The 565,208-nt window shown below is 46.8% G+C and overlaps 2 protein-coding genes across 3 annotated transcripts in view; both read left to right on the forward strand.

Annotated features, from left to right (window-relative positions):
• The window catches only part of LOC147717633 (E3 ubiquitin-protein ligase TRIM39-like), a 480,268-nt gene extending 449,124 nt beyond the window's left edge, over positions 1-31,144 (forward strand). The window contains exon 8 of the mRNA XM_086924427.1: positions 30,368-31,144. The gene's annotated coding sequence lies outside the window, so the exon portion shown is untranslated. The remainder of the gene's footprint in view (positions 1-30,367) is intronic.
• Positions 31,145-181,444: 150,300 nt separating this feature from the next.
• On the forward strand, positions 181,445-486,398 carry LOC147717634 (E3 ubiquitin-protein ligase TRIM39-like). Of its 2 annotated transcripts, XM_086924428.1 has the most exons (7): positions 181,445-181,891; positions 250,446-250,541; positions 289,958-290,188; positions 301,116-301,138; positions 302,609-302,721; positions 384,393-384,419; positions 485,536-486,398. In XM_086924428.1, exons 1-7 carry the CDS (start codon positions 181,478-181,480, stop codon positions 486,078-486,080), a joined length of 1,449 nt encoding a protein of 482 aa, XP_086780554.1. In that variant the 5' UTR covers positions 181,445-181,477; the 3' UTR covers positions 486,081-486,398. The 2 variants fall into 2 exon arrangements, with proteins under 2 accessions (XP_086780554.1, XP_086780555.1); XM_086924429.1 differs by lacking the exon at positions 384,393-384,419 and having other exon boundaries at positions 485,536-486,207.
• Positions 486,399-565,208: the final 78,810 nt, after the last annotated feature.

A 565,208-nucleotide genomic window follows, 5' to 3' on the forward strand; every position in this document is an offset into this window, starting at 1 on the left:
GGGTCCTCCATGTGTCCGGTAAAGTGTTTAGAAGATTACCTAGCACGAAGGGTGGCATCATGGGGGGGGACCTTGTTGAGACACGCTGACGCCACCCCACTGACAAAATTTCAGTTTCAGCGGGTGCTTGCGATGTCGATTGCCGCTGCGGGCTTGAACCCGGGCGAGTTTGGGACCCATTCCTTTCGGATAGGGGCTGCTACAGAAGCTACAGCCAGGGGTCTGAATGTGGAACAGGTTAAACGGGTGGGGCGTTGGTCCTCCAATTGTTATAAAAGGTATGTGCGGTTGCACATGTTGTGAAGCTGTAACGATGTACTCACGCTTCTTGTTTTGTTTGGTTTTCAGTTGCGCAAGCCTACGAGGCGGGGCGGACTATGCAGTCGACCCAACACCAGGCCAGCGGTCAGACATCACCGGCTGTGAAAAAGGAGGTGTGGGTCGTGGGCCACTCATACGTGAGGCGTGCCGCGGACGTATTCAAGGCAGGTGACATGATTCACGTAGCTGGGGAATACGGGTACAGGGTGTCCTTCCACGGAAGAGGCGGTCTCTGTATTGACCAGTTTCAATCATTTTTCGAGGGTTTGTTAGGGCGGACGAGGTCACCGCCGTCTGTAGTCATAGTACATCTTGGGGGCAATGATTTGGTCACCACTGGTAGACGACTTCTTCTTGAGGCGATGCTTTCCACTGTAAGTTGGTTAGCGAGGAGAGTTCCAGGGTGCACAATTGCGTGGTCCCATATGATCCCACGAAAAGTGTGGCGGGGGGCTTTTTCTGTTTCTGCTTTAAATCATTCTGTAAGGAAGATTAATAACAAAGTGAGTAGGTTGTTCCGTTCCAATACACTGCATTCTATTTCACATGGTTGTATTAAAGATGACAGTATGTATTTGGGGGATGGTGTTCATTTGTCTCAGGTGGGGAATGAGTTACTCATAGGGGACTTCATAGCTTGGCTAAAGACGTTAGAACATGACCTTTAGGTAGGAGTGTTGTGGGGGGTCCGGATAGCCGGTCAACTATCCGGGCCTGTGGCGGTAAGGTCATGATCGGTGAGCACTAATTGTAAGATCCCTATGAGTGGGCGTCACCCATTACGGATGGGAGCGCTCGGGGGAGGTGGCCATTGGCCCCTCAACGGGGAGGCGGTCCCTTCTAAGGATGGGTCGCCGAAAAGAAAGGAAAGGCGGTCAAGGCCCCTTCCTGGGTAGGAGGGGTTACAGCCCCCTCCTGGGGAATTTCCCGGGGCCAGGACGTCTGCGACGGCAGATGTGGTAAGTTGTGTGGGGGTTTGGGGGGGTCTACGCTACCTTCTAGATACCTCACACGAGTCCTCGTACGACAGTTAAGTGGCGTCGAGTTTCATTGGGGCCCCCGTCAAGTCAAGGGAAATTGGTAGTTGCACGTGAGGTACGCCTCTGTGCGGTCGCCCCTCACAAGTGAGGGGGATATTTTGGGTTAGGGATCTTGACACCGGTTACGACCTTGCCGTTGGCCCTTAAACGTTAGGATGTACAATTTCAAAATTTCAAGTAAATGTTTTGTAGGATGTTAGTTCGGCTAGGAGAACCTTTGTATTAGAGAATATGTTAAGGTTAGCCAAACATCGCAATGTGGTAATGAAATTGTACATAATATGAAACTGTTTATTTAATGTTTTAATTTTGTTTCATATTTTAATAAATACGGCCGGGAGGGTCACTCCCTCCCGTCTTCCAAAAACTTCAGAACTGTTTCCGGTTTCCCATCCTTGGGTATTGTGTTGAGAGGGGGTGGCGGGTATCTCAGCCATATGGAAAGGGGCGACCATTCGGTCCCCCCGAACGTATGGCGGAGTACCACGATCCCCCCGGGAAGCCATCTTGGGCGGGAGGCGCGTCTCGGCTGGTATGCCCGAAGCGGCGTAGCCGGGGCGCGCCTTTTCCCGCCCTAGAGTGGGTTGGCCTAGACACTGACGCGGCCGGCCACGCCCTTGGGGCAGGCAGGGGCGGGTTTACGCCCGCCCTGAAGACGGATAAAAGGAGCAACAAGCCAAGAAAGCATCCTCTTGTTCCTGTGCTCTGAAGCAGCACCTCTTCGCTGTACGTGAGCTCGAGACGGAACGAGGAGCCAATTTTGACCCACCCACCAGCCCCTGAAGACAGCAAGTGGTTTTGAATAATGTTTGGATAAAAGTTTGATGGATAACTCTGATTTTCGTTTACAGGTTATGGTGATTATCGTGATGACTTTGAATATGCAATAAAGTATGGTCAATTTGTGTTATGTTTTGCAAATAAAGTATTCCTGCTTTAGTGTTTATCAGTAAGCATGCTTTTAATAAAGTGGTTGTTGTTACTGTCTTTTCATAGTTTAGTCATGTAGTAATTTAGTTAGCATTGTCGTATTTATTTTGGTCGGGCGGTAAGGTCATGATCGGTGAGCACTAATTGTAAGATCCCTATGAGTGGGCGTCACCCATTACGGATGGGAGCGCTCGGGGGAGGTGGCCATTGGCCCCTCAACGGGGAGGCGGTCCCTTCTAAGGATGGGTCGCCGAAAAGAAAGGAAAGGCGGTCAAGGCCCCTTCCTGGGTAGGAGGGGTTACAGCCCCCTCCTGGGGAATTTCCCGGGGCCAGGACGTCTGCGACGGCAGATGTGGTAAGTTGTGTGGGGGTTTGGGGGGGGGTCTACGCTACCTTCTAGATACCTCACACGAGTCCTCGTACGACAGTTAAGTGGCGTTGAGTTTCATTGGGGCCCCCGTCAAGTCAAGGGAAATTGGTAGTTGCACGTGAGGTACGCCTCTGTGCGGTCGCCCCTCACAAGTGAGGGGGATATTTTGGGTTAGGGATCTTGACACCGGTTACGACCTTGCCGTTGGCCCTTAAACGTTAGGATGTACAATTTCAAAATTTCAAGTAAATGTTTTGTAGGATGTTAGTTCGGCTAGGAGAACCTTTGTATTAGAGAATATGTTATGGTTAGCCAAACATCGCAATGTGGTAATGAAATTGTACATAATATGAAACTGTTTATTTAATGTTTTAATTTTGTTTCATATTTTAATAAATACGGCCGGGAGGGTCACTCCCTCCCGTCTTCCAAAAACTTCAGAACTGTTTCCGGTTTCCCATCCTTGGGGATTGTGTTGAGAGGGGGTGGCGGGTATCTCAGCCATAAAAAAAATAAACAAAAAAAGGCACGGGTGTAGTACTAAAAGGCTGTTATTAGGTGTCCGTATGGAGTTGTAAAACGACCTCTATTAGCCATATATGGTACTGCATCCTTAGCAATAATAACATTTCAGCTGAGCATATGTTTCAATTTGTTTTTACTGAAAGTGAGATTTTTGTTACTTTGCATTTAAAAATGCACTATTTAAATTAACAACAATGGTGCATTTTTAAAACTCAAGCTAACACAAATCTCGCTTCCAATACAAAGAAAAGCAAAAATATGTTTACCTGCAATCTTTCTCTGTATAATTGCACTAACAATGCAGTACCGTATGTGACAAATAGTGGTCCCTTTACAACTCCACAGGGACACCTAATAGCCTGTGGTACTGCAATATTTTCTTGCTTCATGGATTTGATTTTATTGCTCATGCTACTGCTGGAATATTTCTTGACAAAAAAAAGTAACAAACATTATCTGCGATGCAAATAGCTAAAACATTTAGTACTCTGACACCTATTGCATTGCAAATGCTGGTCTACAAGCACAGTTGGGTACGATGTACTGAAGCCCCACAGCATTTAGAAACTAAAATTGCAGATGGGACATGGCTCCAGACCTTCAGCCATTATATTTGACCAGAAGCTGCCACGAGCACGATCCTTCTGAGTGGGACCCGTTTAAGGTAAAATCAGCTATGTTCTCCTCCCAAGGGAACATGTAGGAGCTTTGTGCACCTCTCAACTGTAGAGGGCACTGTTCTGAGGCATTGAACGGCACCACCTCCATCATCACTATAGTGCAAATTATTCATGCATGTGTGCCTGCACGGTCCCGTGTTGTGTGTATTGGTGTGTGTGTGCAATCTGGCGTTGTTTGACAGTGTCTTTTTGTTTCTCGTTAGGAAGAAGAATTATTCCTCTCCCTCCAGTGGACACCTAAGCATTCAATGTCCTGGTATATATGTAACTTTGTTAGTACATGTCGACACTCTTCACCTTTATACTTTATAAGCAGTTGCAGTAGCTATTTTTGTTAATCGGTCCTGAAGAAAGCCGGGCTAGATGCCCGTATGGCTGAAACATGTCGACCATGACCATACTGCACAGCGCTAGTGGGTAGTCTTACTACCCGGCGTGTTTTTTAATCTTTGACACTAGGACTTCTGTTCAAACGCTTCCTGAAGTCCGGGTAGCCAATTTTAACATCACTATTTGAGCACTGCACTTTTTTCATTAACATCACTTGGAGATGTAAATTATGCTCAGTACTTTTGACATCCATTCCCGCACTGGCATTATAGAGGCGGATTCGGGATGGCATGATACACAGTTCCCACGTGACGCTAACTCCACCAAATGGGTGGTCTGATGGGAATTATTTCAGCCTTCCGACATTAATGCCTGAAACGTTTGACAGCCCATGTTTCACGCACTCATCACCGGTACCGCACGTACTGATGTAGGCACACACCTTTCTCCGACTTGATCTGCTCTTTTGTGTGTTATGAATCTTGATATAGGGGAGCGAGCAGACAGGTCTTGAAACTTTCCCCTTGACCCTCCACATACCGTTTGTTTTTAAGTATTTAGTGCAACTGTTCAGTTGCGGGTCTATTGAATCAGGATGTAAACGCAGTCTAGTTTACATCTCTTAGCTCACCCAACTCAATTGTGTGTGGGGCCCTTCTGTCTACCTTCACTGACACCCTAGAACAATAACTTTCTTGAAGATAATATCTCAACAATACACCTCCCTCTGGAGTTTTGTCATCTGATTCACCATTCAAAGCGCTTCAATCACAGTCCTCTATCTACCATAGTTTCCACTTTGAGCCATTGGCGGCATCAATCCCTGTGTGACATCTATCATCTCGTTATCACCCACTATGGTATAGCATTGATGGGTGCTCACTATCCATTTCACTCATCAGTGTGATTTTGCCTAGTGACATTATCCCCTTTTCCTTTTATTAGGGCAGTGTCACATATTGACACCTGTTTGGACAGGTTTCTTCGGGCACGCGTCTGAGGAGCGGTGTCTCCCTCTTGGGCTGGGGACCGTGTCCTTAATGTTGCTCACTTCCCTCTTAAAGACTAATGAACATACTCTCCTATCCCGCGAGTAAACAGACGGTGATATATACTCTCTCCGGGATTTTACAAGCAGCGAGGACTGCGCATGCGCAGGAGAGCTATGTTCACGTACTCTCCACGCATGCGCGATGAAACAGCGGTCCTCTCTCGCGGCTCTTCCGCGATCCTGCTGAAACCCGTCTTTGAACGAGGATCCCTTAACGCTTGCATGGAAGCTATATGAAGAGGAAGGGCGTTTTTCTAATCACCTCCACTTCCGTTCGGGTCCAGAGCCGGGGTACCGACAGCTAGGTGAGCTTTGCAGCGCCTTCACGCCGATTTTTCAGCGTTTCAACTCGTAGTTGGGAACTATGCTGGTAGGGTATCCACATTTAAGGGAGCCTATTTGGCCCTCTACCCTTATAACAACTGCGCGTGTTTTGGAGGGGATAGATCATCTGTTCACTATGTTTAACTGAGCAGCTCACATTGATGAAAGGTCCTTGGTACCTATATATGAGAGTGGATTAGGACACCATTTAATTACCTCTATACCTTGGTTGCCAAACGGCCACGGGTGGTAAACAAGTGTCTTTTCTTGTAGGATAGAGGTTGCTTGATAAGTTTTTTCTAAACCGCGAATTACTACACAACTACTTTGTGTAAGTAAGTCACCTGGTAGCACTTAACAGTGCCAAGATATTGCTTTTACAAGAGTTAAATATCGCAGGATGTGCGACTTAGGCGCACTTTGTAAATTTGAAAAGGTGTCGTTGGTAGTTATGACAGTGGGGCCACTATCACACGTCTGTTGGGTTTTAAGTGTAAAACCATTGGTTTAAGCACAGTAAAGTTATGTGCTTACTGTGTCTTTCATTTTTTACACTACAGAGCCGGGCCTCATTCCCCCGAGCGGTTGCCGGGTGAGGTGAGGTCTTCACCCACACAAAGCTGGGTGAGTATCACTTTGAGGAAATGCCTCAGTGTGATTGAGCTAGTATGCTCTCTATAAATGCAGAATGCAAATTATTCATGCATGTGTGCCTGCACGGTCCCGTGTTGTGTGTATTGGTGTGTGTGTGCAATCTGGCGTTGTTTGACATAGTGTCTTTTTGTTTCTCGTTAGGAAGAAGAATTATTCCTCTCCCTCCAGTGGACACCTAAGCATTCAATGTCCTGGTATATATGTAACTTTGTTAGTACATGTCTACACTCTTCACCTTTATACTTTATAAGCAGTTGCAGTAGCTATTTTTGTTAATCGGTCCTGAAGAAAGCCAGGCTAGATGCCCGTATGGCTGAAACATGTCGACCATGACCATACTGCACAGCGCTAGTGGGTAGTCTTACTACCCGGCGTGTTTTTTAATCTTTGACACTAGGACTTCTGTTTAAACGCTTCCTGAAGTCCGGGTAGCCAATTTTAACATCACTATTTGAGCACTGCACTTTTTTCATTAACATCACTTGGAGATGTAAATTATGCTCAGTACTTTTGACATCCATTCCCGCACTGGCATTATAGAGGCGGATTCGGGATGGCATGATACACAGTTCCCACGTGACGCTAACTCCACCAAATGGGTGGTCTGATGGGAATTATTTCAGCCTTCCGACATTAATGCCTGAAACGTTTGACAGCCCATGTTTCACGCACTCATCACCGGTACCGCACTGGTACTGATGTAGGCACACACCTTTCTCCGACTTGATCTGCTCTTTTGTGTGTTATGAATCTTGATATAGGGGAGCGAGCAGACAGGTCTTGAAACTTTCCCCTTGACCCTCCACATACCGTTTGTTTTTAAGTATTTAGTGCAACTGTTCAGTTGCGGGTCTATTGAATCAGGATGTAAACGCAGTCTAGTTTACATCTCTTAGCTCACCCAACTCAATTGTGTGTGGGGCCCTTCTGTCTACCTTCACTGACACCCTAGAACAATAACTTTCTTGAAGATAATATCTCAACAATACACCTCCCTCTGGAGTTTTGTCATCTGATTCACCATTCAAAGCGCTTCAATCACAGTCCTCTATCTACCATAGTTTCCACTTTGAGCCATTGGCGGCATCAATCCCTGTGTGACATCTATCATCTCGTTATCACCCACTATGGTATAGCATTGATGGGTGCTCACTATCCATTTCACTCATCAGTGTGATTTTGCCTAGTGACATTATCCCCTTTTCCTTTTATTAGGGCAGTGTCACATATTGACACCTGTTTGGACAGGTTTCTTCGGGCACGCGTCTGAGGAGCGGTGTCTCCCTCTTGGGCTGGGGACCGTGTCCTTAATGTTGCTCACTTCCCTCTTAAAGACTAATGAACATACTCTCCTATCCCGCGAGTAAACAGACGGTGATATATACTCTCTCCGGGATTTTACAAGCAGCGAGGACTGCGCATGCGCAGGAGAGCTATGTTCACGTACTCTCCACGCATGCGCGATGAAACAGCGGTCCTCTCTCGCGGCTCTTCCGCGATCCTGCTGAAACCCGTCTTTGAACGAGGATCCCTTAACGCTTGCATGGAAGCTATATGAAGAGGAAGGGCGTTTTTCTAATCACCTCCACTTCCGTTCGGGTCCAGAGCCGGGGTACCGACAGCTAGGTGAGCTTTGCAGCGCCTTCACGCCGATTTTTCAGCGTTTCAACTCGTAGTTGGGAACTATGCTGGTAGGGTATCCACATTTAAGGGAGCCTATTTGGCCCTCTACCCTTATAACAACTGCGCGTGTTTTGGAGGGGATAGATCATCTGTTCACTATGTTTAACTGAGCAGCTCACATTGATGAAAGGTCCTTGGTACCTATATATGAGAGTGGATTAGGACACCATTTAATTACCTCTATACCTTGGTTGCCAAACGGCCACGGGTGGTAAACAAGTGTCTTTTCTTGTAGGATAGAGGTTGCTTGATAAGTTTTTTCTAAACCGCGAATTACTACACAACTACTTTGTGTAAGTAAGTCACCTGGTAGCACTTAACAGTGCCAAGATATTGCTTTTACAAGAGTTAAATATCGCAGGATGTGCGACTTAGGCGCACTTTGTAAATTTGAAAAGGTGTCGTTGGTAGTTATGACAGTGGGGCCACTATCACACGTCTGTTGGGTTTTAAGTGTAAAACCATTGGTTTAAGCACAGTAAAGTTATGTGCTTACTGTGTCTTTCATTTTTTACACTACAGAGCCGGGCCTCATTCCCCCGAGCGGTTGCCGGGTGAGGTGAGGTCTTCACCCACACAAAGCTGGGTGAGTATCACTTTGAGGAAATGCCTCAGTGTGATTGAGCTAGTATGCTCTCTATAAATGCAGAATGCAAATTATTCATGCATGTGTGCCTGCACGGTCCCGTGTTGTGTGTATTGGTGTGTGTGTGTGCAATCTGGCGTTGTTTGACATAGTGTCTTTTTGTTTCTCGTTAGGAAGAATAATTATTCCTCTCCCTCCAGTGGACACCTAAGCATTCAATGTCCTGGTATATATGTAACTTTGTTAGTACATGTCTACACTCTTCACCTTTATACTTTATAAGCAGTTGCAGTAGCTATTTTTGTTAATCGGTCCTGAAGAAAGCCAGGCTAGATGCCCGTATGGCTGAAACATGTCGACCATGACCATACTGCACAGCGCTAGTGGGTAGTCTTACTACCCGGCGTGTTTTTTAATCTTTGACACTAGGACTTCTGTTTAAACGCTTCCTGAAGTCCGGGTAGCCAATTTTAACATCACTATTTGAGCACTGCACTTTTTTCATTAACATCACTTGAAGATGTAAATTATGCTCAGTACTTTTGACATCCATTCCCGCACTGGCATTATAGAGGCGGATTCGGGATGGCATGATACACAGTTCCCACGTGACGCTAACTCCACCAAATGGGTGGTCTGATGGGAATTATTTCAGCCTTCCGACATTAATGCCTGAAACGTTTGACAGCCCATGTTTCACGCACTCATCACCGGTACCGCACTGGTACTGATGTAGGCACACACCTTTCTCCGACTTGATCTGCTCTTTTGTGTGTTATGAATCTTGATATAGGGGAGCGAGCAGACAGGTCTTGAAACTTTCCCCTTGACCCTCCACATACCGTTTGTTTTTAAGGATAAGAGCTTCCCCTTTTCCCTGATCCAAAACCTGCCTGGTCTGTTTAGTTGCCTTGGGAAAAGCGGTCTCCGTGCTGTGTCAGTTTTGAAACCGAATTGTGTGGTGTCAAGGAGTTTATTGGACTCGATAAAGGTCACAAGCTGGTTGTTCAGAAATACAATATTTATCCTTGTCCTCCGATTTAGCTTCATCAATAAAATTTCATACTAAATTAGAAAAATTGGAGGCAACATTTTTCAGTTACATGAATACCATACTCACCACCTGGACTTACTAGCTTGTCTCATTCTCACATTTAAACCTTGGAATTCCCTTGGCACCTGCTTTCACAGAATGGGATTGACGTAATTACTTCTCTTTCTAAAAGCCCCGTTGGGAGTTACAGGTATTTCTAAACATATCGGGCCTCATTTACAATATTTTGACACATGGCAGCGCAGTAGGCCTTCCTGCAAGATATGGCGCATTCCTGTCCTTCTCCCGTGTGCCAGCACACAAACAGCAGTTGTGCGCCAGCGCAGGCACCGTTGCATCATGTTGCAAGGGTGCCTGCGCTGAGGGGATGATTGTTTTTGTGCACGAAGGTTTCCTTCCTGCACGAAAACAATAATTAAAGACATTTTCCTCTTGCTATGTGCGCACGCAGGGTGTCTTCTTTACATGGCCTTGTAAATATGAGGAAGCCCATTGCGCTGACAGTGTGGCAAAAGAAGTGTTGCACGAGTGGTGCAATGGGCTTGTAAATAAGACCCACAGGTCTCTACACAGTCTGATAGAATCATGTAGGATCAACACTGACACAAGACATGAACATGTTTGACCTCTAAGCAGCGATTGCATTTAACAAAGTCACTCTGCTAAACAAAAAAACAGACTGTGCCACACACATCCCAAGAACATGCTTGCATTGACAAAAGAAGAGGAAATCAATTGCTCCCGTTCACCTTGCCATTATTTAGTATATCGATTTTGGAAAAGGGGGTGGTGATGGACAGAGTTTCTGAAGGATGCAGAATACTCCTACCCAGTCAAGAGATCAGGGTTTTAAACCATCCCAGCTCAGAACCTGGCTAAATGCAAATTAGTCTGACCCTGTCCCAGAACATCATGGGAACAGGGCAAACCAAACTACCAAGCCAATTCTTATACTGGGAAGGAAACAAGCTTCCGGGGACCGGTTTCTGGCATCACAGCCTTCGTCGGCCCGGCTTGCCTGAATCCTGATGGTGCAATGAGCAAGGGACTCGCGTCTGAGTATACCCTCCCACACTTAGTGCCAGAAACCGTCCCCGGAAGCTTGTTTCCTTTCTGGTAAAGAATTGGCTTGGTAGTTTGGTCTGCCCTGTTCTCATGATGCACTGGGCCAGGGACAGACTAATTTGCATATAGCCAGGTTCTGAACTGGGATGGTGCAGTGAGCTAAAAAAACGGTGATGGATCAAGCCCTGATCTGTTGACTGGGTAGGAGTGTTCTGCTTAATTCAGATACTCTGTCCATCACCACCCTCTTTACTGTATCGTGTTGTCCACCATAAGCGTGGAAGGGTATGCTCAGACGTGAGTCCCTTGCTCACTGCACCATCAGGATTCAAGCAAGCCGGGCCGAAGACGGCTGTAATGCCAGAAACCGGTCCCCGGAAGCTTTTTTCCTTTCTGGTAAAGAATTGGCTTGGTAGTTTGGTCTGCCCTGTTCACATGATGCACTGGGCCAGGGACAGACTAATTTGCATATAGCCAGGTTCTGAACTGGGATGGTGCAGTGAGCTAAAAAATGGTGATGGATCAAGCCCTGATCTGTTGACTGGGTAGGAGTGTTCTGCTTAATTCAGATACTCTGTCCATCACCACCCCCTTTACTGTATCATTATTTAGTATATGGCATTATAACCCAACCCAAGCTAACACAGGACAATCACCTGAGTTCACAATGTTTTCAACATACAAAACGGTACACAAACAATAACACAATCTCAAACCTCATTGGTAATAATAACCTACTAACGTTTCCATATGAAGGTGTAAATATTGCTGAGGGGTTTGCAGTGTGGGCAAGTTATAATGTTGTAAAAGGAAAGTAGTTCAGAGCTGTCAGAATTGTTATGTATATAAACTTTTCTAGACCTTGCCCGATTTGTATTCGACTGGCTGTTTCAGAGCCTGGGCCCAGATGAGGCAGCAGGCCTTTTAGGAAATTATAGCAAATGTGATTTACAGGGGTGATAAGCACACCATATTTCCGTTTTACCTGCCATGTGCTATCCTGCAAGATTCTAGTGACAGTGTTCCAAGTTTGGGATGATACTCTAAATCCTAACTGAAATCTTCCGCCTTTGGTGGTTTAAAAGGCCAGCAATTGTCAACCTTAGTGTGCGTCTTGGGTTGCCTCACAGGAGTCCGTAAGCCATTGCAGGCCCATTAAACTGGAGTCTCCTCTATTTCTAGGTAATTTCACTTGGCTAACTGCTCCTAAGGCTTTAAAGTTTCTGCACTCTTTATGAATATGATGGTCCCACAGGCACTGGATTTAAATAAACACGTAATGGAGAGATCAAAGCCCTAACAAAAACCCGAAGTTGCATAAAGCAGGGCACAATATACCAGTCACATATTAAGTGCAGAATATACCAGTCACATATTAAGGACAGAATATACAAGTCGCATATTAAGGGTAGAATATACAAGTCACATATTAAGGGCAGAATATACAAGTCGCATATTAAGGGCAAAATATACAAGTCACATATTAAGGGCAGAATATACCAGTCACACATTAGAACTGTGTGCCTTGACCACTTTTGAGATTTATTTTTCAAAGTACATATCCAAATCAAACTAGTTACCTGCATGTTTTGCTCCATATTTCATATATGGTGCCTTGCCTCACAATTATTACCATTTGAATGGAGAGAGAGGTGTCCTGCCTACCTGTAGGATACGTTCGGATTCACTTATTCAAGTGGAAATGTCTACCTGGTAGTTGTAAAAACCCTCTACCTATGACCATTTGGACTCCCTTTACTCCACCCCCAGTGTCATTTGCCAAGGTCGGGTGATCAACCCAGTCAACACACGACGAGATTCAGTAAGGACCTGACAGAGCAGCAACCTCGGTGGGAAACCACATTCAAGGAAGTTTACTTTTGACCATTAGCTACTCAGTATAACCACTTAAATACTTGGATGTCAGGAAGGATTTCCTAAATCAATCACATGTTTTGGGGTGTAATATGGGCATACACCCATAGTTGTTATATAGAGGTTGATGTCCACTGTCTAATTTTCTCTCTGTAAAATGTCACCAAAGGTATTTGAGCAGAACCAAAAAATGCTGTGAAGCTGCTGTTGCACTCTGCAGACTCCAGTGTTCAAGTGCTGGAGGATTTAGGGGACCTCAATTACTCTCTATCCTCTGATTTCAGTGGCCCTGCACCAGTAGTCATTAAAAGGCCCTGTCACATCGCCAAAGGCGTATCCTCTGTGCCACCTACCAAGCATGCCTCTTGAAATCTTGTAGGATGAGCCTCCAAACTCTCCTCTGTAGACTGGTGTCAGTTTGATATGTTTGATATTTGCCTCTTTCAAGAGACCTGGTCCTCATCTCCCCAGTTTTACTCTGGCTGCCATTTCTACAGGACTATCAGGCGGGCTGACCATCTGGGTGAAAAACGCACGTTCTGGCTTGGCCAAAGAGAATGACGTGGGTTCATCCGATGTTTTATGTGTTAGCCTGCTATTTTCTGCTATTATGCCTATAATATGTAGGGCAGGCCTGGGGGTAGCAGTTCAGAATCATCAATCATAGACATTATGGACTCCCACATGGCAGCCTTTCCGGTCGATGCTTATAAAATTGTTGCTGCTGTTTTTAATTGCAAACTTCAGCCATTGAGCGTTCACACGGAGGACTTTACCAGCGATGGAGACCACTGGTCCGTTCCTGGGTTGACTCTTCACCCTATGAAGAAGTGGTCAACTGTTGTAGTCCAGTTAAATGCATTTATATTGAATCAAGGCCTTCTAGCATGTAACGGGACCGCAATTTCTGACAAAGAGGAGGGCGCACTTACAACCTCTTGAACTATACTAGCTTAGTTGATTATATCTTATTGGATATCTGACTTTGGTCCAAACGGGTTGCCATGTGTGTTGTTTCCTGTGTTTCTCACATACCGATGGGTGGGTAAACCGCAGATTGGGATTCGGAAGGGTTGAAACGTTGTGTGTCAGTCAGTCAGTCAGTCAATCATGCTTTCAAATACAGTGTCAGATCTTGAGATCCTGAATCTGGAAGTAGATTTATATTTTTACAAGTGCTGTGACTATGAAAAAGATCACTGGGCATTCAAGCAAATGCTGGCAGAAAATAGGAAAATACAAAAACTAGTAAAACTGTCACAAAAGAACTCCAAAGACACAAACAGACAGATGAGCACCCCACAGGACAGAGTACAAAGGTACAACTGGTCCAGCTACTCACAGGAGTAGGGATGAAATGTATGAAAGCAGAGTTGCACCAAACATAAATAGAATGATACAGGAACACAGACAAACTATATTCACGAATGCAAATAGGTTAAATGTAAAGGGAAATGGAGACAAACCTGACAGACCTTGACTCTGAAAGACAGTGACTTCAAAAAGACACAGCAAACTGAGATGATAGAGGTTAGAACCACACACACAAGAAAAGAGGAAGAGTTCAAGAGGTGACTAAAGCACAAGACAAGGAGAAATTAAGTAACGCTGCTATAAGCATCTTAAAAGTCAAATATCCTGCCACGCAAAGAATCACACAATAGACTCCCTAGTGGAGCACCTGCCAGGGGTGCAAAATGTTGCGGATCGGCTACGTAGGATATGGGATGGGAGATAAAGCCACAAGTCCTGTCTGGAACAGGGCGAAACTGTAAGAGCAGATCTCTACAGAGTTCGGCCAACAGTGGCCTCTGATTGAAATTAGAATGTTAAGGGTATGTTTACATTTCATAAATCAGATGTTCAATAAACAATTGACAACGTTAAGGATTTCCAGAGTCTTTTTACTAATCAACTGTATGGGGAAGTATTCAGGCTGAGAGTATTTTTAGCTTACATTTTCTCCTAACTCGAATGTCACTGTAACCTTTGTTTTTTTTCAGTGAATTTCTATGTTTTTTAAAATTAGCATAAACTAATATATTACCAGACCTAACTATAACATTGCTCTAACCTTTGTGATTCAGAGATTTCTTTTAAATGTAAAGTATGATTTTACTACCATACCTAACTATAAAACATCACTGGCCTCTTGGGGACATGCCCTGCGGCCAATCCCGTACACGTCCAGCCAATGAGAGCAATCATCACAATATAAAAGGGTATAACTTTAAATAATGCAGATCTGCTGGCTTGGTCAACAGGAATCCACATCAATTTACACAGCAAGCCTAGTGGCTTTGTCAATGTGTCACCACATTCATATAGGAAGACAAGCCTATTTGCTTTGTCAACAATAATAAACATGTTAGAGTTGGAAGCCGTGTTGCTGTCTACATAACTCTTTCGGATTTGTCTTATGGAGTTTCCATGCAACTATATGTTGCTCCACCCCCACGTCCTGATGAAGACCCACCCTGATGGTCCTAAGTAACCTCGCTCTCTCGGGTTTAAACGTCGACACTCTTAATTCTTGCCTGGAATAAAAACAGCCCCATTAGGGCATTCAAGACAACTTTTTGATTGCCCTGGATATATGGAAGTTCAGCACTATATCATTCTTGACAAGCAGCACACAGGCGGTTGAAGCACTGCCTTTTTATCTTTTAATTTGTTTTCAGTCACTACGTGTTCCATGACCACTTTATTCACTTTCACACAATTGCAGCAACCTATGTTACAGTGTACAATGTACATAGACATCTTAATGTACTTGCGCCAATGTATGCATTTGATGTAACTATATGTCCTTTTGGTTAGCGCCCCTTCCATTGCACCTTATCTTATTTTTGTAACCGTTGCCTACCATAGGTTCCTGCTAACCAAGTTCAGGTTCAACCTGATACACTACCATCTTGGTTCATTTAAGGGCTGGCAGAAGCCAGATGAAGCCCCACCCTGTAGATGCGACGACTTCTCGGTGCAGGACACATTGCACTTTGTCATGTTTTGCAGCTTCTTTCACGAGCAGAGGAAAAAATATCTACTCCCTGTCCTTAAAGAAGCGGGCTTCACTCAGGTTCGTCCAGCCTTGCTTTATTTACAGCTTTTGTCAAATCCCCGCACTACCTTTTGCATCGCGAATTTCTTAGTTGCCGCAGCTAGGGTGAAAGCTGTCGGTCAAAACTCGCCTTAGCAATTTTTAAGGGTTTTTCATCAGAATTATTTTTGCCTCTTATGAATGAATTTGTATAGTTTTAACATTGTATAGTATTTAACTTATATCCGTAGTTTTAATGCTTTTATGGAAATGCTGGGCTATGTATGTATGGGCATATGTATCCTATGTTATGTTTTATTGTTTATTGTTTGTTTCTTTGTATGACTTGTAATAAGTCGAATAAAGATATCCTGACTGACTGACTAACTATATGTCTGGTTGTGTTTTTCTTCAACATTGATCGTCCTTTTTTCTTTGAAAAGTTCTTGTTAAAAGCATCATTTCTGTTCACAGTCAATTGCAGCAAGTAAGCAATAGAATTTTCCAACCTTAAACTTACTGTTGGTGATTCTTGTATTCAAACTAGCCTCTTTAGAAAAGATAGGCGATTTAGCTGACCACCATGTTTGTGATTGCTTTTTAACTTTTTAATAAAGCAAACCTTTTTTGTCAGAAATGCTGCCAGTTATCCTTAAAGGAAAACAGAATGCATTAAAAAAAAAAAATTAAGTTTACAGTTTTATTTAAGAGTAGGCAGTGGTCCATGTGACCACTGCCTGCTCCTAAAAAAATTGTTTTTCATTCTCAAAGGATAATGGGTTACCACCTCCTTCAAGGAATCAGAAAACTATGAATTCTTAATTTGGTCGCAAAATATTCATACATCTCATTCAGAGTCGGTATTTGGAAGGGACGGCCTAAACACTCCCCTTCCAAATCAGTGGCGGCTGGTGAAATTAGGATGTGGTGAGGCATAGAAATTGGGGATGAATGTTGCCCGAGCCGACCATCATAAGGAGGGTTGGGGCGGTTCTCGCCCAGGAAAGTTTTGAAAAAAAGAGTAAGAAAATGGTGCATTTTAAAGAAAATATGAGAAAGCAAGAAGGTTTGTAAAGGATTGTGAAAGTGTCGACTTTATATATCTAAACATGTTGCACTTAACTATGCCGCTAGTACATATATATTGCATGGTCTTTCTAAGAACCTGTTTGACATTTTCTTCCCACAGTTTAGTTTTGACATCAGTTAAGCCATTTAGTATGATAATGATGTAGCTGCTCTGTAGCAGGAGTGTATTTAGAATCAAATACCGAAAACAGAACAGGTCTTTCTTTCCTTTTCCTAAAGAAGGTTGAAAACGTAAAGTTTAAGTGAGTAAATATGGGAAAGGGAATTATTAAAGCATAGATGGTGCTAGTGGGCTTAAGAAGGAGTGGTACTATCATCAATGCAGAATCGTTCACATTGGTCGCTGTTCGCAATTACACATTGTTTTAAGCGCTGTAACACCATGACGGAACAGAACACATGGCTATGCGGGCCTTGCAAAAGAGAAGATCTGAGTAGTGGATGGTATTAAGCTCTGAATAACTTAAAGCATGTTAGGAACAGTGAAACACATCCTATCTCCTTAGCATTTTTTAACCAGTCTCTGAGCTAAAAGTAAAGCTGTGTGCCCAAGCTGACATTCTGAATATATATCATAAATCATAATTAACTAACATTGCCATGATGCCACATTCTTCTACATTTACATGGTTCTTACCACTGCACGCGCAGTCACTCGCAGAGCCTTGATTTTCATGCACCACTGAGGCCTACAAAGCGTGCAGATAGAGATTGGAAATAGTTATGTCATATACTGACGAAGACTCCATTAGTACTAAAATACTTCGTTTGAGTAACAGCATTTTTTTAAAACTCATGAGGCAGCACGACTTTGCGTTTATGGGTGCGTAGTAAAAACAGCCACTTTTGATGACAGACCAAGTGACAGACTGACAAATGCATGTATAGGGATGAAGTTTAGCCTAGACAGGTCTGAGACAGGCCACAGCATACCCATAGATGGTGATTTGTTTGTGAGCTCAGATTAGTGAGGAGGGGGTACTATTGATGCTCATGCTGCGTCATTAATTTACAAGTCGACTTTTGCTTGCTTTTTCCAAGCGACGCGGGACTCTGCAAACAGAGGCAAACTCTCACAGGGCTTCACATTTCAAGGGCAGTCGATCAGTCCCTTAGCCACACAGTTCAACACTTGCCACAGCATTGAGCGTATGACTGGTTTACACCTATCCACAAACTTAGCTAAAAGCGCTCAAATGAACGCAGTGTTATTTTACCTGTTACATTTTTTTCACAGTGGCTGCGTGCCTTTGTCTTCCGACTCGGACTACTGCCTTTAGTTTGTTTTCGGCTGAGCCAGGGGCCAACGTCACAAAGTGAGGCCAATCAGAATTGTACACTGTACTCAGAATAGCTCCCATCTCCACGACGCTCCCGCCTCGTATGGAATACCGTTACTGCCTGAAGGAAGAGAGAGTCTGCGCAGAAATCAAATCCCCAATCACACCCTTTCCCATCTCGTCACACAGGGTGGGTGTCACCCCACCCTGTGACGAGATGGGAAAGGGTGGGGTGACTATGCTTTCCACTCCTTGATTGACGTGGAAGGTTAGAGCTACCGGGCTTTCATCTGAAACGCCCGACGCTAACTTTACCTCCACGTCTTCAGGGGGTGGAGACTGTCTCTTGATGCCCAGTCTTTGCCGAGCTGATGAAATCACAGCCCTCAGGGCTGAGAGATTCTATTACAGGACCAGATGCTTCAGATTATGCTTCTCAATCTTTACTGCAATAAAGACAGCAGCCAATGAAAATGTATATTTTCATAAATAACAGTAAAACAAACTACATTTCCCATGAGTACACATGAGTATAGGCACGCCCCCATAGTCCATAAGAACCCCTTGCGTGCTCCCATCATCCTCTTTCTTTGCTGCTCACAGCAAGAGTTAAGTGCACCTATTTAATGGTCCCCTCACTCTGCTTTGCATGGGATGTTAATGATTGATTATATATATGCTTGTATGCTAATGGTTTGATGCCATATATGATTGTACCTTTTATACCACTTTGCTGACGATGTGAAGAATGTGTAGAAAAGTTACTTGCTGCATAGAGGGTGCTGGGTGCCTCGCTCCTCTATTCCGGAGCTTTGTTATAATTGCGAGCGCTTGCCGCTTTCAAGTTGTTGTTGGACTCGCGCTCTATAGCACGTTGAATCACGGTCTCTGACCGTCAGGGAGCCGGTCGCTTTCTTCAGAGGAGCCCATTATCGGCAGCGTGGCTTCGTGCGCGTTGGGCTTCCCTGGTACCCCCTTGCACGCAAGACCGAGTGGCTCACGGCCGACGCGCGCGCCCAAACGCTACCAATTGGGCTTCTTTTTGGTAGGATTATGGTCGCGTTTGGGCTGCGCGACTCGGCACGATTTCCCCGGCATTCTTGAGCGCATTTCCAACGCGTTCTGCACACCGGCAGGCTCCCTGTGAGATCGCCTGGCATCAGGTTGTAAAATAGAAGCCTGGAGAGTGTGCACACGCTCTTAGAACTGTTGGGCCAGGGTCACTGACCTGTTGGAATACAGCTTTGCTGAGGGGGTTTGGGTAACGTTGACATATTGTAAGTGTGCTTTGGGCTGACCCCCCCCCCCCATTACCCCTCCTGTTTGTGGAAAGAAGGGTGTTATCCCTGAGTGAGAGTTATAATTACACCTTGCATTATGGAAGAATGGGCACAGAACCCGGAGGAGTACTATGGAGGAGAGGAGGAAGTTGGTGATGGACAGCAGGAAGCTGTTTTAGACAACAACATTGTTGAAGCTTTAGATGCCTCAGTCCAGGCTTCAGTAAACAAGGCCATGGAAACTAAAGTTCCCCAGACTGTACAGCAGGCACTGGCAGTAGCCCTACGCCCCATTAGAAAGAAGCTAGAGGGCTTCACTAAGCGTCATGGGTATGACAAAAAGAAGAAACAAAAGGCAGGAGAATCTTCATCTACCGCCACAAGCTCGAATACCCAGAAAGACTGGCCTCATTCCCAAACACTGGCAACTCTGCCAGTGACGGGTACGCCAGACCATGCCTACACAGGCGGGAAGGCGAAAGCTAAGCGCCCTGCTCCGGTGGATACTGATACGACTACCACCAACACGGACACTGACACCGATACCTCCGAGGAGCCCCTCCCTCCTCCTAAGAAGGCCAGGGTCGAACCCAAAGCTTCGGCGGAGCAGACCAACACTCCTTTCACATTTGACCCCTCAGATATTATGCACCCTCGGTCTTCGGACTGGGTTCCGCCTCCTGCAGTGTCGGACTACCTCCACGATAACCTGAGGAAAAGTTTCTCAAGAGAAGTCTGTGGAATCCTGGTCCTGTGTGTCTGTGCCTCATGACATAGCTGCGCTGATGTCATGAGACACTGGATTCTCAGATGGAATGTTATCCTTTGACCACTAAGCAGTTGCTATCTTACTTTATTGCTGGCTGGATGTTCACCTGTGGATGGGATCTTTTCTTGGAATAAACCTCTACTTTTTACCTACAAGTTGTGGATCCTTATTTTACATTTGGCGACGCAGGATGGGAAGAAGAAGATAAGATCTCAACACCTATCTCAAGATTTTTTTTTTAAAAAAAAATATTTGTTCCTTTAAAAAGGATTTGTTCCTTTGAAAATTCCTGGATACTTGGAACAACCCGAGATACCCTGGTGGCATTCAACTCTCAACATGGAACATAATTGAATCACTTTGCACTGGACTTTAAAAGAGAAAGAGACTTCTATCTCCGTTTTCAGGGTAAGAAGATTTCAACTTAATTTTTAACAAGAAAACAAACCACTTTGTTTTCTTCCTGCATATTTCTGATGGTGTAACCTAGCGGTGCTAACTTTATTGACTTTTTAATTACTAATTCAGACACTTTTGCGCGTATTTTATATAGCGCACTCGATCTCTGCAACCTGCATTTTTCGAATAGTCTCCTACCTGCCAACGTCTTTGCAAGCGCCTTCACGAGCGAGTGTCCTCACGAGCTGCCTTTTCCAAGAGAACGCCATTGCCAGAATCTGGAAGCTTTGGAAGATAAACATCTTGCTTCACCTCGCTTCTCGACTCTTCACAAAGCCTGCCGGGAGACACGCAAACGTGCCGCAAGGCACCCTGGGAGTCACGCAGACGTGGGCGCCATCTTTGATTGGGGAATTTTTCGATTTCCAGTTCACAATATACGCGTTACGCGGTAATCGCGTTATGAACACCGCTAGTCATCGCTATTCTTCTATTTTACCCTGAACTCTCTTATTATCTACAATATTTGCCACCTTCTCTATCAACAATTTTAAGGTACTGTTTTCTTTCCTTTTCTAATATTTGACACACTCACTGGAAAGCCCTGCTGTGTGTTCTGCCACTGTGACACACACACATTGTAGTGTGTCCTGCTTCTGTGACACACACACATTGTAGTGTGTCCTGCTTCTGTGACACACACACATTATAGTGTGTCCTGCTTCTGTGACACACACACACATTGTTATTTGATACACTCACTTGGAGCTGATTTTGTGTGTCCCACTTCTGTGACACGCACACATAGTAGATATTTCTTTTCTTATTTTCATTTTGTGCTCTAATTTTCTTTATTCAACAACAAAATGCAAAATGTCACTGCTCCCCCTTTCTTCTTGTCCTCACCTGGGGATCCACCTATTAGATGGAAAAAATGGCGTAAAGTGTTCGAAAGGTATGCAAGGGTGTGTGGATCTAGTTTGAGTGCTGAAAGGAAGACAGCTCTACTTTTACACTGTTTGGGGGCAGAAGGACAAGAGGTATTCGATCATTTACCCGACATTGATGACGGTAGTTTAAATGAATATGAAATATGTATTGCAAAACTGGATGAGCATTATCTTCCTAGAGTCAGTACAATTTTAGAAAGATATCATTTTGGTCGGAGAACACAAATGGAAGAAGAAACAATTGAGAACTATATTACAGCGTTAAGGAAACTTGCGTCCTCATGTAAGTTTGGGGCAAGTCTTGATGAGCATATTAGAGATCAGTTCATGCTTGGGTGTTATATTGAAAAGGTGAGAGAGGAATTGTGGCAAAAGGATGAACCTTCTTTAGAGGAAGTTCTTACTATTGCTAAGAGGATAGAACATTCTATTAAGTGTGTAGAAGTCATCAAAAAGAATGGTGACAACAAAACTACGAAAGAGACTGTGAATGTTGTGAAATCTACTGCTAGAACAAGTGAAAATCAGCAAAAAGACTCTAGAAATGAAAATGTTTCGAACAAAATTCCTTATAAAAGAAAGGAAAACAGTTTGGATTTCTCTCAAGTAAAGTGTTACAGATGTGGTAAAATAGGGCATTTTGCCACTGATAGACAATGTCCAGGTTGGAAAGCTTATTGTAGTAAGTGCAAAAAGAAAGGACACTTCACCTCATGTTGTAAAGGGGGAAACTATAGAGGTAGAGTGAATGAAATATTTTATGATTTTGAAAATGATGATAATCTAGATGAACACCTAGATTGTGGGCAAATTTATATTCAAACTGTGAGTGCTGAGGAAGCAAAGAATTCCCCTTGTGATGAAATTTTGGTAGAAGGTTATCCTACCAAAGTTTTGTTCGATTCTGGGGCAAAGATTACTATTGTGGCAAAAGATTTCTTCTTGAGTAAGTTGGGACATAAACTTGAGCTCTCACGCCCCGATATAAGACCATTTGGTTATGCTGGTCAACCCATTAAACTACTTGGAGTTTTTGAAGGTATGATTAATTATAAGAATAGGTTGGCCAAAGCAAAAATTTATGTTTCTCAAAAAGGAGATAGCATAATAAGCTGGTTTGCTCTCAAGGATTTGGGTGTTATGCTTGATCCGAATTCGACACCCCCTATTCTCCTAAAAGAACCCTTTCCCTGCACACCTCAAATTGTTTCATTAGTTTCTCATGATTTCACTAGTGAACTGAAATCCAAATTCCCTAAAGTTTTTTTCGGAAAATTTAGGATGCCTTAATGACTATTGTCATCGTATCATCTTGAAGAAGGATGCTGTACCTGTCTGCTGCAAAGTGCGTAATGTACCTGTAGCGGTCAGAGAACAAGTTAAAGATGAACTTGATAAGCTGGTCAAGGGAGGCATTATAGAGACAGTAGAGGGAACGGAGTGGGTCGCCCCGATTGTCGCAGCCAAGAAATCGGACAACTCTCTCCGTCTCTGTGTTGATTTAAGAGAACTCAACAAGTGTGTGGTTACTGATCACTATCCTCTACCCAAGATTGCGGACATGCTTATGCTTCTTAAAGGTGCTAGAATTTTCAGCACCATTGATCTAAGGTCCGCGTACCATCAGATTAGATTGGAAGAGGATTCGAAAGACTTAACCTCTTTTGTGACACCATATGGCACTTTTAGGTTCGTTAGACTACCATTTGGTTTAGTGTCAGCCGCATCGGTTTTTCAGAGGGCATTAGAGAAAGTCTTAAAAGGTTTACATGGTGTTAGAGTCTATCAGGACGACATTCTTGTGTTTGGCATAGATAATCCTCAACATGATCTTAGGCTATTTGCTGTTCTAGGAAGGTTGTGTGATGCAGGTTTGACTGTTAAGATTGAGAAGTGTAAATTTAGAAAAACTTCCATTGATTATCTAGGTCACACCATTACAGAAGGAGGTATTTTGCCTAAGGAAAATCTTATCTCTACAATTTCTAAGATGTCTCCCCCGCAGAACAAGGAAGAGTTGATGAGTTTTTTGGGACTTGCTGAGTATTATAACAAATTTGTGAAAGACTTTGCCTCTTTGTGTACCAATATGAGGTATTTGTTGAGGAAGGGTGTAGACTTCATTTGGGGGGAGAAATGTCAGCGTGAGTTTGAGGTCATCAAGGAGAGGCTAGCTTCTGCTCCGAAATTGAGCAGTTTTGATCCTTCTGAGAAATCTATTTTGATTACTGATGCAAGCCTGAAAGGTTTAGGTGCGGTGCTTGTACAGAAATTTGAAGGTATTGAGAGGGTCATTCTTTTCTTGTCAAGGAGTTTGAAGGGAGCTGAAACTCGATACTCAGTGATTGAGCGTGAAGCTCTTGCTGTTTACTGGTCAGTCAAGAAGCTTAAAAACTTATTGTGGGGAACCAATTTTGAGGTCAGGACAGATCACAAGCCGCTTTGTGAAATTTTAAAGAAAAAAGGTATAGATGCGGTGTCTGGTAGAATCACAAAATGGGTTGTTGGTTTACAGGATTATGATTTTAGTGTAAAGTATCTACCTGGAGTAGAAAACAAAGTAGCTGATGCTTTGTCTCGCCTTGTTCCCAGTTCTGAGGTTGAGGATGAGGAAGATTGTGATGTTGATGATGAGATGGTTTGTGTTGTAGAAGAGGCTGTCGTTGATAAAGAGAGGTGGTTGAAGATGGTTCAGGAAGATTCGACTCTGGTTGAGGTACTTAAACTCCTAATGACAGGATGGAAGATTAAACCTAAGTGTAATGAAGGTCTTGAGAAATTTTGGCATGTCAAGGATCAGCTTTCTGAACAAAATGGTTTACTTTTCAGAGGAACTAGATTGGTTCCACCCTTAGCTCTTCGGGATGAGCTTATGTCTTTAGCACATATCGGTCATTTAGGAATCTCTAAGACTAAGGAGATTTTAAGGAGCTCATATTGGTGGCCAAATATGGATTTGGAAGTAGAGCGCAAAGTTAGGGATTGCATTGACTGTGCTCTTAGTGAGAAGGTAGTAAAACCTAAAGTCCAACCCATGGTGATTAGAGACAGACCGGATGCGCCCTGGAAAGAAGTGGGTTTGGATATTTTGGGGCCTATTACTTCAGCAGGTTGTGAGTGGTATGTTCTTGTTCTGGTTGATTTCTTTTCTAGATGGCCAGAAATTGCCATAACTCGTGGTATCGAGACTAGGCATGTAGTGGATTTTTTAACTAAACTTTTTGCTAGAGAGGGCATCCCTAACGCCATCCTCACAGATAATGGTCCCCAATTAGTCTCTAAAGAGATGGAGAATTTTCTGTTAGGGCAAGGAGTTAAACACAAAAGGTCTTCCCTTTACCACCCAGAAACCAATGGTATGGTTGAGAGATTTAACCGTGTCCTTAAAGAGACTATTAGAATGGCTAAGTCTGCTGGTACAGATTGGAGAACAGATGTCTTTAAGAAGGTTAAGGTTTACAGGTTATCTCCCCATGCCGTTACTGGAAAGACTCCTTTTGAACTTTTTAGATCACGCACTCCTAATACCCTTGTGGTACCGGCATGGGTCAATGACTTGCAACCACCTCCTCGTGATGACTCTGATGAGTGGATGTTGCGTGAACTTTCTAGAATTGAGTCTAGAAAAAGGATGTTTGATAAGAGACATTCTGTTAAGGTCACACCTGTTAAAGTGGGAGATTGGGTACTTATTAAGAATCCCTGCAAAAACAATAAGGCTCTTTCTGCTACCTTTAAGAAGCCTATTCGTGTCATCAAAGTTTTCAAGAACGCCATCAAAACTGCTGATCATCGTGTTTGGAATTTGAACAGGGTGGTGGTGGTTAGAAATGATCTTGTGGAAGCTTCTTGCAGTCGTCATTCTCAAACTCCTAGAGTTGAGTCCTCCTCACTTCTTCGCAAGTCTGCAAGGGTTTCTCATTCTCCTAAATATTTAAAAGACTACGTCACTGTGTGATTATTGTTTTAGCTTTGTTTTGTTTTCTCTTATAATTGTCTTGTTGTTATTAGAAGGGAGATGTGTGGAATCCTGGTCCTGTGTGTCTGTGCCTCATGACATAGCTGCGCTGATGTCATGAGACACTGGATTCTCAGATGGAATGTTATCCTTTGACCACTAAGCAGTTGCTATCTTACTTTATTGCTGGCTGGATGTTCACCTGTGGATGGGATCTTTTCTTGGAATAAACCTCTACTTTTTACCTACAAGTTGTGGATCCTTATTTTACAAAGTCTGCAATCGGTTAAAAACAGAGTGTCCACGACCGGACCTGCCAGACAGCGTGGCAGAAACTCCGGAGATCGATGCCAGCATGCTCACCTTCCTGAAGAAATTCTCCAAGGACCCCAAACGTGGGTTGGACCGTGCTTGGCGGGGCTGCCAAGATAAAATGCTCGACGTTGTGGGTCCCCTAGCGAAGATACTAGAGATGGCTTTGGCAGCCAAGGAAGGGGCAAAACCAGTTGATCCGGACATTTTGGCGGGCTGGACCCAGCGCGCTATCTGCCTCATTGGCAACGCAAACTGTGTGATCTCCTCTGAGAGACGCAAGTCCTTGCTCCTTAGAATGGACAGTAACGTGGCAGAGTTAGCAGAAGCAGAGCCAGGTCCTCTGGCTGGTGGTCACTTGTTCGGTGACCGGTTCGTCAAGGATGTATCGAAATATGTCGGGACATTCACCGCACTGGACAAGGCGCAGAGCGGTATCAAAAGAGCACTTACCCAGGGTGTTTTCAACAGGGCCGGGCGAGGCGGGGGCCGCTCGTCAGGCCGGGGCTTTTAACAAGGCTCTCAGTGAGGCGACTATGGTCGCGGAAGAGGAGAGTGGGACTCCACACGGGGTGGTACCTTTTACCCAACCTGCAGAGGCTCCAACAGGGGCCGTTTCCAATTGGGAAACAACAAGTCCCAGCAAAAGACAGGTGAGTGTAACAGATCTCTCTCTTCTTCCTCTGGGGGGGTCGCACACGACATTGCCTTACACAATGGCAGGCCCTGACTCAGGATGCGTGGGTTTTGCAGACTGTCCAGGGGTTTCAGTTGGAATTTTATTCTCATCCGACACAAGTGTCTCCTCCCCCAGCTCTCCATTTTTCCCAACAAGATCACAGTTTCATAGACAAAGAAATTGCAGACTTGCTGCAGAAGCACGCGATTGTACAATGCCAAGGCGGACCTCGCGGGTTCTGCAGCAACGTCTTTATTGTTCAGAAGAAAGGAGGTGGCAACAGGTTAGTGCTCAACCTCAAGGATTTCAATCAGTACCTTACTTACAACCATTTCAAGATGGAAGGTATTCATCTATTAGCGGATTTGTTACAGGACGGAGATTGGTTAGTCCGTCTGGATCTCAAGGACGCGTAGCTGTCCATACCAATTTTTCCTCCACACCGCAGATTCCTGCAGTTTCTTTGGAACGGCCTGTGTTACGAATATTTGGCTCTTCCTTTCGGGCTCTCCTCAGGTCCCTGGTGCTTCACCAAGGTGATGAAGCCAGTGGTGGCTCACCTCAGGGAGAGGGGGCTCAGGCTTATAATTTATCTAGACAACATACTGATCATGGCGCAGAGCCAGTCCACGCTCGAGCAGCATTTAGACATGACAATGTTGCTGCTTCAGAGCTTAGGTTTTGTTATCAATCAGAAGAAGTCGGTGGTGGTACCAACTCAGGTGATAGACTTCCTAGGGTTCACAATAGATTCCCTGGCAGCACAACTGTCTTCCTCAGGCAAAATTGAGGGACTTGAAGAAGGAAATTCTCAAGTTGCTGGACAACCAGACGGTTACGCTCAGGGCGATTGCCAGAGTGGTGGGGATATTGGCTTCATCCATTCAAGCAATATTCCTGGGTCCCCTTCATTACAGCACTTCAACGCCTGAAGATCAAGCATCTTCAGAGAGGTCTATCGTACACGGACTCCATTCCACTGTCGGAGGAGGTCCAAACCAAGTTGCAGTGGTGGCTCGGTCATGTAGAGGCCTGGAACGGCAGGGCGATCTTCGGATCACTGCCAGAGGTGGTAATCGAGTCAGACGCCAGCGGATTGGGCTGAGGCGCGCGCTGCGGAGTTATCTCCACAGGAGGCAGGTGGTCAACGCAAGAACTATCACTACACATAAATTGCTTTGAGCTGCTCGCGGGATCATTCGCGATTCGCACGTTATCCCCGAGGCAGACATCTTGTTGTATCCTACTGCGATTGGACAATGTGTCCGCAGTGAGGTATATCAACAAGTTGGCCGGCATGAGGTCATCACTTCTTGTTCAAATGGCCAAGGACTTTTGGAATTATTGCCTCGAATCAGATCTCGGTGGTAGCGGAGTACATTCCAGGGCAGTACAACCAAGTGGCTGACTGGAATTCCAGGCATCTCCAGAGATTACAGCGACTGGAAACTGCTTCCTCAGGTGTTTCAGTGGTTACAGACAATTTGGGGTCCGTTTCAGACGGATCTATTCGCCTCCAGGCTGACCTGTCAGATTTCCAGGTTCTTCAGCTGGAGACCAGATCCGATAGTGATTGCAACCGATGCCTTTCTCCTGGATTGCTCCAGGATTGGTCGCAGGGACTTCAGTATGCCTTTCCCCCGTTCTTATTAATCCCCAGGGTAATGACACAGGTGATCAGACAACAGGCGGAAGTGGTCATGGTGACACCGTGGTGGACGTCACAAGCTTGGTTCCCCAAGTTGTTGCAGTGGAGCTGCAATCGCCCCCGGTTACTGCCGGACTCGGAGTGGCTGTTGCAGGGCCCTCGTCAGGAGCAGCACCCATTGCTATTAGAGGGCAGGCTAACGCTGATGGCATGGAGGCTTTCAGGGAACAGTGGCAACTGCCAGGAGTTTCGAGCCAGACTTCCGAATTTATCAAGCAAGCATGGGCACCATCCACCAGGAAGCGCTATTCCGCGGCCTGGAAAAACTGGATGGATTGGTGCGTGGGAAGACAAGTGGATCCCGTGGGGGCAGAATTATCCCACGTGTTAAACTTTTTGGCGGATAAGGCAGCTGGTGGCCTGGCTTATCGCTCGGTAAACCATTTCCGTTCAGCCATTTCTGCGGGGCATGCCCAGATAGACAGGAAACCGGTAGGCATGCACCCGATGGTTTGTAAACTACTGAAGGGGATAAGGGTAGCTAATCCCCCCTAAACCCAAATATAAGGGTTTGTGGGACGTTTCGCTAGTCATCTCTTTGTTCAACAGATGGCCTGATAATGCACTCTTGTCTAGGAAGCAATTATCAGCAAAATTGGCCATGTTACTTTGCCTATCAGCATGCAGACGGTCTTCGGACGTGAAAGCACTCGACATTACAGGTAGTAAAAGAAACCCCTTCCGGGGTAAACACTCTATTACAGGTCGTACCAAAACAATGTCACGACACATTGATTATAATGCATTTCCTGATAATGAAAAAGTATGTGTAGTCAAATGTTTAAGAGCATATGAGGAATGTACAAAGGCCTTGAGGCCTCAAGGTTGTTCACAATTATTGATTGCTTTGCAAAAACCATTTAAACCTGTGGCAGCTGCCACAGTTGCCAGATGGCTTCGCTTCATAATGAAGGAAGCAGGTATTGATACGCAGATCTTTGGTGCTCATTCAGTGAGAGGCGTTATGGCGTCAAAGTCTTATAGTTTGGGATCTAGTATCCAAGAGATTATGCGATGTGCAGATTGGTCTTCTGAATCAACTTTTAAGACGTTTTATTATAAGCCGGTGGGAGATATTACTTCTGTGGTTTTTAATGAGCGTTAAACTAGCATAATCTGAAGCCTCCGGTCCTGTAATAGAATCAAAAATTTGCTAGCATTCGCACCAAGAATTTTCTATTCTATTAAGGACACGGAGGCGAGGATTATCCCACCCGGCTTAATTTACAGTAAATAAGCTTGCCCACCCAGTTATGCAGTGATTACGGTGGTGTTGTTTCCTTTCTTTCAGGATCAGATAAGAAGTCTGATTGATCGACGACGGACGACAGGATGTTTGGCCTGAAACCTTGTTTATTTCATGTTGGAGGAGTTATTCATTATTCAAGTTATTGTTGGACTTGGTTCGCCTCAAAGAAAGAGGATGATGGGAGCATGCAAGGGGTTATTATGGACTATGGGGACGTGCCTATACTCATGTGTACTCATGGGAAATGTAGTTTGTTTTACTGTTATTTATGAAAATATACATTTTCATTGCCTGCTGTGTTTATTGCAGTTAAGATTGAGAAGCATAATCCTCGCCTCCGTGTCCTTAATAGAATTGAAAATTCTTGGCGCGAATGCTAGCAAATTTTTGATTGTCAGTCGGCATTGTAGGAAGAGCAAAGTGAAAGCGTCATGAGTCACGTGACTGACGTGACTGCTGCAAACTAGTCAGTGAGTGTTTTATCGCTAGTATCAGCAAACAACATAGCGGTGACACAGAGTGCAGACTGTGTATTATTTTAATTAAACAGATTTGGCATTACATGCTGTAAATGTAAAGGGGGCGGAGCCCCAACGCCTGTACTCGGAAACCGCCACTGTTCTAAATACCAACATTTAATTTGTGTTTTGTACATATGTACTAGCATTTTTGTGGTCCAAGGTTGCTTAACCCCTTCGCCGCGGGCTCGTCACGCTGCACAGTGGAGCTGTGCTCATGACGAGCTGAGCTCGTCATGACTCCGTCCACCCAATGGAACGCCCCGCACAGGAGAGGAATTATCCCCACGTGGGCGTTCCGCGGCAGTTATGACGAGCTCAGCTCGTCATGAGCACAGCTCTACTGTGATGCAGGACGAGCTGAGCTAGTCATGAGCGTCGAAGGAGTTAAACCCCCAGAAGCAGAGAAGGAATCGCATGCCTTGCATATTCTAGAATCAAAGTATATAAAAGCGCACTTGTAGGTATGAATGTCATTGAAGAATTAGAAGTGCATCTGGAAAATTAATGTACACTTACATTCCTCCTTGATTGTCTGTAAATATAGATGATTTTAAAGTTTTTAACTAGAAGCACTTTGTCTTTATAATAGAGCACTTTGTTGTATGTATAACTGAGTGATCACTTTCCTCTTTCCTTTCCTATTAGGAATGATTAACTATGAAACAGACGGCGACTCTGGATGTACTATGTAATTTTACATTGTTTGTCAGCAGTTTGTGAGAATTATTTAATTCACTACTAAAAATTGTATAAGAAAGATAGTCCAGCAATAACAAACACAGCATGTAAATGTGAATGACCACTAGAGTCTGTATTTTCTTTACTTTTTATAATATTTGTGTTTGTTTGTGAAACTACAGAGCACAATATTATAATTTCCTTGGGCATGATGATGATGACAAAAGTAATAGTTTTCATATGTAAATATGTGATGAATTTTCATGATAACATAATTTCAACTTTGGTACATAACTCCATTTATGATTGAGTTTTACAGTTAATGTTATTATTATTTGAATAATATGGAAGCCTTGGCATACCAAGTCCTGTTTCATATTCTATAGCCACCATGATTACGGATTACGCAATTGCAACAGAGCTATGTATGGCAACAATGTTTTCTCGAATAGTTATGTTTAGCAAACATCATTTCATACTACATCCAAAGAAAGATGTAGTAGATTTGTAAAAAAGGGAAAGTTGGAATGAGAGTGGGTGCATATATTGAATCAATTTTGCACACTGTATTGTATAATTCACGTTATGTACTTTTTGGACAACCTTCAGCCCGGAAGAGGTAACCCCTATGGGTGTGTTTGCCCTATGAAAGCACTTTACTCTAAACAGACAACTTGATCAAGACCCGCAAGGGTCGAAACGTGTCATGTCTTTCTGCCTGGAATAAAAACACTTTGTAGCACAAGTCCTCTGGTGTGGCGAACGTTTTTCCAGAGGGGTGAAGGGACAGAAAATTTTGCGGTATTAAAGATGACTAAAGAGCTATTGAATTCCTCAGAATTTTGCTTGCAAATAACTTTACCATTGTTCTCCTCAAGCCTTTTCAGACCTATAGCTTTTTCTACATTGGTGGGGAATGGAAGGTTTAGCTGTGACTTGGCAAAAGGGGTGAAAAGATAAAAATGGGGGGGGTCCCAAAACTCATTTATCCACCACTGTATTTGCTATAGACTTTTGTATTCGATGTAGCGCGAAAATGGCTAAACAGATTTCTATGAAATTTGGCAGGATTAGACATTATGGTGTGCAGATGATCCTTTTGGGTGCTACAAGTGAGTTTGGTAAGTATTGTGTAAGTTATGAGGCATTTAAAATTTGTGATATCTGTTTTGCAGTATTTTGTGAAACTACCTCGGTGCATAGTAATGACTAAGCATTATTTGATTGGCTACTGACTGCCTTTACAACAAGTAAAGATAGCCATGCTTTTTTAAGTACGCTTTAGTTGTGTTCTGCATTATGCCCTTAGATATAGGTAAGTATTAGGTTTTCTATTTTTCCCTACCGCTTTCTACTTTATCTTATAGAGATGTCTAGCCGCAGATTCCTTACCTTAGAACTCTCCTCAGGTTCCAGACTGGATCTGGAAAATGTTCCCAGCAGTACCCCTGCCCGTCTATAGGAGACGTTGTGCTACTCAGTACCAGCATCGTCCACGTATGCGACGTTATCGTTGTCCATAAAAGTCACTCTCTGACATGTAGATGTCAGTTTCTTCATTTCCACGCTATGAGTATCCGGAGAAGCAGTTTTTGGCCTACTTTGAAGTTCTCATCGTTGAAAGAGTGTGCTTTTTCTGTTCAAACTCTATGGGTCTTGTGGACGGCAAATGTCGTCCATGGAACCTCGCTCCCTATGTATGTGGTGCTTGGGATAGCACCGTGACTCAGAGGAGTGTGACTCCTGTAGTCTACATCGACCAAAGGCACTGCAGGAATGTCATATGACGCTCCTGTCAGCGTGATTCTTGAAGTCACTGCACGGTCCGTTTGTCAGCCCGGTCCAGGAGTTGTTGTGGTGGACGTCACTCTCCATTGTCATCCCACAGTAATTCTAGAAGCAGGCGACCGAAGTTGTGGCATTCACTGACTTCACCACGCAGAGATTCCAACTTTCATGTCGCCTCCCGCTTGCCGGTTCAGGACTCTATGCATGATTTGGCCCCACGCCTCCCTGTCTACCATGGAGCTGGGGCAACTCTGTTGCAGATCCTAGCATATTATTGCTCTTTGCCTGCCATCTTGGGTCCTCCACTTCCCCCGGAGTGCCTTTGGGCCCCAAAGAGGTGAGAGGTGCTTTGACTGCGTCCACACTGACAGGTTGGCCCTCTGTTCCAGTTAGGCCCTTGGGTTCGATAGTCGACTCATTCTTAGCACTGGTGCACAGCCCTTTGGGGTTCCCACATTCTGTGCTTGTATCTGATCAGCCGACTCTGCCAATAGACTCCATGCCACTCCCCCCTTCCCGACAGTCGACATAGAGTGCGGAGCAAATGGTGCCGCCTATCTCAGATACACTCCTTCTGCTTTCTTCTGACCCCTCCAATCTTTTTCCTTTGGGGAAACACTGTTTAGGAGGTGATGGGAACGAGTTGGGATTTCAGCACCTCATTTTCTGATGCTGCTCAGCCTCCTGTGGAGGATAGCTGGCTAACTGAACTGAGTGAAGCTAGTAGATTAGAGTCTTCCCCAACCTCTGGCCTTCTTTCCCCTATTGGTCTTGCTATGGAGGTGCACTCCTCTTTAGCTGATATGCTAAGACTAGTTGGTCTGACTTTCAATTTACCTTTTCCTTTTGTAGCAGAATCTACTGATCCCCTAATTGGCGTTCCCCATCAGGCCCCAAAAGGGGTGGAGCCGGTGCTTCCCTATAGTGACGCCTATATATGAAATTTTGTTGGGAGCTGGGCTAAACCTAATACAGGAAACCCTGTGGATCGATCTAAATCTAACAGACACCATCTGGCCCCTGGTGATCTGGCCCGTCTCATCCGGCACTCTACTCCCCATAGTTTGGTGGTACAGGCTGCTTCGGCCGTGCTTGATATTGACTATCTTCCTCATGTTCCATCAGACAGAGGTTCCAGGAAACAGGACGCGTGTGGCAGGCATACCTTCTTCTTCACAAGTTCTGCTTTGCTTTCCATTAATACAACCTGCAGTCTTGGACAACTTTCCCATAGATTGTGGGATTCCTTTACATGTCTGTTGCCATCGCTTCCGGACAACACCCAGAGTTTGCTTACCAAGTTGATCCAAGATGGGCAGCAGGCGGCTAAATTAATCATTAGATATCGGATGGTGTTGCAACCAAAAGCATATAAAAAATGTAATTTCTACTTTACTCACTTCAGCTACCTACAAAACATTATAATACAAACAGAATTGACCCATAACCTTTTTCAAAACACCATATATAATTGTATTCACTATGGGTCCTCCGATTAATTTTTTATGTGAGCTAATAGGGACTTAGATATTTGAGATGAACGGTAACTCATTATGAGGACCTAGAAAAGAATTGACAAACAAATCTACCAAACACTTCAAACATCTAAACACAGATATTGTTAATTTCACATTCTTAAGGCCAAGGAAATCCCACTCTTCCAAGAAACGACAAACACGAAGAGAATCAAATCAATTGTGATCTTTATCTAAACCTCAATTTGAATGGTCAAACATGAAAATACATTTAGTTCAGATTTAATATCTTTTATCATTAGTACATGTAATCATCAACCTATCACAGACTTCATAGATACATTGAAATACACTTAGAGAGAGAGAACACAAAGAAATAAATTTCATGGTACGAGCATAGAATCATACAAAACAGGATTGGTTGCTGATTAAGTCTGGAATCAGTAGGATTCAGGAAATGTCAGGGAGAAACTGAAACACAGTGTGCAACAGGAGGAATCATTTAACCCTTCAACCGAAATGTTATTTTATTTATTTATTTATAAAGTCTTATATAGCGCGAACTTGATCCCGAAGGATATCAGAGCGCTTTACAATGTGATGCAGAGTCGAGTACATTTTTGTATACAAATGGTATGGGAAACTGGAGAAAGTAGTGGAACAGAAATTTAGGTCAATCTGATAGATGCTTCCCAACGTGCAGAGTGAAAGGACTTGCAAATGAACATGAAATCACATTTCTACACACATAATTATACAGGCAAAGTTTCCACATGTAAAAGCAGTTGCTTGTTTGGATTACCCTGTAAAGCAGTGACTGTTTAAGATTTCTAAGATCACTCCGGCAGTTTAGCGAATTCCCATAAATCTGGAATTTGCTGCAGACGTAGGAGTAAATATATGATACAAAAAAGTTTGAAATGGCTGGAAATGTCACTACTAGGTTTTGTAGAGCTCCTTTTGAGGAAGCTGTCTAGGTGACTCTCCAGAGGATCACCAGGTGTGTTGCTTTTCCCTTAGAGCACAAGCCTTTTAAGATGGGGAACCGTATAACAGATGTAAGAGTTACAGATTTCCCAATTATTTAACAGCATTCTATAACGGACTAAAACATTCCTTCTGTGCCCATACGCGAATGTTGATTCTGCTGATCCACCACAGAGCGCCCCTATTAGAAAAAAGGATTAAGCTCTCGAGGGCTACATGTGAAATCATAGTAGCATAAGCAGAAGACATCACACTCCTACTATAATCGAGCAATCCAAAGTGATTCTCAGACTTGTCGGGTGAGAAATTTGGATTGTATACTACCCTGGAAGTTACACATAATAAAGTCTTGGCAGAGTTGCCACTTCCAAATGAAACCGATCTTCATTTACTTCTTCATGTAATATATAAGAGTTAAGATATGCATGACAAACATAAATTGGTATTATTTTTCGGGAGATAAGACATGACTCCAAAAGCTATTTTGCTGCTTTTTTGTGCTGGATTTTTCTAAAAATACAAAACTTGGTCTTATGAGCAATGTAGTTTGGAGGGAAACTTTGTTTGTTCCCGTTTCTCTTCTCATGTTCTCAAGTTCAATAAAATATCATTACTCCCAGCCAGTCATAGCAGTGGTGCCACTTCAGCCTAATCAGGAAGCTCCCAAACTGCCAACTTGACATGAAAAAATAAAACCTTCCTTTTTAATATTAATACGTCTCTCCTGTGGAAGGTCTTGGTAGCCCACAATGCAGGGTGCTAGATATTAAGAAGGACAAGTTCCTCTGGTGTTCAACATGCCTGGATAATAAAAACTCTAAATTGCTGTTGTCACGGTAGCAAGATTGGTGGCCCCATTGGCTAACATGGAGTTACACGAGCCACCTCGCTAAGTGCTAACTTCCATTTGGGACCACCACAGATATTGCTCCAAGGTATCATGTTATTTTTTACATTAAACCCAACTATTTGCTAGGTTTGGATTCAAGGTAACTTTTAATAGGAAGGTTACTTTATAAAGTCACCACTTTATTGCCTAACCTTTGGTAGCCCTTGCTAACTATCTACAGCAGTTTTTACCCCAGGCAACTGGCTGTCCCCCTGCTAGGAAGTATAAAGTGCTCCCAGGAACAAAGAGAATTGCTGGTGAGAGGAGGTGTGACCTCCTCCAGCAGATGACTACAGAGTAGTGGCCACAGATGGCCCAACTTCATATAGCGTTCTGCCTCAGTGAAGCAAATGCCGGTCACATCCTCCTGTTTTCTAAGCCCATTTCTGATGGCTTTTAGGACTCTGTGCCATTTACTACTACTTTTACTTCTGCTTATCAGCGCTAAGGTTCTCACTCCCCGAAACATGGTAAGGTTGGCACATTTGATATGCTTGTAAATCCCTCGTAATGTGGTATTATCTGTACCCCAGGCTTGTAAATCAAATGCTACTAGTGGGCCTGTAGCACTTACTGTGCCCCCCACTTAAGTAGCCTTTTAAAACATGTCTCAGGCCTGTCATTGCAGCCTGTGTGCAGTTTTAAATGGCCATTTCAACCTGGCAAAATAACCCTTTGCCAGGTCTCAACCTTTGTTTTTATTACATGTGTCTCCCCTTGAGTAGACCCTAAGCAGCCCTTAGGGCAGAGTGAAGCGTATTTAAAAAATGTGGACATGTACTTTTACATTTTACTTGACCGGGTAGTGAAATACTCTTAAAATGTGTTTTTTACTACTGCAAGGTCTACCTCTCCCACAGGATAACATTAAGTTGTCTTATTACATTTAATAAGTGATACCTTTTGCTTGGGAACAGGTATAAATTGCTTGTTTAATCTCTAATTGTAATTTAAACCCCTCTATAATGGTAAAGTCAGATTTTATGTCACAATTCAGAAAAAATGAATGAATGTGGGTATTGCACTCTGTTATTACGTAACTTAGTTGTTTGTTCGGTAGGTGTGCTGCGCTAGATCAGTGCCTGCAAACTATGTGAATCAAAATATTAATGGCCTGGTAGCGCAAAGTCACCAGGGCTCCAGCGCGCACCACACAAAGCTCCAATTGTCCAACCATACGTCTTCGAAACATTTCTATCAATGGCTCATCTACCATTCAGTCAATACTCGCACATGTCAAAACAATCACCCTCCAAACAAAACAGTCAAATCGCCACATCATGAACACACGCCCCACAAAACAATCTCTGGAAAAAACCAAATGCACCTCTGGGCATGGGCCCCTTCGTCAAAGTGCAGGTAACAGAAATGTTCGTTCAGGAATAGTCATCCGAAAGATCAAAGTTCAGTCTGACAGCATGCCAGGCAAGAAAATAGCAAAGATTGTCAGCCCGATCCTTTTCCCAGGGGTACTTACACCACAAATATAGCAATTATACTCAATAGTTCGTAGTTTACACGCACGAAAGTATCTCTTGATTAGTTCATACAATTTCCATTGGTTTCCCACAGTGGGTCACTCATGGGTAATCCTTTTGCAAATCCATTATGTTCAATTTGTTAGTTCATTTTCATCCCCCCCTCGGAAATAGGAGTTTCATTTTTCACCAGTTTGTCCTATCCCAGCGCTCTCTCGGGGTTTGCAATAGAGCTGATACATTTCTATCAAAAAGTGTTGCTGTTACAGGAGCACATCCTTTTCTTAAATGCTTAGGAAAAGAAGCTTCAGGAAAAGTTCTCCCAGCTGGTAGAGAAATCATTTCAACATGTCCCTGCCTTTTCGCACAAGTAAGGAAAAAACATTTGAGGCCTACATGAAATCTTGCAAAAACATTACCACGTTAAAATCATTATTTCTCTTCACACAATTAGTTGTATTTACGAATTGCTCGTTTAATTCTAAACATCATTTCTCATGGTAGTGATACGTAAATACAGCCAAAGTCTCTAAATGAGCAGTAATGTTTTCAATCTAATGGTCATCTTCAGTTCTAGCCTTTTAGCTATTTTTGAGTCCTTTATAATGCAAACCTTATTTTAACATGACACATTTGCATATTTTTATCATTAAGTCACACATTATGCTATATATCGATCTATATTTTTCAAAATTCATTAATATCTATCAATAAGTTCTCATGTTGCTCTCTCTTGCTTATGTTTTCATTTTTTTGCCATTTTGTAATCTTTCTGCATGCTTTTGCGAGGCAGTATGAAATCTCACGTTTTCGAATCAAGCAGTCAGTCATTTTTAAAGCAGTAATTAGTGTTGCAACTTCTAATGAAGGTGAGAATTAATAGAGATAACTGTTCTTGAACATTTACGCTCCATCAATGGATACCACTGATTCAGTAGATCAGGTCATGGCTTCATCAGTGGCGCTATGCAATCGTGCCTGGCTACGCACCTTTGCTTTTTAGGTCGTGCCTAGTGCAGCACGCATGCGCTGCTCAAGGAGATGACCTTTAGACATCGGTCTGCACTTTTCCTCACACTCGTGCTTGTGGCGGCATCCACCTTGCGGGAGCAAGCAGCGGCAGGCAGGGGCCATCAGTTTATAATTAGCGTAGCCGCTTGCGCTTGTTTACATTTGCTTGCTATCGGTCGCTGTAGCTTTCACTTTCTTGGCAGCTCTTAATGTAGTCTTTGCTTTGATGTAGATATGAGCACGCTTGTTTATTTATCGCCCTCGTGATTATCTCTCCCGCTGCACTCCGTGTAACTCTCTTGCCCGCCTGCTCCTCCCTCGAGCGTGCCTGTGTACTTCTCCCCAATGCTTTCACCATCTGCGGCCGCCATATTGCTTCCCCCAAACCAGTGTTGCTTTCGTATCCTTTCTAACCATCTCCTCCATAGCTTTCAATTCCCCTCCCATACTGCTTCGGCATTCCACCCCACCCTCCCTAAAATTCCTTTCCTCATTTTTGTAAAGTATTTTTTAACAAACATGGAGACAGCTGCTGCTTTGGCGCTATGTTTTTTCCGGGATGCGCATAGGTGAAGCTGCAGAGCTCCACAAACCAGCTGATAGCGCAGGATGGATGCTGGGATCTGCGCGTTATCCTCTGTGAGGAAGTCAATGTCCTTTTTTGGTTTCACGCAAGCCTCTCTAAGACCCAGGCGCTTACTTTAGACAAGCCTTGGCACTTGCCCAGCAGACGTTGCATTGTGGGACTTGACCTTTCGCTTTGAATAATGTAAGTATGCGCTCTACATTCGAACATACAATATTCTGATGGCTGGGTTGTCCAGGGTGCTATGCATCACGTGGATTGTTACCTTCTCAGCCGCCTGAAACTACGTAGCTGTAGATAGTTTTGTTAGAGTTACAACAGAGATGCAGTTTGTATTTTGTAACCCCAGAGTATGGGCCACACAAATGCCCATATGACAAAGTGGGTAAAATGGAGCCGTGGGCAGACCAGACCAGCAAGGCAGTAAAGGACCTAGGCACAGACACATGCGATGCCATGCTGCCACCTGACCGTACCAGTCTCTTTGCCACTGCTTAATTGGGGGAGGTGTTCATTTAAGTGAGTTTTGCCTTGAACCAAAGAGGATGTGGTCTGATGGCTAGAGCTGCCGACTTTGGAGCTGGGAAACCAAGGTTCGAGCCTTTGGGTCGGTCCACATCCTGTGATTCTGGACAAATCACTTAATCTCCCTGTGTCTACCAAAAAATAAAATAAAATTAATGTCTTTGTTTAAGAGACCGGTGCTCATGTAAAGCGCACCAATACCTTCCGGTCAAGTTCAGGCTATATAAATCTGCCAAAAAAAAAAAAAACCTGACCCATGACAGGAGGGAGCAATTTGCGCTTCACGGCAATTAATCATGCACTTTCCAACCATGAGACCCCTCTAAGTGCATTAATTCCCAACTGAATTTTCTTCCTTTAATTCACAAGACATTTTGATTCTCAGAACAATGTGTCTGGCTCAATTATTTTCAATGATGGATAAAGGGAGAGCAGCATTATAATGTCAAGGGACTCCTTACCAACTGCTGCAAAGTTTGGAGCTTCACTATGCCTGACAAAAAATTACAGGCTAAATAGTACCCTCAGTGGCGCACTGAATGCACTGCTTCTCTTACTCGTGACACCCCACTCGGCAATTCATCAAAATTATATTTGGGTTTGGCTGCATTTTTGTTTTGGGTTTGGCAGTGAAACAGCAGATGAGAGTTGTTTTGTATAAGTATTTCACAGAGATTGATGGACAACACTCTTAGGTCTGCGCACGGGATAAGAAAATTGAAAGAACATTGCACCGTCTTATTTCAGAGTGCGTTTGTTTTGGTGACCTTTTGGGCCAATTGCAGGACGCCTGGGTCGTGCATGTTTGGGTTGTTTATTTAATATTTTTGGAAAGAATACCTTTATCTGTTGTGATCTCAATAAATGGGCAGACAGTACATTAGAGTGGCCAACTCGATCTACTCCTTGTGGTCTAAATGTTTTTATTTAAGTATCAAACTGTTGCTACCCCAGCACTTTCTTAAGGTCCTTACAGAAAGTGCTCCTCAATATTGTGTTCTAGTCTGTCTCCAAAAGAATGATAGTCTTGCCAGGACTGAGTCCCTGCTGCTATCTGCACTGCTCTATGAGTGTGACCAGACCAGATAATGTATTATCAATAACAATATCTCAATCAGATTCAGTAAAGGGGGTGAGTATTGAAAAATATGCACAAAACATTAAACTAACGTGGAGAAAAGGAAGAGAGACTCTGGGTTTAATTTTTAGAAAGTGCATGTAGCATCATATATTTGAGGACACATTTTATACAATAACAGTTAAATCAGCACTGTAGGCTTAAAATGCGATGGCAACCCAAGGGGGCTTTGTGCACTAAGTGTTAGTGAAGCAAAGAGTGACAACGCAAGTGACAAGTGGGTGAACACAGCGAGGACGCAATGTGACCAAAAAACACAATATATACAAAAAAAGCAATGGTTCGTCCTCAGTTAATGAGTGATGATTCTCTTTAACTTTTGAACCAAGGTTGATGTTGCGCCATATGTCGCACTGTAGAAGGGTCGAAGGCGTTTCGATCCTATTTATTTAGGATCTTCATCAGGACCGTGTTGCCAGTTTAGGTAAGTGAGCAGCCAGGTGTGGCAGAGGGTAGAGGTTGTTCTCAAGGGAATCTTCAAGGTCCCGTGGGTGATTTGTTATGGCTCGATGGAGTCTTAAATTGCGGTACAAGAGGGATGAAGCGTTGGCCCAGAAACGGAGCCCCGATCTGGCCCAGAGTGTGTCTTCACCGCTACCGATGTTACGGGGGCAAGTACTGGTGAGTAGAAGCTGCCTGAAATAATCAAGGTTTCCTCGAGTCAGGGAGGGTCTGCCATCAGAGTCCATGGGCCGAGGAGCGGTTCGTTATTAGCGCAATCCGTGTCGGGTGACTGGGTTATGGGAAGCGGAGTGTGCTTTTTTTTTTGTTGCTTTTTTGCAGGCACACTCCGAGATATTGTTGTTGATAATACATGTACACCCAGATCTCAATTCGGTCTATGGGTTATACTTCTGTCGCCTTATCCCAGACTAGATAATAGCAGCTCCACAGTATTTGTGGGCCCAGTCGGCAGGCCTCCTGTGAGTGACTTAATACTGATTCAGTACAGTACTCTGTTCTACCATATACTTTAAAAACCTTTCCAAATCCAATAGCTCTGACTAAGCACTTATGAAGTCCCAAAGGCGAGACCTATTGGCTATGCCAATGCTTTTTTGTTTGGAGGCTGTTCAGACCAATTACTTAACATGCCTTTTGATAGCACCCACCTTTTCGGTGCCATGCCGACTTTGCACAAGTCGGAGTAGAACCGAAATTTGTCCCTGCTCTTGCTTCTGTCTATCTCCCTAAATCCACCCATGTAAGTGTGTATGTTGTTCCTTTAATTCTTTGTTGATAGAGTTTTTGATGGCGGTTTCCATGGTTGTCTATCCCAGCTAATACTGACATCTAGTGTGGTATTCCTGCAGGTCTTATTCTTCTACATATTACACTGTTGATAACTGGTTATGGACCTACATGGGTTTAACACCTCTTGCGCTGGTTCTCTGGCTGTGGGCTCCGTGCCCAAGAGATTGCTTTTCTGTATTATTCTTTTCTCACACAAGAATAGTTCCCTGTGTTACATGCTCTTTAGAGCAATTTTGTATGCTTGAGCACTACTCCTAGGAGCTAATTGTTGTCTAAAGTTTGAGCTCTGCCTTGCACCCTAACTGCTGGAACTTTTTACCCTGGCACCTTACGCTGATAGATAACGTTTAGTATCCCTTGTAGGGACCTTTCACTTTTCTCCCCCTGGAGAGAGTTTCTTTATAGCTTTTTCAATGATAGCTCTTTCTCATGAATCTCTTGTTTCTCCTTGATCTATAATGGGAGCATCTTTTCTGCTAACCATGTGTAATTCTGTTTCGCCAAAGGCTCTACATTTCCACTGGAGCAGTGGGACACATGCCACAGTCTCTACTCTGTTGTCCATGTTACTGGCCTGGTCATTATTTCCCACTAGCACATTCTATTCTCTACGTGCCCTTCATCTTTTTTACCAAGCTTCTCGCTCTTCATCAGGGTACACTTTTGAAGGACTACCTTGGTGCTCATGTTTCATTTACTTATTTTGATTTTCACAAGGGTGTTTTTTTTCTTTCAAACATTTCCACTGATCATCTTGTTTGTGGTTTCCTCCACATTCTTTATCTGTGTGGTAGTACTTAAGTGCCAACTTTTTTCTCTACCACTGGTCTTGCTGTCCTTGCTTTGACTTTTCCTGTCAGGACATCTATCATACTAATTGCCTACAGGCAAGTCTTTTTCCCTTACTGCCACAAAGACCTCCTTTTTCAGAGCTTGTACATGTATGGCATCACGGCCATTTGTATCCTTGCCAAGATACTGTGTGGTCTCTTTTTGTGTGATAATGGCTCATGCCCCTTTTGGTGAATTCCTCATTCCTTGAAATAATTCCTAGAACACTATGGTTTTGTCCTCTTGGACCTAGTTTTTTTGTTGGCTTGCTTGTCCCCTTTGGTATCTTTCCCCATGACCAACTATTTTAATTTTTTTCTGTACAGTTTGCTAATATCCTACCCTTGAGATCCCCCCCCCAAATGCAGAAAGACTGTCGCCCATCCACTCATAACCAGCAGACTGGACTACAGTAACGCCCTCTACGCCAGAATCAACAAACCCTGCTACCCAAGCTCCAAACTATCCAGAACCCCGCAGCCAGAATCTACCTCAGAACCCCACGACCCGGGAGCACATGACCCAGCACCTACGAGACCTCCACTGGCACCCATTGAGAAGAGAGTAATATTCAAGCTGCTCACCCACGCCTACAAATCCCGCCATAACATCGGACCCAAAAACCTCAACAAAAGTCTCCTTCCATGTACCCAAAAGGAACCTCTACTCTGCAGACCTCGCCCTGGCAGAGACCCCTCTCATCCACAGTACCAGAGCAGGCGGAAGAGCCTCCTCCTATGTCGCAGCTAAGACCTACGAGCTCCCAGTCTACATCAGACGCTCCCCCATCCTGCACACCTTCAGGAGGAGCCTCAAGACCAGGTTCTTCGACTGATCTGGAGCTGCCGCACTCCCCAACTCTGTCCAGTGCCTTGAGAGCCTCTCGGGTGAGTAGCGTGCTTTATAAACCCCTTATTCATTGATTGATTGATTGATCATTACAGCTATGCGTTACTTATTATTGCTGGGGTTTCTTCTTCATGAAGAATATCCCCCTCTAATGTGTATTTCACTTCTTTAACCCAATTCTTGGTTTTCTTCACCCATGTACCTTAGGGCTGCAGAAGTGTTGCCCTTATACAGTGTTTCGGTAATCTCGATGTCCCACCCCACTTCCTGTGACTCACTTTTTCCTCTAATCAACATTTGGTTCTTCTTTAGCTTTCATTGGTAGATTCAATTTTTGAACTGTTCCCCAATCTTCAGTTGGCTTCTGCTTTACCGGTGGCTGATAAGCATATATACATTTGTTTTATTCAGTGAATTACTAAGGTTTTTTTAAGTGCCAATTCCCAACTATAACATCCCTGTAACCTTTTGTTTTTTCAGTGAGTTTCTATAGTTTTTAGATCTTGCATAGGCAGCCCTTGCGCTGTCTCTTTGAGAAGTGCTGTATTCAGGTATGGACATGAAGCTCCGCCCATTTTCGCCCCATCTTTTCAATTGGCTCCTGTTACTGTCCTTTCTAAATGGTTGCTTTTTTGATTCATGAATAGGCTTAGTAGTCCCTCCTTAGTACTGCCTTTTCTACTTTGAAACCTCCCATGAGGACTGGCCCTTTTACTAGTGTTGTTCCTCTGCGGATTTTATTAAGTCTTTGGGCACTTTTTTCTTAAAGGACTTTCTCCTACCAGCTGTTGCAGGCAGGGCACTCTCTCCTGCAACTGCTTGTTTCTGTTTTACCATCTGTTCAGCAACTTTTTTGTAAAATCTAAACAGGTCTTTACACATGTGTGTGTTTTGAGTGGCTCCCTGGGAGCCTTTACCTTGTTTACTTTGTCCCCACCCGCCTAAATCCTGTTTCGTCTCTTGCATGTGCTAGTTTGTTGTCCCCCTCCCACACGCACTTGTGACTTTTTTTATTTTCACATTCACAACTGCAGTCCTGTCAAGTATCACGCATCAAGTGTGACACTAACGCATTTCAGTGTGGTGCTCCGCATCACCGCACTGAAGTGCATTGTCACGCATTGATGCTACTCTCTCTGCTGTCACACAAAGCGCTAAAAGTACACTACTGGCCACAAGACGCTGCCAGCTTGCGTGCGCGCCTGTTCCCGCAGATGTCACTTGCCGGCCAGGGCGTGCTTTTCCAGTAGCACTGTCACAGCAGGGAGGCTGCTACAATGTATCTAAAAACCCTAGTGCATTCCCGCCCAGTGCGGCGCCAGTCACAGCCTGACGTCAGGGACGGGCAGTACGTATGCTACATGTCGACTCCTTTGCAAGTGATCTCCAGCAGTTTCAGAAGACTTTCACAAAGGGAGAGGAAACCGCTCTACATGTCTCTTAGGAAAACAGCATCCTTTTAGTGTTCATTACAATTAAAAAGTCAATAACATACAATGTACAAATTGTTTCCAAATGCTGTGTCAGCCTTGTGCATGTTTTACATAAATGGAAACAAACTCTTGCACCAACCACAACATACAAAAACTTTTTCAGGTGAAACATTTCTGGTGAAAAAATATACGGTTTAGGCTTGCATTTTAGTTGTTTGAAAGAAGTAATCTTCCAACAAATGGACAACTTTATACCCGATGACATTAAAGCCATAGCATGCACGGTTTCTCCAAATCCACACAACATAATTCTACCACACATAGCACATTTGAACATCTCATAACTCCATGCCACACAATTCAACTATATATTTCCACTTCATTCCATACCACATAATTCCACTTCACATAATAGCACGCCACACAACTTAATACTACTCAAAACGACATACTTACATGCCACACAACACAATTAAACTCCAAACAACTCAATTATACATAATTCCACTTCAACCTACATAATTCAACTTCATGCCACATGTTTACACTCCACTCCAAAACACATTATACTCAACAAAATACAACCCCACAACATGCCACATAATTTCACTCAGCACAATTCTATACCACCCCATGCCACATAATTAAACACAACCCCACACAATTCCACAATTCAGCCCCAAACAATTTACCACACAACAAACTTATGCTCCACATAATAGCACTCAACACCACATAATTCAAATCAACAATACAATTACACGACACCCCACAGGCATCCAGTCCACACCACAAAATTCCACATCATGCAACAAAATTCAATGGCACACAAAATAAGTAAACCCCACTACATACTACTCCACAACACAAAATACCATTCCGCATAGTTGCACTTCATAACACACAATCCCACTCCACATAATTCCAGTACACTCAATACCACATAATTACTATCCATGTGAAAGTCTTTTATTGTTTCAGTTAATAAAAACCATACAATATCGAAAATACTTAGTACCCTCTGTCTTAAAATGTTTAGCAAAAGATTTCATAAGAAAACTATTAAAAGGTGATTTTGTGAGAAAATATTGTGTTACTGACTTTCTAAATAAAAACAAGACATATAATCATTTTAAAACCCATTTAAAAACCTTTCCTAACCTATTAAATCCAAAATACATGGTCCAATGTGTATTTGCCGAGAAACTGAGCTTCCATTACTACTTATTTCAGTCCCAATATTGGAGTCAATAGTGCAATTCCTGCTACCATCCACGTAATTCCATTGCACACCTTGCCACATTATTCCACAACACAAATCCTCTCCACACCACAATTCCACCACACACAATTCCACAACAAACAATTCCAATCCAACCCACATATTTCCACTCCACACATTCACTCCACTCCTAACAGAAAACTCATAGGTAAAAGACATTGTCATTAACAACGTCAATAGCTTAACTCTTACAAAAGTGAGACCTATTGCATTGCAAATGCTTGTTTAAGTAGTAATGGTGTTTGCAGAGTGGTGGAGAAAGGGGGTGGGGCCTTTGATCAGCTCTCAGGATTCCTGCTGTGTAGGACTTACAGAAAGTACCAGGAGGGCTTCTTGGCCCCTAAGGTCCCTCACCATCCAAGAGGACTTCATTCCCCAACCAGTAATGTGCCAGAAAATGCATTTGAAGAGTGGGGGGAGAAAGAGGGCATGACCTCTGAAGACCTCTGAGCAGTCCTGCTGTGAGGGACTTACTGGAGGTAACAGGAAGGGTAGTTAACCCCCAAGGGTGCACTTCTAGTTGAGGAACAAAGTCCCCTTGGCTCTTGAGGCAACTATGCCTCCTGTTAAATCCAGTATGTCCCACACTGCAGGATAGCTGAGGGGTTTTGGTGGCCATGCCCCCTTTCTCCACTACTCTGCTAAAGGCACCTTCCAGCGCACTACTAGTTTGGGGATGGAGTCCCCTTGGCTCTTGATGGTCCTTGGGGGCCAACCACCTCTCCTGTTACCTCTAGCAAGTCCTACACAGGCTAACTGCTGAGAAGACTTTAGAGGCCACGCCCCTTTCTCCACTGCTCTGCAAACACACCTCCTGGTCAGCTACTGTTTGGGGGAAGAAGTCCACTTTAGTCCTGAGGGTGTTTGGGGGACAACTACCCCTTCTGTTACCTCCAGTAAGTACCACATAGCCGGATTGCAAACAGAAAGCTGGAAGCCATGCCCCTTTCTCCACCACTCTGCAAATGCACCTCCTGGCGTACTACTGGTTGGGGGGAAAAGTCAACTTTTGTCCTGAAGCCCTCAGGAGGCAAGGGCATACCTAGGGCACCCACTTTTGGGGGACTGCAGGGAAGCATCAACCAAGTCCCTAGATGCCTACCAACACTTCCTAGTTGGAGTGTTGGCAGCCAATCAAATTTCAGTAGGTTTTCAGTAGGCTGTTGGGCTCCCAGATATCTATATTTATTAAGCTTGAATATCTCTGAAACTACTGAATGGATTTACACAAGATCACTAAAAGCACACATTATTTACCAACATCGAGCTTCCTGACAATTTTGATGTAATTCCCTTCAGCGGTTCGGGCTGTAGTTGTGTTCAAAAAATGAAAAATCCCCTTAGACATCACATGGGGGAAAACACGTTTGGGACCCCCCCTTTTTTCTCCGCCCCTGCTTGACGGAGCACCCTGAAACTTTCAACACTACAGCTGAACCAAAAAGGAGTAGTTTTGAGAACATTTTGTGAAGATATGTCAAGCAGTGCCAAAGTCATTGGCAAAGCAAAAAACGCTTTTCCTATGGAAACTTCAGTCCTAACGGTAACTACCTACCGGTGACAACCAGTAGTCATAAGCAGTGCATTGCGGGGGAATGAGTTATAGTTAGCTCAACTAACTATACTGGGACTAAGGGAGATGCCCAAAGAGGGAAGAAGGGTGCAGAAAGAGGCAGGTGGGGTGCAGAAAAAGCAATAGAGGTGTAGAAAGAAGCAAAAGAAGTGCATAAAGAACCAACAGATATGCAGAAAGAGGCATGAGGGGTGCAGAAAGAAACAAGAGAAGTACAGAAAAAAGCAAGAGAAATACAGAAAAAAGCAATTGGGTGTAAAAAGAGGCAAGAGGGGTGCAGAAAGAAGACGACAAGTTCAAAAAAGAGGCAACAGAGGTGTAAAAGGAGGCAAGAGAAATGCAGAATGAGGTAAGAGTTGCAGAAACAGACAAAAGAGGTAGGGAAAGAGGCAAGAGCAGTGCAGAAAGGCAAGAGGGGTGCAGAAAGAGGCAAGAGAACTGCAGAAAGAGGCGAGAGAGTTGCAGAAACAGGCAAGAGATGTGCAGACAGAGGGAACGGGGTGCAGGAAGAGGCCAAAGAGGTGGAAAGAGGGAAGAGAGGTATAGAAAGAGGGAAGAAGGGTCCAGAAAGAGGGAAGAAGGGTACACAAAAGGGCAAGATGTGCAGAAAGAAGCAAAAGAAGTTCAGAAAGAAGCAAGAGAAGTGCAGAAAAAAGCAAACAGGTACAGAAAGAGGAAGAGAAGTTTAAAAAAGAGGCAACCGAAGTGCAGAAGGAGGCTAGAGAAATGTAGAAAGAGGCAAGAGAGTTGCGGAAACAGACAAAAGAGGTGGGCAAGAGCAGTGCAGAAAGACCCAACAGAGGTGCAGGAGGAGGCAAAAAGGGTACAGAAAGAGCCAAGAGAAGTGCAGAAAGAAGCAACAGAGGTACGGAAAGTTGCAATAGTGGCGCAGAAAGAGGGAAGAGAGGTGTAAAAAAAGGCAAGAAAGTAACACAAAGAGGGAAGAGGGGTGTAGAAAGATTCAAGAGGTGTGCAGAAAGAAGCAAGTGAGGTGTAGAAAGAGGCAAGAGAGGTACAGAAAGAGGCAAGAGAAGTGCAGAGAGAGGCAAAAGAATTGCTGAAAGAAGCAACAGGGGTGTAGAAAGAAGCAAGGGAAGTGCAGTAAGAAAAAGCAGAGGTTCTGAAGGAGGCAAGAGGGGTGCAGAAAAGGCAAAAGCAGTGCAGAAATAACCAAGAGAGGTGCAGGAAAAGGGAAGAAGCATGCAGAAAGAGGCACAAGGGGTGCAGAAAGAAGGAAGAGAAGTGCAGAAAGAAGCAACAGAGGTGCTGAAAGAGACACAAAGGGTGCAGAAAGAGCCAAGAGAAGTACAGAAAGAAGCAACAGAGGTACAGAATGAGGCAAGAGTGGTGTAGAAAGAGGGAAGAGAGATGTAGAAAGAGGCAAGAAAGTTCCACAAAGAGGGAAGAGGTGTGCAGAAAGATTCAAGAGAGGTGCAGAAAGAAGCAAGTGAGGTGTAGAAAGAGGCAAGAGAGGTGCAGAAAGAGGCAAGAGAAGTGCAAAAAGAGGCAAGTGAGATGCAGAAAGAGCCAAGAGAGGTGCAGACAGAGGGAAGACGAGTTCAGAAAGAGACAATAGGGGTGCAGACAGTAGCAAGACCGGTATAAAAAGATGCATGGGAAGTACAGATTAAAGCAACAGGGTTGCAGAAAGAGGCAAGAGAAGTGCAGAAAGAAGCAACAGAGGTGCAGAAGGAGGCAAGAGTACTGCAGAAAGAGGCAAGAGAGTTGCAGAAAGGCAAGGGGTGCAGAAATTTGCAAGAGGTGCAAAAAGAAACCAGTGCAGTGCAAATAAAACACAGATGCAAAAAGAGGCAAGCGTGGTGCAGGACGAGGCAAGAGAACTACAAAAGAGGCAAGAGAATTGCAGAAACAGGCAAAATGGGTGCTAAAAGGGAACAGGTGGGCGACTGAGGCAGCAGAAAGAGGGTAGAGAGATACAGAAAAAGGCTAGAGGGATGCAGAAATTTGGAACCGAGGTGCAGAAAGAAGACAGAGCAGTGCAGAATGAACTAACAGAGGTGCAGAAATAGGCAAGAGGGGTACAGAAAGAGGCAATTAAAGAGCATAATAAAGCAAAAGAAGTGCAGAAAGAACAAACAGATGTGCATAAATTGTCAAGAGGGGTACAGAAAGAAGGAAGAGAACTGCAGAAAGAAGCAACAGAGATGCTGAAAGAGGTACAAAGAGTACAGAAAGAGAGGAGAGAGGTGCAGAAAGAAGCAACATAGGTGCAGAGAAGTGCAGAAAGAAACAGAGATACGGAAAGAGTCAAGAGAAGTGTTGAAGGGGCACGAGAGGGGTAGAAACAGGCAGGAGAGGTGCAGAAAGTAGGAACAGCGGCTCAGAAATTGAAAGAGATGAGCAGAAAGAGGCAAAAGAAGAGCTGAAAAAAAGAAAGTTGCAGAAAGAAGCAACAGAAATGCAGAAAGTGGCAAGAGAGACGCAGAAAGAAGCAAGAGTGGTTTGCACACCATTCGTACCAATTTACCACCCACATTTAGCAATAAGTAACAGGTGACCATTCTAGGCTTGCAAAGGTCCTTCCACCATGCTGTAACACTTGCCGCTGCATTTTTGGTAACTTTCCTCAAAGTTGGTTCCCACTATAAATATGTATATATTGCAACTTACCGTCCCCATCAATAACTTCGCATTTCACCAAGAGCGACATCTGCCACCATCCTAATAAATGTATACTGCTTTGCCTGTGTAAACACATGCTCAAGTTGACAATCCTTAGAGTGGGTTCCTACTATGAATATGTTTGTATTGTTATATTGCAAATTACAGTCACCATTGATAATGTTGTAATTCACCCATACCATGAACATGTTTGCAAAATTAGGGTATATTGACTGGTCTGTATAAAATTCCAATATAATGGTTGTCTTTAATCAGGCAATGCCCCACTGTAAACATAAAGGGGGGACCCAGGGGGAGCTGGGTGCGAGCCGGTCTCTCCTTGGGCTGTTTCGCGCAATGGTACAGGCCACCCAGGTATGGGGATAGGACTAGTTGGCAAGGTAGCGGGCGTGCGGGCCTTAGGTTATATATATATGGGTCTGGCGGGGCGGGAAAGTCACTGTGCCCGAGGGAGGCGGGGGGCAGAGGGTTTTCAATTTTGACCGTTTTAGCTTTATTTAGTTTTGTTATGCATCACTCACCGTCTTGCTTGGCTGCGGTGATGGGGGAACAAGGAGGTGCGGGAGGCCATGGGGTTCTCTATGCAGGTGGGGAGGGACGTCCTTTGGCAGCCGGGAGTCACGGATCAGGCATGGGCGGGGCTTCCGCGCTACAGAGAAAGGCAGGGTGTGGTGTGTCAAGAGCACCGGCTGCCTGCCTATCACCACAGCCCGCAGGCGAAAAGGCATGAGATGCGGCCGTGTCGGAGCTCTTTGAGCGGCGGGAGGCAGCTGTTCGAGTTGAGCCTCTTGTCCCCCTTGAGGCGGCCCCGTTTCTATACAGGTATGTGCCGCTGCCCGGCTTGCTGTTGTCGGGCAGGACGCTGAAGTGGGCGGGAGGAGGGGTGTGTCCTTGGGTCAGATAGGGAAGCTGCTGGGAGATGTCCTGGGTCTATTTACCTCCGGGATCAAGTAGCGTTAGTTTTATTTTAATCCTTTATTCCTTCTGGTGTTTTTTATATAGCGCAGACTCTACCCGAGGGTGTCCGAGCGCTTACCAACGTGAACAGTGATGATACGTGAGGAGAAAATTACAAGTGAACAAATTATAACGGCACACATTAAGTTACATTAGAGACCACAGTGGTTGCGGGGTAGGCCGGCAAGAGTTGCCTTTGTAGCAGCTATTTCGCGTTGGGTGGGATCGGGAACGCACAGTTTGTCATGTTGGTGCCCCCCAGCTGTACACATGGAGGCCCCCCTCCCCCCCCCCTCCGTGAGGCCAGCAAGTATGCTGCCCCAAGGGAGTGGCAGTTTTTGCTCCTAATAGTGTTTCATCTAGGACAGGCGCCAATTGTGGGGAGGTAGTGATGCGGGCGGGTTTGCAGTGCGGTGAGGAGGATTGGCAGCTGCCTTCCTGGAGACAGCAGGTGCATGGCGCAGGATCCACAGTTTCTTACCTGGCAGGCCCAACTCAGGACGCCTGGCAGTTACACTGCCCAGCCCTGGGGGAGTGAGGGGGGGCAACAAGTGGTTATGAGCCCAGGTGGGCCATTCCGGAATTTGGTACTGGAGCCAAGGGGGCCTGTGGGTATGGATGGGTAGTGGAAGTGCGGCCTGAGCGTTTATGGTGACAGAATTGGGGGCACAGGGGGTAACTCCGGGTCATGGAACAGTTGGTCTGAGCGGCTTGAAGGAAATGGCGCCATTTCTCGTCAACAAGGACAGCGGCCGGCACAAGTCAGATGCGGACAGAGCATGCTGCAGCTACGTCAGGAGGGCTGCGTGAGGGAGGGAGATCTGGAGCGGATTTTCCTTCACTTATGTGGTAACCACGACTGCTACAACAGATATTCATTGGCAGTTTTTTCCGATGGAGGGGTTGGTGATGGGGAACTACGGAGGGGAAGTGGGGCATATGATGATGAAGATGGTGGCTCATATTGGTGAAGTTTTTGGGAATTCAGTGGGGAAACAGAGGGGTGTTTTGGGGCAAACTGGTGTTATGAGCCTTTTACGGAAGTCAAGTGCGGACCGTGCAGTCTCTGACATGGGAGAAGGGGAATTGCGAGAAGGGGTTTGCGGGATCGATGGGGTGAAGTTTTGGAATTCAGTGAGGAAAACCAGGGGTGTTTTTGGGGCAAACCGGTGTTATGAGCCTTTTACGGAAGTCAAGTGCGGACCGTGCAGTCTGACATGGGAGAAGGGGAACTGAGAGAAGGGGATGGTGGGATCGATGGGGGTGAAGTTTTGGAATTCAGTGGGGAAAAAGAGGGGTGTTTTGGGGCAAAACGGTTATGAGTCTTTTACAGAAGTCAATAGCGGACTGTGCAATCTATGACATGGGAGAAGGGGAATTGCGAGAAGGGGATTGTGGGATCGATGGGGAGCAATTTTTAACTTCAGTGGGGAAAAAGAGGGGTGCCTTGGGGCAAAGCGGTGTTCTTAGTCTTTTGCAGAAGTCAAATGCAGACGGAGCAATTGTACAGGAAGCTACGTCTGTCAGTCAACGACAGGATGATCCTCAGGAATTCCTCGAGAGAGCATTTCAGTTCAGCAAGGTAAGAAAGGATGGTGACCAGTTCGGCTGCATAGGGTGTCCACTGCAGAAAGCGTCTAGGTCCATTGGTGTTGGGGGTCAGAAGGTGGGGGATACCGTTCCTGCTGGGGGCTGTGTAACAAGGTGATTTACAGATGGAGTTAAGGGAGGGAGGTGTCTCCGCCAAAGGTGTTCCAGGAGCCAAGGAAGTTGCAACAAGAGGTTGAAGAGACGGTAGTGGAAGATGCAATTCTATGCAAAATATGGCCTTACATGGTGATTGGTATGTCGTTAGGCTTTCAGGTATTGGTTAGGACCAAGAGCGGTATTTGGCGTCATAAAAGTGTGGATGGTTTAAGTTCTTACATCGGGATATTCAGGCCGAAGAAGGCTCCAGGGAGGACGACTGGGTATTGGCCAGAAGAACTGGGGTCCACATAAATATTGCGAACTGGACATGTGCCTTTTCCTTTACGCTGGCATTTATTGTGAGAGACATCAAGATAGAACAATACTGATGTTTAGTACGGGAATATCGTATGGGCAGCTCAGAGTTCTTCTTGGGGGTTATGCTTGGTTGTCAGGTGACGAGGTGTTAGGGCTCAGATGAACGTTTTTACCAGATTATTTTGGGGTTTCGAGGACCGGTTTTGGATGGGTTTACAGGGCCCCGTCAGAGCAGGTGGTCTGGCAATTTGAAGTCAGCTAAGGAATTTCTACAGGTTGTTCGGCTGAAGTTACTGTTGGAGGTAGAAGCAGGCAGAGTTGCTGGTCCTTTGGTTCATTTTTCCATGCACAAGTTGGTTGTTTCTCCTCTGGGGGTGGTGCCTAAAATGAAAGCTGGGGAGTTTCCGTTTTGATACACCACATGCCTTGGCCCGAGGGCTCATCTCTTAACGACTTCACATTACAAGAGGATATGAGTGTGACTTACGCCTCTGTGGACGGTGCGTTTATGTTGGTCAAGTCGGTGGGGTGAGCTGCAATTGGCTAAAAGTCATGCACAGTCTGCATTCCGGCTTTTACCCATTCATCCTTCTGATTTTGGTCTGCTAGGTATGCACTTTCTAGGAGCATCTCTGTCTTGATGCAGTTCTTACAATGGGGTTTCGGTGTCATGTGCGCTATTTGACACCTTCGGCACTTGCTTGCAGTGGCATTTTTTACCTACATTAGTGGACATGAGCTCATTTGACAAAATTTAGATGACTTTTTGTTCATTGGTGTTCAGGACTCAGGGCAGTGCCAAAAGGCTTTACAGAATTTGCTAACTAAGGCTCAGAAGCTTGGTGTGCCGTTGGCACCTGACAGAGCTGAAGGTCCTAGTACACAACTGCCTTTTTTGGGAATCGAAATGGACACTGTGGCATTGGTCGCTAGATTACCAGCGGAGACCGTGAAGGAGATTTCTACTTTTTGTCTTTGAAGGTAGAGGAACGTAAACTAGACCTCAAGTAGGTGCAATAGTGTTGGGCTACCTAGACTTCGCTTGTAGGGTGGTCAGGACTGGGAGAACCTTTTGTAGGTGGTTGGGAGTGTTCATGTTAGGTGAAGTTATGAAATCAAAGGAGGACCCCGCACAGACTAATAGGGGACTGGGGGGATGACAGATTGAAAAAAGGACCAGGGCGTCCCCACAAGCAAGGACAATGTAGGACGTATCTCACTACTATTAGGTGTACTCTAAAGTAGGAGTTGTATTTCAAAAAGCAGCATGCCGAAAATGCGGCGGGAAAGGTAAAGTTACAAGGAATTTACATTTCAATTACTACAAGCGTGTGTTGATTGGAAAGGAGAATTCTGTGTGTTAATTTTATTATAATTCTGTAAATGACAAATCTTAAGAGAAAAGCCTATTACTTACTATATAGTCAGCTCAAACATTAGCAACCACAGTGTGGGGGTTATGTTTTTGTAGATATGCTAAGTTAAATTTGGGGATTTGCTTTATCATATATTTTGCAAGATGTTTTTGAGAAGATATACTTTGCACCTGTCTTAATAAAGTTGCCTTTTTTGCTAAATAAAGAAGTGTGGAGTGTGAGTTATTGCACGAGGGGGTACTCGGGGGGAGCTGGGCGCCAGCCGGTCTCCCCCTGGGCTTTTTCGCGTAATGGAACAGGCCACCCAGGTGCGGGGATAGGACTAGTTGGCAAGGTAGAGGGCGCGCGGGCCTTAGGTTATATATATGTGTCTGGCGGGCGGGAAAGTCACTGTGCCCGAGGGAGGCGGAAGGCAAAGGGTTTTCATTTTTGTCCCACCCACCCTTCCCCTTTTTTAATATGTTACAATTTTTCAGGTGTTAATTTGTGGTCAGCCTTGGTTACTGCCAGAGGTGACCTAATTATTCTGCCACGATAAGACAAGTTTAGCTTAGCGTTTAGAACTGGTAGGCAGATTTTTTCTGGGGGATGGGCAGTCTTGAGCGGGATTGTCCATCCTCAAAGGTGTAAGGTGGGGCACACAGTCAAGTGGTAAGGAAAGGAAAATGAAGGGGATCTATCAACAGGAGTCTTGGTTTCCATGCAACAAGACTGGAGGGCAACGAGCTGCTGCATGCCCTACATCATTGACGGACGTGCACACTGACGCCGTATGACGTGTCAGTTGTGTTATCTGCTGCCCTTCAGACATGGTCCATCACACCGACTTGAGGCGGTTTCGCGGCAGGAGTCTACACTGCTCGCGCACGGGATAATCGTGATTTGCTTCTGGAACAAAACGCTAAGGTGAGCCACGCAGTACCTTTGGCACTCAATCAACCTTTCCCCCTTGCAGATTTTGAAGCGCTAATAACGGGCGCGCTTGATACTGTCCACAGGTTCACCCGACATTTACTCAAGGCTGGCCCCACATTTGATGCCCTTAGGTGAGCTTTATCTGTGGCTTCTCACTGTTAGGTAATTTCACACTTCTGGAGCTTGTACTATTTGACTGGCTTGTTATTGCCATACCTAAACACCCCAGCATCATTATCACATGCCGCCGCCGAGCGTGCCATGCCTCACAATTATTCGGCCCTTTGACTTAATAAGACACATGATTTCATTATCAAGCACAGCACTATCTCAAGTCTTCCAACACTTTATGGAAGTGTCATCACCAACGTGCACCCATAACTGTTCTAATCCATATCCAACCTGACCTAAAGAGACTGCATAGGTTGTCAATAGCATGCATGTGCCACAAGAATGTCTTGGTATCATTTAAGCCCCCACACTAGTAATACACACCTCCGCCTTGCGCGCTCAACCATGGATCATGTCTGATCATGTCTGATTGCCTCACCAATAATCGGTTGTCTGTACACACAAGGAGCATGGTCACATTCTCAGTCTCCCAACTCTGTATAGACACACTCTTGCCAAACGCGCCATGTCTCATTTAATTGATTTATGTTTCACTCCCAGAATCCGACCGGATAGGCTATCTGCACTGAATTGCATAGGATATATGTTGAACAATGGTCCCTCTTCATACAGTGGCATGAGGAGGCATGAATCCCAAGTCTAAAGTATAACCGGTACCCAGGTGTAATTTAAAGGCCAAATTAGACACCTTAGATACGGAGTTAGTACTTGTGCTCAAGCTGCTCCACTGCCGCCATATCTTTTCCCACAGATCACTGAACCACTAGAGAAGGAGAAAGACAACAAGGACAAAAGAGAGGAGAATCTGTTGGATGTGTTTTCCATGCTGGCTGGAAATGGTGCCGTGCCTACAGGAACGCATGTGCAAGAGAGCACTGCAAGGTGATTGGCTGGTGGTATAGTGACCAGATCAGAGGCTAATACTGTGGGCCAGTCTAGAGTGCATGCACGTCCTGCCTGGAATGTAGAGAACGAAAACAAAATACTAAATTTTCCCTAGAACGCTTGAGACAGACTGCAGAACAGCAAGTGATACCACCAAAGAAGGCCCTTTCTCTCCTACCATTCTCCTCTTGAGGGACTACCCTGCAGCTGCGGGTAAAGTGATGGTACCCATCCCATGGACTGCCTCCAATTCAATGAGTATCAAGGAACAATTCCTCAATATTAGAGATAATCCCACTCAGTTCTGAGAGAACTGCAAAGTGTTTTTGAGGTGTCCAGACCCTACTGGGCGGATGTGAAACAGTTTTTGCAATTGGTGGTGCTGAGAGATGTCTGAGAAAGACTGATAGAGTAAGTGCCATTGCTGAGAGTAGCCCCTGGAAATGATGGAGAATTGAGTGCAGTAAATGAAGCATTGTTGAATGTGATTGCGGATGTGCGTGCAATGAAAACCAATTGGACTAAGATCTTGATTCGTAAAAAGAAAATAATGGAGCTGATTATCTTTACATACTTAAGGATGTGTTTGAAAGGTATTTTTACACACCCCGTCTGACGGAGTTGGCTCTGAAAGCTGTAGGTGCTGCTCTTGTACAGAGGTGACCACCAAGTGTGAGGAGTCAGTCAAGACAATGTATTGGATGGCAGACTAAAACGTTGTCTGAACTGGTGATGGCCACCAATGATTGTGTACAAGGGTCCTCAGGAAATTCAATAAATAAATGAATAAACTTATAGGCCACAATAAGTACTGCAGTTCAGCTTCCTAGCCCAGCCGGGCGAGGAATGTTTAATTTAGACTTAGAAGAAATTAGTTGACCTTAAGAGGGTCATATACAAACATTTGGATAGGGCACAATCCTGTACCTATCCCAAGAATTAGAAAGACCATAGGGTAAAGAAAAGTGAGTGAATCAGAAGGAAGTTTTCTTACAGGCAAAAGAAAGTTTTTGGAGCCAACTGTCGCTTGCAAAATAATAACATCACAGCAAGTTTCGACATACAGTGTATACAGATTAATATACAAATTAATTTCATGCAACACTGTTTTAAGCGTCAACGTTTCGATCCCCTGGCTCCTAATGAACCGGGATCATCATCAGGACTGTATTAATCACTGCCTGTTTCCATTACGAACACCTGTTGAGGTAAAGGGGAGGAAAAAGAGAGAACAGCATAAGGCATCCGCCTGAAAAAATTACATAGAAAACATTTGTGATGGCGAGGTCAATCTGTGGCTTGCTGGCCACTCCTGGTCAGAAACAACATGTTTGTTCATAGTTGTGTTTAAACTGTGTGAGATAATTCCATGCAAGTGGGGGCCAACTCACGGTTCACTATAAACAATTGTTTCTTAAACGGGTGAGTGAAAGAGTTGGGTAACAAATAATCGGCGCGGTGAAATGGTGAACTATCAGTGAATCAGGTAGCAGAACGATGCGACGATAGGCTAGTGAACGGCGCTCAGGGTGAGCAGTGAATCCGGTAGCAAGAATATGCGACGATAGGCTAGTGACCAGCACTCGGAGTGAGCAGATAATCGACATTGTGATGTGTGCACACGGTCATTGTCAATTTCACTTCAAGTGCTCGTCAGGAAAAAGACGAAATAGTGCCGCATTGAGTGGGGTCGCATTGTACAACGGATATCGAGCGTCGTTGCGGCAGGTGAAATTGGAAGTGAGGACATGCGTGCCGGTTTCGTAGTGGTCAATGCGGTGTGCTATTATTCATGCCCGGTTGGCGATGGCTGTTTACATAGCCAAGAGTAACACTAACCTGTCCGGTCTCTGTGGTGGTCTTGGACAGGCGCAGTAGGGTATTAAGGTATTACCGATTGTCCAGGAATGGTAGTGCCTGGAATCAGAAATTGCAGTGTAAGGGATAAAAAGCCGGGTCAGGTGTGTGTGCCCATACCGAGTGCCGGGGCAGAAACTTTACCTTGTTACGCACAATTTGGACGAAGGAGCCGTAGAATCACGGGTCTTCTTTGGTATGGGGGTTTGGTGATCAGAGTGCGTAGCTCCTTGCTCCTTGGAGATTGAAGCCGCTTTAATATGGCGGTTTTGAATGCTGGATTAAGAGGAGAAGGGAAAAATTTAAATTAAAAACGGTGCGGGATCCCGGTTAAGGTCATCAACATTGGCCATATTAATCCAGTTTAAGAGCGGGTGTTCAGCCGGCATTTACCTTAATTGGCGAGATACTCGTTGGTGGGTTGAAGGAGACACGATGGTCTCTCTCCTCTTCTCCGTCAGCGCGAGTCCGCTGTAACCGTGTGGCTAGGTTAGTGTCCGGGTGGTTAAGGCTAGTGGGCTACCGACATGGAGAAGGGACTAGCTGTTTCCATTCCACTTGCAGCAGCCATTGTGGAATGGTCTGTGGCCCATTGACAGAGCAGATCTGCCAGGTTCCGGAAAATAGAGCGGCCATTTTGGAAAGGTCTCTGTGGCACTAGATTGTGTTATTGTGAGTGTGATTTTTCAACGCGACACGTTGAAAGTTTAGAAGAGATAATATATACCGTGAATAGATCGAGTGAAGATGCGTGCTCATCGAGGTGAAAAGGATGACCTAAGGAGTCCAGCCATTAAACACATTGGACTATTTACATAAAATTGTTTGTATAGCATTAGTAGCAGCGATACATTCATAGCATTAAATTTACTCTTAGTTTGTATTCTGGATCATATATGCAATACATCAATTATCCAGCTGCGGAGAGTTTGCATTTGGCCATGAAACGTACATTTAGTGAGTATCATTGTTCGTTCAGATCTGCATAAGTTTTTCAGATCTGCATAAGTTTTTGGCAGACATGGAATGCAGAATCAGGCTTAAAGCAGGAAAGTCCAATCCTCTGTCCGGTTTAGTCCATTAAGGATCGAGTCCAGCATTATTATACATTTCAGTTCCTCTTTATATAGTAGATTGGCCATGCTGCCTCCTCTTTGGGGTAGTTTCAATGCCTTTAGAACAGTCCAGCGGATATCATCCTCATCATGTTTTGCTTCCGTGAAGTGGTTTACCAGCGGGGCGTTCGGTGTCCTACACCTGATACGGCTTCTATGCTGGCAAATGCGGGTTTTAATTTTCTGTGATGTTTGGCCCACATAGATTTTATTGCAGGGACATTGGATGAGATAAATAACATTACTTGTATTGCAGTTTGTGAGAGTGTTACATTTGAACGTAATATTGTTGAACACCAGTGTTTTGCCTTCAATGGTCAAACTGCATACAGTACATCCCCCACATTTCACATGTCCAACAATGGGGGACAGACCCCATGCCGCTTCAAGGGTGGAAGAATGGTTAGGAATGGGTAGGGCTGCTCGAACCAAGTGGTCCTTTAAATTCTTACTTTTTTTGAAAGCGAATAAGGGGCGCTCAATTTCTAGAATACCTGCATTAATCACGGGCCAATGTTGCAGAATCATTTTCCTCAGTTTATTAGAGAGGGGGGAGAAAGTGGTAACACATGCTATTCTGTCCATATTTTTCTTTGGGTTTGGCACAAGCAGTGTTTCTCGGGGGCGGTACCATGCCCTTTTCAGGGCGTTTTTTACAATTTTACTCGGATAGCCCCTATCTTTGAGTTTATCAGCCAAAATGGCGCTTTCTCTGAAGTAATCCTCCTTGTTTGAGCAGTTTCTCCTAATCCTCAGGAATTGGGAGAACGGTAGCGAATCCCTCAGGGCCCTGGGATGATTGCTAGTGTATTCTAACAACGTATTTCTCTCAGTGGGTTTTCTGAATAATCGTGTGAGGAGTACACCTTCCTGATGGAAAATTGTTAAGTCCAAAAAGTTTATGGAGGACTTATCAGATACGGAGGTGAAATTAAAGCCTGAACAGTTGTTGTTCATCCAGTGCATAAAGTGGCGTAGAGCATTGATATCCAATCTCAATATCATGAAGATGTCATCAATGTATCTATGCCACATAATGACACCGGTGAAGAAGGGGTTAAATGGTACCAGAATGACATGTCTCTCTATTTCATCCATAAACAATATGGCCAAGTTTGGGGCAAAAATTGCGCCCATAGAGGTTCCCTTTATTTGTTGATAAAAGAGGCCATTGAATGAAAAGAAATTTCGGGTAAGGCAAAGTTCCAATAACTGATAGATGAATATTGTGGGAATAGCATGGGGGCGTGGTCGTGTATCTAAAATCTTCTGTATAACATGAAGTGCCGCTGTTTGCGGGATATTAGTATACAGAGACTCCACGTCCATGGTGCATAAGGTATCAGTAGAGGGGTTGAAAGGATGGTGTTCGGCCAGATTGATCATGGACATGGAGTCTCGTACATAGCAAGCTGTCCGGGGGACAAATTCCTTTATAAAGAAATAATTTTTCCCTTCTCCTCTTAATCCAGCATTCGAAACCGCCATATTAAAGCGGCTTCAATCTCCAAGGAGCAAGGAGCTACGCACTCCAATCACCGAGCCCCCATACCAAAGAAGACCCGTGATTCTTTCGTTTGTATAAGCTTTATTCGAGACAAATCTCATAAAAGCACATAAAATCAAAACAATTATACAATAATACATAATTACAGAGTAAAAATTCATTAAACATGCATACAACGTTTGCGTATAAAAACCACATGAAGCAGATAATATTACGTGAGTCATTATTAAAAGGAATACCTGATTACCTGATTCCCCCCAGGGACCGTCGTCTAATTGCCCAAGCCCAACCCAGGTATTTGGCTACCCCTATGACTATCGAATCCTGAGTTGTTGTACATAAGATTCTTAGAGCCACTGCGCTGTCGCGTGTCCCCAGGATTTTACATACCGGCGAGAGCCATTTTCTCCTCGGATTTGTGTAAGCTTGACATACGAAAAGGAAATGGCCTATGCTCTCCTCGGCGTTTTCGCATGCTGGACATAAGTTATTACTGGATCTGTGCCAACCAGCTGTCAGTTTCTTAAGGGGGATAGATCCTGATCTTAACTGAAAGACGAGTTTCCTGTCCATTGGTACCGTGATGTTATCCCAGTAGTTTTCTAGGACAGGAAGTACTTTTGTCTCCAGGAAGCGACCAGACATAGTCGGCCCTGGCGTCATTCAGCATCTTACCACCCACCCAATCCCAATATTGTTCTTTGAGGGCTTCTTTGCTAGGGAAGATTTCTCCCTCAGGGTTGTTCCAAAGATTTGAAAACCCTAAGTTTACTAGCATGGACTTCAGATGTTTTAGCCATTTTATCTTGTGGAAGATATCTTCCTTGATTATCCATAAAAAAACCTCCGCGTATTGTCTTATTTCTGGGGTCGTCCAGAGGCGTCTCCAGTAAAGGACTGGGCGCAATCGGGCTCTGTCGACAATAGTACGTCTACCCAGCTCCAAAAACAATGGGATTAGGGGGGGTGCTCTGTGGGAGTCCTGTAATCCCTCGCATAAACTTTTTCTCGGAAGTCTGGAGAGCCGCTAGACTATCCCAAGCCCATAACTCCGCACCGTATAATGTAGCACCCAAAACCTTCGCGTCATACACCATAAGGGCGGGTTTTATAGGTTTTGTTTTGGATTTGCGGTGTTCCCCCCCTTAGAGCACCAGAAAGCTGCTGGTGCTTTAAGACCACTTTATCCACATGATGCGTCCAGCCAGTACCCTCTGCGATCTGTACTCCCAGGTACGTAAATTCCGTGACAGTGTCTAACCTGCTGTTGTTTAAGGTTACCTTGGGGTAATTCCTGCGTCCTGGGGAAAAGGCCATTAGTTTTGTTTTTCCCACGTTCACCTCTAGCCCATGCTCAGTGCAAAAAGCATCGAAAATGTTTAGTGCACGTTGCAGCCCCATAGGGGTCTTAGACAAGATTAGAGTGTCGTCAGCGAACATCAGGATCGGAACCCTGGTGTCCGCTAATGACGGGGCATCCACACTAGCCTTCAACATTCTCTCGACAATCCCGTTAATAAATAACGAGAAAAGTAAAGGGGCCATGGAACAGCCTTGTCGGACTCCCCTTTCCACTGGGAAAGCCGATGTTGTCTCCCCACTACCACCCCACTGGACTCTAGCTAAGTTAGAGTCATGCAATCGCATGATTAGTGTTAGCAGGTCAGCAGGAATCCCCATCTTTTGCAGAACCAACCATAGCTTAAACCGGGGGACTAGGTCGAATGCCGCCCGCAGGTCGACGAACGCGACATACAGGCAGCCCCTTCCCAGTACAACGGTCTTCCACCGCAATATGGTGAAGCGGAAGACCTGATCAATGGTACTGGTTGCTCGCCTGAATCCCGCTTGGTATCGAGAAAGAGCATTGTTGTCTTCAACCCAGTCCATAAGCTGGTTTGTTACCATTCTCCCAACTACCTTCTGTATGGTGGCTATTAAGCTTATAGGCCTATAATTAGCAGGCAGTGAACGATCACCCTTCTTGTGGATGGGGATAATGGTTGCACCTTTCCAAAGGTCTGGGACCACTTCCCCCTTCGCTAGGGCATTTGCTACAAGGAAGGTATATGTCGCCCATCTAGTCACATCATATTTGAAAATATCAGGGGGAATACCGTCTGGACCTGGCACCCTCCCACATTTCGCGGAGCCAATGGCAATTTCCGCTTCTCTAAGGGAGAACAGGTCGTTGGTTGCATAAACTGGTGTTATACTATCGGCTGCCACGGGATGGTTGACTTCCGCGTACTGTGGTCTAAAATAATCAACCCAAGCTTCCTCTGCTACATTATTATCTGGCTTCGCAGGGCCTGCACCGCTACCCCACTTGATAATTTTCCAAAATGTCCTCGAGTCTTTGCTGTCAGAGGCCTCTTTTAGTTCGGCCCAGTGGTCTTCGTCCCATTTCTTTTTGGCACGATAAATGGCCATTTTGTACAGTTTCCTATTCTTTATCACTGCGGCACGGTCCCTATTCCTTATGGCTTGTCCCAGGTCTAGTCGTGCTGATCTACAATGACTATCAAACCACCTTCCCACTTCTTTAGCTTTCTTCCCTTTCCTTTTGTTGATGAAGAAACATGATCTCAGGAGGGAGAATAACTTATTGTGGATTTCGGTGATACCATGATCCCCTGGAACCACTGGTACTGCCGCTTCCATCGCGGTAATTGCACTATCGACCAAGTTATTGATGTAAGTCATAGTGGCCTCATTTGCCAATACCTTAGGCCATTTTAACCTGCGTTCATCATTACTCATGACAGGGGTTTCATCATGTGTCTCTAGAGGGTTTCCCACACCGGTGTTCCACCACCTATGAGTCACGCAGAGGGGGTTGTGGTCACTTTCAACCCGGGGCCTAACAATCATATCAACAACCCCATTCCACAGCTGGAGACTACACAATATGTAGTCAATTCGGCTCCTGTTGATACCATTGTCAAAAGTGTAGTTGCCCTCCTTGTCACCAGGTGTCCTCCCATTCAGTGCTCTTAAACCATGTTCCATACAAATTCCATTCAGTAATAAAATCTCTTTTGTCCATCTCTTTACAGGTTTTAGGCATAGAGATGGTACTCCCCAGAGATTATCCTCTTCACTCTCCAGGAGGTCATTTGTGCAGTCCAAAGGTTCAAAAGTCCTGTTGAGATCCCCTACGATTATCATCACACTTTCCTGGGACTTGGCCTCTATGGCAGCAGACAACAGCTCAATAGTGGGTAAATTTGTGACATTGTTACCTCTCACATAGACATTATACAAATCTATTGGTGGACCCTTGGCTACGGAGATTCTTAATACTTGCAAGTCACTATTTCCCAGGTCTGGTGGCTCAGTGGACTAATGCATCCATTGCAGGGGCCTGTGTTCGACCTCATGGTCACAGGTTCGAATCCCGGGGGTTCACTCAGCCTTTCATCCAACTGAGGTCGATAAAATGAGTACCATTGAGTTGGGTAACAATAAACATCTGTTATTCAGCGCCAAGATACCCAAGGGTGAACGTGCGCTTTACAAATACACATGTTATGTTATGTTATGTTATATGTGGTATGATTATGACCAGCAGGAGGAGGTGGTAAGGGATTGACTGGCCATGATACAGTAGGGGGAATTAGGGGTTCATTGAACAAACTAGTCGTTACACTGGTGGGTCGGGGGTAAAAAAAGGTAAGGTCTACAATTCCGATACCTCCCTTGTTTGTTCCCCATCCCTGCCTAGTTATCCATCCCACCACCCTTGGATCTTGAAAATTGACACCTATACAATCCCCACCCAGGGTTTTCGATGTGTATCCCATCCAGTCTATTCTCCTTACCCTTATGATTAGCCCGTCGATATCGCCAGGCAGAGGACGATTTTCCTTTAACCAGTGCATGATCTTGTTTTTGAGCATCTGGAAAGTTTCTCTCTGTCCTGGGGGTAGTGGTGGAACATTTATAAGAACTGCTACATAGGGGAAGGAATCTGGGGTGAGATTAATCGGGGGTTTTCGGCTCCTGTTGATACCATTGTCAAAAGTGTAGTTGCCCTCCTTGTCACCAGGTGTCCTCCCATTCAGTGCTCTTAAACCATGTTCCATACAAATTCCATTCAGTAATAAAATCTCTTTTGTCCATCTCTTTACAGGTTTTAGGCATAGAGATGGTACTCCCCAGAGATTATCCTCTTCACTCTCCAGGAGGTCATTTGTGCAGTCCAAAGGTTCAAAAGTCCTGTTGAGATCCCCTACGATTATCATCACACTTTCCTGGGACTTGGCCTCTATGGCAGCAGACAACAGCTCAATAGTGGGTAAATTTGTGACATTGTTACCTCTCACATAGACATTATACAAATCTATTGGTGGACCCTTGGCTACGGAGATTCTTAATACTTGCAAGTCACTATTTCCCAGGTCCAGCATTTTGATGTTAATGTGCAGGTCCTGTCTAACCCAAACAGTTAGACCTCCCTTAGGCCGCCCTCTCCCCCCTTTTAACGCTGGTATACAATAATTCAAATAACCAAAACAAAAGAGAGGATCACAAGCCCAAGTTTCTTGAAAGCAGCAGATATCATACCCACTTATAAAGTTCACCCAGGATTGGGAATCCATCTTACTGGACAACCCAGCAACATTCCAAGATAAAAGCGTACCTATGCTAGCATCTGGCCCGTCTCGATTGTTGGTGATTGGAAATACTTGGGCTAGCGTTGGGCTTTCAGAAGAATTAGTCAGCCTTTCTAGGTCACCTATTGGATCTACAGTCGTGTTAACTGTCGCTGGGTGTGATTTCATAACATTATTATTTAGGATTCCCAGTCTAAAACCACCTTCTTCAGCCAAACCCCCCGTCTCGGTATTATTGGCCGTTAGGTTAGTAGCAATAATATTACCAAAAACATCACATAACCCATTTGGCTCGTTATTATTCCCACCTGTACTATCTATGCTGGTTTGTCAATATCCCCATCCCGGGTCCTGCCAAACTACTTGAGAGTTGTAATATGTATATTTGTTTGTTAGGGTCGGTACTGGAGTTTTGCCTACCAATGGACATACGTTAGCCCTATTCCCTCCCACCTGAATATTTGGAGCTATCTGCATATTATTAATTACGCTTGCAGTTGTTGGTGCTTTGCCCACTTGGTGACGCGCTGTAGCCTCAGCACTCATGACGGTTGGTGGATTTTGTGTCAGGGGAGTTGTGGACTGTGCAGGGTGCATTGTGGTCGACTGAGATAGATCAGAGCCAACGTTCGCTCTCACAGTTCTATCTGCAGATTTTACAATTGCTTTAGTTGTAGGTTTGCTCTGTTTGGGAGGTAAAGGAGAGCTATTCGGGGTTTTTTTCCCTTATCCTGGGTAACAGGGTTATTAAGGACCTGAGAGTTTATGCTTGCATCCACCCTATTGGCTTTAATCAATGATTTTGTAGAATAGAAATTGTCTAATGTTGTCTGTTCAAAATGGTTCAGCCTGTCTGCAAGCTTGGCAATTCTATCCTCAATAGGGGTGAGCAATAATCTAAGCAATTTTTCCAATTCAGGGAGCACATTTTCAATTGAAAGCACCTTTTCTATACATGGTACAGTGGAGTCAGTACAAGAATTGTCTACTTTGTCTTGGCTATCCAAGGAGGCAAGATTAATGGGTGAGACACTTTCTGTACATAGGGTTCCTTCGGTAACAACCTCTCCAATGTTCACGGGTTTGTGTAACTTCCTGAGTTTTTGTGGGGGTTTGACCACCTTTTTACATTTCCTTGCAGACGCTGGTCTTTTCCTTTTTGACCCGAGCTTGGATTGGGCTAGTATAACCTGAGCACCAGAGTCAGGGAGCGGTGTTGATTGGATTTTACTACCACGGGGATTGTTTGATTCTGTCACAACGTCCTTATTTGATTTTTGGGCCTGAATCTCAGAATGTTCATTTGCAACTGGAAGGTTCACTGATGACAAAGGATTCACTGCTCACCCTGAGCACCGTTCACTAGCCTATCGTCGCATCGTTCTGCTACCTGATTCACTGATAGTTCACCATTTCACCGCGCCGATTATTTGTTACCCAACTCTTTCACTCACCTGTGTAAGGAACAATTGTTTATAGTGAACCCTGAGTTAGCCCCCACTTGCATGGAATTATCTCACACAGTTTAAACACAACTATGAACAAACATGTTGTTTCTGACCAGGAGTGGCCAGCAAGCCACAGATTGACCTCGCCATCACAAATGTTTTCTATGTCATTTTTTCAGGCGGATGCCTTATGCTGTTCTCTCTTTTTCCTCCCCTTTATCTCAACAGGCGTTCGTAATGGAAACGGGCAGTAATTAATACAGTCCTGATGATGATCCCGGTTCATTAGGAGCCAGGGGATCGAAACGTTGACGCTTAAAACAGTGTTGCATGAAATTAATTTGTATATTAATCTGTATACACTGTATGTCGAAACTTGCTGTGATTGATTAATATTTTGCAAGCGACAGTTGGCTCTAAAAACTTTCTTTTGCCTGTAAGAAAACTTCCTTCTGATTCACTCACTTTTCTTTACCCTATGGTCTTTCTAATTCTTGGGATAGGTACAGGATTGTGCCCTATCTAAATGTTTGTATATGACCCTCTTAAGGTCAACTAATTTCTTCTAAGTCTAAATTAAACATTCCTCGCCCGGCTGGGCTAGGAAGCTGAACTACAGTACTTATTGTGGCCTATAAGTTTATTCATTTATTTATTGAATTTCCTGAGGACCCTTGTTCTCTTTAATAGCATATTACCCATGGTCCAAAGGTATCTTTTGGGTTCCCTTGTTTATATTTAAAAAAACAATGATTGTGTGGCATCACCGAAAAAGGAAAGAAAATGCTGAATAAAACTTAGTTTCCTTCAAACTACAAAACATGCAAAGAATAGTGAATGATGCATGAAACTAGAGAGGCTCTGGAAGAGGCACTATTCTTTAGATGATATGGAGAAGTACTTTAAGCAATATCATGGGTCAATAGAAAAAAGGCTCAGTCTAGCTTTTTTTCTGATCGCATACTTTCAGCTGCAAACAATCCGTGAGATGAGATATCTTGAAATCACTGTCAAGCATATTCTCCACCCTGTGTCCCCCTCACAGCCAACTGCAACTTCTGATGGCTTGTGCCACGATCTCTCTAAATTGTTCGAGGACAAGATCGTCAAAATCATTTCAATTTGAAAGCATATCCATCTCCTCTAGTATGGACAAAAGACAAATAGGTATGAAGAGGATCAATACTGAAAGGTTATGCAGAAACTCTAGGTCACATTACCGGAGTCGGAACTGGTGATTCTTTCTTGCTAGTCTGGCTCCTCAAATTATCTTTTACCTCACCGAATGCTGGCCTGTAATTGTTAAGACGATCAATACCAAACAACTTTTTAGTTCATCTGTTCAATCAGCCACTGTTTCATCCTGTTGGAAACAGGCCAAATTGGTCCCACTGCAAAAAAAACATTGGCGTATATGACCCAAATAGCTAATTTGAGGCCTATCTCTTTACTTCCAGCTGCTTTAAAGATGCTTGAAAAATTGATTGATGCCCAGTTATCCACCTATGTAGAGCAGGGTTACCTACTTCACGCTTTGCAATCTAGCTTCAGATCGCATCACTGGATTTGTTTTCAGATTGCCACGTTTTGCCATGATTTTAATTGTCTACATAGCCACTAACCAACCCTTACTGTTAAATATAATACATTTGGTAAAGAGAACGTAATCTTTACAAGACGAGCAGGAAGTCGTTTTTTTAACATAAGACATTTGCAGCGACGTGAAAACACATCCTGTCCTATTTGTAAGGTCTCTTTTCATACTTAACTCCACTCCTGAAGCCACGGGAAGGTCGTACAATCTGTGAAGATAATTTAGAGAATTACAAGTGTGCGGTAGAGACATGACAGCATCCAGAGGGGCACAATTTGAGGCCTGGCGGGTGTCACAGCCATTTGTGATCCTGCAATTTAACAAGTTAATATTTTCATGTTAAAGTAATACCTGTTATTTACGGGATTTGAAGCCATAGGGTAAATACTATTACAATGTCATAATGTACTGGTATTTCCTGTTCATAATCAGGCACTTCTTCTTCTAGAAATACACTGCACGAAAATACCATTAATGCAATTAAGTGGTCTCTCTTTGTCTTTCTCTCTCCCACACTTTTTTCACTATCTTTTTCTGCCCCTCCCTCTCTTTCCCTGCCCCTCTGACTGTTTTCGCTCTCTCTTTATTGCTTCTTGCTTTCCCTCTCTTTCTGAATAGCCTTCTGTCTCCTACATGCTCCATCTTGATGCTTCCTTATATTTTTCGTTTTCCGTCAAAGCCTTTCCCTCTCTCTTTTATTACATGCTTGTCATTCTCAGAACACCACAGCGTGACAGCATTTTGAGTAATCAAGTGCTGCTGACTCATTTCGTTTTTATGTGAAAGTGATGTTGATGGAAATGGTGTGGCCCTCCCATCAGCCTGGTCGTTTTTCTGCAAGTCATTATATTGACTATGGCAACATGTTTTTGTCCAAACTGGCACGGATTATGTATGTCACTTTAAAAAAAATGATTTTTAATCTGAAGTTTGTATACACCATCCCAGAGGCAGAATATCCATAAAGAATGGCAGTAGCTCCCTCTTCCTAGATATATAGATAGATTGTTGTTTCTCAACCTACAGCTTTGACTTTATTCCCATGTTTGTTAGAACGTGGAAACCTTTATGTTCGCCAAATCACAATATCCAAATCCTTGCAAATCATTTTGAAAGAAAGGTACTTGTGGGCTATCGTAGGGAGTGAAAAAAACAGGTGCTAACAGTATATTTTGTACTACCGTTTCATAAGAACCTTAGAGGAGAGCACTGCCTAGGCTTACTCTAGCCTGCTCAACTCTTTAAAGATAGAACATCCGTTAGAGGCAATTTTCAAACTCACAAATCTGAAGATATTTAATTGTTTGCAGGCAAGTACGCCCCCATGCATTCTTCTTTATGGTGTAATCCAAGTGAGCTTCAGAAACAGTTTTGAAAAACTCAGACATCACTACTTCATTGTTCATTACTTTCAGTAAAATTACATTTATTGTTGCATTTGCTTATGAGGAAGGCTCCCTTGCTGAAATTCAGATTGGGTATTACATTTAACGTTTAGCAGTGCCAGTTGAGGATGTGGGTGAAGCCAATAGACCAAGTGGGTGGAGCTAGTGGAGGAAGTGGGTGGAGCCTGGGCCTCCGACAAACATTTGAGCACCTGGACTTCATATTTTACAAATTAAGCACTGCCTGGCTTCTTGGCACTCGGGCATGCGGCGTGTCTCCTCTAGTGCCAGGGACAGCCCCGCGTTGTACACAAACACCCAGACGGATACTTTTCCGCACGCAGCGCGTGTTGTGGCCACAAACAGCGCCTCGACGGGTCTGGTATAAATACCCTCGAGGCCGCAGGCTGCCCGGAGGTCGGCGGGTTTGTTGTGCGCCCAGAGGCCGCGTCACAGCGCTCCTCGGCCGAATCTTACACCTGCCACCGGGGGAGGTTTACACCCAACAAGCAGAGCTTCGAGGAGTCAACAGGCCCATCACCCTCAAAATATGAAACAAACAGAAAGTTTGTCCCAACTTGTAATGCCGGAGGGCTCGCCACCTCCCGGGCAGAGAGTGCCTCGAAGCATGCGCTCTTGCGCCCAGGCGCTGCGAGGGAAGGGTTTGGCCTGGTCATCTTCCCACATGCACACCAGCTCAGAGTGTCCTACAAACAGTGTGCAAAATGGCAAATATTTAGGATAACAAGGAACCAACCTGCAACCGCCCCTGAGGAGAGGGCGGGCAGGACACCAGACCTCCGCAGAAAGACGGACAGGACACACTGACAGTCAGGCCCGGCTCTAAAGGGCGGGCAGGACACCAGACCTCCACAGAAAGACTGACAGGATACACTGACAGGCAGGCCCGTCTGGCGGCCCCCTGGCAGGATTTGACGGCCTCCCGGCAATGGCAGCGTGAGCGTTGTTGTTTTCAGTTTCACTTGCCCAGCCAGCCAGCAGTTTGGGTCCCAGGGCCGTCAATCTTAGCCCTACTATACCAATGACGTGACGGCCCTGGGACAGCCCCCGCGCGCTGTGCGCAGTGCGCAACTGTGCACCTGCTGCTCTTAGCCGCTCAGTGACGCGTCACGGTGGTCACGCTCCCGCCAGGGAGAGTGCATGACGTGAGTGAGCGGTGCGTCGTCATCGTGTAGGATTGAGAATAAAGAACAATTAACGTCACCACCCGATCATCAGACAGAGAACACCTGTCCGACTCCGGCACTATCTCGACTCTTCCCCGAGTCCGACCCTTCAAATTTGGAACGGTGAGAGTCTGACTCTGTCTCTGAGACGAGACTGCTCGCAAAATATTTATAATGTAATCGCCTGTCTTTCCAGTTGAGCTGCCTAGTTATGTGAGTGTTAACAACATGTCTCAGATGCGCAGCGTAGTCAATACTGAATGGTTTGTCTGCATTATGCATGTTCACGACACGCGTGTGTATGCACATTTGAGTGTGTGCCTGTGCATAACCGAGAACTCACGAATGCATGCGTCTGTGTGCTCCTCAACGTGTGTGTGTTCCTGTTGTGCGTGAGTGCGTGTGTGCGTGCATGCACATTTGTGCGTTCGTGAGCACGCGAATGTGTGGTTGTTTGCGTGAGTGTTTGTTTCTGGCTGCCTTTTATATGTAGTTTGTCTCCTTTCTGGTGAAGAATTGGCTTGGTAGTTTGGTCTGCCCTGTTCCCATGATGCACTGGGCCAGGGACAGACTAATTTGCATATAGCCCGGTTCTGAGCTGGGATGGTGCAGTGAGCTAAATAACGGTGATGGATCAAGCCCTGATCTTTGGACTGGGTAAGAGTGGTCTGCTTAATTCAGACACTCTGTTCATCACCACCCCCTTTTATGAATCGTTTTTGGCCACTATAGGTGTGGCAGGGTGTACTCAGACATGAGTCCCTTGCTCACTGCACCATCAGGATTCAAGCAAGCTGGGCCGACAACGGCTGAAATGCCAGAAACCGGTCCCCGGAAGCTTGTCTCCTTTCTGGTGACAAGAATTGGCTTGGTAGTTTGGTCTACCCTGTTCCCATGATGCACTGGGCCAGGGACAGACTAATTTGCATATAGCCAGGTTCTGAGCTGGGATGGTGCAGTGAGCTAAATAACGGTGATGGATCAAGCCCTGATCTCTGGACTGGGTAAGAGTGGTCTGCTTAATTCAGACACTCTGTTCATCACCACCCCCTTTTCTGAATCGTTTTTGGCCACTATAGGTGTGGCAGGGTATACTCAGACATGAGTCCCTTGCTCACTGCACCATCAGGATTCAAGCAAGCTGGGCCGACCACGGCTGAAATGCCAGAAACCGGTCCCCGGAAGCTTGTCTCCTTTCTGGTGAAGAATTGGCTTGGTAGTTTGGTCTGCCCTGTTCCCATGATGCACTGGGCCAGGGACAGACTAATTTGCATATAGCCAGGTTCTGAGCTGGGATGGTGCAGTGATATTAACAACGGTGATGGATCAAGCCCTGATCTTTGGACTGGGTAAGAGTGGTCTGCTTAATTCAGACACTCTGTTCATCACCACCCCCTTTTCTGAATCGTTTTTGGCCACTATAGGTGTGGCAGGGTATACTCAGACATGAGTCCCTTGCTCACTGCACCATCAGGATTCAAGCAAGCTGGGCCGACGACGGCTGAAATGCCAGAAACCGGTCCCCGGGAGCTTGTCTCCTTTCTGGTGAAGAATTGCCTTGGTAGTTTGGTCTGCCCTGTTCCCATGATGCACTGGGCCAGGGACAGACTAATTTGCATATAGCCAGGTTCTGAGCTGGGATGGTGCAGTGAGCTAAATAACGGTGATGGATCAAGCCCTGATCTTTGGACTGGGTAATAGTGGTCTGCTTAATTCAGACACTCTGTTCATCACCACCCCCTTTTCTGAATCGTTTTTTGCCACTATAGGTGTGGCAGGGTATACTCCGACATGAGTCCCGTCTGGATCCTGTACTCAGCGGTCGCTCCCTTTCGCTCCTCCTCGCTCCCTGCCTGTCCAGAGAAAGTACCTCGGCGATTTGATAGCGCCTGGTATCGTTTTGCATTGCCTAATTGATTTAATTTGTGATCAGTAGTCATTGTGCTTAATGCTCCCGCATAGCGCAGGCTTCGTTTGCATTGCTTAATTGTATTATTTGTGCTCAGTACTCTTTGTGCTCACTGCTCCCACATAGCGCCTGGTATCGTTTTGCATTGCCTAATTGATTTAATTTGTGATCAGTAGTCTTTGTGTTTAGTGCTCCCGCATAGCGCAGGTTTCGTTTGCATTGCTTAATTGATTAATTTGTGCACCGGGCTCCTGCATAGCGGTAAAATGATTTATTAATTGGCGCTTGTACTTTATTTAGGCATTTTCGAAGGACGACTGTGCCCCTGCTTTGGCTCGCGCTACCCTACCGCCATTTTGCTGCTGTTGTTGTTTACCTTGTCCCCGTGTCTCCTCCCCGCTCCCGCCTCCCAGCTGACCCTCCCACGCTCCGCCCCCCTCCACTACCCATTTATGGACAGATGGACCTACGCGCAGCGATCGCGCCGAAGGTGCGCCAAAGGTAAGCCCGTCTACGCCCGTCCGCGCCTGGACCGCGCCCAGCGCCTGTCCCCCTGGTCCCCGCAACTCCCAACCCACTAGAGTCACATATGATGCCGCTACTCTCCTCGCCCTCAACCCCGGACGCACACCACTATGCTGCGAAGCTACCCCAGGACGTACCCACGGCCCATTCGCCTGCCTCTCCTGCAAGTTCAACTGCTTCAGGACCCTCACCAAACCCACTTCCTCCACACACATCTCCGAACCCAACCGCCTGAAATGCATCCTACGAACACCCGCTCGGTCCACAGACATGCAACAGAACTCTGGGACCTAATCGACACTGTGTCACCTGACATCGCCTTCCTTACTGAAACATGGATGAACGCATCTTCTGCTCCCGACATCGCCATAGCCATACCGGACACTTACAAGATTATTCGAAAAGACCGCACCAATCAAACTGGAGGAGGCATCGCCATCGTCCACAGAAACACCATCAAAATTACAACCAGCTCCGACGACAATCTTGCAACCGCCGAACACCTCCACTTCCAGATCCACACCGACCCCAGGACCACCCTTAGAGGCACCCTCATTTACAGGCCTCCAGGCACCCGCACTCAATTCAGCGACGACATCACAGACTTCGTCAGCCCGCACGCCCTCGCCTCCGAGAACTACATTCTTCTAGGAGACCTCAACTACCACCTTGAAAACATACTCGACAGCAACACCACCACCCTTCTGGACAACCTGGCCAATCTCGGAGTCAAACAACTTGTTAACACCCCCACTCACACAGCCGGACACACGCTCGACCCTATCTTCACCTCCACCAAGCACATCTTCTTCGATCGCACTACAGCTCTCCACTGGACGGATCACAGCTGTGTTCACTTCAGCTACATAACCACCCTGACCCACAACCCATTCCCCGGAGAAACTGGAACAAAATCACCACCGACCAACTCCTCACATCACTCAACCATAACCCTCCCACCCTCTCAATGGACCCAGACCAAGCGGCCACCAACCTCAGGCAATGGATTACCAACAGTGCGGACGAATTAGCACCCCTGAAAAAGCACCAGTTGAAATCAGCCAGCAAAAAGGCTCCCTGGTTCAATGATGAACTTAAAAAATCCAAGAAGCTATGCCGCACCATGGAGAAGAATTGGAGAAAAAACCCAACCTCAGACAACATGGCCTCCCTTAAGACAGCCACCCGCAAACACCACCAACTGATTCGATCCGCCAAGAAATCAGCATTCAAGGACCGTCTCGACAACAATTCTCATAACAGCAAGGAACTCTACAATATCGTCAAAGAATTCACTAACCCCACCACAGCATCCAACGACATCACTCCCTCCCAAGACCTCTGCGACGCGCTATCCTCCTTCTTCTACAACAAAATTGCCGACATCCACAACAGCTTCAAGAATACTCCCAGTGATCAACCCGCCCCACCCCCTTCAGATCCCACTCCTCCAACTAACAACCTCAGTGCCTGGAACCCAATCACCACTGAAGACACCATTCGCCTCATGAACTCAATCCACTCTGGCTCGTATTCTGACCCCTGTCCCCACCACATCTTCAACAAAGCTGACTCCATCATCGCACCCCAACTCCGCGATGTCATCAACTGCTCTTTCAACTCTGCCACCTTCCCAGAAATCTGGAAACACGCCGAACTCAGCGCCCTTCTGAAAAAACCCACAGCAGACCCCTCAGAACTGAAAAACTACCGACCCATATCCCTCCTCCCTTTCCCGGGCAAAGTCATTGAGAAAGCAGTCAACAGCCAGCTCGCCGCCTTACTTGAATCCAACAACTCCCTTGATCCATCTCAATCCGGATTTCGAGCCAAACACAGCACCGAAGCCGCCCTCATTGCAGCGACCGACGAAATCCGAGCACTCCTGGACAACGGAGAAACAGTGGCCCTCATCCTACTCGACCTCTCCGCCGCTTTCGACACAGTCTGCCACAGCACCCTTATACAACGCCTCAGCAACATCGGCATACAAGGAAAAGCTTTGGACTGGATCATCTCGTTCCTAGCTGGGAGAACTCAGAGAGCCCGACTTCCCCCATTCTACTCAAAGGCCACCGAAGTCATCTGCGGCGTACCTCAAGGATCCTCACTCAGTCTCACCCTATTCAACGTCTACATGAGTCCTCTCACCTCTATCGCGCGTCAACACAACATCAACATCAATTTCTTACGCCGACGACACCCAGCTTATCCTTTCCCTCACCAAAGACCCCAACACCGCCAAAACCAATCTTCACGAAGGCATGAAAGAAGTAGCCGAATGGATGAAACAGAGCCGCCTAAAACTCAACTCAGACAAAACGGAGGTGCTCATCCTAGGATCCTCCCCCTCAGCTTGGGACGACTCTTGGTGGCCTTCCGCTCTGGGCACAGCACCCACTCCCTCAGACCATGCACGTAACTTTGGCTTCATTCTAGACTCCTCTCTCTCAATGTCCAGACAAGTCAACGCCGTCTCGTCCTCCTGCTTCAACGTCCTTCGCACTCTCAAAAAGATCTTCCGCTGGATCCCCCTCGAGACAAGAAAGACTGTCACCCATGCACTGGTCACGAGTCGTCTGGATTATGGCAACACACTTTACGCCGGAATTACAACAAAATTACAGAAAAAACTCCAGCGCATCCAAAACGCGTCAGCGAGACTCATATTAGACATCCCGCGCCAAGATCACATCACCAGACACCTAAAAGACCTCCACTGGCTTCCCGTCAACAAAAGAATTACTTTCCGCCTTCTCACCCACGCACACAAGGCCCTTCATAATCTAGGACCCGAATGCCTCAACACTCGATTGTCCTTCTACATACCCACCCGCCAACTAAGATCATCCAATCAAGCCCTCGCCGCTGTCCCGCGCATCCGAAAATCCACTATGGGTGGCAGATCGTTCTCCTTCCTGGCTGCCAAGACCTGGAACTCACTCTCCACCCACCTCCGCCTTACTCAGACCAACATCTCCTTCAGAAAAGAACTGAAAACCTGGCTATTCGACAAATAATGAACCCCTCCCTCTAGCGCCTTGAGACCCTCTGGGTGAGTAGTGCGCTATATAAATGCCCGAACTTGAACTTGAACTTGCTCACTGCACCATCAGGATTCAAGCAAGCTGGGCTGACGACGGCTGAAATGCCAGAAACCGGTCCCCGGAAGCTTGTCTCCTTTCTGGTGAAGAATTGGCTTGGTAGTTTGGTCTGCCCTGTTCCCATGATGCACTGGGCCAGGGACAGACTAATTTGCATATAGCCCGGTTCTGAGCTGAGATGGTGCAGTGAGCTAAATAACGGTGATGGATCAAGCCCTGATCTTTGGACTGGGTAAGAGTGGTCTGCTTAATTCAGACACTCTGTTCATCACCACCCCCTTTTCTGAATCGTTTTATATGCACTAGCCGTGCTTGTTGAGTTGAAGGGTGACATACGAGCTGCGAGATAAGCCTTGGTTAATGGCAAAGTTCCCGGGGCCCCCACCTACGCTCCCTGCACAGGGCCACCATGAGCCTAGAGCCGGCCCTGACTGTATTGAGACAGTATTGGTAAAGGTGATGGATTCCATCAAACTGTTGCTTGATCAATGAAAACAGACTGACCTTGTCTTATTACATCTATCAGTGGCTGTTGATACTGTGTCACACACGATTCTTCTCCAGCGTCTGTAAGACATTGATGTGAATGGTCATCATGCCTTGGAATGCATTTTGGAGAACAGGATCCAAGCAGGATGGCCCCACACTCTTCTGATTTTAAAAAGCTCAAGTTTGGCAAAACACCGGGCTGTGCTCTGAGCTGGACCTTATTTCTTGCTTATATGGCTCCTCTGGCCCCCTTAGTTGACTCCTTTGAAGTCAGAATTATTTCCATGCTTTCTTCCTGTGGCGAAGGACACATCTGAAGCATATATCGCATTTAAGAACTCTTTAGAAGGTTGTGGACTATCAACCTTCAGTGCAACGGTGGGAAAATAGAAATCTCATTGTTCTGTTTCACCCTCCCCTTGCTGAGGACCTGATTGCCGGCTGAAGTTGGCCAACTCTCCACCCCCTTCGACTTCTCTGGATGGTAATTTAGGTGTTAAGATAGAGCTCCACCTGACCATGCTCCCTCAGATCTCTAAATGAGTTGGCTCTTGCTTGGCTCTATTAAGATCTCTGAAAAGATTTTTGGGCTTACTCCCTTTCCAGGTGCAGAGAACAGTGATTCATGCATTGATTACTTCTCGCAAAGATTATGCTAATTCTCTGTACATAGATTTGCCATTTTACCTGCTAAAGAGAGACTGCAGGTCGTACGAACTGGAGCAGCCAGTCTACTCTTGAAGATTCGTAGAAAATTACCAATTTCTCCTCACCTGGCTTCGGGTCCAAGAGAGGATCCTTTTTAAAACCTTAGTCCGCACACACACAGCTTTCTAGGTTACAAGTCCTCGTTACCTCTGACAGACTCTGGCATTATCAGCCAACTAGAACTCTCCGTTATCTGATGCTAGTCAGCTCCATGTCCCAAGGATGCAAGAAATGGGAAGGGGTATCATTCTTATATCTTGTGGCCCAGACTTAGATTCACTGCCCACCACATTGTCACAAGGTTAGGTCTGAATGTCTAGTTAGAAAATCTTTGAAAACCTGGCTGTTCGACATACTTTTTTAAGCAAGGTAATTTCAGAGTAGTGGGAATAGAGGGGCTGCAGTCTTCTTAGCTTATCTGTTGCTCTCTACAAATGTCTTGATTGGTTGAAGGAACAAAAGGGGAGAACAGGTATGCAATAGAATTGGTAGAGAGAACTGAAGGAGATGGGGAGAGGCCCTGCGCGCAGGAGGCTTTTGTTTCACTTTTTGTCAGCTGGGGCATTGGAATAAGACTATCCCACTAATGTGACAGGCCTCCCAGATAAGTCTGACTTCCATCAAGTTGCCCAAAACCCCTTACCTTGAAATTTAGAACAGCCCGAGAGCTTCCGACTGTGTTATGAATATCCTAATATCACTACATGAATTGTGTCACTGGTGGCACTACTTACCTTGTTGACATGGTTGCTAGTTGTTTGGCTCTAAAAACCTCAGAATTCCCCACTTCACTTCTCTCAGGCTGATAGTCATTCCTTCTTGCTTACCCCCAACGTCCATATTATCCCAATTTTGGGGATAATTTGTGCAAACTCTATTACACTGTGTTTTATACCCTTGAAGGGGTGTTCTTAAATGTACCTTGATAACAAAACAACAATGTACATGCAATATTATGTGAGAGCTGAAGTCGGGCAAGTGGGCGAGGTTATAATGCCCCTGATATAAATGAATTGCTTTCACGTGTACTGTCCACATTTTTGTCCAGTTTTGCCAATGACGTGGATTTATCTCTTCAATGGAACTCATGAAAGTGAAGATCAACCCTCAGAAAAAGCAACCTAGGATACCCTGTACCCACTAAAAACTGAACTGGAGGAAGGAATTTACCCTGCAACAGCCGATTTGATTAGTATCCATTGTTAATCAATGTAATACCCTGATTCTCCTGATCCTAAGGCGGGAAAGGTCAACATGTCTATAATTGTGCAGGACCTTAGGACAACCAAAGCTTCCCCGTGGTCCCCAAATCCACCTTCGTCCTTTCCTTAATCCCAGCAAGCGCTCAAAATTTCACTGTATTTGACCTTTGTTCCATTTTCTTCTCCATCCCCATACATGAAGAGAGTCAGAATTTAGTTTGTCTTCTCTTTGAAATTCTGAGGGTCTAGTGTTCGTGGACCTGACTCCCGCAAGGATGTATGGAGTCTCACTCAGTCTTTTCACTGGTCGTGAAGAAGGATCAATCAATCAGAGTACTTGTAAAGCGCGCTACTGACCCGTGAGGGTCTCAAGGTGCTGAAGGGAGGGGGGGGGGGGGAGTTGCCGCTACTGCTTGAAGAGCCAGGGGGGGGGAGTTGCCGCTACTGCTTGAAGAGCCAGGTCTTCAGGAGTCTTCTGAAGGCGAGTAGGTCTTGGGTCTGCCATAGGTGGGTAGGGAGGGTGTTCCAGGTCTTGGCGAGGTAGGAGAAGGATCTGTCGGTGGAGGTCGTTCATTGGATGCGGGGGACAGTGGCGAGGGCGAGGCTGGCGGAGTGGAGCTGGCGGGTGGGGGTGTAGAAGCTGAGTCTGCTGTTCAGTTAGGCTGGTCCGGCGTTGTGGAGTGCTTTGTGTGTGTGGGTGAGGAGCTTGAAGGTGATCCTCTTGTCGACGGGGAGCCAGTGTAGGTCTCTTAGGTGGGGGTGATGTGGCTGCGGCGGGGGACGTTGATGATCAGTCGGGCGGAGGCGTTTCGGATGCATTGTAGTCGTCGTAGGTGTTTGGCTGGGATTTCTGCGTAGAGTGTGTTGCCGTAGTCCAGTCTGCTGCTGACGAGGGCCTGTGTCACCGTTCTTCTTGTTTCGGTCGGGATCCACTCGGAGCATGCGGAGGGTGTTGTAGCAGGAAGAGGAGACGGCGTTGACCTGTTTAGACATGGAGAGGGAGGAGTCAAGGATGAATCCCAGGTTGCGTACATGGTTGGTGGGTGTCGGTGCTGTTCCCAGTGTGGTCGGCCACCAGGAGTCGTCCCAGGCTGGAGGGGTGGGTCCAAGGATGAGGACCTCCATCTTGTCCTAGTTCAGCTTCAGACGGCTGCTCCTCATCCAGTCGGTGACAGCCTTCATTCCCTCGTGGAGGTTGGTTTTGGCGGTGTGTGGGTCCTTGGTGAGGGAGAGGATTAGCTGGCTGTCGTCTGCGTAGGTGATGATGTTGAGGTCATGTTGTGTGGGGGGGGCCATGTAGACGTTGAACAGCGTCGGGCTGAGGGATGAGCCCTGGGGGACGCCGCAGATGTTCGTGGCTTCGGATCGGAAGGATGGGATGCGGACGCTCTGGGTTCTGCCGGAGAGGAAGGACGCGGTACAGTCGAGGGCCTTCTCTTGGATTCCGGCTTCTTGTAGGCGTGTCTTTAGAGTGCGATGGCAGACCGTGTCAAAGGCGGCTGACAGGTCCAGGAGGATGAGGGCTGATGTTTCGCCGTTGTCTAGTTGGCGCCTGATGTTGTCTGTGGCAGCAATGAGGGCTGTCTCGGTACTGTGGTTTCGTCTGAATCCAGACTGGGACGGGTCCAGGATGTTGTTGTCTTCGAGGTGGCGGACCAGTTGCATGGTGACTATTTTCTCGATGACCTTCGCTGAGAACAGGAGCAGGGAGATGGGCCGGAAGTTCTTGAGGTCCTTGGGCTTCTTGAGGAGGGCGTTGATTTCGGCATGCTTCCAGTCTTCCGGGAATGTCGCTGTATCGAAGGAGATGTTGATGACCTTCTGTAGTTGGGGTGCGATGGCTGTAGCTTCTTTGTTGAATACGTGGTGTGGGTACGGGTCTGACGGAGATCCTGAGTGGATGGAGTTCATGACCTTGCGTGTCTCGTCGTCGTTGATGTTGGACCATGAGGTCAGGCCATTGGTGCTGGTGGTGTTCGCAGGGGAGGTGGAGTCTGGCGTAGTGGAGGCGGTCGTGGTGTTGAAGCTGTCATGGATGTCCGCGATCTTGCAGTGGAAGTAGATGGCTAGTGAGTTGCACAGTTCTTGTGAGGGCGGGATGTCGTTGGCACTGGCGCTGATCGAGACATGTTGGTATTCCCCCGAGGTTCTACTTTAAACCAATATGTAGATGACTTATTGTTGGCATCTGTTACTCTAGATCCGTGCAAGGAGGACTCAGACCAAATCCTCACCAAAATTGCTAACCAGTCATATAAGACTTCAAAAGAAAATTTACAGTTTTGCCTTGCCTGAGTAAAATATTGTGGTCATGAAATTTCTGCCACCTGGTACCATGGTCTCTAAACTAGTTGAAGGCATCTGTTATTTCCACTGCCCTGCAACTGTCTCCAAGGTATGTACTTTTCTGGGATTGGCTGGGTACTGTAGACAGTTAATTTTGGGCTACATGAAAATGGCAAATCTTTTGCAAGAGTATGTCCAAAATGATACCCCTGAGCACTTCCAGTAGTCTGGTGAAGCCTAAAATGCAATTGTGAAATTGCTTGAGAAATGTGTTTTCTGAAAGATGATTTGCTGGTTGCCATTGATCCATGGAAAGGAGGATATACAGTGAAGGAGAAATAAAAGTCCATCACGAAAGTGCTTACTTTTATTATTTCATTTCAGGCTTTCAACTCTACCGGTTTTGATAGATATTATATGGATAGAGCGGAGAAGTCTTATTTCCTTTTATTCATAGTTAAAAAAGGGGTGACTCATTGGGAGGGATGTGAAAAAATGGAGGTGGGAAGGGTTAATAAAGGGAAAAAGAGAACATAGATAAGAAGGACTTCAAGGCCGTCACTGTGCTATTATGTTAATGACATACAGGTTTACAAGTACTTTCCTTGGTGGTTAACTAGACTGTTTCTTTATGCAATAAAGCATTGTTAAACAGACAAGCTTTCAGTCCTGCACCCGCTCTAGGATTCCCTGAGTATGCCAATCCTTTCGCATTGTATTGCCATGATTTTAATAGAGATGCACTTTGAATCTTAGTACAGAGTCAGAGTCACGGGGATTAATAAAAGCACTTCGATTATTACTCTTCAATTCTTCACCCAGTTGGGTCTGAGCTTCCATCATGTTTGGGTCTGTAGGAGGGCCCTCACATCTTGTTGAATTATCTGCAAACATTGTGTTAAGTGCCATTTTAACTGTTGCTGTGCTCCATTCTGTGGTTGTGCTTCTCCTCGCTACGGAAACCCAGCACTTCTGCACATCCTGACTGTCTCAAACCACAATGTTGTTGCCTTTTTCTAATTTTTCCTGGTCTATTGTGCCGCTTTGAACTCTGCTTCACTAATGCCCACTAGAGAGGATGGAGATCCACACAGCTGAATCTTTGTACACTGTAAGCACTATGTAGCAAATGATGGGAAGTTGTCATCTACTAACTGTTTCACTCAGGTTGCTGCGCTTATTGCGCTCACAAAAGCCTGCATCCTAGCCAAAAGTAAAACGATCACTGTACAGATGGACTGAAAGTACACTTGGGGAGTGACACGGGGCATTGGGCTTCTGTGGTTGCAAAGGTGTTGCTTACCTCAGTCGGAACCGCTAGGAATAACTGGCAATTTGTGCAAATACTTTTAAATGCTTGAAAATCACCAGAGAAGGTACCAGTGGTGAATGCACTGCACACAAGCACCCTCGTGTTGGATACAAGGAGCAATGCCTTAGTCGATTCAACTGTGCCACATTGTCTAAGATGATTGGTATTGCTATGTATTTTACGATAACTGATTTGTTTCTTGGCCCAACATTAAAAGACGAATCTCAATTGCGGGAGCATGCTTCTAAAAATTAAAACCAGTTCTGGATTAAGCCACAATGTAAAAGGAACGCTGAGGGGGTATGGAGAGACAGCATGGGGTATGTGGGGGCACTAATATTTCTACACCCAAACTCGCCAGGTTGTATCATGGTAGGGATAGCATGATACATACTGTAGCACACAATTGGTATGCCCCTCTTCTTTAAAAGTCCTGTGCCATCTGCCTTTCGCAGTGTTGGAAAAGGAATTAAGGTGGGTGTTGGACTTGGCCCTTTTTGCAGGGTCATCCCTGAACTTTTTGCCTTCCTCCCGTATTTTTTCTGACCTGTTGTTGGCTGTTTTATGACTCTTGGCACTTTCCCACTGCTGATCAGTGCTAAAGTGCATATGCTTTCCCTGTGGTAAATTGATGTATGGATTAGTGACTCCATGATTGACCTTCTGTAGTTGGGGGGCATAATAAACAAAAAGTGTGGGGGGGGGGGCTGGGTCGAAACATAGACTACCATCCCCTGTACCAGCTTCTACCCCTAGCACGAATTGTACTGCTGTCCTCAGAAGTTTGGTTGTTTTAATTCTTCATGATCATTTCATGTAAAAATGTCTGGCTCCCGTCTGAAGCCAGTTGGAAATGTTGTTCTTTTCCGCCTCTAAATAAGTATGTTTGACCTGCATTACGTTCCCTACCTTGCACCACTTCCTACCACTCTCCTTTTTTCCCCCGTCCCCTTCCTTGTCATTGGGCACTAATATTTGTCAAGTAATTTATCTATGCAATGTACCTAAAGATGAGTACTCTGTGATTAAATAACACTGTACTCTAAAAGCTAATGTATCTCGCTTGATTGATGTGCTTTATCTATTCTCCCGTTCTGGAACCCCTCTCGTTGTACCAGTAACACAGTCTGAGCAGCAGTCTGCAGCCAGTGACTGTGATTCCACATACGGTTCAGCTACATTGACAGTCCAAAGCAGCAGCAGTTATTTTCCCAGCACTGTGAGACTTGGTAAGACAAAGATAACACTGGAGATTGATGTTGCTGCTGGAAAGTGGTCAGAGTTTTCATCTTCTGGCAGTTTTGACTCATCATGAAGTAGCACAGAGGGTTAATGTGTCTGCTGCAAAGAACGTGTACCAGCATAACACAGTACTGCATTTTACGTGGCTCACTCAGTGGGTTACTGCTTTTGTCACAGAGTGAAGGACTGGGTTTTTATAAGACCCAGCGGTGCCAGGGATAACACCTAAAACCTTCGTGGGTAACCTGTTCCGGCGTACAAATGACAGAGACACAGGACACTTCCTTCGGCGTCAAAGATTCGAGGTTTATTTACTGCAGGGAACACAGAAGTCACGGGAAGTACATAGCATGTAAGTTCACGGAGTCTGATTTAAATTGTATCTGTGGATCGCTCCTTTTATACAGTTTTCTCTCATAGGTTAACATGGTGCACAAAGGACCTGGTTCCCATCGTAAAGATCATAAGGGGTCGCTTTCATGTATTCAGCGCCCGGAACATAATTACAGTAACATTTGGCAGTTCCCAACTGTAAAAGTTCATCTTCCCACCATTAGTACATTCCGTTCGGCAGTAAACGAATCAAGGAAGAGACAGAAACAGGTGCAGAGGAAGACGAGGATAGCGAACAAATCGAAGAGGGTGTAAAAAGGGGTGGTATCAGGAAACACGAGTTGCAGGCATCAAAGGGGACGTGCCTAAATGAATGCACAACTGAGACAATAGACCGGCACGGCAAGATGAGCCTCGTGAGGGGCCATCTGCCTTACAGTGTCATCCCCCTCATCATAAAGACACCCTCAAAGGAACACGTGTCTTCCACAAGAGTTTGGGAATCCCAGGGTCGCGAAGCGGACAGCGTCCGTTCGCTGGCTACTTGAGGGCAAGAAACAAGATGGATGCCGTATCTAAAATGGAACCCGTGGGTTCAGATGAAGAAACCCACGAAACAAACGAACGGTTTAGGCTAGCACAGCGAAAACGCGTACACCCACTAAACTCGTCATTTGCGGTTCATAGATACCTTGCACCACTTCCTACCACTCCACTTTTTTCCCCCGTCCCCTTCCTTGTCATTGGGCACTAATATTTGTCAAGTAATTTATCTATGCAATGTACCTAAAGATGAGTACTCTGTGATTAAATAACACTGTACTCTAAAAGCTAATGTATCTCGCTTGATTGATGTGCTTTATCTATTCTCCCGTTCTGGAACCCCTCTCGTTGTACCAGTAACACAGTCTGAGCAGCAGTCTGCAGCCAGTGACTGTGATTCCACATACGGTTCAGCTACATTGACAGTCCAAAGCAGCAGCGGTTATTTTCCCAGCACTGTGAGACTTGGTAAGACAAAGATAACACTGGAGATTGATGTTGCTGCTGGAAAGTGGTCAGAGTTTTCATCTTCTGGCAGTTTTGACTCATCATGAAGTAGCACAGAGGGTTAATGTGTCTGCTGCAAAGAACGTGTACCAGCATAACACAGTACTGCATTTTACGTGGCTCACTCAGTGGGTTACTGCTTTTGTCACAGAGTGAAGGACTGGGTTTTTATAAGACCCAGCGGTGCCAGGGATAACACCTAAAACCTTCGTGGGTAACCTGTTCCGGCGTACAAATGACAGAGACACAGGACACTTCCTTCGGCGTCAAAGATTCGAGGTTTATTTACTGCAGGGAACACAGAAGTCACAGGAAGTACATAGCATGTAAGTTCACGGAGTCTGATTTAAATTGTATCTGTGGATCGCTCCTTTTATACAGTTTTCTCTCATAGGTTAACATGGTCCACAAAGGATTACAACCTGGTTCCCATCGTAAAGATCATAAGGGGTCGCTTTCATGTATTCAGCGCCCGGAACATAATTACAGTAACATTTGGCAGTTCCCAACTGTAAAAGTTCATCTTCCCACCATTAGTACATTCCGTTCGGCAGTAAACGAATCAAGGAAGAGACAGAAACAGGTGCAGAGGAAGACGAGGATAGCGAACAAATCGAAGAGGGTGTAAAAAGGGGTGGTATCAGGAAACACGAGTTGCAGGCATCAAAGGGGACGTGCCTAAATGAATGCACAACTGAGACAATAGACCGGCACGGCAAGATGAGCCTCGTGAGGGGCCATCTGCCTTACAGTGTCATCCCCTTCATCATAAAGACACCCTCAAAGGAACACGTGTCTTCCACAAGAGTTTGGGAATCCCAGGGTCGCGAAGCGGACAGCGTCCGTTCGCTGGCTACTTGAGGGCAAGAAACAAGATGGATGCCGTATCTAAAATGGAACCCGTGGGTTCAGATGAAGAAACCCACGAAACAAACGAACGGTTTAGGCTAGCACAGCGAAAACGCGTACACCCACTAAACTCGTCATTTGCGGTTCATAGATACCAGACTCGACCATTTTTTTGCGAGTCAAAAACACCACTTACAATTGTCACGGAAGCTCAAGAGATCCCTTTGTTACTTGTGGTTTAGTTGCACCTGGTGCTGGCTTGAGGGGGTTGGTGGGTGCTGTGTAGAAATAAAAGGATTAAAAGCTCATGCAACAACGTCCCTTAGAGTTTTTCATTTCCCAAATGGTGTCATTTCTGATACTAGTCTGTTTCCGGGGACTTTAATGCATGATTTTGCTCCCGAGAAAGTGTCACTCATATTTGTTGTATGTCGCTCATAATTACACTGAAATTATAAAAGTGTCACACATAAGCAATCTAGAACCTTGGCAGCTAGGCTGTATCGTGGGGGTTGCTGGCGGCCCAGATCATACTTTAGGGGCCCAGGGAAACCCAGTTTTCGGCGGTTCACTGCGCCAACAGATTTGTACTGCTGGGGCCAAATCTAGGCCGAACGGGAGCTTCAAAAGACACCCGACCACGCGGCTGTCGTTAAATTGAGAGGGCCAGGACCCGGTTGGGCTGCGCATTGTCGTGATTTAGTCATGCCTATGCACCTCTTTTAGCTGCTGCGGTGGTGCTGTTCCTCTGGAGACTGGATGCCCGGTTTGAATCTCAACCTGCCCTGTTCAGCGCCGGGGGTGGCGCTGCTCGTGTCATGCGTGTCGTGTAGTTGTAGGTGCAACTACCAGATGATGACAGGACACCAAATGAGGTTGGGAACTTCTTTATTTATATCTTGTCTCAGCACAGCGCGGCACGTCCGTCCTCGTCCTCAGTCGGTGGTCGTCTGTTCACTTCCTGTTCCCTACAGGATGTCGTGTCCAGTGACCTGGTCACTGCCCTGTGACCCTCAGGGTCCTAGTGCCCTACGTCAGTGGTCACTACATCTCCCCCCTTGTCACAAACAAACGTCTTTGTCGCATGCACAGCCTCTTGATACATCGTCCACATAGTGATGAGAAAAGAGAAAGAAAGAGAGAGAGAGAGAGAGAGAGAGAGAGAGAGAGAGAGAGTTTCTCTACATTTCTTCTACTAGTCTTCTTGGCTTCTTGCACACTCTGCTTGGTCTTTGCTCTCTGTTAAGTTCTTGTCCTCCGTTCTCCATTTTCAGTGATATTCTCTCTCTGCTAGTTCCTTGCTCTCTTTCTTCCACCTTCGGTGATGTTGTCACTGGTTCTTCCTCTTCCACTTTGAGCTCCTTGAAGTGAGAACTGTTTCTTGTTATTCTTTGATGTTCTGATGCTGCAGTCACCATTGTTCCTTTTACGTTGGTCACAACTAACGGATCTTTTGAAAATGGACTATCCGACTTCCGTTGTTGCTTCTGTCCCACTACCACCAGATCTCCTTCATTTATGTGGTGTTCAGATGCATTCCTCCTTTTGTCAGCATATTCTTTCATTTTTTTCTTTGCTTGATGATCTTTTTCTGCAATGTCGCTTCTATTCATGCTTGCTTTTGCATCTATTTGAGGCAGTCTTGTTTTGCTTGATCTTCCAAACACCAGTTCCGCTGGGCATCTGCCTGTGGAGCTGTGAGGGGTGTTTCTATAGTCTCTAAGCACTTGACAAAGTGCTTGTCCAGTCGATATCTGTGTCAGTTTTGCTCGCTGGATGGCTTTCTTGATGGTCCCCATGAATCGTTCTGCCATTCCATTAGCCTGGGGCCACAGGGGAGTTATTTTCCGATGCTTGATCCCCAAATATTCCATGAATCTATGAAATTCCTCTCCAGAAAATGGAGGGCCATTGTCTGTTTTTAATGTTTCTGGTGAGCCCCAGGCGGCAAATATGTCGTCTAGCGCTGGTAATGTGGCACTTGCCGAAGTCGGCGATACTTCTCTTACTATTGGAAATCTTGAAAATTCGTCGATGACCACTAGCAGGTATTTTCCATTCTCTAATGGTCCATAGAAATCTGCTGCCAACTCGGTCCATACTGCTGGTGGCAGTTCTGACATCTTCAATGGTGCTGGCCTGGCAGGTGGTCCTGTCACTTGACAGATATGACAGAGTGATACTTCTTCTTCCACCACGTTGTCCAGTCCAGGGAACCATACTTTTTCTCTCAACATCTTCTTTGTTGCTACAATGCCTCGATGTGATTCATGAGCTAGTTCAACTGTTTTCTTTCGCAGGCGATGCGGTATTACAATTCTTGAGCCTCTCATCAGAATTTCTTTTTCTGTTTCAGACAGCTCTTCACTTATCTTTTTGAAAGCTAACAGTTCTTCTTTTGCTTGGTGATCTGTCACTATCGTGAATGGCTTTCCATATATGAACATGTGATAGTGCTCACATGCCCATACTACTGCCAAACTCTCCTTTTCTGGTTGAGAGTAGGCTCTCTAAATGTCCGACAGACTTTTACTTCCATATGCTATCTGCCGAGGTGAGTCTTTTCCCGGCTTGTGTTGTGCCAGTATTGCGCCAAGACCTACCGGGCTGGCGTCTACTGTCAGCTCGGTGCATAAATTCGGGTCAAAATATGCCAGGTGGTCTACTGCCGTTACTGACGCCCTTATTTCTTCAAACGCCTTGCGGCATTCAGTGGTCCATTCAAATGTTTGGCCCTGTTTCGTTAGTTCTCGCAGTGGGGTGCTCACCGTCGCAAAATCCTTTATGTATCGCGCACAATAGCTGGCGAGGCCGAGGAATGAGCGCACTTCAGCGACATCTTTTGGTTCTTTTGCCTTTTCGAGGGTGTCTACTTTACTGCGATCAGGTCTCATCCCTTTCTTCGAAAAGATGTGTCCGAAGAACACTAGTTCTTCTCTTCCCAGCTCACATTTCTTTTTATTTACTGTCAGGCCCACATCAACCAGCTGTGAGCAAACCTCCCTCAATGCCTTATCGTGTTCGTCATCCGATTTGCCAAATACCAGGATGTCATCACTGTAGTTCAAACTATTTTTGATTGGTCTAATGATCTGCCTGATCGTCTCCTGGAAAATCTCCGCTGCTGACGATATTCCAAAACTTAATCGTTTGTAACGAAATAGGCCTAGATGCGTTGAGAAGGTTGTTATGTACCTGAATTGCTGGTCCAGCTCCAGTTGGTGGTATCCCTTGCATAGGTCTAGCTTGGAGAATTTTCTCATTCCCGTCAGGCAACTGATCATGTCATCTAGATGCGGCCCCGGATGTCGTTCTCGTTCAATCGCTGTGTTGGGAATTCTCATGTCCACGCAGATCCTGATCTGTGTGGTGTCCTTTTTTGGTACAGCTACTATTGGGGACACCCATGGCGTTGGCCCTTCAGCTGGCTCAATGATGTCTTGTTCTAGTAGTGCTTTTATTTCCTCTTCCACCTGAGGTTGTAGATAGATGGGTACCCTTCGGTGATGCTGAGCTACTGGTCTGACAGCCTCATTTATGTGCAGAGTAATTTGTCGTCCTTTTAGCTTTCCAAGTCCTTTCGTTAACTTCGGGTACTCTTGTAATATGTTCTCTCTGTCTGACACATGATACATCATTTTTAGTAGGCCCATGATTTTCGCTGTTACATTGCTTACTAAACATGGTGCGGGAATGTCTCCTCGTAGCACATGGATTTCTTCAGTGACGGTCTTGCCCTTGTGCGTCATGGTGTCCGTGAATTTTCCCATGTTTGTTACTGGATTTTGTGCACCCCAGGTGAACACTCTGATGTTTGATGGCTGTAGGGGTGGCTTTCTCTTCATTTTGTCATATTCTGTGGCGCACATAATGTTGCACGTGGCCCCACTGTCCAGCACAAAGTACGTTTGGTGAGGTCCTACGTCGATGGTTACCCAGTCCGTCTTCTTTATTGATTTCCTATCCACTAATCTGATGTGCTCTTCCTCGTGCCCTTCGTCCGTGGACATGAGGTATAGGCGTTCCACCTTTCCTGCTGTTTCTTCTTCTTCTTCCGACTCCGACGAGCTCCTGGCGGTCGCTTCCATGTGTCGTACGTGTCTGTTTGTTGTTGTTCTTGGCCTCCCTGGCCTTCCCCGTTCGTTTTTCAATTGCGCTCCTTGGCACATGGTGGCAAAATGGTTGCTTCGGTTGCATTTTCTGAATGTTTGACCGAATGCTGGGCATGTTCCTCGGTGTGGAAACTCCATCCCGCATCTGTAGCATTGGGACCCTTGTTTCTTGGCCACTTGTTCTTTTGATCCTCTCTTCCAATTCCCAGTTTTGCTTGTGTCCGTCATTCTGTGTACTTGCTCTTCTCTTCGGTCCATTTGTCTTGCGTGCACCATTGCTCTTGCTTCCGCTCTTGCTAGATCTAGGATCTTTTCTAAGGTGATAGGTTCTTTTAGTAGTCTTGTGCGAAATTCTGTGTCACGACTGCCTTCTATCAGTCTTAGGCGAATGGCCTGATCATTATCATACTTTTCGAATTCGCAGTGAGCCACTAGTTTTCTCAGCCTTGTTGCAAAATCGTCCATTGATTCTTCCGGCTGTTGAAATGCTATGTTAAAGCTGTATCTTTCAAAGTCGACGTTTCTTTGGGGGTCAAACTTGTTTCAGACACTCTGTTCCTCACCACCCCCTTTTCTGAATCGTTTTATATGCACTAGCCGTGCTTGTTGAGTTGAAGGGTGACATACGAGCAGCGAGATAAGCCTTGGTTAATGGCAAAGTTCCCGGGGCCCCCACCTACGCTCCCTGCACAGGGCCACCATGAGCCTAGAGCCGGCCCTGACTGTATTGAGACAGTATTGGTAAAGGTGATGGATTCCATCAAACTGTTGCTTGATCAATGAAAACAGACTGCCCTTGTCCTATTACATCTATCAGTGGCTGTTGATACTGTGTCACACACGATTCTTCTCCAGCGTCTGTAAGACATTGATGTGAATGGTCATCATGCCTTGGAATGCATTTTGGAGAACAGGATCCAAGCAGGATGGCCCCACACTCTTCTGATTTTAAAAAGCTCAAGTTTGGCAAAACACCGGGCTGTGCTCTGAGCAGGACCTTATTTCTTGCTTATATGGCTCCTCTGGCCCCCTTAGTTGACTCCTTTGAAGTCAGAATTATTTCCATGCTTTCTTCCTGTGGCGAAGGACACATCTGAAGCATATATCGCATTTAAGAACTCTTTAGAAGGTTGTGGACTATCAACCTTCAGTGCAACGGTGGGAAAATAGAAATCTCATTGTTCTGTTTCACCCTCCCCTTGCTGAGGACCTGATTGCTGGCTGAAGTTGGTCAACTCTCCACCCCCTTCGACTTCTCTGGATGGTAATTTAGGTGTTAAGATAGAGCTCCACCTGACCATGCTCCCTCAGATCTCTAAATGGGTTGGCTCTTGCTTGGCTCTATTAGGATCTCTGAAAAGATTTTTGGGCTTACTCCCTTTCCAGGTGCAAAGAACAGTGATTCATGCATTGATTACTTCTCGCAAAGATTATGCTAATTCTCCGTACATAGATTTGCCATTTTACCTGCTAAAGAGACTGCAGGTCGTACGAACTGGAGCAGCCAGTCTACTCTTGAAGATTCGTAGAAAATTACCAATTTCTCCTCACCTGGCTTCGGGTCCAAGAGAGGATCCTTTTTAAAACCTTAGTCCGCACACACATAGCTTTCTAGGTTACAAGTCCTCGTTACCTCTGACAGACTCAGGCATTATCAGCCAACTAGAACTCTCCGTTATCTGATGCTAGTCAGCTCCATGTCCCGAGGATGCAAGAAATGGGAAGGGGTATCATTCTTATATCTTGTGGCCCAGACTTAGATTCACTGCCCACCACATTGTCACAAGGTTAGGTCTGAATGTCGAGTTAGAAAATCTTTGAAAACCTGGCTGTTCGACATACTTTTTTAAGCAAGGTAATTTCAGTGTAGTGGGAATAGAGGGGCTGCAGTCTTCTTAGCTTATCTGTTGCTCTCTACAAATGTCTTGATTGGTTGAAGGAACAAAAGAGGAGAACAGGTATGCAATAGAATTGGTAGAGAGAACTGAAGGAGATGGGGAGAGGCCTTGCGCGCAGGAGGCTTTTGTTTCACTTTTTGTCAGCTGGGGCATTGGAATAAGACTATCCCACTAATGTGACAGGCCTCCCAGATAAGTCTGGCTTCCATCAAGTTGCCCAAAAACCCTTACCTTGAAATTTAGAACAGACCGAGAGCTTCCGACTGTGTTATGAATATCCTAATATCACTACATGAATTGTCACTGGTGGCACTACTTACCTTGTTGACATGGTTGCTAGTTGTTTGGCTCTAAAAACCTCAGAATTCCCCACTTCACTTCTCTCAGGCTGATAGTCATTCCTTCTTGCTTACCCCCAACGTCCATAGTATCCCAATTTTGGGGATAATTTGTGCAAACTCTATTACACTGTGTTTTATACCCTTGAAGGGGTGTTCTTAAATGTACCTTGATAACAAAACAACAATGTACATGCAATATTATGTGAGAGCTGAAGTCGGGCAAGTGGGCGAGGTTATAATGCCCCTGATATAAATGAATTGCTTTCACGTGTACTGTCCACATTTTTGTCCAGTTTTGCCAATGACGTGGGATTTATCTCTTCAATGGAACTCATGAAAGTGAAGATTAACCCTCAGAAAAAGCAACCTAGGATACCCTGTACCCACTAAAAACTGAACTGGAGGAAGGAATTTACCCTGCAACAGCCGATTTGATTAGTATCCATTGTTAATCAATGTAATACCCTGATTCTCCTGATCCTAAGGCGGGAAAGGTCAACATGTCTATAATTGTGCAGGACCTTAGGACAACCAAAGCTTCCCCGTGGTCCCCAAATCCACCTTCGTCCTTTCCTTAATCCCAGCAAGCGCTCAAAATTTCACTGTATTTGACCTTTGTTCCATTTTCTTCTCCAGCCCCATACATGAAGAGAGTCAGAATTTAGTTTGTCTTCTCTTTGAAATTCTGAGGGTCTAGTGTTCGTGGACCTGACTCCCGCAAGGATGTATGGAGTCTCACTCAGTCTTTTCACTGGTCGTGAAGAAGGATCAATCAATCAGAGTACTTGTAAAGCGCGCTACTGACCCGTGAGGGTCTCAAGGCGCTGAAGGGAGGGGGGGGGGGAGTTGCCGCTACTGCTTGAAGAGCCAGGTCTTCAGGAGTCTTCTGAAGGCGAGTAGGTCTTGGGTCTACCGTAGGTGGGTAGGGAGGGTGTTCCAGGTCTTGGCGAGGTAGGAGAAGGATCTGTCGGTGGAGGTCGTTCATTGGATGCGGGGGACAGTGGCGAGGGCGAGGCTGGCGGAGTGGAGCTGGCGGGTGGGGGTGTAGAAGCTGAGTCTGCTGTTCAGTTAGGCTGGTCCGGCGTTGTGGAGTGCTTTGTGTGTGTGGGTGAGGAGCTTGAAGGTGATCCTCTTGTCGACGGGGAGCCAGTGTAGGTCTCTTAGGTGGGGGGTGATGTGGCTGCGGCGGGGGACGTTGATGATCAGTCGGGCGGAGGCGTTTTGGATGCATTGTAGTCGTCGTAGGTGTTTGGCTGGGATTTCTACGTAGAGTGTGTTGCCGTAGTCCAGTCTGCTGCTGACGAGGGCCTGTGTCACCGTTCTTCTTGTTTCGGTCGGGTTCCACTCGGAGCATGCGGAGGGTGTTGTAGCAGGAAGAGGAGACGGCGTTGACCTGTTTAGACATGGAGAGGGAGGAGTCAAGGATGAATCCCAGGTTGCGTGCATGGTTGGTGGGTGTCGGTGCTGTTCCCAGTGTGGTCGGCCACCAGGAGTCGTCCCAGGCTGGAGGGGTGGGTCCAAGGATGAGGACCTCCATCTTGTCCTAGTTCAGCTTCAGATGGCTGCTCCTCATCCAGTCGGCGACGGCCTTCATTCCCTCGTGGAGGTTGGTTTTGGCGGTGTGTGGGTCCTTGGTGAGGGAGAGGATTAGCTGGCTGTCGTCTGCGTAGGTGATGATGTTGAGGTCGTGGTAGCGGGCCACTTGTGTGAGGGGGGCCATGTAGACGTTGAACAGTGTCGGGCTGAGGGATGAGCCCTTGGGGACGCCGCAGATGATGTTCGTGGCTTTGGATCGGAAGGATGGGATGCGGACGCTCTGGGTTCTGCCGGAGAGGAAGGACGCGGTACAGTCGAGGGCCTTCTCTTGGATTCCGGCTTCTTGGAGGCGTGTCTTTAGAGTGCGATGGCAGACCGTGTCGAAGGCGGCTGACAGGTCCAGGAGGATGAGGGCTGATGTTTCGCCGTTGTCTAGTTGGCGCCTGATGTTGTCTGTGGCAGCAATGAGGGCTGTCTCGGTACTGTGGTTTCGTCTGAATCCAGACTGGGACGGGTCCAAGATGTTGTTGTCTTCGAGGTGGCGGGCCAGTTGCATGGTGACTATTTTCTCGATGACCTTCGCTGGGAACGGGAGCAGGGAGATGGGCCGGAAGTTCTTGAGGTTCTTGGGCTTCTTGAGGAGGGCGTTGATTTCGGCATGCTTCCAGTCTTCCGGGAATGTCGCTGTATCGAAGGAGATGTTGATGACCTTCTGTAGTTGGGGTGCGATGGCTGTAGCTGCTTTGTTGAATACGTGGTGTGGGCACGGGTCTGACGGAGATCCTGAGTGGATGGAGTTCATGACCTTGCGTGTCTCGTCGTCGTTGATGTTGGACCATGAGGTCAGGCCATTGGTGCTGGTGGTGTTCGCAGGGGAGGTGGAGTCTGGCGTAGTGGAGGCGGTCGTGGTGTTGAAGCTGTCATGGATGTCCGCGATCTTGCAGTGGAAGTAGATGGCTAGTGAGTTGCACAGTTCTTGTGAGGGCGGGATGTCGTTGGCACTGGCGCTGATCGAGACATGTTGGTATTCCCCCGAGGTTCTAATTTAAACCAATATGTAGATGACTTATTGTTGGCATCTGTTACTCTAGATCCGTGCAAGGAGGACTCAGACCAGATCCTCACCAAAATTGCTAACAAGTCATATAAGACTTCAAAAGAAAATTTACAGTTTTGCCTTGCCCGAGTAAAATATTGTGGTCATGAAATTACTGCCACCTGGTACCATGTTCTCTAAACTAGTTGAAGGCATCTGTTATTTCCACTGCCCTGCAACTGTCTCCAAGGTATGTACTTTTCTGGGATTGGCTGGGTACTGTAGACAGTTAATTTTGGGCTACATGAAAATGGCAAATCTTTTGCAAGAGTATGTCCAAAATGATACCCCTGAGCACTTCCATTAGTCTGGTGAAGCCTAAAATGCAATTGTGAAATTGCTTGAGAAATGTGTTTTCTGAAAGATGATTTGCTGGTTGCCATTGATCCATGGAAAGGAGGATATACAGTGAAGGAGAAATAAAAGTCCATCACGAAAGTGCTTACTTCTATTATTTCATTTCAGGCTTTCAACTCTACCGGTTTTGATAGATATTATATGGATAGAGCGGAGAAGTCTTATTTCCTTTTATTCATAGTTAAAAAAGGGGTGACTCATTGGGAGGGATGTGAAAAATGGAGGTGGGAAGGGTTAATAAAGGGAAAAAGAGAACATTGATAAGAAGGACTTCAAGGCCGTCACTGTGCTATTATGTTAATGACATACAGGTTTACAAGTGCTTTCCTTGGTGGTTAACTAGACTGTTTCTTTATGCAATAACGCATTGTTAAACAGACAAGCTTTCAGTCCTGCACCCGCTCTAGGATTCCCTGAGTATGCCAATCCTTTCGCATTGTATTGCCATGACTTTAATAGAGATGCACTTTGAATCTTAGTACAGAGTCACGGGGATTAATAAAAGCACTTCGATTATTACTCTTCAATTCTACACCCAGTTGGGTCTGAGCTTCCATCATGTTTGGGTCTGTAGGAGGGCCCTCACATCTTGTTGAATTATCTGCAAACATTGTGTTAAGTGCCATTTTAACTGTTGCTGTGCTCCATTCTGTGGTTGTGCTTCTCCTCGCTACGGAAACCCAGCACTTCTGCACATCCTGACTGTCTCAAACCACAATGTTGTTGCCTTTTTCTAATTTTTCCTGGTCTATTGTGCCGCTTTGAACTCTGCTTCACTAATGCCCACTAGAGAGGATGGAGATCCACACAGCTGAATCTTTGTACACTGTAAGCACTATGTAGCAAATGATGGGAAGTTGTCATCTACTAACTGTTTCACTCAGGTTGCTGCGCTTATTGCGCTCACAAAAGCCTGCATCCTAGCCAAAAGTAAAACGATCACTGTACAGATGGACTGAAAGTACACTTGGGGAGTGACACGGGGCATTGGGCTTCTGTGGTTGCAAAGGTGTTGCTTACCTCAGTCGGAACCGCTAGGAATAACTGGCAATTTGTGCAAATACTTTTAAATGCTTGAAAATCACCAGAGAAGGTACCAGTGGTGAATGCACTGCACACAAGCACCCTCGTGTTGGATACAAGGAGCAATGCCTTAGTCGATTCAACTGTGCCACATTGTCTAAGATGATTGGTATTGCTATGTATTTTACGATAACTGATTTGTTTCTTGGCCCAACATTAAAAGACGAATCTCAATTGCGGGAGCATGCTTCTAAAAATTAAAACCAGTTCTGGATTAAGCCACAATGTAAAAGGAACGTTGAGGGGGTATGGAGAGACAGCATGGGGTATGTGGGGGCACTAATATTTCTACACCCAAACTCGCCAGGTTGTATCATGGTAGGGATAGCATGATACATACTGTAGCACACAATTGGTATGCCCCTCTTCTTTAAAAGTCCTGTGCCATCTGCCTTTCGCAGTGTTGGAAAAGGAATTAAGGTGGGTGTTGGACTTGGCCCTTTTTGCAGGGTCATCCCTGAACTTTTTGCCTTCCTCCCGTATTTTTTCTGACCTGTTGTTGGCTGTTTTATGACTCTTGGCACTTTCCCACTACTGATCAGTGCTAAAGTGCATATGCTTTCCCTGTGGTAAATTGATGTATGGATTAGTGACTCCATGATTGACCTTCTGTAGTTGGGGGGCATAATAAACAAAAAGTGTGGGGGGGGGGGGGCTGGGTCGAAACATAGACTACCATCCCCTGTACCAGCTTCTACCCCTAGCACGAATTGTACTGCTGTCCTCAGAAGTTTGGTTGTTTTAATTCTTCATGATCATTTCATGTAAAAATGTCTGGCTCCCGTCTGAAGCCAGTTGGAAATGTTGTTCTTTTCCGCCTCTAAATAAGTATGTTTGACCTGCATTACGTTCCCTACCTTGCACCACTTCCTACCACTCCACTTTTTTCCCCCGTCCCCTTCCTTGTCATTGGGCACTAATATTTGTCAAGTAATTGATCTATGCAATGTACCTAAAGATGAGTACTCTGTGATTAAATAACACTGTACTCTAAAAGCTAATGTATCTCGCTTGATTGTGCTTTATCTATTCTCCCGTTCTGGAACCCCTCTCGTTGTACCAGTAACACAGTCTGAGCAGCAGTCTGCAGCCAGTGACTGTGATTCCACATACGGTTCAGCTACATTGGCAGTCCAAAGCAGCAGCGGTTATTTTCCCAGCACTGTGAGACTTGGTAAGACAAAGATAACACTGGAGATTGATGTTGCTGCTGGAAAGTGGTCAGAGTTTTCATCTTCTGGCAGTTTTGACTCATCATGAAGTAGCACAGAGGGTTAATGTGTCTGCTGCAAAGAACGTGTACCAGCATAACACAGTACTGCATTTTACGTGGCTCACTCAGTGGGTTACTGCTTTTGTCACAGAGTGAAGGACTGGGTTTTTATAAGACCCAGCGGTGCCAGGGATAACACCTAAAACATTTGTGGGTAACCTGTTCCGGCGTACAAATGACAGAGACACAGGACACTTCCTTCGGCGTCAAAGATTCGAGGTTTATTTACTGCAGGGAACACAGAAGTCACAGGAAGTACATAGCATGTAAGTTCACGGAGTCTGATTCAAATTGTATCTGTGGATCGCTCCTTTTATACAGTTTTCTCTCATAGGTTAACATGGTGCACAAAGGATTACAACCTGGTTCCCATCGTAAAGATCATAAGGGGTCGCTTTCATGTATTCAGCACCCGGAACATAATTACAGTAACATTTGGCAGTTCCCAACTGTAAAAGTACATCTTCCCACCATTAGTACATTCCGTTCGGCAGTAAACGAATCAAGGAAGAGACAGAAACAGGTGCAGAGGAAGACGAGGATAGCGAACAAATCGAGGAGGGTGTAAAAAGGGGTGGTATCAGGAAACACGAGTTGCAGGCATCAAAGGGGAGGTGCCTAAATGAATGCACAACTGAGACAATAGACCGGCACGGCAAGATGAGCCTCGTGAGGGGCCATCTGCCTTACAGTGTCATCCCCCTCATCATAAAGACACCCTCAAAGGAACACGTGTCTTCCACAAGAGTTTGGGAATCCCAGGGTCGCGAAGCGGACAGCGTCCGTTCGCTGGCTACTTGAGGGCAAGAAACAAGATGGATGCCGTATCTAAAATGGAACCCGTGGGTTCAGATGAAGAAACCCACGAAACAAACAAACGGTTTAGGCTAGCACAGCGAAAACGCGTACACCCACTAAACTCGTCATTTGCGGTTCATAGATACCAGACTCGACCATTTTTTTGCGAGTCAAAAACACCACTTACAATTGTCACGGAAGCTCAAGAGATCCCTTTGTTACTTGTGGTTTAGTTGCACCTGGTGCTGGCTTGAGGGGGTTGGTGGGTGCTGTGTAGAAATAAAAGGATTAAAAGCTCATGCAACAACGTCCCTTAGAGTTTTTCATTTCCCAAATGGTGTCATTTCTGATACTGATGGAGCAGATTTCCTCTGCAGTCAGGCATTGTTTTATTTTTGTGCTTCAGACAAACTGCATTTAAATTGCCACGCACCTTTTGGTGCAAGTTAAAACCAAAGGCACCTGAAAAATATAAAAGTGACACCTAGTCTTTCTGAAATGCTTGTGCTGAATTAACATGTGTTTTTGCAATGTGGAGAAAAGTGGCCTTTTTAGCTGTGAAGATTAATAGAATATGTTTCTCTCTTCCCAGCTCATCCCATGCAATCTACATTCACTATTTCTGTCTTAAAAGACTTTGACTTGTTGCATATTTTGATAAATATTTTCAGTTAATAACATCTCTTTTTCTTTGTTGTACATTGCACATTTATTTTACATGTTGTCATAAATAATAGAAAAGCTGCTTTACACTAGTAGCTTGGCTAGGAAAACATTTATAATGAGTATTAGTATGGAGTTTGGAAACATAATGTGCTGATTTACATGAAACTAATATTATCTTTGTGTTTATTTTATTTTGGGGCCTACCATTAAATGGCTGCCTGTGAAACCATCAAAAGCTATGGCTTGCTTTGAATGAGAAGGGAGCATGCGCAGACTGTGGCAGCTTTCCTCATGCGAAGAAGTCAAGAACACCTTGAACTGTACATCCTTGTGATTCTGCCAAATGTTCCAGAGTTAGTTAAAAGTGTCCATCTGACTGCGCTTTGGCAGGAAGGAAGGAAGACTATTGAAAATTTTCCCTAGCAATTGTTGCAAACTTATAAAATGTATTTATTATGTATGCTTCATTTGTTAAAAACTGGCATGGTCAGGTTTTTAGAATGCGTCAGGGTGATGCAAACTCATGCCACCATGACTAACCAATCAACATACAGGTTTTCCTGAAATGCAACATTTTGTGTAGTCTGCCAACATTTTGTGTATAAAAACTGGCAGGGGCTGCCTTTCTCAGCTCAGCTGGCTTCTAGGCTCATTAGGGGGGTGTGTGAGCTCTTGAAGAGAAGGAACAGATTAGGCCAGACAGCCTATGGGTTAGGTACGAGATCGTCACGGGTGCATGGGCGTCCGAGGAGTATCAGGGGGAGGTTTCTTGCTTCCACGTCATATCTTGGCCACATTCCTTTGAGGTCTCGTGAAGGGCGGGCTGTCTCCCTCCCTGCTTGCTCTTTAGACACAGACAGATGCAGAAGAACAGCTGATTAAATAGAATTAGATGCTAAACTTTCAGTTATGCTTTACTAATTAATTAGGTCTGAAATGATTTATTTGTCTTATGCATTTATTTCTCTTTAGGGGAGATTTTTGCAAACTATTTGATTTTTGATTAACCTTGCAAGACTATTTTTCTTAGAAACTCTAAGAATCTTGAATGACGTTTTGCGCCACATTCCTATATGTAATGGTTATATGCAGACTGTAAAATGTTCTGTATTAATGCTATTTTTCCTGGTTTTCAAATTCTGTAACCTGATTGATATTTTATTAATGAATAAAGGGTCAGAGAAAATTAACTTTTTACTAGAAAATAAAACCCTTTAAACACTCAACAACTCTCTTTATTGGCTTAAAATAATAATTGCATTTTTGACTGTTCATCTTTATTTAAAGTCTCCTGAAGGTATTACATGGTGTGAAGGGCCCAACACCTTTTGAGCGGTAAATTAGAGGTAGCATGAGGGCTTTGCATTGAGAAATTACCAGAGGAAATTACCGCTCCATCAGTTTTTGGTAGCAGAGGATGGTTATTATTGATTAGTTTGGTGATTAATGATTATTGATTTCACCATCAACTACTCAACTAATGGATCATTGACCTTAGAAAGAAAAGAAAATAATTGCCCAAGTTAGATAAATGTCCAAGTCCTGATTCCTGACTCCAATGCTCAGAACCTGAAGATTGGCAAAGCAGTACTGGAAGGTGATGCAAGAAGTGGTGTGAGTATGAATAGGGTTGTGAAATGTTGTTAATATGCTAGCATGTATTTTTGAAGTGTTGAAAATAGTAAGGATTTTACTGTTGGTAATATTTTGCTCATTTTGAATTGATGGTGTTATTGATTATATTGGTAATTTCATAGGACATAATTTTTGGTTATTGATTACATGTTTTAACTCTTTATGTTAAGTAAATGCCTTGTTCTATGTTGTCTGGAACACGCAGGTATGCACACTTGTGGAATCCCGGGAAGGAATAGTGGGTGGTAAATGGAAGCCACACTGCAGTGAGGTCACTCGTCTGTTGGAATAACACTGAGAAGCTAGGTAGGGCTGGCAGTGTTAAATTAGGGACTATTTTCTGTGTGAGTGATTGTAGCAAAGAGTTCGCTGGTGAAACTTTGGTCTGATATCACCTAGAAAGGGTCACACTAAAGGAGTAGCAGGTTCTTCTGAGCTTGAGTGACAGCAAAAGGGTTCGCTGGTGAAACTTTGGACTAAGATATATCCTGAAGGATAAGTCCAAAGGAGTAGCAGGTTCTTCTGAGCTTGTGTGACAGGTAAGCGGAAGGGATTTACCTGTAGTGTTTGAAGAGTAAACGGAAGGTCTTACTTTGTGAAGGGTAAGCGGAATGTGTTACTCGCAGTGAATATAAATCTATCCTTTATTTAGCACAACAGACAGAGTAGCGAATGTATTTATGTTGTTACTAATAGAGTTATTGATTAAGAAAATATTGCAGTAAGATTTTGTAGAGGGTCAGTAGTAGGAGTAAAACTGACAAAAATTGAGACTGACAGCTTTGGAAAAAAGAAATTGCATTGAACTATTGCAAAAATGAAATTGTTTGAAGGCTTAAAGAAGCTGTTAGGAGGTAAAGTGAAAAATTCGTTTTTTATTGGTGATGCTCCTGAAGGAACACCTGTGCATTTTATGTCTACCAATTTGGGACAAAATACATGTATGTGGGTTCACCAATGGTGCAAGATTACTGAAAAAGAGGGTGTTTTGAGGTTTCCAAAAGATGGTACTTTTGAATTGCAAATTATTGACAAAGCAAGGGAAGTGTTATGTGAAATAAAGACACCATCTAAAGCTGCACAATTTGAGTCCTTAAGCCTGTGGGAAAAGGTAGCAAGGGAGAAAGCAAGTGAGGATAAAAAGGTAAAGCACCAAATGCAGGAGAAGAGAATTAATGATGATAAAGTGCTTCGAATAAATAATGATTCAGGTGATGAAATAATGGATGCATTGTTAACTGAGTGTCCACCACTTTATGTGGTTCCCATTAAAAATACTGAAAATGGTGTACTAGTAAGCACTACAGTGGCTACTGCTTCTGTTGAACAGAGAAAAACACAGATTGAGAAAACTGTGCAAACATTTCAGATTGACCCATTACCTGTTGATTCAGCACTGACAGTGATACCGCCAGGTGTTACTGCTTCAAATGTGCCTGATTCAGTCCAAGAATTGCTAACTGCAGATGCACAGATAATGCATAGAAAAAATATGATTGTCCCAATTAATATGGTCCCTACTGAAAAGGTTCAAAGAGTTGCAGAAGGAGTGATTATGGCAGGGTTTATTTCAGAAACTCAGAATACACAGATTATTGAACAGAAATTACCCCAAGCACTGAAAGGTGAGGGAAAAATGGCCTTTACAACATCTACAGCTCAGGATAAAATAAATGTAATTGAAAATGTGATTTTTCAAACCTGCTTAGAGGAAGCAGCAGTGATTAAAAAGATAGAAAACATGGGAGAACATATTAACACAGGCCCTGAAAAAGAGAAACAGCGTAGTGTTTTAAATTCAGCACTTGAACATGGAGAAAATAGCAGTCCATGCTGTTTAAATAATGAAAATGTGAAGAAGTGTCAGGAAAAAGAATTAATTTCCCTGAGTAAGGAAACAGTTTCATGTGCATTAACTACACATAATGGCCTGACAGATTTGGCTCAAAATTATGAATTTGATGTTTCGGGAAGTTTCCCATTTCAGAAAAGTGTCAGGGTACATATGGATGATGAAGCAAATGAGAAAATGTGCTCTTCAGAAATGCAACTGCACATTGCAGAAATAAAATATATTTTTAAATGCAATGGGTTTGAGAAATTAGGAGACAAATGGGCAAGAAAACATGAGAAGAAAAGGAAACCACCAGACCTGGCTAGGAAACTGGATAAGGAAAAGAAGCCACCTTGTCACAAACAAACGTCTTTGTCGCATGCGCAGCCTCTTGATACATCGTCCACATAGTGATGAGAAAAGAGAAAGAAAGAGAGAGAGAGAGAGAGAGAGAGATAGAGAGAGAGCGTGAGAGTTTCTCTACATTTCTTCTACTAGTCTTCTTGGCTTCTTGCACACTCTGCTTGGTCTTTGCTCTCTGTTAAGTTCTTGTCCTCCGTTCTCCATTTTCAGTGATATTCTCTCTGTGCTAGTTCCTTGCTCTCTTTCTTCCACCTTCGGTGATGTTGTCACTGGTTCTTCCTCTTCCACTTTGAGCTCCTTGAAGTGAGAACTGTTTCTTGTTATTCTTTGATGTTCTGATGCTGCAGTCACCATTGTTCCTTTTACGTTGGTCACAACTAACGGATCTTTTGAAAATGGACTATCCGACTTCCGTTGTTGCTTCTGTCCCACTACCACCAGATCTCCTTCATTTATCTGGTGTTCAGATGCATTCCTCCTTTTGTCAGCATATTCTTTCATTTTTTTCTTTGCTTGATGATCTTTTTCTGCAATGTCGCTTCTATTCATGCTTGCTTTTGCATCTATTTGAGGCAGTCTTGTTTTCTTGATCTTCCAAACACCAGTTCCGCTGGGCATCTGCCAGTGGAGCTGTGAGGGGTGTTTCTATAGTCTCTAAGCACTTGACAAAGTGCTTGTCCAGTCGATATCTGTGTCAGTTTTGCTCGCTGGATGGCTTTCTTGATGGTCCCCATGAATCGTTCTGCCGTTCCATTAGCCTGGGGCCACAGGGGAGTTATTTTCCGATGCTTGATCCCCAAATATTCCATGAATCTATGAAATTCCTCTCCAGAAAATGGAGGGCCATTGTCTGTTTTTAATGTTTCTGGTGAGCCCCAGGCGGCAAATATGTCGTCTAGCGCTGGTAATGTGGCACTTGCCGATGTCGGCCATACTTCTCTTACTATTGGAAATCTTGAAAATTCGTCGATGACCACTAGCAGGTATTTTCCATTCTCTAATGGTCCATAGAAATCTGCTGCCAACTCGGTCCATACTGCTGGTGGCAGTTCTGACATCTTCAATGGTGCTGGCCTGGCAGGTGGTCCTGTCACTTGACAGATATGACAGAGTGATACTTCTTCTTCCACCACGTTGTCCAGTCCAGGGAACCATACTTTTTCTCTCAACATCTTCTTTGTTGCTACAATGCCTCGATGTGATTCATGAGCTAGTTCAACTGTTTTCTTACGCAGGCGATGCGGTATTACAATTCTTGAGCCTCTCATCAGAATTTCTTTTTCTGTTTCAGACAGCTCTTCACTTATCTTTTTGAAAGCTAACAGTTCTTCTTTTATGACTCCTTCTCCCGTGGGGCTGTTGCTGTTAATGTGCCTCCATCTCTGTGGCCGCACTACCGTCCCGATTTCATTGTCGGATCTCTTTTTGTTTCCTGCTCTAGTTCTGCACTTGTTATCGATGCTGGAGTGTTCTGTTTTAGAATGAAGTTTAGATAGTCTTCTGCCATGGTGGTGCCACCTTTTTGATGGGGAAGCGGGTGTCGTGACATATAATCCGCTGGATTTTGGTCTTTTCCTGGCTTGTGTATGATCTTGAAGTTGTAGTCCATCAGTTTGATCCCCCATCTTTCAATTCTTGGTGGTATTTTGGCATTCGGGTTTCCGTAGATGGTCACTAGTGCTTGGTGATCTGTCACTATCGTGAATGGCTTTCCATATATGAACATGTGATAGTGCTCACATGCCCATACTACTGCCAAACTCTCCTTTTCTGGTTGAGAGTAGGCTCTCTCAATGTCCGACAGACTTTTCCTTCCATATGCTACTATCTGCCGAGGTGAGTCTTTTCCCGGCTTGTGTTGTGCCAGTATTGCACCAAGACCTACCGGGCTGGCGTCTACTGTCAGCTCGGTGCATAAATTCGGGTCAAAATATGCCAGGTGGTCTACTGCCGTTACTGACGCCCTTATTTCTTCAAACGCCTTGCGGCATTCAGTGGTCCATTCAAATGTTTGGCCCTGTTTCGTTAGTTCTCGCAGTGGGGTGCTCACCGTCGCAAAATCCTTTATGTATCGCGCACAATAGCTGGCGAGGCCGAGGAATGAGCGCACTTCAGCGACATCTTTTGGTTCTTTTGCCTTTTCGAGGGTGTCTACTTTACTGCGATCAGGTCTCAGCCCTTTCTTCGAAAAGATGTGTCCGAAGAACACTAGTTCTTCTCTTCCCAGCTCACATTTCTTTTCATTTACTGTCAGGCCCACATCAACCAGCTGTGAGCAAACCTCCCTCAATGCCTTATCTTGTTCGTCATCCGATTTGCCAAATACCAGGATGTCATCACTGTAGTTCAAACTATTTTTGATTGGTCTAATGATCTGCCTGATCGTCTCCTGGAAAATCTCCGCTGCTGACGATATTCCAAAACTTAATCGTTTGTAACGAAATAGGCCTAGATGCGTTGAGAAGGTTGTTATGTACCTGAATTGCTGGTCCAGCTCCAGTTGGTGGTATCCCTTGCATAGGTCTAGCTTGGAGAATTTTCTCATTCCCGTCAGGCAACTGATCATGTCATCTAGATGCGGCCCCGGATGTCGTTCTCGTTCAATCGCTGTGTTGGGAATTCTCATGTCCACGCAGATCCTGATCTGTGTGGTGTCCTTTTTTGGTACAGCTACTATTGGGGACACCCATGGCGTTGGCCTTTCAGCTGGCTCAATGATGTCTTGTTCTAGTAGTGCTTTTATTTCCTCTTCCACCTGAGGTTGTAGATGGATGGGTACCCTTCGGTGATGCTGAGCTACTGGTCTGACAGACTCATTTATGTGCAGAGTAATTTGTCGTCCTTTTAGCTTTCCAAGTCCTTTCGTTAACTTCGGGTACTCTTGTAATATGTTCTCTCTGTCTGACACATGATACATCATTTTTAGTAGGCCCATGATTTTCGCTGTTACATTGCTTAGTAAACATGGTGCGGGAATGTCTCCTCGTGGCACATGGATTTCTTCAGTGACGGTCTTGCCCTTGTGCGTCATGGTGTCCGTGAATTTTCCCATGTTTGTTACTGGATTTTGTGCACCCCAGGTGAACACTCTGATGTTTGATGGCTGTAGGGGTGGCTTTCTCTTCATTTTGTCATATTCTGTGGCGCTCATAATGTTGCACGTGGCCCCACTGTCCAGCACAAAGTACGTTTGGTGAGGTCCTACGTCGATGGTTACCCAGTCCGTCTTCTTTATTGATTTCCTATCCACTAATCTGTTTTTTTTTTTTTTTTTTTTAACATCATTTTTATTGCATCACCAATATAATTGTACAGACAAGATAATCAAAATTACAATTTCTCTGTGTACAAGGAAAGTTACTGTCCATTGCGTTCTTGTTCGGGAGGTCCGTCCCTTTCCCAAGTACGGGTAGCCTCTGTCCATGAGTATTTCTCGTACCACTTTACACTGTCTGATATTAGTTGTACTAAAGTATCGCTGGGTTGCTTTTGTGATTTTCACCCCTCCCCGCCCCATAATTTCGTTCCCCAACATCCCGCCAATTCCCGCTTCCTTCCCCCCCCCCCCGTGGTCGCGCTGCGCTGATTCATCGTTGTAAGAGCGTCTGTTGTGATGTAGGAAGTACATACATTCGCTAAGGTGTGTCCCCCGGTATGGTGACAGGGTCTGCTACATCCAACTCCTCCTCGCCCTCCTGCTCCTCATCATCTATGTCACGGAGCGCCTGCACCATCTTTTCCCACGCAGTTGCCCTCTCCAAAGCCTTCTCGTCATTTGTTCTCCAGGCCATCTGGTACCTCAGGGTGCTCTCACATGCCGCCCACCTCAAGCATTCCCCATACCACCTTTTATATGCGGGCCCCACTCTCGATTTCCAATTCCTCGTTATCTCCCGCTTAGCTAGAATGAGCCCCAAGTCTATAAATTTGCTGGTAGTCTTGTTTCTAGGCGTGTGCGGGAACCAATGGAGGATGCCCACCGCTTTCGTGTACTGGATGTCCCTGTCTGTTGCACTGTTGAGGGCCCGCCCAACTTCCTGCCAGTAGTCTCCCAGAGATGGGCAATCCCATAACATGTGACCCAAGTCCGCCCCAACCGTATTGCATCTGGGGCAAGCAGCGTTTTCTATCCCAAAATATTGTTGTATTTTCCCCGGTGTGAGGTATGCCCTGTGAACGATGTAGAAGTGGATTAACTGAAACCTGGCATTTCTCGAGCTCTTCCGTGCCCGCCTCAGTAGCTGGCCCCAAGTCGTGTCAGGGATCTCTAATTGGAGGTCCAGCTCCCACTTGGCCTTCAGAGCTGTCAGTGGCTGTAGGGCCTCCCTCTGTATCCTGGAGTACAAGCAGGTGACAGCCTTAAAGGTCCCCGCAGCCATCATCGTGTATTGACATGCCCTGGAGGTGCCCGGCTCCTGCAACCCTTCCCCCCAATGAGCCTGCATGGCGCCCGTGACCGCTGCGTGCAACAAGTAGTCGCCCCTCGGCAGGTCGAACCGCTCCTGCAATTCCTGAAACGGCAGCAGTACCCCATCCTCATACAGATCGCCTAACATTTGTATCCCCGCTTCCTCCCAACCCAGCAATCGCGACCAGTCTCCTCCATGTGGGAGGGCCGTAACCATCCCCAACGGGATTTCAGGGGCATACATAAGGCGGACTCCCGCCCGCTTACGGGCCCGGTCCCAGCAGAGTCGGAACGTCTGCTCCTCGACCGTCAAATCTCCTACCCGAAGTTTCTGGTGTAATGTGATGTACGCCAGCACATGCCGCGGGGTGCCTTCTATTCTCGCGTCCTCAGGGCCTCTATACACTCTCGCGACCTCCTGAGTGAAGATCTGCAGCTGCGCGGCCAGATAATATCCCTCAAAATCAGGCACAGCCAATCCTCCTTCATCCTTGGGGCGTAGCAGAGTATCGTGCGCTATGCGCCTCCTTCCCGTGCCCCATAAGAATGCTATGACCAGAGATCTCAGGCGCTTAAAAATAGAACTCGGGACCCACACCGGGAGCGTCCTAAAATAATACAAGAGCCTGGGCAGGGCCACCATTTTGAGCAGGGAGATCCTACCAGCCAGGGATAGCGGCAGGGTAGACCAGAAGTCCATGTTCCCCCGTAAGGCATTAATGCAACGGGTGATGTTACCTTCCAGCAAATCAGCCGGGGTATGATAGACATAGACTCCCAGATAATGCAGACAGCGCGGTTCCCACCGGAGTTCCTGCGCGGTGAGTGGACACGGTTCTCCTGACCTCAGGGGGAATAAGCAGGACTTAGGCCAGTTAACCCTCAGGCCCGATAGCCGACCAAACCGCCCTAGTAACCGCCGTGCCCCCTCTAGCTCAGGGCCCGCGTTAGCCAAAAACATCAGCAGATCATCTGCGTATAAAGAAATGAAATGTGGCCTGCCCCTAAATGATAAACCGGCGTAGTGGCGGCCCAGCCTGGCCTCTACAGCGAAGGGTTCCATCGCCAGGGCAAAAAGGAGCGGAGATAGGGAACACCCCTGTCTGGTGCCACGCCTAACCGGGTATTGCCTCGAGATCAGAGCACCCACTCTGACTCTCGCTACCGCATCAGTGTACAGGACCTTGGTCCAATTTATGTATCCGTCCCCCAGCCCGAAGCGTCGCATCACCTCATACAAGTACCCCCATTCAAGGCTGTCGAAGGCCTTCTCTATGTCAATAGAAAGGACAAATGGAGAGACGGCGCCCGGCCAATCCGCCCCCATCAGTCTCGTAAGTCTGCGAATATTGTGGGTAGTGTTGCGCGTCGGGATAAAACCGCATTGGTCCTTATGAACAAGGCCAGTCATATGCACCAGCAGTCTGTTGGCAAGAATCTTACTCAGGATCTTGTAGTCCGTCGTCAACATGGACAACGGACGGTACGAGGATAAAGCCGCTCCCTCTCTGCCCGGTTTTAAAAGCGGGATCATGAGGGCTTCACACATAGAGCCCGGGAGCCGACCCCTCGCTTGCGCTTCATTGTAGACCTCTCGCAGCCGGGGAGCAAGGTACTCCAGATATTTACTATAAAACTCTATCGGGAGTCCGTCGAGTCCCGGGGTCTTATTCCTAGCCATTTGTTTCACTGCACACCCTATCTCTCCGAGCGTTATGGGCCGACCCAGCTCCTCTGCCTCCGAATCCTCCAACCTCGGCAGTTGCAAGCCGTCCAAGAACTCTCCTAGCTCATCTGTCCCCCCTGTTTCACCACTTTCATAGAGACCCTCATAATAAGTCCGAAACTTATTCAGGATCCCGGGTTGGGTATGGCAGGGCTCCTCCCCTGTCTCTTGGATCATCATGATCGGCATGCCCCTCCTGACTGGGTTAGCGAGCCACGCCAACATAGACCCCGCCTTATCGCCTTCCGCGTGCGCCCTCGTCATGTACGCCTTATGATCAAAGCTGCGCAGCCGTTCCAGTTCCACAGCCAGCCCCTCCCTGGCCCCACTAAGCCCCTCCTGCAACTCAGGGTGATTCGGGCGACCCTTCTCCAGTTCTCTTAACCGCGTTTCGGCCTTATCTAAATCATCTAACAAAGTCTTGCGAGCCCCAGCCGTGTGTCCTATACAGTGCCCTCGCACCACCACCTTAAACGCGTCCCACTCTACCGCCCTCGTGGAGGCCGTGCCGTTGTTCTCCTCAAAGTAGCACTCAATGCGGTCTCCCAGGGCCTCCCTGAACAACAAGTCATCCAGGGTGTCGGGTTGCAGGCGCCATGTTGGTACGCAGTTAGCAGTCACCATCCAGTTCAGGGATAGCAACAAAGGGTTGTGGTCCGATATCGTCCGGGCCAAGTATTCCGCCCCTCCCACCGCAGAAAGTACGCATGATGAACACAGAAACGCGTCCAGCCTAACGTGTAGATCATGCAGGTGCGAGTGAAAGGAGTAGTCCCTAGTAGTGGGGTGTAACGCCCTCCATGCATCTGTGAGGGCCCAGCTCTCCTGCCACTCCAGCCTGCGCTTGGCCACTCTATGCACTGGGGACGCATGCAGTGGGGGATGGGACCTATCCAATACCACATCCTCAACCGAGTTAAAATCCCCCCCAGGAGTACCGGCCCCGCCAAATAACCCGCCAGTTTACCCGAGAGTGTAGACAAAAATGCGGGCAGATCCACATTGGGAGCGTACACACTGCAGAGAGATACCACCCTGCCTTTCAGCCTCCCCTCCACTGCCACATACCTGCCCTCAGGGTCCACCAATGTTTTTGTAACCTGGAAGGGAACCCCCGCCCGTATCCAAATCAGTGCCCCCCTCGCAAAAGCTGAGAACGTCGTATTAAACAGCTGCCCCCTCCAACGCCTCTGCAGTGCAATCCCTTCTTGCTTATTGAGATGTGTTTCTTGCAGGAACGCTATGTGAACCCCCCTGCGCTTGAGGTATGCCTGAACTTTATGCCTGCGTGCCATGGACTGCATACCCCGCACATTCCAGGACACACATTTCAACGCCCCGGTACTAGCCATTCCCCTGCACACAACCAGACCGAACAATAAAGATCATTGACCTCGCTCTCTCCGCGACCACGGACCAACCCACCCTCCCTCTCCAAACAGGAAGCCAAACCCCCCCAACAACAACTACCCCCCGAGCAACCCCAACTGCTCTCAACACCCACCCCCCCAGGACAGGCCCCCCCGCAACTGGAAGTACCCCCATCCAAACCAACACTCCCAACCACCCCTCAAAGAAAGGCAGCAATGGTCGCAGTCTCCACTGCGATGACCTTAAGGGCCAGTAGGGCGTGGTACGATGCGAAAGGTTCGTGAAAGCAAATCAACCCCCGCACACTCCGCCCCACAATCCCCGCATCATAGCGCCCCGAAACCTCAAGTAGCAGTGCTCCACTGCCACGGGCCCAGCGCCCCGGTGTCCAACCAGCGAGTCCACTCCACTAGTCCAGATTAACACGCCTCAAGTATCTCCTCCGAAGTCTGCGGCGTCACGACAGGGCCCCGGGCTCCACCAAATTCCGAGAGTCCCGTCTCCGAGCCCGGGTCCTCCGAGTCCGTGCCCTTCCCGGACTGACTTCTGGTAGACTTGGATAAGTCCGCCACTGCTTGTAGGGCCGCTTGCCTCTCCGTCTCCGTCTGTGACACCGAAGGTTTGCCGGTCCTCCTGCGGTTCTTCCTGATCCGTTGAGATTTCCTGATCGGTTGTGTCACCTTAGCCTCCTCCTCCCTGGCCTTGGCACCATCCGTTCCCGCTTTATAAGTGTCCCACCAGGCCCAAGCGTCCGCCGAGGACGTGAAGAAGAGTGTCTGTTCATCTACCACCACTCTCAGCTTCGCCGGGAATAACAGGGAGTACTTGATGCCTTCATCACGGAGCTCCCGCTTAAGGGACAGGAAGTTCGCCCTGAGCCTCTGCGTCTCAAACGTATAGTCCGGGAACATTGTGACCCTGTTGTTGTCCACCTGAAAGGGTCCTGCTTCTCTCGCCCTTTGCAAAAGCCAGTCTCTGTCCCGGTAATGGAGCAGCTTGAACACCACTGGGCGAGGCGGGAGGTTCGCCGGCGGGCGCGCCGGAACCCTATGCGCTCGCTCAAGGGAGAAGAAGGGGGACAGTCCCTCCGGCGCCACCTCCGTTCGCAGCCAATTATCGAGATAGCCCACCATATCGTCACCTTCAATTTTTTCCGGCAGGCCTACGAGGCGTACGTTGTTGCGCCTATTCCGGTTTTCCGCGTCCTCGGCCCTCCGCTCCAGCACCTTCAAACGATCCATCACCTCCGTCATCTGCGCCTTCACCGCTGCATGGCTCGGGGCTAATTCCTGAACCGTGATCTCCACGGATTTCACTCTGTCCTTGAGCTTGTCGTGGTCAGCTTTTAGAAGGCCCAAGCCCGTCGCCACCTGGGCTATGTCCTGCTGCAAGGCGTCTTTTGTGGTGGCGATGGCCTCCAGGATCCGGTCCTGCATCCGTTGTAGCGCCGACTGGTCACGATCCGCTCCCTCCGCAGCTTCTGTATCGGTCGCACCATCTCCCTTCCCTTTCGGCTTCCCCATCTGGGCCGGCACGAGCGGTGGCCTCCAAAGCTGTCTCTGCCCCCGCTCCGAACGTCGCCAGGCTTCGCCCTCAGGAAGGTCCTCTTGCAGCAGTAGCGGAAAAGGCCCGCCGCGTTCCGCGCCTGGTGGCACCGCTCTAGTCTCCGGATCCAAGGCTGCCTCTAGGGAGCAGGGTTTCGATCGCCCGCTAGTCCGGCTGGCGCCAGTCGTGCTCAGAGGTCCAGGGCCATCGTCACTGGGTCGTTGCCATGTTGTCGCCGCCACCACCAAGGGTTCGGATCCCAACCACCGCCGGTGGTGCTCTAGAGGTCCACTCCAACACCCCGAGTGGGGCGCGATGCAGCCGCTAACACCTCCTATCTGTGGAAGTAGCAGCCCTTAATGTGGCTCCGGGCCAGCGACTCCGTCGTCCCTGTGCCTCATGCCACCACCGCCATTTTAGGTCGATGGCTTCACGCCTGAGTTCAGCTTTCAGAGTCAGATATCGGGCTTGGGATGGCCCCGAGTCGTCCGCCGTCGGCGCCGGACCCTCCGTGGTACCTTCCAGTGTCGGATTATACCAATTTCATCGGGGTTCGATCAGGTATTCAGGATATTTTCCGGGATCGGGCGCGGAGCTCCGAGCTCACGCTGCCTACCTCCTCGGCATCCAAGCCACGCCCCCCTATCCACTAATCTGATGTGCTCTTCCTCGTGCCCTTCGTCCGTGGACATGAGGTATAGGCGTTCCACCTTCCCTGCTGTTTCTTCTTCTTCTTCTTCTTCCGACTCCAACGACGAGCTCCTGGCGGTCGCTTCCATGTGTCGTACGTGTCTGTTTGTTGTTGTTCTTGGCCTCCCTGGCCTTCCCCGTTCATTTTTCAATTGCGTTCCTTGGCACATGGTGGCAAAATGGTTGCTTCGGTTGCATTTTCTGAATGTTTGACCGAATGCTGGGCATGTTCCTCGGTGTGGAAACTCCATCCCGCATCTGTAGCATTGGGACCCTTGTTTCTTGGTCACTTGTTCTTTTGATCCTCTCTTCCAATTCCCAGTTTTGCTTGTGTCCGTCATTCTGTGAACTTGCTCTTCTCTTCGGTCCATTTGTCTTGCGTGCACCATTGCTCTTGCTTCCGCTCTTGCTAAATCTAGGATCTTTTCTAAGGTGATAGGTTCTTTTAGTAGTCTTGTGCGAAATTCTGTGTCACGACTGCCTTCTATCAATCTTAGGTGAATGGCCTGTTCATTATCATACTTTTCGAATTCGCAGTGAGCCACTAGTTTTCTCAGCCTTGTTGCAAAATCGTCCATTGATTCTTCTGGCTGTTGAAATGCTATGTTAAAGCTGTATCTTTCAAAGTCGACGTTTCTTTGGGGGTCAAACTTGTTTGTTAGACATTTTATTAGTTTTTCGTATGCTCCTGTTTCGCTCTTTGGAAGTGTTATCAGGAGGTCATCTACTACATCCCCCACTAGATTTAGAAATAGTCCTAGTTTTTTTTCATCTACTACATCTGTCGCATCCATGTATCGCTCAAATTTCACAATCCACTTTTCCCATCTTATTCCTACTTGTGGCTCTGACACACTGAAGGGCATTGGTCTGCGATATTGTGCACTTTGCTTTGTTTCAGGCATTTTGCTTTCTTTTCTTTTGTTGCTTTTCTCTTTCTTTTATTTCTGACCTTTTTTTTTGCTTTGTTATTGTTTCTCTTCTTATTTCTGTTTTGTTATTTGTTATTTCTGTTATAGGGGATCTCTCTTTGTTTTCTATTTTCCTTGTTTTTCTGCTTCTTTTTTGTTTTGCCTGCTCTTGTAATGGCTGCCTTGTATCTTTTCTTGTTTATTTTCTATTGTGTCCCATTTAAAATGGCCGCCCGTGTTCCCGCGAGATTTCGCGATCAAAATCTCGCTTTTCCTGCCTTTAAAATGGCCGCCCCGTTATTGCTGTGTTTCTATTGGCTTTCTTGCCTGAACTTAAGATGGCCGCCGAGGTTTCCAAGTCTCGCGAGACTTCGCTTTTAAACTTCTAGCGCGAGGCTTCGCGCTTCTTCTCTGCACTAACGCTGCTCCTTGGTGCCTCCGAGCGCGATGTCCTCGTGCTCCTGCTCAGCACTCGCGCTACTCATGGGCGCTCCCTACCGTGCTTTGCAGCTTCTCGTTGGGCGCTGATCGCGGTGGGCTCCCGTGTAGCTCCTTGCGCCTCCTTGCTGCTTCGACGATCTGTCTTCCACACGACGGATATCTCACGCGTGTCATGATGAACGTTTCCCTTCGTCGCCAGATGTCGTGTAGTTGTAGGTGCAACTACCAGATGATGACAGGACATCAAATGAGGTTGGGAACTTCTTTATTTATATCTTGTCTCAGCACAGCGTGGCATGTCCGTCCTCGTCCTCAGTCGGTGGTCGTCTGTCCACTTCCTGTTCCCTACAGGATGTCGTGTCCAGTGACCTGGTCACTGCCCGGTGACCCACAGGGTCCTAGTGCCCTACGTCAATGGTCACTACAATGCGCCTCCAGCAGATTGCTTCTGGGGGCGCATGGTTTGCTTTGTTAGGCATTTTTGGGTGGCGCTGACTGCCCTCTTGAAGCGACTTTGCCAGCATTCCAGGACATGCCAGTTGCTCCGTATACAGTAATGAAATGCTCCTTATAGGGCGTTGCTCCTTTGTTTAGGAAATGTGCTGCAAGTGGGACTCCCGCCCATGTCATTCCTTGGCCCCTCTCTATACCTGAGCAGTTTCCACTAAATTGCCCGTCCAGCTAAACAACTTCCCTACCGGGACTTGTTGCATAGGGGAAGCATCAGTGATGCTGCCTAATCCGGTCAGCAAGCTGTGTGTCTGGCAAATGACAGACTATGTTTTATAGGGGGCACTCAAGTTTCATGGAGGGGGCAGTGTGATCAAGGTTGGGTCATTATGTTGGGGCTTTTGCGAGCGACCGCGCTGTTCGCTGTGGTTTGTTGTGCTGTTCTTTGGAGGCTGGATGCCCGGTTTGAACCTCGGCCTGTCCTGGTTGGCGCCGGGGGTGGCAATGCAGGTGGCATGCGCCCCCAGCAGATTGTTATGGGGGCTCAAAGTTGCTGTGTTAGGCCTGTGTGGTCCATGGCACAATACTGCTAATACTCCAAAGCATTCTTCGCCGAACTCGACGTCATGTCTCGGCGGCCCATGTTTTTAGGCAAGAACTTTCTTGCTGTGCAAGTGTTATCTGCTCTTAAGTCACCAAGGTAATATTTGGGGGTCTGAGGTCAACGAGGAAGACGGACGCTGGTAACAGTTTTATATCCGTTCGGTCACGGCGATTACCTTCATTGTGCACCTCACAAGGTTATACAAATAGGTCGCGTTTCCGCCTTCTGCATCAGGCGGCGAGTGCTAATAAGCACAGTGTGTGGTTTCCCTCATTCTTTTTCATTTTGGCCGGTGGCTGACAGTGCGTCCTACTGCTATTCTGAAGGGGTGTATGGCAATTCTATGCTATGTTCTATATGTTTTGGGTATCTCGGGGTCACAGCACATGGGCTGCAATTCCTGGTCATGGGGCAAGCCCCCAATTAAAGAAAAGGTAGGGGAGGTACTTTTGTTCTCACCATCCCAGAGCTTCATGAAAGGTGTGCCGTCTTTCAACAGTCTGGGAAGATGTGGTTGGAGCACAAATACCGACAATTACCAGTACAGTTGGCATTTTTATTCCAGAAGGGGCAGGTACAGTTTCTCATGTTTTACTCCCTGTCCTCATATCCAAATACATTGGCTAACCTTTTGGCACGCTGGGATACCATAGCAAAAGTGTTATGGGATACATATGCGGGGTGAGGGACGCCAGCATGGCGACACAGCATCCGTCATTGCAGATGACGGATGGGTTTGCAGGTTATAAGGACAAGGTGATGCACCCTTGTCTTGGTTTAGGTGAGGTGGCACACCGAGTGGCCTTGTAGGGCATGAGATAGCGTAAATTCACTCCATGTCTACATGTTTATTGGCTGGTGCAGCAATTGGTCATCAGTCTATACCCTCGTACTGGGGATCATCCAGGTAAGGAGGCACATTAGGGCTTAGTCAACCCCAAAATACCATGAGGGCATGTTACTACTAAAGTTGTCCCAAAGTTTTGGGGTCAAACTGGGTTGGATCAGTAAGTTAATGTGTTCAACAAGGTTTAGCAATCAAAGAGGTCTGTGCAATGGTCTGGTCAACGGGGCAAAGTAAGTGCACTCCAGAACCGAGGGTAGGTGACATGTTGATTCAGTTGTTGCAGGGATTCTGCTCATGCACAGAACTATGCGCAGGAAACCAGGACCTCCGTGTATTGTGGTGTACCAAAAACCCACCTCAGTGCCCAGAACCCCAATCCGACTAGCATCAGTGTCTCATCAGTGTCTCATTCGCTCTCCGTGCTACAGCAAAGCTACCAATGATTAGACAACCCAGAACAAGCGACTTAGTGATCTCTCAGGAATAGTGGGAATCAAGAACACTCTTTAGTTTTAACTCTCATACAAGTCCACAATGTGAGTAATCAGAGACACGGTATTGTTTAAAATGTTTATTTTAACTACGTGCTCTAAGATGCAGTACTTTCGCCAATACTAATAAAAAAATGCATAATAATAATACAATCAGCATTGTTACAATTCCATAAAACACAAAGGGAGAAATCATATTATGATAGTAGAACCAGGACTATAGTGCTGTCTGTATCACCCTTCCCTTGCTAGGAGCTAGCTTTTATAATAATAGAAGATCTCTAGGTTAAAACGGGGAACCCCATACCTCCAAGATCAGATGAAGTTAATCACATCCCAGGACAAGCACAGCTCTCTGTAAATGGAAAGGTAATCTCCAAGTGCCCAGTTCATGCATGCAATGCAATATTAAAAGCACCTGAGTTTCAGTTATTTGCAGCTGCGTTCGTGTTATGTCTAAGTGCGTGGGACTGATCAACATGAATTAACAGCATACATTGTTATTCGACCTTGAACACTCTGTGCAGACTGAGGTTGCGGTGTAAGCCTACACTTGTGAAAAACAGACTGTTCTCATGTGAAGAAAAGCAATCAGTTTTATTTACGAGAACAGAGGCATGTAGTGTTGTGTGCAAAAGTGGAAAAATGGTGTCGAAGTATATAGTTCACGTATGCTAACATAGCAATGTCTGCAAGCAATATCATATCTTCACTACACAGTAAGCTCAAATGCCCCGCCAGGATAGCTTGATTAGCCAGGCTGGGTGGGGATGATGTCAGGCAACATATTGTGCTGCTGTCCCACTACATGGGGAAACAAGGTGTCAAGCACAAAAGACTACTATGTAAAAAGAGCATTTAGCATGTCCAGTATTCAAGAAAATTAAAAAATGCAATGGAGCAGGTAATGTTCCACTGCTGGGGGACGCACAGGGTGGCCAGCATTAACCCCTCCCCAAATGTGGGAATAATCTAGCATGTGGGGTAAACAGGGGCATAGTCAATCCCGAATGTTAGGCACTATATTACAGACAGTGTATACTGGATTAAATCAGACAGAATCACAAACCTGGAATGTCTAGGGGGGTTGACCATGGAGGAAACTGAGCAGGCGAAATTCCCATAAGGAATAATGGATACATGGCAGGTGCATGAAGACACAATTGCTCAGTAGCAAATACTTCTAGTTATTTCTGTGTGCCATGATTTAGCAATCAAAAAGGACTGTGCAAATGTCGGGTTAACCGCAACAAAATATATGCACTCTGCTCCCTGGGCAGGTTACGGATTGCTTCAGTTAAGCATAAAACTTTTCGCCCTGATAGCCAAAGTAGACAGGTGGGTTGTGGGAGCGGTCACCTAACAAGTGGGCTGCTGTTCCATAGATTGGGGACACAGGTGTTCAGGCACATATAGTGCTTGATGGACGGCAACTACAGGTTGCAGCCTACATTAGCCTGAAGGGTAATATAGCCGTGGTTAAGGTTAGACCTCCCTTTCCCACCGAACAGGTGTGATTTCTGCAAGAATTAAGGGGATTGATGGCAAGTACAAGAGGACACACTTTGTTACTGTCACTTGCTCCTAGTTCATCAGATAGTAGCCTGCCAGGTGCTCTTCAGGGACAAACAAGTGCATAACGGAGTTGCATGAAGAAGGAGGTAACGTGCGGTGAGGTAGTGTGGTCCCAGCTGCCCGCAAAAAGGGGCTGCGGAAATACTTGCAACGGTGAATATTGGATGCTAACAGTATCATTGTTAATATACGCATGACTCCCTGGCCATGCGGGATATGGATGTCCCACCCTGAATTCTAAGGTGATCAAAAGGTAAGCAGAGTCCGGCTTTGATTTAGGAGAGGGCAATCATTCCAGGGATAACAAAAAACTAGTTTTTTTAGCTGGATTGAGCTCAAAGTGACACATGATCAAATGCTAGTTAAACAAGCCTAGTAGACAGAGGAAGTTTTCACACCATCCAGGGAACAGGGGCTGCACTAAAGTGCGCAATACTAGCATTCTTCGTCACCATGGTTGAGCACTCAAAAATGCCTGTATAAATGTCCGGTCAACTTCAACGAAGTATGTGCACGTTACGGGTTGCTTCAGTAAGGCATAAAATTCCCAGCCTCTGAGCCTAAGTATACTGACTGGTTGTGGAAACAGGCATCTGAACAAGTATTCTGCTGTTCCATAAATTGGAGAAACCGGTGTTAGGCACCCTAAGGCTAGAGGGATAGCAACAACAGGTTGCAGGCAGTTAGAGCCCACATTAGCTAGAAGGGCCACATAGCTGTGGCTAAAAGTAGAACTCCCTCCCCGAACAGTCCCGGAGAAGGATGAACAGAGCCAGGCGCAAGTTCGCAGAGCCATGGGGCTTTGCTTCATCAGGCATGGGTTAATCCAGATAACATATCTTCAAAAAGCAGCCCAGAGGGTGAAAGAGAAAGCGGGTTGCCCTCCACTCACACATCACAAACACAAGTAAACCCGGTCTCTGTGGCAAATTGTACTGAAATACAGTATGTTAGTCGCTTTGGTTTCCTACTCTGCGAAGTGTATACATCACAATTTTTTTTTTTTTTTTAGCAAAAAAAACCCCTATTCTTTTTTCGTGGTTGTTTGCAAACTCTTTTGCCTATTACTTAAAAAAGCCCTTTTTCCACAGACAGTCCTCCAGAAGGAAAAAACAGTGACTGATTTATAATGTTTTGCGCATTACTCCATCTGTTCAGTACACCAATCAGCTTCTTAATAAACAGTTGACGCCAACTATTGGTGAAAAAATCTTGGAAGGACAAAGTGACCCCTCACGGGCGAACCACCAAAGGGGTAACTGGCAGGTACTCACCAGATAAGCCCACTGTTCTCATCATCGGTGGTCACTTTGTCCCAAAAAAAAAACAGTGTCCAAACAAAAGAAATGCAATAGAGCTGCAAATAAGTACACTCTATAGTGGTGATGAAGTGTGATTAAAATTGACAGGCACACCTTTCTCACAATTACTTTATTATTCACTAGGAGTGAACTGTCAAATTAAAAATGTGTGCTGGTTGCTATTCATGCATACCAAATTCCCATGCCAACATGTTTCATTGCCTACATACTTTGGGAAACTCTTCAGGGCTAGACAACTCATCACAGCACCAGAGTTGGACACACCCTTCTAGAAAGACCTCACTAAGCTTGTGTCTCTCGTACCAGCTTGCGAGGGGATGTCCAGGTCATCCAAACTCCTTATTTGAGTCCTTCTTTTTGATTGACCCTTTAATCGTAGTATCAATCAGTTCAGGCCTCACGGAGCGCAGTGTCTCATCATGCGCAGGATGAGACACTGCGCTCCGTGAGGCCTGAACTGTGCACTGCAAAACGCTGTTCGCATTGATTGCACAGTGCTGGATGCTTGTCTGCACTGTACAATCAGTGCAAACTGCATCTTGCACAGTGCAAGCAGTCGTTTTCTGCCGCTCGAGTAGATTTCTACTCGAGCAGCAGCTTTCTCAACGTGGACTGGTAGTTTCTCATCGCGAGTGGTCGTGAGCATACGCGACCACTCGCAATGAGAAACCTGACCTCCCCGCGTTGAGAATCTCGCTGTGTGTTTTATTTTCCACGCTCGCGATCGGCAACTTGATGTTGCTGATTGCGAACGAGAAAAAAGTTTCGCCGGGATGTCATTTTGCTCGCTCGCAGTCGTCAACTTGACGTTGAAGACCGTGAGCAAGCAAAAAATTACAGCTACGCGTGTTTGCAATGTGCTGCGTGTAATTCGCGTAGTGCGAAGTAGCGCAAACTTCACAAACTACGCGAGCGTAGCGTAGTACTTCGCCCAGGGTTACTTGTAGGTACGATGTTACTTGTATCATATCTGGATGCAGAAATGGCAAAATACAATTTGGGCGGCACACTATGCTCAGCAAGATTTTTAGCTTATCTGTTTTAAGCCACGCCCTTAATTACATTGGTCATGCCCCTTTGAGAGACCCTTCAGTTTTTTCATCCCACTTAAAGCCCTGCCCTTATACCTCATCCCCGTCCACCCCCTACTGGAAGTGACACTGCGCACAGACCCCTAAGGGGTGGGGGGGAATCCCACACACTAGACTGTCTTGTGTGCCCTCATATGGCACTAAGGCGGCCGCCCTCTATGAGGGTCGCCTTCGTGGACCACAGGCAGCCAACAGAGTCATCATGTACAATCTTCCACTCACCCTCAAGCACCTCTGGATTTGAAAATCCTCAGCACTCGCCTCCTGATAATTTTTTTGTTTAAAACACTTTATTGAGTCAGATAGGCCAAGCAACACATCATTACAAAAACATATGGCAATGAAATAAGGTAAAAGAATAAGGAAATATAACCGCATACAATGAAGTACCCAAAGGGACATAAAAACTGTTCAAAGAACAACAAGCTTTTTGAAGGGTATTTTGTTTTGTGCAGAAGAGGGGGAGAAAAAGAAAAGAGAGGGAGGGGGGGAGAAAGGGAACCTAAAATAAATTTTTGACATAATAACTTGTCATTAGTCAATAAAAATAAATAATATATACACAAGGAAAATGGGAAAAAGTGGAAGGTAAAAATCAAGGACCTTGTCTGAAAAGAAAATTAGTTAAGGGCAGTCATAACAGGTTCCACCAGGCACTAAACAAAATCTTTGAGGTATCTTTTTCAATTAGTTGTGATTATCTGAAAAGAAAAGGCTATATACAGATCTATAAATTGACGTTCATTACATTGAACATTCCAAATGGGTGAGGAACCACCCAGAAAAATATGAACAATGTCGAAAGGGTGATCTGTAGCTAAGATATTATTTAGTTTAGACCAAATGTGAGACCTAAGGGATTTAACTAACGGGCAGTGAAAAAACATATGGAGTAAATCGCTATCAGCACATGAGCATGAGCAGCACTTTGTAGAATCTAGTAACTTAAATGTATGTAAATCAGAAGGAGTAAAGAAAAGTCTGTTGTAAAAGAAATATAAAGTCTGTGTGGTGCTGGCGTAGCGGGAAACAATATGTATTTTAGATCATATAGAATCCCAAACCTGGAGGGAAAATTCCTGGGCTAAGTCCCTCCCCCACAAGAGCTCAAGCCTAGATTTGGATCTATCAGGAGAGGGATGAGAGAGTAGTTTATAAATGGCAGCAGCTTTGAGAGGAGTAGAAAAGTCTGGTGAAGAGGAGAGGGTGGAGACAGCAGTGGTCTGGGAACCGATTTGAGTGTGAAGGGAGGTTAGAGTAATCTTAAGCAAAGGATACTGGGAGGAATATTTGTTGGAGAGAAGAAACGAGTCGCGAATGTCTGAGAAATCCCTCAGGGAGTTATCTTTAAATAGATTATTATAGGTGATGATGCCTTTGTCAATCCATTCCTTCCAGAAAAGCGCTCGGTTGTTAATCTTTAAGAATTTATTGTACCAAATTGGAGTTAGGAGGTGAAGATCAGCCTGTAAGAGAAAGGACAATGAGAGAGCAAGTGTTTTGGAGTGTTTGAATATTTGGAGGTTGAGATAAGCGAGTAGCTGTGAGTAAAGGAAAAGGTGAAAGTTGAGCAAGTTCTATAGAACTCCAGGCTGTTAAGGGAGGGGCAGGCGAATCTGTTAAAAAAGGCCAATTTTTTTTTAAAAGTAAAAGCTGAGTGAAATCGGTTAATGTTGGGAAAGTTGACTCCACCTAAGTTTTTGGGTTGTTGGAGACGGGGGAGAGAAATTCTAGCTTTACGATTATTCCATAAGAATTTCGTAAGGATGCGGTTAATGGTTTTAAAGAAAAAGAGTAGGAGAGAATTAGGAAGCAACGAGAGATAAAAATTAATGATAGGAAGAAGCATCATTTTGATAGTTGCTAACCGTCCCCACCAAGATAAGAAAAGGGGGGACCATCCGTCTGAGTGAAGAAAGCCTTTTAAGTATATCTTTATGATTAAGTTTAATACTTTCTCTAATAGAATTAGCATAAAGAATCCCTAAACACTTAATCTTACTAGGGTTCCATTCAAAGCCAGAGCCGTGGAACATATGGGAATGGCAACATTTATTAAGAGGTAGGACTTCAGACTTATCTATATTCAATTTGTATCCAGATACTAACGAGTATTCTTGTATTAAAGAGAAAAGTGAGGGCAGGGAGTTGGTCGGGTTGGAAATATAAAGTAAAATGTCATCTGCATAGGCAGTGAATTTAATATCAATGTTCTGAAAAGTAAAACCAGTATAGGATGTTGAACGCCTAATTTTCTCTAAGAAGGGTTCTAAGGCAAGAATGAAAAGAAGAGAGGAGGAGCCAAGCCTGCATCCGAAATGGCCGCAAAGCCGCTCGGCTCCGTGAGCCCTCTCACCCCGCAGGCTTATCCTGGTGCTCGTTCTGAGCCACAAATTTATATTTAAACGGGAGAAGGAGAGCTATCAGTTACCACCTGCTCCTGAGGCTCCTGCGTGCTGTGAACCCGGAGAATCTTCCGCCAACTGCTCTGCGGCCCTTGTGGCGACGGAACCGGGGTGTCGATTGAGACGGGCAGCCGGCAGCGAATGCAACAACCGTGGCCGCCTGTGGTGGTGAGGAGCCGGTCGGAGGGTGCCGTTGACTTGAAGTGCTGCTGACGGCAGTAACGGCCCGGTCCCTTATTGAAGAGCCTTGAGGGGCTGCGTGGCACAACAGAGTCGAGGGGGGTGTATGGCACCTGGCCCCCCTCTTCGGACTCCGCGCCCGGACATAACCAAGGATCGCCCCCGAGACAGGCGGGCGGCCCACAGGGAGTGGCAGGGTCTTTTGTCTAGCCTTTTGGTGACTCTCCCTGGGGAACCCACCTCACGATTTTAAGTCCTGGGCATGCACTTAGCGGCACCCTGTCCTGGTGCTGGTCCCCAAAACGAGGTGAGGAGAGACGGGACCGAACTGACAAAGATGGCGGCTGGCGCCCTTCTTCACGGACCATGTCCGGCTCGGCCGGCTGCCGTATGTGCTGGGCCGGGATGCTGGCGGTGCACACTGGAGCCCACACCCAAAGATGTCTTGGCCGCCCTAACGATTTTGCATGAGACCCTGATTTGTAATGCCGGTGACCTGGATGGAAGATTGGCCGCCATCGCTGTTTCACCGCCCCACAAGGACGCAGCCGATTCCAATGGAGTGCCAACGTGCCCGCATCTACTTCCTTGGGGAGAACTCCGGCCCCGCCTGTGTTTCGGGAGCCACCGAGGGACCTGGTTGCTGCGTCCTCCCTGGCCAGTGTGGTTGTACGCGTGAGTGTCTCTTCGGGACCCATGATTAGTTGGCGACTAGGGACGCGACGCCGTTCTTCTTATTGGGCTGTCCCGGCAACATCGTGGCACTTGCCGGACTGTGAGAAATTTTTTTCATGGATGGTATTACTGTGCATAGACTTTGGAATACCCGCGGGCTCAGCACGGGCGCCCCTGGATTTCAGCTGCTCACGTCCGGATGGACTCGAGCCGCTGAACTTTTTCTTGGTGACGTTCTGGCCTGATCCGCTAGGATCCTTCAGATCCTCCAAGCCGTACTGTATAAAGATTGACAAGGGGTCATTTGGTGTTTCCATTACGAGACAGGGCCAGGGATGATACATTTCAGATTTTGGTGGCCCTCATGTCAACTGACGGCGCTTTGGGTGTGTTTGACCGGGATTGTATTATTAATGTGATTGGTACTTGATGTTCTCCATGATATTCTGTTTTGCTTCTGGAATTTTCCCCGCGTGCAGGGGTGATGGGCGGGGCCGGGCGGCAATTTTGAGGGCCCTCCTCCACTTATGCTTCTTTTCTTTTTCTCTTTCTCTTTTCTATATTTCGGGTTTCCAATAGGGCGACAGGCACGCGGCTGGGGGGTGGGCCATGGCCTTCTGCGGGTGTGCAGGGTGGGGGTGGGGGTAGGGGGATGGGGTTCGTTCGTTATTTGCTTCTATTGCCCTTTAGTCTTTTCTCTCTTTTACAGTGTCGTCTTCATTAATGACTCCTGTGATGTGTTTTGTCTTGAGGGATGGGGTTTGGACTTGCTACTTACCGGGCTTGTGCCTACATTTCTCCTGACTTACCATACCTCAATGCTTCATCTGTATTTGTACTATTGTGGATATCCTGATTTGCGCGCTATATTGCAAGATCACGTATGATTGTACGGCACCTTTTCCAGTTCCCTATATATAAAATGAACCTCTATAATCCTGATTTCGGGCCTGATCGTCTGCTCACAAGTTGTATCCTGGTATTTATATGACCCCGGCTTTTGAACTGCTTCAATTTTCCATATTGACTCCTGTGATTTTACTCTGTTTAGCGGCCGGCCGGGAAGGCTGTAGGCCCATAACTGTAACTGATTGCAATGCAAATAAAGGTTTTAAAAAAAAAAAAAGAATGAAAAGAAGAGGGGAATGGGGACAACCTTGTCTGGTTCCTCTATGAAGAGAAAAATAATTTGATTGAGAACCATTTACCCAAATTGAAGTAGAGGGGGCAGTATACAACAGTTGAATATATTGAATAATGGAGGGGCTAAAGCCATGCCATTTTAATGCTCTAAACATAAAGTCCCAGCTGACCCTATCCAATGCTTTTTCCGCGTCTAAGATAATGGCTGCAATTGGGGAGTCCGACATTGAGGCAAGGTTTAGGAGAGTTCTCAAATTATCTGTAATGGATCTACCCTTAACAAACCAGATTGATAAATATTAATAAGCTCGGGAATGACTTTGTTAATACGAATGGCTAGAATTTTTTAATACATTTTACAATCATTTTTTGCACTGAGAGGGATCTTTATCTTTTTGGGGGATTACGCATAACATTGCCTGTGTAAAGGAACCCTTGGATTCTCCTTTGGCGAGGAAATAATTAATCAATGACAGCAAATGCGGTATTAAAATATTCTTAAAGTGGAGATAAAAAGCGGACTGTGAAGCCATCAGAACCAGGTGTTTTGTTCTTGGGTACAAGAGTAATTGCCTTGAGTATTTCGTTTTCGGAGATAGGACTATCTAGGGAGGAAAGATCTGTAAGATTATTAGGAGATTTGGGAATGGATTGAAAAAAGGAGTCAATTTGTGCTGAAGAAGGAGTAGATTCCGGAGTGTAAAGGGAAGAGTAATATTGTACAAAGCAATCGAGGATTTTGTTGTCAGTGGATTGAAGATCTCCATAGATATCATTTATAGCTATGATCTTGGATTTTTGCTTTTTAATTTTAAGGTAATTTGCAAGGGATTTGCCTGCTTTGTTTCGGCCTCCATACATTTTAGCATTAAATTTGAGAAGATTATTGCTTGCGGAATCCCAAGAGTGTTGTTTATATTGAATTTTCGCTTAGATAAGAGAGGAGAGTGTGTCAGAGGATTCCTGGTGAAATAAATGTGTTCAAGTTCTTTAAATTTGTTTAAGGATGTGGGACGATTGCGAAAGGGCTTTCTTCCTCTTTCGAGACACAAAGTCAATGATGAATCCTCTAGCAGCGGCCTTGAAGGCATCCCAAATAGAGTGAAATTGAGAAGTGGAGAGAAGATTATTATGGAAGAATTCTTCCATAAAAAGCGTAAATTGTTCAGTAAACTAGGAATCTAAAAGGAGAGAGTTATTGAAGCGCCAGCGCTGAGTGGTGAGAGTAGGTGAAGTGTAGTCCATGTCCAAAATGACATGGGTGTGATCAGAAATAAGAATAGAACCTATTTTTGAGTTAGTTATGAATTGAAAAGCGTGTTGGGTGAGAAAAATATAATCAATGCGGGAGTGTGATGCATGTACTGGAGAAAAGAAAGAGAACTCAAGTGTGTCGGGTGACACACTTGAGTTTTATCTCCACTTTTATCTCCACTTTAAGAATATTTTATAAAGCTATTTCATCTCTGGATGAAATAGCTTTATAAAAGGTTTTTTGCATCTTGTTAGGAACATATCTGGACCGTGATTTGCGGTCTAAGAAGGGGTCCATGAGTTGGTTACAATCCCCGCCTACACTTATATAATCATTCGCATGTGAAGAAAGAAGCATGGAAAAGTCATTCCAAAAGGTTAAATCTAAGCCATTAGGGCCATATACATTACAAAAGGAAAGTTGTCTGTTAATAACAGTAATATCTCAAAATAACCATCTACCATTGGTATCATGAAACTCGTTGTGTAACTGGACAGACAAAGATTTATGAACACCATTTTTGTTGATCACTGCCAGGGAGCGAAAGGCTTCTCCTACCCACTGTTTACGCAGTGAAGACAGGTCTTGTAAACTAAGGTGTGTTTCTTGTAACAATGCTACTTGACATTTCAATCGTGCTAAATGAGATAAAACACATTGTTTTGTAATAGGGTTGCGAATACCTTTAACATTCCAAGAGATTACGCGAAGACCACTCATCCCTGGAGATTAGATAAGAGTAGGCAGAGGAGTAGAGATTAGTGAAAGAAGAATAGATTGAGAAAAATGAGGAAAGATAGAGGATGGAAAGATATAAATAGCAATGAAAAGCTGGAAGAGAAGAAATTGAACCATAGACCACCACACAAATATAAGCCCAAACAGGATAAGGGAACTGTAGAGAATCCTATACTGAGAAGAAGAAAAAGAAGATGGAGAACAAAACAAGTAATATGAATGTTGGCAGAGCGAAGGAGGATAAAGGGACAAGAAAGAGGAGAGCAGTGAAAAGAAGAGAAGGAAAGAGGGGGAAAAGAAAGAAAAAGGAAAAGAGAGAAAAGAATAATAATAAGGAGGGGAACATAGTACCCCTAAAGAAAACATTGAAAAGAAGATGACAAAAAGCCGGATGGCTTTAGCCATAAAGAACAAATCACCAAAGAACATTAGTGTAGGAGGGGGGCGGCAGGGCTCAAGACAACCACATGAACAAGAGACACAGAGAAAAGAAGAACAGGTCACCATACAATAATATAAAACTACTTAAAAGAGAAGTATCGAAAACGAAAAGTGACCAAATAAGACTGAATGAAGGGACTTACCAAACATTTAAGGGAAACAGCAGCCACATTGGATCACACATTACAGACGACAGGACAACACAGATGAAAACATTTTACAAAGAAGCTGCAAAGGGGAGACCTGTGAGACATGGGAGAGGATAAACAAAGAAAGTGTTATAATTAATGAATTGCATATTAAACTGAAACTAACAAAGCAAAGAGTCATTAGCGGAACAATTAGGGTTTGCTCAGTTCCATAAGTTCTCCTTTGTGAGTATGAATGAACCTACGAAGGTCAGCAGGATCTTCAAAGCTAAAAGTTCTTTCTTTAAAGGTTACTTTAAAAAAACAGGGATGGATTAGGCCATAGCGTGCATTCATTGATCTCAACGCAGTTCGAAGAACCAGGAATTCTTTCTGTCGAGCAGCAGTTGGTTTAGAAACATATTGGGTGAAGAAAACTTTGTGGCCAGACCAGAGCATCTGCTTATGTTGTTTGGCTACATTGAGAATCATCATATGATCTGGATATAGGAGTAAATAAGCAATTATGCCTCTAGGTTTTGAAGTAGAAGATGTATTCTTTGGTCCCAGATGATGAGCTCTTTGAATATTGAAATCTGTGTGCTTTGGGAGACCAACAATTTGAAGACTTGAGTTTTCAAAAATTGAATTATGTCAGACCCTTCAGAACCTTCCGGAAGACCATATATGCGCAGGTTATTGCGCCTATTGCGGTTTTCCAAATCCTCTGTGGTCTTTTGAAGCTGCTGACTTCTTTAGTAAGGCTATCAACTTTAGTGACAACGTCCTGAGCATCACAAATGTTTTGTTCTACATCAGTAAGTCTTGTATCAAGGCTGGACCATTTATCGTCCTACTTCTGAAGAGTAGCGACCCTGTCAGTCATGAAAAGGATGAATGAGGCGCAATTCCTCAATGATATCCTCTAGCGTGAGAGGAAGCGGTGATTTCGACGGGGAAGGTGGATCTTTCTTGATGCGTTTACCGTAAGATGCAGTTGGCACTTTGCGACCTCCAAAAGAAGTGCCATGAGATTTGGTTGAAATTGAGGGATCCATATTGAAAATAACGTCACAGGAATGTTGCAACAAGGAGCAAAAATAAAGGTGGAAAAAGAACCAATTGTTGGTGGTGTCATAGAGGAGTAGCCAAGAAAAAGTTCAATGCAAAACAGCACCCTGTTTGACCAGAGAATGACAGACAATCCGCTCAGCGCAGCGACAGAATGCGTTAAAATGTAGAGCACTGAATGAGCGGGTTAAAAGTACAATAAAATATTAATGGAGCTGACTGTTAGACCATGTGAAATGCGCAAACAAAGAATGCTGTGTAGAGAATGTACTCACACCCTTTTCTCCGTTGCGTAATTGGTGTTTATAACCATTGCTGATAAGTGTATTTCTGAGGTCATTTGAAAAAGCCAAAGCGGAGATAGGTTGAAGGAGTCACCATTCCAGCATGACAGGCACAAAAAAGAAACTAGGGGCCGGATGTAGGTCGGTCGGTAACGGCCGAAAATCGGTATTTTCGGCCGTTACCGACCGAGATTCACAAAATGGTATGTAGTGCCACATATTTTACAGATTCGGTAAATTTACCGATCGGTAAATTTACCGAATCTGTAAAATACCGAATCGGTATTTTAACCGATTCGGTAACAATGAGATGTAGGTGGGACTCTTCTGAGTCCCACAAGCCTTACAGAATCGGTATTTTACCATGAAATCCAACTTCATGGTAAAATACCGATTCCGGTGTGCATGCACATGTGTGCATGCACACCTGTGCCATATGACAGGCAGACATGCCCTTAGGGCAGGTATGCCTGCCACATGGCCCCCGAATCTTTTTTGGGGGTGCTAGAGGGTGTCAAAGTGACACCCCCTGCACCCTTGTCAATATCTGTATTTACCGATTCGGTAAATACCGACCGGTAATGCCCCATTCATTCCTATGGGCTTCAAAGCCCATAGGAATGAATGGGGCATTACCGGTCGGTATTTTCCGAATCGGTAAATACAGATATTTACCGATTCGGTAAAAGGAACATCTGGATGTTCCTACATATCCACCCCTTAGATTTACCGATTTTTAATTACCGAATCGGTAGAATTCGGTAATTAAAAATCGGTAAATCTATTTTACCTACATCTGGGCCTAGGTCTCTTCAGCAACAGAGGGATGCAGCAGCTATGAGGGCAAAGCAAGGAACAGCATTGCATCGAGAGAAAAAAAGGAAAAATGCTGCGTGGAAAAAAGAAAACAAAATGGCGGCTGCTTGTCAGAGAAAACAAAATTAGCGAACAGAATGCTCAAAAGACCGCATTTTGACCTAGAAACTTGCCCGATTATGCCCGGTCAATTCCGATCACAGAATTCACTGTTTCCATTCAGAAATGCTGCCAATAAATAGTCCCTTCGTTCGTGAGTGCTGCTCGTCCGAACGTAGCTCTTCAAGTGGCAGCCAACTTGAACCACCACGCCGCGCGCTCTCCACCTCCTGATTCTTAACACTGGATTCTCTCACCAGTGCGAGGTCAGGGCCCCTTTAGGACCGACTGGAAAAACAGTACGGTGTATGCTTCTTTGTGTATGGTCTTTCTTTATAGAGGGAGCAGTAAAGATGGCAGCTGCCTGTTGAAATCTGGATCTTGTGGTATAAACATAGGCATCCGTCTCAAAGAATGTCCAAGGGGTACCATGAAATTAATGTGTAGCCCAGTAAAGCAGAATGTCTCCTATTGCATCATGGAACAGTAGGCTTCCTTTTCATGGTCTGGCTTGAGAGTGCAGGAGAGGTGCTTGAACTATGCCCACATGCTGGGAGTCAGGAGTACATGTTTTGATTGGGCAGAAGTTGTGTGCTTCCACAAAAAAGTGTTTGCCCTCCACGCAGCTGGGATTGTTTTGTTTATTTGTCTAGCTGCCTAAGGTTAAACTTTCAGGGGCACACACGTCATTGGAAAGTTATTAAAAGTGTCTTGGATAACTAGATAATTTATGGCGTTTTTCTCTGTCAGCAGCACAAATGGGAGGTCATTAAGGTACTTCTTTTTTTCTAGGTCTGGCTTATCAGTGCATTCATAAGCCAGACCTATTGGCATTGTGCGGTTTGTATGCTGCTTTAACTGACTTGACTAGCAAGAAGAATGCCATAGTTCTTGTTGGATTTCATTTCCAGTTTAGTGTAAACCTGATGCACAGTCAAGAACACAACAAACATAACCACAATAACAGCACAAAAAACATAATGAAACACAACTACACAACCACAATAGTAGCACAGTCAACAACACACATGACAACAGACAATACCGTAAAACACAATAACTATAAAGCAGCACATCATAGCAGCAACACAATAATAACACAAAACTACAGCCACCTGAACAACATCCCATAAATACAACAACATATTCAGTCAACAAACAACACAACAAAATAACAGCAACATAACAGACAGAGAAAACATTTCAACAAAACACACTACTAGGAAATAGAAAAGCATATAACATTAAAAACCAGAAAACAACACAATAACTGTAGCACACAACAACAGGTCACACACAAAAAACATAAACACAACAAGGCAATTGTGTGTGTGTGTTTAGTTTCGTCATTGTGTTGTTGCAGTGTACAGGTCTAATATTGCATTGCGCTGGAGCTTCAGCTGAAACTTCATGCACATTTTTAGCAGGCACAATAATTTAGGTCCTCTGTGCTGAAAGGAAGTGCCATGAGGTTAAATCATGTTAGGATGATTAGGAAGGAGGAGCAATGATAAAGGGTATGCTTGTGTCTGTTATAGAAAGTTGATGCTATGTTGGTGTGAAACCTGCGTGTGTTCTCTGCAGACATGTACAGTGGAATGTGGCAGGTAAGAGGAGTATGAGCTACTAATGACGTGTCATCAGGAAATCGATGACATGATGGGGCACCCACAGCATAATGCAGACCCTGGAATAATAATGGTAGTTATTTGCCCGCTGTGGCCCCCAGATCATGATGGTACTCACTTCAATTAGGAGTAAAGAGTGGCTACAAGGGATTTTGTTTGTCTACTTATTTAAATTGATTTACTAGCATGAGTCTTCAGAGTTAGTTTTCAGAAATCTAACCTAAATGTATCCATAGGATAACCACACAGTTCTTCAATTTGTAAAACATTAAATGACAGGAGAAAGAAAGATGGAAGAAGCACACGGAAAAATAATTTTATCTGAAAAAGTATTGTATTGAGTCAGTCAATAAGTCAATTCATGGAGATATAAAAAACAAAATCAATGTGCGCAAAAACAGTTATGGAAAGATGTACATATAAATCAGCAAATCAGTTCATAACAAATCATCAACTCCTTTGATTGATAGAAGGTGACCAAGTCCATTCATGTACGAAGGTGACTCTTAAAGAAATGGATTGTTTTGGAGATGATGATACGGTCGACGTTTCGGTCTTTGTTGCGGATGTTTATAAGACCATCATCAGGACTATTATATTTCGCAAAGGAAGCACCCTATATAAAAACAATATATTGATGTTACTTTATGTGCCAACTCAGTTAGATGACATCATAGACAAATCAATACTTAAAATTTTTAACAGAAAACCGTGTGCTTCACATCCTAGTGATGTGACTTAAAATATTTACATTTCCATTTATTCTTAGACTTCTTGAGTTACTGACATTCTGTAATCATATTATTTGATGAAACACATTTGTTTGGAAGATGTCAATCCAGCACAAATGAAGGAGAGCTCATGTAGTCGCAATCTCTACGAAAAAATGAGAACAGAATTTGTCATGAAGACTTAACTAGCTTCTTGAGATAAGACTGGTACTATTTGAAATGCAGATGATATTTTGGGTCTATATGCTGCTTATGCATGCATGGGACATTTCACTTCTGGCCGCGACATAATAACAATGATAGCCAGATGGAAAATTTGCATGTATAGCCCCTAACACAAAGTCATGACGGAGTAATGCCTAGAATAAATGATCGGTACAAAAGGGGGTGGTGATGGACGGAGCATCTGAACGAATCAAACACTCACACCCAGTCAAAAGATCTGGGTTTGATCCATCACCGTTCTTTAGCCCACTCTGCCACCCCAGTTCAGACATGGCTATATGCAAATCAGTCTGACCCTGTGCCTCATGGGAACAGTCCAGCCCGAACTGCCAAGCCATGCCTTCCCTGGACCGGAAACAAGCTTACGAGGACCGGTTTCTGGCATTACAGCCGTCTTCAGCCCGGCTTGCTTGAATCCAGTGGCAAAGTGAGCAAGGGACTCACGTCTGAGCATACCCTGCCACACTTATGGCGGCCAAAAGTGGTACAAAAGGGGGTGGTGAAGGACGGAGCATCTGAACCAATCAAACACTCACACCCAGTCAAAAGATCTGGGTTTGATCCATCACTGTTCTTTAGCCCACTCTGCCACCCCAGTTCAGACATGGCTATATGCAAATCAGTCTGACCCTGTGCCTCATGGGAACAGTCCAGCCCGAACTGCCAAGCAGAATAAATGATGGCATTTATTTTCCTTAGATAGATACAGCACGCTATGTTCCATACTGGTGACGAAGTGTGAGAGTGAGAGAGTCTGTGTCAGGACAGGACAGTTCTGATGAAACCACGTAAGTAGTACTAGTAGTCACTTTAATGCGTGTGTGCGGACGGACCGGTGTTCGTGTGTGGTGGTGGGTTGCAATGGCGCCATCATACTTACTGGGGTGCCGGGGACAGCCCTGTGATGTCATAGCACATCAAAAGGTGTGTGATGTCGTTTATGCTATGCTGACATCATGGTGAATCGACGTCCATGAAAAGAGAACTGACATACATACAAAGCGTCGCAAGTGCAGAAAGGCCATTAAGGGACAATTCATTCAGAAGCACTGCCCCTGCAGGACTAATTTACATACTCATAATAATGCCTTCGCAAATGGGCCTTAGAGTTGTTATTAAGTGTATCATAATTCACTAGAAGCTCAGAAGCTCACATAATAATGTAAAGAATGAGAAGTTTGGGCAAATATTTGCTAACGTTTGTTATTATCTTCTTAACAGGGGTCATGTGAAATCCAGTCTTTTCCCAAATAGGGCCCTGACATTATTCAGACCCACGAAGGTGCTTTGTTCATTCAACCTTTTCTCCTGGTGTCACACATTGATCGTAGGGGATCTCATTGTTGTTGGTATTCTTTCCTTTCCCTCCCCCCTTCCACCCGCTCTCTTTTTGACTTCTGTACATATTTCCGGCGCATTGTCGGAGTTACTGCCACAGTTTGTCTTTACATGCAGCGGAAGTACTTGTATGCACAAGGACTTCTATGATCTTACTTCACCTGCAGCGTGTGTGCGCCAAATCTCTCCACTTCTCTGCCTTCACCTGCAGCGGGGAAGGGGTTGGGGAGAGTAGCTTCTAGCCGCATATACAGTTGCTGAAAATATAGTCTTGGAAACATGCCAGAAGAGTTCTTTCCTTGTAATTGGACGACCTCTTAATGCATAGATTAGCGTTTCAGTCCGAGTGGAAGGACTCAAGGCACGCAGAGGGAGAGTGCCGATGCCTGTGAAGGTGCCTTTCCACTCTCCCTGGCTCATATAACAAGAAGCTATGAATGGATGGTAGATTTGCTCATTAAAGACTTTACTGAAGTGTACCTAGCAAATCGAGGCCACCTGGTTAGCCGAACAGTTCGGTTGGCATTCATGCACTTTTTAGGTCTCGCTGGCGTTGCAGCGCGAAGCGCTGCCGCCAACGAGACTTATAGCTGCCGTGTTTGCCTCCAAGGGAGCCAGACCTGGAGACAGACCTGTGCACGAGCAGACACCGGTCTGTGAACGCGCGGGAACGCCAACGTGCACGCTCACGGCGTCACGCTCCTGCCCTCCTGCGTCTCTTCCGAGGCGCGCTCCAGGCCGACTTGCGGTGTGCGTGCTCCAGCGTTTCTGTGGCCCATTTACCGCAGCAAGGTACCAACGGGCTTGGGGGCTGGAGGTAGATAACATGTGGTAAGTGAGGGCCGGGGGGATTTGTTTGTTTGTTTATTTTAAGTGGCCAAGGCTTGTTGCATTTGTACGTGTCACTGCGTCGGGATCTGGCGAGTCCCCTCACTGTATTTTCCTGGTAATTATCTGCAGCGCTATGAGTCCGTTACTAAGGTAGAATGTGTAAATACAAAACTGGCTGTTCGTACAAGTGCATATGCTATACATGTGTGGTCACATGCGTGTAGGTGAAGTTGAATTTATGTAGGGGTTTCTGACCAGACCAACGAGCATCGCTTCATTCTGGACTTTGCGTACAACAGTTTTACATGCATGCTAGTACACGGCACAACTAACAATGCACACTAGTAACTACTGTGGAGTTTTCTGTACAATACAGAATTATAAAGTTGTGTGTGCATGCTAGTAGCTCCTACAGTATGGAGACCATGTTTGTGTGCGCAAGGGTATATGTTTACTAAAAACGTTTGTAACATTTGCGCTCATGCTTTTGTTACACAGTTTGTGCCTCTTGGTGCATACTTAAAAGGAAATACTTGTTTCGAGTGTGTGAACTGTGTGTGTATAACCATCAGAGTGCATTTGTTTGTTTCGGAGTATATTTTCTTGTAAGTGGCTTACGTTTCAAACCAGTGTGCAATTAGGCGCTACGGGCACTTTGAAGTTTGACTTTGGAGTCTGTGAAAGGCACTGGAACGACCGCACTAGAGGTTAAAGATGGACATGTCGTGACTTCTGACTGCATTTCACTCATTTTGATTAGCTGTGTGCAGCACTCGTGACTCTGCCTGTATTTCACTTTGATTAGCTGTGTGCAGCGCTCGTGACTCTACCTGTATTTCACTTTGATTAGCTCTGTGCAGCGCTCGTGACTCTGCCTGCATTTAATTTTGATCAGCTGTGTGCAGCGCTCGTGACTCTGCCTGTATTTCACTTTGATTAGCTGTGTGCAGCGCTCGTGACTCTGCCTGCATTTAATTTTGATCAGCTGTGTGCAGCGCTCGTGACTTCTGACTGCATTTCATTCATTCTGATTAGCTGTGTGCAGCGCTCGTGACTCTGCCTGTATTTAATTTTGATTAGCTGTGCGCAGCGCTCGTTTTATTGAACAACTGAAATTGATTACAAATAGCTCTGTGTATAACGCTACTTACCTCACATAAACCTCTGCTAGCGCTTTCATTGTGGTGCACCTCGAGGTGTGTAGCGCTTTGGATATTTCACTTTCGTGCATCTGTTTACCTTGCAGCCATTTTGTATTGACCCCTTGGCCCGTCCCAGACCCTCCCTGCACCTAGATCCCGCCTCCCAGCTGACCCTCCCACGCCCCGCCCCCCTCCAATCTCCATTTATGTCAGATGTCCACACGTGCGCCAAAGGTAAGCCCGTCTACGCCCGTCCGCGCCTGGACCGCGCCCAGCGCCAGACCCCCTGGTTCCCGCATTGCCCAGCCCACTCGCATCACTTACGATGCCACCACCCTCCTAGCCCTTCACCCCGGCCGTTCCCCCAACTGCGTCCAAGCCGCTCCTGGACACACCCACGGACCCTTCTCTTGCAACTCCTGCAAGTTCGACGGCACCAAAACCAACTCCTCATCCACCAACACCAAACAGAGACCTGACACCAACCACCTAAAATGCATCCTGCTCAACACCCGCTCGATCCACAGACACGCCATCGACCTCTGGAATCTACTAGACACCATCTCACCGGACGTCGCCTTCCTAACTGAAACATGGATGAATGCCTCTTCAGCCCCAGACATCACCATTGCCATCGGAAGGATACAAGATCATCCGTAAGGACCGCATCAAGCAAACAGGAGGAGGCATCGCTATCGTCCATAAGAACTCCATCCGCATCTCAACCAGCTCAGACGTCAACCTTGCCAGCGCCGAACACCTCCACTTCCAGATCCACACCGACCCCAAGACCACACTCAGAGGTACCCTCCTCTACCGGCCCCCAGGACCCCAGGCACAATTCAGCGACGACATCATTGACTTTATCACCCCACACGCCATCCCCTCCGAGGACTACATTTTATTGGGAGACCTCAATTTCCACCTGGAACAGAGCAACGACATCAACGCCACCACCCTTCAGGACAACCTCGCCAACCTCGGACTCAAACAACTTGTCACTACTCCCACCCACATTGCAGGTCACACACTCGACCTGATCTTCACCTCCAGCAAACATGTCTCATTCAGTCACACCACAACTCTTCATTGGAAGGACCACAGCTGCGTTCACTTTATCTACAATAAGATCACAATCCACAACCATCCTCAACCAACTCTGCGAAGAAATTGGAACAAAATCACCATCGACCAGATTTCCTCATCGCTTCTTCAAAACACCCCTGCCCACTCCTCAAACCCCGACCAAGCAGCCATTAACCTCACCCAATGGCTATCCAACAGCGCCGACATCCTAGCACCATTGAAAAAACGTCAAATCAAACTAGGCAGCAAAAACGCCTCCTGGTTCAACGATGATTTTAAGGAATCTAAGAAACTCTGTCGCTCCCTCGAGAAGGCCTGGAAAAAAGACCCAAACACCAGCACCAGGGACGCCTTCAAAAACGCCACCCGCATACACCACCAACTAATCCGATCTGCCAAGAAAGCCGCATTCAAAGATCGACTAGACAACAACGCCCACAACAGCAAGGAATTATTCAACATCGTCAAAGAATTTACCAACCCATCAGCCAACTCCAGCGACATCACCCCCTCCCAAGCCCTCTGCGACTCCCTAGCTTCCTTCTTCCACAACAAAATTGCAGACATCCACAACAGCTTCGACAACCGACCCGGAGACCAACCCACCCAACCTTCTGCAGGACTCTCACCCCCCTTGAACATCCTTAACGACTGGAACCCAATCTCCACTGAGGACACCATTCGCCTGATGAACTCCATCCACTCAGGATCCCCAACTGACCCATGCCCTCACCACATCTTCAACAAAGCAGACTCCATCATAGCACCACACCTCCGAGATGTCATCAACTGCTCCCTCAACTCCGCCACCTTCCCGGAAAGCTGGAAACACGCAGAACTCAGCGCCCTTCTGAAAAAACCCACAGCTGACCCCACCGAACTCAAAAACTACCGCCCCATCTCGCTCCTTCCATTCCCGGCCAAAGTCATTGAGAAAGCTGTCAACAACCAGCTCGCCACCTTCCTCGAAACAAACAAATCCCTCGACTCCTCACAGTCCGGCTTCCGAGCCAAACACAGCACTGAGACCGCACTTATCGCAGCAACAGACGACATTCGAACTCTACTGGACAACGGAGACACAGTCGCCCTCATCCTCCTCGACCTCTCCGCTGCCTTCAACACAGTCTGTCATAGCACCCTTCTACAGCGCCTCAGAAACGTCGGAATCCAAGGAAAAGCACTGGAATGGATCACCTCGTTCCTCACCGGAAGAACCCAGAGAGTCCGCCTCCCACCATTCAAGTCAGAGGCCTCTGAAGTCATCTGCGGCGTGCCACAAGGATCGTCACTCAGCCCCACCCTCTTCAACGTATACATGAGCCCCCTTGCGGCCATCGCTCGCCAACACAACCTCAACATCATCTCCTACGCTGACGACACTCAACTGATCCTCTCACTCACCAAAGATCCTAACACCGCCAAAACCAACTTACACGAAGGAATGAAAGAAGTAGCCGAGTGGATGAAGCACAGCTGTCTGAAACTGAACTCAGACAAAACAGAAGTCCTCATCCTAGGCACCTCCCCCTCCGCCTGGGATGACTCTTGGTGGCCAGAGGCCCTTGGAAAAGCACCCATCCCGACGGACCACGCACGGAACCTGGGCGTCATCCTGGACTCCTCACTCTCGATGACCAGACAAGTCAACGCCATTTCATCATCTTGCTTCAACATTCTTCGCATGCTCAAAAAAACATTTAGCTGGATCCCCACCGAAACTAGAAAAACGGTCACCCACGCACTGGTCACGAGCCGTCTGGACTACGGAAACACCCTATACGCCGGCACCACCGCAAAACTCCAGAAAAAACTCCAACGCATCCAGAACGCTTCAGCCAGGCTCATACTAGACATCCTGCGTAAAGAACACATCTCTGGTCACCTGAAAAACCTCCACTGGCTCCCCGTAAATAAGAGGATTACTTTCCGCCTCCTAACCCACGCACACAAAGCACTTTACGAACTTGGACCCGAATGCCTCAACACGCGACTGTCTTTCTACACCCCCTCCCGTCAGCTACGATCCTCCAATCAAGCCCTTGCCACTGTACCTCGCATCAACAAAACCACCATGGGAGGTAGATCCTTCTCCCACCTGGCAGCTAAAACTTGGAACTCTCTTCCCACTCACCTTCGCCTTACTCAGAACCACCTAGCATTCAGAAAGCAACTTAAAACTTGGATATTCGACAAATAATTCCCACCCTTCCTCAAGTGCCTTGAGACCCTATGGGTATGTAGCGCGCTATATAAATCTCTTGACTTGACTTGACATGTTTTACCTCCGGAGTTTTGATGTTCGTTTCCACCTTTTGAGTGCTGTGTTGCTGCTAGTGTCTTGATGTAGTAGCTCTCCATTGGTTGTGATCCCTGTGATGCAGTGAGTTGTTTTTCAGTATTCTGAGGCTCTGGAGGTTTGAAGTTGGGAAGTGTTCTGAAGCAGCAAGTATTGTAAATGACTGGTCTTGTATGCGTCTCCTGTTTTATTATTCTGATGCTGTGAGAATTTGAACATATTTATTTTGAGTCGTGAATATTTCTTTATATTACAATTCAAACATCAGCTGGGGGGGCACTTGCTTTATTGCACTGGGGCTCATGACTCATTGGCTTCGCCGCTGCTAGTTCCCCATGTGCATCTCTAGCCACTAGACCACATCTCCTCCTGTGAAAACTCAGGTCATTGAGGTTCGGGGTTCCAAGAGGACTTCACCCTGAGCTGTTAGTGGCTCACCTACTTCTATTGAGCGGTGTGTGAGCTCACCTCTCAACACCAGTGGGGCAAGCTCAGTTGAATTTCATGCTTTATTAATGTAAAAGTGTGTTTGTGGGAGCCTATCTGAAAGTGGTTGAATGTGGCACTTAATTTCGAAAGAGGTGGCAGTGGGAGTTTGTGTCTCAAAGCCTGGTCATGTTATGTGTCATGAAATGTCAGAATGTGGTTCTCCAGTAAAACGTAATCTTGATGGTATGACTGACGCTTTAATATTTCTAATCCGGAATAACTATTGTGATGCCAAAAACAGTATTTAATAGCACAATGAAAGAGTCACTATTGTGTTTCTTGGTCAGCAGAGCTATACATTAGATGGGACTGGCCCAGGAAAGATAGTTGTCATTCATCATATTTAGATATTGTATCACTATACATTAGGAGGCAGAGGTGTACACTTTCTCGCTCTCCCTCAGTAGCTGCTTTTCTTAATCTACTTCTTACCTCCCTCCTTTCCTCCTCTCCATTCTCCTTTCATGCACTGCCTGTTTTTCTTCCTACTCTTTGCTCTCCTCTCACCAAGTGCTTTTCACTTTCCTGTCTTTCCCTTCCAATTTCTTCTCTCTCCCCTTTTACTCTAGCCTCTAGGTCAGTTTCCCCCCGCCCCCTCTTTCCACTTGCATAATTTTCCTTTCTTGCGCTCCAAAATCAGCTTTTCCCGGTTCTCTTCACTCATCTCATTCCTTGTTTACCCAATTTGTCTGGTTTCCACATACGTCTCGTCCACCATACGCTGGGGATGCCTGGTTTCACCCTGGAGATACCCAGTAGGGTCCATCTCACAGGGAAAGCCAGGACGGGTTCCCCAGCGGTCTACAGCGCGGAGATACCCCATGTGGGGTGATTCATGCGCTTTACAAGACATCATTACATAACATTACATTACATTACTCCCTTTATTAGGTCTCGACGATTCTATCCCGTAAGGGATAAATAGACGAGAGTATAGAGGGCAAACCAAGCTCTGAAACCATCGCAGATTGCGTCCAGTTCATGTGGTGCACTCGTGTGGAACGCGCGTCCACATCAAAGCCATCAGACTCCCTCCCACAGGCATCTGAAGCTTCCCCAGCGTGCGCTCGGCCTCAGGCATTGAAGCGTGAAGCTTCACAAGTGCGCGCTCAGCCTCACTTCTCCTCCCCCCTAATTCACCCCTGCCAGGACCCTAAGGCTGACTTCTTAGGACTGACTTTTCCAAATCTCTGTCCCTCACCCCTTCTTTATTTTTCTTTCTCTCACCCCTTTGTTTCTTTTCTCGTCTGCTTCTTTTCTATGTTTACTTCTCTCACCCCTATCGTTTTCTCTCGCTATCTCACACTTTGTTTCTTTCTCTCTCCGCACTATTCTTTCCTACTTCCCCCTGTATTCTCCTTTCATCCTCATTCTTTCTCTTTCATCTCCCCTCCCCTTCTATCCTTCCTGCCTCTCTTTAGCTCTCTCTTCGTATTGTCGCGTCTTCTCCGGTCTCTCGCCTTTTCTCTTGTTTGTTCTCTTTCTCATCCTCTCTACTGTCGTTATCTCCCCCGCTGCTTCTCAAGTGACTGAAAGGGTGTGTTCTGAAACAGACGGAGCAATAGAAGTTGGAATTTACTTGAAAAAAACACTATAAGCTACAACATAATGCATTTATACCTGCGAGGATTGTACCTCTGGAAGACTGGGATAATTGCCGGCTTTGCCTTTCTGCCTTTGCCCTTTCATGAATACATTTTCAGTGTGGTTTCAGTGCGCCACAGTTGTCTTCTGTCTGTGTACACACACATACAAACAAATCAGCCACATGAATGCACATGAACAAATGCTCCCACGTGCAACATCTCAGATACATATCTACCAAGCAAAAATTCACACACACACACACACCTAAACAACCAACCACACAAACAAACGCACACGCAACTACCCAAATATACATACACGGTTACACACACAGACGCAACTACTCAAATACACGTATCTGGGCAAGCAAATACACTAGACGCCTCACAGACACAAACAACCACATTAATACACCTACTCTGCGAAACGCGCAAACGCAACCACAACAATACACTTGGTACCCATGCAAATATATCCACACGCACAGACGCAGCTACGCAAATACACATTCGCACACATTCATAAGCTTCCATATACACACCTACCTGCACAACCACATAAATACGCACACAGACATACGTACATTAGCAAATATACCCACGCGCACAGACGCAACCACACAAATAAGCATAGATTACACCCACGCACACATTCACAAACAACCAAATACACATAAACCCCTACACACAAACGCCACCACACAAAATACATACGCACTCACAAATGCGCGTACATACTTACACACACACACACACTAAAACATGCTCACATATACACAGATATGCTTGCATATACACGCATGCCTACACGTATCCACACACACATACATACACAGGAATAAATACCTTCAGCGGTCGGTTCAGTTCAGTTGTTTGATTATTCGGTAGTCACTGAAGCAATATTCTCGTGGTGTTTAGTAAATATGTATACTATCTGCCTGTGACGTTTCTCTGGGCTCAGATAACTGGACCAAGGAATGTAATGTTTAAGAAATGCGTGAATGGCCCCCTCAACAAAAAACAATATGGGGTTATACCTAATGTTTATGAAAACACAAGTCCTGTAGCAGGACCCATGGGAGTCGGGAGAGATACAGGCACAGCCTACGCTTTCAAAGTCATTGTCTTATCAGAATGTTCGACCTTCACCATCATTGGTCGCATTAGGACACAGGTAACTGGAAACAGATAGGGAAAGGCTGGGGATTTCGAGCATATAGAGGCAGTAAAGGCCTGTGTAGCCAGAACCACCACACCATCACTCAGCACCACCCCAGCGCCACCCCAGCACCACCCCAGCGCCACCCCAGCACCACCCCAGCGCCACCCCAGCATCACTCAGCGCCACTCCAGCATCACTCTGCGCCACCCCAGCATCACTCAGCGTCACCCCAGCATCACTCAGCGTCACCCCAGCATCACTCAGCGTCACCCCAGCATCACTCAGAGTCACCCCAGCATCACTCAGCAGCACTCAGCACCACCACAGCACCACTCAGCACCACCCCAGCATCACTCAGCACCACCCCAGCATCACTCAGCACCACCACCCCAGCATCACTCAGCACCACCACATTATAACTCAGCACCACCACAGCATCACTCAGCACCACCTCAGCACCACCTCAGCACCACCACAGCACCACTCAGCAGCACCACCACAGCACCACCACAACACTACTCAGCACCACTCAGCACCATCACAGCACCACTCAGCACCACCACAGCACCACCACAGCACCACCACAGCACCACAACAGCACCACCACAGCACCACTCAGCACCACCACAGCACCACTCAGCACCACCACAGCACCGCTCAGCACCCCCACAGCACCACTCAGCAGCATCATTCAGCACCACCACAGCATCACTCAGCACCACCACAGCACCACTCAGCACCAGCACAGCATCACTCAGCACCACCACAGCACCACTCAGCACCACCACAGCACCACTCAGCACCACCACAGCACCACCACAGCATCACTCAGCACCACCACAGCACCACTCAGCATCACCACATCATCACTCAGCGCTACCCTAGCATCACTCAGCGCCACCACATTATCACTCAGCACCACCACAGCACCACTCAGCACCACCACAGCACCACTCGGCACACCACAGCACCACTCAGCACCACCACAGCATCACTCAGCACCACCACAGCATCACTCAGCACCACCACAGCATCACTCAGCACCACCACAGCATCACTCAGCACCACCACAGCATCACTCAGCACCACCACAGCACCACCACAGCATCACTCAGCACCACCACAGCATCACTCAGCACCACCACAGCATCACTCTGGAACACTACAACATCACTCTGGAACACCACAGCATCACTATGCGCTACCACAGCATTATTATGCGCCACCACAGCATCCCTCAGCACCACCACAGCATCCCTCAGCACCATCACAGCATCACTCAGCACCACCACATCACTCAGCACTACCACAGCACCACCACAGCATCACTCAGCACCACCACAGCATCACTCTGGAACACTACAGCATCACTATGCGCTACCACTGCATTATTATGCGCCACCACAGCATCACTCGGGCCCTCCACAGCATCATCACTCTGGGCCTCCACAGCATCATCACTCTGGGCCTCCACAGCATCATCACTCAGGGCCTCCACAGCATCATCACTCTGGGCCTCCACAGCATCATCACTCTGGGCCTCCACAGCATCATCACTCAGGGCCTCCACAGCATCATCACTCGGGGCCTCCGCAGCATCATCACTTGGGGCCTCCACAGCACCATCACTCGGGGCCTCCACAGCATCATCACTCGGGGCCTCCACAGCATCATCACTCGGGCCTCCACAGCATCATCACTCGGGCCTCCACAGCATCATCACTCGGGGCCTCCACAGCATCATCACTCGGGGCCTCCACAGCATCATCACTCAGGGCCTCCACAGCATCATCACGCGGGGCCTCCACTGCATCATCACGCGGGGCCTCCACAGCATTATCACTCAGGGCCTCTACAGCATCATCACTCGGGGCCTCCACAGCATCATCACTCGGGGCCTCCACAGCATCATCACTCGGGGCCTCCACAGCATCATCACTCGGGGCCTCCACAGCATCATCACTCGGGGCCTCCACAGCATCATCACTCGGGGCTTCCACAGCATCATCACCCGGGGCCTCCACAGCATCATCACTCTGGGCCTCACACAGGGCCTCCACAGCATCATCACTCGGGGCCTCCACAGCATCATCACTCGGGGCCTCCACAGTATCACTCAGGGCCTCCACAGCATCACTCAGGGGCACCACAACATCACTATGCGCTACCACAGCATCACTGAACGCCACAGCATCACTCCGCGCCATCACAGCATCAATCTGTGCAACCATTCAACAACAACTGGTTCAAATATGTTCTCTCAATGTTTCAAGCTTTATTACAAATGTCACAAAAAGATGTTAATATTTCACTTCTGTTCTTGGATTTTCGTCACAATAAAATACACTGAACTTAATCTTCACAAAAGTTATTTACAAAAGTTTAAGCTATTGCCATTATAAATTACAATCACTTTTATTTAAGTATTAATTATTTAAAAAAATTAAAATCCATTGTTATTTGTAATATCAATACATCTAAGTCACGTAAATACAAAACATGTTGCATTACAAATGCTATAGGTGTCACATTTGCGAAAGTTATAACTATTGGCATTGTAAATGACAAAGCTATTAATTTAGCTATTTTCAAAACAAACACATACATAAAAAAATTATAGTTTACAAGACCAATAGCTCAAACTTTCCTAATGCGAGACCTATTGCATTGCAAATGCTTGTTAAATGAAGCACTGGGCAGTGGAACAGGAAAGAAATCCAAGGCTGTGGGCACCCTTAGCCAGCAAAAGCACGACATATTTATATTGCTAATTTCGACTTTTTTTCTGGGAATGCTTCACAAACCTTTATCTCGGCCATATAAAAATGCAGCCGAACAGAAGAAAAACAACTTGCGAGCAAAGGCACCAAAATATGTTTCATGCTCTTTTCAGCTTATCTAAGAGCACTTTTGACCTCCAACAAGTTTTGCGAGGCTTGCGTTCTGTTTCAAATGGAAATGAACGTTCAAAGATCATGTCTCAAAAAGATTACAACGAACGACAGCAAAGAAAATAGCAACTTGACTTCATGTGTAAGGTCATTTAAATGTATTATTATCTTAATTTCTCAGATTTGCTTAAAAATGCACCATTTGTCCATGCTTTTCCCAAAAATGTTACAAATTTTGGAATTTTGGTAGTCGGGCTCGCACGCTGCTCTCGCTCGCCAGAGTACAGCACAACACTCATTTTACGCCTCACTACTTTCAAATGTCACCAGCCGCCACTGGTCGAAGAGAAGAAGACAATGACTGCACAGCAGGCGCGGTTCGTCCATTGGGGCGTGGGAGTGTAGCCCCCCCTGCCCGACGCCGCCCGCAGCTCCTTCATGACAATCATGTCAATGAATCAACATGACGCATGCGTGGGGACGGAGGGTGAAATTTTTGCCCACGCATGCGCCTTGTGTTTTTGCGGCGTTGCGCATGCGCATCAGAAGCCCTAATGGGCGTGCTGCGGGCGAGAGGGTACCTGTGCCACTGGCGCCAGGATTGGCCAAGGGCGCTGTGAGCCTGTGACGTGTGGGGAGCAGAGCCCAGAGGTGGCGCGGACCGGGACCGGCAGCAAGGTAAGAGTGTGTGTTTTTCTTTTCTTTTAAAGTGTTTGGTGCGAGTGTGCGTGTATGCATGAATGTTTGGTGGAGAGTGTTGTGAATGGATGTGTTTGTGTGTATGCGTGTGTGAATACATTTCTTTGAGTGTTGTGTATGGGGAGGGGGGGGTCGCCGCCGGCCTGAGTGGCCTGGGGCCCGCACTTGCAAATCAGTTTGCGCGTCACCACTGTAAAATGTCACCAGCCGCCCCGATTGGCTAAAGAGCAGGGCTAATACTGCCCATAATGAGACCCGGCTCCCCCGGGTCTCTGCCTGTGTGAGTGCTAGGGGAGGAGGAGGAGGGAAGGGGCTACTGCGTGTGTGCGCATGCGTGGGCAAGTCATAAAAATGACTTGTCCTAAATGCGCACACACTGCTGCTGCCCCCTGCCCTCCCTGCCACGCTGCTGCTATCTGCCAGCTTGCCACTCACTGCCGGAGGCCTGCCCCCAACACCTTTCCGCGATGACGTCACTATAGTTAGTGACTCACCGACCGCAATTAAATGCATTATTTATTATGACTCGGTAATTTTACTTTTTGGTACATAATGTATGCGCGCAGTGACAGAGTGACGGTCGCGTCCATGGCTAGTGGGGCAACGCCCCAACGCCCCCAATGGACGAACCACTTACTGGCCTGTGTAAATGATTTTATATGCGGAGATTTTAACCTTTACATTTTTGGACAACGACATAAAGCACAGGCAGACATTGTGCAAAGAGAGTGTTAGCGCTGGGCATATCCGCATAATGCCGATTGGGGCAAATGTGAAGTAACAGATAGCACGGAACCTAGACAATATTGGGCTTCTGAAAACAACTAGCTATGTGGCAAAACTTACGTTTTCTCTCGTGCAAAGGCAGCGTTCTCCGTGTGGATCTTTCCAGGTACTCACTTCAGGCACAATGCTGGCCCTAACATTAGTGTGTCAATTCTTCGCAAAATGGGGATAATTCTGTACACAATGTGAACCTCAAAGCCCACCACAAGAATAACTTTGGAAACACTAATAGTTCTAGACAATCTGTGAACACATATAACATAATGGAGCCACTACTGAACATTTATTTGTACCAGCATAATGATGGCAATTCTTTAGATATTGTGGGAATTATTAGCATTATGATGTCTCGAACAGTGTGATACTAGCACTTCCATAATACAGGTCATTTTAATAACATCACTTTAGTCAAGAGGTGCTCGTCTTATAAGAATGTTATCTGCTTCCATTGATGCACTCAGTTACTCAGTCAGTCAGAACAAGTTAAAGTGTAAAGCAACAAAACCATACAGCTCGAGAACAAACCACGATAAGACAGCACAGGAAACGGATTTCATTTGAAAGACAGTAAAAAAAGCCATTTAATACTGATATTCGTAAAAAGTGAAAGACCTATTCAAATATAATCGGCGTCGCCCTCTGCTTTATAGCATGCTGAATGAAAGTTAAAAAACAGATTTCCTCAGAAGGAAGGGCCTGCAAATAACTAAAAGCTGCTTTGCAATATGTTCGCATCTTTTAAAAGAGGTAACACATAGTGTTTTCTTAGGGATGTGTAAAATTTACAGAAAAACAGAAAGCGGACCATGCTTTGTGCTGAGTGATATTCACAGGGACAGGAAGGGAAGGCTGTGGAAATAAGAGCCCTGATAAGGAAAAGCAGCCAAAAAGTGCACTGTACACAGTCTAAGTCTAACCAACAAGAAGCTGTGGTGCTGGTTACAAACCCAGGTTAGGTGGCGTTCAGTGCCATTGTTTGTACAGATCAGCATATGTGCTTGAACTGTAGGCATCGATCGGTGGTGATGAACAGAGTGTCTGAATTGAGCAGACCACTCTTACCCAGTCCAAAGATCAGGGCTTGATCCATCACCGTTATTTATCTCACTGCCCCATCCCAGCTCAGAACCTGGCTATATGCAAATCAGTCTGTCCCTGGCCCAGTGCATCATGGGAACAGGGCAGACTAAACTACCAAGCCAATTCTTTACCAGAAAGGAGACAAGCTACCGGGGACCGGTTTCTGGCATTTCAGCCGTCTTCGGCCCGGCTTGCTTGAATCCTGATGGAGCAGTGAGAAAGGGACTCATGTCTGAGTATACCCTGCCACACCTATAGTGGCCAAAATCGATTTACAAAAGGGGGTGGTGATGAACAGAGTGTCTGAATTGAGCAGACCACTCTTACCCAGTCCAAAGATCAGGGCTTGATCCATCACCGTTATTTATCTCACTGCCCCATCCCAGCTCAGAACCTGGCTATATGCAAATCAGTCTGTCCCTGGCCCAGTGCATCATGGGAACAGGGCAGACTAAACTACCAAGCCAATTCTTTACCAGAAAGGAGACAAGCTACCGGGGACCGGTTTCTGGCATTTCAGCCGTCTTCGGCCCGGCTTGCTTGAATCCTGATGGAGCAGTGAGAAAGGGACTCATGTCTGAGTATACCCTGCCACACCTATAGTGGCCAAAATCGATTTACAAAAGGGGGTGGTGATGAACAGAGTGTCTGAATTGAGCAGACCACTCTTACCCAGTCCAAAGATCAGGGCTTGATCCATCACCGTTATTTATCTCACTGCCCCATCCCAGCTCAGAACCTGGCTATATGCAAATCAGTCTGTCCCTGGCCCAGTGCATCATGGGAACAGGGCAGACTAAACTACCAAGCCAATTCTTTACCAGAAAGGAGACAAGCTACCGGGGACCGGTTTCTGGCATTTCAGCCGTCTTCGGCCCGGCTTGCTTGAATCCTGATGGAGCAGTGAGAAAGGGACTCATGTCTGAGTATACCCTGCCACACCTATAGTGGCCAAAATCGATTTACAAAAGGGGGTGGTGATGAACAGAGTGTCTGAATTGAGCAGACCACTCTTACCCAGTCCAAAGATCAGGGCTTGATCCATCACCGTTATTTATCTCACTGCCCCATCCCAGCTCAGAACCTGGCTATATGCAAATCAGTCTGTCCCTGGCCCAGTGCATCATGGGAACAGGGCAGACTAAACTACCAAGCCAATTCTTTACCAGAAAGGAGACAAGCTACCGGGGACCGGTTTCTGGCATTTCAGCCGTCTTCGGCCCGGCTTGCTTGAATCCTGATGGAGCAGTGAGAAAGGGACTCATGTCTGAGTATACCCTGCCACACCTATAGTGGCCAAAATCGATTTACAAAAGGGGGTGGTGATGAACAGAGTGTCTGAATTGAGCAGACCACTCTTACCCAGTCCAAAGATCAGGGCTTGATCCATCACCGTTATTTATCTCACTGCCCCATCCCAGCTCAGAACCTGGCTATATGCAAATCAGTCTGTCCCTGGCCCAGTGCATCATGGGAACAGGGCAGACTAAACTACCAAGCCAATTCTTTACCAGAAAGGAGACAAGCTACCGGGGACCAGTTTCTGGCATTTCAGCCGTCTTCGGCCCGGCTTGCTTGAATCCTGATGGAGCAGTGAGAAAGGGACTCATGTCTGAGTATACCCTGCCACACCTATAGTGGCCAAAATCGATTTACAAAAGGGGGTGGTGATGAACAGAGTGTCTGAATTGAGCAGACCACTCTTACCCAGTCCAAAGATCAGGGCTTGATCCATCACCGTTATTTATCTCACTGCCCCATCCCAGCTCAGAACCTGGCTATATGCAAATCAGTCTGTCCCTGGCCCAGTGCATCATGGGAACAGGGCAGACTAAACTACCAAGCCAATTCTTTACCAGAAAGGAGACAAGCTACCGGGAGCTTGTTTCCTTCCCAGTGTAAGAATTGGCTTTTGTAGTTTGGTTTGCCCTGTTCCCATCATGCACTGGGACAGGAACAGACTAATTTGCATACAGCCAGGTTCTGAAACTGGGATGGTGCAGTGAGCTAAAAAACGGTGTTGGATCTAGCCCAGATCTCTTGACTGGGTGAGAGCTTTCTGCTTAATTCAGAGACTCTGTCCCTCACCACCCCTTTTTGTAAATATTTTTGTCCACCCTAAGCGTGGAAGGGTATTCTCAGATGTGAGACCCTTGCTCATTGCACCATCAGGATTCAAGCAAACCGGGCCGAAGACGGCTGTAATGCCAGAAACCGGTCCCCGGGAGCTTGTTTCCTTCCCAGTGTAAGAATTGGCTTTTGTAGTTTGGTTTGCCCTGTTCCCATCATGCACTGGAACAGGAACAGACTAATTTGCATACAGCCAGGTTCTGAAACTGGGATGGTGCAGTGAGCTAAAAAACGGTGTTGGATCTAGCCCTGATCTCTTGACTGGGTGAGAGCTTTCTGCTTAATTCAGAGACTCTGTCCCTCACCACCCCTTTTTGTAAATATTTTTGTCCACCCTAAGCGTGGAAGGGTATTCTCAGTTGTGAGACCCTTGCTCATTGCACCATCAGGATTCAAGCAAACCGGGCCGAAGACGGCTGTAATGCCAGAAACCGGTCCCCGGGAGCTTGTTTCCTTCCCAGTGTAAGAATTGGCTTTTGTAGTTTGGTTTGCCCTGTTCCCATCATGCACTGGGACAGGAACAGACTAATTTGCATACAGCCAGGTTCTGAAACTGGGATGGTGCAGTGAGCTAAAAAACGGTGTTGGATCTAGCCCTGATCTCTTGACTGGGTGAGAGCTTTCTGCTTAATTCAGAGACTCTGTCCCTCACCACCCCTTTTTGTAAATATTTTTGTCCACCCTAAGCGTGGAAGGGTATTCTCAGATGTGAGACCCTTGCTCATTGCACCATCAGGATTCAAGCAAACCGGGCCGAAGACGGCTGTAATGCCAGAAACCGGTCCCCGGGAGCTTGTTTCCTTCCCAGTGTAAGAATTGGCTTTTGTAGTTTGGTTTGCCCTGTTCCCATCATGCACTGGGACAGGAACAGACTAATTTGCATACAGCCAGGTTCTGAAACTGGGATGGTGCAGTGAGCTAAAAAACGGTGTTGGATCTAGCCCTGATCTCTTGACTGGGTGAGAGCTTTCTGCTTAATTCAGAGACTCTGTCCCTCACCACCCCTTTTTGTAAATATTTTTGTCCACCCTAAGCGTGGAAGGGTATTCTCAGTTGTGAGACCCTTGCTCATTGCACCATCAGGATTCAAGCAAACCGGGCCGAAGACGGCTGTAATGCCAGAAACCGGTCCCCGGGAGCTTGTTTCCTTCCCAGTGTAAGAATTGGCTTTTGTAGTTTGGTTTGTCCTGTTCCCATCATGCACTGGGACAGGAACAGACTAATTTGCATACAGCCAGGTTCTGAAACTGGGATGGTGCAGTGAGCTAAAAAACGGTGTTGGATCTAGCCCTGATCTCTTGACTGGGTGAGAGCTTTCTGCTTAATTCAGAGACTCTGTCCCTCACCACCCCTTTTTGTAAATATTTTTGTCCACCCTAAGCGTGGAAGGGTATTCTCAGATGTGAGACCCTTGCTCATTGCACCATCAGGATTCAAGCAAACCGGGCCGAAGACGGCTGTAATGCCAGAAACCGGTCCCCGGGAGCTTGTTTCCTTCCCAGTGTAAGAATTGGCTTTTGTAGTTTGGTTTGCCCTGTTCCCATCATGCACTGGGACAGGAACAGACTAATTTGCATACAGCCAGGTTCTGAAACTGGGATGGTGCAGTGAGCTAAAAAACGGTGTTGGATCTAGCCCTGATCTCTTGACTGGGTGAGAGCTTTCTGCTTAATTCAGAGACTCTGTCCCTCACCACCCCTTTTTGTAAATATTTTTGTCCACCCTAAGCGTGGAAGGGCATTCTCAGATGTGAGACCCTTGCTCATTGCACCATCAGGATTCAAGCAAACCGGGCCGAAGACGGCTGTAATGCCAGAAACCGGTCCCCGGGAGCTTGTTTCCTTCCCAGTGTAAGAATTGGCTTTTGTAGTTTGGTTTGCCCTGTTCCCATCATGCACTGGGACAGGAACAGACTAATTTGCATACAGCCAGGTTCTGAAACTGGGATGGTGCAGTGAGCTAAAAAACGGTGTTGGATCTAGCCCTGATCTCTTGACTGGGTGAGAGCTTTCTGCTTAATTCAGAGACTCTGTCCCTCACCACCCCTTTTTGTAAATATTTTTGTCCACCCTAAGCGTGGAAGGGTATTCTCAGATGTGAGACCCTTGCTCATTGCACCATCAGGATTCAAGCAAACCGGGCCGAAGACGGCTGTAATGCCAGAAACCGGTCCCCGGGAGCTTGTTTCCTTCCCAGTGTAAGAATTGGCTTTTGTAGTTTGGTTTGCCCTGTTCCCATCATGCACTGGGACAGGAACAGACTAATTTGCATACAGCCAGGTTCTGAAACTGGGATGGTGCAGTGAGCTAAAAAACGGTGTTGGATCTAGCCCTGATCTCTTGACTGGGTGAGAGCTTTCTGCTTAATTCAGAGACTCTGTCCCTCACCACCCCTTTTTGTAAATATTTTTGTCCACCCTAAGCGTGGAAGGGTATTCTCAGATGTGAGACCCTTGCTCATTGCACCATCAGGATTCAAGCAAACCGGGCCGAAGACGGCTGTAATGCCAGAAACCGGTCCCCGGGAGCTTGTTTCCTTCCCAGTGTAAGAATTGGCTTTTGTAGTTTGGTTTGCCCTGTTCCCATCATGCACTGGGACAGGAACAGACTAATTTGCATACAGCCAGGTTCTGAAACTGGGATGGTGCAGTGAGCTAAAAAACGGTGTTGGATCTAGCCCTGATCTCTTGACTGGGTGAGAGCTTTCTGCTTAATTCAGAGACTCTGTCCCTCACCACCCCTTTTTAAACTGTAGGCATGTCAACCATCCTACGTAATGTCTCATTCATTCGGCTGGCTAAAAAAGTGTTCTTTAGTGAAGGGAGGGAGGCAACTGCTGTACTACTAGGTGAAGTAAACTGATCTTCGCGTCGCTGACTAAGGCAGGTATCGCGAATATATCTTATCTAGGGTATTGCCAGGCCTCAGTCAAGTTTAAGACTGTAGGTGAGCAGGGCCCTGTTGAAAGATGTCTGGGTCCTAGACATGATTCTAAGCCATGGGAGGAGTGGTTGCAACATTATAAAATCATTCTTGTACCCAATCCCAACCTCAAGGAGTGGCATATAAAGGAGCTGGTGCTTCTGTGGACAGCTAGTAACCTTTTCATAAAACTATTCTCAATTACTTCCAGACTCCGCTGGTCATTAATGCCCCCCAACCCAGCCCCATAGGAGGCAGCAGCACAGCATTTCGCTTTGTAGTTGGCCACAAGTTCCCTGAATGGCTTGTGCCCAATCTGCGGCCAAAGTTGAGAAGAGCCTCAACAGCTTTCAACAGCTTTGGAGGAAGCCAAGGCTCTACTAGTCTTTAGAGGACCCTTTACTGAGTGTCAAAGGGGAGACCTAAATACGAAAATGAAGGCACAGTCCAAAACCTAGAGCTGTTAACTACAAAGGCTGTGCTGTTCATTTTCTTTGCACCAAAGATCATAACATACATCTTTGCCTGATTGATCCTTAAATCTAAGCTAGACATGACCTGGCAAAAGCGATCAAGCAAGCGTTGTAAGGCCCTTGCTGTCATGGGCATAGATTAACCTGAGAACACTGCTGTCATCTATGCGGGACTGTCAGCCTTAAAAGCAAGCAGGTCTCCTCCAGGCCATTAATAAACAATTAAAATAGGACCAGGTCCAAAACACAGCCCTGGCGTATGTCTCACGCCAGGTTAAAGGCTGAAGATGTCGCTCTACCCGGGCCATATCTCACACTGGCCATGACCTCATTATGAAGCTCTCCAAGGAAAATTACAATGTACTGGTCCACCCCCGTATCAGTCAGTATGCTCCAGAGCTTAAACCTGATACTACACTTGAAGAGAGTGCTCAGGTCCATAAGGCTAGATAGAGCTTTCCCTTCCTGGCTACAGTATATTTACTTATAAACAGATATAAATGGAGGGACTGCTCGACAGTGCCCTAATCAGGACAGAATCCAAATGTGACCTCTAAAAGCAAATTTTTTCCATCGGCCCATGTCTGAAGGCAGTCAAGCATAATTTTGGTGGTTTAACTTATCAATCAATAAATCAATCGATCAGGGAATTGTAAGTGTGCTAATCACCCGTGAGGGTCTCAAGGCGCTGGGGGTGGGGAGGGGGGATGTCCGCAAACCTGTTTAGCCGAAGAGCCAGTTCTTGAGGGTCTTCCTGAAGGCGCTCTGATGTCTGCCGGTAGCTCATTCCAGGTCTTGGCTGTAATGTGAGAGACGAATCTTCAGCCTGCCTGGGTCTCTATGGATGCGCGGGGTTTCATCCAGTGTGAGGTTGCAAAATCTGAGGTTTCTTTTGGGTACGTGGAAGTTGATTCTGTCGTTGAGGTATTTGGGTCCATTGTTGTGTAGGCATTTGTAGGAGTGAGTGAGGATTTTGAAAGTGACTCTTTTCTCCACGGGGAGCCAGTGGAGACTTCGTAGGTGGTGGCTGAGGTGCTCGTGTCAGGGGATGCCAAGGAAGAGTCTGGAGGTGGTGTTCTGTATGGTCTGGAGTTTGCAGAGTAGGGACTTGTTGATGCCGGCGTAGAGTGCGTTTCCATAGTCCAGTGTAATGGCGATGAGTGCGTGGGTGACTGTTTTCCTTGACTCAGGGGGATCCACTTGAAGGTCTTGTGGAGGATGCGGAGGGTGTTCTAGCAGCTGGAGGTGACGGAGTTGATCTGTCGGTTCATGATGAGTGATGAGTTGAGTACAATGCCGAGGTTCTTGGCGTGGTCTGAGGGGGTAGGTGGGCATGGGAGGGCGGTCAGCCACCAGGTGCTGTCCCATGCAGAAGGGGTGGTACTGAGAATGAGGACTTCTGTCTTCTCTGCATTGAGCTTCAGAAAGTTGAGTTTGGCAGTGCTAGGGTCTTTGGTGAGGGAGAGGATGAGCTTGATCTCGTCGGCATAGGATGCGATGTTGAGGTTGTGTTGTCGGATCATGGCTGCGAGGGAGGCCAGGTAGATGTTGAAGAGGGTGGGGCTCAGTGATGAACCCTGTGGGACTCCGCATGTGATTTTCGTGGGGTCAGAGAGGAAGGGTGTGAGTCTGATCCGTTGGCTTCTTCCGGTGAGGAATGATTGGATCCAGTCCAGGGCTGTTCCTTGTATGCCTGCGTGATGTAGTCTGGCGATTAGTGTGCGTGGGAGATGGTGTCGAAGGCCACTGATAGGCAGAGTAGGATAAGAGCTGTGGAGTGTTAATGATAGTTTACGACAGCCTTAACAGAGTTCACTCACTCATTCATCTGGCGAGCCATCCATTCACCCTCTTGTTAAATGATTCTACAATGTATACACTGTCTGCAATAAAAACCTATATCAACCTAATTAATTCCACTAAAAGGATATTTTTGAGGGAAGGATTGATATAGTGGAAAATAGGGCAAAAGAGATCTTTAAAATAGTCGAAAAATTATTAAACACAGTGGCTTGCCACCACAGTAAAACTTCCTCTGTCACGTTGTTTATAATAACATTTTAAAAATTGAAAAAGGTTTATCCATAATAGGTCACTCAGTCATTGATACTCCACCCTCAGTCAATGTCACCATTGATGACCCAATCTCTATAGATGACTCGGGAGCTGCCATTTTAATCCTTAAGTCTGGCTCCCCCTCAAACCCCTGCCCTCCTTTTGTACTTGCTCAGGGAGTAGATACCATCAATCCAGTCCTGAGCTCCCTACTAACAAGTCTCTGTCTTCTGGCATTGTTCCTTCTAACTGGAAACAGGACAACATTCCGCCTCTTTTGAAAAAATCCAATTCAGGCCCAAACATTCCAAGCAGCTATATGCCTATTCCTTACTGCCAGCCTTATCAAAACTTGTGGAGAGGATTGTAAACCAGCAGATCTCAGACTATATTGAATCCAACTCACTCCCCAACCCCAGTAAATCAGGGGTTAGTTCTAAATTTAACACAGAAGCAGAACTTCTGGAAGTGCCGGAAGTGATAAAATGTAAGTTAGATGCATAAGGAAAGGCAGTCATGGTATTTGCTTGACCTTTCTGCTGCTTCGATATGTTCCCGCACTTCAGGCTACTTGCCCGTCTATTTGCTATTGGCATCAGGGGCATAGTGCTGAAGTGGCTGAAATCCTTCCTCGAAGACAGATACCAAGAGATTTGGATGACATCTTTCTTGTCCTGCACAGCAGCGTCTCGGCTGGAGTGCCCCGGGGATCGGTCCTCAGCCAAAGCTTGTTTAACATCTATTTGACCACTTAGCAGTATTGTCGAGTCTTTTTGGGCCAAGATAATCTATTACACCAATGACATTCAGCTGCTGTTTTCTTTCAAGAAGGGAAAGTCCATTACCCATGATGCAATTAAACCTTGCCTATCAGCTGTGTTCCACTGGATGAGTATTAATCGGCTTAAATGCAACACCAACAAGACAGAGGTACTTTGTTATAGCTTCAATTTCTCCCTCAACCTGCAAACCCATTGGCCAGATGGGGCTCTCCTACCAAACTTGAAAGCTGATGTAGTAAAAAACTTGGGAGTCAAGTTTGACAAACAGCTGACACTACATAGCCAAGTTAACTCAGTAGTAGGCACATGCTTTGGCCGAATGCGAACTGCCAAAACATTTCTACAGATGCTCTCCTTGTCTGTGAGGAAAACTGTGGTCCGGCCTTGATTGTATCCAAGCTGAATTACGGCAGTGCCTTGTATGCAGGTCTTCTCCCAACATCTGTTGAGGAAACTGCAAATGACCCAGATATCTGGTTCTCAACCTACCTAGACGAACTTCAGTCTCAATACACCTGAAGAACCTGCACTGGCTCCCTGTTCAAAAAGGATGCTGTTCAAGACTCTTGTCCTCAGGTAAAGAACCTTGAACCACTTTTGCCCCGAGCACCTGTCTTCCAGGGTCCATTACTACACTCCTCTTAAAACTCTCTGCTCTTCGCATGGCCATTTGGCTAAAGTGCCAGCAACTCAATAATTGATGTTTGTTTATGGGTATTTTTTTAAACTATCTAGGACTGGTATAATAATATTTTGCAAAAATAATGAAATTATATAGGATGATATCTGATGGTTGGTTCATGTTTTATAATGGTTCATGTTATAATACTGCGTATTCGTAAAAAATGTTTTTTGTATATAGATACTGCCGTCATAACCAAGTATTGAGAAGCCTGAAGAAGGAGGTTGGACCTGTGTAAACCCTCCGAAACGCGTTGCTTGTTCTTGGCCTACTTATATATGTTCTTTTGTATTATGTGACAGAATTTAAAGATACAGTGTTGAATCCACTATTATACATTATTGTGGCCTTGTTCTTATGAACTTGGATTTTTGGACTCTTTTGCAAATTATATATAAATATATTTTTTTTATTTCATGTGTTTTTAATGTGCATTATGATGTATTCATCCTAATGTGAATAGGTGTTTTTATATATTACTTATTGAACCAACCTAATAAAATTAAAACGTCTATATTTAAAAAAAAAAATTGGATTAAGAATTGACTTACTGGCAACTGATAAATGGACCTGTGGATGTTTGAGTGGTATGTGTGTGGTGAATGTATGGTTGGTATGTCCATATAATACCCCAAAGGGAGTTATTTTTAGACTTAACCGTCTTTGTGGTATCCTCTCCCTTTGGAGAGTTGGACCCCTCTCTCCTGTTTTAGAGAGACATTTGGCTAAAGTTCCTAGACTTAGTCTGACAAAAATAGGATGCAAGTCCTTCTCTATTCTGGGCCCTCAAGCCTGAAAAAGACTTCCCATTGAACTACGTCAAATTGAAAGTGAGAGGCCTATCAGAAAACAACTCAAGACATGGCTTTTCACCCTCTAATTCTTTCAGCCTCTGCTTCTTACTTTCTGTTGTAGGGCCTGGACACTCCTTGGAGTAGCTGTACGCTCTAGAAAACCTGCTATTCATTCATTCACCTATTCACCCATTAGTTATCCAAGCATTAACATATTGATCCATCTAATGCACTCTTTATACACATTCATTCAATCATCCACCAAAAGTTCCTTGCCAAGGGGGTCCACCTGGTGGTCTTTAGACCCTGGACCTACCCCCGGCACATAAACAAAACACCTCAGGATCATCATTGACAGCAAGCTAGTCATGTCCCCCCAGTTGAACTGTGGAACAGGAGCCCATACTAGTATCGATGCCCGGATGGCTGGCGCAAGTCACCTCTTAGTTCCCATTCTGAATAGTTACCAAAATAAAGAGACGGGCGCTGGAAGCAGGAGTCACAAGAACAGGATTTATTTCTCATGAGGAGAGCCTGTCATTTCGGACACGAAACACAGTGTCTTTCGGGAGGTGCTCTAACAAGTGAGCTGAGAGATCATCTTTTATACCTTACAGAACACTTAGCATTACAATCATGACATTGTGCAACACGGAAAAGACATCCCCATAATCCTCGTGTCAATCCTACCCCACATATATTCACAATAGGGACCCTTGACCTGCTGATAAGAGGGGAGGGTAATCACGCAGCTGAGTGTTCCGCCAACTTTTTTAGGATGTGTGCGCCTGATCATAGCCCAGGGGGTGGGGTGCCCAGGATCAATAGAGGGTCCTTTGAAGAGGAGTGATTCCATACAATAAGCAGTAAACAGTATCTCCTGGCTTAGGCGATGACCTCAGACATGTGTGGACAGTCAATCGCGGAGGGAGGGTTTACTAACAGATGGGTTATTCATAAAAGGAAAGGAGGTGCTGGTCAGGCGCGGCCGTGACTCCCAAGGACAGGGTCTTGCAGAAGAAGAAGGTTTATGACTTGCCCGCGTGAGGGAGAAGGCAGGGGGAACCAGGGTGGACACAGGGACAGAGTCGCATAGAGAGAGAGAGATCTTATGACTCGTGCGAGAGAGAGCGGGGGTAGTCAGGTGCAGCTGGGGAGGGCTATGTCAGCTAAGGCGAAGGATGCCTCTTCAAGAGGGAACGGGGGGTTTGCGTGGGTCAAGCAGGAGGGTTGTCTTTCAGGGCAGGGTCGCGCAGAGGGAGAGGGTTTCATAGTCTATGCATGTGAGAGAGGGAGGGGGGTTCAGATACGCGCAGAAGGGAAGCCGGTGATTCTAATGAGCAGGAAAAAGGCCAGGGTGCCTAAAATGACTGTCATGTACATATGGGTACGGGCTCTTACTGGCAGAGTGATGCGGTCAATATTTTACGGTATTCATGGTGCTTGCAGGGAGAGGAGCGGGAAAGAGGGGAAATGAACGCTGTTTATGTACATCAATTTCTCTAATTTCCACAGTCGCCCCTTTTTACATGACAGAGTTAATTTTTGTAATTGATGGGGGTACAAATAAACAGGCGTGGTTGAAGAATTAGCATTTGTCAATATTAACATTTGGCATATAATCATGGACAGTCGATGTGATTGACAGGATGCAGCACATAGGAAATTGCATTTGTCGAGTTCCTAACATTCAAACGCACTACATAGCATAAATGTATCTGACTTAAAAAATGCGACCAATGAGCATCTCAACCAAACAGCTGAGGGCGGAATTCAGTTCAATACACACGATCTCTTCGTCACAGTGTCTATTTAGCAGTGAGCCATCACTGGTAGGCTCTAGTCCGTATCCTCTCTTCGGCGCTGTTGAGCACCGGCGGTGGAGCTATAGGTCCAGCTCGTATTCAACCTTTCGCGTTGCAAGGTGCGGTCTGTCCTCTGCTGTTAGACCACAGTCCTGTTCCCTAACCAGTCCTTTTAGTGGTGCCTTATGCTCGGCACCTATATTTCCGTGGCAACACCCTGTTTCCACTTGAATGCCGTTCCTTTTGGCGTGAAGTCACATGGAAAAGAGGGTGGGTGTGGTTCAAATAGTCGATAGGAGAGAGAGCGGAGTTGGGTCAGAGTTCCTGGGACACACAAAAGGGACCAAGGGAGCAAAGGATAACAAGCAGGCAGGCCCATCAATCGGGCCCAAAGAAGGGGGACGGAGACTCCAGGCACACGTGGGTTAGCAGACGGAGGGCTTCAGGGCAGCCCGTCATTTTTCATTTTCCACGTTTGAAATTGCTGTCTCGTCCCGCATCTTGTCGCTCTGCAGCTCCACCTTTGGTCGAGGTCGCATGTATCTCAAGATCTGCAGCCAGGCACGTCCGACCCTTCTCCTCCGGTGATTGCAAATCTTTGAATAGGTACAAAACAAGCTTTTAGAGAACTGACAGAAGAAGTCATTTATGCAGGTGAATTCCTCCCTCAATCCTACGCACTTGGGTGATACGCTCATCGGTCACGGTCAGAGGTCTATTACCAAGCAGTGCATATGTCAACATTCCTACTGTGTTCATGCCAAGTGTATTCATCGTCTATTCATCACATAAATCTATAGAAATAATATTCCCATCAACTGCGCATTTCATCAATTTCAACATTTTGGAACTTCCAGTGGAGACTTGCCTTTCAAACCCAAGCCTTTAACAGTCTAACATTTCCCTTCAAGGCTGGCTAACCTTTCCAAACAAGGCGGGGGCGCTATCATCGAGAGTCACGTAAAACAGGGTTTTCTCGAGGGACGACAGTTACTCATGGTCATCATGTTTATATCCGGGACAGCAGCTGGGGTCTATCAAATGGGGCGGGGATGCTTCGGGCGCTCGCGCTTGGGTGCAAAAAAAGGGGGGGGGGTAATCTGGGCATTGGGGGTCAATCTGGACGTTGGCGTTCGTCTCTGATGAACAGAAAAATAAGGTGCCATTGACATACAGTTCCCCTATAAAGGCCAGATTGGGGGACCTTAGTCGTCTTACCTGTCCTTTCCTTCTCAGCCAATTCGAGTTCATTCATTTTGCAGAAAGGAGAGGTAGTAATATGGCGAGATACAATCATTTTTTAGTTTTCGGTCAATTTCGCTGAACGCCTTCACGTTCAATAAGTATCCAATCAGACTGGTGCCAGCGAGGCACGATTTTACCATAAAAAGGAAGAGGAAATAGGGAGACTCTCATAGAGAGTCAGAGTCGTCCGCAATCTAAACGAGCCATTTGGTACACGTATGACATGTAGAGAGAGACAGAGTGAGGGAGAGAGATAGAGAAAGGGAGAGACGTGTACAAAAATAGGTCATTTAGTGCGTTCACAACACAGAACAGTAGGGGGTCAGGTAACGGAGAGACGCAAACAAAGAAAGAACATAAACCCCTACAGTACACACACACACAAACTCAGACGAAGGAACACAGTACCTGTATTACATATATAAGACATTTACAACAAAACAGAAAACAATAGTTGGCCAACGAGATCTATATTTTTTTATATCCTACTTATCTTTTACTATCCTATTTACCTTCGTGCTTAGCTCTTTCTACCTTCCCCCCTTTTTCCTCCTCGCTTGTTATCTCTTCGAGCGTTCTCAATTGCCAATACTTACACCTCGGTTAGTCGATCAGAAATGAGCCTGGTCGCGCTATTTACCCATGGTTGGATTTTAAACCATTTTCCAGTTTCTTCCTTTGGTGGGAAGTTCTTCAGGCTGAGGCAACGGCAAGTATTGATCGGGAGAACAGTCGGACAGCTGGGCTAGATCTATAAGAGTGTGAGAAGGGGGCAGTACATTTTGAACATCAGCAACATTTCTAACTTCCCAGACGGGTGCAGTCTTGGTAACCCTTACCCGTGCACTTTTCTTTTGTCCTTTCCCTACCTAGTCAAACGTCTAGTTACATTCTCTAACGTGTTATTTCGAGTCAATTTTCGTCATACAGTACCCGTCAAGTCTCTGTCAGTCCATCCTCCCAGTCGCTATGTTCTAAGGAGGAACAGTCATGTTTAAGTCTACGTCTTTTAAAAACTTATCGTCATAAGGACTATGCTCATATTCCCTCCTTCCCTTTTTCGTCGGTGGTTTGATCATCGTTCTCCCATACTTCAGCCGATGTTCCAACGCGACCTGCAGAAGGGAGGAGAAAGAAGGGGTGGGGGGGGGGCAGCATTCAAACCACATCAGCATGCAGTAATCCGAAAATGTTTTTACCTACCACATACTCGACCTATCTCCATGTAGTGCATTTCTTTGCCATCTCGGCGTTTAAGCCCAGAGGGACCAGTAATGTCAGATAGATAATCATTGACGATCTGCGTATCTACACGAGTTACTTGGTCGCGACCCCTTTTTGGTTGTGTGCAAGGGTGGCGGTCAGGTGGTATTTCTGTGGTGTCGTTTTAAAGCGTCTAAAACACCTTTCCGGCTGCCTGCGACACATAATGTAGCTGCTAAATATCGGGTCCTTTTTAACCTTCAGCCTTCATCATACTTTCTCGTTGCTCACAGTAGTAAAACATTCAAAATTCATTAATGCAACCGCTACAACTATGCTTTCTTTTTCAAAATACTTTTAATAGAAAGTGCTGGCGGTGGTCGGTGGCTGAGGCAAGACAGCCCCCCCCCCGTGGCCTGCAGGGCAGCAGGAGAGGAGAGAAGGAGAGGCCATCACGGTTTTCTGGGCCGTCCGCCCCACAGCCTCCCCTTTCGACTGCGGCCAGGCGAGCCCCGCATGCCTCGAGGCCTCGCCTTCCGGATGGGCGTAACCGCGGACCTGTGGCACTTCGGGAGTTTCCGGAATGGGGGTAGGTACCTATTGATTTGTATCTATTTCATGTGACCGTTATTTGGGCGTGGTGGGCAATGAGGCAGACATGTTTGGAGCAGGAGTAGGCAGCGGAACCTAGCTACCTCGTGGCTGTCTTGCTGTCAAATCCTTCCGCCATTTTATATTTCTTATTACGAACTGTTTCTAATGTTTCTTATTTTTAGTGAAGTCAAAAGCTCATCAGGGGGTTACTGACTTAGCCTGATTTCTTTTTATTTTTATTCTTCTTTTCCTTAGCGTGTTTCGAGCTAAAGTTTCTTTGTTAATAGGGTACGGTGATCACTTCATATTTTTATGTGTCCTTTTCATTAGGGGTACTCCTGGACGGACCAGACGAGTTACCTCCAATAAATGGTCCGGGGTGGAACGAGATTATCGATCAAAAGGGGAACATATATTCCTTCATTAGGGTATCATCCTGGACAGACCAAACGATGTACTTCCACTTACTAGGGTAGCCTCCTGGACGGACCAGATGGTCTACTTCCACTAAATGGCCCATGAGTGGGGAGCATATGTCCTCCATAAGGGTAGCCTCCTGGACGGACCATGCGAGCTACCCCCCAAATAAACAATCAGTGGGGAGTGGGTAGGACTGACGAATTCACAAAGGGGCATAACCTACCCTTTACTACTTACAAAGACTAGACAGAATATTTCTATTCAACTTTGTTTGCAAATAGAAAATACCTCAAATGAAACAATTCCTGGAACAACAATGTCCAGGCAACCAATCAATCAGTGGGGAGAAAAACAGGCATGACGGATTACAACGGGGACAAACGTCTGCATTACCTGCCCTTCGCTATCCATAAAGGAAGACAGAATATTTCTATTTGTCTCTGTTTGTAGACAGGGAAGATCTCAAAGAGCAACAATCGATTATTAATCGATTCCAAACAATCAGTGGGGAGAAAAGTAGGCATGACGGATTACAACGGGGACAAAAGTCTGCATTACCTACCCTTCTCTATCTGCAAAGAGGGGCGAACGTTCCTATTCACCGCCGTTTGTAAACAGAGAATGTCTCGTTCTCAAGAAGAGAACCAATATTTCAAGTAGCATCCAAAGCTAAATGAACCAATAACAACAACATCAGTATACAAATACCGATTCCAATACAATCAATCAATCAATCAGGTGGATAGAACCACCCTACCAATCAGGCGTAAAAACACCCTACTTAATCTTACCCGGACCGGACCATGCGGATAGTTCCTCGTCTTCCCCTTCCAGCGCCCGATCGTTCTCTTACTCTATGCAGCATTCCTGTGGGATTCCAGTCAGGACAGTAGGTCACTCGAGAGAGGTCCATTCAGAATCGGTGAAGTTCATTCAATCGGCAGCCGGACGAGGGCCCTCTCAAGGCAGGTATACTCCGATCATTTAGATATTCACCTCATCGTCTGGATCTCTCTTACTGGACCTCATGTCACTGATGGGCACCGCGTTGGGCGCCAATTGTGGAACAGGAGCCCATACTAGTATCGATGCCCGGATGGCTGGCGCAAGTCGCCTCTTAGTTCCCATTCTGAATAGTTACCAAAATAAAGAGACGGGGGCTGGAAGCAGGAGTCACAAGAACAGGATTTATTTCCCTTGAGGAGAGCCTGTCATTTCGGACACGAAACACAGTGTCTTTCGGGAGGTGCTCTAACAAGTGAGCTGAGAGATCGTCTTTTATACCTTACAGAACACTTAGCATTACAATCATGACATTGTGCAACACGTAAAAGACATCCCCATAATCCTCGTGTCAATCCTACCCCACATATATTCACAATAGGGACCCTTGACCTGCTGATAAGAGAGGAGGGTAATCACGCAGCTGAGTGTTCCGCCAACTTTTTTAGGATGTGTGCGCCTGATCATAGCCCAGGGGGTGGGGTGCCCAGGATCAATAGAGGGTCCTTTGAAGAGGAGTGATTCCATACAATAAGCAGTAAACAGTATCTCCTGGCTTAGGCGATGACCTCAGACATGTGTGGACAGTCAATCGCGGAGGGAGGGTTTACTAACAGATGGGTTATTCATAAAAGGAAAGGAGGTGCTGGTCAGGCGCGGCCGTGACTCCCAAGGACAGGGTCTTGCAGAAGAAGAAGGTTTATGACTTGCCCGCGTGAGGGAGAAGGGAGGGGGAACCAGGGTGGACACAGGGACAGAGTCGCATAGAGAGAGAGAGATCTTATGACTCGTGCGAGAGAGAGCGGGGGTAGTCAGGTGCAGCTGGGGAGGGCTATGTCAGCTAAGGCGAAGGATGCCTCTTCAAGAGGGAACGGGGGGTTTGCGTGGGTCAAGCAGGAGGGTTGTCTTTCAGGGCAGGGTCGCGCATAGGGAGAGGGTTTCATAGTCTATGCATGTGAGAGAGGGAGGGGGGTTCAGATACGCGCAGAAGGGAAGCCGGTGATTCTAATGAGCAGGAAAAAGGCCAGGGTGCCTAAAATGACTGTCATGTACATATGGGTACGGGCTCTTACTGGCAGAGTGATGCGGTCAATATTTTACGGTATTCATGGTGCTTGCAGGGAGAGGAGCGGGAAAGAGGGGAAATGAACGCTGTTTATGTACATCAATTTCTCTAATTGCCACAGAACGCCGTCGCCACGGCCTGCATCCACACCCTGAGGATAATGAAAAAGACCAGCAAATACTGTCACCAAACGCTCATCTGCAGCAGATTGGACTATGGGAAGACCCTCTATGCGGAAATCACCAACCAATTTACCAAATGACTTAGACTGTCCAGAAGGTAGAAGCCAGACTGGTCTCTGCCTCCCACCCCATACCTAAAGGAGGTACACCCAGCGTCGGATTGGTAACGCGGGCATTCGGGCAAGGCCCGAGGGGCCGGTGTCCGAGGTCAGCTGTGGGCTGCTTTTTTGAGCAGTCTGTTGTGCTATTTGGGCGCTGTTTCTATTGTTGGAATGCAGCCAGCGGCCCAGTGGGTGTCTGAGTGGTCTTTCTGGGTGCAGATGGGGGCCCATTACCTCCGTTTATAGCAACAGGCAGAGGTATCACTCCCTTTGTCTCGCTGGCCGGCTCATTAATGTGTGCAGTAGAAGTAGCCTCACTTGTGTTGATAGAGCGCGCAGGTCACCCGGGTCACAAATTTTACCAATTTTCACCCCGCGCACTGGGCCCTGACGCGAGTGACCAAGACTAAGCTTTGCAGTGAACCGGGTGATTTCTTGCACGCCACTATGAGTAATTCGGGGGGTGACTCTTACACCACTTACTATTCATGTACCTGACTTACCACAGGCACATTACTCCCGACAGATCAGGAGCTAGCAGTGGACAAGTGACAGGTTTTCTAGGAAAGAATATACTTTATAAACCAAAACACATTTTTCCACACTGTAATCTTTAAAATAACCACAGACACCTGATGGGGTTAAGAGTTTTATCTAAAAGATTTCAAAGTGAATATGCCAAGATAAGCAGGATACAAAATAACACATCAAGCATTAGGATCACGACCAAAATATAACTGTGAATTAGAGCAAGGACCATTTGAGCATATGGGAACACTATGGGATCTGAGCATTTAAGGAACACGCTATTCAGCACAAGTTTAAACTAGGGCGAGGGACATGAATAGAATCTTGAATGAGTAATTTTAAGCTAGGCTACTCAAACTACACTTATTAAATTCACTGCAACCATGCTAAGGGAAGGGAAAAACAGGAACATACTAATATATAACAGTCAGTAATTTCCTACAGGGAGGGGAGAGAAGTGGAACAAGTCTAATAATCAACTTCATATAACTTGCATTTCAAGGTGATAGAGCAATATAACAGCAAGAGCGCTTTAATAAGGAGAAGACGGAAAAAGAGAGTGAGTGAGAGAGAGAGAAAGAGAATCGTAAACCCACTACGTAATATTTACCTAATTAGGAATGAGGACTAACCCTGGCCACGGGTCAGTTTGGAAGGACGGGGACAAGGACCCTCAGAAAAGGAATGCCAGAATGCGAGCAGGTACAGCTCACGGGCAGTCAGGACAGGATACCCCTCAGGATTTGGGACAGGACTGGGCTCACCAAGGTACGACCAATACCCACAGCTTCGGATGCAACGCCTGCGTTACCCCTCTCTGCAAGTAATCCGCCAGTAACCCTGGTTGGGTTTTCGAACTTCCCAGCAAAGTGCTTCGCCAGCACTTAAGACTATTTCCACCCCTAGGAGATTGTGGAAAATATGGACAGAGTGCTCCGCAGCACTCTAGATTGAGCACCTATAGAGTTCGTAGGGTCAGTGACAGGTCTGCTACTCGGACAAGTCGGACGATTTCCCTAAGCTACACTAGGGTAATTATACAGTTTTGGGACCCTTAGACCACCCATCAATGTTGCAAGTGACAGTTTCTCACATTATGATTGGTCAGGAGAGGTGATTCGGTCATTGTCACCTCCTAGAATTCAACGTTCTCATCATAAATATTTAAATTTTGCTTATCCGCCCCTTGGGTTCACGTTCCCATCCATAGGAATACAGTAGAAAATACGAGTGTACAAGGTATAGCAACATTGTCTCTGGGTTTCAAGGTGAATTTCATCGTCCTGTGCTGGGCTCTCAGGCGCATTGGGCTTCAGGAGCCAGCTGGCTTGTTTCAGCTTCTGCGCAGTAGAGTTTCTCCCAGGTCACATGGCAATACTCAGAGGAGCCTCATCATGGCGCCGGTTATGTATATTCCAGCCCCCAGAGACGCGATACATGAAAAGTAAGCGAGAACAAATTAAAATCACACATAAAAATGATCACACTGTATACCGTGATACATTTTACACACCCCTTACTTTATAACAGCAATAGTATTAAAGTTTAGTGCGAAAAGACAGATAGGCTAAAGCAGCAGTTGCAAGCATAGAGCGTGGTGAGAGACAAGCGGCCATGTTTGCAACAGTGCGCATGAGCAACAGATTCCCTCCAGAATGCTAGTGCGTCACATCACATGGGTATGACCGACGCATGCGCAGACTGAATTTCAGCGAAGCGGCCATTTCTTTAGTGCAAGCATTGTGAGGATGAAAAGACACATAAGCAAGCCTCTTGGGAACACCCGTGTGTTGGGGAAAATGCTAAATACAAGACGGACAGTTGGATTAATATGATTATGATTTGAACGAGGTTCATGAATGAGAGCAAGTCGCTTTACGTGCGAATCCTTGCTCCATCAATCCCCTCTTTGATGATATTTACTATCATCACTATATAACGGAAACAGATGCCAACTCTCATTCTTCCATATCATTCATTTCTATCTCAACGAACTTATTGTTGATTTTTCTTTCGGCTTCTCTATGAGAGTGGTGATTCTTTACCTTTTTGTATATTTCATTCCTCAATTCTTCCAATTCTAATTCATCAATGTTTCTTTTCACCCCTCTCTTATTTGCAGTGGACCTCCTTTTGCATTTTTGACATTTACAGCAGATGAATATGATCAGAACAACCGCACCTATTCCGATTATTGGCATCAGTATTTTCCACAGAATGTTTCTACCTAGGTTAGAAAACCAACTACCTATCGAGAAGAGACCTCCAGTCAGTCTCGTCCAGGCACTGTCAACCTCTAATGGTTTGAGCTCTTTTTCCAGATTAGTTATATTTCTTACATATCTTTTAAGTTCGATACTTTTATCAGGTATGTAGGTGCAACAATGTTGCGCCTTCAGCATTCTACAGACTCCGCCCTCTTTTGCCAATAAGGTGTCAAGAGCAAGGCGATTCTGCAAAACCATTGATCTGATCGCAACCATTTCAGTATTGACCAGCAGGAATCCAGCAGCAGTGTCAGTAGATAACCGATCCACTACTGTAGACAATTTGCAAATTCTGTGGGTGTTCAGAACTACCCCCATTCCAGGTATCAGTGCACTAAAAATATCACCTATGATTTCTCCTACATTTTCACGTTTACAACGCACTAAGCCATTAGTATCTTCATCATTGCTTCCAGCAGCATCATTCACATGGTATATTTTCGGGAAAACAATGCCAAAGTAGCAGCTTCCATACCAGTGATCCGGCAATTTGAAATAAGCCTTGTTCCTACATATATAATATATTCCGGGAAACACAGGTTCTGACCCATTTTTGAAACCCCAACCTCCAATTACCTTATAATTATGCTCGCACTCGCTGGAACCAATGAATACATTGTTATAATATTCTGTCCTTTCTCTATGGAGACAAAGTTTTCCTTTCCGTTCAAAATCCAGCAACAAAGCAGGATTAGCTTCGCCTTGCGAGGTGTTATCCATGTGCTCAGCCCACCAAGGGACTCTATCCTTTTCATCATTTGCCTTTTTCTGAAACTTTTCCCTCCTTCTGTCTGCCATTTTTATAAACATCTTTTCTTGCTCTTGCAAGGAACAGGTCAGATTTTCTTGTCGTGCTTCATCTAAGTCTATGTCACCTATAGTCAAGAAATATTCTCCCATATAACGGGTCACCTCGCTTTTAACATGCACGAGGTTCAGATGTCCTCTAATAGGAAGTTCAGAAAATACTACGTCAGCATTTGAATAGTAGTACTGCAAAGTGCTTCTATAAAATAAGCTAGCTAATATACTGCAGGAAATTCCATAGGTTAGGGGCAAGTGGTGGTATGTCACACCTTCAGCTACAGATGTGGGTAGCTTCATGCAGACATAGCAGTCTTCTATTTCCATAGCCTCTACATAATGCACTAGCAAGTTAGCGAAAACATTTAAATGCGTCCTGTTTTTTATTTTGTGAAAGTGCAGTTCACCCTCATCTGATGCTTCTAAATTTTGTCGTGTCTGTCTTTGCCTAACTGAATTGTCATGTCGTTCTAAGCTTCGTGGTGTTTCTGCAGTCTGTGCAACGTCTGTGTCTAGTATTTCAGGTTCAGTAGGGGACAGGTTAGGATTCTTACTTATCATAAAAGGTAAAAAGACTGATAATCCTATCCACATCACTATTAGCATAGCTATACTACATAAGCATATTTTACAGCAAGTTTTACAACACCCAAATCTGGATCTCCCAGCTACGTTTGAATCAGACATTTTAGCTTACAGGTGGCTTTTGCAACCCCTCTTCTTTTCTTTACACCAAGGCTTCGCTCTGTTTTGTCTCAAGGAGGGTCTTCGTCCGAACTCCGATCAGTGATAGATTCTTCGTCACTTTTGCCACTGTGATTGGGCTCATCAATTTCTTCCAGCACCAGGTATGTCCATTCGGGGCTCCGATACAGTTTATTCTGTTTCTTCACTCTGTCGCTCTTTCTCAGAAACTTGCCTCGGGCTGATTTTCTTTCACTTTCCGCCCTTTCACGGTCTTTCAGTTTCTCCTCGACTGTTTTTATTCGGAGTCTTAGCCTTTTGACGTACCTGGGTGTACTTTTGCTTCTGTGACTTTCAGTGGTCGAGGACACTTGACCTTCCTCGTGCACTCTTTTAATTTTTTCCTTGTGCTTGACAGAGTCTATTTCCCTCCCTGTCTGACTAGTTCCAGGTCTTTCATCTATTTCTTCTGCCTGGTCCTCAAACTGGTCCTGTTCAGGTTCACTTTGTAGGTTTTCTTTGCTTTTAGGTGAACTGGATTCTGTTTCCTGAACACGTTCATCTATTTCTATCTGCTCTGGTTCATGCACTTCGTTCTCTTCACTGTCTTCCGCATGAACTTCGGCTCTTACCACTATCTGTCCCTTCCCAGACTCCGGAGTTTCAGGCGGAGTGTCGATGTCTTGATCTGTCCCTACTTGGCCTATTTCCTGATCAGGTGTGATGTGAGTCTCGCCGCCCTGACCTTCTTCTTCTATTTCTAGCTCACCTGGACTATCCCACTGACTGTCTAGGTAGGAATATTTCGTGGTTCGTATTGGATCATGAACCGGGTCATCAGCAGGGTACCACTCCACGTCTCGACTTGTGCTCGGCAGCTCGATGTCAGCGAGATCCGGACTCTCTTCGGGAGTCACCTCAGCAGGGCTGCCTTCAGCTTCAGTCGCGTTTTCTCCTGTTACCCGCTTGGTGTGGCTGGCATGGATCCACTTCGGCACACCAGCACACTTTACAGCAGTAGTGGTGACAAGAATCACTTGTCTCGGCTTTCCCCACTTTGGTCCAAGGCAACTCTTCCGGGTGTGTTTCTTCAACACCACCCAATCGCCTGGCCGTAGCTTATGTGCTGGAGTCTTGGGCCATTCGTCTTCTGTCTCTCCAATCTGGTGGGAGATAGAACGCACTTGGTCACCCAGCTGCTTGCAGTATTCTAGCACCAAATCATCAGTAATGCTTAGCAGTTTGTGTCCAGGTACCCATGCTTGTCGCATCACTCTCCCCATTAGTACCTCATGGGGGCTCAGGCCTGTTTTTCGATTTGGGATACTTCTCAGACTCATCAGCACAAGGGGCAAAGCGTCTGTCCAGTTCATTTTGGTGGAATCACACATCTTCGCCAGCCTGGACTTTATCGTGCCATTTATCTGCTCAACCACCCCAGATGCCTCGGGATGGTAGGCACAGTGCAGTCTTTGCTTCATTTTAAAGGCCTTACAGAGCTCTTCTAGGACGTCGTTGGCAAAATGCCCACCTTGGTCCGTTTCAATCGTCTCAGGGATCCCAAACCTAGGTATCAACTCCCTGAGCAATAGCTTGTCTGTAGTTAGGGCATCATTTTTCTTAGCTGGGTAGGCCTCCACCCACCGGGAGAACAGACAAACTATGACCAGGATATATCTATATCCCTTGCATTTGGGCATTGTTATAAAGTCTGCCTGCATTCTGACAAAGGGACCTACTGCCTTTCCGATGGTACTCTGCTCCACTACAGTCCTCTTTCCTGCATTGAATTGCTGACACACTAGGCACCTCTGGCAAAGCCTCTCCGCCTGGTTCCTGAACTTTGAATTATAGAACACCTTGTCAAACACACGACACATGGCATCCCTTCCCATATGTGTTGGTTCATGTATCATTCGGACCATGGGATCTATCAGACTGTCGGGCAGCACGGGCACTCCATTTTTGTCTACCACCACACCGTCATTCCTCATTCTGCATTCATTTTCACTCCATCTAGCTTTTTCTTCCCTGCCTGTTGACTGTTGTAAGTCTTTCAACTCATCCCACGTTGACACATTATCAAACAACATCAGTTGGCAGCTGTGTCCACCCCATAACCCAATTTGGAGGGACATTTGGTATCGGGCACAAAACTGTGCGATTTGGTCAGCGTATCTGTTCCCGGCTGTCACATCATCATCTCCTGATCTGTGAGCCGCACACTTGACCACAGCCAATTCTTTGGGCAATTGAATAGCTTCCAATAATTCTTGTACCACTTTTCCGTTTCTGATAGGGGTACCTGAGGAAGTCATGAATTCTCTTTGTAACCATAGTTGTCCGAAGTCATGAACAACCCCGTAACAATACTGACTGTCGGTATAAACAGTTATTCTTTTGTTTTTACCCCTCCTACAGGCTCTGGTCATGGCTATGAGCTCTGCCACCTGTGCAGATTTCACCTCGCATAGGTATGAGGCTTCTATAGTGTTGGTCAGTGTCACTACAGCATAGGCAGCACACAGACCTCCACTCTCATGTCTTAAACATGACCCGTCCACAAACATTGTATGATCCCCATCAAGCAATGCTACTTCTCTGATGTCTGGATGGGGCTTAGCGCTGAATTCTGTTAGATCAATGCAATTATGTTCCATTTCACCCTCGTCGTCTATATCCAGAGGAACAGGTAACAGAGTGGCTGGGTTTAGGACATTGCACCGTGAAATTGTTACATTCTCAGCACCAATCAAAATTCTCTCATACTTAGTCAGCCGACTAGGTGTGAGATACTGGGTCTTGGTTCTTGTCAGTAAAATTACAACAGAATGTGGAACATATACGGTGACAGGATGTCCCATGACAATTTTCTCACTCTGTTCCAGACTGATGCAAGTAGCAGCTACTGCTTTCAGGCATCCGGGCAATCCAGCAGCCACCGGATCTAGAGTGGCTGAGAAATAGGCTACAGGACGCCTGACCAGCCCATGCTCCTGGGTCAGGACTGAGAGCGCACAATTTTCTCTGGCGTCACAGAATAGTTCAAAACGCTTGGAATAGTCTGGCATACCTAATGCAGGTGCGGTACATAGACAATTTCGCAATGTTACCCATGCGGACATGCTTTCGCTGTCCCAACTGACTGGGTCTTCCACTCCTTTCTTGGTCATTTTTATCAAAGGTTTGGCTAGATTTGCGAATCTCACAATCCACTGTCTGCAGTACCCCACAACTCCTAGAAACATCCTCACCTCTTTCTGAGTTCGAGGTAGGTCCATTGCTTTAATTATCTTGATCCTTTCTGTGGTGACCTTTCGGATCCCTTTCTCTATCTGGTGCCCCAGATATTTTACTGAGTTTTTACAGAACTGCAATTTGTCAGGGGATACTTTATGTCCTCCCTTTCCTAAGTGATTCAGCAAGGCAATGGTGTCAGTGACACAGTCATTTTGAGTTTTAGATGCCACTAGAAGGTCATCTATGTACTGTACCAAAACGGACTCTCCGGGCAGTATCAGGGTCTCAAGACATTTCTTTAAAATCTGGTTGAAAATCGAAGGACTTTCAGTGTACCCCTGAGGGACCCGATTCCAGACATAGATATGGCTGTCAAATTCAAAACTAAAAAGGAACTTGCTTTCTGGATGCAATGGGATGGAAAAGAATGCATGGCATAGGTCAATGACAGTGAACCATTCCGCATTCCAAGGAATCTGATACAATATTACTGCAGGGTTGGGCACAATGGGACAGCAAGGTACAAGAATTTGGTTTACCTTGCGCAGGTCCTGCACTACTCGGTACTTTCCACTAGGCTTTTTAATTCCAATGATGGGCGAATTGCAGGGACTGCTCATTACTTCTTCTATGATTTCTGCTTCGAGCAGTCGGGTAATTTCAGTTGCGACTCCTGCCTTTACTTCTGCACTCATTTTGTACTGTCTTGTTTTGGGATATACTGCATTTGTCTTAATTGCTATTTTAACTGGGTCCACGTTTGCCATCAAGCCTACATCTTTTCCCGAGAAATCCCACACTTCTGGTACCACTCTTAACTGAAGTTCTTCAGGCAGGTCTTTAATTGACAACGTTTTAATGTCAGCATCAGGTCTTACTAACATTAGTTTGTACAAACCATCTTCATCGGGGGTCTGAACTTCGACGCCCTTTGGTGAGCAAAAGATGGTGCAGTTCATTTTGCACAACAAATCGCGTCCTAACAGGTTCACAGGACTGGAATCACAGACCACAAATCTGTGCATTTCTTTAAAGTTTCCTATGGAGATTTCCATAGGCTCAGTTACTGGAGTACTTATTATCTGATTTGAGACACCCACTACTTGGATAGCTTCTCCCGAGAGGGGTAGGTTAGGAACATCCACTGTTCTTACAGTGGACCGGGTAGCACCAGTGTCCAACAGAAAGGTGATGTCTTTTCCCTCAACCTTCCCTTCAATGTATGGTCCAGTCTGGTCTACCGGTAAGGAGGCGCCAAGTACGCACTCCTTGTCCTCCCCCCTCAGGCCCCGTCAATCTTGTTCATCACAGAGGAAAGAATCATTTAACAGGTACTGTGGAATTGCTGCATTGCTTCCATTCTCTCCCTCCCATATTTCCGCCCTTTCATTCTGCTGGCCCTGGTTCTTATAATTTTGTCTAGGAGCGCGAGGTACTGGAGGTAGCTTTACCTGTTGCTGGTTCTTTCTCGTCCCCTCTTTCTGCACCTGTGGATTTAAACCATTTACAGGGGCATTACCGGCCTGCAGGTGTGGACACTCGTCTCTCCAATGCCCTAACTGGTCACACCCGTGGCATGGGAACTTCTTCATAGCTTCTTCCCGACTCATCTTTACCCGGGGCTTCCCTCCTCCCCCAGCAGTGGCATTCTGAGCATTATTATTGGAATTCAATTTACTTAACTGTTTTTCCTGCTGTTCAGCCAATTTCACCTGTGCCCACATTACCTTCTCCTTGAGGGCTTTCCTTTTATTTTCGATTTCATCTTCGCAATATTTTGCGTATTTCAGGACATCATCTATTGGTTTTCCCTGCCAACTTATTTTATTATCTCGAATCCATTGTGATATTTCAGGCCTTAATCCTAGCACGAATCTGTAACTGAAATGTGTCATGTCTTTCATGTCCACGTTATCGATACCACTGTAAGTTTTGAATACTTGCAGTAACCTTTCATAAAAGGAATGGACAGTTTCATCACGTTCTTGGGTGGTTCTATCTATTCTGGTCCAATCTGTCTCCTTTGCGGGCACCTTTTTCTTGAGGTACTGTATGACCTGATCATACTTCCTCATTACTTCAGGTGAGGGAGCTCCTGTTTTCTCATCTCTTGCATATTCCTCACTAGGCCAATTAATTTCAATTTTGCAGTCGGTCCACAAATCTACAGGGACCACAATGTCGAAAAACCCATCCAGGTCTTTCAGAAGACATTTCTGAACCTTTATGAAGCATTCAACCTGTCTGTACCAATCAACAGGCTTTTCCCGTAATTTCGGGAAGTCATTTGTAAATGACACAATATCCTGTCGGGACCAAGGGACATGGACATATTTTCCTCCCGGGACCTCTCTCATGGGACACAATTTTTCTGTCGGGGTTACTTCCTTTAACACGTATTCTGAAGCTTGAGACTTTGCCCTGCTGTCTTCCTTTTTCTTTGCCCACCGGGTTCTCCATTTCCCCACATCCCCCCATTTCTGCAAGAGTTTTAATAATTCTTTTATCTGGATCTGTTTTCCTCCCATATTCAAGCTTTCTAAGTCTTTGTCCGAAAAATCTACTCTGTAGGGTTTCTGAAGGATTTTGGAGCGACTGACATCGATTCCCATTTCTGTGGCTGTGTCCATTAATCTTTCATGGAGCAATCTAGCATTTCGGGTAAGATTTTTACTGATGAACAGTAACTCTTCTTCGCTGTATGAGTTTAAGCGTTCTAATCCTACATTTCCAGCCATCATTTCTTCTATTTCTATCCTTAGTTTATAGATCTCTAACGGTCTAGATTGGGGAGTGGTCTCTTTCTCCAACTCTTTGGTCCATCTGTCTAATTCTTCTGGTGTTACTACTGTGGCACTCCTAACCCCAGATGCACCTTCAATCAAAACCTCTTTTGGCCTACTCTGACTTCTTGTCCCCGACATGCTAGTTCTCGGTTCCCTAATGGGCATATCCATCAGGACCACTGATTCACACTTACTTTCTTGATCGTCATCTATGAATACTTCCTTTCTCGGGGGTGGAATGCTAGGAGTAGGCATTATTGGGGAGATAACAGGAGGACGAGGACTAGCCAGGTTATCCCTGTAAAGAGGAATAGCGGGTCCAATGGTCACTGGAATAGTCAGAGAATCTGGATGGGGATGTATCTGGGCTATGGTCCGGACTAAATCGTCTCGCTGCTTAGCCAGGGCTTCCTTCTCTTGTTCTCGCAAAACCTTTTCTGCTGATTTGTCATGCAATACTTGGGGGACCAAGGGAGGGTAAATACTTGGGGCAGTCGGAGTAATCAATCGAGGTGGGCCTTCCCCAAACGGCTGATAATTCGGGACCGTGGTCTTAGGTCTGCAAAACCCATCCCCTTCACTGGTCTTACTATCTGTACCCGTCCCATCTGTCTCACTATCCCTCCGACATCTGGGATATTTGGCAAACGGGTTTGGTGAACTTAAAGGCTCGGACTCTGCTACATAGGGAGGTGGGGTTTTCATCAACAAATCTTCTAGGTGCTCATCTTCTGAGTCCCCTACAGTCATTAAGTGATGGGTTTTCTCTTTACTTTTTCCTTTCCCTTGTTCTAATACCCCCATCATTGGAAACAAACCTTCCACCATCATGCTTTGTCTCCAATGTTTCATTTTCTGCTCTTTGGTTTCTCTATGGAACCTCGGATACCATTTGCTCACTCCCTTGTCCATCCGGGGTCTATCTCTCTCCAAAGCCTCAAATTCCCACTCTTCTAAGGCTTCGTACTGGGTTAATCTGGGTCTGGGATGCAATTCATTCATGCGGGTCCTTAAGTTAAACAGGATCCTACCATTAAAGGTACCATCAATAGGAAACGCTAGGACTCCGTCATCTGCAGTATACTTTGCCCAATTCTCTAGCCATACACAGGTATAATACCCCTTTTCAAACATCATAAAAGAAGCAGGAGTATTTGGTGGAGGAATGATCACACCCTCCCTCGTTCTAATGGGTTTGTCTGTTTTGAAGAAATTCTTTACCTTGTCGGCAAATGACATTTTTCTCTTTATTCCATACATCATGTGCGGTCTACCTCGTATAATCTGTTCCTTATAGAAGCCTGAGTTTTGAGGGTTAGGTAAGAACTCAGGATACCACATATGCCTTTCCAGGCTCGCTTCTAACTCGGCCTGATTAATTTTGTTTACTTTGGTACTTCCAATGCTAGCGCGACTCTTATTTGGTAGTAACCAATCAACACTGTGAATACAAAAAAATCCTTATCCAATGGGTGCGCGGCCTTTCGCGAGACCAAGTCTCACGCTCCGGCACTCACCCCTCCCTTACAATTTCGGCTTCACTACACACCCGCTGTTCTGACCAATACCAGCGCGGCACGGAATGACGTCAGAGCAGCTTTCCGACCGACTCCCTCCTTCACAAGGTAACGGAAACTTTTAACTTTTCCTAAAGTGCGAGTATAAAACTTAGTTACTAACACACAACGTCTGCCACTATGTCTGAGTGTTCTAAATAGACAGAAAAACTTCCTCTCACTGCAAGTAAACCACTTCTGTCTACTTTTCATTCACTCCGGATAGACTTCTTTGCCTAACCTCACACACGAGTAATATAGAACCCGTTATTCTTCCGACTCATCCACTTCTGTCAGGGATATGTACTGAGCCGGGATTTCACCAGCGGACTATTTTACTTACCAGTCAAACCTCGGAGACCCTATTACTCCTCTCGTATGTGACCCTTACTAGGTGATATCACAATGAAAGTTTTATAAAGGACTCGTAGCTATCATTTATACAGATGCAAAAAAAAAGATCCTAATTAGTGCTTCCAGGTATTCTTAACCCTACACTAATGACTCTAAACAAGTGACTCTTTCCAGCCAACCGGATTCTACTCACCGTTAGCTATATACTTCCCCGGGGATTCGGACTACACTGAACGCTTACAAACAGTCCTTTGTTAATACGACATGTAACACTTATAGCAGCAATGCAAAATCATATACATTTATATATAAATCCTTAAAACATTGCAAAATTTGAACCAATACAGTAGAAAATCAGCAGCATATTTTATTTTCACGGTTTGTCTATCAACTATCCTGTCTACCTATCTTAACTAGTCCTAACCATTACCTCTGCTACCAGAAAATTACTGATAGAGCGCGCAGGTCACCCGGGTCACAAATTTTACCAATTTTCACCCCGCGCACTGGGCCCTGACGCGAGTGACCAAGACTAAGCTTTGCAGTGAACCGGGTGATTTCTTGCACGCCACTATGAGTAATTCGGGGGGTGACTCTTACACCACTTACTATTCATGTACCTGACTTACCACAGGCACATTACTCCCGACAGATCAGGAGCTAGCAGTGGACAAGTGACAGGTTTTCTAGGAAAGAATATACTTTATAAACCAAAACACATTTTTCCACACTGTAATCTTTAAAATAACCACAGACACCTGATGGGGTTAAGAGTTTTATCTAAAAGATTTCAAAGTGAATATGCCAAGATAAGCAGGATACAAAATAACACATCAAGCATTAGGATCACGACCAAAATATAACTGTGAATTAGAGCAAGGACCATTTGAGCATATTGGAACACTATGGGATCTGAGCATTTAAGGAACACGCTATTCAGCACAAGTTTAAACTAGGGCGAGGGACATGAATAGAATCTTGAATGAGTCATTTTAAGCTAGGCTACTCAAACTACACTTATTAAATTCACTGCAACCATGCTAAGGGAAGGGAAAAACATGAACATACTAATATATAACAGTCAGTAATTTCCTACAGGGAGGGGAGAGAAGTGGAACAAGTCTAATAATCAACTTCATATAACTTGCATTTCAAGGTGATAGAGCAATATAACAGCAAGAGCGCTTTAATAAGGAGAAGACGGAAAAAGAGAGTGAGAGAGAAAGAGAATCGTAAACCCACTACGTAATATTTACCTAATTAGGAATGAGGACTAACCCTGGCCACGGGTCAGTTTGGAAGGACGGGGACAAGGACCCTCAGAAAAGGAATGCCAGAATGCGAGCAGGTACAGCTCACGGGCAGTCAGGACAGGATACCCCTCAGGATTTGGGACAGGACTGGGCTCACCAAGGTACGACCAATACCCACAGCTTCGGATGCAACGCCTGCGTTACCCCTCTCTGCAAGTAATCCGCCAGTAACCCCGGTTGGGTTTTCGAACTTCCCAGCAAAGTGCTTCGCCAGCACTTAAGACTATTTCCACCCCTAGGAGATTGTGGAAAATATGGACAGAGTGCTCCGCAGCACTCTAGATTGAGCACCTATAGAGTTCGTAGGGTCAGTGACAGGACTGCTACTCGGACAAGTCGGACGATTTCCCTAAGCTACACTAGGGTAATTATACAGTTTTGGGACCCTTAGACCACCCATCAATGTTGCAAGTGACAGTTTCTCACATTATGATTGGTCAGGAGAGGTGATTCGGTCATTGTCACCTCCTAGAATTCAACGTTCTCATCATAAATATTTAAATTTTGCTTATCCGCCCCTTGGGTTCACGTTCCCATCCATAGGAATACAGTAGAAAATACGAGTGTACAAGGTATAGCAACATTGTCTCTGGGTTTCAAGGTGAATTTCATCGTCCTGTGCTGGGTTCTCAGGCGCATTGGGCTTCAGGAGCCAGCTGGCTTGTTTCAGCTTCTGCGCAGTAGAGTTTCTCCCAGGTCACATGGCAATACTCAGAGGAGCCTCATCATGGCGCCGGTTATGTATATTCCAGCCCCCAGAGACGCGATACATGAAAAGTAAGCGAGAACAAATTAAAATCACACATAAAAATGATCACACTGTATACCGTGATACATTTTACACACCCCTTACTTTATAACAGCAATAGAATTAAAGTTTAGTGCGAAAAGACAGATATGCTAAAGCAGCAGTTGCAAGCATAGAGCGTGGTGAGAGACAAGCGGCCATGTTTGCAACAGTGCGCATGAGCAACAGATTCCCTCCAGAATGCGAGTGCGTCACATCACATGGGTATGACCGACGCATGCGCAGACTGAATTTCAGCGAAGCGGCCATTTCTTTAGTGCAAGCATTGTGAGGATGAAAAGACACATAAGCAAGCCTCTTGGGAACACCCGTGTGTTGGGGAAAATGCTAAATACAAGACGGACAGTTGGATTAATATGATTATGATTTGAACGAGGTTCATGAATGAGAGCAAGTCGCTTTACGTGCGAATCCTTGCTCCATCAGTGTCACCAGTGTAAACTAACGCCTGCATTTTTTTAACCCTCCTCCACTCCTAAAGTTTTTTTATAACATTAAGCCAAAGCAGTGATTTGAGGAGTGATTATGCAAATGTGGGCTGATTTTTTTTTGGGTCGTGCACGGGCCGATTTTCAATCCCAATCCAACCCTGGATACACCTGTTCCATGTACATAAGCACAGAGTTCAAACTCCTGATCCACACATACAAAGCAGTACACTACACAGGTTTCTGAACAGCCGCATACAGATCCACTAACCAGCCGAGCACCTCCACTCAGCTGGACTCTCTCAATAGACGTGCCATGCCTATGCAAAGGCAGCAGAGCAGGTGGTCGTGCTTTCTCATACATCGTTTTTTAATTGTGGAACAATAGAACAACTTCCCACATCACATTAGAGTCTCCTCAACACTTCTTGACTTCCGTAAGAAGCGAAAGAACTGGATCTCTGAGTAAGGCCCCTCAAGCCAAGCACCACACACCTGTTAAGCGCCAGGATACCCAAAAGTTGATTAGGCACTATAAAAATCGAAGAATCAATTTCCCTTAGCAATTGGCCCGACCTATTGGCTTTATCAGTGTTTCATTGATTTCCCATGTCATAGTGGGAATACTCCAATTTCAAAAAGGCGCAGACGCTGCCAGATAAGTTGTTGACGCTGCCGTGCCAGAGACGTTACACCTCTGGCAGGGAAACCGCTCTAAAGGCAGTCACAATAGGGGATATTGCAGATGATCACAGCTCAAGCAGCCGCAGAGCCAAGGCAGACAAGTGCTCTATGCCGTGTATGACACCTTCAGGTCTGTCCTTATTGTTTAGACTGCAGCGCTTTGCAGTCTGGAACTTGTAGTTTTACTGTTACCATTCAACGCCAGCGTGTGAAATGTGTTTCAGTGAACAGCCTAGAGGCATACACACACTGCTTGTTCTGCAGCAACGAAGCCCACCCCCTGATGCAGCACAGCAAAGACTCAGACACTCCCAAAGGCAGACGCCTCCCTCCAGACCCAAACATTCTGGGGTCACCTGCTAACTCAGCGGGAAACCAGACGACACTCCCAGCTCAGCCACAGACACTCCCTACTCTGCTGCAGACACTCCCAGCATAGATTTATCTGCATGAACACCATTAGCCAATGAAACCCGAATTCTCCAAGATGTATAAGGAAGGAGAGACAGACACTCCTGTCGTGTCCCAACCCACACATACACGTGGACACTGACTTGTATTTAAGAGCTCTTTATTACTGCTTCTTACTTGGTCCCCGTCCCTACTCTAACTGCCCTTTCCTGTTCCTGACCCCACCTCTTCCCCTCAGCCCACCTAGTTCCTCCCACCCCAACTACTAGACCGTCAACAATATAACAACTCCCACTTCACAAACTGAGAGAAACGAAACTTAACCTCACCACACCCACTCTCCGCCAAGATCATGGCTGCCGCAAACCAGCTCCGGAGCCTCAAGGAGGAGGCCATCTGCTCCATCTGTCTGGAATATTTCAGAGACCCCGTGTTTGTGGAGTGCGGACACACCTTCTGTCTGTCCTGTATCACACAATGCTGGGAGGAGCTTAAGTCTGACTTCACCTGCCCAGAATGTAGAGAAACCTTTCAAAGTAAGAAACTTCGTCCGAACAAGAGACTGGCAAACATGGTGGAAACCTTGAAGCATTTTGACTTACCGAGCGGGACCCCCCGGGATCCGATTCTGTGCAGAAAACACGAAGAGAAACTGAAAGTGTTCTGTGACGATGACCAGGAGCCCATCTGTGTGGTCTGCAGCATGTCACGTGATCACAAGCAGCACAGGGTGCTCCCCATTGAAGAGGCTGCCCAGGAGTACAAGGTATGCAGTTAGGGTGACCAACTGGCATGGGTGCAAATTCAGGACGGTGAGTGTAAATATTCAGGACAAAGGGTCAAAATTCAGGACAAAATTGCAGGACAGGAGCTCAAAATTCAGAACAAAGACACATCAGACGAGGTCGCACAATAGTATTTAACTAAGTACAAGTTAAAAGAAGTTTATATTAGATTGAGACATTGTGTACTTCAGTATGCGTGCACAGCTTTGACCAAATGTGCAGGTCATCTTATGGGAACAAAACCACCCCTGCCCCACCTTACCAGCCTCCCAGGGAAATGCCTGAGGCCCGGTCTGGCCTTGCTACCACCCTCCAATGGCGACCCTCCTATTCACAGAGGCCCTCTCTCATGTGCATTTAATTTCTTTTATAGTGCTACTCATCCCAAGTAAGTATCACAGCGTGTCGGAGTGCGTTTCATCACACTCATATTATATAGAGACAATGACTCATATAAAAGTTAATGTCAATCTGTAGGAAATGTACCTGAGATAATGGGGGTTACAAGTTGTAATCATTGTTTCATCTATCATTCAGTCTTTCACTATTCGTTCTGTCCTTCCATATGTGTGCCCATCTATATCAATATTCAACCATTTGCAAACCTATCCATCATCTATCCTTCCATCCCTCCATCATTCCATCCCTCCATCATTCCACTAATCCATCCCTCCATCCACTGTTTCACTCAACCATCCCTCCATTCATCCTTATCCATCCGTACACTCATCCATCCAGCCATCTACCCTTTCACCCATCCCGCCATCCTTTCACTTATTTATTCATCCACCCAGTAACTCATCCTTCCTTTCTCTCACCATCCTCCCTTTCATTTAGCCATCCATCCATTGACCTGATCACTCATCCATCCTTTCTCTCATCCATCCACCCTTTCTCTCATCCATCCACCCTTTCTCTCATCCATCCACCCGTTCACTCCTTCACTCATCCATCCTTTCCCTCATCATCCACTCTTTCACTCACACATCCAGTCTTACATCCACCCTTTCACTCATCCATCCATTCACCCTTTCACTTGTCAATTCATCAATCCATCCATCAGTTCACTCATCCATCCACCCATTCACTTGCCTGTCATCCACCCTTTCACTCTTCCATCCATCCATCCTTTCATCAATCTATCCACCCCTTTACCCGTCCTTCTACCCTTCCACCCATACATCCATCTATTTACCTTTTCTGTCATCCATCCTTCCACTCACTTATCTGTCTATCCTTTCTCATTATTCATCCACTGACCCTTTCATTCATCTCTCCTTCCATCTTTTCCCTCATTCTCCCCTTCACACTTCCCTCTTCCCCCATCTCTCTATTTGTCTCACCCTTCTTTCCACTCCCCAATTTTTTGCTTAATTTTTGATGTAATGTGTATTTGTTTTTATTCTCTGTAACATTGTGTAGCCTAATGTAAAGTGCTCTGATGCCTATGGGTCTAGCCAGCACTATATATAACTCATAAATAACGTTCCTCTGAACTTCTATTGGACCTTTGACGACGCCCCATGGGCGTCAAACCTGTCTGTACTCACCTCGATGCACGAACAACCTTGGCCGATGCCCGGTGGAACTGTCACATGTAGGTAAAGGGGAGTCTGGCCCTGGTTTAACCCCCTCGGCCGTCACCTACCCAGTCGGACATCTGACATTGTTTTCCTAGTTTCTCCCATTGTGTATTCCCTCCCTCCCCCTCCTCCTCCCCCTGTGACTCTGATTTAAGTGATGTAACTATGTAGCCTGTTACTCGCTGTAACTCATGTAAAGCGCTCTGATACCTCCGGGTCTAGCCAGCGCTATATAAAACTTTTCAAATAAATAAATTCACCCTTTCACTAATCCATCCACCCATCCCTTCACTTACACACCTTTTCACTTTAATTATGAGCTGAACCTTTGTCTACTGAGTTGCAGACAGAAGAGGCCCATCAAGGACTTCACTCCTGCTGTAGTACCTAAAGCAATTGATGGGGCATGGGAGGGCTCACTTTGCCACTGTATATAGGCAATCAGAAAAAGTGGAAGTCATGCATGATGCACACCGCCACTGTGGCATGGTGTTGTTTCCAGTGCTTTAAGTAAGATAAAAAACTGGGGGGGTCGCTCCAAAGGGGGTGTTCTATGTAATTAAGGGCATGGCTTAAAACACTTAAGCTAAAAATCTGTGCTTTGCATAGTGTGCCGCCCAACTGGTAATTTGCTACTTCTGTCATTGCATCCAGATATATAACACACCAAGTAATGTTACAACTACAAGCCAGAACTATTGGCTTTGTCAATGGTTGCTAGTTGCATTCAATAAAAAAAAAAGCAGCAACCATGGCTTTGTTGAATATAACATTGAAAATGTGTCCGTTTTAAAATGATGAGACAGTGAAAGACCCACAACCCATTTTTTAAAAACTAGTTTCACCACCTTTTCATGAACTGAATTCTCACCTAGCAGCATGGTGTTTTTGTTAATTTCTTCCACCTGACCGAATGTCCTACCCTAGACTGAGGCAGGAGGGGGCTACCACATGCAGTAAGAGCACAGACTGGCCCCATTGTCATTCTGTATGTGGCAACCGGCTGCAGACAGAATGACAATGGGCGGGGTGGAGCTCAGAAGAGTGTGAGGAGGCCCTATCAGGGAGCTGAGGCTTCTGGCGGGGGAACAGTGATGTTCCCCCAATGCCAATCCAACATTTTGGACAAAAGGCATCCGTAAAAGGGATCGTCACGGACAACGGACGTGAGGTCCAAATTACGGATGGTCCGTAAAATTTACGGACGGTTGGTCACCTTATGTGCAGTGGCGACGCTAGATCTACTGACACCCAGGATGGCCCCTAGGTTTGCCAATGGACGACTTGTTCTGGAGGGAGGTGGGGGCCAGACTGACATGCACACCTCCTCCGCCCCTAGCTAAGCCACTGTGTATGTGTGCTGTAGAGCTGGGGTAGCGATAGGGGCAGGCAGCGATGTGCTCTAATGTGCTGGAGGCTGGGCTTTAAGTGGGCCAGGTCCAGCAGGTGCTAAGCACCAGCAGTCCTGAAACACGGACAGGTCCCTATCGGTCTCTTTATTATTGCCTTCACCCCTGGAGTGAAAACAAAAATCTTAACCCGGAATATAAACAACCCCAAACACGTGTTTCTTGCAGCACCGGTTAAATATAGCTCCAGGCTCTAACACCACTTAGGACAATTGGCTTCAGCAGCACGAAATTTTGGTATGAAAAAGTTAACAAAATCTGGGCTGTGGCAGTTACTCTGATTACTCTTGTAATGCAGTGGCCGAAGTGGGGGGGAAAAGTAGTGGAACTGTGGGCACAGAATCAGAGGGCTGGAATAACCCGAGGATTGGCTCAGAGGGCGGAGCCAGAATGCACAACACATCCCAATTTTTAGTATTTGTTAGGCACTTCACTAAGCAGTTACAGCTGAATATGTTAGTTAATTCAACCAATGGATTCACCTGATTATGAGTTATTGCCATTAAAATACATTCACAAAGTGGGATATGTTTCCAATTGCAGAATGTCCCAAATATGCATAAACGTGGAAGCACAAGCATTTTGACAACAAGCCCTGGGGTGTCTGTCATCAGCACTTTTCCTACTTTTGTCCACAAGATCAGCTCAAACATGAATGGAAAAAATATCCTGGTTTGCAAATGCTTTCTATATAATTATGGCTCTGCCATAATTGACGCATAACACAACATTTGCTACATAATCGGACAATGTTAACCCCTTGTGTGCTTCGGACGGCCCCACCATCCGATGTCATGGTGGGGGTGTGCTGACGACGGCCGGGGGCAGTCCGAATCCCACCCACTTAATAAAACCCTCGCACAGCGAGAAAATGTGCGCAGTACGGAAGGGGTTAACTGATAAATTGTTTGAATCTCAAATGGATCAAAACTTACAAAGTAAAGTGACTTGTGTTTCTGCGAATAGGACAGCCCTTCGCGGAGGTTGACTGATCACTTTTCTCACTGCTGTATTTATAAGTTACACTGGTACTAATAAGGCAAATCTTTCCACAGTCTGTTAGCATGTGTAAAATGTCAAAATAATAAAGTATCAGAAAATATATTGCGTTACGCTGCAGCCTTTATTTTTTTCTGCATAATTTAGTCAACACTGCAGCATAATTTTGTCCTCCTATGCTGCTGTTCCAGTGCCCCCAAAGCAGGCAGTGCTTGTTAAAAGTGCTTGTGCATGAAGCAGAGAGACGGTGAAGTTTGTGAACTTAGTTTGGTGTGCATTGAAATCCTGCGTTGCCGATTCCTGGTGCTTTGCACTACTGCTGCTGAAACAATTCCCATGGAGTTACCAATGGGAGAGACGGACTGGCCTCAAGGGCAGGGCTGGATTTAGCGCTAATGGTGCCCTGTGCAACAATGTTTGTTGGTGCCCCCGATGACCACCTCCTCCACGGATTCCCTCACTATCCACCCTATAACAGTGCTCTTCAATGCCCCATACCTACACTATCTCCCAGGTGCATTTAATTTGATTTACAGTGCCGCTCATGCTAGTGTAGAGTGTCGGAGCACTGTACATCACACACATTACACAAATAGCTCTCTGACAAAAGCAGTAACCCACTGACCTATTTACAATATGTGCACTTTGTGATCTGCATGGTACATGATCTTTGCAACAGGCACATGAACCCTCTGCGCTACCTTTTAAAAACTTCCACTCTACAAAATTCTTATCTCTCGCTCTCTAGGAAGGACATTAATCCCCAGAGTTATCATGACATTTTTATTGTTTTCGAAAATTGCTGGAGGCCAAGAAGGAGGCAGCAAGTGCTTTTAAAACCATAATATACTTGCAAACACGACGCTCCCATCCAAAGTAAGCGCATAGCGCAGTCGCACCACCCTAGGCCCTCCTCAAGGGTCCTGTGACCTCAGTGACAGTAACTGTCGCTCCAGAGTGTGCTGCTTCATAGGCCTGTCCACAAGACTTGAGGTGAACTTCAGCATGGATTGTGGTGTACAGGCCTTCAAGGTTAACCCACACAGGCCACCGCTAGTGTCCAACTGCTGGTGCTAAGACACCAGGGCTTCTAAGGTCTTGCAGGGCCTTCTGAGGTCTATCACAGAAATGTGCTTCTTCAAGAGTGTGTTCTGGGGGACTGATCATGAAGGCTGAACCTGGTTCCCCAGTTCCAAATTCGTCCGCTCTGACCATAGAGCCACATCCTCTCGTCCCCCACTGAACACCATACTGCCCCACTGAGAAAAACTTGCACTGCCTTCAAGTACAACCCAATCGTTCCCCTCTATAAACACCTGGATGCTTCTCTATTCAAATTACGCTTTAAACGAGCAGTCTGCTGCCTAAAAAAAAAAATGGACCAACATCCTAGAAAAAGCAAACCCTCCCAGACAATGCAAGATTAAGTAAAACATGTGGAATTTAAGCAGGAACAACATGGTTACTATGAGAAAGTGCCCTTTATCTGCATAGTTGCACCCACTTTTTGCTGAATTGCTGATGTGCTTTGATTGAGTTTGCCCTGGGCTCCTGCTAATCAGGTACCCAGGGCCTATGTTCATTCCCCAAAAACTGCATTGAAGCCTAAACCCAATTGGCATCTCTGGCCACAGGCCAGCCCCTGGTAAATGGTACCACAAGTACCCAGGGCACTGTGACCAGAGAAGGCCTCTAAGGGCTGCAGCACTTATTGTGCCATCCTTAGAGGTCCTGTACTATTACACTGACACACTGCCTTTGCAGGCTGCATGTTTTGGTGCAGAACAAAGTGAAGAATCGACATTGCACACACATCCCTGTGCGCCATGCCTACAACCCACTGCCCTGACATAGATCAGTCACCCCTCTAGTTGGGTGCACTCTACCAGTGGTGAGGGTACATGTGCATGAGCCCTGTACCCCTACAGTGTCTAAGTCCATTCTTAGACATTGTACGCGCAGTGCTGCCATTTAGAGTATATGGGGCTGGAAGTTTGTCATTACGAACTCCACAGCACCATAACAGCTACACTGAAAACTGAGAAGTTTGGTGTCCACCTTCTCAGCACATTACACCCACACTAATGCCAGTAAGGGATTTAATGAAAAATGCCCACAGAGGGCATCTTAGGGATGCCCCCTAAAAACAAACCTACCACTAGTGTCCAGGCTGACTGGCTGCTTTCAGTTGCCACCACCAGACATGTTTCTGGACCCCTGGGTTGAGAGCTTGCTGCTCTCTGGGGCCTGAAACAATGCACATCCTGGGACGAGGTGCCAAGCCTCCTACCCAGGATGGGCAGGGTTCACGAAGACGTGGGTCCCAGGCACTCCACACCACTTGGAGTCAAGCTAGCCGGGCTGATGAGAGGTGTTACCTCGAAACCGGTCCTGTCCTCGGATGCTTGATTCCGTTCTGGGAAGGACATGGCTTTTGTAGTTCGGACTGGACTGTTCCCATGGGGCAACAGGGTCAGAGCTGATTTGCATATCGCCATTGTCTAACCCAGGGTGGTGTGGAGTGCAAAAAAAACGATGGATTTGGGCCCAGATCTTTTGACTGGGGGAATGTGTGACATTGATCCACATTCGGTCCATCACTTGTTGTTTTTGCATTTGCCGCCCTAAGTGCGCTGGGGATGCCCAGACGTGGGTCCCAGGCACTCCACACCACTTGGAGTCAAGCTAGCCGGGCTGATGAGAGGTGTTACCTCGAAACCGGTCTGGTCCTCGGATGCTTGATTCCGTTCTGGGAAGGACATGGCTTTTGTAGTTCGGACTGGACTGTTCCCATGGGGCAACAGGGTCAGAGCTGATTTGCATATCGCCATTGTCTAACCCAGGGTGGTGTGGAGTGCAAAAAAACGATGGATTTGGGCGCAGATCTTTTGACTGGGGGAATGTGTGACATTGATCCACATTCGGTCCATCACTTGTTGTTTTTGCAGGGTTCACGAAGGGGAAGCTTCAAAGGCTTGCCGCCTTTTTGAGCTTCCCCAGGCCACTCGCTGCTTTCATTAACTGGTCCCCACTGATTCTGACCCCCACTTTGGGGGGTGGCGGAGGGAAAACAAGTGAGGGAGAGAGATGTGCCCACCTCTGACAACTCCACCCCTGAGGAGAGGTAGGCGAGGTGAAGCACAACTCTCCTGCCAGCTTGCAGATGGCGGAACTCAGCCAACCAGGGAAAGACTTATGCCACCCTCCCACTGGAGGGTAAAATAATAGGGGTGTACCCACCCAAGAGAAGGGACCCATTGGTCCTAACCTTTTTACCTACCTGTAATGCCCCTAAATCTAGTATTTAGGGGCAGTCCTGAACATTTCGTCCTGAGACCAGAAGAAACTACAAGAAAAGAAGGACTGAACAGCCGTGCAGAAGCTAACCAGAGGAAGATGCTCACTGACTTGGCCCCAGGCCTACCCGGCTATCTCCACCTCGAACCTGCTCCTGCAAAATCCTGGTGTGTCCTGCAGCCAGCAACCTCGAAAACCCCAGAGGACCTGCCTGCCTTCAACCACAAAGACTGTGTCTCCTGTAAACACCAGATTTGTTCATCTGCAACCTCTGGCTCCGGCCGGACACCGCAAATCTGCACCACTCTGCACCTGCTGTCCACGGCCCAAGCTTGAGTGGGCAAACACCACGTGGAGGTCTCCCCAGCGAGATCCGGTGACCACAGATTTGCCTCCAGCCGACGCCTGCTGCCTAAATTCGGAAGGTCCCCCCAACCGAGACCAGGAACTGGTAAGAAGGTCCAACCTCAAAAGGCACCCCTGCACCAGACACCCTACGGCCTAGGGTAGCCAAACCGACGGTGCCTAACCAATCCCCAACTTACTTCTCGAAGTAGTGGTCTCATCCAGAAGACCTTCGTCCCCAAGCCTGCAGTGCCTTTGCAAACTGGAGGTTCCCCATTGCAAAACGGCAAGGCGCCCAACGTCGAAACAGCACCCTGCAGCCTGCCGACCTAATGGTGCTGAGGGTACACCTTTAGTGCTACTTTGTTTCACCGTTTGCCCTGAGCTAATGTCCAGGAGCTTTGCTCCCACAACCAGGTGGCCTGCTCGTCAGCAGCCACCAACCGGAGGCCCCCTATCCTCCATTGGATAACATTAGGCCGCAGCACACTGCACCCTGTCGCCCTAGTGCAGCTGAGGGTGTAACAAGAGTGTATCCTTGACCCCAGGGGACCCGTGAGTCTATCCTCAAAACCTAAACTCCCACTACCAAATGATTACCTTAAAACCGATAACACTATTTTTACTCCATAGAAACATTTCCAAGAAAAACAGTCCATGTTATCTCAAGTGTGGATTTTGAAGACCAAAAGATAATCTTTAGAATTGTACTGTATAACAAAAACTCTTTTACTTACCTGTTTACTGGAAATGTCCCAGTGTAGTATCCAGGTATACCACACTGAGTATAAAAAGTAATGTAAAAAAGTGACTTACCTGGTATTTTACTGAAAAGCCCATTCAAGTCTATGTACTGTATTTACAAAGCATTGCATTTCTCTGCAAAAATACTGTAAGTCAAAACAAAGTGCATATACCATTTCAATCAATACTGTATTTGTATATTTACTCCAAAGGACTTATCACTTCACTGTGCCAGACTCGCTTGGTTCTAGGAAATAAACATAACTAAAAGAATATTTTATACAAAAACAATTGGTCTGAAGTTCAGTCTTTGAGTGTGTGAATTCGTTTGTTGACTGAGTGTGTACAACAAATGCTTAACCCTGTCCTCTGATACTGCCTTACTGCTCGACCACACTACCACAAATAGAGCGTGAGGTGCTATCTAATTTTACCTCTGCCTATCTTTGGGGTTCCACTGGACTCTGTGCACACTATACCTCACTGTGGGATAGTATAGAAAAAGTCCTCTTCCTACAGTTACACTCACTATTCAGATATCAGTGAGCGCTTTTACCTGAAAAGTTTAAGGCATCCCCTAAGCATAGGGGATGTAATGAGGGATCAGGGGGTTTTTCAATTCTCAGAATTACAGGCTAGATTTAAGTTAGATAACAGGCAATTCTTTAAATACCTACAAATTAGGAGTTTTCTTTTGAATAAAAAGGGAGGTGCTTTGGGTTTCAGGTGCGATCCTATTATGGAAGTAGTTCAAAGAGGGGAAGATTGTAGTATTAAGAAGTTTTATGCTGAATTGATAAAATCAAAACAGGATGATTACGAAAAATGGAACGAAAAATGGAATGACAATCTCAATATAAGCGGGGAAAGCTTTAGTATCTCTTTAGAAAAGGGATACTCTTTGTTATGCTCAGCGCCTTTGCAGGCGCAACATTATAAAACGTTGTATCATTTATACTATACCCCTGCAAAAATAGCACAATGGGGAGGTACTGTGGGTATTAAGTGTTATAGGTGTGGAAGTCTGGAAGCTGATTTAAAACATGTATTTGCAACATGCCCCCATCTATATTCACTAAAAAAAGACATTGAAGGTTTCATAAATAATATTTTAGGAACCGAAATTGTGTTAACTCCCGGAACTATATTATTAGGAGTAAATCTGGAGGACGAACAGTTATCAAACGGGAGGGAATTTTTATTTGTAGCATTATCAGTTATGAGATTATGTATAGCCTCGGCATGGATTGACCCTATACGACCCACCTTTCATAATTGGCTGGCCAAATTAATAACAACATACAATGTGGAGAAAGAGATCTATGCACGGAAAGGAAAAAGGGGAAAGAAGCTCGGTAAGCTAATATGGGATCCCATCACGCGATGGAAGGAGGGTGTAATAGAATAAAACTTATATGTGAGCAAAACTCTGGTGATTTAGGACAATATATAAGGTATTAATTGCTATGATGGTAATATCCAGAGAGATACAAGGGACTTTATAGAAATATTAGAGAATGGAATCTTTGCGTGGTTTGTTTTATGCTTTGGAACTGGGATTGATATTTTTTCATTCTTTTTCTTTACTTGGATGTTGCTCATTTTATTATTATTGTTGTTGCTTTATTTGCTTTTTCTCTCAATGTGATGCATTTTGTTAGTAATATTGCCGTGCCCTGTATGTAGTAGTAAAAAATGTCAATAAAAAGATTTAAAAAAAAAAAGAAAAGTTTAAGGCATGACTACCTGGCCCGGAAGCGACCCATTTCAATGGTCATTGCTTGTATCCTTACAAAACGTAAGTAGTATGGTTTAAAAATACGACATCTGTGACAACGAAGCAGCGGTACACATTTTGTTTACCAATCCACCCATCAATCAGGCATTGTAGTACCTACAAGGATTGGTGCACTTCCCTACCTGGGGGAAGACAAGAGAACTAAAGTACCGCTCCACTGGCAAACTCTGTAAAGTGATGCTAATGTGTTTGGATGTGAATAAAATCAATCTGGCCACTTCACAAGCACTCTGTCTTGCCTTATGTAATTTTTTTAATTTATTTTTTATATTTTGAACCTTTTATTCCCGAGGCTGCCCAAAGGGAAAAGAAAATGTCAGAAAAAGACGCTGAAAGTGTTTTTATTTTTGGATTCATTTCACAGCGGAACAAATAAACGAAAGGAGGAAAGAGAAGGTGAGAACCATTTCTTGAAGTTGCTGTTTTTAGTAAGTGAGGAGGAACTAGTCATAAAGAGTGAATAACAGGAAGAAAGAGAGGGAGGGCAGCTGCCAGCGGCAGAGTAGAAGTGGACACTGTCCTTGTCTTCTCTGGGCAAGACAAAAAACCCTTTTCCTTCTCTGCCTCCCACACCTGTCGTGAATGGCCACAAACGCTGAGCCTTCTCTGCAGGCCTTGGCTATTTCTGCCGTCCTGCGAGGAATGTTTTAGATAAAAAGGTAGAACAACAGAATCTGTTGAATAAAAGAAGTTAAGGGCCTGCTGTGCCCTGCCGATCCCGCCCACTTCAACCACTGTTGTAATGCTATTGTTGAATTCTCCAGGAGGAAGTATAGACATTGTCTCATCCCTCACGTTACGCAAGGATATACTGAGGTGGATGTAAGGATGTGATCACATTCTTAAACACTCAAAGATGAATGCACGTCACCGCACCGACATAGATGAACATAATTAACTAAGATCCGTGACATCAAGCCTGCGTTCATTTCTATAAAGTAACTCAATAAGTTAAACTTTTAGAGGGAGTGTGGAAAAAGAAAAAGGGACATTCTACTGTAAATGTTGGTACACCCTTCTGACTCGCACACACTTCAGTAAATCTAAAGCACATCTCTTAATCCGCAAAGCAAATTCCAATGCCGCGCCTAATTGGCATGTTGTGTGGGGATATTTGATATAAAATGTCCGTTTATTTGAGTCGCAAAGAAAGAAGCCCACAACCGCTCTTCTGCTGCGCTCAGCCCTAAGTGGCAAAACTTTATCTTTTACTATGGAAGGTACATTGATGATTGTATAATGATTTGGACCGGTAGTGAGATGAACTTACAAGAATCCTTTACACATATGAATAACAACATGCTCAACATGGCTTTTAATATGACACCTAGCAGGGATAGAATTGTATTTCTTGATTATGAACTGTATGTCGATCAAGGCAAAATCAATTGCAACATTTACAGAAAGAGCACATCGTGCAACTCTGTATTGCACACCAGTAGTGCACATCCCAGATCTCAAATTGATTCTATCCCTTATGGAGAACTATTCGGAGCACGCAGAAATTTTAGTAACAATACTGAATTTAAAAATTGAGCTGGTGATATTGAACAAAGGTTTCTGGCAAGAGTCTACAAGAAAGATTTTATTCTTAAAGCAAAGAAGAGAGCATTGAAATTTGCTAGGAGTGATGCATTGAAGGCAAAGAGATGAACTTACAAGAATCCTTTACACATATGAATAACAACATGCTCAACATGGCTTTTAATATGACACCTAGCAGGGATAGAATTGTATTTAAGATCCGAAGGAAGGATAGGGCTAGTGGTAGAGGTGGAGGGCTAGCAATTATTTTTAGAGAATCTTGGGTGCTTAATGTGGAAGATTCAGATAATCTCGCGGATCGCGAGATTGTGAATTTTTCGTTAATTTTGTCCCCACATTTCACATTGGGTGGCTCCCTCATTTACCGTCCCCCGGGCCCCTCGGGACGGTTTCTTAAAGCTCTTTTGGAGACTCTCGTTCCCAGAGCAGTAAGATTTTCTCGTTTTTTACTGCTCGGTGACTTAAACATTCATATAGATTGTCAGGAATGGCAGGAAAGTAAGCTCCTATCCGACTCCTTTGACCTGGCCTCTCTTACCCAATGGGTCTCCTCCCCCACTCATTCAGGCGGCCATATTTTAGACGTCATCTGTTCTAACTTTTCGCTGAAGGTTGAGGCCCCCCAAATACTAACTTGGACTGATCACCAGCTTATTAGATTTTCATGGTCGGCCTTGAAAGATTCATCTAAAGCCTCCATGAATACGCGCCCCCCAAAGATCAATGTAGGCAATTTTTCTGCTTGGCTTGATCAGAATAGGCCCTTTTTGGGAGGAGAATTAGATTCCGCTGTCCAGATCTTCGACAGGTGGATTCGAGCGGCCTTGTCTGTCTCATCGAAGGTGACTGACCCTGGTAGAAGTAGGACGACTCCCTCACAACCATGGTATTCGCCCTATCTACGCACTAGTAAACTAGTCTGCAAAAAACTGGAGCGAGCTTGGAGGGTGGCTTATTGCCCACAAGCAAAGGTAGCTTATCGCTCCGCTCAGCGAGAATACTATGCCAATATCAAACTGGCTAAAACTGCATATTTTGCCAGAAGAATTGAGAGGGCGAATAACAACAGCCGCAAAATTTATTCTATAGTAAAATGTTTCCTTTCTCCATGTGCCGAACAAATTTCGATCAAACCCTCTACTGAATGGTGCGAAAGTCTCTCCTCCTTTTTCTTGACAAAAATCGCTAAAATTCAGCAAAGTCTTAGAGCTACTGGTGGGGGGAGTTGGACTGCTGACAATGTTGGATCTAATGTTGAACCCACGTACACCATGGAGAGCTTTGCTCCACCCTCTGTGGATGATACCTTAGTGGCAATTAAATCGTTAAAATCTGGTGCCCCTGGTGATACCTGCCCGGCCAGGGTATTGGCTGAAGTGGCAGAAGTAGTGGCACCTGAGGTTTCTCAAATAATGGGCCTATCTTTTACATCAGCCAGGGTTCCTAACGAATGGAAACAGGCTAAGCTGCTTCCCTTGTTAAAAAAGGCAGGTGCAGATCCAACTGTGCCTAGTAACTACAGACCCATATCTCTACTCCCAGCTATGGCAAAAATTGGGGAGAAACTTGCATTTGCCCAGCTGAATGCCTTTGTAGAATCCTCGGAGGTCTTACATCCTGCCCAGTCTGGCTTCCGTGCAGTTTATAGCACTTAGTCGGCGTTGGTGGAGATTACTGAGGCTATCAGGGAGTGTTTGGACAGTGGCGGCAGAGCGGCTCTGATTTTATTGGACCTCTCTGCCGCGTTTGATACTGTCCCACACTCACTCCTCCTGATTCGCTTGGCTGAGATTGGTGTATTGGGTTCAGCACTGGAATGGGTGAAATCTTTTTTATCGGACAGGTCTCAGCAGGTTTGGATCCCACCTTTTTCATCCTCAATTAGGCCCCTCACTACCGGAGTTCCTCAAGGCTCTACATTGAGTCCCCTGCTTTTTAATATATATCTTACCCCTCTTATTGTGCTGGCCGAACAAATGGGAGCAAAAATCATAGCGTATGCAGATGATACGCAGCTTTTATTTACCTGGCAGGATGCAGCAACTAATACAGAGGTTGTCCGCTCGTGCCTCTCCGCTGTGTTTAACTGGTTAGCAGTGGCACAGCTGAAGTGCAACGAAGACAAGACGGAAATTTTGCTGTATGGCCAATTCCCGCCCAATTTTAGAGAACTCTTGTGGCCGCCTGATTTTCCCCAGCCAGGCTCAGTTGCTATTGCTAAGAATTTGGGAGTCTGGTTCGGAGAGGATCTGAGAATCGAGGCACACATAAAAAAACTTACAGCGGTGTGCTTCGGATCTCTTAAAGCCATGAGAAAATTCTTCCCTTATCTGCCATCATCAGCAAGAGAGTCGGTTGCGAGGGCTTTCATTTTATCTCGGCTCGACTACGCCAACTCTCTTTTTAGCGGTACTCCAGCCTTCTTAGTCGCCCGACTGCAGATTATCCAAAATGCTACGGCACGGTTGCTGTGTAAAATTCCAAGTAGAGAAAGCGTGCGAGCAAACTTAAAGGAACTTCATTGGCTGCCGATTGCCCAAAGGATAACTTTTAAAATCCTTACTTTAGCATTTAAGGCAGTCAATAATATGGGGCCATCCTATCTGAGAAAAAGATTCAGCCGCTATGTCCCCACTCGGCCTCTACGTTCAGCTGACTGTAATTTCCTGAGTGTGCCCCGCTTTCAGCGAGTACGCCTGGGAGGCTACTCGCTTGCTGTTGTCGCAGCTCGGACTTGGAACTCTCTTCCCCTTTCCCTGAGATCGATTGAAAATTTTGTCTCTTTTAAGAAAGCACTAAAAACTCATCTTTTTAGAACTGCCTATTAGATTTATTATTCCTGTCAGACGGCCACTTGCTTGTTTTTCTTTTTCGCGCCAGGATACTCTGGTAGTAATGGAGCGCGCTATAAAACAGCTAAATAAATAAATAAATAAATAAATAATAAATAAAGACCAGAGGAAATACTGAGGATATTTCCCCTGTCAGACTGGTCCCGGGTTGCCACCCATGGTCACATAAGATATATAGTATATTCAAACGCTACTGGTATCTGCTAACATCTGATCGAACGTTACAAAACTACATTTTGAAATATCCTAGTATTACTTACCATAAAGGCAGAACCATACGCAATATAGTGATTCCTAGCTACCCTAGGGTACTTGAGCTGGGTTATACAAACTTAATGAGGACTCATTCAGATGTGGGAATTGTAACACGTGTAAATTGTCTGTACATGGAATTCGGGAAGTACTCCAAATGTACTGACATTGATTGCATGACAACATTTGTGGTTTATGCATTTATTTGTAAATGTGATAAAATGTACATAGGGAAAACAATTAGATCCCTGAAAGATCCAATTGCAGAGCGCTTTAATGCTCTAAAGAACTTGGATGACAGATACCATACTGTCCATCAATTGTTTCTTTTGCATATGTTACCCTAAGTGAGAAGGGTATGCCCAGACGTGGGTCTCGTTCTCACTACACCACTGGATTCAACCTAGCCTGGCTGTTGAAGAGTGATGCCCTGAAACCGGTCCCAGGGTGCTTGTTTCCGGTCCAGGGAGGACCTGGCTTGGCAGTTCGGGCTGGACTGTTTCCACAAGGAACAGGATCAAGACTGATTTGCATATGGCTGGGTCCAAACTGGGGTGGTGTGGTTAGCAAAATAATGATGGATTTAACCCAGATCCTTGTGACTGGGGCTGAATGTTTGCATTGTCCAGCATTCCGTCCATCAATTGTTTCTTTTGCATAGATTGTGAGGCACAATGTAAACAGCTGAGCTTCAAATTTCATGGTATTGAATCCATACCAACTGATGTTAGGGGTGTGAACAGAGAGCTCAGACTAAGACAGAGTGAGGCACGTTGGATTCTGAAATTACGTGGCGTAGAGAAGGGCCTTAATATAGATAATGATTTACAGTATTTCTTGGGAACTTGATATTTATGTGACTAATCTACTATACCCTTCTTCCCTTTTCTGCTCATTCTATCTTAGCCTTATATTTCTCTTTCCCTGCGACTTATTTCCAAAGTGTACTCACCATTATGTAGTGATACACATTGTGAGGACTTTATCTGTTACTCTAACACCATTTTACCGATATGCTTCCCCTTTTTCTTCTATTAGTGGTTTGTGTAACACTGCTTGCGGTACGTGGTGATCACATTAATTCAACCCTTGGATTGACAAACTTTACCATTTATTAGCCACCCAAACTGATTATGTGGCAAGCCATTTGACTTGTGCTAATTCACAAAAAAATGTACATTCGCTCTCACGTTTAGTCTGGCTAACACTGCCAAGTTGGTATCTGCTTAACTGCAACACCTGCATTTCGGTATAAGGTGCTGGTTGCATGTTATCCATACTGGTTTCTGCTTGATGATAATTATGCTGTTTAATATCGGTACCGTAGCCCCCTTAATTTTGAGTTTACAATTGTTCTACTCGAGCATTCAGTGTTAGGAGCACTTATAAGATGGGACAGGTGAGCTTTCCGTTTTATCAGTATAGTCCAATTTTTTTATTGGCTTGACAGGGTAAGGGAACAAACCCAACCTCCTAAATGGCGTGATTGTGAGACACCTTTGCTGTATGAGGAGTACTCTCCTTGAGGACCGTTTTTTCCAGTACAGTCCCTTATGTAATAATTTATTTTGCTTACAACCGTTTTCCGTAATGACATTATCAACCGTATTAGTTATAGTTCCCATTGACAGCTTCTCGTGTACTTGGTATAGTGTGCACTTACAAGATGGCGTTTACAGGGTTTTTACGTACAAGTTTAGTCCATTATTGCTATTGACTTGACTGGGACTTGTATATAAAGACACTCCAAGATGGTAAGATTGCGAGACGCTTGTAACATGAGGAGTATTCACATTAAGAACCAATTCTTCCAAGGTATAGTCCCTTACATATAGTCTATTTAACTTATGGGTATGTTTATGTTGTGAATTGAATAATTGAATTGAATTGAATAAAACACTTATAAAGCGCATGGCTACCAAAAGGCCTCCCAGCGCTAAAAGACACACCCAAAAACTGTAAGTGTAATGGAGATCAAGAAAACAAGAGGGTTTTAAGATGCTTGGGGAATAGAAGATTATTGACCTCAAGACGAATAGCATCAGGCAACTGATTCCAATTTTTAACAGCAATGACAGAAAAGAGACGGCCCCCGCTCCAGGTTCAATTGAATTTGGGAACAATGGCAAGATGTTTCAACTCAGAAGGAAGTGGTCTTCTAGGGACATACGGGGAAATTATGGTTTGGAGAATCGGAGGAGAGCTAGCCGCCAGTGATTTATGGACGATACACAAGGCTTTAAATTGAATTCTTTTATCAACTGGCAGCCAATGCAGTGCCTTAATGTGCAGTTTCGCAGATTCTCTGTTATGAGCTTGCGCAAGAAGTCGTGCCGCACAGTTTTGGACCGTTTGAAGTTTTATTATCGTCAAACAGGGGGGGCCCAAATAAAGAACAATGGCATAATAAAGCCTCAATAAAATCAGTGCTTGCTCCAACAATTTCCTAGCATTAAAAGGCAGAAGGGGCAGGATCCTTCTAATCATTTTAAGAATGCCGTAACAGGAGCCTGCTACCCTGGACGCCTGTGTCTTAAAACTCAGGTTATGGTCCAGCCAGACTCCAAAGCGTTTTACTTAGTCTTTGGGGGCAGGCATATCTCCCATACATTTAAGCCAGGGAGTGCCAATCTCCAGGCTGGTAGTCTTTCCCAGAAACTTCAATTCTGTTTTAACCGCATTCAGCTTTAGGAAAGAGGAGTCCATCCACGCCAAAACTTTTTCAAGGCAGTTGGCCAAGATGGACTTCTTATTGTCTAAAAGGTCGAGGGACACAATAAGCTGAGTATCGTCCGCGTACGTGATGATCTTAATCTCAAATGGCTGGACAATCTCCGCTAACGGACGCATGTAGACATAAAGTGCGGGGCTAAGAGAGGAGCCCTGCGGCACCCCACACTGTAAAAGCATCCAGTTAGAGGCGGCATTATTCTCAAATACTAAAAAGAGCGGTCTGAAAGGAAGGACTCAAACCTTTTGAGTAACATACCAGTCACCCCCTCTCTCTGAGTCTTGCTAGCAGCAGTTGGTGAGTGACCGTGTCAAAGGCCGAGCTGAGATCAAGTAAAATAATCACACCGGAGCCTCCAGCATCTAAAATTTTCCTGGACTCCTCAACAACCACTAGCAAGGCAGTTTCAGTACCCTGCTGAGGCCTAAAGCCCGTTTGAGAGGGATGTAGGCGTTGAGTTTCTTTAAAAAAAGGAGAACAGAGTTAACATACCTTTCGCATATTTTGACAATCCCAGGTAGTAACGAAATAGGTCAATAATTTGCAAGAACTCCGGGATCCAAGGTGGGCTTCTTCAGAAGGGCTCTAATCCTGGCCTGTTTCGAAAGAGAGGGGACAATCCCAGAGGAAAAAGCGCTATTAACTAGCTCAAGAATAACAGGAGGGACCAAATCAAATACCTGGTTAAGGATGCGGGGGTGGCGCGTCACTGTGGGAGCCAGGTTTCAGGCGGTCCATGTGCAATTTTTAATTATCGATCTCAAAATTGTATATAGTTTCTATGATACAGTTTTGGGATGTACTGAGATACTTGGGCTTCTTATTTGCCTAGGTTAAGGCTTCCAAAGAATACCAACTAGTTATACTGTGATCTGATCAATTAGGTTTTTCGTTTGAACTTGTGTTGATTTTGGTAAATTGATTACTTTTATTATTTCGATTCTAATAAGGTATATTCTATGTGGTGACTGTAGTTTTTCACATTACAGGATATCGCTGTCATTGCACCTATGGAACTTGATTTTATTGAACGGGAGGATATGTTATTTTAACTTTTGCCATACCAATTGACGTTGTTGGTGAGTTGTCATTAAATGCTATGTTACTTTGTGTCCCAGGTCAGGGGGGGAACCAAGGCTCGGGTCTAACTCCACTGGGGAACCAAGGGGGAGGAAGTCAAGTGAGAGGCCGAATCCTTGAGTAGGGTTTTTAACGATGGCTTTATTTTAATATAACGTCTTTGCCGACTTGTATTCCGTTCTCGTGCAAATGCTGCTGGGTCAAAGGGCGTCTTCCGCGATGAATCCAGCTTGCTTCAGGAGGTCTCGTCGCGGAAGTTCGGTTCTCCTCTCCGGTTCCGGGGCGTGTGGAAAGAGGGAGAGAGAGACTGGGTCAGATCACAGTTTGAGACCATAGAGGTCGGCAGGACCGGGGGTGCGGGAAACCGGTGAACAGTGCAGTAGGTACACTCCGTGAAGGACGTGCTCGTGTAGGGAGAGGGGTTTTGAGGATTTGGAGCTGTACACGGGACTATACAATCATTCAGGAGGCTGGACCCTGCTTCCCACCCAGCCCGCCACTCGCCCCCGTACCTGTTGGAGCCACGCCCCTCCCGTGGGAGCGTGGCGGAGCGAAGCGTGGAAACGTTGGCCTCCAGGCTTCAGGTCCGCTGCTTCTTCTCCGCTCTCCATCGCTTCTCTTGATACTCTTTCTCCCGTATCCTCTCCGTAATCCGCACTCAGCACTCCTTTCTCCACCTGGGAAACGTCGTCCGCCGCTTCCGGGGCTGGTCTCTCTTTTGAAGTTCCGCCGTGGCTGTAGATGGGAGGGGCCATGTCGTACAATGCCTCGTAGTTAAAGGGGCCATGACTCATTGTCTCGCTCGGCCAGTTCGATTCCGGCTCCTCGCTCCATGGGGGTCAGGTGGCTGTTGGAAAGTAAAGGAAGTGGGTGATAGAGGGGTGGCGGACCACCAGTCAGAGTTCTCTTCCTCTCCCGGGATACTCGTCCCGTCACACCTTGGTTTTGCCCTTCTGCACATGGGTTAAGATTATTTTATTTTTGTAGCATTTTGTACATTTTTCTTTCACTTACCAGGTTTTTTGGGCTTCACACTTGGTGTATATATGTTAGTCTTCCTCTTTCCAATTATTGCTGTACCCTCGCTTTCTCAAATGACCTTTACTATCTTATAATTCATTGGTTTCTGCCTTGTTTCTTTTACTAATGGATTAATGCTTTATTACATTGGCGTGTGATTGTATCGTCATAATGTGGGCCTACCTGGTTACTTTTAGCTCTGAGGAAGTCGGTGGATACTTCCACAAAGACGAAACACATGTTGGCTAAAGTTGTTTTGCTGATGACTGAAGTGGCTGTAACCTTATAGAACTTGGAATCAACAAGATCGGAGAAGATTACTACGAAATATTGCGTGGATTTAATTTCATAATTTCATATTTGGTTCAGGATATGGACTTGTATTGTTTTGTATATTTGTCGACTGCTGTCTACATATTTAGTAACGTTGGGTGGCTGTTACTCTTTATCCTTTGAGCATCTCTTCGGAAGATATATAATGTTTTCTGTGTGATTCTTCCATGACTTAGCGCACACTATACCCAGCCACCCGCCTCCTGTTCTGATGCAAAGAAAGAAGCCCTCCACCGCTCTTCTGCTGTCCTCGGTGCAACTGCCCAACGGAAAGAGCTGTAGCAGAACACCAAGGAGCATCAGAATGCCGGTCACCCTTGAAAGAACACAAGTGAACCCATGTGGTCCGAGCGGGAGCACAAGACAATAACAAGTTGTCCTTAAGAACAACTTTTTAACATAACATCATCCCTCTTTTTTAGTAATAAAAATTAGCTTTGAACACATAACAACAGAGAACAAATTAATTAAACATGCACACAATTTAATCAATCAATCACATGTTTGTTAAGCGCGACTACTCAAGGCCTTTGTCGACCTCAGTCCTATGTCTAAAACTACAGGATATATTATTCCAATGCGCAGAGCCTATTGGGAATATAGGAACCACACCACATGCTCTTTGATGAAGGTGGTGAGTTGTTTATTGATAGCTTTCTCAATGACTTTCGCTGGGAACAGGATCAAGGAGGTGGGTCTGTAGTTTGAGGTTGGTGAGGTCCGCCGAAGGCTTCTTCAGGAGGGGGTTTACATCAGCGTGTTTCCATTCGTCTTGGAAGGACGCGGTCCCCAGGGAGCAGTTGATGGTGTGGCGAAGCATGGGTGCTATGGTGTCGGCGGCTCTGTTGAAGATGTGGTGGAGACCGGGGTTTGTGGGGGCACCGAGTGGATTGACTTCATCATCTACAGTGTGTCTTCAGTGGTGAGGGCTGTCCAGCTGCCAATCGTTGGTTTCGGGATCTTGGGGGTGGCTTGTGAGTGTTCAGTTTGTTGAAGTTGTCGTAGATGTTCTTGATTTTGTGGTGGAAGAATGCGCTGAGTTTGTGGCAGAGGTCTTGTAAGGGAGGAATGTCAGACTCGCTAGTGGGTTGGGCGAACTCCATAAGATCACACTAATGGAATAACCTAAGATTACAGAAAAACTGAAAGTTTCAAAAATGAAATAGAGCAACATTCCATTCCATTAAATAATTGTTGGACTTGGCCCTTCTGGCAGGTTCACCCCTAAACTTTTTGCTTTTGATATGTGACTTGGTGCTAGTGATTTTTGGCTTCTGCACACTTTACCACTGTGTCCCAGGGTAAAGTGCGTGCGTGTGGTGAGGTTGGCCTGCTCTCCCATAGGAATGCATGGGGAATGTATGTGTCCCTGGTAGTTCCTGATGCGTGGGGAGTGCAGGTGCGAGTTTGGTATGTGCGGACTCGTGTGATTAAATGCTGCGAGATGTGTGCGGCGTTATTGTATCTGGTGTGGAAGTGCCACTTCTAGAAGTTGGCATGCCTGTGTAAATGATGTGAATTGGCTGTCTGGTTTGTGATTGGCTGGAGCTGGCTGGTGAGTCAGGATAGGTCTGCCCCGGTGGTGAGTAGAGTGATCTGCATGAGTGATGTGAGGGAGGAGTGCACCTGAGACCTGAATAGGGCTGGGCTTTCCCCACACAATGCTGGCTCCGCCCCCTGTGGTGCGTCTAATGTCCCTAGCCTGGCCAGTGAATGAAGAGAGGGGCTGAGCACATCGGAGTGCTCCAAAACCAGCTGCAACTGGTTTTTCCCTTCACCCTGAAGCTTAAACAAAGGGATTTGGTGTATAAAAGAGGGGCTGTGACCCCATGTAAATGTTCTTGCTGATCCTAACTAGGAGGGGGCCAGCTGCTGCTGCTGGGCGCCAGGAGGACCACCACTGGGACTGCCTCTCTGCATGGAGGGCCCTGTTAGCTGGTCCCTGGGCCCAGCCTTTGCCGCCCCCCGCCTTCCCTTCTTTTTGGACTTCGTCCCTAGACCTGGAGGGACTTGTGTGGCCTGCCAGTGCCTGGGGAGTGCTGGCCTCCCCTTCAAAATAGCGCATTGCGCCGCTGGTGCCGCGATCCCTTCCTAGAGGGATTCCCAGCGTGAGGATCCCCCCCCCCTTTTTGGCTGATTTTCAAGGCAGGTGCCCACCCTGCATTTTGCCGAGCCGGTTGGCCGAGTTGCGGGGCGGGTGCCCACCCCGCTTATTTGCCGACATTGTTTGTGCCTTAATACGGGTGGCACCCCGCGCTTTTGTAAAACCTGGAAAGAGAGTGCTTACCCCTCGTTTCGCCCGTAGCGCCGCCTGCAGGGACTGGGAGGGCCTCTACGCTGCCTGCGGCGACCCGGAAGTGCAGGCGCTACAACAGGAAGCGGACGGTAGCCCACCCCACGCTCCTGTGACATGGAAGAGGAAGCCGGCGTCTCTCCCTCGAGGCTCCCAAGAGCAAAGTGGAGCCCCGGAGTGCCGCGAAAAAAGAATACGGTGGGAGAGCCCCGAGGAGAGGGAGCTCTCCTGCGGACCAGACCACGAGGAGTCCCCCGGTGAGTAGGGCAGAGGAAGGGGCATCCTGTTGAGGAGTCGGGAGTCCCCACAGACGAGGGGGAGCTCCCTGTGCGAAGTGCGGTGCTGTGTGAGGCACCACGCCGACCCCCCCCCCTTGTCTCCTGAGCGGGCCCGCCGTTGCGGGCCGCTCCACCTGTGTGGGGGCATTTCTTTAAAGCCCACGAGGGCTCTAGGGGGCACAACGGGCATTTGCGTATTTCGAGTCCCCCAAGCGGGACTCCAACGAAGGCACACAGTTGTTGAAAGCCCACGAGAGGCTCCTGGGCATTGTTTATTTAGAGCCTGTCGGGCTCCAACGTTTGGGGCATTTAGTATTTAGAGCCCACCAGGCTCCAGCCCGCATCATAGTATTCATAGCCCATGAGGTTCCCGGGGCCACAGTTGTTTTAGGGTCAGAGAGCCTGCAAGGCTCAAACGTGGTTTTGGCCCTGCTGTTTCCTCCAGGCCCCAGAAGAGAGCCAGGAGGCACGCTGGTGCCAGGCTCAGTTCCAGCTGCCCAGCACTTAGTGGGCAGCTGCTCCGTTTAGGAACTATTGCGCAATCTTCTGTTAGCTGCCTGCGTAGCCTGCCCTGACATTGTGGACACAGGGCGTTTCAGCCCCTGAGAGGCCAAAGTGGCCTGGGGACAGTTCTGTTGTTGTGCCCTTGCGTGGGGTACGTGTTCATGCCCTATGTGATATTTTGTGCTAAATGTGATTTATGGGCTAATGCTTTGGGTGTTAGGAAATGTACTGTATGTAGTATGTTTTGCGCACCCTGTGTTCTGGCACCTCTGAATGTGTTTTTATGCCTCATGTGTGAAGTATCTGGCCTATACCCCTAAATGTATTTTTATGCTTAGGTGGTTGTTTTACCTAGTATAGGTTATACTAGTGAGTTCATGGTTCCCTGCGTGATATTTTCCTAAGGTGGTTAGGGTTGCATAGGTGGTACTTACCTTTTACCAGTGATTACTGGTTGTGTGCTACATTTACTATTTGGTGCTACAATTATTATATGTTCTATGTTCTAAGTGCTATTCCTACAAAGTGGTAATTCTACCAAGTGCTAGTTCTAAGAGTGCTTATTCCCGACAGTGGCCCTGTCCCATGTACATAATCCCCTATAAATTCCGCCCGTGCCTGTTGGCACATTGTAAAGTGTGTGTTTGTTATCTAATGTGTTTGGTATAATACAACGGCTATTTTTATATATAACCTTGTGTGGAGTTTCCTTTGTGGTGGGCCTTGGGTGTTGTTGCTGGGTGCGTGCACAAATTTTATTTATTTATTTGAAAAGTTTTATATAGCGCTGGCTAGACCAGGAGGTATCAGAGCACTTTACATGAGTTACAGCGAGTTACAGGCTACATAGTTACATCACTTAAATCAGAGTCACAGGGGGAGGAGGAGGAGGAGGAGGAGGGGGAGGGAGGGAATACACAACGGGAGAAACGAGGAAAACAATACTTAACTTACATCGCCTCCGGGATAAGCCTTACTGCTCGTGTCACTTTACCTAGAGGGTGAGCAGGGGTTATCTTTGGCGTGTAACTCCCTTGCCCTGACTAGAGTGGTGGTTTCTGCCTGGCTTTGGCACAAGCCTTAGCCAACCGGAAATGCCATTTCTAACAATAATAATCTTTCAATTTCAAAGGAAATGAGGCTTTGCAATATCCTCTGCAAGGAGACCTCTCACCAACAAAACGTGTGGTCACATTCCCCTCATTAGAACTCGAATAGGATACCTCCTCATAAGAGGGCATAAACATATTTGCAACATAATGTTGATGAAAGAGTTCATTGGTGGTGTGATTGTCAGATTCAGCAGAATGTGTGAACTGTATAGAATTGGGACAGAAATCCCAGCAGGAGATATTTTCACCAACCTCGGAGTAAAGAAAACCTTTATTCTTGTTCCTGGGTGACCATCACCAGACTCCTCCTATTTCACCACCCTCTGTCCTCCAGAAAAATGTCACCTTTAGAAATTCTGACCACTTTGACTGGTAGTGTGAATTTAAATTCACCCTTTCTGATCCAGTTGGGTTTTTTAACCCCTTCCACGCTGATCAAGAGCTGGGCTCGTCATGGCGTAGCCTCCTCGCACGCTGATGACGAGCCCAGCTCGTCACGTAAAGTGCGATTTACAAAAACTCAGCGCAGGAGCGGAAATCCGCTAGCGCGCATGGAGTTAATGAGCACCCAATCACCAACCGAAAACTGAATGGTTTTAGTGTTCTTCTTGTTAGGACAGTATCTGGATATTGCCTCGTTCTTCCTGGCAATATCACTTCTCATGCTATCAGGATTACCCATGGTATTTCCAGTACTGGAAAATACTTTGACCCACCCAGGACATAAAGTTTGGCACTCTGTTATGTAATAGTTTGAAATGAGATACACCAGTGGTGCTATGTGGTATGGTGTGATAGTTCCAAACCATTTTTCTCAAGAAATGTTCAACCTGTAAGCCTGCCGACCATGCAATTTGAACATCCTCCTTTAAGAATTTGTTGGCACGTTCCACCAAACCATTAGAACTCAGAGTACAGGGCTACCTTTAAATGTCTGATGCCTAGTTTATTGATAAACTGCAGCATTTGATGGGACCTGAAATGAGTCCCATTATCTGTTACCAGTTCTTTTGGTGGTCCTTCTACTTCAAATACTTTGGTTAGAAAGGTGATGACAGCTGTGGTGTCTGGAGTTGAAACAAAATTAAAGTAAATCCACTTAGATAGATAGTCTACCAAAACTAGCATATGCTTTTTACTGCAAAGAAGCAGTTCGGAAGGACCAGCAAAATCAAGTGCAACTTTATCCCATGATGCGTCTCGTAGAGGAACCATATGTCTATCAGGTTCAGTAGATTTCCAGTGTTTATCAGAAATTAATCAGGTACTACAACCTCGAATCCACCTGTTAACATGGGCATCTAGTCCAAGCCACCAATAGTATTGTTTCAAGTTACGAATGGTGGCTGTGATTCCTAAATGACCTTCATGAGCATTTTTGAATAACATTTCTCGGATATTGGTAGGGGGAACTAACAATTAATGGTGGAGTAAAAATCCTTCAACAATAGATAATTCATCCAAAACTTGTACATGCAGTTTAACTCCAGATTCCTTCCTTTCATAAGGCATACCATCTTTAACATGCAACCAAAACTCGCTAGTAATGGAGTCCTGTTTCTCATCAAGATTTCCGACGAGCAACCACACATTCAACCTCTTCCTCGGATCCACATACAGCATCATTAGTAATCCGCATTCTTGAAAAGCAGTCTGCTTTTGCATTCTGCGCACCAGGTAGACAGATAGAATGCTGACTAGCCATGCAGAGGCTTTACCTGTGCCATTGCCATTAAGTAAAGAAAGTAAATAAGTGGTTTGTGATCAGTGAAAATTTGAAATTGTGTGCCCCATCGATAAGTTTTAAATGTTTCAATTGCACATGCACACGCTAACGCATCTTTTTCAATAGTGCTGTTGTTAAACTCGGCAGAAGTCAAAGAACGTGATGCAAAGCAATAGTGTTCTCTTTCTTGTGAACACAAGGAGATGATGGACGGAGCGCTGACACATTTCAGACACTCACCCCAAGTCACAGATTTGGGTTGAATCCATCATCATTCTTTAGCTTTCTTTGCTACCTCAGTTCAGACCCAGCTATATGCAAATCAGTCTTGGCCCTCTGCCTCATGGGAACAGTCCATGCCAAACTGCCAAGCCAGGTCTTTCCTGAACTGGAAACAAGCATCCTGGGACCGGTTTCTGGGCAACATCCTTCATCAGCCAGGCTATCTTGAATCCAGTGGAAAAGTGAGCAAGGGACCCACATCTAGGCATACCCTGCCAACTTAGGGCGAACAAAGCATACACATTGAGATGGTGGACCGAGCACTGAAACTTTTCAGATTCTCACCCCCAGTCACAGATCTGGGTTGAATCCATCACCACTCTTTAGCTCACTTTGCCACCTCAGTTCAGACCCAGCTATATGTAAATCAGTTTTGAACCTGTGTCTCAAGGGAACAGTCCAGCCTGAACTGCCAAGCCAGGTCTTTCCTAAACCGGAAACAAGCATCCTGGGACCGGTTTCTGGGTAACTCCCCTTTTCAGCCAGGCTAGCTGTGTCAGGTTTTTCGTGGTTGCTCCTCAGGATTGGATCGATGCTATAAAGGGGCCCACCTCTAGATCATCCCAAGTCTGGCAGTCAAAGTCACAGACTATTAAGGAGATCAAGCGGGGGAAAATATAGGTCCGGAGGGGAACAGCTGGGAAACTGGAACCGAAAACCTGCATATCCTACAGGTGTGCAGGAATGAAGGAATGATATAAAGGGCGGCTTCTAAATCCCCTGGTTTTTCTACCAGAATTGGGGATGAAGATCACCAAAATGCCCAGAACATAAACTAAGACAATAACACTCCTTTTCGGTATGTTCCTAACAAAAGGTTCCCCCTCCGAGGAAATGTATGAGTATAAGGTACTGGAAGCAGGAAGCTAAAGAGTCAACCCCAATATGTTGCATACATTCCCTAAATCGTTTGTTTTCCAAGTACTTTTCTTATATCAAAGTAACAAAACATATGCCCAGCGCAAAGCAAAACACAGCGTCTCTACAGATCCTTCTCTGTAAGCGCAAATAGTTAAGTACTGTGCATAGAATGGTCAAGCGGCACCTAAGCCTAGGTGTCCTGCAATGACAGGAGCAACGCGCTCCCCGTAGGTAGTTCTAGAACAGTTACTCAAACACCAGGCTCCCCAGGAAATGCACTCAAGCACAAGCGCACCACTCGAAAAGAGGAAGACCTGATACAGCGATCACAGCTCACGATATGGGCGCTTCCTAAGCCCCACCATTGTAATCCATACTCCCAGTGCAGCGAACCCCGGTGGCCGTTCTTGTTGCAGGCGCTTCCGAAGCCCCACCTCAGTAATCCACAAACCAAGTGCAAAGAACGCCGGTAAACAGCGCTTGTTGCGGGCGCTTCCTAAGCCCCACCACGATGATCCACAAATCCGGTATAGCGAACACACGCTTACCGCAGCCAACATCCAATGAAACGCCAGCTAGATAACAGGAACTACAAGAAGAAACTCTACTCGCCAAGCAGGATAATCGGCAGCGCTTCCATCGGGAAACGCCATAATATTCTTTCTGGTCGCGCAGCGTCATACTAGCGCGCCGTGCGAAGGCTCATGGGAAATGTAGTTTTCCAACCCATTCAGACTCAAATAGCAGTCAGTGATTTACCAGCAGCCGGGGAAATCCTGACAGTACACCCCCTCTCACAACATTCACTGACTGCCACCAGGTTTACCCGGATGAGACAAGTGGAACCTACGCACCAGTCTAGGCGCATGAATAGCACCAACAGGCTCCCAAGAGTCCTCCTCCGGGCCATAACCCTTCCAAGATACCAAGTATTGGAGTTTCCCTCTTACTCTACGAGCGTCCAAGATGCACCGTACCTCATACTCCACGTCCTGCTGCACCCTTACAGGCGCAGGGGCCGTAGTACAAGGACCCTGAGCTGGTTTGAGCAGCGAGACATGGAACACCGGATGTATCCGGAAATGCGATGGAAGTTTCAATTTCACCGCCACAGGGTTGACGTGGCGAATCACTTGGTAAGGGCCAATGAACCGAGGATTGAAAACACTGTACCGTCGGAAACGGATATTCCGAGTGGACAACCACACCCAATCCCCCTTCTTGTACACAGGGCAGCACCTACGGTGTTTATCAGCATGAGTCTTGTACTTCTGTTTCGCCTTCTCAAGATTCCGTCTAGCTTGCAATACTGTTTTCCGCAACTGCACTAATCTGGACTGTAACTGCGGAATTTGAGCTTCAGCGACCGGCACACTCAAGGGGGGCAAATCTGGGATGAAACCCATAAGTACAGAAAAATGGGGTGTACAAAGTAGATGAATGGACTGCATCATTATAAGCCACCTCAGCAGGCCACAACCATTCCACCCATGCCTCAGTAGTGGTATCTACAAAACACCTTAGGTATTGTTTGAGGGTCTGGTTTAACCTTTCGGTCTGCCCATCCGTTTGAGAATGAAAGCTGGTGGACAAGGAAGAGGCAATGCCTAACCGGTCACACCAGACCTTCCAAAATTTTGCAGTGAATTGTGCTCCCCTATCGGAAACAATAACCTTGGGAAGTCCATGCAGCCTAATTACATGAAGGAGCAGGAAATGGGCGAGCTGGCTAGCTGTGGGAACCCCTTTACAGGCAATGAAGTGACCCATCTTGGTTACGTAATCCACAACTACTACTATAGCTGTCATCCCGTGATCTTTAGGGAGACCCACCACAAAATCCACCGAAAAGTTCTCCCAAGGACTCACAGGAGTGGGCATAGTTTGCAACAGCCCTTGTGCAGGTCGATGATCGCTCTTAGCCTCCGAACAGATGTCACATCGTTGAACCCAAGCAAACACATCAGGCCGGATGGTTGGCCACCAATAGGTGCGTAGCAGTTTCTCCAAGGTTTTCTTCCCTCCAGTGTGTCCAGCACATGGTAGATCGTGACACCATTTGAAGGCTTGTTGTCTCAATGCGAGTGTGGGGAGAAGCAACTGAGACCCTTTTCTTGGCAACCCCTGACAGACTCTCCATTCCGGGTGTAGACAGATCCATGTTTTCCAAGCGAAGGTTTGAATACCTCTCCTGACTTTGTGGAGAAACTCCTCTGTGTGCATCACCCCTACCACTTTTCGGGGTTCGATGATGCTGGTCTCTGGTGCAGCCATCAATGCTGGGTGACTTTCTTGACGCATGAGAGCATCAGCTTTCCGGTTGTCACATCCCGGACGAAAGGTAACCACAAATTCGGAAAAGAAAAGCATCCATCTTAGTTGTCTGGGGGTGAGATGGCGAGCTGCTCGCATAAACTGCAAGTTTCGGTGGTCTGTATATACCGTGATTTGATGAGAGGCGCCCATCAGCCAATGCCTCCATTCAGTGAAGGCGTCTTTGATTGCTAACAGTTCCTTCTCAGCTATGGTATAGTTGCGTTCTGCAGTATTTAGCTTGCGAGACATGAACGCGATGGGATGGAGATGACCAGTACTCTCACTCCTTTGCGAGAGAACGGCCCCCACTGCTAGTTCTGACGCATCAGCCTCTACCACGAAGGGGAGTTTCGGATCAGCATGGACTAATGTCGGTGCCGACGTGAAAGCGGTTTTCAACCGATCAAAGGCAATTTGCTCGTCGACGCCCCACACAAAGGGGGTGTTCTTCCGGATCAATTTTGTGAGTGGGGTTACCATGTCCGAAAAGTGCGAGATGAACCTCCGATAGAAGTTTGCAAATCCGAGGAGTTTTTGGATGTCTTTAACACTGTTGGGTCTAGGCCACTCCACAATGGCACGTACCTTCCTTTCTGCCATTATTTGCCCTGATGGTGTGAGCATGACTCCTAAGAATTCAACAGTAGTAACATGAAACTCATATTTTGTTAGCTTGCAGTACAGTTGGTTTTGCTTTAAGGCCTCAAGCACCTGACTCACGTGTTTTTGATGTTCTGGTTCATCATTGGAATATATTAAAATGTCATCTATGTAGACTACTACAAAGATATCTAGGAAGTCTCTCAGCACCTCATTGAGGAAAAATTGGAAGGAGGCAGGGGCGTTGCAGAGCCCAAAGGGCATCACCAGGTACTCAAAGAGCCCATACCTCGTCTTAAACGCGGTCTTCCATTCATCGCCGGATCGTATGCGCACTAAATGGTATGCTCCCCTTAGGTCTAATTTCGTATAGATCTTGGCCGATCTCACTTGCTCCAATAATACCGGTATCAATGGGAGTGGGTATTGATTCTTTGTTGTTATGGCATTCAATGCCCTGTAGTCAATACAGCAGCGTAATTCCCCATTGGCCTTTGGAATGAAGAAAAGTGGGGAAGCTGCTGGAGACCTCGAAGGTCTGATGAATCCCAAGGCAAGGAGGTTATCCAAGTATTCCCGGAGATGTTTTGTTTCGGGTTGTGACAAAGCATATATTCGGCCACAAGGAACGACAGACCCTGGTGTTAAATCGATACGGCAGTCGTATTCCCTATGCGGAGGGAGTACTTCAGCATTCACCTTACTGAAAACCTCCTCATATTCCTGGTAACAACTAGGTAAGACCACCTCCTTTTCAGCGGCTGTAGAGACCATGTGAGTAACAGCCAGCACCCTAGAGGGTCGGGGATTCTCTTTGATGCAGTGGTCTTGGCAATAAGGGGAGGAGAATTCCAAAGTCTGCTCCTTCCATTTTATGGAGGGTTCATGTTTCTTCAGCCAAGGGAGTCCCAATATCACTCCATAGGTAGGGGCCTGGATGAGGTTGAACGAAAGACGTTCCATGTGATAACCCCCATACCACATCTCGTACTCCGGTGTATGTTGGGTGATAGGACCGGATTCCAACACATGACCGTCTACGGCAAACACATCTTCAGGGACGGTTTTAGCAACAGGAGTTACCCCCAATTTCCGGGCTTCTGCCAAATCCATAAAGCAACCTCTCGCTCCTGAGTCTACCATGGCACGGATATACTTGGGGTTTTGGTCAATCCATAATTCTATGCCCACAAAGAACAGCTGGTTTCCCACTAAGTCCTCCTCTGTTACTGAAGGGATGAAGTGTGCGCTCGAGTTCCTCCCTTCCTTTGAACTCAAGCTGTGGAGTTTTCCGATCCCTTGTCAACTGTGGATACTACTCCTTGTCCTGCACGATAGCGTCCTCCCTTCGGCTTCACAGGACATTCACGCAGGAAATGTCCTTTTTTCCCACAGTAAAGACAAAGCCCGAATTTGCGGCGATGTTCTCTTTCACTCGATGTGAGGGACGCTCGTACTACTCCAATGTCCATGGGTTCTGATTTTCCCTCGGACTTATCCACACTAGTTGGTTTGTCCCCTAACAACAGTGGTCTGTCTTTTCTTCCCAGCTCTCCTTTTCTCTCTCTTAACCTGTGGTCCAAACGCAAGGCCAAATCAATAAAGGCAGCACACGTGGTAGGCTGGGGTTCAACTTGGGCTATGACATCTTTTAAGTTGTCTGTGAGTCCTTGGTAGAACAGAACCATCTGTTTGGCCTCAGGCCAATCAGTTTCCGCAATTAATCTCCTAAAATGGTTCAGATATGTAACTAAATCAGAATTGCCTTGTTTGAGAACAAGCAGCTCCTTATCCGCGGAAAAGGTTTCTGCTCTCCTATCAAAAGTTTTTTCAAATTCGGCACGAAACAAGTCCCAATCATAAAGGATCCCATCGTTATTCTTGAAAATAGGGACCGCCCACTGAGCTGCCTCACCACCCAGATAGGAAATCAGAAAGGAAACCCTGGATTGATTGGTAAGAAAACATTTGGGCTTGCAGGTGAAGTGCAACATCACCTGGGTCATGAATACCTGCACCTTTTTTCTATCTCCCAGAAATCTTTCTGGGGGAGCTAACGGAACGGGAGAGGGCATTTCTACCACTACCGAGGCAGGCGGAGGGGCAGGGTTCCCTGCATCAAAAGGGTTCCGTTGCAAGGCATCCATCCGTGCCTGCAACGCAGCAGTTTCCTGGCGGGAGGCGGCTAGTTCCACCTGCACTAAGCCTAGTGCGGCCAGTACCTCTTCTAAGGTGGCCATCCCTTGGATCGACCCAACCGGGAGGAGCAAAAACTCTTGGGCCGATTATTCTGTCAGGTTTTTCGTGGTTGCTCCTCAGGATTGGATCGATGCTATAAAGGGGCCCACCTCTAGATCATCCCAAGTCTGGCTGTCAAAGTCACAGACTATTAAGGAGATCAAACGGGGGAAAATATAGGTCCGGAGGGGAACAGCTGGGCAACTGGAACCGAAAACCTGCATATCCTACAGGTGTGCAGGAATGAAGGAATGATATAAAGGGCGGCTTCTAAATCCCCTGGTTTTTCTACCAGAATTGGGGATGAAGATAACCAAAATGCCCAGAACATAAACTAAGACAATAACACTCCTTTTCGGTATGTTCCTAACAAAAGGTTCCCCCTCCGAGGAAATGTATGAGTATAAGGTTCACTGGGTAGTGCAGGAAGCTAAAGAGTCAACCCCAATATGTTGCATACATTCCCTAAATCGTTTGTTTTCCAAGTACTTTTCTTATATCAAAGTAACAAAACATATGCCCAACGCAAAGCAAAACACAGCGTCTCTACAGATCCTTCTCTGTAAGCGCAAATAGTTAAGTACTGTGCATAGAATGGTCAAGCGGTGATAGAGCGCGCAGTTCACCCGGGTCACCGAGTTCACCTATTTCTTACACGCACTGGGCCCACGGCGTGCACAAGATTTAATACACCATTGACTTTTCGGGGTGAACTGGGTGATTTGGCTTCTGCTACACGCTCTTATGAGTAATTAAGGTTGGTTTCACCTCTGCTTACCATGTACCTGACTTACCACAGGCACAATTCTTACGATAGATCTGGAGCTAAGCAGGGAAAAGAGCAGACAGGTCTAGATCAAATACTCTCTGCAATTCCTACCATACTTATCCACAATTATTTGTAAAATGACCACAGACACCTGATGAAGTTTTAAACTTTATATAAAGATTCAAAGAGAAGATGCCAAGACAATAAGCGATATGCAGAATAATATATCAAACATCAACATCAACACCAATATGTAACTTTGTATTAGAATTATAACCATTAGAATATATGGGAAGACTAAGGGTAGGAATTTTTAGAACAGAACTAATCACTGCAACTTTATACTAGGACACGCGTTTAAGGTTGGGACCTAAAACATGTACTTATCCTCAAACTATCTTTACTAAATTCACTGCAACCAACTAAAGGTAAGGGAAAAACGGGAACATACTATTTAATAAAACGGATTGACAATTTACTAAGGGTGGGGAGAGAAGTGGAACAAACCTATTAAACAATCACGTATAGTTCGCAAAAAAGAGAATAGAGCAATATCATTGGCAAGTAATGCTTTACTGAAAGAATTTTTAAGAGAGAGAGAAAGAAAGAAAGAGAGAGAGAGAGAGATGAGAAAGACGCAAACCCTCGGTCTAATAATTACCTAAGTTCAGATTGAAGTCTAACCCTGGCCACGGGTCAGATGGGAAGACGGGGACAAGGACCCTCAGGAAGGAATGCCAGAATGCAAGCAGGTACAGCTCGCGGACAGATCAGGTCAGGATACCCCTCAGGTTCGGGTCAAAAGGACTGGGCCTCCCAGGGTACGACCAACACCCACAGCTTCGGACAGCAACGCCTGCGTTACCCCTCTCTGCAAGTAATCCGCCAATAACCCCGATTTGGGTTTCGAATTTCCCAGCAAAGTGCTTCGCCAGCACTTAGGATTTTCCACCCCTTAGGAGTTTGTGGAAAGTAGGGACAGAGTGCTCCGCAGCACTTCAGATTGAGCACCTATAGAGTTCGTAGGGTCAGTGACAGGTCTGCTACTCGGACAAGTCGGACAATTTTCCTAAGCTAAACTAGGGCAATTATACAGTTTTGGGGACCCTCAGACCACCCACTAATGTTGCAAATGACAGCTTCTCATATTATGATTGGTCAAGAGAGGTGGTGCGATCATTACCACCTCCTAAGTTCAGCTTTCCCATACTAAATATTCATTTTTCCACACCCGCCCCTCGGGTTCACTTTCTCAGGCATAGGAATACAGAATACAATACAAGAGTACAGTATATAGCAACAGTGTATGACAGTTCAAGGTAAAATCTTGCATCTTCGGGATGGGTTCCCAGGCACATCGAGCTTCAGGAGCCAGCTGGCTAGTTTTAGCTTCTGCGCAGTTAGGATTTTCCCTGGTCAGCTGACAGGGTTCAGAGGAGCCTCAGTATGGCGTTGCTCACGTATGCCCCAGCCCACAAAGACGCGGTACATGAAAAGTAAGCGAGAACAAATTAAAATCATATATAAAATGAGCACACTGTATACCATGATGAGATATTAACCAACCCTTACTTTATAATGACTATAGCGTTATTGTTTAGTGCGAAAAGACAGATAAGCAAAAGCAGCAGCAATAAGCGGAGAGCGTGGTGAGAGTCAAGCAGCCATATTTGCAACAGTGCGCATGAGCACAAAACTCCCTCCAGAATGCGAGTGCGTCACATCACATGGGTATGACCGACGCATGCGCAGACTGAATTTCAGCGAAGCAGCCGCTTTTAGTGCAAGCTTCGTTAATACGAGAAAAGACATACAAGCAAGCATCCTGGGGATACCCGCGTGTTGGGAAAAACACTTTATAAATGACGAACAACAGTGTTAATACGATTATGCAATTTAGACAAGGGTTTTGCATGAGAGTAGGGCGCCTGCACGCGAATCCCAGCTCCATCAATCCCCTCTTTGATGATATTTACTATCATCACCACACAGAAGGAAACAGATGCCAACTTTTCTCACTCATCCATATCACTCATCGGGATCTCAACAAACTTTTCGTTGAGCTTCCTTGCAGCTTCTCTATGAGAGTGGTGATTTTTCACCTTTTTGTAAATTTCACTCTTTAATTCTTCCAATTCTAAATCATCAATATTTCTTTTCACCCCCCTCTTATTTACTGTATATTTCTTTTTACACTTCCGGCATTTGCAGCAGATAAAAATGATCAATACAATTACACCTATTACAACTATTGGCATCAGTATTTTCCACAAAAGATTTCTACCTAGGTTAGCAAACCAACTACCTATAGAGGAGAGACCTCCAGTCAGTCTCGTCCAGGCACTGTCAACCTCCAATGGTTTGAGTTCTTTTTCCAAATTAGTTATGTTCTTTACATATTGTTTTAATTCGATACTTTTATCTGGAATGTAAGTGCAACAATGTTGCGCTTTCAGCATTCTACAGACTCCGCCCTCTTTTGCTAATAGGGTGTCAAGGGCAAGACGGTTTTGTAAAACCATTGATCTGATCGCAACCATTTCGGTATTGACCATCAGGAATCCTGCAGCAGTGTCCGTAGATAACCGGTCCACTACTGTAGACAATTTGCAGATTCTATGGGTGTTCAGAACTACCCCCATTCCAGGTATCAGTGCACTAAAAATATCACCTATAATTTCACCTACACTTTCACGTCTACTACGCACTAAGCCATTAGTACCTTCATCGCTTCCAGCTGCATTATTCACATGGTATATTTTCGGGAAAACAATGCCAAAGTAGCAGCTTCCATACCAGTGATCCGGCAATTTAAAATAAGCCTTGTTCCCACATATATAATATATTCCGGGAAACACAGGTTCTGACCCATTTTTGAAACCCCAACCCCCAATTACCTTGTAATTATGTTCACACTCGCTGGAACCGATGAATACATTGTTATAGTACTCTGTCTTTTCCCTATGGATACAAAGTTTCCCCTTTCGTTCAAAATCCAGCAATAAGGCAGGATTAGCTTCGCCTTGCGAGGTGTTATCCATGTGCTCAGCCCACCTAGGGACTCTATCCTTTTCGTCATTTGCTTTCTTCTGAAACTTTTCTCTCCTTCTGTCTGCCATCTTAATGAACATCTTTTCCTGCTCTTGCAGAGAACAGGTCAGATTAGATTCTCTAGCTTCATTTAAATCTATGTTACCTATAGTCAGAAAATATTCTCCCATATAACGGGTCATGTCACTTGTAGTATGTACACGGTTCAAGTGTCCTCTAATAGGCAGTTCAGAAAATACTACGTCATCATTTGAATAATAGTACTGCAAGGTGCTTCTATAGAACAAGCTAGCTAATATACTACAGGAGATTCCATAGGTCAAAGGCAGATGGTGGTATGTCACGCCTTCAGCCACTGAAGTTGGCAGCTTCATGCAGACATAACAGTCCTCTATTTCCATGGCTTCTACGTAATGCACTAATAAGTTAGCAAAAACATTTAGATGCGTCTTGTTTTTCATTTTGTGAAAATGTAGTCCATCCTCATCTGATGCTTCTAAATTAGGTCGTGTGTGTGTCAGTCTGATTTGGTTGTCGCGTCTTTCTAAGCTTCGTGGTGTTTCTGCAGTCTGTACATCTCCTACGTCTACTGCTTCGGGTTCAGTGGGGGACAAGTTAGGATTTTTACTTATCATAAAAGGTAGAAAAACTGTTAGTCCTATCCACATTACTATTAGCATGGCTATACTACACAAGCATATCTTACAACAGGTTTTGAGACACCCACACCGGGATCTCCCAGAGACACTCGGATCAGACATTTTTAGCTTACAGGTGGCTTTCGCTACCCCTCTTCGTTTCTTTGCACCAAAGGCTCACTTCTGGGCTTTTTTCAAGGAGGGTCTTCGTCAGAGCTCCGATCAGCAATGGACTCTTCGTCACTGTTGCCACTGTGGTGTGGTTCGTCTATTTCTTCCAACACAAAGTAAGTCCACTCAGGGCTTCGATACCGTCGGTTCTGTTTCTTTAGTCTGTCGCTTTTTCTCAGCGATTTTCCTTGGGCTGCCCTTCTTTCACTTTGAGCCCTTTTTCGGTCTTTATCGTTTTCTTCGACTGTCTTTAGTCTGAGCCTTAGTCTCTTTACGTATCGGGGTGCACTTCTCCCTCCGTGCCTCCCAGTGGTTGAGGAGACTTGGCCTTCTTCGTGCACTCTTTTCACTTTTTGTTGTGGCACCTCTGTTTTCCTGCCTGTCTGACTAGTTCCAGGTCTTTCATCTACTTCTTCTGCCTGGTCCCTATTCTGACCCTGCTCAGATTCAAATCGCACTTTCTTTTTATTTTTGGTTACTGTTGTTTCCGTTGTCTGAGCACTTTGATCTAGTTCTATCTGTTCCTGTTCATGCTCTTCGATCTCTTCACTTTCTTCTGCATGAACGTCAGCTCTAATTTCTAACTGTCCCTCTTCACTCTCTGGAGTCTCAGGAGAATTCTCGAGGTCTCGATCTGACCCTACTTGGCCTACTTCCTGATCAGGTGTGATGTGATTCTCGTTGACCTGACCTTCTTCTTCTAGTTCTAGCTCACCTGGACTATCCCACTCACTGTCTAAGTAAGAATATTTCCTGGTTCGTATTGGATCATGAACCTGTTCGTCGGCGGGATACCATTCAACGTCTCGACTTGTGCTCGGCAGTTCAATGTCAGCTAGCTCCGGACTCTCTTCTTCAGAAGCGTCTTCAGCTGCGCTGCCTTCAGCTCCAGTCGCGTTTTCTCCAGATACCCGCTTCGTGTGGCTGGCGTGGATCCACTTCGGTACACCAGCACACTTTACAGCAGTAGTAGTGACGAGGATCACTTGTCGTGGCTTTCCCCACCTTGGCTTCAGGCAACTGCTCCGGGTGTGTTTCTTTAACACCACCCAATCTCCTGGTTGCAGTTTATGTGCCGGAGTCTCTGGCCACTCGTCTTCTGTCTCTCCAATCTGCTGAGAGAGAGAACGCACTTGGTCACCCAGCTGCCTGCAGTATTCTAATACCATATCATCAGAAATGCTTAGCAGTTTGTGTCCGGGTACCCATGCCTGTCGCATCACTCTTCCCATCAACACTTCATGGGGACTTAGGCCAGTTTTTCTGTTCGGGATACTCCTCAGACTCATCAGCACAAGGGGTAAAGCCTCTATCCAGTTCATCTTTGTGGAGTCACACATTTTTCCCAATCTGGATTTCAGGGTGCCATTTATTTGTTCCACTACCCCAGAAGCCTCTGGACGGTAGGCACAATGCAGTCTTTGCTTCATTTTGAATGCTTTACAGAGTTCTTCTAGGACATCGTTGGCAAAATGCCCACCTTGGTCCGTTTCGATAGTCTCTGGGATTCCATACCTAGGTATCAATTCCCTGAGCAATAGCTTGGCAGTAGTTAGGGCATCATTTTTCTTTGCTGGGTAAGCCTCCACCCACCTGGAGAACAGGCAAACTATGACTAGGATATATCTATATCCCTTGCATTTGGGCATGGTTACAAAGTCTGCCTGCATTCTAACAAAGGGACCTACTGCCTTTCCAACAGTACTTTGCTCTACTACAGTCCTCTTTCCTGCATTGAATTGCTGACACACTAGGCACCTCTGGCACAGCCTTTCCGCCTGGTTCCTGAACTTTGAGTTACAGAACACCTTGTCAAACACTCTGCACATTGCGTCTCTTCCCATATGTGTGGGTTCATGTATCATTCTGATCATGGGGTCAATCAAGCTATCAGGCAGTACGGGCACACCAGTCGGGTTTACCACCACACCATCATCTCTCAATTTGCATCCTTCTTCTGCCCATTTGCCCTTCTCTTGTCTGTCTGTAGCCTGTTGCAACTCTTTCAATTCTTCCCACGTTGACACATTCTCAAACAACATAAGTTGGCAGCTGGTTCCACTCCACAAGGCAATTTGGAGTGACATCTGGTGTCGGGCACAAAATTGTGCAATTTGGTCAGCGTACCTATTACCGGCAGTCACATCATCATTTCCAGATCTGTGAGCCGCACACTTGACCACAGCCAATTCTTTGGGCAATTGGATAGCTTCCAGTAAGTTATGCACCACCTTTCCGTTTCTGATAGGAGTGCCTGAGGAAGTCATGAATTCTCTTTGCAGCCATAATTGGCCGAAGTCATGAACAACCCCGAAACAGTACTGACTGTCTGTGTAAACAGTAATTCTTTTGTTCTTTCCCCTCTTACATGCTCGAGTTAACGCGATGAGCTCCGCCACTTGTGCAGATTTCACCTCGCTCAGGTAAGATGCTTCTATCGTTTCTGTCAATGTAACCACAGCATAGGCAGCACTCAGACTCCCACTCTCATGTCTTAAACACGAGCCATCCACGAACATTGTCTTATCCCCATCAAGTAATGCTATTTCACGGATATCCGGACGGGGCTTTGTACTGTACTCAGTAAAATCGATGCAATTATGTTCCCCCCCCCCTCTTCATTTTCTACATCCAGAGGGACCGGTAACAGGGTTGCAGGGTTCAGGACGTTGCACCGAGAAATAGTTATATTTTCGGCGCCAATTAAAATTCTCTCATACTTAGTCAGTCGACTAGGCGTGAGGTACTGGGTCTTAGTTCTGGTCAGTAGGATTACAACGGAATGAGGAACATATACAGTGACGTGATGTCCCATGACAATGTTCTCACTCTGTTCCAGGCTGACGCAAGTAGCAGCCACTGCCTTCAAGCATCCAGGTAATCCAGCAGCCACCGGATCTAGAGTGGCTGAAAAATAGGCCACTGGCCTTCTAACCAGCCCATGCTCCTGGGTCAGGACTGAAAAAGCGCAATTCTCTCTTGTGTCACAGAATAGTTCAAAAGGCTTGGTGTAATCAGGCATACCCAATGCAGGAGCGGTACATAGACAGTTTCTCAAAGTTACCCAAGCATTCATGCTTTCGTTGTCCCAGCTGACGGGGTCTTCTACTCCTTTCTTTGTCATTTTTATCAGGGGTCTTGCTAGAGCCGCAAATCCTACGATCCATTGTCTGCAGTAACCCACGACTCCCAAGAACATTCTCACTTCTTTCTGAGTTCTGGGTAGTTCCATTGCTTTAATTATTTTAATCCTTTCAGAAGTGACTTTCCTGATTCCTTTTTCTATCTGGTGCCCCAGATATTTTACTGAGTTTTTACAGAATTGTAACTTGTCAGGCGACACTTTATGTCCTCCCTTTCCTAAGTGATTCAGCAAGGCAATTGTGTCAGTGACACAGTCAGTCTGGGTTTTAGACGCCACCAACAGGTCATCTATGTACTGCACTAAGACAGACTCTCTTGGCAGCACTAGGGATTCAAGGCACTTTTTTAGTATCTGATTGAAAATCGATGGACTTTCGGTGTACCCCTGGGGGACACGATTCCAGACATAGATATGGCTGTCAAATTCAAAACTGAAAAGGAATTTGCTTTCCGGATGCAATGGGATGGAAAAGAACGCATGGCACAGGTCGATGACAGTGAACCATTCTGCATTCCAGGGAATCTGATATAGAATCACTGCAGGGTTGGGCACAACAGGACAGCAAGGCACAACAATTTGGTTCACCTTGCACAGATCTTGCACTACCCTGTACTTTCCACTAGGCTTTTTGATCCCAATGATTGGTGAATTACAGGGACTGCTCATCACTTCCTCTATTATTTCTGCTTCGAGTAGCCTGGTAATTTCAGTCACCACTCCAGCTTTTACTTCTGCACTCATTTTGTACTGTCTGGTTTTCGGGTATATAGCATTTGCTTTTATTGCTATTTTAACTGGGTCCACATTTGCCATTAAGCCTACATCTTTTCCTGTGAAATCCCATACTTCTGGAACTACTCTTACTTGGAGCTCTTCAGGTAAATCCTCAATTGTCAAAGGCTTAATATCAGAATCTTGTCTGACTAACATCAGTTTGTACAGGCCATCTTCATCAGGGGTCTGAATTTCGACGCCGTTTGGTGTGCAGAAAATGGTACAACGCATCTTGCACAACAAATCACGTCCTAGCAGGTTTACAGGACTGGAATCACAGACCACAAATCTGTGCATTTCTTTGAAATTTCCTATAGAAATTTCCATTGGTTCAGTTACTGGAGTACTTATTATTTGATTTGAGACGCCCACTACTTGGATCGCTTCTCCCGAGAGGGGTAGGTTAGGAACATCCACTGTTCTTACAGTAGATCTGGTAGCGCCAGTGTCCAACAGAAAGGTGACATCTTTTCCTTCAACCTTTCCTTCAATGTATGGTCCAGTCTGGTCTACCGGTAAGGAGGCGCCAAGCACGCACTCCTCATCCTCCCCCCTCAGGCCCCATCAATCTTGATCTTCGCAGAGGAAGGTATCATTTAACAAATACTGTGGAATGACTGCGTTTCTTTCACTCTCGACTTCCCATACTTCCGCCCTCTCATTCTGCTGACCCTGATTCTTAAAATTCTGTCTTGGAGCGCGCGGTACTGGAGGTAGTTTTACCTGTTGCTGGTTCTTTCTCGTCCCCTCTTTCGGCACCTGTGGATTTAAACCATTTACAGGGGCATTACCGGCCTGCAGGTGTGGACACTCGTCTCGCCAATGCCCCATCTGGCCGCACCCATGGCACGGAAATTTCTTCATGGCCTCTTCCCTACTCATTTTAGTGCGGGGCTTCCCTCCTCCCCCAGCATTGGCATTCTGAGCATTGTTACCAGAGGTCAATTGACTTAACTGTTTTTCTTGTTGTTCAGCTAATTTTACCTGTGCCCACATAACCTTTTCCTTGAGGGCCTTCTTTTTATTCTCGATTTCATCTTCGCAGTACTTAGCATATTTCAGGACATCATCTATGGGCTTTCCCTGCCAACTGATTTTGTTATCTCGAATCCATTGTGAGATTTCAGGTCTCAATCCTAGCACGAATCTGTAGCTAAAGTGAGTCATGTCTTTCATGTCTACGTTATCAATACCACTGTAAGTTTTAAATACCTGCAACAGCCTTTCATAAAATGAATGCACCGTTTCATCACGTTCTTGGGTGGTTCTATCTATTCGGGTCCAATCTGTCTCCTTTGCTGGCACTTTTTTCTTAAGGTACTGTATGACCTGGTCATATTTCCTCATTACATCAGGTGAAGGGGCTCCCGTTTTCTCATCTCTGGGATATTCATCATTAGGCCAATCAATTTCTATTTTACATTCAGTCCACAGGTCTACAGGGACAACAATGTCGAAAAACCCATCCAGGTCTTTCAAGAGGCATTTCTGAACTTTTATGAAGCGTTCTACCTGCCTGTACCAGTCAACTGGCTTCTCTCGTAATTTCGGGAAGTCATTTGTAAATGACACAATATCCTGTCGGGACCAAGGGACATGGACATATTTCCCTCCCGGGACCTCTCTCATGGGGCACAATTTCTCTGTTGGTGTTACTTCCTTTAACATAAATTCTGAAGCCTGTGACTTTGCCCTGCTGTCTTCCCTTTTCTTCGCCAACCGGGTTCTCCATTTTCCCACTTCTCCCCACTTTTGCAGGAGCTTCAACAACTCTTTTACTTGGATCTGTTTTCCCATCACATTCAGGCTTTCTAGATCCTTGTCTGAAAAGTCTACTCTGTAGGGTTTCTGAAGAATTTTGGAGCGACTGACATCAATTCCCATTTCTGTGGCTGTATCCATTATCCTTTCATGGAGCAACCTAGCACTCCGGGTAAGATTTTTGCTGATGAACAGTAACTCTTCCTCCTTGTACGAGCTTAGGCATTCAACTCCTACATTTCCAGCCATCATTTCTTCTATTTCTATTCTCAACTTATATATCTCTAATGCTTTGGGTTGGGGGGTAGTCTCCTTTTCCAGCTCCTTTGACCATCTGTCTAATTCTTCTGGGGTTACTACAGTAGCACTCCTAATCCCAGTTGCGCCTTCAATCGACACCTCTCTTACTCTAGGCTGACTTCTTGCCCCTACGGTGCTAGTCCTAGGTTCTCTAATGGGCAAATCCATCAGCACCACAGACTCACATTCACTTTCCTGGTCCTCATCTATGAATACTTCCTTCTTCGAGGAAGGGACACTAGGAGTAGGCGGTATGGGGGGAATAACAGGAGGATGGGGACAAGTCAGGTCATTTCTATACAGTGGAATAGCTGGGCCAATAGTTACTGGAATAGTCAGAGAATCAGGATGGGGATGTATCTGGGCAATGGTTCGAACTAAATCTTCCCGCTGTCTAGCCAGGGCTTCTTTCTCTTTTTCCCGCAATGCTTTTTCGGCAGAATTGTCATGCAATACCTGTGGTAATAAGGACGGATAAATACTCGGGGCAGTCGGAGTGACCACTCGAGGTGGACCTTCTCCGAATGGCTGATAGTTTGGGACCGTGGATTTAGGTCTGCAAAATCCATCCCCGTCACTGGTTTTACTGTCTGTACCTGTTCCATCTGTATCACTATCCCTCCTACATCTGGGATATTTTGAAAAGGGATTTGGGGAATGCACAGGTTCTGACTCTGCAACATAGGGAGGTGGATTTTTCATTAACAAATCTTCCAGGTGCTCATCTTCTGAGTCCCCTACAGTCATTAGGTGATGGGTCTTTTCTTTACATTTACCTCCCTTTTCTTCTACTACCCCCATCATGGGAAACAATCCTTCCGTCAACATAGATTGCCTCCACTGTTTCATTTTCTGCTCTTTAGTTGGAGTAGGAAGCCTGGGATACCATTTACTCACTCCCTTATCCATCCTGGGTTTATCTCGCTCTGCAGCCTCAATCTCCCATTCTTCCAGAGCTTCGTACTGGGTCAACCTAGGTCTGGGGTGCAATTCATTCATGCGGGTCCTTAGGTTAAACAGGATCCGACCATTAAATGTACCTTCAACAGGGAATGCTAGGACTCCGTCATCTACAGTATACTTTGCCCAATTCTCTAACCAGATACAAGTGTGATACCCTTTATCAAACAACATGAAAGAAGCAGGGGTATTCGGCGGGGGAATAAGCACACCTTCCCTCGTCCTAATGGGCTTGTCGGTTTTGAAAAAATTCTTTACTTTGTCAGTAAATGACAATTTCCTCTTTACTCCATACATCATGTGCGGTCTACCTCGTATAAGCTGATCCTTGTAAAATCCTAGGTGCTTTGGATTCGGTATAAAATCTGGATACCACATATAATTTTCCAGACTCTCTTCTAACTCGGCTTGATTAATTTTGTTTACCTTTGTGCTTCCAATGCTAGCGCGACTTTTATTTCACAATACCCAATCAGGTCAGTGATTACAAATTCCCTTGTCCAATGGGTGCGCGGCCTTTTCGCAAGACAGAGTCTCACGCTTCGGCACTCACCCCTCCTTCACAAATTCAGCTCCGCTACACACCCGCTGTCCTGACCAATACCAGCGCGGCACGGAGTGACGTCAGAGCAGCTCTCCGACTGACTCCCTCCTTCACAAGGTAACGGAAACTTTTTACTCTCCCTAAAGTGCGAATACAAAGTTTATTTACCAACACGCAACGTTTGCCACTATGTCTGAGTGTTCTAAAAAGATAGAAAAACTTTCTCTCGCTACAAGTAAACCACTTCTGTCTACTTCTCATTCACTCTGGATAGACTTCTTTGCCTGTCCCTTCACACTAGCAACATAGAACCCGTTATTCTTCTGACTCATCCACCTTAGTCGGGGATATGTACTGAGCCAGGATTTCACCAGCGAACTATCTTACTTACCAGACAAGCCTCGGAGACCCTACTACTCCTCCCGTATGCGACCCTTACTAGGTGATATCGCAATGAAAGTTTTATAAAGGACTCGTAGCTATCATTCACTCTAGAAAACAAAGGTCCTAATTAGTGCTTCCAGTTATCCTAACCCTGCACTAATGATTCAAACCCTAGTGACTTCAACAGCTAACCGGATTCTGCTCACCGTTAGCTAAAATACTTCCCCGGGGATTCGGACTACACTGAACATTCACAAACAATTTTCGGGTTAATATAACATTTATAGCAGCAATGAAAAATCATATACATTTACATATAAATCCTTAAAACATTTCAAAATATTTGAACCTAATACAGTAGCAAATCAGCAGTACATTTTATTTTTACGGTTTGTTTATGACTTATCCTGTCTACCTAATCTAACTAGTCCAAACCATCCTCTGGCTGCCAGAAAATTACTGATAGAGCGCGCAGTTCACCCGGGTCACCGAGTTCACCTATTTCTTACACGCACTGGGCCCACGGCGTGCACAAGATTTAATACACCATTGACTTTTCGGGGTGAACTGGGTGATTTGGCTTCTGCTACACGCTCTTATGAGTAATTAAGGTTGGTTTCACCTCTGCTTACCATGTACCTGACTTACCACAGGCACAATTCTTACGATAGATCTGGAGCTAAGCAGGGAAAAGAGCAGACAGGTCTAGATCAAATACTCTCTGCAATTCCTACCATACTTATCCACAATTATTTGTAAAATGACCACAGACACCTGATGAAGTTTTAAACTTTATATAAAGATTCAAAGAGAAGATGCCAAGACAATAAGCGATATGCAGAACAATATATCAAACATCAACATCAACACCAATATGTAACTTTGTATTAGAATTATAACCATTAGAATATATGGGAAGACTAAGGGTAGGAATTTTTAGAACAGAACTAATCACTGCAACTTTATACTAGGACACGCGTTTAAGGTTGGGACCTAAAACATGTACTTATCCTCAAACTATCTTTACTAAATTCACTGCAACCAACTAAAGGTAAGGGAAAAACGGGAACATACTATTTAATAAAACGGATTGACAATTTACTAAGGGTGGGGAGAGAAGTGGAACAAACCTATTAAACAATCACGTATAGTTCGCAAAAAAGAGAATAGAGCAATATCATTGGCAAGTAATGCTTTACTGAAAGAATTTTTAAGAGAGAGAGAAAGAAAGAAAGAGAGAGAGAGAGAGAGATGAGAAAGACGCAAACCCTCGGTCTAATAATTACCTAAGTTCAGATTGAAGTCTAACCCTGGCCACGGGTCAGATGGGAAGACGGGGACAAGGACCCTCAGGAAGGAATGCCAGAATGCAAGCAGGTACAGCTCGCGGACAGATCAGGTCAGGATACCCCTCAGGTTCGGGTCAAAAGGACTGGGCCTCCCAGGGTACGACCAACACCCACAGCTTCGGACAGCAACGCCTGCGTTACCCCTCTCTGCAAGTAATCCGCCAATAACCCCGATTTGGGTTTCGAATTTCCCAGCAAAGTACTTCGCCAGCACTTAGGATTTTCCACCCCTTAGGAGTTTGTGGAAAGTAGGGACAGAGTGCTCCGCAGCACTTCAGATTGAGCACCTATAGAGTTCGTAGGGTCAGTGACAGGTCTGCTACTCGGACAAGTCGGACAATTTTCCTAAGCTAAACTAGGGCAATTATACAGTTTTGGGGACCCTCAGACCACCCACTAATGTTGCAAATGACAGCTTCTCATATTATGATTGGTCAAGAGAGGTGGTGCGATCATTACCACCTCCTAAGTTCAGCTTTCCCATACTAAATATTCATTTTTCCACACCCGCCCCTCGGGTTCACTTTCTCAGGCATAGGAATACAGAATACAATACAAGAGTACAGTATATAGCAACAGTGTATGACAGTTCAAGGTAAAATCTTGCATCTTCGGGATGGGTTCCCAGGCGCATCGAGCTTCAGGAGCCAGCTGGCTAGTTTTAGCTTCTGCGCAGTTAGGATTTTCCCTGGTCAGCTGACAGGGTTCAGAGGAGCCTCAGTATGGCGTTGCTCACGTATGCCCCAGCCCACAAAGACGCGGTACATGAAAAGTAAGCGAGAACAAATTAAAATCATATATAAAATGAGCACACTGTATACCATGATGAGATATTAACCAACCCTTACTTTATAATGACTATAGCGTTATTGTTTAGTGCGAAAAGACAGATAAGCAAAAGCAGCAGCAATAAGCGGAGAGCGTGGTGAGAGTCAAGCAGCCATATTTGCAACAGTGCGCATGAGCACAAAACTCCCTCCAGAATGCGAGTGCGTCACATCACATGGGTATGACCGACGCATGCGCAGACTGAATTTCAGTGAAGCAGCCGCTTTTAGTGCAAGCTTCGTTAATACGAGAAAAGACATACAAGCAATCATCCTGGGGATACCCGCGTGTTGGGAAAAACACTTTATAAATGACGAACAACAGTGTTAATACGATTATGCAATTTAGACAAGGGTTTTGCATGAGAGTAGGGCGCCTGCACGCGAATCCCAGCTCCATCAGCGGCACCTAAGCCTAGGTGTCCTGCAATGACAGGAGCAACGCGCTCCCCGTAGGTAGTTCTAGAACAGTTACTCAAACACCAGGCTCCCCAGGAAATGCACTCAAGCACAAGCGCACCACTCGAAAAGAGGAAGACCTGATACAGCGATCACAGCTCACGATATGGGAGCTTCCTAAGCCCCACCATTGTAATCCATACTCCCAGTGCAGCGAACCCCGGTGGCCGTTCTTGTTGCAGGCGCTTCCGAAGCCCCACCTCAGTAATCCACAAACCAAGTGCAAAGAACGCCGGTAAACAGCGCTTGTTGCGGGCGCTTCCTAAGCCCCACCACGATGATCCACAAATCCGGTATAGCGAACACACGCTTACCGCAGCCAACATCCAATGAAACGCCAGCTAGATAACAGGAACTACGAGAAGAAACTCAACTCGCCAAGCAGGATAATCGGCAGCGCTTCCATCGGGAAACGCCATCATATTCTTTCTGGTCGCGCAGCGTCATACTAGCGCGCCGCGCGAAGGCTCATGGGAAATGTAGTTTTCCAACCCATTCAGACTCAAATAGCAGTCGGTGATTTACCAGCGGCCGGGGAAATCCTGGCAAGCTGGGGGTGAGTGTCAAGACTGATTTGCAGACAGCAGTGTCTGAAGTAGGGTGGCAAAGTGAGCTAAAGAATGATGATTGAATAAACCCAGAGCTATGACTGGGGGTGAGTGTCTGAAAAGTTTCAGCGCTCTGTCCATCGTCCCCTTGTGTTTGCTTCTCTTTCTTTTCTACCCATTGCAAAAATGTTGCGCCAAGTCCTAATTTACCTGCATCTACTGTCAAGAAATAAGGCTTCCCAGCTGAGAAAACTGAGAAAATTGGGGTTGAAGTAATGAGATTTAAAATGTAAAAGACTCCTTTGCAGCATCAGACTACTCAAAATTTGACCTTTCCTTAACAGATATTACAAGGGTTGTACCACTAAGGCATACCCATGAATAAACAGTGAGTAGTGTTCACATAAACCTAAAAATAAGCAAAGTGTATCCTTGTTGCTTAGGGGAGTGGTGTCTTGGATGGCACAGAAAAGTGACACTTTTGGAATGATGCCTAGATTGGAGATACAGTGACCCAGATAATCTAATTGGTTAACCATAAATTTGCACTTTTCTTTTCTGAGCGTGATGTCTATATTGTTAAAAACAGTAAGAACCTTTTCCCAAATTAAATTGTGTTCCCTGGTGCTCATAGCATAAATAAGCACGTCCTCGTGGAATGCCTGTACTCCCTGGAGGCTTCCTAACTCTGTGTCCATAAATTTTTGAATCACACTTGCTGCAGAGGCCATACCAAATAGAAGGCACAGAAACTTGAAAGCGCCAAATGGTTTGATGAATGTGGTAAGATCTTGGCTCTCTACAGCAAGTGGTATTTGGCGATAAGCTAATCTAAGATCAAGTAATGAAAATAACTTTGCCCCCCCTCCAAAATTTGCTACGAGATCTTGTACTTTGGATAGGGGATGAATATCAATGACAATATTTCTGTTGAGGGTCGTAAGTCCACACAAAGACAATTTTCACCTGTCTTTTTCTTCGCAATAACAACTGGACTAACCCTTTCAGACGAGTCAGTGGCCTGAATAACACCTTCACTGCATAGTTTGTCAAGTAGAATCTTGAGATCCAATCTAATGCTCAAAGGTACCGATCTTAATTTATGCACTACAGGAATGGCACCATTCTTGAGCTTGATGAAGTGTTCAACCTCGAAATATTACCAATTTTGTCACTGAAAATACTTAGAAATGTGTCTAAAACACAGCCCCAATTAATATCATTGTCCTCTTCAATTAAATAAATGTGATGGTCAGCCAACATAATGGGATTTTCAGCACCATGTATCAACATAATCCCAAGTCTGGCCAAATCTTGCCAACCTATGATATTCTGGCCTTTGATTGCTATATACATTTTAGTGGTGATCCGTCTCCCTAAGCAAGACATACTATCAATAAAATACCCCAACATGCCAATGTCTTGTTCACCGAAAGGCTTTAATTTGAATTTCAGTTTTAGTTAGTAACCTTGCACCCCATTTCTCTGTGAATAGCACATCTGAAACAATAGTTATGGGTGCAGCTGAATCTGCCATCATATCAATAGTCTCTTGTGCCACCATGACTTTGTAACAACGGTGGAAATGGTTAAAACCACTTTCAGAAACGTGTTGCCCTTCGTAACATAGATGACCATCTAACAGTGCAATTCTTTTTTTCAGAATCAAATTCTACAGCATCATTGGCAACCAAATAGTTCTCAAATGATTTAAACCAGTGTTTTCATAGCATAACTGGTTTTCCTGAGGCAGTGAAAAAATGCGAAATTTGAAGAAGTTGTTTTTGGATGCCATGTTATTACAGCTTAGGAGCACAACACAGCAGAACATATGTGTGACATTTTAAGATAACGTTAATGAATGATTAATGAAGTGATGCATAATTAAAGATTAACAACACTGATGGTCCTAATGGTAGAAATAAAGTGAGCCAAGAACGTAAAATGAAAACAAGAAGTGAAGTAAATAACATTGAAGCCTGGTGTGCCTGTTCACACGTGTGAAGGCAAAGTTGCTGAATTACTTTGACAAAGGTGTGCCAGTCACCGAGTGTGCAGACTGTACAATTATTACTTTTAAAAACAAGGTGTGCCTGTCACTGAATGTGCAGGCAATCATTGATTTTAAAAATACGGTCTGCCTGTCACTGAAGGTGCAGCCAGATAAAATCAAACACTTGCCGTGTTAAAGATGGCTGCCGGGAGCGCAGTGCGTAGTGACGACACTCTGGTGTCTTGGCAACACAGTTTGAGGTCCTGACCTGCCCTGCTAGGTTGTCGGGAATACCTTGTGATGCTCTTATCTGGAGACCGAAAGTCCCATATTGCAGCTCCAATTTGAGGAAGCATTCCGACTGCCAGGACGATTGAACTCTGTTTCTCAAAACAGACAGTGAAATAGAAACGGAAAGAAAAATATATATATATTTTGGAGGCGGCTGGCCGGTGGGCTTATTTACGACTTCCCATCATGTTTCCAAATGTTGCATGGAGATAATGAAGATCCAACTAGGCAATTTGATAAAAAAAATGTTTATTTGAGTCGCAAAGAAAGAAGTTCCCGGCTGCTCTTCTGCTGTCCTCGGTACAACTGCCTAACTGAAAGAGCTGGAGCAAGACACCAAGGAGCATCAGAATGCAGGCCACACTTGAAAGAACACAAGTGGTCCCAAGCAGTCCCAAAGGGGAGCACAAGACAATAACAAGTTGTCCTTAAAGACAAAGGACAACTTGTAAACACAACAAGGCAGAATCTGGTTTGTATTGCTTCCTGGACCACTGTGGGACAGGATAGCATATACCCAGAAAGGGTGTGGGCATCTAAAGACTATGCGGCTGAATTCCATGGTATACCCACTGAAACCCTACGATCAGGTTAACTCACCAGACCGATGGAGTTTGCAGCCTAAAGAGAATGAGAGACAAATACAAATGTTACATAAGGTCAATGCAATAAAAAATATATTATCTGGGAACAAACAAATCTCACTTTAAAACACTCTCTCATAACTAAATTAAACAACTTACATTATTATAATGGAGTGGGAGGCAGTGCTAACACAACTGTGGCATTAAGAGTAGGTGGGTGAGAGGAATATTATAATTACAAGTAAGCAGCTATGGTGCAGAAGCTAAATGCAGGCACACAGTAACAGACCAGGAAACCAAGACAAAAAATAGTTCCTCAAAGAACAGATCAAGAACCAGAACAGAATGAGACATTCCCTACTGCTTGGGAGGGACGGAAGAGAGAAAGGAGAGACAAAGAGGCAGGACTGACCCACTAGCAAGCAAGTATTTTTAAAGGGCACTCAAACGAATGGAAAGCAGGGGGGATGACTTTAAGCCCACAAGAGAATTTACAACTGGTCTCAAATGCCGGACCTAAAAATGAATGCAGTTCATAAATTTAATCTAGGGAGCATATGTTTTAGGCATTTTAATGGTTGGAAATACTTCCATGATGCGAGGCAAGATGGCGGATGCGGCGGCGTCCGAGTGAGAGGCACTGAACTCGGGTCTCTGTTACGGCTCACTTTTACAGAGAGGCGGCGGTCAGACTCCGTATCTGTTTCGCGTGCTGGTACAGATTACAGGTTACAGATTACAGAGGATTCAGAAAAAAAACAACTTACTATTGCATGTTTAGACCAGATCGGTATGCGGTTAGATCTGTGGTCTAGCTATCGAAGGACTCTCCGCTTGGCTTGGGCGCATTCGACTCTATCTCCAGTAAGCCCGCCTACACCGACAACGCGTCCACTGCACTCACCTGCAGAGAGTCAGAGCCTGGCTTCTAGCGGACGGCAAGAACAGCCGGAGGGGGTAAATCGTCAGGATCAGGAGACTGGGAGAGCCGAACGCCGCACGAGAGAAAGATACCAGAGGCGGAGGAGAGCTGTTTTTTCTTCCATGGCACCAAAAAATCCGAATACTGGGGCAGCTTCTAAACCAGCAAAGCCAAAAACGAGAGCGGAAATAGCGGCAGGCCAGGAATCAGGTTAGAGAACACCGGGGGGGGGGCCTGTGGGGGGGGGCCTGATAATGGGACTGATTTGCATGTCTTGAATACTAATGCAGGTGCTCCCGAGAGGCTGATTTCAGAACCCCTCCCTGTGCCTGCTGTACTGTCTGGTAATTCGAGTGCCCCTTCCTTAGAAGATACAACCCAGGTGAATTCTGGGACATGCAGGCTTGGAGCTATTCCCAAGATCCCAGGGATGTTTACAAAAAAGACTCCTATTTCGGAAAAACTACTTCCAGTACATTAACAAAATTTAAATAACCAAAAGATGATGCAGGATAACCAGCTCCTGAAGTCCATCAATAACGAAGTAACTGCATCTGTTTCTATCTCGTTAACTGAAATAGCTTCAGGATCTAACAATATAAATAAAGTACCGGAAGATCCAATACCTTCAATCTTTATTGAAGATACTGAGTCTATCGACTCAGCTGGAAACTTTTACTCCATGACTGATCTGTCTCAAGCACTAGATTCTGACAGTGTAGAAGGAGAGAGAGAATTGAGCGACACTGAAAAATCGCTACCTGATTCCGGGTGAGACATAGGAAATACTATCATCAGTGATGATGAATCTGAGAATGAAGACTCATTAAGTAGACCAGAGTGGGGGCTGATGAGAACTCAATGCTTACTATACAAGCTAATAATGGGCGCCCCTCGGTGACATATATCCACGTATTATCTCAGATCATAACCCAATTATGATTGAAATTAAAACAGATGTGTTCCCCACCTCTCAACTTAGAAACTGGACGTTTGACAGGAAATTATTAGTAGATCCTGAATACTTGGAACTTATGTCAAAATGGATAAAAGAATTTTTTGAAATTAATAGAGGAACTGCACAAGTCAAATATGTCTGGGATGCTTTTAAGGCGGGCGTACGTGGTGAATCATTATCATATGTTATCAAGAAACAAAAGATCAGTCGGCAAAAAACTGAAGCAAATTATAAGAATGTTATGGATTGGGAGAAGAAATTAATAGCAGCAATAGCACTGTCACAAGATACAGGGGATATCGAAAATAACCTAGCAATTCACAAGTCACGGTTATATGAAATGTTTGCAACCAAATTAGCCGAACAGGTGGCAACCTTCCGTTCTCAGATTTATGAATTGGGTGAGAACTCAGGTAAGATTTTGGCGAGAAAAATTAGACAAAGAGAGGTTTATAATTCTATAAATTCTTTACGGGATGAGACAGGACAGCTACATAATAAATCCGAAACAATTCTGGAAATTTTCTGTCGATTCTATGCTAAATTATATCAATATGATGCTCTATCTTATTCGACAGATCTTTTTATAAATTTTGGGAGTTCAATTCAATTTACTAGCCTCTCTGAGGCTCAAAAATTGGCCTTAGAGGCTGATATTACATGGGAGGAAATAGAACAAGCATTTACAATGCAATTGTTTTGCCTTTGTTAAAGTTAGAGCTATTGGCATTGCTCTTGACATTTTTATTTATGTTTTTTTAACATAAATAAATGGCATTGTCATTTACAATGCCACTAGCTTTATCTCTCGCAAATGACACACAAAACACACAGAGCCCCCCCCACACACACACAGAGCCCCCCACACACACAGCCACACAGAGCCCCCCACACACACAGCCACACAAAGCCCCCCCCACACACAGCCACACAAAGCTTCCTACACACACAGCCACACAAAGCTTCCCACACACACAGCCACACAGAGACCTCCACACACACCCACACAGCACAAGCAGGCAACAGGGGCACACGGAGGCACAAGCAGGCAACAGGGGCACACGGAGGCACAAGCAGGCAACAGGGGCACACGGAGGCACAAGCAGGCAACGGGGGCACACAGAGGCACAAGCAGGCAACGGGGCACACGGAGGCACAAGCAGGCAACGGGGGCACACAGAGGCACAAGCAGGCAAAGGGGGCACACGGAGGCACAAGCAGGCAACGGGGGCACACGGAGGCACAAGCAGGCAACGGGGGCACACAGAGGCACAAGCAGGCAACAGGGGCACACGGAGGCACAAGCAGGCAACAGGGGCACACGGAGGCACAAGCAGGCAACAGGGGCACACGGAGGCACAAGCAGGCAACAGGGGCACGAAAACGGAGGCACAAGCAGGCAACAGGGGCACAGGGAGGCACAAGCAGGCAACAGGGGCACACAGAGGCACAAGCAGGCAACAGGGGCACACATAGGCACAAGCAGGCAACAGGGGCACACGGAGGCACAAGCAGGCAACAGGGGCACACGGAGGTTCAAGCAGGCAACAGGGGCACACGGAGGCACACGCAGGCAACAGGGACACACGATTACTGGTGGCTGACATTATTTCATGAAGTCGACCCATCACTTGTTTTGCTTTCCTTAAACAGAACAGTCAAAACCTAAAAAGCAGAGCAACACATCATGTTTTTTGAAGCCCTGCCTCTCCTAATGTCTTCTAGCTTATTATAACAATTTACCAAATACACACATACCTGAGCACATTATTTACAATAGAATTTTACACTATGTCTCTTTAATTTTTGATTTGTGTGCATTTATGTATGGTATAATGCACTCTGGGTTAAGTAGTAACCGGTCTTGGTACCAAATGACCCAATTTACTATAAGCTCTTTATTTTGATGAGTCATCGATCTTGATAACTATTAATTCTCTATTAAGTACGTCCCGATTTCTATCTGGACGTGTATTGCTTCCAGCAACATCCTGCTCTGTATAAACGTTAAAAACATTCCCATACTGGTCTGTAACTGCACGTGTGCTATTACAAATGAAAAATCGCTCTTCATCTAAACTCAGATTGGGGCAATACTGCGTTCGTGGGACAGTGGACTCTTGGTCTAATATCATTCTCAATTTCTTGACGCTTAAGCTCCTTCTTACGCGTCTATTCAAAGGGGAATAATAAGTTGCTACCTACAAACTAGTGCACACAACCACCTCCCGTACTCCATGCAATCAGCTTACCTGACCATCGGTACATCGTCACGGTCATCCGAGCCATCGGGAAGGTACAGAGCCATTCAGGAGCAGGCTAATATGGTGCTACGAGGGTCTATCATGTCCGGGTACGCATAACGCAAGAGAGCGTGATGACGTGATCCCGGTACGTCTCTGTTGGATGGGAAATGTAGTGTCAGAGACGTCTAAGTTCGGAGCGGTTTCAACATTCCACCAAATTCAAAGCAATTCCATTTTCATAACTGCGCATTTTCAATATATAAGAATATATTTTAAAAAATTATAAAAATATAAAAATATAGATGTCTGTCATATACGGAGCAGGCTAATCGGTACTTTAAATTTCCCTGCATCCGGATACAACATGCAAGTGCGCAATGACGTCATCACGAGGCGTCTTTAATTGCTGGGAAATGTAGTCCAGTCAAACCAGTGTAAGTTAAAAGTATCTTTCCAGTGGACATAGCGCCGAATTATATGCGATTACATTATCATCACAGCGCATTTACTAAAGCATGATATAGGTATCTCATATGTAATCTAATATCGCTTATCAACGGTGTTCCTTAATAGCCCCATTGTATGTGTATCATGTTTTTAACTTCACCATAAAGAGGAGGCTTATCTCTATAGCTCTATATACCATTAATAATAAAGCAATCATATCACTTTGTATAATCTGAAGATCTCCGCTGCGAGGTGAGGCAGACCTGGTCCCAGAACTCGTGGAGGGGGCGCCGAGTGCTGTCAATGGCGGACCAGATTCGGGGGCGTTCTCGGCTTTTGGCTGACGTAGCGTGACGTCGCCAAAAGCCAAAAATTCTCGGGAACGCCCCTGAATCTGGTCCGAGATTGACGGACGGAGCCCTCTCCCAATGGCTAGCCTCCATTTATGGAGCTAGCCAATGGGAGGAGGGGGCGTATACCCGACTGCACACACAACTCATAAGGTTTTTTGGCGCATGCGCACTACGTGCGCATCGCCAGTCAAAACCTAAAAAGCACTATTATCACTGGCGTTCGGCAAAGCAGTAGGTCCTGATGGCATTCGGTTGGAATTTTATAGAATATTTAGGAATGTTATAAAACAAGATATTTTGATAACTTTTCTAGAGGCACAAAGAGGGAAACCACCATTATCTTGGAGCGAATCTATAATCATGACATTTCCTAAAAAGGATAAAGATCCCCTGAACCCGGCATCATATAGGCCAATATCCTTAATAAATTCCGATAGCAAAATATATTCAAAGATTTTAGCTTATAGAATTTCACAAATTATACCTACAATTGTCTCACGTTGGCAGCATGGTTTTATTCTGAATAGAGATACAGTAGACCATATTCGGAGAATCAATCCGCTGATGGATTGGGCAGAAACCACCAATACACCTATCGGAATCGCCCTATTGGATGCTGAAAAAGCATTTGACAGGGTGGCCTGGTCTTATTTATGGGACCTACTTTATATGAAGGGATTTGGCCCAGGCAAAATTGTAGCGCTGAAGGCTCTCTATCAAAATCCGACGTCTCGTGTTAAATTAGGACTTAATAAATCGTCATTTTTTCCTATTCGGTGTGGAACACGGCAGGGATGCCCTTCTTCCCCACTCTTATTTGCTATCTATATCGACACCTTTCTTAATAAACTAAATCAGGATGACGAGATAATTCCAGTAGAGGTAGCAGGGGTTAGCTATAGAGCATTAGCATATGCAGATGATGTGGTAGTTGTCACTAAAGATATAGTGAAGGCCTTTAATAGGATTGAGGAGTTGGCAGTACAATTCGGGTCCTTCTCAGGTTATAAATTAAATCTTTCAAAAACACAAATTCTATTTGTTGGCCAAAACCCTCCACCTCGAATCAACATAGTTACTGAAGCGATATATTTAGGTATTAAATTAACCACCCCAATTATAAATATTCCTAAGATTAATTATAACCCAGTATTAAAAAAAGCCAATTCCACGTTAGAACGTATTAATCATTTACACTTATCACTATATGGGAGGCATAACGTTTTAAAAATGTTAATCTTACCAAAATTCTTATATCTATTTAGATCAGTACCACTTGAATTTTCGATGGACTTTTTTAAACAAACTGAAAAAATGTTAGGGAGATTCCTATGGGGCTATAAGGGTAACCGAAGAGCCTATACAAAAATGATCCTACCAAAGTCAAGAGGAGGATGGGCTACCCCTCATCTTTTATTTTATTATTTTGCGGCGGTACTACAATATATATCCCCTTTAATTATTGGTAATAAAGCCCCGATTTCATATGCACATACCCCGTTGATTTATGAATTTGCTTTAGGAACCATAGCTAGAGGCCATTTTTTAAGAATAATAGAACCCAGCTATTATAAAAAGATAAAATTTAAGACAGTAACTGCAGCATATAAAGCATGGAAAATTATTAGAAAACAAGTAGGGATTCCAAAGTTATCGAGGTACACTCCATTAAATTCAATACAATGTTTTCCCCCCATATTTAGGGATGCCCTTATGATCAAATGGAGCAATCAGGGTATCAGTTATATGGGTGACTTATGTTCGGAAAATGGTATATCTTCATTTGATGAACTTCAAACCAAATTCAACCTAACGAGATTCGATTATTTCAAATACTTGCAGATACATAGTTTTTTTAAATTAACTCTATATCAAGATCGACAAGATCTACATAAGTTCTTATTGATTGAGAGTCTGTTTTCAAAAAGGAAAATTGGTTATCTGTTTTATATCCTTATGACCAAACTTCCGGATGATTTATCCACGATTCAACAAAAATGGGTAGTGAAATAGGGGAAAAATGTATTGCTAGAAGAATCAATTGACCTAGCAGATTCTGTCTTAATTACTGGTAGATCACGTTCACAACATTATATGATATTATTTGATTTGTACTATACTCTAGCTAAGGTAATGAAATGGGGTGCTACAGCTGGCATCTCTTGTAATTGGTGTTCCTTGATTGGAGCAGACACTATTCATATGTTTTTTTCTTGTCCCAAACTTAGAATTTTACTTTCAGAAATTCGCAAATTTATACAGATGATAATAGGTTATACAGTAAGTTTGACTCCGGAATTGTTATTATTTGGACTCTCAACGGACACAGTAGGAAAAGAACATAAGTCTCTGATTTTTATTATGATGTCTGTATATCGAGCTTGTATAACACAAGAATGGATTAGTGCAGAGCCACCTTCTTTCTCTATGTGGAGATCTCGGCTGCTGGCCAAATGTAATCTTGAATCTGAGATTTATACGACAAAAGGATGGGAAAAAAAACAAATGGGGAGAAAAATTTGGGCAGCTATGCAACAATGGACTCCAGGCGAAATGAATGGACAAAATTAAGATATCACTTTTTTTTCTCATTTAATATAATGCTTATTTCATATATTGTCAAATGGTTTTTTTTCACTTTCTTTTTACTTTTTTGTTCTCTTTGCTTTTGTAAATGCTTTATACTGAATGTCTTATGACAAAAAGGGGAAAGAAAAAAAAAAGATTTTTTTTTGCTGTTATTCTGACTTGTTTGCAATAAAAAAAAAAAAAGGAAATACTTCCATGACTTTAGTCCACAAGTGAATTTACAACCAGTCTCAAATGCCGGACCTAAAAATGAATGCAGTTCATAAATTTAATCTAGGGAGCATATGTTTTAGACATTTTAATGGTTGGAAATACTTCCATTCAACGTTTGTGATTGTTAAAATGCTTTTTCCAATGGACTAATCCCGTTTAAGGAGTCTTAAAGATTTTTCTGATCCCAAAATGGGATTCTAAATGGATACCAATTCGGTATCTGGAAAGGGCAGGTTGTAGACTTGCCTTCCACATACTGGATCAGTAGCTTATGTATCTATGGCCCCCATTAGGACGGCCGGCGGACTTTGCCCGCCCGCCATCCTCACGGTACAAGGGACCGCCCGCCATAAGGGCGGGGGTCCCGTTGGCAGCATCAGGATGCGCCCGCAACAGTGGTGGGCGCATCCTGCATACCTACCATTGTGGCGGGCGGTGCATTCAGCACCGCCTGCCACAATGGCAGGATAGCATGCTGTGCACATCCATGCACAGCATGGCAGGCACCGCGCGGTGCATGCCATGATGAGCATGGAACTGCTGGGGGGTACCATAGGTACCCCCATGTGCGCCCCCCACTCCCCTGGAGACCCTGGGGGCCCGCAACGGGCCCCCGCAGGAATTCTCCGCATGCCTCTTACCACGGAAAGGCATTCAAATTTGCCCATCATAATATGGCTGGTGGTGTCTGATAGACACCGCCACCATATTATACCTGTTCCGGCCGGTCGCCTTGCGACCGGGGCGGAAAAGCGGCAGACGGTCTTACCGTCCGCCGCGGTCCCCCGCCATATTAATATGGCGGGGGTCTTTAGAGCAAGGATGGTGGGCGGATCGCCCCCGCCTTGCCGGCGGTGGCTACCGCCAGCCTTGCGGGGGCGATCAGCCCGCCATCCTAATGGGCCCCTTAGTTTTTTGACCTACTGGTTGTGAAACATTTACTTTTTTCAGACACCTAATAGAAGGAGGTAATGAATTCGCAAATTTGTGTGTTAAAAAATCATTGGTTGAAGAGTAGGCAGTGGTTCAGGGGACCACTGCCAACTCTTTAACATCCCCAAAAAATAAACATTTCTTTTTAAATGCAGCCCCATTTCTTTAATTGACAATGGGCGGCATTAAAAAAAATGCTTGCTTTATTAAAAGGCATTCACAGACATGGTAGTATGCTGACCTCAGATGGCCACCATCCCTGTGATCGCGTCCAGTCATATTGAGTCGCAATTTGAAACAAAACTCATTAATGTTCATGAGGTAGCTTAGATTCCAATCCACTAAGGATTCGGAATTTTGATAAGACATATTAGTACATAAATTGGTTCTTAAAATTCTTTTCTGCTTCCAGATTATGACCAGTATTTTGTGACCAGTAAAATACTACATCTGACACTAGATTCTTAGTTTACATGCCGTTTAAACAATCTACATTTTTATTTATGTCCGCAATAACCACATATTATTGTTTCGGTTAAAGAAAGTGTGTCTCAATATTCAGTAGGCTTCATGTAGGAAATTAAGGGAATTATGTTACAAAACAAAGGTGCTGTGTTTCTATAGTTTGCACAGCTAATGCAAGTGCCTGGATCCACCATTGATAAAACCGTATATATGACACAGGTCTTTAAACAATAAATACCAACCACATTGTTCACTATCTGCATCCCTCTCCAATTGCAGATTTATTCATTAAAGCACTTTTACAGAGGTCTGTTGTACCACATGGTGTAGTACAGAAGCATACTAAAAAGATTTAAAACATGTACACCAGTGACTGTTAACCTTTTGACTACTCTGGACCTCTACTTAATCATCACTGGAAGTTTGGGACCCCACTGAATTAGTAATGAAATCCATGGGCCTCCACTGTGTCATTATTGTGATCCAGGGATCCCAGCATTATCAATTTCATTGATTTGGACTGCAAAACAATACAACAAAATACAGAAACAAGCATTCATCAAACAAATACATAAATGATTAACTATTTTAAATGTATATACAAAAATAAAAATAAAATTTTAATAGGAATGTTGGCGCCTATCTAATTTCAATTAAGGCTACCCATCATCCATACCATATTCTGTATACTATATACTATATATCAGTGGAGAATTGTGGCTCAGGGGTTAGAGGCGGCAGACCCGGAAGCTGAAATCGGCCCTGGACCAGGGTTCAATTCCCCGCCTCGGCGGGTCTTGGGCTCAAATTCCACGGACTCGATAATTCTCGCTCCGGTGCCTTCTCGACTCACGGGTTCACACTCTGCGACTCTGGCAATAGCTTGCTTAATCTCCACAACGGCCCCTCGCGGCGGGATGCCTGGCTTTCACCTTGTGGATACCCTGCCGGGGTTATCTCACAGGGGAATACCAGGACGGGTTCCCTAAGCAAGCGCCGGGAAACCCTTTGTGGGTAGCTGTGCGCTATATAAGCTCAAATACATTTACATTTACATTTGGTGCACTGCTCCCACATTTCAATCTGAGAATACCTACTTAATTCTTAGTCTCCAATTCCCTGGTCTTCATGTTTACACAACATGTTAAAATGTTCAGTTTCACATTTAGTTTCTTTATTTATATACACTTTATTAATTTAATATTGTTTAATTTTGTAAGTAGTAGTTATGCAGCCCTAGAGTAGGCGTCGTTGACTCCCATGGGTCCATGACCTCCGGTTCAGAACCACTGTTCAAGACATTAAAACCAAACAAGAATATTCTAGTATGAAAACTATCAGAAGGCATGTGCTCACTAGCACACTTTCATCATAACCCAGATTTCATTATAAAGTTTTTTTTATAATGATGTAAAGCCCTAAAGTCTGACTCACTCTTATGAGGGCTCTACCTCTATCTTAGCTTTTGGAAGCCTCCAACTTCCCTATCTTAGAAGTCGCCATATATCCTGATGTGTGCAGAATCATTGTCTTGTCTGCTCTTAGACGCAGATGTCGCTCGACAGTATCCTTCTAAGAACCTTGATAGTATCAAGTCATTCAATGACATATCTACATCTAATGCTATTTTCACCTTGGACAAATGTCTACTTTTCACAATGTCAGGGTTAAACACGAACATTAAAGACAATTTACCAAAATAGTATAGTCTGAATTAACATCCTATTACCTTATATGTTCATAAGGAAACATCTGGGTCACACACCATGATGCACCTATTATGTCAGACATTCCTAAACTTACGTTCGAAATTCCAATTTCTGTTAACATTTAGTATATAAGGACTTGTACTTGACCACTTGTCAGGAGAGGTCCTTTGCCCAGTTTATTGCCTGAAATTTTGCCCAAGATTTTGCCAGAGACTGTCTCGACTGCTGCCAGCACATTTTGCACTTTGAAGATGCTACATCTCACCTGAAGCTGATAAAGCAGAGTCCCTGAGAAAGACCGACTGATTGCTACTGCAGCTTGTATTTGCCCTTCGTGGGGAACACTATCTTAACACCTATGCTCATTAAGACAGCCTTTGCCGTCAACAAGGTATGCAGTTATTCTCTTCTCCCTAAGACACTCTAGACAGCTCTGCCTTCCATGCTCCCTTATTATAGCGCATAGAAGTAAATGTTGTGGTCTAGATGTAATTTTAAACATGTTAGAAATGTTCATTTTTTTCTTGTTCTTTATAACGTGCCTTCTTGCTGTTTTTATCATATTCTGTGTAGTTGTTTTAGATTTATTGAGAAACAGACTGTTCCTGTAGTAATAAATACTTTTACTTGAAAGTGTTCATTCTTCTCAGTGTAGTATGTGTGATAAATGACAGAATAGGTTTGTTACTGTTACCACAGAGCCACTGATCCCTGTATGGGATTGTTAATAACTTAAAATAAATATCTCTATTTCAATTGCACGTTGATTAGTGTTTTGTGGAGCTACAATAACCTGTCTTTCAAATTCATCATGGTACATTGAAACTAAGTTCACCCATGTCTGCCGTGGGTGGGAAAGCACCCTTTGTAGAGTTACGACAGTCGTAACTTAAGCAACAATAACTTCACCCTCCATACTGCATCTCAAATCATGTGTACCCTAGCGGGGTGACTGGCTTCACATATAACATAATCTCATTGGCAAATGAGATGCCAAACCTGCTTTAGCTATTCATCATGTTACTGTGGGTATGACTACCTACTTACTCAAATTTCATCATGTATTGTGAAGGGTTGTGTGCTAAACTACGTGCAAGTTCTGGTTTCTTTGTATTACTATTTAGAAAACTGCGTTTGAGGGGTATGGCTCCGTATTTTATGGTCCTTGCAATCCGAAATTTTTCACCAACCTGTTTCTGCCCTACTTAAAAGCCTAATAGGTCTGGTGCATTTGTCAGGGTCATGAGCTTTTTCTCCTACCCTATCAATAAGTGAGGGTCATGATAATAATCTCATTTTAGGAGACACAAATATAGAATTCATTTGATTGGCTAAAAATTATTAGACGATACATCAACGTGGTATATTCTTCTTGATTTTCCCATATGTCTTAACATATCGACTGTTCAAACCATTCTAGCAGCTAAAAAACATAAAACAAATGTATATATATTATTATTAAGTAATCAACATTTGTGCCACACGTGAAAGTAAATAAAGCAAGCACACACATGTAACAAGACACACGTGGGACATACAAAAAAATGCTTCAGAACACTGGGATCCCATGTAAGTACCTATGCTTTTGTAGCTACTTGCATCATGGTCTGTTGATGGGGCAAATCCTGTAGTCTCAGACTGAAAAAAATTGTGAATGCCCCAATTGGTTACCATTCGCTTGCCTATTTATTTTTTATATTACCTTGTAAAGGGAAAATATCCCTCTATTGCATATCTCAATGTTCTGCGTGAGCTACCAATGAGATTTTGCTTAAAAAAACACACACACTTACTTCGTCAAGGAACTGTGCCCTCTTTGATCCTAACCGTTTCCTTATCAACAGCCGTCTGGTCGGATGGTGAGTTCAATCAGTGCTCAGGTACTTAATGGATCTGGCTATTGTAATTACACATCGTAATTCACAACGCCTATTTAACCACCCCTTTGCATGGGATAGTTTTTTTTTTGTTGGAGCCCGGCCCCTTGCTTCCGGGGCTATCTGACAGGAGTCACAGTTCTTGTACCAAAGTACCAGATCCATTTAGGCATGAGCACTGATTATGTGATCATGCTGAATCTTTTTATTTTGCATCAGAGCAAAAACATCAGTATTGTATGAAGGTTGTCTGAATGCCAGTATTGTCATCCATCGGTCGCATCATTCGAACGTGACCTGGCGGACTACAAAATCAGTAGGAGAGCTGTGGGATGTGGTTCTCTTCTCCCTGACTCCTGTCTCATCAACAGTTTCTCTAGGAAAACCAGTCGCGGGGTCTTACAGGATCTGGTCTAGAGTTTTCTTTTGTTTTATTGCTTTTTATAAGCCCTATCTTCATATGGACTGGGCTAGGGGCGCAAATAGGTCTTAACTTGGGGGGGCTATCATGGCAAAGGAAGGGGCGTGGCTAACATGTTAATCAATGGGGTGGAGCTAAAATGGCAGACAATCTGGATCGGGTAATGCTCAGGCCAAGCTAAGAAAAAGAAGTGGCAAATTCTGCATTCGAAACTGGACAACAATTAGTTTTATGAGAAATGAATTGGAGAACACAAGGTAATTTCAACCATTTTTATAATAACAGACATAAGGGATTTGTTCATCTTGCAATATAGTGTCACTCAAATGCATTATATTGTCACACAACTATATCATGTAAATGGTTAACATGACACCCTTCTTTCTAATGAAATGCTCATGAAACTGGTTTAAAAGAGCCCAGTATAATATGCTACTCTTTGGAAAACCTAGATTGGTCAAAGATATAATTCACACAAAAAAGGGGACTCTGGACACATATGTCATGTGCTTGTCCAACCTCCAAAGACACAGGAGTGTCACATTTTGCAATCTGCCCATTTGCAGTGTTGTTACCAACTATACCCCTAACAAACATTAATTTATTGGCAGTAGAGCCTTCAAAGCATGGTGTTTTAATGTATAGGTAGTTGAAGTAGGGGTGGGTGGGGTGCTGTGCAGCAGCACCCCCTAAATAACAATGCTGAAATTCATAGGGTGAATGAGAAATAAAAAATCCTTTACGTTTTGATAATATCATGTTACATTTGCTGTTCTGCAAAAGACAGGTCAAATGCCAGGTAATGCAAAAACACAGAATTTAGTACATATATATCCCTGTCACAAAGTTCCAATCTCACCTTGTTAGCTGGTGCAGCTCCCATTGTAATTGCATTTATATAGCTCATACTACCCCTGACGTGGCGTCAAAACCCTTTTTCGGTCAGTAGCACGCTACTCTTGAACCCAAAGAGGATTAGTGGTGAATTACTAAAGTGAAATATGACATTAATTTGAGCGGTGTATATGTTAGTCTGCTATTTGGATTGAAAAAGATAGTGGAGGGATGGAAAAGGGAAGGTTTTGCATTTATATAGCCCTTGCTACTCCTGATGAGGTACTGAAGTGCTTTTTGGCTATAGCACACTACTCCGGAACCCAAATAGGATTAGTCAGGAATTAGTATAGGGAAGTATGAAATTATTTGAGTGGCAGAGATGTTAGTCTGTTATTTGTATTGAAAAGGAATTGTGGAGGGATAGAAGAAGCTGAATCTATTATCTATTTCATATATATCGCGCCAAGAGGCTCCCAGCGAATGAACATCCATGTTTAACAAATGGGCAAATAATACTAAAGACTGAAGAAAATAACAAAATGAGACCAAACACAAGCCAATTTGCATAGTAAACGAATAATGAAATAAAACTAAGAAAAAGTAATTATATTAGGCTAGCCAAATGGCCTGGGAACATGCCTGGTGTTAAAAATCAGCTTAACACATTGGGGCCTGGCTTCTGATGGAGGAAATTCTTTAAAAGAATTGCCAGTTACTTGCAAGAGGCATCTTAAAATGTGCATTATGATGGTTTAACAAATGAATTACAGCACAGTGAATGTTTAAGATTGGCAGGTTTTATCGGTCTTCATTGAGATAGATAGTGAATCGAAGAAAAACTTGAAAATAAACTAAAAAGCCACATATAAACTAAGGAACCTGTCTGCAATACACATAGTACCAATCCACACTTAGGATGTGGTAGACCTATTTAGCGATCATCTACTACTTTAGAAAGACCAACCTACCCTTTGACTTAGTGTATTAGAAATGAGCCCCATATGCTTCAATCGACATACATCACAGGCAGGAAGCCCACCCACCATTGGCACCACTGGCCATGGCCACTGAGGAGATATGGGCAGCTTGTTCTGCTTCACATGAGCATCTCTTGCAAGGACATGCCAGGGGCACCACTGCCTCAAGCGCCTTGCTGGAATTGAGGGCATGATCTGCTTCACAACAGCATCACTTGCAAGTAACTCCCTTCCATGGCACCAATGTCAGGACCACTAAGCAGACACAAAAACAGGTACCCGTAGCATCACTGCCCCAAGCCCACTTAGCGGAACTAGGACCTAGCACGTGCCCCTGACAATCGGCTCCATCACACTTATAGTGTAAGGTCAGGACACACCAGGTGTCGCACAACTTCACAGCCATCATCCTCAATGCAGAATCTCTGCTCTCACTTCACCGTGTGACCCTACAGCCCACCCAGGAGTGCAGAAACTGAATCTAAACACCTACATCCATTGATTTGCAAGCATTGTGGGGTACCAGGAGCTAACATGTTATTTCCAACCAAGTAAAGCCCTTCAGTGGCAAGATTTGTTAACAATTATAAAAACGGATTGGCCAAAGAAAGGACTAGTTGGGCAATAAATTAAAGAGATGCTTTACACATGGCTGCTAAAGCCTTCCTATTAGAAGTTGGGCCACTGTTGCCTGCTTCTGGCAACAGAGCCACTCCAGGCACCAACTGTAGGTACCTCCATGCTCTGTACCTCAATGTGCCACTTCCATTGCCAGCACGAGCACTGTCACCAGTGCCAAGACCTACTAGGTGCTATAGCCATGCTTATGCACATTCATAGCCCCTCTCCCCCCCAACAACCACTTCCAACCAATGAAGGAGCCATGGGAGGCAATGGGAAGCACTCATTCACGGCCCCCATTCACTGTGTTAAGTTAGGACACCCTGCGATCCCTGTTCTTCCCTTCATCAACTGCTTTCTAAAAAAGGTGAGTGTGATAATGGTTGCCAGGGGAAACCTGCTGAGGTGAGAAACCGTATGGAGGCCAACCCCATTGTGCTGGATAGATGGCACTCTGGTTATACGGTTCCCTTGGTGTAGGATTCTGTCTGTAATTAATCTTTCCTCTGCCTCTTCTCTGATTATTGATGATCTATCAGGAGAGTTTCTTGAGTTTGAACTCTTCTCTGATGAAAAAGAGGACTTGCTCTCTCTTTGTACGTAATCCTCCCTCGAGTACAGATCTACTTTCTCTTTTTGGAATTTGTTAATTTTCGTCAGTTTGTTTCTTAAATATCATCTGCATGAGGTGGGTCTTCAAGGCATTTTCTTGGGTTTTTATTTTAATGACCTGAACATCTGAGAGTCTTTGGGCTGTCTTGATGATTAAAACTAGCCAGTCCCTCGTATATATCCAGGCTATGAAAGACCAGTCTTTTCTGAATTCTTTATCATTTAAATATATTCTGGGTTCATTTGTGACAATCAGTCCTCTTGGGGCAACATTGCTCCTTAAGTATTGGGTCATTATTGCCCTGTGTAACATGTTTTTACCTGGATCTTTTTTAGGTCAGATAGTGCATCCCAGTCATTCAAAGGAGTAAGTGTCTGTGTAAAGGTTGCATCTTCCATCAAGAGGGTGCCGCTAGATTGGATAAAACATAATTGGCATCAAAGGTTAATCCTTCCATTGTTGTCCCAGATTTGGGATCACACTACCCAAAGGAAATGGCTGATTAGCCTCCGTTTTCTTGTAACATTTTTTCTCATTGTATAACCGTGCCAAACATGTAAAACACAACAGGAGAAAGAAAGAGGCCCAAAAGACCAACACTGTGGGTGTGCAGGCTATATTTCAGAGACCTTATGATAGAAGAAATCCCTGGTCTAGGAAAGTCATTTCAATGTTTATTGTACACAAACCAGTGTAAAGTTTAGTGGCCTCCTATGGAGGAAGGTCAATCCAAGAATCGGACGAGATGGCCTCACTCAAGTAATGGGACATGCTTCATCATAGGCCACCTTGTCTCACCCTGATGTGATGATACCACCAGGGCGGACTTAACCTCGGGGTGAACATGAAATGCCATGGGTAGCTCACAGATCATCAGGGGCAAACCGTCTAACTAATCTCTGAAGACCTCTCATCCAAACAAGCCAATGACTAGACTGATCTAACCCAAAACCCCTCACTATGCTTTGCTGTATGCTGTGCGGATATGAGATGTGTAAAAACTGGTAAAGCTGTCTTTATCTAGACCTAAAAACCTATTGGTATCGAAATAAATATTCACCATGTCCTAGTTCATGGTCTGCGGATCAAAAATCCACTGCTTCAAAGGTTTCACAACTTCTTCAAACATAGTTCTGCAGTTACTCGCCTTCCTTGGACGTTATTCTAACCATGCCAAAGAACATCTGTTCCAGTGATTGACGATATTAAGAAGTATTTTGCATCAAAGTGATTTTACCATCACATTCCCCATGAGAGTTCCCTTCTGAAGAGAACACATGCCATGTGAGGTGTTTTCCCAGAGGACCAAAATAAGATGCCATCAGAGTTATTGCTATGGAGTATGCCTACGGAGTTGCTGCCCAAATAGCGCAGCATTGGGGTTAGTGCCCTTGTAGTATGTCCTCAGCTGTGTTGCCCTGATAACATGCCAGGGCATCTTCATGGATCTTTGGCAGTTGTCTGTGGTCCGTAGCAGACTACACTATTGTTATCAAAACATACACATAGAACAAGTTTCTCAGCCTCTGAAGGATAGCTGTACATTGTGTTATGTTATTATAAAACAGTATCTGTGTGGCTTCGAAAATATCGATTTTCTTCTTTTAGGAGAAGTTTCAGAGTTATCTAGACTGTTCGAAGAAGAAGCTGAAGGATTTTATCGAACTGCATCGCAAAGAAGAGACGAAAGTGCGACATCTGGAGGTAAGGAACAGTAATTGATACACCAGTATTATGGAAGAAGGAAACCAAACATTATCTTGCTTTATCAGTTTCCAACAGAGCCACAGCATTCATGTCGGGGGTCGGACATTTCTGAGTTAGGGGAGTCCTGACTATGGTTTGAAACTGCAACTAACATGAACTTTGAGGACCGGCTTTTGTCTTGAGCTTTTGTTTGGATATGCTATAATTGTATTTATTATTATGTTTAGCTACCTTCTGGGGGGTGCATGGGGAGTAACCACAGTCACTGGGATGAGGGTAGTACGGGTATTATTAGAGTGCATTACTGCATGTTCCGGAATGGCAGTGTAGTCACTAGTATAGTCAATAGTTTTCCTCCTGGTATTGGTGTATTTTCCTGTTTGTGTAGTTTGACAGTGGTCACTGGGACGGTCTGCATTGCTCGAGCTTCCACTGTAACATCCGTAATTATAATGTTTTTCAAAAATATATCATTCAATATCAACAGTGTCTAATACTCAGTAAGAGTATGGTTGAGGCAGTCCGCCTTTATCAGTCACTCGTAGGTGCTCGTTGCAATATCGTTGGAACAAGCATTGAACTCTACTTAACAGAACTAGATTGTGTACCAGGCTGTGTTCAATGATTTTAGTGTTTAGTCTCAATAGCAGTCCCAGTCTTGTTCTGATGGCCTTAACTAAAGCCTCTATAGGGGGTAGGTGACATATGGTTCGACTTCTTTTCTTAACACCTAATTCTCATAAGGGTGGAGGCTCAGCTGTCACCTTTTACAACCACATCGGGTTGGCATCTTGCTCTGCCCCACCCACTAACCTGTTTAGTCCCCTTCAGGGTATCAACCTACTGTGCAGGTCTTGGGTTGTCTGCTGCAGCCATGACTGAGAGGACTGGCCTGCACTAACCATCTGACCAGCACACCCATGCTCCTTTTATGTTTCAGGTCCAAACCCAGTTCTGGGTCAGTGGTGGCACTGCTACATAATAGCACCTTTATCCACCAGAGACAGAAGAATCATATGCACGGCAAAATGTTCACACGAAGTTAGAAAGGCAGGCACATCTGTGCCTGGACCGCACCTAGCATCAGAAACCACAGTCCTCCCCCCTCCTGTGACCTCAACCCCAGCCATTGCTCCCCATGCTGCACCAAACAACAATGAGGGCTTCCTGTGCTTCCTGGAAGTTTCCATGCACTTACCAACACCAAACAGTCACTGCAACAGTACTAACAGCACCTAACACTCCCCTCTCTCTCCTGCAGTCTGCAAACCACCCACGCAAAATTCCGCAACTCACATGCATGCTCCTCAACACCGGCTCACTAACCAAACATGCCACAGAGATCTGGAATCTGCTGCTCAAAAAAAGCCTCTGGCCTTCTTTTTCTCACAGAAGCCTGGCTGAAGCCCGCATTGGCACCTGACAACGCCACTGCCTCCTCTCCCCCTCAGCTAGGCAAGGCAAGACAGACTTCACAGGCCTGGAGGTGGTATCAGTATTATCCACAAGAAAGCCATCAGCTGCAGCACCTCCACAGACATGTCATCCTCCAACATGGACATTCAAGCTCCCTGTTGCAGTCAAATCCATCCTAGCCAGCATTGTGCTTTACAGACCACCACCAGGACCGCACCCAAACTTCAGCGATACCATCATAAACTACATCGCGCCACTCGTCATCAACACTAGTAATTACATCCTAATAGAAGTCCTGAACTTCCAACTAGAATACCATACCCCCTACCAACTCAAAAGCTCTGATCGAAGACCTTGGAAGCCTTGGCATCACCCAACAAGGAAAGGGACCTCCCCGCCCTGCAAGACACCTCCTGGACCCTAATGTCACCAGCTTCAACAACAGCAGTTCGACGAGACCACACCCGTCTTCTGGAAAGACCACAACTGTGTCAAGTTTAGCATCCCCGTCCTAGTCCAATGCACACACATCACCACAAGATCAGTGTAGGAAGCTGGCTCTGTTTACACTATACCAAAGTGAGGTATAGTGTGCACAGAGTCCAGTGGAACCCCAAAGGTAGGCAGAGGTAAAGTAAGTTAGCAGCTCACTCTCTATTTGTGGTAGTGTGGTCAAACAGTAAGGCAGTATCAGAGGACAGTGTTAAGCACTTGTTGTACACACTCAGTCAGCAAATGAATTCACACACTCAAAGACTGAACTTCAGACCAATTGTTTTTGTATCGAAAATATTCTTTTAGTTATTCTATTTCCAGGAAACAAGCAAGCCTGGCACAGGTAAGTGATAACTACTTTGCAGTAAATATACAGATTGTAACACAGTTTGGATTGCAATTGTGAATGTACTTTGATTTGATTACAGTAGTGTTACTGATAATGCAGTGCTTTTCAGAATACAGTACATATACTTTGAATGAGATCTTCAGTAAGATTACAGGTAAGTTACTTTTGGATTATTTTTCTTACTCGCAGTAGGATACCTGAATACTACTCTGGGACATTTCCCGTAAACAGGTAAGTAAAATCGTTTTTGTTAAACAGTACAAATTTAAAGAATTTCTTTAGGTTTTCAAACTCCACACTTAAAACCTTTTCACAGAAAAACAGTCCATGTTATCCTATGGAGGAAAATAGTGTTATCAGTTTTGAGGTAAGTATTTGGTAGTGGGAGTTGAAGTTCTGGGGATAGACTCAGGGGTCCCCCAGGGTCAAGGATGCACTCTATTTACACCCTCAGCGGCACTAGGGCAGCTGGGTGCAGAGTGCTGAGGCCCAATGTTATCCAATAGGGGATATTAGGCCTCCAGTTGGTGGATGCTGGCGAGCGGCCACTTGGTTGTGCGAGCAAAGCTTCTGGACTTTAGCTCAGGGCAAATGGGGAAACAAAGTAGCACCAAATGTGCACCCTCAGCGGTACTAGGACTGCCAGGTGCAGGGTGCTGTTTCGACGTCGGGCACCCTGTTGTTTGCATTGAGGAACCTCCAGTTTGCAAAGGCACTGCAGGCTTGGGAACGAAGGTCTTCTGGGTGAGACCACCACTTCAAGAGGTAAGTTGGGAAGTTAGGGGATGGTTAGGCACCGTCGGTTTGGCCACCCAAGGCCGTGGGGCGTCGGTGCAGGGGTGCCTTTTGGGGTCGGATCTTCTTAAAAACTCCTGGTCGCGGTTGGGGGGACCTTCCCGATTTAGGCTTCAGGCAGGTCAGGGGTTGCCAGATCTCGGGTTAGGATCGCAGGGGGGACCTCCTTGTGGTATTTGCCCTCTCTAGCTCGGGCCATGGAAGGCGGGTGCAGAGTGGGGCGGATCCGCGGTGTCCGGCCGGAACCAGAGGTTGCAGATTAACAAAGCTGGTGTTCACGGGAGACACAGTCTTTGAGGTTGAAATCAGGCAGGTAGGGTTTTGAAGGTTGCTGGCTGCAGGACACACTGAGATTTCACAGGAGCAGGTTCAAGGTGGATACAGGCTGGTAGGGCTGGGTCAAAGTCAGTGGGCGTCTTCCCTTCCTCTTGTGAGCTGCTGCACAGCTTTTTGGTCCTTCTTCTTCTCCTTGTAGTTTCTTCTTGTCTGCGGAAGCAAGCTTCAGGGGTGCCCCATAAACCTAGATTTAGGGGCGTTACATGTAGGAAAAAGATAGGAGCCAATGGGTCCCCCCCCTATTATGCCACCCTCCAGTGGGAGCCGGGCATGAGCCTGACCCTGGTTGGCTGAGTCCCCGCATCTGCAAGATGGCGGGGACTGAGAGTTGCAAGTACGATGGGCCCAGTTTCGGATCCACAAAAGTTGCACAGCCAATGTATGGATTAAATCCAATGAATTAAGTTTTATTTTCAATCATCTTATCTTCGTAAATTCATATCATTTCATTTTAACCATATTTTCGTTCATTCAATTCATTTTATTCAATCTGTAGTTTTCCCATTTTAAATAGCACTCAGAAGCGTGGGGTTCATTCCATGTCACGGTTTATTATTTGTAGTCCAATGCATTTCGAGAGGAAACCTCCCTTCGTCAGGGACATCTACAATTGTAAACAAATGTATCATTTTAAATACTCTATGTCAAGATAACAGTGTCATCATGTTACTATTTAAAAGTTATTAAAAACATGTCCATTGAAATATCTTATCCACTGTCATATTTTTAACTCTAACGTAGAACATGTTCAAACAGCATGCTAGGTTCACTATTCTTACACTCAGCATTCTGGTCGGTCTCCCAAGTTTAATCCCTGTTATTTTTACGAAGAATCCCACTATTAACTCTAATCTAGTTTTTCATTATATGCACACTCATGTGTGGAGTTTGCGCTTACCGTGACATTTAAATCCATCAAATTGTAAAAAAAGGGGGGGACGTCCCCGTTCATCCTTTCCTACGTGAAAAACGTCTCCATTATCTTTGCGCACCATCGCAGTCAACTTCTTCGTTCTAGAGAGCTAACTCTAGCACTCTCCCGCTCTGCATTTTAATGTGTACCCGCCCTCCTTAACGGTCAACAGGTGATATGCTGCACATAAGTTAACCTCTTCAATCCTCACAATAAAGAATTCCTTAATCTACCAGAATGCATCATTCCTGTATGCTTAGAGAGTTGTACATCACCTCGCCTCCCCCACCTGAGGTGTGGAATAGGCAGAGGTGGGCACACCTCTCTCCCTCACTTGTTTTTCCCGCCGGTTCTCCCGGGAAAAATGTGGGTCCGAACCAGTGGAGACCTGATGCTGAAAGCACCAAGTGGCTTGGGGAAGCTCACAAAGGTGGCAAGCCTTTGAAGCTTCCCCTTCGTGAACCCTGCCCATCTTGGGGGAGGAGGCTTGGCACTTGGTCCCAGGATGTGCAATGTTTCAGGCCCCAGGGAGCAGCAGGCTCTCGACCCAGGGGTCCAGAAACATGTCTGGTGGTGGCAGCTGAAAGCAGCCACTCAGCCTGGACACTAGTGGTGGGTCAGTTTTCGGGGAGCATCTCTAAGATGCCCTCTGTGTGCATTTTTCATCAAATCCCACTCTGGCAACACTGTGGGTTTCATGTGCTGAGAAGTTTGATAACAAACGTCTCAGTTTCAGTATAGCTATTATGGTGCTTTGGAGTTTGTAATGACAAACTCCCAGCACCATGTACTCTTAATGGCAGCACTGCACTTACAATGTCTAAGAACTGTAGGGGTACAGGGATCATGCACCTGTACCCTCACCACTGGTACAGGGCAGCCAGGGCAGTGGGTTGTAGGCATGGCACACAGAGATGTGTGCCATGTGGACACTTCACTTTGTTCCGCACAACCAAAACACGCAACCTGCAAAGGCAGTGTGTGAGTGTAATGGTACAGGACCTCTAAGGGTGGCACAATAAGTGCTGCAGCTCTTAAAGGTCTTCTCTGGTCACAGTGCCCTGGGTACCTGTGGTACCATTTACCAGGAGCTGACCTGTGGCCAGAGATGCCAATTAGGTTTAGGCATCAATGCAGTTTTAGGGAAAAAACATAGGCCCTGAATACCTGATTAGCAGGAGCCCAGGGCACACTCAGTCAAAGCACATCAGCAATTCAGAAAAAAGTGGGTCAACCATGTAGAAATAGGACACTTTCTCACAAACGGCCTGCCGAATCTTAAACAGCATCACTGACAGTGATTGGAAAACTGCTTCAACAACCACTGACCCGAACACAGCAACAGACTCCCTAAAGCTATCAAGAATTTTAACAATTGGATCACCTTCTACGCTGATTCTCTGGCCCCCTCAAACATAGTTAGTCAACAAGATCTAGACCCCAGGCTAGTTGGTACATGGAGGAAATTAGACTGAGGAAATGCCTCTAACAACTGGAGCATAAATGGAGAATGAGCCAGGACGATGCAGACAGGAGCATGTTCAAATCTTCCCTGGGACGCTAGCACCGAATGATCTAGACCACCAAACGTTGTGCTCTAGCCGATCGCATGGATGCCAGCACCAACGGAAATAAACAAATCTTCACCATTATGAAGAATTTCACCTCCTCAGTGGCCGCCTCCAACTCGATCACCCTCTCGGAGGACCTCGGCAAACATTTCTCCCAATTCTCCAGCAACGGAAACACCGCCATTTACACCAATGTCAACCAGAAACTAGACACAACAGACCCTGGCAAACACCTGACAATCTCACCCAAAGAACCAATGCTACCCACAACGGCCTGTCATCACCCAGAAGAAACCGCCACCAACATGTTGCCTGTCCACTCAATTGCTCCATCAGACCCCTGCCACCACCACGCCTACTCCCGAGGACTGCAACCCATCAGCGCAATGTCCACACCCATTCTGAATGCCTCCACCTCATCCGCAACTATCCTAGATGCTTGTAAACCCACAACTGTCCCTATTTTGCTGAAGAAAACCTCTGCTGACCATTCAACACTCGACAACTACAGACCATACTCTCAGCTGCCATTCTCGGCCAAGGTCTTAGAGAAAAAAATCAACAGACGACTCACTGAATACATTAACAACCACCAACTCGTCTATATCACTCATTCTGGTTTCAGACCCAACCACAGCACTGGAACTGGCCTCATTATTTCCCCCAAATATGACTTGTTTAACTCTAGACAGAGGAGACACAGGAACCCTCATCCTCTTGGACATCTCTGCCGTGTTTGACAACTTCCTAACCAATCTGTATCTAACGCCTACACGCTATAGGAATCCAAGGACATGCACGCCAATGCATCTGCTCCTTTCTGACTGGAAAGACCCAGACAGTCAGGCTAGCACCGTACTCCTCCGACCCTTGAGACCTCATCTGCTCCGACCCCTGAGACCTCATCTGTGGAGTTCTGCAGTGATCTACCCTGAGCCAGACCACCTTCAATGCATACATGATTCCACTAGCTAGCATCATCCACTCTCACAACATCAACGTCCTTTCCTATGCTGATGACACACAACTCATTCTCTCATTCACAGAGAAGAGACCAAGTACCCGGATCGAGTTCAATGCCTGCTGATTGAAATTACCAACTGGATGAAGACCACCTTTTTGAAGATGCACACCAACAAGACAAAAATTGTGAAGAGTACTTCACTGTGGGAGTCCACCTGGCGGCCAACCGAGCTATTACCAACACCCCACCACTCACTCCAAGAACCTCTGCATCCTCATCAACACCACACTCGACATGACCATCCAAGTGAATGCCTTCAACACCACATGCTTCCATATCCTGAAGATACTGAGGAAGAATTTCAAATGCCTCCCAGTCAGCAACTGTAAAACTTTCACACACGCCCTAGTCACAAGCAAGCTGGACTACGGAATCATCCTCTATGCTGGGATCATCACAAAACTCACTGAAAGGCTGATGATCATTGAGAAATGGGTGGTGAGAACCACTCTCAACCTCCAATGCCGCACTCATATTAAACACCTGTTAGAGCTCCACTGGCGCACAAACCAGCAGAATCCAAAGTCCTCAACCACACTTTTTATTTCAAAGCGTTTTTATTATAATTTTGCAAAAAACAAACATAATCCAAAGTAAGTATAAAACAAAGGAAATACAAAAAAGGCATACTTGCATGGATGGTCTGTTAAAATAAATCATACATAAAATATCATTGACCGCTGTGGAATAGTAGGGTAGGATTGCAGTAAAACATGCGTATTGCAAAAGACTTGAATATGATCTTGTATAAAACAAAAAAAAAACAATGCTCCAGTTGTAAAGAATACAGATGTTGCGTATAACAATCGTAAAAACGTACCACAGTTGCATGAGAGAGGATCAAGATAAATTAGATACAAGCATTACATAAAGACAGTATAAAAATACCAACACTTCTAAGGCAATACATAACACTGTTAATTTTTTTAATTCCTTTCGGACATACTCCTAAACCGAACCAATGTATATTAAAATGTCTTCCAGTAGATAGTCTTTATTATTTTCTCTTCATCAGATGCTTTTAGGCTACACAAGTCAAAGTCAAAGAGGTTTTATTTGCATAATTAGTTAAAATTATTACAAATATTTACATGATAAAATAGCATTGCAAAATTTATTAAAAGTACTAAAAATATTGTCTCTCGGCCTTCGTTTTTTTTTCTTTTTTTTAGCCCACAAATGTTTCGTCTGGCATCGTCTCCTAGACTTCCCCAGGGCTAGAAAATATACATAATTTAATGTCCACAAAATATTATAAATAAACCAATAATAAAGCATCTGCCTTAAGTTGGTGATAGCTCTCACAAACCCAAATCATACCTTTATAATCATACTTAAAGCACATACATCTCATTGTAGTCCCCTCAGCTGCACCCTCAGGTCAGCAGTGGGTGTGGTGGACACTGGAAGGTCAAAGTTACATTTATGTCCTAGAATATTTGGGGAAAGAACAAGTTTCCCCCAAATATTCCAGAAGGTGTATTTAGTATTCAAACTCCAGTCCTGGAATATTTTGGGGAAAGTTGTAAAATGCAGAAGTATTTTTAGGAATGGCTCTAAAGTAGTAATTTTGAAAGACAGAAGCAGCTCAGGGCTAAAATCTAGGCATACCGTGTCCTTATGAGCGCCATCTTAAAACATGTCACATAATCACATGGGTGGGACCTTCCTCTTCACTGTGAAGTTCAGACACCATCTTGGAGTAGTAAAGACGAAATTGGCAGTGAACCGCCCCAACTGCAAATTACCACCACCTGAATACAAACTATTAAGGCAAAAATAAACTACAGTATAATAATACATAAGGTATAATAATATCCTAAGGCCTGGAGCAGCCATTTTACTTCAGAGACACATGAATCCTAATGCATCACCTGCAGTTTTATCAACACAACCAAATCATCACTTTCCTATAATTCAATAAATCAAGAAGTGTTAAACAGAGTAAAAAGCTAATTAAGACCCCATATACCCGATTTGTCCACAATCGGTAATATCGAAACAGTTATTAGAAAGTACAAAGAGAACACCCATCCCAGTATATCCATAAAATTAGTAGAGATGGACGAGCCACTAAAAAGATGGAGCCAGGCTCAAGCCTGAAGTCTGGCTCTGACTCAGCTCAAGGTCCTGTTGAAACCTTGAGCCCATAACGAGCTGAGCTTTTATGTGGCTTCTGCCTTCCTCCCTCTACCCAGTATGTGCCGATATGGCCAGAGCTATGAAGACATCTTGAAGAGGATAGGATGCACACCTTCTTTTTTCTTTTTAATCAATCCTTAATCTTGTCTAGTCCATATGTACAAAGATTGCGTGCAGGTTGCTATAGCGCCATGCCCCATGGCACTGAGGTACTAATATCAGACAGGTGGGGCGTCGTCACGTCCCAAGCAAATGCACAGCTCATTGTGCCGTTCAGGCCTACATGTATCTGTATCAAACATTAATATTTACTCCATCTCATCCTTATATTCGCATGCTTTAATCCCATTTTTCAAGCTTTGAAAAGAGTCCACAAGTCCAGTATACATAGCTTATTTACATGTTTCTACTGTTCCCAGTGTGTCTATCCTGACTTTCCATAAGAACATGACTGAGGCTTAGCGTTCTTTCCAGGCAGCATTTTATTCGATAAAAAATGAACCAATGCATTTCGGGCTCATCGCCCTTCTTCGGGGGTCGCTGTGGAAAATCATGAAAAAGCGCTATTACCAACTGCTGGTAACACAAACATTAGCAATTATCATTTGTCCCTTCAAATAAAATAATGTTCTATACTATGCTCTCAAACGAAAATCATCATCTCTACGTGAATTAACATGCACTGGTTTATACAGAAATACCTCTTGTTCAGAACCATTCTTTGTTGTGCCTTTCTTAAACTTCCTATCTGCGCTTCTTTCCCCTTATAACTAATCAAAAAACAGACTCCAGACTAAACAGTTCTGTATTCTTTATCCTCCACGTGTCCCTGACAGTGTACAAACGTTGTTCTCTCTCACTCTGATCTGGCTTCACCCCTCGCTTCTATAAACCTGAACTGCTGAACCAATGGGGAGATGCAAAGAATCATTTTAAAAGTGAAAGGGATTGTGGGGCGCTTTAGAAACTGGTTGGAGAAACAGCGAGGGTGGAGATATTTTAACGTTGCATGGCAGGTATGTACAAGAGTGTAACTGTAAGGCGTCACAGTATAGTGAATGGGTGGTTAATTAAACAACGCGGTGGGATGGTGTATAGAAGCGAACCAGTATGGTGAGCGAGGAGATGAGGAAAGATTGAAAACATGCAAGTAAAGGTCACAGGAAGATTGCTTGAGGGCAGTGGCAAGGGGGACGAAGAGGGGTGAAGCCACATCAGAGTGAGAGGGAACAACGTTTGTACACTGTCAGGGACACGTGGAGGATAAAGAATACAGAACTGTTTAGTCTGGAGTCTGTTTTTTGATTAGTTATAAGGGGAAAGAAGCGCAGATAGGAAGTTTAAGAAAGGCACAACAAAGAATGGTTCTGAACAAGAGGTATTTCTGTATAAACCAGTGCATGTTAATTCACGTAGAGATGATGATTTTCGTTTGGGAGCATAGTATAGAACATTATTTTATTTGAAGGGACAAATGATAATTGCTAATGTTTGTGTTACCAGCAGTTGGTAATAGCGCTTTTTCATGATTTTCCACAGCGACCCCCGAAGAAGGGTGATGAGCCCGAAATGCATTGGGTCATTTTTTATCGAATAAAATGCTGCCTGGAAAGAACGCTAAGCCTCAGTCATGTTCTTATGGAAAGTCTGGATAGACACACTGGGAACAGTAGAAACATGTAAATCAGCTATGTATACTCGACTTGTGGACTCTTTTCAAAGCTTGAAAAATGGGATTAAAGCATGCGAATATAAGGATGAGATGGAGTAAATATTAATGTTTGATACAGATACATGTAGGCCTGAACGGCACAATGAGCTGTGCATTTGCTTGGGACGTGACCACGCCCCACCTGTCTGATATGGCCAGAGCGGCAGCCTGATGATTCAAGATCGAGTCCCTGCATCGAATCAATATCCTGTGATTCTGGACAAATCACTTGGGGCCTGATTCACAAAGGGAATCTCACACTTTTGTGTAAGTTAATGATTTGTTCCTATTCACTAAAGGTATTTTATGAGCAATATCTTTACGACTGTGGAGTCTCCGCACTCGTCACTGAGTCTCTGCACATAAAAAGATAGAACTGCCCTATCTTTTTATGTGTGTAAACTAAGCTCCGAAGAGGAGACTCCGTAGTCGTAAAGATACTGTTAGTAAAATACTTTTGAAAATAGGGAAAAAAAATAAACTTGTACAAAAGTGTAAGTTTTCCTCTGTGAATCAGGCCCTCAATCTCCCCGTGCCTACAAACAACGCATGTGACCTTGTGCAATGTAACTAGTGCTCATGTAAAGGTCTTTATTACCTTTGAGTCGAGTTCCCACTATATTTTGCTATAAAATGTACCCAGGTAAAAACAAAGCATTAGCGTAAGGGAAGAAAAATAGGTATCCATATACTGACCGATTTGTACAAAGTGAAACCAGAATACCTGGATAAATCGAGGATTCCCCTCCTAATTTGTGTGATCTTAGCCAAATATTGTATTTCATCTAAACTCTTTGTTCGAGGCATTTGCGCTGTAGATCAGATGCTTTGCATAGTCTGCCATCTAAGGTTGGGTCCGGATGTTTGCACTTTGTTTTTCTTCGAAGAAGTCTTTTCCAGTCATGAGGTAGGTGACTGACCCCATTGTCAGATTGGTTTTTTCTGCCATTGGGTTCGGGTTCGGATGTGAATTGCAGCGCTCCGCTTCGACACCGTTTCTCGGGTTCCCCTCGACGCGCAATCCACTACCCTCAACGGTATTGTTCTCAGTCGCATTTCCCATTCTTCGCGTATCGTTTTGAGTCAAAGCCTTAGATCAGAAGATTCGTGGAGTGCTGTTGGGCCTACCCACATCAGGCTCGTTAGCAGTCGAATGAATGGACTCCATTCAAATTCTGACCCGGGTATCGAATAAATGGACTCCATTCAAATTCTGTCCCGGGTGTCGCGCTAAGTTTTTGCGCACCGACTTGCATGAAGTGTGCATTCTCTGTCTATCCCTGGAACACTACAAGCAAGACTGTGACGTGTGACGCTCGTTTCGATCCAATAAGAAGCTCCGTGACCGTCGGGCTCGACGTCATGATATGCACCCACAAAGTGGCTCCGCACCAGACATCTTCAGTGAAGATTCCGACCAGGAAGAATTCCACGCACAGGGAGCCGAAGAAGAGGGGGAACACATCCGAAGCTGACTCAGACATGGAAGAACAAGAGTAAGTAACACTGGGTCAGTGTACCATGAAGACAGACACCACCTCTGCCCCAATATTTGTTGAAGAAAAAGGCTCCGGTCCTTTCTCTGCTCTCGTGCCAAGGTCGGCATCAAGAAAAAGTTTTGGACGTCCCACCCTCCAGCCCGGCACCAAAACCTGAATCAAAGCCTTCCGGCTAGAATCGAGTCAGCCCATGTCGATGCCGAACCGCACCCTTCGGCATTGAAATCGAAGCACGTCGTTGTGGCCATTCCCTCGCTACCGAACAGTAAATCTTCTGAGCCGAAAGCTTTGGAGCCGAAACCTTTGACGACAAAAAGTATGGCGCGCAAAGGGAAAACAACTGTTCCATCTAAAGAGCCTCGTTTCAACGTTGTGCCCGCAAACACGATCCGAAACAAAAAGAACTGGTTATCCATCAGATACTGGACATATTCATGTAAAATTGCCAGAGAAAAGGAAAATCGGCATACAAGAGGACTACCATATTCCTTTAAAACTCAAGAAGTGGGTACTAACCCTTTTCCTCCTCCTATTACACCTCCTTCACCTATTGACCCAAATTAGCTCATCACACCCACCAATTCCCCACAAACTCAATCACCTGATACACAGTATGAAGGGGATGGGGATGAAAATAGGACACTAATGAGCCCTGGGAGGACTACAATACAGATCTGATCACAGACAATGATCCGGATCCATACCCTTCCAAACCCTCACCACCTGATGACAATATAGAGTATACAGAGCTACCTATTAGGGCTGCTCAATATCATGGGGTGGAATTTCATAAAGAGGCTCTTGAAGAGGATTTTCCATTTGAGCCCTTAAGCTTCTTTCAGAGATCAACACAGACACTACCTATGCTTAAGGAAATGCTTAAACATACTGACGAGATTTTTAAAGAGCCTGTGCGGGCAAGAACTATCATGCCCAGAATTGAGAAAATGTACAAGCCAGCACCTACTGACCCCCACTTACATCACTGGTCAACTTCCATTAGACTCCCTTGTAGTCTCCAACGATTGCAAAAGAGCAAACTCCCAAATTACAGGAAATGCCCCTCCTCCTGATAAGGAATCAAAATTAATTGATCCCTCTGGCAAAAGAATAGCATCACAAGCAGCCATTCACTGGCGAATTGCAAATGCACAAGCTCTCTTAGCTCGCTACGACAGAGCTCACTATGATGAGCTAGAAAAATGAATGCAGTTTTACCCGACGAGCACAAATCCAAAGCCAATGACCTAATTCAGGAGTGGAAATTAATTACTAATACTTCTATTAGGTGCGCCTTAGACGCAGCAAACACAGCAGCCAGCACAGTCAACACCCGTTTGTTGCTACGCAGACATGCTTGGCTCAGAATTTCGGGGTTCAAAACCGAGGTCCAAGCCTCTATTCTGAACCAACCCTTTGATAAAGAGCACCTATTCGGCCTACAGTGGACACTTTAGAGAAGATGAAAAAAGATACTGAGGTTGCAAAATCCATGGGGGCTTTGCAACTCCCTTCCAATCGGGGATCCTTTTGTCGCTCCTTTTATAGGGGTGTCTCCAAAAACAATTCATCAGAGAAGCCCTCCTCTTCTTACAAGGGCAATAATCAATCACCCTCGTCAAGAGGTTACTTTAGAAGAAAATGTAGAAGGAACAACGGCAAGGGAAGTGGCAGAGGCAATTCACCACTCACTTCCCCTGCAAACACCAAACAGTGACTTCCTTCCTCTACCCCAGATCATTCCACTCCTGGCGGGGAAAGTCTCTCCCAATTTCTACCTGTGTGGAATACAATCACCTCAGACAGATGGGTTTTACAAATTATCCAATATAGTTATTGCTTGGAACTTACAGACACTCCCCCAAACATTCCTTCAAGATCACACACAATGTCACATGAACATCTCAACCGTCTCAAACAAGTTCTCTCCATCACAAAAAGGAGCTATAGAACCAGTCCTATTTAAATATCAAGGGGCAGGTGTATACTTCCTATACTTCTTAATTCCCCAAAAAACACTGCTCTCTCAGACCTATACTGGACCTCTGAGACCTGAATCTATAAATCAAATCGGATCACTTTCATATGGCGACATTCCAACAATTACTCCCGCTCCTTCAGCAAGGCGACTTTCTGTCAACTTTAGATTTAAAGGACGCCTACTTCCACATCCCAATACACCCCGCTCACCGCAAATACCTCAGGTTTGTTGTAGGGGGGCAACATTACTAATTCAAGTACTCCCATTCGGAGTCACTACTGCTCCCAGGGTTTTCACCAAATGCCTGGCAGTAGTCGCAGCTCGTCTACGAAGATAACACATTCATGTCTTCCCATACTTAAACGACTGGTTCATTAAGCAAGCTCGCAAGCAAACTGTCTACGTCTACGACAAACTCACAAAACAGTGCAGCTGCTCCACGATCTTGGATTCTCAGTGAATCTGTCCAAGTCTCATCTCCATCCCTCCAACATGCAGCATACTTAGGAGCCACTCTAGATGCACAAAAAGCTCTGGCCTATCCCAATCCGGCCAGAATCCACAACATTCAAACTCTGCTTTCCCAGTTCCAGCCTCAACACTCCTTGCCAGCTCGAGTGTTCATGCAGTTACTAGGAATGATGGCGACTTGCATCTTAATAGTCCCTTATGCAAGATTTCAAATGTGTCCCCTTCAGGAATGCTTAGCACGTCAGTGGAATCAGTCTCAGGGTTAGTTATCAGATATAGTGTTGGTGGATGGCTGCACTCATTGCTCTCTGCAGTGGTGAAATCCACAAAACCTTTCCAAAGGGCGGCCCTTCATTGACCCGGTTCCACAGACCGTGCTAACAGCAGACACATCACTCACTGGTTGAGGAGCGCATCTCCAAACTCACACAATTCAGGGCATGTGGAGCCTGCATCAAAAGCAGCTTCACATAAATCATCTAGAGCTTCTGGCGATGGTTCTAGCGCTCAAAGCCTTTCAAATTCACCTGGTATGCAAAGCTGTCCTGATACGCACAGACAACATGACAGCAATGTATTTCATACAGAAACCGGGGGAGACGCACTCTCTCCAGCTGCCACAATTAGCACAGACCATCTGGAAGTGGGCCATACATCACAAAATGTATCTCCTCATAGAACACCTTCTAGGAGTAGAGAATCAGATTGCGGATTTGCTCAGCAGACAGAGACAACAGATCCATGAGTGGGAACTCCACCCTTAAGTTCTTCTCCCATTTTTTCAGATATGGGGCTTCCCAGGCATAGATCTGTTCGCCATTCACCAAAACGCAAAATGCCCAAGCTTTGCCTCCAGGTATCCACACCCATGGTCCAAAGGCAATGTGCTATGGATGAATTGGTCAGGGATATTTTCCCAGGCTTTTCTGCCTCTCCCACTCATTCCACTAGTGGTTCAGAAGCTCAGGCAGGCATCCCTGACACTAATCCTAGTTGCTCCCACATGGGCCCATCTACCGTGGTTGACCACCCTGTTGGAGCTCTCAGTAGTCCATCACCAAAAACTAAATTTTGCACCCAATCTCCTCACGCAGAACCATGGAGAGTTAAGACATCCAGATCCCGGTCATCTCAACCTTGCAATCTGGCTCCTGGAATTGTAGAGTTTGGCTACCTCAATGTTCCGCCAGACTGCATGAACATTATCAAAGAGGATAGAAGTTCTACTACAAGAGTTTGCTATGCAGCAAAGTGGAAGCAGTTTGTTATTTATTGTAATAACAATCAAATCAACCCACTTGATGGTTCTGTTTAAAATATCATCTGCCATTTACTGCATCTACAGCAGTGGTGTCAAACACAAGGCCCGCGGGCCGAATCCGGCCCGCCAGACCTCGTCATGTGGCCCGTGTAGCCGCCGCCGGTCGCCAGCCTTCACCTTTTATTCTCGCTTTTTTTTATTGAGACAAGAAAGCCGCCTCTTCAGCGCATGCGCGGCAGCCTACAAGCCAGAGAACGTCTGCCCTCTAGCGTTATTGACACAAGAAAGCCGCCTCTTCAGCGCATGCGCGGCAGCCTACAAGCCAGAGAACGTCTGCCCTCTAGCGTTATTGACACAAGAAAGCCGCCTCTTCAGCGCATGCGCGGCAGCCTACAAGCCAGAGAACGTCTGCCCTCTAGCAGCGCCGGCCGTTCTACACAGGAAACCTCCACTTTACATGCATTCAGGAAACCTCCACTTGTTGAGCGCATGCCATCCTGTGATCTGTGACAGATCCAACGGCTGCCTGAACCCTTCTCTCCTGTACTGTAAGTACACATATGATGTATGTGGGGGGGGGGGGGGGGGGTTCTGCTTATTATTCTGCTTAAAAGTCTGAGCGGTAAACTTTGGATATACTGACCACTTCCGTGTCACTTTACAGTGGTGTAGGGACCATAAACTACAATCAAATAACCGAAAAATGTCCAAGAAAAGAAAAGTTGATGCAGAGGGAAGGCAATTTCAGCAGAGATGGGAAAGTGAATACATGTTTGTGATTAATGGAGACAAGCCGGTATGTCTTATTTGCTATGAGGCAGTGGCAGTGATGAAGGAATACAATTTACGCCGGCACTTTGAGACCAAACATGGAGCCAAATTTGCTAACCTTAGCCACCAGGAAAAGCAACAAAAGGTCCAAGAATTAAAAGGTAGCCTGCATTCTCAACGGAATATTTTTGCAAAAATGACAGCAAAAAATGATGCAGCAGTGAAAGCCAGCTATCTTGTGGCTGAAGAAATTGCGCGAGCTTCAAAGTGCTTTTCAGAAGGTGCATTGGCGAAGCAGTGTATGCTGAAGGTATGTGAACAGGTGTGCCCTGAGCAGAGACAGGCTTTTAACAATGTCAGCTTGTCAAGAAACACCATCACAGACCGAGTCAGGGACCTAGCCTGTAATCTTAAAACAAAGTTGGCTGAAGAGGCATGCAGTTATCTGGCATTTTCATTAGCTGTTGATGAAAGCACTGACAATACTAATACAGCTCATCTAGCTATTTTTGTAAGAGGTGTGAAGGAAGACTTGTCTGTCAGTGAGGAGCTCTTGGATGTGGTCGCCATGTATGGGACAACAACTGGGAGGGACATCTTCAATGCGTACAACCGGCCCTTTGAGGGTGACCAAACTGCTGATGCGGCCCCTGATGAATTTGAGTTTGACACCCCTGATCTACAGCATTCAAATTTAGCATACACATCCACACGCTTACATATTGATGCAATAGCTGCATACCTTCAAAATAGACATCTCTCTCTTTTGCCTGTTAAAAAAGGCATTTATGGAAGGACTCAAATGAGTCATACCCCCAAGACTTCCACCTGCCCCAGTGTGGAATCTCAATTTTGTCCTCACCAGACTGATGGGTCCACCCTTTGAGCCATTACACAAATGTGAGCTACAATTTCTCACTTGGAAAGTCGCTTTCCTCATAGCTATTACATCATTGAGGAGAGTAGAAGAGCCTCAGGCACTAACTGTTGGACAGGCCACATAAAGGGCTCGCTCCCTCCCCGCATGACAGGGCCCGGACACCGGCTCTACAGGTGCTACCCACAGAAGCAACCCGCAAACCGTCCCCTACGGGACTCCTGCTCCCGGACATCTCTGTATCACTGGCCCGGGCCACTGTCAGCACCATTGCCCGGCCGCCATCTTGGACACTGCACCACGAGGCCGCATGGCCTCAGCTCGACCCTAACCCTGGGCCTGGCCAGACCCCGACATCCCGGCACCACCATCCACCCAGGAGGTGAACAGACCACTTGGCAGGTCAATGGGAGAAAGGAGTGTCGATGGCTCTCCCCCGCCAGGTGCCGATCGCCCCCAGCCTCCCCGGGCGCTGGCTCCACCCCCCTGCTGGGTGTCTGGACTCCCTCATCCCGGACCTCCCGACCTCCAAGTGCGAGGGTCCGGACATCAAAGGGCCGCGGCCTTCTTGCAACCTTTGTCCTCGTCGGGACCTGCTGGCGCTGCCGCGGCCCGTTCCTATCTACGACCACCTCGGGACCTGCTGGCGCTGCCGCGGGCCGTCCTTCTCGAACGCCGAGCTCGAGGATTGTGAGCTACCATCGTCTCATCGCAGTACCAGATTGGTAACAAAGACTGTCCCGCTACCCCTTTTCCCTGTCCGAGACTAGAATTGAGAGGATCCTCGTGTCCTGATCTCATTGTACCGTACAACCGTACTTCAAGAATTGCCTATAAAGAACGTTAACCTTATCCTTGTGTGGTGTCCATCTGTGGGGGGGAAGTTACTTGTCTGTACGATCGCTGGAGACGGCCCTCACCGGAGGCCTCTCCCCTTGTCCTCGGCCGACCCTCCCGGTCCCCGTCTAACACTAACCATACTGGAACCATTTTTACAAGTACACCAAAACAAAGTGGCTTCTTCGGACTAATCCTAGATTTTTACACAAGGTGATCGCTGCGTTCCATATTAACCAATCTGTTGAGTTGCCTGTGTTCTTCCCTAAACCAGATTTGGTGGCAGAACGTACTCTGCATATCTTAGATATTAAAAGAGCATTACTCTACTACATAGGAAGGACAAAACCTTTTGGTAAAACGAAACAACTCTGTGTGCTTTTGCTCCACCTCATAAAGGCAATCCCATCTCAAAATCAGGTATTGCACAGTGGATTGTCAAGTTATGCAAAAGCGAAACGAACATTAAAAATTCCCTCTAGAATGCAGTCCACTCGCATACTAGGGGCTTTCATGGCTTTCTTAGGAAACATCACCATAAATGCCAACTGCAAAGCTGCAACATGGTCTACACCTCACACATTCACAAAGACAGCAAGCTAGGGTGGGCCAGGCAGTTCTACGTACATTCTTTCAAACAACTGCAACAGCTACAGGTTAGCCACCACTTTGGGAGATTACTATATTATCTATGCAAAGCATGTGATCCACAGCTCACATGCCTCGAACTGAAAATGCTACTTACCCAGTATGCCTCTGTTCTTGGCATGTAGAGCTGTATATACACATGCACCCACCCGCTCCCCCTGTTGCACTGATATCTTACTTAGTTACATACACATGGACATCTCCATTCTACTACTCTTACTAATAACTCCATTACCACCCTTTGCAGGAAAACAATCTAACAATGGAGTCAATTCACATGCACACTATCACCGAAAGGAGGAGTCACCTACCTCATGACTGGAAAAGATTTATTCGAAGAAAAACAAAGTGCAAACATCCGGACCCAGCACAAGATGGCAGGCTATGATAAGCATGTGAATCTACAGCTCTACATGCCAAGAACAGATGCATACTGGGTAAGTAGCATTTTCCTTTTTTTCAATATTGCGAGTGAATGCACTTTCAAATATGAGAGTTTGGACTACAAGATGAACAAAACTATCGGACTACAAGATGAACAAAACTATCACTTTTAATCTGCACTTCCCAGTGCAGTGCTATAATGTGCCTTATTATTAATGACAAAGCTTCCACATGTTACAAAAATACACTTTTGGGAGTTTTGAAGAGACTTTATCATATTTTACGTGATTGTTTTGTGTGTATTATTTACGTACCAAATATTTTCAGGGCTCGTGCACTGGCTCTAGGATACGAACCAGACCCTTGGCTCAGCTCTCCGTGGTAATTTGTTATTTTGCCCACCTCTTTAATGGGGTAAAATGCATCCCACATGTAGTAACGTCTCATTTGGCATAAACAGAGTTTGTGCAATAAACCACACAACATGTCATCACTTTAGCTTAAAAGGCCATCTAATAGGACAGGGTGTTGCATATATTTATTTAACTTCATTACCATTTAACAATAACATTAATGCTTCATAAACAATGATCCCATTCCTCCCCAAACCATTGACATCCGACACCAGATTTCATCCCAAAGCCGTCATGCCTTGCTTCATTCTTCCCTCTTCCACTCACTGACTTCCTTCGTTGTACCTAGTCTCTCCTTCGATTGTCTGCCCTGTCGAGGGCATCTGCTCACTGTCTTCTGTCACCTGTGCTCTGCCCCCCAAAACACTGCCAACCAGTAAAACCCCTGTAGGGCATTTTACTGCCCAGGCCTCGCCTCCCCTCCCCCAGCCGCATAGCCATAACTAGTATGTTCTCCTGCACCTTGTTCGTTCAACAATTTGCTCTCCTAATCCTTCAATTCCCTCATGCAATATGCATTCCCCAATTGGGAAAGGTCCACCCCATTGTCCCTTAAAAGACACAGCTCTTCCTCCTTAATGCCCCCATGCCATAACACTTTGTCATTCATAACACCCTCATGGCCCTGTTAAGCTTTCGCCGAGCTTTCTCCAACGCTGCTTGCTTCACAGCCCCCCTCCAAACCCTGCGTGGTATAAATGTAGTCCAGACCAAGCATGCCCTCCAAATATTTGCCTTAATACCTCCAAGTCCCACTGGATGTATTGAATCAGCTTCAAACCGTATAACTGGAACAGATTGTTTTCCTCGAGATGAATAAGGAGCATGTCCAGGCAACCCCTCTGCAGAATCAGCTTTGTCAACCCTGGCAGCAAGTCCCCTTCCTTATCCCCCCTTTTCCCCACCATAAAACCGCAAGGCTGCTGTGTAGCCCCAGATGTGGTCTGTACACTTGTTGGTCCACATACTTTTCTGCTCAGTGTACAAAGCAATGTCCAACAATCCAGGTCACGGTCTTGGTCCCTGGGCCGCCCACAGACCCTGCAGTAGAAAAAAGGCAATTAGCGCTGGCGACACTCCCCAAACCCCCTCCCCCATCCAAGATCTCATCCCTTCCGCCCATTGCATATGCAGCAACTCGTTCCAAAAGAGCATCCAAATCATGCATAACCGGAAACACTCACCTCAAAGTAATCATAACACACCAGCAAAATAGCCAACCACTCTGTCAACAGTTCAAATGTAATTACATTCCGCAATGCGAACATCCCCGGTCCCCTTTTCCTGCCCTACCCTTTCAGAATGTAGCCCAATATCTCATCTCTAGCTGGGTCAAAACCCCAAAATAGTTTGCTATAGAACGAAACTCCCGCCAACTTGCCCGCAATAGTCGTGGGCAATAGACCTTTATCAATGCAAAACAAAACATAAAACTCTCCCTTCAGGTTGCTGGTGATCCTTCATCAACTCTTCCGTTTAATGTCCCTCAAATTCCCCAAACTCTCTCCATGCCAGACAGTAGCTCTTTCTGGTGGACTCAGCCAAAGACTTCTCGACCAGACCCATTACTCTCACTTCCCACAGGCCCAAATGCCTGCCGGCAACGGTGTCTTGACCTCCTCTGCTCTTGGTACCAGTCTGCGAAAGTGATGCCGCTGTCAACATGATAATGTGTCTTCTATATCATTGTTGAACCCCTGTACATGCTTAGCCTTAAAAACAATGTTCAAATGTAAACAAACCAGCATGAATTTCCGCAGAAACCTCAACACTCTAAAAATCCCTTGCATTCTGTCTGTTCACCAAGTCAACCACTGTCATGATGTACATATTGATCATCACTGTCCTGTTTGCCAGTTCACTACCCCACACCGACAAAGCCACCAATAACGGGAAGAACTCAAGAAAAGTGATGCCACTTCTTTGATTCAACCAGTTGTTCCGCGCACCACCTCACATCTCAGAACAGATCAAAACCTCGGGCTCCCTCTGCATCAGAGATAATCTGGACCTGCCATACAGTGTTCTGATCCATCAACCGTGTCACCACCCCATTGTAGTCTTCCAAGAAGGTTTTCCATATGCAAAGGTCAGCCCTGACCGGTAAAGAAATCCACACTCTGTGATGAGGCAACAGCGCCCCTGACATAGCCATGCCCTGTCGCCTGCAAAAAGTACGATCTGCCCTCACCACTTCCATTCGGCAGGCAAAATTCAAGAACCAGAGCAGCTTCTGCACCTCTCGTACCTCCATTCTCCTCTCACTGATCACGCGCAACAGAAAACCCTGAATCTCTTGAACCTTTGCCTGCTGCAGCCTTGCCACCAATTATACAGTGTCCAACTCAGTGCCCAAAAATGCCAAGAACACGCCAGGACCCTGTGTTATTTCCAGTGCCAAAGGCATCCCAAAAACCTGAGCCACTGACTGAAATGTACGCAGCGCTGTACAGCAGTCCCCAAAGGCTTCTTACTAACAAACAAAAAGTCATCCAAGTATTTGATGGGCCACACTGTTTAATGGAAACCCACTGCACGAAACTGCTAAAGGTCTCAAACAATGCACAGGAAATGGCACAACTAATGGGCAAAACCATGTCCACATAAATGGCACTGGAAAATTGCATGCCAGCAATGAGAAATCTACCAGCGGTATCGGCAAAAGTCGAAAAGCACATTTGGTGTCACACTTTGCCAGTTCGGCTCCTTGCCCACACTGTCTTACTAAGTGAATAACATCATCCACTGATGCATATACATCACCCTAGTGTCATCCTCTGAAATGAAATCATTGACAGAAGCTTCTTCTGGCCACGACAAATGATGAGTCATCCTGAATTCCCCTACCCCTTTCTTGGGTACTAACCACAAAGGGAAATTGATAAGATTCGGACGGGACTAGTCGCGAAACAGGCCCACTATCCTCCCCTCTGCTACCTCCTTCACCAATTATGCTGCCACCACTATAGGAAGTTCCTTGGCTGACTTCAAGTTATTTGCCCATCGGTGACTCTTGATAGCCCACCCAAAAACCCTCTGTGAAACCCCATTCCTGCCGCAATACTGCCTCTCTGCTCAGGTATTGGGAGAGCTACCTTAACATAGCCTCCACCTTAATAGGCGTAGGGGCCCTTCGGCCCAGGTTGCCTCTATAAGCCTTCCATTGTTCTGCCTGGTTGACCAGTGTGAAAAACTGTGTGATGGAGTGTCTTCCCCCGCAATTGGAACATCTGTGTTTGAATTTGTTAGTATGTCGAGAACAGAAACCCTTATTGAAGTTCCAACACGCCCAACAGTGGGTCCAGCTGTCTTTGGCGTATAACCTGCCCTTTGTGGAGCGAGATGGGGCTGAAAGGGCCGATACTTGATGGGCAGGCCACTCGCAGTACACATTGTAGACATGTATTGAGTACAAAACATCCACTGCATCCACAGTTCCAAATCCACCCCCCTCCAGGGCTAATCTGGATTAAGGCTCACCCTTGACCTGAACTCCTCATCATAGCTAAACCAGGCATAACCCCCAAAATGCATGTGGGCCTTCCTGATGGTGTCCATATATTTAAACAAAGCTATCGCCCTGTTTGTATGCCTCTTGCAGTAAATGCTGGCATAACTCAACATGCCGATGTCCAATTTTAAATGTTGAATGGTACCCTTAGTCTCCTCGTTAAATCCCACTCTTCCTCCTTAGATCCCTCTTTCACTTGTATATTCCTGTGTAAAATCTTGAAAACATCAACATACTCGTATCTCCATATCTTTGTCTTGTCTGAAAGGTGTGACCCCAGAGGCTTCGCTAAACCCATGTAAGGCAACCTCTTCTTCTGTTTGTCTTTGCTTTTGTTTTCCCCCACCCCTTCAACCCCTTCCTTCGCTTCTGTATCATCCATCTAAACCCCCTTTCTGTCCTCTACTGTGTTGCTGCCTGCCTGCTTGGGCATCACTGCCCCCTTCGTATCTCCCTTTTCTTGCACCCCCACTGACTTGCAAGTCTTGCCACCTCCGCTCTCGACGCCCCTGCGTCTCAGGTCACTCACCAATCTCCATTACCTGACAGCAGACCGCCAATGTCCTGCTTTTCTCTGCGACATCTGCCGTCTCTACATGCGTTGTTGTCCATGGTGTTCCCTTTGTCTGCTCTTGGCTTCTGAAAAATACCAACTGTGACCTTTGTCTGTTCTTTCTTTTTCAACCTTGCCTCTGGCATCTCCATTTTCTGGTCATCACGCAGTTCACCTTCTTCCCACTCATCACTGCCCCGGTCATATTCCAAAACCAGCTCATCCTCACCCGGAACGACATCAAACACAATCCAGGGGCCGTCATGCGCCTCTTTGGCATCCTCACCACCATGTTAGTCTCACCCACTGGCCTTGCTGCTCCATCCCCCACCAGGCTGCACCAACCTGGGAGGTGGCTGCACCACCGGGCCCTCGAGCCGTACCAGCTCCCTGAAAGTTTGTGCCTTGTCCCTGACGCACTGGCACCCAGAGCCAGCGCCAACCTTGACCGTGACACCCCTGCCACTTGACCCTGCACACCCACCTCTGCAGTTTGGCCGTCCCCCCCCCTCACCCTCCAGCGAACCTGCATGCAACACAGCTTTCCTGGCCAAATACAATTACTCCCAACGCTCCTCGATCTTCTGTTTGAGCTGGTGCTGGTCCTTAATGCGGGCCTCAATGTCCACCCTCTGCCATTTGCTGACATGGTCTCACCCCCCCCCCCCCCCCCCAAATAGGCCCTTCCTGCTGTCTGTATCTGCTCTGGGAATGTTCCCCTCCTCTCCCTGCCAGTGGCTGGTGCCTGAGCCGGCTTATGCTTCTTTGTGGTTGGGCTCCCTGAGCCAGTCACCAAAGCAGCAATACCCCCAGGGACTGGCCTAGCCAAGAGGTCCAGGGGTCTTTCTGTACCTGATGGCTCATAAACTTCCTTCTAGTACTCCTCCTCCTTGCGCGTGCGCACTGTATCCATCGGGGCTGGCCCCACCCCACCTTTCCCCTACATTAACGGCTCCTCCTGCAGCCGTGTAAGCCGGACTGGGAGGCTGCGGCACCACTCTGCCGCCCTAAGCACTGCAATGAAGTGCAGTGTTACCTTCCCGTAGCCTGCCCCAGTCTTATTGCCACTCTTCCGCGAGGACAGGCAAGCAACAACTGCTGCTGCAACCCCGCCCAACACAGTGCATCGGCGCCGCATCCTTACCCAGGCCTGCTCTAGCATACCAGGCGTGAGAAGAGCCGATATCCCCGCCGCACCCAGCAGGTGTAACCTCCTTTTTGCCCGCTAACACTCCCGGTGGTGCAAGGTGTCAGGAAAATTTGGGCAAGCCCATCCAGAACTCTTGTATCATATCATAAACTACGCCCCCTTCCTTTATCCCTGACCTGTCCTGTGCCTGCTAAGCATGACGCACCCCAGGAGAAGACTAGTCTGCGACCGTCACTCAACCCGGGAGCCAACATTGGAGGTAGAGCACCAGATCCTCCAATACCGTAACAGACTCCAGATACCTCTCCTCTTAACTCACAGGCTAACATATGTGTATGAAAATAGTGTAAGGCATCCTCTCCACACACTAGAGCCTTTTTAAAATTATTTTTTTATTGACTCCACCATGCAGTCCATTAGCACACTATTGTTGATAGTCTAGTTCTTTTATGCTTACTTGCAGGAAGTGTATGGCATTCTTTCCGGAGACTAAACAAAAAAACCTTGCCTCTCCTGGTTTGACTTTTGGCTCAGTAGGTTTTAGTACAATGCGGTCCATTTAATGCTTCAACATTCAAGAATTTTTAAACACTAAAGAATATTTCGGCTGTCATTCCCCAAATGACACAAATAGTGTTTATAGAGTGAAATTGTTATATTTCTACACTCATAAAAATGAGTCTCCGCATCGACGAGACGAGGTATGTCCAATTCACAGGATAATAGCGTGCACATAATTTTTGTCAATTCAAATGTGCAAATGGTTTTGAACACATTTTGTTATGTTTTTATGTCTTGTTTTTAGCTTTATACCTAATGCCTGAACACTCCTCCGGATGAAGGGTAAGACTCGCTCGAAAGGCATTAAACGAATGCTAAAATGAAAAATCTGATTTGCTGGCTGGGACTCTCCTTGTTACAAGATTTACATTTAAATCAAAAGTCCTACAATTAAAGAAAAACAAGGAATAAGCAGCATAGGAGTATCACTGCTGTAAAATAAAGACCCAACCAAACTCAAAACAATATAGCACAGAGGATCGATCGCATGTTGACTGCAACTTTGGTATCAGTGTGTTTGTCCCCGTCGGCAAACCAGCTAGAAACAACTAATTCAGCTCTAAGAATCATGCTGCCAATATAAATACGGGTGTGCATTAAACAAGGGGCTGTAGTCCACTTTACTCGGTTAATCAGTCATCACTGATTTGTAAAATGTTTACGATTAAAATGTTATTGTTAATAAATTGTAGGAAGCCATAATTCTCTCAGTGTGCTCCAAACAAGGATTGGTAGCCGCTGGGGACAACACGTTGCATGAGCCGTTACTGAACGAAGCAAAGCGTCAATATCCATACGCAGTGCTGATGGAAGTGTGAGACTGATGTCTAACATGCATTCTTCTCCGCAAAGCAGGCATCGCAGAACAGGTAAGATGCAATCTTGCCAGATTGGTCTGAACGAAAGAAACCATGTGGTATTCAGATATCTTAAACAAGCCAAGCCAAGAATCTGTGTAATTATGTCACGGTACCGCATTGCCAGGAGCCTTTTTTCCATGGTAGTCTGGGTATCGCCGGTGACTGGACTTGCCATATCGGAGCAAGAGGAATAAAAATAGAATTCCTGCTACGAGTCCCAAAACGAGAGGCAGGCCCCCGAACACAGAGTGCACGAAGTTTGGAAAAATGCTCAGGACTTATTCAAAGGGTGCTAACAGTCCGAAAAAACTGTCTTAAATACATGTACAATAGCACTGGTATAAGACATTTTTAAGATACGTCCTAACATTTTTACGAAATGTATAGGGCAGTTTCTTGATAAAAGTTCATGTATCTCTACAGAGGACCTTGCAACTTGCAGATCATATGTTTCTTTGGATGAGGTCAGTGGCACAGTCTTTTGTAAAAGAATGGCGCTCATTCTGCTTAAAGTTTCAATTCGAATAGAAGAGATGTTCAGTGAAGGCCACAATGGTGACTCCCCGTCTGACTTGCATTTAGGAAACAATACTTGCATACAGCAAGAGACCCTGGCTGACACAGTTACGAGATAGGCTTTTCCTGGCAACATGCCACAACAGCTGTGATCATTCAACATTATGTAGCTACCGTTCGATATCTGCCTAAAAACTGGCTAAATCACTGCCGCTGGTGAACCTTGCAGGTGACAAGATAAATTATTTGCAGAACCATCACATGCTCCGTGCAAATTAATACCTTGACAAAGAAGTGTACCACTAAGTGAGTTATTGCAATTGTCACCACTTAGAAATACTTCCTTTCCCCCACTCCAACATCTGTGTGAGTATGGTAAATCCCAGGTCGACTTAGTGTATTCTTTATCCAACCTTTCATACATGCCTGCTGGTATGTGTTTCAAGCAATATTGCAACTGGAAGATAGTCACTGGTATCGTGATGGTGCCATGTATTATCCATTCTACGACAGGCTTCTCAGAAACTGTCAATGGTAATCTTTCCAGTTTTTCAATGCTCAGCACCGTATAGTCTGCTCCCCTTTGTGCCAAAGAGATGTGTTTATCGGTAAGGTTAAACACAGTAAACAATGACTTTGTGTTGATTAGACGCCATGGCACGTAGCCTGAACGGAGATTTTGTAACGTCCAGCCTAGTAGCATTATAGAACGCAATTGTGGCTGGCCATGTTGTAACATTAGCAAGTCCTGTTCCATTATGTCAATGGCAGAGGATACAATGCTGTCCAAAGAATACATTCTGGAGGACACAGTTGTTAACCCATTGTCCACTACAGATAGTGCTTTCTCCAAATTAATACAGTCAATTTCACGTATTCTTTCCGCACTTTCCGTTTGCGTGACTTTCCATGCTTCATTGTAAGCAGCGTATATACTGGCGTCTATGAAACGTTTATGACGTGGTTTATGAGGATCCAATATGAAATCTTTTAAATCAATGCCATTTTTAAGTACAGTTAAGTGTTGTTTAATTTTTGGAAGTGTAGATTTCTGTAGCCACTCAAGGCATAGTTTTCCTACACTGTAAGTTGTGATTATCCCTGGATGTTGTCTCTGGGTATATCTTGGGTCTGGCCTATGTACTGTAAATCCTTATGTATTGTTCAGGAATCTATTTTGACAGTAATTTGTGTCTGTGGGCCAGATCAACCATTTTTTCCACTCAGGATTAGTTCTGTTCTGGTGTAAAATATAATTTACATCTCCCTCCTCATCTGTTGTACTGTTACTATCAGGTGTGGGCTTAGGTATGGGCGGTTTGTTTACATCTTTTATCTTAGCCAGGCCAAGACAAGATGTTTGTTGAACTGTATCATTTAAAAACATAATTTGTTCCGGTGGCTTCTAAACTTGCACCTGCCAGTCTTTTGTGCCACAGACAGTTTTTGTCTCAATGGTGCCCCTCCTAAAGTTGCAACCTAATGTGGACAGTTGAGCATAAAAGTTCGCAGAATACATTTGTGTTCGAGGCATATGGGCTGCAGACCACACACTGTTGCATTAGATCACCATCTGGTGGTGGGCCCGGATGATTACAGTTTGTTGTTGTCTTGGAAGAGTCTTTGTCTGCTGGGTGACTCCTCCCTTAGACCGTAGTACGCATGGGCATCCACTCCATCCTCCGATTGTTTTGTTTCGCCATCGGGCTCGGATGTGTTTATCGTTCGGTCCCGTTACCGATCTCTTTTCAAATCCATAAATCAATCTACAACATCCATATCGTCTTCGACACTGATTCCGGTTGCCCGCGTTGAAGAGAGGATCCACTTCTCCATTCCAGCGCAAGTCGGGGCCGTTGGGCCCAACTGCGTCATTGGGCCTTTGGCTCATGGAAAGAACACCGTTCAAGAAGTGCCCTCAGTGTGGACACAAGTTTCCCCACACCGACCTGCATGAGGTTTGCAACCTGTGCTTGTCTCCAGAGCTCGAGGTTCGACACTGTGAGGTCTGCGCTTCGTTCCGGTCCAAGAAAACAATCAGGGACCGTCGAGCTCGAAGAGCTATGGAGCAGTCATCGTAGTGGACACCAGACCTCATCATAGGTAGACGTCGAAGAACAGCAAGAAGACGTCGCCTCCGAAGCAGAGGGGTCAGCTTCCGGAGGGGAGGATTGATCCGAAGATGACGATCTTCTTCCAGCTGGTCAACAGGTCGTTAGTAAGAGCGTTGACCCTGTTCACCCCCCCATACCGGGACAGGCTTCGGTTCCACCCCCACCTTCGGGTTCGGGTGCACACCGATCGAAACCTTCCGACGCCCCGCCTTCAGGCTCGGCAGCGAAGAGTAGTAAAAAGCCTCCAGTCGACTCGGGCTCGAGTCAGACCGTCGGTCCCGAAAAGCAGAAAGTGCTTAAGCCGAAGTCAACACCGGCACCGAGACACCCATCGATACCGGGAGTTACTGAACCGAAACAAAGTACGGCAACGAAAGAGGTTCCGAAACCGAGTTCGGCACCAAAACAGGTTCCTAAGGTTACCGAAACAAAGACGACTCCGGTAACTAAAATAGCAGACCGAAAGTGGTTTCCATACCGAAACACACTTCGGCACCAAAAGCGGACGAGTCTAAACACTCGGCAGCCAAAGCTTCAGATCCAAACTGAAAGCAAGACCTGTTCCAAAGATAATAGACACTGTGAAGCCTAAACCTGACTGTTCCAAAAGAGATAAATCGGCGCCGAAAAAGGATTTACCTATAGAAGAGCTTTTCCAGCCTGACGTAAGGCAAAAGACTCTAAAAATTCATCCAAAGACTGGACATGTATTCACAGTGCCTGAAAAGAGGAAAATGGACTGTCCTAAACCATCTCCTGTTCCTCCAAAGAAGCATGTTCAAACTTCCCCTGCAAGACTTCCTTCACCAGAAGTAGAAATACTAGCAGATATTTCTCCTGTACACTCACCAGCTAGCACACACAGTATAATACCACAGGAGGAGGATTATGGGGCTACATACTCACAACAGAGTTATCAGCAAATGGATGACATCAATGACCCAGATGATATGGCTGGGTCATCATGGTAAGACACGCACCAGAAATATTTAAAGACCCAGTCAGGGCCAGGGTAATTAACCCCTGACTGGAAAAAATATATAAAGCGGCCCCCTCTGATCCCGCATACATTAAGGGGCAGTTGCCACTAGACTCGCTGGTAGTGTCAAATGCAAGAAAAAGAGCCAACTCGCAGACAACAAGGGATGCTCCACACCCTGACAAAGAATCAAAGCTTTTAGATGCTTCAGGGAAACGCACACTATCACATGCTGCCAATATATGGAGGATTGCTCACACTCAAGCTCTGTTAGCAAGATATGACAGAGCTCATTATGATGAGCTAGAGTCACTCATGTAACACCTGCCAGAACAATATAAGGCTAGGGCTGCTGATTTAATACAAGAGGGCAAAGTTATAACTAATACCTCCATAAGATGCACGCTAGACACTGCAGACACAGCATCTAGAGCAGTAAATACAGGGTTACTGTTGCATAGGCATGCATGGCTAAGAATCTCTGGATTTATACCAGAAGTACAAGCCAGTATATTAAACCAGTCATTTGACCAACAACATCTTTTTGGTCCAAATGTAGACAGTGCACTAGAAAAGATGAAGAAAGATACTGATACCGCAAAATCAATGGGAGCTTTGCAAACACAAGCCCATAGACCTTCCTTTCGTCGCTCCTCGTATAGGGGTGCATCAAAAGTTTCCAAACTGACAACACCTCCTCTACTTACAAACAGCCCAACCAAACCTCGCCCAGTAAGGGATACTATAGAGGAGGGTATAGAGGAAACAACAATAAGGGCAGAGGCAACAACAATCACAACGCCTCTACTCCCAAACAGTGACTTCCCTTCCATCCCCCCAGACCATTCCACTCCGGTCGGGGGAAGATTACAACAGTTCCTACCTGTCTGGAACTCCATCACCACAGACAGGTGGGTGAGACAGATAATTCAGTCCGGTTATCGCCTAGAGCTCACTTCCACTCCTCCAACAATACCACCCAGACAACGTCCTATGTCACAAGAACACCTCTTACTTCTAAGGCAAGAGGTGGAATCACTACTGCAAAAGAATGCAATAGAACCAGTACCAAAGGAACATCAAAACACAGGGGTTTACTCCCTTTATTTTCTCATACCCAAAAAGGACGGGTCTCTCAGACCAATTCTAGATCTAAGACCCCTAAACCAGTATATACATTAAGACCATTTTCATATGGTCACATTACAACAGGTTTTACCTTTACTAGAGAAAGGTGACTTCCTTGACACATTAGACCTCAAGGACGCCTACTTCCACATTCCCATTCATCAGTCTCACAGAAAGTATCTAAGGTTCGTGCTAGAAGGTCAGCACTACTAATTCAAGGTGCTCCCCTTCGGAGTGACAACAGCACCACGAGTATTCACATGTCTAGCAGTAGTAGCCGCACACTTAAGAAGAGACAACATTCATGTATTCCCATATCTAGATGACTGGCTAATAAAATCCAAGTCATACAACCAATGTGTACAGCACACATATCTAACAATCTGCCTGCTGCACAAGTTGGGGTTTACAGTGAATCAAAAGAAATCACATCTACAACCGTCCCTATCTCAGCAGTACCTAGGTGCCACAATAGATACCTCCAAGGCAATAGCGTACCCCAACTTACTGAGAATACAAGCTATGCAGAATCTCATCAAAAAATTCCAAGCACAACACTCACTACAAGCTCGAGTGTTCATGCAGCTAATATGAATGATGGCATCTTGCATTTTCATAGTACCATACGCAAGACTACAAATGCGCCCCATACAAGAATGCTTGGCAGGTCAGTGGAATCAGGCTCGACAAGAAATAACAGATGTGGTGGTGGTAGACGACCGGACGCATCGCTCTCTGCAATGGTGGAATAACAAAAACCTTTCCAAGGGGTGGCCGTTTATAGAGCCCGTTCAACAAATAATACTGACCACAGACTCATCTCTCACAGGATGGGGAGCGCACTTACAAAGTCACACAGTACAAGGTACGTGGACAATGAAACAAAAAGTACTCCACATAAATTATCTGGAGTTACTAGCAATCTTTCAAGCTCTAAAATGGTTCCAACATTACATATCAAACAAAGCTGTACTAGTCCGGACGGACAATATGACAGCAATGTATTACATTCAACCTACAGCTCTCCCGGCTGGCGCAGAGCATTTGGAGATGGGCCATTCCTCAAAACATTTTTCTGTTAGCAGAACATCTACCAGGAGTTCACAATCAATTGGCAGATCTGTTAAGTCGTCAGAGACAACAGATACACGAATGGAAGCTTCATCCTCCGGTTCTTCAGCCATTTTTTCAAATGTGGGGACAACCAGAGATAGATCTGTTTGCCTCACAAAGCAAATCCAAATGCCTAAGCTTCGCCGCCAGGTACCCACACCCATTATCCAAAGGCAATGCGGTATGGATGAACTGGTCAAACACATTTGCGTACGCTTTTCCACCTCTCCCACTAATTGCATTAGTGGTACGCAAACTAAGGCAACATTCTCTCACATTGATTCTAATAGCACCAACGTGGGCGAGACAGCCATGGGACACAACACTACTGCAGCTTTCTTTAGTACCACATCACAAACTAAAACTCTCCCCACATCTACTAACACAGAACCATGGAGAGATTATGCATCAAGACCCAATGCAGCTCAATCTAGCAATTTGGCTCCTGAGGTCTTAGAGTCTGGATATCTAAATTTACCTCCTGATTGCATGGATGTCATTAAAGAGGCAAGACGTCTTACCACTAGAGCATGTTATGCAGCAAAATGGAAACGATTCATTGTCTATTGCACAAATAACAACTTTAACCCCTTAGATGTTTCTATACAAAACATCATATGCTATCTCTTACATCTGCAAAGATCTAATTTAGCATACTCTTCAATCAGATTACATCTTGCTGCTATAGCGGCATATCTCCAAAACAGACAACATTTGTCATTGTTTAGGGTACCTACAATCAAAGCGTTTATGGAAGGACTTAAATGAATAATTCCTCTGAGAATACCACCTTCTCCAGTATGGAATTTAAATATTGTGCTTACAAGACTTATGTGCCCACCCTTTGAACCATTCCATAAGTGTGAGTTACAGTTTCTTACATGGAAAGCTGCTTTTTTAGTAGCAGTTACATCACTAAGAAGAGTGAGTGAGATCCAGGCATTAACAATTCAAGAACCATTTATACAACTTCATCACAATAAAGTGGTTCTCAAGACAAATCCAAAGTTTCTGCCAAAGGTCATTTCACCGTTCCATCTCAACCAATCCATTGAGTTGCCAGTATTTTTTCCACAACCGCAAACTGTTGCAGAAAAAGCTCTTCACACGTTAGATGTAAAGAGAGCGATTCTATACTACATAGATAGGACAAAACCTTTTTGTAAAACTAAACAAATGTTTGTGTCTTTTTCACCTCCACATAAAGGCAATCTGATTTCAAAATCCGGCATTGCCAGATGGATTGGTAAGTGAATTCAAATTTGCTACCAAAAAGCGAAACGCACTCTATCCATTCCTCTTAGGGCTCATTCTACCCGTAAGATAGTAGCATCTATGGCATTCTTAGGAAACATACCATTAGATGATATCTGTAAGGCAGCTACATGGTCTACTACGCACACATTTACAAAACACTACTGTGTAGATGTGCAGGCAAAACAACAAGCAAGTGTGGGCCAGGCTGTACTAAAAACATTATTTCAAACTACTGCAACAGATGTGGGTGACCGCTACTCAGAGAGAAACTGCTGAGCAATCTATGCAACAGTGTGTGGTCTGCAGCCCATATGCCTCGAACGGAAAATGCTACTTACCAGTATGCATCTGTTCTTGGCATGTAGGGCTGCAGAACCACACAAGCCCACCCGACTCCCCGGCTGCCTATCTGTTCCAGTATTATCTTATTTAGATACACAATACATGGTCATCTTTATCTGTAATGATACAACTCCATCATTTGCCCAATGGCGAAAACAATCTGAGGACGGAGTGGATGCCCATGCGCACTACGGTCTAAGGGAGGAGTCACCTAGTAGACAAAGACTCTTCCAAGACAACAACAAAGTGTAATCATCCGGGCCCACCACCAGATGGTGATCTAATGCAACAGTGTGTGGTTCTGCAGCCCTACATGTCAAGAACAGATGCATACTGGTAAGTAGCATTTTCCTTAGTATTGGTCAACATACTTTTCAATCATGTCTTATTTACATTTTTAAAGTAAAAACTTACGGGATTTGTGATGTTAAAACCTGAAAAGCATGGACATTTTCCAAGAAATGTTTAAGAGCTGCCCTTTGGCAGCGTTGTGCAATGTTCCCATTGATTAAAAGTAAAAACATTTCTAGGGTTTGCAGATTTATGCAAATAATGATGACCATAATGATTAAAACAATACATTTGTTCATAATCTGATGAACCTTCTAAAAATTCATGTTTTGCAAATTTTGCTGACATTTCTACGTCTGCCATCATATTGTTAACAGTCTCAAAGTCCCAATCATCAGAAAATGTACTGGCAGAAACAAAGTCACTCAAAGAAACCTTAAATTGATGTGCAATTTTCAACAGTTCAACTGGGCCATAGATGTCAATCAGTACTGTCCCATGCTATACCACCAGGTATAGAGATTGCTGTGATGTTCACTGTTAAGTCTCTTTGTTCACGATGAGATGATTTGTGTGCCTTCAGGAGCAAGTTGATGTTCTGACTTGATTTGTCCATTTTACTATATTGTCCATCTATCAGCTTTCCCAAACTTAAAACGAGAATAAGCCAAAGGAGCATAAAAAGTACACCTAAAACAATCCAAAATTCAACCCATGGTGAAACCAGATATGTTTTATCAAGTTGATGAAAGAGTTCTGTTATTTTTTCTTTGAAAGTTTTATCCGCTGGCTTTGTTTCAGGTTCGCTTGGATCCTCAGAAAACGTATCAAAGTTTATGAAATAGCCAGAGGAAGTTCTGTCAGTTGTTGGAATTGCATCAGGATTCTTCAAAATCGCTGGAGCTTCTTCTTTCCTTGTCATATCAGTATAGTCGGGTGCTATATCATTGTAGACAGGAGTTTCTTGGCAAACAGTTATTTGGGTTTCAAGGGGTACAAGTTCCATGGCTTTATTGCATAGTCCTTTTTTCTCACTGCAGGTTTATCAAAGGTGATTAGTCTCTCAGTTTGAACCTCTTGTATTGTAGTCAGATTTGGCTGTCGGCTACATCTGCGGAGTCCACTTGGCCTGCTACTTATTATCGGCCACATATTGTGATTTGACCAGGTCGATGGACACGACTCTGTTCTCCTTTCTTCCAGCAAGGGACGGTAGTAACACTTATCTTGTTCCAAGGATTGCTAAGACAGGTACTTGTTTTCTGTAAGAAGGCTCAAATTCCTTCTTCACCACGTCTTTTCCCTGACTAGATCCCCAATCTTTGGAATCCAGACAGGCCTTGTTGTGACAGGTGGTTTTTCTTCAGTGGTCGTTGGCTGCTGCTTTGTGTTACTCAGACTTTTTCTTGTCTCATTTAAGTCCTGCAAAACAGCCAAACGGTCTTTGATATCAAACGGTTTCTGTTCCACCACTGAAGTGTGACGATCAATATCCTTTATGGACATTCTAGTACCAAAAAGTAATTCATATGGAGTAATTCCCCCCAGAGAAGATCTTGGCATATTGTTAAGACTACGCTGGACACTTATTAGTTGTTTGACACACCCATCACCCGAACCTAATACCCTAGCAGTTATAGATTGCTTTATGTCTCGTTTTTTTTCTCTCCACAACCGCATTACCCTCAGGATGGAAGGGCCTAGAATACTGCAATGCAACGCCCAAGCTGACCATGGCCTCCTTGAAAGCTTGAGAGCTAAACGCAGGACTCTGATTGGAATGTAGCGTGCCGATTGCGTATGTGCAGATAAAGACTCGCAAATCTTTTATAACAGTTCTGGCATCAGCCGAGCGCTGGGGCCATAACCAAATGAAACCTGTGCAGGAATCCACTGCTACCAAGATATATTTATAGTTACCATTCCTCTGTAAGGGACCACAGTGGTCTAGGTAAACACACACTACTGGTTTATCTGAAATAAGAAGGGGTGTCTGCGCAGTGCGTTTCACAGTGGAAACATTCATTTTTTGGCAGATTTCACATTCCAAAACATAGTTTCTGGTTTGCTTCCTCATGCGCGGCCACCAGTATCTTTGTTTTAATAGTGACACTGTGGCGGTAACACACAGTGTGCAGAGGCAAGCCCTTCATGTGCTGCTAAGATTAGTCCTAATCTATGTTCCATGTTTGGAATCACCCGATCCCCCACTCCAGGGATTTGAGCAAAAGGAACATTATTTGCATCAGTTATATAAGAGTACTTGAGTGGAAAGCCTTTCGGAAGTTTTTTGCCACTGTCTTTAACCGAAGCAGTGACAGCTTGCATAATTTCGCTGTCCATTTTTGTTTTTGAACGAGTGGCACGCAAACTATGTCAGCAGTCACTCACAATGATCCTAGTTGCTCCCACATGGGCAAGACAGCCATGGTACACAACGTTCCTAGAACTTTCAGTAGTTCCCCATCAAAGGCTGCGCCTCTTGCCCCATCTTTTAACTCAGAACTATGGAGAAATCAGACACCCAGATCCCAATCAGATGAACCTAGCGATCTGGCTCCTGAGGTCTTACAGTTCGGATACCTTAACTCACCACCTGATTACATGAACATTATCAAGGAGGCAAGACGGCCAACTACTAGAGCATGCTATGCAGCTAAATGGAAACAATTTGTAATTTATTGCAACAATAACCAAATCAATCCATTAGATGCTTCCATCCAAAACATTATCTGTTACCTCTTGCATCTTCAAAGATGCAATGTAGCATACTCTTCTATAAGACTACATCTTGCTGCTATAGCAGCATATCTCCAAAATAGACAACACCTTTCCCTGTTTAGGGTACCACCAATCAAGGTTTTAATGAAGGGTCTTAAAATGATAATTCCTCCAAAACACCCACCTTCACCAGTCTGGAACTTAAATTTAGTACTCACCAGACTTATGGGACCTCCTTTCGAACCACTCCACTGATGTGAATTGAAATTTCTAACATGGAAGGTGGCATTCTTGATTGCCATAACCTCTCTCAGACGAGTGAGTGAGCTTCAAGCACTAACAATTCAAGAACCCTTCATGCAAATACATGCAAATATGGTAGTACTTAGGACCTACCCTAAGTTTATGCCAAAAGTCATATCCACTTTCCATATCAATCAATCAATAGATCTGCCAGTGTTCTTCCAAAATCCACAGTCAGTAGCTGAAATAGCCCTACACACACTAGGTGTAAGGAGAGCTCTGCTATATTATGTTGTCAGGACTAAATCATTTAGAAAAGCAAAGCAATTGTTTGTTTCTTTTTCACCACAACATAAAGGTAATCCCATCTCAAAATCAGGAATAGCCAGATGGATAGTTAAATGCATTCAAATATGTTATCAAAAAGTTAAACACACTCTAACAGTTCCCCCAAAGGCACACTCTACGCGTAAAATCCATCCATGGCTTTCCTAGGGAATATTCCCCTTGAAGACATATGTAGGGCAGCCACATGGCCTACCATACACACTTTCACTAAACACTATTGTGTAGACGTTCAATCAAAGCAGCAAGCTGCTGTAGGCCAGGCTGTTCTTAAAACTCTTTTTCAGACTGCTGCAGCTGGTACAGGTGACCACCGCTAGAGGAGATACTGCTATACAGTCTATGCACAGATATGAATTCAGCAGCCCACATGCCTCGAACGGAATGTGCTACTTACCAGTATGCATCTGTTCTTGGCATGTAGGGCTGCTGACATTCATATCGCCCACCCTCCTCCTCAGTGCCTGTTGCAGCTGCAGAATTCTCTTTTGCATGGTCATCTCTTACTTTGCTATACTCCATCTCTGCCACAATGGCGAAAAACAATCTGAGGATGGAGAAGATGCCCATGCGCACTGTAGTCCAGGGGAGGAGTCACCTATCTCGTGATACTTCGAAGACTCTTCCAGGACAACAAGGTGCAATCATCCGGACCCAACACTAGGCAGCGATCTAGGCACAGATATGAATGTCAGCAGCCCTATATGCCAAGAACAGATGCATACTGGTAAGTAGCATATTCCTTTAGAATGAATAGGTCTGGTATCTCTTTCTCAGGATTCGATTTCCCAACAACCCGCAAGGGTAGCTTGGAAACACTGGAGCTGGATTTCTCAGCAGGAGAAAAGACAGCGTCTTTCTCAGTGCGTCTGCTGGAGGGTCGGCTTCCTTCGGCACTTGCTGTAGCGAGCTGTGTCGGGCAAGTAGATAGTCGAACTGCTCCAAACCACTGTGTATTTGCTAGGGCAAGTGTGGGCATATTTATACCTTGAAGTTACCGAGTTTGACGTTAGGTTGGACAAAATAACGTCACTAAAGACTCGCAGTTCTTTGAAAACTCCATGAGTTCTTGGAGAAATCCATATTCAAGCAAGGGGTTTTCCCTGACTGCTGAAGGCTAGTTTTTCCAAGAAATCGTTGTGGATTTTCGGAACTAGTGGAAGTAGCCATGCCGTATTTGGACTGCATGAGCCAAGTCTAAATATGGTTATGATTTCTATTCCTATATAAGGATAGGGTGATTTATACCTATATATAGGCATGAATCGGGAAAATTACACTAGTGTCCTAAAATGATACATAACAATGTCTGCTGCTGTGACCTGGGACCACAGCACCTCAGCTATCTTCCTGTGGATTGGAGGCTTGGATTCTATTTCCCTATGTATCTCCTATCCGAAACACTTACACTTTACCAAAGCAGACAACCTAATGCACCGTAAAAGCAATCTCAGATCCGTGCCTTCCCAAACTGCAATTCAAGACTAATGGACAGCACTGTTACAATTTACCCATAAATAATTCAGTTTTTCTATTAAAGCTTAGAATACATTAGTTCCATTCTCTTCTACTACAACAAAACACCAGCTCTCTTCCACCAAGATTATAAATTGTAGTATAGGAAATGTCCTTGCGAGAATAACCTGCTCTGCCTCTTGCTGTACTTCTGGACGCCTCTTTCTCTGGTGATATATTGTGTCCCTCAATCACCTAGTGAATGATAAGAAAACCTGCATCATAATTTGTCAGGCTGAGAGATGATTGATACATTTAGTACCTGTACATGTTCATGAAGTGCAAGCAATGTGAAAATGTGATTTCTTTTTATGTTCAAGTCACAGATCAGGAGCCAAAGAGAGCGAATCACTAATGAGTTTGAGAAGCTGCAGAAGTTTTTGGAGAAGGAAAAAAATTGTCACCTCCGCAACCTGGAGGAGGAAGAGAAGAAGAGTATGCAGAGCATCGAGGATACACTGACCAAATTAAAAGAAAAGCAGTCTGACCTCAGGAGCCTGATGTCAGAGATTGAAATGAAGTGTCAGCAGCAGGATGTAGAGTTATTGAAGGTAAGAAAATGTTATGAATCTAGAGAACTAGGTGAGCACCATACCTTTCTTAGTTTCAGAAATCACTAACCTTATAAACTGGATAAAATGAGAGCAAAGTATGCATTCACACCTCTTCCACTGCAAACTATAAAGGAAATAATATGTTGTTTATAAGTATACCTGGAGAAAGGGATTGGGATGAGAGAAGAAACAGAGATACTGCATATTGTTACTCTGGTCATATAGCTGGGCACTATCTCCAACTGGGGGAGCATTGTGGTCTGAAGACAAGAGGAAGACTTTAGTGATTTCATCAGTATTGCTACAGCACCTGATTTCTAATGTGGTGTATGATAAACCTTCAACAGTCCCTATCTCCAGCTCTCTAAGCGTTGATGAATCTGTCTTATTGCAGACGACTATATATATTTTATTCTACAATATTATATATATATATATATATATATATATATATATATATATATATATATATATATATTATAATGTTGGACTTTCAACATTTGCACATTAAGACTGATGTTTGTTCTGCTAAAGGCAGTGTAGCTCAATCTAATAAAACATATGATGAATAAAGGGTGACATCATAAAAAGATAGATATAATACAAAATGGATAGCTAAGATGTCGATTGTTTCATCTTATCGTCATTGCAGTCCTTCAAAAATGCAGAGCACTGAGATGTATAAAATGTGAAAGAGTGAGGTAAAACTTGGACTGTGTGTTCAAAGAACAGTCACATAGATAGCACAACTCTTAGTCAGTTGCCTACAGTATACTTCATATGTTATCATCGTTTGTCTGTTCAGATATTTTGGCCATACATTTATTAAAAATGCTGATTATTTGGCCATCTGTACTGTGGAAACAGTTAGTGATAGCTAATGATCAATTCCTTACGTTAATTACACAAACTGTTGGATAGAGAAGGCTCTTCTCTTTGACACAATCTAGACACACTCAGAAAAAAAGGGCTATCTAATTTTGTAATATTGAGAAAATCTGCACGCCGAATTTCTTTTCCTATAGAAGCAAGTTTTTCACAGCACATTTTGGTTGGAGAGTAAATTAAAGCACAACGAATGGGGGCCAGGGGCAATGTCATAAGCCACTAAAAGCAGCCAGTAGCCTAGGACAGAGATAGACTAGACATTCAATCCTGTCTGGCCACTTGTGTCAACTGGCTCTCGACTCTCACCCCTGACCTGCAGAATCCCTCTGAGGATATCCGCATCAAGGAGGTTATCTCGGCGATTGCACGCCTCAAGCCTGCGAAGTCGCCAGGTCCGAATGGGATCTCAGCAGCCTTTTATAAGGCCTTTTGTTCCACTTTAGCCCCTGTTCTTACAAAACCATATAACTCCTTCTCGGAACCTAGGGCAATCCCTCCTGATATGCTTAAAACCTCCATAATAGTCCTCACTAAGCCTGGTAAAGATGTTCAATATTGCAGCTCCTATTGACCGATCTCCTTCTTAAACATCGACCTCAAACTCTACACGAGCATCATAGCCCATAGAATCAATGAATGCCTCCCCTACTTAGTGGACCCTGATCAGGCGGGCTTCATTCCCCGCAGACAGGGCAGCGATAACACAAAGAGAACGTTGCATATGATCGACAAGGCGAATAGCTTTCAGGGAGAATACATGCTCATAGAGGTTGACAACGAGAAGGTGTTCGATCGGGTCAACTGGCAGTATCTCGATCAGGTACTGACGCACTTCGGGTTTCGGCACAAATGCAGAACTCTCATCCTGAACTGCTACTAAGCCCCTTCCGCGTCGGTCCGAATTAATGGTTTCACCTCCTCCTCATTCTCCATACATAGAGGCACTTGCCAGGGTTGCCCCCTTTACCCCTATTATTCACTTTGTACATTGAGCCCATGGCCCAGAGGGTCCGAGATCACCCGGACATAGTTGGCGTCCCATTTGGGGGAGACAGGCACTAAATCAGCCCTTATGCTGACGACGTCCTGGCTTCCCTGGCGAGTCCGCTTCTTTCTTCACCGGCCTTTATGGGGGAACTGAGGGCCTTCGGGGAAGCCTCTGGATTTCAAATCAATCAGTAAATTCCAGGCACTCAACCTTTCGGTGTCTCGCAGCACGGTGGACCTCCTCGCTGCCCAATTCCCGGTGCAGTGGGCCCCAGAGACTATTCCATATCTGGAGGTTTAGTTGGCTAGCACTATTCAGGTGACGCTAGATACCAACTATAGGGCGCTTCTTCAGCAAATTCGAAACAACCTGGGGAGGTGGAAGTACCTTCGAATTTCTTGGTTGGGGCGGATCACGGCCTGTAGGATGACGGCCCTACCCAAGTTATTGTACTTCTTTGACAATTCCCCTTTTCCCTCCACAGGGTATGATTGCTAAACTCCAATCGGAACTGGCACTGTTATTTGGCAGGGACCAAAACCATGTATGAAGCGCCCCCTGACTATCTCCTCCCAGATGCCGATGGGTTAGGAATCCCGGATCTGCAACTCTACTTTAAGGTGGCACTGCAGCGTTATCTGGTGGAGAAGAGCCGTCCTGAGTCTGAGAAGCATTGGCTCTTCCAGGACAGGGCAGTGGCTGGGATGGCACTCTGGAAGATCCCATTTCTTCCCAAAGAACACAGTGGCCGCGGAGGCTGCACGTCTCCCCAATAACTTGATCGACAATATCAGTTTGGGACAGTGTCAGCACTAGAAAGGGCCTGACTACGTTTCCATCCCCGCTAACCCCTTTGTTCAAGAACTGGGACCTTACTCCAGGCAATGCAGTGACAGGATTTGCAACTTGGAGGGCATCGGAGTGCAGTTCCATGGGCCATTTCTTTGACTTCAATCAATCAATCAATCAATCAAAGACATTTGTATCGTGCACTACTCACCCGGAGGGTCTCAAGGCGCTTGGGGAGGGGGGGTCCGCTACTGCTCGACCAGCCAGGTCTTGAGCTGCTTCCTTAAGGCGAGGTGGTCTTGGGTCAGGCGGAGGGGGGTCAGGAGGGAGTTCCAGGTCTTGACGCTGCCCGGCATGCGGCTGGTCGCCCACTGGGGCACCGGTCGGCGTCCTCAGAACAACCGAGGCGCACGCGAAACATCTTTGTCTGCTGCTAAATACAAGGTCGGTAGGAAGTAATGCCCTGCATATCTACGATCTTCTTGTCAGGGAAAACCCTGTATGTCTGCTTTTGACCGAAACTTGGTTGGGAGAGGCGTCTAATCCGGATGTCTTTACTGCTATCCCTTCAACCTATAACATCTTCTGCCAAGATAGAGCTAAGGGAAGGGGGGGCGGAGTTGCTGTGGTGGTGAGGAAGAACATTTCTTGCTCAGTTCTTCCCGTGAATTCCATCGAGGGCTCTGAATCCCTTGGTTTTATGCTCAGACTGTCTCCGGGTCAAGCGCTCAAAGGGCTGTTGGTCTACAGGCCACCTGGCCCGGTGGGCTCCTTTTGGGAGGACCTACAGACAGCCATGTCGGAGCTGGCGCTGTCTGCACAGCACTGTTTGCTGGCAGGCGATTTCAATTTTCATCTTGATGTCACGGACGATCCGGATGGGGTCAAATTGCTGGATATTAAATCTCCGCTTGGCCTGGCACCGTTTGTGTCAGGGCCTACACATGAGAAAGGGCACACCCTCGATCAAGTGTTCTCCTCAGTCCCTATTGTTGACATTGAGGCGCGGCCGGTGCTCTGGTCGGATCACAGGCTGATTGGGTTTTCCGTATTGGAGAATGGGCGGTCCGACACCTGCGCCCCCACGGTGCCCAGGTCAGCCTCGAGAGCGTTGCAGAGTGACCCCTGCTATGTTGGAGCAGGCGCTCACGGAACATCCTTGTCATCTCTCGGGGGATCCGGAAAGAGACACTGAGGCCCTGCAGCGATGGCTGACTGAGAGGTTGGACGATCTTGCCCCTAGTGTAACACCTCGGTCCACGACGATACGGCAATCTGCGCCGTGGTTTACGGAGGTGCTGCGCGTGGCTCGCAGCCAATGTAAGGTTGCTGAGCGTGCCTGGCGCCTTCAATACGATGGGGAGGCTAAACTCGCCTATAGGTCGGCTGTGAAGGCCTATCACCGCGATATTCTTGGTGCCAAGCGGGAATACCTTGCCAGGAGGATTGAGGCGTCGGCGAACTTCTGTAAGGAGATTTTCACGATTGTGAAGGAGTTTACGTCCCCTAGCTCCTACTCACCCCTGCCAATATCATCTGATGCGTGGGCGTGTGATCTTGCCACTTTTTTTTACCAACAAGATCAAGGCAATTCAGGCCTCCTTCTCGAAGAGCTCGGAGGAGGGTTGCGGTGACCTCGGGGCAGGACTCGGAACATCGTCCTTGTCAACGGCAGTACTGGCGGACTTTCTACCTGTCTCCAGTGATGCATCCCGGATTCTGCTGGCCAGCCTTAAATCTGGCTCGCCACTCGACCCCTGCCCCGCCAAATTTTTGGCTGGGATGGCGGCAGTGGTGAACCCTCTGGTCAACCCGATCCTCAATGCCTCCCTGAGGGAAGGGAGTGTCCCACGCACCTGGAAAAGGGCGATGGTGATTCCCCCTCCTGAAAAAGCCGGGTCTTGATGCCGAGGTTCTGGCCAATTATAGGCCAATTTCACTGCTCCCAGCTTTGGCCAAGATCACTGAGAAACATGTCCATGGCATCTTGTCGAGCTTTTTAGAATCCAACAATTTGCTCCATCCATCCCAATCCGGTTTGCGTCCGAATTTTAGTACAGAAACGGCGTTGGTGGAGGTCTCCGAGATCATCAGGGAGACCTTGGATGTGGGTGGCAAGGCCATGTTAGTCATGTTGGACCTGTCGGCGGCCTTCGACACCGTCCCCCATGAGGCGCTTCTCGCCAGGCTTTATGACATCGGCCTCAGGGGGACGGTGCTCAGATGGTTTACATCCTTCCTGGATGGCCGCCGCCAGACGGTCTGGGTTTCCCAGAGCTCCGCCGAGATGCCGCCATTGGGAGTCGGGGTTCCACAGGGTTCTGTGTTGAGCCCGACGTTGTTTAACATCTTTATGTCTCCTCTGGCGGCTGCGGTGGAGGCTTACGGAGCCCAGATCGTGTCCTACGCCGACGACACGCAACTCCTCTTCACATGTGGCAAAGATCAGCCATTTGATGGGGAGAGAATTCGGGACTGCCTGGACATGGTCTTTGGGTGGTTCCAGCGGAATAGTCTGAAGGCCAACTCCAGTAAGTCTGAGGTTCTATTCTTCGGCTGTGCCATCGATCCCGAGTGGCGGCAATGGTGGCCGGCTGCTATGTGTCCCCCGGCACAATCCTCCTTGGTTGCCAAGAACCTTGGTGTTAAGCTGGATAACAAGCTCTCATTGAGAGCGCACGTTCTTGGCCTGTCCGGCATTTGTTTCGGCATTCTGAAAATGCTCCGCAAATTTCTTCCTCTACTATCTGCGGAGCACAGGCGGATTACGGTGCAGGCGCTCATCGGATCCAGGCTAGACTATGCCAATGCCCTTTTTTTAGGCCTTCCTGATTACTTGGTCCAGCGTCTGCAGGTGGTACAGAATTCTGCAGCCCGTGCGATTTTTGGTCTGCATAGGCGAGCACGGGCTTCTGGGCTGCTGCAGACGCTTCACTGGTTGCCGATCCGGAAGCGGATTATGTTCAAATCCCTGACGCTGATGCACAAAGCTCTGTTTGGCTCAGGCGCGGGATATCTGCAGAAGAGATTGGCTTTCTATCGCCCTGCTCGCTCACTGCGCTCTGAATCCCTTTTCACTGCTGTGGTCCCGCATGTGAGGAAGGCCCGCATTGGGGGGCGCTCCTTTAGCCTCAAGGCCCCCCAGCTGTGGAATTCGCTCCCACTGGCACTTCGCAGTACCCCCAATCTGCTTCAATTTAGAAAAAATTTGAAGACTTGGCTTTTTAATCTTTCTGTTTAGGCGGGTTTCTTCTTCCTTGGAATCTGTTTTTCTTGTTATGTTGTTCTACACCTCAGCCCGTGGAAAGCGCCGGGACACTCTTTTAGAGTAGCTGAGCGCTATACAAACGCATTTTAACATAACATAACATAGCATGACGGCCAGGTGGGAGAAGGACCTTCCTCCTGTTGTGGCTCTTCGGATGCGGGGGACGGCGGCGAGGGCGTGGCTGGTTGATCGGAGATGGCGTGTGGGAGCGTAGAAGTTGAGGCATCTGTTGAGGTAACTCGGGCCTTGGTTGTGTAGGGCTTTGTGTGCGTGGGTGAGGAGCCGGAAGGTGATTCTCTTGTTGACCGGGAGCCAGTGCAGGTCTCTCAGGTGTCCGGAGATGTGGCTGTGTCTGGGGATGTCGAGGATGAGTCTCGCTGAGGCGTTCTGGATTCGCTGGAGTCCCTTATGGAGCTTGGCGGTTGTTCCGGCGTAGAGGGTGTTGCCGTAGTCCAGACGGCTGGTGATGAGGGCCTAGGTGACCGTCTTCCTGGTCTCGGTGGGGATCCACCGGGAGATCCTACGTAGCATGCGCAGGATGTTGAAACAAGACGAGGAGACGGCGTTGACTTGTCTGGTCATGGAGAGGGAGGAGTCCAGGATGAAGCCCAGGTTGCGTGCGTGGTCTGTCGGTTTGGGTGCGGTGCCCAGGGCAGGGGGCCACCAGGAGTCGTCCCAGGCGGAGGGTGAGGAGCCCAGGATGAGGACTTCCGTCTTGTCTGAGTTCAGTTTCAGGCGGCTGGTCATCATCCATTCGGCTACGTCTTTCATCCCTTCGTGTAGGTTGGCTCTGGCGGTAGCGGGGTCGTTGGTAAGGGAGAGGATCAGCTGTGTCTCGTCGGCGATAAAATTGAGGTTGTGTTGGCGTGCGATGGCCGCAAGGGGGATCATGTAGACATTGAAGAGGGTGGGGCTGAGCAAGGAGCCCTGAGGAACGCCGCAGATGACTTCGGTGGCCTCTGACCTGAATGGGGGTAGGCGGACTCTCTGTGTCCTTCCAGCGAGGAAGGAGATGATCCACTCCAGTGCCTTCTCCTGGATTCCGACGTTGCTGAGGCGCTGCACTAGGGTGCGGTGGCAGACAGTGTTGAATGCTGCGGAGAGGTCTAGGAGGATGAGGACCGCTGTTTCTCCGTTGTCGAGCAGGACTCGGATGTCATTGGTGGCAGCGATGAGGGCGGTCTCGGTGCTGTGGTTGGCCCTGAAGCCCGACTGTGAGGGGTCGAGGGATCCATTCGTCTCGAGGAAGGCGGCCAGTTGCTTGTTGACGGTCTTCTCGATGACTTTGGCTGGAAACGGGAGGAGCGAGATGGGGCGGTAGTTTTTGAGTTTGGTGGGGTCCGCTGTTGGTTTCTTTAGTAGAGCGCTGAGTTCGGCGTGCTTCCAGCTCTCAGGGAAGGTGGCAGTGTCGAAGGAGGTGTTGATGATGTCCCGCAGGTGGGGTGCGATGACAGCGTCGGCCTTGTTGAAGACGTGGTGAGGGCAGGGGTCGGTTGGAGATCCGGAGTGGATGGAGTTCATCGTGTGGATGGTGTCTTCGGTGCTGATCGGGGTCCAGGCGTTGAGGGTGGTGGTGGGGGGCGTTGGTGCGGTCGTGGGGAGCGTTGTTTGTGTGCTGAAGCTGTTGTGTATGTCAGCGATCTTGTTGTGGAAGTAGGAGGCGAGGGAGTTGCAGAGGTCTTGCGATGGGGTGATGTCGTTGTTTCTGGCGCTGGTGTTGGAGAGCTCTTTCACGATGTTGAAGAGTTCCTTGCTGTTGTGTGCGTTGTTGTCCAGGCGCTCCTTGAATGCTGTTTTCTTGGTGGCGTGGATCAGTTGATGGTGCTTACGGGTGGCGAGCTTGAGGGTGGTCATGTTGTCCGGTGTTGGGTCTCTTCTCCAGGCTCTCTCCAGGGCTCTGCAGTTCTTCTTAAAGCTCTTGAGTTCGTCGGTGAACCATGGGGCCTTCTTGCTGCTGGGTCTGCTGGGCGGGGTCCTCAGTGGGGCGAGGTTGTCTGCGCAGTTGCTGATCCACTTTGTGAGGTTGTCGGCGGCCTGGCTGGGGTTCGCTGAGCTGGCGGGAGGGTGCTGGCTCAGGGATGTGGCGAGTTGGTCGGCCGTGATCTTGTTCCAGCTTCTTCGTGCAACCTGTTGCTGGTGGTGGTGGATCGTGGTCCTTCTGAAGCTGAAGTGAACGCAGCTGTGGTCCGTCCAGTGGAGTCCGGTGGCGTGGCTGAAGACGATGTCCTTGCTGGATGAGAAGACGGGGTCGAGTGTGTGTCCAGCGTGGTGGGTGGGGGTGGTCACCAGCTGCTTGAGTCAGAGGTTGGCGAGGTTATCAAGCACGGTGGTGGTGTTGCGGTCGTTGTTGTTCTCCAGGTGGAAGTTGAGGTCCCCGAGGAGGATGTAGTCAGCGGAGGGGAGGGCGTGCGGGCTGATGAAGTCGGCAATGTCTTCGCTGAATTGAGTGCGTGGTCCCGGGGGTCGGTAGATCAGGGTGCCTCTGAGGGTGGTCTTGGGGTCGGTGTGGATCTGGAAGTGCAGCTGTTCGGCGGTTTTCAGGGTGTCGTCGGTGTTGGTCGTGATGCGGATGGTGTTCCTGTGGATGATGGCGATGCCTCCTCCCGTCTGGTTGGCGCGGTCTCTCCGGGTGATCTTGTAGCCCTCCGGGATGGCGATGGCGATGTCGGGCGCTAAAGAGGCGTTCATCCACGTTTCCGTGAGGAAGGCAACGTCTGGAGATGTGGTGTCGAGGAGGTTCCAGAGTTGGACGGCGTGTCTGTGGACGGAGCGGGTGTTGGGCAGGATGCACTTCAGGTGGTTGCTGCTCGTGTTCGGCTTGGTGGGTGCTGGTGCAGTGCAGGTCCGGATGCAGGTGAACTTGCAGGAGTGGCAGCTGAAGGGTCCGTGGGTGCGTCTCGGGGTGGCTCGGTAGCATCCCGGGAGTCGGACGGTGTTGAGAGTGTTGAGGGTGGCGGCGTCGTACGTCTGGTGGGTGCGCTGGGGTCTGCGGGGGCCAGGGGTCCTGGCACTGGGCGCGGTCCAGGCACGCCCGCTGCGCGTACGCACGTTCGCCATTTATGGCGAAGTGTGAGGGAGGGAGGAGCAGCTGGGAGGTGGGAGCGGGGAGGGTACAGAAGGAAAAAGGGGGCGTGGCCGCACGCAGGCGGCGGGAATCGGGGAGCGGGGCACAGGGACAGCGAGGTAACGGAGAAAGCGAGCAAGGGGAAACAGGCGACAATACACTACCAATGTGGGGAGCAGTAACAGTACAGTGGGGAGAGAGAAACGATATAAACACTATGACACACAGGCTTCTACGAGCACGAAAGCAGCGGCGGGGGGCGGGGTCGTCGGGGCGGGCTCAGCGAGGCGAGCAGACTTAGAGGGTCTGCTCTCTTTTCCCCAACTATGGGAGGCTTTGGGCTTCCCTAGTCAGAGCGATTCTACTATCTGCAATTGCGACATTGGATCTTGCATCCATCCAACCAGGCCTAAGCACAACGTCATTTAACCCAGTATGAAAGATGGTCTCTTGGCCCAAAAGTCTGATAAAGGCATGACCGCGAAGGTATATACGCTCTTGCTTCAGACACAGACTCATACTTTCCACGCGGGGAGGGCAACCTGGGAGGAGGAATTGGGACGTTCCCTGAGCGCAAAGGAATGGGAAGGCATTGCCTACATGGCCTGCCACACAGCGCGTAACATGGCGCTTGCGGAGACACTTCTTCCCATTGGTATTACACACCGGTCCGACTCCAGCAAATCAAGCCCTTGCATAGCGACAGCTGTTGGAGGGGTTGTGGTAACAAGGGATCCCTACTACTCATTCTTTGGGACTGCCCGCAGATTCAGCACTATTGGACACAGGTTATTGATGAAATAGACACACACTTAAATACGCAGCTCCCAAGGTTTCCAACTTGCGTATTGCTGGGTCTCCCAAACCCACTAACATACCCTCTGAAATAAAACCGCGGCCGGCAGATTGACATAGCGCTGGGAGCGGCAGCCCAGGCCATCCTCGCCCATTGGAGCACAGTGCACATTCCGACTCATACAAACTGGCTGCACAGACTTTGGTACATTCTAGGAATGGAAAAGATCTCCATGACATTAGCGGGAAAGGGGGACAAATTCCAGGAGGTATGGAACCCATACGTGTCACTACTGTCACAAGAATTCAATGAGTTAACATGCCCTAAATACCTCAGACTCTTACGCCTTTCTGTGATTCCCCGAGGCAACCAACCGAGTAATAATCACATGTACGCACACATTCTGGTGCAGGCATAGCATAAGGGTGAGTGAGGACGGGGAGGGTGGAGTTCGGGCGGGGGGTTCTTGTTTTATGAGGTTTCCTTTTGTTTTGTTTTGCTTTCTTCTTTTGGGGGTTGTTTATGTACCAGTTCTAGCAAGGCATGTAGCCAGACTCGATCTCAGATGTTTGCATGCCCCAAAGACTTACCTTCGCTACTGTATTTACTTGGTACGGTTGAAAATATCAATAAAATATTTAAACCAAAAAAGTTAATAATTTCCTCTGGTAGATTTTCCTGTGTTCGAATTATTGAATTGGACTCCAGTGTATAGATGCATTTTCTTTCTATGAACTGAGGAAGTATAATTTTTTTTCAAATGTCCAATATCTGTGTTACAGTGATCTCCACCATACAGAGATTGCATTCTGCCCCACAAAAATGTGTGTCTTTAAGAATGCAAACCTAACAAGCAGGACAGTCTTCTTTTTTAACTGAACTAATCCTATTTTGTAGAAATACTTTGTCACTTTTTCTATAATGGTGTACTTTAGTAAGATGCTAAACTCTTTCTGCACTGACTGCATTTATAAGTTAATCTGTGCTTTATTTATAAAGATCAATAATGAAAATGCATGTATTCATTATTAATATATTTGTTTTTATTTGTATATATTTGTTTGTAATTACTGCACTTGTAAATACATTTTACTGTGAATCTAATTGATATTTTTGTGTTTCTCTTCCCAGGATGTAAAGATCACATTGAGCAGGTACGATAATCGGCTATTAAAAGCTCACCATATAAACAATGAATGAGGAGCCTTTATGATATCTTATTTCACATTACAGTTTACTTATGTATTTGTGTTACTCAGGTGAGCCCATTTTTGATATCTCAGCATCTACAATTTGGGGCATAGCTTTTGCAATATTTGTACCCTGAGAGGTACTAGTTTTGCCCCAGGTATTCAGAAATGATTAAACTTGAGTGCCTATTTTGCTTTGGAGTCTTGCTACTCAAGTCTATTGTATTGCACTTCTATATTGATTGTATCTTTTTTTTTCTCCGTCATCTTCCTATTAATTGTTTTTTCCGTTTTCTTTTTTCATTTTCATTGGTTCTTTTCTTTATATTCACCTTTTCTTACCTGTATATTGTTTTATGATTTTTATCTTATTTTGCTTTAACTTTCTTCTCATTTCCTAGTTTTAATGTTTTATCTTTTTTCTTTTTTCTATTCATAAGTTTTTTCTCTATATATTTTACTCCCCTAGTTTTCATTCTGTTTAGTGTCGACTGTGTGTCTTTTATTCGCTTTGTGTTATTGCTTTTATGTTTTTTCCATATTTGATATATTCTCTTCAAGTGGCGTGTGTATTACTTTTTGCTGCTAGTTATATTGTTCATTTGCTCATTTTTACTTCACTCTTTTTCGTTGTTTCTAGTCTAGCTTTTTCCTTTTCTATTTAACACATTCTTTAGTTTGTTCTCATTGCTAAGTTTGTATCCCTTTCTGAGCTTCTGTTTTCATCCTAATTTTCGAATATTTTTTTATAACGCAGTATTTTTATGTTCATTAGTAGGGCTCACTGAGTGTAACTGTTGTTGCTGAACCATGCAGTGTTAGAAAGGTCAGCATTTTAAAACCCTGATAGACAGACTCCGACTTCCATCCTTTTGATGTTGATAACTTGAGTACATTTAAAGTGTTTTATAGTGCTCATTGTTTGCAGCATTTAGAAACCCATATAAGCGTGTAATGCACTGTATAAAGACAAGTTATTACTGGTCATATTATCTACTTTTTCTTTACCATTTCACTTTGAGAGAATTTGTATATTATTTACTTGTAAGACATTAAAGATTATTTAAACCATAAACATTTTTCAAGTTGTACGGCAAAACTTAGTTTGATTTTGGTCAGTTAATATGTTCCTTTTCCCCATTTGTATTTTTGAGACGCACTTCATTTAGTTAGTTGATAGTATATATTCTCAGTTACACATTTACCTTTAGGAAATGCCTATGTTTATTTATATGATCTTGTGCACTCACTGTACTATCTTTTACAGGTGTAGGTCTGATATTTCATGCATCCTGGTGTTCCATTCTTTATTTGGGGTGCTCCCTGTTCGCTCCCTACCTGTTTACATTATTCAGCTTCCTCTCATTTATCTGACATAATATATTATTTCCCAACTACCAACTTCAATATTATCCCCACTTGTCTCTTTCCAAGGTATGACAATATGAAAGCTCAGCATGTTGCTTATGATACCTCAACGGGGATAAAAGAGAAGACTAACAAGGAGAAGGAAGTGGACCTGCACATACAGATAATTGAATCACTGGGTGAGAAACTACAAACGTGTCCTTGTGTTACTATAAGGAAATACCAGTAAAGTTCAAATACCTCTATTTATGAGATCACCAAAATATTCAGTTTGAATTTGGGTATATATTTGTGTTGTTTCTAATGCATATAAAGCTCAAGCTATAAAAGTGCTTCAGAGGTTCAATTATAATAACAAAATTAATGTAAAATACAGACTAGCACTATGGAAATTCTGTAAAATGCCTTTATACTTATTTACCTAATGTTAGGGTGTTCAGATTATAAATAGATTTACCTTCCTCTCCACAGAGCTTACTGCCAAACCTAAATGGTTGAAATCAAACTATTATAAACATTTTATAATTTTCATACAGTAGGCTCATGATCAACCTATAACAAGTGATATGTGACTTCAGTTCTCATAAATTGGAAGAACTTTGCGGCCGATTCACAAACTGCACTTTCTTGTATGTTTAGCAGTACTACAATCACACTATTTATGTACTGCAAAATGGTTTTCACGAACCTTCCTACGTAGGTCTGCCCATTGCCTATCCTTTCTTTCCAGATATCTCCTCCCACATATTTATTTTTTTGTAGTAAATGAGGGATAGGACAGGGCAAGTGGCTGTTAAATGGGGAATACTTACTACTAAATAGATGGGGTTTAGAGAGAGTAAGGAGGGATATAGAGAAGGATAAGTTGAGGTTTAGGTAGGGACATTCATTCACCGAAAAAAGAGGAATCCCAGTCTGATACACATACTACACTTTTAAAACTACTACAGACAACATAAGTCTCAAAAGAGTCATAAATGCACTCCATCTTAGACCTGGAGGAAGACCGGCACCACACATGGCCACCACGAGTAGTGGTATATAAATAAAACATAAAGATTATTTTATTATATTTGATAAATATTTTTTAATTATAAATAAATGTACATAAAATAAAAAATATATATATTTGTAATTAATTTTTATACATATCTCTAAGTAACTTTTAATACATTATAGAGAAAGATGCACATTTTATTTTAGGTTCGATATGTTTAATACATCTTTAAAATTATATTTTTTAAATGTAATATAAATGAATGAACTGTTTAATTCATAGTTAAGTTAATAGTGCTATGGCATTTTTTTTTGTTCCATATTTTACAAAAATATGTAAAATAATTTACACTAATATTTAACAGACAACAATTTTTATATATTTATTAAAAGTTTAAGAACCTTTTCAGATATTGTTTTGCTTACCCATTGAGAGGTCTCAGTGGCAGAGACCTCCTCCTACATTAAAAAATGTACAAATCGTAACTTTACACTTGTACATTTAGCTCCACCACCTAATTTCAAGGTATGGAGATTGTAGTAATTGTACTACATTTGGTTATTCAAAAAGTGTACACAAAGAGTAAAAGTAAATTTACACATGAGTAAATCTACACATGTGAATTTCCCGTTAAGAATAGGGCCTCTTGTAGGGGGGGGCGTGGCTAGCCAGCCAACATGGCGGACGCAACTCCCTAGTGCTCCGCTCCTCATTCCCCTTAAATTCGGCAAAATTATGCTTTGAGTGCCATCCGCACTAATTCTGGCTGAGACCAGGCACCGGAAGAACTGTATGTAAATGTATGTATAGGCATTTATATAGCGCACTACTTACCCGGAGGGTCCCAAGGCGCTTCGACCGCTGCGAAACCCTTCCTGGCTTCCCTGAGAGATGGTCCCTTAATGGGTATCTCCAGGGTGAGACCAGGCATCCCCGGCGGTCTGGCGTTGGTGAAGATGAGGCAAGCTAATGCCCAGAGTTGCCGAGTGTGAACGCTGATCAGAGTGGGCACCGAGGCGAGAGAATTATCGAGTCTGCTGATCCTGGTCCAGAAACCTGCCGTGCCGGGAATCGAACCCTGGTCCCAGGCCGTCCTCTGCTCTCGGGTCTGCCGCCTCTAACCAGTGAGCCACACTACTTCACTAACTGCTGAGCCCGATGAGCCTTGTCCTGAGACGCCTGACCCGTTGAGACTGCGGCGGTGTGGGTGATAAGCGTGTGGCCCCTCTAGCTGTGAGGCAGCGCGCGGGGCATTTAAAGTTGGAATGGCTGCCCATGATTAAGATGCTGACGGGGCCGAGCAGCGGGAGCGGCGCTTCCAGCTGGGGGCCATAGAAACGTGTTGTTTAGCCCTCCGGAGTTGCCGCTGCCGAGATGTGGACGGCAGTAGCTCCCATGTCGTGAGGTACGTTTACCCATGCTGGTGAAAGACAGCGTTGGGGCCCCGTATCGGCGTTGGCATTGAAGCTACTGCTGTGTCTGCTAGGCGCCCCTAGCTGCACCTCACTGCCTCCCCGGACGGCATTTACTGCGGGTAAGCCATCTAGGGGCCCAGGAACTGGGGGCCACGAGGAGACCGCGATTAATTGAGGAGTGACCACAGGTGGCTGTGTAGGCGACAGGAGTGGGGGTTGGGGATCCCGCAGGACCCCTGGAACGAAAGACACGCAGCGGAGCACGCCGGACATCTCAACAAGCCTCGGTGCTGCAGGTAGGGTGACCAACCGTCCGTAAATTTCACGGACAGTCCGTAATTTCAGCCGTCTGTCCGTTGTCCGTGAAGGATCCTTTAACGGACGCCATTTGTCCGTAATTTTAACCGGGCACAGCTTCCACGCACCTCCCGTCTGAACTCCGAGGCTGTTCCAAAGCACAGATACCCAGCAACATTGGCGAGGCACAGCAGGATGGCCTCACACCTCCAGCCCTTGATGAGCTGTTAAGAGGTGCTCGAAGGTGACAGAGGGAGGGGCTGTGGCTTCAGGAGCAGGGGCATTCATTCACATGCAAACAGCCCTGAATGCGTCTCTGCAATTTAGAGGGGCCGCCGCCTCGCACATTCCCTTTCTGCCAGGGTCCCAAACATCCTAGAACCGGCCCTTATTACCGAGGCAGCATTTGTAAACAAACCTCGGTTCTTCAAACATGCAGCCTATAATGTAATAAAGTAAAGAAATGGCACAATCGCACCCGCACTGATTAACAAAGTATGGAGGACAATCAGTTCTCTTGGAGTATCTCCTTTAACCCCTTTGATGCTGATGACGAGCTCAGCTCGTCATCAGCCATGGGTGGCGTGTGCGGATGACGAGCTGAGCTCGGCATCCAACGCGGCTTTTTTAAAAAAGGCGCGTAGCGCAAAAATTACCGCGGCAGCGATGCGGTTAAGTGCTGTACATCACAGTGGGGGACTGGTGGGATGGCAAAACTAACATTTTGGAAGGAGAGCCTGTCTTCTCCTTGTCTTGTCCAGGAGGGGGTGAGGAGCCCTACCCCACCCTGGAAGAGACCAAGATGATACTAGAATACTGCATGCCCACCCATGTGCCTACCCTGGTGGATCCTGTTCGCCCTCCTGTGATCGCTCCTGCCCCCCCAGTGATGGCTCCTGTGCCCCCCATGTGATGGCTCCTGTCCCCTCTACCCCCCCCCCGCCTGTGATGACTCCTGGCCCCAACCCCCCCTCCCCCCCGCCCCACCCCCACCTGTGATGGCTCCTGTCCCCCTCCTGTGGTGGATCCTGTCTCTGCCCTGGGTGGCTTCTGTCTCACTCCTGGAAAGGCTCCCACAGCGAGGGTGAAGTTCTTGTTGGGCCTCTTCTCAGAAAGGCTCAGCTTAAAATTAATATGAAAAGGTGGGCGAGTAAGTGAAGGGATGGGTGGATAGCTGGATGAATGAGTGAAAGGGTGAGTGTATGAATGAAAGATTGAATTGAAAGATAATGAGAGAGGATGGCTGGATTGATGAGTGAGTGGAAGGATGGAAGAGAGAAAAGGTAAATAGCTGGATGTATGGGTGGAAGGGTAGCTACATGGGTAAAAGAGTGGATGGATCAGTAAAATGATGGCTGGATGAGTGAAAGCTGGATGGTGAGTGAGTTGATGGATGAGTGAAATGATAGATGATCGATGAACTGATAAGTGCAAGGGTGAATGGATGGACAGATGAGCGAAAGGGTGGATGCAAGGACGGATGAGTGAGTGAAAGGGAGGGTAGATGGACAAAAGGATGAATAGATGAGTGAAGGAGTGAAAGGATAAATGTATGAGAGAAAGGATAGATGTGTGATAAGGTCAATGGATGGATTCATGAGTGGATGAGTAGATGGGTGGATGGATGGAAGGAAGGATTGCTAAGTGAAAGGGTCGATGGAGAGAGAAAGGGAGGATGGATGGATGACTGAAAGGATGGATGGTTGGAAGGATGAGTGACTGGGTGGATGGATAGTAAGTGAAAGGGTGGCTGGATGGGTGAAAGGGTAAATGGCTGGATGGATGAGTGAATGAATGGATGGATGGGTAGAAGAGAGGATGGATGAGTGTACAGATAGATAGGGTGAAAGGGTGGATGGATGGATGATGGATGAGTGAAAGGATGAATGAAGGGATGGATGAGTGAAATGATAGATGGACGGATACATGATGAATTGGTTTGCAAATGGTTGAATATGTTTGGATATGGCTGGGCTTTCTTATATACTATTGCGCGACCTCTGATGTGTCTTTAAAACTTATCTAATTGTCCTGCAGTTTTGTCCTGAATTTTGACCTACTGTCCTGAATTTGTGTCCTGAATTTTGACCCTTTGTCCTGAATTTTTACAGTCACCGTCCTGAATTTGCACCCATAACAGTTGGTCACCCTAGCTGCAGGTCTTGGCGAGTCTGAGCCCCTGGAGAGGCAACGCAGTTCGAAGTATGTCTGGCTGCAAAGTGGCGGCCCTGCGGGGTCCCTGTGAGGCAGGCCTGGGCCCGGGCTGCTGTGGAAGTGTTGACGGCCTGGGTTTGGCTGTCGGAGCGACCACAGGCTGGAGTGGTCCGTTGTGCACAAATGGCCGAACTAAGCGGCGCTGGAGGAGATGACACACTACGCGCTGGTGAGGGGGCAGTAGTAGGCACACTGACGGCACTCGCTGTGGGAGGATTGTAAGGAACTAAGCTGGTGCTAGTGGTCCGCCACGATAAGTACAGAGATCCAAAAAAAAACCAACTGGAGTCTGAGAGACTAGCAAACATTGCACCACTGGAAAGGTGCAGGGTGGAGGCACTAAAGGTGCGTGCCTGCTGCAATCCGCCACTCCTGAGCACAAACGGCTGGACTAAACGGCGCTGGGAAAGACGACACACTATGCACTGGAGGGGAGGAAGTAGTAGGCACGCTGACAAAACTTGCTGGGGAAGGATTGTTAGGAACTAAGCTGGTGCTGGCGGACAACCACAATATTTTCAGGGATCCAAAAACCCTCAACTTCACTCTGAGGGACAAGCACACATTGCACCATTGGGAAGGTGCCGGGTGGAGACGCCAAAGGTACGTGACTGCTGCAAACCCCCCACTCCGGAGCATGTAGGACACTGCTACTTGTGAGGACAGCACCCTCGCGAGTACCCACCCCTGGAGAGCTCAGCGTTGTCTGCGCTGCCACGCAACTGTGGCAACTGACGGCCCCCACTTTGCTGTGCATACATCCTGGTGACTGGGTGCGTCGACACAACTAGCAAACTAGGCACACTATCTTATTAACAACTGATCCCGGCAGGGAGGATACACAGAACCCAAAAGTGGGCCGGCGCCCGTGATCTTGCATGCAGGTCGCGCAGGGTGGCGAGGCTACCACATACAGCCCTTGCCTAATCGCGTCCCCTGAGCAGCCCACACGGAAGAGGAACTTTCTGAAAGTGGTACCACCGCCGACGCATCGCTCCTTCTGCCAAGTGTTCACGAATGCCCACGGCGCAGCAGCTTGTAATGGGCCGGATGAGAGCCAAGGCACAGCATGGGACCCCTAAGCGCAGCCAACCAGGACCCTATAAACATGAGTGCTGGAGAGGTGATAGAACCAATGGCCACAGCCCTGGCAGCCAATATGGACTCAGTCCTTGCAGCGGTGGAAAAGATGGGTGCTTTGCTGGAACACACCAGGACCTCCCTGGAGACTCTGATAGATAAAGTCACCTCGGACTTCACCTTACTCCATGCAGACCGCCGTAAGTTGGCCGAAAAAGTCACCATACAATACCAAACATTGAAGGAGCTCCAACCTGTAATGCAAAGTCATAGAGCCGCACCGCAAGACTTGATAGACCGCGTTCATGTCCTAGAGGACAGAGCAGAAGACGCACAGGGGGCGCTCCCGCTTCACGTGGTGGAACTGCCGGAAGGTGAGGAACGAAGAAACCCGGAGCAATTCACGGAGTGTTGGCTGCGCGGTCTCCTGCCCCAGGGAACATTGTCCATGCAATTTGCAGTTGGGCGAGATCACCGCATGCCGGCGCGGAAGCCCTAGCCAGGAGCCAGACCACGACCGTTCATTGTCAAATTGCTCAACTACAGGGACAGAGATGCAGTACTATGTGAAACACGCAAGATGGACAACCTCTACGTGAGCGGCAGTCAAGTTATGCTCTTCCCAGATTACACCACTCTGGTGCAGAGACGCAGGAGTAACTACACAGCTGTGAAACGCCAGCTCAGAGCCTAGGGCTACCATATTCGTTGCTGTTCCCGGCCACACTATGAGTGGTCACGAAAGACGGAACACGCTTCTTTGACTCTCCCAAAGAGGCATGGAACTGGTTGGAGGAGTCGGGGTCGTGGACGGGTGTGAGGCCTCCGGACTCAGATGGCGACCACTCAGCAGGCAGGAGAGCCAGGCGATGACGGTGGCGGGGCAGTGAGGAAAGCAACCCCGGGGACTGCGGTGCCGAGCCTGGAGAAACTAAGGAAGAAAAGACAAGACGCCCTGGAAACGGCTGCGACCCTTGGATCTCCACATCCCAAAGAATGATTGGACTCTTACACGCGAGACACATTGATAGCCAGTGGCTCCTCCTCGCTGTCCACAGAAATATCAGAGGATCTTGGCTTACAAGTGAATACCCCACATACAGCTGATGGCATTATATGAAGACGTATCAACGTGATGTACTATGATATAGGCAGCTCACGCAAGTAGAACACTGTTTGTTGTCAACTATGATCTTGCTCGCTGCTGAGTGGGGGGGTGGGTCCACCGGGTTACATGCCACACACACCCACAATGAGAAGATACCTTAACAATACACCCACCACTGGCCACCAGATGCATATTATTAGAGGGCGCATGTACACCTGACTTGGCACCCGGGCCTACACACAGCCGATCCCGAGAGACAATCCCAGTGATTATATAGATGGTACATTACATATACTGGAAGCAGCTGGAAGTCCATAACACCACCCCAATAGTGCTCGAACCACAATAGGCGACACACTGACATAGTTTGTACTACTCAATTGTTACAGAGGTTTGGACGGGCATTGCGAAATGTCCGCTCCAGATGTTATGATGTTCTTAGTTTCTTTATCATCATTGTTTTTGATGCAGCATTCCGCCCCGTGGCGCATCCCGTCTTTAACGCCCCAGCTGATATACACCATCAGCAATGGCACGAGCTGACATAATCACATGGAATATCCGTGGCATGTACACATCTGCGCGCTGCTACTCCATATTTGCGTACCTTCAGAGACGTTTGCTTGCAATAGCTCTACTGCAGGAAACACACATTGCCGAGCCGGAACTGGACAGATTGGCCAGGCACTGGAGGGGACATACATATGGCACAACATACTCTGCGCACGCGCGGGGCACAGTAATCTGGGTTCATTTGTGCGGACACTGTGACAGACCCTGAAGGCAGATACACCTTGGTGAGGGGGACACTTAATGGCCAACTGATATTGCTCGGCTCAATATATGCCCCAAACACAGACCAACCCTTGTTCCCAGCACGGTTGTCCGTAATGCTGACCCCTTACGTTGGGCTCCCCTGGATATTGGGTAGGGGTTTCAACTCAGTGCTCGACGTGCACACAGATAGATCCTTCCTGCCTCTCCGGACGACAACAGCTGTGTCAAATGCCCAGGTGCCCAGACTGGCTATCGCAGTGGGCATTACTAGACCTGTGGCGTGTCCTACACCCTAATGTCCGTATCTACTCCTATTACTCAGCAGTACATGACTTGAACATGCGACTGGATAGGGTGGTGGGCTCCCAGTCACTAGTCCCCCTGGTTAAGGTGGCGGAATACTTAGGGCGGATGCATTCTGACCATAATCCCTTGAGGCTACAGCTGAATTGGGAACCTGATCGCCCTCCCATACCTACTTGGCGCCTCCAGTCGTCCGCACTGGAAGACCTTGAATTCCTTGCATCCCTGGAAACAGCTGTTCTTGAGTATTTTGAGCTCAATGAGGGGACAGCGAGCACCAAACTGGTGGAATGGGATGCCCACAAAATTGCTGTCAGGGGTCACTGTCTCATAGCCACCTTGAACATACGCAAACAGCTGACTTTATCGCTCACTCGCCTAGAAGCACAAATACTCCAGTACGAGCGAGAGGGGGGAGGTGGAGGTAGACAATCAGGCCATTTGGAGAATCTTAGGACGCAGCATGCGGACCTCATGGAATGACTGAGATGCCACAACTATACTGCCCACACGGCTTGCACACACGCTAAAGCGGACAGAGCAGGCCACCTACTAGCCTGGCTGCTGAAACAAGAGAGTAAGAATACCCCAATCAGAGCCATACGCACACCAGAAGGTGACCTGGTAAACACGCAGCGAGAGATACACAAAGTGATGTCAGATTATTACGCACAACTGTATCAATCCAAGGGGCGCTACTCCGGCACCGACTTGGACAGGTTTTTAGACCCTGTCCAGCTGCCCGTAGCCTCAGAAGCGCTCCAAGAGGTGCTGAATGGTCCTCTCACTCTAGAGGAAATCGGGGAGGCGATTGGGTCCATGGCATCTGGGAAAATGCAAGGGCCGGATGGCCTGCCTGCTGAATACTACAAGGCCTACCAAGAGTCTGTGGTGCAACAACTACATGCCCTCTACTCCACAGCCCTAGAAGAACACACCCTGCCCCCGTTGATATGCGAGGCCTACCTGGTGTCCCTGCTCTAACCGGATAGGGACCCCGAAAGCTTGGGATCCTACAGATCCCTGGCACTCCTTAATGTGGACTATAAAATATTCGCTAAGGTGCTGGCGGAGCGTCTGGCGGCGGTGGTCCCAGACCAGGTCCAAAACTACCAAAATGGATTTGTGCCCAAGCGCAGTACATCGCTGAACTTGCGGAGGTGCTTTAGGGTGGCATCGGATAGTGTGAGGAAGTGGCCAAGGGCGGGATGCCTTGTTTTGGACCTCGAGAAATCTTTTGACTGTTTGGAGTGAGGCTACCTCGCGACAGTGCTGTTGCGATATAGGCTTGGTTTCTTCAGATGATTGACCTGTTATACAAAAATCCCACAGTTCGGGTGCAGCTGGGGCCATACATCTCTGACGCCATACCAATACGCAGAGCACCAGGCAGGGATGCCCGCTGTCACCCCTCCTGCTCGCGCTCACAATTGAGCCCCTGGCAGCGGCTCTGCGAGCGTCGCTAGGAGATGGAATACCCCTAGGGGATGCGACACACCAGGTGTCGTTGTATGCAGACGATCTCCTCGTTTTCGTGAGAGATGTAGAAAATATACCAGCCCGACTGGAACATACATTGCGCGACTTTGACACTCTCTCGGGACTCCGGGTAAACGTCAACAAATCCTGTCTTTACGCGTTTGGGGGGACACGCAGGACCCGGCTATAAGCTGGAGGGCACAAGGGTGCAATGGAAGGCTGATACTTTTCGCTACCTAGCAATTCAGATATATCGCCAGCCGACAGACCTCTTTGATGGCAATCTGGGACGAGCGGTGACGGCCATCAAGTCACAAATGCACTTCGGGGGAACGCTTCCATTAACAGTGCTGGCATCCAAGATGGTGGTCCTTCCTCGTCTCCTATACTACTTTGTTAACCTACCCTTATATGTCCCGGCGGCCTTCTTTACCACACTCCCTAAGCTGCTTAGGGACTTCATTTGGGGCAATACGCGACACAGGAAAGCATTGGCAAAGTTATATTTGCCCACTGATCAGGAGGGCCTTGCTGCGCCTTGTTGTAAGCATTAATATTTGGCTGCGCAATTGCAGTGGATAACCCGCTGGCTTCACAGATAGGTGCTGTGAAGACACTGCGACCACCACCCCTCCCCTTTCTCTGGACTATATTACCAGACTCTTTCACCCGGCCTCTAGGGCTCCAACGCCTAGCTCGCTCCTTCTGGCGGTGGCTTATAAGTGCTACCGTCACTGTCTATACCTCACTAGAGTGCTAGTTCCCTACACACCGGCCATACCACTAGTGGGTTCCCCCCCGCGTGCCTGGGGTGCTTATATCTCATGAACTCACAGAATGTCATGAAGCTGACATTCAGATCCTGGGAGACTTGTACCGGGATGGCGCGCTAATACCTTATGAAAGTGGGGCTAACGCTCGCTAATCACAATTATGGGCCGGGGTAGGTGCTTGATTCGGTGATTTGCATTATCCCTTCACACACACACACACACACACAGCGACAAGTCTGGACCCACTCCGTCGCAAGTGGGAGACAGACCTGGAGTGGCAGCTGGAGGACAGGGAGCGGGAAAAGATACTAAAGAACCCCACACGCATCCCCAGAAACATGAGGTTCCGACAAATACAATTGTTTATAGTCCACAGAGCGTACCTTACACCTGAGAAGATCAATAGGTACTTTCACCGCACGGACGCAGTATGTCCTCGCTGCGCGGAGTTGGGGGTAGGACTGGTGCACATTCTGTGGATCTGTTACAAGCTACATGCCTATTGGCAGGCTGTTGGTGAGGCGCTAAATACATACCCACGACATACCCTTGGAATGGCCTGTTTACTTATCACACCACTTCCGCAGGACCCCGGCCACAAAAGTTCCTCTCGTTTTCCTGGGCCTGGTGGTTGCTAGGCGGCTTCTAACTAAGAGATGGAAGTGCCAAGACCCTCCGCACATACGGGCATGGAGGTACTCGCTCCTAGTATGGGCCAAAGCAGAGGGAATTGCCATACAACGGAGGAAACGGTGGGGCTACGAAAGACACCTTTAACAGTGCAATGGGAGGGTCTACTTCAGGCCTTGACGCACATTGAGAGAGATGGCCCAGAGGGGCGACCTGAGAGCGGGGCGGGGCGTCCCTTCAGTGAGCGATGATGAGCCATAAGTGCTCCTCTGTTACACCATGTTGGTACACATACACCAACGGACGCCTGGGGTGGACATTGATGTGGGCAGTGGATAGAGCTGGTGACCTACGGGGAGCTGCGAGACGGGCGGGGGGGGGTGTGGGGATAGGGGCGGGAGGAAGTGGTGGGACTAGGTGAGGAGCGTACACACAGAAGTCGGTCTATGCTGCTGTTGTTGGTTTTGAGTTTTTTGTCTGTTTATTTATAACATCTGTATACTTGCCCAGCTGAATGACCTTTAAAAAAGACTGTGCAATGTCACCAAGAAATCTTATTTTTTGATACCTACCTCAGCCTCACTTCCATTATAAAAACTAACTACATCTTCTACTCCAAACGCTCTTCTAAATGGAAAAGCGTCTTCCGTCACCACCTCCCCATAACGAAATCTTGCAAATTCCCATATGGATTGAAACTGTCTACTACCCCTTCCCTGGCTTTTCTAGGAAAAAATTGACATCTACATCTTCAAATATGGAAATATCCTCAAACAAGCTTCAGCAAACCACCTCACCATCTTTGAACAACATTACAGTACCTTATCTCACTTACTATCTAATCCTTCCCCTAACCCCTCATCCCCATCACAAGATGCCCTTTCGCTCTCCCCCCCACTCCAACCCACCCCCTCCCTGACTCTGCAGCCACCTTAGAAATCCTCCAAACACAGCCTTCCAATCCCCTCCATCATTAGCACCCCTCCCTCCTCCTGACATCCCAACGGGATTTTCAGACACTCAAACTCTCTCTCTCCCCCCTCTTGATTGTTCCACACTTAACAATAAATCAATCCCATTCCCCTCTATCTTCCCTCAGACCCCTCTCCTTGATCCCCCTACTGTTCTTCCATTAACACCTATTTCCCCTTCCCTATCTGTTTGTCCCCCCCATAACCAGGCTGCCTTCCCACCCCACTCTCCCCCTGCCCTTGTACCATCACATATAACGCCTCTGGTTCCCGAAAATGCCCTTTTTCACCCTTAAATCCCCCCTTCAACTTTAAACCTGAACTCCCTTCTCCACCCTCCCTACCCTCCCCCCAGGTTTCCACCCCTCCTTCATCCCAGGCCTTCCTCCCTGACTAACTTGGAACATACTCTTCTCCCCCCTGACCTCCCAGCCTCCATCCCTTTCTCTCTTAAAATCCATAGACTATCTAACATAGAACACCATCTCTCAACCCTGTTGTCGGAACTCTCTTCACTCAGGAAAGACTTTAACACCCTCCCCTCACTTAATAGCTCCAATTGTTCCTATCCCCAGAAATCGGACCAAACAACCACCACAGACCCCCAACATCGGAGTACTACCCCCACTCTGCAATCTGACCCTTAGACCATCGCTCTCCTCAAGCCATTTCTCCTCCCCTGACCTTGGTAACTCTTACCCACCTAATTCCCCAATTACAGACCCTCCACCCCCCATCAGCAATCCCAGTGATCCTTGGTACTAGCAGAACCCCATCCTCCCCAGTCTCACCCAGACCTCCATCAAAACTTACCACTATCTATGCTCCCTCTGCCCCCCCACCCCCCAAAAAAAGAAGCCCTAAACCTAAACCCTGGTTAATTGACTGAAATAGAAGAAACCATCCTTAGTGATGCCATTGACATCGCCTTCCTAAGTGAAACTTGGCTCAATGACCACTCTTCTTCTATTCTGGACCTGCTCTCCCCTCCCGGCTACTCTATCCTCAGGAAAGATAGGCCTGACAGAATTGGAGGGGGGCTAGCCCTTATCTATAAACATTATGTGCAACTTTCACTTGTCAAGAACTCTGTTCACATTACATTTGAATACCTTCGAGCAGAACTTAGAGTACCAGGGTCACACTCAGTCCGTCTACATAATATTTACCACCCCCCGGGTGACCCTCTTCCAATTGTAGAGGAACTGTCAGACCTCCTTACCCAATCCTCGCTTTCCAACTCTAAAAACCTCTTCCTAGGAGACTTTAACTTCCACTGGAACAAAAAGGATGACCCCCCTGTTACCCTCCTCCCTGATCTACTCGATATTAATAACCTGAAACAACCCTGCCATTCTCCGACTCACACCAAAGGGGCCACTCTTGACGCTATCATTACTTGAAATGACTTGGCCTCCCTTTCCAACATGGTCCCATTGACTGGTCAGACTATCACCTCATCCTCTTCTCGATCACTAACACAATGCCGCTCCCCCCCTCAAAACCATTAAACACAGGAAACTGACTAGAAACCTTCACCTTATTCCCCCGGCAGAGTTGGAGACCGAAGTCAAAGCACAACTGCAACTCACTCCTCTCTCCCAAAATGCAAATGACCTCACTGATCATTTTAACAAATCCATCATTGAGGTCCTCGTCTTGCCCCAGCAAAATAAAAAACAAAAAAACACCTCCTCCAAATTCTGCTTCAACGCCTACCTGAACAGGGAGATACATTCTCTTAGAATGATTGCCCGTATATGGAGGCAACATTCGTCCCCCACAAATCTGACCCTCCTAAGATCTGCCAGGTCTAAGTATAAAAACACATTCTCAATAAAAAGGCCTTCTTCTTCCGTTCACAACTGGATTGGGCCAAAATAGACCCAGGGAATTGTACAGCATTGTTAAAAACAAACAGCCCCTGCGCCTCCCCCAAGTTGATGGCCTCAATTGAGAAATGTGAAGAAATTGCTAACTTCTCTGAAAAATCACCAAAATTGATCAATCCTTCATCTTAAACCCCCTCCCTGACAGTACCTTACTCCCTTTGACATTTCCCCCAAAGATTTCCCATTTTCTACTATTCCCCCTGATGCCCCTCTCCTCCCTTTCATCATTTCGCCGCCTGAAAACAACCCCACCTACCCCCTGCTAAACAAATGGCATGACTTCCTCCCAATTACCGAACGTGATGTCCTTAACATCCTTACCAGACTTAAACCTTCCTCTCACACCAGAGACCCTCTCCCTGCTAACCTTGTCCAAGATTTAAAACGCAACATTGCTCCCTATTGGACCACTATCATCAACTCCTCATTGGCTACGGGTTGTGTCCCTGTCTCCCTCCAACTTGGACAAATCACTCCAATCCTCAAGCCGATCCGAACAACCTTAATAACCTCCATCCTATCTCTAACCTCCCACTTCTCTCGAAAGCCCTTGAAAAATGTGCCCTGCTTCAATTGGACAAACACATTGACCGTTTCAATCTGTTGGACTCACTACAATCAGGCGTTAGAAAGGGCTGCAGTACTGAAACAGCCATGCTTGATGTAATTGACAACATTCATCAATCCCTTGACAAGGGTGAGTCCTCCCTTCTCATTCTCCTTGACCTCTCTGCTGCTTTCGATACTGTCAATCACTCTGCCTTACTTAGCACTCTCAAAGATCGTTATGGCCTTAATGGCTCAGTCCTCAAATGGTTTTCCTCCTTTATCCAACTCCGAACCCAACAAATTAAAGGTCTCCCCCCAGGGATCTATACTCTCTCCCTCTCTTTTCAACCACTTCATGGAACCGCTCAGCCTCATTCTTAAGCAAGCGGGAATCAATTACCACCTCTATGCGATGACACCCAAATCTACTGCAAGAATAAATCACATTCTGATATCATACACCTCAATGACACCCTGATGAAGATTCAATCCTGGTTCCATTTCAACCACCTCAAACTCAACCCTAATAAAACCAAAATCATCCTCTTCTCGCCAAATAGCAATCCCATCTAAGCCTGGATCTCTGACCTTAAAGTTCTCAACTGTTGCTCACCATTTCCAACTCAGTTAAATCCCTCAGGAAAATAAAACCCTTCATTCCTACAGATGACTTTAAATTAGTTGTCCAATCACTGGTCCTATTGAGAATTGACTATGGTAACTCCATCCTCATTGGAACACCTAAAATCCCCAATCAAATCTGTTTTCAACCTTGCTGCTAGGCTTATCACAGATTGCAAACGGTTCGGTCACATCTCCCCTGCCCTCAAATCCCTGAAATGGCTCCCCGTTGAAGGCAGATACACCTACAAGACCGCTTGCTTCACGCATAAAGCCGTTCATCAAAACATCCTGAGGTACCTAGAATAATTTGGAGGTGCACAGCTCACAAAGTCCAGGAAGCGAGAGATATATACAAAGAGTCACTTCTTTATTTAAAGATTATTTCATAATTCAGATAATTTCAACAAAATTGTCAGCCAACGTGTTTCGCTCCCACATTGGGAGCTTCCTCAGGGCAAAACGACTAATAATTAGTACGTTCACTTTTCTCCAAAGTATCACTCGATAAGAATCCCAATTGTACACAAAACAATGCTTTCACGATGAGCGGTCATCAGTATGCTCCTACAATAATGGCTAGTACGGTCTACCAAAAAAAGGCATCAATCAATCAGTCAATGTCATATTTGTATGATCCTTGCTATCGTGTGGTTAAGAGAAATGCCCAATAAAGCAAGCAGATCCATCCAATGTATCCAACAATGACAATCTTTCCCATGTACTGGATGTGTAGCATCCAAAAATATTAGCCCGGGTGATGGCGACTCTAGTTAGTGAAAATCAGAAGGTGTCCCTGGATACTGCAATGTACGGCCAACGTATCAGTTCGCCTGCTTACAGGGCCTCTGGCTAGTAACATGGGAGGCTGTACCTAGTAAACGCAGTTTCGGGCAAACAGATGTATTGCATCGGTTCACCAGCATCAAGGGCCTTGGTTTTCGGCTTAGTGGCGGGGTACTGATCCCATGCACAAAAGGTACCTCTTGGAAAAACTCCACACAGCTGGCGGCTCTAGAGTGTTGAGGAGCACCGACACACTCTCTCTCATTCCCCCTCTGTTAAATAAGAAATCCACACAATCGCGCTGCTTCTCTTACATCGATCGCGAACATCAGCCCTCAACAGCACCAGTAAGGAACTGTTCCTCAAAATAGCACACTACTGGTACCTAACCTGGCCAGTGTAGGTACATGGGACCACAGGGGGGATGAGCTGTGCTGGGGGCAATGAGGCCAGCAGGGCACACTCACACACCTTTTATGGCAGTGCCACATGTTAGAATCATTCTGGGCGGGTGTCTTGAATGCAGTTGATGCAGCGCTACTCCAGAAATCTCTTCTAAAACCTCATTATCTATCCCTGAAGTACTTGTTCATACAATTACTCATCAGTGGGGCCTATAACACTGCGAGTCACTCATTCACACACTTTCTCTCTACTTCATGGTTAGGTGAAGTTCAAAGGAGAGCGACTGGATCATAGCGGAGGGTCTAAATATTAAAACTATTTATTTACATTATATACATTTACAGTTTAAATCGTTTCCATGGTTTTATCAATAAGACATTTATTTGTACACACCGCCTTCATTTGTCAATGGATCTGCTAGTAAAATTTAGGCATAGAATAAACAAGACCAGCTTAATTTTACATTTATCTCATTTTTATTTAAAGAAAATCTTGTAGCATACCTATATTTTATTCACTTCTATTTATTCATTTAATGTGAAAATGGATTTAACGAAAAGAACATTTTAACTCATACATTTATATTCATTTTAAGTCACATTCAGAATTTAGTATATCATTATTCAGTTAAAGGACATTAATATTAGCAAAGACAGAATAGTTCCCAAAGTCCATCTATCAAATCTCCCTAGCTATTAACCTCATCTAAAGACTCCGTATTCATTCAGAAAAGTTAAAGTTCAGAAAAATTTCAAAGTCCTTACGCCTCAGGAAAGATTCAGCATTCCGGCGGCGTGTCAGGATACATAGATGCAAATCGAAGAAGAGAGTTTTTTCTTAACTCCAGATACCCTCTTTTATACCCTTTTTCCCTACTTTATCTATCTAAAAAAGTAACTATCAGTGTCTTTAACAGTTCTAATTGATCAATCCAAGGGGTGGATGAGCAAAGCCTCATCATCTCATTGTTTAATTTCCGCAAGTTCCGCTCAATGAAGATGGTCTTTGTCCTTTATTATATCCGCTTCACTCTTGTCCTTAAAGTTGTTAGTTTCACAAAAATTCTCATGTTTCACAATACGGGCGTCCATTTTGTTGGCACTCAACTAGATTTTCAGGGCACACTGTCCTTGACCCATTCTGCACAGGCAGTTCATGCTCGTCTGCAATTCATTTCACGCATGCGTAGAGCATTTTAATCTCGGAGTCACAGAAAAGTCCATTTTATTCTAGGCCGCACGGGCCAAAATGGTACTACTATGGAAACAAACACAATTAAAAGTTAATTGTTGAACTATAACCCTTCTGTTTACCTCCCCCTTACTAAGGTATCCCTGTTAGTTGTTACCTAGCAAATAAAGCAACATATATGCGTGGTTTACTCCTCATTCTCTATCTTTTATGCCACAATAGACAGACAAAAGCACATTTATGCCACTTTTGGTTAGGTTATAGCATTTGCATCAATTAGCAGACATAACGATATCACTTAATTAGTCAACTATGGTTTGCAACATAAGCAAATTAGTTTCCCACGTGTAATTGTGTGTGCATTCTATTTTATGTTGATACATGTTCAAAACCACACAATTAGTAGAGTACTTTTGGCCAGACTGAGGGAGAATGTCGAGAGATGTGGCGGGCTATCGGAACTACAGTATGGATTTAGAGAAAGAAAAGGGACTATCGAACAATGCATAAATTTGCACCTACTCATCTCTAAATATACCGTGGCCAAGGAGGGTTCCGTGTTTCTCGCATTCATGGACCTTTCTTCGGCCTTTGACTTGGTCAATAGGACAAAACTATGGTTGATTTTGCTAGGGATGGGTATGGACGAGTTGTTGGTAGTGTTTATGGCCACTCTGCATCAGGAGCTTTTTGCAGCTGTCCGAGTAACAAATGATGGTAGACGTACCCCTTTGTTTAAATCCTTAAAGGGGGTACGGCAAGGCTGCATCCTAGCCCCCTTACTTTTCATCATTTATATTAATGGTTTGGGTGATCACCTGAGGGGTCAGGAAGCCGACGTTCCGTATGCAGGAGGCGTTAAAATACCGGCACTCCTGTATGCGGACGACGCAGTGTTGATAGCCCGCACTGGTGTAGGCCTGCAGCATCTCCTGGATGCATTTGGTTTATTCATGGAGAGTCTGGACCTCAAGGTAAACGCCTCCAAATCACACACGATGGTGATGGGGCGTGAGTGTAACAAAAAAAGACACAAAACATTTTTTTGTAGGGGGGTACCCGTCACCAATGTTACTACATTTCCCTATTTGGGCGTATTGTTTGACCAGAAAGGATCTTGGGGCCCTCAGATAAGAGCAAAAAGGTTGGCAGTAATAAGATCGTCCTCAGCAGTACTGGGTTTTGCTGGTAAGCTAGGGGCTAGGCCCATGGAAGCTCTGTTAAAAATCTATATGAGTAAACCGGTGGCCATAGCGTCGTATGGTTCCCCTTTGTGGGGGTATGCAAATCTTGACCCAATTCAGAGAGCAGAGAATAGATTCATCAGATCCCTGCTCTCTGTTCCACAGTCAACCCCAACATATTCTATTCACAAAGAGGTGGGCCTACCTTATTTGTCAGATACCTTGAGTTTGGCTCCTTTGATTTTGTGGTTGAAAATGTGGATAAACGAAGATCTCCCCTTGAACCATAAAATTCTGCTTGACGTTTTATCTCTGGACAAATATAATAACATCCCATGGTTAGCCTATCTAGCGAAAACATTCACAGACCTGGGCCGCCCGGAACTTTTGTCATCCCCAGACAAAGTTAGTGTTCAGGACATAGCCTTCATTAAAAAGTCATTTAAGGATAGGCAGGAAGCACGGCGGGAGGAAGATGAACTGCTGAAACCAGCGGTAAGGGCTCATAGCCTTTTGGTTAGCTCATCCTCACTCGCCCCCTATCTGAGCTTTGTCACCTTCCCTTATCACAGGTTTTTACTAATAAAGTTTAGATTTAATTTGCTACATTTTCATTTGGGTTCTTTTAAGAGCTGGCAGAAACCTGATTTGGCCCCACCATGTAGCTGCGACAATTTCTCGGTGCAGGATACCTTGCACTTTGTCATGTTTTGCAGTTTGTATCACGAGCAGAGAAAGAAACACTTGCTTCCTATTCTGAAAGAAGCAGGCTTTACACAGGTGCGCCCAGCTTTGCTCTTTTTACGACTTTTACCTAATCCACGTATTACTTTCTGCATGGCAAATTTTTTGGTAGCTGCCGCAAGGGCGAAATCTGTTGGCCAAATCTCGCTTTAAAATTAATGGCTTTTTATTATGCACCTTTTATATGAATTGCTAAACTTTTTTTACCCATGTATATAACTTTTTATCTCGAAATGCCTAGACGGTTTCCCCTTAGGGAAAACTTAGGTAGAAGTAGAAGTATTGTATGTATCTGTAATTGCCTTTGTTTTTTATCGTTTGTTCTTTGTATGACTTGTAAAAAGTCGAATAAAGATATTCTGACTGAACACACAATTAGTTCATATTATTGTTATGAGAAAGTAACTTCATGAGGGGTATACAAAATTTTGTTTCTCCACCTCACTCCATCACCGTCAACACAATGTTTAACACGGACATACTTAAATTCCCAAGCTTCATTCTACTGGGGCTTCCTGATCCACTCACCTACCCACTGAAATCGCCCAGAGGCAAAGCTATCGCTCTTAGATGGGGCGTGGCAAAGCAACTACTCCTAGCGAGGCGGGAGATGGACAGAATACCCACTCGCCAAGATTGACTGCATAAAATTTGGGAAGTATTGGGAATAGAGAAACAGACTGCTGCAGCTATACAAGAACTCCCCCAGTTCGACAATATGTGGCAACCTTGTTTACAGTACTTGCCGGACGTGTTTCGGTAGTTATCTTGTCCCCAATACTTGCCGATCTAGCGACTGACAGCTCCCGAACACGTTGCACAACATTTGACTGCACTCACCAGTGTAAAGGCACCTTCGCACAGGCGGGGAGCGCTCTTTCCTTCTCCCCCCTACCTATCCCCTCTCCTTTCCAACTACATCTGTCATTAATTTCTGTTCCTCTTAGTTGGCTCAATACCTACTGAGTAAGCCTCCCTCGGCAATTACCACCGGCCAAGGGTTGTAGGAGGCTTATGTGGCATTGTTGTTATGCTATATAAAATCTATAAAAAGAGTTACATCATAAATTATAGATCCATAGATCCTATTGAGAAGTATCTCTCAAGTGGTGACTTTTTTACTTCGTTTTCAAAGATTTTGTTGGAGGACTTCTCCTGATAAGATGCTAGATGTAGTTCTATAACATTTGGTGTTCTCCCAGCGAAGAATTATTTGGAGGTTCTTTCTTTCTACAAATATAAGGGTTTTTGAGCTACAGTTGTCACTGTCCTACAGAGGAGTGGGTTCCTGTGAGTCACAATAAAAAGGGTGTCCAATGTTTCCTTGTTCTTCACAAGAATACCTGTCAATGGCTTGCAACTATTACTGCAGTCGCAAACCAATAATTGTATACCCCTAAGTGGGGGGAAGGGGTGGTATTAATCATTAGGTCGAGCCTAGAGTCAGCGCGTAAGCGCTTTTCTAGGGAAGATCTGTGGTAGTTCACTACGTGAGGAAAGCCCTGCCCACTGCCCGCCCATTTTTTCATTGGCTTTTGTCTTTGTTCTTTAGTGAATGCTGTCTTCTGATCGATTAGGAGGCTTGTTAGTCCCTCCTTATTATGGCCATGTCGTCATTTGTACCCTCCCATGGCAACTGGCCCCTTTACTTTGACTGCTACACTGTTGGTGTTATTTAGACAGTGAGCACCATTTTTTTTGTGCTTCTCACCCCTGCCTTCACTCCCATTGTCCGTGCTTCTCCAACACCTCCCGTTGTCCATGCTTTCCTCCCTCACGTTGTACGTGATGCAATGCAATAGGCCTCGCGTAAATGCGAGTCCTATTGCGTTGGAAATGCTTGTTATATTACTCCAGGCGCTCGAAAGAGAGAGGTATCCTCGGACACTAAAGCAAATTAAAAGTCTCATGGTCTAGGTCCCTCTCACTGGAGCAGGGGCGGCTTGTAAGGAGGGCCTCGCTTCTGCTGGGCGCATGGGGAGGCGGGGGAGAGGGAGCTACGTAATCTGTCCAGTTAGCTTCGCCTGGGTACTGTAAACTACACCACATACAACAACATTCAGGTGAGTGATTCCATTATTGTGCTTTATCTCGGCTCAGTGCTTCTTGGGGTGCTGCGGCAGGGGCGTGAAGACGGGACATGGGAGGGGGGGGAACACTGCACAAGCTTTGTAGACTTGAAAGCTGTCAGCTGTTTTGTTGTCTGTGTCCGCACACACAGTTTAAGGCACACAGAGCTTCCATGACAACACCCAAAGATACCTTTAATACAACTCAATATAAGCAGAGCCCCCTGCCCTGCCTCTTTGTTGTGAGCCTCCATTGAACCCATATAGCTTCTGCAGGCCGACGCAAGCGGGGTGGGGTGTAGACCCCTAGCACTGAGCAGGACACAGGGCCTGCCCTCACTGCACAATTGGGCCTGACCTTACAGTGCAACCACACCTTTGTGCATTGCGAGGTCTGGTGGGTGAATCGTTTCAAACTTAAGGCCTAGAAACACAGGCAGCAATAACTTGTCTGAACACTATGTTCGAGGCATATGGGAACACTATTTATATTAATAAACTCATAAACAACAAGACGAAGTGGCGACCAAAAATTATCTTAAATCAGCATGGCAACAGTGAGCAAGGAAGAGTGAAGCTGAGACCACAGAGCTGGCTGCACATGGGTGAGTCTCGACAGATTTAATCAAAAAAAGATCACTCACTCCGGACACTGAGCAGCGTTGGGTAAAAAAGATGCAGGGTTGGTTGAGGAGCAGGAGACGCCAGATTCACGCGTTGGGGGTGCTGTGAAAGACCTTTGACAACGTTGTTTTACTTTCATATTTTTCTGCTGGGATTTGGCTCCTGGTAAACATTGTATAGACTGAGGGAGAGTAAACCAAGCATCAGGCTACCAAAGGTGGTCACGGAAAATCTGGTACATTTCCAACAGCGCTTTGGCTTGGTTCGTCTGCATCTTCATACACAAAGTAGAAGAGAGGTCAGTGCCTCATTAATGGGCTTTGAGGAAGGTCTTTAAAAGCCCATTTCGGGCCTGGCGGAGTGGAAGGATTGCTGCTTCTGCCAAACCCATGCTTTCCTAGCACCATTTAAAAGTAGGGGAAATGCTGAGTTACCATCAGCAGGGCCACAGCTGGCTCTGCCAACTCTAACCTCTGATGCAGTGGTCCTTCCAACACGGGGAATATGTCCCACCGGGTAGGGTGACCATTTTGTCCTGCATTTGACCGAACAGTCCCGGTTTTTAGGTCGAGCATTCAAGACATCTTGTATAAACTTTACTATATACTTTAGTATAAATACTTTAGTATATACTTATATGTGTATGTACTTTGTGGGCTCTGGAGATCAGCCCTGGGACTTGTCTGCTTCCCCTTAGGGACTTTTTTTCTGTTCAACTGCCTCTGTTTAACTGTCTTGATAGAAAACGACCAGGAGAGGTCAGTAAAATACCAGAATAGCTTTCTGCAGAGGGACTTTCTTTTTTTTATTTTTCTGGCAACTGCCTCTGTTTAACTGTCTTGATAGAAAACGACCAGCAGAGGTCAGTAAAATACCAGAAGCACTTTTGCATTGTCTAGATTCCAGTCCATAGAAATTGTCTTCCACGAGCACACGTGGACAATATTTTTTCTAATCTTGTATTTTCAGTGATATGACCACCGAAAGCACCGATTTTATATTAAAAACAGAGCTTTGGACTATACCATTTCCCGCTGAAAGGCAATATTTCTCTCTATGTGTTCCCATACCTGGCATGTTCCGCAGTTTGGTGCTTACTTTCCCTCCATGTTAAAGAACAGTAGATTAATTTACCTGATTCATGTATTCATCAATATAACATTTTAGTTCCAGTACTTCAGAGTTCTTTACAGAATTTCATTTCTCAGCCAGTTCCAATTTCATTAAAACCAGATACACCTTTGTACCAAGTTTCTCCGGATATTACTCCAAGTGCCTCGTTCATATATAACACTTTATCTACAGCTACTTGCACAGGGAATAAATCTAATATTGAGCTAAAATGACAAAAGGATTTATCCCAAACATTGTCTATCTCTGACTGGGACAACTTATGGCAAAAACTCTCCAAGATATCCAAAGCTGCAAATATCACACAATCCCTATATTTTTTTTTGTGTAAAATTTTTATTTTGCAAAACACAGAGAAAAAACAGTAAACAAAAGTTACCGCATCGGGTGCATAAATGATCCCACACAGTGGGAGAGCAATAAAGCAAGACGAGGCAATAATGCAATGCAAGAGAAGCGAGTAGATTCTAGGCTCCAGCATCCGCAAGGAGGATGTAGTCTCATATGGACCCCCAAGGCGGGGAATACTTCTAGACCAGCCGGTAGAAATTCCAGAGTCACAAAGCCGTTAAACTAAGCCTCGTCTCAGCGGCACAGATGCCCCAAAAGCGGAACACAAACGTAACTTCCCTCATCCCACCCCCCCCCCCCCCCCCCCTCCCGTGACGGCGCCTCATTCATACCTCACTCACCCATCACACACACTTAGAGCTGAAACAAATGTAGGGTCCTCAACGATGCTGGGCAAACTGCCGAGGGTAAACCAGTAGAGAGAAAGGACACCAGGGGACCCCATATGTGCTTAAAGTTTTTGTAGTTGCCTAGGAATATGTCCGCCATTCTCTCAAGACTCAGGAGCCTCCACAGTCTAGCGTGCCAAAGTGAGATCGCCGGTGCCTCCTTCCGTTTCCAGGCTGCCGCCAGTGTGAGCTTGGCAGCGCCGAGGCAAAGCCATAGAATCTTCTTGTCCGCGCGTGTCTGGTGCTCGAGGCCAGGATCCCGCAGGCCCAGGAGTACGGATGCCAAAGAGTTATCGATGGGATACTGCAAAATATCTTTGATATGGGATAGGATCTCGTCCCAGAAGGGTTTGATAATCGGGCAATCCCACCAGATGTGGCGGAAGTCCCCCAGTAGGCCACAGCCCCTCCAACATCTATCCGAGACGGCCGGGTAGATACGGTGAAGTCGGGCGGGGACCATATACCATTGCGTGAGCGTCTTCAAGTGAGCCTCCCTCAGAAGAATTGAGTGGTTAAATTGCGTCATGTCCCTCCACAACGCCGACCATTCTCCATCGGCGATGTCCCTCCCCACCATCTCCTCCCATTGTTCCATGTAGCGCGGTCTAGGAGAAAGGGCAGATCGGAGCAACAGTTGGTATAGAAAGGAGATGGCCCCCTTCATGGTAGATGTTTTCAGCAGGAAGGCCTCAAAGTCGGAGGGAGGCCTCGTGGCAGCCTCCCGAACTCCCGGTGACGTGGCCCAGTGGAGCAGTTGGAAATGCCTGTATTTTTCAGTCGGCTGCACTTGGTAGTCCCGCATGCAATTCTCAAAAGTCAGGGGATCAGAGCCGTGGAACAGATGGAGCAGTGCGCGGCATCCCCCCTCCCTCCAAGTATCAAAGGGGCCTTCGGCGAGTGCCGGCGGGAACGCCGGATTGAAATGCAATGGAGTGAATGGAGACGGGAAGGTCGTCCATCGCTCATCCCCCGCCAGGGAGTCCCACACTTTCAGTGTGGTCCCTGTGGGCGTACTAATGTACGCGTTCACCGGTCGATCACGCTTGGGTTTCCAGGCCAGATCCCAGATGGACCGGCCAGTCACGCTCCGGTCCATATGCAACCAGTGTTTGTCGGAAAATTGCTGTGACCATTCTACCATGACTCTCAGTTGGGCAGCTTTATAGTAGAGGTGTAGATCCGGGAGGCCGACCCCCCCGTCAGCCCGCAACCGTCGCAAGAGTGTAAACGAAAGCCGAGCCCGACCTCCCTGCCAGACAAATTTTAAGATCAATGTTCTGAGCTGTCTAAAAAATGAAGTGCTCAGTGGAATCGGTAGGGCCTGGAAAAGATACAAGTATTTGGGGAGAAGGACCATTTTAATGGCATGCACCCTACCGAGCCATGACAGGAATTTGGGCTTCCACTTCTCCAGTTCGGCCCGCGTCTTGGCCAGCAGGGGTGGGAAGTTGGCTGCAAATAGGCCCCCCACCGTAGGAGTGAGGTGGACTCCTAAGTAAAGTATCGAGCCCGAAGTCCAGGCCAGTGGTGTCGATGTTTTTACCTGAGCAACGTCGGCTTGTGATAAGGTTAAATTCAAGACATAAGACTTGCCGTAGTTTACCTTGAAGCCAGCCACTCCCTCGAAGTCCAGCAATATATCCCGCACGCACGGGAGAGAATTAGCGGGGTCAGCCACCGATAGCAGAACATCATCCGCAAAGAGAGAGATTTTGTGCTGCTCCCCAGTGAATGGGATGCCCTTCACCCCCTCATGCTCCCGGACCGCCATCGCCAAGGGTTCAATGCTGAGCGCAAACAATAAGGGAGAGAGGGGGCATCCCTGTCTGGTACCTCGCGAGTGCCGGAAGAAGGCCGATAGGTGGCCGTTCACCGCCACCCTCGAGCGGGGGCTACAGAAATTAGCCCTCACCATGGTGATGAATCTGTCGGAGAACCCGAACGCCTGCATCGTGTGAAATAGAAAGCTCCAGTCAACACGATCGAAGGCCTTCTCCGCATCTAGGCCCACCAATACCGCCGGAATGCGGAACCTGTTCGCCTTCTCAATGAGATGAATCACCCTGCGCGTATTGTCGTGCGTCTGGCGGCCTTTGATAAAGCCGGACTGATCCGGATGAACAATCGCCGGTAACAAGTCCTGGAGGCGGCTTGCTAGAATCGCCGAATACAGCTTCGCGTCGATATTAAGTAAGGCTATGGGGCGGAAGGAGGAACAGAGCTCCGGATCCTTCCCTGGCTTCGGCAGGACCGTAATCACCGCCTCCGCCAGAGTCCCGGTATTCACTCCGGACGTAGCCATGTCGTTGAAGAGGGCAACTAGAAAATCGCACACCTCAGTTGCGTAGGTTTTATAGAAAACAGCAGTGTACCCGTCCGGGCCGGGGGCTTTATGTAATTTCAACTGTTTAATGGCGGAGAGGACTTCCTCCCTCGTGATCGGAGCCTCTAACAGAACATTCCACGCCCTGGAGACCTGCGGGAGCGGCAAGCGCTGCAGGAACTCCCGCTGCGCTGTCGCATCCAGCTCCTCGCCCGTATACAAATCGGCATAAAAGCGGCCAAATATGTCCGCTTTCGCCCCGTCACGATGACAGAGAACTCCTGCGGGGTCCTTGATCCCCCCTATGTATTCTCGCTCCCTCTTGTCCCGCAATTGCCGGGCCAAGTGTCTGCCAATCTTATTGCCACTAGAGTATGAATGCCGCCCCAGTCGCAAGAGAGTAAGCTCAGCTCTATTTGCATAGTGTGCCTTCAGTTTGCCCCTAACCGCCGTAAGTGGACGTAGGGTCACCCTCGAGGGATTGAGCTTATGAGCCCTCTCGAGTTCAAGCACCTCGGCTTCCAGTGCGTCCCGTTCCTTTCTACGCAGGGTGTTAAGTTGCGAATTGAGGCCCAAGCACGTCCCTCTGATCGTCGCCTTAAAGGCGTCCCACGTAGTCGTCAGAGAAGTATCCGACGGTGGATTGCAATCGAAAAATTCACGGATGGCCAAGCGCAAGGCTTGGTTAGAAACCTCGTCTCTAACCACCGACGCCGGGAAGTACCACTTTCGGCTCGCGGTGTCGGGTGGCGACCAACGGAGAGTGAGCACCAAGAGACTGTGGTCCGACACCGAGATCGGAAGAATGGCGGCATCTAGAATGTTCCCTCTGAGGGACTGGCTAAGAAAAATGTGATCCAAGCGAGAGTAGGAGTGGTGCACATGTGAAAAGAATGTGTAGTCTTTCATGGCAGGGTGGAAAAAACGCCATCCATCTACTAGACCCAACTCCCCCACCCCCTGCTGCGTGGCATCCGAAAAGACCCCTGTGTCCGCCCTACGTCCCCCCGAGCTGTCCAAGTCCCTGTCCCACACCAAATTAAAGTCTCCCAACAGGAATATGAGCCCCTCCGCAAAGTCCCCAACCTTCACCAGCAATTCTTGCAAATACTTGTTCTGACCTGCATTGGGCATATATACCACCACAAACGTACATAACCTGCCCTGAATGTGCCCCTTAACCATCAGCCAACGACCCTCCTTGTCGTGTCGGACCTCCACTGGTTGAAAATGCAACGTAGCCCTGAACAGAAGCGCCACCCCCCGGTGCTTCGTAACAGCAGAGGCCCTGTAAACAATGGGGTACGCCCTATGGCGGAGCCTCAACTCATCCTTCCTTGCCAAGTGGGTTTCTTGCAGACCAACTACATCAAGTTGATGATCCATCACATACTTCAGTACTCTCTGCCGCTTCTGTGGCGAATTCAAGCCCTTAACATTCCACGTCCCTACACTAAGCGGCATAGCGGATATAAGACCCAGATGTCGCTCTCAGCATGCCAAGTGCCACCCACCCCTCATTCAGCCCCGCCCTCAGGCAATAGACAACCAGTAGCTTCCAGAACATTCGCGGCACGATAGCGTCAACAGTAGAGTACGTACTCAGCAGCATACACATAACAAACATCCCCTTCGGCCTTCCGTCACGGGTCCCTCCCCACCGTCCCCAACAACCCCCATCCCAACCCCACCCCAATAGATAGGCAAACCAAGCATAGCACAAGTCATGGAGCCCCCCCGACCCCGAACCCCCAAACTCCCCAACACCCAACCCCACCCGTAGAGAATGGAACAACAAACCAAGGGAGTGGAAATCATAAAGGATAAAGAGAATACTCATCAGGTCCAGTAGTCCAAGGTTCGTGAGGAGCCTTCCTAATCGGAAGTGGAGCAGGGGTGCCAGATGGTCAACCCCCGCGGCCATGGTCCGGGGTGTCTTCCCAAAAAGTACATCCATACCCCAGACCGAGGCACCGAAGTCCCTCCAGCGCCGATCCTGGTCAGTTCAAATCCGTGGTGGTCATGCCGCTCCAGAGCTTTGTTGCGTGTCCGCCAGAGTGGCTGAGGCCACCGAAGCCACTGCGTCGACCCGTTCCTGCAAACTAGAGGCGCGATCCGGCCGCCGCCGGTCTGGGGAGGCCCCCACTCTATGCCAAGAGGACGAGCGGTGACGTCTCCGAGATGGCGAAGCGTCCGTCTCCTGTGAAGAAGGGACATCCTGTAGACCCAAGAGGTCCTTTGCTGCTTGGAGAGTATTAATCTGTGCCAGCCAATTCTGCCATCGGAAGATGATCCTGAATGGGTGGCCCCATGAGTAGGAGATGTTGCGTTCTCTCAAAAAGGAAGTCACCGGGCGGAACTCCCTCCTCTTCCGCAGTGTGGAGGCTGCCAAGTCCTGGTATAGCTGAGGGGCATGGCCCCTGAATTGCAGTGACGGGATGGCCCTGGCCTTGCGGAGAATACGTTCTTTGATTTGGAAATCATGAACACAGACGAGGATGTCAGGAGGGGGACCCCCTCCGCGCCTAGGCAGACCAACTCTGTGTACTCTGTCCATCTCGATCTCCCTCACCTCCTCCTCGTCCAAGATCTGTAAAAACAAATCCCGGACGTAGCCACGCAAGTCTCCCGCCTCGCCATCCCATGGCACCGCCCGAATGCGGATGTTGTTCCTCCTGGAACGGTTTTCCAGGTCCTCCGTGTGCAACTGTAGGTCCAGATTCTGTTCGGTGAGGCGGATGATATGAAGTGCACATCATTAGCCATGCTCAAATCATGGTCTTCCAGAGTCGCCACTCTCTCGCCAATGCCGTCCACGTCCCTGCGCACTTCCCTCAGGTCAGAGGCCAATTGAGCCCGGAGCTCAGAAATATCCTCCTTGATGGATGCAAATAGTTCAGTCATGAAGGCCTTAGTAGCTGGCGCCTCGTCGTCCGACACCTTCTGCGAGCCACTGGCCCCCGGGGACGCCGGCTGCTGAGAGGACTTGGAAGCTCCATCCTTACCCTGTCGACCCCCCTTTCGCGGTAAGGTGGACATCTTGGCTGGTGGCACGCAGACCGGGGGAACAGACCTCCCCAGTCAGACAGGAATCAGGCGCTATGGGAGCCCGTGGAGCCCGTGGGTCGCAACGCTTCCCTCCAGGCAGCTCAAATTGAACCCCCTCACTGTCCAGGGATCACCGGAAGGCAGATCTGAGGCAGGCGGCCCATATGCTGGGGATCAGGGGACCCCCCAACAACTATGTGTGATCAGGAGGCAGGGCTTGTTAGGGCAATGTAGTCACAGTCCACTCCGTAATCAGAGCTATCCACGTCGTGGCCTCCGGGAAGGAACTGAAATGGAACTGCGTCAGACTTAGATGTTCCCAGGGGCAAGGGTGCAGCAGTCCGGCCCCAGCAATCCGTCCACCTAACGGGGTCTGTGATCCAAATGGCCCTACACCGCTTACACAGGGCCGTGGATCTCGACGCAGATCGCTTTTGCACCACGTGGCAAATGCAATCGTCCAGCCAGCCCACACCTATAGGCCAAGATCAGTGTCGCAGCAGTTGTAGGTAGCGCCAGGTCCCGCTGCCCCAGGTAACATGGCCGCTCCCGCCCTTCCTGGGGAGGCACTCACCCTGCCGACAAGCCCTCGCTCGGACCGGCACCGCAGCTGGGCCCTGTCTTCGTCCCTTCACAGCCTGTTCCACTATCAACACTGGGCCCCGCGTAATTCCACTCCTCTCCAACGGCCCTGGTCTGCGCAGCCCGCCGGCAGTCTGCCGGTTCTGAACGCTCCGTGACGTGCTTACCGCACCTCCTCTGTCCGGCCGCCGGAGTCACCTCCTCGTTCCAGCCGTCCCCGCCGTCCTCTGCAACAGGGCTCCGATGCCCAGGCTCGTTTCCCTGCTGGCAGGACCTCTGCCCCCAACGCCGGCAGGCGCTGAATACGCACAGGCGGCACCTCTCCAAGGACCGCGAGTGCCGCAGGTCACCACGCCGGCTCCCCGATCACGCGAGGCCGGTGCTTCATAGGCCCCAGAGGCTAGGTATCCCCGCGGACGTTCCCAGGGTCACGCCGCTTCTCCGAAGGCACCGCTGCACGCCGCAGCGTTGGGGGCACTTCCGCCACCCCTCAGGACACGGGCAGCTACACCAGGACCGTGCTTTCAGTAGCTTTTTCGGATCGGCGCCGGAGAGACCTGAGAAAGCGTCCTACTCCGACGCCATCTTGGCCACGCCCCCCAATCCCTATATTTTAGTTGTTATTACTCCCCTTCTTTTGCATAAGTTCAACCAATCAGTCTCACCATCTTGTTGGTCATGTCTTACTGCTGAGGGTTTTTTAATACACTTACTTTACTACTGTCCTAAGGTTTATGCTTTCTGGAAAGCTGTTTAGTCAAAATGACTATCAATTATTTTCCTATAGAATTCAATTTAACATCCACAATGTTTTTTTAGGTACTCTGCCTCATGACTTTGACCAAATTAACTTAACTCCAAATCAATGTTATTTGATTTATTTATTGCTGTTGCTTTTAAGGTTATATTAACATGTTGGGAAGCCAATTCTAAGTTATCTTTTTTCCTCTGGTGGAATTTAATATGTGATGAACATAGAACTGCTTCGGTATCACATGCTTCAATTTATCTGCAAATCTGATTTACTATGGCTACTGTTCACTACTTCTCTGTCATCAAACTCACCTTCTCCATAATTTCATCTTCTATAATCAATACTTTCTCTTTCTTTTCTTTTTTCTTATCCTTTCTCTATCTTCTTCTTTCTATCCCTTTCTTCTTTATACTCCTTACCCTCTTTCTTTTTATAATAAAATCTTCTAAAATATAGTATACAATCCCTTATTTTCACAGTTGCACAGTAGCGTTCAAGTTCATGTTTATTTGTTTGATTAATTAAAATCTTACAAAACAAATACATTTTAAAATATCTTTAAGTAATCAGTAGTTTAAAAACATCATGCACAAAATTATGCTCATATTTTAATAAAACGAAATCTAATGAAAACTTTCCTTAAGATTTTTCATGATCACAGATAAAAAATTTACAAAAGCTGAATTCATTGGTAGATCTTTCGGGTTTAGACAAGCCATTACAGCTTGTCTAGAAGTCCTTATACCTCGGGCATTAAATAACCTCCCGAGGATTACTTTCCTTTCTGTATCCATTACAGAACACAGACATACCAAATGCAAAATATCTTCTTGTCCCCATTTACATAACCTACATGTCGTATTGCCCTCATTAGTCTTCCATGGTGGAAGATGGCACGAGCCTGGCCAGAGTCCAAAGCGTACTTTTATAAAAGATCGCTTACTTTGGTGGGACCATGGAGTTTCCAGGTATTTTTGGACTTGCTTTTTTTTATATTCGTTTATAATTGGCCATGCATGCTTTCTTTTCACCAATATTTCTTGGTCTTTTAGCAGTGATTGGTGAATAGCCAATTTATTAATTGTTTTTTTAAAGCTTTCTTGGGTGATTGTATTTTTCCAAATTGCTGTTATTCCAAATTCTTCTTTTGCTTTATTTAGATAAGCCCATGCTTGAAGTTTACGATTGTCTCTTGCTTCATGCCATAAAGCTCTAGATAATTGATTATCCTGGTCGTTTTTTACACGGTTCCAGACTTTCAGAATTTGGCCTTGTCGAGCATATTGCTGATTGTTTATCCCAAACTCCAGCCTTACTTGTGCCTGCGAGGCATTGCGTGGTAACTGGAACAGTATTTTGTAGGTTTTTGCCACTGTTTTGTTAATTAAGTCCGCATCCTTACCATTTAGGACTTCAGCACCGTATGTTAAGGTCGGTAATAGTTTAGCAGATATGATTTTTAGTAAAGGACTGTATGTCAGAGCAGTTAGTTTTTTTTTTTGAATGATTCTAAAAGCCGCAATCAAGCTGTTTGCTTTCCTGGTGATATCTTTCCTCTGGGGGAGAAAACTTCCATCCTCATTAAATAGGACACCGAGATACCGATAGTTGTCAACTTGCTCTAGCTGAGTTTGTCCCAGCATCTATTTGTTTTTTGTCTTCTATTCCTTGTAACTACCATTACTTTTGTCTTTGCCTCATTTATTACCATTTGATTATCCTTTGCATAAATAAGTGTTCGATCAATTAGTCTTTGCAGTCCCACTTTTGTCTGACTCAACAACACCACGTCTTCTGCATACAACAAATTTGACAATTGTGTTCCTGCTAGCCTTGGTGGATGTGAGTTCACATCATTTAGTGCATTGGTGAAGTCAGCTAAAAATAAGTTAAAAAGTAGTGGTGCAAGGACGCAACCCTGCTTAAGGCCACGCGTCACCGGTATTTTACTGGATAAGGTTCGCCCATCTCCGATCCTCACCCTGACCCAGTTTTCAGAATAGAGTAATTGAATAAGGTTCAGAAGTGAGCCCGGGATTCCATAATCTTCAAGTTTTTTCCATAGAAGGGACCTGTTTACAAGATCAAAAGCCGATTTAAAATCGACAAAACAAAAGTAGAGGGACTGTTTCAATAAAAGTGCCTTATCCGTTAAAACTGATAAAATTAAAATATTTGTTGTGGTACCTAAACCTTTAATGAACCCAGTTTGGTTTGGGGGTAATATTAGCTTTTCTTTAACCCAACCTGACAGAGTTGTTAGTAAAAGACCCGCAAATAACTTTGCATCCGTATCTTGGAGAGTGATCAAGCGATAATTTTCTGGTAGTTGCCAATTACCCTTTTTGTAAAAGGGAGATATTAATGATCCTCTCCAGGTTTCCGGTATTTGCTTTGTTTGGACAACTTCATTAAACACCTTTGTCAGGTAAATAGCCCATAGAGCCGGATCCTCCTTATAAAGTGCAAATGGTATTCCATTGGGTCCCGGTGCTCCATCCTTTTGTCTCTTTATTAAATTGGCTACTTCAATTTCTAAGAAGATTTTTACCAGATACATTTCTTGCCCTCTTTCAGTCTTCAATTTTTGATTATCCTCCTCCGAGCGGAATTCTGTTTCAGCATATAGGGTCTTTTTAAGAAATCTTACCCAATCCTCTTCCGTTATTGGCGAGGCTACCACGTGTTTGTTGGATCTATTTAGATCATTAATTATTTTCCAGAACATTTTTTGTCCACAATTCCTGCTGGGCTTTGTTTTTTTCCGACCACAACAATTTTCTCAAGTTCTTGTTCGCACTTCTCAATTGATTTCTTATTTCCTTGTTCTCCGGTAACCTGGTTAGCTGTTTCCTAAGATTGTTACGGGTCCGCCTTACCTTTATAATTGTGTATGGAAGGTTGATACTAATATCTCTTTTTTCACTTATCCTTAGTTGGGTTTTTCTACTATTTGAAGTACCTTCATCCAATTCGACCGCTTTCTGGGTAAACTGTTCCCGTTGCTTAAGAGTAGATTTGATTGAATGTTCATTAAAACATTTTTGGACCAATTTTTGGGCCTTTTTTCCACAACATATTTTTTATCCGATTTCCAAATAAGTTTCCTATGGTTAATCGTACCAATCTGACCTTGTGTAGTTAAATAGTTTTGGAAGTTCAAAATACATTTCCAGTATTTGCTGGCTATGGTCACTCTCAATTAGTTTTTTTAGTCTATAGGAACCAATTTTATCAAACATGCCTATTGACATTAATGTAAAGTCTATTCTTGATTTTGATCCATGATTATGAAATGACCAGCCAGCAGGTTGATCGGTTGGGAACCTACCGTTCAATGCTCATAGTCCCATTGCTTCCAGATCCATCAGTAGGCATTTTCCAATTGAGTTTTGTTTGGTATTTACGCTAATATCGAGTACCTGTTCCGGGATGGACCATTCATAATTTTGAGATTGGATAAAATCATCCCATGTCATTTGGATCAGCAAGTTTATATTAAAATCCCCCGTAACTAGAATATTAACGGTCGGGTCCAGTATTATTTGATCCAGTACAAATGCTACTAGTTCGACACTTATGTTCTTGCGCGATGACTGGTTTGGTGGAATATATATGTTAAGTATTATTAATGTCTTTCTGTTTTTTTGCTCACAGGTTGTAAATAATATCTTAACTGCTTGTATATTTGCATTATTGGTGACTATCTGTTCGTGCTTGATTTGCAGGTCAATCCCAATAAATATTGCCAATCCCCACATGGACGACCAAATTTGCAATATCTGATTGCTGGCACATAGTACCCTTTATAACCTTGCAGAAAGAAGGGGTCAGTTTCCCATGTCTCTTGTAGACATATGATTTGGTAGAGATTTGACAGGGAATCTACTTCTGCATTTTTTATCTTTTTACATAATCCATTTATGTTCCAGGAGCATATAACAACCGGTTGCCGAGTAAACTTCCTTTCTTCCAATTTGTTTTTTTTTTTTCCCTGTCAGTGGTCATGTAGTGCAGTCCTTATTCAATCTTCGTTTATTCGATTAAATTCTACAACTTTTATTTCTTCCGTGCTCTCTTCATTGGCCTGTTGTGTACTACCCTGCGGATTTTTTAGTATAGAGTACACTGGGTTGTTCTTTAATTCCCTAATAGCCTTTTTTGGAAGTTCCTCCTTTTTAAACGGAGTTGGGTAAGGCTTGGGCATAGATTGACTAATTTTTATCCCCCAACTTTGAAAGATTTCTTGCTCCTGCATGATTTGATCCACTAAGCAAACAGTGTTTAACGTTAAGACCGTGAGCGGTTGAGTGCCTTCCGAATTTTGTACAAAGCCCACCGATTCAATGTCCTTTGTTGTTATTTTTTCTAATGAAGGTATTGATTTCATTAGTTGTAGGATATTACCTCGATTCAAAATATCGCTGTTGCCTCTTGAATCATATAACGGAGTCAAAAATAGTTGTTTCAAGATCTTAGAGGGTACTAAATCTGTCTTGTTTTCATTTCTTTTTTGATAGGTTTTACAGATAATTAGCTTCTCTTGGCCAGTCTTTGTAATTGTTAGTTCTTCATTGTTACCTATATAATCGCTAATATCCACCTTTGTATTTGCTGGTTCTGAGTTAATCGCAGCTTCACATGACTGTTTTCCTATAGAATCTGAGTATTTTCTTTGTTGCAAGGAGTTTGTAATTGCATTCAGAAAGGTATTATGATCTTGACGAATTGTTCTCTGTGCCTTAAATCTGAGTGATTTTTTTCGACGTTTAGCTGTATGTTAGACTCTACTGCAGAAAACTCGGTCTTTGTTTCATTCGGGTTACTTTGAATATCACTTGAGTGGCTCCAGGAAATACATCCATTTCCTTTTTGAGAGCGTGTTATTTTCTCGTCGTGAATTTTTTTTCCTTCCTCTTGTTGTTGTTTTTTATTATTATTTTTTTTATCTTTGGTTTGCCCTTGCACCAGTTGTTTTTGGTCCATAATATCTTCTAATTTAATTTCATTGAGTGCAAGTTGTTTGCTATCTATGTGGGTTTTTGTCGACTTATTAAAGATGTCAAAGTATTTTTCATTTCTTCCCACCATTTCAGATTGAGTTTCCTCCACCTCACTTTTTTCTAGATCTGTTTCTTCTTGTATTGATCCTTCCTGGTTTATTTCTACGGATTTCTGTGACAGGGGGTATATTTTTACTAGGTTTCCATTTTTTACCTTGTTTCTAGCCTTACGAATTTTTTTCCTTTGTTTCTTCGAAATTTTAAAACCTTGACCATTTAACTGTTCCGTATTTGTTTTATCATGAGTTTCTTGATTGGTGGTAATTATCAAGTCAGTTTCCCCATTTTGGCCTATTCTATTTTCCGTTTGCTTTGATTTATTGACTTCCATTAGTTCCCCTTGTTTTCTTAATGGAATATTTATATGTTCATAACTGTGGTGCGGAGACTGACCTGTCTCCTCCTTTTTGTTGTTATATTTTTTTTTACTATATCTTTAACGTCCTCCAGTATGGTATTCACTACTTCAGGTATAGTTGAAAGTTTATTTATGATTGGTTCACAAGTGCATTCAGAGGTATTACTTGCTGCGTATTTTTGGGCTTTGGTAATTAAGTGGTTTAGCTCTGACAATTTTCTGTCGATTTCGGCGACTGCATTAGCCATTACTCCCAGTATTTCTATTTGTGTGTCCATTTTGTTTGACTGATATGTCAGTGCTTCTAGTGTTAGAGTTGAAGTTTGGTAAAATATATCCCATATGGCTCCTGGATCTTGACTCATTATATTTTTTGATTTTTGATCAAAATGTGTTTTTGTAGACTGGGTTTTATTGACCATTTTCTCTGTTTCCTCTATATGGTGTGCTCCTTCCAGTTTTTTCTTTTTTACTAAGTGATCATCATTATCCTCATTATCAATACCATTTGGCGTCTGTGATCCTTGTCTTTCCCTTTCTGCGTTTATCTCGCTTGTGATGGTACATTCTGCTTTTACATGACTCACATCCCCATATATTGGATAACACAATCTTGCTTTTTTTCTGTTTGATCAATGGTATTGTTCCCGAGCTTTTTTAATGGTGTTGTTTCTGCCATATGTGATTTCATTATGTCAGTATCGATTTCGATGTTGATTACTTCTTGTAGTTTCCGCTTTTTTGTTATTTCCACTTTAACTTCTAATGGTATTGGAATATTTCATGCTGGAAGTCCTGCGTGGTGTACAGCAGGTTGTTGTATTTGCTCTTCAATCTCGCTTTTGACCTTAAATATTCCTTCTGCATATTTTTTTAGTTGCAGTGGGGTATGATGTATTAGTTCCTTTTTTGGTCCAAAGCTTCACCTAAAGAGTCATTTTGTTTCATCTCAAATATGCAATTTTTTTCCTGGTCTGATTCTTCTGTATCCCTGTTTTTTTCCTTAAAGATGTTTAATGGTTCAATTGTGGTTTGCAGTCGATTTTTAGATGTGTCTGCTTCCATTGACATTAGTGTCCCAGTCGGGTCAACCAAAAAATCGAATTTCTGCGGTATTTTGGTTGATTTTTCAAACATCCGAGCAATTGGTGAAATCAGGGTTTGGTTTACTCCTTTTGCCCGCGCTTTTACCTTTTTTTGTACTTTAGGGGCTTGGTTCTTCCGCACCCTCTTGGTCTGGGGACCTGCTGATCTTTCCTTCCTGGAGCGCATCCCCAGTTGTCTTATTGTTATTCCGCTGCCCAGATTATTAATCTGTTTACAGCTATTAACACTCTGTCTTTTAGGTGTTTTAAGTTCCCCCTGGTTCCCCTATTGTTATAGGCTTATGACCTGTGGGTTGCAGCGGCGTTGCAGCAGCGTTGTTATCTCTCCGCCGATCTCCGCGCTCACACCTGCACGCCACCTGTACGCAACCTGTGCAACACGCGTGCCACGTACCAGCTCAGGTCTTCTCAAGTTTCCTCAACACTCAGGGCTCGGTCTCGTTCGGTCTCACTCTCGAGCCAATGGCTTGCTTGCTTGCTTGGACCTGGGATCAGGGGTTGAATAGTGGTGGTCTGGCCCCGGTGGCGGCTAGGCTTCTCACTTGTTTCACACTCCTCACGTTCGCGCTCACCCTCCCAGGCCCTTCTGCCCCATAAGTAAGGGACAGCTGCCGCCAGAGAGAGGGAGGAGGTGGAAGGTAAGTGCTGGGCGATATGCCTGTTTAGTGGCTGCTCTTAGTCAATTTATTGTCATACAATTCGAAAAGATATCTCAATTAGTGTGTTTTTCTATATTGGATAATGCAGGGACGCAGGATAACAGGATGGAACTACCACTCGTACCACTCATACCCCGCGAGCCTCCGGCCGTCTAGGCCGTGTAGTCCGCGAGCAGAACTGCACTATTTTAATCACTCAATCACAAGCCGGGCCGTCCACCCCCCCGTATCCTCACTCACCAAATGCTGCAAGCTGGGTGAGGGAGGGGTTTTGTCTCGTCTCGTCTCGTTGGGCCAGTATGCTGCTTCTGATGAGTTGAAGCTTTTGGTGCACAGCCTGCTTCCTGGGCTGAGTGCACCTACAGGAGGAGAAGTCTTCAACCGCCGGCCAACTAGCGGTTTACTGATTTGCTGATTTGCTGATTTGTGGTCCTGGCAATCCCGGGGGTCTTTTACTGCGGTGCTCTCCTGTTCTCCTCGCCGCTTGACTCCCCCCCTCCGCTAGATTCGACTCGGCTCTGGCTGCTCTTTTTCCTCGCAGCAGTTCAGCTCCTCAGCTCCACGCACAGCAGCTCTGCTGCACGCCTGCTGATAAAAACTGCGAGGGAGCCAGGAACCAGCAGCCAGCCTCAAGCTCCAAGTTGCTCGGTCAGCTCCGCGTGCTGTGCCCGATCTGGCTACCTCCGCTGCCTCTCCTGCCTCTGCTGCTGTTGCAGGATTACAGATGAAGCAGGGCGGGGGGGGGAACCGGGGGGAACCCGGGAGCAAGCCTTGTACTTTACCGTCACACTGAGTCGAGTCACGGCGGGAGACTCCGCCACTGCTGCTGCTGCTGCTACGGGGCTGCTGGGCTCTCACTCGGATGCAAACTAAAACCCAGAGTGCGTTCTCCGAGCACCAATTCAATGCTCTGCTGTGCGCGTTGTGGCGCCTCTCCTTACAGTGCCCTTCACTCCGCCTCGCCTTGCCTCGCCGCCGCCACAGTTCTGGCTCAGTTTTTCCGGGTCGCACTGCAAGTAGCAGGAGAGTCGGCCTGGCTCCTACTGCAAGCTGCCGAGTTTGGCGAGTTTGGCGAATGGCGTTTTCAGGCGTTTTCGGCGTTTGTACTGCCGCCCGTTCGCCTGCCTGCTTCCACTGTGATTGCTGCGACTCCCGTTCTGACGGCTCTCTGCTGCACTCTGCTGGGCACTCCGTCACAACGTCACTGCACTCAGGTTGCACAGTAGTTTAGTTCTTAGTTCAGTCTTATAATTATTATGCGTTATTTATTAGTTGTGTTTTTTAAGAGTGTCAGTACAAGTTCATGCAATCTTATGTTCTCATATCTTTAGTTCTCTTATTTTCAGATGTCATTACTGTATAATTGTATACGTATATCTTCATCTGAACGAAATATTATATTTGTATTTCTGTGTTCTTTATCTTCAATAGAAATGATTTAACAAAAAACAAATAAGAACAGTAGATGTTTCAGCACCCAGTCTAATGTGCTGCATAGCTAAATACATATAAGGTCCCAAAGGTGAGACCGATTGCATTGCTAATGCTTGTTTGAAGGACTGTCCTGATATTTGCTACAGCAAAGATATGCCCTGCTTTTTTAGAGAGTTGAGTGAGTGGGCACATTATCTTTGTGGTACAGGCCCACTCTACACACAGGTACATAAGTTGAGTTGTGTAAAAAGCCACATGCTGTGTTGCCTCACCTTAATCAGGCAGCACAGAAAGATTTAATGAGGGGTGAATCAGTGTTCCGTCACCCCAAACCAGATGTGTGGGGGGTGGAGGGGTGTATATACACACATATACACCTAAATATTTTTAGTGTAGTCCCCTTTTGTGGCCACGATCCAGGCCCAAAAAAACATAGCCCTATGTCTATGATTGTCCCGGTTTTTCCATTTTTAAAAATCTGGTCACCTTACCGACCAGGGCAACGCGGTAATGCGTCACCATCAATCAATCAGTACATTTGTAGAGGACACTACTTACCTGTGAGGGTCTCAGGGCACTGGGGGGGGGGGCGGAGTGCTGCTACCCCTCGAACAGCCAAGTCTTGAGGAGTCTCCTGAAAGCCAGCAGGTCCTGGGTCTGTCTTAGGCGGATGGGGAAGGTGTTCCAGGTTTTTGCAGCGATGCCATATGGAGAGTGAGGCAATTGTCACCAATCTTCCCTGCCCGTGTCTGTGATGCAAGTCATGGTAGAGGTGGCCAGGGAAAATCTAGAATGACCCGATACGCAAGAATAAACAAATAGTACAGTGGAAGCTCTGCAAGAACACCACCAGTTTGTGACTTCACTAAACAATACCAATAACACTTCCCAAAATTTTTTTAAAACAAAACTGCGTCAATTGGCCTGGTCCATCTTTTAGTCATGTTTGCATCAACAGAAAATGGGCTGGGCCAAAGTCAAGGAGTCAAACCCCTGCCTTGATAAACTGCGCACCTGTTCATGGAGGCGGCCTTTCCTCATTCACAGAAGACTGCTCACTTGTATATGGTACTTGGATTGTTAGAGACTGCCTTGTTCCTCCTGGTGTGCAGACGGGTTTGATGGGGTAATAACCCATTTTAGGGATGTTTCATGTGTCTCTGTTTATATTCTATAGCTGATGGATGTCCAAGCCCCACCAACAAGATCCATTGGCAGCGCAATCAGTGTAAAAATACACATATTTTTCAAGTTGGACAGAAACCTGAAAGAGAACACCGTTTTCTTTCAGCTGCTCGACTTCTCTAGGACTAGATATTTATTACCTAGGCCTTTCAACATTAGCCCCTCTCCTTACTGTTGTATATGATCTCGATTTCTTCCCATTTGTGTTCTCCTACAGTACCCATTTCGTTCATATGGTTATGAATAAAAGCTCATAGCCCCTCAACTAGATTCAGAAAATGTCAATGTAAGTTCTAGTAAAAATAGTGATTTGCCTAAAATTACATATTTCTTTAAACAGAGAGGCTAAGATTCAAACCCAGGTCTCCTGGAATAAAAGACTGCAATGTGGCCACTACACTGCATCTCCACATATCGTCATATTCCACAACCTAAAACAGCAGATTTGTGAGACACCTAATGAGATGTATAGACCCCCAAAATTTAACTAAGGCATTACCTTACCTTGTGCCCGCCATTTGCCATCAGATGCTACCATAAGTTTCTTCACTTCTGACATTCAGCGCCATTCATAATTAAAGGAATAAACAGACACGCATCACTGATCATTTTACATTCAATCAATCAATCAGAGTACTTGTAAAGCGCGCTACTTACCCATGAGGGTCTCAAGGCGCTATGGGGAGGGGGGGTGCTGCTACTGCTCCAAGAGCCAGTTCTTGAGGAGTCTTCTGAAGGCGAGTAGGTGTAGGATCTGCCGTATGTGGGTAGGGAGGGTGTTCCAGGTCTTGGTGGCGAGGTGGGATAAGGATCTGCCGCAGGAGGTCGTTCGTTGGATGCGGGGGACAGCGGCGAGGGTGACGCTGGCGGAGCGGAGCTGGCTGGTGGGGGTGTAGAAGCTGAGTCTGCTGTTCAGGTAGGCTGGTCCGGCGTTGTGGAGTGTTTTGTGTGCGTGGGTGAGGAGCTTGAAGGTGATCCTCTTGTCGAAGGCGGCTGACAGGTCCAGGAGGATGAGGGCTGATCTTTTGCCGTTGTCTAGTTGGCCCCTGATGTCGTCTGTGGCGGCGATGAGGGCTATCTCGGTGCTGTGGTTTCGTCTGAATCCGGACTGGGACGGGTCCAAGATGTTGTTGTCTTCCAGGTGGCGGGCCAATTGCATGTTGACGATTTTCTCGATGACCTTTGCCGGGAACGGGAGCAGGGAGATGGGCCGGAAGTTCTTGAGGTCCTTGGGGTCCGCCTTGGGCTTCTTGAGGAGGGCGTTGATTTCGGCGTGCTTCCAGCTTTCCGGGAAGGTTGCTGTTTCAAAGGAGAGGTTGATGACATTGGTGCCATACCTTGAGTAAATAGGTGGCATATTTGAACGTGACCTGTGAGTATGACGGGTTTTTCGAGCCGGCGTTTGTCCAGATGAATATATGACAGGACCAGAGGGGACGCATGTAGACGGGGGTATACGTACCTCCATGCTGCTCAGGGTGACACATGCCCTCCTACTCACGTTACTTATCTAAGTTGCTTCACCACGGCTGGCTACTATACCCGAATGCAACAGTGACTGTTGCTTCTTACGTACTGATCTGTAACCATTATTGTGGTTCTCCTCTACCATGACCCCAGATACGCCTGGTTTGCTGACATTTGCTGATACTTGTTATAGATATCTTTTCATCGAAATATTGAAGAATTTTATTTACCCACATCGTGGAGGTTGTGGCTTATGATTTGGCTGCTGTATGGGACTCCTAAGAAATTTCAAAGCCCTGATGAAGTTCCGCAAGAAACGAAACGCGTTGGCTGAGGCCTTTTAAAGATTGAAATAATAAAGGACTTTTCATAAAACTACAAACTGGTTGGACTTCTAACTTTGGTGCACCATCCTTAATCTCAAGACTTTAGTAAATAGATATGCAAGAGCAGTGTATATTCAAGTATTGTGAACAGAATTCGTACATTTGTACTCGTAAAGCAAACTATTTAAATATACAAGTTGAACCTATACATGCAAAAAGTCTTCGTGATCAATGGCACTGTTCAACTACTACACACTTGGTCCCTGGTCCTCATTAACACCCCTTCTGCTCCATTTTACTTCTCAAACTTGCCCTGTGTCCTACCCCTGCCCCTAGTTAATTCTGGTTACAATCCTGATGTTCCAGACTTCTGTATGACCAAGTCAGTGATTCTGGTCAAACCTGGGGTTTTACCACCTGCCCAATGCTAGCTGGCACGAATGGATTTCAATGATGTGATGGCACTACCCAGAACACTGTTAGCTAATGTAGATTTCAATATACAGTAATTCAGTCTCTAAACATGAAGGGAAGCAAGAGGATTAAAGCAAGCCAAGAGCAAAAGGAGCACCAAAAACTGCTTTAAATGTGTACTTTTGAGGTGAGGCTGGTGCGGGGTTATACAGTACCTGTGTCCTTTTATAGCACTGCTTTATGCTCACTAGAAAGCATTCCCGACGTACAAGACACAATACAAATCCTACAAAAAAACGACTGTAGCTCTTTATTACCAATGGATTCAACTTGCACGGGTTGTTCAGTTACAGACCCTCATTCGGTGGTAAGTCTAAAGTTAGTTTTGGCTCGCAGCAAACTCCTTTTTGGTGAGTCACTTATGCCACCAGCATTTGCATCAGCTGAAACCGCTATTGGTACTCAGCAGCCCTCCATGGGTACAATGCAGGCGGATATGCTACTATAGTGGGTTTGCCTCTTCTCTCCATGCCACCGAAGTCCAGTACCTGGCTTTCCATTCCACAACCTGACATGGTCTACTAGTTGTAATCTTTTTTAACAACTTAGACTAACATACCAAATAACCCTGCTGAAATTCCAGAAAAGCACTTACAAACCCAGGTTTTCAGGCGTAAAATGAGACTTAAAGCTGCATTTTCATAGTCGTTGCTGGTGCCCTGGCCAGTGTGCTCAGTTGGTATTTCTTTGCACATTGCATTGTACAAAACACAAGGGAGGGCTTAGTGAGTACAAAGAAAAAACATTACAACTGTACGTCAACTGGAATTTCCACCAGATAACAAATAAGCATTTGCTATGCAATAGGTCTCGCATTTACACGAATTTGAGCTATTGGCATTGTAAATAAAAATGCCTTTTATTTATGTTTTGTTTTTTAAAACATAAATAAAAGGCATTGTCATTTACAATGCCAATAGCTTGAACTCGGGTAAATGCAAGACCTGTTGCAGTGCAAATGCTTGTTTATAAAGTAGTATCTCTGCTTGAGGGAACGCATCTACTTTCAAGTCTGTGAGCTGGATAATGCGTCCCTAAGTCCTTTCATGTTATGCCATTTTTTTTACTTTTGGAGTTCCTGTCCCTTAACTGGTTAGGGGCTGCAATGTCCGTATTTTGCGACTGCAGATGCTGGGACAGAGGTCTACCTCCATCATGGCGTTCACAGCCATCAAAAGTATTTACGGAGGGAATAGAGTCTCATTAATATGTACGAGCCAGTTTTTTTTGCAAATTCTTTTGAGTGGCTGTTTCATGCAGTGTACGATTAGTACGGCTATCATGGTGCAAAACAAGGATTAGTCACATGCAGCACTATGCAAAAAGAGTGCCTCGCTCCTTAAAATATCACACCGAAAGTCATTCACCAGTTTGGTCTGCTATTATGGCAAAATGACTTGTGAGTTTCTTTTGTTGCATATAATACTAATTAAGTCTTTGAAGCTGTACAAATTGCCCTTTTTTCTAGCCAAAACAGCTCAGTTATGTGATGATTTTTTGATTTTAGTATATGGGGAAAGACAAGCAAATAGGCAGTTTGGCTTGGTTTATGGTCACTCATTCCCCTATTCCTTACACTCCGACTACTTTTCCTGCCATCTCTCATGAGATATTGTCTGTGTTATGCAGCAAGTCAAGTCTGGCTTCCCGTCCGATACTCTTAAGCCGGCCTATGCGAGGAAAATTTTACCTGTGCTCATTCCTCCACTATCACCAATATAGTAGTAACATCAGGACCACTGGTATTAGTTCAAGGTACCAGCGTAGAACACCAGACTTTTACACACTTTATGATTTCTAAGGATCTTCACAAGGTTAGCATGGGTATCCATACAATGAGATCGTGGTAACTGTAATGTTGTATGCAGTCTAGTAGCTGGGATGGGAGGAGTTTCGGGGTTGAGGGAAGAGGAGGGGCAACGACAGGAAAGGGGCAGTTAGAGTAGGGACAGGGTTGAGAGCAGAAGCAAGAATAAAGCTCTTATAACAAACATACTTTGTCAGTCGTTATTGCTGCCACGACATGACAACTGGCGACGAGGGTGGGATATAAGTAACCTGCCAGTCCTGCTGAAGAACAGGAACAAGAACTGCCCTGTCCCGGGCACCAGCAAGACGCGATCGCTGTTGCGACGTCTATGCCCCGAAGTCACCGCCGCCTACAGATCGAGGCCAGCGGTAGAAGAGGTGTCCCACGACCAGGAGATCGTGTGAAGCCATCCCGGAGCAGCGAAGGCGAAGCGCTGCCCCTCCGGTGCCCAACGCGATTTTCGCGCCAAAACAGGGAATGTGTCCCGAAGACTGAGACCAGAAGGAAGGAACAGGGAGCCCAACCCAGCCTTCCTGAAGTGACCTGCCCAAGTGAGGAGCGCAGCAAGAGGCAAGTGAAGCCTGCGGAGGCGCCAGAATACAAGTGCCGGTTTCGCCGGCATCGGGTCTCACCCCCGATGCGTGAGGAACAGCACGCGGCGAACGCGAAGCGCTAGAGCTCACCCCTGGATTACCTGAATGGTGGAAAGTGGCCTAGAAGTGGAAACGGAGCTGCCACATCCTGCTGCAGGAAGAAGAGACCCTCGGTGAGTGCCTAAAGAGACTGAGTGTGATCGATGCTGCATAGAAGCTCAAACCGCGTGGGTAACTGGTGGCGGCCATCTTGAATTCAGGCGATTGCAAAGGACATCCCTGTGAAATGAATGAGCAGCCATTTTGGAGTCAGGCATCCCCAGAGTAAAGCCAAAAACAAGCATTGACGAGTGCAAGTGCAAAAGCAAACAAGCATTGAAAAGACAAAAACAAGCATTAGTGAGTGCAAGCGAAAGAGACAAAAACAAGCATTGGTGAGTGCAAGTGCAAAAGCAAACAAGCATTGAACATTGCAAGGCAAAAGTGCGGCATTGACACGCCAATTCAGCCATGGCGCCGTCACCCGTCAGGAATGGAGGTGACGCAGCAGCGGCTGCAGCTGCCCCGATCATACCCATCGTCTCACATCTACGCCCCCCTGAACCACTGACTCTAGTGGCGGGCGGAAGCATGGGTCCCCGGTGGCAGGAATGGCTAGAAGACCTTGAAGACTACCTAGAGGGGTCGTAAGTTACAGGAGACAGAGACAAGCTAATTGCGCTCCTCAATCTGGTCGGCAAAGAAATCGGGAAGGGCATCAAAGAACTACCGACGGACGACCAAGGGACCTATGATAAGGTGCGTGACGCACTCAACAGAAAGTTTGTGCAAAAAAAAAATGTGGACTATGAAAGGTACGTGTTTCATCAAGCGCGCCAGGACAAAGATGAGATGATGAGCACGTTCATCGTGCGCCTGAGCCGCCTGTCGCGGTACTGCAACTTTGACTCCTTTTCCACGGAAGATGCCATCCGACTGAGAGTCATTGAGGGCTGTCATTCAGAGACCCTTCGCAGGCGCCTATTACGGAAGAGTCATGATCTCGACGAGATTGAGGAGATGACAAGAGTATAAGACCAGGCGGAGGAACACGCCAAGAACATGGAGACAGGCCGGGGCGATAGGAAGGAACAGGCATACTGGACGCAAAGCTCCAGCAGTCAGAGAAGATCAGGTGACCACCAGAGAAAGTCTCGCCCAGTGTCCCGACATGGCCATCCGAGCCATCGACGACATGAATCCTGAAGAAGAGAAAAGAAAACAGACTACAACAAAAAGCCTGAACGTCCATGGAAATGTTACAGATGTGGATACAATTTCCCACACGCAGATTCCTGCCCCGCAATGGGCCAACAGTGTCGAAAATGCGGGCGCATGAACCATTTTGAAGTAATGTGCGGACTCTTTAACAAGGAGAGAAGGAGTGAGACAACCAGATCCCGACCGGAAGGAAAGCGACACTACGCGAAAGCTGTGCAAGACAGAGCACCGTCGTCGTCCGGGTCATCACACTCCAGTGAAAAATCACACAGATTCCAAAGGACCAGAAGGTCATCGTCGATGGAGACGAGGTCAAACTCGAGAGAAACAACGTACACAGATGAATACATATGCATGGTAGCTGACCCAGATCAATTGAAGAAGTACCCCCCGTTAGACATTAAAGTGGGAACTCATGCCACTAAATTTGTACTTAACAGTAGGGCATCACTGAACTACATGCCCGTGACTGAATACAGGAAAATGAGGCCGCCGCCGGCTTTGAGCCCGCATACGTCAGGGTGTTCACCTGGATGGCGAGAAAACCACTCCCGTGTCTGGGCAAGTTTGCAACGACACTAAAACATGAATCCACAGCAGTACAGGCCTACATTCATGTCATTGAAGGACCGGAGGCTGATTGCCTCCTCAGTCTACCCACAGCAGAGAGACTCAGACTAGTGGAAATACTATATCTAGTACATGACAATCCAGACATTGTCCGAAAATTCCCAAAACTGTTTAGCGGACTTGGCAAAATGAACAAGTGCTTAATTCGATTACACATAAATGATCAGGTGCGCCCCATTGCCCAACACCCTAGGAGAGTACCTTTCCACCTTCAGCAGGCGTTGGAGGACGAGATTCAGGAACTGCTTCAGGCAGATATCATTGAGAAAACGGATGGTCCTACGCCATGGGTATCACCAGTCGTGATCGTTCCCAAGAAAGGCACCCCCAAGAAAGTAAGGTTATGCGTGGATATGAGGCTTCCCAACACAGCCATAGAACGAGAGAGACATCCGGAGCCACACTTGAGCGACATGATAGCGGCACTGAACGGGACCCGAGTATTCTAAAAGCTAGACCTCAACAAGGGTTACCATCAGCTTGAGTTGCATGAGAAATCAAGGTATATCACAACGTTCGCAACTCACCTGGGCCTTTTCCGTTACAAAAGATTAAACTTCGGAATCTCCACAGCAACCGAAATATTCCAGGAAGTCATACGCCAAACCATCAGGCATATCCCGAACTCACTAAATTACAGTGATGACATACTGGTTTATGGCTCTAACACCCAAGAACATGACCAAGCCCTAGATCGAGTGTACCATGCTCTCCTGGAGGTGAACTTAACGTTAAACAAAGACAAGTGTGAATTTCACCAATCCACTCTCAAGTTCTTTGGTCATGTGTTTTCAGGGGCCGGAATGAAGCCTGACCCCGAGAAACTCACCGCTCTCAACACCACCAAGAGTCCGCAAGACGTCAGCGATGTTCGATCATTTCTAGGAATGGCCAGCTACTGCTCCAGATACATCAAGGACTACGCAACCATTAGCCATCCACTTCGTACCCTCACGAAGCAAGGACAACCGTTCGAGTGGAGCCCTCATTGTGAGAGAGCCTTTCAAGAGATCAAACAAGCAGTACAATCAGCGGACAATTTGGCATACTTCAACACCAAGCGAAAAACAGAAATCACAGTAGATGCCAGTCCCGTGGGCCTGGGAGCCATTCTAGCTCAATATGATAACGACACAGAACAGCGCCACATTGTGGCTTATGCCAGCCGCAGCCTGTCTGACACCGAAAGGGCTTACTCTTAACCCGAGAAGGAAAGCCTAGCGGTAGTTTGGGCCTGTGAACATTTTCACGTGTTTATTTTCGGCAAGCACTTCACCATGATCACCGATCATCAGGCCCTGGTCACCATCTTTGGCAACCCCAAAGTCAAGATGCCGCCCGCATTGAAAGATGGGGTCTGAGACTGCAAGAGTACACGTTCACCATCATTCACAAACCCGGGAAGGGTGAGAATCCAGCGGACTATATGTCCAGACACCTGCAGGCCTCTCATGAGTCACGCCCCTTGATAGCTGAGGAATATAGCCACTTCGTGGTAGATGTAGCCCGACCACCGGCAGTACCAATAGACGCCATTAAAGATGCGACGGTGCAAGACAATATCCTGCAAAAGGTAATGCGCCAACTGCGCACGCTCCGTTGGAGACACGAGAGTGAGGATGAAGCAAGTGACCCTCAAACGCGCCAAGAAATGCAAGCCTTCCGACACGTCAGTGACGAGCTGTCAACCACCTCAGAGGGGCTCCTACTGAGGGACCATAGGATCATAATTCCGGGGCAGCTACGGCAAGGAGTAGTCAACCTCGCACATGAGAGTCATCGTGGAGTAGTTGCCACCAAGAGAGCTTTGAGAGAGAGAGTATGGTTCCCGCAACTAGATCAAATGATTGAGCTCACTTTGAAAGACTGTCCTCAATGTCAGCTGGTAAGATCCGGAGAAACTCCAGCTCCTCTTCAAATGACTCCATTGCCGGAAGGGTATGGCAGGAACTGGCCATGGACTTCTATGGACCCCTCCAATCAGGCCGGTATGTGGTGGCCATCATCGACGAGTACTCAAGATTCCCGATAGCTCGGTTTGTGCCCTCCACAAATGCGTCCAGCACAATTGCCGTACTGGATGAGGTGTTTGCTGCATGGTGTGTTCCCAAAGAACTCAAAACAGACAATGATCCGCCGTTCACCAATCATGAGTTCCAAGCATTTGCGAAGCATCTAAACTTTTGACATCGAAAGGTTACGCCATTGTGGCCGAAAGCCAATGGCACCATTGAAAGATTTATGGCCACACTCAAGAAAACCTTCCAGCAGGCCACGCTCGAGAAAAAGGACTTGCAAACCGCTCTAAATGAAGTGCTCAGGGCATACAGGACCACCCACCATGCCACCACTGGGAAATGCCCCGCCACACTTATGCTTGAGCGACCTATCAGGACAAGGATCCCGACGTGGGAAGGAGCCCTAGCACCGGTATCCCCGACTCGCACCCATCAAGAAACAGCGAGAACTGATCAACCGGAGAAGAGCAGGATGAAGACATATGCAGACGCAAAAAGACGCGCAAAGTCTCCCTCTCTCCAGACCGGGGATTGGGTACTAGTGAAACAAGAGCAGACCAAGAAGACAGATTGTCGACTCAAGAATGAGCCCCTGTATCATTCAGCAGAAAGGCACCATGATCACTGCCGAGTCCGGGCAAAGAAGGATTACTCGAAATGTGTCATTTCCAGAAGTGCACACCAGGCCTGAAAGAAACACTTGAAAATGACCTGGAACCACGTGATGGTAGCAGACTAAGTCAATCCAGTCCCATTCTGAGATGTGAAGGGCCACCGGAGAGTGCGCCCATAGACTCTGGACCATGTCTCAGACCACGACGAGACATACTCAAGCCAAAAAGACTAATTGAGGAGATGGACTAGGAACAACTCCCGCTTTGTCTGTTTCTTTGTTAACAAGGGGGGAGATGTAATGTTGTATGCAGTCTAGTAGCTGGGATGGGAGGAGTTTCGTGGTTGAGGGAAGAGGAGGTGCAACAACAGGAAAGGGGCAGTTAGAGTAGGGACAGGGTTGAGAGCAGAAGCAAGAATAAAGCTCTTATAACAAACATACTTTGTCAGTCGTTATTGCTGCCACGACATGACAGTAACTTAAGGGGCACCTACAGTATATATATCAGGCTGTTATCTAAACGGAGAGAGAATAGTGTTAGATTGTAGACTGGTCGTCTATAGTTTTCAAGACATGGGTACCGCAGTAGTTTTACTCTGTTGTATACATCCGATTTACCCTCTCCAATATGGCGACTGTAGTCACTTTTCACAGTCCGTTTTCAGTTTTTATGACAATGGAGTTGACCGCTTACATGCGGTAGGAAGTCTGGAGTACAGCAGTGGAGTTGCATGGATGCCGGTTCAAGTGCTAAAGAGGTTAGTAAGCGATAGTAGTTACAGGGTGGCAGAGAGGGATTTGCGGTGCATAGAGCGGATGGTCATCCGATTTCACTATTGTTTACAGAGCTGATAGACGAGTGGACACGAGGGCACGTAGCGCTTTAGCAGCAAAGCATCAGAGGGCTTTGTCGTGGATCAGAAAGGTAGGCAGACATCTTAAAGTAAGGCATCCTCGCAAGTAAGTTTGGTGTGGTACTGATATAATTTCGTTTTTTACACAGTGATTCTAGCACAGTGAACCAAGCGGTATGCATACGGTCTAACAGTCCTGGTAGGATGATTAAGTGTTGTAGGGTGAATACGGAGTGTTGGGTCACCACGGCACACTGGGCAAATTGGTATGTAGGTTACACATGATTTTGGTTGCATGGTAACAATACAGACATGGTAGTACTGGTTTTTTGATTCCAGTTTGACAAAATCACAAAATGATAGCATGTACACAGGGTTGGTCGTGGTGATCCCGTTATACAGGAGTAAGGTTATACAACTTAAGCTTTTATTGGTTTAAATTACAGTATTCCCCCGATGAAGGTATTCAATACCGAAATGCATTGGGATTGACTGAATAAGGTGCTGTAAAGAACACATGTACATGACGTAATGTGCAGAACAATCAAGCAAGAAGCACGTTATTAAAATATTACGACTTCAAGAAACAGAACTTTATGATTTATTTTATGGATGAAACAAATTTCAAAATGGACCATTTATTTCATTGTTTGAGTTTAACTTTGTAAAGAGCAAATGTTTATAAGAAGGATTATAATCCAAAAATAAGCACCCATTAGGGGCGTGTGAAAGTGCACCATTCGCAAACAGTAGCTGTTTGTTTGCATAGTTTGTCACTGACCAGAGCCAGTCAGTTTGAGTGGCAGCACCATCTCTTCACGTTTTAGATACGATTTAGAGTGTTTAAGTTTAAACATATTCAGGAGTGCAGGGTGTCTCATTCTTTTTGTGATTCATTCCTCCATTGAGCCATGTGATCAACTTATCTCTCTACCGAGTACTTGGAAGCACGCTAGGGTGGTCCCCCTGCTAAAAGAACCTAACATGGATGCGGCCAAACCGGCGAGCGTCCGCCCCATCTCCCTCCTGCCCTGGGCCTCTAAACTCTCTGAGTTCTATGTCAATACCATATTGACGGGATATCTGGAAGAAGTGTGGCTCACCGGTTAGAGGCGGCAAACCCAGAAGCAGAGGTCGACCTGGGACCAGGGTTCAATTCCCGACTCGGCAGGGTACGGAACCAATGTCAGCGGGCTCGATAAATCTCGCCTCGGTGCCTATCTAACCATGGGTCCCACGCTGCAACTCTGGGCAATAGCTTGCTTAATCTCCACAACAGCCCCCTCGCTGCCGGGGATGCCTGGCTTCACCTTGGGGATGCCCAATAGGGACCATCTCACAGGGAAAGCCAGGACGGGTTCCCCAGCGGTACACAGCGCAAAGAAACCCTGGGGTGAACGTGCGCTCTACAAATTCATACTAACATAACATAACAAAATAACATACTGGACCCCTCAGAATCTGCCCTTCTTGCTGTTATCGAACATCTGAGATGGGCCTTAGATGAGGGTCGTACGTCAGCACTGATTCTGCTTGATCTCAGTGCCGCGTTTGACACAGTCTCCCATCAGATCCTAGTGAGGCGTTTGGGGGAGGTGGGTATAATGGGTTCCGCCCTGGATTGGTTCGCTTCTTTTCTTTCTAGAAGGAGCCTCCAGGTTGCCGCTCCTCCCTTTACCTTCAGAGTTTATGCCACCAAGCATGGTGTACCTCAGGGCTCTGTTCTTAGCCCTACACTTTTCAATTTGTACATTCAACCGCTGGCGAGAGTGGCTAAGAACAGCGGGCTCACGGTAGTGTTGTATGCAGACAACACTCAGCTGGTAGTCACACTCTCCGATGACATTACCCGGGACACTTATAACTTTCGTAGCGATCTTGAGGCCATTTCGGAGTGGATGACTGCCAACTGTCTCCAGCTCAACGCCAGCAAGTCTGAGGTACTGCTGGTGGGGAGAGATGCGGAGCTTTGGAGTGAGCACTAGTGACCTGCCACGATGGGGCCAGCACCTGTCCCCAAACAGGTGGTGAAAAACCTTGGGGTCTGGATAGACACCACCCTTTACTTTCGAACCCCAACCAAGAAGGTGGCAGGGACTTGTTTTGGGTTATTGCGGGGGCTTAAACCTCTATTGGCCTTTTGTGACCCCCCACTCCCCCATCCCCCTCCTATTAGGCAGGTTATCGTCCAGGCCTTGATCCTGTCAAGACTGGACTATGCCAGTTCCCTTTATCAGGGGGTCAACCAGTCTGAGATTGTCAGACTACAAAGGGTTCTGAATGCAGCGGCTCGAGCGCTCCTTGGCCTGCAGAGGAGGTGTCCTACTTTTAATGCCCTCCGCCGCTTCCATTGGCTGCCTGTGGCCACGCGTTTAGAGTTCAAGGCCCTCTGCATCACTTTTAAAATCCTTAATTTTTCAGCTCCGAGTATTTTGACCAATCTTCATACCTTCTATATTCCCTCCCGCCAACTTTGTTCTATGGGACAGAATCTTGTGGCTGTCCCCAGGGTGAGGAGAGCTCGTGCTGGAGGGCGCTCCTTCCGTGTGTTGACCTCGAAGCTCTGGAATGCGTTCCCCATTTCTATCTATAGTATAAGCTCCTACCCGCCTATCCGTAAAGCTGTGAAAACATTCCTCTTCCCTCCGTTATAAGCTATCTTGTTCTGCTGCCAGCTTTACAGTTTTCTGTTTTCAGCGCTGGGACGCCCCTTTGCTGGGGCAGCCGTGCACTCTACAAGTTACCAAAATATAACATCATTAAATTAACTTTCTATGTGGCTTATTCACCGCTGTTTCCTCTCACCCACCCTGTCTTCTATTGTCCATGTAGTTGTCGGTTTAGATTTTGTGTCAAGCAACAGGACCATATCCATTGGTGAGCACATTGTAGTGGCTGCTTGGCCTGCAGCTAGGCACCTATGCCATGGTGCATGGCTCAGAGACTTGAAGCCTCAAGAGGGTGTTGCACCAATCTAACAGGGTCAGTGATCTAATTTGCCATTCCATCTCAGACACTTTGCCAATGCTGGCCTATTCCACTACCTGCCTCAAACTGTCTTGATATGCAGATCCATATCCATCAAGGCACGTCTTTAAAAAACATCTTCTATTTTTCACTGCTGAGCCTCGAGAAAGGGCAACTGAGATAAAGGCTTTGGCTATTTAGAGCTGTTTGTGTCAGGAGAGTTTGACATTCTCTGGCCTGTTGCTTGTTTTTTAGACAATCTCTTGCTGCTTCCTATGTTTGGGCTATATTTAATCTTACTGATTACAAAGTGTTCCATGCTTTTAAAGCTTAATTGTGTCTGGGTCCTTTCATCCATTACATAATCACTTCCTATACAGGCTGCCCCCCCCCCCCCAGTCAGATCTATCCTCCAGTTAACTTACAATTTCAAGAGCTTTTTGGAGTAATAATAATTCTGCAATAAATCCACATCTACCCTTGATCTCTTCTTTCATCTTAATACACAATTTCTATGATTAACTGAATCTTGAATTGAAGACAGTGACTCGAAGGTAACCATACTACTTTGTGATCAGCTCTCTCTCATAGCCTATACCTCTCCCCCATGGTAGAGGGGCAGGTATTCTTTTCCACCCATCTTGGATGCTCAAGTGTTGCTCACTTTCATATCCCCTTCTTGATAATCTAATGCCTTTTTGGCCTTCTTTCAGGCTTTTAGTATAACCTCAAACTTTTCTTGCACTGCTCCCTCCATTTTCCTTCCGTTTTTCTTCGGGCCTTCAAATCCCATTTTAATACTTCCTTATTTCCTGTTCTTAGTTATTGTGATTTTTAACCCTTTATTGGAAAGGGAATACCTCCTGCATAGCATAGGGGTGTGTAATCATGCCTTAAGTGACACAACTGTAGTAGCGGCCCATCCTTAAGGGCGAAGAGGCCCTCCGGCGGCACCATTTTGCAAACATGAATAGATTGTCAGGCTGAGGAAAGGTCAGCCTGACAGCCACTCTTTATATTCAGGTCAGCAGTCAAATGCAGTACATGGGCTAAATGCACCGGTGCCTGGCTGCCTGAGCCAAACCTTGCTGAGCTGAAGATGTCACAGCCCTGTAGGGCAGCGGAGTGGAAATGTGTTCATATCAGCGCTAAGCAGATAAACGACAGGTATGAGTTTTAATAAACTGACATAAATAGGTTTGTAGCTAATGTAATTAGGTTGGTAGAGTTGGTTATCTGATGATGGCTCTTTACTTTTAGGAAGAGTGGATTGCGGTAATTGAGATAAAAGGCGACATACACAAGTGAAATCAATTTGGATACTTTAGATAAAAGTGCAGGTGAGACTTTAACCTTTGTAAGCTTTTAGTGATGTCAGGACTTAGAGGTAAAAAAAGACAGTAGAGATGTTAAGAGTTGCTTTTACACATGGATACGTATTTTCTTTTAGGACTTGCGAATATAAGGATATTAGTCCCTCCGCCAAGCTAAATTGCAACAGATAATACATAAAAGCACCCGCGTGAAAAAACTGGAGGTATGCAATATGATATATCTATATGAACAATGCATTGATTAGGATTGTAATGGATCTAAGTCTGTCCTCTTGCCAAAACTTCAGAGTAAGGATCTGTCTCCCCCTTTTAGGCAGGTTCAATTTGAAGATAAGGTAAAACATTGGTACATAAAGTTGACAGTTAATGAATTATGAGGATATGTGGGAGCAATTTCACACGATGTCTTTTTCACTTGCAATGTGCATGAACAGTGTTCACCAGAAGGGTGAAGGCAGGTGTTGTTTTTATACACTGGAATTTGTTTTCGTGTTGATTAATTTGTTGTTAAAATGAATTTTGAAGTTGCATGCACTCACTCCTGTTGTAAATATGGACACAGGTTTTTGAATGGGCCATGTGGGGCTCTATCCTCTTTTTCAAATCTATGGAAATGTACATAATGGTAAAAGCATATTATTTTGTTTTATTGCCAGCCCTGACGAAGCCGAGAGGTATTTAATAACCTCGGCGAAACGCGTTGGTTGGGATTGGATCTGAACAAAAAAAGAAATAAAGGAAGAAAATCTTCGTGGAAACTTTTTGGATGTCTTTTTGTATGGACTAAGCTAAATTTGGGCTATCATAAGTTGGAGTGCTTCAATTTATGTTAAATTTGACTGTAGTCCTCACCTCCTCAGCCTGGCAAATAGCTTGTGTCCCTAGAGCATCACAGATAGCCTCAGATCCTGGATCCTCCAGTTTTAAGCCCAGAAGTGCCCAGGGGCAAGTGTCTATCAGTGACACTCGTCGTCGAGTGTGGTGAGGTCAGCAGTCTAACTGATCCATCCCACTCTGTGACATGTAAGGGACTGCCGCCTCCTTTGGTTGACCTATAACAAGAAATCCATATGGTTGCACACTGCTCCTCCTACCAGCGGATTTACCCCTGAGCATTGTTGTTAATGCAGTTTGTTCCAGCGTGTACGCTTCTGAGAAAATGTTGAGTACATCCACCGTTGTGCTGGTCATCCCTTGACACGTGTTTCTAGGTCGTTACCTTTCATCAGCAGGGAATAGGCGTATGTATGGGGCTGCTGCGTAGGCTGCCGAAAAGTGTTCTCGGGTGAACCCAAATTGAATCCATCAGGATATAATCCAAATCAAATTTGATTTGGATTATATCCTGATGAATTAAATTTGGATTGAACTTTATTGAATAAACTACCTGATGAACTACAACAGATAGTGATTCATTACGTGTTAACATTGAATACCAAGAGAGACAACGTCTCCACAGGAGTGCCACCAAGGGCACAGTGCCGTTTGGTTCGACACTGCATCCTCATTTAATTTTGAGTTGTACCAGCCTAAGACGTGAGGGTATACCCACCTCCTTTGGTGAGGCAAGCGCTTCCTGCCAGTCCGAGTCGTCACTGTCACCAACGTCACGGGACCACTTCCCTCTAAGCGACGTCGTTGGGTCTGGGAGGTTGTTAATTAACTTCCGGTAAGTAAAGGACGTAGCCCGCTTAGGCATGTAATCCATCAGCAACCTGTCCTCGGGAGGCGAGGCTTCTTGGACCTCAGTACCTGGTAGTAGGGCCGCTGTCAGTGCATGTTTTATCTGTGTGTATCTACACAGTTCAGTGGGCGCTAGCTCATATTGCTGCTGGAGGCGCTCAAATGTCATTTCCTCCACCTTGTACCAAATGTCCCCCACAGTGGAGATGCCAATTACGTCCCACTGGGCAAAGCCTTTGCCATTCCTAAGCCAACCCAACTGTGTTGTGTCCTAAAGGGAAGTAAGTTGAGTTATAGTCCCATTCAAACCCCGTTTAACCTGCGCCGCATGCCATAGTGCAACTGTCTGCTTCGTGGGTCCAAGGAGAGATTTGGCTCGCTTCTTGTCGTAAAGAGGAGACAACATACTACCTACACCCAAAATCACCCTGTCTGCTTTAAACGCTGGTTCCGCCTGGGGGGTGTGTATCCACTGATTGATCACCTTTAACTGTGCCGCCCAATAATATAACTGTATATTTGGGAGCGCTATCCCCCCGCCTTACCAGCTGCGAACCAGTTTAGCCTGAGATATGCGTGCCGGCCTGTGTCCCCAAAGCAGGTTGGAGACCTGAGCCTCTATTGCCTTAAAGTAGCTTGGGGGTAACGGGAATGGCGTATTTTCCAGCACATACAGAAAACGAGGAAGCACCATCATTTTAAACAGCGCCGCCTTCCCTAACAGCGTGAGTGGCAATGCCCCCCAGTGTGTTGTGTCACCTCAAAGGCACATTGCAGGGGCAGTAGGTTATGCTTGTAAAAGTTGTCGGAGTTGGCTGTAATATAGATCCCTAGATATTTGAACATACCATCCGCAATCACGAGCGGGCAATCTTTGGGGAGTTGCGGCGGAGGGCCGTGCAGCACGTACAGTATAGATTTGGACCAATTTATGGTATATCCGGACGCCTGTCCGAAGAGTTCACAAATATTTAGGAGTACCAGTATGGAGCACCTGGGAGATGTCATATATGATAGGACATCGTCCGCCTATAACGAGATGCGGTCTTCCCACTCTTCCGTCCACCTGATTCCCCATATCATTGGTTCCCAACGAATCCATGCCGCTAATGGCTTGATTACCAGTGCGAAAAGCAGTGGGGACAGGGGACAGCCCAGGCGGGTGCCCCGTGCCAGAGGAAAGTCCTCAGAGATGTGCCCATTAACTGTCACGTGAGCCACCGGTTTGGTGTAGAGCAGACGGACCCATGCACAGAATTTAGGGCCAATGCCCAAATGACAAAGCACTGCAAACAAGAACGGCCATTCTACCATATCAAACGCCATTCTCGCATCCAGGGATAGTATCACCGCTGGCTCCTGGAGATAAGGGATGCGTGCCATCACTCCATATAGACGCCTCAAATTTAGAGCTGTATTTCTGCCTGGCATGAAGCCAGACTGGTCCTGATGTATCAAGGTTGCGAGGTGCGGCGTTAGTCTAAACGCCAGCTGTTTTGCAAGAATTTTAGCCTCCGCATTAATTCATGAAATTGGGCGATCTGATGTGCAGTCGTCAGCAGGTTTACCTGGCTTGGGTATCGCCACTATCGTGGCCGTTATCTGATCCAACGGTAATTCTCCCATCTGTAAACAGTCATTGTACATATGCAACAGGTGGGGGGCACCAGTTTTATTTATTTATTTATTTTATTTAATAGCTTATATCGCGCCAGAATCGACCTCAGAGGTATCTCCGCGCTTTGCTCGCAAAAGGTTCTGGAATATGTTGACTCTGTGGAACCACAGGAAAATTATGCTACCTGAAACAGCAAAGTTTTTAAGGCCTTCCTAAAACATAGATGGTTGTCGTTGTGTCTTAGGTCAGATGGAAGTTTGTTCCACATGGTTGGGCCTATGAATGATAGGGCACGTCCACCTTGTCTGGTTTTTTTTATTGTGGGGATTTCCAATAAACATTGGTTGCTGGACCGCAATAGACGTTCAGGTTTGTATGTCTGAAATTTTTGTGCCAAATATCTAGGGCCTTGCCCATAAAGGCATTTGTGCACTAGACAGCAGATTTTAAACGTGACACGTTGTCGTATGGGCAGCCAATGAAGGTGTGTTAACAGGGGTTTTGACGGGGTCCTTGCGGGAGCATTTAGAATTAGTCTGGCCGCCGTGTTTTGGACCACCTGCAAACGATTTAACGCCTCCTCATTGGCTGAAATGAGGAGGCCGTTGCAGTAGTCAAGGCGACTTATCACCAGGGCCTGTACAAGAGTCTTCCTGTGATTGTCAGGCAGCATAGGGAAAATTCGCCTTAACTGGCCAATTGTTCTAAAGCAGGCTCCTGTGACATGGTTAGCATGCTCCTTTAAGCTCAAGTTCTGATCCAATTTCACCCCCAAGTTCTTAACAGTTGGCTTTGGGCATGGGACGGGGCCAAGATCTAAAGGCCACCAGTCGGGGGACCAGAGCATGCTCGCTTTCCCAAAGAGCATTACCTCTGTCTTCCCGACGTTACACTGGAGGCAGTTGGTAGCCATCCAGTTGGAAACTGCTCTCATACCCTCGGCAAAATTGTTCTTCACGTCGGGCGTAAGGGAGTTAAAAGGAAAAAGCAGCTGAGTGTCATCAGCATATGACACTGGTGTGAACCCAAACTTTCTCACAATCTCTGCAAGGGGGGCCACATACACATTAAATAATGTGGGGCTTAGGCATGAGCCCTGTGGCACCCCCTTAGTGAGTACCCTCGAGGTGGAGCGATAGGGCCCCATGCTGACAGATTGTGAGCGGCCTGAGAGAAAACTCTCCAGCCAGGACAGTGCCAATCCTCCAATACCCACTCTCTGTAATCGGCCGAGAAGAATCTCATGAGACACAGTATCAAAGGCTGCCGACAGGTCTAACAGCACCAGAATCATTGATCCTCCTCTATCCTGTGACATCTTGATGTTATCAGTCACGGAGAGGAGTGCCGACTCTGTGCTGTAGTTGGGCCTGAATCCAGATTGTGACGGGTCCAGGCCCCCTGTCGCCTCTATGAACCTGGAAACATGGATGTTTGCATGCTTCTCGGCCAATTTGCTTAAAAAAGGTAAGAGAGAGATGGGGCGGAGGTTGGAGAGTTCTGTCCATGGCAGGGCCGTGTTCTTCCGTATTGGGTTAACAACTGCCTCCTTCCACTGTTGAGGAAGCTGACCTTCTTTAAAGGAGAGGTTTAAGTTCCCGCCACTTTCTTATATAGTTCAACGGGGATGCCATTGGGACCCACCGCTTTGCCCGACTGCAATGAACCCAACGCCACCTGTAGTTCTTCTACCGTGAGGTCTGCCTCAAGTGCACCAACACGTATAGTATGGTATGCAGGTCTGTTGTAATTTTCCCCTCTGATGTCCGAATCCTCGCTACCCATTTGTTACTCAGTTCCCTTTTGTCTAGCCATGCTAAAAGCTTCCCGGCTTTGTCCCCTGTCTCATATATCTTGTGTTGGGTAGACGTCATACTCTACCTGGTCAAGTCTTCAAGATATTTCTTATGCTGCTGTTGTGTAAGACGCAGTTTCTGGGTTTTCGCCAGTGTGAGGTCTTTGTTGTGTTGGGCCTCGGCTTCTTGTAGTGCTAGCTCTATGTCATGTAAGTTGCGATGTTTCTCCCGCTGGTGCCCCGTGACAGAGACAATGGCTTTCCCCCTGATGACCGTTTTATACGCCTCCCACAGAATAGTTGGGGAGTACACTGATGCGGCATTCTCCGGAAAATATTGCTTTGTCGCCGTGAGAATTGCTTTTCTAATTTTGGGGACCTGTAGGTAGCCCGGGTATATGGGATAAATGCGTCGCCTAACCTTGCGATAATATGTGTAGGACGGTGGCACCGGGGAAGGTAGGACCATTTTTAGGGTTTAGCGGTGGGTAAGGGTAAAGGGTAGTAAGGGTGTTTTTAGGATATATGGATGGATAAGGGTATTTCAGGGTTTAGGGGTGGGTAAGGGTATAGGGTGTTTTAAGGGTTTAGGGGTAGGTAGAAGCATAGTGTAGTCGGTGTTTTCAGGGTTTGGGGTAAAGGTATTGGGTGGTAAGAGTGTACGTTAGGGGTGGGTAGGGGCATATGGTGGTAAGAGTGCATTAGGGTTTCGGGGTGGAAACGGGTATTGGGTGTTTTTAGGGGTTAAGAGTGGGTAAGAGTATATGGTGGTAAGGGTGTTTTTAGGCTTTAGGAGTTGGCAAGGGAAAAGCAGGCCGGGATTCCTCTCTAAAACAGAAAACAATATTTCATTTAACCGAAAGTGGGGAGAAGTTTGGGGGGGTTCCACCCTCCAAGAAACAATATTTGGGGAGTCTCTACTTGGTAGTTATAGATGCTGCTTTTCCATACAAAAATTGGGTTTTGGTTTGCTAATAACTTTGGCCCGTTTGACAAATCTTTACAAAAATTCCCCCACAAAGTTCATACACCTTAGCTACTTTCTAGAAAGTTTTGGGATGATCCAACGAGCGTGGGCCGGGGAGAATTGGGGAATCCCAAAATGCTAAATACTCATGCTTTCTCTATAGACTTCTTCAGCATGGCTACAGCAAAAACTGCTGAATGGAATTATATCAAATTCGTCAGGAAGCCAGATCTTGGTCCGCTGATTGCGCTTTTTGTGATTTGGTGTAAATACCTTCAGTAATTTTTGAGAAATTTAGGGTAAAAAAGAGGGTCTTACTCATGCGAAAGCACCAATATCAAATTTAGCATTCTGATTGGCCCAGGAAGCTTTGTTTCCCTTGAGCCATCTTGCTCCTGCAGGAGTCGGATTCCCGTAAACGAATCGATTGTCTGGCTGCCAGCAGCATAAGTAAACTGTTGGTGTAGCCATTACAGGACTCAGGGACTTTGTACCCTGCCCTGAAGTTATAAAAATAGAAAGATATATGGGGGCAGGGTAGCGATACCCTGACCCCCCTAGTCCCATTGGGGGATACCCAGAGAGGCCCCCCGGCCAAAAAAGAAAAACAAACAGAAAAATATTTCCATGATCCCACGCGACTCTTAAGGAATCAGGAAAAAAAAACACAAAACGGCAGCTGGGTGGTACTTAATTACTATAAGGCCCTGGGAGCACACCTCTGGGGCTGTATTCATAAGGGATAGGGGGCCGATTGCTTTCCTCCCTAAGCCTCCAGAGGCACAGAGGAGCCCACCTTGTAGCTGAAAACGATGTTTATGGGTAGGGAGGGGGACACGGCCCCCCTACCCGAGCCATCCGATACCCCCGGAGCCTACCTTCGGGGACGAATATATTATGTATTATGAGGGGGGTGCAGAGCCCCCTTCCTGAGCCATGAGAGGCCCCAGGAAGCCTACCGCAGGGCCGAATTCAATAAACAAGGGGAGGGGGCTGCAAGGCCCACCTCCATGAGCCATGACAGGCCCTGGGGAGCCATGACAGGCCCTGCGCAACCCCCCTACAGGAGCCAATAATGATTTCATTTGAGATGTCATCACGGATGTCATGAATGAAGTCATAGAATATGTCATGAGTGATATATGTGAGGTAATAAGCAGTGCATGGCTCTGCTAACTATAACTGGTAAATTTCTGTGTTTTTTTGTTAGTTCAAAACATTAATGTTGTAATTGACAAGTCACCTAATTATAACGTTACTTTAACCTTTGTTTTCTTCAGAGGAGATATACATATATGCATATATATCCCCTCTGAAGAAAACAAAGGTTAAAGTAACATTTTAATATATATATCAAACAGAAAGGAGTTACCTCCAGGCGAAATGCACTCTTCAGACAGGCTTTTATTCCAAACAGAGCAAATCCGGTAAGATATAAATATATTTCTCTTTAACTGGAAAAAAACAAAGGCTACAGGGGCATAATAGTAAGGCTCAGATTTCACTTGTACAAAATCTGTGAAATTCAGCAGTTGTATTAGTGCAGGACTGTGTGTAAGGATGAGTGACTGGTTGTATTAGTAGGTTATGGGTTGGTGAGTGGTCGTGTGAGTGGCTGTATAAGTGAACAGATGGGAGTGTGAGTGGCTCTATCGATGAGTGAATGGTTGTGTGAGTCGCTGTATGGGTCTGTGAATGGCTATGTCAGTAGTTGTTTGGGTAACTGTGTGGGTGAGCAAGTGGCTGTACCAGTGAGTGTATGGGTCTGTCAGTGGCTCTCTGGGTGAGTGAGTGGCTGTATGCGTGGGTAAGTGACTGTATGGGTGAGTGAGTGGGCATAAGAATGGCTGTTTGAGTGAGTGACTGGATGTGTAAGTAGCTGTATGGGTAAGTGAGTAACTGTTTGAGTGAGAGGACTAGAGCCCCATCGTTGGTAGCAGGGTCCTGCAAAATAGCATAGCACCACAGTTTATTGGGTACCCAGCTGGCGTACGACCTGCCTGTGACTCTGTTACCGCATTGAGCAGGACCCTGCTACCAACGATGGGTCTCTAGTCGTCCTCTCGATGGTCTGTTTATTGACTGATTGTTCTAAGGCATTATAGTTACTTTATATGAACGATGTAGGGTACAGCTCTTTAAATACAACATACATTGACCGAACCACCCCTGAGTTGTCTAGCCTTTATTTGGTCCTGAATAATTGCTGTGATCTGTATTGACATTAGAAAGGCAAGAAACATGATGACCACCATGTAATTTTTAGAGCCAACGTGGACCATTGCATCCATCTCTGGCCATCATTTGTTTTCAACATAACAAAGCGATCCTTCTATATTAAAATTTATTTGGATTAGCCTTAGTTATTTTTAACTCACTCAACAGCAACCTACTCACTTTATCACACCTACACAGCACCTCACTCTTCATGTCTGCAGCGAAAAGAATTCCGGCAAAGAGCCCCCCGCAGGGCATTGCAGCACCGGCCCAACGAGGAACTGCCCGATGATAAAGCATGACACCCCTTGGGGTGTGTGAGGGGTCTTGCTCCTAGTGGATCAGATCCCTTGATCTGGATTCTTAGGGGCTCCTGATGTGTCCCCCTCCTTTTATGAACTGCGTACTCTTGATAGTAAGTGAAATTCTAAGGTCTTTTTTATTCTAATTCCTGACTATAATGTCCGTGTACCCTTTGGTTTTTCAGTAAATTTCTACTTTTAAAAAAAATTCTATTTCCTAGCTATAGCGTCCCTCTATTCTTAGTGTTATTTCAGTGAATTCCTTTGGTTTTTACAGTTTCTAATCCTAGCTATTACCAGTTACCTATGAGAGTGGGTGTATGAGTGGCTATGTGAGTCTGTGAGTGCCTGTGTGTGTTTGTGAGTGGGTCTGTGAGTGCCTGTGTGGGCCTGTGAGTGGGTGCGTGAGTGCCTATGTGGCTCTGTGAGTGGGTGTGTGAGTGCCTGTGTATGTCTGTGAGTGGGTGTGTGAGTGGTGCTATGCATTTTAAACATTTGCATACTGAGGGTATTTAAAAGGGAGAATCCTGGACTCTGCTCTCACTAGGAGACGATAACAAAGAAATCACTTGTCACAGTCCCCCCCGATCAGATTGCGCTCCAATAGATCAACGATGTGGTCACCTCCATTAAGGATTTCAGATAATTTTTCATGGTGAAATGCGAGAGGAAGCCCATTTGCTTTACTTTTGCCAAGCCCAAGAAGTTAGGATCATTTGGGTTTCACTGAAGTTGAGCTTCCACTGGGGCACCTGACATGTTTCCATTTGTAAGTGATTCCTATTGAGGTTTAATTTCTGTGGAATGTGCACCAAGGCTTGAATTGAACCTCCATTTTTCTCAAGAGTCCCCAGTTTTGCTGAAAATGTGTACCCAATTGGAGTACTTTCATCTGGTTAATTAGTAAGTGCTACCTCGTTGAGTAAATGTCTTGTGCATATTCTGCACTACATCTCCATAAAAGACCATGAGGTAATGTGTCCAGTGACCTTGTGTGCACGTAATTTTGTCAATGTCATTGTTCCTTGAGCGTCTTCATCCACAAATCTGTGATAAAGTGAATCCTCATCAAGAGAAGTTGGCAAGACTACAAAGAGGTGAAACTCCAACTAAAAGGGATTCTTCTTTTTAACTAAATTAATTATGTGCTTCTTAGTTTGGCTGAGATGTCCTCGTGCTCTTCTGCATCACTAAGGCATCACCAAAATAGGCTGGAAAAGCGTTCAGGAGGCAAATGTTAAGCTCTTTATCAGGCTCGAAAAACTGTGCATACTATTAATTATCGGCCCCAGGGAGCCCAACCCACGGGGCTCGCCACATTTGAATGGGGGAGGGGGTTGTGCAGCCCTCCCCCTCTATGGGATGACTTTGGCCCCGGGGACCCCATTCCCGGGACTGGGTCACAAATCAATGGGGGCAGGGTGAAGTCCCTATCCCTGGGTCTATTTCACCCGGTGCACTGGTCCCACTCAGGGCTCTAGTCTGCATGTTGGGGATGGCGTAGGGTGAGCCTCAAAGCCTGCGTAGTCCCAGCCTCAAGGCCTGTGCGTTCCCAGCCAGCTCTCTGCTTCCTGTGGGAGCTGGTATTGCTCTTGCACATAGAGAGATCCTGGAAATGCGGCTCACTGCCTGCGAGAGCAATAGTTTCAGACATGTGGGCAGGGAAAGCGATGAACACTTTGCTTCCAGCAAGCAGGAGCACTTTGACAGCCCCAGGTTGCTGGGTGTGGAGTGTTTGCTCAAGCAAAAGCAAACCAATGCATCCCAGGGCACCCAGGACTTAGCAGGAGCAGGCGTTGTGTGAAGGGGCTGTCCCCATGGTCACATATGGCTCCATGGGGGGGCGGTGGAGCAGCCCCCCTCCTTTCTTGTGCAAAGACTGGCTCCGGGTAGGTGGTGGTCCCCAGGGACATATATGGCCTGGGAGGGGGGCATGCCTTCCCCTTCCTTCATTTTTCAAAAGTATTTGGCCCCAGGGAGGTGGTGGTCCTTGGGAGGTCCGTGTGGCTCCCCTATCTATTCTGTAATATAAAGCACTAGGAAGTTGGTGGTTCCCATGGGGGGTCCACGCAGCCCCTCCTAACTACTTTTTAATTTAAAGCCCTGGGGCGGTGGTGGTTCACGGGGGGTCCGGGCAGCCCCTAAATATTTTTTAATTTGAAGCCCCGGGCAGGTGGTGGTTCCTGGAGTCCAGGAAGGGGACTGTCCGCCCCTCCTGCATCAATATAAACATGAGCCCTGAGGTATTGGTGGTCCCTTGGACATAAATAGGTCCTTGGAGGGAGGCCCTGTGTGCCCACCCTCCATTTCTTTTAATTCTTTGCATGCCCCTATGGCCTGGGTCACCTGGGACGGGGACATTAAAAGCAAGCAAGGAATATCACCTTGAATTTCATACCCTGCCTCCTTTTCTTTTTTTGCGGGGAACTTGGCTGAAGCGGAGTCCCAATATGGTTGCCAACACTTCTTTGTTGAAGTTTTGGCAGCCAATCAGAGCTCTGCTGATGTCTGCATAAGCTTGTCATTATTTGTGAAGGGTTCACGATCGTAGATTGAAATTTGGATTTCCTTTATTTAATTTCTTGCAAATTACTGAATGGTTTTACACCAAATAACTGCAAGCCTAATCTGTCGAACAAAAGCTACCTTTCTGCCAAATTTGGTGTAATGTTGTCCAGCAGTTTGGGCTGCGGGCATATTTAAAGACTCTTTTGGATTTAACATAGGAAACACACTTTTTTTTAACTCCTCCTTTTTTTTCGGCCCCAGCTTGCCAGATCACCCTGCACAGCTGGAATTACTGCCACACTTTTTTGGGGACCTTTTGAGAAAATCCGTCAAACTGCACCAACGTTTTTTTGTTTTTTTTTAAATACATTTTTTAAGTCCTTTATACTTCCATTTTGGAATACAATACAAAGATCTAGATAGCAAGTAGTGGTATTTACGGGGAGAGATAGACACAAACCATATACATTTTTTACATATGTCATTGTAAATAGCACCAGACACAGCAGGCACCTCAGTAGGACACCAGGCTTCACCCGGTGTCCTACTGAGGAGCCTGCTGTGATCCCCCATCCCCTTTCACACATGCCGTCCTAGAACTCTCATCCATTCCTCCCCACTATCTTCATCCTCTTCACTTCCTGAAGAAGGTTCTCCTGATGCCGGATTCAGGAAGATATCGCTTAGGTCTCTGCAGCCCGTTAGATCCTGTGTCATCAAGTCTGCTTAATTTTATACACATTTCTTCTGCTAGTGACCTCTCCATTATGTCCCTTTGCTAGTGTGATATCTCAGGTGCTCTGTGGCCAATCCATGTAATGGTGACCCTGCATCTAGCTAATACTAACACCACTTGTAAAAATGTATATTGTAGTTTACTTCCACTTGGCCACTTGACATTTCTTAACAGACAGCACCGAGGTGATATGTAAACGAGTGGTGCTAACAATATCGGATCTAACCTTGTACGAAAATGTCTGCACCAAAGGCCAATGCCAGGCCAAGTCCAAAAAGTCAGCGCTATCAGATCCGCATCGGGTACAGCTATAGGGACATGTTCGGGATAAACATTGTAGAGACCTAGGTGTAAGATCAAATCCTGTGTAGGGATCTGTAGTGTACAAACTGAAAAAGGTCATTGATGGAAACAGTATGTATTAGTTCACTAACCTGTGTCCAATCCCTGTCACAGTGGTGTGTCAAGATCCTATTGTAGTAGGTTAGTATACATGTTTAAACACTTAAAAACACTTGATGATGCGATCAGTGATGTCATATGTGTTGTCACTGACCATGTAATGAATTGTGTAATATGAGAGGTCGTAAGCAGTGCATTGCGGGGGCGTAAGTTATTGTTAACTCAGGTAACTTTAACTGCTGAATTTCAATGGTTTTGTACGAGTGAAATCTAAGCCTAACTATAACGACTGTGCAACCTTTGGTTTTTAGTGAATTTCTTTGGTTTTTCAACTTGTATACACGTTTACAAAGTGGTGGAGATGGGGCCTCAGACCAGCTCTTAGCAATCCCGTTGTGTGGGACTTCCTGGAGATAACAGGAGGGTTCTCTCGCCCCAAATACCCCAAGCATCCAAGTGAACTTCATCCCCCAACCAATACTTTGCTAGCGGGTGCAATAGCAGAGTGGTCTCGAAAGGGGCTGGGGCCTCGGTTGAGCTCTCAGAAATCCTGCTGTGTGGGACTTACTAGATATAAGAGGAGGGTTTTTTGGACTCCCAATGACTCTCAGCAACCAAGGGGACTCATCCTTTAACCAGCAGTGCACCAGAAGTCGCATTTGCAGAGTGTGGAGAAAGGGGGGGGCCGCCAACCTCTCAGCAATCCCACTGTTGGGACTTACTGGAGGTGGCAGGAGGAGCTGTTAAGCCCTAAGGACCCTCAGCAGCCAAGGGGACTTCCTCCACCAACAAGTTGTGCACCAGGATCCTTCTTTGCAGAGTGGTTCCAAAAGGGGACGGGGACTCTGTGACTTCCCCCGGGGCTTTTATTTTTTTATTAGTGGAGGGGATCTGCGTGCCCCCCCTTGCCCTGGCCCATTTTGGCCTGTGTACCCCCCAAGCCCCTCTGGACCAGCCATCACCAAATGAGGGAGGTGGATTGCGCGGTACCCCTGCCGGGCACCCAGTGACATCCGTTTGGGAATGCGTGGGGAGCCCCAAGACCCCGGTGGTCCCTGCCAGCTCCCAGCCTCCGGTGGGAGCCAGCATTGCTTTCAGACATAGGGACGCCTGATAGCCAATGATCATTCAGAAACTACCAAAGGCAGGCACACTTTTGGGCCTACTCCCATATTCCATGCATGAGGCAGCTATCTCTCTCTTAGTACAATCTGGCAAGGAGCCAACTAATTGTGCCTCCTATCGCCCCATATCCCTTATAAACTTTGACAAAAAAATCCCGGCCAAAATGCTTTCCACCAGACTCATCTGGCTTTACACTGTATTGATCGACCGCTCTGAACCTCCGGACTGTTTTTTTCAGTTATAAACAGAATAGTTCCGAACATCCCCGCAGCAATAAGCCTTCTTGATGCAGAAAAGGCCTTTGATTTCCTGGAATGGCCGTTCTTCATGGCCACTCTCCGCAAGCTTGGTATCCCGGCTAACTTTATCACACTGTTTGCGTTGCTCTATTCATCTCCTATTGCCCGTCTCTGGGTGAATGGGTCACTATCTCCCCCGATTCTGATATTTCGTGGCACCTGACAAGGTTGTCTCCCAGGGAAAAGAGAGGGATTAAGACATAGGGGGGGATGAGAGAGAAAGAGAAATAAGAAGAGAGTGGGAGAGAGAGAGGGATGATAAAGCAAGATGAGAGAGGAGAGAAACAGAATGGATGGAAGAATATGGCAGGCTTTAACTTTTTGATAAGGCTGCTTCTGATTCCCTGTACGGCCCCTTTGAGTACTGTGATTAGAGTATAGTTTTAACAAAATGTTATGTTTACCAAAAAAATTAGTTAAACCACTGTCACCAACTACTTGTATTCCCCTCCTAATACTTATAATGGTAGTGTTGATGATACTAATACAAATAATACTGCATTGTTTATTATTATCATTATTGTATTCATAGTAGTAGTAGTAGTAGTACAGTAATAGTCTGGCAGTGACCATTAGGGATAAATAAGCCATTGCAAATAATGCAAAATGATAGTGCACATCTTTGTTCCTCTGCTAGGGTACAGCCTGCTAAAATGTTTGTGACATACAATAGTACACCGTCGAATAGATGCTGTTATATGCATGCTGCTGCCAGAGGGTGCTGATCAATGGTGTCCAGCTTCTGCCCATAGTAAGCTACTCTGTGATAGGGGCCCTATTCAGGTATATCTAAGCTTTTAAATGTGAAAACCTGTCAGAGGTAAAGTGTATGTCCAGTTTCTCCATAGCCATCATATGTAAAACACACATTACTATTCACCTGCACAGCAATTATGGATACTTATGCCTGCATTTGTCTCACCTTAGAAATCTCCCTCAGGTGGCAGCGTAGACCCAGGAGTGACATCAAAAAGCCATATATGCCACCACCTAGCACTCTGACATCAAATCTCTTCAAAGGAGACCTGAAATACTCTCTTCTAAAGGTCTTCTGTTTTGAAGATTTTTGCACTGCTGTAGATCTGTTTGCCTTAGTTCAACCCGACTACTTCACCCTTTGTGGGTCCGAGTTCTGGGCCAGTCTGGTCCCTTTGTTGGTTCCAGGAGCACTGTTGTAATGGATGAGTGCCGGAGCTTTGGGGGTGGGGGGAAGCGGGGGAGTTGGTACAACGGCAGCGAAATTTTAAAAAAAAAACATTAAAAAGATGTAAAGATGAAGCCCACGAAATATGAAAAATAAACTCAGTTATTAAGTTGAAACAAACCTGTTGTGTCAGGCCTCAGGCCCGCATCACGGGAAATGATGGACACAGACACATGGGTATGTAGTGTAGTAACTGGCCACGAGCACGTGCACCCGGGCCCTTTTATTGGCGGGCCAAGTCACTCTTGACACCCGGGATGGATGGGTGTGGGGGTGCAGTGTGTCCAGCCCTCAAGGGAGTGGCTGGGAGTACAGCTCCTGCAGAACACTAGAACGTGCCCAGCAGGACACTACATTCCTCCCCAACTTTATTGAAGAGCAAACAAAACGTTAGTCCAACCTGTGGGGACAAAACAAAGTTAACTAAATACCACAGGGGCATCAGTCTTCTGAGTCAGGTGGCAGGACGATGTCAGACATGAGCTGGTGAGTTTTCTTCCAGCAGGACCTTCTCGGCGAGCACCCGTAGTTTAACCAGAGGGGTTCAGGACACGACCGCTGGCTTGAAGCCGTCCGCTGCATACCGTCAGTTCACTGATGATGACATGTCTTGCGGTCTTGCATGGCTCCCATCTTGCTGACGTCGGTAATGGTCTGTGGTGATTTCTAACAGTTCCTTATAGTGGGTTGCATTATGGACATGGATAGAGTCCCAGGTGAGAGTTCACAGAAGTGTTGCTTGATCACATGCCTCTGTTGAACCGCTTGGCTGTAACCCATAACCTGTTGGTGGGGCAATGTCTATTCTTCCTCTCCTGCCTGGGGAGGCCTGCTGTCCCCGTTGCTGCGGGACTGCAGGAGGGCTGCACTGGGGCCGCTTGTGTGCCGACTGGGGGCAGCTGCAGGACCGCCGAGGAGCCGTTACTTAGTCGCATGCACAACCCTCACAGGGGTATGAGTCTTGGCTAAGACTTGCTCTCGCTGCCGCGGTTCGGGTGTAGGCCAGGTTCACAAGTAGCTTCTGATTTCTTTAGTTGGCTGGTGTGGCAACAGTGTAGGACTCCAGTCCATAAGTACTCTGGGAGTGGTGTTTGACGCATGTGCTGATGGCTGGCATGATGTCAGTTGCCAGCCATGTGGTGACTTGGGAAGACAGGTGGTGGTGACTTGCTGGGAGAGTTGGATGTCAGGAGGGATTTGATAGTCATGTGCCTCCGCCTTTCTGAGGTACAGAGTCAGTGGCGGCTTGACACGTAGAGTGTGTGGATCCTCTCTTGCCTGGCTTGGGGCCACTGCCGACTCCGTCTTGAGGCGGTGTGAGGGCAGACACTCAATGCTGATCTTCACCCGTGGCATCTGAGTACAGGAGCAGGGATGTCGCTTGACTTAGACTGCCAACGCTTGGGGATGGACGGTCGCCTGGGGAAGCGTTGGGATGAGACGCGGTTTGCGCTTGCTGCGGCTTATATTCGGTTCACCGTGAGGCTGTGTCCAGGGACGTCGGTCCGCCTTGGTGGCTGTCTGGTGTATCAGGGTGTGCTCTTGGCTTGCTTTGTGAGTCCTCGGTCTTCTCCCTTTGTTGGTCTGTTCAGCCCACCTGTGTTTATCCGGTTTTCGGGGTGACAGGCTGTCACTCTCTTCTTTCTTCGAGGGCGTTGCACTTGGACCTCGAGGCGGCACTATTGTGGCGCCGGCTTCTGCCTTCGCTCCGGCGTGCTCCTTGCTTGCTGGGCGACGTGTCGTCTGGTTGCGTGACGCTGTTTGTTGGAGCGCATGTTGCTGAGGCGGCCTGCCACGTGGGGTGTGTGACTCCTCTCTTGCCCGTTGTGGGTACCGCAGACTCCATCTTGAGGCAGTGTGAAGGAGGACACTGTGTTGCCTTCGGCCTGCTGCGGGGCTTCGCTGGTGCATTGGAGGCGTGATCGTTTTCTGTGCTGCGTTCAGCCTTGTTTCTTTGTTGAGATGTCTCTATCTCCCGGGCGCCTGCCCGTGTTGTCAGATTTGCTGGTGCGACCTTCTGTGCATCTCTGACTTAGTGCGCTAAGTCTTTTTCTTGGGTGTTGTCTTCTGGCACTTGGTGTGCCTGTGGTGTAGTTTGCAATTGCATCTGTTCACCAGTAGGAGCGGGTGATGCAACCTCTTCACCCCCAGTGGCGTTGGGCAGCCACGTGTGGTGCGTGCTCTGCACCAGTCTTTCTTGTGCTGTTGCCAGGGGCTGGTTGGTGTCTGGCTGGTAGTCCACTCTTGCTGGTGGGAGCGGTCATTGGTGTTGCTGCTTGTGTTTGGTGACGTGCACCAGTCTTTCTCCTTTGAAAAGTCTAGGCAGCCCATTGTGGTGGCGTGTAAGGCACCCCGTATTCGCGTGCTTCTTCTGGGGCTTGCTGCCTTACTGGGCTCTGCTGTCCTTCGTTTTTCGTCCTTGGCACTGTTCTGTGCTGGGGCGGGCCTGGGCCCTAGGTGTCTCTTTGCTAGGTGTGGGTTTGGAACTCCTCCTCTTCCAACTGTTAGGAGCGTCCTCCGGCTGATCTGGCGCTGGGAAAAGTGCTCAGGATCTTCAGCATGTCTCGCCTGTGAATGGGGAGTGAGGCTTCCTTTCTGCTATGCACTGGGGTTGTAGGCCCCGGTGGTGACCATGGTGTCACTCCCATTTTGCTTGTGACCGGGTGAGGCCGGTTGCAGCAGGCCGCAGCCTCTCTTGCGGCTGAGGCTGCAGGGAACTACCAGAGGGTGCACTGTGCTCGCACACTTCCCCAACCCTGCCAGACAAACAACACACCTTGAAGGCCACCTGGTTCACCCTCAACCTCCAAGAAGCCAGACGCACCAGTAGACGTCTCAAAAAACAATGGAGAAACAGCCAAACCACCGAAGACCGGACCTCCTACAAGAATGCCATGACAGAATACCACCAACTCCTAAGATCCACCAAAAGAATCTTCATCCATAAATAAATACTCACCAACTCCAGCAACTAGGAAGGAACTCTTCAGAATCATCCAGCAATTCACCAAACCCCCTAGCGAAGCCACGGACATCACACTCTCCCAAGACCTCTGCAACAAGCTCGGCTCCTACTTCTATCTGGAAATCAAGGCCCTCTACGACAACTTCAGCAAATAGATTCCAGAAACCATCCATCCCCCCAGCCCCAACACCCAGCCCACCATAACCCCCTGGACTCCAGTCACCACAGAGATACCACCATGAAGAGCAACCACTCAGGATCCCCCATGGACCCCTGCCCGCCGCACATCTTCCACAGAGCCGCCACTGCCATAGCGCCTGAGTTATGACACACCATCAGCGCCACCTTCGAATCCGGCACTTTCCCCTATGACTGAAAATGCACAGAAGTCAAGCCTCTCCTCAAGACAACCTCTGCAGACCTGACGGACCTGAAAAACCTACTGACCTATTTCTCTCCTTCCCTTCGCAGCCAAAGACACCAAGAAGATCTTCAATGCCCAGCTGACAAACTTCATCGAAGAGAATGCCTTCCTCGACTCTTACCAATTCTGCTTCTGCAGTAACCACAGTACAGAGACCGCCGTCCTTGCTGCCACAGAAGACATTTGCACGCTCCTCGATCAAGGCCACTTTACGGCCCTCATTCTTCTAGACCTCTCTGCAGCCTTCAACACAGTTTCCCACAGTTTTCCGGCATACAGGGAACCGCCTAGAACTGGCTCCCCTCCTTCCTAGTCGACAGAACCCAATGGATCAGACTCCCACCTTTCCTCTCCAAACCCACAGAGATCAACTGCGGAGTACCTCAAGGATCATCGCTCAGTCCCACGCTCTCCAGCATCTATATGAGCCCCTCGCCTCCATCGTCAGACAGCATGGATTCAACATAGTATCCTATGCCAATCCACCCATTTCATTCATTGGCTCCCCCCCAGTGGCCAAAACGCTGATGGTGGTTGAAGAAAAAAATTCTGTGTAGCCATGGTGAAGTTTGCAAAGGAAATTTTGCGTCCTTTCTTCACCCAAAAAATAGGATTAATTCGCTGAAATACTGTAGGGCAAAAGCTGAAGGATAAATCCTGGACCAGTGTCCGCACTTCACCCAGTAGGGACTAGTTCACTTATCCTCAATTCCAATATATATATATATATATATATAATAATAAGCATTCAATTAATACCAGCATTAGCCCAAATGTCCCAAAAGTAACCACAAAAAAACCTGTACTTCACCCAGTTTCAATATGTCATTCCCTGCAGGGTCAAATGCTGAAATGCATTGAAAAAAACACTACAAAAATGAAGGGTTGATAGCTGTTAAAACTGCTGCTAATCAGCCCATAATAATCTCTCCCGTAGGCTTACAGGAAACCAAAGATGGTGGCACGTTGCATGATCCTGAAACGTGAAAATTGTGTGCTGCATTGCGTTTCACAATATGCCAAGCAAATGCGTAGTATTCAACAGCGTCTGAATAGACATGTGCTTGCCCACAATATGTTTATGTATGTGCTCCACAAGTTCAAGCCATATCATATACAAAACAGGTACATATATTTCCCACAGAGCATTAGACTGATTCAGCCTAACTACACCATAAGCATCTTCTTCCTAAGTTTTGGCAGTTTGGGCTGGACTGTTCCCATGAGGCACAGGGTTGAGGCTGATTTGCATATGGCCATGTCTGAACTGGGGTGGTGTGGAGTGCAAAAAACGATGGATTTAGGCCCAGATCTCTGCATTGGGGTGAATGTATGACATTGTTCTGCATTCTGTCCATCAACTGTTGTTTTGCACACATCACAGCCATAAGTGGCCATATTATTATTATTATTATTATTATTATTATTATGAATCAATTCTTGTTGAGTGCATGGCTACCCATAGGCATGCCAGCGCTGTCAAAGCGACAAACTTAGAGAAGGAGTCTTAACTAAAAACATGGTTATTCCAGAACATGCAGTAGTTTCCTGAAAGTTAGATGGTCAGGAATGGATCTGAGCTTGGGCGGGAGAGAGTTCCATAAGATGGTGGCATTGTACGAGAACATGCGTTCGCCTGCTCTTGCCCTCCTTGTTTTGGGTACACTGGATTGGAAGAGGTTGGCAGATCTTAGATTACGTAAGGGTTGGTGAAAAGTTAAGAGGGCATGATTTATTTTTGGGCCTGTGTTCCAGAGCGTCTTGTGCGCAATACATAGTGATTTGAACTTAACGCGTTCTGTTATAGGCAGCCAGTGTAGTGCTATTAATGCTGGTTTCGCTGATTGTTTTCCTGGAATATTATGTAGTAGTCTGGCTGCGGAGTTCTGCACTATCTGAAGCTTCCTAATCGTGGTTTTAGGAGTTCCTAGTTAGAGTGAAATACAATAATCCAGCTGGGGAAGAATCCGGGATTGTACCATGGTTCTGCGCGCAGTATCCAGGAGTAGTGGTAGGATCTTTCTTAGTTGCCTTAGGATGCCGAGGCACGTGGCTGCTACTAGAACTACTTGATGGTCAAGTTTGAGAGATTTGTCGAGCCAGATTCCTAAGCTTTTAATCTTCTCTTTGGGCTGGGGGGAACCGAGGCAGCTTGGCCAACTTATGTTAGAATATGTCTCGGCTTTACTTCCGAGGATGATTAGCTCCGTTTTGTCCCCATTGAGTTTGAGGAAAGATTGGTCCATCCATGTGGCTATCTGCTCCAGGTAAGACTCTAGGTCAATAGAGCTTTCCTTAGGGTGTTCGAGTTCTACTACCAGTTTGGTGTCGTCTGTGTATGTGGCTGTTCTAACACCATAAGGTTGTACTATCTCGACCAGTGGTCTTAGGTACACATTAAAAAGGGTGGGGCTTAGGGATGATCCCTGCGGGACCCTGCAAGTGAGTGGAATCTCATAGGGATAAATTTTTCTCTTTACACCTTTAGCAGGGGAGGTATAGGCTTTGTCCCTAGTCTTTTTGCAAAGTCCATGGTTGCCCCCACTGCCCTTGCCAAAACATTCTTCTTAAGTGTTCTTTGCACAACCCAAGTCCCTCGGACATCAAACAGCACACCCAAGTAAGGGAAGGTTGAAACGTTTGTTAGTTCTACCCTCCTACAAAAGAACTTGTGCTTAGCAGCCTTCTGAGTACCAATCGTCATGATGTAAGATTTAGAAAAATTAGTGGCAAGATCGAGTGAATCCATAAAATCAATGAAAGCATATAAACGTTTTTGAAGACCCACAGCAGTCCTAGCTAATAACACTGTGTACTCAAGTAGTTATTCCAGTACAATTGCTTGATTTTTTTCTTGAAAACAAAAAAATCCTTTTATCTCCAAAATCGTGAGTTCTTTGTGTTGCAACCAGCTCATCGTCTAATTGTAAAGATGAAGTCCGCGAAATATGAAAAGTAAACTCCTTCATTAAGTTGAAATACCAGTGTATGGAGTGAACACCAGACACAGCCTTGCCTGCTCAGTTTCCTTGCATCTGCCGGTCCTGACTCCCATAGGATCTAGAACACGGCAGAGGCACAGGCTTAACAGCAAAATATAAATCATAATAAGAACATCCACATGCCAAATGTACATAAGAAAATGCATGAGCAGTCCTGTTAGTTTATACATGTACTAAACCTAGCACAAGGACTTACCTGCCGTCCACCGCATCGTGCTCTCCTGCTCCTCTCCACTGCAGGCACAGGTTCCTAGACTCCCCTGCGGACAATCCAGACGCTGCTCTCATGCTTCTGGCTTTATACCACAAAAAATGCCACCCCACTCATTCCATTAGCCCTTGATTATAGGCAACACATCAGCTTCAGTCAGATATGTCAGGTATTTTATTTACCTTTGTTCTCATAAGTTTTTTTAAAGAATCATAACTTCTCGTGGCAGAGAAGAAACACTGTACATATAAAAAATAATAGACATATTAACAACAATACAGTATTTACAACATGAACAAAATCACAAAGTGAGTCATACAAAACAACTGTACCAGTTTCAGGGTATTCAGACAAAGGTGCAAAATAATTATGCAAACCTCAATGACCATAGATGAATAAAGTTTTTGAACACTATTTGACAGAGTCACATTCACAAGGAGATATCACATTACACAAATGTTGTAATTCTAGAAACTCTCAGTGATCAGAAATTACGTCTCCTTTCATGCCGACGCGTTTCGAACTCCAAACAGTAGTTATGGGTTCTCTTCAGGGCCTGGTTGCTTTCTGTCTGTATGTGTATGAAAGAAAGGTAACAGTGTGTGAGTATCAGTGTGTAACCTACTTAATTATAACTGCTAGTGATGTATCACATTCGGAAGTGATAATACCTTATTTGTCGCTGTTGTTCTCAGGTGGGGTATTATGCATCATTGAGACTGTCGTCTGAGGGAAATTAAATTAAAACAATCAATTTCAAGTAACGTTCTATGCTAGCTAGCTCTGCTGTGACCTCATGTCAAAGCGCTGCACAACGTACCTTTCAGTGTTTATCGGTCCATGTGGGGGCCATCCCTACGCGCGGTGGAGTTTTTGTCCTAGAGGAAAGGCGGGGATAGATTTACTGTCATTGCGCTTCTGCGGTGTTCTTAATGAGCATGGAGCTTTATGTGAACGGTTCCTACCTTTTAAGCCGGCACCGCGCGTTTCGGGAGCCGCTGGCTCCGTTATCAGCTGGTTTCAGTCGGTGGTTCTTAGCGCGGGTCCCATATACAATCCTGTGTTGCTTTTCTCTGTGCGCTATTTGGAAAGGACAGGGGGATTAGTTGAAGTCCCTGTAGCGGGCAAGGGTGGTATCTAGCATCCTTCAGAACAGCTCACCTCGTTTAAGCGTCTTACTTCCACCAGGATTCCGCTCGCTATGGCAGGCGGCGGCCCGGTTGCTAGGTGACTAAGAGGGGTTCTGGGACCATAGGCATTCTGGGTAATGTAGTTCACTCTGGTTGCGCTGAGAGCAACAGAAGCTTTATTCTAGTTCGCCTGGTGTTCTACCCTTCAGACAAGGGGGGGCATAACAGACCACGTGGAGCCCCACGTAATTAAGACATTATAGCCTGGACACTTCTGACTGAGAATTTAGTCCATTAAGCGTGCTATTAAATTTTAGAATGAGATATGCTTCTTTCCTAAGGAGTGTTTCTTCGATATCAATTGGGCCCTTATTGACAATTGGCGCTATTGTCCAAAGTACAGTCCACTTAAAATCCATTTCACTGTGATTTTGATCCAGGAAATGTTGTACCATGGGAGCACTTACAACCTTCTTTTTGATTCTTGACCTGTGTTGGGTCACACGGCTGTTGACCTGCTGGGTGGTTTTACCTATGTAGATCTTCTGGCAGTCACAAATGATCGCGTATACCACATTACGCGTTTTGCAATTTGAAAAACTGGCATGTTTGCATTTGGTACCTCTATGGACAAACTCCACCCCCTCAATTGTGGAGTCGCATGAAATGCAGTTTCCACACTTGTGGTGTCCTTCAATAGGTTTGAGGCCCCATAGTGATAGTAAATCACTTTTGGGCTTTGGGGCTGTCACGTCGGCTCTAATGAGGTCCTGACCAATACTTTTATTCTTCTTGTACGCGAACAACGGTCGCGGGAAAGGGCATTCAAGTCCTTCAAGCAAATGCCAGTTTTTTAGGATCATCTGTCATCTGTTGCAAGTTGCACAGATGGACTTTTGAAGTCTTCTCTTTTTCGAAAGAAGACAGACAAAAACACCATCCTCCACCACCGAAGTGCACATCCCAGGAGTCTGAGGGACAATTTGCCCTACGGGCAGTTGCTTCGGATACGGAGGAACTGCTCGGAAATAACAGACTATGAGAAACATGCAACTCGTTTTTGCAATGAGATGAAGAATCGGGGCTATCCAAAGAAATTACTGAGTAATTCGATGAAGAGGGCAAAATACACTCCTAGGGAGTGCTTACTCGAAAGAACGGCCAAGCAAGACATGGACCGGCTGGTCTGTGTAACTACATTTGGACCAGACACGCATAAAATGAGACAGATGATCCTAAAAAACTGGCATTTGCTTGAAGGACTTGAATGCCCTTTCCCGCGACCGTTGTTCGCGTACAAGAAGAATAAAAGTATTGGTCAGGACCTCATTAGAGCCGACGTGACAGCCCCAAAGCCCAAAAGTGATTTACTATCACTATGGGGCCTCAAACCTATTGAAGGACACCACAAGTGTGGAAACTGCATTTCATGCGACTCCACAATTGAGGGGGTGGAGTTTGTCCATAGAGGTACCAAATGCAAACATGCCAGTTTTTCAAATTGCAAAACGCGTAATGTGGTATACGCGATCATTTGTGACTGCCAGAAGATCTACATAGGTAAAACCACCCAGCAGGTCAACAGCCGTGTGACCCAACACAGGTCAAGAATCAAAAAGAAGGTTGTAAGTGCTCCCATGGTACAACATTTCCTGGATCAAAATCACAGTGAAATGGATTTTAAGTGGACTGTACTTTGGACAATAGCGCCAATTGTCAATAAGGGCCCAATTGATATCGAAGAAACACTCCTTAGGAAAGAAGCATATCTCATTCTAAAATTTAATAGCACGCTTAATGGACTAAATTCTCTGTCAGAAGTGTCCAGGCTATAATGTCTTAATTACGTGGGGCTCCACGTGGTCTGTTATGCCCCCCCTTGTCTGAAGGGTAGAACACCAGGCGAACTAGAATAAAGCTTCTGTTGCTCTCAGCGCAACCAGAGTGAACTACATTACCCAGAATGCCTATGGTCCCAGAACCCCTCTTAGTCACCTAGCAACCGGGCCGCCGCCTGCCATAGCGAGCGGAATCCTGGTGGAAGTAAGACGCTTAAACGAGGTGAGCTGTTCTGAAGGATGCTAGATACCACCCTTGCCCGCTACAGGGACTTCAACTAATCCCCCTGTCCTTTCCAAATAGCGCACAGCGAAAAGCAACACGGGATTGTATATGGGACCCGCGCTAAGAACCACCGACTGAAACCAGCTGATAACGGAGCCAGCGGCTCCCGAAACGCGCGGTGCCGGCTTAAAAGGTAGGAACCGTTCACATAAAGCTCCATGCTCATTAAGAACACCGCAGAAGCGCAATGACAGTAAATCTATCCCCGCCTTTCCTCTAGGACAAAAACTCCACCGCGCGTAGGGATGGCCCCCACATGGACCGATAAACACTGAAAGGTACGTTGTGCAGCGCTTTGACATGAGGTCACAGCAGAGCTAGCTAGCATAGAACGTTACTTGAAATTGATTGTTTTAATTTAATTTCCCTCAGACGACAGTCTCAATGATGCATAATACCCCACCTGAGAACAACAGCGACAAATAAGGTATTATCACTTCCGAATGTGATACATCACTAGCAGTTATAATTAAGTAGGTTACACACTGATACTCACACACTGTTACCTTTCTTTCATACACATACAGACAGAAAGCAACCAGGCCCTGAAGAGAACCCATAACTACTGTTTGGAGTTCGAAACGCGTCGGCATGAAAGGAGACGTAATTTCTGATCACTGAGAGTTTCTAGAATTACAACATTTGTGTAATGTGATATCTCCTTGTGAATGTGACTCTGTCAAATAGTGTTCAAAAACTTTATTCATCTATGGTCATTGAGGTTTGCATAATTATTTTGCACCTTTGTCTGAATACCCTGAAACTGGTACAGTTGTTTTGTATGACTCACTTTGTGATTTTGTTCATGTTGTAAATACTGTATTGTTGTTAATATGTCTATTATTTTTTATATGTACAGTGTTTCTTCTCTGCCACGAGAAGTTATGATTCTTTAAAAAAACTTATGAGAACAAAGGTAAATAAAATACCTGACATATCTGACTGAAGCTGATGTGTTGCCTATAATCAAGGGCTAATGGAATGAGTGGGGTGGCATTTTTTGTGGTATAAAACTATTTACAAGGTCCAGCCTTCCCCACTGAACAAGGGCCTAACTCCTTCCCTCATGCTTCTGGCAGCATGAAAGCGGCGTCCTGATTGGCTTGAGTGCCCTCAATTTTCTCTCCCAGTGAGACTGGGAGCATGTGTCTGCTGTCTCCAACCTGGCAACGCATCTCGGGTTGGAGACCGCTCAGTGCGCATGTCGGTTAGGCTGTCCTGAGACAGCCGGCCAAACCCACATGCGCACTTAGAACAATGCTCACCACTCACCTTTCATCACGGTTACCCCGATGGCCCCACCTCGAAAGACTCAGCCCGGGAAGGAAAAATAAAACGATAAAAAACATGTATTATTTTTCATGTTTTTAGGCTGTAGGCGGAAGGGGGGGGCGATGCTCCTCCACCGTAGCAGGGGAGACGCCGCTGGTTGGTTCCGTTTCTTTAGAGGCTCCAGAGGTTGCGTTTACCTTTGAAAAAGTCTGTATGGTCAGGGTCAGGGTCAGGGTCGTCCATTGACTCCAACTCAACTTTGAAATTGTCTTCAGACTTGGCTCCTGTCCGGTTGGGCCGGTGCCTGGCTCTGCCTTGGCACTGAGCCCAGTCCTGCCATATCCTCGCCTGGGTTATTTTGACACCTAGGGATGACACTCCTCAGATGGGTTTGGTGGGCATACCTTGGTCGTCTGCAGCTCCTTCCCATTTCCCCACAGGGCCTTAAGGAGTTTCTGGGCTCATCTTATGCCTTACCACCAGCGATTGGTTTCAGACGGACAGTTTGAACCTTTTCAAACTCAACGTTTTCTGCTCTGCAGCTGAAGGCTTGTGAAAACTCTAAAGCAGCAGTGCAGGGCCCTCATCCACTTCTCGGACTGTCATTGCCAAAGGTAAGTAACACTTTCTACAGGCTCTGGGGAAGTCTAAGGAACCAGGGCTTACCCTTTAGTGGTGAACCAAAAAGGCTACCAGAAAGATAGTGTTTAGTGTACCCTGGCCTCTTCCGACATTGAGATACATTTCTATAGCCCGTCTGAGCTGGTCCAGGCCAGTGTAATGTAATATGTAGCTTCATACACTGGGGCAGTGAGCAGAGACAACGTGTGGATACTGTTCATATACTTGGCAGTTTGACTAAGGGATGGTGAACGGGCTGTGTAAGAGTTATTACCTTGTTAAGTAAATTAGATTTCAAAATATTTGCAGTTAAAATGTGCCTTTTTAATTTTAGATGATTATTGTAGATCCATATTCGTGTATTTTCTGTTTGTTTTTATATATGTTTTTTGTTTTTCCTGTAGACTGGAGATGGGCCCGCAGCTTTGCAGGTAACTAGACTGTCCGTCTTGTTTATCCTTTACCTCTTTAATTATCTTTCATTGGTTCACTTTATGTGAGTATTTGCCGTAAGGGGTATCTAAGAGTCTCTCTGTATTTTTTAGATATCAATCATATATTAACAATGTGCACCATGTCGGAGAGTCTCTGCTGTTAGACAGGTGAGCTCTTTCTGCGTGTTCTGGTGTTGATGCTTTGGTTATAGAGCGCATCAGAATATAGACCAGCTATTTTGGAGAGAACGAATAAAAAGCATAATTGCATTCTGTGCCACTGCTGGGGAGGTGCACCACTTCTAGGAGGTGCTCCACTTTTGGGGTCTGCAGCACTGCTGAGATGTGCGCCGCTGCTGGGGCCTGCAGCACTGCCAGAGTCTGTTGAGCTGCTCAGATTGGGATCTGAGCAGACTGGGGTCTGCACCACTGCTAAGGTCTGCACCACTCCCGGGGTCTGTAGACCTTCTGGGATCTGTAGTGTTACTGTGGTCTATACTGCTGCAGGTGTATGCACTGATCATGGAGTCTGCAGCGCTGCTGGGGCTTTGATGGCTGGTCATGGAGTTCCTAGAATAGAAGCCATACAATGTATGTCAAACCATTGCTTACATCTCTATATACTCCATGTACTCTACTACTAGACATTCATTACATCAATAAACTTATACCGTTATCATCTGCTAAACCAAGGCCAGAAAATGTTATCAAACAAAATCACTTTATTGCAGAACTAATATTGTCATGGTATCAGTCAAAGCAAATCACTTTATTGCAGTACTAACGTTGCCATAAGGGGCTGGGTGGGTCAAAATTGCTCCTTGTTCCGTCGAGGGCTCACGTGCAACGAGTGGGTGCAGCTTCCAAGCACAGGAACAAGAGGATGCTTCTTCGGATTCCCGCTCTCTTTATTCCTCTTCGGGAGGGCGTGTACCCTCCTCCGGTACGCCTCCTGGGCGTGGCCGACGATGTAGGTGTCTAGGACAACCCCTCTTGGGCGGGAAAAAGGCGCGCCCCGGCTACGCCACTTCGAGCATACCAGCCGTGACACGCCCCCCGCCCAAAATGGTTTCCCGGGGGGATCCGGGCCCCCTACCATACGTTCGGGGGGACCGAGTGGTCGCCCCTTTCCATATGGCCGGGATGCCTGTCACCCCCTCCCAACACAATCCCCAAGGATGGGAAGACGGACGCAGTTCTGAACTTTTGGAAGGCGGGAGGGAGTTACCCTCCCGGCCGTATTTATTAAAATATGAAACAAAATTAAAATATAAAAATAACAGTTTCATATCATGTACAATTTTCATTTATTACATTTCGATGAAGACATGTTCTTTGGCTAACCTTAACAAATCTCTAGTACAGAGGATTTCCTAGCCGAGTCTAACATCATGCAAATGCATACTTTCTAAATTAAAAAATTGTACATCCTAACATTACGGGCCAACGGCAAGGTCGCAACCGGTGTCAGATCCCTACTACCAGAACTCTCCCCCTCACGGTGTGAGGGCGGGCGTGCAGAGGACTGTACCTCTGTGCCAACTCCAATTTCCCTTGTCTTGCGGGCCCCCTATTTTAACTCGACGCCATCTTAAGGGTCGTCCGAGGACTCGTGTGAGGTGTCTGTAAGAAGGTAGCGTGGACCCCCTCCCACCCCACACTGTCTATCACATCCGCCGTCGCGGATATCCGGTCCCCGGGAAATTTGTAGGAGGGGCATCTAGCCGCCTCCTCCCCTGGAAGAGGCCTATGACCGTCTTCCCTTAGGCGACCCATACTTAGTGGGTGCCGCCTCCCCGTGTGAGGGGCCAATGGCCGCCTCCCCCCGGGCGCTCCCATCCATAGTGGGTGGCGCCCCCCTCTAGGGACCTTGAAAATACTGCTCACCGATCATGACCTTACCGCCACAGGCCGGATAGTTGACCGGCTATCCGGCCCCCCCACAACTCCTACTAAAGGTCATATTTTTCCAAACCCCTTAGCCATGCTACGAAGTCTCCTATGAGTAAGACATTCCCCTCCCGGCACTAATGGACCCCATCATCGAGATACATGTGATCCCCCCAAATACATCCGTGTGGAATACAGTGCAACTGCGCCGAGCGAAACAACCTACCGAGTTTATTATTTACCTTTTTAACTGAATGGTTCAATGCTGGCACAGAGAGGCCCCCCCGCCACACCTTCCTGGGAATCATGTGGGACCATGCTATCGTGCACCCCGGGATTCTTCTCGCCAGCCAGGTAACAGTAGATAAAACTCGCTCGAGTAATGCTCGCCTCCCGAGTGTCACCAAGTCATTGCCCCCCAGGTGTACTATGATTACAGATGGCGGTGACCTCTGCCGCCCTAACAGACCCTCAACAAAAGATTCAAACTGGTCAATACAGAGCCCGCCCCTTCCGTGGAAGGTCACCTTGTACCCGTATTCCCCAGCTGCGTGAGTCACGTCACCTGCTTTGAATACGTCCCCGGCCCGTCTCACGTATGAGTGGCCTACGACCCACACCACTTTTTCCTCAGCCGGTGATCTCTGACCGCTGTTCCCCAGGTGCCGAGTTGACTGACCAGTCCGCCCCGCATAGCCTGCTCGCGAAACTGTAAACCAAACAGAAGACAAGAAGCGTGAGTGCATAAAATTGACTTCACAACATAAGGAACAAAATATAATGATGGACCCTTCCTAGAGTCAGCACCTGACTAACTTTCTCCCCGTAATATTCGTTGACCCTTGAATTAATGAAGGGGATTGTGTGCACACTGGATGGCACCCATCATCACTATGCCTATTCCCTAGGGAATTTTAGTGCAAATAAAACAACCGCAAAAGTGCACCACAAAAAGCAAGACAATAAGTGCAAATGGTATTTAAGCACAATGAAGAAATATTTCTCAAAGAGATGTTGATAGTCTTCTTTTAATCTTTATTTTCAGTTTGCAGTGAAACATATACAGCCGACGCGTTTCGTCCCAAGCTGGGACTTCTTCAGGGCTTTAAGTTTATGATACGTCGCTTTTGGAGAGAATGTGAGAGGAACCGGGGTCCAAGGGGCGCCTTCCCGGATACTGTAATCCTGATGTATATTAGTTCATTCCAATGTCGAATTAACAGGGTTGGACTGTAAGCATGCTAATGGGCGATGAAGGCAGTGCTTATCAGGGTTCCTGGGTAGTGTAAACGGTCTTACCACCTTAGTTTTGTGTCTGTCTTAAGCCGTCTACTGAGTGATTTATAGAGCTAGTGGTGGACTGATGGTCCTATTTGTCCAAGGGAGGAGGGTATAGGCACTGTGTTCCAGCAGGCCGTTCCTGGTAAAACGGCCGGCGCCCATCCACAGCCCTCGTCCCGCCGAAACACGCACAGCGACGTCGTGTTCGTGACTTCACAACATGTGCAACCGCACATACCTTTTATAACAGTTCGAGGACCATCGTCCCAGTTGTTTCACCTTCTCAACACTCTGACCCCTGGCTGTAGCTTCTGTAGCAGCCCCTATCCTAAAGGAATGGGTCCCGAAATCGCCCGGGTCCAAGCCCGCTGCTGCGATTGCCATTGTTAACACCCTCTGAAACTGAAACCTCGTCAGTGGGGTGGCGTCGATGTGTCTCAGCAAGCTTCCCCCCCATGTTTCCCCGCTTTGTGCCAAATATTCCTCAACGCACTTTACCGGGCACACGGGGGACCCTCGCATGCGCTGGACAACAATACTGTCTCCCATAGCACTCTGGTCGGTCTTGGACCTGGTTATTGTGACCATCATTGAGTCACCCTTAATCAGAATGCAGTCCCGACACAGACCTCCTTCCACATCATTCTTATTTCTAGCAACCAGCTCGCTAACCCGCATAGCCCCATGGAATGCTAATGCGAAAGCGGCCCGGAACAGCACTGCCTCGAACTGGGAGGAGCATGTCGTGGGGAGTATCGCTATCAGGAGGGACAACCTTTCTAACCCAATCGGGCGCCTCTCGTCTACTCTACGACCCTCAAGGCGTTGCCAACCACGAAGGGCTTTCCTCACTAGAAAGGACGATGTTGGGTCCTTGATGCCATGCGCCTGCGCCATGAATAAAATGGCGGCCCGGTGTCTATTGGCCGTTGCCACTGATCGGCCTGCACTGTGCAGTGCTACTAGAAACTTCAGGACATAATCCTCCTGTCCCCAATTGTCCCCCCCAGCCGGACCCAAAAATGCACAATAGGAACGAAACGCTCCTTCGTATGCCTTCCTTGTCCTGGGAGCTAAGCTTGCTGCCACGAGGTCTTGTAATCCGGGGCACCGAGTAGCCAGAGTGCTTCGGGAAATGGTACCGCCTCTAGGTCCGCGGAAGGTAGATAACCCCTGAAAGCCTGCATGTGTGAACGAGAGAGTGCATCAGCCGCCTGGTTCAGTACACCTGGCACATGCTTCGCCCTGAATTGTACGTTCAGTCTCATGCATAGTAGTACAATTTCCTTCAGTAATCTCAATATCCACTTGCAGCGTGCTGCCTGATTATTTATACATTCAACGACAGTCATATTGTCGGACCAAAACACAACAGATCGATCTCGGAACTCATCCGGCCATGCCTTCAGAGCCACAAAAATGGGGAACAACTCGAGAAACCCAATGTTACCTGTGATACCGCTGGTGTGCCACCACGTCGGCCATGTTTGCGCCGACCATCGATTACCAAAGATAGCGCCAAATCCCACGCTCCCAGCCGAGTCGGTCCACAAACCCAGCTCATCTGAGGACGCAGGTGGCTTGTTCCATACCACTCGACCGTTGAAATCCGCCAGAAATGCCAACCAAATGCGCATGTCCTGGCGAACCTCTGCAGACAGTCTCGTGCGGTGGTGTCCCTCCAACCATGGCTTGTGCAATAGAGCGGGAAAAGGGGCGGGCCATTGGTATCATTCTTAGGGCAAAGTTAAGCTGGCCCACTGCTTGTTGTAACTGATGGAGGGTAACTTTCTCTTTGCTAATGCACAGTTCCAGGGAAGCCCTGAACTTCGTTACTTTCTCCACTGACAGACGGAAACATCCCTCCACAGAATCGAGCTCAATTCCCAGAAACTCGAGTGAAGTAGATGGTCCTACCGTCTTACCCGGTGCCAATGGCACCCCGAACCCCTTCATGAGAGTGCAAAATTCCTGTAACGCCTGCGCACATTTTGTGTCGCCGGCTGGCCCCAAAAACAAAAAATCATCTAGGTAATGCATAACCTGAGCATGGCCAGTGGCCTTGGTGAACGCCCATTCCAGAAAACAACTGAATTTCTCAAAATAAGCACAAGAGATGGAGCACCCCATTGGCATACATCTATCCATGTAGTATTGGCCCTGGAAAACAAAGCCTAACAGACGCTGATCCCGTGGGTGTACCGGGAGCAACCGGAACGCTGACTCAATATCTGACTTCGCCATCAGCGCTCCGGGCCCCAAGCGATTCAACATGGCGACGGCATCATCGAAGGATGCGTACCGCACCGAGCAAACCCCTGGGTCAATGGCATCGTTCACTGAAAGACCCCTCGGAGCTGACAAGTTATGGATCAGCCTAAATTCCCCCGGGTCTTTCTTGGGAACCACTCCCAACGGGGAACAGATGAAATTAGTTACTGGCGGGTGTCTATATGGGCCAACTACCCGGCCATGGGCATCCTCCTTTGCAATCTTCCTTTCAACCACCGCTGGATTATGCTGAACCGACGGTTGGTTTCTACAAAGTGGTTCCCCTCGAAAATCCCCCGCCGGGATGTGGAAACCATATAAGAAGCCGTTCCTCAACACCCCAGCGGAGACATGATCAGGGTATTCGTTTAGCCAGGGAATCATTGCCATGATATCTACAGGGGTAGGTAGCGGTACCCAATGGTCCCGCTCAGACCTGTTTGGCCCCTCCTCTACCCCCTGTATCACCATTCTTGGCTCGGCACGAGCTCTCGGGGTGTGAAGAGTTTCCGCAACCTGCACACGCATGTCTGAACTTACATGTCCCTTGTGGCCTAGTGCAATTGCCTCTGTTAAAATTCCAACAGACCCCTTTCCTACCCCCATTCCCACCATTCCTTGGTTGGTGGTCGCCCGCGGGGCCTGCTCGAAAGGGCGTCGCAGGCTGATGGCGGGAAGGCCCCGACCCATTCCCGCCAAGCGAGGACGACTTCGTCGCGCCCGGCAGGAGCTGCTTCTGCCAAGAGATTGAGTCGAGACAATCCCACGTCAGAGATGAATCGTACTCCTTGGCCTTACGAAACTTCATATCGTACCCCATCCATTCGTCACCCTCATATGTATCATAAAAATCCATTATTCGTGCCTGATAGCAGGACAATTCGGCCAAAACCTCGGGCTTACGTTCCCCAATAATTGCAGAAAACATTGCGAAGGCCCTGGCCCAATTCGAGATTGTCTCATCCACCCTGAATCCCGCCATTTTTGCTCGCCATACACTCGGGTGCCACAACTCCTTCTGTGCCTTAACATACTCCATCTCGCGATGGTCAGTCAGCAGGGAAAACATGTTCACATACTTATCAGCCCATATCAATTCTTTTGTGGCCAACGGTATATGTTGGACCACCTTCTCCCGCCTTGAGGGCAAAGACCCCTCCCTTGCCATCGGCAATGCTTGATTACCCGGCTCCGGTGCTGTTCTCGCTGCTGCTTCGACACCAGCTGCCGGTCCTTCCGAGATCGCCTGTGGGGGAACAAAAGGGAGATTCGCCTTCGCGGCCTCTCGCGACTGCCGCAACTGCTGTATTAATAACTTGGCCTCTTCGGCCGTGTCTGCCGATGCCGTAGCACCCCCTGTCTTCCTGCCAAGCCATGCGGCCAACTGGGCGGCTAATTCCGGAGGCATGTCCTCCTCGCTGGCGGGCGTAACAACAACCGGAATCGGCTGACCCGCGTCTGGGATCGGTACCGGGGCCTCGACTGGAATGACCAGGGCTTGCAGGGGGTAACTCGGGAACCTGGACATCACCCCCTGCCGCCCTATTCCTGGCCCGCTTTCCCCTACCCTCGGGGACGACCTTCGGCAAAGCCGGGCCTATTACCTTCTTCGGTCTACCCGGATTGTTCATCGCGGCCATCTGCTTCTTCATGTTCGCCATATCTCTTACCAGCATGCGAAGCATCTGGTCGGTTCCGGACTTATTTCCTGCCTTCTTGCCATGCATTATTATCGAGTGTCCGATCTACGTTGATCAACGCGTTTCTGGACCCTGAGCCTCAAAGTCACTGAAAGAGAAACACAAGAATTACAAGTTCTCAAAATTGCTCCTTGTTCCGTCGAGGGCTCACGTGCAACGAGTGGGTGCAGCTTCCAAGCACAGGAACAAGAGGATGCTTCTTCGGATTCCCGCTCTCTTTATTCCTCTTCGGGAGGGCGTGTACCCTCCTCCGGTACGCCTCCTGGGCGTGGCCAACGATGTAGGTGTCGAGGACAACCCCTCTTGGGCGGGAAAAAGGCGCGCCCGGCTACTCCACTTCGGGCATACCAGCCGTGACACGCCCCCCGCCCAAAATGGTTTCCCGGGGGGATCCGGGCCCCCTACCATACGTTCGGGGGGACCGAGTGGTCGCCCCTTTCCAATCTCCACTCTCTTCACAGCACTCACAGTTGCATCATCTTCTACCCCTGGGTAGTGCTGTCTGCTTTCTGTACCATCCTCCAGTCACTTCATACTCCCATTATATAAAGCACATACTAATGGTGACGTTTGATATTTAGTCGACCAGTCCATAGTATTTAAGTAAGACATATGCACATATTGTTTGTAATTGTAGCTTTAGTTTCCGAATATATGTAATCACAAATATAGTCCCATTCACTACTAGTGTTCTTGCAGTGAAAACCAAAGTGCTACTCTGATGCTTTTTATGCTCCATTAAATGGAATCATATAACTGTCTTAATTCTCTTCCCCTGTCTTGTCCTCTTTATGTGGGTGCACTTCTCTGGCTAGACAGCTACCTGTTACCCTGCTAAGTAACAGTAATGTGACACAGCAGGATACAGGAGATGGACAGAAACATTTAAAGACCAGTATAGCAGGAGATTTGAAATCACGGGAGAGGAAGAGATGTAGAAATATATGTAAAGTAGGGATCGAAGTACATGGAGAAAGAGTTAAAATATTCAAGTGAGGTGAAAAAAAGGGAGCTGAGGTAATATGAAAGAAAGCAGTGGTGGCAAAGTGAGGTAGTGAAATAATGGTAAAGTAAATTGCGAAGGTAGGTTGTGAGAGAGCAATGAGGTAGGAAGAGGTGACATAGACAGATAAGAGTTAGTGCGAGAACTGAGAGAGAAAAGTGAGGGGTGATGAGGTAGAGAAAGCCCTGAGATGAGAAATAGACAAGTCGGTAGAGACTCTGGGAGAGGGGGAGAGAGATGAGGAAAAGATAGAGATGATATGTGTAAACCGAAGAAGATGGAGGAGAGGTACTGGAAGATCAGATGGAAAAAGTGCAGTAAGATTAGAGAGCGGAATGAGGTAGAGAGAAAGAGTTGAGGTAGAAAGGGGATTGAGAGATATAGATATAGATATAGATGAATGCACAGAGTGATCCAGAGAGGCACGGTCATGTTCGAGAGATGAAGGCAAGTGAAGTATATTGAGAGAGGAGTGAGGAAGACAAAGATGAGGTTGAGAGAACTAAGATAGGGAGAGGATGAAGATACATAGAGAGGTTGAGCTAGAGAGGTTAAAAGAGAGAGGCAAAGGTTGTAGAGGTGAAGTAGAGTAAGGAGAGAGAAATGATGCAAAGATTTTTTCCAATTAATTGCTGGCAGGCCAGGCCAGCACACTAAGGGGAAGAATTATTATTGTTTAGAGAAACGCAGTGCCGCAACCAAAGTTTTGAAACTGTGGAAATTGTACTTTTTGTGCACCTGACTGTAATAGGTGCTTGCGACCCCCCTGTTCAGCCCCCTTGCGCTCCATAGCAACTGAACCCCTGATTTTCGAACCGGACCTGCTCTCGGCCGAGTATTGACGCCGAGAGCAGAGCACCGGTTTTGGCGGCCATCTTAGGTCAGGCAGCTAATTGTGACGCGATTTCAGGCGCCATAAAAACGGGCAGAGATGACTCCGCGCAGCGGACGCGATCAGCGGGAGCGCCGGATCTGCGCCGGAGTCGTGCCAGAGTCCTGCCCGTCTGCGCCCGTCCGCGCTGAGGACGCGCTGCAGGACGGGCTGGACTCTGGGTCTCCCGGTGTCTACGCGCCCATATCCCGGGAGGACTTATATGCCACCCTTCATTCCCTTAGACCCCCGGCGCTTGGCTGCCATCATCAGCTTAGACCCGAGGTACTGTGTTGCGCCCACAAGTGTCCCTCTTGCAGCGTCTCTATTGCCGGTCCCACTCAGGTCCGCAGCTTCTCTATTCTTCCTTTGCCGGCCAGTCATACCTCCCAATCTAAACATGGTTTTTTGATCAATGCGCGTTCACTGATCAAACATGGGATTGAATTCCACGATTTCGTTAGTTCAAGGAATCCTGATTGGATCTTTGTTACTGAAACGTGGGCCACCGAGTCCTCGGGCCATGATTTGCTTTTGGCCATACCTGAAGGATATACCTGTCTAAGGTTAGACCGAGAACGCTGTAGAGGGGGTGGAATTGCCATTCTTTTTAAATCTACTCTCACATGTACCATTAAACCCCTATCGGTCTCTACGGATCCTTTTGAGGCGCTTTACTTCTGTATTGTCCACACTCCAGTAAGCTCCTTTTCAGGCATACTACTTTATAGGCCCCCGGGGACCAGAGCTAACTTTTGCTCAGAACTCTTCAGAATTTTGGAACCCTACTTTGGTAGACCCCATCTTACTATTCTGGGCGACATTAATTTTCACCTAGAGGATCTTACTTCTAAAGAGACCTGCTCCTTGCTCAACTCTCTGGAGGCATGTGACTTTGTCCAACGAGTTCTCCTCCCGACTCATAAGGCGGGACACATCCTTGACGGGATCTTTTCCAACGACCCCAGATTAAGTGTTGGCACCCCGGTCCCGATTACCTGGTCTGATCACTCAGCAGTCCCGCTGTCCTTAGATATCCCCTGCCCCGCTGTCAGTGCGGTCTCTGGTAAAAAACAATTCAAAAGGAACTTCAAAAATTGTACTCCGGAGGCTGTGGCCCCTTTTTTTTCTCAATGCCCATATTTCATCTCAGCGGAATGTAGATGAGACGGCCCAAGAACTCGCTGATACCATCACCAGAGCCGTCGACGAACTAGCCCCCCCCTCCCTGAAACCTGCGGCTAGACAGAAGCCAACTGCCCCCTGGTTTTCCGTCGATCTGAGGCTTCTTAGACAATCTTGCAGACAGAAGGAACGCAAGTGGCGTAAATCCTGGGATCTCAAAGATAGAGAAGACTACAAGAGCCTACTTCGAGAGTACAAAAATAGAATCATTAAGGAGAAACAGGACTACTTTTCTGATCTAACCTGTTCCCTAACATCTTCCAAAGAGCTCTTTAAAATTGTGGACTCTCTCTGCTCTCTCCAGGTCCCCGATCCTGTAGTCGCTTCCCAGGAGCTATGCAATGACATATCTGACTTTTTTTACAAAAAGATAGATGATATCTACATAGCTCTAAAGTCGCAGGGGAACTCACTTAGTGCGGATGACCTCTCCCAAATTACACGCCTGGAAGCCGTGACTACTGAATCCTCTCATTCCCTTGATCACTTCCCTGCCCTCTCGCTAGAGGATCTCAATAGCCTGTTGGACAGAACTAAATCGTCATCTCCTCTTGATCCAGTTCCTCTGAAAGTTCTGAAGAACTGCAGAGAGACTATTCTCCCTTCAATGCTGGAAGTTACGAATGGAGCATTGGAGCAGGGTATCTTCCCGTCACTCTGGAAGAAAGCCATTGTAAAACCGCTGCTTAAAAAGGCCACCTTGGACCCTGGAGTACTGAAGAATTTTAGACCCATCTCTCTTCTGCCGGCCCCGGCTAAGATGTTGGAGACCCATTTGAATTTCCATCTTTCAAATTTCCTCGAGACCTCTGGTTTCCTGGACGGGTCCCAACATGGCTTTAGAAAGCTGCATAGCACGGAGTCGGCGCTGACGAAAGTCATGGATAACATCCGCAGAAAAGTAGATTCGGGTCTAACCACTGTACTGGTGCTGCTAGATCTTTCAGCAGCATTCGACACCCTGTCTCCCCTTACTTTAACAACTAGGTTAAGGGAGGCTGGGGTTGAAGGACCGGCACTCAGTCTCCTGAGCTCCTTTCTTCAACAAAGAGAGCAACGTGTCATGCTAGGTGATTACCTCTCCCCTGCTAAATCTTTGCAATGTGGGGTGCCACAAGGGTCGGCATTGAGTCCGACCCTGTTTAACATCTACGTGGCCCCACTTGCAAGACTAGTAAGATCTCAGGGGATGGAGGTAGTGTCGTATGCCGACGACACGCAGATTATGGTATCCCTGACTCACTCTGTTGGTGAAACCGCTTCCAACTTTAGAGCCTGCATGCAACTTGTTGCAGAGTGGATGATTGCCAACTCTCTAAAGTTGAACGGGGACAAAACAGAGGTCCTGGTCTTCGGCAAGGACCAGGGCATATGGTCAGATGACTGGTGGCCCCCTTCTTTAGGGAGCTGCCCAACACCGACACAATCTGCCAGGAACCTAGGCGTCATCTTTGACACCCAGCTCTCTATGGAGCTCCAGGTCAACAGAACGGTGGCCACCTGTTGGGGAGTCATCAAGACCCTGAAGAGAATCGTACACTACCTGTCCCCACAAGCACGGAAACAGGTGGTAATCGCCCTTGTTGGTTCAAGGCTTGATTACTGTAACTCAGTGTACGCAGGGGCCAACAAGGGTCTGCTCCTGCGCCTGCAGATCATACAAAACGCGGCAGCACGGTTTGCTCTCGCTCTGCCCTGGCTAGCCTCCATGACCGCAGCGAGGAAGAACCTTCATTGGCTTCCCATCCCCTCAAGGATTACTTTCAAACTCCTCTGCCTCACTTACAAGGCCTTAACTGCAGGTTCAGCTGATGCCCTTGGATCATTACTCTCTAGATATGTTCCAAGTAGATGTCTACGATCCAGTGAGCTTAATCAACTGGTCATTCCGAGAGCCAAGAAGGCTAGATGGGGGAGCAAAGCTTTTTCCATACTGGCTCCTCGGACATGGAATTCACTCCCCCTGGAAATTAAACTACTGCCCTCCCTGGACCTCTTTAGGAAGTCATTGAAAACGTGGCTCTTTATCAAAGCATACAAGTAGGCCCTGTTTCTTTCTGCGTACAGTTTGTATTCGGACTAGGCGCCTTGACGCCCACTGGGCATAGCTGCGCAATATAAATAAAGTTTCATTCATTCATTCATTCAAAGTTGCTTTGCTGTGTTGTGCAATGGGGAAAAAGCAACGCAAATCCTGTGTATTAAAAATGACCTTCTGCTGCGGATAGAACTTAATTTGTATTAGTAAATGTAGCCCTAACCATTGTGTTAGATTTTGAAGCCTGAGTTTGTACTTCTGCATACCAAGAACTCTTTAAAAAAGTGTACACCACAATATGCACTGACTTACGCACGTACTATTCATTTTGCCTATGTGTGTTTCCTTTTAAAGTGGTCCAACACCATAAACGATTATGAAAGGTGCTATGAAAGAAATGAAATACATGTGAGAGAGGAGATTTGGAGGGATAAGGAGCACTGGTGGAGGTTGATAGTGAGGGAACCATTGAAGGGCCCTATAAAAGATTGTTGTATCCTGGTGCACTGTAAGCACATCATTTACTTTCCCATCTAGCCGGGGGTTTCTTGGCATCCATCTGCACCCTAGACAAGTAGGTAAGGGTTCTGCATCATAGGAGCACACTAGATTGTTATATTATTATATATGTATACATACATATGAATTGTCTAATCATCCTAAGTTTATGTTGTCCACAAACGTGCAGTTCCTACTAATTAGTAGAAATGACACGATATTGCACTGCCAACGTTGGTTGGTTTCGTATGCTGTACAAATCAACTGAGTAGTTCAATTGTGCTTCCTCAGAGATCCCTATGCACCTTTTAAACCGGAGACGTCCGTGGTGGTAGGGAACATCCTCCTCAGCTGAATAGATATACCCTATGTATTGGCTGTTGCTACATTCAAATTTGAAAGGATATTATTCGCACTGTGTTAGCCGAACTCTGTAATTAATTTCTTACACAACATGGCACAAATATATTTCCGATTACTGCAGATGCGCAGTTACTCAAAAGCTACTACAACATGGCCACACTCTAGAGGGTGGGGGTGTTACCTTTGTTGCAGAGGCACACGAAGCATGTAGGACAGAGGCATTTTACCCTTAGGATAAATTCCCCGCTGTAGATGATGATACACAGCAATTTCACAAATATGAAGTAGGTGAAATTTCTGAAGAATATAGTGCATATGAGGAAATAGAAATTCTGCTAACCTAGCAAGACAATACCAATTGGTTTAAAGGTGCCCTCCCCTATAGTATAGAAGATGTGACACTGGGCCCACTCAGCAATGAGGGGGCGACATGGCCAGCATGGGCATCTGCAGGGGGGGGCAAGGAGGGGCTCGTGCCCCCGCCTGGATCTCTGGTCCGGTGCGGGCCGTACTGGTGCAGCCATCCTAAATGTTGGTTATGTTTGGGCTGGCACTATACATGGTCATATAATGACATTAAGTGTCCTTTGGATGACACAACCTGGGCACTTGATTGCCAGGCTACTCCGTATGATACCCCCGGAGCTCAGGGTGGCACTTCTGTGACTGGCTACAGGAAGGATAAGGGCAGGCTACTACAGAAAGTAAATAGTTCTGTGTGTGCCTTGTTTACTTTCTCTGCCCGCTGCTCCCTTAAGCATCCCGGAGACAAGGGAAAGGAAAGGGAATGGAAGTGTAAATGTGAATGGCAGGTCAGACAAAGCAGCTATGGCTTCCCATAATTGATGCCCATCAGCCCATCATATAGTAAAGCCTGCCTGCTGGAGGCCGTCTCATGGTAGGTGTTACTTTTGAACAAGCACAATTTAAACTCGGCTCAGCTCATAGACCTTGGAAGCATCAACGTCTGAGTTCTCCAAACTGAGATTACGTTTGTATGAGACGTATAGTTACCATTTCTTTTTTTATTGTACAGAGGGGCTTGGCTACAGCTTGAGAAGTACTACTTTTCCACTTTTTTGCCAATGGATGTTTAGTGTATTAATATACTAAGCATCCTGCCTTTAGTTTTGCCTTTTGCGACACTGCTGGTTTACAGTTTTTGCAGGCATACAGCACACTTCCCCCACATGCAATAACCTACGGTTCACCTTAAGCCAAAGTTTTACACAAATGTAAAGAAGCCCTGAGGCGCTCCCATTAACATCAATTAACAGGTGGTTGTGACAAAGCTTTGCAGGAACCAGACCAGCGACGCCACAGCAACAGCAGGCAGACACAGCACACATCTTACTACACTTTCTGTATCATCCTCCTCTCCCGTCCGTGGTTTGTTCCTCACCCACTTCCTTCCAATATGGCCATACCTCCACACACAACGTAAAGTACTTTCTCTAACATCCTCCACTTTCCTGTACCTTTTCTCTCTCTTAAAACCCCTATTTACCCTTAAAATGCTTCTTTTTTTTATGAACAAAAAGAATCAAGTTCTCCTTTGTTCCACCTCTCAAAACAACTGCAGCAGGCATACCCAAATGTACATAACACCCTAAAAAATTAAATACCATCTACAATACAAAATAACATTGCACACTTTACCCCAAAAACATATTTGCAAATATTTTCTATATGTTTCATGGTGTACTACGCTAAACTATTCTGTATAGATCAAACCATGCGCGTAATGAATTATTCAAGATTTTCAACTTTTTAAAAAACACATCTGTTTAATCAGACCGTCTAATTGACTCCTACCTCCACCCCAGCCCACTTCCGCGCCAGGACACTCTAGAGTATTAGTGCGCGATACAAATTCTCTATAACCTATAACATAATATATGCAGGAGGCTAACATTAAGCCGGTATTAAATATTGGCCACTCCCCCATAACACCATTTTTAAAACAGTTTTCAACTTCTTTTGCAATGTGCTGGTGAAAACAGTTCATTTTTACTAACATCAGAACTGTAATATTAGCACCTGCATGGTGCAACTCTCTCTCTCAATAACTATCTGAATCACTAACTCTATCTCTCTCACTAACTAACTCTCCCCCAATAACAAAAGAACCAATAGCAAACAACCATTAAAACAAGCATATACAAATTCCCAGCTTTTTTAATATAATACTTCTAACGCTTCTTTATTATACATTTTCACCATACTGTACACTTCTGCACATCACAACTTAAAAACATAGGTCAAGTAAATATCTCTGGCTAAAAACCTATAAGGTCCCAAAGGCGAGACCTATATGGGCCGGGATGCCCGCCACCCCCTCCCAACACCAATTTCCCATGGGAGGAGACAGACACAGGTTTGAACTTTTGGAAGGCGGGGGGGGGGGGGGTTACGCCCCCCCCCCCCCCGGCCGTATTTATTAAAATATGAAACCAAATTTAAAACTTTAAATTAAAACGTTTCATGAATCATGTACAATTTTATCTCACATTATATTTTGATGAAGACAAATTCTTTGGCTAACCTTAACAAATCTCTAATACAAAGGTTTCCTAGCCGAGTCTAGCATCCTGAAAATGCATAACATTCTAAAATAAAATTGTACATCCTAGCATTAAGGGCCAACGGCAAGGTCTTAACCGGTGTCAGATCCCTACTACCAAATTCCCGCCCTCACGGTGTGAGTGGCGCATACGCAGAGGACTTTACCCTCGCTGCCAACTGTAACTTCCCTTGTCGTGGGGGCCCCCTTTCACTCGACGCCATCTTAAAGGTCGTCCGAGTTCTCGTGCGAGGTATCCGTAAGAAGGACAGCGTGGACTCCCCCCTTCCCCACACTCTATTCCGCCGGAGCAGATATCCGGCCCCCGGGAAATTCGTAGGAGGGGCATATAGCCGTCTCCCCCTGGGGGGGGCCTATGGCCGTCTCCCTCTAGGCGACCCATCCGTAGTGGGTGCCGCCTCCCCGTGGGAGGGGCCAATGGCCGCCTCCCCCCGGGCGCTCCCATCCATACTGGGTGGCGCCCCCCCCTAGGGACCTTGAAATCACTGCTCACCGATCATGACCTTACCGCCCGACCAAAATAAATACGACAGTTGTTTTACCTACTAAGGAAAGAAAATACGCCTAATCTGTAACAGCTTGATAATTCACCAACTTTGACATTGCTACAAAGGGAAAAAAGTCCTAAAGCACAAGACAATTTTTATTATTTGATCCATTCCTCTACGTTTCTACAAAGGAAAAAAGGCCTACAAACATCTATTCAATCAAAGGCATACATCCATGATGAAAAATTACTGTATCTTTTTAATACATTCAAATATCATCAACAATTACTTTATTAAAAAAAAACATTGCAAAAAGGGGGCTGGTGAGTGGGTCAAAATTGCCGCTTGTTCCTTCGAGGGCTCACGAGCGACGAGTGGTGCAGCCTTCAGAGCACTGGAACAAGAGGAAGCTTTGTTGGATTCCCTCTCTATTTATCCATCTGCGGGAGGGCGGGGGCCCACCTCAGGTACGCCCATCCGTGTGCGGACTTCCGGGCGGGTTTTTAGGACAACCCCTTCTGGGCGGGAAGGGCGTGCTCTGGCTACGCCGCTTTGGGCATACCAGCCGAGACTCACACCCCGCCCACAACGGTTTCCCGGGGGGATCGGGGCACCCATCCATACGTTCAGGGGGACCGAGTTGTCTTCCCTTTCCATATGGGCTGGGATGCACGCCACCCCCTCCCAACACCAATTCCCCATGGGAGGAGACAGACACAGGTTTGAACTTTTGGAAGGCGGGGGGGAGTTACCCCCCCGGCCGTATTTATTAAAATATGAAACAAACTTTAAATTAAAACGTTTCATGAATCATGTACAATTTTATCTCACATTACATTTTGATGAAGACAAGTTCTTTGGCTAATCTTAACAAATCTCTAATACAAAGGTTTCCTAGCCGAGTCTAGCATCCTGAAAATGCATAACATTCTAAAATAAAATTGTACATCCTAGCATTAAGGGCCAACGGCAAGGTCTTAACCGGTGTCAGATCCCTACTACCAAATTCCCGCCCTCACGGTGTGAGTGGCGCATGCGCAGAGGACTTTACCCTCACTGCCAACTGTAACTTCCCTTGTCGTGGGGGCCCCCTTTCACTCGACGCCATCTTAAAGGTCGTCCGAGTTCTCGTGCGAGGTATCCGTAAGAAGGACAGCGTGGACTCCCCCCCTTCCCCACACTCTATTCCGCCGGAGCGGATATCCGGCCTTCGGGAAATTCGTAGGAGGGGCATATAGCCGTCTCCCCTTGGGAGGGGCCTATGGCCGTCTCCCCCTAGGCGACCCATCTGTAGTGGGTGCCGCCTCCCCGTGGGAGGGGCCAATGGCCGCCTCCCCCCGGGCGCTCCCATCCATACTGGGTGGCGCCCCCCCTAGGGACTTTGAAATCACTTCTCACCGATCATGACCTTACCGCCACAGGCCGGATAGTTGACCGACTATCCGGCCCCCCCACACCTCCTAAAGGTCATGTCTCCTCAACGCCCTCAGCCACGCTACGAAGTCTCCTATGAGTAATTCATTCCCAGCCCTGGACAGGTGCACCCCATCATTCAAATAATAGTGATGACACCGGATACACCCATGAGGAATGCTTTGTAAGTGAGTAGAGCGAAACAGTTTCTCGATCTTGTTGTTGACCCTCTTTACCGAGTGGTTCAATGCCGACACAGACAGACCCCCCCGCCAGACTCTTCTGGGAATCATGTGGGACCAAGCAATCGCACACCCCGGAAGCCTCCTGGACAACCAACTGACTGCTGACAATATGTGCTCCAGCAATACTCGTCTCCCCAACTTTACCAAGTCATTGCCTCCCAGATGCACTATAATTACAGATGGCGGTGACCTTTGCCCCCCTAATAGTTCCTCCAGATAGCTCTGAAACTGGTCAACACAGAGGCCTCCCTTCCCATGGAAGGACACTCTGAACCCATACTCATCAGATGCGTGGATCGCGTCACCTGCCTTGAATATGTCCCCAGCACGCCTCACGTATGAGTGGCCCACGACCCATACCACTTGATCTCCAGTCGGCGATCCTTTCCCGCTGGTCCTTTGGTGTTGGGTCGATCCCAATTTTCGCCCCGCGTTACAGGCCTGCGAAACTGTAATCCAAACAAAAGACAACAAGCGTGAGTGCATTTCATCAGTCTTTTTACAACATGTGCAGTCGCACATACCTCTTGAAACAGTTCGAGGACCAACGGCCTAACTGTTTCACTTCCTCCCCACCCAGACCCCGAGCCGTAGCCTCAGTAGCGGCCCCTATTCTGAATGAGTGGGTCCCGAAATCGCACGGGTTCAAGCCCGCCGCAGCAACTGTAATTGCCAGCACCCTCCGAAACTGAAATCTCGTCAACGGGGTGCCGTCCTTGTGTCTAAGCAGGGTCCCCCCCATGTTGTCGACCTCTGTGCCAGGTAGTCCTCTAAATACCTTATGGGACAACTGGGGCTCCCTCGGGCGCGCTGCAGTACCACACTATTCCCCAAAGCTTCCTGGTCTGTTTTGGACCTGGCTATCGAGATCAACAGAGAATCACCCCGTAACTGAACATGATCCCTGCGTAGACCTCCCCCCACGTCCGTCTTATTCTTCGCCACGAGTTCACTTACCCGCATGGCCCCATGGAATGCCAATGCGAAAGCCGCTCGGAACAGAATTACCTCACTGTGCGAGGAGCATGTCTCATCCAGTTTCGCTAGTAGCAAGGACAATCTGTCTAACCCAATCGGGTGCCTTGTATCCTGTCTACAACCCTCCAGGCGCTGCCAGCCGCGGAGTGCCTTCCTGACTAAGAAGGAACCCGTCGGGTCCCGAATCCCGTGGAGCTGTGCCATGAATGATATGGCAGCCCTATACCTGTTGGCGGTTGCCGCCGACGGCCTTCCTTATGAAGTGCCACCAGAAACCGGAGCAAGGACTCTTCCCGCCCCCAGCTATGCCCCCCTACCCGCCCTAAAAAGTCGCAGTATGAACGGAACGCTCCTTCATAAGCTTTCCTCGTTCTGGGCGCTAAACTGGCTGCCACGAGGTCTTGTAGTCCGGGGCACCGATCTGCCATAGTGCTTCGGGGAAAGGTGCCGCCACTAGTTCCGCTGTGGGTAGATAACCCCTGAAAGCCTGCATGTGTGAACGAGAGAGTGCATCAGCTGCATTATTTAGTACACCCGGCACATGCCTTGCCCTGAATTGTACATTCAATCTCTTGCATCGCAACACAATTTCTTTCAACAGTCTTAAGATCCACTTGCAGCGTGCAGCCTGGTGATTAATGCACTCGACCACCGTCATGTTGTCTGACCAGAACACCACTGAGCGGTCCCTAAAGTCTTCCAGCCATGCCTTCAGGGCCACCCAAATGGGGAATAGCTCCAAGAATCCAATGTTACCTGTCAGACCGCTTGCGTGCCACCACGCCGGCCATGTTTGTGCCGACCACCGGTTTCCAAAGATTGCGCCAAACCCCACGCTCCCCGCCGAGTCGGTCCACAATCCCAGTTCGTCCGACGAGGCTGGGGGTTTGTGCCACAACACTCGACCGTTGAAATCCGCCAGGAATGCCAACCAAATGCGCATGTCCTGGCGAACCTCTGCCGACAGTCTAGTGCGGTGGTGTCCTTCTTTAAGGCCCACCATAGCCTGTGCTATGGAACGTGAGAAAGGGCGAGCCATCGGCATCACTCTTAAGGCAAAATTAAGCTGATCCACTGTCTGTTGTAATTGATGTAGGGTCACCTTTTCTTTTTGGAGACATCGTACCAAGGATGCCCTGAATTTGTCCACCTTTTCTACCGTCAGACGGAAACACCCCTCCACCAAGTCTAATTCAATCCCCAGGAACTCCAGTGAGGTAAATGGCCCCACCGTCTTACCTGGCGCCAATGGGACCCCAAAATCCCGCATGAGTGTGCAGAAGTCCTGCAGCGCTTGTGCACAGTCCTGAGTGCCCGCCGGGCCCAGGAAAAGGAAATCATCCAAATAGTGCATCACTTGTCTATGCCCTGTGGCCTCGGTGAACGCCCATTCCAAAAAGGAGCTGAACATTTCAAAATAGGCACATGAAATTGAACAACCCATGGGCATACATTTATCCATGTAAAATTTCCCCTGGAACGTGAAACCCAACAAGCGTTGGTCCCGAGGGTGTACCGGGAGCAACCGGAATGCCGATTCGATGTCTGATTTTGCCAACAGTGCACCGGGGCCCAGGCGATTCAACAGAACGACTGCATCATCGAACGATGCATATCTAACTGAGCATACCTCAGGGTCAATAGCCTCATTTACCGAGGCCCCTTTAGGGGCCGATAAATTGTGGATGAGTCTATACTCCCCCGGGTCTTTCTTTGGAACCACTCCTAAAGGTGAACACACAAATTCTGCAACTGGCGGGCAGGCAAATGGCCCCGCTACCAAGCTGACTTCTTTCGCTATTTTTCTGGCGGCCACCGCCGGGTTGTGCTGAATAGACAGTTGGTTCCTACAGAAGGGGCTCCACTGAAAATTTCCCGCCGGGATTTTGAAGCCATACAGAAAACCATTCCTCAAAATCCCTGCGGATACATGATCTGGGTATCGGTTCAGCCAGGGGGTCAAAGCCAAGATATCAATGGGCGAAGATGTTTGCTTCCAAGGCACCATCTCAATCCTGCTTGGATCCCCCCTTTCCTCCCGCACCATTGGACTTGGATCGACAGCTAGTTTCTGGGTGTGAGGAATTCCCACAGCCCGAACAAGCATGCCAGAACTTACACGTCCCTTGAGGCCTGTTACAGGTTCCTTTGTTGAATCCCCAACAAACCCCCCGCTTGCCTCCATTCCCGCCGGACCTGGGGTGCGGCTCCCCCCCGGCGTTGGCCCTAAAGGGCTGTGGCGGCTTCTGCTGTAATGTCCCAGAGACGCTTGTGCCTGGTACCGACGTACCCGCAGGTCCCGGCAAAAGCTGGTTATGCCATGACACTGTGTCCAGACAATCCCATGTTAGAACCTAGTTAAACTCCTTTGCTTTTCTAAAGGTAACGTCATAACCTTTCCATTCATTTCCCCCGTACATTGCATAGAAATTCATGATCCTGTTCTGATAACATGATAAGTCGGGCAACACTTCAGGTTTACGCTCACCCATAACTGCCGTAAAAATAGAAAAGGCCCTGACCCAGTTCACCATGGTCTCATCGACCCTGAATTCCGCCATCTTGGCGCGCCATACGCTGGGGTGCCACAAATCTTTCTGGGTCTTTGCATATTCTACCTCACGATAGTCAGTCAAAAGTGAAAAATTGTTGATATATTTATCTCCCCATATCATTTCTTTCGTAGCCATAGGAATGTGCTGCGATAAACTTTCCCGCCTTGAAGGTACTGAACTCTCCCCCACCAATGGCAATGGTCTCTTACCGGGTTCAGCCGTCTTCCCAGCCGTGTCCGTTGTCGTAGCCCGACCGTCCGTCGTGACCCCACTCGCGACCTGCGGGGGAATAAAAGGTGCATTCGCTGTCCCGGCATCCCTTGACTGCCGCAACTGCTCAATTATTAATCTGGCTTCTTCAGCCGGATCGCCCGCAGCCACTGATCCCCCTGCTCCTTTCTTTAGCCAAGGTAACACTGCTGCTAACTGGAGGGCCAGTTCAGGGGGCATTTGGTCATCCCCAATCGGCGTTATTACTACGGGGATTGGTAAACCCCCATCCGGACCTGGTACCGGGCTATCTACCGGCGCGACTGGGCTATCTGCGCCCAGGCTCGATGGAGGCACTTCTGGGACTGTGACCTCCCTGGAACCCGCCCTCCCCTTATTCCTTTTACCCTTACCCCCTGGGGCGACATTGGGCAAGGCCGGTCCTATTTTTTTTTAGGCCGCCCGAGGGGGTGTTCTGGGCCGCCATCTGCTTCTTGATGGCCGCTAAACCCCGACTGAGCTCGTCCACTTTACCCATCTTCCGGTCCATCACCGCTACTCGGTTCACCAAGGTGCGTAGCATCCTCTCCATCTCGGAGCTCTTTCCCGCTTTTTTGCCAGACATGGTTTCGGTTACTCCGTCCGACTTGATCCTCGAGGGAACTCGATCTTCCACACGCCTGACACTGAAAGAGAAGTAACAAAGATTGCAAGTTCTCAAAATTGCCGCTTGTTCCTTCGAGGGCTCACGAGCGACGAGTGGTGCAGCCTTCAGAGCACTGGAACAAGAGGAAGCTTTGTTGGATTCCCTCTCTATTTATCCATCTGCGGGAGGGCGGGCCCCACCTCAGGTACGCCCATCCGTGCGCGGACTTCCGGGCGGGTGTTTAGGACAACCCCTTCTGGGCGGGAAGGGCGTGCTCCGGCTACGCCGCTTTGGGCATACCAGCCGAGACACGACCCCTGCCCACAACGGTTTCCCAGGGGGATCGGGGCACCCATCCATACGTTCGGGGGGACCGAGTGGTCTTCCCTTTCCATTTGCTATGCCAAAACTTGTTTAGTTATTATTTCTTCCCATGGCCCATGTCAATGGTAGCTGAGCGCTATGGTACTACCAATGACATTTAGCATAGCGCTCAGCTACCAATCATATGGGACAGCCACCAGGAGGCTCAGGCGGCATTGCAGGCAGGCGAGGCATGCAGCACTGTCATTGGGTAGCTGAACGCTACCAATGATAGCTTACTACCACATCGCCTAATTGCCTGACATGATGCAAATTGAGAGCTAGACCAATCATGGTCCAACTCCGACCAGCCCCACCCTGCTTAGCCCCCAGCAAGTGCACACTGCGCAGACTCCACACCAGTCAGACGGAGAGAGAGTTCAGAGAGAGAAGCAGCCTCTCTGTCCTGTGCTTCGTGCTCGGATGTATGATGTTAGCACGCACACTTTTACCACGCATACCATTACCACGCATTTTTTACAACGCGATACCTTTACAACGCATAGTGCTTTGGGTGCTGGATAGTGAATAGTTTAATTTACTATTCCAACACCAGTCCCCGTGGACACTAGGGAAGGTTATTGGATAGTAAATTAACCTATTCACTATCCATTCCCTATGTCAGATCGCCCCAAAGCGCTATGCGTTGTAATGGCATGCGTTGTAAAAGATGTGTGGTAATGGTAGTGCGTGCTAAAAGATGCGTGCTAAAGGTTGTATACCTTCGTGCTCAGATCTAACAATATATTAATTTAAAACTATTTCAAACTTGAAGTTTTATCGCAAACCCTGCCTGGTTTTGTTTATTTTCTGAAACGTGGTGGAAAACAGAAGTAGACTTTTAGGAGAGAAAGGTAAAAATCAGGGCAGAAAGATTCAGAAAAATGGAGGAGGGACAAGGAAGGGAAAGGCAGTAAAAAAACAAGCCAGAAGCAGGAAAAACTGTCAGAACAATGGGGGAGACTAAGGAAAAAGCAGTAAAAAAGCATGGCGAATGCAGGAGAAAGCAGTCAGAAAAAACGGGGGAAGTGGAAAGGAGGAAAAAGCTGCGAAAATAAGGCAAAAGCATGAGAGAATATTCAGAAAAATGGAAGGAAGAAGCAGTAAAAAAACGGGACAAAAGCAGGAAAATGGAGAAGACAGACGTTAACATTTTGCTCCCGCCCCCCCAATCCCCCCCCCGCCCCCCCGGGAAAAATTTCTGCAGACGCCCATGATGGCCAGTTCTAGCTCGTTAGACACTGCATCCCTTTGTGCCTCATTTGACCGCAAGCCAGCTGTGGGGACTATATAATATGGTATTAACAATATACAGAAGCCTCACATAATTTGCAATGCAGACATCAACTCTTACACCTGTGCGGACTGTTCAAGCTGTAGTATCACGGTTTGCTACCCGGACATTAGGCCACAAACATTGAATAGCGCAATAGGAAAAATCCCTAACAAAATGGAAGAAATTCCATTTTGGATCGCACAAAAAACAAACCAGCTTGAAGCAGTATTTCCCCATACGGGCCTGCAGGAGAATCATAGGATACTAATGATTTGCTTGCCAAAGGTTTTGGTTTCCCCGGTAGAAGATTGTGTCTCTTGCGCCACAGTGTTTCATGCAGTATGTACATGAACACATGGTACCCCTTCTATGGTGGTTTTACCTGAATTTTTAAAACAAGTACAGAATGAGCACGGGGCAACACCAGCCCTGGACTTACGGATGAAAATGCATGGACTCCTGGGTAGTTACCTATCTTCTCTCACTGCCATACAGGAGGTTCCTATGGAAGCTTTAACTTCTAATGAAGCCTGCTCTCTTCAACAAAAGACAACAATCAAAAACAATGAAGTGCACTTGCTACCTGTTTCTAAAACAACTAATACTGTGCAATCTACAAGTAAAAAAACTCAGTTCTTTTTTGGAATCCTGAAAGAACAAGGTCTGTGTCCATGTACCACAGACCAAATCTGCGTCAAGTTCAACATAACCTGCTGAGCTGCCACAGTTAGACCCGACAGCGTCTGGATACTTCATCGACTTTGAGGATTTCCCCTCTGATGTTTCAAAGCCGCCGCTGCCCACACCACCCCTTTGAGCTGAAGGTGCGCTTCTTCTACTTTTGACTGAAAAAGACATACGTTGTCTCTCAATGGTTACACCTTTGGATTACAATTCCATTCCTTTTCCTGGTTCTCTGGGTTGGTTTTGCGACTGTGTTCGTTTTACTACTTAATGGACACTTTGTCCTTAAACACACTGCAGTACTCATGGCTAACTTGGTTCTGAAACCTTCACGCATCGTCACATTGTGAAGATAGAGACTTCTCCCTGGTGAACATTTCGTGTGTTCCAGTTCCTGATGGGATTGTATGGGACAAGGTATTATTTGATGTGTATTGATCCACTTAACTTTTACAAATTCCCTATCACCCCAGTACTATTTCTGACTTTCTGATGACTGGGACATTAATACTGTATCCAAAATGTTAGAAAATCTAGAACATTCAACTGTGTTTTCTTCTGATGAGTTATATGACGGTACAGCTAATTTTGATGAGACGTTCCGTTATCAACATTACAGACATCGTTTTCAACACAAGGCTAGTACACCTCATGAAGTTTTTAACTTTCACAATGGGAACATTGCCCTGCACCATCAAAGGATAGTTCAAAAGCATTTGTACAGAAGTTTGACTATTTGTCTGGTTATGACACATCTGACCCCGCTTAATTTTACTATAGGCTTGCACCATCACCTGCACAGAAAAATTTGTTAACAGGCACTAATCTGATATCTTCTGCTTCTTTCCTTTTCCAGCTCTCTGTCCAAGGTATTGACTTTTGGGGGATATGGTACATTTTTAATCTATCTGGGGGACTAGAGACTGGCAGGTTCAAGTAACTGAGGCACTATTCAGGGCCTTTTTAGTACCACACCAGATGATTTTCCTGACCAAAACTGTGACTTGGCGTGGAAAAACCAAAGGAAAGGATGGACGGAGCGTTGACAATACAAGCACTCACCCCCAGTCAACTGATCTGAGTTTAATCCATCACCGTTCTTTAGCCCACTCTGCCACCCCAGTTCAGACATGGCCATATGCAAATCAGTCTGGCCCTGTGCCTCATGGGAACAGTCCAGCCCGAACTGCCAAGCCATGCCTTCCCTGGACCGGAAACAAGCTACCGAGGACCGGTTTCTGGCATTTCAGCCGTAGACAAGATAAAAGACTTGAACAACTTTTCACTTTGGCAATAGAGCCCTTTGCGATAACAGTGCGCCAATCAATAGAAATCAAGGGCATGCCTTTCGGGAGGACGAGCACAAGATCTCTCTTTTTGCAGATGATCTTCTCCTGACTCTTACTAATCGCGAGAGCTCCCTCCCAGCACTGCTTACCCCACTGTCTCAATTTGAGTGGATCTCCGGGCTTAAAATTAATGTCACCAAATCTCTGGCATTGAACCTCACGCTCCCCCCTCAGATGATCACCGAACCCAGTGACTGCATCCCCTTTCAATGGGCCTCCTGAACGATTCGCTACTTGGGACTTAACATCACAGCCACATTAGACTCTTGGACTCAGGCGAATTGGCCTGACTGCAGGAATTCCATTAGGGAGGACCTCAGGAAATTAGGTCACTTCCTATATCATTGCTAGGCCACCTCAATGCGGTTAAGATGTCCATCCTCCCTAAACTATTATACCTCTTTCAAGCCCTTCCAACTCCTATCCCCCAGCGAGACATCCTAAGCCTCCAGAGGGAGATTACTGCATTGATATGGGGAAGGAGGAAGCCGAGATTATCTAATAAACTCCAATTGTTGCCGGGGGGGCTTGGCGTGCCCCAATTTTTTTTTGTTTACTATTGGGCGCCACACCAGTGCTTCGTCTCAGAGTGGGTGGCTTGCAAAAGAGACCTTGTCTGGCTGCCGAGGAGAGCGCTTCACCGCAATGCTTACATCACTCCTTGTAAATGGACTGTCCTGGAGATATGGGACAAGGTTGCGATTACCAGCAGCCTAACCTCTTTCCCCTCCCCTAACACAACTCTAGCTCGCAATCCAGACTTCCCCCCTGGCCTTGCAGTCCACCTCCTTTCATGTTTTGGCCGATCTTTTTGAGGGATGGACTTTCAAATCTTTTTATCTCTGCAGGCAGAAGTTCCAACTCCCATTAACGGCCCGCTTGCAATACTTTCAGATCCGGCATTGGCTGCACAATCCCTCACACACAGAGTGTGCTACACGTCAGCTCACCCCATTTGAGTCTCTAGTTAGCTCTTTTGATGGCTCCAGGGGCCCGCACTCTCGGACCCACAAGGTCCTCCAACACTCAAAAGTGCTACCCCTCCATACATACCAACAGAGATGGCACACAGATATCACAGAAGAAACCCCCCCTGAACACTGGGAAAAATTATGGAAAGACCTCCCCCGCACTCTCAAAAGTATTGCGCAACAGGAGACAGTCTACAAGGTTATGACCAGATGGAACTATACCCCCTTAGACTCCATAAGATGGTTCCCACCTCCACTTCTAAATGTTGGCGCTGTAAGGCAGACATAGGCCCATTCACTCACATCTGGTGGTCATGCCCGTTCCTGACAATTTTCTGGAAAGACGTGCTGAGCCACATCAGGGAGGTCCTGGAATTCACTATTCCAAATACTCTGGGGACAGCGGTTCTTGTACTTTGATCCTGATCTCTTAAGCACTGACACATTCAGCTTGGCAACTGACTCTTCATATGCTAGGCGAAGAAAAACAGGTCATGTCATTACACTGGAAAAAGGCCCTGACTCCCCCGTCTGCGGCGTGGTTCACCCGTCTCTGGCATGTAATGGCATTGGAGCTCCTCTTCAGCCGTCTAGCACACATTAACATTAAATTCACGCGGGTTTGGCAACCATTAGTGCTGCACTTCCGTAAACTGGAACACGCACGAGGCGCCCCCACCCCCTGCCTGCTTGAGGTTTCTCCAGCTATTCGAGGGTGCTATATTCCCTCAAGGGGAGACTTATTAGGATTTGGTGGGACGGGCCGGGGGCCATCCCTTCCCCCCTCCTGGCCCGGTTCCAGGAATTTTCATCTGGATGGGCCAAGGATATGTTTAGGTGGGCCAATGTGGTCCCAACGGAGGTAGTCTACAAGCCCAAGATTGCATCATATCTTCTTCCAAACAGACATTCAGTGCATCTAAAAAGTTATTTGAGAGTAAGCGCTGATGTCTATACTCAACCACTCCAACCCTTATAATTTCCAGCAGGCCAGGCTTCAGAACAAGGAACAGGATTTGAAGCAGATTTTAATCATAGTTCAAGTAGGAGGTCCCTGTTACCACACCTAAGCCTTGACATTTCACACTGAAAACTGGATACTTACACCTTGAAATTTGCTCAACACCTATTTCTTTGCATGCTGTGAACTTTGTAACTGTTCATTTTCATGTTGTTCTTTTGTAATGTACTTTCATTGACACACAAGTTTAAAAAACAGCTGCACATTTGGAAAAAAGAAAGCAGTATTGTTGATAAAAAGAGCAGTTTTCATGTCTTTCAATTGTAAAACTAGTAATTGCAGTCAAACAGGTAACCTTGGGACTGTATTACACAGAGTGCCCCAGTGAGCGTTCCATTGCGAGCAGCTCCAGTGACCGGCGCCTTCGGAGAACTGTTTGCTCCCACCGCGGACCAGTTATTCGTCTGGCCGCACTTCCTGACTCAGCGCTAATCTAAGACTCTGGAGGACGGCGATCCTGCCCTGAAGGCATCTGGTTACCCAAAGAATTGTGCTTCAAATAAATATACTACATTGCAGTCTCAGTATCTGAAACGGACTTCTGCAAATCACCTATAGCCTTCACCAGACTATGCAAGATAAAGGCATAGGACCAGATGTCCCAGAGTGACCAATTGCAAGACCCGTTATTTCGGTGTTACATCACCTTGCAAACCCTAAAGATTGGGCTTCATCAATTCCAGCGCCCATACAGAATTCATAACCGCATCCTATGGAACGGTTTACCCATTAAGAATAACGTGGGTGATCCCAAAAGAACTTTCTCATCTGAAGCTAATTCCACTTCAAGCCACTAACTCGGTGTGTTAAATAACTGTGTTCAGGCAAAACTATTTTTCTTGTCCTGATGATGATCCCGTGATACCCGAGCTGGGGATCGAAACGTCGACCTTAGAGTAGTTCATACATGTACTTCCCTGATACTATTGGTTGTATGAATGACTCCAGGATACACTGCTAATGTATAACTCATACCAGTGACCTGCAAGCTCACACTGTTTGCCTGATAAATTTTCTTCACTTGCCTTTACTTTCTTACCTTTCTCCTCCTTGCATGGCACAGGACTGTGCCCCAATTTAACCCTTATTCCTTGGGTTATTTGTTGTATTTTTGAGATCACAAACTTATTGAACCAATAAATATTCCTTGGCCGGCTGGTCAAGGAATCTTGAACTATATAGAGCTCCATTGTGATCTATATATATCAATTGTTTTCCTTATTCTCGTATGGTCAGGTCCACTTGTTGTTTTGATAAATACCGGTTACAGAAGGGGCAGCAGATGCTTGTTTAGCCCCCCCTGTAAGAATGATAGCGTTGGCACACATTTATAGTCAGCGCTATATTCATTTCCCTCCTTTGCATAGGGGTGAACCCACACAAATGAGGTAATCACTATGCCCCTGAGCCTGTCCTATATTACAGAAGCAGGCACAGAGGCAAACAGGCACATAACATGGGAAACAAAAGCAATCATCCAGACTAACACAATTCTCCAGCCATGGTTGAGTTTTGTACCAGTTTGAACTGAATGTTCCATAAACTGCATTTGCTTCTCTCGAGTCATATCATGTCATGTCATGCTATGTTGGTTTGTAATGCAAAAAGAAGAATTGATGGATGGAATGCTGAACAATGTCAAACACTCACTCCCAGTACAGAGATCTGGGCCTAAATCCTTTGTATTTTGCCCACCCCGCCATTGTAGCTCCTTGAGTTGAGATGTATGTGTCGTGGGAGAGATTCTGGCTGGCGAGTTCTGGATGTTCTGCAGCCTCCCAATGCGATGCATATTGATCCCAGTGTAGAGAGTGTTCATGAAGTCTAGGTTGCTGGTGGCAATAATGTGGGTGATGATTTTCTGCATGTTTACTGGGATCCATTTGAAAACCTACCTCAGCATCGTCAGTATGTGGAAGCATAAGGCACTGATGGCATTGACCTCAGCTGTGATGACGACTTTGCAGTCAAGAATGAGCCAAAGGGGGAGGAGCTACGACAGCAAGCAAGATGGCCGCATAGTCTTCCGGCTCCGCTGACCTCCGTCTTACGCTCCAAGATCCTGTCACTTATCCTGATTTCCTGCCCTGGATCCGTGTGTGTGAACTAATCCGCACTCCGATGGTGTGATCCCGGGGTTTTTCTGACATTGTGGAGCGGAGTAACGTCTAGGACCGATTTGCGGCCTAACCCAGTCTGGAAGCCGGGGTCTCGAGAGCTGGCCTAGCCGGGTCCGAGTTGAACAACAGCGGACTGTTGAGGGCGGCAGGGTCGGGTCTCTGGAACTTTCCGAATTTTTGGATTGCTTTGCTACCATCTGCAGCCTGGTGTTGTGTTGGAGGTGAGGAGACAAGTGACGCACGGTGCTGTGTTGGGGGGGTCCCTGACCCGGAGGCCCGGCACTTGCATCGCCGGCGCACCTTGGGTTGGAGTCTCGTCGCGCACTAAAGCAGGCTGCCAGTTGGTCCCTCACGGCTCAGTCCTGCTCCGGCTGATCTTACCCCGGAGAAGGCGCCTCTCGGTGGTGATCATTTTGCCTGAGGAAATATGGAACCGGGCGGAGCAGGCCCAAAGTGGCCCGTCATTGCGGGCGGGGCTGGCGGCCCTAGAGGCACTTCGGGTGACTGTGGCAGCCCAGGCCTGCAGGCTGTTTTCGGCTGCAGATGGAATTAAAGGACTGAGACCGGATCCTGACTTGATGCCCGAGACCCGGCAGCCAGCTTGCCTTTTGATCGCCGCCCCAGTGGCGCACTTAGACCCGGTGCTGGAAGCTGTGCCTGCCCCTACAGAATTGTATCTACTCGAATGCCCCGTTATTGGTTGACTTAACTAATCTTTTGGAATCTCCGGTTTTGCAGCTGTCGGAACGTTCAACTGCTGTCCCAATCCTGGAACCTTTTAATTGGTACTGTGAACTGTTTTGGATTGTGTCGAACCCCCTCCCCAGTCTGTTCATCAAGCTGGCGGATGTGATAATGCCTGGTTTCGGAGACGGGGAGGGGCATCGTTGGTACCAGCTGATTACTTGGGGATCTGCTGTTCTTTTTCCATCTACTGAACCATGTTCCGACCACTTCTGTGTATCTTTTGACATTTTGATGATGGGGCTTTATTCGTCTGAGGGACTCGGCGAATTTGATCGACGGGGCCAAGGCTGAGATTGTTGTTTGGGTAGTTCATTGTGCTTTTATCGGTAACGGGACTGCTTCATTAGATTAACGGAATCCGGGGCAGGGTTGGCGGTTCCCCCCGGGGTGCTTTTTCAGTTTGGACTATTCAAATGCGATAGTTTCGGGGGGACCCCTTTGTTAGGGCGGGGGGAGAGACCGGGAGCATGTAGAAGATAGCCCTCCTCCATTTCCCCTCTTTGGGTGGGGTTTAATTTCTTTCTGTCTTTCTATGGGTCTTTCCATATTTCGGGTTCCAGTTCTTGGGCGACAGGCACGCTGCTAGGGGGGTAGGCCGTAGTCATCTGCAGGGGTGCAGGGTGGGGGGTTGGGGGATGGGAGTTTTGTTTTTCGTTTTATTTCTATGGCCTTTTTTCTTCTTATCTTTCTTTACCCTTTTCTTTTCTTTTTTTCCGGGTCAGTGTAATGGGTTCATTTTTATGTCCATCTCTGCTTTTTCATATGTGCCTCAATTCTCGCGATGTTTCAGTGCTACTGGGCGGACATTTAGCTGGCGCGAACTGTACTTGTACGCTCGCTTATCCTGAATAGTATGTCTTAACGCCGCTGACTTACACGAAGATGATTTCACTGTGGACATATTGCTATTTCGCCCCCCCTTTTTTCGCAATTTGAGATATTGTATGGCACCTGATCCTTCTATCTTATATTATAAAATGGAACCTTTTGTATCCTGTTACCAATTTGATATGTTTTACTACCAGTACATATTGTGGACGTGGCGAATCTGCTCCCCGGGATGCTGAGTCTGGGTTTTGATTGTTTTATTGTGTTGCAACTGCTTAGCGGCCGGCCCTGGGGGTTTTAGGCCTGTGTTTGTACCTGGTTGAAATGTTCAATAAAAGTTGTCCAAAAAAAAAAAGAATGAGCCAAAGGGTCTTGACTAGGCTTATTTAGTTCTGAGGTAGGTCTAGATTCTCATTAATGCCACTTGGTGTATATCATACCACATTGCATAATACAGGGTAGCCCTCTATTGAAATGAATTATGATCAGATGAAGTAGATGTGCTATGCACAGAGCATCACCAGGGCGTGGTGTAATGCGGCGACATTTTGTGATGGTAATACTTCAGTATTTTGTTATTTGTTTTACACTTGTTAACACTGTTTGGGCCTAGGATGCACCTCATTAATATAAGTTAAACACGCAAATATATCAATAAGCAACTGAAAGGTGAGCAGTTATCCTTTGCAAAGGGTCTTCAACTGCACTACAACATGTATTGCAACATTTTTGGTAACTTTGGATCTCTTTGAGCTAGGAGCATTTTTTTTAAGTTGTAGATTATGCAACAGATGATAGATTATGTGGCAACTGAGGCAAATCCATAAATTTGTGGAAAACACCACAGCCATAAAATTTCAATATTCTGGTGGTATTGACTGTAGACTGAGAATGTGTAATATACTGTAACAAGGTATCAGAATATGAAATGGTCACATTTGTAACCCAAAAACAGACAGACACTCTTAGTGCCTGATTCAAAATATAAACAAACCTTTTTGTGTAAGTTTACTATTTTTGGTATTCATAAACAACAAGTTTAATTTTATAAATAGTGATTTTACAGCTGTAGAGACTCCGCACTTGTGGTAGATACTCCACACATAAAAAGTTAGGCCTGTCCTATCTTTTCATGTCCAGAGCTCTCTTCCTTGACTGCAGGATCTCTGTAGTCAAAATATTTTGTGAATACAAAAAATATTGAATTTACATAAAAGTGTACATTTACCTTTGTGAATCAGGCCCCTACTCTATTAGGCATTTGATGTGGAATTACAGTGAGAGCTTCTAACTTTGGAACTGAACAAGCTAGGTTCGTGTCTAGGTAGGCTTTGGCTCAACATCCTGTGATTCTGGGTATATCATCAGTGCATAAAAGAAATGAATAAGACCTTGTGTAATGTAACTGGTGTTCAAGTAAAGCGCTTCGATACTTGTAGGTCGAGTTCGCACTGAATAAAAACTGCAGAAAACTGCACAACGAGGTAGAAAAAAAACATAAACATAAAAAGAAGAGACAAATAGATTGCTATTTAGTGGCTGATTTATAAAAACTGAAAACATAAACCTGGATAAACTTCAGCTCCCCACTTAAACTGTGTGATCTTCGGAAAATATTTTATTTCACCAAAACTCGTTTCACTTCATATTTGTGCATGACAGCACGTTCAATTACATGAATCAGAAAATCAAATATACCAAAACCTATTGTGTTTGATTTAATAGCCTATTGTTGCCTATACTATCTGGCCCACATACAGGGTCCACAGACCAACGTTCTTGCCTGTTTGTTCACTATCAGCACTGTCACCAGAGTGAGGTCGGGGGCAGGAATGACTTTAAGCACATGTTTACAGGTACTTCTCAGTTCAGTGCCATTTTGTGACATATTCATGTCAAAGCTTCCATCTGTTAAAGAAATACCGTTTTTTGAATTTTGAAGTGACTGTATCAAATTTAGTGTTTTTTGTATGTTTAACTTAGCAAATATTTTCAAGGCTTGACACTTGCATGGCCTAAAGTGCCAAGCCAGAGCCTTAACTTGCCGCTGGGGCTCTCCAAGTTAATTTGTTGGCTCTCCAACCTCTACACCCAAAACACACCGCCAATTTCAGTTTTGAAGAAAGTTAAAAAACATTACAACATTCTGACCTTGAGATGGAGGAAGCCCTTAACAGGTGCCTTCTCCATGGCCTCTTCTGTCGTGATTGGGTGGGCCAAAGATCATGTTTGGGAGGGCCTGGCCCAACTGGCCCCCCTGCTAGAACCGGGCCTGCCCCCTTCCTTTTTCAGAGGCAATCAGATCAGCGGGACGGGCATGACAGGGACACACACACCAGATGCATCCTATGCGAGAACCCCTTCACGGCCCCCCACCATACGTGACACTTCTCACCCCCCTCTTCTTTCTTCTGCTCTCCCTCTTTCCACCTTTCTCGCTTTCTCTTCCATTTTTATAAATTGTCAGGATAGTTATTCTTAATTGGAGATGGTTAATTTGTAATCTACACTAGCTGCCCACGGCAAAAGCCAATTTTTCTCTCTGCCCCTCATTTTGTATTTAATATGCTCCATACAAATTTGCTGGCTATTCCATAATCAATCAGAGTGCTTGTAAAGCGCGCTACTTACCCATGAGGATCTCAAGGCGCTGAGGGGAGGGGGTGCCGCTACTGCTCGAAGAGCCAGGTCTTGAGGAGTCCTCTGAAGGCGAGTAGGTCTCTGGTCTGCCGTAGGTGGGTAGGGAGGGTGTTCCAGGTCTTGGCGGCGAGGTAGGAGAAGGATCTGCCGCAGGAGGTTGTTCGTTGGATGCGGGGACAGCGGTGAGGGCGAGGCTGGCGGTGCGGAGCTGGTGGGTGGAGGTGTAGAAGCTGAGTCTGCTGTTCAGGTAGGCTGGTCCGGCGTTGTGGAGTGCTTTGTGTGCGTGGGTGAGGAGCTTGAAGGTGATCATCTTGTCGATGGGGAGCCAGTGTAGGTCTCTCAGGTGGGGGGTGATGTGGCTGTGGCAGGGGACATTGACGATCAGTTGGGCGGAGGCGTTTTGGATGCATTGTAGTAGTCGTGTTTGACTGGGATTCCTGTGTAGAGTGCGTTGCCGTAGTCCAGTCTGCTGCTAACGAGGGCCTGTGTCATCGTTCTTCTTGTTTTGGTCAGGAGTCACTTGTAGATCCTGCGGAGCATGCAGAGGGTGTTGTAGCAGGAGGAGGAGACAGCGTTGACCTGTTTAGATATGGAGAGGGAGGAGTCGAGGATGAATCCTAGTTTGCATGCATGGTCGGTGGGTGTCCGTGCTGTTCCCAGTGTGGTCGGCCACCAGGAGTCATCCCAGGCTGAGGGGATGGGTCCGAGGATGAGTACCTCCATCTTGTCCGAGTTCAGCTTCTGACGGCTGTTCCTCATCCAGTCGGCGACGGCCTTCATTCCCTCGTGGAGGTTGGTTTTGGCGGTGTGCGGGTCCTTGGTGAGGGAGAGGATGAGCTGGGTGTCGTCGGCGTAGGAAACGATGTTGAGGTCGTGTTGGTGGGCCACTTGTGCGAGGGGGGCCATGTAGACGTTGAACCGCATCGGATGAGGGATGAGCCATGGGGGACGCCGCAGATGATGTCGGTGCCCTTGGATCACAAGTGCGGGAGCCAGAGAGGAAGGACGTGGTCCAGTCAAGGGCCTTCTCTTGGATTCCGGCTTCTAGGAGGCGTGTCTTTATAGTGCCATGCCAGACCGTGTCGAAGGCGGCTGACCGGTCCAGGAGGATGAGGGCTGATGTTTCGCCGTTGTCTAGTTGGGGTCTGATGTTGTCTGTGGCGGTGATGAGGGCTGTCTCGGTGATGTGGTTTCATCTGAACTCGGACTGGGACAGGTCCAAGATGTTGATGTCTTCCAGGAGGCGGGCCAGTTGCATGTTGACGATTTTCTCGATGACCTTCGCCGGGAACGGGAGCAGGGAGATGGGCCGGAAGTTCTTGAGGTCTTTGGGTTCCACCTTGAGCTTCTTGAGGAGGGTGTTGATTTCGGCGTGTTTCCAGCTTTCCGGGAATGTCACTGTTTTGACGGAGATGTTGATGACCTTCCGTAGTTGGGGTGCGATGGCATTGTCTGCTTTGTTGAATATGTGGTGTGGGCACGGGTCTGATGGAGATCCTGAGTGGATGGAGCTCATGACCTTGCATGCCTCGTCGTCTTTGACGTTGGACCAGCAGGTCAGGCGGTTGGCGCTGGTGGTGTTCACAGGGTAAGTGGGGTCTGGCGTGGTCGGGGTGGTCATGGTGTTGAAGCTGTCATGGATGTCAGCGATCTTGCGGTGGAAGAAGATGGCTAGTGAGTTGCACAGTTCTTGCGAGGGCGGTATGTCGTTGGAGAGTTCCTTTACGATGCTGAAGAGCTCTTTGCTGTTGTGTGCGTTGTTATCCAGGCGGTCTTTGAAGGAGGATCTCTTGGCTAATCTGATGAGGTGGTGATGTCTGCGGGTGGCGTCCTTGTGGGCTGCGTGGTTGTCCGATGTGCGTTCGTGGAGCCATATCTTCTCCAGTTTCCGGCATGCACGTTTGGAGGTTTGCAGCTCGTCGGTGAACCAGGTGGCTCTCTTGCTGGCATGGTTGTTGGAGGGTTTCTTGAGTGGGACGAGGGTGTTGGCGCAGTCGTCGATTCACTGTCTGATGTTGTGGGCTGCGGTGTCAGGGTCGGTGGGTGGGTTTGGGGCGAGGGTAGTGAATAGCTGGTCTTCGGTGACTTTGCTCCAGCAGCGGCGAGTTAGCAGTTGGGTGCGGTGGTGCGTGGTTGGTTTATTGAAGGTGAAATGGATGCAGCGGTGGTTGGTCCAGTGGAGTTCGGTGGTGTGGTCGAAGGCGACGTGGGTGCCTGTGGAGAAGACGGGGTCCAGCGTGTGGCCAGCGGTGTGGGTGGGTGCGGTGACGAGTTGTCTGAGGCCGAGATTGGCGAGGTTGTCGATCAGGGTGGCGGAGTTGGTGTTGTTGTTGTTCTCGAGGTGGAAATTCAGGTCCCCGAGGAGGATGTAGTCCGTGGAGGCAAGTGCGTGGGTGCTGGCGAGAGCGGCGATGGAGTCGCTGAATTGAGCTCAGGGTCCGGGGGTTCTGTAGCTGAGTTTTCCTCTGAGGGTGCTGTTGGGGTCGGTGTAGATCCGGAAGTGCAAGTGTTCGGCGGTGTTGAGGGTGTCAACTGCGTGGGTGGCGACCTTGAGGGTGGACTTGTGCACGATGGCTATTCCTCCTCCGATTCCATTGGCGCGATCCCTGCGGGTGATCTTGTAGCCGTCCGGGATGGCTATGGCGATGAGGGGCGCCGAGGAGTCGTTCCACCAGGTCTCGGTCAGGAAGGCCACATCTGGGGCGGAGGTGTCGAGCAGATCCCAGAGCTCGACCGCGTGTTTGCGTGCGGAGCGGGTGTTGAGGAGTTTGCAGCGGAGGTGGTTGGGTCCAGTCCTTGGAGGTTTGGTGGTTCTGCCAGGTGAAGCTGCAGGTGTGGCATGAGAAAGGTCTGTGAGTCCGTTTCGGGGTGGCTTGGAAGCAGGTGTGGTTTCGGCCGGCGTTCAGTGTGTAGAGGGTGCTGGCGTCGTAGGGAAGTCTGGTGTTGTGGCGTTCGCGGGGTCCAGGGGATTCTAGCGCTAGCGCGGTCCGTAGCATCCCTGGAGTTCTGCCACGGACCGGCACATTTGCCACCCTCATCATAGCGTCATACTGGTTTACTGTCAAATGTTGTTGATGTAATAGGATGGTTTGATTATAATAAAAACAGATTTGAAAAATTAAAATTATAAAATTCATCAGTGGGAGAGTAAAGATCGGTGCTCCTCTATCGGAGGTGGATGATTGTGTTCCAAGTGCTTTTTTATCGCTAGTTAGTGCATTGGATAAAAGGTAGTAGTTCAGTCTGATCAGCACCTTTATCTTTGGGCTTGGTGTCAGATGGAAGCAGACATTCTCCAGTGAGCCAAGGCAGGAAATAGTGACCAGAGAGGGCTCCATGAAGCAGAATTAGATGAATTTGTGGTCTTGCTGACATCCTCAATTTGGACTCCAGAAATACAAAATATTAAATCTGTACTTACTAAATATACTTCACTCTGGCCATATGTATCAAGGACCAATTTGCGATTCTGTAATAGCGATTTTTAAGAAATTGCTATTTCAGAATCGCAAAATGGTATGTATCAAGAAAAACACATTTTTTTAGCGATTTCTTGATATTCCTTAATTGTGAATTTGCAAATTGCAAATTCGCAATTAAGGAATACTTTCCCATTCATTTCTATGGGCCAGGAGGCCCATAGGAAGGAATGGGAATTTAATCTCAATTCGCAATTTACTAATTGCAAATTGAGAATAATTTCAAGGGTGCAGGGGTGTCCAAAGGACGCCCTGTTGCACCTCTGAAATAAGCATAGGTGCACATGTGGTGCACATACATGCCCTAAGGGCATGTATGTGCGTCACATGGCACTTTGAAAAATGCAAAAATGTGCATTTTTCAAGGAATTCGCAACTTACAACCAACTAGAACTTGGTGGTAATTTGCGATTCCTTAGGGCCATTTAGCAATTTTTTTTGCCTTTTTACATTGAATTTAAGGAATCGCAAAATTTGCTATTCCTTAAATGCAATCGTAATATATGGAATCGCAAATTTTGCGATTCCTTATTTTGCATTGGATTTTCCTTCATACATATCATTTTGCGAATTCCCATTCACAAAGGCCGAAATTCTGTGAATTTCGGCCTTTGTGAATGCGAATTTCAATGATACATATGGCCCTCTGTATTTGCTTTGTCTCCTATAGCTCCTGGTGCTCTGTACAGTCACACCTTGACGTTTGCATTGCATTTGGGGAGTGAGTTATGGTTTGTCCAGTTATTCATAACTGGCAAATTTTAGGGGGTTTTCGTGTTTGTTTTGAACCGTGGTTTGGATTTCCAAGGTTTTACCTGTATGTTAATGTCTTATGAGTAGAAGGAACTGTAACTTACAGTAAACAAAGTTTTTTTCTTATGGCGACCCCCTTGCATGAATGTTCTTTCCAGATAGTTGGCACAAGGTTTGTAGCTCCTGGAAAAAAAAACATAAAAACGCAGAAGATATTTCCTATCTGTCACACAGTTTATGAGCAGACTTGCTTAGAAAAAAGGCTGCCCAACGTAATGTAGTACTTTTGATTAAATGATCAGCTGTTTGTTACATGTAATCATATTAGTTGCTCAAACAAGTTGATGTTTATGTGACAGCACAGTTTCATATGCAGCGTCTGCAAGGCAACAGTTGTCGTTTTTCCTGGATATCAAAATGTTTCTACCAAAAGACTTGAACACACCACTGGTTCCCACTCTTACACGATTTGACAACTGGAAGCAAATAACACCATATGATAAACACTATTGATACTATACTGTGTAAGAGTAGACATGGCTCATAAGATCCCAATTGGAAGGGATGGTTAGTATGGCCACTAGACACTAACAAATGTCAAAATAGATTCCTAGGTAATATCGAAGTTTACTGCCCTTAGGCCTGACATGCGAAATGTGCAAAGTGAACATTTGGGGTGGTAACTTAGTGTTGGAAAGTTGTACCTTGATTGGCTAAAGATCTTGATACTGTCTCAGGTAAAACCGCACTGATGACTTGGAATTACAAGACTTCTTGTTAGGAAACCAAGTCAAAAAGGCTTGTTATATGCGGTCTCTAACAAGATATGGAAACTATGTCAACAAGAAGCTGTGTATAGGTTGCATAAGATTGACGGGGCTAATTTAGAACAAGCTCTGGCGGTAGAGGACAATAGAATGACCAACTTATTGTCTAGAATTTGTTCTCTAGGTAACCTTGTCTCATCCACAATAGATGTGCTTCAGCAACACTTGTCTGTAGTAGATCATGGACAGTCTCAGCTTAGGTCAATTCTATTGTTGAGCTGTACACTACAAATGTTGCGTTCCGGCTTCATGCCCTGGCTTCACATCAACATCACAAATCTGATTTTCTTTTACCGTATCATCTCTCAGAACAGCAGATAACTATGGCACAAAAAAATGCTAAATACACAATGTTCCACATTGCAAAGGTAATTTCTCCAGCTTTTCGGAGATAGCATCCTCAGATTAAATAATACATGGGTATATTACACTGCCAACTGACCAGCTGTTCCGCGCTACCTTTGGAGCGCTACACGTGTGGGTAGGTTCTTGAGCCCTGGCTGCTCGCACTAGAGGCATCGTACCTCATTGTGCAGCCCCACGGGAACAGACTGCGGGGCCCATTAGGGACACTCCTAGGATCACCCCGCTAGAGTAGGACCTTCTGGCCTGCCCCCTTACTGACCCAGAGAGGTTGTATCTTTTTTCCTTCCTTTTCTTTGTTGTTTTTTATCACCTTGTAGTACTGAGCACCTGAGGTCCTGAAGAATTGCCAGTTGGGCAAGAAAGATGTCGACCTAATTAGAGGGTTGAGATAGTCCGCTGTGCCCCTTGCAGTCCCTATATCCCCTCCCACCATTTTAATCAAGGGAGTCAGCCACGTGAATAAAGGTCCTTGTGCACTGGCCCACCTTTTTTTAAACCACCACTCCCTCACGACTACACCTTCACTAGACCCTTCACACGCACTCAACCATTGGCTGGAACAAAAGAACTCCAACAAAGAGCGCCTATATGGCGCCCGTCGGACCTTGCAGCGCCAGTCTGACGAGGAGCAGGAGACCAATAATGAAGCATGACATCTAGCTTACTGGGTGTGTGAGGTCTTCTAGTTCTAACAAGGGAACACTCTGTTCCCTGCCTATGCTCTCCTCCTCTACACACACACATTTTACCTTTCCCCCGGGGAACTTTGTACCTTTTGTGGTATGTAGTAGATCATGGACAGTCTCAGCTTAGGTCAATTCTATTGTTGAGCTGTACACTACAAATGTTGCGTTCCGGCTTCATGCCCTGGCTTCACATCAACATCACAAATCTAGGTATATTACACTGCCAATTTCGACCTTTCACTTTCAGTACTGTCTACAACACCATCAAGTGGGTAGATATGTAATGTTGGTTTAAGGGCACATACATATACAATGGGAGCTTCCTTTCACATTCAGGTGTAGGTATAAGAACACTGACGTTTTTCTCAGCATCTTGGACTGCAATAATTCTAAGTGGGTCACTGGTATGCAAGAATGTTTTTTGCATGGAAATGCAATGATTCTGTTGCTAACCTGTCTTGCTCCTTAAAACGGTCTCTGGCGGAGTGATACGTCCAACTTTCAGATTGCTCTCAAATGGGAGTTACCTGATGTTGAACAATCAGGGTTGCTGTGGGATTAAACCATGGGTTGCTTATGTGGTTACTGTAACTTCCATTGAAACATGTTGCACACAAGTCCTGTTTCTGCCTGCACGTGTAATTAGGGAGGATACACTGTGGCATTCAACTAATCTTACCAATGTGCACTTTGCCACCCTGAGCAAACTGAAAGACTTCTTATTTCAAAAAGATGTGGCTTTAACTTCGGCCAAGGAGACATTTGATCTTGAGGTTGCGCGTTCCACTTCTGAGATGCAGGCCCTTCTCTGTACTAAGGGGTCGATTAGGATGGCAGACGGAAACGTGTTCCGTCCGCCATGGTCGCGGGAAAAATACTACCGACCGCTCCGCGGATATTCCACGGTAGCGATTAGGATATAACTGACAGCAAACACCGACCGCGGCGGACAGATCACATCAAACACCGACCGCGGCGGACGGATCACATAAAAGACCGCCACAGGCGGACGGTACAACATAAATTCCCTCCGCCGCGGACGCATACACCGCGGAAACCGGGCCAACCGCCGCACGACCTGCGGAGGGTCTGGCCGCACGATTTGGATAACCCCGCGATCCCTACGGAACTCACCAGCTCCCACGACCGCCGCGGATTCACCGAAAAACGGAGCATGACTGCGGAATGACCAAACGAACATCACCCCTGCCGTCAAACCGATTCAAAAATGGTGGACGGAAGTAAATAGAAAACACACAAAACAGGACACCCACCCACCTGAAACACCCCCACCAACAACTACACGCCCCAAGGCCCCACCCCCCCAGCACAAACAAGAGCACCCAAGTCACCACACCCACAGAACACCTGACTGGCAACAACCATTGGGACACAACAACCACACAAGGTATAAAAGGAATCCCTCCCATTACCACAATCCTTTCCATCACAGCACAGCTGGAAGAAAGAGGCAGAATAGCACAAACAGCAGACACACACAAACACACATACAACCTGCACACCAACACACCCACCACACAAACCCCCACAACACCATCCCTACATACCAAACACCTGCACACCCCATCCCACACCACCCACACCTTGCACATCACACACCATGGCACCCAAGAAAAACCCCAAGTTCACAGACACTGAGTTGAAGGTCATGATGGATGAAATCATCCGTGTCGAACCACATCTCTTCGGCAACCTAGTCCAGCAGACCACCTTGGCAACCAAAACCAACATGTGGAACAGGATGTCGTGCCTGTCCCCGAGAGCGTGGATGGCAAACATCGCATCCAGATGGTTGGCAGAGTAATGCACATGCGTGAAGACCTGAGCATGCGCAAGAGCTCCGGTTCCGGTATTTAGCAACTCCCTTCCCTTCACAGAACGCGTCGCGTTCCTTTCCGGTTCCGGGTTCCTGTGCCTGCGAATCGGGTCACGGTGGTGGTGGTTAGCGGGTCCCGTCGGGTCTGCGGCTGGCGTCGGGTCGTATCTGAACAGGTACCAAGTTTAGTTGCATATCCGGTACTTATATTTACTTTGCCTCGTTATTATTTGGTTGTTACACTTTTGTCTTCGAACCGCCTTGTTTGCTCTGGTGAGAGCCATTGTTCCCTATCCCTGAATGTCTAAGGGATCGGCAGTAGAGAGGATTTAGGTTTAAATCCCTTCTAGCGGACCGTTTCGGTTCGTGTCTTTATTTTTGTTGTGGTTATTAAGTTTGTGACGCATAGAGAGCATTTCTTATGTTTTCGTTGGGACTAGTGGAGTATTGATACTAGTCCCGGCAATGATCTCGGGTTATAGGAACTAGAGGAGTATTGATTCTGGTTCCAGTTGTTTAGTTGTCCTCTAAAAAACATACAGGTAGGCATAGAAGCACCTTGGTTATATGGTAGAGTATAGCACAAGTATCTAGACTAATTTTTCTGGAACAATTACAGGGTACACGGAGAACTGTCATTCCTGCATATCAGACCAGTCATTTCTATCTACATATATACCACCCATTCTACTCTACACAGTACGCATATTTCTTAACTCTCTTACCTTTTCTTCTATCTATCGCCAAGAGCTGCACTAACCTGTATTCCTTGTTCTCACTTATAGGACAACAGCATATCTCAGAAGTTTATTGGTTCCCCCCAGGATTATCAGCCAGTCCTCCTGTGTATGAAGACACCTGTGTTTTTCCCCCTGCTTACCTTGTTTTGTTTCCCTGTTTTCCCCTGACGGGCATCACTATTTGTATCCAGTCATTCTACTCTGGCACATGGTGAACCGGTTAGGGGAGATAGCAACTTTTCCCTGGTGCTTCTGAGGCAACAATCGCGACAAGCATTACAGAACGCGAAGCCTTTATCTATTTGCCGCCCAAGCACCATGGAAGTGACATTAGGTGACCTTGCTAACATGATGGGTAATCTCCAGAGAGAGACCCAAGCTCTGGTCGATCGTATGAACAGGATGGATGTGGAGGGAGGTGAAGAAGCATCAAGCTCCCAGACTCCGTTATCCAAGTAGTTACACCACCTCCCCCTATACCCTTGGCTCCACCAGAACGGTTCCACGGAGACCCCACAAAATGTACGGCATTCATTAGTCAGTGTCAATTACACTTTATGTGTAAGGCAGCTTGTTTCCCTTCAGATCAAGCAAAGGTTGCGTTTGTCCTTTCTTATTTAGGAGGGTCTGCTGCGAATTGGGCTATACCTTTGATTGAAAGAGATGATCCCCTGCTTCTTGATTATAACGCTTTCAAAAGAGAATTGCGAAAATTGTTTGATAAACATACATTTACGCATGCAGCAGATATAGAGTTGTTAACACTTAAACAGGGCTCTAAGGATCTACCCACGTACATATCCACATTCCACAGACTAGTAGCAGAAGCAGGATGGCCTCTTGAGAAGCGTAGCGCCTTATTCTACAAAGGGTTGCAGGATGAGTTAAAGGATGCTTTGGCTCACGTAGTAGACCCCCCTGATACATGCACGGAACTAATCGACCTGGTTGTAAAACTTGACCATCGATTAGGAGAAAGAAGGAAAGATAGGACAAGATTCGATTTTAATAAGATAACGCACACGGAAGGAAAGACAGACACTGATGTAAGCACGGATAACACGGAACCGATGCAGATAGGGAGCATTAAGGGACCCCTCAGTGAGGCTGAAAAGAAACGCAGGAGAGACCTTAGACTCTGCTTATATTGTGGTAAAGCGGGGCATTTCCTGAGAGAATGCCCCATCAAACCTAAACCCAGAAGAAAGTCGGAAAACTAGAGGACCCGAAGCCAAGAGAGACTAAGGCATCGGGTCATTCAGGATCTATAGTCTCCTCCTTATCGCATACGCAGAGTCACTTTTTTGTGCCTTCTTTATTGCATTGGAATACTCACCAATTAGAAGCTTCCATAATGATTGATTCTGGCGCACCTGGTAATTTTATGGATGGTCAATGGGCAGAGAAAATCACATTTCTACCCTTCCTAAGAATACTATAGAGGAAGTCTACCCCATAGACGGGAGTTCATTGAAATCAGGTCCCATTACGCATACCACAGAGGCAATAGACGTAGGCATCACAGAAACCCATTGGGAAACCCTTACATTTGACATAATTCAGTCACCTCAATTCACAGTGGTATTGGGCCTTCCATGGCTAAGACAACACAATCCAACTATAGATTGGCAGACAGAACGGATAGTATTCAATTCCATATCGTGCCAAACACATAAGCCACCTTCAATGGAGTCTGGCATATGCACAGCGATATCAGATACGGAAGCCCTTAAACCCTCAGTTAATCCCGTAAAAAGAGAGAAAACCTTGATCAATATAGAGGACAACGTGGAAGAACCTGACAAAACGCTACCCGAAGTATATCACGCATATGCATTGATTTTTGACGCCAAGGAAGCAACCAGCCTACCTCCCCATAGGGTATATGACTGTCGGATTGATCTACAAGCAGGGGCTCGTATTCCAACTAGCAGAGTATATGCCTTAACAGAAAAAGAAAACATCTACTTAAGAGAGTACCTGGACAAAATGCTGGATCTCGGGTTCATTAGAGTCTCTAGGTCCCCCGCTTCGTCCGCTCTCTTTTTTATCCCTAAACGGGAGGGTGGTCTGCGCTGTTGCATCGATTATCGCTCTCTCAATGCAGTAACAATCAAGAACAGATACCCGTTGCCACTCATCTCCTCTCTTTTAGATCAAGTAAAGACAGCTAAGTATTTTACTAAGCTGGATCTAAGAGGGGCATACCACCTGGTGAGAGTAAGAGAAGGAGATGAGTGGAAAACGGCATTCTGCACCAAGTTCGGACTGTTTGAATATTTGGTGATGCCCTTTGGGCTATGCAATGCGCCCTCGGCGTTCTAATATTTCATAAACGATGTGTTGAAAGATCTGTTGGATAAATGTGTCATTGCATATATAGACTTATCTATTCTGCCACATTGGAAGAGCATATACAACACGTCCAATCTGTGTTACAAAGACTGAGAGACAATTTCCTGTTCTGTAAACTTGATAAATGCTTTTTTCACAGGTCCCATGTGGCCTTTCTGGGTTATATTTTATCAGCTCATGGTTTGGAAATGGATCCTCACAAGGTACAGGCAGTCGTACAGTGGCCATCACCCACCTCTGTCAAAGACATACAACGTTTTCTTGGCTTCGCCAATTTTTATAGGCGATTTATAGAGCATTTTTCAGAGATAGTAACACCCATCACTAAACTTTTGGGGAAGGACACGCCTTTTGACTGGTCACCTGAGGCAGAGCTTTCTTTCCAAACATTGAAAAAAGCTTTCACTGTTGCCCCTATTTTTAGGCATCCAGACCAACAAAGTCCTTTCGTAGTCGAGGTCGATGCTTCCCAAGTGGCAGTAGGGGTGTATTATCACAAGCCCATCCAGAGACAGGAGAATTACATCCCGTGGCCTATTATTCAAATAAACTCACTGCAGCAAAAATCAATTATGCCATTGGAGAGAGAGAATTGCTTGCAATAAAGAAGGTATTGGAGGAGTGGAGGCAGTATTTTTGGGGTCCAAATATACAGTTACTATTATAACAGACCATCGTAACTTGCAGCATCTTAAGACAACTAAAGCATTGTCCATGAGGCAGTTGAGATGGACGCAGTTCTTTAGCGGTTACGATTTTGAAATACACTTTAGGGCCGGAAGGAAAAATGGTAAAGCTGATGCTTTATCCCGTTTAGGTTATGAAAGTCCCCCGATAGACGAGCATCCTCCGCTCATCATAGATACCAGTAAGATAGTCGGGGTGATCACCAAAGAAGAACAATTCCTTCAGGAAGTAGCCAAAGCACAACAGAGCCCAGAAGCAATTGACTTCCTTAAGACCCAGACTACCCAGACGAGACAGGGATTACAGTATGTAGAGGGAGGCTTATACATTCCTGAAATCCACCTGAGACAAAGAGTCCTGGACTGGTGTCATGCACATGGTATTGCTGGTCACCCAGGGTATAAGAAAACTATTGAACTAGTGAGACGCTACTGCTGGTGGCCAACCCTGAATCTGGATGTACAACAGTATGTCAAAACCTGTGCTGTCTGTGCCCAGGGCAAAGCCTCTCACATGAAACCCGTAGGTCTTTTATGTCCTATTCCATCTCCACCAGGTCCATGGCACACCGTGACGATGGATTTCATTTTGGTACTGCCATTTACTAAGAAAGGGAACACCACATTATTGGTAGTCGTTGATCTCTTTACCAAATATGCACATTTCATTCCCCTACCTAGTCTTCCTACATCAGTTACTCTTGCACAGATCTTTCTGCAAAACATCATCAGACTCCATGGCATACCATTCATTCTCATCACAGACAGGGGTGCACAATTCGTTTCCCGGTTTCGGAGGCATTTGTGCACTTTATTACAGATCGACGTTCGTCTGTCCTCCAGCCATCATCCCCAGGCGGAGGGACAGACAGAACGAGTCAATCAAAGCCTAGAACAATTTGTGAGATGCCAGTTTCTGCAGACAAGTCAAGAATGGGATGAGATCATTTGGCTGGCAGAGTTGTCATATAACAACAGTCATCATTTCTCTACATTGTTTACTCCATTCTATGGATCTCATGGTTTCCATCCCAGGGTCTTACCCATTCCTCTATCTGTTACATGTAACACGCCAGCAGTCACTACACTGGTTCAACACTTGCAAACCGTACATACATCCATACAGGATAATTTGGACAAAGCTAAGGTGGCATATAAGAAAGGAGCAGATGCTCATAGAACACCAGAACCGGCATATCAGCCAGGGAATAAAGTGTGGCTATCTACCAAACATATAGCCTTACGTGGTTCATGTAAATTTAAACCTAAGTTCATAGGACCCTTTCCTGTTGTTCAAGTAGTAAATCCTGTAGCTATAAAACTTGACCTGCCTCAGACCATGAAGATACACCCAGTCTTCCATGTATCACTCCTTAAACCTGTGGAACCAGGTACTCGTCTTCCACCCACACCATGACCAATAACGGTCGATTCGGAAGAAGAGTATGAAGTAGAAAAGATCATTGATTCCAGAAGATGTAGAGGCTGATTGCAATATTTGATACATTGGAAGGGATTCGGTATTGCAGAACGCAGTTGGGAACCTGCTAGTCAGGTACATGCACCCCGTTTGTAACGCCTTTTTCACCGCCGTTATCCCAATAAGGCCAAACCTGTTGGAGGGGGAATAGGAGGGGTGTACTGTCGTGCCTGTCCCCGAGAGCGTGGTTGGCAAACATCGCATCCAGATGGTTGGCAGAGTAATGCGCATGCGTGAAGACCTGAGCATGCGCAAGAGCTCTAGTTCCGGTATTTAGCAACTCCCTTCCCTTCACAGAACGCTTCGCGTTCCTTTCTGGTTCCGGGTTCCTGTGTCTGCGAATCGGGTCACGGTGGTGGCGGTTAGCGGGTCCTGTCGGGTCTGCGGCTGGCGTCGGGTCGTATCTGAACAGGTACCAAGTTTAGTTGTATATCCGGTACTTATATTTACTTTGCCTCGTTATTATTTGGTTGTTACACTTTTGTCTTCGAACCGCCTTGTTTGCTCTGGTGAGAGCCTTTGTTCCCTATCCCTGAATGTCTAAGGGATCGGCAGTAGAGAGGATTTAGGTTTAAATCCCTTCTAGCGGACCGTTTCGGTTCGTGTCTTTATTTTTGTTGTGGTTATTAAGTTTGTGACGCATAGAGAGCATTTCTTATGTTTTCGTTGGGACTAGTGGAGTATTGATACTAGTCCCGGCAGTGATCTCTGGTTATAGGAACTAGAGGAGTATTGATTCTGGTTCCAGTTGTTTAGTTGTCCTCTAAATAACATACAGGTAGGCATAGAAGCACCTTGGTTATATGGTGGAGTATAGCACAAGTATCTAGACTAATTATTCTGGAACAATTACAGGGTACACGGAGAACTGTCATTCCTGCATATCAGACCAGTCATTTCTATCTACATATATACCACCCATTCTACTCTACACAGTACGCATATTTCTTAACTCTCTTACCTTTTCTTCTATCCATCGCCAAGAGCTGCACTAACCTGTATTCCTTGTTCTCACTTATAGGACAACAGCATATCTCAGAAGTTTATTGGTTCCCCCCAGGATTATCAGCCAGTCCTCCTGTGTATGAAGACACCTGTGTTTTTCCCCCTACTTACCTGGTTTTGTTTCCCTGTTTTCCCCTGACGGGCATCACTATTTGTATCCAGTCATTCTACTCTGGCACATGGTGAACCGGTTAGGGGAGATAGTGGAGCTAGCAACTTTTCCCTGGTGCTTCTGAGGCAACAATCGCGACAAGCATTTCACAGGATAGTGACCAGAGTGAATGCTTCAGGGACCGTGCCACGCACCAAACAGGAGATCCAGAGGCGGTGGCATGACCTCAAGGCAAGGGTGAAAGGCATCAGGGCCAAGAACCACCTGCGGGCACACCACACTGGCGGCGGCACTCCCCTGGAGCCCATACCATTTGCCGAATGGGAGGAGAAGGTGCTGGGCATACTGCACCCTGAGAGCCTGGAAGGAATAGAAGAGGGACTTGAGGCTGGTAAGTACAATCCAATGACCACTATCACACAGCACTACAACTCCCAACAGGCCCCCATGTCTACAGGGTGGGTGGGAGAGGGTGGGGGGGGGGTAGGTCGATTACTACAACTCCCAACAGGACCCCATGTTCACAGGGAGGGTGGTGGTGGGTGTGGGTCCAGCACTACAACTCCCAACAGGCCCCCATGTCTACAGGGAGGGTGGGGGTGGGTGTGAGGGTGGATCCAGCACAACAACTCCCAACAGGCCCCCATGTCTACAGGGAGGGTGGGGGAGGGTGGGGGCGGGAGGGGGGTTGGTCCAGCACTACAACTCCCAGCAGGCCCCCATGTTCACAGGGAGGGTGGGGGTGGTGGTGGTGGTGGGTCCAGCACTACAACTCCCAACAGGCCCCCATGTTCACAGGGAGGGTGTTGGTGGGTGTGGGTCCAGCACTACAACTCCCAACAGTCCCCCATGTCTACAGGGAGGATGGGGGGTTGGTCCAGCACTGCAACTCCCAACAGGCCCCCATGTCTACAGGGAGGGTGGGGGTGGATCCAGCACAACAACACCCAACAGGCCCCTATGTCCCATCCCAGAGCAAGATGGAGTCCGCCTACCATGTGCTGACCACTGCATCTCCCTCTTCAAACTTACATGTAGGTAGCCATCTTCACAGGGGCACCATCCAATAGCAGGACAGGCCCACACATATCCAAGTATTGTCTCCCCACCTCCACACCACCATAATGCCCAGTACTGTGTAACACACCAATTTGATGACACCAACAACCATGTCCTGATTCCCTAGAAACTAGAAATGTAACAACAACAAACCTGTCATGTCCACAGCATTGATTTTTATATTCTAGTCCCTCAGGTGACCGAGACTTGACAGGAGAAACCAGCAACCACCAGCACCAGTCGCCCCCCTCACAGCCTGGACTCTCAGGGGATGATCCCGTGGACACCTCGGGTGCGGAGGACAATGCCGGCCCAACCACACTACCAGGGCCATCAGGCTCCCAGGACATCCCTGCCTCCACCACCTTGAACAGTGGACCAACAGCAACTACTGCCACTGTGACCTGTGCAGCTACCACCACCACCACCACCGCCACTCCTGCCAGTGCCATCCTGCCTGACCCATCGGACGATGATGGACCATCAACATCACAGGCTAGCAGGGAGAGTGGACGGGTGAGGACACAGGTGATGCCACAGGTCACAAACAGGAGTGCAGCTGCAAGGCAAGGCCGTGAACAACACCCAGCCCATCCTAATACAGAGACCCTGGATGCCATTGCCAGAGTGGAAGCCTCCTACGAGCGGTCGCAGGCACAGGCCGATCGTACACACCAAGACTCCATAGACACATGCCAGCTGTTGCGGTCCGTGGACACCCGATTGGGACAAATTGTTGACATCATGGGGCAGCAAACAGCACTTTGGAGGGAGTGGTTATCCCGCACCACACCACCTCCCCCTCCCCCAAGTGGCCAGCGAAATAGGGCACCAACACCACCTCCGCCTCCCCCAAGTGGCCAGCGGGACAGGGCACCAACACCACCGCCACCATCACCTGAGGCCACTGACGGGGAGTTGGTCCCAGAACAACCTGCCCCCACAGCTGGCACTGCTCCGGCTCCAAGACGGAGTGGCCGTCCGAGGCTGGATCCAGCTGACAGCAGTGGCAATGCACCATCCACCCGCTCAAAGAGGGGCCGCCACTGATTTCACCCTTCCTTGAGCCTGGCATTCACTCTGCGAACTATCTTGCACCACAATGCCAAGCATTGGCACACGTCTGTTGGACTAGATGTACATCACACAATGTGGTGTCCCCACTGTGTTTTCATCTGACATGGCCTTCAACTCTCACTTCCCCACCAACACCTATTTGTAAATATGCACAAACAGTAATCCACACCCTGTAAATAAACACCACATAAACACTCAATGCTGTGTGACCTCCATGTTTCAATCACAGGTTTGTCTTAGTACTTGTCATTACCAGGTGCAGGTATCGATGTACTTCAGAATCATGTCTTTGTGGGAGTGACCTAGGGATAATGAGAGAACAACAAGCACAGGTCAGGAAACTGAATCACACCCATCACACCACACCGTACAGCAACATCCCACAAACCACACTCATCACAAATTAAGCGGATCACAGGACACACATCAGGGAGCATTGGACGTACACCATCTCCCACACCCATTGCCAAACAGAACATACCAGAACAAGCACCATCCACACACCACATCCACACATCACCAGCGAACATACATCACGCTTTGAACACCAGCACAATAGGTAGTTACTCACATTCAAGGAAAGTAGCAAGCAATGAGCTGACGCCTCTGGGTCCACACCTTCTTCCTCCCCACTCTCCTCATCACTGGACATGGGTGGTATGGGAGGCGGAGCAACCTGTTGGTCTGCAGGGTCCATGATCAGTGCAATGTCGGGTTGTGGCACATGCAGCAGGCAACCATGATCTTGCATACTTTGCCGGGTGAGTATGGCAGGGCCCCTCCGGTTTTATCAAGGCAGCGAAACCTAGACTTCAGCAGTCCAAATGTACGTTCCACCACCCGACGTGTCCTCCCATGGACCTCATTGTAGCGCATTTCTCCTAGGGTAGTTGGATTCTGTAGGGGGCTCAGCAGCCACGGTCATTTTGGGTACGCAGAGTCGCCTAGGTGGAGGGATGACAGACACAAATATAATTACCAGGATTGGTGGGAACAGCATGGCACACATACAACACAGTAGTCATCACAGCACACTCACCTACAAGCCACGCACGTTCTTGACGCAAATTAGCCATCCGTTGGGGGACAATGCTGCTCCGCAGGATGTGGGAGTCATGTGCGGACCCTGGAAATCTTGCACACACATGTGAGATGATGTTGTCAGCCAGGCACACCACTTGCACATTTATAGAATGGTAGGGCTTCCTATTACGATAGACGGCTTCACGTGCCTGGGGTGGAATCAGACCATTATGTGTCCCATCAATGGCACCCACTACGTGTGGGATCTGGGTCAGAGTATAGAAGTCACCCTTCACTGCAGCCAGCTCTGCCAGACGTGGGAAATGGAGGTAATCATCAATTGACCAACAACGCACAGCTGTGCCACACCATCACATCTTGACCAACACAATAAAAATTATACATGTTGCAGACACTGATTGTATGTGTGACGTGACCGAAATATAAGGCACTACAGCTGACTACACACACAATGTACACCCACAAACAACATCCGGGGTGCAAAAATGTTGAATGTTACGTGCAGACACGTTGAAAGAACTGCCAACATAACATGACTGATTGCCCAAGTGTGGACAAGCGTCCCCACAGACACACCTTGACGTAGACACACCACACGAACATGGATTACACCCTCCTTGTCATCATGCACCCATGACCCCACCTACAATGCTCTGCATCCTCACATGACCGGCATGGGCATACAACAGGCGATACCCCCAACAATGCGACTTGCACACACAAACCACACACTCACGACAGCTTCTGGATGTGGGTACACAGCTGTGATGTACTGTGTAGATGTGTACCAATAGAAACGTGTGACCTCAAAACCAAGACGTAAACACATAGCCATGCACATCTGACGCAACTTGGGCTCACATCACTGGCCTATGTTCACCACTGGCAAGGTCAATAGTATGGCCACACATGTAAGCAATTGACATAACTGATATACGTGTACACGGGCCATTGACATGACATAATGAATCCTGACGCATTCCGGACATGTCCTGACACACATGTACAACTATGAACATTACATGTGTGCGGAGACATGCAGTGTGTGTACACATGCCATCCGGGTATGCCTTCCCCAAACACATAAGATGATCCTTGATACTGCAATAGTGCATTACATTTGCTGAGTTGACAAGGACCATCACGGTCACACCCCGCAAACCGCATGTGCGCACTACGGCGACGGTGCATCATTTGAAAATCATCACTCACTGGCATCGCAATGGCGGAGCACGCATTCCGCGTGGGCGGGGCTGGCTAACACATACATTTGAATGTACAAGTCGAAATGCCAGTTGGTATCTCCCCTTACAGTCACATAGCAGCACCGCCGGCCCTGGCCGCTCACCCACCGCCGGGTGCGGGCGGTGGTTGACCACCGGGTGCAGGCGGTGGCTGAACGCCCTGTGTAGTGATATCAGCCTGGCATGGTTGCCCCTAGCCGCTCACCCACCGCCGGGTGCAGGCGGTGGGTGACCACCCTGTGTAGTGTCATTAGCCTGGCATGGTTGCCCCTGGCCGCTCACCCACCGCCGGGTGCAGGCGGTGCGTGACCGCCGGCTGCAGGCGGTGGGTGAGCGTCCAAGGGCAACCATGCCAGGCTGATAACACTACACAGGGCGGTCACGCACCGACCGCACCCCGCGGTCACCCACTGCCTGCACCCGGCGGTGGGTGAGCGGCCAGGCCAGGCGGTCTGTGGTGGGTGCTGCAATGTGACTGTAAGGGGGGGTACCAACTGCCATTCCCACTTTCACATTCAAATGTATGTGTTAGCCTGCCCCGCCCCCGCGGAATGCGTGCTACGCCATTGCGACGCCAGTGAGTGTTGAATTTCAAATGATGCACCATCGGGGTAGCGCGCACATACGGTTGCCGCTGTGTGACCGTGACGGTCCTTGCACATGTAGCCGATGGAAAAGGGTATCGCAGGGCGCGTAAGCGAATTCAAAAAATAGCGGAAGCTGTGCACCGCCACAGCAGGGCCAGTCATTGGCTCTTTTTGAAAGAGGCAGCCCGGGAAAACCAATTGCTGCAGACATGTGCCACTGATATCAGCTCAGGGCCCTATATATGTGTGAATCTCTGCAGCACACATCCACTACTTCCAGCCACTGCTGCCTGCACCCATCACCTCTACCCGCTGCTGCTGAGCAATCCACCAACTGCTGCCTGCACCCATCACCTCTACCTGCTGCCGCTGAGCAATCCACCAACTGCTGCCTGCACCCATCACCTCTACCTGCTGCTGTTGTGCCACGGTCCGGGACCCTGCATGTCAAGAGTGTGAGAGATCCGGTCTTGTCCCTTCACCGCAGCGGAGCTGGATGTCCTTGTGGACGGTGTGCTCCGCCACTATGACCGGCTCTACGGTGCCCCCGGACAGGTGGTAAGTGCAGTGGGGGACATGTTGGTGTGCATGAGGTGGTCACTGACTCCTGGCTTCTGCAATCTTGGCGGTGTGCTGTGGGACCTTCACATGTGCTCAAGTCAAGTCAAGTCATAGGATTTGTATAGCGCACTACATACCCAGAGGGTTTCAAGGCGCTTAGGAAGGGGAGGATGATTACTTGTCAAATATCCACGTTTTAAGTTGCTTTCTGAACGCTAGGTGGTTCTGGGTAAGGCAAAGGTAAGCGGGGAGTGAGTTCCATGTTTTAGCAGCCAGGTATGAAAAGGATCTGCCTCCCATGGTGGTCTTGTTGATGCGAGGTACAATGGCGAGGGCTTGGTTGGAAGAACGTAGTTGGCGGGAGGGGGTGTAGAAGGACAGTCGTGAGTTGAGGCAGTCTGGTCCGATGTCGTAGAGTGATTTGTGTGCGTGGGTAAGCAGTCGGAAAGTGATCCTCTTATTGACGGGTAGCCAGTGGAGGTCTTTAAGGTGACCAGAGATGTGTTCGTTGCGTGGGAGGTCTAATATGAGCCTGGCTGAGGCGTTTTGGATTCGTTGGAGTTTCTTCTGGAGTTTTGCGGTAGTGCCCGCGTAGAGGGTGTTTCCGTAGTCCAGTCGGCTCGTACTGTGCATGGCTGCTGAAGGATACGTGTTGCTCCTATCTGTGTGAATGGCCAAATGTCCACTGACTTTTCCCTTTTGTCTCCCATCATGGTAGGTCAAGCTGCACCTTCGCAAGGCCGTGTGGAGGACCATAGCACGTGATGTACGGGCAGGGGGGGTGTGCAATAGACGACACACACACTGCCACAAGCGCTGGGACGACATCTCCAGGTCATGTCCTGGCAGTGTGTCTGGGTCTATGGCTCATGTGTCAGTCACTAGAGCTGTGGCTGTGTCTCACACTCCTGTATCTGGTGCTGGCAGTGTGTCTGGGTCTATGGCTCATGTGTCAGTTACTACATCTGTGGCTGTGTCCCACACTCCTGTTTATGGTGCTGACAGTGTGTCTGGGTCTATGGCTCATGTGTCAGTCACTAGAGCTGTGGCTGTGTCCCACACTCCTGTTTCTGGTGCTGGCAGTGTGTCTGGGTCTATGGCTCATGTGTCAGTCACTAGAGCTATGGCTGTGTCTCCCAATCCGGTATCAGATCCTGCCACTGTGTCCGAGGCTACTTGGTCGAGCAGTCCACCAGATTCTGTGCTGTGAGGTCTAGTTCCCATCACTCAAATGCCATTGTACTTGGTGTGTAGATAGTCCATTGTAACCACGCTTGCATTATTAATGTCAATGGGACGGGGCGCTTGACACACGTCTTTGTGCTGCCTCTGATATACCTGCTCTGTTATGAACACTGCCCTGTTGCTGTTAGGATGCTGCATTGTGCCCTCTCATGTGCTGCCTCCGATGTACCTGCTCTGTTATGAACACTGCCCTGTTGCTGTTAGGATGCTGCATTGTGCCCTCTCATGTGCTGCCTCTGATGTACCTGCTCTGTTGTGAACACTGCCCTGTTACTGTTAGGATGCTGCATTGTGCCCTCTCATGTGCTGCCTCTGATGACCTGCTCTGTTATGAACACTGCCCTGTTAGGATGCTGCATTGTGCCCTCATGTGCTGCCTCTGATGTACCTGCTCTGTTATGAACACTGCCCTGTTGCTGTTAGGATGCTGCATTGTGCCTTCTCATGTGCTGCCTCTGATGTACCTGCTCTGTTATGAACACTGCCCTGTTGCTGTTAGGATGCTGCATTGTGCCCTCTCATGTGCTGCCTCTGATGTACCTGCTCTGTTGCTGTTAGGATGCTGCATTGTGCCCTCTCATGTGCTGCCTCTGATGTACCTGCTCTGTTGTGAACACTGCCCTGTTGCTGTTAGGATGCTGCATTGTGCCCTCTCATGTGCTGCCTCTGATGTACCTGCTCTGTTACGAACACTGCCCTATTGCTGTTATGATGCTGAATTGTGCCCTCTCATGTGCTGCCTCTGATGTACCTGCTCTGTGCCTTGCCATGGACTGTTGATGCACTTGGCCTCTCTCATGTGCTGCCACTGATGTCCCTGCTGTGTGCCATGGACTGTTGATGCACTTAGCCCATCTCACGTGCTGCCTCTGATGTACCTTCTCTGTGCCTTGCCATGGACTGTTGATGCACTTGACCCCTCTCATGTGCTGCCAATGATGTCCCTGCTGTGTGCCATGGACTGTTGATGCACTTGGCCCCTCTCATGTGCTGCCACTGATGTACCTGTTCTGTTATGAACACTGCCCTGTTGCTGTTAGGATGCTGCATTGTGCCCTCACATGTGCTGCCCCTGATGTACCTGCTCTGTTATGAACACTGCCCTGTTGCTGTTAGGATGCTGCAGTGTGCCCTCTCATGTGCTGCCTCTGATGTACCTGCTCTATTGTGAACACTGCCCTGTTGCTGTTAGGATGCTGCATTGTGCCCTCACATGTGCTGCCTCTGATGTACCTGCTCTGTTATGAACACTGCCCTGTTGCTGTTAGGATGCTGCATTGTGCCCTCACATGTGCTGCCTCTGATGTACCTGCTCTGTTATGAACACTGCCCTGTTGCTGTTAGGATTCTGCAATGTGCCCTCTCATGTGCTGCCACTGATATCCCTGCTCTGTGCCTTGCCATGGACTATTGATGCACTTGGCCCCTCTCATGAACTGCCACTGATGTCCCTGCTGTGTGCCATGGACTGTTGATGCACTTAAACCCTTTCATGTGCTCCCTCTGATGTACTTGCTCTGTGCCTTGCCATGGACTGATGATGCACTTGGCCCCTCTCATGTGCTGCCACTGATGTCCCTGCTGTGTGCCATGGACTGTTGATGCACTTAACCCCTCTCATGTGCTGCCTCTGATGTACCTGCTCTGTTATGAACAATGCCCTGTTGCTGTTAGGATGCTGCATTGTGACCTCTCATGTGCTGCCTCTGATGTACCTGCTCTGTTATGAACACTGCCCTGTTGCTGTTAGGATGCTGCATTGTGCCCTCTCATGTGCTGCCTCTGATGTCCCTCCTGTGTGCCATGGACTGTTGATGCACTTGGCCCCTCTCATGTGCTGCCACTGATGTCCCTGCTGTGTGCCATGGACTGTTTATGCACTTGGCCCCTCTCATGTGCTGCCACTGATGTCCCTGCTGTGTGCCATGGACTGTTGATGCACTTAACCCCTCTCATGTGCTGCCCCTGATGTACCTGCTCTGTGCCTTGCCATGGACTGTTGATGCACTTGGCCCCTCTTATGTGCTGCCACTGATGTCCCTGCTGTGTGCCATGGACTGTTGATGCACTTGGCCCCTCTCATGTGCTGCCACTGATGTCCCTGCTGTGTGCCATGGACTGTTGATGCACTTAACCCCTTTCATGTGCTGCCTCTGATGTACCTGCTCTGTTATGAACAATGCCCTGTTGCTGTTAGGATGCTGAATTGTGCCCTCTCATGTGCTGCCTCTGATGTACCTGCTCTGTTATGAACACTGCCCTGTTGCTGTTAGGATGCTGCATTGTGCCCTCTCATGTGCTGCTTCTGATGTACCTGCTCTGTTGTGAACATTGCCCTGTTGCTGTTAGGATGCTGCATTGTGCCCTCTCATGTGCTGCCTCTGATGTCCCTTCTGTGTGCCATGGACTGTTAATGCACTTGGCCCCTCTCATGTGCTGCCACTGATGTCCCTGCTGTGTGCCATGGACTGTTGATGCACTTGGCCCCTCTCATGTGATGCCACTGATGTCCCTGCTGTGTGCCATGGACTGTTGATGCACTTAACCCCTCTCATGTGCTGCCCCTGATGTACCTGCTCTGTGCCTTGCCATGGACTGTTGATGCACTTGACCCCTCTCATGTGCTGCCACTGATGTCCCTGCTGTGTGCCATGGACTGTTGATGCACTTAACCCCTCTCGTGTGCTGCCTCTGATGTACCTGCTCTGTTATGAACACTGCCCTGTTGCTGTTAGGATGCTGCATTGTGCCCTCTCATGTGCTGCCTCTGATGTACCTGCTCTGTTATGAACACTGCCCTGTTGCTGTGAGAATGCTGCATTGTGCCCTCTCATGTGCTGCCTCTGATGTACCTGCTCTGTTACGAACACTGCCCTGTTGCTGTTAGGATGCTGCATTGTGCCCTCTCATGTGCTGCCTCTGATGTACCTGCTCTGTTGTGAACACTGCCCTGTTGCTGTTAGGATACTGCATTGTGCCCTCTCATGTGCTGCCACTGATGTCCCTGCTGTGTGCCATGGACTGTTGATGCACTTAACCCCTCTCGTGTGCTGCCTCTGATGTACCTGCTCTGTTATGAACACTGCCCTGTTGCTGTTAGGATGCTGCATTGTGCCCTCTCATGTGCTGCCTCTGATGTACCTGCTCTGTTATGAACACTGCCCTGTTGCTGTGAGAATGCTGCATTGTGCCCTCTCATGTGCTGCCTCTGATGTACCTGCTCTGTTACGAACACTGCCCTGTTGCTGTTAGGATGCTGCATTGTGCCCTCTCATGTGCTGCCTCTGATGTACCTGCTCTGTTGTGAACACTGCCCTGTTGCTGTTAGGATACTGCATTGTGCCCTCTCATGTGCTGCCTCTGATGTACCTGCTCTGTTATGAACACTGCCCTGTTGCTGTTAGGATGCTGCATTGCGCCCTCTCATGTGCTGCCTCTGATGTCCCTCCTGTGTGCCATGGACTGTTGATGCACTTGGCCCCTCTCATGTGCTGCCACTGATGTCCCTGCTGTGTGCCATGGACTGTTGATGCACTTGGCCCCTCTCATGTGATGCCACTGATGTCCCTGCTGTGTGCCATGGACTGTTGATGCACTTAACCCCTCTCATGTGCTGCCCCTGATGTACCTGCTCTGTGCCTTGCCATGGACTGTTGATGCACTTGGCCCCTCTCATGTGCTGCCACTGATGTCCCTGCTGTGTGCCATGGACTGTTGATGCACTTAACCCCTCTCGTGTGCTGCCTCTGATGTACCTGCTCTGTTATGAACACTGCCCTGTTGGTGTTAGGATGCTGCATTGTGCCCTCTCATGTGCTGCCTCTGATGTACCTGCTCTGTTATGAACACTGCCCTGTTGCTGTTAGAATGCTGCATTGTGCCCTCTCATGTGCTGCCTCTGATGTACCTGCTCTGTTACGAACACTGCCGTGTTGCTGTTAGGATGCTGCATTGTGCCCTCTCATGTGCTGCCTCTGATGTACCTGCTCTGTTGTGAACACTGCCCTGTTGCTGTTAGGATACTGCATTGTGCCCTCTCATGTGCTGCCTCTGATGTACCTGCTCTGTTATGAACACTGCCCTGTTGCTGTTAGGATGCTGCATTGTGCCCTCTCATGTGCTGCCTCTGATGTACCTGCTCTGTTACGCACACTGCCCTGTTGCTGTTATGATGCTGTATTGTGCCCTCTTATGTGCTGCCTCTGATGTCCCTGCTGTGTGCCATGGACTGTTGATGCACTTGGCCCCTCTCATGTGCTGCCACTGATGTCCCTGCTGTGTGCCATGGACTGTTGATGCACTTGGCCCCTCTCATGTGCTGCCACTGATATCCCTGCTGTGTGCCATGGACTGTTGATGCACTTAACCCCTCTCATGTGCTGCCTCTGATGTACCTGCTCTGTGCCTTGCCATGGACTGTTGATGCACTTGGCCCCTCTCATGTGCTGCCACTGATGCACAACTTACTACTTGTGTAACGATATATCTGTAAGAGACATTAGTTAGTGATAGATTCCTTACCTTAGAATATCCCCAGGCGTCAGACTGGATCCGGAAACTTTTGCATAGCAATACCCCTGCGCGTCAGTAGGCGTCGTCTGCGGCTCCACGTCAGTCGTCGGCGTTGTTAGCGCCGGAATGACATCGTCGGAGTACTTAGACGCCGCCCATGCGCGCTGACGTCAGTTCTGATACACAGCTTTTCCGCGCCAGATACGCAGAGCCATGATAGAACCAACATTGGTGCCATGAAACTAGGGCCCTGAAAGGGGATGACCTTAACCCTAGATATCGGTTCGCAGAACGGGGAGGATGGGTGGGTCGGTAAGGAATCTATCACTAACTAATGTCTCTTACAGATATATCGTTACACAAGTAGTAACTTGTGCATCTGAAAGAGACACGTTAGTGATATATTCCTTACCTTAGAATAGATACCCCAGCAATACCAACCCAGGTGGTGGGTCTGCGAACCAATAATCACACCAGAAAGTCCTGGAGGACGGAACGGCCAAAGAAGCAAACCCTCCGGACTTGACTGTCCAGGCAGTAGTGTCTAGCGAACGTGTGCAGCGAGGCCCACGTAGCTGCCTGGCAAATGTCCTGTAAGGGGACTCCTCGGCCCAGGGCAGTTGTTGTTGCCGTGGCCCGAGTGGAATGAGCCCGCAAACCAGCAGGGGGCTCCTTTTTTGCCATGGAGTAACATTCCTGAATACACAAGATGATCCACCACGAAATGGTCCTCTTGTGTACTGCCTTTCCCTTCTTCGCGCCCACGTAACCAACAAAGAGTTGGTCATCCACCAGGAATTGGCGTGTGCGATCTAGATAATAGGAGAGCGCACGTTTTGGATCCAGACGGTGGAGCCTCTCCTCCTCTTTCGAGGGATGCGGAGGCGAAAAGAAGGTGGGCAAGGTAATGGACTGCCCAATGTGGAAGGCCGTGACAACCTTGGGCAGGAAGGAAGGTCGTGTACGCAACACCACCTTGTCTGGATGAACAGATAGGAAAGGTGGAGTAGAAGAAAGAGCCTGGAGCTCACTCACTCTCCTGGCAGAGGTGATGGCAACCAGGAAAGCAGTCTTCAAAGTGAGAAGACGGAGAGGACAGTTGTGGAGCGGCTCAAAGGGAGCACACATTAGATAAGTGAGTACAAGATTCAAGTCCCACTGGGGCATCACAAAGGGAACAGGAGGGAACATATGTGTGATGCCCTTCAGAAGTCTATTTACAATGGGGGACTTGAATAAGGAAGGCTGATCAGGTAGCCTTAAGAAGGCGGAAAGAGCAGAAAGGTACCCCTTAAGAGTGCCCAGAGCAGAGCCCTGCTGGGCAAGGGAAAGAAGGAAGAGTAGAACTTCAGAAAGGGGTGCAGAGAGAGGATCCACAGCCTTTGCTGTGCACCATGCCACAAATCTGTTCCACCTGCAGGCGTATACCGACTTTGTGGAGGGACGCCTGGCTGCCAGAATGATATCACAGACTTCAGGAGGCAAGTCAAATGGCCTCAACTGTTGCCGCTCAATCTCCAAGCTTGTAGGTGGAGACTGGACAGGTTCGGGTGCAGGACCGTCCCCTGCTGCTGCGACAGAAGGTCCTCCCGAAGAGGCAGACGAATCGGGGGATCGACTGACATGCTGAGTAGCTCGGGATACCAGTATCTTCTTGCCCAGTCCGGAGCCACAAGGATGACCTGGGCCCGGTCAAGCCTGATCTTCTTCAGCACTCTGGGCAGAAGTGGTATAGGCGGAAAGGCGTACAATAGACCGCAACTCCACTCGCGACGAAAAGCGTCTCCGAGCGAGTGCCGCCTTGGAAATTCCAACGCGCAGAATTGATGACATTGCGCGTTCTCTTCTGTGGCGAATAGGTCTAACCAAGGCTCTCCCCATTGCTGAAAGAGACCTTGCGCCACGTCCGAGTTCAGACGCCATTCGTGATCCATCATGCACTGACGGTTCGTGCGCCCTGGCATTCAGAGAGCCTGCCAGGTGTTGAACCACCAGGGTCACGCCCTGATGTTCCAGCCACTGCCAGAGGCACAGAGCCTCCTGGCATAGGGCCCACGACCCCACCCCGCCCTGTTTGTTGCAGTACCACATGGCGGTGGTGTTGTCGGTGAACACCTGTACTACACTCCCTCGGACAGAGGGGAGGAATGCCTTCAGTGCTAGACGAATCGCCCGCAGCTCCAAAAGGTTGATATGGAGCCGGGACTCCGCCGGAGACCAGAGGCCTCTGATCTCCACCTCTCCACCTCTCCCATGTGGCCTCCCCAGCCCTGGAGGGACGCGTCCGTCACAACCACGTGCTCCCGGTGGGGCAGGGAGAGGGATCTGCCACTGACCCAATCGCGGTCCGTGAGCCAACACTGCAGTTGTCTCGCAGTGCCCTCCGAGATCAAGACATGATCGGACAGGTTGCCCTGATGCTGGGCCCACTGAAAACTTCAGGTCCCACTGCAGAGCTCGCATCCGCCACCGGGCGTGATGCACCAGAAGGATGCAGGAAGCCATCAGCCCTAGAAGCTGCAGCCTCAACCTGACCGAGACTCGGGATAACGGCTGGAAGATTGGAATCATAGCCTGTATATCCCGAACCCGCTGTTCGGGAGGGTAAGCCCGAAACTGCGCCGAGTCGAGAATCGCTCCGATGAAGAGGAGCTTCTGAGAGGGACACAGGTGCGACTTCGGCACATTGATGGAGAACCCCAGCAGACGCAGGTCGGCCGTAGTCTGGAGGTGGCTGACGACTGTTTGGGGCGAGCCCGCCTTCAACAACCAGTCGTCGAGGTAGGGGAAGACTGAAACCCCCAACCTGCGCAGATGAGCTGCGACCACCGCCATCACCTTCGTGAACACCCATGGGGCGCTGGTAAGGCCGAAGGGGAGCACGGTAAACTGAAAGTGCCCCTGGCCTACCGTGAACCGCAGGTACGCCGGTGGGCCGGCAGGACGGGGATGTGAAAATAAGCGTCCTGCAAGTCCAACGCTACCATCCAGTCTTCCGGGTCCAGGGCAGCTAGGACCTGAGCCAAAGTCAGCATCTTGAACTTCTCCTTCCGGAGGAAGCCGTTGACGTTCCGCAGGTCCAAGATAGGGCGTAGGCCCCCTTTGCCCTTCTTAGATACCAGGAAGTAGTGGGAGTAACATCCACACCCTACTTCTGGCCCAGGAACGCGCTCGATGGCCCCCTTGGCCAAGAGGGCCGTGACTTCCTCTTGCAGAAGTTGTATGTGATCCCCCGACACGCGGTGGCATTGCGGTGGCATGGATGGAGGGGTCGCCTCGAAGGGGAGGGAGTAGCCCCTTCGGACGATCTGCAGCACCCACCTGTCCGAAGTGACTGAGCGCCAGTGGGAGAGGTGATGGCGAACCCTGCCTCCCACAGGCATCACATGGGCCTGAAAACTCGGACTAGGAAGGTTTGGAGGCGGGTGCTGCTGAGGGAGGTGTGGACTGGCCTCGCCGTTGTCCCCGACCGCCGCCACGGCGGTTTCCACGTCCGCCACCGCGCTGTTAAACATTTTGCGGCGCGTGGCTGGCAGTATGTGGGGGGGCGCCCCTTCCGGGGCCACGAAAGGAGCGAAAGGCACCAGATTGCTGGCGTGGGGCCGTGAGGCCCAAGGACTTGGCCGTAGCCCTGGAGTCCTTAAAACGTTCCAGCGCATGGTCTGCCTTGTCGCCGAAGAGGCGACGGCCATCAAACGGCATGTCCAGGAGTGTGGCCTGGACATCGGCCGAGAAGTTGGCGGACCGCAACCAGGCGTGGCGTCGAACCGCCACCGTCGTTGCCATCGCCCTGCCCAGCGAGTCAGTTGTATCCAGTCCACACCGGATAGAAAAGCGTGCTGCATCTCGGCCCTCCGCAAGGGTTTGGGCGAGTTTAGCCTGGACCTCCTCCGGGCATTGTGGCAGCACCTCCGCAACCGTGTCCCACAGAGTGTGGGTGTAGCGGCCCAAGAGACAGGCGGTATTCACAGACCGCAGCCCTAAGCTAACAGACGAGAACACCTTCTTCCCGAACTGTTCGTATCTCTTGGATTCCCTGTCGGTCGGGGCCGACGGGAATGCGGTCTGGGAGTTGGCGGCCTGGTGACTAGACTCTCGGGGGTGGGGTGGGTGGCCAAAAAGCATGGGTCGCCCAGGGCCGGGCGGTAGCCTCTGGCCACGTTCCTATCCACAGGCGGACCTGTGGCGGGCTTGGACCAAGTGCCCACAAGAACGTCACACAAGGTTTCATTGAACGGCAGCAGAGGCTCACTTGAGCTTGACTACGGTTCGAGGACCTCAGTGAGGAGGTTAGTCCTCACGGCCACGACGGGGAGCTTAAGGTTTGAGGCCTTAGCTGCCTTCGTCAACACTACACTATATGTAGAGCCCGCCTCCGAAGCCACAGTCGGAGGGGAGCTAAATCCAGTGTCTGGCGAAGTGTCAAGACCACTGGCCTCCCCAAGCTCATATGTCCAGTCCTGTTGAGACTGGCAATCTAGTGCCAGAGGGTCCTCAGACCCCTCCCAATCCTCCTCCTCATCACCCGTACCCTGCAAAACAGGATCAGTAGACGGGGCCTCCTCGTGGAAATAAAAATCTCCAAAGGCCGTCGGATGCGGCGCCCAGCGGCGCCGTTCCGGCGCCAGAGTTGGACCGAAGGAAGCGTTGGGGACGGCGTCCACAGCGGGCACCGGGGGCGACACCCGTTGGGCCGGCACCGGTGAGGTCGTAAGGGCGACCGGCGACGACCCGGATCCGGAAGCGGATCCGGTGAGGTCCTGCGGCGCCGAGACCGAAGTCGCCGGCGGCGTCGGGGCCTAAGCACCCAGCGGCGGCGGAGCCGAAGCGCCCGACCCGCTAGGACCTCCGGTCGGGGCCGTTTGGCCCGAAGGCGCCACGGAACCCGACTGAGGAGGGAGGGACCTCATGGCCATGAGGTACCGCTCGATCTCCTCCGGCGTCGCGCCGTGCCCAGGGACCTGAAGGTGTGTGGCAGGCGGCGACGCTTGCGACTCCCGCGGAGCCACGTGGGCGGTGTCGCCCGAACCCCCGGCCGCATTGTGCGAGCGTCGGGGCGGGTCGGAGGAACGATGATGTCTCTCCGACCACTCATGCCTCTTACCTGAGGACTTGGAGCCTGACGACCGGTGTCCACTCCCGGAGCTTCGATGACTCCGACCTCGCGACCTGTCCCTCGACCTCCCGTGGGACCGGGACCTGGAGCGGCGCGGGACCGACTGCCTCAGCTCGAGTCGCTTGCGGGACCGCTCCCGCCTAGCCTTCGACGTTAGGGCCCGGCAGTCGGAGCAGGTTCGATCGTCATGGTCGAGGCCTAAGCACTTCAGGCACTGGCTATGGGGGTCCGTGACCGACATCAGTCGGTCGCACTTCGAGCAGGGCTTGAACCCGGGCATCCCTACCGGCACCGATAGTCGAAGACTCGATAGAAAAAGAGTGATCAAAAAGATCAAAAGTTCAGTCAAAAATTGACTGGGGGTAGAGCTTCTCCGGATCGGCGCTAGCTGGCGCGGAAAAAAGAAGAACTGACGTCAGTGCGCATGTGCGGCGTCTAAGTACTCCGACGTCATTCCGGCGCTAACGACGCCGACGACGGACGCGGAGCCGCAGACGACGCCTACCGACGCGCAGGGGTATTGCTACGCAAACGTTTCCGGATCCAGTCTGACGCCTGGGTATATTCTAAGGTAAGGAATCTATCACTAACATGTCTCTTTCAGATGTCCCTGCTTTGTGCCATGGACTGTTGATGCACTTAACCCCCCTCATGTGCTGCCTCTGATGTACCTGCTCTGTTATGAACACTGCCCCGTTGCTGTTAGGATGCTGCATTGTGCACTCTCATGTGCTGCCTCTGATGTACCTGCTCTGTTATGAACACTGCCCTGTTGCTGTTAGAATTCTGCATTGTGCCATCTCATGTGCTGCCTCTGATGTACCTGCTCTGTTGTGAACACTGCCTATTGCTGTTAGGATGCTGCATTGTGCCCTCTCATGTGCTACCTCAGATGTACCTTTTATGTTGTATCCAGTGCCCATGCTCCTGCCTACTCTAGGAGTAATTTACTAATATGTGCAATAAAACAATGTATTCGTGTGTAGTGGTTTCTGTGTGTCATTCCCGGTTGTCTCCTTGCATTGTTGATATATTGGTGCTATCGAAAAATGCTGTTTAGGGGAGGAGCCTAGCTCGCGACCGCGATGGCCGCCTGATTCCTCGGCTCCGCTGACCCTGTAGCTATCCTCCCGGTTTCCGCACCATCCTGCTTCCAAACTGCATACTACGTTACAGCAGCGGAACCGGGAGGCAAACCTGGTCACGCCGGTGTGTCTCTTTCTCCGATCCCGGCAGCAGAAGCTCCGGGACGCCTTCCCCCTCCGGACGCCGATTAGTGCAGCCTGGGTCTTTGTTTGCGGAGGCGGCCGGCCCTGGAAGCGAAGACGGCGGCCATTGTGGGACGGACGGAGCTGGTTACAGTATCTCGTCGGTGGCGCTTGCTTTTTCCACCTGGCCCCGCTGCTTTTGATCCTGGGCACCGCCGCTACCGGAGCAACAAAGTATCTGTTTTCCAGCCCCGGGACGGCTCCTCCGCTACATTGTTTCTCCTGACGCCGCGGTGAGCGCCATCTTTTTGCCTGCTCTCGGATCCTACAGTTGTAAGCCCAGGCTGCCGGTGAGACGTGGGCATCAACCAGCACCATTTCACTACCGTGCCGGAATGGAGAAGGCAGCCCCTGCACCCCCAGTCTGTTTCCACCGCACCTCGACCCGGCAGGGGGCTCGAAGGCTCGCTGAGGGTGAGGATGTACGACCAGTGGGACTGCCTCTCGTCTGCCATACTCGAGTTCGGGAGGGGGTTGCGTCCCTGCCCTTTGAAGCGCCTTTGCAACTTGGAGACATTCTGGGCGCCCTAGACGACCTCAGGTCCGCCATGCGTACTGTTGCCTGGGAATTGGGGGCTCAGATGGATGCCACTCTGCTTGCTGCCCCCCAGTCTGTCCGCATGCGGGACACCGCGCCACATCCTACAGCTGCAATTCATGGCTCCCTCGCCAACGTCGCCACTGAATCACTGCGGTCACGAGACCCGGTCATTGCTGGGGTGCTGGCGGACGCACCCCCCAAGGAACGCAAACTCTCTGGGGTGGCGAACTGGCCTGGGAGACGCCGCGAAACACCACGCTTGGGGGCTTTCTTGGGGACTCATGGCGGACCTCCGTTTTCCATCCTGGAACGGACACTACCGGGTGGACCAGCTGCCCTCTGTGAACCATTGTGGTGCTATGGATCCTCTGCCACGATTGCGGACCACATAATTACGTCTTGGATGGACTTTGGTGATCGTCCCCTCATTCAGCTGTGGTCCCTTTGTCTGTTCCCATCTTCCAAAAGGTCTACCGCGCAGCTGGATCATACAGTAACACCGCATCGCAGGGGACAGGGTTGAGGCAGCCCCCTCCTGTATCAGGACCGTCTCCTTTTTGAACTGCTGGGTTGCTGACGGACTGCCGGGGATATTGAGTATCGGTATTGTACTGGTCTTGGGGTCGGGGTAAGGGCGGCCAGGGAACTGTTTTACTTGCGTTGGATATATTTCATTGGCCCTCCTCCGGTCTTATGTGAATTGCACTCTTTCTTCTTTCTCCTTTTTCCTCCTTTCTTTTTCTCCTTCTCAATTTCTCTTCTCTTACTATATTTCGGGTTCTGGGGTGACAAGCACTCTGCTAGGGGGGGGGTAGGCCGTAGCCTCTGCATGTGTGTAGGGTGGGGGGGTAAGTTTTAGTTCATGTTTTTTTCTATGGTGCCTTCTTGTTATTACTTAACTTCTTTTTTCTAGGCCCGTGTTAGGCATACTGGGGGATGGGTGGTAGCGTGGCGTTAGCTGGGATGTTGCGTCTTCTTTAGGCATGAGCATAATTTGTGACCATCCTCTGGCTGGAACTTGCATGTTGCGAACTGCACTGACTGATAAGGATATCTATTGTCGAGTCCCACCTACATGGACCTAATTTCTCTTTCTTACTTGTATAAGTACGGAACAGTAGACCTGACCTTAATTGTTGCGCTGAAAACTTTTAAAACTAACCTTCACTGATTCTGGGACACGGTAATATGGTAACTACAGTGTAACCTTATTAATGCTTGCTTACTATGAGAGATATTACTGTGCCGCCGTAAAGTTGCATAGGTGCTTAACTGTTTTCGTGGCCGGCCGGCAGGTTGTAGGCCCGTATTTGTTCTGATTTGATGCACAATAAAGGTTTTCAAAAATTAAAAAAAAAAAAAAAGAAAAATGCTGTTTACACAACATGCACCTCCCCCTCCCCACGTGACAGCCCCGGCAGGTACTCCCCTTCCGGCAGCGATTGTTGTGTTTGCGTACCTGCGTCGTAGTCGGCGACGGTCCATGACTTGCTGGTGGTGGAGCACGAAGAGGATCGGAAATGCGTTCAGAGCAGGGTCCATGACGGAGGTCTGCCTGTGGTGGGTATCTCTCTGCAATGTTTTGCCTCTCCGCTGGGGTGAATCCGCCGTGTTCAGGCTGGTGGTTTTTCCGCTGCGATTTGCGGTGTCTTATCCGCTATCGTAATTACGTGGACGGTCGGAGACGTCATTCCGTACAGCGGTGTCTCTGGTTGGTTACGTCAGCCGCGGGGTCGGGTGTATATCCGTGGCGGTGCTTGTTCTTCCGCGGCGTATGTAAATTTGACACTGCTTCCCATCCTAATATGGCAGACGGACTGGCCGCGGCTGGCGTACTGAAAAAAGGCATTTTCCGGCTACTTCATGCCGGCGGACGTCCTTCCGTCCGCCATCCTAATGACCCCCTAACTTCCCACTACATATTGGGGAAGTGGTCCATTGCATTTTCAACATGTCTAATACCACTGTAATTGTAGGTTTTCTTATAAGAGCATTGGTTTTGGGTTGGTCCGCATCTTCCAAACAGCGTCTGGAGTTATTCCATCCTTCATCCACTCTGTCCTCAGAAGCATCTTTCAAGGTTTTTCCACTGGTCCTGATCCTAGTTGCAAGTATTCTGCTTTTATTTTATTTGCTCTGCAATGGATGTCCCAGTTTGACAAATAATGGAGCTGGCACTACCTAATGTCCTGTTATGACGTGAACGCATGTTACATTTATTTGGCATACCTTTGCTTCAAGAATTGGATGAGCATTGGTTTGTGTCTTTCTGACCCATATGGCTTTATTGCATGCAGCCTGTGTTCCGCCTGCGCACTTATGAGTGTGCCCTGTACTTGTGCTTGGAGTTGCAGCTAGTTGAAGCTTTTGACATACACCTAAGGTGGACCCTCTAAAGGCCCACTGTACAGCTGTTCCTTGTGGATTTCTCCGCTCCGGGCGCATTCTATGAGCTTCCATGGGTTACTTCTGCACCTAGTGGTTTGGATCTGAGCTCTATTTCAACTGAACATCAGGTGGCTGTATTTACTCCCTCAGCGGCTGCTATGGAGTTTAGATAGAAACATACCTGCTCTATCGATTTGCTTCATTGTGTGTCTCTGGGAACATCATCTGCAGACTCCGGGAACAGCAATGTTTTGTCTACCACTCGGAACATGTAAATAACTGGCTTACTGTGTTGTGGGAACTTCGTATTTGACCTGTTTTTATTTCCAAATTTGTTTTAAATTGCCTTTCATTTTATTGGTTTTATATTTTTAATACGTTTGACTTTCTTTATGCTTTGTGCCTCCAAATAGCTTGAGTGCCTGATTTTAACGCAATTTTAAGATGATTTTTTAAATGATATATACTTTTAGCATTCTCTTTTATATATGAAGATATGTTATTAGTTCGCTTTTAAAAGATTCTTAGCCGTCGTATGTATGAGGAGTGGGTGTTGCGCACCTGAGTGAGGCCGGGTAGAAATCCGTGCCATTCTTGGATGTACACAATCTTTTCTTAAAGTTGCCTTCTCTTTGCCACATCGACTTTTGACACACATTTGCTTACACAAGACTTGGACACGTTTTTTTGAAGCACCAACCTTACTGACAACATAACACTTTGTGAGAACACTATTGTACTGCCTTGATATTAGTTGCAAGGCCCTCACGTGTGTGATATAAACGTATGTAATTTCAAATTCTTATGGCGACAAAGCCATCTGTATAACACAACCAATGGTAGCCTGATCACAATCTCCACCCAAGGCAAGGATGCCATTTTCTATAAATAGCCTTTTGTTTGCTAAAATAATCAGATAAGACACTTTGATCTTCGAGGGATTCTTGCATGCTGAAGCTTTCACCTAGCAGCTGACTGACACCTCCGAGGGGGTTGTGCAGTTTGTGACCAAGACAGGGTTCTGCACTCTTCACCACAAGGTAAAAGGGTTAGATCATCCAGAAGGGGGTTTCTTGGCAATACCTACATCTGTACCCTAGACATGTAGGTTAGGGTTCTGCATCAGAAAAGTACGCTAGATTGTTATATTAATGTATATGTATGCATATAATAAGATGTCTAAACAAGATGGTGGAACTCTTTGTTTTATTCACTGTTTTGACACTCATTATAACCTTTGCCTGCTTCTGTCTATTAATCATTGCAACACATATATTTTCTATACAAGAATCGCTACGGTTCAGAGTCCAGGAGGGGCAGGGGTTCCTTAGAGGCAGCCAGGTCATGGGAGGCATTGGTGACATCACTGAGGCACATGGAGACACCCCTTCCAGAGAACCCACTGATAGCACTTGCAAGTCTCAGTCATACAAACGTAGCCTAGTTTAAACTGGACCATGCAACTACATAAATAGTCCCCCACCAAAGAGGTTGAAGCAGAATGTACAGGGGCACTGGCAAATGCAATGAAATGTGGCAAGGTACACCAGGTCACCGAACCCAGCCAGGACATGCCCAGACGGTGGCGGGAGGGCACAAGAGGAGGATAGTTGGGGAAGTCTAGCTAAGGGTAGGAGGGATAACGTGTATGGATTGTCTAGATCTTGAGAAATAGTGCAGCGCTTGTAAACGTCAATGCGTAATTAAGTATATACACCCTGAAAGGGATTGCCTCCTGCTTGTATCCTGTTTACTATGCAGTGGTTGAGCTGATTAATGTGAGGCCCACAGAGCCGTGGTCATGGTTTATATAACTGGTGCCTTGCTTTTATTCATACTCAATAAAATTGTGTTTATTAACAAAAAAATCTAAATGAAAACCACTACTGTTCAATAAATATTGGAAACACCCCTTCATGTATTCTTTGTATGATCTGAGCGAAAGAGAGCATGAGTACCTGAGCGAAAAGTTCTAGGTCTGTCCTCACGGTTCCTGAGGGAACAGAGTTGCATGTTCAGTAGATGCCAGAACTATTCGCTCCCTGTCTAGTTTAAGGAGGCTTATGGTGGCACTGTGAGCTAGCTGGCGCAAGGGACAACATATCCTGTGTGGTGCATGGAATCAGTCTGGCACCATCCGAAGTGTATGTTGTCCACAAACATGCAGTTCTTGGCGATTAGTGGAAACTAGAATACAAAACCCTCCTTGGAGTGGTCGAGCTTACTCGCTACGCAATTAATGGGAGCTGGTCTGGCCCTAATGAAGTAAGGACCCCTCGATGTATAGAGGGACAGAGTAGTGCAGAGTTGTTTGAGTTGGGAACAACTTTTGTACTGGAAAATGAATGCCCCCTTTGTTACCCTTATTTATGCAAATGAAACACCAGTGTGCATGCTGTGGACAATACTAATGCTATGAGGGGCGTACCACAGGCCCCTGCAGCCCCCCCGGTGCGGGGGGGCCCCAAGCTCCATGGGGCCCCCTCAGGACTGCACTCTGGCCGGGGAGCTCCTTATTGAGCCCGGAGGGGGCCCCTCTACGTACCGTGCAGGGAGGCTCCCTCAGTTTTCGTTACGCCAGTGAATGCAATGTCTTTTGAGTTTGTTCAATAAAAAGATCTTTAAAAAAAAGGAAAATTAATTCCCAGTTTTGCTTCATTTTGCGTGAATGTCTTGAAGCGGAATCATCACAAATATGGCCCTCAGCTCTCAAAAGTAAGATCTGCTCTCGAATCGAAAAAAACTTTTTGGGAGCACGATTATTATACAGTACTTTTGAGGTCCCGCTCACTTTAACACGGGGCCCTTAGATGGTAGGGTGCTGGTCAGCTGTCCACTTTACCCACGCCTTAAAATGTCTCTGCAGCATTTTCAACAACCATCAACTCTGCACAGATCCTCACACTCCACATTTGTTCACTCTCTGTAAAACTTCCACTCTGTCCAGTCCTTAAACCTGATCAAACTTCTACTTAAGTGCACTCTGCACAGCCATCCATGCTTCTAATCAACCCTCCACTCTACACAGTAAATTAATAAATAAACAAATACACAGCCTTACACACTGCACATTGCTCACATTCGTGGTTCTCTGCCATACTCACCAGCCTGAACCCTACACAGCACAGTCCAATCTCTGCACAGCAACAGTCCCTATAAAGTACACACTGATCTCTGCACAGCCTCAACCCTTGCACAACATATTCCTTTCTCTTCACAGTCTCAATTCCTACATAGCACAGTGCAAGCTATACCATATGTCAATCCGTGAACAGCATAATACAAGCTCTCTACAGCCCCAGTCCCTACATATCACAGTCCAATCTCTGCTCAACCTCAATTCCTACACAACATAGTTCAATCTGTACAGCCTCAATCCCTACACAGCGCAGTCCAGTCTCTGCACATTCTTAATTCCTGCACAGCATAGTCCAGTATCTGCACAGCCTCATTCCCTACACCTCATAGTCTAATTTATGCACAGCCTCATTCCCTACATCTCATAGTCTAATCTATGCACAGCCTCAATCCCTACACAGCCTCATTCTCTGCACAGCACAGTCTAATCTCCACGCTGGCTCAGTCCCTACACTGCATAGTCAAGTCTCTGCACATTCTCAATTAATGCACAGCATAATCCAAACTCAGCACAGCCTTCATGACTACAGAGCACAGTCCAATCTATGCACTGCCTCAATCCCTACACAGCATAGCCAAGTATCTACACAGCGTCAATCTCTGCACATCATAGTCCCATCTCTGCACAGCCTAAATTGCTACTCAGCATAGTCCAGTCTCCACAGCCTCAATCCGTGAACATAATCCAATCTCTGCACAGCCTCAATTCTTACACAGCACAGTCCAATCTCTGTACAGCCGCAATCCCTACACAGCACAGCCTATATCTGTACAGGCTCAGTACCTAAATAGTACAGTCCAATCTGTCACCACCTCAATCCCTGCATAGCATAGCCCAAACTCTGCACAGTCCCAATTCCTGCACAGCATAGTCCAATCTCTGAACGGTCTCAATTCCTACACAGCATGATAGGACTTCATGCAAAAGGCAGCGTCCCCTAGTTTTTCTTTACACAGCGTTCTCAGCACAGCTTTCTTGTCTGTGCAGTAAACCACTCTTTGCTCAGGTTCATTCTGTTCTGGGCTGGAGTCACCCCCAGCACGTTCTGGTTTCCTTTATCAAGTCTCAGGCGGACCCCACAACCTAGATTGCTCTAGAGCAGTGATACTCAAGGTATGGCCCGGGGGCGCATTCGGCCCGGTTATATGTGGTCCCCTGAGCAGCAGCTGCACTGGGCTGCTGTTCACTCGACTCGGTACTAACATGAATCAAAATGTTAAACATACAGCAAGCACTTATTTAAAGGTTAATTGCAGTTAGGGAAATAAGTAACTTGGCCTTTAACTTTAGGAACCCCTTCATTATTAAAGACAACAAACGTGTAAAAATACGATAGTCTTTTTAAAAGTCAAAAAGTGTATTTTATTTACCATGTCACCTTAGCAATTCAAATTATAGGCGTGCATACAGAAGTATTTCTTATTTTTTAAGTGATGGTTTTCAAACATGAATTTAGAAACGTTCATGCTCCCTCCCCCTCCACACCCCCCCCCCGACAACAATGGCATTAGTGAATACACCCAAGCACAGTCGAGCATACATCCTGAAGTCATGTATTTCGAGTGCTTTTTATATGTGATAATGAAGAAAAAGGAGGGCAATTGAAAAAAAAAGGTTGTACAGGGTCACACAATTTGGTCAAGTGGAGAAGCATGATGTTAATAATGGAAACAGCTAGAGAAGTTTTACAACAGCTGGCAGCAGAGATCCAGGATTTAGAAGATAAAATTAAAGGTTCAGGTATAATGGAAGATGTCAAACAAAAGCTAGAAGACATAGAGAAAGATCTCCATTTGTATACAGAATACCTAACAAAGCGTAAAATAGAAAAGCTAAAAAAAGATGTTAGGTTTTACAGGAAATAAACTACTTATCCGTATTTGGGAGAGCAGTATTATAACCAATCAGAAGGTGAGCAATATGACCAATTTGGTAACAAACAGTATAATTATGGGAAGAAAGTTACAACCTTCTCTGATTCCTCGGAATCAGAGAATGAGGGTCAATATGCAGGTAATGGATATCAAAATTTCAGAAGTAATACTAGACAACGAAACATGCAGCCTTTTTTAGGGAGGCGATTGGCGAGAATGGGCAATTGGAGACCCCAGTAGCAATCAAGATTTCAGAGAAGCCCACAAATGGACTCCAATCAGTTCCAGGGCATTCAACCAATGGGCTACAACCAATATCTCGAAACACGGAACAAAAGATATTGGAGAGAATAGAAACGATTCCTATCTTCAACCTAAGCGAATCACAGTTGTCACTTATCCAAAAGACTGACATTTGCGCCGCATTCGGGCCTAAATAAATTTGATCTATTCAGAGACCTGCAGGCATTTCTGAGAAAGATTATGTTGAAAGTTTTCTCTTCCAATCAGGACAGTAGAAATGATGGGCCTAATTTATCTGGCTTAGCACCCAAATCCATGTTCACGCCTATGGTGGATCAGCTTCCACCACAGGTGGCTGTTTTTGAACAAGTGATATACAAAAAATTTGTGAACATCACAAAACATGTTCCAAAAACTCCTTTTAACTTGAATATAGAAGAATATAAAGCCTTACAACATCTTAAGGATGACAAAGATACAACTATTAAAGCATGCAACAAAGGAGGGGGAATCGTTGTTTACAATACCTCAACCTATGTGGCCAAAATGGAAGATATGCTGAATGATACGCATTTTTATACATCGATTACTAGAGATCTTACCTCTCAAACAGTCCATAAAATACGTAAGCTAACGGATCGAGCACTAGAAGAGGGAGAGATCTGTGAAAAAGAATGGGAGTTTCTTAATGTAGAGAACCCACGAATGGCCAGTATATATGGCATTCCAAAGGTACATAAGAGCTCAACAGATCCACCGCTTAGACCTATAGTTACCACCATAGGTTCAGCTACAGAACCCTTAGCCAAATATATCAATGCTATTTTATGTCCTCATGTATCTCAGGCACCAACTTTTGTGCATGACTCAAGAAATATCAACCTTGTGGAAAACACCACGTTTTGCCCTGATACTCAATATCTGGTAACAATGGATATAGAGGCTCTTTATAGCAATATCCCTATTGATAGAGCCCTAAAAGCTGTTCACTGGTTTATCCATAAGTACAAAATTAAATTATCAGTTTTTATCTTAGAGTGCCTCAAGATAGTACTATGTGATAATACCTTTGAATTTAATAATAAACTATTCAAGCAAAAACAAGGAGTCACCATGGGGGCATCATGCGCACCTACAGTAGGGAATATCTTTATGTCACAATTTGAGGAAAGATATGTTTTCAACGAAATTGCGCCGTTCTATGAATCAGTGACCAAATGGTTGCGATTCATAGACGACGTTTTCTTCATTTGGAATGACACTTATGATAACCTACAACAATTTTTAGATTGGATAAATCTATGTGATGCCAACATATCCGTCACAAATCACATCAGTACAGGAAAGGTAGAGTATCTAGATGTCTAGATGTCCAGATAAAACATGAAAGGAGTATCTTGGTGGTGGATTTATTTGTTAAGGAATACTTTACTCCACTACGACAGATTTCATCTAGGGATCCAGAAGAACAGTATCCCGTTTGGAGAATGTTTGCACCTCAGGCGCAATTGTACTAACATCACAGATTTTGACACTAGAGCTGAAACCATGAAAAGGAAGTTCCTGGCTAGGGGCTATCCCAAAAGGATCATAAGAGACTCTTACAAAAGAACTCGTTTCTACGATCACCAACATCTACTGACAGCTACAAAAGATAAAAAGGATCCAGGATTAGTATTTACCACCAGACACTCCATGTTAAATGAGAGAATTAGACAGGCTATATGCGCAAGTTGGCACATACTAAATGTAAATACACCTCAAATAGAGCAGATCCCAAAACCAATGTTCGCATATAGACTAAATAATTCTATAAAAGATCTTGTTGTGCACTCACGCATGAGGCAAACAAATCTCTCTCAACAAATGAGTATCAGTGGAACCAAACCAGTAGTAGACACTTATAAATGTGCAAATTGTAAATCGTGTGCTACTGCTATACAAGCACCAACATTTCAATTTAATAACCATGTGATTGTACCTGAAAATTTGAATAACTGTCGTACAACAAATGTAATTTATCTAATAATATGTCCTTGTAAGCTGGGCTATGTAGGGCAAACAGGGAGAGCCCTAAACGTACGCCTGACAGAACATAGGTCAGCGATTAGAACGAAAAAGATGATGGCCCCTATGGTTAACCATTATGTTGAAAAAAAAACACGCACCAGATGATATGCCGTGGTATATCTTAGAAAGGATCAACCAAAGAGAGGGACTAGACACAGATAAAATCAGGAAGCTTAGAGAAGTTTATTGGATCTTTGTATTGGAGACGTCAACCAGAGGGTTGAATCTAGAAATACCTTGGGATCAGGCTATAAAATAGAAAGCAACTGTATTGATATGAATAATATCTTGTTATCTCCAATACATACTAATAATGACTTCTTTATCTCCATGAGGAGTTAGGTTATAACAATATATGATGCCTCAGCATAGAATTAAGCATGATTCAGTTAGGCATAAATATTCAACTCCCATGAGATAGAAATGTTAAAACTAGTACAGTGAGGTTGAATTATGCTTCAATATTGAGATTTAAGCAGAGTCACAGCAAAAACATAGTATAGATAAGGATGAAACCAAATTACTAATTTATCCATTAAGAGTGCAGAATAATATCTATGTGGCATTGATACACGAAGACCCTTTTAAGTATAGAAAGGGACGTCAATAAAACAAATTATTAAATTTTGCTCAACATTGTTTGTCCACATTACAGTTTAACTCACTACAGTGATATTAGACATAATATGAGCCCAACTTAGTCAGCTATTTGTGATACACTGTTCCATAGAAAACAAGCGAAGTGACCACCTTAAGATGGCGGATATATTTACCAACATATAGGTGAACTAGTGAGACCAGCCATAATATGAGCACAACTTAATCAGGCTATTTTGATACTCTGTACTATAGAGAAACGGGCAAAGTGACCACCTTAAGATGACGGTAATATGCCATAATATACAAAAAATAGATATCATTAACTTTCATTTACATAGATCGCCCGATATAGAGGTAAATAATCCCAAGCGATAATAGTAATAACAGTAGTTCACCACAGCCTGGTTGATTTGATACATTTCTCCGTAGAAAACGGGCCTAAAGATACCTTTAAGATGGCAGCCATTTTTGCCATGAAATACGGTAAACAATAACTTCATACGTCACGACGTTGAGACGTCCGTTAATCATCGCGAGACGGGATTTAAACAGTGTTGGACAGGTCTCGGGTAAGGCCCGCTCCCTCCCCGCATGACGGGGACCGGACCTCTGCTCTCCCTGTATCCCCGACAAGAACCATCCCGGCAACCCGCTGGGGCAACCCACGACCCGTCCACAACGGAACTCCAGCCCCCAAACACCCCAGTATCGGCTGGCCCGGGCCCCCGTCAGCACCACTGCCCTGGCCCAGCTGAGGTTCCGTGACGATCGTAAGTGGTGTTTTTGACTCGCACGAATATGGTCGAGTCTGGTATCTATGAACCGCAAATGACGAGTTTAGTGGGTGTACACAGTTTCGCTGTGCTAACCTAAACCGTTCGTTTGTTTCGTGGGTTTCTACATCCGAGCCCACGGGTTCCATCTTAGATACGGCATCCATTTTGTCTCTTGCCCTCAAGTAGCCAGCGAACGGACGCTGTCCGCTTCGCGACCCTGGGATTCCCAAGACTCTTGCGGAAGACACGTTTCCTTTGAAAGTGTCTTTATGATGAGGGGGATGACACTGTAAGGCAGATGGCCCCGCTCGAGGCTCATCTTGCCGTGCCGCTCTATTGTCTCAGCCGTGCATCTCATTAGGCACGTCTGTGGAAAATGAGCCCATAATCCTAACGATGCCCAGGCTGCTGGCGCAAACCGCCTCTCAGTTCCCATTCTGAATAATTACCAAATAAAGAGACGGGCGCTGGGAGCAGGAATCAAGAACAGAGTTTATTTCTCATGAGGAGAGCAAGTCATTTCGGACACGAAACACAGTGTCTTTCGGGAGGTGCTCTAACAAGTGAGCGTGAGACTCCGGCTTTTATACATTTGCAGAACATTTGATGATACAATCAGGTCAATGTGTCGCAAAAGGGAAACATTCCTATAATCCTCGTGATGATCCTATTCCACATACATTCACAATGGGGACCCTTGACCTGCTGATAAGAGGGGAGGGCAATCATGCAGCTGAGTGTGCCGTGGGATGTGTGCGCCTGATCATGGCCCAGGGGGTGGGGTGGCTAGGCATACAATAAGGGCAGTAAATGGTATCTCCTGGCTTAGGCGATGGCCTCGGACATGTGTGGTCAGCCGGACTCGGGGGAAGGGGTCATCAAAGGAGTGGTAGTCAGGCCTGCGTGGACAATCGAGCGCGGAGGGAGGGCTCGTCAATAGAGGGGCATTCATGGAAGGGAAGGAGGTGCTGGTCAGGCGCGGCCGTGACTCGCAAGGACAGGGCTTTGCGGGAGAAGAGGGTTTATGACTTGTTCATGTGAGGAGAAGGAGGGGGGGGAGACGGGGTGCGTGCAGGACCAGAGCCGCGCAGAGAGGGAGAGAGAGAGAGAGAGAGAGATCTTACGACCTGTACATGGGGGAACAGGGGCAGCCAGATACAACTGGGGGGGCCATGTCAGCTGAGGCGAAGGATGCTTCTTCGAGAGGGGAATGGAGAAGACCTGGGTCAAGCAGGAGGGTTACCTTTCACATCAGGGTCGCGCAAAGGGAGCGGGTTTCATGGCCTATACATGAGAGAGGGGGTGCAAGATACGCGCAGGAGGGAAGCTGGGGAGCCTAATGGGTAAAAAGGGCCATGGTGCCTAGAATGGCCGTGCATATATACAGGGGTACGGGTTCTTACTGGCAGGGTGATATAGTCAATAAGTTACAGTATCCATGGTGCCCACAGGGAGAGGAGTGGGAGAAGAAGTGAAATGAATGCTGTCTATGTACATCGAATTTGTCAGATTTCACAGTCGCCCCTTTTTACATAGCAGCAATCATTTTTACAGCTGATGACATTACGGGCAGGCAAACATCGATGACGAATTAGCACTTTGTCGATACTAACATGTGGCGTACAATCATAGACAGTTAAGGTGAAGGGAAGAATGCAGTACATACGAAATTACATTTTCGGTGTGTTCCTAACAGTTAAACGCATTACATAGCACAAGGCTTTCTGACTTAAAAAAAAAATGTGACCAATGAACAGTTTTGACCAGGCAGTTGAGAGCGGAATTCAGTTCAATGCACAGTATTTCTTCGTCACAGTGTCTTTTTATCAGCGAGCCATCACTGGTAGGCTCTAATCCGGGTACTTTCGGTGGCGCTGTTGAGCACCGGCGATGGAGCTACGGGTCCAGCTCGGTTCCATCCTCACGCGTTGCAGGGTGCGGTCAGTCCTCTGCTGTTAGACCACAGTCCTGTTCCCTAAACAGTCCGTTTGGTGGCGCCTTATGCTCGGCACCTATTGTTCTATGGCAACACCCTATTCCCATATGAATGCAGTTCTTTCCTTTGGCAAAAGGTGACGTGGGAAGGTGGGTGAATGTTGTTCAAACAGTCAATGGGAGAAAGAGTGAGCGGAGTTGGGTCAGAGTTCCTGGGACACACAAAAGGGACCAAGGGAGCAAAGGATAACAAGCAGGCAGGCCCATCAATCGGGCCCAAAGAAGGGGGACGGAGACTCCAGGCACACGTGGGTTAGCAGACAGAGGGCTTCAGGGCAGCCCGTCATTTTTCATTTTCCACGTCGAAAGTGCTGTCTCGTCCGTATCTTGTTGCTCTGCAGCTCCACCTTCGGTCGAGGTCACACGTGTCCCAAGATCTGTAGCCAGGCTGTATGTCACATCCGACCCATCTCCTCCGGTGATCGTGAATCTTTGAATGGGTACAAGACAATGTTTTAGAGAAATGGCAGAAGAAGATATCTACGCATGTGAATTCCTCCCTCAATTTTTCGCATTTGAGTCCTTATGGTCATTGGTCACAGTCAGAGGTCTATTACCAAGCAGTGCATGTGTCAGCATTCCTACTGAATTTATGGCAGGTATATTCATTGGCCCATTTATGATTCAAGTAAGGACAAGATAATATTTCCATCAACTGTGCATTACATCATTTTCAACATTAGCGCAGCATTTCCCTTCAGAACCGGCTAACATTTTCAGACAGGGCGGGGGTGCTATCGTCGAGTGTCGGGCAAAACAAGATATCCTCAAGGGTCAGCAGCTACCCATGGTCATTATGTTTATACCGGGGACAACGGAAGCGGTTCTATCAAAAATGGGGCGGGGATGCTTCAGGCGCTTGCGCTTGGGTGCAAAGGGGTGGGGCAATCTGGGTATTGGGTGTCAATCTAGACGTTGGCGTTCGTCTCTGAAGAACAGACATAGGATGCCATTGACATACAGTTCCCCTAGAAATGGCCTGATTTGGGGGACTTTAGTCGTCTTACCTGTCCTTTCCTTATTAGCCAATTCAAGTTCATTCATTTTGCAGAAAGGAGAGGCAGTAACATGGCAAGATACAGTCATTTTAGTTTTGGTCAATTTCGCTGAACACCTTCGTGTTCAAATACGTATCAAATCGGAGTGGTGCCGGTGGGGCACAATTTTACCAAATGAGCGAGGAACAAATAGGGAGACTCTCATAGAGAGTGAGGGTCGTCCGCAATCTAAACGAGCCATTCGGTACACGTATGACATGTAAGGAGAGACAGAGAGAGATAGAGAAAGAGACAAAAAGGAGCGGAGAGAGAGACGTGTACGAAAATAGGTCATTTAGTGCGCTCACAACACAGAACGGCAAAGGTCAGGTGACCTATAGATACAGACAGAGGGGAGACACAAATTCGTACGTTACATACACACAGACTCAGACAGGGAAGACGGCACATATATTACGCATATACAAGACATCCACGACGAGACAGGAAACAATTGTTAGTCTACAAGATCTGTTTTATATTTTCTACATATCGTTACTATCCTATTTATCTACGTGCTTAGCTCGTCCTGCCCTTCCCCCCTTTTCCTTCTCGTTTGTCACGCCTGTGAGCGTTCCCAATTACCAATACTCACACCTCCGTTGGCTGATCGGAAATTAACCTGGTCATGCTAGTTACCCATGGTTGGATCTTAAACCATTTTTCTGTTCCCTCCTTTGGTGGGAAGTTCTCCAGGCTGAGGCAACGGCAAGTATTGATCGGGAAAACAGTCGGACAGCTTGGCTATATCTGTAAGAGCGTGAGAAAGGGAGTAGTGCATTTTGAACATCGGCGACATTTCTAACTTCCTAGGCGGATGGTGCCGTGGCAACCCTTACCCGTACAATTTTTCTTTTTGTCCTTTCCCTACCTAGTCAAAACGTCCAGTCATTTCATCTAACGCGTCTTTTCTAGTCAATTTTATTTTTGTCACTCAGTACCTGTCCAGTCTCTATGTCAGTCCATCCTCCCATTGCTATGCTCTAAGGAGGAACAGTCATGTTTAAGTCTACGTCTTTTAAAAAAAAAACCTTTATTTGTCCTAAGGACCATGCTCACATTCCCCTTCTCCCCCTCTCGTCGGCGGTTCGGTCGTCGTCCATCCATACATCAGCCAGTGTTCCGACGTGACCTGCAGAAGGGAGGAAAAAGAAGGGGTGGGGGCAACATTCAAAAAAACCTCATCAACGTGCAGTAATCCGGAAACTCTTTACCTACCACATACTCGACCTATTTTCACGTAGTGCATTTCCCTACCATCACGGCGTTTAAGCCCAGATGGACCAGAAGGGTCAGGCATATAATCATTGATGACCTGTGTATCTACATGAGTTACTTGGTCGTAACCCCTTTCGATCGGGTACAAGGGTGGCGGTCAGGTGGCATTTCTGTGGTGTCGTTTTAGGGTTTCTAAAGCATTTTTCCGGCTGCCTGTCACACATAGTGTGGTTGCCAAATATCGGGTCCTTTTTAACCTTTAGCCTCCATCATACTTTCTCGTTGCTCATAGTAGTAATTCATTCAAAACTCATTAATGCAATCCGCTACAATGATGCTTTCGTTTCCAAAATACCTTTAATAAAAGAGGGTTGACACATAAATACAGGCCTACAACCCGGTGGGCTAGCCACGGAGCAGATTGGAACTGTGCATGGGAAGAACGAAGCTAGTGGCAGTTCATTGTATAAAGTGCGGCAGTGCAATAAAATCATATTAAAACTCTCCTACAGAGCAAGCATGATGCATGTCAGTAATTCATCTTAAATACGTTCATAAATACATCGTCCAATGATCATTCATTTATACCAATTCATTTCCCAACTCATAAACAGTACCCACCCTTAAGTCAATTCATTGTTCAAGCACATACTCAATACCCTTCATATTTACTTTCATTATCCAAACGTTATATATATCTTGGTGCAAAAAGCTTGCGCGATCAGGGTGCAACAAAGTTCATTAAAAAACGTCACATTTCGCGTCGGCGCCATTTTGGGTGGGGTCAGGCGAGTTCTAGCATAGTCAGAGTGTCTCTAGTCTCGCAAGGTTGGCCCAGAACTTTCCATTGGCAGTTCAGAAAGTCTCGTGCAATGTGGTTAACAGTCTAACAATATGGACCATGAGTCAAAGAGTGGGAAGGGCGGCAACAATTTTCCTACCGGGTCATTCTGATGTTCCTCCGGAACTGAACAAGCCTGTGCCGTGGCGGTATCTTAGCCATTTCCGATCCAAGTCTGGTGCCGGCAGGAGCAGCACCGATGTCGAGGTTCCCAGTGAAGGGGGCGGGGGCACCCATGCAGAGGGTCGGGGGCCCCCCGGCTCTTATAGAATCTTCAAGGTCGAGGAGAGGCGATATGGAGCGTGTGCCCGTCCTGGGCAGAGGACCTCTTTTTGATGTTGACCCTTAAGCGAAGAGCGTTGGGGTGTCGCTGGAAGCCTCCACCTGGAGGGAGGTGGGGGAGGGCCGTTCGCGGCACCTCCCCCTTCCAGCGACCCTGCGCCGCTCCCCGGCTCCATAGTTTTCGACATCGGCCATGCCAGCCATTGATGATGGGGGGGGGGGTGGTCGGCGGCTGAGGCAAGACAGCCCCCCCCCTTCCCTCGGCGACATGTGGCGGGACTACCTTCGACTCTCCAGGGAGCGTGGAATGTGGCAGGACTGCCTATACCTATGAAGGCAGGCGGTGAATTTGGCATGTGGCGGGACTATCTGATTTGCCGCCGTTCTTGCCTTGGCTTCGGCTCTGGACCAGCAGACGATGGCATGCGGCGAATTTGAAATGTGGCGGGACTACTTGATTCGCTGTCGTTTCGCCTTGGCTCCGGCCCTCAACAGGAGCCGGATCGGGTGAGAGAGAGAGGGGTGGTCGGCGGCCGAGGCAAGACAGCCCCCTCTCTCCCCGCGGCCTGCAGGGCGGCAGAAGGGAGAAGACGGAGAGGTCCTTGTCATCCTTTTTGGACCGCCTGCCCAACATCGTCTCCTTCTGACCGTGGGCAGGCGAGTCCCTCGTGCCTTCAGGCCTCGCCTTCCGGATGGGCGTAACCGCGGGCCTGTTGCACTTCGGGAGCTTCCGGAATGGGGGTAGGTACCTATTGAGTTGTTTCTATTTCATGTGACCGTTATTTTGGGCGGGGCGGGCAATGAGGCAGACATGTTGGGAACAGGAACAGGCAGTGAAGCCTAGCTACCTCGTGGCTATGTTCTGATATCGAATCTTTTCGCCATTTTACATTTCTTATTACGAACTACTTCTAATGTTTCTTATTTTTGGTGAAGTCAAAAGCTCATCAGGGGGTTACTGACTTAGCCTGATTTCCTTTTATTTTTCTTTCTCTTCCTTAGCGTGTTTCGAGCTAAAGCTTTTTGTTAGTAGGGAACGGTGATCACTTCATATTTTTATGTGTCCTTTTCACTAGGGGGGTACATCTGGACGGACCAGACGAGTCCCCTCCAATAAATGGTCCGGGGTGGAACGAGATTATCGATCAAAAGGGGAACATATATTCCTTCATTAGGGTATCATCCTGGACAGACCGAGCGATGTACTTCCACTTACTAGGGTAGCCTCCTGGACGGACCAGTCGGTCTATTTCTACTAAATGGCCCATGAGTAGAGAGCATATGTCCTCCATAAGAGTAGTCTCCTGGGCGGACCATGCGAGCTACCCCACAATAACCAACCAGTGGGGAGTGGGTAGGACTGACGAGTTCACAAAGGGGCATAACCTACCCTTTTCTACTTGCAAAGACTAGACAGAGTGTTTCTATTTTACGTTGTTTGCAAATAGAAAATACCTCAAACGAAACAATTCCTGGAACAACAATGTCCAGGCAACCAACCAATCAGTGGGGAGAAAAACAGGCATGACGGATTACAACGGGGACAAATGTCTGCATTACCTGCCCTTCGCTATCCATAAAGGGAACAGAATATTCCTATTCATCTCTGTTTGTGGACAGGGAAGATCTCAAAGAGCAACAATCGATTATTAATCGACTTCAAACAACAATCAATTATAATCGACTTCAAGCAACAATCGACTATTAATTGACTTCAAACAATTCAGTGGGGAGAAAAGTAGGCATGACGAATTACAACGGGGGACAAAAAGTCCGCATTACCTACCCTTCTCTATCTGCAAAGAGGGACGACGTTCCTATTCGCCGCTGTTTGCAAACAGAGAATGTCTCGTTCTCAAAAGAGAACCAATATGTCAAGTAGCCTTCAAAGCTAAATGAACCAATACCAACAATATCAGTATACAAATACCGACTTTCAATACAAACAATCAATCAATCAGGTGGATAGAGCCACCCTACCAATCAGGCGTAAAAACACCCTACTTAATCTTACCCGGACCGGACCATACGGACAGTTCTTCGACTCCTTCCTCCAGCGCCCGATCGTTCTCTTACTCCATGTAGCATTCCTGTGGGATTCCAGTCAGGACAATAGGTCACTCAAGAGAGGTCCGTTCAGAATTGGTGAAGTTCTGTCGATCGGCAGCCGGGCTAGGGCCCTCTCAAGGCAGGCATACCCCGATCATTTTAGACGTTCACTTTTTCGTCTGGATCTCTCTTACCGAACCCTATGTCACTGATGGACCCCGCGTTGGGACGCCAATTGTGGAAAATGAGCCCATAATCCTAACGATGCCCAGGCTGCTGGCGCAAACCGCCTCTCAGTTCCCATTCTGAATAATTACCAAATAAAGAGACGGGCGCTGGGAGCAGGAATCAAGAACAGAGTTTATTTCTCATGAGGAGAGCAAGTCATTTCGGACACGAAACACAGTGTCTTTCGGGAGGTGCTCTAACAAGTGAGCGTGAGACTCCGGCTTTTATACATTTGCAGAACATTTGATGATACAATCAGGTCAATGTGTCGCAAAAGGGAAACATTCCTATAATCCTCGTGATGATCCTATTCCACATACATTCACAATGGGGACCCTTGACCTGCTGATAAGAGGGGAGGGCAATCATGCAGCTGAGTGTGCCGTGGGATGTGTGCGCCTGATCATGGCCCAGGGGGTGGGGTGGCTAGGCATACAATAAGGGCAGTAAATGGTATCTCCTGGCTTAGGCGATGGCCTCGGACATGTGTGGTCAGCCGGACTCGGGGGAAGGGGTCATCAAAGGAGTGGTAGTCAGGCCTGCGTGGACAATCGAGCGCGGAGGGAGGGCTCGTCAATAGAGGGGCATTCATGGAAGGGAAGGAGGTGCTGGTCAGGCGCGGCCGTGACTCGCAAGGACAGGGCTTTGCGGGAGAAGAGGGTTTATGACTTGTTCATGTGAGGAGAAGGAGGGGGGGGAGACGGGGTGCGTGCAGGACCAGAGCCGCGCAGAGAGGGAGAGAGAGAGAGAGAGAGAGATCTTACGACCTGTACATGGGGGAACAGGGGCAGCCAGATACAACTGGGGGGGCCATGTCAGCTGAGGCGAAGGATGCTTCTTCGAGAGGGGAATGGAGAAGACCTGGGTCAAGCAGGAGGGTTACCTTTCACATCAGGGTCGCGCAAAGGGAGCGGGTTTCATGGCCTATACATGAGAGAGGGGGTGCAAGATACGCGCAGGAGGGAAGCTGGGGAGCCTAATGGGTAAAAAGGGCCATGGTGCCTAGAATGGCCGTGCATATATACAGGGGTACGGGTTCTTACTGGCAGGGTGATATAGTCAATAAGTTACAGTATCCATGGTGCCCACAGGGAGAGGAGTGGGAGAAGAAGTGAAATGAATGCTGTCTATGTACATCGAATTTGTCAGATTTCACACGTCCCTTTGATGCTTGCAACTCGTGTTTCCCGATACCACCCTTTTACACCCTTTCCGATCTCCCCACTGTTTCTGCCTTCCTCTGCACCTGTTTCCGTTCCTTCTTCGATCTGTTTACTGCCAATTGGAATGTACTAATGGTGGGAAGATGGGTTTTTACAGTTGGGAACCACCAAATGTTTCCGTACTTATGTTCCGGGCCCTGAATACATGAAAGCAACCCCTTCTGGCGTTTATTATGGGAACCAAGTTGTAAACCTTTGTGTATCATGTTAACCTATGAGAGAAATGTGTATAAAAGGAGCGACCCACAGTAGCAATTTGAAGCAGACTCCTCGAACATACACACGCTGTACTTCTTGTGACTTCTGTGTTCCCTGCAGTAATAAACCTCGAATCCTTGACGCCGAAGGAAGTGTCCTGTGTCTCTGTCATTTGTACGCCGGAACAGGTTACCCACGAAGGTTTCAGGTGTTGTCCCCTGGCACCGCTGGGTCTTAGAATAACCCAGTCCTTCAGTTGGCGCCCAACGTGGGGCTGCATCAGTGGTACCGGTCCAAGCCCGACGATCGTGAGGAACTTCGTGTGAAATCTCCGAGGGAAGGTGCACCCCGCTTCATCGATCCTGTTGTCGAAACAAGTGGCCCGACGACTTTTCCCGCGAAGATTCCCGCCTCCTGACGGCTGCGACGGACTGCTGCCCTGACTGTAGACCTGTTTTGGCGCCTGGCGTAGACCTTGGTACAGCGAGACGATTGACGGGCCTTCCTGGTGACGCCATCGATCTTTGAGTTAAGTATTTGTGGGTCGCTCCCAGAGTCCTTAGTTGTGGTTGCTTAGTTGTTGCATGGTTCCATTGCATTTGTGGTTCTTAGTACTTGGTTCTTTGTTGTGATATTTGACGCCTGCAGACGCCAAAAACCGAGGGTTTTTGCTCTTTGCTGGGACTTGGTAAATCCCGTAACCCTTGAAGTTTGTGAAACTCAGCTAGTGTGCAAGATGCCTGGCCGTAGTACTTTGTTCAGTTGTTTTAGTCGTTGTGGTACGGATTCCCGATTGGAGGACTCGTGTCCGATACCTCCGGTTGGAACTCCAACATATGAGCTCTACAGCAAGCACGGACTAGGTCCGATTACTTTTAATGAATATTGGATTCGCTATACTAAAAAAGACGGTGTCCTTAGTTGGGCACCTCATGGTAGTTTCGAGACCCCGATTTTAGATAACCTCGAGGCCAAATTGTTTAAGAAAAAATCAAGGCCGGCTATGTTTGATGCTTTTCGGTTATGGCGTAAAGAAGCCAAACTGAGAGAAATCAGACTGTTCAAACGTAATCAGAGAGATGGAGTTGCTACAACGGTAAGAAAAGCAGAGCAGTTTCAGCGAGATAAGGAGGAAAAGGAAAAGGAAGTTTTCGATAGATTGCAGCGTATGTCTGTAGATAAGTGCTATCCCGCTTTACCGGCGGATACGGACAAAAAGGAGGAAGGTATCGAGGATCCCTTAATGTGTTATCTCATGAAGTCACCACCTCCGTATGTACAGGGTACCACCGCTCCTGTGGTTCCCCCTGTTCCTGCTCCTCAACCAGCTCCTGTCCCTGTACTTCCAGCTGTCCCCGCTCCTCTACCTGCTTCTGTCCCTACTGCTCCTCCACTTGTACTTCCTCATACTCCTGCTCCCGCTGCCTCTACTGTTCTGGTTTCTCCGGCTGTTCCCTCTGTTTCTGGTACTTTTCTTGTTACCCCTTTGGGTTATTCTTTGTCTCCGTCTGTTCGACGTCGTACCCCCTCTGTAGCTGCTAACTTCTTTAATTCTCTTGGACCTATTTCTGAGGCCGCTGATTCAGACGGTCCTCAAAGACGTAGTCAGCTTCCTGGTGGTAGGGAGCGTGACTCATTGTATAATATGGCTATGGGTTGGATGAAATGCCCCGTTAGGAATCCTCCACGTTCGGTATTGAATACATTTGGTCAATTCAATATACCGACACAAAGATATGTTTTTGAAGAAATGTGCAAGGTTTTACGTGACCTAATATCGGCTGACGCATCTGATGATGTAATGACTGCCCTGACTAATCTACAGCTTCAGTTTTCGAGTGGAATGATAGTAGGTAGCAATGTTCGACGTGCAGTCGAGCAATTACTGTCCCTTCGTCCTTCTATAATGCCTCGAGCATTGTTTGTAGAAGATATTAAAGGACCGCTAGGAGCACCTGGTCAGTATCCCATGCGTGAGGTTCCTCCAGTGTGGATGCCAGGTGACGCTAATGCCGTTCCTATCGTTCTGCCGCACTTTCAGAGAGTGTGGATCCATCTTCCATGGAAACGATCAGAAGTTTTACAGGTGAAGCCATCTTTGCCTGACCCTTGCAAAAATCCTGCTGGGTATTATAAAGAATTATCGCAGCTCGTGGATGCTACGATAATGAATCTTGCCGATATCGATATGCTGTTTGGCAATGTCGTACCGCAACCGGTATGGACAAAGATTCGTCAAGAAAACCATGAGGCAGAATTAGGTGGTGATTGGGCTGCTCTTATCGCGGCAGACACACGACAAATTGGTGGGGCTAAACCTGAACAGTTCATTACCGATCTCCCTCAGAGAATCATTACCCTAATGAAAACGCTTATGCCAGCCATGAAGGTAAATTGGGACAAACTGTCCGCTTGCAAACAAAAGAAGGATGAGAGCGTCTCTGATTTCTTTACGAGATTTGAGGAGGCTTTCATTGACCACAGTGGTCAAGACATGGGTACCGAAGGTGGTCAGAGGTTGTTTGTGGACAAATTTGTTTCAAATTTACTGCCTGACTTAAGCAACAAATTACGAAATTCTGAAAGTGCGTGGGCTGTTTCTACTTCTGCTCAAATATTTGCTACGGCTCAATATTATGAGAATAGGGAGAAAGAGGAGAACGATCGTGCTGACAAGAAAACGAAAGAGCTCAAAACTAAAGTGTTGTTGCAACAGGCGTACCCTCCGCGTTCGAATCAGAATGACTCGCAACAACGTAATCGATCGCAGTCTCAGTCAAATAGGTCACAATCACGAAATGATTCCTCTTCACAGAGATCGTTGTTAGGGTACAATCAGTGTGCCTATTATAGACAGGAGGGTCATTTGAAATTTGATTGTCCAGTCCTCAATGAGCGTAATAGTGGTAATTCGTCTAGAGGAGGTCGTGGTGGTTCTCAACAGACATCACGTGGTAGAGGTCGCGGTGCTCAGAATGATCGTTCCACTAACACTTCTGACTCCAATAATTGTTTTGATCAGCGCGGATCGTCACAAGGGCGATCTGCTCAGTACAATGTATATGATTATTACGTCGATCAGGATGTTGACGACTGTAATTACTAGGACAGCCACAGACGAGGAGAGGGAGTGGTATCAGTTCCGGTTGATCAGAGAGGGCCTTACGTCGCAGTTGCCACCTCGGGCGTCGTTGAGCCTTTTCTGTTGGACACTGGTGCAGCGAAAAGTTCCATAATGCATTCGAAACTCTCTGGCGCACCTTTGTCTGGCTTAACAAATGTTTCTGTTGGATTCTCTGGCGCCCCTGTTAGCAATCCGGTTTCACGCCCTTTGCCTCTTACAATTGGGCCGTGTGAGCTCAAAGCTCCGTTGATTTTGACCACTGGGTGTGGTGAAAATCTCTTGGGCCTGGATTTGCTAAAACGTTTGCATGCAACTTTGTATTGTTCTCCTGCGGGAGTGAAGCTTACTTTGGGTGAGAGAGTTATCTCTCCAATGTACTTGTCTCTCGATAAGCTTCCACCGGAATTGAGTTCTCTTCCTGCATCTTTGTGGGCAACAGGTCCCAATGACGTGGGCCTGCTTGACATCTCCCCTTATGTTGTTCATTTGAAATCTAATGTGCGGTTGCCACGTATTCCCCAGTATCGTATCTCCCTTGATGGTGAACGAGCATTGTTAGCTATTATCTATGACCTGATTGAGAAAGAAGTTATCGAGGAGACTCGGGGAAACGTGTGCAACAGTCCTGTGTTGCCCATTCTGAAACGTACTGATCCTTCGAAACCACCTGTTTATCCTTTTGTTATCGATTTACGGGAGGTAAATAAAATTGTGATTCCTCAGTTCCCTGTTGTGCCCGACATCACGGCGCTACTGACTCTGATTCCAGCCTCGGCATCTTGGTTTTCAGTGATCGATCTGTTGCCGAGAAGTAACCTATCTAGGTCACTTATTGTCAAAGGAGGGAAGAAGGTTGACCCCAGAGAGAATTGCAGCGATTGCCCGAAAGACTGTGCCAACAACTCAGAGAGATGTGCGTGCCTTTTTGGGCATCACGTCATACTGCAGACAGTGGATCCCAAATTTTTCACTGTTAGCAAAACCATTGGTGGCTCTTACGTGTAAGGATGTTCCAACTCCTTTACCATGGACGGAAGAATGTCAGAAAGGTTTTTCTGAATTGCGTGACGCGTTGTGTTCGGCTCCTGTGTTAGGTACCCCTGACTACAGTAAGCCGTTTACACTATACGTGCACGAGAGTGTTTTGACGCAACCTTTTGGTGGTAAGCAGCGTCCATGTGCATATTTTTCCTCGACCTTGGACCCAGTAGCTAGAGCATTGCCGAGTTGTTTGAGAGCAACAGCGGCAGCTGCGGTGTCCATCCGACAATCAGCAGGATTGGTCATGGATAATATGCTTACGGTGATGGTTCCGCACGCAGTTGACACTCTCTTAAATCGCACGAAAACTCAGCACTTGACGAGTGAAAGGTTGTCTGGGTACGAGTTGACGCTCTTGGCAAGTCATATTCAGATAAAACGTTGTAATGTCCTGAACCCGGCGACTTTGTTACCCATTAGCATGGAATCAGACGAAGTAACCCCTCATGACTGCTACTTGCGGACTGAGGAGAAAACAAAAGGTCGTGTGGACCTTAAAAACACTCCTTTGGAAGATCCCGATGGGACTTTGTATGTGGATGGTTCATGTTTTAAATTGCCAAATGGTGATGTCACGACTGCGTATGCTGTGGTAACTTTGAATACTGTCGTGGAAGCTGCGAGATTGAATCAGAACTCTGCTCAAGCTGCAGAACTGATCGCTTTGACTAGAGCGTGTGTGTTGTCGAAAGGGAAACGGGTGAATGTGTTTACTGATAGCCAATATGCTTTTGGCGTTGCCCATAGCTTTGGACGATTGTGGAGAGAGAGAGGTTTTATGACATCGCATGGCACTAAGATTCAACATGGACAGCTTGTGAATGATCTTTTGGATGCACTTACGTTACCCAAGCAGGTGGCGATTGTTAAATGTAGTGCGCGTCGTAAGGTGACAGATGATGTTGGTCGTGGTAATGCGTTTGCGGATGAGACTGCTAAGGAGACTGCCCGGAACCTTAGCATTAGAATGTATGTGACGAGTTCGGTTAGGTGGCCTACAGAGACTAGTAAGTGCGAGGATACCATCGAGAGTGTGAAAACGATACAGAATGAGGCCACCGAGACTGAAAAGACGAAATGGAAAGAGAGTACGGGAAAGTTGGATGCGAATGGTTGTTGGATTGATTTGTCAGAGCACAAGAGGTGGATGTTGCCAGATGCGTATGTATTAGCTGTTGTGACGATGGCACATGGGTTAGCACATATTAGCGCGAAAGGTATTTGTAAGTTGTTGTCCCCTGTGTGGAAGAATGATGGTATCACGAAGTGTGCTGAGAGATTGGTGAAGAATTGCATGATATGTATGATGTACAATCCTGGTAAGGGAACCCCTACACCTCCTGGCCATTTTGCTCCCCCTTCATGTCCGTTTGAAGTGATCCAGCTAGACTTCATCCATATGGAGCGATGCAATAACCTGAAATACGCTTTAGTTGTGGTTTGCGCATTCTCCCGATGGATTGAAGCCTACCCTCTTAAAGACAACACTGCTATGTCCACTGCGAAAATCCTACTGAAGGAATACTTTCCTCGGTATGGAATGCCACGGATTGTATGGTCTGATAACGGAAGTGAGTTTGTAGGGAGTGTGATGAAGAGTGTGTGTAAGGGCCTTGGAATTACTCAAAAATTCCATAGCGCCAATCATCCCCAGTCAGCAGGTTTGGTTGAAGGGTATAATGGCACCCTTAAACTCAAACTAGCGAAGATTCAGGCTACGACTGGTCTTTCGTGGCCTGACGCTTTGCCTCTAGCTCTGTTGTCAACAAGGGCGACTGTACACTCCCGAGTAGGGCTCAGTCCCTATGAAATAGTGTTCGGCCGTCCTGCAAATGTTTGGGGGGTCCCTAGACCAAGTGTGTTTTCTGATCTTGAGTACCCAATGTTGACCGATTATCCGCATGATCTGACTGCTAAACTGAGGTTAATTCATCAACAGGTCTTTGAAGCACTGCCGACGCAGACGGAGTGTCCAGGCCACCAGCTCCAGCCCGGAGACTGGGTGGTGACGAGGAACTTTGGAAGAAAAAGAAACCTCGAGCCTCGTTTTACAGGACCCTTCCAGGTCCTCCTTGCCACGAGAACTGCTGTCCGTTTGGAAGGCCGGAAGAACTGGGTGCATGCCACCCACACCAAAAAGGTACCTATACCTTTACCGGCGGACTCGTGGGTGAGGAAAGGCATTGCTTCATCTGAAACGGAGAGATTGCAGACCTTCGTACCCTTTAGCGACGCCGAACCTGTCGGAGAATCCTCAGTGCAGCAGAACGACATTGTTGAACATTTGTCATCGCAAAACTCAAGATCTGAACAATTGACTGATCAACAGAACTCTGTTCCTTCATCGGACCCATTGTTCGACGAACAGACACGTCCTGGAAAGAGCCAATACTTTTTGCGATCTAACACCAAGGACAAATAAATCTGCTTTTGTTCCTCGATATCTACGTTACCCCATTGCCACGATCAGTCTAAACACTTGTATTTTGTAAATATTGAGTTTTTCCACATGTGTTTTTGCTTCCACAGCTGGGAGACTTTTGTATATACTTGTATATAAAATACCTTACATCCAGGTGAACCGTAGGGCCGCGCGTGTACTTCCTTCTGGTTAGTAGGTCTTGACACTAGGTCAAAGACCGTCGGTTCCTGGGAACTCCTAGGGATTGACTACTGCTACACAGAACGAAGTGCGTCAAGAAACGTTGCGGACGGTTTTAGGGGATGGCGTTTTCAAAACTTGTGGACTTGGAAAAAGCTCAGGCGCAAAGATTCAAACTGTAACAAATTACCCGTACCAAATGCTTTATGTTTCAGGTGTTCCTTCTGTTTTTAATTGTTTCCTCGTTATTGGCGGGTGGGGTGTATTACTATACAGTACTTCCTACCTTCTGCCATACCTACTCCTACTTCTGAACCTAAACTTACCACCACTGTGTCCCCTCATTCCTTTCACATCTTACCTCAACACGAGCAAGCTAGACGTGCAGAATTCAGAAATAATTCCTTTATTCAGCTTTTACATCAGCATCAGTTAGTGGTTAATACTACTAATTGCTGGATGTGTGGGTTAATGCCACATACCACGGATAAGGGAATTCCATATCTGGTCCTTCCTTATAGTTCCCAGGGTTCAGCTCGAGCATTCCAAACAATGTTTCGAAGCGCACTAGATTCCTACCCCAATCGAGAGCCACGTCCTCCGCACTTTGGTCCTGGTCCGTACCACAAGCCTTTGGCTATAGCGATCGCTGATTTAGATAGGGATATCTATGAGCCGTCGCTCATCCCAGAGGAAGAGGTGCGAGCCTATAGGGACCTGAGTGAGGTTGAGTATAGTGCGCTCGAGGGTGAAAGACAGCTTAGAAGCTCGTCTTCAATATGGATCGTACCCCACCTCGGTAATTTCTGTCTAAAAGGTCGTGGCCGAAGATCGAGAGCATATCTTGGGGAGAGTGCTTGCTCCGAGACGTATGTCTTACCGATGCTCTCGTCCCCTGTGTTTCTGGCTGCCAAGGGTACGTACTTTGTCTGCCATGATCGTGCGTACACATGGTTGCCCTCCGACTTTGCGGGCACATGTTATATCGCAAATTTGTTGCCTCCGACATTCACCGTAGATGCAGATTATCACAAGACTAGAATTGTGAGGGGCGTGATTAGCGAAGAGGACACTGCCGGTCAAGAGGCAGGAGACTTTTTCAAGGGTTTCTTTCCGTTTTGGGGGCCTATGGTCAATAGTAGGAACCTGAGACAGTTGACTCGAGTGGTGGAATGGACCGCTAATATCACTGCCAGTGCCCTTGGTAATATCACCGCAGAACTTCAGGCGGATAGGCTCATGACGTTACAAAATTGTATGGTTTTAGACGTTGTCTTAGCAGATCGAGGTGGAGTATGTAAAGTGATCCATTCGAGCTGCTGTATTTTCATTCCAGATAACGCTCCGACTGTCTATCAAGCCATCTCAAAGTTGCATAAAACACGTGGACGTAGGGGATTGGACGCTGCTTGGGTGGTTTTGGGGCCTAGTGTCGACTTGGGGTTGGAAGATTCTGATGATCGTCGGAGTTGTTGCGGCGTTTCTGTTCACGGTATGCCTTTGTGTGCAGTGTGGTCCTGCCTTATGTGGCCTCTGTGCTACGACGTGTATAAGACAGCCGCCTGTTACCAAAGGAGCTCAGATGGATAGAATTATGCTGCAGCAACATCTAGATGGTCTGATGAATATCGAATATGATTCTGACTAGTGCTTGCCTACATGAGGGCAAAAGGAGCGTCTGAGGTTCCGTGACGATCGTAAGTGGTGTTTTTGACTCGCACGAATATGGTCGAGTCTGGTATCTATGAACCGCAAATGACGAGTTTAGTGGGTGTACACAGTTTTGCTGTGCTAACCTAAACCGTTCGTTTGTTTCGTGGGTTTCTACATCCGAGCCCACGGGTTCCATCTTAGATACAGCATCCATTTTGTCTCTTGCCCTCAAGTAGCCAGCGAACGGACGCTGTCCGCTTCGCGACCCTGGGATTCCCAAGACTCTTGCGGAAGACACGTTTCCTTTGAAAGTGTCTTTATGATGAGGGGGATGACACTGTAAGGCAGATGGCCCCGCTCGAGGCTCATCTTGCCGTGCCGCTCTATTGTCTCAGCCGTGCATCTCATTAGGCACGTCCCTTTGATGCTTGCAACTCGTGTTTCCCGATACCACCCTTTTACACCCTTTCCGATCTCCCCACTGTTTCTGCCTTCCTCTGCACCTGTTTCCGTTCCTTCTTCGATCTGTTTACTGCCAATTGGAATGTACTAATGGTGGGAAGATGGGTTTTTACAGTTGGGAACCACCAAATGTTTCCGTACTTATGTTCCGGGCCCTGAATACATTAAAGCAACCCCTTCTGGCGTTTATTATGGGAACCAAGTTGTAAACCTTTGTGTATCATGTTAACCTATGAGAGAAATGTGTATAAAAGGAGCGACCCACAGTAGCAATTTGAAGCAGACTCCTCGAACATACACACGCTGTACTTCTTGTGACTTCTGTGTTCCCTGCAGTAATAAACCTCGAATCCTTGACGCCGAAGGAAGTGTCCCGTGTCTCTGTCATTTGTACGCCGGAACAGGTTACCCACGAAGGTTTCAGGTGTTGTCCCCTGGCACCGCTAGGTCTTAGAATAACCCAGTCCTTCACAGCCGCCATCTTTAGACACTACAGAACAAGGCCGCATAGCCTCGGCTCGACCCCAACCCTGGGCCTGGCCAGGCCCCGACATCGAGGCACCACCATCCACCTAGGGGGTGAAGAGACCACTTGGCAGGTCAATGGGAGAAGGAGTGTCAATGGCTCCCCTCCGCCAGGTGTCGATCGCCCCCGGCTTCCCCGGGCGCTGGCTCCACCCCCCTGCTGGGTGTCTGGACTCCCTCATCCCGGACCTCCCGACCTCCAAGTGCGAGGGTCCGGACATCAAAGGAGTGTCTCGACTTCAAGATACAACTGTCTTCCTGCTCTGGAGCTGCCCCAGTTATAGGTCTGGTCTCCTTTGATGTCCGGACCCTCGCATTTGGAGGTCGGGAGGTCCGGGATGAGGGAGTCCAGACACCCAGCAGGGGGGTGGAGCCAGCGCCCGGGGAAGCGGGGGGCGATCGACACCTGGCGGAGGGGAGCCATTGACACTCCTTCTCCCATTGACCTGCCAAGTGGTCTCTTCACCCCCTAGGTGGATGGTGGTGCCTCGATGTCGGGGCCTGGCCAGGCCCAGGGTTGGGGTCGAGTCGAGGCCACGCGGCCCTGTTCTGTAGTGTCCAAAGATGGCGGGTGGGCCAGGGCAGTGGTGCTGACGGGGGCCCGGGCCAGCCGATACTGGGGTGTTCGGGGGCTGGAGTTCCGTTGTGGACGGGTCGTGGGTTGCCCCAGCGGGTTGCCGGGATGGTTCTTGTCGGGGATACAGGGAGAGCAGAGGTCCGGTCCCCGTCATGCGGGGAGGGAGCGGGCCTTCCCCGAGGCCTGTCCAACAAACAGCAAAAAAAGGCCAACAGTCTATGCGGCAAAACTGGCTGGAGGTACGACAGGACCTGCCACTTCTCGGGTAAGTTTACAACCCGGTGTGTAGAAAGGGAGGCTATCAGAGTAGTGAGCGTTAGCATTTCGGTGCCTGTATTGTTTAGATACCGTAGATACCGACACGCATGTAACAACGTAGGCAGGCATTATTCAGGCCAGTAATCGGGAGAGTGTAGGCTGTATTCAGTCTTTAAGCACTCACATTTACCCCTCCTTCATATCCATTCTACCCATAGTATATCGGGTACATATTTAAGTCTTGGCCTATATCCAGTGGGCACATTAAACTATATTTGGCCACTGTTATGATGGACATTAAAGCTCTCTATCTTTAGTCCGCATTAAACTATATTTAGCCACAAACGACATAGTGATACTGATGTCCACTGTTCTGAGGGACATTCAAGCTCTCTTTATTTAGAAGGTGTTTATTATTATATTTAGCTTAAGACCTGTAGCGGCTATATAATATGTTCATGCCATATTTATAATCATAGGCATATATATTTTTAATACCTAGAAGTGATATTGCCTTGTGAGATTTGGGTAATATTTGCCATTTATTTGACGCTATGGGTATGTTGAGACTCTTGTTATATGTTTAAGTTGTAGTGGCCAGTATATCCATATAAGGGGACAAGAGGAATCCCTCAAGTGTATAAGAATTCCAAGAATGGATTGATTTCCAAGCGGATACAGGTAATACATACAGGCTCGATGGTTATGCGTGTAATAAGAACAGCACATAGATTAAGCAAACCATGTATTTTACGGTTGGATACATAGTTACCCCTCCGTTTATCTTTTCTATGTATAGTGTACCACATACAGAGAACATATCATTTAATTCCATCAGATTTGAAATTGACCAAACTAGGAAGAACCTCTGGTGGATAAATTTCCCGCATATTTCAGGTGGGCATGTGTATATTATGAAATCTATTTTTAAACATCTAGCGGATAATCAGATTAGAAATGGTTACTCAGGAGCCCAAATACCGGTCGGTAACGGCCGAATTCGGCCGTTACCGACCGGTATTTGGTGATTGGGATGTAGGGGGCCAGTTTTTTACCGCATCTGTAAATTTACCGATTCAGTAAATTTACAGATTCGTTAAAATACCGACTCGGTATATTTACCGAATCGGTATTTCCAGATGTAGGTGGGACTCTACCGAGTCCCAAAGGCCTTTCAAATTCGGTATTTTACCACCCAATCCAATTGGGTGGTAAAATACCGAATCCTAGTGTGCATGCACATGTGTGCATGCACACCTATGCCATGTGACAGACAGACATGCCCTTAGGGCATGTCTGTGTGCCACATGGCACACATGCCTGTATTTGGGGTGCTAGAGGGTGTCAAAGTGACACCCCCTGCACCCTTGGTGGAATCGGTATTTACCGAATCGGTAAATACCGATTCGGTAATGACCATTGATTCCTAGGGGCTTCAATGTCCATAGGAATCAATGGGCATTACCGAATCAGTATTTACAGAATCGGTAAATACCGAATCTTAACGATTCGGTATTTACAGAATCTGTAATACCTACATCTCCCCCCTTCATATTTACCAACTCTTAAATACCGAATCGGTAAAATTCGGTATTTAAGAGTCGGTAAATATGAATGACCTACATCTGGCCCTATATGCTTTAAATAGGTAACTTGTGAAAGACAGTATTAAACTAAATGTGAATAAGTGTCTACCTCTCTCAATCAATCCCGACATCGCTCAGGGCCTAGGGATTCTTCTCCTTTAAGTGTATGTTAAGACATACAATTTATTCCCCCTTAGTTTCATAGATAGATTAAGTGTAGTCTATCTTTAGAATCCCTATCTACCATGATTGTACGATGTACGGTTAACACAAGAGTAAGAGCATTAGTTTTGTATATTAACAAATAGAAATTATAATATAGTGATCTCTTTTTAATTAATCTCGGTGTTATTTTTTTCAACAAGCATAAAACAATACACGTCTTTATTTCTAGCTTGATATTGATCAAGTGGTCCATTTTAGACCACCATCTATATATGAGGAGGAATCGGCAAGATACATTTGGATAATAACCTACAGGTAAACTCCCTCAGGGACTCTCAAAAAATAGATGTTTAAAAAACCTTTTATTTGAAGAAAGCAGTTTGGATTCTCAGATTGATACTGTGATAATAGAACATCTTAAGTCACAGATACCCTTAGTTTGGTATATAAAAAAACCTTTTTCTTATGTAAATATTTTTAATAAAAATTTCACAAATTTTATGTGCTTCATTGTAATATAGTATACAACAACGAAAACACATGTGAGAATGAGAGATTGTATGTTTGATTAGTTCCTTTACCATTAAATACAGCAGTGGTATTCAGGCCCATCTTTTCAGGCCATAGACCCAGTAATATCATTGATTGTACAACATGTTGACAGCTTTAATCAGTGCGCCCTAATTATAGAACATTGATTTTTCTTGCTCCGTAGTATTCACTGGTAAAAGAAAAATCCTGAAGAAGGCATTTGCCGAAACGCGTTAGTGGTGTTCTGCAAATCGCTGCCAGCGTCTTTTTGTCTTTTTTGTTTCTATGTTCACAATAGATTGTAATCTACTGTATAAAATTAGTGTGTTTTTATGTCCAAAATGTATTTGAATTTACTGTATAAAACCATACAAATGTGAAAAATCTGCTACATAATTATTATATTCTAATCAAATTGGTGGTTGAACCTATCTAAGCAATATATGCAACAATATGTATGTGCATATTAGAAAAGTGAATGTAGATATATCGTATATTTTTGATACTGCAGGAAAAAACAAATATTAATAAAACTAAAAATATTTTCTTAATTGGATTGATACAGTGTTTATTATGTTAGACAGTATCTATGGTTCGCGCACAGAGCCTGGTGCTACTGCTTCTTTCTAAAAAAGAAGCTGGTATTTATCCCATATTTTTTTTAATTCCCATAGCGCAATTGAGTTCAGACACCAAATATACATGCTTTGCTTCCCCTACACCGACTTTACACCCCCTGCTGGCATCAGTGCGGTCCTCGGTCACACCAAAGATCAATCCACTGTTCCTCGGCTATCTCATGTGCATGCACTTCAGTCATGTTATGCTATTAATATCTCCTAAAAATCAGGGTCGCGTGAATCGAAATGGGGAACATTCCTGCAAAAGAAGCTTGTGGCGTTGGGATTAGTTTCGCATTAAAAAGTCACAAAAAAAGCTGCTAGAAAGCAAAAAACAGACCACTTTTCCTTGGATGTTTAGAGTGCTAGTTATATGATAAAATTGAATGTAAATTGTAGAACTGGAGGTGGCCATTGCCTTTTGGAGGAGTCCTATTTGCTTCTGCCATTCAACCATGGATTTGAGGTTCTCCTTTTGGGAAACAACAGCCAGGGTATTCCTGGAGAGCTGTATCACCATCAGTAAGAGGGCATTGGTGTGCAGAGAAAGGGCCTGCACATTTATTTTGGCCAAGAATGTTGTTGCTGAAATTATTCTTGGTATTTATTATTTCATTGGGAAACCTTTGAAATGGGATGCAAGAAGAGTTCCTCGGTTTTTAACATTATTTTTTTTATTTATTATTCAATTCCAGTAAAATAATAAAAAAACTGAATAATTTCTGAAACCATATTCTTTTCAATTCATATTTTTTTAATCAAATTCATTATTATGTCGTTATTTATACAAAAATATTCTATTTACATTGAGCACCTCTTTACTTAAGTTATTTTAGTTGAGTATTGCATTATTGGTATTTTATTAAAGTTACACCCCACCCTTGATGACTACAACACTGTTGAGGTTGTGCACTGTTATAAGTGCCTGGCTGAGAGTGCTCTATGGTTGAGAGGTGTAATTGCTGCTGTGACTGGCTGGTTAATGATATTTACTTTTCACTTTCTTGCAGCTGCGGTGACCCTGGATCCAGACACTGCGAGTCCCTGGCTCATCCTGTCTGAGGACGGAAGGAGCGTGAGAGAAGGAGACCGAGCACAGTATCTGCCCAGCACGCCCCAGAGATTTTCTAATTATCGCATTATCCTGGGGCGAGAGAGGCTGAGCGCTGGAAGGCATTACTGGGAGGTGGAGGTGGGGGACAAGACGGCCTGGACCCTTGGGGTGTGTGACGAATCTTTGAGCAGAAAGGACGAACTAATATTTGCACCCAAGTATGGAATCTGGACAGTGCGGCTCATAAATGGTAAATATGAAGCTCGTACCTCCTCTCTCACCCCCCTGACCCCCTGTGTGCCCCCAAGAGCTGTTGGTCTCTTCCTGGACTATGAGGCGGGCAGGCTCTTGGTGTACAATGTGGATGACCGGTCTCTTCTCTTCACCTTCTCCGGAACCTCCTTCCCCCCCACCCTGCGACCCTACTTCTGTCCGCAAGTCAACGATGGAGGGAGAAATGCGGGGGCGCTGCGGATCCTGCCGGTGACAGGATGGGAGTGAGAGCATGTTTACTTCTTACTTCAAAAGTATGACCATCGTTTTGGTTTCACCTTTGTTACAGGTTTTACCTGTTGGATAATTTCAGAAATATTTGTTGATTACTACGCAATAAAAATTGTTTATTTTATATATGTTTCCTGGCATATGCAGATAACAATGGAATATGATTCAGAGACCTATGTGTAAGTGTAATATTTTAACTGACTTTTATTTTATTTGTACACTTTTATATTGATCCTGTCCAAGTTTCCAGAGCTCAAATTGTCAGTACCTGCTATTAATTACTTTACTTGTTGAGCATTCAAAACACGGCGACTAGTATAAAATAGCAATGCAGTATGAATGTATACATCAAGGAACGGCAAACTATGCAACAATCTGCTTTATCTACCTGTCTTGATATTTCATGTAGGGTTATGCAAAGTTGTAAATTCAGGCAACTTGCAACTACTTGTTACAAAGTAAAAAAAATCTCAACCTTAGCGGTCCATTGCAGCCATGACAAACCATTCCATATTCAGCAGGGATCTGTGAGAGGCAGATGGTAAGCTGCTGCAGTATGGATGCCTCTACCCTTTCTATCCTTTGGAGACCCCCCAGCACATCCCGATTAGAGTCTTAGCCTGGCAACTCCCCCGCTTCACAAGACTCCATTTCCATCTTGGCAATGTTTGTTTCTCTGAGCTAACCCACACACAGTCCCCAGAGATTGCGCCCCCTCCTACCGGAGACCTCAAACTTTGCAACATTGACATCCCTCGTCATAATTGACCTTGTTCTGGGCCGGTCGCTGCACGCACCGCGCACACTCCCTATGAGTGAGCCCAGGCTGCCCCCGCTCTTGACGAGTGTTGCCGCTGCCCTGCAGCTGAGTTCCTGGTCCTTAGCTTTTTTGTATTCTGCCTCTGTATTTTGCTGCATTTTGCCTCTGTATTGTCTGGATTCTGCCTCTGTATTTTGTTTTTACTGTGTCCTGCCCCTGCCGTGTTTCCCGCCCTCTCCCCGCCGCTGCTCCCCTGCGGCACCGTCCCTTTTGTTTTCTGTCTCCCTTCCCATTCGCTGCCTCGCTCCCGCCTCCCAGCTGCTCCTCCCTCCCACTTCGCCATTTATGGTGGAGTGCACGCGTACGCGCAGCGAGCAAGCGCAGTGGGCGCGCCAATTGCGTGCCGAAGGCAAGCCCGTCTGCGCCCGTCCGCGCCTGGACCGCGCCCAGGGCCAGGACCCCTGGCTCTCGTCGACGCCAGACCACACGATGGACCTACGACGCCGCCACCCTCAACGCACTCAACACCGGCCGAACCCCCGCCTGCTACCGAGCCACCCCGAAACGCGCCCACGGGCCTTTCACCTGCCAAGCCTGCAAATTCACCTGCCTCCGGACGTGCACCGCACCCGCCAAGCCGAGCATCAGCAGCAATCACCTCAAGTGCATCCTGCTCAACACCCGCTCCGTCGACAGACACGCCGTCGAACTCTGGAACCTGCTCGACACAACATCACCAGACGTCGCCTTCCTCACGGAAACCTGGATGAACGCCTCCTCAGCGCCAAACATCGCCACCGCCATCCCGGACGGATACAAGATCACCCGGAGGGACCGCGTCAACCAGACTGGAGGAGGCATCGCCATCGTACACAAGAACACCATCCGCATCACGACCAGCGCCGACGACACCTTCACCGACGCCGAACACCTCCAGTTCCAGAAACACACCGACCCCAAGACCACCCTGGGAGGCACCCTCATCTACAGACCCCTGGGACCACGCACACAATTCAACGAAGACATCACAGACTTCATCAGCCCGCACGCCCTCCCCTTCGCTGACTACATCCTCCTAGGGGACCTCAACTTCCACCTGGAGAACAACAAGGACAGCAACACCACCACCCTGCTGGACAACCTTGCCAACCTCGGGCTCAAGCAACTGGTGAACACCCCCACCCACTACGCCGGCCACACGCTTGACCCAGTCTTCTCCTCCAGCAAGTACATCGCCTTCAGCCACTCCACCGGACTCCATTGGACGGATCACAGCTGCGTCCACTTCAGCTTCAGAAGAACCACGTCCCACCACCACCCGCAACAGGTTCCTCGCAGGAGCTGGAACAAGATCACCGCCGACCAGCTCATCACCTCCCTCAGCCAGAACCGTCCCGCCAGCACAATGGACCCCAACAAAGCAGCCAGCAACCTCACACAGTGGATCACCAACTGCGCAGATGACCTCGCACCACTGAAGACCCCTCCCAGAAGACACGGCAGCAAGAAAGCCTCTTGGTTTACTGACTAACTTAAGAACTCCAAGAGGAATTGCCGCACCCTCGAAAAAGCCTGGCGCAACGACCAGACCACAGACAACATGACTGCCCTCAAGCGGCCCACCCGCAAACACCACCAGCTGATCCGCACCACCAAGAAGAGAGCATTCAAAGAACGACTGGACAACAACGCCCACAACAGCAAGGAACTCTTCAGCATCGTCAAAGAGCTCTCCAACCCGAGCGCCGGAAACAACAACATCACTCCCTCGCAAGACCTCTGCGACTCACTCCCCGCGTTCTTTCACCGCAAGATCGCCGAAATACACAACAGCTTTGGCGCACCAACCACGCACCCAACCACCGAACCAATGCCCCCCACCACCACCCTCTGCGCCTGGATCCCGGTCAGCACCGAAGACACCACCCGCACGATGAACACCATCCACTCCGGATCCCCAATCGACCCCTGCCCCCACCACGTCTTCAACAAAGCCGACTCCATCATCGCTCCCCAACTCCGGGACATCATCAACACCTCCTTCAACACCGTCACCTTCCCGGAAATCTGGAAGCACGCTGAGCTCAGCGCCCTTCTGAAGAAACCAACAGCGGACCCCACCGACCTCAAGAACTTCCGCCCCATCTCGCTCCTCCCTTTCCCTGCCAAAGTCATCGAGAAGACCGTCAACAGACAGCTGGCCGCCTTCCTCGAGACGAACTGATCCCTCGACCACTCGCCGACCGGTTTCCGAGCCAACCACAGCACCGAGACCGCCCTCATCGCAGCAACTGACGACATCAGATCCCTGCTCGACAACGGGGAGACAGCGGCCCTCATCCTCCTGGACCTCTCCGCAGCGTTCGACACTGTCTGCCACCGCACCCTAGTGCAGCGCCTCAGCAACATCGGACTCCAAGAGAAGGCACTGGAGTGGATCATCTAGTTCCTCGTCGGAAGAACCCAGAGAGTCTGCCTCCCCCCGTTCAGAACCGAGGCCACCAAAGTCATCTGCGGCGTACCACAGGGATCATCGCTCAGCCCCACCCTCTTCAACGTCTACATGAGCCCCCACATCGCACGCCAACACAACCTCAACATCATCTCCTACGCCGGCGACACCCAGCTGATCCTCTCCCACACCAACGACCCCGCCGCCGCCAGAACCAGCCTACACGAAGGGATGAAAGACGTCGCTGAGTGGATGTAGAACAGCCGCCTGAAACTGAACTCAGACAAGACGGAAGTCCTCATCCTGGGGTCATCGCCCTCTGCCTGGGACGACTCCTGGTGGCCCCCCGCCCTGGGCACCACTCCCAAGCCAACGGACCACGCACGCAACCTGGGCTTCATCCTGGACTCCTCCCTCTCGATGACCAGACAAGTCAACGCCGTCTCATCATCGTGCTTCAACACCCTGCGCATGCTCCGAAAGATCTTCCGATGGATCCCCACCGAAACCAGGAAGACGGTCACCCAGGCACTCGTCACCAGCCGTCTGGACTACGGAAACATCCTCTACGTTGGAACTACAGCCAAACTTCAAAAAAGACTCCAACGCATCCAGAACGCCTCCGCACGACTCATCCTGGACATCCCCGACACAGCCACATATCCGGCCACCTGAGAGACCTGCACTGGCTCCCCGTCAGCAAGAGGATCACTTTCAGACTCCTCACCCACGCACACAAGGCCCTCCACGACCTGGGCCCCAAGTACCTTAACAACCGCCTGCCCTTCTACACGCCCACCCGCCAGCTACGATCGACCAGCCTCGCCCTCGCCTCCACTGAGCCACCGCCGGAGGAAGATCCTTCTCCTACCTGGCAGCCAAGACATGGAACTCCCTCCCCATCCACCTCCGGCTAACCCAGGACCATCTCTCCTTCAGGAAGCAACTCAAGACCTGGCTTTTTGAGCAGTAACGGACCCCTCTCCCCCAGCGCCTTGAGACCCTTCCGGGTGAGTAGCGCGCTATACAAATGTCATGATTGATTGATTGATTGATTGATAATTCACATCCTGTGACTGGAAATCAGCCTAAAGTGTGCAGCCCGGCAGGTTAAACCTTTTCTTAGAGAAGTTCGTTGAAGTCCTTTTTTCAGCAGCCTGTATTGATGGCAATAAAAAGTGTGTTGTGTAAGAAATTGATCTACTAGTTGATGGGGGTGAAACACTTCCCGAGCAGCAACCACAATTCTTCTCAGGGTGAGCTTATAAGCAAAACCTAAATTAACCTGAGCTCAACCCTCTCTCTGAGAACTTGGCACAGAGCAGTCAGGCTTAACTCAGATGAAATTTGTAAAGTATTTGTGCAGCACGTCCAACAGTAACACAGTGAAAACACGCCACAAAAGGACCCCACAACAGATTTAGAAAAATAAGTGTAATTTTTAATAAGTAAGGCAAGACCAAAATGACAAAAATCCAATCAGTAGGACCGGAGATATGCAATTTGAAAGATTTTAGTGAAAATAGTGCCATAAAGAACAAAGTGCCAACAGTGGATATCTGGTCACACCCGACCGGGACAAATTCGCAAATTCAGGGCAACCATGATGGAGTGCAGGATGCCTACAGGGACCCAGTTAGGCCTGCTGAATAAGAGTACCTTAAATCCTGGTTTACATAGCATTGGAAGGATCCGTGTCGAAGGTGCGTATTAAGCCAAAGTGATGCGTCTGTTCTGAAGTAAGGCGAGGCTGCGATAGGCGGTCTTGCGTCAGCGTTGAGTATCCTGTGAACGAGGGCTTGTGAGGCAAAGTCTGGCATCAAAGATGTGTCACACAATCGAGGCGATAAATTGATCCTGAGGAGCTACGAGGCCTGCGATGCAGAGTTTGGTGTCTGCGTCGAGACCGTTGGCAACGAGGAATGCAGAGGCCTACATCGAGGATGTGTTGTGCAGCGGTAGTTCCGAGGCAGTTGTAGGTTGCGAAAGCAGCTCCTTGTGACAGGCTAGACCAACGCAACAGCAGCGATGCTTCAGTTCTGCTGGTTCCACTGAGGCTGGCAGAGCGCCTGAGGCCTGCTTCCAAGAGTGCAGGAGCAAAGCTGTTAGAAGCTTGTTGTGTTCCTGAGGCTTCAGATCAGGAGGCCAGCCAACTAGCCCTTGGAGTCCCTCTGGGGACCTGATCTCGAGAGATTCAAGTCCAACTCTACTCACTCAGGAAATAGGGCAGCAGCTCAGGACAGCAGTCCAGCATAGTGGCAGCCCTTTCAGCAACACAGCAGTGCTTCTTCCAGGCAGAGTATGCAGACCTATACTGAAGAGTTGATGTCTAAGCTCAAGTATATATACACACCCAGCTTTGCCTTTGAAGTAGGAGAATCTTCTACAGGTTCCCTTTTGAAATGCACAGGTGTCCTACCTTTCCTGCCCTGACTCCAGATTAACTACTGGGGGTATGCAACCCTATGTGTAGAGGCATGACACAGGCTATTCATGTGTGAGTAAGCTTGTGCCTGGCTCCTGCCTCCCATCCTGCCAGTGATGGTGCATCCAGGCACACCTAATCTTCCTACTGTTTGTGGCTGTCAAGGAGGAATATACTGTCAACTATACCCGGTCATGTGACCCAGAGACATTCTACAGGCACCAAATGGCTACAGCTTGTTACTCAAAATCTGACTTTACCATATGAGAGGAATTTTTTGTTGCAATCCCAAAGACACCAAACATGAATACAGCGATAGTATTTTCACTGTAATTTCTCAATGCAAAACCTCATCTACCTCTATTTTACAGCTGAAAAGGTGTTGAACATGTGTTACCTTCAAGAGACTTTACATAAACATAAAAAATCTAAATACAATTATTTTTATTTGAGCCAATGAAGAGAGTTGGTGAGTATGTTAAAGGGTTTTTTTTTCTAGTCAAACGTTTCTCTGACCCTTTGTTCATTAGTTAAATTTCAATCAGGTTACAGAATTTGGAAAGCAGGAAAAATAGTATTGAATACAGAACATATTATAGGTTGCATACAAAGCATTCCATAAAGGAAAGGAATAGAGCATCAAATGTCAGTCAGAATTCTTTAAAGAGTTCAGGAAAATAGTTCAAGAATTCATTATGCAAGGCTAATCAATAATTAATAATTTGCAAAAATCTCCCATAACAGAAATAAATGCATAAGACAAATTAATCCTTTCAAAAACTAGTTAATTAGTCAAAGCATAAACTTAAAGTTTTAGCATCTAATTCTATCTCCTGCCCTCGTCTGGTCAACTCTGCCACTCTGAGCTACACAAGGAGTGAGACAGCCTGCCCTTCACAGACCACAGAGGAAAGTGATCTGCCTTGCCAAAAATATGACGGTCAAGGACTCTCTGTAAAAAATATGAGCAATAAACCCCCCACCTCTCCTCGGACGCAATTTCCTCCCAGGCTGCAGCAATCTCCTCCTGTGACGTTTCTCGTACCTAACCCATATGATGTCTGGTCTAGTCTGCTCCCTCTCAAGAGCTCACACGCGCCCCCCTAAAGCCTAAGAGCCAACCACACCTCCAAAGAGGTCATTATTTATACTCTAATTCTTGGCAGACTATACAAAAATGTTTCAGATTCAGTAAAGCTTGTACCTGATTGGTTAGCAGGGATGGTATGAGGGTCTCACTATCCTGTTTTCATTGAAAATTCCAATCCATACCATTGTTAACAAAAGAAGCCTTAATGATTAATACATTTATATGTTTTAGCAACATTTACTAGGAAAAATGTTTCAGTCTATTTCCTCTTACCTGTCACATCGAACGCAGGAAGGATACTTTAACTAACACTGGTACATTGGCACAATCACAAGAATGTACAGTTCACACTGGCCTTGACTTCTTCTGTACTTGGCAAGCTGGTATAATCTGTGCATGCTCTCTTCTTTCAAAATAATTTGCAGCCTTGCTGGATTCACAGGCAGCCACTTTATCTTGGGCCCAAAAACAAACAAAACAAACACAAAAGTAGTATTAATTTACAAAATAAAGCCCATTATGTTTTTCCTTTCCCATACTAATACCCTTTATAAATGATTACCTAGCAAAGCTATTGCTTTAAAGCAGCTTTTCTTATTGTTTATGCACAACATGCAAAATGTGCAACATAGCATGATACATGCACTAGTGTAAATCTTCAAAGCGCACACAGTTAATACATACTCATAGCAACATGCTTTAATGTTTTAGATAGCTTTTCATTCAAAAAACGTTTGCCCCGTGTGTAGTGTTTTGGTGCATAGTTAATTTAATAAACATTATAAGATGTGCTATGAACGGAACATGTTTTTTTTAATATGCAACAAAGACAAAGTCTCTTACGACAGGAACAGGGTTGTAGATTACAAGAAAAAATAGCTGGGAAGAGACCACACATTCTATGGTTATCCTCAAAGCTAAAAAAGGCCACTGAAATCATGAGTTTTCTTCTACACTGCAAAAACATATGTTAATTCAGCACAAGTATTTCAGACTGACTAGGCCTAATTTCATATCTTCATGTGCCATGTGTTTTCACTTGCAAAAAAATGTGCGTGACAATTCAAATGCAGTCTGTCTGAAGCACAAAAATAAAGCAATGGTTAATCTTGATGAAATCTAGCTCTATCAATTACACATCCCCATTTGGAAGCTACAGCTCATTAAATGTAATAAAATAACTCCAATGTAGTAGTACAATTTGTTTATTAGTCAATTAAAACCATAAACTTCGACAAAAGACACACACAATAAAAATACATACATACAGAATTATAAATAGATCTTGATCATGAACACGCTCATTCCCATTTGGGGAGCAGTCATTAATAAAAAATTTGCTGCACATGCTGAGGTCAGTTTTGCATAGGTTGCAAAATGTGCATAATGTTCAAAAAGCTAGTGGAGCCTATGTGGTGTTCAAATTTACACAGAAGATACTAATGTTTAGCCACTGGAAAGGAGGGTAGTAAAGATGCTATTGTATGACTTTCTGGACATTTTTGACCGCAAAGCTTGTGGCCCCTAGCAACCTGCTAAAGTACTAATAGATTTGTGCAAATTTGTGCTAAAAGTGCAGTTGTGCAAATGTATGCATAAAGTCAAAATAATCAAGGGACAGACAAGGTGATGTTAATTTTATACTCAGCCTAACGGGATAGAAAGCAATTGTTATATGTTTCCCTAGCAGCTTGCTGGTGCATGGTACACACATATATTATTGAGGGCCTTCTTCATCACTCCCTATGCCCCACATGTGTTTTGACAAGGGTTTTATAAATGTCCAGGAAATGTACCAATCTAATGTTCATCATTCTACAGACCTCTTCGCTGTCTGGCCAGGGCAAGACAAATACATATAATATGCTGCAGGTATTCATCTGCCTGACGGCACAGACTGCATTTCTTGTCCCCTACTTGGTCATCTCCACTCCATTTTAGAAGGAAATCTATTGTGAGGATATTACAAAGTCTTATGTTATCCTATGGGAGAGCTAGACCTTGCAGTTGTGAAAAACAAATGTATCAGGACATGTAAAACTTAAAAGCATATGTCCCACTTTTTAAATAACCTGCCCTCTGGGCTGTTCAGGGCCTACCATAGGGGTGACATGTATTAACAAGCATTGGCATAGCCAATAGGTCTTGCTTTTGGGACCTTATAAGTATTTAGTTATGCAACACAATATCCTTGGTGCAACAGCAACTATTGCATGGCTAAACACTTATAAGGTCCCAAAAGCGAGACCTATTGCCTATGCCAATGCTTGTTTAGGACTTGTGCCTTGGTGAAGACACCTTCCTTCGGAGCCCCACGCACCCAGACTCGCCTACACAGCCGCTGCATTTCCTCTTGTGTTTGGATCTGATCTATAGCCACCCAGATGACAAATGTACACTGCTCCGCAGGAGTTGTTAGGTGCTTGGCATCACAGTTTTGAAGCAACTACAAGCCTTCAGGGCTGGGAGCACTCAAATCGCTAGCGATCCATAAGTTTCCCTCCAAAGGCTGGCACTTGCCTGACGCTGAAATACTGTGTCATAAATCAGTCACCCGAAGTGCCACCTGGGCTATTTTAACAGCTTCACGGTGAAGGGTGTTGGGTACTGCCAGGGCCGGTTCTAGGATATCTTGGGCCCTGAGTAGAATATGCACATATGAGGCCCCTAAGCAGAGATGATGTGGGATCGGATCGGGCTGGCTAAGGAAAGTTTTTTAAAATAATTAAATTAAACCAACTCCCCGTGACCCTCACACCTCGACTCATGCTGGCCGCGACTGGGTTTTGCCAATGGTTGTTAGCTGTTTAAGCTAAATGTGTGACAAAAATTTATTATTTTCCTTTCACCTTGTTTTACCAATAAGTAGCTCCTTCACACACATTTGCCTAGGATCACAACTGGAATGCAGGACCATTGCTCTTTGTGCTCTGCAGAGAGGCCATATTTTGAATGATCATGTAATCTGAACACCTTTTTAACCCACAGACGGGCATAGTATGAAAGTTGTACTGCCTGCATTCTCAACTCCAAACTGTAGCCTGTTATAAACACCTGCAGGCGACTCAGAGTAAAATGCTCTGAAATGAAATACAGAAACACACATGCTGTAAATAGCAAGCACACTTGGGGAATGCAAGATTAAGTAAAGCATGTGAAATATAAACAGGAACAAAATCACTGCCATGGATTACCCTTGCATTGGGACCACTGGAATTATGCGGCAGAAGAGGGTGAGTAAATTATGTGGCAAGAAAAGGCAAATTATGCAGCATAAACTGGCACATTTTTAAATAGCATTACATCATTTTCTTGCCATTTTTAAACTTGATAACACTGTTTGGGCACTGGATGCATCCCATTAGTACCAATTTAACACCCAAATTTAGCTGTGGGAAACAGAAAGTTGACTATTCCAGTTTATCAAAGGGCCTCCCCACATGCAGCAAGACGTGTCGCTGCATTTTTAGTAACTTTTGAACCATTTGATATAGAAAGCAATTTTGTTGTTAAAATCTGTAGATTATGCAGCAGATGATGGTATATGTGGCAAATGCGTCAAATGCATAATTCTGCAGAAGTCGCCACTGACGCACAATCGCAGGCCCTGACAAACATGCAGCACCCGACAGGGATAGAAAATAGGCCTGTACCAAAATTAAAGGGGCAGTTTAAAACTAGTAAAGATATGTTGTGTAAGTTTTTTGTAAGGTATAGAAGACAGCACCGATTTGAGTTTGGAGCAGGCAATGTTTGCTTTAATATCATAAAAATCAATAGTAAAAACTGGTTCACCTGACCATAAAGCAGGTCAACATCTAGCCAAAAAAACGGCCAACATACTGACCTGACAGAAGGGCTTTAAGTGGGATGAAAAAAACTGGGGGTGTCTTTCAAAGGGGGAGTTGCTGATGTAATTAAGGGTGTGGCTTAAAAACATGTAAGCTATATAAATCTGTGCTTAGCATAGTGCGCCGCCCGACTGGTATTTTGCTGCCTCTGTCATTGCCTCCAGATAAATAAGGAGAAGAATATAGGGCCCCTTTTGAATGGCCATTTTAATTCACTACTGGGTCTTAGACTTGAGTTACCCAGCAGACTTTAAACCCTGCTACATCCATTTTTACATGCGGATTCTGCTCCCTGCGTGCACCTCTTGTCTCACTGCTGTATGCCCTCCTATCTGCTCCCCCTTCCCGCCATCTATTCAGTGTGTCTTAACCCTTTAATCCCCCTCTCTACTCTCTTTCCACTTGTCCTAGGTGAGCAGTTTCTATTGTGATGCCCTGTTCTATCTTTAGTTCTGCGGCCAGCAGGATATTCTGCTTTTCATTGATACAGGGGCAGGGCAACCTTCACAGGCAAGTGCACTGTAATGATCTGTCTAATTGCTGTCATCAACATGCAGATGCAGCCATTAGGCCCACAGAGACAGGCCTGCAGGGGAGATTGTTCAAACAAAGAAAAAATATAAACTCTTAGCGGCCACCTGGGCCTCGAAAATCTGGAGTTTGTGAAAGTGCAGGGCCCCATGGCTGCGAGATGGCGCAAGGCCCTGGGCAGCTGCCCATACTGCCCATGCCTATCGCCGGCTCTGGGTACAGCTTATCTCCCGGAAGTCCAAGCAAGGGCTGGGTCTTCACCAATGGCAATGACAAAGCACGCACCGCTGGAACCTGAAGACACGCTGGGGGTACTGTAAGGGGGGCTGAGGGGCATCCTGTGGTGGTAGCCAGCGTCGGGGGCTGATGCAGCAACTCATCTTCACAAGGCCGAGCGCCATGGCTCTGCAAAGCTGCGAAAACAGCCAAGTCTGCAGTCTTTGTTTCTTTAAGTTGAACATCTTCAAAGTCTCGGCTTGTATCTGCAGGGACCAGCAGCTGCCTTGTAGACTTCATGCTCAATTCCAGGATACAGCAGAAGAAGGCTTAGAGATGCTATTATTGCCTGTCACGGATTTATAAATATTGTGCATTATCTGCTGTGGCATGGCTCCTTCGGGATATCGGAGCCAGCCACAAGCATCACCGGATAAAAACATTCCTGGGGTAAAATGAGTGGCAGGGGTGGGGGAGTGCGGCCAAGAGCAGCAACACGCAGCTTTTACCTTGCGGGAGCGAGTGCTACAATTGCTAACACATGGCGCCGCTGCTCGCTCCCGCAAGGGAATCGCCAAACGTGCACGCTTTGCCATTGAAGGCAATGCAAAGCGTGCAAGTTTTTGAGCAAAAAAGCGAATCGATTTCAAGGTCTCCTCCTATCAGCGCATGCGCGCTGCGTAGGCAAAACCTAAAAACCCCAGTGGGTTGGTAATGGACATTGCTTCACTCCGCGATGCCTGTAAAATCACGCTGAGGGGGCCCCACCAGACTCGAGTCCAAGAAGTCCTGTAGTCATAATCCGCTGCTGGCAATTTCCGCGACCCGGCAGGCTGCAATTTATCCCCAAAAAACAGTTTGCCCCTTGTGGAAAGAGCCCCCCTGTTGGGTTGCAGTCCTCAATTTTTTTTTTTTTTTTTTTTTTTTTAAATATATTTTTATTGCAGGAATTAGCAAATTGTTACATATACGACCAGCATTATAGATCCATCAAAATTAATGAAAGGCATCCCTCCATCCCCCAGTAGCATGTACCCTTATACAGCCATTCAGCCCACAGCCTAACGGTCGGGCGGCGAAATCCAATGGGGGTTCAGCAGGGAGGCAAAGCTGGTCCGGATAATCCACTGTCCGTCATCTGCTTTTCTAAACAAGCCTATAAAACCCCAAAGAAAACCCCTCCCACAAAACACTATAACCCAAATCAAACCCTACCCAACCCAACCCCGCCATCAGTGTATGGTAGCAGCCGCAGTGGGATTCGTGAGAGGACCCATGAGGAGAGTATCAGCAACATGAATTACAATCGCCTATCGGGACTCGGGGCGAGTTGCTCCCTCACTTTCAGAGTCGCTGGGGGCGCAATAATCCCTGAGGGCCTGCACTAATGTCTCCCATTCCAGCGCTGCCTCCTGTGCCTTCTCGTTATGCTGCCTCCCAGCTAATTGGTATCTCAGCGTGCTTTCTCCCGCCGCCCATTTCAAGAGTTCGCTGTGCCATCGGCTCCCTGTCGGACCAGCCCGTGCCTTCCAGTTCCTGGTCACCTCTCGTTTAGCAAGGAGAAGCCCCAAATCAATGAATTTACTGGAAATTTTGTTTTTGGGGGTATGTGGAAACCAATGCAGGAGTCCCACTGCCGCATCAACCGATAAAGATCTCCCTGTCACCTCCTCCAGGGTCTTCCCCACTTCCATCCAGTAGGAGGACAATCCCGGGCAGGACCACAACATGTGGAGGAGGTCTGCCTCCGGCGCCGGGCATCTGGGGCTGTTCGCCGAGCCCGTGGCGAAATACTGTTGGATTTTCGCCGGGGTCAGATATGCCCTATCAAGTACGTAATAGTGGACCAACTGAAAGCGGGCGTGGCGCGTGCCCTTCCAAGCTCGCCGCACGAGTTGGGACCAGGTCGTCTCGGGGATCTCCTTGCCTATGTCCACCTCCCAACGGGCTCTTAAGGTAGTGAGGGGGGTCAGCCCCTCATTGATCAGTCTACCGTAGAGGCAAGTGACCGCCTTCACCGTACCCGCGGACATCATGACGTATTGGCACACCGGAGACGTAGGGGGCTCCTCTTGCCCGCATTTCCAGTGCGCCTGGATCGCCCGGGTAAGGGCCGAGTGTAATAGGAAGTCTCCGCGGGGAACCTCGAAGCGGTCAATGAGCTCCTGAAAGGGCAAGAGCGCCCCGTCTTCATAGAGGTCCCCCATCAATTGTAGTCCCGCGTCCTCCCAGTCTGCCAACCGTGACCAATCACCGCCATGGGGCAAGGCCGTCAACATCCCTAAAGGTATTTCAGGCGCATACGGTATTCGCAATTGGCCCCGGGCGTGGGCTCGGTTCCAACACAGGCGAATGGTCTTCTCTTCCAGCGACAGGTCTTGCAGAGCCAAACGTTGTCGCAGCGCTATGAAGGAGAGAACATGCCTGGCCATCCCCGTACCTCTCCTGTCCTCCGGGCCCCGGAATTCCCTGGCGATCTCCTGGGTGAGGGTCTGGAGCTGCGCCGCTAGATAGTATTTCTCAAAGTTCGGCACCGCAAGCCCACCCTCGGCTTTCGGCCTCATCAGGGTCTTGAGGGCCACTCTTCGGCGGCCCGAGCCCCAGAGGAATCCGACTATCAATGACCGTAAGAGTCGAAATGTGGCCGGCGGGATCCAGATCGGTAGCGCCCGGAAATAATACAGCAACCGGGGAAGCGCCACCATTTTGAGCAATGCGATCCGCCCTGCCATCGAGAGCGGTAGCGTAGCCCAGAAGTCCATGCTACCCCGTAGCGCCCGACTGCATCTGGCAATGTTCCCATCTAGGAGGTCAGATGGTTCATGGTAGACATACACTCCCAGGTATTTAAAGCAGTCAGGTTCCCATCTAATCTCTCTATTGAGAACAGGGCTAGGGGTGTCTCTACGAACCGGGAAAAGGCATGTCTTAGCCCAGTTCACCTGGAGGCCCGATACCTCCCCAAACGCCGTGAGCGCCGTCGCAGCTCCATTCAGGGCAACAACCGGGTCTTCAAGGAAGAGCAACAGGTCATCGGCGTATAACGAAATGTAGTGCGGGCCCGAAGGTGTCCAGAAGCCATTATAATGAGCCCCCGATCGGAGAAGCAGCGCAAGAGGCTCCATCGCCAGCGCGAAGAGGAGTGGGGATAACGAGCAGCCCTGTCTCGTGCCTCTCTCCACCGGGTATTGTGAGGAAATTAACGGGCCCCCCCGAACCCTGGCCGAAGCAGACGTATATAAGACCGTGGTATATCTGATAAAGCCCTCGCCGAGGCCGAACCGCCGTAACACAGCGTGCAGGTAGTCCCATTCCAGGCTATCAAAAGCCTTCTCTAAATCTACTGATAGGACCACCGGGCACGGAGCGTCCACGAGCGGTTCCCCCAGCAAGCGGAACAACCTACGGATGTTCATGGTCGTGTTTCGCTTGGGGATGAACCCAGCCTGGTCTTCATGTACCAGGGAACTCATGTGGCCCAGCAGCCTCGAGGCCAAGATGCTGCTCAGAATTTTATAATCGACCGTCAGCATCGACAAGGGACGGTAGGACGCCGGATCGGCCGAGTCTCGTCCCGGCTTGAGGAGGGGAACCACTAAGGCCTCGCGCATCGAGCCGGGGAGCCGCCCAAGCCTCTTCGCCTCTCTGTATACGATCACTAATCTTGGGGCTAGGAGATCAGCATAGGCCGCATAAAATTCTACAGGAAGGCCGTCTAGGCCCGGGGTCTTATTCCGCGCCATCTTTTTAATGGCGCTGCGGACCTCCCCCAGCTCGATCTCAGACCCCAGGGCTTTCGCCACGTCAGGCTCCACCGTCGGGTGCTCCAGGGGCCGCAGATAATCATCGAGAAGGTCAGGGTCTCTGGCAGAACGACTGCGGTACAGATGATCGTAGTAGTGCAGGTAGCAGCTCAGAATCTCAGGCTGAGTGTGCACTACGGTCCCGTCCGCTAAGCGCATGGACGTCGTCAGTGAGGCCTGGCGCATAGGGTTAGCCAGCCACGCCAGCAATGCGCTCGACCTATCCCCCTCTGCGAGGGACCTAACCGTGTAGGCCTTGTAATCGAAGCAGCGCAGTCGCTCGACCTCCGCCGCCACCGCCTCCTTTGCCTCTGCCGTGCGTCCCTGAAGTTCAGGGCGTCCAGGGCGGCGAAGTTCCAACTCACGGAGCTTCCGATCGGCAGTATCCAAGTCATCAAGGATAACCCGCCTCATACCTACCTTCTTAGTGATGCAATAACCCCTCACCGCCACCTTAAAAGCGTCCCATTCCAGCGCTCTCGAGCTCGCAGTGCCCCTGTTGGACGCGAAGTACTCCGTGATCTTATCTCCTAAGTCCGCTTTGAATACAGTGTCCTCGAGGATCTCGGGACGTAACTTACAGGTGGGCACCGCAGACACCCCAGGAAACCAGCGAAGGGCCAGCAGGAGGGGGTTATGGTCTGAGATGGTCCTAGTCAAATATTCGGAACGGACCGCCACTGAAACCAGTTCAGTCGAGCCAAGAAATCCGTCCAGCCGAACATGTAACTCGTGTAGGCCTGAGAAATAGGAATAGTCTCTAGTGTCGGGGTGTTGCGCCCTCCAAATATCCGTCAGGCCCCAGCGCGACTGCCAGTCCCTACGACCTTTGGCCACACGGCGGACCGGGGAGTCAGGGAGGGGCGGATGCGAGCGGTCGGTCTCCACATCCACTACTGAATTGAAATCCCCACCGAGCAGGAGGGGCCCAGTGAAAAAGTGGGCCAACGAGCCCGATAACCTGGAAAGGAAGGCAATCTGGTCCATGTTGGCTGCGTACACACAGCAAACGTTCAGGTCCCTCCCCCCCAGAGTGCCCGAGATGGCCACGTAACGCCCCTCCGGATCTACCACTGAGTTTGTGACCTGGAAGGGAACCCCAGCTCTAATCCAAATTAGCGCCCCTCTGGCATACGCGGAGTACGACGTGTAAAAGACCTGCCCCCTCCACCTACGCTGTAGCGCCGCCCCCTCCGTTTTGTTCAGATGGGTCTCCTGCAGCAGCGCCACTTGTACTCCCCTACGCACTAAATATGCGTGGACTTTGTGCCGTCTAGACATGGTGTGAAGCCCCCGCACGTTCTAAGTAATACATTTCACATTAGCAACATCAGCCATTGTCCCATACTGTTTGTGCAAAGTCTCCCCATGTGGGTCCCCACAAAGAACGAACAACAATCAACCCAGCACTGATGGCGGCCATTTTCCCCAACCAAAACTCAACAATCCTTATTCTAATCAAACCCTTACCCACCCTCCCCAGAACAGGACCCAAATAGCACCATCTAGTTCCCATCCAAACCATACCCTCAAAAATCCCCCTGTCCCCAACTACTCCTGCGGTCGCCACCGTAGGAAGGCCTTAAGGGCCAGGTGCGGGCTGGGCGGTGGCAGCGGGCCTTCGAAGCTCTGGCTACCAGGACTAAAGCAAGCCCAAATCAGTATTGGAAACCCTCGGGGCAAGAGCAAGGCACCCCACCCCCCCTTCCCCGGAAATCATGATCAACCGTCGGCTCCCGCCACCCCCGCCTCGGGCCCCCACCCAAAAGGATGCAGCTCACCCCGTCAACCCTGTCCATCCAGAAGGTCCTCAACCGATTTCGGTGTGATCACCGGCGTGTGAACGCTATCGGTCACCGAGTCTTCCGAGTCCGTCGGTGCTCCTTCGTCACCAGGGTCCACTTCCTCTTCAATGGTACCGTCCCGTGAACCAGACAGCGCAGATAACACCTCCAACACTCCCTTCCGCTCCGTCGATGTCTCCGCTGTTGAGGGCCCGCTCGGCCGGCCACGGCGACTCCGTATCCTCTTAGACCGCCGTCGCTGTCCCGGCTCCACCGCTAGCTGAGATGAGGAGCCAAAGCCATCTTTCCCAGCTCTATATAGTTCAAGCCAGTTACAGACATCCTCCGGGGTATCAAAGAATTGAGTCTTGTCATCGACAACGATGCGGAGCTTCGCAGGAAATAGGAGCGAGTATTGGATGCCCTCGCTCCGGAGCTCGCGCTTGACCGCCAAGAATGAAAACCGTCGGCGTTGGGTTTCGTAGGTATAATCCGGGAAGATGTTCACCTGGCTGTTCTCCACCTTGAAGGGGCCATTATGTCTGGCGGCATTGAGGATGAGGTCTCTGTCGCGAAAATGCAGTAATCGTGCCACCACCGGACGCGGTGCACGGCCCTGTTGTGGTGGCCTCGCTGGGACTCTATGAGCTCGCTCAAGGGTGTAGAAGGAGGACAAACCCTCCGGGCCACCGTGTCTCGGAGCCAGGCTTCCAAGTAGGCCACCATGTCGCCATCCTCGATCTTCTCCGGCAGGCCCACCACTCGGATGTTGTTGCGCCTGTTACGGCCTTCCGCATCTTCCGCTCGCTGCTCCAGGGCAGAAATCCGGGAGAGGGCATCTTTCATTGTCGCGGCCAAGGTTCGCTGCGCCGGCTCCAAGGTTTTCACCGAGCCCTCCACTTCCTTGACCCTATCTGAAAGCTTGCCGTGATCCGCTCTAAGGAGGCCCAGGCTCGTCGCCACCTGGGCAATGTCCTGCTGAAGGGCCGAGCGTGTGGTCGCAATCGCCTCCAAGACGCGGTCAAATTGTTGCTGCAATGGTGCTCCACCAGCACTCTCCGGGTCTCCACGGTCCTCCTTGTCCGGGGCCTCCGAGTCTGAGGCGGCTGGGGTAGTCCCCTTGGCTCCTCTTGGCTTCCCCATGTCGCGGGAAGCGCACAGTGTGGGCCCAGGCAAAGGCGCCACCGAGTGCGGGCGTCGGCTATGACTCTCCCGATTGTTGGCCCTCGGGCCGCGGGCTGGCGATCCTCTTCCCCAGGGCCTGTTGGACCTCCACAGTTTCGGCTCGCGCCACCACCACGTCGTCGGAGAGCACTGAGGAGGAGGCGGAGACAATCGGCGCCAGGTCGGGCAGGCCTGTTTGGTTGACGAGGACCCGGAGCGAGGGGCACCGACACCGCCAGAGACCTTGTGGCGCCAAGGGGCCATGCCTCCCATGGGATTGGGTCGATCGGGGAGATGTAGCCGGGTGCTGTTTAGGGGGGTCGGTGCCACCGTCAGGGCCTCCAAGCGTCCGTGCGCCGAGGTCCACTATGGTGAGGGCATCCGACCATCTAGGCGCAATCCCCGATGCCAAAGTCCAATCAGTTCAAAACCCAGACCCCTGCATCGCAGGGAGACGAAAAGGTGGAGGGCGTGCTGCGACCAGCGATGTTCCTCCAGTCCCATGGTCCCGTCCGAGGGGACCATGGGAGCCGGGCGCCATGTTGGGTCGCACTCCGCGGGTCCACAAACTTCGCTTTTCCGGCGGATCACCACTCGTCCGGGCTTCGCCAGGTGCCTCAGCAGGTTCCAGTCGGGCCGATCAACAGTTTGCGGGGGTTAGGGTGCCCCACGGCCTCCGATTTACAGGATAATTCCGGGCTCAGTCCCGGAGCCGAGCTCTCAGGCGACCATCGCCATCGGCGCCCAAGCCACGCCCCCCGGGTTGCAGTCCTCAATGTAAGCGTGATGTGCAGCATGGAGGGCAGTGCACACAACCGCAATTCACAGCCATACGTGTTTCAGGATATTCATCCCTTGGTCAGTGGCAACAGGAAATCATTCACTGGACATTTGCAAAAAACACCATTTTATTCACAGACAAGTCCCGCCCACTGGCCTCCGGGCATTGTGCTACTTGTGGTCTTACATATCATTCCCAAGTGGGCCCTGTGAGTGTTCCCCTTCGCAAACCTAGCCCTGAACCCTATAAATACCCTTGTACCTCAAAACCCAAACCTACCCCTGAACCCTAAAAATACCCCTGTACCCAAAAACCCAAACCTAGCCTGAACCCTAAAAATACCACTGTACCCCAAAACCCAAACCTACCCCTGAACCCTAAAATACCCCTGTACCCCAAAACCCAAACCTAGCCCTGAACCCTTAAAATACCCTGTACCCTAAAACCCAAACCTACCCCTGAACCCTAAAAATACCCCTGTACCCCAAAACCCAAACCTAGCCCTGAACCCTAAAAATAACCCTGTACCCCAAAACCCAAACCTACTCCTGAACCCTAACATACCCCAAAACCCAAACCTAGCCCTGAACTCTAAAAATGCCCCTGTACCACAAACCCCAAACCTAGCCCTGAACCCTTAAAATACCCCTGTACCCCAAAACCCAAACCTACCCCTGAACCCTAAAAATACCCCAAATCCCAAACCTAGCCCTGAACCCTAAAAATACCCCTATACCCCAAACACCATACCTATCCCTAAACCCTATAACTACACCTGTACCCCATAAGCCAAAACTATATCTGAACCCTTAAAATACCCAAACACCCTAAAACATACACCTCAGTACCCCAAAACATATACCCCTATACCCATACTTACCTTATCCAAACATTAAAAAAAACATGCTTTTACCATACATGCATTTATAACGAATTTCGTTGTAAATGTATGCGTGGTAAAAACATATAAAATGTAATGCCATGGTTTATAATGGCATTGCAGAGTCATGGTACTTTCGTAATGAAAGTATGCGGAGTGATCGTATGCGGAAAGAAAGTTGCGGAATAATGGGTGTTTACCCTCCCCCGGTAAGTACATTGGTGGCACGGCGGCCCACATCTCCAGCAACATACTCATATTTTTTCACCACCCATTTGAAGAATGCACAGGTCTCTCTCATTGATGTCCAGCACCGACATACACTTTTAGACACACCTCCCGCCATAAGTTCTAGAATTGCGAACTATAGAGCTGGGGAGCTACGTTCGAAACTCTGCATCAGCTCAACATCCTGTGATTCCAGGCAAATCGCTTTCTCTCCCTGTGCCTACCACAAATGAATGTGTTCTTCTGTGATATAAATTGTGCTCATGCCATGTTGTCGAGTTTGCGCCATATAATATTGCAAGGAAAAATAAAGTAGGGAAACTCGAGTTCACACACTACTGAACGCGCACTCTTAAGTGCATCAGCAGTGCACTGTGAATCGGAGCGTTTCACAGGCCTGTCACACATAAGAAATGCTATCAAAACGAAATCATACAAAACAATATACTACTGGCCGGCAGCAATTCATACCCGGACAACGTCGGGACGGGCTGCTAGTATATATATATGCACGGTGTATAGCACAATATAAAAAGTGAAAAAAGTACACACGAAGCTGAATGTGATCAAGGGCTCCAGAAGCCAGAAACGCGTCGTTGCTGGCTGCGGTATAAGAACAAAAATAAAAACATACCTTGCCTGAACTGCTGTGGTCGGTCTGAGTTCCTGCTTCGCCGCGCGACGGAAGTGGTTGGAATTGCTGGTGCATAGTATTACAGAGGTCGGTTGCCTCTGTCTCCAGACCGCCTCCCTGCAAGCCGGAAGCTGACCTCAGCCGTGACCTGTTTGTTCCGTGGTGGAAGTTTGACGGCTTCCCCCTGCCTTCGGCTACGATACTCAAGAGACCGCTACAAGTGTGGATTCTAATAGGTCGGAGGACTCGGAAAGAAAACAACGAAACGCCGGTGAGTGCAAGTTTACGAAAGCGGCAGGAAGGGAGATATCGCATAAGGCAAGGCAAGAAACAAAAGTGACTTTGTTAATTTGTGCAATAACTGTTCGAACGGCAGCCAGCCATGTCAGCGGAAATCGAGAGAGAGAGTGAGCGGGCAGCAGAAGTAATGTTTGATAGCCAGGCTAAAACAGCGCGTAGTACCACGCAAACGCTGCCAAATGAGTCCGACAAAGATAAGGACGTTAAAGTGTTGCTGAAAAATCTGGAAGTGAAATCAAAGTTGGAGGTAACGAAATGGTGGGAGTGTGGTAAATATTTTACTGTATACTATTTTTGCCATATAATTTCGGACAAGTTATAAAGAATAGCTCAATAAAATAAGAGGCAGAGTCCGTGGAATCAGAGTCATATTGGCTTTAATCATAAATGACTAAATGACTCGAGTCAATGGAGATCTTAGTCCATCAATACAAGGGTTCGGGTTCGGGTATGCAATGATGGCAGGAAAAGATGTCAACGATTAATTCACAGTACATGACATATATAGTAAAATGACACAATAGTATTGAATACAGTAGGCGTGACAAGTGATAAGAACACATGTGCGTAGGAAAAAGGCGTGAATATGGGTGTGCACAGAGGCGTGAACTAGAAACGTCACAGAAAAGTGTCATAAGTGGGTGGATGCTTAGAGAATTCTTGCAGAGTCAGCTGAAACTTAAAGCCTGGATGCGCGCGCAGCTAATATGACGTGTGATTGACGTGCATCTAGAGGAAGCTAAGTGTCTGACATTTAACACTAGCAGAAGAGACAGAAGTCTGGCATGTCAGATCGACCTGTTCCAAAACTTATCGGATATCTCGTGTTTGGAGGATGTCTAATCTGGAGTAAAAGGTCTTTCGGGCAGAGGCTATTCTATACTAAATGTATGCATGTCTAAGTGCAATGCGTGGAGCCGGGGCCTACCATGGTAACTGGAGCAATGAATTACATGAGGAGGACAGGAAGGCTTGGCCCTTTGCTCTGCAGCCGAGGGTATATTTACTTATTTCACTAGACAGGAATGTGTTTTCGAGGAGCTGAACTAGCTACGCTGATAACTTGAAGGCAAAATACTGTTTTGGCAGGCAGACCAGGCCGAGCCAGGCACCGCTCGCTTGGCAGGAAGTAAGGCAGAGGTCAGGGATGCATCTTCATGCGGCAGCTTTTCAGAGACAGGGACAGAAGTGGCTTGAGCAGAAATCAGGGCCTAGCTCAGCAGAGCCAGGAAAACATGAAAGTGTACCACATAAAGACGGTGGCACGGTATACTTAGGAACTGAATTATCAATCCATTCATGGTGGATCTGATAGAGGACATGTTAACGTTGGACGCAAATGTATTTGCGTCATCAGATTCGGTTGTGGAGGGAAGTTACATGTACTTGAACTCGTACATGGAGTCGATGGGATCTACGTTAGGGGACACACTTGACCATAAAAATTCCAATTACCTCATTCCCTCCTTGTCCCCTACGGACCCATTAAGATATATCAATTTTCATGAGACCATCTATTTGTTCATATAACATCATTTGTTCTTCTTTCTTGAGTCGGGAATGGGAACGTGCACTTGAATGGGGAACACATGCTGTGGCGCACAAGCAGCAAATCGCTGGCCCACATTGTAAACATAGACAACAACTGAATACTATGGCCAATATTATTCCCAGGAATGACAGTAGCTTCCATCCCCAGGCTGTTATTACATTCCAGAACCAACCGGACCAAGTCCAGGAGCCTGGATTCTGGTGTATCAGATGAGCAATCTCGTGAAGTCTGGTAATAGCTTTATAGACTGATGGCGCGTTATTTGGAATAAACATGCAGCAACTAGATCCGATGACTCTACAAGCCCCGCCCCTATCGGCCAGGATGACGTCAAGGACAAGGCGGTTCTGAAGAACAACAAGTCTCATAGCAGACTGCTCCTCTGTTAAGTTGCCCAAAGCTGAAGTAGTCTCATTCACTACTGCCTCGAGAATTCTGGTTAATCTACGTATCAGTTTACTATTGGAGACAGTTCCTAGATAGGGAAAGAATCCTTTATTGAAATCAGTATATTGTTCCCATGTAGTTTCAGTCAGATCAACTAGCGGGAGGTCTCTTTTGTGTCTAACAATATTAAGGCGGGAATTCCTGTGATAGTCAGATGGGGCTAGGAATACTGGTGGCAACAAAAATGCAATGAAACAGGTACCATCTCAGTCTGGAGGTAAACGGACATAAGCTGTCTGACCACATATGAAATAGGAATGTCGGGAAGCTTTGAATGTAGACTTGCCTTTGTCACTGAATTCGACCACAGTAGTACAGTCACTGTGACCTAGATGTACTGAACCATGTTTTCTGACACACAATACACCTTTTGCTGGTAGAACTGATATAGATGGCAAGTCTGGACTGGTTTCTGATTGAACATTTAGAATCATGAGGTTAAGTGTAAAGTTGCCTAACCCATACACTTCATTTTCTAGATCTGTCCCTGTCCTTTGTGGGAGACCCTCCTCGTTTGGGAAACATGCTTTGTTCATGACTGTGTTCAGATTTCCCCATACCCAATTGCCTTGGGAAACCCTAGAGTCGGTGTCTATAGAAGATATTAAACTAAACCATGCACCACAGGAACCATTATGTGTAAACGGGTAAGGAAAGAGGGGCAGAGCTCCCTTGTAGTTCTGATAGGTAGGGAGTCGGCCACATATCCAACAATTTGTAGCATTGTTGATCTGGTGAGAATGATGTAACATACGAATGAATGTATTGTTGCGCAGCGCAAGTCGATAAGATAATTCGTGTGGAGGTAGAGCACTAAACGTGTGCTCGGCAGTGGCATTAGAAAAAGAATGTGTAAGAGGAAAATACATGTATAGCATCCAACTCAAAACAATAACCGTAAGACTCAGAAAAAACATAATAAGTAATGTGCAGACGCATCTGCTACGGAGATTTTTACAGTAACGATTTCTTTTCATGATCTCCTGTCTATCTCTCTCTCTATTTGGGTCTAACATATACATTGTCAGGAACTGCCTAACCGCTTCACCCAAGGGGGACTTAAACAATTAAACTGTCTGACTTACTAGACCTCAATTTCTGGCGGTACTCCTCTTGGGGAGTTTTCTCTAGAAGGGGGAGTTTAGTATCAGTCTCTGGAATGTTAGAGTCCTGGGATTCAGATTTTGGCAAAAGTCCATAATGTCTTTTCACGTGACTTGAGTGGAGCCAGCCCTTACGGCCCTCCACTTTGACTGCAGTCCTTGTAGTTAACAAAACAATCTTCGGCTCCTTCCAGCGGGGCTCCAGCGGACTCTTCCGATCGAAGTTGCGGATGTATACGAGGTCACCAGGGACGAGTTTGTGTGGCTTCACATCGGTGTTGTCTGGGAAGGCTGCCGCGACCTGTGAACGACATGATTGTAGTGCAGACATCAAGGAAGCAAGGTAATCTGTCAACATAGTACTTTCAACATCAGTAATCTTTCGCGGCAGAGGCGTCCCCCACATACTAGGAGGTCTACCGAAGACCACCTCATACGGGGATAGCCCTGTCCTAGAATGGGCTACCATTCGCATATAGAAGAGTGCAACTGGCAATGCTATTATCCAATCCACTCCCTTCTCTTTACACAATTTTGCAAGGCGAGTTTTCAGAGTCTGATTGTGTCGCTCCACGAGACCTGCTGCCTCCGGATGCCGGACACAGTGAAACTTCCACTGGTACCCCAATAGAAGAGAGACCTGCTTCATAAGCTCAGATGAGAATGGCTGACCGTTATCTGAATACACGACACGGGGCAAACCGTATCGAGGGAAAAACTCACGAACCCGCTGTCTGGCAGTGGTCGGGGCAGTGTAATCTGGGACGGGATATGCTTCTGTCCATCGGGATAGGGCACATACGACTACGAGGACATACTTGAATCCTCTGCATCTGTCCATCTGAATATAATCCATCTGGAGGACTTCAAAAGGATAGTCGGGAGGATGAAATCCACCTTGCTCTACGGGAATCCCTTTTCCTGGATTGAACTGACAACAGATCATGCAGGTACGCACTTTCTGTTTTGCTGCTGCTCGTAAATGTTTGTTGAACCAAAGGTTCTGTAAACTGTCTAACATGGCTGTTTCTCCTAAGTGTGCTGGACTATGTGCTGTGTTAATGATAACTTGAACCATAGAGTCGGGGAGAAACCATGTGGTCTTTCCCCTCGTCATCCATCCCTGATCTGTCCGGACCCCTCCTTGTTCAGCCCATTTCTTTATTTCATCTGCAGTAGCATGTGTCTGTATGTCGATGACATCTTGTGTGGGGTCCCTAACTGTCATGCAATGTGTCAGTGAGGTTACATCAGTTTTTGTCATGTCCATCGTTTGAGTATGAGTCAGTGCTGTATGTTTCGCTGTTCGGTCTGCAAAGTCGTTACCCTGAGAAATCTTATCAGTGACTTTTGTATGTGCCTTGCACTTCATGATGGCTATGGCTGTAGGCAAATGTATTGCTTCCAATAGGGCTTGAATAAGGGGACCATGTTGAATCTTGGCTCCGTGAGAGGTCAAGAAACCTCTTTCTTGCCAAAGGACACCGAAGTCGTGAACGACTCCAAATGCATAACGTGAATCAGTGTATATGTTTACTTTCTTGTTCTTGGCTAGTATGCAGGCTTGGGTCAGAGCAATGAGCTCTGCTGCTTGGGCTGACAGGGTATCAATGCGATGTGTTTCTATAACTTCAGTTTCAGTGGTCACTGCATATGCGGCCACTAACTCTCCTATACTTGTTCTTAAACATGAACCATCCACATAAAGTGTTAGGTCTGGATTGGATAATGCGACATCTGTCAAGTCTTGTCTGGGTTTCGTAACTGTGTCAACTACATCTACGCAGTCATGTGGAGTAGGGTCTGTTGTGTTCGATGGTAAAAGTGTAGCAGGATTAAGTGTATTGCAACGTCTGATTTCTATGTGTGGCTGGAATAATGTCAATTCATAACCTGTTAGTCGTGCTATAGTCAAGTGTTGAGTCTGTGTTCTGTTTAGGAGAACCTCTACAGAATGTGGAACCTGTACCGTCAATTGATGTCCTAGTACAATAGAATCACTTTGTCTGATTGCTAGCGCTGTAGCTGCAACTGACTTTAAGCACGCAGGCAAGGCCTGGGCTACTGGATCCAATGTACTCGAAAAATAAGCACACGGTCTGTGTTTGTCTGCTTGTAACTGAGTGAGATCCGACAACGCTGTGCCATCGCGTTCTGTGACAAAAAGTGTAAAAGGTTTGCTGTAACATGGTGTTGCTAAAACAGGTGCTTGACATAAGGCTTTCTTTAATTCGTCAAAAGCTTGTGTATGTTCCTGTGTCCATGGGAGAACAGTCGAAGACGCTGCCTCCTGTGTTGTCAACTGTATAAGCGGTTTAGCTAGGAATGCATATTGTGAAATCCACTGTCTGCAATAAGAAGTGAGTCCAATAAAAGCTCGTACTTCTTTCTGTGTCTTGGGTTGCGGAAGATGTGCAATTAACTGAATACGTTCAGGTGTCAGCTGCCTACCCCACTTGGTCAGCAAGTGCCCAAGGTACACCACTTGCTGAGCACAGAATTGTAGCTTCGAAGGAGACACCTTGTGTCCCTTGTCCGCCAAGAAATGCAAGACTGTCAGTGATGCTTGTTCACATTCAGGTTCACTACGGGCAGTGATCAATAGATCATCGACGTATTGGAGTAGGGCAGTGTTGGCGGGCATGTGAATACTGTCAAGTTGTCGCTTTAATGCTTGGCTATAGATGCTGGGGCTTTCTGTGAATCCTTGAGGTGCACGTGCAAATTTGAAGCTTCGGCCATTTAAACAGAATCCGAAAAGGTATTGGCTTTCCGGATCAATGGGGACACTAAAGAAGGCGTTCTTGAGATCGATTACAGTAAAGAACGTCGCTTCAGAATCAATAGCTGTCAATAGTGACGAAATGTCTGGAACCACTGGATACTGTGGTATAATGCATTTATTTAATTCTCGTAAGTCGATCACTAATCGATAAACTGGGGGTGCATTTGGATCAGTACGTTTAAGAATTGGAATGATAGGGGAATTACAAATATTGGAGTCGGTTTCTACAACCACCCCTTGTGCAATGAGCTCGTCAATGATTTTCAGTAGGGCCACTACAGCATCAGGTGGTAACTTGTATTGTCGGATTTGTGGTAGTACTACTCCTGGCTTGAGTGTGACACGATATGGAGTAATGTGCATACAACCTACATCAGTGGGGCCTTTTGCCCATAAATGTGCAGGAACATTCTGTAACCTGTGATCAAAATCTCTCAATACATAATGTCCCTTAAAATCACGAAGGAACAACCTTACTCCTTCCGGAGAACAACAAATTACAGCTCCTAGAGCTTTCAGAGTCTTAATGCCAAGCAAGTTTTCTGGACATGATTTTGTGAGCAATAAATCTGTAGTACGGGACAATGGACCAACTGCAAGTGGAACTGGTTGTGATACTTCATTAACTATAGGCTTTCCTGCAAATCCAAGGGAAACATTCTGTGAGCCTGAGAGGGGTGCCCCTGGAACCTCGTCGTGACTGATTGTTGTCCTGCTTGCCCCTGTGTCAATCAAAAACTTTCTATCCTTCCCTAATACCTGACTATGTACATAAGGACCCTCTTGATCTACAGGAACCTCAATAAGAGGCAAGCCAACCTCCCTCTCTAGGCTGTTTCATGTGTATTGCTGATAATCGGGATAGTCAGATTGTGCATACTGATACATCTGCTGTGTGACATGTTGAGTTGCGGCAATGGGCTGTGGCTGTGGTACCGCTAGGGTCTGTTGTGAATTCTGCATAGGCTGTATATTCTGTGGAACGTGTTGTTGGACCTGATCCTGTCTAGGAGGACGCGGTCTCTCTTTAGTTTTACCTGTAGCTATGTTGTGTTTCAAAACTGCACAATCGTTTACATAGTGACCTGGCTGTTTACAATAGTTGCATGTCCCTTTAACAGGAGCTGCTGAATTGTTGGACTGTGTCGTACCCCTTTTATGACCGTCAGCTGGAACTGACTGAGCAACTAGTACTTTCATTTTCGTATCTTTCATACGTCTCTGTTCGTGATCATGTTCCTCCCTGATTCTGTTCTGGTGATACTGTAACATTTGTAACATTTGTGAAGGCGTATTAGCTTGCCATGTGCTCTCGACTTTCAATACACGGTTCTTAACCTGGGGCAATGAATTCTCGACTAATTTAGATACAAAAAGATGTGGGTATGACTCGCTACTTGTTTTCAGGCCACTATTAATAATAAAACATTTCTCGAATCGGGAATAAAAATCGCTAGTGTCTTCGTCGTGTTTCTGTTTACAGGCTGAGATCGCATCCCAGTCCTCCTTTTTAGTTGCTAACAGTCTTGGCAAAACCTGTACTAACAATCCTGGTAATGCTTTAGTATTCACCCCAAGACCTAAACCTGGTGTTCGACCAGTTTCTTCTGTTTCTAATTCAGCCCAATTAATCTTTTTGTCTCCCACCTCCCATTCCTTTTCCTTGAGTTTCTCGTAAATACCGGCAGGCAATAATACTTTCAATATTTTCATAATGTCGGGATAGGTATAATCTCCCATTAGTAACATGTCTTTTATTTCACAGTGAAAACCTGCAGGGTCTTTATCATGACTTGGCACTATTTTCTTCATTTCCAATAATTCCATCTTAGTTATGGGCGTGTATACAAACACACGTTCAAGGGTATCATCGGGTTTCCGGATTGGATGTACTTCTCGTAAAGGGTTCTGTTTGTCTAGGTGATAAGGTTGCCTGACTGGGGGTGGAACGGAAACAAGATGTGGAGTCAGGAAAGTTCTATATTTGTGACGTTGTTCTAAGATCGTTTCAATTAGATCGGTACCTAGACCTCTCCATCTTCTCAAGAGTAAGTCTTGCAATAAGTTATATAACGGACCTGGGTCAGATGCTTGGTTTTCATACTGTATAATGAGGTGTTGTGTCATGTATATACCAGCTAGTCGCTGTTCTTCCAGGGTAAGACTTAAGAACGTTTGCACTACTGAATCGTCTTTATATATGCTGTCATCCCCGGCCCACTGTACTGCGAACCGGGCTAGTTCTTGATCGCGTAAGGTATTGAGTTCGTGATAACCTATCCTTTCTTTCAATACTTTGTCAGTAATTTGAAATACATGTTCGAGGGTACATCGCTCTGGTATTGAACAAAGATAACGTTTCTTGTTATTCAAACGAATGGGTCTATCGAAGGGCCTATCAAGTGGATACGATCTAGGGAGTTTCTCTCCACCTACATATGCTATCATGTCTCTTTCTACCTGTTGCGAAGTTTCTGCTATATTCTCTGGTTCCTCCTCCTGCGAGCAATCCTGATCGTCTGATTCGAGTGGCTTTTCAGATTCTCGACGGGCATGTATTGCTATTATTTCTTTACGGATCTTTCTAACCATAGCATGTACACATTTTTCTCTATCGTGTTTACCCTCCGCAATATTCTGGCTCCATCTGTTCAATCTATCCATCTCTCCTTGTGGAAAGCCTGCCTGATCTTGTTCCCTTATTAAACAATTAACCAAAAATCGCATTATTAAACCTTTGTTCTCAACTTTCTGATGTGACATGGCTTCACCAACACTCTCCGGTCTTTCTCCTGTTCTAATAAAGTGGTACATATTGTCTAAATGGTCTGGCATTTCTGGTAGTAATTTCAAATAATCTGTAACACGTCTTAAACGTAGGGAAGCTAACAACATGGGTCCTGTTCTACCAGGCACTGTGTCATATCTGCAATCCGTAAGCTGCTCTTTAAGCTGTTCGGCCGGGGCTCCTTTAGGTGTTCGCGACATTGCCCATTCTCTCATTGTCACTCGGTGTAACGGTGGCGGGGTGTGGTAACCTCCTGTAGCACCTCCTGAGGCGGAGGCTTGAGTATAACCTGGCTGTAGGGTCGGTATCTGTTGTAACAGGGTTGGAACCTGGGCAGCGCCAGACCCAAAAGGATTAAGCGGGTGAATAACGGGGGGAACAGCGGGTAAGGGTGCAGGAAGCGGACCTGGAGGGGTCTGCTGGTGTGGACCTGGGGGCTGATGATCCGTAGGTGGTACGGGTACATGGGCAGGTACATTGGTATATGCGGGAGCTACATCGTCTAAATAGGAAGAAAGGAAAATGTCTGCTGCAGTCTTATGACGTATTTTAGTCGGAACCAATGGAGGGGGCAGATCTTTCGGTATTTCCGGGGTCGCCTTGGGCAGGCCCTCGGCCAGGACTGGATACAATCCTGTAATAATTGCGTTACTCTGTCTGTCGTGTTGTTCCATTCTAACTCATTCTCCTTCTTCTAGTAGTTCTTTTTCTTTAGCTTTTTCGGAATCCTCTCTACTTTTCTCTACCTTTCTGAGTGCTTTCTCTGTCAGTCTATGTGACTCCTTACGCCATAATTCAATGGCCTCTTTCTGTGACTGTCTGGCTTTCTTTTTCCACAATGCTTCCTCTACTCTCATGATGCACTCGGCATCCCATGTCCCTGTAACGGGCCATCTCTGATTCTCTGCCAAGTCTTTCGTGTAGTCTGCCCACAAGTCGAGAAATAATATGGCATCTAAGCCGTGCTTGTGATACATAAAATGCCCAGGAGTATCCCTGGGTGGGATGGGAACAGCTTCCTCTAATATCCCTTTCCTAGTTCCTATCTGTCGTAATTTCGAGAATAAAGGCATTGCTACCTTGATCTAGACACTATACACAATAAACACGGTAAGAGAAAAATGCGAACAATCACTCATACCACGACATCAAAACACATTAAAACATTTCAAAACGAACAACAAAAACTATATACTTGAATACTTGATGCACTGCTAAACAGTACAGATACACTGCTAAAACAGTGCAGACCGGGTCTGTGTACCCAAACCCGTCTTGACCGGACACAAATTAACCGCACCCGTCTTGATGCGTCCCCAGCAACGGTACTCACCGGGAAGCACGGAACGGAAGGCCTCGGAAACTCGACTGGACTGGACTGACGTCACTGCTTCTGCCGCGCACTACGCATGCGCCTCGACACTACAGGTGGGCCTCTCGATACCTCGGACACTGTTCTCTCGGCTGGGCTCTGGTCGGGATCCTCCGCACTCCTCACCGCCTCGTCTGGATGTCGGCCGCAGTCTCCGTCACCTCCGTAGGCCTGAGGGAGATACAGGAAATCCTGCAGATGCGCATGGGGTCCGTCGCGGCCGTGGCAGGAGACCAGGCCTGCGACGCATCTCCGGCGCGTGGGGTGGGGGAGGGGTTCCTACTCGGGCGCCAAATTATGTGGTAAATATTTTACTGTATACTATTTTTGCCATATAATTTCGGACAAGTTATAAAGAATAGCTCAATAAAATAAGAGGCAGAGTCCGTGGAATCAGAGTCATATTGGCTTTAATCATAAATGACTAAATGACTCGAGTCAATGGAGATCTTAGTCCATCAATACAAGTGTTCGGGTTCGGGTATGCAATGATGGCAGGAAAAGATGTCAACGATTAATTCACAGTACATGACATATATAGTAAAATGACACAATAGTATTGAATACAGTAGGCGTGACAAGTGATAAGAACACATGTGCGTAGGAAAAAGGCGTGAATATGGGTGTGCACAGAGGCGTGAACTAGAAACGTCACAGAAAAGTGTCATAAGTGGGTGGATGCTTAGAGAATTCTTGCAGAGTCAGCTGAAACTTAAAGCCTGGATGCGCGCGCAGCTAATATGACGTGTGATTGACGTGCATCTAGAGGAAGCTAAGTGTCTGACATTTAACACTAGCAGAAGAGACAGAAGTCTGGCATGTCAGATCGACCTGTTCCTAAACTTATCGGATATCTCGTGTTTGGAGGATGTCTAATCTGGAGTAAAAGGTCTTTCGGGCAGAGGCTATTCTATACTAAATGTATGCATGTCTAAGTGCAATGCGTGGAGCCGGGGCCTACCATGGTAACTGGAGCAATGAATTACATGAGGAGGACAGGAAGGCTTGGCCCTTTGCTCTGCAGCCGAGGGTATATTTACTTATTTCACTAGACAGGAATGTGTTTTCGAGGAGCTGAACTGACTACGCTGAAAACTTGAAGGCAAAATATTGTTTTGGCAGGCAGACCAGGCCGAGCCAGGCACCGCTCGCTTGGCAGGAAGTAAGGCAGAGGTCAGGGATGCATCTTCATGCGGCAGCTTTTCAGAGACAGGGACAGAAGTGGCTTGAGCAGAAATCAGGGCCTAGCTCAGCAGAGCCAGGAAAACATGAAAGTGTACCACATAAAGACGGTGGCACGGTATACTTAGGAACTGAATTATCAATCCATTCATGGTGGATCTGATAGAGGACATGTTAACGTTGGACGCAAATGTATTTGCGTCATCAGATTCGGTTGTGGAGGGAAGTTACATGTACTTGAACTCGTACATGGAGTCGATGGGATCTACGTTAGGGGACACACTTGACCATAAAAATTCCAATTACCCCAGTCCGAATAAGTCCCTGTCAAAATATATGGGATTGGGGCGGGTACCACGGGGCTTACGAATTCCACTGGCTCCTAGTTTTAATAAACCAAACCCCGAAATGCTCCGTGAATGGGGGGAGAACAATCTAGGGGCATCTATGAACTTGGTCAGAATTCTAACTAAATATGCCCAAATCGACCACCCAGGCGAGAACTTCAACTATGCTAGAACTCGCATAGACGTGTATTGCTTTATCCGCAAGCTCAAATTAAAAAAGTACTTTGCATTAAAAACAGATACAAATTCAGCTACAGATTTGACTAATGATGTGGGAACAGGAGAGGGGGGTGTCAAACTGCCAATTTTGAGATCCTCTGATGTCACTGGTGTAATTACAATGCATGATCTACTTGAGGGAGAAGAAAGGCTAATAGAGGATGGTTCGGCAGACCCAGTTGATATTTCCACACAAGAGAGACTACGTAAAATAGATTTTGTACAGAAAGGAGCAGGGATCAGTCCATTTAGGAATAAATCATGTTTTTTGCCCCTCATGCCAAAAGATGCTATAGACATTTACCATGATATGATTGTGAATGATCTAAAAAAACTGAATGTAAACGTCAGGAAACATAAACAACAGCGTAGCACTTTTTTCAGGAAAGTAGCATATGATAAACTAATCAAAAAGCTAGGGGATAACTGTGATGTTATTATAAAATAATCCGACAAAGGCGGAAACTTGGTGTTGTCAGGAAGCGGAGACTTGGGCTTACTCGAAGGCCTTGACATGCGTGTTTGTCCTGGAATCCCCTTCTTTCTTTACACATGATCCCTACCAGCTTAGGCTCTAAATCAGAGAGTCAAGTCAGTCAGTCAGTCAAGATTAACTTTATTTGGTTTGTCACAAACATAAAGTATACATATACAATTTACAATTTAAAAAAAAATAAAATTCATTTTCTTAAAATATATTTCTATTTTTTCGGTTCTTAAAAAGTAAAACATTATTTTACAGTCCCCACTCTTAAGTTAATTCGGCCTTTGAAAGTAAAGTCTCTACTTTTTTCATAAATTTCACTCAGCGGCATATTAAAATGTTCGAGCCTGCACCCATCCAAGTCTCTACTTTTTTCATAAATTTCACTCCGCGGCATATTAAAATGTTCGAGCCTGCACCCATCCAGCTGGTGATTGCCTGCCTGCAGGTACGGATCTGAAGAGCATTTAGAACTGATTTCAGCAAAGTTCTTCTCTCCTCTTTTATTGACTCGCACGTACATAATAAGTGGCATAGGGTTTCCGTGTGATATCCGCATAATCTACATCTTGTTTTTTGTTGTGTGTTTTTCCAAGATGGAATCAGATCTTTAGATGAGTGGTCACCCAGTCTAAAAGCCATACATTTCGTTTTTAAAGATAGACGGAAATGTGCCGCAAGATAAGGTTGCGGTTTTAATTGTTTATATGAATTTAATACAGTCCATGCATGTCGACGTTTGGCCAAGGTCTTGTTATCTTCTACCAGAGAAAGAGCTTTTGCGTTTGATTTGAAGATCTTTTTAAAGGATGCTTCTTCCAGTTGGCTCTTCCATATTTCCTCTATTTTAAGGGTTTCCAAGGTTGTTCGCAAATCCTTACCCCAAGAGTTTGGTTCGCATTGATCATACGTGTTTGTCCTGGAATCCCCTTCTTTCTTTACACATGATCCCTACCAGCTTAGGCTCTAAATAAGAGACACTTTACAGGCCCTCCCTGGCGCGCTTAAAGAGGCGCGTTGGAACGTAGCCGTTGCTTGGCTTACTGTTCCGGTACCGCGCCCCCTTCCTACCTCCTGATTCCGAGAAGCGCGTTGCCTCAGCGTTCGCTGATCCTTTCTGGCGTCTCTCGGCATTTTCTGCTCCTGGAAACATGCTTGTGGAACTCTCCTCTTGGCCCTGACTTCAACCCTTGCCCCTCTTCAGTCAGGACCCGCTTTTACTGCTGATTCCTTCGCTGTCCCGGTCGGGCTCTGGCGTTCCACCCTACCCTTCCCCACGCATTTAACGGGCGTTCTGCTCAGCCCGGGTTTGGTTCCGAAGCCCCAGGATGTTGTGCCTGCGCACGAACGGCAGGGACGTGGTTGGCGTTTCTCCCGACAAGAATGGTTGGCAAAGTGTCAGTGACGCTCAAAGCGCATGTGCGGAGATTGGCGCATGCGTGCTACAAGCATAAAACCCTTCTTCGCTGTTTGTAGAGTGCTTCGCGTTCCTTCCGGGTAAAGAATTCCTGATTTGCTTCCGGGTCACGGTGGTGGCGTTGCGGTCCTCGTCGGGTTCGTTTATCGCGTTCCAGTTCTTAGCAGCTCATGTTCGTTTTGCTCCTGTTCGTTTTGCCTATTCGGGTATTGAATTTCCTAGAGCTGGTGTTTAGCTATACATTTGTTGTGGCGCTTGCCATTTGTTCTCAGTTCCGTTTACACTTACCGGATCCAAGTATTGGAACTAGTGTTTAGAGTATTATTGAATACTTAGCAGTTTTCTTTGGATAAGAGCGTTTGCTCCCTATTTTTCTTTATATACTGGACTCAGGGTTCGCTGAGTTTCCGGGATTGTTTATCACTTTCTGAATACCCCCCACACAGGTAATAGAGCAGTGTAAACTTCCTTATAAGAGATCCTTGGTTCATGTGATTATATAACATTAATGTGTTCCATCTTGTCTCACAGAGTATATACAGTTCTACTCCCCTATATCGTCTCTTGTGAAGACAACAGGAGAACATTGGCATACTTCCCTAAGGTACCCAAAGATTTCTTCTGATGTAATAATCTTTACATGTAATATACACATGGGTTCATATAGATACCTATTTCATAGGGTGTTTCCAGCATTCTTTTCCCTATGTATTTCTGCAGTGTGGAGTGAACAGGACATTGGTGATCTCTAAGAATACACACACATCCAGTGTATGCACAGGTAGCCGCTTACATCATTTCCCTCATACATACATGATAGACCTATAGGATTTGATATTAACCTCCATGCTTTGTCTTTTAGGAAAAGGTTACCAGAAGATTCCCTGTCCCTCAAGCAGACTACCCTAACTACTGTATATGAAGACTCTGTTTCCCCTCCTTACCTTGTTTTGTTTCCCTGCTTTCCCCACACGGGCATCACTTATTGCTACCAGTATATATATAATTTGGGGCAGAGGGGGAGTTGTGGATAGTGCTTCAATTCCATGGTGTTTCCGAGGCAACCACATTTACCAGCTTGACACAGGACTGGTGAATGGAATTGCCCCTTTTTAAACCTCTGGCCTTGTTCTTATTGAGAGAGAGCGCTCCGCCCTGATTCGCCCTCCGGGCCGGGTATCTCTCCTCCTGGGTGTGTCACTGCTCCGCTATCTTTGCCCCCTGGAAAGCCGGCCAGTGCACCTCATTCCTTCCCCTTTTTCTTTACCTTCTTGTATGCATGAGGTGTGTGAGTCCTTCTTGAGTTCTGCCCTTCCGGGCCTGGTATCCTGGTCTACAGGTCATTTCCTATCTGCTAAGAACTCAACTTTAAAGCTATCACGGACTTCATTGGGGTAAGATTTTCTTTGTGACACAACAACGCATATCAATGTTTTGAGTGGTTACATTTATATCTAGTGTGTATTGTATAGTAGAGCACCTCCTGTTCTTTTTCCTAGCCTGGGCCACCACCTGAAGTACTCCTTCCTGTTTGCTGACCCAACGTATGAGAAGAGTGGTGGACACTCCTTGGGTTTTTCCCTCATACTTTTAGGGGACAGTTGGCAGGAGTGTGTTCCTTATCACATTCTTGTTTCTGTGTCCTGGAGGTATTGGGATTCTTCGTTCCCTTGGAAACTGGCTGGAATCTGCTAACATGTGTTATGGCCTAAAAAAGATTACATAGCTGAGGCAGAAAAACGGTTAAGCAATGAAACTTGCTATAAGAAAACCTCCATTAAAGAATACGAGAAGGCAAGGGAAACCTTTACAAAAACTGCTTTCACAGTGGAGAAGGGAGGGCCTCCTATCAAATGAAGAATGTAAGTTCCTATTTAAAGAATACCCGATGTTGCCCATTTTGTATCTTATCCCTAAGATACATAAGGGGGTAACAGCAGTGCCGGGAAGACCAATTATTTCCGCCATAAATAGTGTCGGTGAAAACATAGGTCAGTATATAGACCACTTTTTACAAGATCTAGTTAAATCACTCCCCAGCTACATCAAAGATACAGGCGATTTCCTGACAAAAATGGAGAACGTGGAATGGTCAGAGGATTATTTTCTATTAACATTGGATATTAAATCCTTATACACAAGTATAGACCACACACAGGGCCTGAAAGTGGTCAAACATTTTCTAGAAACTAGACCTATAGAGTTCTATAGCCACAACAAAGTCATTATTGAACTTATTAGTTGGTGCCTCAACAACAACGTATTCCTCTTCAACACGTCTTATTTAAACAGCTAAGAGGAGTTGCCATGGGGGCCTGTTTTTCCCCCAGCTGTGCGTGTTTACACGTAGGCTGGTGGGAGGAACAGGTCCTCATGCGCAAGCATAAGGCACAATTTGAGGATAATGTATCCACATACTACAGATACATAGATGACGTGTTTGTGATATGGCATGGGGACTTAGAATCTGCAAAGAAATTTATTGAGGACATCAACAGTAATGCTATGAACCTTTCGTTTACATCATACATTCACAAAACACAAATTGACTTTTTAGATGTCAGACTCAGCGTTGAGAATTCCAGACTTGCAAGCACTATGTATAGAAAACCAACGGCAGGTAATATAACGCTTCATGCCAATAGTTCACATCCAAGGCATTTGTTAGCTAACATACCCTATGGAGAAGTCCTTAGATTAAAGCGAATCTGTAGTAATGAATAGAATTTTAAGAGCTGTCAAGAAGAAATGCGAGCAAGACTCAGCATTAGGGGTTACAGTGATCACCTCATTAAAGATGCTATTAAGAAAGCACAGGCGCGCCCAAGATCGAGTCTGTTTAAGAAAGAAGCAACCAAAACAATAGATGAGAATGCTAGTACTGATAGCCCCAGACTCATTACTACATATTTAAGACAGGAAAGAAAAATAAAAACTATTGTACAGAAACATTGGCCTATTGTCCTAAAGGACAATGTTCTCCAAGAACGTCTATCCCATTCCCCTGTTGTAACATTCAGAAAATGTAGATCGATGGGCAATGATCTAGATAAGAATTCCCCTGAAACTAGAAAAGCTACGTTATGGCTACAGCCGTCCAGGGGATTTAAAAGATGCACAGTGTGTCGTGCCTGTAAATTTGGTTGCAATAAGACAACATACACAACACCATTTGACGCATCCTCAGTCCCCATCAAGGGCAGTTATAACTGCAAGACAGAATTTGCTGTTTATGTCCTGACGGGCACCTGTGGCTTGAATTATGTGGGAAGCACAAAGCTACAGGTGCACGTCAGGATATTACAACATTTGAGAGCAATCCTCCATCATGATACAGCTTACCCCGTGGTGCGACATTTCCATAAATGTCACAACAAGGATATAAATTGCCTTTCTTACTTCGTCATTGGCGCAGTACCAGCTAATAAAAGAGGGGGGAATAAAGACAGGCAATTAAGGCAATTAGAGACCAAGTTTATACTTGAACTGGACAGCAAATGGCCACGGGGATTGCAAAATGCAGAGGATATGCATACTTATTTATAGAGACAGCAGTCCTGAAAACATATAAGACGATGAGCAATACATTCAGAGGTAGCAGGGAGATTCACGGGTCAAATATGTTGCTAGCACCCATTGCCCATATACAAGAATAAGATCAAGAATGAATCAAATCTGATAACTCTTTCACTCGAACTAATTAGTTTTAACAAACAATGATAGTATTATATTTTTATGGCATTTTATGAATCTTTTATATATATTTTTAATTGTGGTTTTTATCCGGCTGGAGAAAACTTTACACTGTTGAGATTGTATGGAATGAATTTGCTACTGAAAATATAATTTTATTCATCTTGTTTGTTATTGTATATATGTATAATGCACTTTATATTTATTGGTTGCTGATTGTTGCACATAGTTTATGGCACTTTAATTGTAGTATTTGCACTAGGTATACTGAGTATGCACTATAGCACTTTTTTTCATAACAGAACAAGTAAGATACATTTGGGAACAGTAAGCTGATCGATATCATACGATAAAAACAAAATGATGTAAAGAATACATTGACTTTACAGTGGATAAATATCTATATATTTTTCATAACATTTGGGATTTATCCAGTTAAATCCAGCGGAAAACTAATAATATTATTTTCGCAATGGTATTTATACTGTTATATATTTTAACAATGTTATTGTCTTAGCTTTATGCACGACTGCATTCAGGCTGATGTTGATTATATATATCACTGCAAGTCTGTTGTTTATATTCATGATCACATAACCCAAAAAAGTCATGGTGTATAACACAATATAAAAAGTGAAAAAAGTACACACGAAGCTAAATGTGATCAAGGGCTCCAGAAGCCCGAAACGCGTCGTTGCTGGCTGCGGTATAAGAACAAAAATAAAAACATACCTTGCCTGAACTGCTGTGGTCAGTCTGAGTTCCTGCTTCACCGCGCGATGGAAGTGGTTGGAATTGCTGGTACATATACACGTATACATATACTAGCAGCCCGTCCCGACCTTGTCCAGGAGCTTTCAGGCTTCGCCCTACCCCCGCCTGCCCCAACGTTGCCCAGCAGCCCGTGCCCCCGCCCGCCCCGTCCCCCGCCTGCCGCCTGGCCCTCGCCTCGCCTGGCCTGAGTCAATGGAGGTGTTAGTCCCCGTCCCCTGCCTTCCCGGACCCCCGCCTGCCCCGATATTGCCTTTTGTAACTCCCCGTCCCCCGCCTGGCCCGACACCCGCTTGCTTACCTCAGCCGCCGCTCCTGAGTTGACAGCTCCTCGCCGCTCTGCTCCTCACCGCCTGTCCGCCGCCGCTCCTCCCCCGCGCCATGTCCGCCTCTCCGCTGGTCGCACCGCCACTGGCCTGTCCGCTGCTCCTCACATGACCGCTCCTCCCCCGCGCCATGTCCGCCGCCGCTCTGACGTCGCTCCTCGACGTGAGCAGGTACGTCGCGGCCGGCGCTACTTTGGGGGGACTACTTTGTTTTTAAAATACATTTTTTAAATAAGGTTTATTTTGAAACTTTATATAGCCAATAACCATCTACACACCCTGACGATTTCTAGGGTGTATCGGGTGTGTAGATTGGCGCAGTGGTTCCGGAGTTTACCCGCCTCAAAGCCTGAAAGTTTCTCCTTTATTATAGTAGTATAGATATATATATATTACCTACTGGCGGTCGCCAGTAGGTAGTTATAGTTAGGATTGGCTACCATAGGAAATCCGCAACATTCTATTGGGAATAACTCTGGAGGCTATGGAGGAATTTGTGTGTAATTTTCCAACATTTTGGTCAGCTCCGCTCGGCTTCTTACCTGGAAGTTTCGGGGGGATTCGTGAAGTGGGGGCTGAGAAAAAGGGGGGTCCCAAAACGTGTTTTCCCCATGTTAATTTCCATAGGACGTTCTGACAGGTCTACAGCCCGAACCGCTGAACGGAATTACGCTTAATTTGGCAAAATTGTAAGGACTGGTACGCAGATGTGCCTTTGCTATATTTGGTGAAAATTGCTCCAGTGGTTTTCTTGAAAATTAACTTCAAAAACACATATATATCTATAGGCGCGCTTGGCAGATTTTACATTCAACTTTTGGTGCATTTACTTTTTTAAGTCCCTCAGGTATAGAAAAAAATTCCAAATAAAATGTTCTTTCACCTTCGGCTGAGGAGGCTCTTCATCAATGAAACCATCTGTATCCTCACTGCTGCTGGATGGTCTGGCAGCCATTCTATCCACAAATTGTTAGCACAGAAAAAAGAGGTCTTTCTCTCAACAAAGTGAAAGAAGAAGTGAAGGAAAAGGGTGGGGTTTTCATTAGTTGTAAAAAAACTGTTAACAACCAATGAAAAGAGTTATTTTAAGGTCACATGACTTGACGCGCTTACGCTGCGCGCACCGGAGCGCATCCGGGGGCGCTTACGCGGCGCGAACGTAGGCGCTTGCGCGGCGTGCCTGAGTGACATTTTGGTAGCTTTACGGAAATGCAAAATCATTTTCATTCGGAAAATCAAAAATACTACTTTTATAAGCATGGTACTGAATGTCTTGCATTATTATTTAGTTTTCATAAATATTTTTTTTACGAAGGCAGAATTAGCGCTCTAGCTGCGCTCTCGGGAGAGCTTACCGGTGCGCGCACCCGGAGCGCTCCAAGACAAAATGATATGGGTAAGCTCACCGGTGCGTGCACCCGGGGCGCACCAGGAAAAAATTATTTTAAAAAAAAGAAACATACAGTGGACAAATAATTTAAAAAAATATATATAATTATAATTATTCGTTATAAAAAACAGCTAATAAAAGAAAAAAAATTGTAGGTAACAAAGTCGATATACAAAGGAATTAACTTTTAAAAAAACTATGAAATTCACTGAAAAAACCATAGGTTTCACAAACGTTATAGTTAGGAATTAGCATTTAAAAAATCTTTGAAATTCACTGAAAAACCATAGGTTTCCCAATCGTTATAGTTAGGAATTAGCATTTAAAAAACCTTTGAAATTCACTGAAAAAAACATAGGTTTCACACCAGTTATAGTTTGCTGAACATTTTACTCATACAAAACCATTGAAATTCCCACGTTATAGTTAGTTGGACTCACTATAACTAGCGTGTTAAATACAGACTACCATTCCAGAAACCATTGACACATCAATACCAGTTACTACATACGCACTCACTGATTCCTAAGTCTACACACATATCCACTCATTCACACATACAATCACTCATACATACAGTCAGTCATCAATACAACACTATTATATGGACTCATATACCTATACAGACACTCACACACTGTCACTCATTCATAGAGTTACTCACACACCTAGTCAGTCATGCAAAGAATCAATCACACTCCCATTTCCTCATCTATACAGTTATACACACAAAACCTTACTTATTCAAACATAGATTTACACATACTTACTCTCTTTTACAATCCCTGATAGAACTACACATTAATCCATACAGTCACTTACGCAATCACAGGCTTTCATGTATAGTCATTTATATATGCCAACTCTCACATGCACTGTTTTTTATATATGTACTTACTTGGACATGTAGCACTGAGAAATCCATTCACTCAGCAACACACCCATGCACACAGTCAACCGCCCATACAGCTCTTTCCACATGCACTCTTGAACTCATATACCAAGTGAATCAACTGCTCACACATCTATGCACAGAGTCACACACCTCCCAGGCACCCCCACACACACTCAGCCTCACATACAAATACTTGGGCAACCAATCAATAACCCATATAGCCACTCATATAGCTACTGATCAACACATGCAGCAGCTTACACAACAGACATAATGATGCACACATTCAGTTTAGTCACTAACCCATGCATTCAGTAAGACACATTTAATCTCCCACTCATACAGTCAGTCATGCACCTACTAAATCCATTATCCAGACACTCATACATACACTCATTCTTCAATATGTTAAACATATTTTAACTTTACAGGAACACACAGACACTGGATGATGTCATCAGTGATGTCATCAGTGATGCCACTGACCATGTCATGAATGATGTAATATGTGACATCATCAGCAGTGGATTGCGGGCGCGCGAGTTATAGTGAGTCCAACTAACTATAACGTGGGAATTTCAATGGTTTTGTATGAGTAAAATGTTCAGCAAACTATAACTGGTGTGAAACCTATGTTTTTTTCAGTGAATTTCAAAGATTTTTTAAATGCTAATTCCTAACTTTAACGTTTGTGAAACCTATGGTTTTTTCAGTGAATATATATATATATATATATATATATATATATATATATATATATATATATATCTATACTACTATTATAAAGAGAGAACTGTGTCCTTTGAGCCAGGTAAACTCGAAAAGTACACCACCAATCCATACACCCAAGACATCTTAGAAAACCTCAGGGCAAGCAGAAGGACATAGGCTACATAAAAATAAAAAATATACGTTGTTTAAAAATTTAGAAATAAAAATAAAGTAGTCCCTTGCAAGTAGCGCCGGCCGTAACCGTGACGTCTACGTGATGACATCGGGAGCGTGGGGGAGAGCGGCAGGAAGAGCGGAGGACAGGCGCGTTTGCAATGGCAGGCACTGTTGCGTCTCTATGGACAGACTGCTGGCAGGTAAGGCGCCCCTTCTGTTCAAGTGTTGCTCTATGGCATTATAACTCGGTATGACTTTAAGTTATTCAAGTGTTGCTCTACGGCATTATAATACCGAGTTATAATACCGTAGAGCAACACTTGAATAACTTAAAGTCATACCGAGTTATAATGCCGTACAGTTATTGTGCAAATAATCTTCCGAAAGTGTCTCAGGCTGCGTGTTTTACCAAAAACTTCCACAAGGAGGCAGACGTCGCCTGCTTTTGTGATTTCTGACTTCACACAATAACAATAATGACCAGTTGCCCGCCAGCGATGTTTACATTACAGGAGGCTAGAGTAAGATCATGAGATGTATTGTAATTCAGTAGTTCAAACGATGAGGCCTGGGGAGCGTGAGGGGAGAACGGGGGGAAGATAGAATGGGATACACTGCTGTGATCCGTTCCTTTCATATCGGATATGCTGAAACTATCAGAATAGGTCCTGCAATTTTGTCATGCCCCGTCTAATACATTATTAGTATCACCTCCTCCTTATTAAGCACTTCTCTTTCTTTCTTTTTGTATTTATTTAACACCTTCTTTTCACTTAACTTTTTTGACCACTGACACTGATGTACCTGTACCCACACTCCGAATATAATAGAGATATATTGAGTGTTGTTGACGGGGAAATATGTGCAATAAGGGTACATTACCCTCCAAGTATATATAAAATTTCAAGTGCATCTTGACAACTTTGCTGATTACATTATGCCATGATGAACTGTATCTACATGCTTTTACATGAAGGGACATGTATCCATGTGTTGAGTTGAGGGTACATTACCCATCTACAGTGGTTCTCTCTCTTTATTATGTGATTCGTTAGAATGAACTAATGGAATCTTTTGGATCAATTAGGGTACAATACCCGTGTTTGATTTTTTTGAAATAATACAACTTTATTGAATTGATCTATCGAAGCTATCATACGCTCATCTTGAGAGCGTCACCACATGGGATTCGGGAGAACATACATAAATGCCCCCGCGTATCAGTGTGGAGGTATTTTCTGTAACTCCTTTATTTAATTAGGAGATATGGGGTCACAGGTAAACACTTGCGCTAATAGGAGACGTGTGTACATATATCAGCTAACGTTAAAGGTTTTCGCAATATCAAATGTGAAACTTTTATTTATGCAGGATGCGCTTTTGAAATTATTTCAAATTTTTTCCCGCAATGATGGACATATATAATGATATCGTGGATTAATTGAAAATATTACAATGTTTATTTAAAACTTTATTGCAATGTATGAATTGAATTGTAACACATGATGCAGAATGGTGTAGTATGTTTTCAGTTTCTATGCATCTTGACCTTTATTTTTACGGAGAGTTGGGCGCAGGTCACCAAATTTGAAAAAGGCATCGCCGAAACGCATTGTTGTGGGCACAATAAAGTGGAATTGTGCTATCCTCTGGTGCGTCATTTGTCATATCTCCGGAGTTCTGGAGGTGGTACGCTTTTAATATATATCTATATATCTATATATACTAGCAGCCCGCCACAACGTTGCCCGTGGCAGAAGGGGGCTGGGGGCAGCATTTGTTGCCCGGGGCAGAAGGGGGCTGGGTGCAGCATTTGAGGCTTTGAAAAATGTCGAATTTAACTGAAAAATCGGATGCCAGCGTTATATTAAGCTGCTGCTTGCCGTAGTGCTCCCCCACATTCTGCAAGAGCAGATTTTTCAGTTAAATTCGACATTTTTCAAAGCCTCAAATGCTGCACCCAGCCCCCTTCTGCCCCGGGTAACAAATTCTGCCCCCAGCCCCCTTCTGCCCCGGGCAACGCTGGGGCGGGCTGCTAGTATATATATATAACTGCTTCCGACTCTGCACCGGTTCCATGCACTCCCGTGCAGGTGCTTTACAGCGGGCGATGCTCCCGCAACAATTACTGCTCCATACTTCGCGACGCCCTCACACAAAGAAAAAGCACTCGTGGTGGCGAGTCCCAAGTTTATTTACGGGGCTCATGGTGTCCTGACGCGTTTCGAGAAAGGCGTCAGCCGAAACGCATCTGGACACCGTGAGCTCCGTAAATAACCTTGGGACTCGCCATCACAAGTGCTTTTTAGGTCAAGCCTGTGAATGCGCTTGCGCATTGAGTTTGCGAAAGATATTGGTGCTTAACCAGAGCTTAACCATCGGGCGATTTGATGCTGTGCCCGTGAAAAGTAAGATCAATGCGCAAGTGCATTGACCTAAAAAGCGCGTGCACATCAAAGCCACCAGCCTCCCTCCCACAGGCATCCCCCAGCATGCGCTGTGCCTCAGGCGTTTCTCCTCCCTTAATTTATTCACTGCCCACGGCTTTCACTTTGACGGCCGCCAGGTCGTCTCTCGTTTTTCTTGTTTCTGTCTCGGTCTCCCTCTTTCCAAAATTGCGCTTGGGGACTGTGTGTATGTGCCTTGTTTTTTTTGGATCCATTTCACGGCGAAGCCTGCACCACATCTTCCTGCCAGCAGGTCTCCCAGCCTGTTCCCAACCCGCAGTTATCTGTCCGCCCTTCTCCCAGTGCACAGCTTTCCGAGCCCATACCGTTCCCTGGCCGCAGAGTTCCCTTTCCCTGTTTCTGACCACGTCTCTGTCCCTCCATGACGGTACCTCTCCCCAGCTGCTCCACGCCATGAGCCTTCGCAGCCCATTGCTCTTCCTGCCCACACATCGCCATACATTTTCCCAGCCGGCCTAGATCCAATCATCAGGATACGCTTAGGTTTCAGCCAGTGGTACCGTCTGTGGCTATGATAAACAGGAAAGTATTGACGTCAGTTTCATGGCCAAGATTTTCTGCAGCCAGTCAAAAATCCTCTCTTTATTTTAAAGAAATGTTAGAGTGAGGCTGTAACGCGGATTCAGCTGAAGGGAGATATGGTAAGTGTTGGCATCCACCTGCTTTGCTTATCGGACCCGATCTGTGCTTCCCACCGGCAATTGGATGCACGTTTTTAAAGCAGAGGCTGAAAATAGACCAGCACATAATAAGAACTGCATGACATGGCCACGCGCCCGCCTAGCAGTCTGCGACACTCATTCATTCCATCCGACCCCAAGCCCAAGTTAAGTGGCACTATTTAAACCTACATATTACTTATACCGGATATGACGCTGAAGCACAAGCCTTGCTTCAGTTTTAGTTAATCGTACACCATATGAATGTTACAGTCTCTTAAAGTGAAACTCCCCCACAATGAGTGTTATCTTCACAATATTGAGATTACAGGGATATAATATTGGCTGGTGACCAGGAGCGATCTGCTGCTACTCTTGCCCTTCCGGAGCAACTATGCCAGGCTGTCTAGGGTATCTCTTTTCCAGTTTCCTAATGTGTGTATATCTAAGATGTCTTTTAAATTTGAGTTTTATTTTTACCATTATTTGCGGCATTATTAACAAATATATATGATTTAGTATCCTGATGGTATGCCTTACTTCTCTTCCCATTTAATAGGCTGTTCTGTGACATCGCTGTGGTGCTATTTCATGGTAGGAAGTGATGTCACAAGTGGACTTTTATACAACTGAAAGGGGCAAAATATAGAGTACAATGGAGTCCTGCATTAAAATAGCACTTCCCACGTTTTTTAAGATTACGGGCTTGGGGGTAAAATGCGGACAGTGACACATTTTTTCTATTTATCTATCGCCCTCTATCTATCTGTCGCCCTCTATCTATCTATCGCACTCTATCTGTCTATCGCCCTCTATCTGTCTATTGCCCTCTATCTGTCTTTTTATCGCCCTTACTCTGTGTGTCTATCGCCCTCACTCTGTCTGTCTATCGCCCTCACTCTGTCTGTCAATCGCCCTCTATCTATCTGTCTATCGCATCACCACAGCATCACTCAGCACCACCACAGCATCACTCAGGGGGACCAAAACATCTCTCTGCACTACCACAGCATAAGTAAATGCCACAGCATCACTCGTTGCCACCACAACATCACTAAACGCCACAGCATCACTCGTCGCCACCACATCACTCCGTGCCACCACAACATCACTCTGTGCAACCATTCAACAACAACTGGTTCAAATAGGTTCTCTCAATGTTTCAAGCTTTATTACAAATGTCACAAAAAAAGTAAATATTTCACTTCTGTGCTTAGATTTTTGTCACAATAAAATACAATGAACATAATCTTCACAAGTTATTTACAAAAGTTTAAGCTAATCCCATTATAAATTACAATAACTTTTACTTAAGTATTTTTTTTTTAAATTAAAAGCCATTGTTATTTGTAATATCAATACATCTAAGTCACGTAAATACAACACATATTGCATTACAAATGCTATAGCTATCACATTTGCGAAAATTAAAACTATTGGCATTGTTAATGACAAAGCTATTAACTTCGGCATTTTTAAAACCAACACAAAAATAAAACAATTGTCGTTTACAATACCAATAGCTCAAACTTTACTAATGCGAGACCTATTGCATTGCAAATGCTTGTTCTTTGTGTGAGAGCGTCACGAAGTATGGAGCAGTAATATATATATGATGTATGCATATTCACTGAAAAAAAACAAATGGTTAAAGTGATGCTAAAGTTAGGTGAAAATGTTTGTAAAAATGTAACGTTTTAAATGTAACGTTTTAAACAAAAACTAAAAACACTGATATTCACCATTTAAAGTTAACTGAATTACCTATAATTCGCTTCCTTGCCATGCACAGTGTTATCATTGATGTCATTTCAAATGTAATCAGAGATGTTATCAATTAAGTCATAGAACGTGTCATGGCCGATGTCATATGTAATAAGCAATGAATGGCAAAGGCGTGGGAATCCCCCGTAGCCTGATACATCTGCAGCTTCCTGAGACCCCATCTTCATGGACATCTGTCTGCACACTCTCAGGCAGAAAACTGAACCTTGCTCTCACCCGGCGGGAGCAGTAAACAAGCATTTGCTTTGCAATAGGTCGCACATTTACGAGAGTTTGAGCTATTCGTGTTGTAAAGGACAATGCCTAATTATGTGATGTTTATTAAACCGATAAAAAACATTTTTCTTAAAGGAGGCGGTTTAGCTATTGTGTTCAAGCAAACATTACATATCGCTAAAGTTGATGACTTCCATAAAAGAAATTGTGGGGTTCTTTTCACCAGATGCAATCCTACAGTCTTCCTCCCATAACTTCCTACTCCTTTACAGACCCCCACCTAGCGAAGCGCCATTCCCAGACACGCTTCTAGACATGGATTTAATATGGATAACGCTACACTCCAACCTATGTGTTCTGGGTGACCACAACAGAACAAAAGAAAACAAGCTCCTGTAGTGTAGCTCCTATATTCCCAATAGGCTCTGCGCATTGGAATAACATAAACAGCAGTGTAGACATAGGACTGAGGTCATCTAGGTCTCTACTGACTATGTTAGACTTAATTAGTTTTGCTAGCTAGCTCAGAGGTCACTAGAAACTTTCTCGAATGTTCAGGAAAGGGTTAACTGTCCTGATTTAGACAAGAAGGGATTAGTTTCTGACAACCGCATAAACATGACAACTTTGCTCCCCCAGAATAAAGAGTGTATCTTCAGAGTCGTGTGAAACAATAGACAGCTATTTCACTCAGTCAGTCGTGCATGCTTAGTTCCACCAGATTGCAGAGAAATAGAGAGACGGGCGTTTTCAATAAAAGGTGTTATTTTATTGAGCAGTCTTCTTTCTCATGCAAGAGAAATGAATTGCCACAATTGTAAAGTGCGTACAGTAAAAGTAGTATTATGAAATAATACTGTAAAAGCATTGATATGGTTTCTTAGCCATATGATACTTTAAAATGGATAAAATATAAACATAAATAAAAACATTGAACTGGTGCTTCTAAGATACGCCTACCCCAGTGTACCTGACCTAAGCCTAATACGTGGGAAGGAGTAAGTTAGTTGCAGTTTTAAGTTAAGTTAAGTTTTGCCAAGTATCGGAATCAAGAATTCTCTCTAAGGTTGTAATCAGCTCCGTACCTTGGTTATAGAATGAAGGAGGTCTTGTATCTCGCTTCTCAGGACTCGATCTCCCAGCAACCCGCGAGGGTGACTTGGGAACACCGGAGCTGGATTTTCTCGGCTGGAGAAAAAGACAGCGTCTCTCTCAGTGCGTCAAGGGGAGGGGCGGTCTCCGTCGGCTCTCATAACAGCTGGGCTCCCGGGCAAGTAGAACGTCGCTCTGCTCCCAACCACTGTGTGTTTGCTTAAGACAACGTTGGTATATTTATACCTGAAAGGTGCCGGGTTTGAGGTAAGGTTGGACATAAGACGTCACTAAGAACTAACAGTTCTTTCTGGACTCCAGGAGTTCTTGTGCAAATCAAAACAAGAGCAGGGGGTTTTCCGGGGCTGCTGGAGGCTTGGTTTGTTTAAAGAACGCTTTGTGCTTTCTAGGAGTCTATGGGAGTAGCCGTGCTGTGTTTTGGACTGCATGGGCTATTACTGAATATGGATATGATTCTTATGCCTTTATAAGGATATTATTAATTATAACCACATAAGGGCATGAATCGGGAATATCGAATTAGGGTCCTAGATATAAATACAACACTCCTTGGAGAAAGATACAAGACCTAAAACAACAAATTAGAAAGCTGCAAAGTGCCTGGCTGAAAAACGCCAATCATGACACACTTCGCCTACAAATTTCTTTTGCAGATTGTCGGCTATCAAAAATGCAAGAGATACTATTCAGACAGAATTAAAAACGTGCAAATAAAGGAGTGCTATCAAATACTCCATGAATTTCATAAACCAAATTGCCTAGAAGGAGCTCATCTTGTTACGCAAGATTAAGACAAACTGGCAAACCACTACACGGCCAAAGCAGACACCTTGGACTCTTACTTCAATACAAAGCACCTGTGCAGACCCTTTTACAAAACAATCCAAGAATACTCTAACTTAGCCTCTTTGTTCCTTCCAACACATTTCACACAATGAATTTATGGACCTGGTCAAAGCAAGCAGGCCTGCTAGCAGCCCCTTCTGACCAGTGTCCACCACAAACCTTCAAGACAACTCTTCTAACAACCTCTGCTGCCACTTCAGTAAGAAGACAACTCCTTAACTACGGAACATTTCCAGAACTCAAAAAGTCATACATACGCCCGTTACTGAAGAAATCAAGCTTGGGCCCGCTGAATCCTGGCAACTACAGACTGATCACATTGGACCTTTCCTGAGCAAACGGATAGAAAGAGCAGCATTCGCCCAGATGTCACAATTAATTGAAGAGCATACCATATTTTCATACGTTCAAACTGGATTCTGTCCAGGAAGAGGCACAGAATCTGCCCTCCTTGCCATCTGGGATGACCTGAAGAACACCGTAGACCACAAAGGGATTGCTGTGCTACTACTTCTGGACTGCTCGGCTGCCTTGAGCAGACTGCTCTAGACTGGATCGCATCCTACCTTCGCAACAGACCTAATGTACTATGTGCTGAACATTATGAACTAAGGCAACTGGTTGATAACCTTGTGTATTACTTGTGTTACTTTACTATTCTCTGGTTAGTAACGCACTACATCAGTTATGTAAAAAGCACTTAAAACAATCTTATCTATTAAGGAAATCCATCATTCCTCAGAACAAAGACCATCATCGACAAAAAAAGAAGAGAAAACTGAATACTCAGAAATCAGCTTAAAGAAGAAGGTTACTGCAATACTATGAAAAGTGGATAATCTCCTGAAGAATCAGTTTGTCTCTAGACTAGATATGCTCTCGTCTTAAACTAAAACATCAGCAACGACCAACAATCCTTACACGCATCCACTAATATTCCAAATGCGACACCCCAAACCCTATATGAAACAGTTTATCCATGTGACTTTTCCCTTACTTACTTTGGTATCAAGGACGCAGGCGAGCCGTTTGCCACTGGGATTCAAATGCAGACTGTCCACTGCCACTGCTGTCATGCCGCCTGTAGAAGATGGACAGAGCATAAGCAAATAAAATAGGAGACAACAGAAGAACAAGACTCCATTTCAGAAAAAATCACAACTATTCTATAGACTCTATACATATCACATAGAAATCAAAGCACTTTAAGCATACCAAGGTCATGGTAGAATACAGAGCATATGGGCCGTGGAAGAACACAATCCTTAGAACAAAGCAGTAACCATCTACTGTAGGGAAACCCACAAGCCACATTAAAAGACTAGCTGAATGCAACATGCTTCATCACTGATCACTTCTGTGTTTATTAAATTATAACACAATAGGTAGGACTAGAAAGGCTTACCATGTTAAAAACATGGAAGGATCATGGCAGCAAGACCCCGCATAGCGGCTCAATGAAAACTGAATCATAGTTCGAAAGGCTGCTGAAAAAGTAGGCATTGTAACTAGGATCCCCATCGCCCTTAAGATAATACCCGTTTACCTCTGTTTGTTTTGCTGGCCATCTAAATGTGTTATGTCTTCTTCCACAACCCTCTTTCGACTTGCTTTCAAAGCATTAAGCACAGTCTCTCTCGCACATGGATCTGGTGTGATGTTTGCTGCAGATTTAAATACTGGAGATGTCAACTGGTCAAAGCTGCAGAGACAAGTATTCAGTGAGACGACTAACTTTACATTTTTGCAGTGACGCTATTCCTTGCTCCCAACTATATAACAAAATCCGCTTTTAGATCATCAACAAATGGAAAACCGGTTATAAGAATTAATTGCAAAAAACATGCAGCAATTTAAGCAAGCTTTGAGTTGCACAACAGCTATAAACAAAATGCACAATGCTCCAACAAAAGAACCATCGTTACCACCAACAGTTTGATTAAATGGTGAAGTCTATAAGACATCATAGGGAGCAATCATTGCTAAAACTATGCCTCCTTATTGCAATGCATGCAGGAAGCCAAATATGTAGACAATTAAATAAGTGCTGAATAAGTCACTTGAATCAAAATTTTCACATACAATGCAAGGATATCTGTAGTATTTCAGCAACAAAATATGCTTATTGAAAATTTCCAGCTGTCTGCACAAAAACAGCAAATAGACGCTATACACTTACATGGGAGAGCGGGCAATCTTGCTATCTGGTGGAGTAATCTTCACTGTAACTGGACTGTGGATCACTGTGGCGTTTTTAGCAGTTAACACGTTCTTGCGTTGGTAGCCATCCAAGCGCACCGTAGGCATTGCCCCCGTCATAGCATACTGTGTCTGTTGAATAGGATACCGCCGCCGAGGTGTCAGAGCAAAGCGGTTCATGCTTGGGAGCTCTCAGAAAAGAAAAAAAATTAAATACCGGGCAACCAAGCAAGCACAATAAACTATCAGATGCCGGAGAAAGCAGCAGCAAACTCCGAGACTTGCCATGCATTCTAGTTAATACAATCGTTTGTAGACAGACAGGCAGACAGTCCAGAATTGTGCAGCTCGTCTGCTGTTGGATACCCCACGGAGGAGCTCGGCTAAGCCAGAATTACGCCAACTGCATTGGTTGCCGGTGCAACAAAGGATATGGTTCAAGGCCATGACTATCGTGCATAAGGCTTTGATAGACTACGGACCTCTCCTGATCCAACCCATGTTCCAACTCCATCAGACCTCGCGGACCCTAAGGTCCAGCAATAAGAAACTATTGAAGGTCCATAGGGTCAAAAGGACCCATATGGGAGGCAGACGTTTTTCCATACAGGCTGCGAATTTTTGGAACCAGCTTCCCGACACCATCCGACTTGAAGTTAACCACCTGAGGTTCAGGAAACTTTTAAAAACCTTTCTGTTTCCTTTAACCTTTGAGAAATGACTTGGTTGTCTCTATCTGGGAACCACAGTTAGAAGCCTTAATCGCCTCCAGGTGCTACTGAATGCTACAGCCCGGCTGGTGCTGAGGCTTCCGAGAAGAACGGCCTCTAAAGCGGTACTGAAGGCCCTTTATTGGCTCCCTGTTAGGGAAAGGATCACTTTTAAAGCACTATGCACGTGTCACCGCATCATTGGGGGCAGGGCGCCCGATCCCCTGCATAGCCTTATCACCCCTTATAGACCTGAGCGGATGCTCAGATCCTCTGGCACCGGACTGGTAGCTGTCCCCAAAATTAACAAAGCACGCATGGGGGGCAGATCTTTCAGGCTCCTCGCAGCCAAGAGCTGGAATATGCTTCCGCTGGACCTGCGTCTAGAACCTTCTGAGGCAAAGTTCCGCAGAGCTCTCAAAACTCACCTGTTCCGGTCAGTACTTATGTAACCTTCCCTGTCTGGCCACCTCATACTCTCTCACCTAGCGCAGGGACACACCGGTGCGCGTAACCAGGCGCTTTACAAACTTCCATAATAATAATAATAATAATAATGCCCTGGGAGGCCTCCGGGTAGCCATGCGCTATATAAGTGCGTAGTCATTCATTCAATCATTGTAGAACAGACAAAATGCAATGTATTTAGAAGTTAAAGATAACCGGTGACAATTTTATGAGTTCAGGCAAAGCAACGGGCCAAGTGACAATCTCTGGTTCTGCTCTACTTTAAGAAATATATCCCCCCTCATTAGAAAATGACTTTGCAAACTTTAATATCTGTAATCCAGTGAACTAGCTGGGAGCCTCTAACCTGGTAGATATTGAAAGGGGAACTTCGTGTTCACCCAGCCACACACTTTCTACCCCACCCTCCACACAAATGCAATCTTCATTCTAAGAAATATATTGCTAGGTCATTAGGATGTGATGCAGAGCTTGGATTGTGACATCACAAAAAAAGTGTGCAAAAGATTGAAAACATGCGCCACTCAAGATGTGTATTACCCGCAGGTGAACTATACACAGCTTTTGACAGCACCGTCATTCGGGGACACCTATAAAGAATCGAGCATCCATCAATCACTTCCACAGCAGAGGGCGACATTTTCTACTCAGAGTCTCCTGTAGGCCTTACAGTAGCAAATAGGTACTTTGAAATAGTGAATGCCTTCTCTTTTTATTTCAATTTAACACATCGCCTGTAACCCAACAGACGTGCCAGTAAATATTGTTCACCTACTCAAAATGAAAACAGTATCATAACGGCTCACCTGAAGATTAGAATTGCGTCCCAGGAAACACCTACGAACCAAGTGCTCACTCAACCAACACCTTGTAAGCGTCGAGATATTCTCAACCTGCTTGTGTTCGCGTTGATCCAAACATCAACTAAACCACAGGTGCGCTCTCCCATGCATATCACTACAGCGCCTTTCAACACACCCCACCCATTCAAACAAGCAAAAGGGGGGCTGGGGGGGGGGGGCAGCCGACCGAAGGGAAGTCCCCCCGAGCGGTTTGGGAGGAGCGGGTGGGGTTGGATAGCAGCCCTACCTGCGGGTTTTTTATAAATTGGGCCTCTTTTCCTACCAAATGGAGCCCAAGCATAAAGGCTTGTGGCTCCGCCTCCCGGCCACCATTTTAGGCTTGGTGACCTGGTGGCCGGGAGGTGATTGTGTAGAAATTTTTTCCGATTTGTATCTGCGTGTTATCATGGCGTCTGAGGACTACAGAGTGCTTGAAGCCATTAGGCTTCTGAGTGAGGCAGGTCGTCTCGATTTAGTCCTTGGTGATGTGGCTGGGCCGTCGCGTCCTCAGCGGCAGGCCTCAGCTGGTGTGGCGGCGGTGGTGGCAGCCTGCATGACGCCTAAGCGTCCGAGGCATGAAGCAGTAAGTGACCGGGGCCGCTCTCGCACTAAGAAGGCGGCCCGGGGGGTAAAGTGCAGTGTTTGTTCGTGGGTGGGCAGCCTGGTAGTGAGGTTGGGGATGTGGAGGCTTTGAAGCGTTCAAGTGACGCTTCGTTTGTGGGGGAGGCGCCGCCGCCGTTATCTTTTCTGCCAGCGGCGCGTGTCAGTGCGGTTTCAGCCCCCGCATAGCGGGGGAAGCGGGGCTTGAAATGCGGAGGTAAGAGGCGCTCTGCTTCTGCCTCCGCGTTTAGTATTCAGGAGCCGGAGTTGGAAGGGGGGCGGCGCCTGTTTATAGAGCGAGTGTAACGGCAAATGTGCCTCCAAAGGCATAATTGTTAGTCGGGGAGGGACAGGTTGATTTACTCGTCCCTCCCCTTAGTGAGGCTCATGCTGTTGGTGTGTTCATGAGGGAAGTGGAGGGGGCTGGCTTTAAGACGCCAGTTCGCCCTTCTCCGTTAGTGCAAGAGACAGGCATTGTGGATGAGGTTATGCAGGGGGTGGGGGAAGGAGCTCCTGGAGGGGTTTTTGTGCCTTTTAGCCCACTTTTGTTTTCTCCACCGGTTTCCAATAAAGGCGAGGTTGTGTCTGTACATAGTGGCTCGGTGGGTGAGGGTGAGTGGGCACATGTTGGGGGATGGGGGGGTTACGCTTTGGAGTCTCAAGGTCTGGATTTTGGCATTTTGCCCACCCCCCCTCACATTTCACTCGGGCAGGGCTATTTCGAGGAATTCACCCAGGGTTGATACTTGTTCTCCTTTTCAGGTGGGAGTTAAGAGGCATAGTGTGATGGCTAAGTCATGGGAGGGGCTTGACGTTTTTCCCTCATGGGCAGAAGGGGTTCAAGAGGCTGGTTTTGGCAAGAGTGGCATGGGTTTTGGTGCACAGGGCAGTTTTGGCTGCAATTTGGAGTTTCCAGGTTTGGGGTTGGGGCAAAGAAAGGGGGGTTCAGGATTCAGCACTTCAGGAGACAGGGGAGAGGAGTGGTCAGGTGTTGGATCCGGCGTCAGCAATGGTGCAGGCAATGTTGGATTGGAGCAGTGGTGAGGAGGTGGGTGAACCTCCCCCCCCCCTCCACGTATTGTTTCTGTTCAGGCGAGGGGTTCAGTTTTTCAGCGTGGCGGGCAGGCGGAGGTTCAGCGGGCTGGTGGATGTGTGGCAAGTGGGATTGAGGAATTTGGAGTTTTTGGTAGTAAGGGACCCGGCACATCAGTCCAGCCTTTTTCTTTGCAGGTTAGGAGCGATATGGAGCGGCGGACTCTGTAGGGCGAAGTGCGGCCCAATGGCGCTGAGGAGAAGGGAGGGAGGAGCCTAGAGCAGCACATTCCGTACCATAGGGTGATCCCGGCGCGGTCAGCAAATGTAGGTCTGGTGCGAACTCGCTGGCCCCAACATCACTTCAGCATCAACGGATGGACTTGACAGCTGTTAATCTACCTAAGAGTGGTCAACGTTTGGGGGAGTACCGGCGGGTACAGTAGGCTCCCCTGCCAAGTGTACAGAAAAGGGTTGGTAAGGCCCATGCAAGTCTGCAAGGTGATGAGAATGTGCATAAGAAGTTGCTGGTGTCAGGCCCTCCCCAGATGGAGGAGTCTTTGGTTTTAGACTATGATGATGATAGCCCGGAGGAAGGCGAACTACGTGATAATGTGACAGGGGGCAATTTAATGTTTCTCATAGTTTTTTGCAGGCACCGGTGGTGGTGCGACCAAAGCAAGCAGTGTCCTGACCAGGTCGAGAGTGCGGTTCCTCGGATGGTGGACAATGTGGAACACATGGCATGGAGATCGGGGCCGGGTCAGCCCCCCTTGTTACACCCAGGTGAGCTTTCTGAACCACGGACCAAACCAAAAATGGTGTCTGTGGGGACGGGGGGAAGCGGTGTCTGAGGGAATTGACAGCAAATTGTATAAAGGGCGTTACGTTAAAGATCAAGGGGTAGGTACAGGTGATGGGGAAGGAAGTCTTGGTGCCAAGATTGAGAGCGGCATGAACACTGAGGCTGTTGAGATAGTTAAAGACACTCTACATAGTAAGGAGCTAAAAATAAAAAAGTTACCCTATATTGGTGTAACCAAGCCTCTAGGAGCTCATTTGATGTTATCTACAAAAGAGAGGACTTGGAAGGGTGAGTATGTTGAAATATTGAAATTACTACATAGAGAAGTACGTTCTAAAGAGGGTTCAAAAGAGGAGGAATATGAGTTGGCCAAGCGCCCAAAGGTTCCCCTAACTATTGAAAACTGGGGGGGGGCGTGGCTTGGCCGAGCAGCGGAATGGCCGACTGCTAAAGCGGCTCCGCTGGCCAAGCCATCAATCCGCAATAAATCCGTCATAGACGCGACTAAACACAGCCTCAAGCCCTACAGGCGACATCTGGTGGCGCTGCCCAGCCAGGGGACGCAGCGGCAGTGAAAGACCCTCCAGCGCGATCGGGGCCTGCCCGGAGAACTGAAGCCAGGTCCTTGCGTGACGGCTGGCCGTGCAAGAGGATCCCGAGCCCTGGGGAGCGGAGGCAGACGAGCCCGGAAGTGGATGGGCTAAGGCCGGGGGCACCCGGACGCGAAGTCAGGTACGGGACGGGGCCCCCGCTGGCGCCCACGGAGGAGGTAGCGACGTAACCTGGACAAGGGGGGCAGCGTAGAGAGTGTGGCGAGAGGCTTATACAGGGCGCTCCATATCCTGAGGTGATGCGGCTCGCCGCCCCGGCTCTCGGCAGCGTGGACGCTTGAGTGGTGTCCCGGAGGTGACCAATTCGAAACAAATCAAAGGCAGCACAACCTCAGACTGCATTGGGATTCGGCCGGACCACCGGTTCACAGACGCGGCACGCCTCGCTGCGTGAGCCGCCATTCTACATTAGCCAGGGGAGCAGCCCCCACTCGAGACATCAGAGGCGGGACGGGACTTCCACCCCCCCCCCTCCCCCCCCCTACTGCACCTTCGTGGAGGGCGAGCAGAAACCTGAAGACTAGAAGGCGGTTCTATTGAGGGCGGATGCGGGTACGCTCCGGGTGATCTCCCCTGTGGCGGTGGACCTGGCCAAAATTGCGCTTGGCTAGGGTGGTGTGTGGTGTCGACACTCCGGCAGGACCTGGCGTAGAGAAGGCCGGATACCAGACTGGTGCTAACTGCCTCACAGGTGGGAGCAAAGACAGACCCGCCTCACTGGGAACTCCACGCACCATATTGCGCAGGCAATACACCTGCATTAGATAGTGAGTGCGCTCCCCCACGCAGCACACCCCAGTCTTGGAAGGTATTGAAAAGAACGGCGAGTGGGATTGCTAATGAGCCCCAATGCCCCTGGGGGACCGGGGGCTCACTGCGGTGGCTGATAGCTGCCGAACTTGAGAAAGGGCGGGCCTGCACATAGGAACAACGCAGCACCTTGACCACAGCTCGGTGGGCCGGGTGACGTATCCTACCCCCCCACCCACTCACCTCCCCACAACGTAGAACTGATCACGATGGCCAGAGGTCGGGCTTGCTGCTCCCGCAGACCATAAAGGACACAGGATACAGTGATAGATACCTGCAATTCTTCGGGGTTTAGTTTTTTTGGAACCATCGCCACACAGCTGGATCTCTGGGCTGTCGCACTTACTGTTGGTGGCGGATGTCCCGAAGACCTACTTGGCCAGATTTACTCCGACAGTGAATACTAAGACTCGGCGAAGATGGGGAAACCTGACACGCGCCAGCCCCGTATCAACTTCGAGGGGAAAAGAAGAAATAAGCCTGCGGAGATGGGGAACATAACCAAGCCGAGGAGGGCGCCGCGAGCCAACTCCCAAGAACAATACAATGGTCAATAATGGACCTGATTTAGTATATTCAGGTACTAACCTTTATGAATGAAACATAACGGTCCGTTTTTGTCTTACGTCACAAGTTAAATTTTCATTTTCTTCACTAGTTAAGCATTTCAATTTTTAGATCATATCAGGGAATATTTATGCATGTACAAACAGTTATAAGACTAAACATATCAAAACAGCAAATGTACACATATTTACAAATAAGTTCTACACATCCTACCCACAACATTCATACTTCACTCACACAACTATACATAAAAGCAACGATGTGGCCCTTTGTCAAGAAAATCTGAGTACTTGAACCTTATAGATGGTGTTATTTCTCTAGGTTTACAGTTCATCTTTATCACAACTATATTTTGAAAACAAATTCTTGTTTTAAAGTCAAAATAAATCCTTTTAGTATTTCGGATTGACAAAGAGTCCAGTCAAGTCAGGTCGACCCGTTTCAAACCCCTGATTGTGGGGTTCAACTCCCGGCAGATGACGTTAAGGCAATGTTCCTGGAATGCAAGAATGGTTTGAAGGGCATAGACACCAAAATGGATGCCTTGGCCGACCGGATTGACAAAATAACCCAGCGCATGGACAAACAAGAAGGCCGGGTGAGTGTCCTGGAGACGAGGGTAACTGAGACTGAGGAGGGACAGACGGAGGTTGAAAAAAAGATCAGAGGAATGGACAAGGTGCTGGACCTCATACGTCAAAAGAACGAGAATTTGGAAGCGCGCTCGCGCAGGAATAACATACGCATCACCGGAGTGGCAGAATCGACGGACATTGTAAACATGGAACTCTTCGTGGAAGATATGATGAAAGAACTGTTTGGCCCCAGTCTCTCGTCCATGTTCCTCATCGAGCGGGCACATAGAACTCTAGGCCCGCGGCCTAAACCCGGAGCGCCAGCGAGACCAATCTTAGCTCGAGTTTTGAACTATAGAGATCGCGACACGATACTACGCCTTGCCCGGGAGAAAGGCAAGATACAATACAAGGGCAATGAGGTTGCCCTATACCCAGACTTTACTTTGCAGGTCCAGGCGGCGAGAAGGGAATTCGTCCCTGTTAAAAAAATATTTCAGCAAATTGGAACGAGATATGCCCTAATCTATCCGGCGAAACTGAGAGTGCAAGGTCCGGGGAAGCCAACGTTTTTCACAGACGCCAAAGCTGCTCTGAAATTTGCGAAACAACTGGCTAAAGATCAACGCTCGCTCCAGACGCAGGATGATAGCCAATCACAGGACAGACTGAGTGATAATGACTGAAACTGAACCCTACAGATTGGCATTAAAGAACTTGGTGGACGATCTGGTTCGCTGGTGGCCTGTAGCTGAAAAGGTTGGGGAAAGGCGATAGCCAGGCGGTATTGTATGGAGATGTATCGAGGTACACTGAATGACGGGGGTTACCCTATACAAATGTTTGAAAATGTTACTGGTGGGCGGGAGGTGTGTGCCAGTTCGCCTGTTGCAGCTTGGCCACCCTGCCATGAGTGCAGGGGTTGTCGCCGGCAACCAGACATACCCTCTAGGATGATTCCTCCTGTTGGGTTATATCTTTTGCTTTGGGGATATGTATGGGTTGGGGGTGGCAGGGCATCACAACCTGATTGGGGGGTTGGTGTGGGTTGGGGAGGATGGAAGGGTTGTTTTGGTTGCTGAAGTTGTCGTCAAAGGTACAGACGTTAGTACAAAAGTATTACGTTGAGATTGTATTATGTACACACAATCTATTGCGGTGCTGTTTAGGAGGGCCAAATTGTGAACACGATCAGGGTGCCGTACAGGATTCAGCATTTATAGCGACTCATGGCGACTTCCCCGATGACTGAGCTGATTAATCCAGACACCGCCACATCTTTAAAATGTATGACATGGAATGTGCGAGGTCTAAACGACCGCAGAAAGACAAGACTTGTACACAACTACCTCACTAGACACAAGGTAGACATCTGCTATTTACAGGAAGCCCACCTTATAGACTCTGCGACAGCTGCGCTGGCGAATAGACGCTGGGAGGTGGTTGTCACCTCCAATTACTCTAATTACTCCTGAGGGGTTGCTTTTTTGTTGCAAAGGGGCTTGCACTGGCGCACGTACAGCCCGTTGACAGACCGGGAAGGCAGGTATATAATACTAGTGGGGGCACTCTGCAACACTCCCAAAGCACTAGTGAACACATATGGCCCAAACACTGACAGCCCAGAATTTTTCCAAAGCTTATGGCATGAACTCAAAAAGCTGGGGAAAATCGCAATACTTTGGGGCGGAGATTTCAATGTCACTCTATCCACTGATCTGGATCGACAGGGAGCCTCACGCTTGCACCACCCGCAATCGGTAGATCGCCTCAGGGAGATCATGTCGGATCTTCATCTGGTTGACTCCTGGAGGGCACTGCACCCTGCGGAAAGGGAGGGTACCTGTGTAACGCACCATAGAAATGCCTAGTCCAGACTCGATTACTGGTTGCTCTTGACCGATCTTCATGCCTGGGTAGTGGCCGCAGTCCACCTTCCTCGCACCATGTCAGATCATGCTCCAGCACAGATAGACCTTGCTCTTCCACGAGCATACATACAACCTTTCTCGTGGCGATTCCCCTCGGGAGCCCTACGTGACCAAGTCTTTAAGGAGGAGCTTAGGGGTCGAATTGAAGATTATTTCACATTGAATGAGGGCTTGGTGGATTCCCCCGGAACTCTCTGGGAGGCTTTCAAGGCGGTCACGAGAGGAGACTGTATTGCCCTGAAGACGGGAGTACTGAGAGACATTCGAAATACACTACGACGTCTAGAACGGGAAATTAGGAACCTTGAGCGACAGCAGGTTAATTGCCCATCACAGGACACGATAGCTAGCATTATGTTGAAACTCACTGAATTCCAGACCGAGGCAGAGAGGGAGGTCACATATATGCATAAACATGCTCAAGCTAGGCGGTATGGCGAAAGCGACAGGCCTGGCAGGACATTGGCTGGTCTATTAAGAGCACCCAGAGGCGCCAACTATATCACTGAGATCCATACTGAAGAGGGAGAGGTACTCCAGACACCTCCTGACATATTCAAGGAATTCACCCATTACTACTCCAGGCTATATACTTCGTGTGTAACACAGTCGCAATCGGATCTCGCTGATTATTTAGATGACATCGGATTGGCATGGTTTAATGACGGAGCCCGTCAATATGTGGATCTACCCATCACGGGGGGAGGACGTCAAGCAAGTTATAGGCGCCATGCCGGGAGATAAAGCCCCTGGGGCAGATGGCCTCACGGCGGCGTTTTATAAAGAACATATTGATATACTGGCGCCTAGACCACTGAGAGTGTACCTAGAAGCCATAGAGACGGGGTACTACCGCCAACATTACGTGAAGCGACCATTATCACTCTTCTGAAACCTGAAAAGGATCCAACCAAGGCGGATTCCTCCCGCCCTCTCTCCCTTATTAACCTAGATGCGAAGATATATGCAAAATTAATAGCGAACAGGTTACAGCCCAAGCTACCGCAAATCGCACTAGCAGACCAGTCGGGTTTTATACCAGGCCGCTCCACTGCTCACAACCTACACACCATTTTCATTTCCATTTTCGGGGTACTTCATTATTTGGCGCCCCAAGTACAGGTTGTGGCAGCTCTACTCGACGCCACTAAAGCGTTTGATTCTTTAGAGTAGAGGTTCCTCTTTACTTTGTTTTCTCGCATGGGATTTAGCCCACTCTTCATTAAGCAAATTCAAGTCCTCTACACGGACCCGTCTGCCAGAGTCCGGGTAAATGGCCAGATGCCTCCACCCTTCCCTATAACAAGGGGTACACGGCAGGGATGCCCGCTCTCTCCCCTTTTGTTCGCCATTGCCACCGAGCCGCTACCGGCGAAGCTTAGACAACATCACACGGACAAAAGTATAGGCTTCACCACGAGAGGTATTCTCGTCTCGATGTACGCAGACGATATCACCATCTACCTGACCAACCCCGTGAAAATTTTGATATCCTTGTGCGTGAATTCATTAGATATGGCGGACTGACAGGTATTCAAATAAATTGGGCCAAATCGACTATGTTGCCATTGACCGACGAAACTACGCCAGTTACCTCGGAATTCCCGATCCAATGGGTGAACAGTGAGGTGTGCTATTGGGCATCCATATCAGTAGGACGATGCAGGACCTATGGACAGCTAACTATAGCAGGGTTATGGACTGGCTGGAAATCAAGATAGCGAGATGGAGGGGTTTACCCCTATCCCTGATGGAACGTATAGCCATAGTCAAGATGGTAATCCTCCCCAAATTCCTTTATCTGTTTGTATTATTATTATTATTATTATTATATGAAATTTGTAATGCGCTCAGCTTACCCGGGGGCATCCCGGCGCAACAGACCAAGAAGGAGGAACTCGATAACTCACTACTGTGGAAACAAGTAGGTTTTAAGAAGTTTCCTAAATACTAGGATCTTGTGCTCTGAGCGAATCTTAAGGGGCAGAGAGTTCCACAGAGATGCCACCTGTACCGAGAAGCGCCTGCCCCCAGTCCGAGCTCTCCTGACTCTCGCAGATTGCAAAAGATGTTGCTGGTCTGAGCGCAAAAGGCGTGGAGGTTTATAAGGACGGGCCAAATTAAAAAGGATGGGGGGGCCTTTGCCATGTAGAATTTTATGGGCCGTACACAACGCCTTGAATTTCACCCGCTCCTTAACAGGGAGCCAGTGAAGTGCTTTCAGGGCCGGGGCAGCGGACTGCCTTCTAGGGATCTCCATCAAAACTCTGGCAGCTGCATTTTGCACCTGTTGGAGGGTTTTAAAGGTGGCTTCAGGGGCACCAAGAAACAGGGCATTACCAAAGTCAAGCCTTGAAAGGATTAAACCACGCATCAAAAGCTTCTTAGCTGGATCCGGAAGCAGTGGGAGTACCTTTCGGGCTGACTTCAGTAGACCGAAGCAAACCCCCGCGGTCTTTCTGGCGTGGGTCCTGAAGGACAGATCTTCCTCCAACCATACTCCCAAGGACTTGATCTCCTTCTTGGGAGATGGAGGGTCGCCAAGAGACCGGGGCCAACAGCTGGCAATGATGGAGGGACTGGAGTTGCCCAAGAGCATCAACTCAGTTTTTCCTCCATTGAGCTTCAGAGCCGAGTTGGACATCCATTGGTAGACATTAGCCAGGCAGTCATGCAACAAGTTGGGTTGTTCCGCCAGCTGAGTGAGGCCCACCACCAGCTGAGTATCATCAGCATAGCTGATGATCTTCAACCCCGAGGGGGCTACCACTCTTTCAAGTGGAGTCATATATGCATTGAACAAAGTAGGGCTCAACGATGAGCCCTGAGGGACTCCACATTGAAGAGGGAATAGGGAAGACTGCTCTGCCCCTTCCCAGACTTGGTAGAAACGGTTGGAGAGAAAAGATCCCAACCATTTCAGAGCCGTCCCTGAGACACCTACCTCTGACAGGCGTTGGAGGAGCACCTGATGACTCACGGTGTCAAAGGCAGCACTCAAGTCCAGGAGGATCACTGCCACTGATCCTCCAGTATCAAGAGTGCTCCTTGCTTCCTCCACTACCGCCAGCAGGGCCGTGTCCGTTCCTTGACCGGGACGGAAACCAGTCTGGGAGTCTCCCAACAGGTGGTTGGACTCAAGATAGTAAGAGAGCTGACGGTTAACCAGCTTCTCGGCAATTTTAGAAAACCCCGGCAGAAGCGAGATAGGCCTGAAGTTGGTCAGATTGGCGGGATCCAAGCCTGGTTTTTTCAGTAGGGCTTTTACTACTGCCCTTTTCCATCTCTGAGGGACTATGCCATGAGAGAGAGAGAGGTTGATAAGGTCAGTGAGAGGAGCTGACAGAGTGTTAGCCACAAGTTTAAGATGTTTCATAGGCACTGGATCACTCGGAGATCCACTCTTCATCTCCACCAAGACCTTTGTAACCTCCTCCTCCGAGAAGGGGCCAAAAGAGACAAGTTCGGTCGGGCAGCTTATTAGACCAGTAGCCGACTCAGAGATTTGAGGCATAGCGGGCAGAGAGGATAGAATTGTATCTATTTTAGAATGGAAGAAACTAGCCAGTTCTTCACATTTGTCTTTAGGATTAACGTGCACGACTGGCGGGACCGGGGCTTTCAAGAGTTCTTTAAAAATTTTAAAGGATTCTCTTGGGGAGTTACTTGCCCTCTCAATCTTATCACTAAAGAAAATCTTTTTGACATCCTTGAGTGCACTTTTGTATTTTCTCATCTCTCTTTTATAATTAGCCCGGCTTTCTTCCGTCTGCTCTCTCCTCCAGGCACGTTCAAGCCTTTTGCAAGAAGTTCTGCAACTCCTGAGTTCCGGAGTATACCAGGGGGCAGAAGCAATTCTCCTCTCCCTGATAAGCCTCCTTTTTTTAGGAATCAGTCGATCAAGAGAGTTAGTGAGCCAATTAGCCAGGTGTTGATCAGCAATATTGGGGTCATCTACAGGGTCAGGGCGAGTTATCCTTAGCTCTTCAACCCAACTTTCAACCGGCAGCTTCGACCAGAGTCGTTCCACAGTGTATTGTCTAGGCACGGGATCTCCCCGGTTCTTCAACAACCAGCTGAAAGGAATAAGGTGGTGATCCGTCCAGGGAAGGGCCAACATCTGGAGGGCTTGCAGGTTGGCAGTATTAGCAAAAACAGCGTCAAGCTGATGACCTCTGTTATGGGTGGCTCCCAAATGAGCGAGGTGAAGATCGAGAGCATCAAATGAGCTCAATAAATCTCTTGCCACCACGTCATTGGGGTCATCAAAGTGAAGATTAAAATCCCCAAGAAGTACAAAATTGCATGAGGCAGCGGCTAATGGAATGATGGCCTCAATAATAGAGTCCACAAAATTCCCCAGCGCAGCAGGAGGGCGATACAAAAGGAGGCCGGAGATGGAAGCGGAGGAAGATATGCCAAGGGAGAAATGACAGCTTTCAGTGTTGGTAATACCGCAGTCTGCAGCTTTGCACACGAAAGTATCTCTATACACGATGGCCACTCCACCCCCTCTCCCATCCGGCCTATCAAGATGGAAAATGAGGTAACCCGGCGGGAGAGCATTGACAATATCGGGAGCTGAACACGCGGTCAACCACGTTTCCGTCAGGAATAACACGTCCAGACAGTGGTCCAAAAGGAGTGAGTGTATTTCTATCGCGTGACAAGGCAGTGATCTGCAATTAAGTAGAGCCATTGTGAGTGAGTTTAATGCCACACAGTTATTAGACACAGGACACCCACGACAGTGTTTAAAGGCAGTACCCTCAACCCAATTATAATGGCAACTAGGCAGTTTAGTCGCGCGAAGCGAGAGCAGAGAGTCTCGTGAATACCTGAGGGGGGGGGGGCCAGATGTCTAGATGGATTGAGCAGAGTGGTATGCCCTGAGCCCGTTTGGGCCCGGACGGGCACAGACGGGCTTGACTCTGGCGAAGCTCCGGCGATATTCCGGCATCCCCGCTGCGCGTCTCCGCTGCGCGTGGACATGGCAGCTTTTAAGCCCTAGTCGCCTCCTAGAGAGAGGACTAGCGCGTGCAGCCTCTTCCCCAACCAAAGATGTCCGCCAACAACCAACAACAAAGGCGAGGGACCGGCAAAGAGCGGTGAATCCACCGATTACCGAGCGTGTCAGAGGTTGCAAATACAATTAGGCATATGCCAGCTGAATTCACAACAGGGTCAACAATTTTAATTAAAAGTACAAATTTTACAAAAACAAGTGATTTTAAAAGGCTCAAAAGGGCAGCTAGCAAGTCAGCATGGAGTGGAGTGAAAGCGCTGTGTGTAATGCGCTAGTGGTCAAGAACGAGCTGCCTGATTTGTCTGCTTTTAAGCCCTAGTCGCCTCCTAGAGAGAGGACTAGCGCGTGCAGCCTCTTCCCCAACCAAAGATGTCCGCCAACAACCAACAACAAAGGCGAGGGACCGGCAAAGAGCGGTGAATCCACCGATTACCGAGCGTGTCAGAGGTTGCAAATACAATTAGGCATATGCCAGCTGAATTCACAACAGGGTCAACAATTTTAATTAAAAGTACAAATTTTACAAAAACGAGTGATTTTAAAAAGCTCAAAAGAGCAGCTAGCAAGTCAGCATGGAGTGGAGTGAAAGCGCTGTGTGTAATGCGCTAGTGGTCAAGAACGAGCTGCCTGATTTGTCTGCTTTTAAGCCCTAGTCGCCTCCTAGAGAGAGGACTAGCGCGTGCAGCCTCTTCCCCAACCAAAGATGTCCGCCAACAACCAACAACAAAGGCGAGGGACCGGCAAAGAGCGGTGAATCCACCGATTACCGAGCGTGTCAGAGGTTGCAAATACAATTAGGCATATGCCAGCTGAATTCACAACAGGGTCAACAATTTTAATTAAAAGTACAATTTTTTTTTGCCGCTAAATCAGCACTTTTTTAAGCGCCTGCGCACCAATATTTTGGATCTGATATGGGCTGGCAAGCAACCTCGAGTTTCTTGGAAGGTATTGACCCTGCCTTTTGCACAGGGTGGCCTAGGCGCTCCCGACTTTGAGCTGTACGCGTATAGCTCTCAGGTCCAATTTTTACATTTTTGGCAACACCCCACTCCCTTCCAGCCCCGAGAATTTTTAACAATACAAGACATGTGCAACTCACGGACCCCCACTGCCTCAGACATGCTACTTTAATATCAGCTGAGGGCTGCATGCAAGGCCACATACCAGACCTTCCCATGTGAGCCCCCCATGGTACATGCACTAGAAAACATACTGTCTAACCCTTCGCCCCGCAAGCTCATCACACGCATCTACAGCACAACACAAAGAGAGTCCCCAATAATCTACACTACCTCCAGGGAGGCATGGGAGGCCGAGGCAGAACTAACTATCACAGAGGAGCAATTGCTGTATTGCTGCACCCAGCTGGAATACCGGTCACCCAATTATCGGCTAAGGCTTATACAGTTTAATTATCTACACCGATTATACCGCACTCCGACACAAATACACTGTATGGGTCTCAGGGGTATACAGGATGTTGGCGCTGCGGCACGCCAGAAGCTACGTTTACACACATGGCCTGGCTTTGCCCTCCTGTGGCACGTTATTGGCAGGACGTCTTTCAGCATATTGGGAATATCACGGGGTAGCATTGGAGGGTTCGGCTATGCTAGCTATGTTGGGATATGTGCGAGATGTCCCTGTGTTGAGCCGCAGACTTACTGCAATAGTGCTGCTGATGGCCAAGAGGCAGGTGGTCATCCACTGGAGAAAGCAAAGACCACTGAAGGTGGCGGATTGGATAAGGGCTGTCACATACTGCAAAGACCAACTAGAGATGTTCTGGGACCAGATGCCGAGTAGATCCAGGCCGGTTGACATTTGGGCCCCATTAACTGAATGGCTGCGATCGGGGGGTGTCGATCATCAATCCGAATGAGGACGGAAGATGGTCGGGAACTGGTACATTCCTACGCCAAAGTGGTCACACTGAGTTAGAATAGGCACCGGACGATGGTCCTATTGGGTCAGAGAAAAGCACTTCCGCACAGTAGATGGGGTCATGTCTGTACTCTGAGACGACAAGAGGGCGGGATTATTGGGTTATTATCTGGTTCAAAGTTCACATTAGTTTAAATTTATATAGGCATAATGATGATATGTTACAAATATGTGCTGTTGACACACTACAGATTGCTTAAAAGTATCACAACACCTGCACCTGGAGAGGTTGTGGAACTGTAACCATAAAATAATTGCTTCACGATAGCCGCCGGCCTCCGGGTTGTAGGCACAAGGTAGTGTATCATCTTGAATGTACAATAAAACTTTTCAAAAAAAAAGAACTATTGAAAACTGGACGGCAGCATTTCTGATTTACGCTAGCGTGTATTGTGAAAAGTTTCCTGAGCGCTGCGTAGCTATTTTTAAGTATATGGATGTTATCAGAAAAGCACAGATAACAGGTAGTGGTTTTGCGTGGGCCCAATATGATGATGAGTTTAGAGCAAAAATGGCCTGGGATCCTGAGGCAAAGTGGGGGGGATTAGATACGGATTTATGGCAGCATATGATGGGCGCATCGACCGGTGGTAAGACAATTTTTACTGCTAGTGGCTTACCGTTAGTTTACCGGCCCTTTCAGGGAAAACCCACCCGGGGCGGGGTGAGAAGTACAACAACAACACAGTCCGGGATGGGAGCATGCTGGGACTTCAACAAAGGTTTGTATACTAGAGAATACTGCAGATTTCGCCATGAATGCTCACAGTGTTGTAAAAGGCACCCCTTGGTTAAGTGTTGGGGGCCTCGGACTTCAGGCGGCCGGCAGTGGACACAGCAGAATACCAGCGCATCAGGTTCCTCACAACAACCTCAGTCAAACGGGGGGGGAGTGGGGGGAAATAACACAGGGGTTGGGCCCAAAGGCTCGTACTCCGGTTAATTTGGAACAGCTGGCAGAAGGTTTGAAGGGGTATGGGGATGCTAGGACATGACAGTTTTTGCTGACAGGTTTTCAAGAAGGATTCAGTCTTGGTTATTGCGGGGGCCGCGGCTGCGGCGTTGGTCCAAGAATTTGAAATCGGCTGAACATAAGGCAGTGGTACAGGATAAACTGAATAAGGAAGTGCGGGAGGAAAGAATGGCAGGTCCCTTTGACGATTGGCCTTTGGATGATCTGATTGTTTCACCCATTGGTGTGCTTCCCAAAAAAGAAGCAGGGCAATACAGATTAATACAACACTTGTCATGGCCGGAGGGGTCCTCAGTTAATGACTTCATTGATGGGTAAGCAGCTTCTGTGTCCTATTCTTCGGTGGATATGGCTATGTCATTAGTAGTGACTGCGGGCCCTTCTGCGGAAATGGCAAAATGTGATATAAAATCTGCATTTCGATTGCTTCCAGTCCATCCTGAAGATTGGAATCTTCTGGGGATCCATTTCCATGGGAAGTGGTACGTGGACAAGGCATTACCAGTGGGTTGTTCAATGTCCTGCGCCCTTTTTGAAACTTTTAGCACTTTTCTGCAATGGTTTTTCACACAACATTCTGGACATGAGTTAGTGACACACTATTTAGTATTAAATGTTTTTATTCAGAGCAACAAAACAATTCCGACTCATGTAGGCTAAGGCCTCGGTCACACAGTCACAGTTGTAAAAAATTATTGGGTAGCATCAGTAGTGTACGGTATAAAGTAACACAGCAAGCCGCCTACAATCCTGCCGGGCCTACCGCGTCAGGCTAATGGAGCATGAGTCGGAAGCTGAATCAGGCTGTGAAAAACGGAAAATCCCCAACAAACCCCAACAGCCCCCCCTCCTACCCTCCTCCCTTCTTGTCCGCTTAGGTATGCTGGCCTGACCCCTTCCATTACAGTTTGTCTAGTGAGGTATCACCCGCGCTCTCCTGCCTTGAATCGCGTGCCCCCGAGTTTTGGTCTGAGGTTCCGGGATAGGAGTATCCGCCAAATGTAATAGACGTAAGTAGCGAGGGCAGCTCAATTCCCTGAATTCCCCAGTGAGCAGCGTCAGAAATGGTCGCCAGATGGCTGCAAACTCCTCCCCCCACCCCGCTGCAGTCAGGGACAGCTTCTCCATCCCCAGCACCATCCAAAGCCTGTGAAGCCAGCCAAGATGCACGGGAGGTTGTGGGTCCCTCCAGCGAGCCACTATGTTTTGTATGGCAGCACCCAGCGCTATAGCAATCAACCTTCCTCTCATGGATTTCAGGGGGTACATCAGTGTGTTTGGCAGGCCCAGTAACACATAAGCAGGGAAACGGGGGAGTTGCGTGTCCAAATGTGCGTCTATGAGATGTAGGATGGTGGACCAGTATGTGTGCAGCTTCTCACAACTCCAGAGTAGGTGTTCAAGTGTGCCCCGCTCCCCGCAACCCCTCCAACAGCGATCGCTTATCTTGGGGTCCCATCTGTGTATGCGCGCCGGGGTGTGGTACCAATACATGACTACTTTCGTCAGGGTTTCCGTGAGGCCAGTATGGTACGCCGAGTGTCTGGCTCTATGATAGATTCCTTCCCATTCCTTCCGTGTAAGTTGCCTCCCAAGGTCCTCCTCCCATCTTGTCCTCCCTGGATGATAGGTGTGGATGTGTGGAAGAAGTAGGTGTTGGTACAAGTCGGAAAGCAGTTTCTTCTCTGACGTGCGAGTGAGAAGCCATTTTTCATAAGGCGTGAGGAATCGTTGCGCACCTGGACGAACAGTCGGGTGTAGGACCCAGTGTCGAATCTGCAGGTAGGGAAGCCGATCCGCTTCCTGTATCCCGTAATCTTCTCTCACTTTCTGAAAGGAGAGGACTCCCTCCAGGTTGAACATATGCCCCACCTCCCTACAGGGGGTGGCTCGCCACGCTTTATACGCCTGCTGATCCAGGCCGGGTGTAAAATCGGGGTTCCCAAAAATGAGTGTCAGCGGGGAGGGGAATGAGGTGAGTTCACTCCGCACCGCCACCTGGTCCCAGATTTTCATCACAGTGCTTGTGATGCACGACGCGTAGAGGTTCGGGGGCCTGTGACACCTCGGCAGGAAAGGTACACCCTGAAGGGGGCGGCCCGCCACCGCCTGGTCCTGAAAGAGCCAGTGCTTGCCGGATTCAAGTTGGTACCATTCCACCAGGGTGCGTAGCTGTGCCGCCTGGAAGTACAGGGTGTGGTCCGGGAGACCCACGCCTCCGTGCGCCGGTGGGAGAGATGCTATCCGCTGCTTGAAGCGGGGAAGGCGCCCGTTCCAAACATAGCGTGCCAGGTCTGCCTGGGTCTTTTGCAGCCAGCCCGTTGGGGGGCGTAGCGGGAGGGTTTGAAAGATGTAAAGAATCCGCGGCAGAAGCGTCATTTTAATTGCCGCCACTCGCCCGAGCCAGGATAGCGTGAGTCGGTTCCACTTCCGCAGCGCCTCGCTGATTTGCCTGCCCAGTTTGGCGTAGTTAGCGTCGGCTGTACCCGGCACGGTAGGTGCCAAGAGTACCCCAAGGTATGAGACCGTAGAGTCCGACCACTGCAGGGTGAACTCGGATTTGGCGTCCGCCAGAATGTCAGCGGGTAGGGACACATTCAGAGCCACCGACTTGTCAACGTTGATTTTAAAGCCCAACGCTTGCGCGAAGGAGTGCAATTCTACAAATAAAGCTCGTAGCGATTGCACAGGGTCCATCAGGGAGAGTAAAACATCATCCGCGTACAGGCTGATCTTGTGTGTGTCCCCCCCAAAGGGGATGCCCCGGATGCGAGGGTGGTGCCTGACCCTGTGAGCCATCGGCTCCATATAGAGCGCGAACAGGAGAGGGGAGAGCGGGCAGCCCTGTCTGGTCCCCCTTCCGATCGGTAGGCGCGGTGAGGTGTGTCCATTGACCCTCACTGTGCGGTGGATTGGCGGTAGCAATTAAAGATTCGAGTGCAGGTGGTATCTCCAAAGCCAAATCTCTGAAGGGTCTGCTCCAGGTAGGGCCAGTGCACCCTATCAATGCCTTCTCGGCATCGATGGTAAGCAGCATACATCCCGGTCTCGTGCGAGAACCGGCCTCTATTAGGTGGAGGACACGCCTGGTATTGTCGCTTGTTTGCCGCCGAGGGATGAAGCCAGTCTGGTCCGGATCGGTCAGCTGTTGCATATACGGCGCCAGTCTACCAGCGATAATACTTGTATACAACTTCAGATCCACATTTAACAGAGAAATGGGTCTGTAGGAGCTGCATCTAGAGGGGTCTCTCCCGTCTTTGGGGATCACAGATATTGCCGCCTCCAGCATTTCGGGGGGGATAGTCCCAGCCTTGTCGAAGGTGTTGAACAGGTCCCGTAGCAGGGGGGCCACTTGCTGGCAGAACTTTTTGTAAAAAGCTGCAGAGTAGCCATCGGGCCCCGGGGACTTACCTAGTTTAAGTGAGGGGAATCGCGGAGATGACCTCCTCCAGACCGATGGGCCTGTCGAGGAACTGCGACTGAGTCTCTGTCAAAGTCGGGAGAGTTGCCCCGTCTAGATAGTCGCTGCCGTGTCGCCCGTCCAGGTCATCTGCCTCGTACAGGTCGGTGTAGAAGGTCCCAAAGGCTGCCGCTATGGCCGCGCTGTCCGTGATCAGATCCCCCTGAGCGGACTGGAGGGCCTGGACATGTCGGCGTTGCCTTTGTTCCCGCAGTTTGCACGCCAACAGCCTCCCACACCGATCCCCCCCGTATAGTAGGCATGCTTCAGGCGTATCGCGGCAAATTCCGTGACGTCCTGGTCTAACACCGCCAGCATCTTCCGTTCCGTGCACAGTTGGCGCCACGCCCTGGCTGCCCCGGTGCGTTGATGCAACTGCTCCAGCTCCCGGACTCGCTGCGTGAGGTCAGCCCTCTTTTGTGCGCGCTCCCTATTGTTGGCCGCTGCCAAAGAGATAAATTCGCCCCGGAGGACGGCTTTGAGCGCGACCCATTGGGTGGCTCTGGAGGTGTCTTCGTTAGCATTGTGCCGGAGGAAGTGCCCGATGGCCGTCTTAATCTTCCCCACGAGAGAAGGGCTCTGCAGCAGGCCGTCTTGCAAGCGCCAGTGTCTCTGCGGGCTCGGTGCATCAGGCACCAAGAAAGTGGCTGATATCGGGGAGTGGTCAGAGAGAGAGGCCGGTAGTATTCCCACCCCCTGAGTGCGCGCAGCCAGAGGGGTCGAGCAAAGCAGGTAATTCAGTAGCGCATATGTCTTGTGAGCTGCGGAGTAGTGGGTGTATGTCATGTCATGAGGGTGAAAGTGTCTCCACAGGTGTAGCAGCCCCAGATCAGTGAGATGAGCATGCCCTCCGCTGACAAGGCTCCCACCTGGACCACCCTCTGGCTGGAACGGTCAGTGACATTATGAAAAACTAGGTTGAGATCTCCCCCCAGGAGCAGGTGTTGGTGTGTGTTGGCCGCGGCCTCATCCAGCGCCGAGCGTATGAACCTCTCCTGACCCTCATTGGGTGCATATATAGAGCTGATGAGAAGTGTCTGCCCCGCTACCTGGAAGCGGTGAAGCAACAGCCGTCCCCTGATCTCCACCTCCTTTTGCAGCACCTTCCCTTTAAAGGACCTTGCTACCAATATGGCCACTCCCGCCACCTTCTTAGAGGCGGACGAAAACATCTGCTCTGGAAAGGCCCGGGACCTCAGCCTATGGTGATCTCTGGACATCAGGTGCGTCTCCTGCAGGAGACATATGTCAGCTTGTGAGCGCTCTAGAAAGGAGAGGATTGCCCTGCGCTTGTTTGGGCTGTTGAGTCCCCTAACATTGAGGGAAAGGACGGTCAAGTGATGCATCAATCTGGATGCGGGGTGTGAACTAGCTGACAGTCAGTGTGGGTCGGTGGCCTAACAGATAAACATTCAGTGCCATCCCTTGGCGCCAGCTGAAAAGAAGGTCCCTCCCCCCCAAATAACTGCCCCTCCTGATGTAGTTTCCCCTGCCATTTAAAGATGATCCGGAACGGGTGGCCCCAGGAGTACGGTATTTCCTTCTCTCGCAAAAAGGTGGTCACGGGTTTGAATTCACGCCGCTTCTGCAGCGGGATGGCGGACAAGTCGTGATATAGTGCTACAGCCACTCCTCGAAATTGCAAAGGTTGCTGCCGCCGGGCCTCTTGAAGAATCCGTTATTTCAACGGGAAGTCCGGGAGATAGGCCAGCATGTCGGGCGGGGGGGCCAGTGCACGTCTCGGTAGTCCCACTCTGTGCGCACGGTCTATGCGAACGGGAAATTCCTCCGCTTCTCCCAGCACCGCACGAAAGAGGGCCTGTAGGTATCCCACAACACTGTTCCCTTCGGCGCCCTGTGGCACATTCCGGACCCTAATGTTATTTCTTCGTGAGCGGTTTTCCAGGTCCTCCGCGTGTGCCTGGAGGCCTACATGCTGCTCTTGAAGGCGGAGGACCTCTTGCTGCAAGTGCTTGAGCTCGTCACTGCGAGCATGATTGGACTCCTCCACCGCCGCTACTCTCTCCCCCAGGCCATCTAGGTCTCGGCGTAGCTCCCGCTGTTCCCCTGCAATGTCCTGCTTGAGAGCCTGGAAGTCATCTCTGAGGGTGTTAAATAGTGTCTCCAGAAAGGTGCGCGTGATGGGAGCCTCCTGCTCTTACTGCTGCTGCGAACTTGTGGTTGCTGGGGTAGAGGGGGGAGTTTGTGCCTCCCTCCCTTGCCAGTGGGTTTCACGAGCATGTCCGGGATGGTGCGGTTAGTTCTGCGGTTCGAGCTAGCCATACTTCCTCCCACCTCAGGTCTGCGGCCCGATCCGGCCCGAGGGAGGCCCAATCTCGACTGCACTCGACCAGCGCAAGGCCACCAGCGGCACCCCAACAACCTCCGACTCTCCTCCACCAAGGTCTCTGGGTCACGTCTCTCCACAGGGCCCACTGGTCCAGGCCACCAGCCCTCCTATGTCCACTAGGATTCCTCCCCGGGGGTTCGCTCACTGCACCTCCCGATTATCGCGGCCCGGCTCGCTCCGCCACCGTGGTCTCCCAGCACCGGGGCTTCACTAGTAGGCCGCGCGCTTGGGGGCACCGTTCCTGTTTGCGTCGGGCCCACCCCACCTTCAATGCTCCGGCGGGGGGGCCAGCCTCGTCCCACTAGTGCCACAGGCCCAGTGCACCCCGTCGGCGCAGCCAGGCGGGGATCGCCTCCTGCAGCCACCAGCACCCCTGCACAGGTAAGGGGCCCCAAGCCTCTGTTCAGGCCACCGGACACGTCCCGCAGCTCCCGCCTGGTTTCTCGGCGGCCCCGCGGGTGAGGGGCGGGGACGTCCGCATAGGCCCAAGCCGGGGCCTCGAGTAGAGACGGTGCAGACGCGCACCGGGTCGCCAGCTCACGCTTCTCTCCAGGGGCGGGCGCTCTGCCTCCGCTAGCCCCCGAGGGCCGGTATGCTGCCTCGGGAGGGGGCGCCAGTCTCCACCCGCTCCTCCGCCGGCGGGGTCACTACGTGGCGCTCCCCGGGTCTCTCTGCTCCGGGCTCGTTGCGGCCGGGGCCTCTCTTCACTCGGCGGCTGCGCGTCAATCGCGCCAAAATCGCTCGCCACCGCCCGGTGGCAGCCGGTCACCGCGCCGGAGGACTCCGACCAGGACTCACGGGACCAAATGCACAGATTTCGGTGTCCACTGCTATGTAAAGAGGGCCAATAGGGGCTAATAGGGCATAGGGGCGGGGAGCCGAAGACAAGTAAGTCCGTCTAGCCCGCCATTTTGGCCACGCCCCCCAGTGACACACTATTTAGAGGATTTCTTTTTTGTTGAATCCCAGGATTCTTCTGAATGTCAGGCAGCCTTGATTACATTCCAGAAGCTTATGGACCTTTTGGGAGTTCCATTGGCACCAGAAAAGACAATGGGTCCTTGCGCGACCATGTCTTTTTTGGGTATTGAGATACATTCACAGGCAATGCAGGCCCGCTTACCGGTTGAGAAAAAGAAAAAATGCTGGAGCTCTTGGAGTCAATGTTGACAAAAACGAAGGTCACAGTCAAAGAAGTGCAAGTTTTGTTGAACCATCTTAATTTTGCATGTAGGGTGGTTAGAGCAGGTAGAACTTTCTGCAGGCGTCTGGGTAGGGCTCTATCCGGGCATCACTTGCCTTATCACCATGTGCGACTATCAGCAGGGGTCAAGGAAGATCTGAGCATGTGGGTGGCTTTTCTGCATTCGTTCAATGGAGTTCCTTTGTACATGGAGGAGGACTGGGTGTGGAACGAACAGATTTTCTCAGATGCAGCGGGCAGTGATGGTTTTGGTTTGTATTGGCAGGGCAGGTGGTGTGCGGAAAAGTGGCCGATCAGTGGAAAAATGGGGGCAGGAGCATTGCCTTCTTAGAACTGTTTCCAGTGGTGGTAGCATTGACGCTGTGGGGGCACGAGTTGGCTCACAAGAAAGTGCTTTTTCGGATTGACAACTTGGCTGTTGTAGAAATCATCAATAGACAGTCAGCCAGGGATACGCAGATCTTGAAACTGTTACGAGTCTTTGTGTTGGGTTGCCTTAGGTATGACATCAGTTTTAGGGCCTTACACATTCCTGGTGTGGACAATGACATTGTGGATGCTTTGCCTGGTTCGCAGTGGGAGAGATTCCATGGGCTAGATTCGGAGGCAGACAGGACACCGACCCCTATGCCGGAGCACCTTTGGAATGTAGGCGACACAGGGTCATACAGTTGGTGGTAGGTTGGCTGTCTGCGTCTACTCGGGCGGCATATGAACTGGCTTGGAAAGAATTCTTGTCGTCCGGGGCCTGCAAACGGGAACCTGGCTGGAGACGGTCGGAAGATGTTGTTCAGTTTATCCTTGATTTAATGGATAAAGGCTTAACCAGAGTCACCATAGCAGGAAAGTTAGCTGGCATTTCGTTCATGGACAAGTTGCTTTGGGGTTACTCTCCCTCTGCTGGGGAGGTAGGGAAGAGGATGTTGGAAGGGTGGTCCCGGGAGGGGGGAGGCAAGCAGTCGGTTAGGAGCCCCTTGTCATGACAGAATTTGGCCCGGGTATTAGAGGCATTGCCATGTATTTGTAGAGATGATTTTTAAGCGTGTCTTTTTGCAACGCTTATGGTTTGGATGTTTTTTGGTGCTTTTAGAGTTTCTGAATTGTTGGGTTCCAAGTTGTATGGGGGGGCGGGGTGGAGGGATGTTAATTTGCCCGAAAGAGGTGTGCATATATGGCTATCTTGCTCGAAAACTGACCAAAGAGGCAAAGGGAAAGGTATTTGGTTGGAGGCGTCCTCTCCTTCTGGGACGTGTCCTTTGCAGTGGGCTCGGCATTGGTGGGTGGTTTCTGGGGGGGGGGACCTGGAAGCTTGTGTATTTCAGCATGCAGATGGATCTAAGGCCACAGGTTGTCAATTGAGTATGGTGCTGCGAAAAGCTTTGCGGAGTATCGGTCTGGATGATAAAAAATATGGTACTCATTCTTTTAGGTTTGGGGCAGCGACAGAAGCTCATAACAGGGGCTGGTCGAGGCAGGACATTATGCACTTAGGGCGTTGGCCGTCTAATTGTTTTCAGCGCTATGTGGGAGATGAAGCGGGGGAGGCGCTGGTGTCATCCTCTTTATCTTAAATCTGATACTGCTTTTCTCTTTCAGGCTCCGTGGCTGGCCCCCGTTCAGCGGCTATGATCATATGGATTGTGGGGCATTCCTTCGTGAAACGAGCCCATGTTCAAGCATGCAATAGCTACTTTGGTTCTATGCTGGGTTTTAATGATCGTTTGTTCAAAGTACTGTGGAAAGGCAAAGGGGGCATGCTTTGGAAGAAGTTAATCCCTGCTTTAAATTCTTGGTTGGTGGGGGTTATCTGCCCGGATGTGTTGGTTATCCATTTGGGAGAAAATGATTTGTGCAGGGTTAAGGGCGTAGTTCTTTTGAGAGCGATGAAGAAAGATCTTTCTCTTTTGAAACAGCAGTGGTCAGGTTGCCATGTCCTGTGGACGGAGTTGGTTCCACGGAGGTCTTGGAGAGGCGCGAACAAGTCCAAGGCGATCGATAAGGCGCGTAAGAAAGTTAACCTTGAGGTTTCAAGATTTTGTAGAGGTTTGGGTTTTGGTTGAGTGTCTCATAGTGATATTCGGTATGATACTGTGGAGTTTTTTCGTGGCGATGGTGTTCACCTTTCTAGGATTGGTATGGATTTGTATCTTTTAGAGTTGAGAGAGGTTTTGTCACGTTGTTTGAAGATTCAGGAATTTGCTGGTTAGGTTTTTTCTTTCGTTGCTGTTAAGTTTGTCACTGGTCTGGGGGCAGAAAGGGGGGGTCTTGTTTCCCTCCCCCCCGCTTTCTGGGTGGCGGAAATTAGTGGTTTTTGGCAGGCTTGGCGTGATTGTAGTTGGCATTTGTTGAGTTGGGGCATTGTCAGGGGAAGTTGGGCAGGATGATTTGTTGGGGCGGTTCCATAGGTTGGGGTACCAAGAGTTGTTGGAGGGCAAACAGGGGAGTTTGTGTTATGGTTTGGGGGATTGGATAAGTTGAAATGATTATGCGGGGTGTTTGCATTGTTTGGATTTTTCATAATGTTATGAACGGGCGGGGGCGGGGTTGATGATGCTTTAGGGGCGGGCGGTGATTGGGGGTTGAGGAAATGTCCTATTTAGTGAGGAATAGTTTTGTAAGGCTTTGTCCGTGGTTTTTTTTTTTTTAAATTTTTGAAAACCTTTATTATGCACTGTCAGAGAACAAATACGGGCCTACAACCATCCGGCTGGCCTCGAAACTTTTGTAAGCATTGTTGCAAAATATACTTCAACCCAGTAGCACTTCAGTACATAAAAGCAGTCAACATGTGTTACACTAAATTCCACGTGCCACCGAGTATCAGGAGAAGTTAAGGTTAATTTTCAAAATATTTTCTAATATATAAGGAGATACGGAAGCTAAGAAGGATCAGTGTACATAGAGTCCATATAGGAAGTAAGCGGGCAACGTCTATCAGATAAAATCCAACGAGCAGTAAACATAGCCAAAATGGCGGCACAAGGATAGCACAACAGGATGATTAAGCACAAGGCATGGTGCACGCCAGCCGCTACCCATCTAACACCAAGCCACCCCACTGACCCAGGAAGAAGCAAAAAGAAAGGGAGAAAACAAAGGAGAAAAATAAGGCCCATAGAAACAAAAGCGAACCAAAGAAGACCCCCCCCCCCCTACCCCCCACCCTACACGCATGCAGAGGCTATGGCCTACCCCCCCCTAGCAGTGTGCCTGTCGCCCAAAAAAGAGTACCCGAAATGCAGAAACAAGGTAAAGAGAGAAAAGAAAAAGAATTTCATAATATCGGAGGAGGGCCAAGCGAATATACTCAAAGCAATCAACGTGCGCAACCACGGCCGCCCATCCCCGGGCCCCAGACCAATACAGA

This window comes from Lissotriton vulgaris, chromosome 5, assembly GCF_964263255.1.
Source record: "Lissotriton vulgaris chromosome 5, aLisVul1.2, whole genome shotgun sequence".
NCBI classification, from domain to species: domain Eukaryota; kingdom Metazoa; phylum Chordata; class Amphibia; order Caudata; family Salamandridae; genus Lissotriton; species Lissotriton vulgaris.

What these genes read in the sequence shown, in the direction of transcription:
- LOC147717634 (XM_086924428.1), top strand. Translation starts at nt 181,478, where the DNA reads ATGGCTGCCGCAAACCAGCTCCGGAGCCTCAAGGAGGAGGCCATCTGC. An exon ending in AGGATGTAGAGTTATTGAAG is followed by an intron (nt 290,189 to 301,115) that starts GTAAGAAAATGT and finishes TTCTCTTCCCAG; the next exon opens with GATGTAAAGATCACATTGAG. An exon ending in ACAGATAATTGAATCACTGG is followed by an intron (nt 302,722 to 384,392) that starts GTGAGAAACTAC and finishes TTTTTCCTGTAG; the next exon opens with ACTGGAGATGGGCCCGCAGC.